General features: G+C 46.0%; 2 protein-coding genes and 1 pseudogene across 5 annotated transcripts; 2 read left to right on the forward strand and 1 right to left on the reverse strand.

Annotated features, from left to right (window-relative positions):
• Positions 1–38800: 38800 nt before the first annotated feature.
• Positions 38801–356140, reverse strand: FTO (FTO alpha-ketoglutarate dependent dioxygenase). The gene is made up of 10 exons (XM_081118969.1): positions 355958–356140; positions 269631–269708; positions 254950–255574; positions 243785–243928; positions 226735–226814; positions 222139–222282; positions 217153–217272; positions 182245–182369; positions 40781–40908; positions 38801–40259 (listed from the first exon to the last, which is right to left on the reverse strand). Exons 1-10 carry the CDS (start codon positions 356087–356089, stop codon positions 40213–40215), a joined length of 1623 nt encoding a protein of 540 aa, XP_080975095.1. The 5' UTR covers positions 356090–356140; the 3' UTR covers positions 38801–40212.
• Positions 356141–356289: 149 nt separating this feature from the next.
• Positions 356290–442960, forward strand: RPGRIP1L (RPGRIP1 like). 3 transcript variants are annotated; one of them, XM_081118963.1, is made up of 26 exons: positions 356290–356384; positions 358969–359060; positions 360649–360793; positions 363912–364210; positions 366929–367022; positions 368284–368427; positions 378289–378394; positions 379696–379842; positions 381397–381470; positions 387822–387961; positions 392946–393052; positions 393282–393332; positions 394296–394475; positions 395018–395135; positions 398953–399405; positions 402272–402423; positions 405140–405518; positions 408236–408426; positions 408550–408636; positions 411850–411951; positions 412395–412557; positions 413539–413612; positions 428454–428637; positions 434597–434681; positions 437843–437976; positions 440025–442960. In XM_081118963.1, exons 2-26 carry the CDS (start codon positions 358976–358978, stop codon positions 440135–440137), a joined length of 3807 nt encoding a protein of 1268 aa, XP_080975089.1. In that variant the 5' UTR covers positions 356290–356384; positions 358969–358975; the 3' UTR covers positions 440138–442960. The 3 variants fall into 3 exon arrangements, with proteins under 3 accessions (XP_080975089.1, XP_080975090.1, XP_080975091.1); XM_081118964.1 differs by lacking the exons at positions 378289–378394; positions 379696–379842; positions 381397–381470; ... (15 more) ...; positions 437843–437976; positions 440025–442960 and adding an exon at positions 371791–372207 and having other exon boundaries at positions 356320–356384; XM_081118965.1 differs by lacking the exons at positions 363912–364210; positions 368284–368427; positions 378289–378394; ... (17 more) ...; positions 437843–437976; positions 440025–442960 and having other exon boundaries at positions 356320–356384; positions 366929–367007.
• Positions 422254–423732, forward strand: LOC308547952 (elongation factor 1-alpha 1 pseudogene; annotated as a pseudogene). The gene has a single exon. The product of its transcript is annotated as an elongation factor 1-alpha 1 pseudogene (transcript).
• Positions 442961–486204: the final 43244 nt, after the last annotated feature.

Raw genomic sequence — 486204 nt, forward strand, 5'->3', positions numbered from 1 at the left:
TTTTCCTGAATGTGTGAGATTGAGGTTTTTAAAAAAAATTTCTCTCTATTGTTGAAACTATTACAGATGTCCCCCTGTTTCCCCCCATTGACCCCTCCACCCCCGTCCCGCCCCCCAGGCCTTCACCGCAGTGCTGTCTGTGTCCATGGGTTGTGCATATATGCATATAGGTTCTTCGGGTAATCTCTCCCCACCCCCTCCCCCCTGCTTCCCTCTGAGATCCGTCAGTCTGTTCCAGGCTTCCATCTGGATCTATTTTGTTCCTTAATTTATTTTGATCATTAGATTCCACATATAAGTGAGATCATGGGATACCTGTCTCTGTTTTTCTTCTTTCTGCTTCCGTAAAACAACTATTGCTTTTGTAATTAGCGGTAACAATCTATTTGAAAACTAGTCACATACCTAGTAAGGGTCAAAAGTGGGATTTGAACTTACATTGCTTCCCAGTACACCTTACTGCCTCTGTCCCAGCACCTAACGTCTGTTCTTGAGTCTCTCTTTACTTAGAACAGTCTTTTCCGCAGGGAATACCCCCCCACACCACCACCGCCACCGTCACCATCACAGTGCCTCACTGAGGGCCCGAGCTCATAATTTCACGAACTTTAACAGGTCAGGGAAGATTCTTAGGCTGAAAAAGTCTGAAATTTCAGCATTCAGTTGGCTTCCTATTAAAAATTATCTTCTAAGCCGCACTTAGCTTTTTCTTTTTTTGCTTAGGGACACTAAACCTCAAGCACCATTTCACTTGCAAATAAGAAAGCCACTCACTGTGAGCACCACACTTGCTCCACACCCTTAGCTCTCCTTCACCAAGCCTGGGTGCCAGAGCCAAGACCCTGGATGGCCGGCGAAAACTAGATATCCTCGTTTCTGAGTTTGTCAAGGTGTCTTAGCAAATTTCCTTTCATTTACATAATTTCAGCTAGCATCACTTTCCCCCAAGTGGCTTTTGGAAATCAAACATAAACAGGAAATACGAGTTAGTCTCCTCACCTTTGCCAAAGCCTAAATGAAATCAAATAAAAAAAGTAATAAAATAAAATGAATGACCGTCATTACCTTGCCACAGCTATTTCACAATAACAAGGTCTGACAAGTATTAATTCACCATGCAGCCACATACATGCCCAGACTGTATGGTGCTATGCGCACGTCCCAGAACTGCAGACTAAGATGTTTTTATCCCAAAGGATCTTCAGATTTCGAGTCTATGAACTTTGAACTGTGCAGTGTCTGCAAGAATGAAATTCCACCAGGACAGGGATTCAGATAGACGCCAATTGATGGATGGTTCCACCTGGAATTTGCAGCTTTTAAAATAAAACAAATCTTATCACCAATCTGGGAATACTTTGCCACCAAGAGGAGAAATCAGAACCTTTGGAAAGTCGTACACTCACAGAGGACACTAAACCCCTGAAATCATTAACGTTGGGACCGCAGAGCAGCCCATTTTATGTTTGAGGGACAGGTACTTTTCTGGCGGACACTTTCGTGTTTCAAGAGAGCCCCAACCTCGAGAGCAGTGATGTCCTTTGTTAGAAAGTGTTAGAAAGCTCAACCTGGGATCTGCAGAGCAGGGAGGGTGGTCTTCACTGGGCCCTAGGATGTCCTGAGAAAGAGCTTATGAGGCATGAACAACAGAGGTGCCAACCTCAGCACAGTCAACCTCTTTGTTTTAACTAGATTTATTGGGGTGACATTGCTTCACAAAACCATACAGGTTTCAAGTGCAGAGCTCAACAAAGCAGCATCTGCACACTGCATCGTGTGCCCACTGCCTCAAGCAAAGTCTCATTCTGTTTCCTAATTAGAAAGAATCTATGCACCCCCATGTTCATAGCAGAGCTATTTCCAATAGCGGGGATCTGGAAAGAGCCCAAGTGCCCATCAGCAGAGGAGTGGCTAAAAAAGCTGAGGTACATTTACACAATGGAATACTACTCGGCTGTTAAAAAGGAAATCTTACCCTTTGAGACAGTGTGGAAGGACCTGGAGAGTATTATGCGAAGTGAAATAAGTCAGTCAGAGAAAGACAAATGCCCTATGATCTCACTTATATGTGGAATCTAATGAACAAAATAAACTGATGAACAAAATAGTAACCGAGACATGGATACATGGAACAGGCTGACTGCTATCAGAGGGGATGGGGATTGGGGGGATAGATGAAAGAATGTGAAGATTTAAGAAACAAAGAAATATATATATATTTGAACCCGCCTGAGCCCCTGGGATCTGCAGATCCCAGGTTGAGCTTTCTAATAGCATTGTCCGGAATCTCTGGTTATATTTATGTAACACAGAGACACAGACGACAGTGTGGTGATAGCCAGATGGAAGGGGGTGAGGGGTGGTAGAGGTGGGCCAAGAGAGGGAAAATGGAGACAGAATGAGCACAGTCGACCTCTTGACAATAAGAAAAAATCAAGAAACGAAGAGAGCCCCAGCTCTCCAGGCAGACGTTGCAGACTATGCCCACTCTCTCTTGTACTGGTCGTGAGATATGAAACAGAAGGAACCAGAATTAAAGTCCTAAACGAGAGTCACGTCCACCGACAAGAACTAATTTTTATGCCTAGGACACTAAGACCTTAAACTAAGACTTTAGAAGGGGAAATGTGCAAGTCAGACCCATAGCAAAGGAAAGACAGAAAAAAAAAAAGTGTCCTTCGGCACCTGCGTCTCCGGGTGCGGGGCTACTGGCCATTCCTTTTCAGGGGCTGTAAGAACGCTTGAGACCTAACTACTTATACTCCAAAATAGGAAAAGCAAACCATAAAATTGAAATAAATAGGTATCTACTTTTAAAATGTCTGCAAAACTCCCTATGGTATCAACTTCATTGACGGCTAGATTTAGTATTTGTCAGAATTCCGCCGTCTTGGAAAACCGTTTGAAGGGTAGCTATTTCTCCCGTGTCAGGAATTCTGGGGCACCCAGTGATTGCCGACAAATCTCAGCCATCGTAAGTGAAGTGAGGTGCTCAGCCTAATCATTTAAAGGGCAAAATGATTTCTTAAAATCTTTTCAACCATCATCGTGGAAGCGAGAGGTGGGGGCATTTTAATACGCGTGGTGCGATGTGGGGTGGGGTCTCCAGAGGTCAGGGTGCCTAAAGGTCAAAACCACCCTACACGTGGGACACCACGGAGCCAGGGAGGCAGCAGCGGGTGGGGAGGGACTTCTGCTGGGTACCATCCCCCTTCGGAGGGCCCAAGCCCTGCCTGGCTCCCAGCGCCTCCCTGGCTGAGCTCCCCCCTCCCTGGCTTTTAAGTTTCTATCATAGCAACAGCCCCAGGGCCAGACCCCTAATTGCCAGCTTCTTCTAAGTGCCAGGGAAAAAACAAAACAAAAAAAACCTTCTCAGGCCTCCACCCCCTTCCCAACACAAGCCCGGGGGGTCAGGCGGGTTCAAAAGGTGAAATAAATGAATCTTTACACATTATAAGGACCCAAGCAACATTCTCTGTGGCATTAGCGCCTGAAATGGCAGCAAGTAAAAGCAGGTGTGCCGGGCGCCCTGTCAGCTAACGACACTGATAAGCCTGCCATGCCCGGTTCTGCTTCATTTCAAACAGACGGCTGGAAAGAAAGGAGGGGAGAGCCGAGCAGAAATAATTGCCGGAGCTTCCAGCGAGCTGCGAGAGAGCCTGCAGGCAGAGATCCGGCTCCCGATCCCCCCCTGCCTTTTATTTCTCTAACCTTAAACGTTCAGCTATTATAGAAGTCATCATGTCAGCTTTCTCCCCAGCCTCGCCGGCCGCCCGTCTTCAAATTGTATCAATTGGTAAGGCTTTCGGGCTGGAGGATTTTCATCTTGATTTATGGTCGCTGTGCTTTAAAGATGAAGCAAACGCCACCGACCTGATGCAAGCACGGAGGCTCCCTGGCCGGGGCGGGGGCCCTAATCACATTCCCCCGGCACCGCGGAGACGCCGGGGAGGCCTGGCGTGTGTCTCTCCTTTACTTTCTTTTTTTTAAAAAAGAAAGATATTAAAGCAAATTGCAAGTGAATAGCATTGTCCTGAATCTCTGGCTCAAGTGGGTGAGGGGGTCCGGGGTTCTCAGCAGTCCCTTGGGACGGGACGGCAGCTTTAGCTCTTGAGGATGCTGCTGAGGGCTGGGGCCCAGGAGGGATCTGCTCGCAGAGGGGCCCTTCCGAACCGTCGCCTTCCAAGGGAAGACAGGGAGGGGCTGAGAAACAAGGGCCGCGCTGGCCTTTTTAACCAGAGACCTGCATAAACAGTAAATAATACTAATAATTTACTTAAATGAGCCTAAGTGGCCCATTTAGCCCGTCCACAGGCTTCGCGGGGAGAGCTCATGCGCTGCTCTCTGAGTCCACACGGCCCAGATACAGCGGGTCATTAAAACGTTTGGGGGCACGGTGGGCCTGCTACGGAACAAATAGCAACTTCCACAGGACTCTTCACGCACGGTCCATCCATCGGGAACTCTGGAGCAAATGGCCCACTGGCTCCATCCTGCAAAAAGATGTCCTCAGTCCCACTTGTCCCCCACCCCCGACTGGAGCTACAGGCAGTAACTAAGGAGGGAGACAGGAGGCAGGAGAAGAGCTTACACCTGACACAGAGAAAGAGCCTGAGCTCTCGGGCAGGGTCGTGGGGCGAGTCTGGCACTGGGGGTGAGCTCGTGCAAGGGATGGGGGTGAGGGAGACTGCTGTAGGAACCATGGGGTCAGATTCAGGGGCCCGGAGGCAGCCAAACCCACATGTAAATTAATCAGACGCCTGCCCATGAATTTATCCACGGGACTCTGGGGATGGACGTGGCAAAGATGTATGAGGCCCCATCTAGGACTCGCCCCAGGAATGATGATAGAGGCTCCCCGAAGTCCCTTTCCTAATTCCTTCCTATTAATCTAAGCGTGCAGATTACAGGCCTGTTGAGTTACAGTTGGCTTTTCAGGGCCTCCAAAGTCACACCTTCCTGCGATTTAAGCTTCTTTCAAACGCTGCTCACAAAAGAGGTGGCTCTCCAGGCCCAGGTAAAGCTGTGGGGAGAGATAAACCTCAGTGGGGGGAGAGAGAGAGAGAGAGGGAGGGAGGGAGGGAGAGAGAGAGAGAATGCTAATGGTGCCAGGGACCTGCCGGATTTGACAGAAAGTGTCTTCATTGGGAAACCTCGGTCTGAAGTTTCCCCTGTTCCTTCAGAAACAGGAGAGAGGCAGGAGGGAGCCTGACAGGAAGTGAGGACTCGGGACTTCAAACACAAACATTATGAAAAACAAGGAACGTCTGCAAACAGTAAGTACTTATTTATATTTTATGGAGTGTGTGCTTGGGATTCTGACAGGTTTTTAAACAGAGACCATATTAGGCCCATTGAGAGGCGAGAATGTCCCTTTTAAAAATGCATTAGCCCGCGGCCGGCAGGCGGCCGGCTGCGCTGGCCTCAGGTGAGCCCTGACCCCTCCCGACCTGGGCTAACAAAACGCACGTGCGGGGTGGCGGCGGGACCGTTTACGTGCCTCTCTCGAGGTCAGCGCGGGCGGCGCTGGAGGCTTAGCATTCAGCAGGCTTCTCCCGCGGCTGACACAGCTGCTTTGAACCTTCCCCTTTTGAACAAATAGGAAGGGAGGCTGCGAGGGAACACGCGCTGGAAATCAGAGGCGAGACCGCACCGCAAATAAATAAATAAGCCGCGAATAAATAAATAAATGGCCAGCCGTGTCCTCGGTGCAAAGGCACCCCTGGTGGATCCGCTGTGTTTCCCTGCGCGTGGAGCGTAGGAGAAACTTTAAAACAAAAACAAAGGAATAAACCTGCCATCCTTCTCCCCCACCTCCGGAGAACGAACCCTTTATTTCTGACAACAAATACGAGACGGCTGGCAGGTAAGGTGTGCTCGGCGCCATGAAATATTTAGCAAGGCAATAACGACTCCCCGGACAGCTTAAGAAAAACCCCGATTATATTCAGAGGGAAAGGCACGAACAAACAGAGGGGGGAAGTACAAAGACAGATAAAGGACGGCCTTTCATCAGGACTTCCTGTCCAATAATGCAGCAGGCTTGATCCATATGTTTTGAGAAAAAATCAAAGTGTCACAACTATCCAAAATGTCAATAGCTCCGGCAAGGAATATTGTCTAACATTTTCTATTACACCGTTCAAGAATTTGCCTCCCAGCGCAATTTGGAAGGAAAAAAAACTCTTTCATTTCAAAAACACTCAAAGAAAAAGCGGGCGAGGGGGAGAAAAGAGGCCGAACGAGGCGCATCTCAGCGACGCTCGGGCCCGAGCCACCCTGAAAGCCGGCCGCCGATGACGGCAGCGCTGCTCCGCGCCTCTCGCATGGCCCGTCCTTTCTTCGCACACACTCTCCCAAAGACACTGCCTGGGCAGTTGGAGGTAACTGCGTCGGGAAACCCGAGAGGCCAAACTTTCAGCAGCCCCAGTATTTAGATGATCCTGCATGTTGGCTTCAGGCTTGAGCCTGGGAAGTTCCGCTGGGCTCCTTTACATGCTCGCTAGGCGCCTGGGCTGCTGGGTGACCCACTTTAGGGAGGAAAACAGACCCTGTATGTAAGCAAACAATTTATTGTTGCCTTGGAGACGTGTAAACAAAACCCAGGCCCCTGGCCCTGGGGGTGGGCCCTGCAGTATCCAGTCTGATAGGACTTAGGGCCCAGGGTCTCCTGGATGTGCCTCCTCCGACATCCTGGAAACTCTAGAGGGAAAAACCACGCAGGAGTCGCTGCTGTCTGGGCTTGGCGGAATCTTAAATAGAATGAAACAGGCCTGCGATGATCAATATTACTGACAAATTAATCTCTGCAAATAAACTGTTGTTAGCTTCGAGGCTGTCTCTATCCCCCAAATAATTATTCGAATGAAGTTGAAACCCCTGTGCCAGTTGGTTGGTATTTTACCTGGTCATCTCCCCGGGGCTGGCACTCGGATTGTCCGGAGGGATTCGGTTTCATGAAATAAAATTACACAGCGGACCCTGACCTTGCCCCTTTAGTTCCCTCCTGCCAGGGCTTTGTCTCTGCTGCAGAACAAACACTCCCGCCCAGTGCTGAGAGGATGCCCTTACCTGTGTTGGGGGAGGGAGGAGGCAAGAGGGGCAGGTGGTGGTTGTCTCCACTCCTGCCCAAACTAAGAGCCCATCAGGAACAGTTGGGAGGCTGGAGGTGAGCAAGGCACTCAATGTCAAGGTTTCCAAATTCTAGTTTTTCTTAAGGAATGGGAAGGGCAACCAATACCTCTGCGACCTCCCCAAGACTCCTAAATTTGCTTGTATGTGGGGCAGAGGCGGTGCTCACATCCAGAACTAAAATTCTCCCCGTCTGCACCAGTATTAAATATTGGGCTATTTTGTACCAGTTGGTAAATAGCCATTTCCCACATATCCTCTGACGCCCGCTGCCCTGGCCTTTCCCCATAACCTCCTCCCTTCCCCTAATTCAGCACCTACAGGGTTAACATCTGGCCAAGCAGAGGGACGTCAGGGACATCCAGCCAAGTGCTGGCTGGTGGGGGCCCGTGGCTCACCACCCTTAAATATTTTGATCTCACCCTAGTTCAGTCTCACCATGTCCATAGCTAAGCCTCAGGCCATGCCGACTGTCCTCGGCTGAGTTCTTGCAAAACTTCTTCAGGGGAGCAAGGAAGACAGCAGATGGGAAGGCTTTTCTGAGCCCCCCCTCCTTGGGACCAGGTTTCCCCCTCACTTGGATCTGAGACATGGGCGGAAGTCCCGGGGATACTCAGGAACGTCAGAGCACACAGGCGAAACTCAAAGGCCTCTTTCCCAGCCCAGGAGCAGTAAACAGCGGCAGAACTCAGCAGCCACAAGGGTATAATTGTCATTAGTATGTAAATTTTAAAAGCTTAGTCAAAAATATCAATACCTCCCACTTAATTTATTACTGTGTAAAGACAGATGGTAGTGAAACACAGCATTGATTTTCAGAGCCCTTAAAAAAAAAAAGGTGAGGGAGAAAATCGTCAAAGACAACTTAACACAAGATGCTGTGTCCCGAAATTAATCACTGTGCTTTTTAAAAACATACACACTCACAAAAACAGTACCAAGAGCCTGTGCGGTTCAGCCTTGTCGGACTGGCTTTTCCAAAAAGGAAGAAATGGAACAGGCCGTTTGTGGAAAGAGCCCGCTCGGAACGGATTAGATGTAAAGACGGTTCGCGTTTTCACCGCATCGACAGCAGCCCATCAGGCAGCCCCGCTCCCGCCCCGGCCGCCGAGACGCAATCGAAGAGAACGGCTCCTGGCTGGGCCAGGCGGCTCGGCCTATCAGCTCCCGGTCCCCGGCCCGCAGGGCCGTCCCCAGTCACTCTCAATCCACCTGCTGTGATGACGCCACCGCCCTCAGATTTCCTGGCGTGCTGGTAGGAACAGTCATGCCCACTAAATAAAGACGCAGATCCACCATGGGTTGAACACTGTGCCCGAGAGCCCGCCGCCCTGGGAACTGCGTTTGGGTCTGGAGCGACGCGGAGGTGGGAGCACCACTGGCCCCCTGCGCAGTGGAAGGATGGGTCACTTCTCTGCGTTTGACATTTTGAGATGTTTGCATTTACACAAAGGGAGAAACAGGGTGGAGGAAAAAGGGAAAGAAAACAGTGCCAGTGCAGAGGCGGGTTTCTGGAAGCGCGTGTCCCACGCCGGGCTCTCGGTGCTGTGTCTGTGCTGCTCGTTTGGTTTTCCAGGAGCGGTGGCTCCGCGGCTCTGAACTCTCCGGTGAAGGCCCGTGAACCTTCCCTGCAGCTGGAGGGGGGCCCCGTGTCTTCCATCCAAGGGAGTGGCGATGCCCTTGTTCTCCAGGAAAGATAGAGATATTCTTTGTCTCTCGTTTCCCGAATCCCAGGGCTCTGTTTCTCCCTCTCCCAGCAAACCCTGTGGATTCCTGTCTTGGGCTTTATTACGGCACCCGGGGAAACTTATTTTTTACAGAGACGTTCCACCAATAATCAGGCTATAAGCCAAAAGCAGGGCTTCACATTCATCAGCCCAGAGACGTGCACCTTTTCCAGAAGCCTCTTGTCAGGGAGACGCCAGTTGGCAGGCAGGGCCGTTCATCAGGGGGGCGCTCTGGCCGATGCTGCTCATTTATCGGGGTGCTTCTGCTGGAGTCAGCAGCAGCGTGGCTCTCTTCCCCACTCGGCCCGTGCAGCGGGGCTGCGGATGGCAGCGAACATCAAGTGGCGAGCTGTCTGCTCGCGGTAATTGGATTTAATTCATTATCTTTCATTTCAATAAAATCGCAGGAAAACACAGGGATGTAAATGGGTAGACTAATTGCTTATGGAAATTCAGGTGCCATCTTGGTATAAATTTACCCCTTGCATGAGGAAGACACAGTTGCGTCATTATCAGGGAATTTTACAACAATATGTAATTATAGAGAGGGGCAGGTGTAATTAGCAAGCCTTTCCACGGAGCAGGCAGTGTTCTCAGTTCAATATTTACGGCAGCAAAAGCAGCTGGTGAAAATGAGTTTTCTCAGCCACAGGTTCCAGAGCCCCCAGCAAATATTATGAAACGTGGTCATTATCTGCCCGCGAGCACAGCTCGGCCTTGTCGCTCGTGAGAAATGTCTCTGCATGGTCCTCAGGACGGGAACCGGGCTGAGTGGGCCCTGCGGTTTCAACGGTGATGCAAACAAGGAGCTGAGATCTCTTCCCTGGCTGCTGCAACGAGGCGCAATTAAAGCTGCGTAGCTGGAGACGACACCAGCCAGGAATCCCGCTCAGAGAGAAAATGTTTTCTGCATTTCCCCTCCTTTCTTCCCTCATTCCACTTTCTGTCCAAGGGAACCCGCAGCCCAGCGCGAAGATGCCGAGAGCTGCAGGCTGGCGAACCCCACACTGCTCCCCGAGGCTCCGCCTGACCTGCAGCTGTTGCACAAAATAAAATCAAGGCAGCCCACCCTGCGTAAACACCCTCGCTGGCTCTTTATTACCCAGTGACATGAACTTTGACCCAACCTAGACAAAATTTAATATTTTCTCCCAAATATTTAAAAAAAATCCATTGTGGGGCTCCAGAGGAGTCAGGGAGTCTGCGAGCCGTAATTTGACATCTGAATTATTCCGAGGCTAATACGGAAAGCTATTCACAGGCTTATTTGGAGATGTGTCAATCAAGATACCACTTGTGCAGGGAAGATGGACTTGGCTTAGTATCGCAGATAGCTTTCAGGGAACCACAAAATAAAAGGATGGCAAGCTCTGATGAATACGTTACATCTTCATTCTCGACCATGACTTTTTTTTCCTTGATACAGAGTGTAAACGTAGGAGAGCGGCGTCCCAGGGCTGTGCCTTTTTCCACACCTGTAAAAACATTTTAACGTTTATTAAAAATGATAACCATAAACAACAAACATGGTGTTGAAACTCGCCTCTGTTAATTTCAATGCTCTGATTAAGATTTTAAGCAACGCTTCTAAATTAGACTGTCAGGCCGCTGTCCCCCACACAGGGCTGGGGCTCTGATCTCACGCAAGCTTGTTCCGGCAGCAGCCGTTCTGAGTGGATTGGGAGCCGGGCTAGTGACGTTCAGTGATCTTTCATTCATTGTCGATGAGGTGGGGGTGATTCAATTAGCCCTGGTTGTCCACGAGATGTGGCCCAAAATTAAACCGGCTGGGCTCCGGGAGCCTCCTCCTAGGGTATTTCCCAGCTGACGAGTGACAGTGTTAATTACCCATTGTTATGATCTGAAAGACACAAGAATTTCAATTATGTAAATTGGGAGCCATTTGGCTCATATGAGTGAAAAATAAGCGGACAGTGTTCCTCTTGGAGGACACGGCAATTGCTGTTTGGAATCTCTGCAAACTTCGCGGCAACGTGTGTGATGTCTCAGAGAGGACTCAACTCCATCCATCTCTGAGCAGCCTCGAGATGACTTCTTTCTCGAAACACAAAGAAGAGAGCCCTGACCAGCGTGGCTCAGTTGGTTGAGCATCTTTCCGTGCACCCAAAGGTTGCTGGTTCGATTCCCGGTCAGGGCACATCCGGATCCCTGGTAGGAGGCAGCCCATCGACGTTGCTCTTCTGCTGTCACATCGATGTTTCTCTCTCTCTCCCTCTCCCATCCTCTCTCTCTCAAAATCAATAAAAATATTTTAAAAACACACAAAAAACAAAGAAGAGGGGAACTGTCCTTGACATTCTGTTTCTCCCAGGGTCCTCGTCAGGGCCCTGACAGCCAGGCGGCTCGGCCGTGTCTGCTCGCGGAGAGGGTGTCTGCGACGGAGGGCTCTGCAGCTGGCAAACACAGGCCTCCGCCTTCAACACCCGTGAGGCCAACCCATCGCCAAGCAGCAGTGATATCTAGCACCTTCAATGGGCCCCTACAATAACTTGGAAACTTTGTCTGCTAACTGCCAAAACTCTAGTCAGAAAAATCCTGCCAACTGAAAAAATGAAATCAAATTCTCTTTGGAGCTGTGGAGAATCCCGGAACCTTGCCATTGCCCAGGAGGAGCCTCTCTTCCAGAATTGCGCCCCCCATGGCTGCTTGCCTTTATTCGCTCATCACTCCCTTCCTCGTTAGGAACCTGTCGATGTCCAAGGGGCACGTGGTACCCAAGGAGGGCACGTGGGCGTTTACGGCGATCAAGTTGGACTTGACCTGAGGCTGAGGTTCTGCGGTCCTCCCGGGGTGGACAGGGCATCTCAGAGCCGTGGGCAAACAGAAAGGCAGGGGGGCAGGGGTAGATCGTGTAAAGCAGCTAGAAAAGAATGTAAGATTTTATTATTATAGTAAAATGAACAGTGATATATTGTGAACAAGGATTTAAATTTATTTTTTAATTTGAAACAGGAAACTTGAAGGAAAATGTTTTCATGGAGTACGTCCTAACCCCAGCGCAGACCCTGGGAAGCTGGGTGAAGGTTGATTCAAGTCCACTCCCCTTTGCTGGGTAATATCAGTGAGGAAATTTTAAAGGTCTGGTATGCCTTGGTCCTCAAAGAGTTTTCAATCTGGTGCCTTTTAGTCCTGCTTGTTAGTCTGATAAAAACTGAGCCCGACTGTGCCACAGAGACACCTGGTCCTACCAACGGCATCATCTTGAATGCAAAGGACCAGAATGAGAGGGAAGAGAAAGCTGGGGGGTGGGGGGTCAGGAGGGAAAGAGTGGGAGAGGAGGGCATGCTTCACAAACAGGTCACACCCACAGCCTGGAAAACAACTAGTCACATTTCATCTGGAAGGTAAGCAAGCAGCCAGAGACCTCACCCTAAGCCAGCCCCCTTTTCAGCAGGATTTTGGCAGAGCTGAGAGTAGACGGAATAAAAAATCTAAGAATAACATATAAGCGAGCCTGCCACAAGATGATAAATCGAGCCACTAATTGAGCACTTACTATGTGCCGAATGTGTTCTCTTCTCACTGGACCACCACCACAAACTCATTTTCGGGATAAAGAAACCGAGGCTTAGGAGGGCTGAGCCACTTGTCCAGGGGACACAGCTAGCAAGCGGTGGAGCCTGTGCCCTCCTCCCTCCTCCATGCTGCCTGCCTCGAGGGCCCTTCTGTATTCCAGGTGCTTGAAATTTGGGGGTGCCCATAGGTCTCGCTTGGGGAGGAAGGATGGAAACGGAAAAGATCTCACCAGAGGGGTGGGGTGTTGGGGTGCTGGGTGTAAAAGGTGAAGGGATTAAAAAACAGAAATTGGTAGTTACTTAATAGTCACAGGGATGTAAAGTAGAGCATGGGGAATGTAATCAATAATATTGTAATAACTGTAAATGGGGCCAGGTGGGTACTGGAAATATCGGGGGATCACTTGTAAAGTATAGGATTGTCTAACTACTATGCTGTACACCTGAAACAAATGCAGAATAACATTGAATGTAAGCTGTAATTGAAAAACATTTTTAAATAATAAAAAAAGAAAAGATCTCAACTGAAAAGATACAATGATGTCATGGTTCCCCATCCCTGAGTTCATAGCGTCCTAGCCGGGCCACGGCTGCCGGCTCGTCTCCTTTCCTACGCATTCCTCCCACTCCGCTGAGCACTCCTTCCTCGGGCACCTGCTCTACCTTAAGCGTCAGGGCTTCTCCGGGTTCCACGCAAGACTCTTTCACTCTACATTGTCGCTCTAGACAAGGGTTTCTCAACCTCAGCACGACTGACATTTTGGGTGGATAAATGTCTGTTGAGGGCTGTCCTGTGCATTGTAGGATGTTTCCCAGCATCTCTGGCCTCTACCCTCTCGAGGCTGGTAGCACCACCACCCTCTACCCCCCGATTATGACAATCAAGAATGTACCCAGAAGTCGCCTGATGCTTCCCAGGGGCCAAAAATCACCCCTGGCTGAAAACCACCCTTCTAGATGACTTTATCCACTTGCACGGATTTAATTACCAAGCATACATTTAGATACTGACCATCTCCCAAACCTGTTTGTCCAGCCCAGACCTTTCTCCCAAGCTTGGGCTGACGTACTCTCAGTTGAAATCAGACCTTGGATGTCTCTCTCACAAGCACCTCAAACTCAATACATTCAAAACTGAACCTTCCAGGCCTGGATCCTGCTGTAGTCTCCAGCTTCAATCTCGCGCCCACAGAAGCTTCAGGTCTTTGCCCAGCTGTTCTTTCTGCCTGGGCCTACCTTCTGTCTCCTGCGCTCTCTGACTTCTCAAAGTCCACCTCCAGGAAGCCAGCCTTGAGTCCCACGAGATGGGGTGGAGGGCCCCATTTATTACAAGTCATTCATTCATCCGTTCATTCAATGTCATTCACAATGTTAGCTGCCGGGGATCCAATAGTGAGCACATCCCAGTTGCTTCCTCTCCTCGGGGTGCTTATAGACCAGCACCTCCATCCGATTCTGGATTCCCGTCAGGGACGTCTTTCAGCGTAGAGCTCAGAGCCTGACGTATGGTACATGCTCCATAAATACTTCTATAGCTAACAAAATATTCACCAGCAGGTGACCCTCCCATTCAAGCGTCAAGCTGGGGTGCTGGCCTCACTTCTCCCTCCCTGACTGTCCCAGAGGGACGGGCTGGCTCAGCCGTGGAGTAACCAGTTAGGCCAGGCATTTGCTCAGGGATTATTGGGCCCCTTCCAGAAAAGGATTACCTTGTGTCCAAACCCACCAGGCGTGAGAATAGCCCTCCAAATATTTGCTGAGAGTTCCTGACCTTTACCTTCTGTCCCACAGCCCCACAGGGCCAGCAAGCTGAGCCACGCAGGTGACTGGCAGCCCTGGGCTCCTGCCCCCGCCTTCCTCCCAGCCCACTCGGGCTGCCTCTTTGGTATTCAGCCCAGGCCTGGCTGGAAGGGCAGTGCCTCCGCTTAATCACTCAATATTAAATAGGGAATGCCCGATGCTCTCCATGTTGATTCTGCTAAGACCATTAATGCCCTTGGTGGCATCACTTTAATTTGTGCTCTTGAAGGCAAACTGCTGTCATAGGAGCCCCGGCTGGGAGGATATTGCTGATATTAAAGATCAGGATGGAGGGGAAACCAGCGCTGACCTGCAATGATGCAGCTGGAGAGGAGAGATACAGGATGTGGAGGGAGGGCCTGTGGCTTCAGGAAGTTCAAAATTCCCCCCAGCTCCCCTGCATCAAGATGAACCACTTAACTAGTGCAAAAACATTGCGTGAGGTTCTGGGCAGTGTTGGGGTTTTCCCTGTAAGCAAAGCCCAGGGGAACAGCCAACAAGGTCGCTGCTGACAGAGAGGCAAATAATAGACTGGGCAGAGTCTCAGGCAGGCTCCCCATCCTATCCAGGCTGCAGGTGAAGGGGGGACGCAGAAGGAAGAGAGAGGCTGCCCTGGCAGGGAGGGGACCTCCGGGAAGAAGACATCAGAGCTTCTGGAAGCAGCTATAAGAGCCACAATGTGCTGGGGTCAGGGATGCCCAATAAAACTCAGGATGCACAGGTGAATTTGAATTTCAAGAAGCAACACATCTTTTAAAAAACTTTATTGGAGATATATAAAAACTTTATCTTTGATATATAAAAATTGTATATATTTAAGGTGTACAATGTGGTGCATTGATATATGTATACATTGTGAAAAGGTGACAATTAAGCTAAATAACGTATCTATCACCTCTACACAGTTACCATTTGTGTGTGTTCAGAAGATTCAAATTGCTATCTATCCCCTTAGCAAATTTCACGTGTACGACAGGGTGTTAACTGGCAAGCTGTACATTAGATCTCTAGACCTCGTTTATCTTGCAAAGCTGAGACTTTCACCCTTTGGCTAGGAAACAAAAAGCGGCCTCTACATACATTACGCAGCCTTAAAAAAGAAGGGAAGGCTGCTTTCTGCAACAGCATGGGTGACCCTGGAGGACATTATGCTAAGTGAAGCGAGTACAGAGAACAATCGATCCGGTTCTCAATGCTTTACCACCTTATGGGTGTGTGTGTGTGTGTGTGTGTGTGCGCGTGTGTGTGCGTGTGTGCCTGTGTGCGTGTGTGTGTGCGTGTGTGTGCGTGTGTGCGTGTGTGTGCGTGTGTGTGCGTGTGTGTGCGTGTGTGCGTGTGTGTGCGTGTGTGTGCGTGCGTGTGTGTGCGTGTGTGCGTGTGTGCGTGTGTGTGTGTGTGTGCGTGTGTGTCTGTGTGCGTGTGTGTCTGTGTGTGTGCGTGTGTGTGTCTGTGTGCGTGTGTGTGTCTGTGCGTGTGTGCGCGCGTGTGTGCGTGTGTCTGTGTGCGTGTGTGTGCGTGTGTCTGTGTGCGTGTGTGTCTGTGTCTGTGTGCGTGTGTGTCTGTGTGTGTGCGTGTGTGCGTGTGTGTGTGCATGTGTGTCTGTGTGCGTGTGTGTCTGTGTTCTCGGCTCCATGAGAGTGCAAGCTGCTGAGGGCAGGGATCTTTCTCAAGCTTCATCTTCCTCCTGCTCAGCACACAGGAGGAACCCAGTCAGCCCTTGTCAGCAGCAAGGACTCTACCACCGTCGTGGGGATCCAAGCGTGTGGGCCCCTGTCCCGTCTTCTAAGCTGACGTCGAGGTGGGATCTTCAGACCTGCATGTTCCGGTCCCCTCCCTCCAGGCCCCTCTCAGTCTCTGCCCCAGTGGCCCTTTTCAGCCGCCAGAAAGCCCCCACTCCTTCCTGGTGCGTGAACTTGGGGCGTTGTAACGGATGCTGTGACGTGTCACCCAGAGCCCTCCGCAGGACTGCAGGACGGATCGCTCAGCCGCTGGCAGCGCCTGTGGAGAGAGCCCTCAGCGGTCCACCCTCTTCGAAAGTGTCCTCCGCTAAAGAGAGCAGCTTTGTGTACGGTCCCCCCCACCCCCCGCCAGGGTGGCCTACACCCAGTGACATTCATCCCAGCTGGGCTCAGGGGCCATCCCAGCCTCACAGCTCCCGGGGGTTGGCCAAGGCTGTCACCGACACCCCATATTCTCAGTGCCGTCCTGTGCCTGGCATGCAGCAGGCCACCAGGACCTACTTGGTTAACAAACAAGGTCCCTGGTGGGGACGTATCGAGGCTCCAATCCAGGTGGCATTTCTGGTCCAGTGAAGACCCAACCTAAGCTACTCTCACCGGATTTGCTCTCGCTGGGAAGACCCTTCTTCAAAGGTGGGGCTTTCTTGTCACCGAAGACCAGCAGGCCACTTTACAAACCCGCCCCCACTAACGACAGGGAGGTGTCGCCCTCTCCCTCGGGCCAGGAAGCGGGTGTCTCCCTCCAGGCACGCGGGGACCCCGTCTGGCCACCATGTGCCCGCGAGCGCCTCGCTTTCCCTCCCCTGTGCAGCTCTCAGGGCGGCGGCTCAGCACCTCTCATAACGGGAGGTCAAACGCAATGAAAGCGCACCTCCCTTGCCCCGTCATCTGAACCCCTACATTGGCTACGACATGGCTGAGGGGAAAATATTGGATTTATTTTTATGAGTTAGTCATCACCCTAAGGCCCTTCAGAGGAACTGTGCGAAGTGAATCCATTCAGAAGGTCGGAAGGTCATAGCTAACTTGTAAAAATAAATCCAATATTTTTCACTCTGTCTTATTAGATTTATATGATGCAGACATCCGAGGGAGGTTTGTTTTTTAAAAAACGTTCATTTTCCTGCGCTATTTAGAGTATTTCTTCCTAGCCTCCACCGGATACCCATTCCACCTGCAGGCTCTGTGGACCATCTCTGGCCGGGTGGCAGCTTCTTGATTTTTAAAAACATTTTTTTAAATGAGTAGCTGAGAGTCCTCACATCTCCCTTCCATCATTTCATCTCTACAGAAGCCAGCACCCAGGTATCTGAGCCCGAAATCACCAACGTGGAGGTTGGAAGTAACTGAAAATATGTGATGGGTGGTGCCACCAAAAATTGACTTTTCATCTGGGAAAAAAAAAGGCATTAGTGTTGGATCAAATGGACCCATTGTCCTCACTCGGGAAACAAGCTATGCCACCCACACACTTGTCTCTCAAGCTCTCCAGGCTGGTTCTCTCTCAGTCAGTGTCCCTCAAATGACAATGAGGGGACATTGGTCACACAAGGGTTTGTGGGGAAAGTCCACCCCCCTTCTTCTCTCTCCCTCCTCATTGTCCATGAGTTCACTTTCTCTAGCAAGAGTGTGACATTTGATCGTAAATGTTTTCTGCTCCTGAATCCAGTCCCCCTCTGTATTAGTTTGCCAGGGCTGTCATAACAAGGGACCACAGACTGGGGGCCTACACAATAGGCTAGACATCCATTCTGGAGGCTAGACATCCATGATCAAGGTGTCAGCAGGCGCGGTTTCTCCTGAGGCCTCTCTCCTGAGCATGCAGATGGCCACCTTCTTGCTGTGTCTACACATGCTCTTTTTCTCAGTGGGCACATACCCAGTATCTAAATTTCCTCTTTATAAGGTTGCCAGTTGGACTGGATTAGGGCCCACCCTGAAGACCTCATTTTAATTTAATTACCTCTTGAAAGGCCCTCCCTCCAAATGCAGTCACATTCTGAGGTCCTGGGCATTAGGGCTTCAACATGCGGGTCTGGGGAGGGGAATGGAGTCTAGGCCATCACCCTCTCCCAGGATGGACACCGAGCATTCTTCTGAGAAGGAGAGTCTGTCTTCAAAAGGCTCACATGTCCCTCCTGGCACCCCACATGCAGCTTTGTGCCAATGGAGTTCTACAAAGACTGGCGGCATTAAATCCCCACAGTAAGAGGGCAATGACCCACGGGTCGTCTTTAAGGGATGTCATCACCAAGGAACTGTCATCTCATAGCCACATTTCATGTTCTGTTGCGTGCCCAAGCCCTTCGCGCCGATCGCCTTCCTCAGACTTGAATGTGCCAGTTATGAACGGCGGGGACGTTGATAGCCCCCATGTTTTGTTGTTTGTCAACCTCTTTCTTGAATCTGAAATCTCAGATTATTGTTCGCAGGAGAAAAGCCAGCAGCCTTTGCTCTGAATTTCCAAGGCCACTTTCCAGCCTGTGATAAGTCCCCAAAGCCAGCCAGATTGATCCCATTGGGCTGGACATGTGTCAGCTCCCCCGCGAGAATGTGAGCAATAATGTCATCAAGCGACTGTCCTGCCTGCCAGCCCTGGCCCTTGTCTCCCACCCCTTTTTGAAGGATTCAGCAGAGAGGCCGGGGCTTGGAGGAAGGCGAGTTCGGGTTCTCCGCTGTCCGCATCAACCAGCCCCTTAAATCTCACCGCGAGCTCCATTCGCTCTTAGGAAGCTGCCCTCTGAATACTGTGATTTTAAGGGCGCTGAAGGGCCTTCCTGCTCCCAGAATATTCACTGTGCCTCAAATTCACTATTAAAGCCACTCCTTTGATTTAAGGAAACATTTCTCAAAGTGTGCTCTGTGGAACACTGGGTTCAGGCAAGTCAGTATCTTGGGCAGTAAGGAAGAGTTCTTCAAGGGAAGGGAGAGAGAATACGTTTTCTTTTGTATATTATTTCCCCAGGTTCTCACACGAGGCCTGCCACATGGGATGTTCCATGAATCTATGTAGAATGATGGTTTAACCGGCCAGGTGAGTTTGGGAAGCACCGGCTGAAAGCCAAGATTGAATTTTCTTCCTCTGAGCTTTGGTCAACTAGGGTAGCTTAGGAAATGCCAGGAGAGGGAGCCTTCCTGCAAACATGTTTATCGGGACTAATATTCTAAAATGCAGTTGCCACCAAGTTGACAGTTTTGCTCTGTGATGTTATAGATTGAGAGTCTCATATGCTGGGTAGCAGGACACGAAAGGGAGGTGGAGGGGTGTCAGCCTGACACAAATGGCCTCCGGGGTGACTTGAGAAGCAGTTGCTTAGACAGGAAATCTGGAGGTTTTGGAAGCTGGAGGACTTCCAAGCCCATTCGAGGGGATTGCTAATTGAAGGTGCTGTCTCTAAAAGGTACTGATTCAACATGTTTTGGTTATATTGGGCTGGAGGGAACACAGGAGTGTTTGGAGCAAATGGATGTCACTGGGTCCCCAGCAGAGTGGCAGATGTCTGGGTCAGGCAAGTCTTCATGAGCATGGGGACAAAGCAGGGGGTGAGGAAGGGTGAGGAAGGGGAAGAATCAGTAGGACAGAGCCCTGGGGCCGGACAGAGCCACGGAGCTGGGTGAGGGTGGGGATGTGGGCCCCCCCCCCTGAGCCCCTGAAGACAAGTGCTACATAGCTCTGTCATGCCCAAGCCTGACCTTGCTCCCTGATGCCACCAAGCAAGTGCCACCTCATCATGAAGAAGCTAAGCTCATTCTTCTCAATCTGGAAAAGAGAGAGAGAGAGAGATGGAGAGACAGAGAGATGGGGAGACAGATAGAGACGGAGACACAGAGAGAGACAGAGAGATGGAGAGACAGAGAGATAGAGATGGAGAGACAGAGAGAGAGATGGAGAGACAGAGAGAGAACAACAGCTCCCATTTCTCAGAGCTTCAATTTAGCTCCCCCTCTGATGAGCTGCTGGCAGGATGCGCAAAAAGCAGTGCAATTTAAAACTCAGGAACCTCGGCCTTCAATAATTCCCAGCTAGGTTCCCGCGCGCGGAAGAGTAAATAACACACCCGCTACAAACGCTGGGAGCGAAATCGCCAATAACAGCTCCACGCTTATGATAACTTTCCCAATTTTCTGCAATCTCCACCGCTTCTCTCGCGACTTGGGAGCCACTGTCACAAAAAGTAATAAACACATCAATCCAAAAGAAAAAAGAGCATTGTGCGGCCCAAACGACTTAACCGATCGAGTTGGCAGCTGGCGGGATGGAGCGGAGGGGCGGGAGCTGAGGCTGCCTCCCAGGGACCCTTCCGACGACGGCGCCCACCCGCGGCCGACGCGGACCCGCACCCGCACCCGCACTGCACGCGCCTTCCCAGTAAGCTAATTGTAGTTTCCAGCGCTCGTTATGGATTTCAGCCTTTGCTGAGATCTCAAGCTCTGGGATTAATTTGTAAATCTCTGTTTAGCCAAAATTTGACAGCTCTTGCTTGGCCTTTGCCTCTCCCCCCGCCCCCCCAAATAGAAGGGACCACGGGAAGGATTCGTCTTGGAATAAAGAATTCCTTCCCTTAAAAAATAAATCCAAACTCTAATAACGCCTCTCAAGTTATTGCCCTCAGATTCTGCAAACATGTACTGGAGACAGCAATTATGATGTTCAGCATCCCTGAAGGTTCCCCCTCCCCACCCAAATAACAACCACAAAAAATTATGCCTGAAAGGGAAACAAAAGCAATTTATGTTTTCCAGTTATCGCCCCGAAAATAGCCAAGGATTACTTGCATACCAAAGAGACGAAATCAAATCTTTCACTACTGCTTTAAAAAAATCCTATTACAAATTACATTTAACTCAGGTGTGTATAGTTGGCCAGTTCTTATCCAATTGTAAATTAGACCAGGGCTGCCTATGGGGAGGCAGAAGTGGCTTTTGAAACATGTCTTATTGACCGGGTGTAAATTACCTGCAGCAGATTTGTGAAGCAAATTTGAAAGCAGGAGATGCCTCCAGGCAACATGGTATCGATTGTGGATTGATATTCGGCTGATTTTCAGGTGAAAAATAAATATTGTTTTAGCAGCAATTTAATTAACAAATCATTGCGCAAACGGTAAGAATATTGTGTTGTCCAATACAGGGACTTAAGCTTGCTTTCCTTTCTTTTTTTTTTTTTTTTTACAATTATCTGATAAATGCTTCGTTACACAGGTAGATTAACTGTCTTTAGTCATCACTCTAAGTCGCTCTGGGAATCCACATAAAGCAAAGTAATGGTTATGGGCACCCGGCTCATTTTTCTCCAGGCTAGAAGCGAGGTGTTCCCTGCTTCTAAATGAAATGAACACACTTCTCTGCAGCACCGGAAAAAACCCGAGGTGTGCTGATTTTAGCAGAGCCCTCGCGGAACAGCTGGACGCCCGGGGGAACGGGAAGGCTGTCAGGCTAGCTCTGTCCTCAAGCTCTCATGCGACCTTGTGCAGATCACTTCGCTCTCCCAGCCCCGGTTCCTTTGTGGATTAGATCATCCCTAAAGCAGCGGTGTGCTGCTAAACAGGCCGCTCTTGCAGGCGCGAGGCCTCGCTTCTAGTGTTTTCCCATTACTCTGACGTGGTGGCGGGCACAGTTAGGAAGAGATGCCTCCAGCCGCCTCGAACCAGCTCCAGCTGCCCACTGCCCCTGAGATGATTTGTCCTTCAAGAATTGCACGAGTTTGCCCTGGCCGGTGTGGCTCTGTGGTCAGAGCGTCTTTGGTCATTTGCACCAAAGGGTCACAGGTTCTGTTCCCAGTCAAGGGCATGTATCTGGGTTGCAGGCTCGTCCCGAGCCCCAGTCCGGGCACATGCAGGAGGCAACCAATCGATGTGTCTCTCTCACATCGATGTTTCTCTCCCTCTCTCTCTTTCCCCCTCCCTCCCTCTCTCTCTAAAAGTCAGTTACATATCTAAACAGCTCACCAGCTTTCAGAAAATTTAAATGCGCATACACAGGAAGTGAATTCTACCTTTATTTAATAATTCACAAGTTACATCAGAACCTTCCAGTGTAGCAGGGCCATGATGATGAATATCAATATGATTTCTCATGAATGATCTGTCCAGAATGTCCAGCTTTTCTCCTTTTGTCCTTTTAAAGGGGAAAAAAAGCAAAACAGTAGCAAAATCATCTAATATGGAGATAGCACCCATAAGAGTTCTCAAAATCTTCCCCAAAAATGATATTTTAAAATACTTTTTCCCCCTAATACAAAAGTACTACATGTGCATTAAAGGCAATGCAGGTAATTTCATGAAGGTCAACGGAGTGAACATGCTTAACTCTCTGCAGTTACCTCACCCAGAGATCAACATATTGGTGCATTGTTCAGTTATTTCCCTCTCTCTCGCTCTCTCGCTCTCTCAAATCAATAACAAAAAAATTTAAAAAAACACACAAGAGGACACTGAATCCAGACACTACAGGAAGCAGGATGAGACAGAAACAATGTGAGACGAGGGAGCAGTGAATGGAGGGAAAACACAATTGATTAATTAAAAACCATCATCTGAACAGCAGGTTGGAAACTGCAGAAAATCAATTTAATGAGGTAAAAGACAAATTCAAGACATTTTCCATTATACACATGGGAAAGTTTGATAGATACTGGTTTATAATGACAGAGAAAAATGACCAAATACTCATTTGAAAAAGGTAAAGTGGCGACTAACAGAACAAAAGTGGGTATTTCCTTCTAAATTATATTTTAATAAAAAGAAGAAATTAAATATAATCTACATGTTTCTTTTAAAAAGGAGGGGAAATCATACAAGCCTAAAAAAACAAAACAAAATAATAAAAAACCGAGCATTACTCTCATAATATATAGAGTGAATATTAAATCCAAACCAGATAAGTTAGTTAACTATTAAATTGAGAGATTCTCAGAGTAAAAGAAAATTCTATTTAGTTAGATAATCCTAAAACAAATGGTTTCAGAGTATTAACTAAGGATATAAAACTGTGAGTAAAATAGTGAGATGGATTTAACATATGCATCTCGAATTTGTATTTCCTGGAACGGAAGATCATAGTCTTCTAAATTTTCTATAGAATATATCCAAGAATTACCTCTTAGCTTTCACGAATGACCTTAATAAATTCAAGAGGATTTCTATAGCTCCTGACAGGTGGTTTGAAGGTTCAGAATTAAGCCAACCATGATGCCTCCTTCATTTTCAAACTTCCATGGCAGAGATCTAAAAATAAGAAACCATCCATAGCTATCCTAGAAAATTGAGAAAAATGCAACTAATGGGCCCAAATTCTAAAGTATTCCTGGAAGCAGCAAAAATAGAGGTGAAAATAATCCCAACAGGTGACAAAGAGCCCACATTCAGTGGGCGGCACGGGGGACCCCTGGGAAGAATGTGGGTTCTCACGGGGCCCAGGAGGACCCCAGCATCAGAGGGCAGGGTCAGGAGGAGGGGGCCCGGCAGCCCGCGGGGTGCTTGACTGTAGACCTCCTTGACCTCCCGATGACAGTCCAGCCGCTGCTGACGACAGGGATGGTCACCTGGGGGAAACCGATGTGCCCTCGTCTGCTGCACTCGCTGTGGCCCCCGGGCCCTGGCCCCTTGCCCGGCAGACTATTGAAGCATTGGGTGGCAAAGTACCACAGAAGAGCCGTCATCGCAGAAAAATATTTTTTCAAAGTATGAGTCACAGTCTTCATATGAAAACTGCAGCATCTTCATTCTCAGATTCCAAAATGCTGAGCTTAGAGGATAAAAACAACAACAACAAAACAATTGGAGGTGGGGGGAGGTGTGGGAACGGAAAGCCAAGCTACCTCTCTGTTTTGAAAGGGAGGTTAATCCAGTTGTCTTTCTTTTTTCAATTGTTTTTCTAGGGAAAAAATATCTAGACACATGTTTTGAGTTGTTTTCCACATTCAGATTGAATAAAAATAATATATTCTAATGTTTTACAAAGTGCCTTGAAATGTACATAATTTCATTTGCTCTTTCAGACGCACCCTTTGAGTTAGGTAGCCCGGGCATTATTCTGCCCACTTAACAGATGACTGATGAGAAAACTGAGGCCCAGGGAAGCGAAGCGGCCGGCCCAGTGCTACCGAGTGGAAGAGCCGACTCCCGAGCCCCAACCTCCTGACTCTCGGGCCAGTGTTCTTGCTCCCTCACCAGGGACCATAAAACCTTGGCCCGAGGAATAAATAAACTTCCTGAAGGAAGAGCTCTGAGCGCTCTCACGGGCGCGGAGAGGGTGCTGAACGAGTGAACGGACCGAGAGCAGCAGCTGTTACGCACGGACCCTTCTGTCCAGAGCTCACCCCGATCTTTCGCGCACTCTTCTCTTTAATTAAGCGGGAGACTGGTGGGAGCCCCCCAGCCCCTGCGCGCCCCTCGCCAGGGAGCCTGCCTCCTGGCCCGCAGGGGAGCCGCGGGGTGCGGCGGGCAGCCCACCGCGCGGGCAGGGCAGCCGGTGACTTGGCCGCGGAGGAGCTGGGCCCCGCGGGGGCAGGGGCTGGCGGGGGCAGGGTGCGTGCCCTCCTGCTGCAGACCAGGCCTCCAGACCTCTCCCGTGTGGCTTGCCCGCGACTGAGGACAGGCTCCCTGAACTATGGAGTTAGCTGGCTCTTTAGCTGCAGGCCTGGCACGAAGATTTATGTTCCTAGTGTGACCACACTCACCATCCATCACGATTAGTTACAATAAAATCTCTCTTCGTGTTTTTAAAAGCCCTTCGAGTTACATTCCATTACGCAGTTAACATATCGCAGATGGTCGGGCCATTGTTCAGCCGGGGAACCAGTTTTTGATCTCTGCAAAGGAGGGCAGGGAACCAGCGCGTGACCTCCTCCGGGGTCCCCGAGCCCCTGCGCTTGGAGCGGAGGAGAGAGGCGGAGAAGGGAGGCCGGGCTCACCCCGGGAACGCAGCGGTCAGGCAAACGGGTGAGCAAAGCAGAAGGGCCCGGGGAAGGCCTTTGCCTCGAGGGACGCTGCCTGGACGTCCCCTGGTCTCTGGAACATCCAGTCTGTCCTTCTGGACAGGTCAGCCCAGCCAGCGCCCAGGCGGCTCCTACCCCCTCGTGCAGTTCCCGTCGGGGGGAGCCCCAGCTGGGAGCTCAGAGGATGCGAGGTGAAGGGACGATTTATCAATGTTGCCCCCCAAACTTGCCGCTTCCTACCTCCTTCCACCACCCCCCACCTGGAGTCTCAGTAAATGGCCCTGGCTGGTAGCCCGGCCCCCAGGAAGCTGTGTCCTGCCCCCCGACCGCCGCTCCCTGCTGGGACTCACGGCCCGGGATTGGAGGGGTGTCCTGCGGGCGGGGTGCGCGGGGGCCCTCAGGGTGTCTGCGGCTCCGGCTCCGCTCGTCTCCAGTCCACACGAGGCAGAAGGGGGGCAGGGGGGGATAAGTGGTGAAGAGGCTGCCGCCTCAGGCTGGACCCTGCGACGAGCCCGGCCTGCGGAGCAGATTCAGCCAGCAGCGCACAGTGGCCCGCGGCTGACATGGGACCTGCGGGGCAAATGCTACCTGGTTCTGCAAGCTACAGAGATTCTGTTGCTACTGCAGCGTAACCTAGTAAAATGGGGAGACCTCAGGCCCCAAACTGAGGGGTCATCTTTGGTCAGCCCCCCTTACCCTCAGCCTCCACGTTAACCCCCAACGAGTCCTGCCGTCCCCACCATCAAACTGTCTCCACCATCAAACTGTCTCAAATGCCCCCCCTTTGCCCCTTCCTGCCACCACCACATCCACCCCTGGCTCCTGGGCCGCCCCAGGACTTGCCACATTATACGATCCCTTGCTGTCCTCCCTTCTGTCCACTCTGCAGCTGGCATCAGTGAAGATCAGGGGATGCCACGCCCCTTCCAAGATTCCCCATAAGCTTTCCAAGAAAAGTCAACCCCCCCCCCGCAGAATTGTCTTGTTTGTTGGTTTATTTGCTTTCTGTCTGCCCCTGCCACTCTAGACTGGAATGTAAGTCCCATGAGAGAAGGGACAATTGTCTTCTTTCTCTGACGCATCCCCAGTGCCTGGCACATGAGTGAGCATATGCTTGATGACTATTTCGCTATAAAAAAAAACAGCTAACATTCATGGAGCACTTACAAGTATGGACTTATTTAATTTCCTCAGCAACCTATGAGGTAGAGACTATTATTACCTCCATCTTATAAATGAAGACGTGGAGGCACAGGATGGTTATCTTACTTGCCCAAGGTCACACAGCTATTGAGTGGTGGACCTGGGATTTGAGCCCAGAGAGCCTGACTCTAGAGCCTGGGCACTTAATTAGTGTGTTATCCTGAGCAGGTCAATGGCTTAGGGGGACTCTCCCAAGCCGCACTCAACCAGAAATAACACCCTCAGCCAGAGCATCTTCCAAGGAAATATATCCATTTCCAAAATCCAACCACACTTCTTCCTTCCTTCCCGTCTCAAGGTTCCTGCAGCATTATGAAAAGAACGCAGACTTCGAAGCCAGACAGGCCTGGGTCTGCTCCTCAGCCTGAGGACTGACTGTGTGTCAGGCACAGGGCCAAGCCCTTAGCACCTGCTATCCCATTTAACAGACAAGGAAACTGAGTCTCGGGAAGGTTGCCCACGTTATACAAGCCCACAAGCAGAGAGAGATTCCAGCTCGGGCAGTTTGACTGAGTGACTGCATTCAGGACACTGAATCCCTCTGGGTCTCGGGTGACTCATCTACACAATGTTGCAAACTAATAATACAACCCCCCCCCCCCAAATCCAGGGCGATGTGCATGTGGCACACAGTAGGCTGTCAGTGGTAGCTCCAAACAGCAAGGAGTCTCCCCCGCCACTGGGCACAATCGCTCATGAGAAATAACTGCCGAGGCTCAGCGCTCAAGCAGCCGGGGGTTTCAGAGACGCGAGAGGAGTATCGATCCACTAACGACCCGCCTAAATCACTAGAAAGCCATCTGCAAACAAAACGCCCTTGAGAAATCATCACTTGTCACCGGCTCCTTAACCTTCACGGCCAGCGGGGTCAGACGGCAGACTTCATTCCCTAATGTCGTGGCGCCCGCCCCTCCCCGAGCCTCGGGCTCCCCGGTTAACAGCTCCGGGGACAGCGCGCTAACCTCCCAGACCCCCCACCACCCAGCTAACGGAGCCGAGCCGGGCCGACCCCGGAGAGCCCCAAATCAGATTCGCTTTCTCTAAGTCCTAATGAATGAGGAGGAGGCAGGGTGCTTCATCTCCGGCTTATCAATTGCATGATCCGTCCTGGGGAGGTGGCCGTGAGGCTGGGCGCATGACAGATCCATCTCATTAGGCGGCAGATTCATCACACCTTCGGTCCCCATTCTAAACGCCTCCCTCTCGCTACTGTCTCCTCGATGGCGCATCCGCTGGCAAGACACAGGCAGGCAGGGGACTCAAAGCCTCCACTTGAAAAAACACAAGATGTCCTTCTTTGAAGGCCTTACTTCATTTATTTCCATTACAAACCTGGGACTCTGGCTCTGCCCAGGCAGCTGGTTGGAAGCTGGCGAAGGGAAGGGGGCCGGGTGAGAAAGACCCCAGAGCAGAGATGGAGAAAAGCAACGATCTGATTTTAGACCTCACACATCAGACCTCAGGGCCCCTCATCGGATGACCTCATCATGGGCATCTCCCTAATTCCAGAGCCCCACAATCTGCCCAGGACTTTCATTGGGTCCTCCGTGGTCTAGGACAGCCTAGGTCCCTGAAGGACCCCGTGAGGACTCCATGTAGCTCAATGAGAGAATTCCGCCAGGGCCCAGAGTCAGGCTTCATCAGAATCAAACCTTTCACAGGGCAAAACCCAGAATCGATCACTCAAATAGACAAAGACTGCTACGGCTCAGACCATCTGCCTGTGGAGAGCAGGACAGAGGACAGCCCAGGCCATTGAGATTACAGAGTCTGCCGCAGGAGTGAGTTCAAGGCCAAATCGGAAGGGTTGTCTCCCATTCAAGGCCTGCTCTCTGGGGAGAAAATGGTCACTTGGTCAAACTGTGACCAGAAGCCAAGAGGCCAGCAGAAGATTTGAAAGAGGCCACAGAGGAGAGCTCAATGTTTGTCTCTATCTTTTAAAGAGTTTAAAGCAAATATGAACCCTTTGTTCCTCTCAAATGCCTTAAAAGAGAGTCGTGATTGGATTTCATCCTGGGCCACAATTTATTCCTTGAGCATCTCTCCAGCAGCTTCCCAGCTGTATCCGCCCCTCTGTGTCCTCTCTCAAGAGCATTTGGTCGACTCAAATAGGAAAAGATCACTCCTTAAAACAGAGATGTGCAGTTACAGTGTGAGTGTCACACAGTATTGTCTTGGACAGGAAGTTAAAAAAAAAACCTTTGGACAGATATGCCACCAAAAGCACAAGCAACCAAAGAAAGAAAATAGATAAATTGGAATCATCACAATTAAAACGTCTGTGCTTCCAAGGACACTATTAGGAAGGTGAAACGACACCCCACAGAGTGGGAGTGTGCTTGTAAGTCATTTGTCTGAGACGGGATCGCATCCAGAAGATATAAAGAACTCTCACACCCCAGTAATAAAAACAGAAAAAAAGGCCTCAATTAAAATATGAGCAAAGGATTTGAAGAGGCATTTTCCCAAAGATAACGTACGAATGATGAATAAAGACGTGAAGACACGTTCAACGCCATCAGTCATTAGGGAAAAGCAAATAAAAACTACAATGAGATGCCACTTCGTGCCCCGCAGGACGGCTGTAATCAGAAGGACAGGCAGCGATGGGCTGGCGAAGACGGGGGGACCTGGAGCCCCCCGCGCTGCTGGTGCAGCTGCTGTGGAAAGCAGTGGGTGGGCCACAGCGAGTTAAAAATGGAAATACCACGATGGGCGTATACTCGGGCTGAAGGAAGGGGCTCGAACAGATATTTATACACCGGGTTTATAGCCAAGAGGTGGAAATTATTCAAATATCCACTGAGAGTAAATGGATAAACCAAACGTGGTGTAGGTGCACAGTGGAATATTACTCAGCCTTAAAAAAGAAAAAAAAAACTCTGACACAGGCGATAGCATGGATGAAACCTGAAGAGATCTTAAGTGAAAAAAAGCCAGGCAGAAAAGGCCAAATAGTGTATCATTCCACTTATGTGGGATACTTCGGGTAGTTGGAGTCATAGAGACAGAAAGCAGAACAGTGTCATCAGGGTCCAGGGGAAAGGAGCTATCACCAAGCGGCACGTTTTCTTCCAAGGGCCTGTCTGCCGATACACTACAACCAGTGAAAATCGGGATGCCCGAAAGTGTTCTTTGGGAAGATATCTGACCAAAAAAATAAATCCAAATCCATTGTCTGATGCTGTTAAATAAGATGTTGTTAAATATTTGGTAGGATTCGTCGCCCCCAAACACAACCTTTGGAAGCCAGCAGGCTCCTCCACGTTCCACCCTCTGCGGAAGCGGGTGATGGGAGGTCACCACGCGTCTTTTCCGCAGCCGGCGTCCAGTTAGCCGTGATGCGGGCAGATAGAGCTCTCGTCTCGCTGCATCAGTTCCTCCCTCCACCCCCTCACTAGCTGGGAGCCCTCCTGAAAAAACAATAGATGCATAATACGAGCAAAACAAAGGAGTCGGGAATAAACAGCTCTGGGAAATAAGTAGGTCAAAATACAGTCAATTTCCAAATTTAAACTTATGTTTGCAAAACGTCCCCTTAACACAGGAGCCTGCCTCGGCCCTGTGGGCTAAAGCATTGAAAGTTGAAGGTGCCTGAGTGGCTGCTTTATCAGGTAGCCTGGAGTTTACCCCGGAGGTTAAGCAATAAAATGGAAACAAAAATAATTTAACAGTTTTGCAGTTAGTTTAACCCAGCAACAGCTCCTTAAATGGCTTTCACCTTCCAGGAGCTTGCCGTGCTCATAAAGCGACAAGATGCATTTCAAAGCTATGAATTTGCTAAATAGAACTTCATTTCCTCTTCTTATTAGAGGTAATTAAATTTATTAGACGTCAGTAAAAGCCTTGTAAACAGAAAATATGAATGCTTATAAAAGTCTGCCCTCTCTTTTCAGCCTAATAATTAAGATGCAACGAGAAAGTCGCTAATAACAGCTCATAATTTATGAGGTGTCACTCAGCCCCGAATCTGAGACATATTGTGCAGGTATTAAACACTGAAATGAAAATAATACCCAGTGAACCACATTATTTATTAAATACATAACCACTCAGAGAAATAAACACATCACACGCGGAACTTGATATTTCTGATGGAAACAGTATATACATCATCTGCTGCTTGGGAATATATTACCCATCAAGTCAAATTCTTAAATCAAAGTCACAACTTGTTTAAATGCGCACTGCCTGTGGCAGCCTGGCAAGCCCCAAATTTCCACTCCACGTTCACCTTGATGTCAGTTTTCAAAGACTGAGTCCCTGTGAAGGTTTTTCAATATTATTCTTTTTAACATGCTCACAAGGAAAGAAATCCCCCAGCAAGCGTTTGTGAAAAAAACAGGAGAGAAGACAAGGAAAAGATTCCAGATGGACGAGCCAGAATCATAAATGAATGAAAACATTTCCCCACCCCACCCGCCAGCACCGAGGGGCTGGATGCACCCGCAGACTCAGTGCCCCCGCCCACGGGTGTGATCTAACCCCACACGGAACCCTTTGCTACTGCAGTTTCAGATGTAAACTTTATCTACAGTCCAGCTGAAACCTGTGCTAATAGATGGTGATGGAGAGTGTAGATGCCATATTCCACCGATTCAAAGATGCCCTTGTTTGTAAGCCACATCATTATTTTGGGTATCGCTAAGAAAGAAAAAATAAAACACTGCCAATGAAAGGAGGGCGTGCCGTCATTGAAAGAGGCACCCTGATCCCGGATCCCCGATCCTGGGGGGGAAAAAAGGCATTTTAGACTCCACATGACAGTCCTTTAAGCTAGACGAGGTTAAGATGAACATCAGTCTTGAAACTGTTATCTTGGTTACAGTGTGTGAATTATGTCTCAATAACGCTGTTATTAAAAGTGTTATTTTAGACTTAATGTGAAAAATCCTAATACTATTGGGTTGTGAATCAGATGGCTGAGAAAAGCCTCATTTTTAAGGTGACAGTTGAGGAAGGACCTAAAGAAGATCAAGGAGTGGACCTAAAGGGAGAAGAGAGTTCGGTAGAGCAAAAAGCAAGTGCAAAGGCCCTGAGGCGGGTGATTATTTGGTTCAGGGAAGCCACAGTGAATGGTGCAGAGAGAAATGCTGGGGGTGGAGAGTGTCATAGGACATGAGATCAGAGAGGTGACAGCAAAAAGGTTTCTTCCCCCCCCCAAAAAAGGTTTCCTCCAGTTTTCTATGAAGTTGAACAAATTAAATATATATATATAGAATATTGTTTACAAAAATTTGGGGGGTGGTGCTATCCATCAATTTCACTCCAAACCCCTACCTTGGTCGCTCCTGGAACAGTTTGAGAACCCGTCTGCCCGAGCATCCCTGCCGGCTTTGCCGGTGGTCCTGCCCAAGGTCCCCTGCGCCCGAGACTGAACGCAGCTCCCAGCACCGGTGGTTCAGGGGACCCTGTGCGGCAGATGGCCTCCAGGCGACGAAGGGACAGGCTGCTGGCAAACCCACTGGAGGCTGTTTATGGTTTGCGGCTATTGTGAATAAATCTGCTGTGATCGTTCCGGTGCAGGTTTTGTGTGCATTTAGGTTTCCTTTTCTGTGGACAGAGGGCTGGGATGCAATTGCTGGGTCATGTGGCGCCCGCGTCCGGTTTTCTAAGAAGCTGCCGAGCCCTTCTCCAGAGCCGCTGTCCTCACTGCCACTCCCACGGGCCACGTCTGCGTGACCCGTCTCTCCGCACCCTGGCCAGGGCGTGGTATTATTGTGGCTTCAAAAATCATAGCCCTTCTGCTAGGTGCTCCCTGGTATTAATTTGCATTTCCCTCGTGGCCAATGGCGCCGACCATCTTGTCACAGGTTTACTGGCCACCTGCATGTCCTCTCTGGATGGTTTTCCCTCCGGTGCTGGACCGGACTGTGTTTTCCCAGCTGGGCACCAGGTGAAGTCCCCGCCAGTGTCCCGAAGCTCTGTGGTAACTTCCCGAATGAGAGACAAGAGATTCCTGTCCCGCATCTCCCCACACCCGGGCTGCGCACTCACCGAGCACGGTTTGGGGATGGAGTCATGACGCCGTCTTTCCCGTGTGTGCGTGCGTGTGTGTGTGTGTGTGTGTGCTGTGTGTGTGTGTGTGTGCGCGCTGAGCACGTGTAATTGAGCTGAGTCAGACCTTTACGATGTGACGCCACCGTCTCAGCAGCCTCATGACCAGGCCTGTGGAATCTGATGTTCCAGGCAAGCCCGGTGCCCGAGTCCATGTCCACCGCACTCGCCCAGCCTTTCCTCAACCTCCACTGGCCGAGGCAGTTGGCCTTTTGCTCTCTTGAGCTGCGCTGAGCCTGGATCCCTAGACTGAATGCTATGCAGCTTGGCTGGAGCCTGATCCCACGTGGAGGTCTTCCCCATTCCTTTCTGGGGGCGCTTCCTCTGCCCCCTTTAATCGCAGACAGACCAAGACCTCCTTAGGCCCCTGAAGTCATGCCCCAAACACCGGCTCAGTTACCTGGCTGCCGTATCAGCCCTTCTGTGCTGACCAAACTCTCCCCAGGCCCAGCCATTCTCAGCTTTATTCCTTGCCTGCTGCCAAGTTCCACCGTGCTCACGGCCGCCTAAGACACAGTACCAGAGCCATGAAGGAATTCAGGGCACGGTACAAAAGTGGGTGTGGCTGGAACAAAGCTGAGAAGCCGGTTTGGGGAGATGGAGTTGGAGAGAGAGGCTGGGGGTGAATTTCAATCGGCCTTGTAAGCTGTGGCCAGAAAAACCTTCAGGGAAGGGAAACTGGGAGTATTTTAGAGCTGGGAATGGTGATGGCAGATCTCTACTCTAGCAAACCACCAGCCAATAAGTGTTTATTGAACAGCTATTATGTGTCAGATAAAAGTTAGCTGGATAGATAGCTAATGAGTTTTCAATGATTTGGGGGATATGAAATGTTATTCTGAGGATTAAGGAGCATAATAAAATGGAACGAAAGATTTGATCCTGTGAACTCTGCCGTCTGTAAAGAGCCCAACAGTAAATATTTTAGGCTCTGTGGGCCCCACAGTCTTGGTCACAGCTACTCAAGCCTGCGAAGGCAACCACAAATAATATGTAAACGAATGAGTGTGGCCGTGTTCCAATAAAACTTTATTTTATAAAAACAAGCAGTGGGCCAGGTTTGACTGGGGAAGGCGCTGTGATCTGCTGACTCCCACTCTAGATTTTACTGTTGTGACTTTTGCTTGACATGCCAGTGTTGGGGATGATGAATCTTGGCTTCTTTGATGTTAAGATCCTGCACCATAAACTCCAGCAGCTTGTTTGGGTCGTCAACAAATCACAAAACTTTTGTGGACCTCTGTGGCCCGAGGCAAGAAGAATTCATGACACACATTTGTTTTCTAGACAAAATTTCTCCTTTCTGGGCTGGAATTGGAGGGGATAGGCCATTCTCATAAGCAACCTGGGACCATCTTCCTCTTTGACATACTTTAGGTTTACTTAGGAGGTGGGTTTGAGAATGTTTGTATTCTTTCCAAGTCTCAGTATATACCAGAAACTTGAAACCCAAGGTCTATAATTCACTTTAAATAGTTTCATTGTTCCCATCTGGGCTTGAATTGCCCCATCTGTAAAATGGGTACAACAGATAAAACCTTCTCTTTGGAATTCATGGCATTACTTCTTTGGCCAAACTGCTTTCTTTAGCCTCAAGCTTTGTTTCAAAATGGGCAAGGGGGCTGAGACCGGGTTAAGAACAGGACTTGGAGGACAGGGGCCTTGTGTCCCTAGGACAGAGTCTGGTATTTAGGGAGGAAAAGGTGAGTGTTTGTTAGAAGAACCCACTTTGACTAAGGCAGAAGCATCAACACTACCAAGAGCTGGACGTGGGGCAGCAAAAGCTTCCTCGCCGTCAGCTCCGCGAGGGCGCCCCACGCAGCCACACTGCTGTTGCCTTGTGCTGGGCACTCAGTTTTGCTGGCCCAAGGCTGTCAAATTCACTTCGATTTTGGCCTCGGCTGGGGCTTCATGCTTTCAGAAAAATTTCCCCACCGCCTTTCACTTGAGGTCTTGGCTGGGATGCGGCTCCCACTCTGCACGCACAGCTCACTTAATGGGCACTGAGAAACGGGAGAAAGCTCGGGGAAGAAAACACAACCCGATCCGGCCTGAACCTTGGGAAACCTACCAGGGTCTGCATCTCTTTAAAAACTATACACAGACATTTCTGGTCGAAGTGAAACCATGCTTCTCACAGAGGACTGGAGACAGCAAATGAAGCCTTAGTCATACACAGTTAGTTTCAAACTTATGTTCCTGCTCGCAGGGAGAAATCAATGTACAGTATATTAAAAACAATCACCGCGGCCCTTAAATGATCCAATAGCTTAGCTTTGAATGCATTCAAGCTAATGGGGGCTTTAATGGCTTCTGACAGATCATTCTATTGATCAAGAGGCTTGTATGAAATATGCTGCCTACTAAACTCTGTTTTGATTTTGAGAAAAGAAAACTAAACGTCCATGGTAAACAGGGCTTGATTGTCCCGCGCTCCCCGAGAGCCCTCGCAGCCTGACCCTGGTCGGGAGCAGCCAAGGGGAAGACAATGAGAATCCTATATACCTGGCTCGCTTCTTGCCCGACTCTAATCAAGGCGTAATCAACTGGAAATCTCTGTCTGAAGATCTGGGGGCTGGGGTGGCAGGAGGGTGGCCAGGGGTGCAGGGTTCTGTGTTGGATGAGAGAGCAGGTAGCTTTAGCTGCCCCGGGAAACTGACTGGGCCCTTTCGGGGTTGGTAGGTTAACTGCGCCTGCTCCAAAGTGAGGGACTGAATTTCCTATTTGAAAGGATTAAAAAGGGGCTTTCGGGTGGGGATGGCAGTTTTGCAAAGACACGAATGAAGGCCCGCTCCCTCCATCCCAGTGCTCTGAGGCCCTGGGTTTATTTTATCAAATGCTGAACATGCCTCTCCTCAGGTCTGGTGTGTTTTGCAGGGTGCGTGGAGTCTGCAAAACATTACAAAGGGGCAGGAGCATTATTCTCCGGGACTTTTCTTGTGCAGGAGGTGTTTGCGTGTCCCCCCCCGGCTTGAAAAGTGAGCCGTGTGCCGCTCCCGTCAGACTGGCCTTGCCTGTGGTAGACACGTCTGCCAACTCTTCCGTCACCCTCTGCCCCCAAATTAAACTGGGTTCACAAAATAAAGTGCCCTCCTTTCTTGGATTTGCACAGGGCTTTAGGGTGCACACAAGTCCTCCCAAATGTGGCTCACAGCTGGGGGGAGCTTTTCCTGCGGGGTCTCCTCCAGCTTGCAGACCCTCTCCCCATCTCAGAAGCTGGCAAGGGCATGCAGGGCACCTTTGAAACTGGCACCATTAAGATGGTCTTTACTGACTCTTCGATTCCTTGCAAGAAGCAGAGGGGCTTCCTGTGGAAAGTCACTGATCAAGCGGGTCAGCGTGGCTCCGAGCACCCAGGGTCTGGAATCACTGCACTACCCCTAAACCTCGGGTGAACTGCCCTTGACCTTTCTGTCCCCATGTGGGGGCACCGCTGTCCTCTGCCTGCACTTCCCATCTCTCAGCAGGAAGCCACTGCACTTACCAGATTAAAAACCACGGCAGAGCCACATGCTCGGAGCACTTATTTGTATTGGTGTCATGTTTAGTCAGTGGCTTTTGTAAAATTGATGAATTTTGTCTAAAGGCAAGTGCAGACAGGCAAACAGATCTGTATCTGCTGTTATCCATTTAGCTTGACACACGTGTGCGGAGGAGCTGTTCTGCCTCGATTCCGGCCGGGCTGATGGAGAGGCACCGCGGGCAAGGCCGCGAGCCACACCGTCGGGAAGGATCCCGGCCGCACGCCGGAGTTAATTAACGCTTCCCCCCCCCCCGAAACAGACTGACCCCGGGACTCCAACACCCACAGTCGATAAACAATTGTTGTACACAGATCATCCATTAGGAGGTGATGGCAAGAATTTTTTTTAAGCAAATCTAAAATTGCAGTGGGTGACCTAATCCCGCCATGGTAATGGGAGTACTAAAGAACCATTTTTCACAGTATCTCATTTATAAAATGTCCACGCCACCCCCTAGGAAAAAAAATGGAAGCTGTGAGGAGCAAATGGGATGATGCGGGGCGGTCACATTATTCTGGTACTTTCTATAAGACATACTGTGAATCACTTAATACGCATGGTCACGGTGACAGACAGTGCAAAGGGCCAGGCGTCACCATCCTCCCTGCTGCACACGCAGAGACCAGAGGGAGCACAGAGAGCTCACGGGCCGCTGATGTCACAGGAAACTGGGAGAGCACCAGAGCCGGTACCGACGCCCGCATGCGCCAGGCCCTCCGGAGGGTGTTTTCTATGCACATCAACCTGTGTAATCTCCCTGCAACCTCAGGTGACAGATGCACTACGACCACCCCCATTTTGCAGACAGGAAGACAAAGGTTTGAAAGGGTGGGTAGCCTCAGGCTCACACGCAGAACCAAGACGCTGCTGCCCCCGGGGTCAGAAGGTTCTGAAAGCTGGTCAGTGGTAGCAGACATGGCAGAGCGGGGGCAGCGGGGCCCAGTCTTCAACGTGGGAGGGGGACCTGGGCAGTGGATGGCCGCAAGGACATCGTGCCTCCCATAGGAACTGGGACTGTCCTGTGAGAAGGACAGTGGAAGCCTCGTGTTTTCCCTTGTTAATAAGAGAGAAACAGGCCTTCCAGGCGATTTCCTGGGGTTCCTAACCGGCCCGGGAATCTCTCAGGTGAGCGAGAGAGCCAGGTGTATCCCCCTTCCTGACAGCCACCGACACCTGCCTCCCAGAGACGGCAGGGCCACAGGCGGGCCTGGCCGACCCCCGCCCCTCCCCTCCCCACCCAGCCCCCTAAGCCGCCTGCTTTCCCCGCAGCCGGGATCCTTACAACACTCCTGGGCCTCCCCTCCCCCTTTATGGTTGTCAAATTGATTTCACCACCGAGATACCCGTGGCTCCCAATGAAACGTAATTAAAAACACCATTTAATCACCAAGTAACAAAGGCAGACTGGATAAACGGCATTACCACTTCAGCGCATTTTAATCCGCGTGGCTCCTCTCCTTCCCAATCTGTTTGGAGAATTGCCTTTTCAAATAAAAATCCTGTCTTCCATGCGCTTGCCTCTGACAGATCTCCAAAATAAACAGTATTTAGCGTGGCAGGGGTCCACATGTATGCAATTTGCCCAGTGGTAAAATCAGCCCTAACTAGAGCAGGGGGAAAAAAGTTGCATTCGAAAATACCGTCCCTCAAAACACACACAAAACCTTCTCCTGAATGTGGGGTGTCCATTATCTGGGGCCTGTGGAATCTCATTTCGAGCACCCCTCGATGCAGTTAATGATGGGTTTAGAAGCTTCTTACTAAAACTGTGTCACAAGCGACACCGTGACCCTGAGCTTTTCTGTCCAGTACCGCCCCCTGGGCAGGAGGCTGCGGGGAAACCGGGGTGGGTGTGGCAGGGCTTCAGGGCTGCAGAGGGAAGCCCACCTCCCTTACTTGGGGGGCTCCCAGCACACCGTCCCCTCTCAGGCCCTCACTCTGGGGTGAGGGACATTCCCAGCGAGAAAGCCGTGCCTTTGGACCGAGGCACCTGCCGTTAGAGACCCTTTGGGATCCAGCACGTAGCCAGAGCCATCACCTGAAAGCCTAAGATTCCCGCTCGAGCCACCGCACCCGTCCCTGCAGGGAGCCCTTGGGCGTCTCGGGCACTGGAATCAAATCCAAACGCCGCCCGGCCTCCTCTCCGCCTGCATCGCCCGCGGTCCTCTCGTTTGTCTGCTTCAGCCACAGTGCCCTTTTCCTGCCCAAGCCCACCCGGTTGCTTTCCCGCCTCGGGCCCTGCTGCCCGCTGCCGCGTCACCGCCTTTCCCTGACCTCCTGGCCCAAGCCACCCTTCCCCAGGCCCCAGCTACTCTCTGGCCCTTCACCCAGGGGGTTCCTCCCCGGCACCTACATCTTATTTACTTGCTGGGCTATTGTCTGTCTCCCCCTACAGGGTATGTTTTCATTCTGGTTGCTACACACCCGCCGCCCTGGCATGGGGGCTGGCACAGCGGAGTCCCTGGGAGGCAGGGACCTGTCCTTGGGTGCCCAGGGCCACAGCACGGCTGAGCTGCGGGGGGAGGGCTGTCTTCAGAGCACTTTCTGAAGAAAGCTGGGACCAGGGCGAGCCCGACAGGGAGCAGGCGAGGACTGGTGGTTCCAGGAGGTCCCGGGGACAAGGCTTCCTGATCCCCCGCCCACACCCGTGTGCGTGTTCCCAAGAAAGTCCTCCACTAGCTCACAGGGGAGAAAGGGCCTGCCCGTAGCCCCGCAGGGAACTGAGTTGATTGTCAGTGGCCCCAGCAGCCCCCTTGTAATCGCCTCTCCTTCCTCCCACTGAAACCCCTGGGGAGCACATGTATAGTCCTCAAACGCGCTGAGCCACCGTTTACTCAAAGCCACCGTTTCTTCTGGGGAAACGGGACCTCGCCTTTTGGCTTCGCTGCAGGTAGTGGTCTCCAACCCTGGCTGCCCATCGCCTGGCCCCGGCCCCACCTACAGGACTCAGAGCTGCCTCACCTGGGCCCCACCCAGGCAAGGGCGCGGCCCACCCACTGGCGTGCAAGCAGAGCATCCCAGAGCTTCTCTTGGCCTCTCCTCTCATCCCCCAAACATTTTTATTGTTTATGAGTGTCTTCCGACGTACACAACATATTAACACAAACAGTCCACGGCAGTAGGGTGACAGTAACACACGGACATTGGGTGAGCACTGAACATTTATTTCTACTACAGGGGTGCGAGCAGGCAGGTCTGGGAGCGCTGACGTGAAGGGGGAGCGAGTCGGGGTGGGGGGCCTGGAGGGCTCCCACTCATCTGAGAGCAAGGAGACAATCAGCTCATGGCCACGCCCAGGGCTGCCAGATCTTCTAAACCCTCGAGACAGCACATGTTTTTATTTTACATGAAATCTCCCAATTTTTCAAATATTGGCCCTTGTGAAATATAACAAAGAACAACACAGGGGGGCTAAATGAAGCCTCAGGCAAGATGGCCCGAGGGTGCCCGGTCTATGACTTCTCTGTGCCAGGCACTCCTCACCCATGCACCTCCACTTAACCCACAAACCCTGCGAGAAAGGGCTTCGTCTCCTCTACTGACAAGGACACCGAGGCTCAAGGGCGTCAGGGAACTCGCCCAAGGTCGGAGACACCCAGTCTCCTGGCTGCTGTGCCTACCGGGATCTTCCTGTGGTCGTGAGCCCCGTGAGCGACGCACACCTTGAGCCAGAGAGGCTCTCACGGCAGGAGAGGCTGGTCCTCAGGGAGCCTCTAACGGGCAGAAATGCTCTTCACCTTCCAACTACTGCAAAGTTACAGAGAAGGCCACGGGCTGGGAGAAGGGAGAACTTTCTCATGATTTCTAGGGGTCACCAAAGGGCAGGAGACATGGGCTGGCCTCACAAGACAAAACTGGTACAAGGACTGAGGAAGGGAGGGGAAAATGTCTCCATAGGGTCAGCTTACTGATAGGGAATCATTCTAATATTTTTATTGGATATTTAATTACGTGTCAGAAATTGTTCAAATAAGTCTGTAGCTAAATAATTTCACTGAATCTTCACCTTGGGAGTTGGTGAAGTATCCCCACTACACAGATGAGGACACTGAGGCACAGTGACGTGCCAAAGGTCACAAAGCTGGTGGGAGTTGTGACTGGGGCCCAGGTTTCACCCTCTGCTCTACGTCGCCTCTCTAATGCTCTGATGTCATCCACTTTACCTGTCATTACCTGCAAGCGAGGGAATGATAGGGAAAAACCCTGCTACCCTGGCTAAATCCATGAGGCAGTGTAAATGGGGCTGTGTCTCTTTCATTAGATCAGGACAACTTGCTAATGGGAGGGTGTCAACTTCATTTTAATTCCAACACCTCTCCATTCCTGTGTGCAGAGTACAGGACCGTACCTCGGGCTTTTCCTTAGGTCTTTCTAGAGGAGGGAGAGGGGCTACTCTCCAATGAGTTGTTTCTTTCATTTATTGCGCCCGAGAGGACGGCAGCTACAGAGAAGCGGAGACCACGCCCTGCTCCCAAGCTCTGTCTGGAAGGGTCGTCCACTAGGGCCTTCCCCGCCGACGAAGATGCTCTGTGGACTGCCCAGGGCACACGTGGCTACTCAGCACCTGAAGTGTGGCTCGTGCAACCAAGGAGCTGAAGTTTTCTCTGCAATTAAAGTCAAATTAAAATTTAAGGAGCCACACACAGCTGGCGGCTGCCGTACTGGACACCACAGCCTCGAAGCAGTGCGGTGAGAAACTGGGACGGACATCCCTCAGCTCTGTGGTCCCCCGGGTGGCTGCAGAGCCACCTGCCCTTGAGTCTCTGTAAAGGCTTAAGAAGGAAGTAGGTTCAGCTTTGTCACAGGCGGGGTCCGCCCTTGTCACCTCCCTTGGCCTTGGGAGCTGAATGGCTCACATTAAAAATGCAAGTGGGGAATATTGGGGGGAGAGGCTGTTTAACATCAGATCAGAGGATCACACTGTGCGGTTTCAAACACTGTCACATTCCCGGGCTCCGTTCCCCAGCTGTTCCTAACTGGGACCCGGGCCCTACAATCTCAAGGCCGCGTCTCCCCAGGCTGCCCTTGCCGAAGCCCTCGGCAGGGATGGAGGAGAGAACCCCAAATCTCTCCCTCCTCCACTGGGACCTGCGCTCCTCCTAGGGCTTTGCCTCCAGAAGCAGACCTCTGAGCTCCGCCACGACGTCTGAGAGGTCGAAGGGCAGCGGCATCGCGGGGTCGCCCTTCTCCCAGTACGGCCGGCACTCCGGCTTCTGGTCCTCGGGTAGAGTTCGGGCAACTCGGGACTGGCATCTGCAAGAGCAAGAACAGGCAATTCACCGACGGGAGGGGCTCCCGGGGGCCCGAACCCCACCGGACCCCAGGCCAACTGGCAGCCACGTGGCCAAACGCCCCAAAGACCGCCCTTCGAGGTGGCGACGCCAACACGGAATGACGAGCGTGTGAGGCAGAAAGCAGGAGTTTACAACAAGGAAGATTGATTGTTCCTTTTTGTGTGTTTTCAATCTTCACCCGAGGATATTTTTTCCATTGCTTTTCAGAGACAGTGGAAGGGGGAGAGAGAAACATCGATTTGAGAGAGAGACGAATCGACTGGTTGCCTCCCGCAGGCACCCCAGCTGGGCCCGGGGATCGAGATCCGCAGCCCAGGTACGTGCCCTTGGCTGGAATCAAACCCGGGACCCTTCTGTCCGTGGGCCGACGCTCTAACCACTGGGCCAAACTGGCCAGGGTAAGAATTGTTCTTTACGGTGCTGGGACTTTTTTTGTTGTTTTTTTCAATTCCCAGATTTGTGAATTTCTCCAGCGGCTCTGGAAAAGCCAATCGTCAGGGAAATTCCGTTACTCTGCCTTTCAAAATGGCGAATTACTTTTTTATTATCTCAACTGTTATTTAAAGGGTGTGATTAGGCCATTATCAGATTTAAATGTTTGTGGGGTTTCGATGTATTACTAGATTCCTGAGAAAGATGAAGCTGAATTTACGGCATGGAAACGTCCAAGAACAGATTAAACAATATGACAGGCCAGGACTGACTTTGGAGGTCCCGGAGATGCGCACACGTCCCCGCCTGCTGTGCTCAGGAAAAGGCCCTCCAAGGAGAGACGGGCTTATAAGGATATATGCAAATGGAGGTTAATAATCATTTCCGCTGATGAATAGGTGGGGAAAACTTCCACAAAATTAAATTAAGAGGCTAGCAAGAGTTACTCCCCAAGGAAAACACTTAAATCACGGTTTTTATTAAATGGATTATTCATCAATCGCAGAGAAATTAATTATCACCTGCGACTAACACACAGCGTTGGAGGAAAAAGTTGGGGCAGCCCCACCACACCCTGGCGCGCACGGCCCCGCTTATCCGAAGCTGGCCTGGCAAAGGCCAGGGGCCTTCGCTTTATGCATCTGGAAGGAAACAGGACCAGGAGACGCAAACTGCAGTCAGGAACAGGCCATTTCTCCACTCTGGCGGCGACAGGCTGCGCGCTGAAAGGAATACGGACGCTCCTCGGCTTACGATGCGCTTACGTTCCGCTAAACCCATCGTAAACTGAAAATATTCTAAGTCGAAAATGCGTTTAATCCGCCTAACCCACGGAGCCCCTCGCTCGGCCCGGCCTACCCTAGCTCAGAACACTTCCACGGGCCTCCCGTGCAGCATCACCCAACAAAGCCGGCTGAGGAACAGAGTGGTCAGTATCCTGTGCAGTGACTTTCCTACGATGTCGCTTCCGCCACCGTAAGCTGGGGGCCTTGGGGACCGCCTGCACTATGACTGCACGTAGAAGAGTGGCAGGGGCTCTTCCCACCCCACCCCGTGTTCTCCCCATTGTTCCCTAAATCAGTTAAGAAGGGGTCCTGCCCACTATTTGCCTTCTGTGCCGGACTCGCTGTGAAGACATGAGAGAATGGAGCACCCCGGCCCTGTCTCCGAGCGCGATGGTAGAGCAGGCTCCGAACTCCAGGACACCTTCTTCTCTGGGGAGTTATTAATGGTGAGGGGATCCCCCCAGGAAAACATACTTCAACTTAACACCTATTTTCTCGTGGGCTTAATTGCCGGGCCGGCATCCTCGGCACTCCATCCGCCGCACATTACACATAACATCCCAATATATCTTCAGCTCCGCGTCGGCCCTGATAATAGCGCCTGTTAACATGCGCTAAGTACTATTATGTAGCACATCACTTCATAAATAATAAGATTAGCTGACCTCAGGGCCCCAAGAAGAGTAATGTGTTTAAATGTTCTCATTATTTATTTAAAACAAGAATTAAAGCAACAGAAGCTGCTTCTGACAATCCTCTTAGCATAAATATTAAACTGTTTGCACTGATAAGCCCCGCACAGCACCCGAGAACAGAGGGTGTGTTCGGCAGGCTCCTTGGTAATCGGTGCTGGAGACGGTGCCGCTCGCTGCCCTGGTTCCGAGGGCGCCTCTCTGTAGGTCCAGAGACCGTCTCTGCATCACACACAAGCGATGGGGGAAATCAGCATTCAAGGGAAGCCGAGACTAATTACAGAGGAGCTCGGCAGGGCTGTTTAAACTGTGCTTTCTTCTCTGCCTGGGAACCAGAGAGTGACGCTCAATGCGCAAGGCAGGAGAAGTTATTCCAAATTGAGCATCCCGGCCTGGCAGCGGAGGAATGATCTGCACACACATTATCCTGGTTGGCAGATTAAAGGGCTGTGAGAAGTGTTCACCCACCTGGAATATCAGAGGTCTGCAAAAAGTCAATAGGGCCGCTTTCTCACCTGTCAGTGGGTTTCGAGCCCTCACATCGAGGAAGCGTTATCGAGATATTCCAACCTGCTGCACGGGCGTGCTCAGGCCGCGGTGCACAGTCTCCAGCCCACCAGCTTTCCTTCCGGCTGAAGGTGCACCACGATTTTCTGCCATCGCTCTTCTCAGCGAAGGGCAGGCTGGTGTGGGAACTACCTCCAGTTCACGCAGGCCCCGGGGGTCAGGCAGAGCCCCTGCTGGGTTTCTGCGGGGCCTTAATTTAGATCTTTGGAGGCTGCTCTGAAGCTCTTCCTTTAACGCCCTGTGCTCCTTGCCAGTTTCCTAAGGCAGGGGTGGGGCCCAGCATTGGGCCTGGCGTTCGAGGCGATGTACGTACCTACGAGAAGGGACAGTCACCCCAACTCAAACGATCTCGTCTGATTCACCATCACCCCCGACTGTGGAATTGAAAAGGAAAGGGCTGAGAATTACGTGGAGGCACAGACTCCTTTGGGTTTAACTTCTCTTGCTCAAATCACTCCTCTCTCCCTTCTGTCTCCATTTCCTACGCCGGGGAGGCCGGGAGATGGAGGCCCGGTGGTTAAGGGCACGCTCTCTGGGCACCCGGAGCGCTGCCTCCTAGGTGCGTGGCCCCCAGGCAGCCGCTTCGGGTTGGTGTGCCGGTGACACGAAGTAAAGCTGGATTGTTTCTTGGCACGTGTACTAACAGACCCTGCGAAACAAAGGGGCCACACGTTCTCTCAAGAAATGTTTCAGAAATGCCGGCTGGTGGGTATTTGTCATCTTGCGTCTGTTCCCACCTTTCCCGCAAACAGGACTCTAATTTTTCCGGGAGTCCAGCCTTCCACACGCGCAGTGGTCTGAGTGGGGCGGGTCCCACCTCTACAGCCAGGGCATGGCCATGACCATCAAAGGGGATTAGTGCACCCCACTCTCCCAGCTGCAGGGAGTGGTTCAGGGGAAGGTACGTGACCCAGTCGGGGCAAGATGGAAGAGTGGAAACCAGAGGACTGGTGCGGAGCTGAGAGAGACTTGCTAATCCCCCGGCCTGCGGACTGTTAGAATTACCATCTGGAGCTGCCATGGTCATTTTGATCTCATGCAACACGAGGCTGGGTCCCGGCAGAGACTGAGTGGCTGGATCAAGCCTCACCTGAAGCTATGTATGCTTAGGCTTTTCCAGGTTCATAAGCTGTTACTGTCCGAGTTAGGTTTCTCTGTCGCTTGCAACCCGGAGCCCTGGCGGACGTGCTGGCCATGCTTCTCTGCCCTCAGTGACTTCCTGCCCTGCCCACCAAGTGGAAGCTGACGGTCCTCTCGCCAAACCCAAATGCTGACAGAGGGTAGTGTACGCAGAGATCGTCTGGGTAGAAAAGCATGAGACACCGGCTTTTGCTTTTGGTTCAGATAATGTTGCTATTTGGGACAAATTTCCACCCAGGAAGCAAGAGAGTGCTGGCTTCACCCACACCGGCCTTTGCATGAAAATAAGCCGTCTGAATGACCAGGGCTGGATGACCTTTCTAAAGAGAGTTACATTTTTCCCAGTGTTCCCAAGGATAGCAGATCATCCCGAAGCTGGCCAAACAGCGAGAAAGTTATATTTCCCCCTTTCAACCTTGTCCTCTTGTCTCCCATCCTAAAGGAAAATCATTTTTAATGCTTTGGGTTTGCGAAAAAACTTGAATCTACTCAGGAAGCCCTGCTCCTTTTGTGAAGCCTTGCAGGGAGCGGAGGGAAACAGCACATACTTCATCCCTCTGCCTCCCAAACTCACATTCTTCCAACTCAAACAACTCTTTGAGCCTCTCCCAAACTCTTGCTGCTTAGGAATGGTTCTCCCTGAACAGTCTAGTGACATAGCGGGCACCGGCTGGTGGCCCATGAGCAGCCTGTCCAGACGGGACCCTCCCCCAGGTGTGACTCACGGGGCCGCCGCCCGCTGATTTCCCCCAGGGCCACACTCGCGTCCAGATGACCAGGACGGCGGCTACATTAGTGGACGCTGGTCGCCGTGCTGAAATTAACCACTTTAGCTAAAGTGTGTGTTAATTATGGGTATGCAAGCAGTCAATAAAAGGTTAATGCAGAAGTCAAAGGAGAAATTTCTTCCCTCATTGCATCACGTCACAGACTAAATGACTAACACCAGGCTCCATGTTTTTAATCAATAGGTTTTACAGTAATGTGCTGGCCATTGATTTTTAAGAAAACACGTACGGTCTTCCTTCTTGTCCCTAAATTTTGCCACAAATAAAGAAGGACAGGTAACACTTCCATTAGTCTTGATGAAGCAACGAAGAAAGGTTTCAGGAGAAGTGGTTCCTGCTGAAAGATTCATCGGGGTAAGCAAGCTTTTAAAAAAAAAAGTACAAAAAAACTCACCCTCGATGAGGAAATATTACCAAGTCCGGGCACCGAGGAGACAAGAAAAGTGAGCTCCTAAGAGAAGATTCTTTAATGGGGAAGAAGGGAGCAACTCTTGATGAAAATAACAATTCCGTTTTGTACACTGTTTAAACCCCGCAAAGAATCTTAAAGCACAGCCCTGATTTATCCGGTTCTCAGCACAACCCGAGAGGCGGGAGGGAGGCGTCGGGTCCCCGTGCGGAGCGAGGGCTCCCCGTCCAAGGCTAGTCCTTGGTCAGTGGGAGGGAGAGGGCTGGGCTGACCCTGGGCATCTGGCCGGCTGCCCTGTCCACTAGGTTCCACCTTTCCCAAGGAGCCCCATTTGGACTCAAATGGGCCCTGGTCCTGCCACTTAGCTCTTCTTGCCAGATTTAGACCTTCAGGAGACTCCGAACCATGTCAGGGGGAAGAAAGAAGAAAAACATTCCCCCCTCCCCACATTTCTACAAAGACTATTATGGCAAATGACTGATGAGATGTTTTCTTACATAATCATTTATAATCTATAGGAAAAAAAGATACAGGTTCATCTTTTAAGACCATAAACTGCCCTGGCGGGTGTGGCTCAGTTGGTTGGGTATCATCCTGTGCATCAAAGGGCTGCTGGTTCGATTCTCGGTCAGGGCACATGCCCCAGTTTCAGGGGGGGTGCAGGAGGCAGCTGATGGATATTCTGCTCTCACATCAATGTTTCTCTCTCTCTAAAAATCAATAAACATGTTTTTTAAAAAAGACCATAAATTACTTGTAATTACATTCCTGGGGTGACCTGAGGAAACCCTCTCAACCTCTCAGCTTCCCCAGCTGTTCCATGATGTCGGCGCTTCATGGCTTACGTGAAGGTAAAATCAAACAATGTCTCTAAAAGCCCTTTAAAATGTGCGAGGATCCCACAGATGTGGAATTGTGCCTCAGTATCCCTTTTCCCGTGTGACACAGGTCCTGTTTTTAAAACTCGGCTGATCACACAATGTCAGCCAGAGCTGTTTGTCACACTCACAAATAAAAACGAAAGAAGCCACACTTCTAAAGACAAGAGCAACTTAAACTAACAATGGCAGAAAATACCTAGCAACTGAAAAACAGCACCGTTCCGCAAGTCAGGGTGTTTCTATTGGAATTTTAATCGACGATGAGGGATGGACAGTCATCCTGTCTCAGGTCACAGGGAGCCCATGAGGGTGTCAGCCTTCGGCAGACAGTCTGGGCCGTAACAAGGCGTAAGAGGCCTCAACAGCATAGAAAACACTGGCACTGCGCCATATCAACCTACAAAACCCAACCAGCAGGGAAAAGTGGGAAATGACAGGTAAAGGGACAACCGTCTCCTCGATGGCTGTGTGTTTGGAGTGAGCACAAGACCAACACGGGAGGGAACGTTCTCCGTTCCTCTCAGTCTCTCTGGGCCCATCAGAGTCCTGGCATCTCGTCACACACAGTGATTCCAAGGGTTAAAGGTCCGCATTTTCACAGCACGTGGCATCTGGCTCCCCGACGGTACCTCATGTACAGTTTCAGGGGTTTCCCTGCTAATTCGGACTGTCCGTGGGGTTTGTCTTCAGCACTACATGTCAAAGCCAACCCTGAGTTAGAGGCCACCCCATTACACTGCGTTTGACTATCCTACTGTGCTCTGCTCCAAATGACCAGTCTTAGTCGTGGTGAGGAGCGTGTGCCGTCCAGTCTATAACAATCTCACCCTGGACACGCTCCGTCATTTGAAAAGAGGAGAGTGAGCTAATGAATTTATCATCTGTCTTCTGGGACTTCTTCTTACTGTGGACACCTTTGCAAATAGCACCTTGTCACCGCCATCACAAGGCTCTGCTTTGACAAAGGTGGTTTTGAGAAATCGGCTTGTTAAGGAGTGTAATTCGGTTTACCCACCGCAGAACCACTAAGCAAACCGATGCACGAAGGAGGTCCAGCCGAGGGCACGCGCCTTCCCTCCGAAAGGTTTTTAACCCCTTGCTCTGCGGCGCATGTGAACGTTTCCAGATCAGCTAAGTCAACACACATCAGAGCAAGGAAAAGCCAAGCTTCGGCCCGGGGATCCGCTTCTTTTTTATTTGTTTTATTTCTTGGGCCAATATACCTTTCCAGTAGGGAGTGTATGTCCACCATGACCACCTGAAAAGCTGGACTGGACGTAACTTCTGGGCCTCGCACTCCAGGGAAGAAGTAAGAAGCCACCTTCGGGGCTTTAGAAACCCAATGTCCCTGGAGCTGTTGGACACCAAGATGATGCTGCGGGGCCACATGGAGAGCCAGCCGCTTTTCAAGAGGTGGTGGTGCCATTCAGCATGGACAAGCCTGCTTGTCTGCGTCTCCGGCAATCCATCTGCCTGTTTGTGGGACACTCGCTGGGAGGAGAAGGGAGCAGAGCAAAGCACACTGCTGCCCAAGGCTGTGTTCAGCACATTTATTCAGAACTCAAAGGCATTTACTATAGAAACAACAGTTTTCATAGTTCCCGGGACTGCCCCTCAACACCAGCACTACCGAACACTTCTCTGAAACGTAACAATAACGTACTGTATAGCCCAGTAACCATGACTCTCAGAGGGTTTTGTTTTGTGTTGTTTAATGAAAAGGGACATTTAGAGATCCAATTGGGATTCCAGGAAGAAATTCCTCTTGATGAGGGTCTCCCGTCCTCCAGGCTTATGGAAAAGGGGCTTCTTCCCGGGACTCCAGGTCACCGCTAAGACCTCCTCTGGCCTGTGTGGCAAGGCCTCCCCCAAAGAGGAGAAGACCCTGCGGTGAGGGGTAAAGGTGCCCGGATAGTACCTCCGAGAGGTCAGGAGAGGAAGAGACGTGGGTCGCAGGTGCCCCTTGCTGGGATAAAAGTCGGGGACGCTCTTCCGTCTTGGAATGCCTCCAAGGCACCTCCACTCTCTCCTCCAGGGTCCAGTGGTGTGCTGGCCAGCTTCCCTTCTAATGCCAGCATCTGCTGCCTCCTCCAGGGCTCTTCCCCAACCCACAAGATTGCACCATGCAACCCCACACCTCCCGCCCCCTCCGAAACTGCCCTGGTAAGGTTTTCAGAGGTTTCTGTTGACATGGGAAGATAACTACAAAGGTCTATCTCGTGCCAATGCTCCTGCAATGACATCTCCTCTCAGACCGAAGGACTAAGTAATAGTGACAATAAAAACATCAGTGGTGACTACCAAGCATCGGCACGGTTGGTGTACACCCTCTGTTTAAATGCTTGTCCTCAGAGCGAAAGCTGAGGCCCAGAAGATTAACTAAACAAAGGAGAGTCAGGATTTGGGAAAATTCTCTGGCTCCAAATCTCAAGTCCTTTGTACTTTTCCAAAATACAGACCTCATGAGAATTATTTTGGGTCCTTGTTAAAAAATCTAGTTTTCCAAAGGCACCGAGCTCCAGGTCCGACTCCCCAGAAGAGGGCCTGTCGATCTGAACAGTCACAAGGTGCTCTCTGGATCAGGTGTGAAAACTCTGCGCCATGTTAACCTGCCATAAAGGGCCTCAAAGATGCTGAAGGTGGGACACGGTGGGGGGGACACGTGGGTGTCTTTGGGTTCATAAAGAACTCACATTAAAGCCCCGCCGGGCGTGGCTCAGCGGCTGAGCATCGACCTAGGATCCAGGAGATCAAGGTTTGATTCCAGGTCGTAATCCATTCATACTCCTGAGGTCAGGGCACACGCCTGGGCTGTGGGCTCGATCCCCAGACGGGGGCGTGCAGGAGGCAGCTGATCAATGATGACTCTCTCATCACTGATGTTTCAACTCTCTCTCTCCCTCTCCCTTCCTCTCTCTGAAATCAATAAAGAGATATTAAAAAAAGAAAGAAAAAGAACTCACATGAAAGTCACCTCCGTTTCACAGAACACCAGGCTCGGGGCCGGCTCTTGTAAACCTGCAGCTGCTACCTCGAAGGGTCCAGCACGTAGAACAGGCCTCCTGGGGTCCTCCCCCCGCTTCAGGGACCCGACAGGCTCGTGGAACCACTTAATACGTGAGACTGCTTGGCCCACCGCTGGGGTGTAAGCCCGGGAGGCGGAGGGTCGAGAACAATTTTATCCCCGGGTTCATTTGTCGGCTTGTCAGTTACATAATGATAGTGATGAATGGGCTACCTTGACGGCCGAACATTTAGGAGCCGCTGACCTCTGATCTCTGGTCACATGATAGGGTCACCTGAAACTGGCATGACTTCTACCTGGCCAAGGGTAACAATATAAAGGTCAAATAGGCTGGACGATTATATGTACCAAGTCGGAGGCAGCTCGGTTAGGAGCTTTAAGAGGGGCGGGTTGGGTTCCCCGGCACACAAAGCTATGGAACCACTGCAGAAATGCGCTCAACAAAAGATATACAATTTCAAAGCGGTCTAGAGTAGCTTTCCTTGCAAGGGAATAGAATGAGCTCATTATTTTTAAAGGGCAACAATGAAAACAAACACTTTGGAAGAAAATGTATTCTGCCCGTGACTCTGCCGTCGGGGGGGAGGCGCAGGCGTAGGACTTAATGAGTGATATTAATGCTGTACCTGCACAGGGCAGACGGTCCGATTTGGTGCAATTACTGGAACAAAATCCCCACCAGGTAACAGCAAGCCCTCCTTCCAGCCACAGAATACGGTCTCTCCGCTGTCCTCTGTCAGCACAGCACCCCACAAAGGGCTGTGATTGACAAAAGATAACCCTTTCCAAATTTCATGACTTCCTTGTTGCTTGAAACTTAAGTCAAGTTTGCATGAGACTGTCTCAAACTTCAGAAGGATTCCAGAATAACTTAACCATCAGAAATTCAAGGCAGCTGTGATTTTTTTTTTTTTAGATGCACTGTAATGTTTTTTAAAAACACTTCTTCTGGAAAAATCTGAAGATTTTTAATTCTTGACTATCTGGTTCAATTCCGCTTACTCAGAACCAAGATAATGGCAGTCACGCAGGTAATGCAGTTATGGGAATGAAAGAGAAAAGCTAACATATTGATTTCCCGCGTCTAGAAATTGCATCACCCAGGGAAGGAGCAGGTATCACGGAGGAATCTGACGCACACCAAGAACCTGTTTCCTACAAAGGTTTTCTCCAGCAAAGTCAAAGACTGACAGACAGACGGCCACTGCAGCGTCATCCATTCATTCTCCGGAGAGGTGCGCAAGGCGAGGGACAGCGGCTTACGGGGGGCCAGCGCTCTGACTAGGGAATGCTCCTTTGAGTTGTAAGCTGTGAGATAAACTTGAGTTGATGGCGCCCCATCTGCTCGCCTGCCAGTCTCGCCCCTGCACTGCTGCTTTCAGAAATACTGCCATGGGCCCTTGCTTAATTGGTCTTTGGATGCTGAGAAACATCTCCCAAGTTTATTTTAACTTTCTTCAGAACAGGGGGCTGCTGGGCCTGTTTCTCTCCTCTTCTGTGAGCACATTCACTAAGAGGCCAGGCACACTTACAGTGGAAACTCAGGGTAGCCCGAAACCCACCGTGGGGCCGTCCAAATTTGGAACCAGGGAGAGAGAGATGGGCCAAAATAAAACGCCGCGTTATCAAGGACATACCGGTCTTCTGATTTAAAAGCTGAGTAAATGTCAAAATTCTTACCACAGCCCACACGTCCCCTGGACCTACCCGTCCCCACCCGATTCCTGGACCTTCTCTCCTTCCATGTGTCCCACTGTTCACTTTGCTCCAGTCACGCCGGCTTATCTGCCTTCCTCGAACAGGCAGAGAACACTCTCAGGGCACCAGCATCTGCTGTTTCTTTGACCTTGGAGGGTCATCCCCTAATCTACCCTCCTGGCTTGCTCCCCTATCCTTCAGGTCACTGCTTAAACATAATCCCATCCTCAAGGCCTTCCTTGACTTAAGATAGCAACATCACCCCTCCCTTCCCCTCCATCTCCTTTCCCTGCCATATTTTTCTCCACACTTGATACCCAGTGTGTGCGAGTGTGTGTCAGATAAGCTCCCTGAAGGCGGGGATTTCTGTCGATGTCCTCCAAGCCTAGAGCGGAGTCTGGCCCATTGTAGTCACAATAAACACAGAGGACTCCACAAATGATGGAAAGCAACTTACACCCGAACTGTATCTCCTCGGAACGGAACTACTTCCCCGGTGATAGGACCAATTTTATAATAAGAATCGTGAAAGTACTAGCACAATCAGAAGAGGATAACGATGGCGTTGCCTGCTGTCCTGGAGGACGTTACGGTACGAAGAACACCCGGCTGGGAATTCAAGGCCCAGCTCTGCCGTTACCTTGTCCTGTGACCTTGGGCAAAACCTTGACCTTCTGGCCATCGATCCTCAGATCTGTAGCGTGGGGCACTGGGTTAAACACTCCCTAAGGTTCTTCCTGTCTCTAAAAAGATGAGGTTTTTATATGTAAACATTACCTCCAGGAGCCTTATCTCATGTGACCCTCACTGCTAGGGCAGGGAAGAGAGGAGTCATCAGTCTGGGGGACCAGGAGACAGGCCCCCGGCTCCTCTGCTCAGGGAGGACAGCCGACCGACCCCCTCTAGCTCACGGGCTGGAACCCGGCTGCTGGCTGCAGCTGAGCCTGGGGAGCGTAGGTCTGAACTGGACGCACTGCCCTCTCTTCTTTCCGCCATCAAAAGAGGGTCTGCACCGAGGAAGGAGGGGAGGGGGCGGAATGAGGAGGCCGGGCTCTGTGCCACGCAGCGTGAGCAAAGGGACGTGAAGATCACTGCGGGCAGGGCGAGATGGTCGGAGCGAAGGCAGCGGGACCACGAGGATGAGTGGGGGGGCGGGGCGAGGGAGGGTGAGTCTGGCGAGAGCGGTGCGGCTGGCACCTCTGGGGGAGAGGATTTTGGGTGAGAGTGAGTCACCTGAGTCGCCTGCTGGTCAACGGACAGCAAGGGGGCCACTGTGGTGACAAAGGTGACAAGGGAGGGAGGACAAGAGTCTTGGAAGCCCCTGGGCAGATTGATTTTATTAAGACGGGAAAGTACTGAAGGGTTTTGCAGGGTAGAGGCGGGATCTATGTCCTTGTCCTCGGCAGAGAGCCTCCAGCTCCTTCAGAACCGGGTCAGCCGAGAAGAGCAAACGTCTAAGCTCAACTACACGCGGTTTTCAGGTGATGAAGCAAAAACATCCTCTTTGAGACTCTCCTCTGGCTGATGGCCACTCCCCACTCCGGGGCTGAGGGGAGCGATGGCTCTGAACCTGACCACCCGGGGCCTTGCGCTGCAAGAGAAAAGAGGAGCTGCAGCCGGAGATGCGGTCCCCGGTCCCCGTGGTCCCTGGTCCCTGCGGCGTCTCTGCAGGACCCAGCTCGCTTCCAGCTCACCGCCCTCCTCTCGGGCCTGGGTTCCGCTGGGGGGAGGGAAATCCTATATGCTGGGAGCCGCGGGGCTGAGCGGCCCCTGGGTCAGCGCTCGCTGGGCTTCTAAAGTGACTTGGTTTGAAAGGCGTTTTTTAAAATTGTGCTTCACCGGAACGCAAATTCTGCAGCCTCCCTGAGTCTGCCGAGCCGCCAGTGCCGCCCGCGGACAAAGCCCAGAGGCGCCCGGGAAGGCGGGACGAGCCGCCGGAGCGACTGCCTTGCGGGTGCAGCGTGGCCCCCAAACTGCGGGCTAACTGGGTGGGTTTCTCCATTAATCATCACAAGGACAGCTTTCCCACCTGGGTGTCCCTGAGGACAGCGCCAGGCGAGAGACAAGCCATTATCTATTTATTACTTGCAGTCCGTACTCCCTCGTCCTCAGCAGGCTGGTGCAAGGGTCCGTCTTTCTCTCACTCTGGGGTGATCGGGTTCCCCAGCACCAGTGGGGTGACCTTGGGAAGGGCCCTGAAGCAGCATTTTGTCATCTGTCAAGCTGAGGCAGCCCCAGAGCCCGGGGTTCTGTCCAGTGAATACTCAAGCGTGAGCCAGCGCCGGCCACCTCGTCTCAGAGCCCCTGGCCCAGGAAGAAGGCTTTTTCCTTGGAGGTAAATGAGTGAGGCCACGTCCTTGCCAAGTGCCAGGTAGAGATGGGGGTGGGGCGGCAGGCGAGTGTCTGTGCAGGGAAGACACCCTCAGGCAGTCTGCGGATCCCTGCTGCCTTCTCATTTGCCAAAATTCAGGAGGTCATAAGGAATCAAAGGACGTCAGCTTGTGCAAGATGTCACGATAGAGGAGTCTGGGAACAGAGGCCCGTTACAGGCGACGGATGGGGAAGAGGGGCACTCGCGGAGCGGTACAGGAGGGGCGCACTGGGAGGGGGCCAGGCCAGCCAGCCGGGGCTGGATTGTAACCTGCTGCTCCCCTGCCTGGCCTGCCAGGAGCCGGGCTTCTCAGCGGACTGTCAAGTTAGAATTTACACTTTTTGGACGGACACTTCTGCAGTCAAAACCACCTGGGAGTTGGCACAGGACACCTTACTGAGGGTCCACGATGCTTCCTCTGCAGGGCCAGCTGGCAGGTCAGCCCAAGAGAGGCTGCAGGGCCTCGGACACTGGGGGCTGCTCCTGATTTAAACCGTTCTTTCTAGCTGGAGACTGGCTTGCAAAGGACCTAGTGCTCAAAGGCACCCAAGGTCAGTAATGAGGCCAAGGTCAAATGTCTAAGCGCCATCAGCAGGTGGCCAGCCTCTGCGGTGTGGACACAGGGGTGCCAGTTCAGCATTCCCTGCGAGAACAGCTCTTGCTCTGGCCTCCAACCAAAGCCACCAAGTGTCCCGTTCATTCATTTTTTTTTTTTCTTCCCAAATCTATGGGGAAGGGGGGAAAGAGGTAAAGGCATTTTAAAATGCAACTATGTTAAGGAGGATAATATTTTAATATTTTAAGTCACCTCTCGGATAGATCGCGCTGCTTCCTGGTGAGAGAGACGCATGTGGGCTCTGCCCCCTGGGGAGACAGGAAGAGGCAGGGGTCTCCAAAGCCCGACTCTGCCTTCCCCACGGTTCCACCCAGGGCTGGCCACCTGAACAGCCTTCTGGGAGGGACTCGTTCAGGAGGCCAGCAGTCACAGGCTAGAAGCAATTTGATTGGTTCCAAGTTAAGGTCCTTTCTCCACTTGGCCTCATGTAAGCACCTGGGAGTTCTGGCGCCTAACTTACAATGATTTATGATGTTCTTTCCCAGGAGAAAGGTCTTTGGACAGGCAGCGAGTGAGTCTGAGAATTATTTCTCCATGGTGGGAACAGGATGTGGATGAAGGGACAGGCTCAATGGGAAAGAATCCGAAGCGCTCTCCTAAAAGGGAGGGAATTCCCATTTTTCAGCAAGGCAGTTTTTCACACCCACGGCCAGCTCTTTCTAGACTTGAAATCTGACAGGACCTCTCTTCTTAGGGGTTAATCTTATCTCGTACCCCCTCAAGTTTAAAGGCGAGGTTAACAGATTTGCTCAACACCTGTATGGCAGAGCCAGGAGACAAGAATCCAGTTCACTGTGGGCTTACTTGTGTTTTTCTTATTTAATGCTCTAACTGTAAATAGCTGACATGTTTTGAGGCTATATTTCATGCCAGACGGTGTTCTAGTAAGTGCTTTACTCATGGAATTCTAATAACCCTAGGAGGTTGGTGTGATTATTACCCCCATCTTACAGATGGGAACACTGAGGCTGAGTTATGTAATGCGCCCAAGGTCACAGAGATCGTACATGATGAGGCCAAGATGTGAACCCAGGCAGTCTGGCCCCAGAGCCACAGTCCAAACCAACCTTACAATGTTACTTACAATGTTATTGAAACAATGCACATCCCCCGTCTCAAATCTAATGATACAGAAGGGTTTATAAAGCAAGAGTCTCCCACGCTAGTCCATCCCACCCCGGATCTGTTTCTAATGGTGGTTCCCTGCTGCACCTCTAACTAATACGCACCCACTGCCATTTCTTGACTTACCAACTTTGATACTATCTGTTGGCTTCTTGCAATGCTACGCGAGAGTCTGGCTCGCCCTATTTCGTGCCTCTGAATGGTGTTTGTGGTAACTAACCACTCCCTATGGCACCATACCTCCGGCATTCACTCTGCATTGAGTCACGGCTGGCCCTCCTGCCACTTGCTTTAAGCAATAGATTGCAGCAGAGGGGACATTTGAACCGTTTCTTTAAAAAGCCTGGCAGCTTCTGCTTTTGTGCTTTTGGGAGTCTTAAGCCTCAGTGTAAGAAGTCTGGGTACTCTGCTCAAGAGACCACACGGCAAGGCCACTTGGAGAGGGAGAGGCCCAACAACCCTGGAGTCAGCTGCGACCTGACTCTAGTCACAGGCAAGACCCCCCATGAGGCAGGAGAAGAAGCCTCTATCCCGCTGAGCCCCAGTCAGCCCCCCAAGGCCAGAGTCTGATGTGAGAATAAAAACTGGGGTTGTCTTCAGGCACTGAGTTTTGGGTGATCTGTGATGTAGTGATGGATAGCTGAAACAGTGTTTTCTGCATTTTTAGTTCCTTAATTGGATACCTTTGTAACTTTAGATGATATGTTCAAATTCTTTATCTGGTTCCATTAACTTTTTTACTGTGGTTAAAAAAAAATAACATAAGACCTGCCATTTTAACTACTTTTAGGTGCACAGCCCAGTGTATTAACTGTATTCACCATGTTGTAAAAACATCACCACCTTCTACTTCTAACACTCCTTCATCACCTCAAACAGAGGCCCTGCACCCATTAAGCAGTGGCTTCCCATGCCCCCTCCTCAGCACCTAGAAACCTCTAAGCTCCTGTGTGTCTCCGTGAGTTTTCCTACTCTAGATCATTCACATAAGTGGAATAAAGCAAGTTTTTCCCTTAGTGTCTGGCTTACTTCACTTTGCACAATGTTTTCAAGGTTCATCCAGGCTGTGGCCCACATCAGAATGTCATTCCTTTCTATGGCTGAATAATACCCTTGTATGGACATAACACGTTTCGTTGGTCCAGTCATCTGCTGGTAAACAGCTGGGTGGTTTCCACCTTTTGCCTACTGTGACTAGTGCTGCTAGGAACTCGGGTGTACAAGTACTATCTGTTTGAGTCCCTGCTTTCAATTCTTCTGGGTATAGACCCAGGAGGGGAATTGCTGGGTCATATGGTAATTCTATGTTCAACTTCTTGAAGAACTGCCGAACAGTTTTACAAAGGCACTGCGTAAATTTACATGCCCGCCAGCAATGTCAGAGGGTTCCAACTCCGGGGCATCCTTGCCAACACTTGTGATTTTGGGTTTTTTTTAATTATGTTTACTTTTTTATTAGAGCCATCCTAGTAGGTAGGAAGCAATCTCTCATTGTGGTTTTGATTTACATTTCCCCAGGGACTAATGATGCTGTGCACCTTTTCATATACTTATTTGCCATTTGTGGATCTTCTTAGGAGAAAAGTCTAATCAAGTCCTTTGCCCATTTTTAAATTGGGTTGTTTGTCTCATTGTGGGAATAATACTAAACTCCACTGTATCTATACTATGAACTTCTCAGCAACAATTAATTACAATAAAACAGATTTATATTATATGTTCTAACAGAAAGAGACTTTCAAACATAAGGTATATCATTGAGTAGTGAAAGCAAGTTGGGTATTGATTTGTGTAGTAGAATAACCATGTATGTGGAACAAAGAAGACCTGTATTTGCCCCTAAATGAACAGAAAAATAAGTGGAAGGGCGAGGTCTGAGATTGTGGGTAGTGGTCAAGGAGGACTTTGTAAAGTTTTAATGTTTTAATATTTGTGCAATACTTGTGTAATTCAAAAATAAAGATGCTGACTAACGGTGAATGAAACAAAATACTTTAGCTGGAGATGTGACTCAATTAGTCAAGAATATAACTGTCTTCAGTTCTAATTTTCTGTCTACCAGCCAGAATTCTGGGAACTCAGCGAGAAGTTAATTCTTGGCTCGGGCAATAGGACTTTGAAGTCAACTAACAATTCCTTTACATCTTAAGGGCGAATTTACAACTATCTACATAGTAAAGGGAGGGTCAGCGGAGGTCTGGAGTAGGAAAAGGAAGTTCTTTCGACTGTCTGTCTCACCTTCCCCAATCTTCTGCCATCCCACCGAAACCGAAGGCTTGCAGGGGCAGAGTGAGGGTAAAAGACTGGGGACTACACTTATTTTAAACACCTAAACTTTATAAAACGTCTTTCATCTACATGTCTCTGAGAAAACTGTCAAAGCAACAAAGATGCAAAGTGGAAACATGTTTTCCTACCCAAAACTGCTCTCAGGAGTGGTCTCAGACATTCAGGGCTGTTTTCTAAGTAGCTGTACCCGCGGTTCTTGTGCACCGTTACAGCCCTGGCCGTTTCTTGGGCCCCTCTGGGCACACGGGCTCCAGCAGGGCCTGGCCTCGCAGCCCAGGTCTCCAGCACGTCCCGAAGGCAGGAGGGCCTGGGGTTCCCAGACTCAACTCGGCTTCGGAGGCCCCCACCGCCACCGCCACCCCCACCCCCAGGCCTAGGAGCTGCGCTTGGGCAGGACAAGAGGGTGGCATTTTATCCTCGGGCTGACTCTGCTTTTCCCTTTAGGGGGAGGGCAGCCCCCTGGAACGCCTCTGAGGTGTGAAGGGTCTTGGGAACACAAGCTTTCCCCCTCCGGTTCGCCACCCCCTCCCCTAAGCCTTTGCTTTTAGGCACCTTAGTTGCTAAAGGCATTTAACTTTAATTCCATCTGACTTCAATTGTGTCCAAATTACTGTAAAAAGGAAGAAGACAACAAGCTGTAAATATGAGGAGAGACAGAAAATCATTGCGGATCCTGCCTTTATGAATATTTGATGAAGAAAGGTTAGCTCCATAGCTGGTAAATTATAAGAAATTATGTCCATCATGTGACTCTGTCAGCAGAGGTTAATACAAATGGGTTGGGACTTAGTTGGGATGACAACGCAGATTAAAAAAGATTTGTCCTGTCCGCACTGCAATTAGTTTTTGTCCCATTATTAGTGGAATAGAGCTGATCATTAGGATTATGGCAGGAGAGCAACTGCTCGGTGAAATCATTCTGTTTTGCCGACCGGCGCTGCGTCTTCACAATAAATTTTTCATCTCTGCTAATCTTGCCCTTAATTGTGTGGTCGCTGTGGGCAGGATCCAATTATTAACTCTTTTGATCCTGCAGTGCCCTTGCCATCAGGAGCGCTGATTACAAGCAGGCTGGGCAGGCAGGCCGGCCGACGTTTCCCTGCAGCTGGATACATGGGCCTCGTGCTTCATTTAGTGCAGGCAGAAAAACGGTCATTTTTGCTCAAAGAACAGCTCCAGTCAGGTGTGAAATTGTATATAATTGTGGGACAGGACTATGCCCAGGTTAAAGGGCTTCTTGGGGCTCCCATTATGAACCTCGTTTCTCAGGTTATTTAGGATTCCTTTTTCACTTTAAAAAAAAATCTGAATTAGGCTTAACTTTCTCTGCTTGGAGGCCTTGTGGTTGTTTTGCAGAGGGGGTTAAAGCAGTCACCCTGCGCTCCCTGTACTGAGGCGGAGAACGTGCCTGATGTCAAGCGCAGTAACCTGGGGTGGGGAATGAAGGGACCACCACGGACCCCGGCGGCCGAGGGTAGCTGGGGTTTCCAAGGGCACCTCTGCCCTTTCAACGAGGCTGAGGCCAGAGAGAGGGTGGGATGGAAAACTACCTAAAGGAGTCAGATCAGAGTGAATCTAACTTTGTAGCTCTCCCAGGTCAGGCCCTAAATAAACAACACACAAACCTCCGCGACATGGGGCCAGCTGGCTAATCATCACTGTCCTCTGTGCTGAAAACTCCGCCCTGGCCCAAGGTCACCCTTTCTCCGATACTACACGGCATGAATCGGACACCTCTCATAAAGCGGCTCCGGCCTTTTGAAAGGATGGGTATGGCAGACGGGATGTTTGACGACGGGTCTAGGACAAAGACAAAGGTGGAGACGACTTTTGCCATGGAGGGCGTGGGAAGGAGGGGAAGGGAGAGGGCGGAGTGCGCTCGCAACAGAAAACGAAATTAAAAAGTCTAAACACCTAAATGTTATATATGCTAATACAGCAAAAGACCCTAGAGGTCCAATGCGGAAGACAAAGTGTCTTTTTCCAAGTCTACAAAATGTGGACGACTGGGGAAAAATGGTCTCGGGCAGGGTTAAATGTGACAGCCGGAAGAATAATTGGAGCTGTCGTGCCCGCGGCCACCGCCCCGCGGAAGACTGCCGACGCAAGGCCCACGAGAGCTCCCCGGCTGAAGCACACACTCTGCCCACACTTACAGCCATCCCCAAGGAGGAAATCGAACACACCAGGGAGCCCGCGGGATTATCAGATCAACCAATCAATAGCATTGACCATACTTCTGCCTAAAAGCATGGGGGAGCCGTGAGGGAGGCACCAAAGGAGACAGGATCTTTGCCAATACATTCCCTGGGAACTCTGACCTCTGCCCGGGCCCCCGGAGGCACATGACGCTTCCTCCCAAGACTCGGGATTTTCTGCCTAAGTGACTTTGACCTGCTTGAGCTCAGTCAGTTGCATCCTCCGTTAGGAACTGGCACAGGCGACGTATGCACGTGGCGCAGACCCAGGCTCCCGGGCAGCTGCGGCAGCGAGTCTGGGCGCGCATGGCCCCCTCTCCGCAGCCCTCCCGTCCCCCCCAAAGGCTCTGTAAATCTCAGCTGTGTGTCTGCAAAAGGGCTGGACTCAGTGGGATCCAAATGGCTTCTCCGTGTACCTGGATGGCTCCTGAGACTCCAGCCACCTGAAGAGTCCTGTCCCCTCTGTGTGACCTACACCTTGCGGCTGGCTCTGAAAAGACACTTGGGCCGCTCTCAGCTCACTGAATTTAATGCTCCAGAAAGCAACTGGATTTCATCACTGAGGAAGGAGCTAATGCAGAGAGACAGGAGAGTACAATTTCCAGGTCCCCAAGCCTACGAAGGTGCGTTTGGGCCAGCGTGGAACCCAGCTCACCGAATCCACACCAAACATGCTCTCTGAAGTCTGACCAGCTCCCCAAACTGCTCCTTTTGGTGTAGCAATCTAAAGGCCAGCCCCCAAATATCAGAACGAACCCCAAATCTAGAAACCCATTTGCAGCTGCTAAAGTCTGTCAAGGGAAGAGGCCTAAGTATCTGGTATGGACCCGTTACTTTATTTAACAGTCTTAGTTCTTATGCAATCATTTCAAGTTGACTGATAAGGAAACTGAGGCTCAGGGGTTCAGCAACTTGTCCAAGGACACAGAGCCAGTCCCAGGAAAGAATGTGATTCAAACCCAGGCCTGCCAGGCTCCACCCCACTTCCCAGAGCTCTGCGCACCACCCGGGTGCCTCGTTTCCACCAGGGGAACAAAAGGCAGCTCACCAAGTGCAGCAAACGCACACGGACGAAACGTCAACCCCCCCAAACTCCCGACACACCCAAGAAGGTGGCTGGGCAGTGGCGCTGTGGAAGGAACGCTGGGGGTGGGGGGGAGGTGGTTCTGTTCTCGGAGGTAAAACGTGGGCTCGCTTGGACACAGATCCCTTGCATCCGCGTCTGCACCGTCACCGGGCTCTCTCACCGCGACAAAGCCAAGGTTTTCTAAAACTGGCACATGACCGTAACCCGCCCGGCTGTGCCGTAACCGTTTCAAGGACTATTAAATTAAACCCTGGAGACGGTGTCCCTTAAGATAAAGAGAAAGCTTTTCATTGTGCCATCAAAGGAGACCAGCAAACCTGAAGCTTTCAGCTTTAAGGACAACATAATGGGATCAGAGATTCTGCTTGCAAAGAAATTAACTTTCGGTTAATTAATGAAAGTAACCTTAAACAGCGGGCGTGTGGCCAGCGACCAGGACGCTGGATGGGGAGGAGGGGAGATAATGGGCTGCTTTCAAGGGGCCAGGGCTCCGCAGCCCAGAGACGAAATTTGATGAGGATGCTGCTTGTAAGTTTGGTCTCAAATTCTTAAGATGAACAAATAATAGTCTTATCTGTAATGAAGTCTGCTCCAAATGCTTTCTTTTCGCCCATAATTTTCTGTTCAATTTAGATAGAAGATTTAATTAGATGTTGGTGAAACACCAGTTATTTAATAATGCCCTTAATAAAAATCTAATCTGTGGTACCTAGAAACCACTGTAATATAATCACAGTTTTAAAAACACATTTTAAGAGTATCTCCTTTTTACGACGAAGAAAATACACGTATGTGACGTGTTGCTTTCCACTCAGCATAAGGACTGAGACGGCAAACCCGATAAAAAGAGGAGCCCCCAAACTGCCACCCTTCCTCCCTCCTCAAAAAGTCCGTTTTCAGAAGTTTTCTTTCGTCAGCTGCAACCAAAAGGGGTCCTTGAACCTGAAGGAAGGAATGAGACTAATCCCTCCCACCAGAAAAGGTTTTTAAACAACAAATTGCTTGTCATCAGAAAGTGACACTTAAGGGTTCCTAAGATTGGGCGAGAAACAATACGGCCCCTGCGTCTGTTAATCTAACCTGGGTTTTCCCATTATAGACAATCAGTCAGCAAACCCCGCGGTGGAGACAGGGCTCTCCCCTAACTTTCTGGGAGTATGGAACCCCCCAGGAGTATAACAAATACACGGAGCACGCGTGACCCCATGGCACACACACAGACGATATTAAGAACATCTCGAGTTGTTGCTCCCCTGAATCTTATGTCTTCATCAAAGCAGCCCTCTGGACCGGGCACCCCGAGCCCCGGGCTTCGCTCGGGACGGCGACTCTCCGAGGTCAGTTTTCCCACATGAAGTCTTGGTGCTGGCGGGGTGCTGGTTTCCCCGGGAAGCTGCTCCTAAGGTCCCAGCCCCTTGAGCAGGTTACATGGAACTGGGATCCAAGGTGTTTGAAACATCGGGCGGCTTGCTGTCCACAGGTTTCCTGAAAGGAGCTGAGCAGCGTGGATGGAGCCTCGCCACCCTTCACTCCACGGCCCAGACTGTGTCCTCTACGTGATGTCCCCTTACTGCCACCGCAGAGTTCTCCTGCCCCTTCATGATATGGGTAGAAGAATCCAACTCAAGCCGTTTCTCAGATGCAGAGAGTGGGGGTGCCTCTAAGTGAGGGAGAAGCCTAAGCCCCTGGTCTGAAAGGGCATGTGGCTGACGGTAAAAACCTGTCCCTTTCTGCCGTGTCTCTACGCACCTAGCACCCAGGCTAAAACGCCCATCGCACGACCCGCGCGTCCTTGGCCAGGGCCATGTGGTATCTCTGCTCGTGTCTGATTTGAGGAGGTCACTGTTTGCTATGATCATCCAGATTTAATCACGGGGATGGGGTTCCAGTGGCTTCCACTGCACATCAATTTAAATAACGGCCCCTCCTCTCAGGAAGGAAGGAAAGTCCTCCGAGCGTGCCCATCTGTTCCGTGGGGCTGTTCATTCCGAGTTTCCGACCAGATGCCTCCCACTGTCCTACGTGTGCCTTAATCCAGACAACGCCACAGCATTTGGGGGCACTGCATGATTTACAATGCTTGCTATTTTTAGTTCAAATCTAATTCCTCCCTGGCTACTGGCAGGGTGCTTGGCATGGACTGAACCCGGCCAGTGCTTATCTGGATACACTGTGCACACAAGAGGAGGCGGTAGGGGCCTGTCAGGTGCTCTGGGGCCATGTGCCTGGTCAAGAGCACGTCCTGCTTGGGTGTCGGATTGGATTTTATTTCTCTTTGACACACCAATACCTGCATGGCTCACATAAGCCCAGCCCCAGAGTGGGCTAGAGGACAAGAGAAATTGGGGGCCTGCCACAGGGTTCCTGAAAAATGGAGCGAGGACACAGTGAGAAAACTATCTGAAATAACGTCTAATTGCCTCCTTTGAGGGGGGTGGGGACTACACCACAAGCCTGTTCTTGGACCTCTTTCCAATGTGCACAGACTTCTGACAGTCACCTCCTCTCCCTGCCCTCCATGCGGTGGCCTCACCTTCCTTGTAGCTCTGCCACATACCCAGGGACAAGAGACATTCTTTTGTTGGAAAAAAAAAAAGTTGATGTGATTCTACGTCCGAAAAACAAAAGGGGAAATGGAAATCCCAGCCCCTTTTTTGGTGTGGAGCAACGAGGCAGCCTCCGAATTTAATATTCCTTAAATAGTGACGCTATGATTAGGAGACACGGGGTTGGGCTCCGCTTGTGGGTTTCGCACATCCTGCCTCACCAGGATCCTCGGGAGCACGGCTGTCCTTCCAGAGGGATGTTGACTTTTGTGGTCTATTAAGCAGCGCACAAGTCAGAGCACAGTCTTCCAGGAGCCGAACGCTGCGAGAGCTTCAGGCCAAACTGCAAATCCAGGAGTCCCTTTCCCGTGGACTTTGTTAAAGAGAATTCTCCACTGTGGGGCCAGAATAAAGGGAAACTTTGTTGTTTGGACTATAATTATTGACCAGGTAACAGAAACCATCTCACGAGTCTGTGATTTTTACGTTGCATGGGAAGCCACCAAGGCTCGGGTGATGGGCCCTTCACACGGAGACTCAAGGCACCCCAGCTCTGGCTTTTTTGGTGTAGCTAAGAGTCCCCTAAGTGCTGGCAGCTTAGGCACCGTGGCTGAGATCCTGAGCTCTGACGCACAAGACAGGACTGGGTTGGAGTCCTGACTGTGTGGCTGGACTTGGGGAAATGACAAAACCTGGTGAAGTTTCCTCATCTGTAACTAGGGATGCAAACGCCTCTTTCCTAGAGCTGCTGGGAGGGTGAGTGAGGGCATGACACGGAGCGGGGAGCACATCGCCAGGCACCCAGCGACCAGCTGCACCGGTGACGGCCACTGTTACTAGTGTCGTCTCTTCCGTAGCACTTGGGGCTGCAAGCTGGGGCAGTTTCTGTGGCAGTGACTCCATCACCGCCTCTAGCCGTCAGGGGTGCTTCTCTCTTCTTGTGAGCACAATGAGCCCTGTCCTGCTATTCCGTCCGGAGGAGGAGAGCCACCCTACGGCTGGCAGTATGGTCACCCGAGACAGTTCAAGGCTCTGGCATAAAACGGTGACTGAGGGGCCCAATTTAGCTACCAATTTATTTTGGCCCAAATAACATTAGCTCTTGTAATTTTTTTAAAATGTGCATTAGTTATTTTTTTAAAAAGAAAATACAAAGAAATCCAGAGATTTTGCTCAAAAATCCAGATTTTTTTGTTTGAAAAATTGGAAGCTCTGCTGATTTGGGCCAACCATTCCCCATGACGGTAACTGGCCCAGTCGCACTGCCCCTCAGAGCGGACACACATGGTCCAGTTTGAAAGGGACCCCGCCTCTCCCGCTCAGCGGCTTCATTCCTCTCTTTCCAGGTCCTGCTCCGCTCACTGGGCTGTGGAACAGCCCGCGTCTCTGCTGCCACTTAGTCACCCACTGGTTTGTCTGCTTGGCCTCTTCTGGAATTTGGCCATGTCACTTTCTGAATTTTTAGTTCAGAAGGGCCTGGAGTTGGAGTTGCTTTGGTCCAGTCTCGTGAGTGGCGCCACTCATCGCAGTTACCTGGGTGGCACCGACACGGGGTGACTGTCAACAGTTCGTCTGTCCTCCACTTGTTTCCGCTCCGTCACTCGAGTCAAACTGACTGACGTGTTTCCTTCCGTGGCGTCAGCCGCAGCTGCACCTCGAGGCCCAAGGACGCAGGGAGATGCCAGGTCACTGTGCTCAGGATCGGCTTCCTGGTTGGGCCGTCCTGCACCTGTATTTCCCGATTGTCACTGACTGTCACGGGCACTGAATTCACAGAAACGCTACCCCCCTCCAGGGACACACAGCATATCCAACAGCTGAAGACCATTTTTTTGTACCCTTCTCTCCAAAACAATTATTCTCAGTAACAATCATATAACCATCAGTAGCATTAATAGCTTTCTTGATTAGTTAAAAATAATCGATGAATAATGAAATAATAAATTTCAACTTAAAATATTATTGAAATTCAGTCAAATATTTTATGGCAAGAACTAAATGTTCACTTAATGAACAAAAACATTACTTGGAGTAGTTTGTAAAGTCTTTCGCTGTTTTAAATTTTAAACAAAAATTAAAAAATTAAAGGGGTCCCATGGTGCGATCGCTGAAGCACCCCCACTGTTGTTTCTTTGTCTCTGACTTTCTGTTGTCAGGACATTCCTGTCTGGTTTCTTGACCCGTTTTGGCCCAGAACTTTGTATGAGTCTTAAATCTTCTCTTCCCATATCCATTAACCTGGGTTCTTGACCCAACGGCCTGCCCTGCTGGCTCTGGACCTCGCTCCCCTCTTCCTTCTGACTAGCTCCCGATGCCAAGCCCCTCACCCACCTGCGCCCTTGCTGTCTGCTCGGCAGCGCCCTGTCCGTGGCCTTTGACGACTCCCCTGGGCGCGCAGGGAGCTCTCCTTCCTGTCTAGCTGAACTGCGGCCCAAACTCCACATTGTCCTCCTGCTGCCGAAACCTCAGTGACAGTCACAGGAGCATCGTTTTGATGTTAGCAGCTCGGTGGCCGGGGGGGAAAAGCTGGCCTTGAGTAGAACTCACTGGTGGTGCTAGAGAAACGCTGCTCAGGGGATGAGTGAGCTCCACGTGGCAGCCAAGCTTCCAATGTCAAGGCCCAAGCAGGTGACGGCTCTGCAGGTGCTGGGCTTGCTCTGGGGTTAGTTGCTTTATTTGACTCAATGCTAGTCTACTGGGCTCCCAGAGGCGGCTTCAGCGATCAGATGTCCGTTTCTTAGGACAGTATATTGCCCAATAGCAGAATGTATGGTGGTCTTTATTATTATTATTATTGTTTTTAATCCTCACTTAAGGATATTTTTTCCATTGCTTTTGCAGAAATGGGAGGGAGAGATAGAGGGAGAAAGAGAGAGACACACATTGATTGGTTGCCTCCTGCATGTGCCCTGACCTGGGCCGATCCTGCAACCAAGGTATGTGCCCTTGGCCAGAGTCGAACCCAGGACCCTTCAGTCCGAGGGCTGACACTCTAACCACTGAGCCAAACTAGCTAGGGCTGTATGGTTGTCTTTCGTTCTGAGTTGTCAATAAAAACACCTGGCTACGTGAGGGCTTTCTCCGGGACAGTCTAATACAGAATGCTTATCTTATCCAGGCACAGCCTGCGCCTTTAATATCCCACTGAATCTGCAAATCAATCTATGACTTTTAAGAATTTTTTGAGAGGCGTCTTAAGCAGCCTGCCATTCCTTTATATATGACGACGATGGTGCTCATTAACTTTATCAGTTAGTCACACGTGTCAATAACCACACAGGCTGGTGAGCTGAAATTGTACGCCTCTGCTTTTGCTTAAAAACCAAACCTATTATTATATGAAACAAGAGCTTTCAAAAGGGTGGCGGTTGTGCCCCATCACTCTGGAAAATCAAGACAGAGGTTCAGTATTTAATTCTAAATCCCAAATATCCGATATTGCACGGGTGCCTTCACTCATGTGCAGCAAGGAATAATAACCCCAGCCCTCCCTCTGGCTCCAAATGAAATAGCACTAAAGATGCACTTCAGGGTAGGCCAGGCCAGGCCAAATAATGATGTATCCTGTTTATTTAACCTTTAAAAATCTAATCGAAACCAGTATCCAACTGCACGCGCTGCTTTATTCCACATGATAATTTATATGCACGTAACACAGACACTGCATATATGTGTCTATATACACACATGTGTACACATATATGCATAATCACACAAAATATATGTGTGCACCAAATGCACAGAACGTAGTTTCAGTGGGGATTTAGGTCGTTGTGTTGGAAGAAGAGTATTCAAATGACTTTCTGATATTCTTTTCCACACATACCTGTCTGTGCCATTCAAGTGCTGCCGTTCCTGTGTAGCTACTCTATGGGTCCAGGACGCTGCTTTAAAAAACCTGCGCCACCTTCAGAGATTTTATAAAGTGACTCCTTTATTCCCCTGAAGAGCAGAGAGGCAGGTTAATCATCTATTGACTCCTCTGTCTTATTACTGGCAGAAAGCTCTGGTTTGCGAAATTTCCCCGCTTTCCAGTTACCTAACAAACACACATCAGCAGGAGGTGCAGATAAAGATCGAAAGATTAAGCTTTGTCACTCAAATGATAATTAAAAAGAGTATTTTAAACACACTGTAAATATACACGAGCCGTCATAAAACCATCACAGCCCTGCCGGGGCTCAAGCCTCCCGAGTGGATGGATTTTCGGGTAGAGGGATATTGACGTTAAGCCCTGGTTGTCTGGGGAGATTGCCATTAACTGTCCCCAGCCTGCACTCTGCCCGCCACCTGAGCTGGGGAAGGACGGGAATCTGGCTTCAGGCGGGGCCAGCAGCAGACGGGCGGGACTCGGGATGAGCAGTTCAACGTGCGCTTCATGAGATCCATTTCTATTCCCCTCCGACGTCCCTAAAACATGTTATCACGACTACTTAAATAAAAACAACAGAAATCAAGATTCTGTTGTCCTGCGTGTAAGAAACGATTTCGCATATGGCAAAGATTTAGGAAAGCAGATTAATTTCTTCTAAAATTTTCATTTATAACGTGTCATAAAAAGACGCACGAGCCCCTGTAGGTGAGAAGCATGCAGGAGCATCGCCTTTCATAAAAAGGGAAGCCTGTCGTCGCAATCTTATTAGGATGTCATGCATTGTTAAACTGGTAAAATCTTTCTGTATATTCCAATTAGTGCGATCATTTACTGGCACAGATGATAGAGAAAACTATCTTCTTTTTTTAAAAAAAAAAAAGTCCTCTCCACTGGGAACGAATCCTTTGTTTGACAATTCAGAGAATGTTATTTAGAGATTTTAATTGCTCAGTTGATCTGTGGCCGGATCTCAATGATCAAAACAATAAAATTATTGGGTTTTGGGTTTTTTTTGACAACTGTAATAAAATGCTGGTAGTGTCCTGAGAGGGTTACCTCGAGCTGGATTGACACTGTCAGATTCTTTTTCATATATCTTTTTTATCAGAGACCAACAGGCCATTTTTTAAAAAGTAAAAAAGTATGTTAATTACATTGCCATTACTGGCAGATATTTCAAATATAACTCAGTGTCTACATGAAAAATCCAATCTGGTGATCTAGAACAATCCAATCTGATTATCTATGAAAAGGGAGCACAGTGTCTAATTAAAAAGAAAAAAACAACAATCTGCAAATCAATAAGAAATAGCCAAACATTCCAATAAAAACAGGCGAGAGACATGGACAAATATTTCACCGAAGAAGAAATATAGTCATTTAAATACAAAAAAATACTTCTACCTCATCAGTAATCTAAGGAATGTAAATTAAATCAAGAAGATACTATTTTCCTAATGATCAAATGGAAACAGTTCACACACACACACACACTCATTCACACACACACACACACACACATTCACACGCTCACACTCACACACTCACTCACACGCACTCACACACACACTCACACACACTCACACACTCACACACACACACACTCACTCACACACTCACACACTCTCTCACACTCACACACACTCACACACTCTCACACACACACTCACACACACACACTCACACACTCTCACACACACTCACACTCACACATTCACTCACACACACACTCACACACTCTCACACACACACTCACACACACACACACACTCTCACACACACACACACTTTCCAGGGCTGCCCGGGTGCTCTCAGACCGCTGGGGGAGCCTATATAATTGGGTCAACCTTTTGGAAGAACATTCTGGCAATACGAATACGCGTCAGAAGTGTTAAAAATGTACATGCCCTTTGACCCAGTAATTCAATTTCTAAGACGCTGTCCTGAGGTGACAGATTCACACGGGTTTTTCAGACAAGGATATTCACCCCGGCATTTTACATACGGAAAAAATAGGGAACCACCTAAATATGCAACGATAGGAGAAGAGTTAAGTAAATATGGCATATCAACAAAAGGGAATTCTATTTCTATTAACAATCACGTTCCCAGGGAATACCGAAAGCTATGACAAAGGGAATAAAATGGGAATAAAACGTTATAAAATGTTACGAGCCTAATTTCGCTTTAAAAGGTATGTACGTGCCCAGGTTCGCGTTGGGGAAAGACTGGAAGGCAACACCCTAAAATACTCATGGTAGAATTACAGGAGACCTTACTGTTTCATACTTCTCTGAGTTTTAAAAAAATGGTTTTTATTGGCATAGATTACATGTTAATATAAAACATGCTCATTGAAAAAGGAAATACAGAAATGGAGTGAAAGGGGCCGAATATATGGTGACGGGGGAAGATCTGACTTTGGGCAGCGGGCACACCCTGCAATCTACAGATCTTGTAACATAGAAACCCACACCTGAAACCTATACGGCCATATTAACCAGTCACCCCAATGAATTTAATTTAAAAAAAACCTCAAAAAGTGTTTCCTACCATATTTTCTAAATAATTTACATTATGAAAAGTACACTTAGATCTAAGTAAGTTCCTTCTTTTTTGGAGAAGAGTCTGGGATATGTACATAATGGCAAATTTTACAGAAATGTAGAAATAAGGCATTTAGAAAGTTTACAAGGGGGGGAACTGGCCGTGAGGATGTCAGGATGTCAGGGTTCGGCTTGACGAGAACAATTAGCAGTTAATAAGAGTAAACAGGAGCAACATAAATCAGCCCTGAAGTTGCATTCAATTTTGATTTTAAAATTCTCTAAATGGGGAGATTTTTATTTTAAATATTCATCTTCGAAAGGAGAATTCCTCCCAGCAGCCACCAGCTCCACCCCCCGCCCCCCCATCTCAATCCCAAAGCACACAGGGGGGCATTTTCTGACTTCCTTCCTCAGGGACCACGGAGAAGCCACTGGCATAAACTCCGGGACCACACCCATTACCGACAAGCCAGGCCAAGCTCGACCTTGAAGATGAAGAACATTACGACCTCGCTTAGGGGAGATGTTACAACGTCTCAGGGCTTTCTGCTCTGAGAATCAGTGAATTGCTTCCTGGAGAGCCAGAGGGAAAGACACCCCATTCTCTCACTCCACCTGCTTCCAGGCCGCATCCCCGCCTCGACACTGTTTCCTGTCCCGCTGGACTCCGTCGGGGGAGAAACGCAGCCTGGCCCTCGGGAAGGCCACGTGCTCCAGTCTCCTGGGAGGACGGGCGGGCGGGGAATGCATGGCGGAGGCCGCGGGACACGCACGAGGGGAAGGAAGATGAATCACTGGCAGGCGAACGAGGGCTGGTTTATTAACTGAGCGTCTACTATGTGCTGAGGGCTTGCGCCATCTCGCCTGATTTCGCACATCCCAGGATACCAAACTCCATCCTTAAAAAGTCCTTCGTCCTCAAGCTCCAGCCAGAACAACTTTCCGTGACCCTCAATATTAAGGAGCAGGTCAAAACACAAAGTTTAGGAACTTGCTTAGCCACAGGTTTCTTCACGATTTCTCATCCTAGGGGAAGATTTCACCACCAGTCGCAGAAGCGAAAACGGTGGGCAGCTCCTGCGCCTGAACTGGGCAGCTGGGGAGCTCCTGGCGAACAGGGAGCCCGGGGAGGCACCTGCAGCCAGCCTGGCAGGGGCTGAGCCGCGTGGGTGGCGGGGGCACAACGCCTCGGCCCCCAGCGCGAGCGGAGGAAGGCAACGGCCTCTGAACCATGCCTCACGCTTAGGTTTCTGGGTGATGCAAAGCTCAACGCTTTCCAAATCCAGATGCGGGGCAGGACCCTTCTTCCCCTCCACCCCTCCCGCCTGCAGGGGCCGAGGTCCCGCGCTAAGTGGCCGCAGCGGAGCCGGAAGGACGCGCTGTGCTTGGCCACCCCCCGGCGGGAGACCCCACCGAGCCCGCGGCCGCCTCATTAGGACGCAGGACGCTCCGCCAGCCCGGGCCCTGCCTGCGGCCTGCATCTGTAGTCATGACAGACGGCCCCGGCTGCTGCCGTCCGCCGAAGACCAAGTACATGATCCACTGCAGTTAATCAATAGCATAATGGAATGAATCAATAGGAAAGATTTTTAGAAGGTCTTAATTAAAGAAACACTTGCAGATACAAATGATGTCTTCAATCTATTGATAGTGCCAAGGTGAAGGGTTAAGCACAAACAAAACCATCAACTTTATTTTCCCTGCATGCCTTCCACGAGAGAACAGCCCGGCAGCCTCCCGGCCCCAGGGTCGGCCCATTAATCAGTCCCTTGTCAATTCCACGGCCACACTGCATGGGAAAATTAGGCTATGATAAAAAATTTTAATTACCAAACAGCGGCTCGAAACAGCAATGAGAAACAGACGCGCGCGCCCCGTCTGGGCTCCCTTTGCCCCTAGAATTGGGGCAGTGTTCCCCATAAAAAACCCGCTTGGCAGACAGATGCCCTCCCGAAGCGATGCGCGGAATTAGAATAATTAAAGAAAGCCTAAATTGATGGGTCCCATTTAGGCAGGGGAATTCTCCAGTGGGCCGTCTGCTCAAACACATTACATCAATATTTTTGATTCCCTAGACGGTCCTGCTCTAGGTACTGGTTTAAAGAGACATCAATCTGTGATGTCAGCATTTATCTAACGAACCTTCAAAAATCAATGTCCAGGATGGCCGGTTCCACGCAGGCACCCAATTTGTCCACTCCCTTCGTCTTACTGGCTGAGCCGAAAGTCCTAATCGCAGTGAACGTGGGCCCGGGTGGTCGGGCGGGGCGGGTGGGCCAGAAGAGGCTGAGGTTAGAGAATCGCTTTCAACCCAGAGAACCGAAAGGATTCGGAAACAGAACAAAGGAGACGGGACCTGCTTCTAAACTTCCCGGACGTGCACATCCTAGACCGACCTGCTTCTTAAACATCCCCCCCCTCGGGGCTTACCTTTCCCTCTCGCGGTCTCCATTCCCTTCGCTGCTGCCTGACAGGATTTTGGTCCCATTCCTGACAGCTCTGGTAATTTTCTGCTTTTTTGGGTTCCTCGACTGGGATTTCCATCCGAGCTACACTCAACAGGAGGCCCGTGCTTGGTTTTCCTCTTGTTAGTGTTTATGCTCAACTCACCCTCACCCTTCTGCTCGGGGCTCCTTGACACTGACGTCTTGACACCCTAACAGGCAGAAGAGAGGGCCGAAGTTTGTTTCGCTTCTCTTTGCCTCTTTAAAATAAATTGGCCTGCACCGGCTGCCACGCAGCCGAGCTGTTTCAAGTGCGTAACTCGGGGTGACAGGTCCACCGCTCACTATGCCAGTGTCTGGCCTGCCTTATGATCTCGGCTTTTCTCCGCTGTAGTTCCCTCTCTGTTGACTGAAAGAGTCTGTCCTGAGAGCAGTGTGGAGCCTGGACGGACGTAAGATGTGTTGTGTGGGCTGAATTAGTTGTTGTATGATCCCTGTCTGTCTCCTTGATACAGCTCTCGGCAGCCCCTCATGCCAAGTTTGAGTCCAATTAAACTACAATGAAAGGTACCATGATTTCATTTGCTTGGATTGTCACATTTCAGAAGTTCAGTGGCCTGCAAAATGTTCGCTGTCTCTCATTAAGCCGGCTCCAGCCTCGGTGTGAAGTCTCTAATTTAGCTGCTTTTTATTGTCAGCGTTGAGGCCTGGCGATGGCTGCCTGCAGGGAAGGATCCTGTGCCATCCGTGGTAGGGGGAGTGTTCTGACCACACAAATGGAAAACGCTTCCGAATAGCAGAACTGACTCCGTAACAAAAATGAGATGATACGCTCAGGGCTCCTGTTACGTTCTGTAGCATTTCTTTGGAAGAATTCTTGCTCTAGAGAGGAGGGTGTGTGTGTGTGTGTGTGTGTGTGTTTGTGTGTGTGTGTGTGTGTGTGTCTGGGGGAGGGATGCATTCTAAGCTAAAGAACTATCAGTATGGCGATCATATTTTCAGAACCATAAATACAGACCTGTAACTTTTCTGATACAAACATTTATTTAAAGACCCTTAAAAATATATAACAACAAAATTACATTCAGATACACATTTAAGAATGAAATGCCTTCAATCAAGGAGTGCTATTTGAAATCAGGTTGTCCTGGAGATCTGCTATGTATTAGATACTGGAGAGATCTCAACTGAGCCGTAGTTGGGCTTAAGGAAAACAGTCCCCATCCTGTGGGCTGTGTGCTCACTGCCACCCTGGCTCCAGCATGGTGAGCAATTTGCTATCCAGATGCAGGAATGACAGTTACCACTTACTGAATACTCACCAGGTGTCAGGCTTCGCATTACAAGCTTACGCATCCTATCTCAGGGAATCCTCTCCACAGCCCATTTTCCAGATGGGGAGACTGAGGTGCAGAGGAAGTTGAGGAACTTGTTCAAAGTCATCACTGGCAAGGAAGACCCAGGCCTGTCTGGTCCAGAGCCCTTCCTCCTAGACATTCTGCACTTCTGTTCAGCGGCAAGGCTGGACTCTGCAGCCCCCAGTGGATTCACAGAATAAACGCGGGCGGGTGCTTGGCGACAGGCGTATGTCCGTCCTGCTTTGCTGGGAGCAGAGACCAGCGAGGCCGGCGGCTCTCCTTCCGCCTCAGCTAATGCATTCGCTTGGGGACTGGAATGTGCGGGACTTCCAACCCCTCTACTAACCTCTCCATTTTCAAAAACAACACCTGTAGGTAGGATATTTTTCCTAATTACAGAAAAAATTATAAAAATGAAAAATGCCCAAAGAAGAACATATAAATGACCTGCAATTCTACCACCCAGATATAATCACTCTCGGTGCAGATTCTCTGTTGCCCTTTTTGGGGTTTATAGAACTTAGGATTTCAAGTATCAGTTGCTCCCTGTTGGGTGTGTTTTTCTCAATAAATATGCAAACCCATCCACACACGTGTCTGTCCTTCCTATGGGCAGAGGTGATTATGCTCACTGGGTGGAGGGCTGCTCCCTGAAGGTTAAACCCCTGGTTCTTTTAAACACGTGGCCATCTCAAGGGAATCCGTGGAGGTGAAACACGGACCTTCTTTTAGGCCCAGGTGGTGAGAACAGCCCCAGCGGCTGCGAACTGAAGGTAAGAGAGGCTCTGCTCTGGCGCCGTTTGTGCCAAGCCCTGAGTCTCAGAAGCTTAAAATGCAATCAGAGTTCCTCCCACCAGCTCAGGGACCCATGGGTCCTCTAGTATTGCTGGAAAAAAAGATAGAAAAAGCCCAACATAAAACTGAACAGATCGGTTTAATTATATGTATAAAAAGTAATCAAGATCAAAAAACGCTTTCGTTTTCCTGGGTAATTTCTTTTTTTCCAAAACATATACAGTTGATAATCTTGCTTGGAAGATGGGAAGGATACCGGGGCCCACGGCCGCCGTAGGTGTGCAGGCTGGGCTGCTGCTCTTGGCCCGGCCCCGGAAAGGCTGTGATGGACGCAATCTGAAATCGATATCAGGGACAGTCACTGCATCTCAATATCATTTGCCGAGCTGGGCTGCGGGAGAGGGCGGGGGAAGAGAGATGCCGATGGCTCTAAGGAAGCACTCCCCGGCCGCACACAAAGGGAGGTCACGTCACCAGCGGCCGGCCAATCCCCACCGTAAGTAGTAAAAATGATAAAATCAATATTATTAAATAAAAAGTTAGCACTGCTATTGAGCTCTCTCATGATCTTGGCAGCGCCTGGCTGGAAATGAAGGAGTCTATTTTCTAATCTCTTTAGGGGGCAAATGTTTGGGATCATAAACAATGGCAAACTGTGTGTGTGTGGAGGGGGCAGAGAGGTATTTTTCACATGTAAACTGAGCCCCGGGAATACCTGAACAGTAGGGCCAGGTAGCTGTCACCTCGCTAGAAAACCGCCATCCTTCCCACCCAGGTGAACATGTATCCCGAGGGCCACTTGGAGCTGGGCCCTGCTCCTCTGTCCTTCAGGGTGACCGACGCCAGGCTGGCTCAGGGCTTCCCAGGGAAAGTTCCTATCTGCCTTCCTTTCAGATCTCGAGGTCTGCACCAGAAAGCCAGGGGGTGTCAGCAGCAGGGGACGGGCCGGCCCGCGTCAGCCAGAGGACTATGGGAAAGGCGAGGGCGCCTTCTCGGCCGCTGGCCTGGGGTGGCGGGTTGGGCAAGCGGAGGCTGGCACGGAGCAGGTATGGAAAAAGATGAATTTGGAATAAAGGTAGCGCAGCCAAAAATTCCTGTGAAAGCAGCAAGCGCCAGCTATACCTGAGGAGCGCGGGGAAGAGCAGCAACGTGTAGAACTGAGTGACAGCCGCCGGCAAGGCCGCACCTGCGGCGCTGACCTGCATTTAGACGCGGGGCTGCTCAGACTTCTGAGCAGCCTAAAGTTGGCCGCCTTGTTTGCATTTCATAGAAACTACTATGGAAAGTAAACAAGGACCTTTGGTGAATTATTTAGCATACAAATAGACCAGCAAGGAAGGCTAAGTGGGCCTCGCTGAACCAACGGGGTGGAAATATTCATCTGTAAATAACCCTCCAATCTGGCGCTTTCCCGGACAAATACTACACGGGACATTAGACACAACTGGCTTCCGGGGACACTCAGGCTCGCTGGAGAGCCGTTTTTATGTCTACTGGCATCTGTGGGTAGTGATATGGACTGACTGTTAATATAACCAACATAAAATTTATGTGCGCACTCCCTAAAACGGCAACACGCTGTCAGACAGCTGGTGGCTGATGCGGAGCACATGCGGGTTTTATACGCGCTGCGTCAACTAACCTTTGCAATAAAGATTTAGCAGGTTTATTAGTTTAGGAAATCGCTATAATTAAGGATAATTCATAATGGCCGCTTATCCACTCTCCAGCAATACCTAGCTTCATTTAGACTCCATTTCTCGGAGCTGTAAATAAGTGAGCTGCTATCTTCCGCACAGATGTGGCATTCAACCTGTTCATGTTGGCTGGTTTTTGCTTGTGTTTTCATCAAAAGCATTAGTAGATAAGACTATAAAAAAAGCATGGGGTTGGAAATAAATTAGCAAGAAATGCATAGGCGAAGTATTTTTTTTAACTACTCAAAAAAAGAAAAAAAAAGAAAAGAGTAACCTCTCCCTCCAGAGGTAAAACAATTAAAAATAAATAATCCTTTTAAATGTACTAAAGGAACTCTCATTGACCAACCCGGGGAGACAGAAAGTGACAGAGCAGTAACATTAATGAAGGCCAAAGAAATATGAGTGTGACCTCGCTACAGTATTTCCATTTAACTGTGCATGTAATTAAAGTCTGACCTTTGCAAATGCAGCGAGCTCGGGCTTGCAGAAGCCTCCGGTGCGATCCGAGCACAGGCTCCGGGGGGGAGGTGTCTGCGCTCAGTCTCCGGCCTCCAGTGTCTGCTCTAAGGGATGGCTGTGCTTCCTCTCTGTCCCCACTGACTGGGACGCCTCTCCTTCCGGCCCTTGGCAACACCTGACATCCTTCCTGCCTACACCTACTCCCCATCTTTGGGTGACAGCCCCTGCACTTTGCAAACACTCGGAGCATGAGTCAGAGCAAGGCCAGCAAGCAGTGCCAGCGTGGGTTCAGGTCCTGGGCATCTCCACGGCCAGCGGGTCGGCCGGCGCGCATGCACGAGGCGCGGGGCGCTGCGGAGCCTTCCCTGGCTCCGTCTGAACAGCCGCCCAAGGGGGCCTTCCCCTCCTGAGATCACCCCGGGACTGCAGCTTGATTGACGTGGGAATCTGGAATCGCATTAAGGGTGAAGCTATACAGAGACTTAAGAGGGGCTTTGTTCTTGAGATTTCCTTGATTGTGGAGTTAATCCTGGTGTAATGGAAGGGTGTTGGTCTAAGAGTCCAAAGGTCTGGGATGCTTTCCCAGCTGTGTCACTCGTCATCTGCTATGTCCCCAAGAAAGCCAGTCAGCCTCGGCCTCCCCATTTGCAAAGAGGGACATCATCACCTGTCCCCCTGCTGCATGGACTACTGCAAGGGCTCAGGGGACAATGCCAACGAAAGTCTCCTGGGACAGCAAAAATGCTACGGTGAGTTCCAGCCCAGACACACAGGAGTGGGACCTCTCCCTCTGAGTTCCCCCCACTGCGAAACAGGGCCAAGGACACCAGTCTTACACATCACTTCACCACGTCAAGAGAAATATCGCGCACAGTGGTTAGTCAACACCAAAGAGCATTCCTGTGTAAGTCAGCGAGCGGACCTCCTGCTGCTTTCCAAGGTGCCAGTGGTCCATGGGTTCCAAATACATCCCCGTCCCGCACAACCACCCGGAGCAGGGGGCTGGCAAAGAGGACCTGGACGATGCTGAAGCGACGCCAAGTGTTGGCGGGCATGATGCACAATGGGCTTGGCATGTTGATTTTTTTAAATTGTAGTTATTGCCAAAATAAATTTTCCATCTCTGGGAAATGAATAAATGCGGCTCCGTTTTCTCTGTGAATAGTCGGACCTGGTGAACACAGGGACAGCCAGTGACCAAGTAAGTTAAACGCTGAAGAAGAAATTTCTCTCCCAAACCAGTCTCATTGAGAAGTTGGGTTTGGGGCTAAAACTCAGGGAACGGGCATCATTTGACACATTTTTATTAACAAATTGTGGTATTTGGTGTCCTGACCATGAAGCTGGTACACACGCAGAAGAACAGGGACAACAGGAAGAGTAACTGTGACAGGTGAGCACAATTCAGCTATCACTGGCTGCAGTGCCCCTGCCCTCAGTGCCCGGGTCAGTGGCCACCATGCCCATCCAATGAGAACAGGGGGCTGGGAGCCAGACAGTGTCAGGGAGAATCTGTGCACACCAGGGAGGCAATCCGCAGCCAGGGAGAGGCCCTGAGAAGCAGCGGGATCTTGGCTCCCAAGTTAATGAAAAGAGCCACAGCTCCGGTTAGCTGGCATACTCACCTGTTGCCCCATGGTGGCAAGCGGCTCACCCTCCTTTTTACTCATGGACAGGCCTATTTAATTAGGTGTGCACTGGGAGATTTATATCCCATTATAAAAGTGATCTTGGCAAAATAAAAATCTAATGCTGTGGGTTGTAGAACTGTGCTGGGTCACAGAATGAGGGAGTAAGTGGGGTCAGGCAGTGGGCTGGCCCTCCCCCACCCACCCCAGCCTCAGACTGAAGGTATTAGCCCCAAATGAGGAACATATTTATCAGGAAAATCTTTTATTCTTTTAAAACAGAGTTTCCTTTAGGAGTCAAAGTTCACAAGGACATTTACCATGCTGGTGCACAAATTGACATCTTTAATAAGGCTTCTGGAAATTCGGAATTTAAATCACGGTTAGAATGCCAGGGTCAAAACATGTCAAACTAACAATCTAGGGTCCAAGAAAAAAAAAAAAAGATGTTTTCATTATAGGTGAATTGCTTTAGAACATTCTTAGCACCCCAAAATTATAACCTAAAATAAAGAATCTTAAAACCAACAATCAGGTCCCAGGGTTTCCTGAAGAAATACCTTGCTGCAAGGGCCTGCCCAGACAGGAGAATAGACGTTTAAATACAAGCCCTCAAACAGAAGCAGTAACAGCAATCAGAGCTGCCGCAGTAGCTACAGCATCAGTAGCAGGAGCATTTAAGCTACATGTAACCATTTTGGAGGAAACAAAGTTCCAGAAACACAAGTACCCTGTGTTAAGCTCCTAGAAGTAAAATTAGCAGGGTAAGTGCCTTTGAGATGGATGAAGCACAATTCCACTTAGGGTAAAGGTAGACGGCAAAACCGAATGCAAGAAAGATAGAGCGAGAGGACTTATTTGCAGGGAAAAAGGCTTATTACTGTAATTCCTCAGTTTAAGAAATTACGTGAAAAAGTCAGAACAAGGACTTGATGGTGCGTCTCTACCCCACGTGAACGCGAGCGACCCTGGTCACTGCTCTAAAAACCACGCTGGAGTATTGGTTTGCTTTCACGCCTGCCTCCTGCTCACCTGTGCATCACGCACAGGACCCGACCTTTGGATCTCAAGCGCAGTCATGTTTACCTCAGGTGTCAAAATGTTCATTTTAGGTAAAAGAGTTCTACATGGCTGTACAAAGTCCCTAGGCTTCTGTCCCAACCCTGACAGTGACTCACGGAGGTTTTACTCTTATCATTTAGGCTTATTTATTTTTTTAATCTTCACCTGAGGATATTTTTTCCATAGATTTCTAGAGAGAGTGGAAGGGGGGGGGCAGAGAGAGCGAGAGAAACATCGATGTGAGAAAGACACATCGATTGGTTGCCTCCCACTCGTGCCCTGACGAGGGCGGAGGACTGAACCTGCAACCCAGGTATGTGCCCTCGATGGGGAATGGAACCCGTGACCCTTTGGCGCGAGGGCCGAGGCTCTAACCACTGATCAGCACCGGCCAGGGCTACGCTTATTTTTCACCTCAAATCTATTGCATGACTTTCCAGGAAGACTGTGGGGAGCAGTCAGGCATTTGTGACTCGGGAATAATGAATGAAAACCGAGACGGCACATGCTACATAATAGCCACAGTAGATTTCCAAAGTGCAGATCACAGTTCTGTTTGGACCTCCGCCCGAGTGGGAGCAGGTGGTTCCGGCCCAGAGCCTGTTTTTTCCAAGGATCCCTCGGAATTCCTTCCATTGAAAAGAAGCAGATTCCCACCCAGAAACACCAAACCTTTCCAGCGTAAAGGATAAACACGAGGGCCCTCCTTCCACCTGCCCTTTGCCTGGTGCCCCCGGGGTGGCAGCGGCTTCGCAGTCATATTTTGCTAACTATCAAAACGTGGAGTCCTTTGATTTGCAGATGGGGACCCCTATTGGTGTGAAAAAAATCCCAGGGAAAATGGAAACTCAACGAGGCTTCCTCAACCAAATAGGCCTGAACTTCCCGATAAAAGGGCACGACACCCACAGTTCCGTGCCACAAAGGAAAATGCAAGTGCCGAAACGGCTCCTCCCGGGAAAGCCTAAGCTCCCAGCGCGCTCCGGAGCCACCCTCCGCGCGCACCCCCGGGGCGCACGCTCTCCAGCGCTTTCTTCCCGCTGCCTGTGTCACGGGGCTGCCGTCCATCTCTCCGCTGACAGATCTCCGTGTTGGGCAGGATTTCCAATCCTTCATGACTATCTATTTGTCACTGCAGGTGAGTGGTGGCACTCAGCCTGATCCCCAGCCACTTTCACAGTTACTTATCTGTCTTTATGGATTCATCCTGTGTGTCAAGCCGGCGCATAACAGCATTACTGTCAGGGTGACAAAACTGTCCCCAGAGTGCCACAAATGATTCTCTCTCCTCACGGCTGCCGGGGGGGGGGGGGCGCAGTGGCACCACCTCACCGGGCCCATACTCCTCCGGCCCTCGCCTGGCTCAGCACCTCCTCCTGCAGGGAGAGGTGGCTAATGAGCGTTCAGGGAACAGCAGCTGGCGTGATCGCTGAGGATTACAGAGAAAGGAAGGGGACAGGGCTAGCATTCACCTCGGTGCTCCCTGCAGGGCGCCCAAGCTGCAGTCACCTGTTTACAGGTGAGGCGCCCGAGGGCTTCACACGGATCACTGAGCAAGCCAGAGGGTGGATCCCCCGTCCCTTCAGCTCCTGAGGCCTGGCACCCTCCCACCCGCCCGGGCACACATTTACCCACAGGGAAGGGGCCAGGGGCTGTTCACTGCCCAGCCCGTACACCTGAGCGGCGGGGCCAGCTGAGACGTGCATGTCGTCAGTTTCAGAGCAGAAACATTCACGGGAACTCACCATAAATAAGAATTTCCAAGGTACCTTGGCTTTGCCAAATGGTTTGTAATGATTTTCGTGAGTTGACTGCTTCAAAAACAACATCTCATTTCTTTTCTGTTTTTAAATGGAGCCCCGGTTCCATTCTCCTCCACGGGCTTCCTTCAAAATGTAATTTTGACAGCAACGTGGTGCCCGTGGCCATGTGCCTTGGAAGGAGGGTTTCTGCTCTTCCTTGATTTTAATCCCACAGTAATATGCCAAAATCGATGCATCCAGGGAAACACTGGGTTTTGACTGCCACCAGGAACGTGCTGGAGGGTCCCACATCAGGACACACTCACCCTAAACCAGGTCCACAATCCTTCGCTGGCCTGCCCAGAGCAACCTTCTCCAGCCACTCAGCAGTTTCCCAGACCCCTCCGAGGTCGAGGCCAGCGGGGAACGGCTCTGCTCCCCAGGCAGCCACGTCCCATTTGGGGGCTTTAGTAAGTGCTAGAAAAACAGATCGTGGACAAGACACTGTGCTCACCAGGTGGGGTCAGGGATGAAGTCTGGCTGGAAGACTTAGCTTTCCCTTGGAAAGGTCGACCGAGACGCAAGCGCCGCGAGCGGGGGCGCCCGCGCCAACGCACCCGCCCGCCCAGGCCGCCTCCAGCTCCGCTTTGTTCTCCTTCTGAGGAGCACTCACTGTCTGAGGTTTTTTTGTAAATAGGTTCAATCTGATTTCTGACACTGGAAAAACAAACCTAAAAGCAATTTAGAAAACACCTGCCCGTGAAGTCAGGTGGCAAAATATCGAAGGCTTCTCTCGAAATCTGTGACCTCAGAGGCTGACATGGTTTGATGGGAAATTTAATGTAATAGGGGCTGCGAAAGCCAAGAGGCCTGTTGTCAGCAATGAAGTCTGAAAGTTAGCAGAATTAATAACACTGTACAATGGAAGAGCCCTCGAGGGACAAGGCTGCAGAGCCAGGGCAGTGGGGAAAAATGACTTTTGAAGTCATTTCACTATGACATTGTCATCACTGCTAAACGGAAATAAAAAATCATCCGAATCACCGCGTGTTTCTTTGTGTGTCCTCCCGTTATCTAATATAAAGTAATAACACCCCACCCAGCCTGGGAAGGGCCCCTCCAGGGACTCCGGGAGCTCGGGCTCGAATCTCTAAATGCAATAAGAATAAATGCAAGTGGGAGTCTGTTTAGCAGAGAGCGATGCCTGGTCTGCTGCCCATCGAAAGCCAATAAATCTCAATGCTTCAGCGAGAGAGGGAAATGGTTATCTCGTGATCGCAGTGCCAGGGCGAAATTTTCTCCGAGCCAGAGTATTTTTGTAGATGATTTATGTCCGGGAAGGGTGGTTATTTAGCAGGATGGCAGATAATGATGACCAGAAAGTAAACAGGAAGAGCAGCAAGGGAGAGGCGCCCCGCTGCCGGGTAACAGGCTAAACACCGCCGCGAAGTGTGCGCCGCCGATCCACGGCCGTGGCTCTGAGCCCAGCACCCCGCGCGGCCGGGCGTGAGACACACGCGGGCCCGTCCGGCGGGGGAAGCCACTGCTCTCCGTGGTTCCAGGGGACGGGCCCCGCGAGTCTGCTAATTTTTCTCAAAAGCGCACTTTTGTGTCTACAGGGTGGTAGTCACGAGACCGGGCTCGGAGCTGCGTTGATTGGACTCAAACCCCAGCACCACTTCCTCGTGGCTAGACCTTGAGTACGTTCCTTCACCTCCCTGGACCTCAGTTTCCCCACCGGTGAACTGGAGACGATGGCACTGACCTCCTAGGTTTGCGGCAAGGATTAAACCGGGGGCCCCGCGGAAAGAGCTGCCGTGGTCCGTGGGACAGAATGAAGGCTGCGTATTGGTCAGCTCTTGCTATCAGTGGGGGGCAGCCACCCAGAGGGCTGTTTCCAGCTCTTTTTAATTTCATCCGCTCTTCTCCGCTCGCAGGATCTTTCCGTCACATCCGGAGTCAGGTCTGGGAGGGGAGGGAGCTCTTGGTGGAAGACGTGCGGCCTCCTGGCTGGGCCCATTTACCAAGGGCCCCAGCGGTGACCCTTCCACCACCACCATCCACCCACAGGGCTCAAGGCCTAGGAGACGGTCCCGTCGCCGAGCTGGAAGGCGATGAGGAACGAACGAAATTATTCACGGAGCTGCCGTGGAAAGACAGTCTATTTTGAAAATAAACAGACCCGAATTTGGGGGGGGCCTTCGAATAAAAGCTAAGTTGATTGCGCACAGAATGTCAAAACGGAATGGAAGGGAGGTTGTTTATTTTAAACGCTGTTTTCTGCACCGGAGCACAACACAAGGAGAGAGGGGGAAAAACCTAATTATAGTTTTAAATGTCCAAAACTCCATGTCCACCAAAAGCCCGACGCTCATTAGTCCTTGTAATTAACTTTACAACTGTCAACACAAACAGCGCAGGGGCTGACAGATAGAGCGGCTCCGAGGGTGCTAATAAATCCGGAAATAACAACGTGACACACAGATGCACAAAAGGATGCAGGTGATAAAGAAATGTTGACATCAAATCTAATTATCTCGGAAACGGCCAACTACAGCAGGAGCCACAGCAACGCGCTGTTACTGCGGTGACGAGCCCCGCCGGAGTGGCGCTTCACCGCCGCCTACGACCAGGCGTTTACAGCCCTTGTCAGAGCCGGGAGGACAGTATCAAACAGGAAATTATGAGTGCCGTGACCCCTCCGAGTCGGAGATCCGGTGATGAATATTGCCCAGCAGGGCAGAGCGGATCACCCCCTCACGGGTTCTGAGGCTGCGATGATAGATGACATTTTTATCAGGCACTTTCTCAGGAATGTCACCAGGAGGGAAAATAAAGGCCTCGCAAAGAGACGGCGAGCGAGGTGAATTATGCAACTGTAATTGCCGATCATAACCTGATATGAGGCGAAATTGCTCTGTTTTCATATTGAGATAGCATAAAATTGTCGGGAAATGCAATGGCTCCTTAATGTGGCCTAGATGAGTCTAATATTCTGATCATTTTTCACTCGGCGGCAAGGTAAATCTGGCTTCCTGAACACAGCCTCTGTGGCCCAGGGCAATCGAGGGGCCCAATTTCACACTGGAAGGGAGCAAATCTGTGTAAACCACAATTTTTCATATTTTCTGCATGCATAAGAAGATGAAACATCTTTATCATCTGTACTGTCTGGCTGAGCTTATACAAAATATTAGTTTATCTCTCCTACTGCGGTTCATTCCATAAGCGAGACACATAGATCTGAAGGACAGGCAATATCCCACGTACAAAACAAGTCCATCTTTTATGCAGTCTCATTTCACAAGTTCTCCTATTTAAAACAACAACCGCCCCGACAAAAACGGGCACCGCGGCACCACACAAAGGGAAAACATTTTTTTAAGGGGAAGGCGATAAAAAAAACAAATGAAGGCCCCAAACACAACCAGTTGCTCTGTCCTTCCCCTGCTCAGGCACAGGGGGTGGGGAAAAGCGAGATAATCTCCAGGGTCTGTCCCACGCTGTCCCCCTTTCCCACTCAAATCCGTGTCCCCTGTATGAGGGTCCTGCCGCCAACGGGAAAGGCGCGTGTCAGCTTTCTTCCTCCCTGGCATCATCTCTGCACCCCGACAGTATTAATGGGGCTCCTCCTGGCTCCTGGGCCCCACCCCTAGAGAGTAAAGGGCCCAGGCCCAGCTTCTTTACTAGGAAGTGAATTTTCTCTCTGTAGCTCTGTCATGTGCCAGCAGGCCCCAGGCTGGCCACACACCACCATCCGTGTACAGGGCACGCTCTGCGTAGCCCAGAGGGTGAGGTCCTGGAAATGGGCCCGCTAACGAGGCAGCCATTAGAAGGGCCGTTACAGCCGGGTCCCTCTGGAGACGTGCTCCTTCCACTGTGATTTATTAGTGACCATCAATACAGGGTGTCCCCAAAAGAATGCATACACACTTTGAATGGTTATAAAGTCAGCGTTTATTAACATACAGTTCATTTTCAGAATTTAAAAGAATCTACAGAAATGAATAATTTTTTTGTCAATGCCTGTTTTCAAACTGACGACCATTCTGGTCCAGGCACCGCCGATAACTCAAAGCAAATAGAACTGCGAACATCAGGAATCCTTCTGTTCGGTATTTGTGCACCTTCAATTCATCCACTGCTGCCAGTTTGGTACCATAAACTTTATCTTTTATATATCTCCATTAAAAAAGTCTAGTGGCATGCTAGGATAAATTCTCTTTGTTCAAAGCTTTGTCTGGCTTCACCCATTATTTCAAATCAGTTAAACCTGAAAATGAGTGAAAATTAAGTGAGTTATCAGCCGTTCAAGTGTGTGTACATTTTTTGGGGGGACACCCTATATATTAGGGCTTCATCGGCTGATGTCTATCTTCCTGGCATTCCCAAGGACTGTTCTGTTCGTAGGCCCAATACAGGAGTCACCTTCCTGCCATGCTCAGCCTCAGCCACCGTGGAAGTTCATTTGTACATCCAGCAGATAGTCAAAGCATTGCAATAAATCTCATGGTTTTTTGTTCTAAATCATCAAGCTATTTGTTTCTAATCAAAACGCCCCTAGGTAATAGGGAGTTAGTGAGAGAGAAACCAGGGACGGGGTGAAGAAAACTGGCAGACTTGGAAGAGCCACTCAGACTCGGTCAGCGTCAGCATGGGGCGCTCGGACACAGGGCCACGCGCTTCCATCGTCTCTCTGGTCGTGGCCGACCGGGTACAGAATGAATCAGTGCTGTAGGGAGCAGTGCTGGGCGGAGCTGGCTAGAACCGCCTAGAGCTCTGCTGAGCGAAGGTACAGTCAGGAAAAGCGTTTGCTGTGATGTACTTGTGCACTGGGATGAGAGGAGGCTACGGAAGGGGCCGCTCTGTGGTTTTATGCCTGGCCCCCACTTCAGCTCCATTCTTTCTAAGCCCACAGCACTTACATGGACAGCACTTCTGTGCTCTGTTTACATATCCACCTCCCTTCCCTAGACTGGAAGTTTCTGGAAGGCAAGGACCTTGCCGTATTTGTCCTGGTATCCCCTGCATCCAGCAGTCTCCTGCAGAGTTGGCATCCAATCAATACTTACAGGATGAGTCAGTGAACCAAGTGATGCATCTGGTAAATGGCCAATGTAGTCATTTTCTATTCTGTGTCATAAAAATTAACCACCCCCCAAATTAGAGGCTTAACACTGCAAGCATGATTATCTCAGTTCCTGGGGGTCTGGAGTTTAAGTGCTGGGTGGTCTGGTAGGGTCTCTCACACGAATGCAGTCAAGTCAGTGCTGCAGGCATCTGACGCCTGACGGGCTGGAAGACACACTTGTCAGCTCGCTGGCATGGCTGTGGGCTGGCGGCTTCAGTTCCTCACCACGGCGGCTTCTGTAAAGGCGGGCTCCCAGCTCGGCGGCTGGCTTCCCCGGAGAGAGCAGTCCAGGCAGAAACAGACTGCAAGTGGCCACGATGCCTTTTCTGACTTGGCTTCCCCCCCTTAGTCTAGTATCGGAAGCAGGTCGCCCAGTGCAGCCCACATCGAAAGGGTGGGATTCCATGAGACTGTGAACATCAGGAGATGCGATCACTGGGACCATCTTGGAGGCCGGCTACCACTGCTAGTTTCTAAGACAACAATTAAATTGAACTGACATTTACTGAGGTCCCCTGTGGAACAGACCCTGCACTGGATGCTGGGGACACGGCACGTGTCATCGCAGGGTTTACGGTCCAGCAGGCAAGCTGGGTGCCAAACAACTGGGACACGAGTGTCACCTCAGGGAAAGTGGTGGGAGTGGGGTGGGGCTGTATGAGCACAGAGCACCCTTAGCTCGGGGTATTCAAACTGAACCACAGGCCAGGAGACAGATCGTGTTATTATTACACGCCATGATTGTGCACTAGCAGCCATTTTTGGCTTTTTCCCAAATGATTATAGCCGGTCCTGAGAATACAGTGCTCTGCTGTGAGGTGAGCCCTCCGCAGGTGCCAGGCAGGAATCAGAGATGGCCATCAGCTTCCTCTCTCCAGGGAGGAGCTGCAGGCAGGAGGGCAAGACCTTCCCGACGGCCGCCTGCATTCTCCAGGGAGAAAACGAGTCACAGGTGGGGACAGAAAAAGCTGCTTTCTGAGCCCTTGGGATTAGACAATGAAGGGCTGAGCTGGGCCCAAAAGTGACCCGAACCAAACAAAACCAAGACAACCTTCCTGGGTAATTTATTTACTATTTTATGTTTTCTCAATTTTTATGTCTAAACTAATAGAAAGACATGAGCAGAAGTTCTCCTCTTTCTGTTTTTCCCGTTTTGTAATCCAAGAATCGACTCCTTTCTGCCGAGGGAACCTTTATTGAATTGCAACACACTCGATAGTATTAGGAATTCTGATCAGAGGTAAACATGCAAAGCACTCAGCCGAGGGGATTAAGACTCTTTGTTAGTGTTTACGTTACCTGCTTTTAATTCCTTTATATCCTTTCTTTATCTCAGTGTTTCAACACTAATTGCGAAACGGCCCTCTCGAACAGTAACGAGTCCCTGGACCTTCGCAGACCTCCAGACGCGGCTCGCTGCGCAGATAAAGCAGCCCCTCCACGAGGCTCGGTGTCAGGATCAAGGTCTTCGGCTGCGTTTCCTCTCTCCTGCTCATCCGGCCTTCCAGAGGCTAAAGCGGCTGAGTCACGGAGTTCAGGGTGGCAGCCGAGTCTGCTGAGAGTCTAAGGAGATGGATACGCTGTCCTTGGCTCCTCCGAGAGAGGTGCTCGCTTCACATGGAGCAAGAGTGAGCACCGGTGAACGAGCACCCAGGCCACGCGGCACCCAGCCGGCGGCATCGGGACCGGGCCCCGTCCCCAGTTCATCCAAGTTCACCGCTATGAACAGACTAATGCTAAATATAGACTGTTCTAGAGATTTCCAGAATCGAGCTGGATGCTCCGTCTCTTCCCTCCATGAACTTTCATCTGCATTTTGGGGAAAGAATGCTCCCCGTGTTCTGCTTGAGTTGGGTTCATCGTAAAGTGTCACAGAAAGAGGACCGGCCCTTACACCCACGAGGTTGGTTCACCTGTCACTTACTCTTATTTTATACGTAGCAAGAGAGGAACTACGTCCTGTCTTTCCTTTCCTTCAGCCCTAATTTTCCACTCGGCTGTTCCTGTGATTACAAATACCTTTACCAGTCCTTCATTACCGACTCACCTACACATGGGAATGGTACCTATTTCATCTTCCTGTCTTGTCTTTTCCTGTATGCCCCTTCCAGAGACTTAATTCAGGGACCGTTGCTAAGCAACCCTACATCACAGAGCCAGTCACCAATGACTAATTGTCCTCAGCACTTTAGCCTGGCAAATCTGGACGGCCTGCGACAATGGCAAGTAGTTTGGACAGCCAAAGGCACTCCTAGAGGTTTCTCAGCTCAGTGGAAACAGAGGCCCTGACAAATAATGAGACTCCCAGTCTCATGCCCACCGAATCGCGGGGTTGTAGGCCCAGCCGCCTGGCACTGCTCCCTGCTCCTGCTCAGCACCCGGGGGGAGGGATGGGTGGAAATACCTGCACACACGCGCTGGTGAGGACGTGGCTCCTGGCATCTCACGCGCGTTCACCCCCTCCCCGCCGGCACCACCCCACTTCTAGCTTCTACCTGAAGTGAGGATCGATTAGTAATCAAATTTCAGCCTCAATTTTATGGTGAGTGTAACGGAGTTAATTTCTCTAATGCCAGCAGTTCATGGGAGGGGTCTCCCGTGGCGGCGCAGACCTGGGACTTGGAGCAGCTGTCAGGGACGCCGCCAAGGAATTCCTTATTAGCTGAGATGCAACCAGGCAGAAAACTCATTACACAGTGCTAAATATACTTAATCACATCTATTAGAGAAAAATGAACTTGATAATTACAACAAATAACTAAACTGCAGAAAGTGTTCAAGGCAAAAAAAAAAATCCCCTCCCCGCCAGCATCTAAGAGCACAGGGTATAGGAGCCGGGCAAGACCAAAAAGAAACCTCCAGCATGTGGCTTTGGGCCGAAGGAGAAACCAGCAGGTGGGTGGAGATGACTCAAGTTGCTGGTAAAAATGACAAATTTACATTTCCACCGTGCCCTTGTTTGTTGGGTATATGTAAAATTTTAATTAGAAGGAAATCCTCAGAGGGCCAATGTTTTGTTTGCAGACTGTTCTTGGGAGGCGGGGCAGGGAGGGCTGTCCGGGAGCCCACAGTGGACCCCCGGGTTGACAAACAGAGTAGCCTGGGCGTGCACAGGCTTCCCTGGAGCCTGACAAATGCTGAGAGTCCAATTTGTCTGTTACTCTATCACAAAATCAAAGACCCCAAATCGGGGGAGCCCCAGAGTGAAAGTCACCTATCAATTTTTTGAGTGCCTGGCCTCAGTCCGGAAGAGAAACTACGACCAGAGGTGACGCGGGGCCGCTGGGCTCCTGGAAGCAAGGCCACAGAACCAAGCTAACTCTGAGCTGAGACCCGGCAGGGGATGATCTTTGGGAACCTGGAGGAGAAGGGGCCATGCCACAGTTAACAGGACAGCTGTGGGACTTCCGGGAGAGAGCAGCGGAGGGCGGATGGAGCGGAGAGGGCCCAGGGTGAACACTAAACACAGGTGCTGTCCCATCTGAGGGAGGGAGAGCCCGGGAAGGGGTCTGGCAAGGGCGACGCTGGCTGAAGCCTGGAGGAGTCCCTGACGCTGGCAGCTTCTCTGCAGAGGGAAGCGGGACATGGTCTTTAAGTATAGAAGTAGCAGGATGGTGTCATCTCGCTCACGGTTGCTGAACAAAAATATACTGCTCTGACCTCTGGCCACGATGGCAGCAGCAGAGGGAAAGCCAAGAGTCAGGTTGTACATTCCCATGAATAATCGAGAAGCCCTCTCCTCTTATTATTATTAATCCTGACCTGAGGATATTTTTTCCTTTTTTTTTTTTTTTTTTTGAGAGAGAGTAGAAGGGAGGGAAGGGAGAGAGAGAGAGAAACATCGTTGCGAGAGACACATGGATTGGTTGCCACCCACACCCCCGACCGGGGCCAGGATCGAACCTGCAACCTAGGTACGTGCCCTTGACCGCAAATCAAACCTGTGGCCCTTTGGTGCGTGGGCCGACACGCTAACCACGGAACCACGCCAGCCAGGGCCCTCTCCTCTTATTATTCCTATTTTAAAGAGAATGAAAGCAGAAGCCATGAGCGTGATTCCCCTAAAGCACTCAAGTGTCCCAGTCAAAGAGGCCTCCTTCCCTGTGCCACTGTCTTGGTGGGTCGGCCTCTGGCCTCGGTGGAAAGAACGGTCTTGCTTTTGTCACCGGCTGAGTCTGTAGCCCGGGTACTTGTTCCCTCCAGGAAACCTCCCGGGGCTTCCCGTGCGGCCACCTCTAGCCCTGCGCCATCCCCGCCCCCCGGCTGGAACCCAGGCGCCTGTGCTGGGACGGTGAAGACCCCAGGGCGGGGACACAGGAGGACAGAGCCCCCCCAAGGGCCGCAGGCAGCCATCCTGCGACCAGGAGAGGACAGTCCGATGGAAAGTGGGGCCAACGCTACGGGAGGAGAAGCTGCATAGGAAGCAAAGGACACAGGTGACCTTCGCCTCAGTAGAACCCAAGGTCTTGCTGCACTAAGGTCAGAGACGTGACCTTTCCAGACACGTGCGCCAATGGCTCATCTTCCCCACACCCCAGTCAAGCTCCCCCCCCCAGTTTCAGCTAAAGGACTCGAACGGGTGGAGCACGCCCACCAGCAACCAGGATGCTTCCCGTGGACGCCACCGGCCCGGAACAGGAGTGGACGGAACCGGCAATGGGAGAGGGACGGCTGAGCTGGCTGACCGCTGGCTGGCTTCGTGTTCAGCACCCGCATGCTGCAGCCCAGATGCCCTGGGGTTGGGCATTTCAGAACCTGGGCCACCGCAGGGCACTCGCTGGGCGGCTCCTCTTGGAGCTGGGCAGAGAGCTGAGAGGACCCGGGAGGACCCGCCCCAACCAGCCAGCAGCTGCACCGAGTTTCATCCCGTATCATTTTTACTGAAAAGAAAACCACACAAATTTAATCAGCTCTTCATATGGAAATATTTAACTTTTTTTTTTCCCCCTGGAGTTGTTTGATATTATTGTTTTAAGAGTCAGGATTAAGAAAAAAAGTCAAGATGTGTGATAGTGGTGGGCACAGAACAGCATCCACTCCTGGCAAGAACGCAAGTCTCATTTCCAGTAGACTCGAGTCTTAAATGCACTGGCGTCTCCGCCAATTGCCTGGCTCAATGAAGAACATATTACATGCCCATGACCATGAAGCAGAAGACAAGAGTGATCCATCTCGCCGCCCTCGGCCACGCTCAAGGCAGAACCCTATTACCGGTGAGGATAACATGATCTCAGAAAAGCCCCCGTTGCCGACAAGTTTAGGGAGTGTTTCGTCCTGGCAGCCAAGCCTCTGAGGTTTCCATTTGCTCGTTTACCCTTCAAAGATGCTATCAAACAACCTCGCTCCAGAACTTCCAATCTCTGAAAACCTATAATGTGGACCTCGCTTACACGTACACCTATTAAAGACCCACGTCCCCTCTCAGTAGTCATAAAGTATAAAACACCTCTTATAGGAGACTTTCTTTGTTTCCCAGCCAAGGGCACATGAGACAAAAGACGCTGCCCCTTAAATATAATTTTAAAACACTGTGTTAAATAAAATGAAGTATCGGTATACAGAGTGGCTTGAAAATGAGGACTGCTTTTCAGATCACGGGTATTATTAAGTGCAAAAGTGGTGTAAGCATAGGCCAAGGCCAAGAACTTTCCATCTCAGAAATGGGTCATCAGAAGCCCCGGGGTGAGGAAAATACAGCGGCTGGTCACCAACAGCACTGGGAGGACACATCCACTTAAGGATGACAAAGACCACACGTCACCTGTGCCAGTCCGTGAGGAGAGAGGGTCAGCTTGGAAGCCTGGCCCCAGCTCAGCCAGGACAGCTGTCCGGATGGCCCTGAACTGCCCAAGCCCCAGGCTCGCATCCTTAGAAACTTCTAGCACTGAGAGACTTGCAATGCAGCCGTCCGATCACCAATCTGCAGCCAGGTTAAGTTGTCCCCGTGCTATCTCGCTTCATGCTCGGGGACCTGTTTACTAAATGCAGAGCTGATCTCCCAGGCTCCTGCAGACCTTCTGGCCCTCACCACGTCAGCAGCATGTGCCTGAAGCGCTGGGAACAGTTAGCAACTGAGGAGATACAAGCCTGTGCTCAACAGGGAGGTTTTGTTGGAACCCAAGGCACAGAAAGCTTGGTCAACGTTAGGGACAAGGCTTTTTTTTTTTTTTTTTAAAGAGGGAAAAGAAATCCCGTTTCCATTATGCAATCAGGAAATTGAAGATGCTTATCTCCAGATAACCAAAGTGCTCGTGGTACGATTTCAGTTGGAAACTTGCACTAGACTGTTTTCCTACTGTCTGTCTTGGTGCTTCTGTCCCTTCTCATTGACACTGATATTTTTTGCTCTCTCTAGCAAATAAAGGAGGAAGTTAATAATTCTGTTGACTTGTCGGAGCTTTTTTTTCCTTCTTTAAAAAAATAAAGAAAAGAACAGCTTTAAAGGGGGAAAAACTGATCCCAGTGTGTTAGCTCCATCGCGGTTGCAGGCTGCGGTCATGCCAACTGTTAGTAAAAAGAGAAATTCCACTGTAGCAGAAGTAATAAAATCTTCCTTTACAGCACAAATACCCCGCGCGGGAGGAAATGTAAACCCTGGCGTGGGGACAGGGAAGGTGGGGGCGGCGCGGAGTAAAACGCGGACCGGAGCGCTGGGGGTTGGTGGTCATCGCGCTGCTTTGAATAATCGGTCTCCAAAGGCAGCTGTCTGCATGACCCAGCGCCTTCTCTTCCTCTCTAATCCATCACCCAGAGGATCTGAGAAAGATGTGAGCTATTATCTGAAGCGATCTTCATTGTGATTCACAGGACAAAATATTTATCACCCACTCTGCTTTTCCAAGGAAGCGGGTCTGGGAGAGGGATAGTTAGAAGACGCTCTTCAGCAGGGCGGCCTGCTCGTGGCCGGGCCCCGGGAGAGGCAGGTGAGACGCAGAGGAAGCGTCGGCCTCATATTTGCCAGCGCACTGCCATCATCCCCAAACCAGAGAGCCGGGCGTTTAACATCCGAGTCTCCTATCTGGATTGCTAGGCCTTCTAATTGACAAATAATTGACTTTCCTTAAAACCGGGGTCAGCGCTGCCCACATTACCACCCGTGGCGATGAGCACCCTGGGCCGACTGTTCCCTAGGCAGCCGGGAGGAATCCCGTCCGCCCCAAAGGCTCCCACTCAGTTACTCCAACAAAAGGCAGCGGCTGAATGTAGAGAGGAGCCAAGTGGGAAGAGAGGATCCCGTGACACGAGGCATTCGCCCACCCGCCAGACTGTTTCCACACAATTGCTCAGTATCTCTGACGATGGCCGGGCTTGGAAGGGGACCCCGCTGGCCAGGTACAGCTCTGACGCCGAGAGCCAGCAAGCTGGAGGCCCAAGGCAAAGCCAAATTCCTCTTCCCTGATTCAGGTTCTCCGTGAAAACACCGCCATCCTGACACACAGCAGAATCCTGGGCCTAGAGCGGGCACAGCCACGGGCAGGGCCCTGCCAATGGGCGGACTGCAGTTCCCACCTCCCCCACCCCCACACTGCCTCTTCCCTTTTCCCAAAAATCTTCCCCAGGGGAAGAAGGGACAGCTTTAGGGGCAGTAAAAGGCCAAAGCAGCCACTGCCCACCCCTCCTGCCCCCCCCCCGCCCCAGCTGCCCAAGCCCCCCCCTTAACACTTGAATAAATTAAATGCAAAGATACAAAGCCGTGTATTTCATTTCATCTGCTATTGCCCAAGCCCTCCCACCACAGGAGCTATATGTAAACATTACAATCCCCCCCACCCCACACCACTTTGGATTTAATTGTATTCCTAATTGAAAATGAAAATTAATTTGCTTTTGATCAATTCCAGGTGGTAGATCAGCCTGAAATGGTAGCAACGTATTTTTTTTCTGAGTGACCACACGCACGTGCCCATAAACACCAGCATGCGTGAGTTACTGGCGCCAACAGGCAGCCGCCTCCCTCTTCTCCTACAAGCTCTTCCAAGATCTCTCTTCCCTTTGCTGATTGGCACCATTCAATTTTTAATAAAAAGATTTACAAAAGTGACGAGCCTCGTGCAAATAAACCGCTGACAGAGTTGCTGAGTTAAGTGCGTAATTAAGGCTGTGGAGCTGCAGATGCTGAACAATGGTGGCTTACATCAGGATGCACGCGGATCACAAATAACCCAGCATCTGGTTTCTTTATCTAAGTACCTTTCTTACGGTTTGGATCTTAATTTTTTACAGTTGACAGCAGTGTTATTTGAGCCAGTCAGTGGCATCTGGCTGCTGGGGGGGTAGGGGGAGGAGAGAGAGAGAGCGAGAGAGAAAAAATCTCCATGCACTTTAATTAATTGTGGAGAAATTACATGGTCCTTCAACCGTGTAGTTTGTCATCAGCGCGCATTACAGATTTATATTAGATGTTTCTCCACAGTGTCAGGAATAATTAAAAGGGGGTAGGAAATGATGCCAACCAGCAATGCTTTACATCAGTGGTGAAAGTTTTATATTTATTACAGCCAAACAATTCTAGAAGAAGATGTCAGCTCCGAGGCCTGACTGTGCGTGGAATGACTATCAGGCGGAGAGAGCCAGTGCTGCAGGGTAATGAGAGGGCTCGTGTTCAGTCTGTCGGGCCGGCCAGAATTGGTGTGGCTGCCAGAGTTATTAACGACGTGGCACCCCTCTTCTCATAAACACATCCACCCAAAACAATAAGTAACATATGCTTTCTTCCTTTTCCTGAATGCACTTCATCCAGCGGCTCTTTCTGATCCTAATAAGAACAGAAGTGCCAACTGTATGCAAGTCTTTTTTTTCTTCTCAATTAATTTGTGCCACACTTATGGCTCGGGCAGCACTGGCAGAATTGTTTAGTTAAAAGATGCCATGATGGCTTTTGCTTTCACAGATCACATGGTTCCAGCATCCCCGCCAGGGACTTCCTCGGAGGGGGCGACGCCCAGACAGCAGTGGACCCGAAGGGCGATCTGAGAAAGGCAACCCTCGGCTTCCGACTCCTGTCGCCAGGTGAACAAACCTGGAACGTAATTCCTGTATCTTCTCCAGAGATCAGAGCCGAGGACTACGTTTAGAAACCAGAGGCCACCAGAAAGCTCTTAGGAATGGAACGTCCCCCTGACCCACGTGAAAGGGAACCATCATCGCAGGACGTGATCTTCTGGCCTGTTCTTCCAGTGGGACAGGCTTCCTGCTGTATCCCCAGCGCACCAGGCAGCACATTCAGGGGATTACTGGACGCCCTCAACCTTCGCCGTGTGTCTTGCAGGGGAGGCAGTGCGAGTAATAATCCCCTAATATGTGATGCCTGTCACTTTGTATTTATAAGCTGCCTGCCCTGGATATTTTCATAATTTCCACTTAGCTGGTGTGGCCACAGAAGAGGAGACATCCAGGGAATCACAGCGGCAGGACAGCCCCACCTTTGCCCCGTATGGGCTCATTTGAGAGCAGGGTGCCAAACGGGGCTTCTCTCCTCGGGGCCTGTGGGTCTATAGGGTGGGACTCCTCCTCCCTTAGACCTTCGTGAGGTATGGAAATAGTAGGAGAGTCACAGAGCAACCCAGGTCTCTCAGAATTGCAGGTGGGTCTGGGAGGGGTGGGGGAAATCTGCTTAAAGTTTATCGAGCTGCTTCTACAACCACATAATAATACCCTTAATCATGACAAAGGCTTCTTAACAGTACTCTTAAGTTTATAGGTGCTTTAAAATTTTCAAAGCACTTTTGTAAATATTATTTCATTTTACTGACACTTGTATGACTCAACATTGAGATATAAAAGGGGAGAAACTGCAGCACTTTCTCCTTCAGCCCTAAATACATACCTTAGGCACATCTCTCCTTTGCTGATGGCTTAGAAAAGCCAGTGTTTAGCTTTCCAAAGTACTCTCTGTATTTCAAATAAGATCTTAAGTGTCTTCCCATGGCCCCGCCTTCCTTCCTGACTCTTCCCAGGTGCCATCACTGCTCCTGGACATGGCTCCACAATCCTCCTGCTCCTTGGGGACATGGAGCCCATTCGCAGCGCTGGGACTCTGCACTTCCCGTCCTCTGCCTGGAACACTAACTCCATGTCTTCATGTGGCTGTCTCCTTGTCTCTCAGATCTCAGCTTAAATGTCACTGCTCAGAGAAGCTTTCTCTGACCTCTCTATCTAGTATTACCCACCCTTCTACCCCCCCATTTCCTAGCTCATTATTGGAAATGATCTTATTTATGTATTTATTTAACAGGGATCTCTCTCACACTGGAATGTAAGCTCCAAGAGAACTTGGAAATATCAAAACTTCAGGGTAGATTTCTCTATGTCCTCAAATATATCTACAATTGGTTTCATATAATCAGTGTGTGAAATTTTTCTTTAATTCAGCAGGAAGTCTTTAATCCAGTGAGTATAACTGGGATTTTTACCATATTAGTGATTTTTCTTTATCCCATTTGGATTTCAAAGCCACTCATGAAACCTCTCTTTTGGAGTGAACCTAATGGAATTAAGTAAATTTAAAGAGGTGCTGACTTAAAACCCTGATTATTGGAAAGGAAAGAATATTAATAAAAGGTCAAACCATTCATCTTGTGTCCCTAAAAGGATTATTTTAAGTCAGTTTTTTCACTGTTAGTATTAAAGCAGTTCACTCAACACATCACTAGGTGTGAACTCTGATTTAAACTGAAGTGTGCAGAGGTTCAGACAAATCCCCACTAAATTCAGCTGCAGAGAGGAGCAGCAGCTAAGCCACTGTGGCCAAGGTGACATGGTTGGCTCAGCAACACTCCTGCCTCCAGCAGCAGGTACCAATGGCAGTCTGGCACACTGAGGATGGGCCAGGGCCAGAGGAAAGTAAGTCGAAATTAGAACAGGCAGATTTGAACCCAATATAGGAAACAAATTCCTACAGGAAGTGAGAGGCCTAATAAGTAAGTAGAGAAATGATAAAAATCTCTGGAGAGACTACAATTAGGATGAATCCACTGATACCTGCATTTCTTCAGGACGGTGACTGGTTCGTCCTTGCAGTTCCTGTTAGCATCTAATATACTAAGCACTCAAGATAGATGCAGTGGAGTAAGTCCGGAGGACAGGCCTACCTTGAGGGCAGGGCCACGTCTCTCTAGTTTTCCACTGTCTTCTCAGTACAGTGAGAGGTGCTCCCAAGGCAATCATGTCCCGTATTTCACTGGTATATCTCACACAGCAAAAAGGACTCATAGGTAGCAGACTTCATTAGTGTCCTCTGTATTACTGCACATCTATACCTCTTGGTAATTTCATAAGATAGAAACAGAGCAGTACTACTAGCTCCACCTGTAGAAGACAAACTGAGTCAATGAGCTTGTAAAAATTAAAATAAACACAGAAATGTCCTGGCAGAGCTAGAAGTCAATCCACGGATCCCTGCTTAGCACAAAGACTCTATCTGTTAATTATTTCTGACGCTACAGATTAACCTTTGTTTTACCATGTGGGAAACCACGGGAAGGAGCAGGAGCTTGCAACGTGTTTTCAGAAATGAACCCATTTCTGGATGCGGCAGGAGTCCTGAGCAAAAGAGGCCCGAAGTGTCTAGTTTAGTTTAGTTTCGTTTTATTTAATCCTTATTTGAGGATATTGTTTCCGTTGATTTTTTTTTAGAGAGAGTGGAAGGGAGGGAGGAGGGGTACCGAGGTGTTTTGACCCTCTGATCTATCTTTATGACCCAGGGAGTCCTCTTGATTCACTCTGCCCTCGACTCTATGGCCCTGGACTCCAGGCCTAAGAAACGGGGTCCGGTCCCTTGGTGGTTTCCCCTCGACGCAGCCCTAATGAGCGCCTTCTTATGCATGCAGAGATGTTAACTGAGATAGGCCCCGTGGAAGCTGGGAACTTGGGCCAGACAAAATGTTTAAAATATTAGAGAGCCAAATATTAGATTAGGACTAATCTGGTAAATTCAGAATACTGAAGGGCAATAAGAACCGTAATAGAGGATAGACAGCTGAAAACATAAGCTTTTTTTTTGTTTTGTTTTTTGTGCTTTGCCTTAACCCACCAACCTATCTGAAGGTCTAATCTATCAGGTATTTAACCATATACCAGAGATATTTCCTCCACTCCTCGGGGGAAGGAGGCGAGGGGGAATTGGTTCCATATGAGACGATGGGATCTCTATTGTGCTTCTAAATTAAAGCTTCGCAGCCCCTGCATGTGGTCACTGTGTTTGCTCATGACACCATCTCTACCACCACCAGCACCACCAACACCAACACCAACACCAACAACCCCATCCTCAACAACAAAGAAATTAGAAAGGGAAAGAAATGAACTCAACCTATAGCCAGCACCCAGGGATCTATGTAGAATTGTGGTTTGACTGAAGGGAGAAAAAAGTGAGGGAAAGATACAAAAACCTCTGACAATTCCAGTTATTGAATTTAAAAGCACAAACTTATATAAAAACAAAACAACCCAAGGTTTCCCATAAGTGGCAGGAAGCTGCTTTGTCAGAGACCCTGGAGAGGCCTTGCAACACGTAAGGACAATCGCCTACAATTAAGTGTTCTCCAGTGGGCCTGGGCATGACAAGCCACAGTGGCTCCAAGGGAGCCCTTAAAACCTGCCATGTCAATGAGCTCCCCAAGCACGGGGATTTAGAGTTATGGATTAGACCTCTTAACCCCTCTCCTCCCCTCAAAATACTTTAAAGACCCTCCCCTCCCGGGGGAGGAGCTGTTCTGGCAGCATCTAGCTAAGAGATCTTTGCAAAGTCACGCTCAGACATCGTTACGGAGCATCTAATGAAGACTCTGCAGTCAACTCAGACCCCTCATGTTGCCATGAGCCAGACTCAGGGGCCAGAAACACGGTGACCCCCACCAGAATGAAGGGGAGGCCTCCTTCGAGGGGGCTCGTCTCGCTGCGGGGTGTGAACGGCTGTGTGGTCTTGGACACGTCACCTGTTTTCATGACGCTGTGCTGTTTGTACCTATCAAGTACTGCTCCTGCTTTTCTTGCAGGTTTGTATTAAGGAGCACATTTAAATCAAAGCAGGGGATCTGACTAAAGAGAATATCTGTTTTACAGCAAAAATAACAAAATTGACAAATCCGATCCTGCTGAACATTAGTCACTTTGGGACGTGAATTCTTTCAAACCACAAGTTAAAAACAACTTGGAATCGCCTCTGCATTGTCTGAGCTGAATGGTTACAGGAACCCCAGAAAATGAAATTGGAAAGGACGCCGCCAGATTCTGTATGTTTACGACCCTTTGGAAGGGCGCCACGCTCCCAGTCACGTTTTGCTGGTGACTCAGTGGCCGCGCTCCCTAAGCACACACTGCCGACGGGGGCTGATGGCCTAATACCCTGAGCCACGGACACCAGCTTATCGAAAGTGCATTCATGCTAATTTATGTACAACTGTGAAGTGTGAGTGTAGGAAAGGACAGCTCTAGAAGAATTAAAGAAACTCTAGTTGGCTTGAAAGCATCAGTGACCTTTTCAAGACCTTCAAACGGCGGGAAGAGCTGTTACCTTTCTGACGTTCACACCCTCCGGCTGGTCTCAAAAGCTCAGGTTCATTCCCCACCTCTGGCTGAACAGGCTCCAGGGGGCCTGCTGCACGCGGTGCTGGGGAAACCTTCCAGATAAAGGCTGTACCAGAACCGGAACGATGACTTCCTAATAAAATCCTTTTTCCAACACACTCGTGCCAGCAGGCTATGTGGAGGTGGCCAAGTGAGGTCCGCTCTGTCGGCAAAACTTTCCCCTCATTCCCTCCTTCCCTCGTGTAGCAAGGGGCTTCGTTCCATTTGGAGCCACCCAGACTTACTCTCTGCTTCTGAGATGGAAAGGCCACTCGGGAGAGGCACCGACACAGCCGAAACCTGGACGCAGCAACGCAGCACCGAACACATCCTCAGTGGGACACTTGGGAAGTTGTAAGAAGGACTCGAAAGGTGACTCACCTATTAAAAAGTCACACTGTTTGGGGCTTGCAGGGCTCAGCTGTTTCTGGCAAACGTGGACTTGTCCCTGTTCCGTGGAGTGGGAAGACTGCAGATTTTATAAAAGTAGTTTTATTCTAGATAACTACAGGCACTCAGCTCTACCTTTCACTCAGATCCAGTCTCCTACATCTAGAAAATGGGCTTGGCAAAGGCACAGGGTTTTTGCCCTGGCCAGTGTGGCCCAGTGGGTGAGCGCTGTCTCGTGCGCCCATTGGATTCCCGGTCAGGGCACATGCCAGGTTGCAGATCCATCCCAAGTAGGGGGCAGGAGGCAGCCAGTGGATGTCTCTCTCTCTGTTTCTCTCTCTCTCCCTCTTCCTTTCTCTCACTCTAAAATCAATAAAAACATATTTAAAACACAAACAGTGGTACAGCGCTTTACCGCTCCATTTTCGTTTCACTCTTCAAGCATGAGGGTGTTGCCCCCGAGATTTCCCGGCTGGAGATGACACCAGTTTAGCCAAACCACTGGGGAAAAACACTAGTTCTTCAGAGTCACCAGCATACAAAAAGTCTGTCTGGAATTGACAGGCTCTTGGCAATTTGCCAGCTTCTGAAACCCAAAGTGACATGAAAACCTTTTAACCTAAACAGGAGCCGAGAGGGACTCCGGCCGTCAGCTGGTGAGGGCACGAGCAAGCCCTTCACCAAGAAGCAGGCCGTCAAGACGACCAACCCACCACGAAATACCAAACGCACCGAAAAAATGCAGGAATCTTTCTCTTTGGATAACTGGCTTGGTACCTTAAGTACTAATGTGGCCGAGGTCACTGAGTGGGCACCGAGGTTAAAGTAACCTTTGGTGGAATCACTTCACAGCTCCCGTGCACGTCAGGTCTCACCCACGGCTGCGCGCACGGGTGTATCCTCAAACCTTCTCCCTGCATCCAAAAGAGCGCCGGGGCACTCAACCTCTCCCCAAATGGCTCTTTACTTCCCAGTGTGAAATCAGAGAATCACCGCCGCCTCCTCCCTCCCTCCCCACAAGCGACTGGGTACAAAGTTCTCTCACGGAGAAGCCCTTCGAAATTCACACCTCCCTTCTGTTATCACTGCCCGGCTGGTGCCGGCCCACAGACCCATGCCGGAACACTGCTTTTCTCCAAATACCGTCCTTTAAGCAAAAACAACCCCAACCCATTGCACACCCTTGCCACCAAACCACTCTCCCTAAAATATCACAGCGTCCTGTCACTCTGGGCCTTGGGACCTTCGAAGGCTTCCCAGGACTCGGCCTCTTCGAGTACCTCATACCTAGTTGGTCTAAGTTTCCTGAATTTTCTGTTTCACCCAGCTAGCCTAACACACAGGTCCTGGTTTATACTACCTTAATCCCACCCTCACAATGAATTCTATCCAACTGGAGTGACCTCTTCCCGTCCATCTGTCCACTTCTTACCCAACTCGAAATCTGTCATTTCCCTAAAATCTTACCTATGTAGCTTGAAATGAACTCACTGCATGAACCTGAAAGTCACTCATGAAATGATCACCTGAGTTTGGGGTCCACTGGCATTTTCAGAGGTGCATGCATTTTATGAAAACTTTTAGATGATATGCTTTCATTTCAATGATAATCTAAAATAATAATTTTATCGGTTACATAAATAAGACTTCTCTTTTGCACTGAATTGTCAACACTGAAAAGCATTTTTATAGAATATTACTTCCATTTCTAAATATTTCAGGGATTCACAACTGGTATCTCTGAGCCCCTACTACTGGAAGGGTCTGAGAACACTGTTCTCCTAAAGGAAATCTATAAATGCATCAGACAGTCAAGTACTGTCATGTGACATATCTTTTCTAGCATTGTCTTAAACTGTTATTTAAATCCTTTATTAGAGTTTTATCTTCCCAGACAGATGGTAAACTCTCTGGGGACAGGGGTTCTATCTTACACTTCTTTGGATTCCTGATGCACCAAACACAATCTTGCGAAGAGCAAGTGCTTGGTCAAAATTGGTTGCTCTGGTTTTAACTATAAAGGCCTGATCTGGCCCACAGTGGATGCGGAGTGGGGTGGGCGGGTGGCAATGGAGATGGTTTCATTAGCTATCCAACTGAAAGTTACGGAGAGGGAGCATTCATATTGTCCAAATGTCCCTTGCCCTCCCTGGGGCTCCTCACTCAGAAGCGTTTCCTGTACAGCCACAGCCTTATCATTCCCTTCTCCCACTAAGACAATAAAAGCCAAGACTGTTTATTACTCATAAGCAGTAAAACTGAAGCATTTCCTTCTCGTAACTTGTAGGCGGGACTAGAAAACGTGTCAAATCCAACAAATTCTTAACATTTCTGGTATTCCTTAACCTACATTAGTTTCATGCTATGTAGAGAGAATTCTAGAGCTTCCATTCACCTTCCACAGGACCGGGGTGGTCCTGCGGTCCTGTGTGTCGCCCTAGACTTTATCAGAAGCAACAGGAAGGCAGAGGGAGCTGAAGGGAGGAGCAGAGAACCTCAATATGAGATTTTCCCCGCTTGAGACCGACCTGCAAGAGGACTAGAAAATTAACTGGCCCCTATTGATGACCGGAAGTCTTTTCTCATGCAAGCACACAGAGCTGATTTATAGGCATTTACAAAGTTTACTTTCTTGCCTTAGCTAAGAACAGACAGCCGGGCAGCACCAGGTAAGCCCAGGACTAACTCGCTAGGTGACCAGCACCTCACCCAATGTTGTCACCTACACACAGGGATGGTCATCCCAGCAGAAGGCTGCTGGTGGGAGGTGAGCTTATCCTGCAGGTCAGGGGACGTCATTCATTCATTCACCCCAGAAGGAGAACCTGCGGAGCCTCCCAGAGAGCAAAACACCAAGGCTGGAAATCACCTGGACTTTCCAATCCAGCGACAGATAAGCCCATGAATACATCCACGCACATCATTTTATTTCGTAAAAGATCACTCCAAAGAACGTGCTAGGCTTGCGAAAGTAAGTAGGGAGCGAGTGACAGGGACAGATGATGCACTTCTTGCAGAACAGCCTGTCCTTATGCCTCGGCCTCAAGTCCAAGAGGGGGCGGCGGAGGCAGCGTTAGTAAGAGAACAGCTAACTCCTGGGCACGGGGAGGAGGCTTCTCCACGGTTCTTTGTCCAGGAGCGCGTTCAGCATGAGAGGAAATGGGCGCACAGCAACGCCCGGGGCCGCCTTACGCAAGGACACCCGCAGTCTCAGGTGGCTCTGCGCCACCCCGCCCTCAATCGCCCAGCCGCCCCTCTCGCGCAGGGAGGCCAGTGTTCATTTGCTGAGGCTGGTGGCATGCCGGTGAGATTGAAACGTTGTCACTTCCAGCGTGCTGGGTGCACTAACAGCCTGAATGAGTTTTCCCAAATGCTTTCCATGCAGAAACCGAAACCCCGAGAGAGCAGGACCTGCGGTTCCTCTGGAGTTTCTCCCTGCCCGCCACAGCTTCCCGCAACAGGCAGGCCTTCCCTCACGCGGGCATCTGTGCTGTTGCTTCTTTCATTTTAGCAGAATGCTGTCTTGTTAATAGCGATTAACCCTGAGTGGATGGTGTTAGGGGGAATCAAAAACAAGTTTTTAGACTCTTCTGGAATTTTTAAAGCTTTTTATAACGAGGAAATATTATCTTTCTACTAATAAAAATGTAGGCGGGGGGGTGGGGAGAAAAATTGATAAAAGATTCCTCCCTAAAATGACCCATCCTTAACTTTCCCACAGTAATGCATTAATGGCTACCTTATAAAACACGCAATGTAACTTACTATTTCAGGATTTTACCCCAGAACTTAAAAACACTGTGTACATTAAAATATTCATCGACAAAAATCTTTCATTTATATGATCAAGTGGAAGCAACGCGCAAGCTATGACGTAAATTAGCCCCAAGAAGCACAACTCGGGCAAATGGGGCAGAGACCTTAGTGACTGACGTGGCACAAGGGGAGTTGGAACTGGTGACGCTTGGACACAGATTACCCTTATCTTTCTCTGACCACTATTTGTGAGTGACACCATCACCACCCTAGAGGCTTGTCACCTGGCTTGGCCCACTTTGTCCCCAAACCTGCTGATCGCCCGAAGGGGTTCACGAGAGCAGAACTCCACCCTACGTATTCTGGAAACAGGTGGGAGGGGAGGGAGGGAGCGTGGGTGTGAGAAACAGAACTTAATTAGGTGGAATGCCTGGGTCCCAGGCTAAGATGGGAAGCTACCCACCGGGTGGGCCAGGCCGGAGGGCGCAGGCGGCTCTGCCAACGCCAAGTTCGCACTCGGCCGCAGCGGCTGTCAGCTGGTGATAGATGACACAAATCTGGTGGCTCTATCAAAACATCCATCTCCAACCCTGATTAGTGAGCCTATTGAATGATTAATTCACAAGGGCGCTGCTGACAGATAAGATACTTGATCTGACGGTGTGTACTAGTTGCTTTGCCTGAAGCCAAGAACAGGCCCCCTGCCCCAAGTACAACACGAAACACGGACTCCCGAAGTTGCCTGTAAAGTCACCAGGATCAAGCAGAGCACACGGAGAGGGGAAGCCAGGGAGGCTACACGCACCTTTGAATTTAACAGAGACGGCTGGTGAGAACCCGGCCTCGATACAAAAACCAAGAGGGACTTAGGGCGAGAAATATCCTGAGGACAATAGACTGCGAGCGAGAGAACACCAGGCACCCCTGCCGTCTCAGCAAGGCCTGTGTAAGGGAGGCTTCCTGGGGACTGCTTCAGGGGGCGCCGTCCCCGGTCCCCGCGGGCGACACCCCCTCGCCCAGGCCAGCGCAGAGGGGGCGCGCAGGCCAGTCTCGGCGCTGCCATCGGCTGCTCCCCTCGCTCTGGGATGGAGACAGGCCTGCGGAGGAACACTCAGCAGACCCCAGCTCCGGGCCTTTCAGAACTTGCACTGTTTTCTGCTATTACTGTGAGGGACTGAAGGGAGGAGGAGGGGAGGGAAGAGCAGTTCATGTTTTGTTTTCTTAAGAAAAGGCATAGCCCGGCCGGGCGGGGCTCAGCGGTTGAGCGTTGACCTGGGATCCAGGCGATCAGGGTTTGATTCCTGGTCAGGGCACATGCCCGGGTTGCGGGCTCGATCAATGACTCTCTCATCATTGATGTTTCTGTCTCTCTTTCTCCCTCTCCTATTCCCTCTCTGAAATCAATAAAGATATATTTAAAAAAAAAAAAAAAAGGCATAAAAACGAGACTTAAAAAAACGACGTTTTCCTTCCTTTTCCTTTGAGCTTTGTCTGAAAGGCAGAAGCACTTGGCGTGACATACGTCTAAGTTTCAGTTGCTACTGAGTGACTCGGGGAAACTGAACGGAGGGGCTCGTTCCCCAGTCAGGCCGGCCCATCAGCCCCCAACCCGAACCCGAACCCGCCCATCTGTCTGTGTCCATCCACAGCATTGCCAGCCCCCCAAATTCAGCTGTGGTTGTTTTGGGGGGTGGGGGGACGTAGTAAGAGGATGCCAAGGACTCAGATCTCGTGTAACTTTAGACGTATCATTATCTTAGGCCGACCTTGTGATTTTACCCAAAGCCTAGCGTCCTATAATCACGTTTCTCTTCGGCTGGTATTAACCTTTCGGTGACTCCTCTCCTCTCTCTCTGTCTCTCCCTCTCTCATAACCATCCTCTGTGTTAATCAATTGTGCACTGCAGATGGGGGTCAAGGAAACCTACTTCCTCCTTTGATAGCCTCCAACGTTTCTACTCTTGGGGATAAAAGTGCTTTAAATGGAGTTATATTCTAGGAAAATCAATATATGATTACTGCAAAGATTTCTATTGATTGTCCTGTTGCATTGCAAAAAGGCGCAAGAAAAATGGCAGGGCACAGTTTCCTTCGATTCCTGCTCCACGCCGTTTGTGCTGAATGTTTCGGGCAAGGAGAAAATGTTGGAACTTTATTTAATGACCCAACGTTTTCATCAGTCAACCCACTTACTGCTCTCTCTACCCTGGGAGACGCTGCACGATTGCTCTCCTGGCCTCTCGTCTGTAACACTGGCCGGCGCCAGGGACAGCCCAGAGCCAGGGACAGTCAGAGCCGAGGACTGTCTACTTGGACTCGGCGGCTGTGCTGGAGAGTTCTGGTGCCTTCCTAATACCTGTGCCCCTCTCTCCCTCCGCACAGAATCTGACCGTGTTGGGAGCAGCGGTGCGCCCAGCTGAGCAACACTTCTCAGTTTCCTTTATCGCTACGGGTGACCCCTTGGGTATGGGATCTAGGTAGAGACTGTTGGGGGGGGCTTCTGGGGAGGTTCCTTAGAAGGGGGGCCCGGGGTGACTCAATTGCCAGGTACATTTGCCTTTCTGCCCTAGGAATCCTTCTTCCCACCTGTACTGCGGATGAGATGTGAGGAGCTGCAGGGACCGTGAGGGAAATCTGAAGACAGAAGCCATGTCCCAAGAAAGGCAGAGCAGAAAGACCGAAGCCGTACGGCCCTGCTCCTCACGGGTTTCCTTCCCAGGAAGGAAACATAAATCCCTGCGTGGTTTAAGGGACTGTCTTTCAGGTCCGTGGTATCTGCAGCCCAGCAGGAGACATTTCTCCTATAAAATAAATGCCTGACAAATAAAAAATGAGTGACGTTTGTCTCTGGGGCTAATGTCGTGGGCCATGGCCCCTGGCTGATCCAAGCGCTGGTGGTGCCTGGGATCGTTCTGTTTTGCCTGGTCACCGGGGTTGGGGCACGAGAGCAACAGTCTGTAACGGGTTCAGGGCGCCCTGGCTATTTTTCAGCTGTCCAGTCTCCATCTCCCCTTCTAGCAGCAGGACTTTGATTCTCTTTGGGGAAATTTTTCTTCTGCCAGTAGGATGTAGTCTTAGCGGGACTGTCATCAAGGTGCTCTGGCCTCCCCTGGTCAAGAAGCAGGCACCAGACGCAGGCTGGGCCCCGTTAGACTTTGATTCCTGAGTGGAGTAGAGCTTATTTCTTAAATAGCAGCCCCCTGATGAGTGCACGCTTCCCTGCAGCCTGGATCCTTGGAGTTGCGTGGCTTCCTCTCTGGGCAGAATTAGCGTTCATAGGTACTGTAAGCACCCCATATCCTTCGAAAGGGAGGGAGGGAGGGAGGGAGGGAGGGAGGGAGGGAGGGAGGGAGGGAGGGAGGAAGGAAGGAAGGAAGGAAGGAAGGAAGGAAGGAAGGAAGGAAGGAAGGAAGGAAGGAAGGAAGGAAGGAAGGAAGGAAGGAAGGGAGGGAAAGGAAAAAAGAAACTCATGTGTGTGTTTTTCCCTTGCTTAAATTAGCCAGCATTTGTTTCTGTTGCTTGCAACCAAAGAACTCTAACTCAGAAATCATCATCAGAAGGGCACCAGAAGGCACAGAGTCCGACCAGGCGCTCCGTGGTCACTCGGGGCAACCGCTCTGACTTCCCGCTTCAGAAGGTGCTCTGCTCAAGTCTCGGAAGGATGCAGCACATGCCTCTCGTCAAAACTGTCCCATGAGATAAAACTACTTCCAGTTTTTCCTTGAAAAATAATAAATTTGAAATCCATTTTTCAAAATTCAGAGACCCAGGAAACCAGTTCTTTGTCTTACTTCGAAGCCAACAAACACCTGACGTTATTAATGCAGAGCCTGGTCCTGAAGGTGGGGAACCTGGGCTCACCGAATGCGACGCTCCCAGAATCGGCACACCACAGCCCTGAGGCTTCCAGGCCCGTGGAGGGAGCTCTGCAATAAGCGCCGTTTTATTATTAAAAATGTAGCGAACACGCTTCCAGCGCCTCCACTTTCAGACAGAAGGCTCATCACTACGCACTTCTTCCCGATGGCTCAGTCCCGGAGCAATTTAAATGTTTCACTGAAGAGGCACAGGGCTGCTGCTGATGGAGTCTATGAGCTACTTAGCTTCAATGGCCCACTACATTTCCTTTAAAAACTGCAGCTGAAACAGAAGGTGACATTAAATTGGGTGGAAAATGAAATTTTAGTGATTATGATACTAATAATAGCTAACCTTTATTGAGTGCTTCCCATGCGACGGACACTAATCCAAAAACTGTATGTACGTAAAGTCATATATACTCACGATAACCCATGAAGTGAGTTACTCAGCCAGGGGGTACTGGGGTGCAGATGAGGCAGGGAGGTTAACCTGCCCCGTGTCCTTTCGTGTGTAAGCAGAAGAACCAGGACAAACCTCAGTGCGCCTCTGATGAAACTGCACGTTCCTCCTACGTTGCTGGTGGCAACATTAGCCACCCCACCTGGCCCAGGGACCTACTTTGGGAACTAAGGTAAAAAGCCACACAAACGTTTACACCTTTTACCTAATAATTACATTTCTAATAATATGCTCCAGAGAAACAATCAAAACCAAGAAAACACCGAAGGAGATTTTTTTAATTGCAGTGTTACTTATAATAGTGAAACTAAGTGGGAAGTAAACCAATTTTTCAGTAACAAGGAATAATTAGATAAAATATAGTATATAAATTTAATGCATTATTATTACTGCCATTAAAATGCATAATTTGTTTGCTGTTATTGTTAATCCTTTCCTGAGGATATTTTTTCCACTGGTTTTTAGAGAGCGTGGGAGGGAGGGAGGTAGGGAGGTAGGGAGGTAGGGAGGTAGGGAGGGAGGGAGGGAGGGAGGGAGGGGAAAAAACTGATGTGAGAGAGATCAATTGGTTGCCTCCCAAACACACCCGTTGGGGCTGAGATTGAATCTGCCACCCAGGTATGTGCCCTTGACCAGGAATCGAAGCCACAACCCTTCAGTCCGAGGGTGGATGCTGTGACCACTGAGCTACACTGGCCAGGGCAAACACATAATTATTAATTTATTAAGCACCATGGGAAACACTTGGGTATTAAATAAAAAAGCAGAATACAAACTTATATGCAGTCAACAATTATAGATAAAATATAGTAAAAAAACTTTATGGGTTATATTGCCAATAAAACGTATAATTATTAGAGTATGAAGCAACATGGGAAACACTTGGATATTAAATTAAAAAAGCAGAATACAAACTTATATATAGCCAACAATTACACCGAAGTTAAACAATGTATTCGTTTGGCCCAGGGCTGGAAACTGGCTTTCAAGATGAAAATAGTTGGTTTACGAGAGTGGGACGGTGGATAGGATCTCACCCCCCATTTTCTTCTCTATTCTTTTCCGAATTTCAAAAAGGGGGGACACGAAGCAGAAAGGAAGAGAAACTGCCCAAGCCTGCGCAGCCCGAGTGCGGTGCGCGTCCCTGTCGCTGAAGCTTCGCCGGCGCTGCGAGGGAGGGGCAGCTTAGCAACGAGGCTCCTTATCCAGTCGAGGTAAATGAAGTTCGGCTGGTCAGGAGAGTAAATGAGATTAGTTATGGGCTCCAGGTCAGCCGCTCATGGAGGTCAGCGAGTGTGAGATTATTACCTTGGTAGAAGAGCAGCAAAATAGCATTAAGGAATAAATTAATGAAAAAGGTAGGAGATTATTTGAACTAAAGCCCTAATCAGTTTAAAGATTTCACTCAACTGCTCTGCTGGCCATCAGTCAAGTTCACAAAACAAATATGCTTGTTCTCCTAAGTAATTCCAGGAGATCTCCCTTTCTGGCTCCAAAGACAGCCAATCTCAGCAAAGTCATGAATAAAGTTACCCCGGTTTGCTGCTACACCTCGCACAAAACCCACCGGAGCATTCAGACGGATGCTGCTAAAATACTAAAGCAGACTCTTCAGACCAGATGCCTGCTTGGCCTCTGATTCCAAACAGAACACCGCTCTCCATCCATTCGGAAGCGCTGAATTCGCCAACGTGCAAAATGTGTATTTTATTAAATAAACACAAAGTAGGAGATAATGACATACATTTGTTTTCATTACAAGCGGTGATGCAATATTTCTCCAAGGCTTACGGCATTAGCATTTCTTGCCACGTTTCCAATGCCTTTGAACTTCCCGAAAAGCTACATCTGTTAGCTCCCGTGTATACAGAGGAAAGTTACCAAGTGAATTAAGTTTTAATATAAATTGCTTTGTTTGCTATTAAGATTGATGTTGGACACACTGTACTGTAAGTTGCAAGCTGCAATTACAATTCGTTGCAATTATCTTTGGTTGTTAATAGCACAAGATAGCATGTCACTTTCCACCAAGTGTATAATTTATCATTTGTGGTTTGTTGGTTTTTTTGGGTGTTTTTTTTTGCATGAACTCTTGTGGTATTCCAAATGTATAATCTTGTTGTATTTATTTCCCAGCGGCCCAACAAAATGCACAGCAAGTGCTGACTAGAACAAACTAAAAAGCACCGCTATTGACAAGCCGTCACTTGAGCAGTAATGAACATTCTGCCTCCACTTTCACCTCGACGAGCCGGCAGCTTTAATTTATGATAAAGCAGAGGAGAGGCAACCTCCAGGTTTACTATACCCTCAGTGCTGTTTCAAATAAAGTAATTAGAAGGTCAAGAGACAGGGCTGGAGAGCCAAATATAAATGCAACCCTTCTGTACCGACATTAAAGAAAAAAAAGACTGGTGTGTTCAAAGAGCATTTTATCCATCTTTCTTCCCCAGAGTGGGCAAGTCTCTCTCTCTTTTTTTTTTAAATACGACCGTAACCAATCAGAACCAGTGGCAGCTCTATTCTTTCGCTCTCTAATTTGCTCCATATGGGCTCTGAGCAGCACACCTAAGAGAGGCTGTCCTTAGGAACACATGACTGGCTAGTTCAAACCCCCCCCCCAAAAAAACCCTGCTCCCAACTGTAAACTGAGGACAGGTGATTAGGAATCTGATTTGTTTTAAATAAAGAAAACTCAATAGGTGAAGTAACAAAAAGGATCAGGAGAAATCCAAATAAATAATTTTAAAAATCTATTTCAAAACATCTTGCTTAATATTTTCTGGATGAGACAACGGAGGAAAAGGAGTCGACTTGCAGAAGAATGACCCTTTGAAGGCGTTTTATTTTCAGGGGTGTTGATGCAACGATGAAAAACCAGCTTGTTGTTTCTGTGGACCTGTCTGTGGCACCTTTTGTTTCTAGGCCTCCTGGCTTTGCATACATTGCAGCCGGTGTTCATCTTCCTCACTCCGCCTTTTCTCCAATAGAACAATGTGTCCGACATCATGCTAAAAGCACTCCCCAAGGCCAGGAAACCCAGGGCACCTTGACCGTCCGTCCAGTCTACCCTCTGCAGGGTCAGGAGTTTTCAGAGACCACGTGACCTCCTCAGAGCCAGCTGCCTTCCAAGAGCTGGATCGTGGATGACTTGGGTGGGAAATAACGTCCCAGGAATCTATGCCATCTCTCCCCGCTAGCCAACTCTTTCAAACCCTTGTCTTGGCCCCTAATGGAAAGGAGGACATGGGGACGGGAAAGACAGGTGAAAGCAGAAGGAAGTTCAGAGACGGAGGGGAGGGGAGGGGGGGAGGAGGCAGGCCCAGAGCCCAGGCAGCCTCGGCGGGCGGCCGGGCGCCGCCTTCCAGAGCAGCCGTGAAAGGACGGGGCTTCGGCAACGATGCGAGTCGTTCTCGGCGCCGCATCCTATGGAAACTCCCATAGCTGCTTGGAGGCTGTTACATTCACCTGACCCACCTCTTTTGGGCGTCTGTGCAGCATTTGCTCCAAAAGCCTTTCTGAAGCAGCACTGTGCCGTGGAAGTTTTCCCGCAAGTCATTTTCACCATTGTCTGTTCAAGTATTGGGCGTGATTACACTTGATTATACAAGTGATGGATATGTATGCAAGCTCATCATTAGAACATGTAACTAGGTTATAAAAATACTTATGAACCCATAAAACAAAAAGTATACAAGTTGGTGTTTTCTGGTGTTTTTGGTGTCCACCCAGATAACAACTGAAGTAATGACTCCGTGGCTGGTAAGAAATCAGCGTATTCTGGCCGTCATCTACCTGGGTGAAGGAATAGGCAGCTTTGATCCAAGATCACCTTGATATCCCTGGTCCCAAACAGTATTTCCAACTCCCACTGATAAGGAGACATCATCTGTAACACTATAATCCAAGTATGGACGTGACGCGCAAAACAGAGCTGAATTCCTGAGGCATCAGGGGTAGTATCCGGGCTGCTGCTTCAATCCAGGGCCATGTTTCTTCTGCTGCTGCTTTGAAATTTTTTTTCTTATTTATTTTACACTGTAATTAATGTTCCCACTGATTTGTACAATGAGTGGGAAAGTCAATGTAGAAACAAACTAAATAATTCCATTCCCTCCCCTCCCCTCCCCTCCCCCAAGGATATTTTTTCCATCGCTTTTCAGAGAGAGTGGAAGGGAATGAGAGAGAGAAACATCGATGTGAGGGAGACACCAATTGGTTGCCTTCCGCACGTGCCCCGACTGGGACCAGGGATGGAGCCTGCAACCAAGGTATGTGCCCTTGGCCAGAACTAAACCCGGGGCCCTTCAGTCCACAGGCTGATGCTCTAACCACTGAACAAACCGGCCAGGGCCTAGATAATTTTCAAATACTCTGAGGCATGAATTTCAGCCATTTCTCTGAATTCCTCAGTCCCCCCTCCTTCCTAGGTCTTTCCCAGCAGGTGCTCATGAGCAGCGAAATGTTCAAAATGCTGGAACAGGATGCACAGGGCCCGAGTCACCCAGGTCGCAGGCAAGACCGGCTTCATCGGGCTGCAGACCTGGGTCTCAGAGGCAGCCCAACAGCGCCACCACGTCACACCTCCACCAACAGGAATTCTCCTACCTCGTCCCCATAGGAGACCTGCCCACCACAGGTATAAAGGCAGAGACTTCCTGGCTTCTGTCTCAGGGGCCCAGCCCTGCAGCAGGCTCTCTGGAAGGGAGAGGAAGCACACGGGCACAACGCTTGCATATAGCTTGCACAGATCCATTAAATGCATCAACTGCTACTAAAGAATTTTAAATGGTTCTAAGAGTGTCCCAGAGACTGAAGAAGGAAAACCATGGTGTCTGTGGGAGGCGCTGTTGGTTACCTCCCAACACCCGCTTCTTCCCCCTTCCTTGCTAACAGAGCCCCCATTTTATTCAGCAAGTCGGCACTCAGAGAAAACTGACTTCTTGGCCAGCTCAGAAGTCAGTCTTGGTTAATAAGCAGCGATGGTGTTTCCATTTCCCTTGGCAGTCTTTGGTTTCGGGATGGACATCTGACCCAGGACCGGGAAATGAGACCAGAGGAGAGGTCGTTTGGGATTTCCAGGAAGGATTTCCTCCCTTGTCAGAAGGAGACTCCAGGGGAGTTGATCTCTTTCCATCTCTGTTGTTTCTACATCTGGATGTGATGCCTGGAGCAGCTGCAGCCATTTGAAACATGAAGGAAGCCAGCAGGAGGGGCAAGGTTACAGTGGCAGAGCTTAGAAGAGATGAATCCAGGTCCCCGACGACGTCCCCGGGCCTATGATCACATCGCACCTGCAGCTGTCCTACCCCTGAACTTCCTGCAGTGTGAGATGATAGGCCCCTGCGAGCCGGGCACAGTCAGTGCTGTACCCGTTTGCCCGTTACGGGGGGCAGAGCGGCGTTTATGCTGCTGGCCAAGCTACGAGCAGGCCAACACATCTGAATTTAAACCTCGTTAGCTAATATTAAACTGCTATCTGCACGCGTTACCTGTGGGGTTTTAAAAATCCATACAGTCCCTTTGGAGAGTAGTTTGTCAATACATATCAAGAATTGCAAATAAGTTTGTAAGTTTTGATCCAGCATTGAGTGTTGGGCAATTCATCTCAGGGAAATAATCGCGAATGTAAAGAAATACATATTCTGCATTTAATAAGAGTATTATGCATCCATTAAAAATGATGATTAGAAACTGTTGGTAAAGTGAAACAGTTATTGACAAGTGAAAATGAGACTATCACAATAATAGTAACACTAAACAACAGCAAAACTCGTTATGCGTGTATGTTTAAAAACTCGAAATAATAGCATCAACAATATAAATAAATAAATAAATAAATAAATAAATATATATATATATATATATATATATATAACAACAAAAATAATAATAAAATAAAAGCTCAGAATAAAATCTACCAAAAAATGGTCCCAGAGTGGTGTCCTGGTTGGAGGTTAGGGGTGACTTATTTTCATGTTATTTCTTTTCCAAATTTCCTACATAGAAAAAATATATATATTTACGTTTTCCACCCTGCATTATTCAGCTGCTTAGTGAAATCTGCGGAGGGTGCTGATTGAAAATGTCTAGGGAGGGAGCCGGGCTGGCCTGCAGAAGAGGCTGGAGGTGGGCGCAGAGGCTCATTAGCACCAGGATTCCTTCACAACTGGCTGGATTTTTCTTTTAAATCATGACTTTTCTTCCTTTCTTTTCATTTTTTTAAGGGGGCGGTTATTCCACGATTTGGGAAAGGTGAACAGGAACAGTTAACAAATACGGGGTGGTGAGCGATACACGTCACGAGAGGCCCACCGGGGAGGGGTCCTGTTTCTGAGTGCCAGCGAGAAAATGCCAGCTGCTCTGATCCAAGCCGGGGCTGCAGCAAACATGCCTGGGGGCGCACAGGGTTCCGGCGGGCTGGGGGTGTAGAGCCTCCCTTAAAGTGAAGGCTGGGCCTGAGACGCCTCTAACCAGGGCAACACTGGCACCACTGACGGGCCCAAGGCAGCTCGCAATATCCCGCATAATTAAGAGGGATTGCCGGCATCAGGGGGACCAGAAACGTTCTGCAGATTAACTGCTTACTTCATTGCTAATGACTGCCCAATTTCTTTAGACTAATTGGTGCAATCTACATCTGCAGCAAAGATGAAATATCAACCTGATTTGGTGTCGATAAAAAATTGATGGATGCTTCTGACGGCTACTTCTCAACAATACATGGATTATTGCTGCTGTAATTATCATAAACGACAAAACATGGGCAAGCGGTGATTACAAGTCTAATTCTGTCTTGAGGTTTTAATGGCATAAACCACTCAGGCTTTACGCCCATGATTTACTGCATCATCAAAACCCCTGAAAGGATCACCCTTGGGTGCCTGCCACTCATTATCTTACCAATAATGCACTCGTTTGGCCCAACACGGAACAAATAATCAAGACTGACTTCTCAGAAAGCCCTTGTTAAATATGTAAATCTCTAGTTTGAGAAGGAGACGCGGACCTGCCAAAATCCTTGCCTTCGTTTCTGGATGTTATAGTTGTATTTTGTTCTGACATGTACGGAGGCTGGGTGTCTCTGTGTCACACCTACCCAGCTGGATGCAGAGCCTGGAGACGCTGTTAACAGCTCGGTCACTGCCAGCCAAGCACCACTGAAGTACCAACAGCAAGGCAGAGAGGGAAGGCGGCACACCTCGCGTGCCCCCACCTGGGTGGGCACAAACAGCAGACCTGCGGAGTTGCCCGGCTCCCGGGGAAGGGGGCAGGGAGGAAGGCAAGGAGGGGTCCGTTGTTATTTCTGAGGAATACTTCTGAGGGGCACCAAACAACTTGTGTTGCCACGCAACACGAAAAACAGACGTTCAGGCTGCTGCAGAGAGAACTCCAGGTGCAGGCCTGAGCCTGGGCTGCACAGTGAAATACCCCCGAGGTCAAGGTGGGTAACCAAAGGGCAAAGCAGCGGCCGTGAGGGCTGGTGGCCACTGGGCAAGAGAGATCCCCCTAAAATGGGCAGCTACCCATTGTTGCCAGGGGCTGTTGCCAGGTGGAAGGGGACCTGATTTCCTGTGGTTTTTTTGTGTGTGTGTTTTTTTTCCAAGAGAAGTTAGATGTCTTCATTTGTAATATAAAATATCCAGGCTGTAAAACGTTGGCAAACAAGTGCACTTTTCAGCATACTGGTTAAGACAGTGGGTTCTTGGGACCGGACTGCCTGGAGCTGGACGTTCGCTCAGCTAACATTGGGGACACATCGCTTAATCTGAATGTCAGTTTTCCTCGTATGCAAAACAGAGATAATAACTGCTGCCAGTTTAGTGGCGTTGTTTTGAGGGTGCAACGAAGGAATAAATGAATGCGCATAAAATAATCCTGACAGGGACGCAGCCCCAAAGCTACAACTGTTACCTAAGGCGAGGTTTGGCCTGCTGGCTCTCAGCTCGTGACCTGTGCTGCAGGGAAGGGATGACGCGTGAGGCCAGAGGGAGAAAGGGCCAAGCGCAAGGCGCTGAGGCAGGTTGCATCAGGTGAGACTCTGCCCCCCTCCTTGCTGGAGGCTGTCTGGCCTTGGACGTGACCTTATGAAACCTCAGCTTTCTCATCTGGCAAATAGAGATAATAAAGTTTTTGCTTCATAGGCTGTTGTGAGGATGAAACTGAAAACTCTGCATGAAGCATGTATCACGGTGTTTGGCGTACGGTAAACACTCCATGGATATTCATAGTCACTATGCATGTTATTTTTTTAAGTTGAGTTTTTCCAAAGTCTTCAAATTTTTAATCTGTTTTTAAAAGTGGGTCCAAATTTCCTGCTTGCGTCTCAGTCCCTTATGCTATGAGCACTTTTGTGCCCTAGGTAAAACTGTATCATTTGCTTATTAGTTATTAAGCATGGGAAATTCCCTTTTGAAAATCAATCTATGTTGCTTCTTTAAGTGCTACTTCAACTATTACAATTGTTACCAAATGCAAAGGACTGTTACATCAAGTGACTGTGTAAACAGATTAGATGATGCATATCCTTAAGAGTGAAAGTCGCTACAATACTTTCCATTAAACGTAATTGTTTTTGTAATATGTAAACATTTTATACATCCAGTTCAAGGAAATGTGCAGGTGAAATGTCCAGGACATCTCTCCCCATTTAAATATGCTTGAAGATCCACGCATGTTTTACAGCACACTTCAGGGCTGGGAGATTTGTGCAAATGAACTGTGGGTGGCCTTCTCCTGTGGAGCCAACACACCGATTACTCGGTTCACGACACCAAATTGCTCACACACACCAGACTATAGGAGGTTCCCCAGTCTGTCTGATAGTGCAGCTCACAGGAGTGGGGTGGGGGTGCCTGTACATTTCCTCTCAAATAGAGAAGGTCAACAGAAGCACTGCAGGCTCCTGAAAACCCAAGCGCGTGCATCACTAGCAAAGAAAATGCATTTCCCTTCAAAGGCTTGGGCATGAGACAGGATACAGCTTATACTAGAAGTGTCAGGCGCACAGGGCTGGAAGTGGACATGCTTCCAGTCACCAGAGGTCCCTTATCACTCACTCGCCAATTTCAAATACCCTTTTTAGTGCATGGAGAATCTTAATGTGTCACAGCTATTTAGGGAAAATAAATTACGGGTATGATCTGGTATTCTGGGAACCACCAGATATCAGCTCCTGCTTCCTAATAACAAGTTTTTCTCTGTGACTCAACCAGGTAAGTCTCCTGGCCTCTCTGAATCTCAAATCATGGGAAAAGCTGTGCTTTGCAACTGAAAGTCATCAGAAAATTTCCAAGAGAAAGTTCTCCTCTGGATGGGAATCTCCATAGCCTCCTGTTGTTTTATACTCTAGCCATGGATATTAGAGCAACTGGGTGTAAATTCACTCTTTTCATAAAGATCATTTGAATATTTAAAAAAATAATGTTCACGAAGCCAGCCTCGAGTACTTCAGCGTCATCTCCTCGTGAACACAGAGACCATTCCATACACGAGTCGGAGGTGGGTGAGATCGAAAGGAGGTTCCCTCTGGAAATATTGTCATTCCACCATCCAGTTCCTTCCTCTCCCCTCCCCTCCCCTCCAAAAGACTCACAATTTTAAAATGCCCGAATCCAACGAGAGAGATCGCTTACTGTCGGGGATGCACATACCAGAGGAAGTGCTGGGGATCAAGGCGGTCTGTGAATCAGAGAAAGATGTTGGTATGCAAGATTGAAGATAGACCAGCTGGCCCACGGCTTCAGCTGGCTTCCAGAGGCCAGGAAGAAATTAGTCTCACAGTTCAGTTGAAAGAACACCTGGCCACTCACCCAGAGGCACCAATTCACTGTTGAACAGGGTGATCTTTGTTTCCCTACTGAACACACCTAGGCATCGAGTTTTTTAAAATCCTGTGAGCCTGACTGTCCTAAATCTCTCCTGTTCATAAAAATCAGGACATGAGGACGATGGGCGGGGAGTGGCGGTAAAAAGATTAATGTCAACAGGACGGATTTTATAGGCTAGGATGGTCTTTCTCTGACTATTACAACTGGGTGGGGACGTGTCCTATTGATTTCTCACATACATCTTATTGAAAATAGACGAATGAGAAGGCCTAGGCGAGAAGGAGTGGTGCTGCAGACTAAGAATTGGCCCACAGCCCAAAAGACACATTAGAGCTCCGGAGGCTTGGAAGGATGGCAACCTCAGCTCAGCGCTCCCTGCCCTTCGGGATCTGCACAGAGCTCATCGCTCCAGTCGGCCATAAACTCAAGTCCCTCGATGGCCCAGACGTTTATGCGGGTGGAAGGCGTCATTTTACAGCTGAACCCTCCACCTCTTTCCCCAGAGGAGGGTCGGGTGGAGTCTCACCGTGGAGCGCTGAGCAGCGTGGCCAGGTGGGGGTGGAGGCGCTGCGGGGCTGAGAGCAGAAAGGCCAGCCTGGATGCGGGAGGCAGGCGGGACAGGGCGGGAGAGGAGGGGCCGGCGACTTGCAAAGGCAGAATGCTTTGCAAATGCCACTGGCGCGGACTTGGAGGGAGGCCAGGCAGATCCGATCCAGAATGCAGCCTGGGAACCGGGCTCCGGGGGAGGCGGCCTTGGAACCGGTGTAGGCACCGATCTTCGGGAAAACCCCAACCTGCCGACTCTGGTTGGCTTGTGCCTCTGCCCAGCAAACTCTCTTTCTCTTTTCTTGACTTAACTGTTTATGGGGATTCTCCATTTTTCTTTCTTGCTCCTATCTCCCAAGCTTGCCAAGCCTTGCCATACCGTTTTATTTACTTACTTATTTTTATTTTTAAACAACTCCAGCATTTTTTGCTGAGGCTCCTCCCTGGTCAGTTAAACCACCACAGGGACGACAGGATCTCATAGCATTCAAAGTGCATCTAATACACGCCCAGGGCAGACCGTACAGCGCCCCTGTGCCTGGTGCTGGGGAGGGTACAAGGACCGCAGTCTCCTCCCTCAGAGAATTTACAATCAGCTGTTAGGCACCAACAGGACGGCCACTGCCACACTCAAGCCGCCAGGTGCCTGGAAAAGCAAGTCTAGGCCGTCGGTGGTATCAGTCCGTGAACGCTGGGTGGGGAGGAACTGGAAGGTGCTACAGTTCCTGGCAGGAACTACAAATTACAACCCAGCACTTCCCCAAATGGGCCCGATAATGCCGGTAGCACAGCATTTTAAGATGCCTTAAGCGGGGGAAGGGAGAGGGTAGCCCTTGGTTGCATACAACCAGCAGACGTTTTTTTAGACGACGTTTACCCAGCGGTTTCCTAGACTTCGGCTTTTCCTCAGAGCCTGCCGTGGGCTCTGGGATGGGCTCTGTGACTCTCCCTGTGACTCTCAGGGAGATGCCACAGTCCCCGCTTCCCCAGTGCCACTGTCCAGCTCACAGGCTTAGGCTTCCTTGGGGCCCCTGGAAGTGTGAATGAAGAGCAGACTCAAGGAGAAAACTAGAGAAACACGCGACGCCCCATGCAAACCACTGCAAGTGATCGCCGCCCGCGTCCCTACGAGCTACAGAGGCACCAAGTAAAAGAGCAGGACTCGCGAGGGCAGCAGGGCCCTCGAGGGGCACGGAGCTTCCGCGGGGTGCCGGGGGTCTTGCTGCAGGGTCACTTGTTGTTAACCGCGTCACTGTTCCCACTCAGAGCCCAAATCAGCTCCCAGGTATCGCTGGGCCGGGCCTGACCCCCCGAAGGTAGCGGGGGCCTGGCAGCCCGCTCACGGGGCAGGGGCCGGCCGCCCTCTGCTCGCAGACCCGCGAAGCCCGTGCTCTCCGGCTCGCCCGCCCCGGGCCCGCTGCCCTCGGCACCGGCAGGCTCTCGCACACAGTAGGGACGCAGTATTCCTGGAATCGGAAAGAACCGTTTCCCAGGGAGAGAATAAAGCCACCCTGGATTTGCATAAGCTACACCTGAATGTTTCATTACGAGACAGAGAGGCCACTAGCTGGTGACCCAGAGCCCGCAGACAGTGTTTTATTTCACTTGTAGAGGGTTTTCGACATTTAAGATTTGGGGAATTTTCAACGAAAACCAGACTTCCAGCTTCTTCTGAGGCAGGGTCAGCACTCCCGCTGGCGGCACCCAGGGCAGCGCAGGGTGGGGGGCAGTGGGTGAAGAGCCGGATGCCACTGTCCCCCCCACTCTCTGCTGTCCCCGCACCACCAGGCCGTCTCCATGGCACTGGCCACTGTGCGAGGCCCTGGGCGTTGTGGGCATCTGCGCTGTGACTGATTTATAACAGCGATGACCACCTTGCACAGCGCTTACCGAGGACCAAGCTCCATCCTGAACACCTTTCTCGCTATGGATTCACAACAACCCCGCGAGGTGGGGACTCTGAGCCTCTCCACTCCACAGAAGGTCCCAGCGGGGAGGGGTAAATAACTTGCTCCGGGCCTCACGTCCAGTGAGCGGCAGAGCAGGACTTGAACTCGGACCATCAGGCTCCAGAGTCATGCTCATCACCACCGGGGTCTGCTGCCTGTCACATGGACACACTGTTCTCTGCATTGTTTTCTCATTTTTAAAAAATATTTTAAATTGATTTTCGAGAGAGAGGAAGGAGAGGGAGAGACAGAGAGAAACACTGATGAGAGAGTCATTGATCGGATGCCTCCTGCACGCCCCCTGCTGGGGATGAAGCCTGCAGCCCGGGCATGTGCCCTGACCGGGAATCGAGCCAGCGACCTCTCCGAGCACAGGATGACCCTCAACCGAGCCACAACGGCCAGGGCACTGTTTTCTCATATCTCACATTAAAAAACATCCCCCCAACTATCCTGGCCTCAAGGGCACAAAACACATCATAGTTCATAAACACATCATAAAGTGTTTTACGTTAGCAGATTTCCCCCCTAGTGCCTTTTGGTTTTCACCTGCTCAGGAAGAGTGATATAAGAAAACACATTTCACAATGTCCCCACCCTTCCTTCAGGAAACTGGCCACGGTCGGGCTCCCCACGAGCAAACCCATTACTGACCCAAGATGCCACAGGCCGGAGCCGCACGCGCGGGGGATGGACGCCCGCCTCGCACGGGTCACGATGACAAGGGCCGCACTCACGTCCCCGGGGCTCTCGGCGGGCGGCTGGGGCCCAGGCCCCGCTCCCCCAGCCCCCACTTGCGGTGTGGGCTCGCCCACGCAGTGGCTCGGGCCGCCCCGGCCTTTCGCTTCCATTAGCTCCTGTTCTCTAGCTGCGCCTGCTGACAAAGCCGGCTCTTTGTCCACGGGCGGCGTGAGGCTCGTGGGGACAGAGCCCGGGGTTGGTACAACGGGCCGGTCGGCACGACTTAGCGTTTCCGTGCGGGGCACCGGCTAAAGATGCTTCAATTCCCAACAAGCCCGTGTCAGCAGAGGGAATGCATTTTCCATTATTTCTTTACTCTGGATTCTGACTCATAAAATATCTTAAAAGAACCCACACATTTTACGTGACCGAGTCTTTGAGGTCCCAGGGAAAACTAATAAATAATCAACAAAAATATGATTAAAGGCTGCTTGAACTCCCTCCCGAAGAGGAGAGCGAGCCGGCAAAGAAGTCCTTCTGATCCCAACCTTTTTATTGCTAGAAACGGAATTCTTACTTCGCCTTTCAAAAGCCTGATGAAGGCTTCCGCTAAGTTTGACATAGATTTTCATATTCAAAATAACTGTTGAAATAAGGGGAGGGGCGTGTGGCTCTGGAAGCTGCCGCTCTGGACTGGAGCTCAGGAGGCTGGAGAGGAAATTGCTGCTCCGAATTTGGAATTCTCTCCTAAAAAATCCCTTTGAAATCACTTCCCCAGGCTGCCCCAGAGATGCTAACTTTAACCCCTTCAGGTACCCCATCACAAAAATCAGTTCATATTTATGAGCTGCCCCGGGAAGGATTCCCGAGCAGCGGTCTGTGTCACCCAAGAATATGAAAGAGGCGTCCCCAGGAGTCCTATGCGCACTTAAAAAAAAAAAGTGTGTTCCAGGAGACCTCCTCCCTCTAGTACATGGCGCTTCCATTTAGACGCCACTGTTGTCTTGACCACAGAGTCCTAAGGCAGTGCCCCAAATCCCCTGAGCCGAGTTCCTTCCCTCGGAGTGACGTAACTAAATTCTTTGAAGGCAGGAATCGTGGTCAATTCTCCTTTGTATCTTTAAGGCCAGGACGTAGTAGTTGCTTGATAAACGCTCCGTGAATCGTGAGTGAACGAGTGAGAACTGGGCGGGTGGCACGGCACACTGCCTGACCTCTATTCTCCAGGCTCAAAGACCACTCACGAGGATTAAATGAGATAATACAAGGAATATTTCCCACGTGTATTACCTTAGTGCTGTGCCTGGGACACGGCTATGCTCTGTAGCTGATATATTAACATAGCAAATAATACAATTAACACAACAATTATACACACAGCTATGTTATATGGCTATTAATATGTTAACATAAGTAATAATATAATTATACACACAGCTATGTTACAGAGCTATTAATATAAGTAATAATACAATTACTATAACAATTATGTGCATAGCCCAACAACCACTAATCTACTTTCTGTCTCCATAGAGACAGAAAAATGACTGTTCTGGACAATTCATATAAATAAAGTCATAAGATGTGGTATTTGGTGACTGGCTTCTTTCACTTAACATGTTTTCAAAATTCATTCATATTGTAGCATGTAGCAGTACTTCATTATTTTCATTGCCAAATAATATTCTGTTGTATGGACATACAGCATTTTGATGATCAATTCATCATTCAATGGATATTTGGGTTGTTTCCACATTTGGCTCTTACGCATCATGTACCTATAAACATTTGTGTACACTTTTGTAAACATATGTTTTCATTTCTCTTGGGTAACCAAGAGTAGAATTGCTGGATCATCTGATAATTCCATATTTAATCTTTTAAAGCATTTCTAGACTGTTTCCCCAATGGCTACACCATTTTCTATCCCCACCAGCAAAGTAGAGGCCTCCAATTTTCTCCTGATGTCATCACCGCTCGTGATTGTCTTTATGGTGACATATTTATAAAAGATCACACAATTGTTCAACTATCATGCTTGTAGGAAATGGCACAAGTCCCTGTTTATTAAGAGCTTGGAAGTCTAAAGTGACTCTGGAATTCTAAATGGTCATGTGATATCCTGAGCAGAGGCTGAAGTGGAATATATACCTTTGCCTAGAACCTGATGAAAATGCATTTAGCCTCATAACCGGACACAGAGAGGACAGTCTTCTTCCATTTGCTCGCTCCCAGGTGATAAAAAGCATACATTCAAGTAGATATTTGTCTTTTCCCTAAAGTGTTTGGAACACAGTGTTACCAACCACCTGGCCCAAAGGAAGAGCTTTCAGAGGGAGCGTCTGAAGGCTGAGTGTGAGGCTGGTCACTCACTCGTCCGAGCACAACCAGTGGTCACCACACTGAAAGGCCAGTGCCCAAGGGACGCGGGGCAGGAATGAGCCCGGGAGTGGGCTCAGCAGCCTCGGCCACGAAGCCGGCGGGCTGGACTAATGTGCTTCCCCGTGCCCGACCCCGCGCTCGGCATCTCGCAGGCCCGCGCAGGCAGAGAGCATGCACCCCAGGGGACGTCAGGGGCAGTCCTGTCTTAGGCTCGAGGAGCTGCGGAAAGGGCGGCGGTGTCAGATTCTAAAGTCGTCAGAGAAAGAAAAAGTCCGAAGAGTCGAAATGACACTCGAAAAACCCCTGATGCTGAACCTGTCCCTTGTAGCTCAATTTACGTTTGTTCAGCAAGCCCAGGTTTTCCTCCATCACTGGGATAGACGTGTTTGTTTCTCCAGTTAAGCGCCAAGCAATTGCTGCGTGTGGAGGGGCCACACTGGGCAAAAACAAGATGTAACCTTAAGGTGTAGAATCCCATCGGATTCCAGCAGGTACCCGCCCTCCCAGAGGCTGGCACGCAGTCCTGATGCCCATCTCGCGTGTGCTCCAGGGAGAATGCTCGTGAAATGGAAGGCGGGAAAAGCACTACTTAGAACTGTTTAAACTGCCATTTCTCTCTCTCATTGAACTAAAAATAAGCTAAAAATAGGCATGGCTCAATTCTCTGAAATCAGTTTCAGGAATCCAAAGTCTACCGAAAAGTCATCGTTGTCATGGATTATAAAGGAATGGACTCCAATGCTAGAAAGGCTTCAGTTCACAGAATTCAGCAATAAAATTCCAGAGGCCAGAACAGAGAGGCCTGGGGAGAGCCAAACTCAGAAGAGGAAGACTAACTGGGTTTTCTCTGGTTTAAACCCATTTTATAGCTGAGGAAAAGAGGCCCTGAAGACACTGAGTGGCTTATCTAAGGTCACAAGGCTGGGGCGTGGCAGGGCCCGGTTCTGAGTGCAGACTGCCTGGCTCCCGTCTCACGCTGTTATAAATTCTGGTGAATGAAAGAAATCGCTCAAAGGTAAAAGTCTACCTGGTGGCTCCCACTTTCCCATTCGTAGCACGTTATATCAATTAAAATGCACTACCTGGGTGATTGTTGTGGCCCTTTAATCAACGACATGCCAATGGACATGTGTTTTGGAAAATAAATAAAACCACAGAGCCGGTTGTCACTGGCTCTACTTCTGTCATTTACATAGTCTCAGCTTGCCTTTGGGGAATTTACAGACCAAAGCAAACCTGTCCCCTGGAGACGCTGCGGAAACAGCTCCTAAGCATAGTCTCTTTGTTGCTGCAGTCACTTAATAATCAGAGAAATCAGAGTTCTCGGGTGAGAGTCCACAGAAATCCGGGGCAACTTCGGCCGGGCCCGAATCTCTTCCCCTTCCTGGGCCCAGGGATCGGCGGCAGCTGACATGAGGATCCACAATCCAGGATCTGACTTGGGCCCAAAACAGTGAGGAGGACTTTTCCCTTATAAATATCTGTTCTCTGTTCTCCAGCCCACACCCCCCTCCTTTGCTTTGAAATTTGAGTATGACTTCTACTCCTGGTGACCTGTTGGAATATATTTGCTTGTTTGCTTTCTCCTGTGTTTTCCTTAAATGCAATAACTTGAAATGTCAACATGAGGTGACAAGTAAATCCTCAGTCTAAATAAGTTTGAAGGAGGAAACGAAAGGCGGGGGAAAAGCCCGCCGTGGAGGCTGCTGAGGGGCAGCCAAGTCCACGGCCAAGGAACGAAGCACATTTACCCTCACCCAAGATCGTTCCCGCGCTCTTCCTCGGTGGGTGCGCTCCGGGTCTTTCCCCTGCGCCCCACCAACAGCTCTGAGTTCATACCTGCTGCGCGAACGGGTTAAGAGAGGTCACGGTGTGCTGGCCGGATATGGGCTCTGGCTACGTTTCCCAAAGCCAAAGGCACTTGGACGAAGAATGTCTGTCGGTCCAGAGTTAAAAAGAAGTGTGTTGGTTTTTATTTTTGTAATTTTTTTTATTTTTAAAAGATTTTTTATTGATATTTAAGAGAGAGGAAGGGAGAGGGAGAGAAAGAGAGCCAGCCAGCTGCCTCTTGCACGCCCCCATCTGCGGATGGAGCCCACAACCCGGGCATGAGCCCTGCCTGCGAACTGAACCCACGACCCTCTGTGCATAGGACGGCGCCCAGCCCACTGAGCCACTCGGGCCAGGGCCGTGTTGGTGTTTAAAATTTCCCTGTGAGGCAGAAACTTAGCAAATTCACGGCATCCTCTATGATGCAGACAGGGAGAGAATCCAGAGGTTCCCGTTCCAACTTGCCACAGAGTTGGGGAGAGTTCAGCCCACGTCTGGCCTGGTCTATACGGGAGGGGAATGGAGCGAGGGGCTGTAAGCCACAGAGAGGGGCCGGCACCTACAGCCAGCAACCGGCCGCGCTCACGGACTACCTCCCACAAGCAAAAATGCACACAGAGCCACACAAGCCGCCAATCTAAGCAGTTTCCGCATTTCCACCATGAAGTCCACCCCTCCTTCCCGCTGGGTTGTGTTGACCCCGTGGCCACTTGCCTCCAGGACCTAAGCGCAGGGACGAGTTTCAAACCCAAACCACAGTGTCTGTCAAGGGGTCTGTGCACCAGGTGCTCTGAATCCTGACCTTCCAGGTCCTCCTGGCTCCTCTGTCAGGTTTCTGGGGGGTCAGAAACCCCTCTGCGCACCTCCCTCCGACTCAACACTGGACACGGGCACCTGTACACCCTCTAACGCCCCTGCCCGTGGCCGACAGGTTCTGGCCTTTGGTGAAAGCTAGGATCTCAAAATCTGCTTTTTGTTTATTTCCAAAGAGGCTTTGCTGCGGGACTCCTCAGCGAGCATCAGCTTCCCCGGTGACAGCTGTCAACGCCTTCATTTACGTGGTCAGGGCTGGCTGGGACCCTAACCATCCCAACACCTAGAATTTAAGCTCATCCTGGGTAAAATCTACAGGCTCTGTTTGGGGAGTTTCCTCTTTTGGAGATGGGATTAGTTACCTTCTTAACACAGTCCCCTCCTGAGACCGAGAACCCTTGGTTTCCCTTTGGGGGGAGGGTGCTTGACTGCTGTGAGCCGACCAGCATCCCCTGGTTACAGTGATGGATTCAGGGGTGAACACATCATGTGTCCGCACCAAGGAGGCGTGGCAAGAAGCTGGGCCTCCGAGGAAGGGGCGCGCTGCTTCTCCGCTAGGATTAGTGGCGTGGTGGGAGATGTGAAGTCTGGACCCGCGACCACCTTGCAACCAGAAGAGGCTAAGCTGCCAGGAGCCAGGAGCCACTTGGGAAGGGAAACAACTTAGGAGAACCCAAGAATGAAGAGGCGGTCCTGGGGACATGGCCCACCCCCGGAGCGCACCATTCCCAGCGCCGGTTACCATGCACTTTTCATTACGTGGACCAATAAACTCATTTTATGTGAGTCAGCTGGAGCTGGGTTTCCTGTCTCTTACAACTGGAAGACTACCGGTACCTGAATTCAGTAAAGAGACTATGGTACACTTATGAAGGCTCTGAGCTAGAGTCCTACCTTCTCCCAGAGCCGGGAGAACACGGAGACGCAACATTATAGCAACCTTGGTGTCCTGAACAGAGGTGCCGGCAGAAGTCCCTGGCTGGTCCACCCCAGTGGTGACCCGGGCGCCTTGCCTGCCCCACCCATCACGCACCCTGCTCCGGGCCTTTGGCGTCCCTCCCGACGGCTTTCTGCCCTTGGCACACACACGCTCTTGGCTCCCCAGTCGTGAGAAATGTCCCCCTTGACGCATAGCCCACTCTAGTTGCCACCCTATCACGATGCTCTTCCTCAGGCAAGCTTTCTGAAGAAGCCCTATACCAACCTTTCCCAAAGCGTCCATTCTGCAGAGCTGGGGCTGCATGGAAAAGAAATCAAGAAACCTCTCTCCACCAGCTGACCACAATTCAGGTTCCCTTGTAGCGGAGGTGAGACGAGAGGGTGGGGGCAGGGGACTGGCTGTGGGAGAGGCAACAAAGAGCGCCTGCCAGGATAGCACTGGCATGGGTGCCAGGGTATCTGGCTGTGAAACCAAAAGATTCCAGTTTCTAGGCCGAGGTTTCTCACTAGCCAAACCTGGGTTCTTGGCCAGTTCCTGACAGCTCAGGGTTTAGCATAACGTTCATTAGCTCTAACATGAGGTTTCCTCAGTAGTGGCATGGGGGCTGATGCATGACTTTTAAAACAGGAAAAAAAAAAAAAAAAGGTTTCTGATGCCTAACCAAATTCTTAGGTTAGGCATCTCTTGACATCTCTTAAGGCAAGAAAACATGTGTCCCTGCACTCATTTGAGTTCCTGCTCATCCCCCCTGTGGCAGTTTGGGTCACAAAGATCATTAAGACAGCCTCTGCCCTCAGGAAGCTCACTGTCCGGTAAATGAGACCAACACTGACCAACATTTATACAAATGGCTAAGCTTAACATGACAGTACATTAATTACGCTCTGCAGAAAGGGCCAGGAACCAGAGAGGAGGTCAATTTGCAGGGCAGGGGCAGGATGCCGACCCCCCCCCCCCCGGCTGTGTTGCAAGGTAAGAGGAAGCCCTGGGTACTGATTCAAAGAGGTGTCTTAGCCCGGCCGGCGTGGCTCAGCAGTTGAGCATCGACCTAGGACCCAGGCGATTGAGGCTCGATTCCCAGTCAGGACACATGCCCGGGTCGCGGGCTCGATCCCGTCAGGGGCGTGCAGGAGGCAGCCGATCAATGACTCTCATCATTGATGTTTCTATCTTTCTCTCCCTCTCCCTCCCTCTTTCTGAAATCAGTAAAGATATATATATATATGATATATATATATATATCATATATATGTATATTTTAAAAAGGTCTCTTAAATGAGGCAACATCTGCATTAAAGGCAAAGGAAGAGTGCAACTGGGGGGAGGGGGCAAGGTAAAGAAGGACTCCACAGAGAGAAGACATGGGCAGAGGCGTGGGGACTAAAAGTACAGTTGGTGGGCAAGGTGGGATACAGTAGGTGCCCTGGAGCAGACCAGCCATGGAGGGGAAGCTGGGGCTGGGGGGGAGGGTAGGGGCTGGGGGGGGAGGGGAAGGGTAGAGGAAGCACAGAGGAGGCGGAAAGACATGTAAGGCTTTTGAAAGCCTAAACCTGATCCTTAGCTGGCAACTGAGTGTCAATGAAAGTTTTAAAGCATTAAAAAGTAACTCTTCCCTCCAAAGGTTAGAGAGGCCAATCCCCTTTGCAAATTAAATAACTACTAAATTGCAGTCCACCTAAACTGCTACAAACGATGTCTAATAAACAAAGAAGTTACTATATGGTGAGAGCAATAACTGTCAACGGCATTTCCAAGTTCTCAAGCAACGACGATGGAATGAATACCTGTATTTTGTTCTTCCCGTAAAACCGAACAGGTTAGGGATATATCCCATCAATCCTACAATTCTTTAGAGCACAAAGCGGGGCTTTGGTACATTGTCGCTTTTAAATAACACATCACCAGATGCTGGCTCCTGAAACCACTTTGGGGGAAAATGCTTCCCTAAGTGACATCACCCCATTTTCCATATAAAATGAAAAAATAAAGGCTCATATTCAGAAGTAGCAGGCTAGAGAAAGGGGCTGGTGTACCTTAAGGGCCCACTATAGAACCCCCGACTGCCTTGAGAGAAACAAAGAAATAAATTAAAAGTATAGAAAAAAACCCAAATCCACATAGTTGAGCTTAAAAGAGGTGGGCTGGCTTTCCCCAAACCCATTAATAAACTAAATGCCTGTATTTCATATTCACAGTCAGCTCTGAAAGTTCTCGTCCTAATTGCTCCAAGGCATCGTGTTTTATTTTAGCAAAGTTCAGATTTTATTGCCAGAGACTAATGGGCAGAGGGTCCCTGAAGAACTTGTTTTAAAACATCCACCAGCCAACCATAAAAGGGACATTAAAACAGCTACAGAGGCTAAACAAGAATTAAAAAGTATGGCCACTTATTTTTAAATTAGACGCCTCTTTCACATTTAGGAATAGAATAAAATGCGCCATAAACTTTCTGCTTTCATTCGTGGTGGTGCTGGAAGAATCGACAGCCACGCAGGCACAGCCCTTCTGTGGTTAGGCAGCTCATTAACGTCAAGCGCGGCTTTTAAGCATCAATAGAGGCATTTTAAAATTATAAATGATTACGACGTCGTAAAGACCTTCCAGGGGGAGAAACAGAAAGGGAAAAACAGGGGCAGGACCTAATGAACGGGCTGTTAATGAACTTAGACCGCCGATGGGTCAAAACTCACAAGCTGAGCGGGGCCAAGTCCTAGTGCAGGTCTGGGTAGAACTTTGGGTGAAATGTGTGCAGAGGAGGCCTGCATGCCCCCCCCCCCCCGAACCCGTCTGTGTCTCCTCTTGCGGGGCAGGTTCCAGTCCTGAACCTTTTTCATAACCACACAGCACATTCCACTCCACTAATACACTCTGCTCTTTACCAAGGTTTGGCAGCGGTGAAGCGTGAAGCGCCCCATTTTATAACTGGGGAGCTAGCCAGAAGGGTATCTCCTAGCCTTGCCTCCAGTTCAGCCTGAGTGGGGCACTCCGATCCCCAATAATCTGACAGCGGGTTACAGTCCTTGTCTTCATCGGGGGGCGAAGCGGAGGGTGGCGACTGCTCCCCCAGGAGGAAACGGCCGCGCTGATAAGCTGTGCAGGGCCCGGTCACCCCCGGAACGTGGAAGTGGCTTTTCAGGCTTCCTTTTGGAAACAGGGCACTGGGCACAGAGAGGTGGCCTTTCCCCACAGAGGCTCTCGGCCAAGTAGGACAGACACAGGATGCTCTGCAGAAAGGAACCATCGTTTAGTAAACATGATCTCTGAAAAGGCTCGAAACAGAGATCTCAGCAGAAATCGTGCTTGGTGCCAAAAAAAAAAAAAAGAGAGACAGAAAGAGGCCAAGCAGGAGGGCAGAGGCCCAGATGCCACTTTCTTTTGCGTTCTGCCACACCTTCCGTTCTCCTAGCCGGCTTTAAATAAAAGCATCTTGAGCTGGTTCCGATTAGGCCGCACCAGGCACATTTGTAAAGATAAACAGAACATGGTGGTTTTCCTTCCTTGGAAAGGGGGTTGGGAGGCGCGAACAGGAGCCTCCGGCCTGGTCTGGGGGAGGAGAGAGGACAGGAGAGCCAAGCGTGTTCTCAGGCCCACGTTTTTAAAAAATCGCGCCAGGTTGCTCTGCAACCTGTAACTCTCAAAGGTGTCCTGACTCCCGGGTGGTGGAGCGGCCAGGAGAAAGGGCAGGGGTGGGTGGGGAGGGGTGCAGCGGGACAGAGTGGTGGTCGGCCCACCCATCCCGCATTCAGGGCAACAACCGGCTTGTGTAAACATCCAGTAGCCCATCTGAACCCGATTTTCAGAACAAAACAATTTCAGTTCCAAAGCGTTTGAATTACTTTCGCTAAATCTGAGGATTTGCCTATTGAATCTGGGGCTGTTCCCTTTCAACTCTGAACGAAGGAAGAATTATGAGGCTGGAGTCGTTCAATGAGAGCTATCTGTCCTGGCACTCACTCTAAGGGATTAGGATTTGGAAAGAAAAGCCTACAGGTGATCCTCCAGGAAGCATACCGAGCAGTTATCAAAAACATACAAGTTCAAAGCAGCTCAATTTTCATATGTTAAATGTACTTGGATGCAGCCCCAGGCTCCTTTCTAGGTAAAAAAAAAAAAAAACACCAAAAAAGCCCCACACTGTGAAGCTGTTTGTACTTGCATACTCCGCAGGCGCGGTGAGAAAGCCGCTGGTACAGAGGTGCCGGGTCCACTGCACCCTCGTGTAACCCGATAAACCAACCTTGTTCTCTCGGGGAAACACGATCGGCCGCTGGGCCAGGTCTCCTATGCTCGCCCCTGACTCCTGCCACCGCGGCCGATACTCATTTGCCTCATCAACGCAAAAGAGCTGTCACAACACAACCGCTGCGAGGTCAGCCACCAGCACTGGCGGCTTAACAATTAACAGTGCGCGCCATTCACAGGTCCTGGGTGCTGTGTCCCCGAGCACCGTGATCTGGGTTTAAGGGCGCCTTGCGGACTTAACTGCTTAACTTGGGCTCATTGAAAAGGAGGGAAGGGGAGACACGGAGATTTAGGTGACAGAAGAGGGCACATGTTGGGTGGCCTTCCTGTACCAGCACGTCACGGGGCACTCGATCTACACTGTCGTGAGGCCCCGCAGGGCGCGCAGGCTACGGCTCCCTCTGGTTCCCTGTGTCTAATTTACAGGAGGCACGTGGGGGGAGAGAACGAACACCTACATTCGGTCGTTCGAAATGCATGCCAGTCATGCCACGGCACAGCAGCCCCATCAATCCTGCTCAGCAAAGGCCCACAGAGGCGAGGGAAGGGAAGAGACAGGGCCTGCTCCTGCCAGGCCCACCCTCCACGGAAGGAAGGTCAGAGGAACGCGTCTACAGCAGCACCTGACGCCGATCCGTGGGCGGCGGTGAGGCGCCCAGAACTCCTCCGGACAGAGCGCGGCACCAAGAGGCAAGGGGACGGGCCTCCGCTCACCCCTGCGGCCCCACTGGCTGCAGGGCCCTGGAAGGTCACCGCCCACTCGGGCTTCGGTAGCCTCATCTGTAAAATGCGAATAAAGCCAACTCACCCGCAGCCAGGGGCCACTGACCGTGTTTGCTTCCTGTGTGCTGTGGGGCACTGTGCTGAGCGGCACAGGTGTTAACTTCTCCGACGACGTTACGGGATGAGTATTAAGATTATTTCCACCTTAGAGAGAAGGGACTGGGAATTAAACAAGTAACCTGCTCAAAGTTACTGTCGCAGTGAGTGGCAGAGCAGACACAGCCTAGGACTCGATATAAGGTCCCTGTCCCCACCTTCCACCCGATTCTGCCCTCGTCAGGAGCTTCCTGAATTTGAGTTGCCTCTGAGGATTCGCATAACCACAAGCCCGCGGGCCAGAGAGCCCAGTGCCCTCCTCGGGTTCTCCCTCCCTCCCCCCCATCGCTGACCAGTCCCGGGATCTCACCGCCCCTCCCCGCCCCGCCACGGCCTCCATTCCCTGCTCTGTGTTCTGACTGCTGCGGCAGGCCCGGGTCTCCTCTGTTCCCCCAGCGCATCAGCTAAATATTTAGCGTGTACAGCATCCTCCTCGGCATCCTTCTCACCCAGACCCCTACCCAAACCCCTCGTGAGCTAAGCTGCAAGGCCCGTGAGGACTGAGTCTTATTTATTTTCATCTCTGTGGCCTCTGGGCCTTCCCGATAATGCGGTTTTCTGAGCTGGAAAAAGGGGAGCGTGGGGAGGAAGAATATCTTCAGATTCTTTCCAGGTCACAGATGCTTGATTCAATAAAAACAGAGAAATAACAACAACAAAAACCCTAGTATGACACGAGGTACGGAGAAGCACACCGGGCAAAAATCTAGCTCTGCTGCCGGACCGCCAAGGTGAAAATCCTTGCACGGCCGCTTGCCAGCTATGCGATCTTAGGCGGGGGGTTCTGAACTTCTTTAGGCGTCAGTTCCTTCGCCTGGAAAATGAGGGGTCCCAGCAACCACCCCACGAGTTTCCTCTCTAGGACTAAGTAACACATACGCAGCACTTAGCAGAGCACGGGCTCGTGGCAGGCGCTCCGAGGTGGCAGTGCTATCATTGCACAGGCAGGCTATTTACTTCCCGGGCCGTCTGAAATGTTAACTTCTCAAAACAGGTATAAAAGAGAAGGTGGCATTACAGTCCAGGCTCCCTCTTTCAGAGTCAGAGATGAAAAAGAACTCTAGAAGTTGGATACTGGGAATTTTGCTAGAACTTCTTTCTTCGCGGCTCGGTGAAAGGCCCCAACGTGAAATAGCAGCCCCATGAAGCTGGCTCCTCCCGGCTGTGCGCTGTCTGGGCCCCGAACGACCAACTTGAAAGTACATTAAGTTACTTAACAGGTCACCAAGTAGTAGGGAGCTGAAAGTTTAACCATATTTACAAGGAAGAATTATATGAAAATATTTTTATCGATGCTATAAAAACCACCATTAAAAATGACTGCATTGAAAAGCTGAACACAGATGGAGCAAACGGGCAACTCTTAAAATGTTACCTGGTTCCAGACAGTCCAAATTTTGTGTCTCGTGAGCAAATAAGATAAATGACTTTGTCTGAAATGATGTTTTATAAATCCTATTAACAGGCTATAAGGGAGGCGACAGTTTCCAAAATAGGAGAATTAACCTCTGAGTTCAATCCCCATTGTACACACAAAACTGTGGGGGAAGCAAGGGGCGATTACCTTTCATGCTCTTTTCAGACTAAGACACAAATAACAGGCTCAAACACATACATTTTAGACTTTTCAAGATACCTGTACATGCTTTTTCTCATGTGATCCTTGCAACAAGCCTAGGAGGCAGGTTGGGCGAATATTGTCACTCTTTGGGTTGTTTAAGTAACAGGGAAGGGCCACGTGGCTTCACGGAAGTCCGTGTAAGGCAGATCAGGCGAGACTCCCGGTGCACAGCGTGAGGGTTACAGGAGCCGGTGTTCATAACGTGGACGGGGGCGCATCCCCGTCGCACAAACCCACAGGGTGAGGGAAGCCACGCGTCACCGCACTCTGCATCCAGGTAAATTAAAAAGCGCTCGCTCATTCTTACTTTTTCAAAAAAATACAACTGATGTCCTCTCTCCGCCACACGAATACCGGCCTAGCGCTTTGTATACGCTACATATATGTATATATATGTTTTTTATTGTAAGAGTAAGACGTACTCCAATGATTGGTGCAATTTTGTTTTGCCTTTTCTTGCCAAAAAGAAAATATGGCTTTAATAGAAGTTTACATCTGCGTGGTATTACATGCATGTAAAACAGATGTAACCTAATTACGTTTTCATTTAAATTGCTAAATAGCTACTTAAGTAAAAAGCTAAAATAACATACAAACAACAGTTCCTATAATAACAAGTGTACTTAGAATTAAGTGAAAAGGGTCAAAGCGACAGAGCACAGAATTTGAGTTGGGCCTTCGGAGAGACAGAGTGACAGAGCAACGCCGCCTGCATTCACTCAGTAATTTAAGGTCTCGCCGCTCAGCCTGGAGACGCAGCTCAGCTCAGCCCAGCCCAGCCCAGCCGGGGCGCACGGAGGAAAATCCATTGAGTTTATATAAAGACTCTGGGTTTCATGAAGATTAGACACACTCTACTAGAGATTATATACAAAACCCTAAATTGGAAATTAGCATTCCAGGGCAATACAATCAGCTTGATTATAGTCTTAAGCAGACCTGTCCAGGCTGAAATCAGAAATCAGCTCCCAGCTCCGGGATCAGAGCAGCCTTTTTGTATTTTTAGCAGAAGCCAGTACAAGGCGGTCATTGCATATTCATGACCCATCCCTTCCTGTCTGCACACAAAGGCTCTCAGAAGCATCCAGAGCACTGGGGACGGTATCTGGCTTCAGAGCAAGGGGTAGGGAAGACATGGCTCGTCTTCACAAAGCAGGAGGGAAAACACCACGTGGCCGGCCTGAGACAGCTGAACTCCAGAAACGGTGCGTTCTGGAGAAACTCCCACCGGCCTCACCTAGATTTGCTGGGGAACGTCCACTCCTCACTTTTCCTTTCCTATTTCAGTCGCGTTTTTGACCAAAGTGAATTTCAGCGGTTTGGTGACAGCGGTAATTTTAAACAGTCTAAGAAGAAAACTGAACTTGTAGAGTGCTAGAACAGTCTAAAATTATTTCAGAAGTAGAAGAGTCTGTCCACTGCAAGCCAAGGATTTGGGGCGGGGAGGCGCAATGAACATACTCTCAAGTTACCCTGCCTCTCTAAACTGGACGGGCCAGTTTTTCTGAATTTTGCTCAGGAGAACAGAAAATAAAAAGACTTAGGTCCAGCCAGCCTTTTCTGATCGTAGGCCTGAAGTGTTTAAGAACTTTTTAAAAACAGAGTGGACCGTCTTTGCTGTTACACGACTCTTCAACCTGACACCATCCTTATCAAAGACGGGGCGGGGGGGGGGGGGGACAGGTGCTTTTACAATTAGCTTTAAATGATACCCCAACATGCCTGACTTTAAACATATCATTAGCTGCTTGTTCCCCTTTCACTTCCCTCTCTCTAGAGGTGGGACAGAATGAAAAGACTAAGGGTCAGAGGTAGGGAATGGAAAGGAGATTTGAAAAACAGAGAAACTGCCCAGGGCTACCAATTTGGCTGCAACCTTGGCATTTATGGCATCAACATCATGATTCTTCTACAAAAGGCCTGTACTCGAATCTCAGCACAGACCTCAAAGGGCTCCCACGCATTTAAAGTTTGGTGGGAAAGAGTTTCCTTTTCCGTGGCCAGACACCCTACAGCAGAGCTGCGGGGATCCCGTCGGAGACGGTCCCTGGCTCGAACAGCGAGGCTGACTTGTGACGCGAACAGGAAATACACATCGAGTCTTCTGGTCCCGTGGCTATCCCCAGGCCGACGGCTCTGGCTTGATCTTTTCCGACTGGCTGGTGTTTGCTTTCTGCAAAGCCTGTTCATCCAGTTCCACAGAACAAGTTTGTGAAAGACGAGTGGAGGCCTGTCACGATTTTGTAACCAATTATTTCATTTGTATTTTATAAATCGGTCATAAATGTCATTGACTAATTGCTGCCCTCCCCACCTCCCCACCCCCGCCCCATACACCCACTGGAACAAACAGGCAGCCTCATACGACTCTTGCCACAGGCCAAGGATTAATGGCAGGTTTTAAACGAAACTTCCCCTATTTGGAAGGACATCAATGGCACCTGAGGACACACTGTGATTTCTCTACTCACCACCACTCCTCTCTGCCCCAAAAAACAAACACATTCCCACCAGTGCATTCTGCCCAAGGAACTCAGACACCAGGACAAACGGCGACAGCTAGACAACCCAAAAGAAGCCAGGAGAGATGGCACCGGGACAATCATATCACAACATTGCTGAGGTGGTTGAGATCTTTCCTTTCTCTGATCATCACTACACCAGGCATTACTCAAAAGCGCACACTAAGTGAGGATGCATCTGTTTGGCTGAGGCAGGGACCCTATCTTCTGCTGGCCCTTCGCAGGTCTGGGAAAGGACATGTGAATGATGTCCTGCCTGGGAAGGAACTTTAGAGAATGACCACTTTGCAAGGGCTGATGAGGGGGGTTAGAGGGGTGGAGAGAGAGTAGTTACAGTTTGATGGGTTGAAAGTCAGTCAGAAAAGAGAGTGGAGAGTGGCTCTGAACTATAAACTTTTCTGGACATCTACTCCCTTAACTCAGCCTCGTCGAAGGATCTATGTCACTAAAAAGAAATGATACACATGTGACAAGCTGCCCCCAATTTCAGAATCACCCTGTGTTCTTCACACACAGTAGGGTTTCACACCACAGATGGGCAATGGTTCAGAAGCAACCAGGCTGCGGACACCACCCCTAGAGAAAGGGAAGATTCTACCACCAAACACCGAGCCCTCTGCCTTTTGCCATTCGTGAAAGCTGGAGTCAGACGTGTGGCTCGCAGGCCAAATGCAGCCCTTGATATGTTTTCAGATATTTAAAAAAAATTGGTTGCCAACATTTTTATATAAGTGCATTTCATATACAAATCTGGGTTCCGGCTTCTTTTGGAAAAAGCCATCAGACGAGTGGCCCGTGTTCCCTAGTGGCGGCAGCTGGCTGGAGCGGGGTACTCTCCTCAGAACTAAGGTGAGCTGTCTGGTCTACCCAGTCCCCCACACCTAGTCCTGCTCATTCACTGACGTCACCGCTGGCTCCTGTGCAGATCTGACCTCACCACTTCTGCTGTTTTGTGTGACTACTAATTAATTTCCCAGCAAATAACTCCTTTCCCTACTTGAAGGCGGAGAGGATTTCAGAAGCTCGAAGTCCTGTCTAGCAGTTCCAACTCTGAATGAGACTCGGGTCCCCCAAGTAAGCCAGTGTGTGAGCTGAGCACCACGCATGCCACGTGTTCTTTGCTTGCCTGGAGACATCCTGGGCCCCAATCCACCCACACTGGCTGCCCACCAGGTCAGCTCCTCCTCCAGAAAGTATCCAGTACCCTAGGGGTCTGGCGCACGTTTTAAAGGCAAACTCTGCAAATGAACCACACCATTCTCTGAAGGAAAAACACACTCTCTTCTTATTTATTCTCACTCCTCCAAATTACGCTTGTTAAACGTTGACCTATCAGACTTGAGTCTTTTACGGTTCTGATGGAGAAAGACCATCATTCTTCATGATATATTTTTTTATAATAAGGACCACAAAAAAGAAAAAAGGAACACTGCAGAGAGAAATAGCTGGATCTTTGCAAATAGAAATGGCCGTACATATTTTGCACCAGCCAGCAGTAATTTACCACGTGAGGCTCAGGGTAGGTAGTAACGTGCAATACCTTTAAATGTGGAGCCATCCCCCAGAAACAAACAGAAAAAAACCTGACCTCCGACCCTGTTTCGAAGCATCGCTACCCACTTGGGTGGTGTTTGCATGCTGAAATATTTATTCCTTCATAAAACATCTATCTGAATATCCAGTCTCTCAGCAGTAAAGCGTCTTATTTCCATGTCAGCAGACGCCCCTAAGTAATTTGGGGCTATGATCTAAACGCTGCAAGCTTTACCCACTTTAGACGTCACCGGCTTGCAGCGGCACGGTTTTCTCACCAGCTCACTTGCAAAACACTGCAGAGATTCAGGTGAAAAGCGATGGAAGTTTCAACAGCCACAAAGCCCAGTTAGAAAACTGTCTCTTGGGCAGAGCTTCCAAGAGAACAATGTTTTTGAGCACCTGTCACTTGCAGACATGAATCTGTAGCAGTGAGGATGAGCACTGTCCCGCCAGCAGGTGCTGTAATGGTAACTTCTGCATGTGGAGCGGGACAGGGGAAGCCTCTGAGCCAGAAAGGGCAGCTTTCTCCCTGCAGCACCTCAGAGTGTGACGTCAGAGCACATGGACATCCTCAAGACAAGCTTCTCTTCCGCTCTTCGATGACTATGGTCTTTGAACCAAAGGCCTAATAAGTATCACTTAAACTTTAATTTCCACTATGAAAAGCAAAACCTAAATCTCACAAAAAGGGCCCTCCTGCATCAGGCACAAACTTGGGCAGACAGAAGGAGAGGCGCCCCGAGGTGTGCCGTGCCCTTTCAGAAGAGAGGGACTCTCAACCGTCATCAACAATAAGGCTGAGCCCGGCCGGTGTGGCTCAGTTGGTTGAGCAACGTCCCGAATGCACCGAAAGGTTGCAGGTTGGATTCCAGGTCAGGGCACATGCCCAGGTTGCATGTTCGATCACTGGGGGGCACATACGTGAGGCAACCGATCAATGTTTTTCTCTTACATTGATATTTCTCTCTCCCTCTGTCTCTTTCCCTTCCTCTCTCTAAGCATGTCCTCGGGTGAGGAATAATAATAATAATAATAATAATAATAATAATGGTGAGATTAACCCTAACACCTCCTCCAGAATGCTTTCGAATAACAGAGCATGGGTGGTGAGCCTTTGCCTAATTCTCTGAGGGCCAGGATAGGGACAATGAAATTCAGCTCAGAATGGCTTTTAAAAGCAGGCAGGCTTCAGGTTTTCCTTCACTGTCTCCTGAGACTGCTTAGAGGGGAAATGGCTTTGCATCTTGAGGACAATGATCTGGGGACACAAAGGAATCTGGGGTTTTGCTTTTAGATGTCATCAGAACATTACCTCCAAATGTACTAACAGCTCAGGATGCCTAAGCTACTGTGGCAAACCCATGCTCCTTGCTCTCTCTCTGAGGAAGACTGGCGACACTGCTCAGACTTGTGGACAACACGAACCTGAGGAAATCTAGAATTTTGTAATTCCAAGCTGTACAGATTTTTTTGGTGGTTTTTTTTTTTTTTTTGGCATCTAATCCTATATCAGTTATTTACGTCAGGGAAAAAAAAACAAAGTTACGATAAAAAATATACTGGTTGTATACTGAACTATTTAAATATAGAAGTTCCTCTACTTGACAGCTTTTAATTTATATTTAATGATAAGAAAAAACCTAAACACTAGAGCAAAAGTATTTCTCTAACAGACTGCATTGCCAGTGGCTGCTTAGTGCCTGTCTGGACTGACAAAGGTTCCTAACCTGCTTGGAAGCAGAGGCCCTTCTGTAAACTATACAGGACCTTGGTGGCCTTTTTAGCACCTTTAGGAAAATTAGGAGAAGGTGCCCCTTTTGGGCACAGACAGAGGCCCAGTTGGAAGAGGGAGTGTGTGTCGGATTTCAGTCCCTCTCTCCCCAAGTCAGCCCCCTCAGCTAGGAGCCCGTGTGCAGAAATAACCTGCTTGCCTAGTACTGAACACGGACAAAATGCATAAACAGGTCTCTTTTCACTCTGGAGTGGGAGACGGGTTTCCAGGCAGCAGGAGTCTTGTCAGATAACCTCACCAGAAAGCAGAAGAGGTCGGCGACTGATTTCCCAAGCGTTTGGTAGAGTGACCCCAACAGCATCCCGTTAGAAGGACAAGGGATATATCAAGGAATCTAACCAGAAATCGTGAGAGGACAGCAGAAGAGAGCGAGGCCTGTGGCCTCACTCCAGGTCTGACCAGCTCCTCTTGGCTTACGGGGGGGTGCGGTCCCATCGGCTCTTGTCTTGACTCAGGAAGGCAGCCAGGGAGCCCAGGCCAGCGGGTGAGTGGCAGGAAGGACCAGGGGTGCCGTTCCGCTGGGGAGCGTCAGACATTTGGAAGCCAGGTCTTCAGGCCCGGGGAGCAGGCTGAACGAGCCGACAGGCTTTGGCTTAAGGCTTCCTGTGGAAGCAGTAAGCCCACGGAGGGAGCAGACTGAGGCCCCGGGAGGGGAGCTTCAGAAATTACCTCGAGAGTTGGGGGGGACCAGCGCTTCCTATGACAGGGTGTAATTAGAATGTAATTGAAAGCAGAGTGGGCAACGGGAAGGTCAGCAGGCGACGGAGACATCTCAGTCCCTCTCGACCTCCATGTTAGGGTCCCCCAAAGCTTAGCTGTCATTGGAAATGATCCGGCAGCACCTGCCTGACAGCTGACAGCCATCGTAGCTGTTAGCAACTAACGTGCACGCGTCAAAGGGAAGGGGAAGCGGGTGGGATACGAGAGAGTCACACGCACATACACGGCCAATGAACACGAAACTGCGCCCCACACTTGTGATAAAGGAAGAAAACGAGGTGTTACTTTTTGCCCATGAAATTGGCAAAACATTTTTTTCAAATGGTAATAGTCCTTGCTCCTAAATGTGAGAGGGAGGAGGCGTCTTAAAAAGTGTTGATGAAAATATAACTTGGTATATCTTTCTGGAAATCAAAGCAGTCATGTTTTAGTCAAACACCCCTTGCCCACACATTTTCCAAGTACCTGTGACTTGTGAGGGACTTCAATTGTATGCTCCCTTCCACCTCGCAGTTCCACATGTAGGAATCTAGTCAATAAAGGGTCAAAGATTCCTATAAAGGGATATTTACCATAATATTTAAATGCGAAAAACAAGAGACATATCATTAAATAAATTATTGTGTATTTTGAGGGAAATTCTTGAATGAAGTATAATTATGAGAAAGTGCCAAAATAATGTTCTGTGAAAAAGGGTACAAAAAATTTTAAAACAGAAGTATTTCTAATCATAAACCAAATGTTAATAGTTCTGGATAGTTAGGAGTATGGGTAACTTTTATTTTCTTCTTGTGCTTTTCTACACATTTTTTCGAATTTTCTACAGAGAGCATTTATGGATTTTAAAGGTAGGAGGAATTACTGAACAACAAAAGAGGAATCAGCTACAGAGTAAATATATTTAGAATCTCAAAACACACAATTGAACAAGAAAACAGCACCACGAGGATATCAAAATTACAAATGGATAGCTTGGTGGAGATTTACAAATCCTGAAAATGTATAAATCTGTCCCCCCTCCCTCAAGAAGCATGTGTGAACAGAATCAGAAAACGTTCACCACAGGAGATCCATTAGCCGCCACTGAGTTTAATCTCTCCGTTGCACAGCTGTGAGAACCAAGGGTAAGGATTCAAATGGCCTGATTTCACACTCTAAGTCAGAGCCCGAAAGCCTCGGACTCCTGGCTTCAAACTATGCTGTTTCCATGACACTAGGGCTGTAAATAGGTTTCGTCTAAATTACAAGTGCCAAACAACTGGGAGTCGCTGTTTGATCAGCTGTGTTGAGAAGCTGTACAGGAGCTCGGGAGCAGACACATGCTAAGCTGAGCGACACCTGCCATGGGCAGGAGAAGGGGAGTGGTGCTAGGTATGTCTCGTATTGGACATCCCTGCAAAAAACTACACAAGGCTGTCCTCTCCAAACCTGATGTCTGTCACTATAAAATAGTAAATATCTATATCTAGGGATATATTTAGGCAAAGAACAAAGAGAGACAGTCATATTTTCCAACTGAAAAAGGGCAATTTCAGGTTTCAGAAAGGTGCATCATACTTCAATGAAATATTTATACTCTCTTCCTATAAAGAAGCTGAAAAGCAAGAGCAAAAGTTGAAAGAGCCAATGTATGCCTTCCCTCTGGAAAGCTATAAATAGAAATAAAGTTCAAAGATGTGAGGGAAGCTCCATAAAGCCTTGATGTTAAAATAGCCAAAAGCCAATCAAGCCTTGGACAAACTTCAAAAGGGTCAGCTTCACAGGAAGGTTAGGAATTGAATGAGTTCTACTAAGACCTGTTAACTAGGGTCTCAATAGGAAACAGGCTTCCAGAGGGAAATCTCACCTATGAAAATAATGAGTAAAATACCAGCAAATCAAGTCCACCCATATATTATTACATCAGGTTAAAGTAAGGTCCATTCCAGGAGTGCAAGGATGGTTCAATAGCGTAAAATCTAATAATGTAATATACCACATTTATAAATGAAAGAAGAAAACTTATGATCCTCTCAGCAGACAACCTCTCCCTAAAAAATAGGATCCAATTAAATGTAATACCCGTTATAGAGAAGAAAAGGTCCTTTACTGGATAAAGGATGTTTACCAGACATCTCAGCAAATCTCCAAACTTACTTGTAAAATATTAGAACTAACCTAATTAATAAAAGAAAAAAAAAATAAAGATGCCTGCTATCTCTTCTACTATTCAACGTTATTCTGGAAATCTAAGCTAATAAAGTAAGAAAGACAAATTTAAAAATATCTACGTTGGAAAGAAAAGGGCAACATCATTGTTATTTTAGATTATATAATTCCTTGTCCAGAAATTCCAAGGGAATCAGCTGAAAAACTACTGGAATAAAGGAGTTTGGTCCAGTGCTAAATAAATATAAAAAATTAACAGCTATCCTACATACTTGTCATTCCATTACAATAGCAACAATCACTATGAAATATCTAGAAATAAACTTAGAGAAATGGAAAGAAAAAATTTAAACTCTACTTAAGGATAGAAAAGATGACACAATAAATAAGGGATGTGTCATTTTAATAGATAAAGAAATTTAATTTTTAAGAAGTTCTCTAGCATAAATCTATAAATTAAATAGTCCTAATAAAAATGCCAAGAGGATTTTTATAAATTGAATTTGACTATTTGATTCTAAAATTCATCTGGAAGAAAAAGGCATGAGAACAGCAACAAAATTATTTAAAAAAAAAAATGGGAGGAAGCAGGTCCTACATCAAAGCAAAAAATTTTGGTAATTAGTCCAAAAATATAAATCAAACTGAACTGGTAATATAGAAACTGACAATACATTTATGGGATTTTAGTATATGACAGAAGTGTCTTTTCGAAAGAGTGCAGACAAGAATGATTTATTCCATAAGGTGGGCTTAAGAAAGATATAATATGCAAAAACTATAAAGAAAAAGAGTAAGATATTTGACAAGAATATCTGAAAATAATAACATATTAAGACATCTAAGATAAAAGATATAATCACATTTTCAAAAGTTAAACAAGTAGCACATTGAGAGAACACACAGCTGACCCTTGAACAACATGAAGGTTAGGGGTGCTGACTCCCAGGTATACCTTTTGACCCCCCAAACCTAACTACCAACAGCCCACTGTTGACCTCAAGCCTTATCGATAACATAAACCATCGATTAATACAGATTTTGTATGTTATACATGTTATAAACTGTATTTTTATAATAAAGTAAGCTAGAGGAAAGAAAATGTTATTATGAAAATCATAAGAAAATACATTTACATTATTTATTGAAAAAAAATCCACAAGTAAGTGGACCAGCTCTGTTCAAACTCCTGTTGTGCAAGGGTCAACTGTATTTGTAACACATAAAACAGAAGAGGATTCCTATTCAGGAGACATAAAGAACCTCAAATCAACAGGGGAAAGATAAACAACTTAACAGGAAGATGGAATAGAGGATATGAAGAGGTAACACGAGGCAAAAAATCAAAATGTTCATTAATAATGTGGAAGGCTCACAAGTAACCAGAAAAATGCGAACTAAAATCATGAGATTAAATTTTTTCACCTACTAAAGTAGCAAAAGTAAAATAATCAAGCTTGATAAATGGATGTCAATTCCTTATACACAGCTGAGGCTGGACGTAGGCTGCCTGGTTCAGCAGTTACTTAAATGAATCTGTGCCTCAACTTTTTCATCTGTAAGCTGAGATCACAACAGTGCCTGCTCATAGAGTTACTTACTCATAGAGAATGACATTTCAGATAAGCTGCTCATAGAGTCAATAACTTAATTAATATGCATCAAGCACATGTCTGGCATATAGCAAACACAATATAAATACTTGATGTTAGGGTCACCATATATAAAATTACTGATATGTGACTGCTTTGATCTATAAAAATAGTGATTTATACGGTTCAACTCAATGTTATTATTTATACTGTTTTGATTTTTTAAAAATACACATTACATGCCATTTGTTAAGGACTGCAGGGTGGGAAGGATGGGGTAAGATCAGCAGAGTACAGAGGGGCTGGAGGGAGTCACTATGTACAGACATATTAAATAATTTCAGTATCTGTGTCAAGAAAGATCTGACCTCCTTAGGGAAAAGAGCCAATGTTTAGAATAACTTTGCCAAGTGAAACCTGAGACGTGCTCTCAAAATCAACTTTGTGAATATTTCCATATAAATCTACAGGACCAAATTTTATGCAAATGACTATATTCTAAATAGTAATAATTTTAAAAACCTGGAATTTCAAAGAAATACTAAAAATAAAATAATGCACAAATTAACATAAGATAATAAAACTTATTTTTGCCAAAGTATTCCATACTACTCTATCCAAAATAAACAGCCTGTTTTAAGTTTGTTCTGATTCTGACACCTGTATGATGTTTAGGACACAGCTGTAACACACACACACACACACACACACACACACACGATATCACAATATTTGAAACCTCATTAAGTGAATTTTTATATTTAAAAAAGGTTAGAGTGGCCCAGTTTTAGTTTTTTAATGCTGGCATCAACTTTCGAATGCGCTCTATCTAAAAACCAGTGAAATGCCCCCAGCTGAAGTCAAAGTCAGAAACAGAAAAACATATATAAATATAAAAAGAAACCCCTAGTATTAAATACATAAACAACTCCAGGGGAGTAGAGATTCCTCAGAAACGCTGCTATAAATAGTTTGACGTTATTTCACAATCTCTGCATATGTCATAATAGAAACACAGCTCCGGGTGACTGAAGAAATAAGCAACTCTGACATTTCTGGATGTAACTCGAGGAGACTATTTCATCACAAAGGGCTGGAATGGAAGACACTAACCAACGACTCAATATCCAAACAGTGCAGAATGACATTTCAGATAAGCCGCACAACACCGTCCAGCCAGGCTGCCCGCTCAGGCGTCAGCGACCAGGCTGGAGCAGGCAGCGAGTGCGCAGCGAGACGTCTTGAATACATTTCCTTACACGCTGTCGCCGGACCTTGGACTTCAGCTCCCAGACTTTCTGCGATTTATACGAGCAGCTGCACAAATGAAACGCCTTCTCTTTTTGTCACAAACTGGGGAAACATTTCCCTCCAAGGATAATGAAACGTCTGCCTGTTCGTCGGCAGGCGAGCAACTGAGTCGTGGTAAATCTTGATGTTTTTATCACTCGCCTTTTAAAAATCTCGGCGCTTCAATGCCAAGCAATGGTGATTCTAAAAATGTAAATAATTCTTTACAGCGATCAGAAAGGTAATAGTGGCTTGGACTTATATGGTAGCTGTTTGTGTTTCAAACGGTTTTGTACAGGGTATCTCATATGCCTCACCAGATCCCTGTAAGATTAGTCATGAATTATCAACATTTCATAGGGGAGGCAAAGGGAGGCGTAGGCAAGTTTAATTTTTTGGTCCAAGGTCTCATAGTAAGCTAGAATCATTCAGTGTTGGGGGTGAAATGATCCTCAGGGTAAATTAAGAATTTCCCAGTTCAGAGGTCACAAACTGGTATTCTGTTTGCCCAAATAGGGCCCACAAATCTACATGTCCTGAGAGTTTATTTTTAAAAATATCTGAATTTCTGCCCTGGCCGGTGCTGCTCAGTGGTTAGAGCGCTGGCCCGCACAGCAAAGGGTCGCAGGCAACCAATCGATATATCTCTCTCCTATCAATGTTTCTCTCTCTTTCTCTCCCTCTCTCTCCTTTCCTCCCTCCCTCCTATTGCCTCTAAAAAAAAAAAAAAAAAAAAATCAGTGGGGAAAAAAAAGCATCTGAATTTCTGGATTTCTTGAAGATACAGCAACGCTGGACCCACATTCTGCAAAGAAGCAACTGACTAGAGCTCATCACTGCCCTGTTCCCCCCCAGCAGATATGTGCTCCCCAGCTCCCTGCACAGCTCAGTCCCCCCATTCACATTTATTGTATAGCCAGTACAATGCATAGATCTGAAGTATAAGTTCCACGAGTTGAGTTTTGTTTTTGTTTATAATCTTCACCCGAGGATATTTTTTCCATTGCTTTTCAGAGAGACAGGGGAGAGGGAGAGAGACACATCGATTGGTTGCCTCCCACACACGCCCCACCCAGGGCCAGGGACTGAGCTGCAGTTGAGGTGTCTGCCACTGGCCAGAATCAAACCCAGGACCCTTCAGTCCTCAGGCTGACGCTCTAACCACTGAGCCAAACGGGCTGAGGCAAGTTCCACGAGTTTTGAGAAACATCTATGCCCATGTAGCCATCGCCCAGTAAAGATGTCCATCCCCACTGCCTTCCCCAGAGGTCCCTAGTGCTCCTGTCCAGTCACCACCCTCTCCTGCTCTCATCCTTCCTCCCGGACTTTTGTTAGCTGCCCATCAGCATTTGAACTTGAAATTCCTGACTTTGTCCTAATCTCTTCTGATTACAAACAGGGAAACTGAACCCTGGGGAGAGGCTGAGCCAGAAGTAGAACCGAGGTTTCCGAACTTCTGGCGTATGACACCATCCGCAAAACGAAGCCTTTCAACCTGTTGCCCAAGGGCTGACCTAAAAGAAAATGCCAAGATGGCATGACCACCGCGGGCTTTAGACAGATGGCTGGGATGGCTGGTCCACCACTCCCCGTGAATCGGATTTGGAAGTAGCAATGACGTGGCAAGTGGGAATAAGTCGGGACAGAGGCTTCTCTGGGCAGGTCACGGTGACCTAGATTGGATCAGGTTGACTCCCCGCGGCGGAGGTGGGACTGCTCCACCCCCCCGAAGGGAGAGCATCTGGGGTCAGCCTCCCACAGTGCGTTCAACTCCAAAATGGCAGGAGCCCAGTGGCAAAAATAACCTCTGCTCCCCATGCCAGGCCACCTGCTTCTCATCTATGATGATCTTTGTTCAGGAGGCTCAGTGTCGTATGGGATCCTGAACCCCCAGTTTTTAAAAAAAAGGCATATACGAAATTGAGCCTGAGTTCACGTCTGTGTGGAGCTGACTCAGTGCCTTACTTTCTCCATCACCCGCCTCGGTTAATTACGTAACCACCTAAGGATAGGATTCGAGGAAAAACCAAAACAAGGTATATTCCCACTTTTATATTTAAGAGGTCACAATATGCTCAGAGCCGACGTAAGCAGTTCCATGTGCCTCTAAAGTGGCCCGTGGACACTGGTATCTCAACTGCCCCATTGCAAGAACCTCCCTGTACTCCCCACGTGCACCCAAGAGTGGAATTCCCTCTTCTGAAGGGCTGCATTTCCTTCCCAAGAAACACAGCTTGGAGAGGTGGCCGCTCCGGCAGCAGAGTGACTCCGCACTCGGTGAGCACGGCCCTGGGGCCACGGCCGCTTTTCCCAAGAGGAAACGCTACAGCTGAAGGACCCAATGAAGACCACCTGGTGTGGCACCTACATTTTGTGAATGACGAAGCTGAGGGCCAGAGACGTGAACGAGTTCATAACTGCAGTTTATTATCCGTCCTGGATTTCAATACTCGACACACATGGGACATCGCTGGCGTCCCACCCGCTGCTACGAGGCAAAGAGAAGCAAGTCCCCTCTAGAGATGAGCAGGCTGCGAGCTTGAGAAATGAAAAACTCACTTAGTTCAGAAAAATGAAGACGATGCCGGACACATACTTCATCTCTCTGGGCCTTCATTTCCTCACCTACACGGGGCAGTAATGTTTCCTACCGAATCGGATTGCTACGAGGATTCAACAGTCAAGAGTGACACTGCTGTTGTTGCTGTTCGACTATTGTTAAACAAAGGGCCGAGCCAATAACAGAACCCGTCTCCGTCCCATTACTGGCTTGGTGCCCTTTTCATTAGATCACGAGAGAAAAACTCAGATTATATATCACCCATGCGCAGCTAGAACATGCACCAAGCAGAGTGGTGAAGGAGGGAAGGGGGGCGATGGACAAAAACCATCTATGACATGGAGATTAGCTGTTACCCAAAAAATGGCATCGGGCAATCATCATCCAAATTTGTGACCGCATTTTGCAGACAGTGCGGATGGGAATTTATTAGATGGCTCTGCCAAAAACATATTGGCAGATACGGCCCCGAGCCTGTGGTTTCCCAGACACACAAGAGCCCGTCTTCAGGAAGGGGATCCTGCTTGGGCCCTGGACCGAGTCCAAGTCAGCGCACAGTTAAAAGCAGCAGCTGCAGCAGCGCTGAGATAGGGGGGTCCCCTGGAGGAGGGCCTTGCCAAGCAGGCTCTTCCCAAATTACTTATCAACTGTGAGCAGAGAGAACTTTCAAGAAACACGAAAACAAACAAAACCTCAACAAAATTTAGCTTCTGAAAATACAGATGTTATATGAACAAATATAATCAGTCAACAGATTTATGGAAAAATCTCAAAAAAAAATGCAAATTCAAACATCAAGGAAATCCAATTTTCACATTTTCACCTACCAGCCTGAGGCGGGGGAGGGGGGGCTCTAAAATATAGTAATGCTGGCAAGAAGACAATGAAAACTCATCTACTCACATTTTGCTGACTGCAGTATAAACTGGTGCAACACTTTTGGAAAGCAATTTGGCAAAATGGGCCAAAAGCCATAAAAACATCCATATCTTTTGATTAAGCAATCCTCCTTTCAGATTCTAAACAAATAATCCCAAATCAGGAAAAGAGCAGCACGAATAAATATGGAATTGCACCGTTACTTAGAATGATGTCAAGTCGAAAGCAACTTACACGTTCAACCACAGGGGAATGGTTTTACATTTTGTGATGTTTCCTTGATGGAATATCCTGTAGCCATTTAAAATTATCGTCCTATAATAGTTAGTGAAAAACACAGGCTCTTATTACAGCTGTTTAATAAGACGGGCACATAAAACGTATATGAAGTCGACAAAGATTCAAAGGGAAATACCCCAAAATCTGAATTGTTGTTTCAGAGGCTATTTCCTTCTCCTTTTGAAAAGTGTTTCCACATTGTCCGTTCCTCACCTCGAATACGCCCCCTTTGCCCGTGTTGCCGCATGTGTGTGCCGATGCATTGCACACGTGTATCAGCGCTGCGGACTCAGCAGCCCAGAAAGTGCATCTCACTACAGAATAGGGTTATCTGGCCTGTACTGTTTTAAAATGGTGAATTATCTGCCAATATGGAAAACTCAGAAAGTTTCACATCCACAGCTTCTAATGAAAAAACAGATTTTTCACATCCCTGCAAGGTGACAGCTGGTTGGTGTTGAGAAGCAACTGTCCCTTGCTAGCCTATGGTCATGGCTGCCGCAACTCCCACTGTCTTCTCATCCAAGCCTGATCCAGTCCTTCATGTCACCTGCCTGGTTCCTCATCAGTATAATAAAGAAAAAAAAACATGACAGAGAATTAGACCTAATTTGAATCCCTTTTAAAGGGGATCCATTGCACAGTGAGCTCGAGCTTTGGTCTGGACTGTTACATCACCAGGACACTGCAGTCATGTCACCAGTCCCCTCACCAGGGCACAGGTGAAGGAAGCTGCTTTCTTTTTCCCTGTAATGTTCCAGCTGCGACCTGACCGAACTCTGGCTCTGCCAGCTGCAGGCAGATGTTTGCATCTTTCTCTTCCCAGGGGCAGTGGGCACAGAACAGAGATTGCAGCAAAGCAGAGAGATGGCACTGGGGGGAGGAGGTGCCACCCTACCTGCTGCATAAAGGTACCCTGTGAGGAGAATGCCTGGGAGCTTGCTATTTGTAAATCTCCACACAAAAGTCGCAAATGGCCATCGACACTATGTATTATGCTCATTTGCATAAGCCTCTGCAAAAGCTAGAAATCTTGGTAGATAAATTAATTAGAAAACAAGCCCAAAAGAAGCACCTTACTATTCTATGTGTGATAAAATGAAAGCCGAGAGACTGATACCGGGCCAAGGACCTTTGGCAAAACTCCAGGACTTTAGAATGTCCTTACCAGTTTCCGAAAGCTCGGACACCTGTTCTCCAGGCAAGAGAGAAGATTTATTTCAGATAAGGGACCAATGCTGTCCTTTAATTAACAACATCTATCTCGGGGACAAGCACATCAGGTACACCACGCAGAAGATTCTGTTCATATAAAGGACAGATGGCAACTCACTCCCAGGACTCTCAAGGCTGCCCCAGAAAAACACACAATTTTAAAAGGCTTTGCGAATCCTCTAAAGAGAGTCGGTCAGGGGACAAGAACACTTCATCGTCCCATTTACAGAGTAAACCAGAAAGTGTCTCCGAACCCTTCAGAAACACTTGAGGAGGGAGGAAAGCAGTCATGTCAGCCCTGCATCGTGGGAGATTTTTTGTATTTCTGAGTATCGTGGTTTGAGCATCGTGGAGGATTTTTTTATATTTCTGGCTAAGACGTGGGCTCCACGATGACATAATAACAGAGCCAAACCAAACTTTCGAACATCCTCTTTGTGATGACATCAGAGAAGACCGAGCGAGACGTTCCCACCCGGCTGGACACCAGGAGGCCTGGGGAAGGGAGGCTGGGACAAAGGCCCCGGCTCCAGGGAACGTCTCTCCTTTTATGGTTCTCATTAATCTGACTCACCACACACACGTGTTGGTACAAGATTCCTGCAGCATGTGTTGTACCTGCCTAACTGGGTGCTAACGTTATAAACCACACATCAACACTTCTTGCCCGAGTGTTAATGTCTATTAATGTCCTGCTGGGGACAGGCTCTCCTCCCAGCCAGCCGGAGCCACCAGTCAAGCCTGCCTGCCCTACGTTCCAGGCTTCGGCGCTGACTGTGGACGGCGAATTTCATTAACACGATTTCTGGAGGAGGGGGGCAGGGAGGGGGGTGCCTTTGGTTTTAAGTTGCTAAGATTATCTTCCTGCAAGAAGCTTAAAAAGCCACCGTAATCTGAAGGAATTTAGGGTTGAAGACTTAAGCATGTGGAATTTGGCTACTGATACCAAATTAGGCTTTTTTTTTTCCCCTTGATGCTCTGTGATGTTTATAACACAATGATACTGGGACAAAAAAGGCTTGCCAATGTCACGGTGGGTTTTCCTGTCTGCACGTTTCCTTAACAGCCTTGCACTGTATTTACTGAGTTCCCAAGAGCACTTGCAACTGCTGGGCTATGTAATATGTATCTATGGACACCACTGTAGAGCTGGAATAAAGCACAGACAGTGGGCTGCTTTTATACAACACAGGACGAACGCATGACACTGTGGGAACACACGGGCGTGTAAACACATATATATTAAAGACTAATCAAATGACAATTTTATAAATCTGTGGAGTTTCCTCAAGCTCTTCCTGGCATCACTTAAAGTGCCTATCTAAGCCACATAACCCCGTGCCCCACCCCCCAAAAAAAGACGTACACATAAGCACAACTGTCAAAACTGGATTTGCCCTCCTCTAAATTAATCCAATTATTCAAATGTCAGTTATATCTGTCACAGCCTGGCTCCTTGGGCAGAACCAAACTGTTAAAAATTAAAACTGTTTTACTTCGTTTAGTCTTTCTGCCTTTTTAGTGTAAAACCCACAGTCTCGACAAAAAGTTGTGGGATTTGACACCCAGCGCAACACAACCCTATTGCTGTCGCCCATGCATAATTCACTTTGGAAATAGGCGCTCGCTTTAAAATACCACTAAAATATACATGTAACATATGCTAATTTCACTGTGTTGGCTTGTGAGCTCCAGCCACTGGGTTATATGTAAACTCCGCCAAGTGCATACACTGTACATAAAGGGATTATAAATGAAAGGAAGTATCTCTGTCCCTAGCTCTCTGTCTCCAGCCTTGGCCAAACTGACAGCCCCAAATCCCAGCATCATCTAACATGCCCTTCCCGTGGAGAAGACAGCCTGTTCTCAGAGCCTTAATTATATCCCAGCTGACCGCCCAGCATTGCCAAACCCAGCAACAGCACTGGCCCTTCACTCACAATATGGTCTGCAAACCAGACTCCTGGTCACACAAAAAGAAACTTCCACAACGCGGAGAAATAAAGGGACAAGCAGAGATCAAGGGAGAGCATCAAGAGTGACCTGGGGGATGGAAGAGGCAGAAACAATTCATTCCCACCATGCAAAAAGGGAAAAAAAAGAGAGAGAGAAAAAATACCCTTCTCTTCCAAGAGTCCTTAGGTACCACCGAGCAGCAGAATTTTCACACAGCTATTCTCATTACACTGAAATCAAAGCCCCACTCGCCCAGTCAAGTACTGCTGCTCTTCAAGATGGGCCCTGATACTAAAACTCAGGAGATTAATGACTGTTGAGCAAGACTCTCCCGCCTTACGTGGATCAGGCCATTATAATCACAGAACAGCACACAACAGTCTACTGCTGCAAATGGTATCAATGTTTTCCTGGCTGGCATTTGGGGAAGGGTTTAGCTAGCTCATTTGGCATGGCCAGAAGATACTAGGGCTTCCTGCCCCTCAAAAATTACCTTTCTCCCTGTGTGGGATTAGATCACCTGTAAATGAGAGCAAAGATGGTCACCAAACTCAGGGGCTATTCTTGGTTTGGTCCAATTCTAAACATAGGTTAAGGCATGTACAAAACTTACTCTAGGGAGTTTTGGGAGGGAGGCAGCTGTTGGCCAGAGCAACAGAACCCCCCCCCCCAAGATCAACGGAAGATCTTGAAAGAGTGTCACTAATAGAGAGAGATCTGCCCTAGGTATTAAAATGCTGTCCACTGAGAGAATGAACAGTAGTTTCAAATGTGAGCCTGGAGTCAGGAGGTACAAAGACAGGGGCTTGGAACTCTACTCATTGATTTTAGCATTGAAATTGCATTTCTGGGGGTAGCATTTATTCAGGACAATGGGAACAGTGCCCCCTGGTATTCTGTCACATAGTGACCTCAGTGGATGGGCAGTTAAGCCACTTCTCACATGGACAGCACCGTGTAGGACGCCCGGAATGGAACAGGGTACGAATTTAGTGATTTTAATGATGATGAAGGAGCCTCGTGACCATGGCAGGGCCAGATAGCTAGTTAAACAGTAGAAACAACTCATAACATGCTAAGTACAGCTTACAAAGCACCTAAGCATGCATCCTCACGAACTGTCAAAATCCCTCTACTATCTAAGATAAGCTTGGTATTTTCCAATTTTACACAAGAGGAAACTGAAGGTCAGAGAAGTTAGATGGTTCATCCAAGATAAGGGTTTTGATGGCAAAAAGGTAAAAACTCATACTTTTTTACAGCCTTATGTTGTTGCCCTAGAAAACATAAAGGAAAGGTAAAGTGAAGGTAACTAAGTATTTCACATGTGCCGTGTTGGATAAATCGAGAACACAAGCACCTCACTTTACAGTGTCTTACTGGGGTCAGGGGCACGCATCTGAGCCAGGCAGCGAGGAAGTGGAGGTGTTGAGAGCGCAATTCCTGTGGCTCCCCCCTCCTCCCCGACATCACCGCCCTTGGGTAGGGAGGGGGGAGGACGCCACTGATGCTTTCATTAGGAGTTCTAAAGAGAAAAGCTAGCTCCCCAAGCACGCCACAGTTAAAGAAGACTAGTGCTACCACCACCAGCCCCGCCCCTAGTTCTCTCTTTGTAAAAGGAGTTGATGCCACTAGTGCCCGTTATATGGTGACGGCATGATGCGCGGTTTCATAAAGGGGGCCACAGCTCCAGGAATGGAGCAACAAGGAAACCATGACAGCTGTTAGGGTAAGTAACTCCAGGACTCATGCACTGTTTGTTTTGGGGGGTTGTTGTGCTTAGTTTTACCTGTTAGAAAATGCTTAGTGAAAAAAGCGGCATTATCCTATCACCTGCGTCCAGCGTGGCCTACCTAGAAATCAGAGTCTAATCCTTACGCGCAGCCCTAACGTTAAATCTTCACACTGCCGTATCCTCGGAGCTGACATAACACTATAGGACAAGCAAACAAAGGACTCAGGACCTGAACGGTGCCGAGCAGCAGCCATTTCGAGGATTCGTTGCTGTGCGTGGAACTTAAATAATGAAGAGTTGGAATCCTGTTTCCATTATAGAAACAGACTACATTCAAATGGCATCTTCAGAATTGATACCAAACATCCTTTGGGGATAAATTCACTGCAATTTGAAGTCTGGGAAGGCAACCAAGATGTTTAATGGAAAGAACATGGACACATTTAACATGCACTTAAACGAGAGATTTTTTAAAAAGCAAAAAAACCCTCTAAGATCCAAGCCTATGAAAAGGGTTGCGAATTATGCTGAGGGGACCTCTTTCTCACCAGCAATCTACATAAACAACTGATAAATGAAAAGGGAATAAAACGGTTGTGCCCTGGTTCCCTTAACCACAACTCTTCTTGAAGGCCTAGGCCAGGGGCTGGCAAACTATGGCCCACGGGCTAAATCTGGCCACCTGTTCTACTAAATAAAGTTTTATTAGAACATCGCCACACTTAGTCATATTGGCTATGGCTGCTCTAGAGCAGCTGAGACCGAGACTGCGTGGTCTACAAAGTCTAGACACTTTGGTCTTTACAGGAAAGTCTGCCAACCCTTGATCTTGATAAAGACCTACAGCAATCCAGGTGGCAGGGAGCTCAACCAAATCTAAACATTTCCCCCTGATGAAAACTGGCGTAAGGTTTCAGTGTTAAGAACTATACTTTGTTGTATATCCTTGTAGGGTTTAGTTTTCACAGCCGCAACCAGAGGCCTGGCATTGGGCTGGCATTATCCCCTGGTATGATGACACAGGATTTCAGGAGTCTGCCTGAATTCACTGGAGTTCCGCAGCTCATGGCACAGACACAAACCCAACACTGGTGACGCGCCCTTAGAAGCAACAGACCCAGGTTCGAGGCCCACCTTCTAAAAGTACTTTTAAAATAGCCCATGGACACAGACAACAATGTGGTGAAGGCCGGGGGGGCAGGGCTGGGTGGAGAGGGCAGAGTGGGGGACATCCATAATAGTGTCAACAGTAAATTTAGAAAAGGGTGGGTGGGAATCACTACGGAAGCCTTCGAAGGCCCAGTTTCCTCGCCGGTGGAGTGAGCATATGACCCTTCTCAGTGAACTGAGGAAATGTTACAGTGAGTGCAAGGCACCAAAGGCCAGGTCTGGCTCTGGATGTGAGCAGAGGAGAGAGGAGGAAAGCGGTTATTTCAGGATTTGCAGGATACACTGTCAAGAGTCTCCTTTTCATGCAGATTCCCGTCTCACCCAAACATTTGCCATCCTGAGAGTCCTTGACTCTGGTAGCCTGTCTACAGGTGTCTGAATTCCTAGTACCACAGAGCAGGGTCTGTTTGCCTTTCCTTATGCCTCTTGAGAGTCCAAATCTCTGTCATTTCCTGTGCCCCCCTCATCTCAGGAAATCTTCAAAATTCTGACTCCTCTTTTATATAAACTGTTAAGATCACCAGCCACCAAACAAGTTCTCGTATAGGCTCCACGCCATCCATACCTAACAGGTCAAACCACCTAGGCCCCAAGAGTAACTCAAAATATACCAAACAGAAGTCCAGGTAAGATATGGAAGGAAGAGCTAACTGCTCATGCCAGAGAGATACAGAGACAGGAATATGAAGAATTAGTTCTGGATCTGAAATGTGCACGTGTAGTTATTATATAACAACTTTTACTTTGTTATTGCGGTACCATGAGGATTCTCAAATACCAATGACAAGAATGAATGTGCATTCGAAGGACCTCTGGGAGCAAGTCCATGTTTGCCTGGGAATATATTGCTTAAAAATATCCCAAACCGTTGTACATTTGGTAATTTAAATGAAATAAAACAGTGATTACTCTTAGTTTCGTTTGGATGAAAATGCCAGTTTCTCCTACTGGATTTCAGGGTGAGAAAATCAATCTCCCAGGATTTTAAAGTATATTCTATACTGGACACTGTACACAGTCTATACATTTCATGTATAAAGACTAATACTTCTTTCATCTTCTCAGTGGGGAAAGAAAATACTTATTTCTCCTGTTGAACTTTGCTGTAAATTATAGCAATTCCATTTCAGCGGATGTGAGTTTGCAAAACAGCTTATTTAAACAAAGCTTATGTGTATGTGAAGTAGGGCGAACCCCCACATTCAGGATGTTCGAGGTCCCACAGACTTTATGGGCTCCAACTTACAATATAAATTCTCCACCACAGGTAGCCTGAGATTGGCCATCAGCATGTCTAGGTCGGGAAGGAAAGCCCCCAAGGAGGACTTTTGGGTGACTCCTTATGCCTTCCCAGGCATCCTTGCGTGGAAGCCTGCAGACTGTCCCTGCGTATGGGGGTACAGTGATGCAGCAAACGCAGTGACACAGCCCTACGTCTATCTTCCGTCACTGTGAGCTTCTCACGTTTGCTTCTAATTCAAACACGGAGTAGAGCCCGTCTACTGCTTCCTAGTGGGGACAGCCAGCAGCAAAGCGTTTGGATTCCAAAGACATATGTCCCTGAGACGGACAGAGCTCTGATATGTCTGCCAGGTACGGCCTTTAGGTAGGAATTAAAGTGACAACAGCACTGCAGTTACTGTCCCCCCAAAGCATTAACTTGAAGGCAAGCACAGTACTTCTGCCACTAACCAGACCTGAATTCTCATTTGGGGTCCTGCCTGGAGCCCTCACCAGCAGCTCCGACCACAAGCTAAATGGACAAGTGCCTGCTGTCAAAGAGATGGTTTCCTACGCTGCCCATGACAACAACAGAGGCTCTGGGGGTGCACTGAACTGAACGTGGAGCGTGTGCCATTATGGGAAGCCTACAGATAATCGCCCCTCAGTCTGGGGCGAGACCTGGAGAAAGAGGGTTACAGAAGTCAGGAGCCAGTGAACACTAACAGGCAGGGGGATGGTGATGCGCATGCTGTGGGAGGCTTGTTTCAATGAGGTCTCATGGGAGAGGTGCTACTCAGGTGCCCAGGAACTCCCAGCTACAGCAGTGGGGTCTAGAAGTGCCCCGTGTGAAGTCTGATTTCACGCTGCCCATCTACCTAAGCACACACAGTGCAGAGATGCAACGATACCACCAAGGACGTGTCATGGATCAACCAGACTAGTACAAATCACTGTTGATGTTGGTCATCATAACTACATTCCCCAGGGCCGGTCCCAACATATGCTGAGTGAATTAGCAGCAAAAGTAGATTTCAACACGGATTTCAGGTAAAGCTGATAAATGCCTGACCAGCCCTAACACTGGAATGTCTCCGATAATCGTGAAACGCAAGCCAGTGCATCTGGTGAGCGAAATCCGTCTTCCCAGCTTTGAGAAGAAGTTGGCATCGACCTCGGAAGAATGCACAATAGAACCCCCGTGAATCAGCTCAAAGAATTTAATACCTGTTGCAATTTTCTCCAATTTAGTATATGAAATAATAACACAGACAGCAATTACCATAAAGAAAAACTTCAGGTGCAACGGCATTAGTTCAACAGCTGGGATCAAGTGTCAGCCCAGAATAACAAATTTCATTCATTTTATCTCCAGCTCGGGAGACAGGCTGCTACTCGCTTTAATAGTCAGGAATGTCTGCTGCCTAAATGGCTCTGCAGAGCTGGGCAGCGGGGCGGCCCCACAGCTCCACTGGGCTGCTCACTAGGACTCTATCTGGGGGCTGTGAACAAGCATCCAGCGGCCCCCGGTGCCGGGCGGAGCGGGAGGACAGGAAAAGCGGGGCTCCTGATGGCAGGATCTCTCACTGACACTGGCGTCAGGTTGGCTACAGGTGAGCCGGAGCGGCGCAGGGGCAGCAGCTGGGGAAAGGTGAGGTTAAGACAGCAATCATTGATCTTGTATTGATTTCTGGACACTGTGTCCCAGATCCACCCAAGATAGAATGGCAGCTTTCGTTCAGCTGTGTGCCTGCAAGAGACAAAAAGCACTCGCACCAGCCCTACTGTTTTCTGATCGCATTTCCTTTAGAAACACGCCACCCAGAGATTTTTTTTTTCCAGACAGGGAAATCCAAACAAGTTTGTCGTCGAGAAAGAGGGTTAGGGGCTAGTTAATCAGCCATTTGTCTTTGCTGCCCTGGATCGGGGAGTCAAGGGGTCGAAACCAAGAACAATTGGGCCCTTTGGTTTTATCTCAGGTAACCCCTCCGTCTCGGGTAACTGAACCTGTTCCTCACGGTCAGAGCTCCTGTCACTCAGAGTTGGTGTCTGTCATTACTGAGAAACGCTTCATGTCACAGGACACTGACAGACCCACACAGCGAGGGCAGCCCAGCTCTCCAGAAACAGGGGTAAGATGGAGGGAACTTCTTCCAGGCGCGTGGTGGTTAGCACTGCATGCGCTGACACTGTGTCTGTAGAGCAATGCGATGCAAGGCTAGTAAATGGGAGATAAAAATTCATGCTTACCCTCCTTCGGGGGCTGCCAGGCAGTCTCAGAAATAAAACCAGTTGGCAGCTTGGGCGATACCAGTGTGCCCGGGCCACACTGGCCTTGCTGAGTGTGCCACGTGGATTATACAAGGAAACACTCACTGGCATGCAGACGTTGTCACTTGCATTTGATGTGGCTTGTGGGGCATGAGTAACTCTCACGGGGTCACCAAACTCAGAATCAAACTCAGCCCTGAATAGAGTCTGAATGATGGGAGGCAGGGAAGAGATGGCCCGGCGGCAGATTAACAGAGAAGGCCTCCATCGCTGTCTGGAAGTCTTGAGATGAGCTCTGAGGAGAAGCGTGCCCCTGGCAGGTGCTCGAAGCTCAAAGTCCACGCTGAGCACCGTCTCCTTGTTTTCAAGGCCTTTAAACTACTTTTCCAGGCTTACAGGCCTTCTGTCCTGGCCCACCTTGCACATTTATGCCCCTGGGCCTTTGCACACTCCATCCCTCCTCTCTCTCCTCTTTCACGCCTGTTCCATGGCAGCAGCTCTGAGTCCCCTCAGCTGCATCTCCTTGTGGCTAAGAACTTGGGCTGCAGCTTTACGCTGGGGTTGTCTGACCCCTCATGCTGGAATTTAAGCAAGTCTGTATACTGTGCTTCAGTTTGCTCAGCTGTAAAATGGGGCTAATAGGAGGGTCTAGCTCATCTGGTTGCTGTGGGGGTTAAGTGAGATAGCTCATGGTAACAGTTACTAAGGGGACATGGATATAAAACAGTGCCCAGTGCAGAGCAACCAGTCAACAAACGCCTGCCATCATGAGAGCAGGAATAATTACAAATACTATTCATGCTATTGGTGTTCTCAAAGCGCTCTGTGTATCTTACTAATACGCTCTCTCCTTTCTTCTTTGCTTTACAGTGACTGGTTCCACCTGGCACAGAGCTGTGAGAATTTGTTGGCAATGCAAACCCTCAAGCCCCACTGGGGAAGGGCCCGCTGTCTCTGTTTCACACGGCCACAGCTGAGCCTGCGGCTGATCTGAGGACACCGGCTCAGGGCTCGGCTTAGTGACCTGCCTTCCTCCTCTGGAACCCCAGCTCCTCTGCCTCCCAGCTCTGCATCCCTGAGAAAGTTACTTAACCATTTGTGCCTTGGTTTTACCCTATTAAAATTAGGGAATTTAAAAAAAGAAAAGAAAAACACTTACCATTGTAATAGTTAATTCACATAAATCACTTAAACAGGGCCTGGCACTGAGAAGGGCTCAGTAAGGACTCGCAAGTACTATCTTACTGAGGATTAAGCAAGTTAATAATACATGCAAAGCACTTGGCTGCGTTAGTCGTTCAGTTAGGAGTTATTAGCCAAAGTTCCCATCTGACTCTAAGCCTCCTGAGGGCAGAGGCCCCGCCTTGTGGGTACCCCCTGGAGCCCAATGGGCTGTGCATCAAGCAAGGATTCTAAAAAAGGTTTGCTGCCTGGATCTTGCAGTGATTCCAAAGGCCTAGGAGTCAGGCTGGGTGTTTACTGGGGTTAGAGCTCTGTGGGCTGGGAGGCAGAGAAACAAGGCAGTTCACTGGCTTTAGAGCTTTCCAAAGGCCAGCAGCCTGCGGGCCGGTTGGCTTTCCCACAGATCTCCCGTTTGAAGGCAGCATTACTCAAGGTCACACCCCCTCAGCCTGGTAACTTTGGATTTAAAAATCATCTTGACTTGATATTTTACAGGGCACATGGCAGGCTTAGTAACTTTAATCTCTCCCTGTCTTTTAATACACTGGGGGTGGGACACCTTTTAACCTATCCGACAAAGCTTCATAAAGCCTCTGCTTAGAAATGGACTCAGCCGGAAGCCGAATGGAAAAGCTGGCCTGAGCCATCCAGGCGGGAGGGGGCAGCCCCACAGAGAGCCGCAACCCCTCAGCACACCTCCGCACCCACCAAACGGGAGTCACACATTCACCTTCTCTCCCTCCCTGGAGAAAAATCAGAAGGGTCACTTTGCTGATCTTTAAAACAGCCAGGCAGCCTCTGTACCCAGAGTATGAAAAAGCAGGGTTTGCCGCAAAACCTTGAACTAGCCTCCCTGGGAACAGGTCCCACACAGACCCGCGCCAGGACCACAGCGCACGGGAAACGTCAGCTGCTGTGTCTCATCAGGAGAAGCCATGCTACTGCCTCGACTGTGGACAAGATCCTCAGGGCTTGTCCCGCAGTCAAAACTGTAAACATCTAGTCTGTGTCGCTCTACAGTTTACCCGACAGAAGGCAGGACTCCCCCAAACGCAGGAGCGTAAGCTCCCCACTATTAGCCATGCGCAGGCAGCGGTCTCGGACCTGCACAGGTGTGGCCACGGTCCTGACGGCAAAAAGTATGGAGGGTCTTGTGTTTTACATTTAAGTCACATGAATAAGTGAAAAAATTCCACATCTTGATTACTGTCTCTACGGCCATTTCACGTAACAACAGATTTCTGGTGACTTGAAATTTCCCCCCGACTTCTGGCCATGGGAACTGAGGGGGCAAGGGAATTGAACAAGCTGTCTTGTGGGCACCGGGGACACCACCAGGTGAACCCAGGGAACAGAGAGAGAAGCTGAAATGCTAGTGGTATGAAAGTAACTCGTTTCTCTCCAAACCCATCATCACTATCGAACTGGACAGAATAACATGCCAAACGCAACCCGAGGAACCAGGTCCCAGACCGTATTCCTACACTGTGCACAGCAGACCTCGGGGGGGGGTCTCAGACCCCAACCAGATCCCCATGCAGCCCCACGGTGACCATTTCCCAGACCCCCACGATGCACCGTGAAGGACTGAGACAGGGCAGTGCCAGCTCTCAGAGCACCACACTCAGACAAATAAGATGGATTATGTTCACCACACCGAGTGGGGAAGGCATGTAGCAAAGACACTCCTAATGCTGAGATATCACACTGCCAAATGGTCCTGTCAGGCCGCGGTTTAATTACCTTGGCCCCCGCGCCTCTTATAATCACCTGTCATTAGCAGCGACGCTTGCATCTGTTTACACGTCTGTCTGAAATGCCAGCCCAGCTGAAGCCAAGGGACAAGGAAACTTTTAGTGAGTTATGACCTTAAAGTTGACCTACCTACACCTAGGGCCATCCCTCAGAGCTAACCTAAGGAAAGGACGCCCGAAGCAAACATCTCAACGGGATAGAAACAGATTTTGAGTAAGGTTGTTTAGATTCTAAGACCAAAGAGGGTTCATGGCCACACTATGCCTCCTTCTGTGGCATTTCTGCGCGGCTCCAGGAAATGACCCCAGTGGTAATGTGTTCAACATGCCAGTGGCTTCGGGGTCTTTCCACCCGGGCGCACTCCTCAACCCTACAAGGTCACACCTAGCCCCTCTGTCTTCCATTACTTCTTCCCTCCTCCGAGGACTCGGTCCACCTCTCCTGCCATTTAGTGGCCGCCACTACCTGCTCTATTTGAGGGGACTGCCTCCCAAATAATAGGCCATGATCCCCCTGGAGTTCTCTTTCTTCCCCACGTCCCTAAACACAAAACACACACATCCTTTTGTCTTGACATGTGAGCCCATTGACAGACAGAGAGAAAGAAAACACAGGGCTATAGGGAAGACTACAATGTTTTAAACAGGGTCAGTGATTTTTAAGTTTTGATTCTCTCCTGACATGTTTACCGTGGTTGGAGTTTAGGTTTGTCAATAACTGGCTTTCTCTGAATTTAGTGTCATCATCTGTCAAAGGGAGATCGGGGCACTCAACCTCCGTGTGAGCCCACAAGGAGTAAACATGAAAATACAGACGAAGCACCAGCACACAGTAGGTGTGAATACCTGCTGAGCGCCATCCTGACTCCCCTCTCTTCCCACAGAAACGCCCCCAACTCGCAATGGCCGCCGGCGCCGAGGGCCATTTAATCGGGCACGTCTCGCATCGGCTGCGGCTGCTGACAGCTACGCGGCAGCCTCGGGAAGCAGGCAGCACAGCGCTGGGCGCGCGTGGCAACCTCGAAGCACTCTGAAACGGAATCTGGGTTCCTCTTTCATCTGAGTCAGCGAGCTCCATGAGGGAATGAAGCCTTTACCCCAAACCTAGGGTCTGCCCCTCCTGCCTCTCTGACCCCATCTCACGTCTCCCTTCAGTCGCTGGGCTCTGGTCACACCGGCTGATCCCCTCTCCCCGTCCCAACCTTGCTCAGATGGGGCTTCCCTGGAGATCCCAACAAGCGCATGCCTCTCCCCGATCCTCGCCTTTCCCTTTGCTCCATAGTACTATTCCCAGCATTGTCTTACTTGTTTGTTAGTCTCTCTCCCACTGATAGACTACAAAACTCCACCAGGGTGAGGAACAGACCGCGTTTTTGTCCATCTTATATCCTCAGTGCCAGGCACACAGTAGGTGTTCACTAAATATGTGTTGAATAAATGAATGGCACTTGGCTCTCTTCTTAACCATCCGTCCGTTTTCATGCTACTGAAGAGTTAGACACAAATTAAGGACCCGTAAGGCTAATGCCAGACTCCAATCTCGTGGGTGCTTAGAAAGATGTTTTATAGCAGAAAACACCCTAGAAACGGCCCAGCACTGGATAGAAACAAGAGAAACTATCTTACTAACTCCGAGACAAGGCTGATAATGTGGGGGAACTAGGGGTCTGGCCGAAAATGAGGCCCACCCAGGACTAAGTCTTCACAAAACATCTCTTCGACCCTCAGTCATGCCTCACACTCTCCCTCCTGCTTGGCCAAGTTTCTCAGCTCCTGAAACATTAGCTTCCGTCTTCTCCTGGGCCCACTAACATGACAACCCCTGCTCTGACCAGTGCCCCCACATCCCTCCTGGCTCGGCAGCCTGGGGCTCCATGGTGACGGCTGCAGGGCGGCCAAGGTGCACACCCTACGCCAGCTGGAACAGAGGAGTCTTCTTTCTCCACCTTCTGAAATTTTGAGCATTTTAGCCCTTTCTCTAATCTGTAACCAAACCAGGGCCCTTCCTGAATGCACCCCTCTCTGGGGTCCTGCATTTAATTGTTAGCACAGCCAACCTCCCTTTGACCTTCTTTCTACTGGACTTAAACCTTCATCCATCAGTATGTTCTAATTTTTTTTATTTTTTTATTTTAAATACAGTGGTACCTCGGTGTTCAAATGTGATCCGCTCCAGAAGACCGTGCAAGTTCTGAAACATTCAAAAACCGAGGGATCCACAGCCAACAGCGAGGCCGCAGGATCTTGCCCTCAGCGGAAGCCATGTGGCATGTTCGACTTCCGAGGCGTGTTCGAAAACCGAAGCATTTCCGTCTGGATTTATGGCGTGCATAACCCGGAATGTTCGTCAATGGAGACGTTCAAACACTGAGGTACCACTGTATTTTTTTTTTATTGATTTCAGAGAGAGGAAGGGAGAGGGAGAGACAGAAACATCAATGATGACAGCCAGTCACTGATTGGCTGCCTCCTGCACCCCCCCCCCCCCCCCCCAAGGATTGAGCCCGAAACCTGGGCATGTGCCCTGACCAGGAATTAAACTGTGACCTCCTGGTTCATAAGTTGATGCTCAACCACTGAGCCACACCAGCCTGGGCTATGACAGTTATTAACCCAAGTTTCAGGGCTGGTCAAGGCGCATCATCTTACCTTAAGAGACAAGGTAATGTTTTGTTCTAGGAAAAGATTCCAAACTCTAACCACACTCTGGACTGGGTTTAGGAATAAAAGCCATCCTTCCCTTTGAATGAAAGACCTATCCACAGGCTGTCATGTTTTAATACACCCCTTAAAAGAAGATGATTGCTCTGCCCCACAGAGGAATCAGGCAACACCGAATTCCCCTGGGTGGTGATTTGGACAACTCTAGCTACTAACTCCTCATTTGTAAGAGATGGTCAAGTAGATCCATTTCTTCTCCTTTCTTCTGTATTGTTTATGCTTCAAAATGTGTAGGAGAGAAAACTGAACCTTCTTCATCTGTATCAACAATCTATGAACACCTCTCGTCCTCGGCAAGCATTAGGGCCAGCTCCTGGCATAGTCCTTTCTGGGGCACCCCAGCCTTCATTATAGAGTTTGAAGCTATGGGTGAAAGAAAAAAAAGCAATTATTTTACAGATGTGCACTGGGGACAGCTACTAAAGGGTCTTTTACTAGTTCAGGATGGTGAAAGAAGTCAGCCACAGCCGGTACCACCACACACTGTTCCAGAAATAAACGCATGGTGCAGAGTTGACACTGTACCTATAATTTTAAAAGATTTGCTCATTTAAGACCAACCGGCAGCATTTTCTGCCACATAATGGAGAAATTCACAGGATGCTGGGCCCCCTCCTGGCTTCTGTGGCTATAAAAGCCCCTTCGTGCTGGATTTTTTATATTTGGTAAATTAATAGTTTACTGTTCCAAGATTCCTACGTGTTTATATTATTGCTTTTCTAACATAAAAGTCTGCAGTTGTTATGGAAACATATGGTAACATTTGCTGCTAAATTTTAAATGCATTTTCTACCCCTGTTACACACCTGAAATGAAGCCAAAAACTCTCTTTGCTTTACATTAGAGTGAAACTCAAACTGGTCTGGGTGACTATAAATGGTTACTGTTTGTCTTGGCTCCTACCTGTATCAGATTTAGACTGAGGAATCTTAGGGAAGAAATTACACGGGATAAAATGGATATTTCTAAATTACAAGGCCTGCAATTCCAGTGGCTCCAAATATCAGCTTTCTGTTTCATCTCAGCCTGCCAGAAAGAAAGCGGGGGCGGGGGGGGGGGGCTGGACAATAAGAGATCGACAACATTTACTCTCCAGAGCCCAGAGCTTCTTGTTTTGATTATACTGGAGGAGGCTGCAGATCCTGATCAGTTAAGTCTTGTTAGCAAATTAAATGGTTGTAGATTACAATGGTGCGAGACGTGCGCTTTAGCCCCTGGCTCCAAGTCGAAATGACAAAAGTATAAATTCTTTTGACCCATTTTGTTTTCCAATTTTCCTCTTTGAGCACCTCCCAATTCTCAACAACTCTCCAGTAATTGTTCATGATGACGCTTGGCCCACGTGGAGTGGAGGTTGGCTTGGAAACGTTCATTGGACAGGTTTTCTGAGAGGCCCAATTACCCGTTTCCCCGTATACCTTAACACCTCACCCGAGCGACGTCTCCTTGCGCAGTGAAACTCAGTCATAGATGCCGACGCAGAGGAGCAAGCGCTCTGGCTCGGGAAAGCATCAGATGAGAAAGACAGATGAGAACTCTTGCCCGTTCGAGCATTTTCCTGGGGCTTTCAATCAAGATAAAGCAAGAGTCGCAGAAGAGCTGCCAACGTGTGCGCTCGGTCGTGGTCTGGGACCTGGGGACCTGACTCCCACCTGCGTCCCGGTCCTGTGCGCTGTGTTGTTCTATCCACTTTGGCACATTGCTTAAGAGTCAAGATTAATTACAGGTTAACGCTGTCTCTTCTTTCTGAAAATACAACCACGCTATTTGCTGAAGAGTTTCATTTTAAGTCTCAGGCAGGATTGGACATTGTTTATATATATTTGAAGTGAGTGGAGAAAAGAATTATGTTGCTTTTTTAAGTACAAAAACATGAGAAGTTGGCAAAGGCTTTTTTGCTCTGTAGACCCTTGTACACAGGGTGGGGTAAAAGTAGGTTTACAGTTGCAAGTAGGCAAAACTCAGAGTTTACTCATATATCTTTATTTATTAATTATTGTATTGTTTTCCATATGAACAACTGCAAACCCACCTTTGCCGCCTCCCCAGAGCAGGAAGTGTTACTTTCCCCCTAATGGCACATATTTGGAGGCTTCTATGGCATTAACTGCAAACTGAAGTCCTGTCCACCCCCCCTTTTTTCATTTGTTCAAATGAAGAACCTCAAGTTCTAGGGCAAACTTGTTCTAGCATAGGTCCCACATGGTGTCTCAGGAAGCCCAGGGCTCGGGATACAGTCAGAGCAGGGCCCTCGCGAAACGTGCACAACTACTGTGCTGTTCAATTCTACATAACTACGTATGGGAACTATACACATCCAGATCATATGTTACTTCTATAGCATGTATACAGTGCGCGGTGTTGCCCGTCTTCGTGTTTCTCCACCTTCCTCCACTTCGGAAAACAGACGCAGGGTCACCTTCTGAACCCACTGGGATGTGGAAAGATGCAGTGATGGAAAAAGAGGCCCCAGAACCCCACTGCCTGGACCCGGGCCCTGGTTCGGCCACTCACAGCCTGTGTTATCTGGGGTCGATCCCTTGGCTTTTCTGGGCCTTCGTCGCCTTGGCTGTAAAGTGCAGATGAGGACAGCGCCTCTCTCACTGGCTTCACTGAGGCGTAAGGACACGTGAGTGCCGTGCCCAGGGAAGGTCCGGAGAAGCCGGCTGCTGGTCTGACCGGGGCCACCTTGTTACTCACAGTCAGCAGCACAGCGATGACGGCGACGTAGGCTTCCCGAGCCCTTCGGTGCGTGATGCTTACATGTCCTAAACTTTGACGACGTGATTCCCCCATCATGATTCTTAGTGATGAACCAGCTCCCTGATATTTCTAGCATTTTTCTTTAAATCAACTTAAAACAAATTTTTTTTTTAATAAAAACTTAGTGACTTGAGTCTCTGGTTCTTAGAAACATTACCTGAGAACCATGGATCCAAATGCTAATTATGCTTTTCTAACCTAAAGTAAAATGGATCACTTCTAAAAGGATTCATGGGTGTCGGACAAAGCATCTCCCTGCTGCCAGTGACAGGTCAATGGGACTCCGGACTGAGCCTCTGAGCTTGGCCGTGGCGTGTGTCAGAAGGACATGCCTCCGTTGGGACAGGGAGACACTTTAGGTCGGACAGAACCAACCCCAGCTACCCGGACAGTACACAGCCTTGTGGAGACACTGAGGATGGTGACTGCAATGAAGCTCACTTCACTCGGCACATATTCAGGCCGGAAGCCTCTCGGTGCTAAAGGACTGAAAATAATCCCCTTTCATTCGCCTGAGCTCCCCGTAACGTGAGCATTGTGCTGGGGGGTAGATTGCAGACAGGGCGAGGCCCTTGTGAGAGAAAGAGGACACCACAGCCAGGCCTCATCCGATCTCCGCCGACTGGATTCAACGAACTCTGACCCCTGCGCTCACCCATTTTCAGGGGATACATTTGGTACAAGAAAAGATTAATTACTTATGAAAAACAAGCTAACATCTCTACAGCAAATATATTACCGCTGTATAGAGTGGGACACAGAGGTTCGCACTTGCATCATTAGCTCGGCTGTAATAAATGAGACACTCTATGTGATGTATAATATGGTAAAGAAAACACAGCTGTTTGCATCTGTCGGAAAGTGCATAGGTGCGCTGCACCTGAGTCTGCGAGCGCTTAATAAACCCCCGCCAACAAAGCTGGGAACCATTATCCACGGGTAATTAACTATGTCAGGACACTGAGGTCCGAACATGAGGTCCTCATAATTCCCCACGAAGGGAGAACCAGTGAAACATCATTATAATATATTACTAATGTTTAATAAAAAGGCTGCTCTGTTTGTGCGTGATTCATATTACAGTGGCATCTGAATTACTATTACTTCCTCCGAGCTCTTTCTCACTTGAAGGGCAGAGCAGCCCCTGGAGCCCAAGACCTGGAGAGAAATTCTTCCATCTGGGACTCGAATTTTAAAAATGCCTTTGCAATTTGTTCTGTTTATTTTCCCTGTGATCACATGAGTATACCTATGGTGGACGTTTATCACTGAAAAAGCCATTGCGAAAATGACCGCTATTAAGGAAGCTCAAAACTGCACACGTGTAAAGCATTTTGAGGGTCCTCATTGGGTCTTTAGAAATCTACCGTTTTCCTTTCGCCAACTATCTTGGTCATTTTGAGACTCTCCCCTGTAACACCAAGTATTTACATTTCTCGGTAAAAAGGCTGTTCTGAGGCCTGAAGACAAAAGCCCCTCTCCGTCTATTAAGACGACTTCCTACTGTGTGGAGCTGTTCTGTACCTGGTAATTAAAACTGCACCTGAACAGGACCATCTGTGAGCTCGGATTAAGTTTTTACACAACGTGAATGTCCTTTTTTTTTTTTATCCCTGCCAAATGCCTCTAAACCCCATACATATTTTGTGTGACATACCCCCCAAAATGCATGCTTAAATAAACTTTTCTCTCCACCCCCCAAAATGAAATCAGCTAGAATAAACATTTTGCTCATCACTGCAACCTTTCTTACATCCATAATGTCAAAGAGCGAACGTGCGGCTCCGGGACTGGCTGTGAGAATGAATGAACTGTCAGTCTCTCCGCTCTGTTTCTAGGATTCTGTCAGTTTATGGCAACCCGGGGACACAGTTTGCCACTTAATTTCCCTCTTCCTTTTTCAAATACACTCACTTTGGAAAAGACATTATTTATACAAAAGGCTGCCAACACATTGGGTTAGGATGGATTTGGATATACAGACTATTTCACAAGCCAGTCTTATTTAACCAAAATAAAGTCTCTTTGGGAGTTTTTTGCACAAACTGCAAATCCATAAATGCAGGGATTATAAACATTGATACAGACATTTCTTCCAGAGGGTTTTCTGACCCGATGTTAACTTGACATTAGAAATTCATGTTTCTTTAGAAATGTTGGCCTATTTTATCGAAATGGCTCCTTTGGTACAGTTGGGGCTGTGATGTCAACCTGGCTCCACTCTAATAACCCTTATGAAATATTTACAGTGAGACTGAACCACGCACGCACAGCAGCCGACTTCGGCAGCAGCGGGTTTAGGCTTACCTTTTTCTTATTAAAGGAAAGAAATTGTTTTTATATTTTCCTCTTCTCCCAAAGATCAAACCCACATGTGTTTAACAACCCGCCCGACCACACCTCCATGAGGCCGTCTGTCTGGAGCAGTGAGACGAAGAGATTATCCTGACCACGTGACACCTCTGTGCCCTGCCCCCCCCCCCCCCCCAGGAGCCGGGAATGAGACACAAACTCAAGGGCTAAAGAGGAGACATGGCGATCAGGATCGATGAGGTCCTCGCCTTGCCTCCTGAGGACCAAACCCTTCATCGCCAATGATTTTGCAGACACCCTTTCTACGGTGACAATGAGCACCGTATATACCTCATTCACTTTTGAAAACTCTCAGATGCTTTCTCTGTAAAAGGAAAAATGAAAGACTGGCGCATTAAAGGCAAAACCAAAAAATACACACAAATATTTCCTTCAAGAATCTGCGTTGAGTAGAACAGTTATGGGGTCAGAGAAGGTGGCGAGCGGATTGCACTCTAGTCTCCTGCCCAGGGTCACTGCCTCTATTCTTGAGAAATGGGGGAAGATTTTCATTCAAAGCAGACACGACTTTCATCCTAAATGCGAATCCTCTCCATACCGTCCCATCTCCAGATATGGGGCACTGATTATCCTGAATAACAGGTAGACATATTTGAATTTTTGCGAACCTTTAAATCGGAGACTTCATAAACGTACACGCAATCTGAATTCTCCACTTTGAGAATGGAGAGGACCTGGTAACATGGAGCCAGCTCCACTGCAAGACTGAAAGCCGCTGCCCACTTCAGACAGGTAGGGACGTCCGCCTTCACTTCGGCCCCACCTCTCTGTCTTCATCCGTCTAGGTTACCTGCCAGGCTCTGTAGACATTTTGTCTTTGCAACCTCTGGTCTGAATTCACTAGAAAAGTCACAGATATCCAAGGATCATGCTGCGATCATGAAAAGCTCCCTTGAGAAAGCTCTTCGGGCAAGATCTCACCTCGTGGTGCCCTCCTGGCCCCTCAAAGCCAAGTCCCATTCCCCTTGTTACACAGCCAGGTGTAATGGTCTTGGGCGCCCTTGGTACAAAGGCCAGTATGTGTGTGAACACACACAAATGCTCCAAAATACAAGGGGAGAAATCGCCAGCGCAGGGGACATCTCCCCTGCTTTACCTGCTCTCGGCCTGCCACCGTCGCCCGGGCCAGCGCCGTTTGTGGACGCCCCATTGGAACTTGCGCTCGGGTTCCCGCGTGCAGGCATCCGTCCTCGGCACACCCTCTCGGACTTCTCCACAGCCCGTTTCCAGTGTTGCTGGAAGATGCTGTGCTCAGCACAGCTCCCAATCCTCAGCGGCCCCTCAAAGCTTTTAAAGCGAGCATAACGTGCGGAATTTCAAATGAAGAACCGACGCAGAAAGATCATTTACAGTAACTATACAAACAAGCTAAATGAAAGGCTTGTGTTCAGTCATTAAAAATAATAACGCTCAGGCCCCGGGGGCTGAAATGTAAAGCTTATCCTTCGCGGGAGGAAACAGAAAAGGAGTGTGTTTATTATCCCAATAAGATAACCTGCTAATTTATTTAGGAGGCAATTTCCGCGCACGTTTGTTCACAGTGAAATCTCACTTTATCAGATTATACGAAAAATAACAGCCCCGCGTCACATGCTCCTTCCAGCCAGGGCTCTGGGAAGACAGATGCCCGGGCCGCTGGGAGGCACTGTCACAGATGACTCTGTCCCCTCTCCTCCGTGGCCTCCCGCACCAAGCCCGGAGTTAGTTATAGAGTCATCTCTCCCGCACTTTGCAGATGATGCCTAACATCATGACAACAGCGAGGAGGAAAGGTCTCTGGACCTGCCTACATACAACAAGTTTCTGTAAAGTAATGAATACAGACAGCTTGGGGACCGTCCACCTGCGCTGCCTGCCTCTTCTGCCTGCAAAGTGAAACCACCAGGGATCAGCAGAAGGTACGTGTCTGACAGGGCCAGGACAGCCTTTCTCCTCGGTGACAGCCCGGGCCTACCCTCTTAAACTTGACCCACCGTAATTCCTTCACAAGGCCGTGGCGAGGCAGCTGACAGGAGCAGCTGCAGCTCCTAAGCGAGATGGATGGAATTTTCATAACTAGTTCCCCAAGTTACATTTTACCTTCAAGATAATTTATGAGCTGCTCCGGAGCCTTGAAGAGACAATATGCTTGCCATAAAATTAACTGTAACAGTCTTGTAGGTTATAATTAACACTGGGAGGGTAGCACCAACTGGATGAAACACATGGCGTAATTGATGGTGAAACTGGAAAGGAAGCAAGCTAACAATATCATCACTGTGCACACCGCCTTAGCAGCACCCGGCTTTCCCAGGGTTCGCTGCAATCACCTTCCAGGGCCCGCATTCTGTAGGGAAGAGGCCAGAGCTGGGAAGGTGGGTGGGGGGATTGCTGGCAAGGCCACGGGGCACCTGGACGGATGTGGGGGCTGTCGGCAGTCTGGAAAGAGAGGCGTGCGGAACCGAGAGCCCAGCAGAGCAGCTGGCGTGGTGCTCACACTGAGCCCTCCACACCCGGCCTTGTAGACATGACTTCATTTTCTCAGAAAACTGCATCTTTTTCGGCGAAGAAAAAGAGATGGGTGGAAAGGTGACAATCAGGCCTTCCAAAACGTCCTTCGAAGGCTTATGATATTTACCTAGATTTCAACTGAACATGGGCACATCTTAGTAAAAAATTAACATGGTCCATGAAAACCTAAAAATGTATTAAACTAAAAAGTATCCGCCTGCGTACTCTGTCCAGAGGAGAGCAAAGACTGATCTGGAGGCCCTGCCAATCACTTCGGCCCTGAAAAAGAATTCTCCACTGTTCCCTTCTGGGCCTGGATACTAAACAGCCGGATCAATACCCCAAAACACAGTATTCTAAACACTCTGGAATCGCTCAATGAGCAACGTGAAGGTGACTGGCCTATTTTTGTTTTTTTATTTGTTTGCTTTGTTTTTTGTCCTGGGACAAGATACCGATGATAGTTCTGATAAATGAGGCAACAGTGTCCCCTACAGGCCATAGAGCTGTTCCCTGCCCCCTCCCCCCATTACTTCCTCAACAGAAAGCTGAAGTTAAACTTTTATCTACAAGCTGGAATATACATCACAGAGTCAACCTGTAAAGTGCAGGGGACGCCCTGAGATAGAATGAAATTGCCACTCCTCGCGGGCGGCAGGTAAACTGTTTCCCAGATATAAAGACGCTGTCCACTGGTGGTGACCCATCAGAGGAGACGAGCACTCCCAGTTCTACTTAAGGAAACCCACTCCCATCAGCCCTGACTACACCGGCCCCCAAATCACACCACTTAGAGGACTTATGGATTCGTGGAAACTCCGCTTTACTGTCCTCACCGGCACCCGACCCTCGCACCTTCTCAAAGATCGTAACCAACACGAAAGAAATGGCCTGGCTATAAAGGTAGTAACTTCCTTTTAGGAGACGTACGAGAAGGGAAGTGTATAAAGCATGAGCGGAAAGCTACTTCCTTACAGAGAGAGATGCCCCCACAACTAAACATGTTTAGGTACCGAGGAAACAAATATGTACAGACACACACCTGCCTATCTCCACCCGGGAGGGTCCTGGAAGGTGTCTGAGCCCTGTACTGTGAAACCTGGGCCAAGTACTAAGCGGACACACACGTGTTTGCAAGAGGAAAGCCTGTTACTGCGCTGGTGGCCACGCAGCCTAGGTCTGCGCTGGGCTGTCGGCTTCAGTTCTATCTCCACTACTCCTTAGCTGTGCTGCCTTGGGGGAGTGATTCTCCCTCTCTCTGCCTCCATTTTCTTACCTCATTAAGTATCTAAAACTCTGTCTGGCACTCAGTGAATTCTCGATAAATGTTAGCAGCTATTATCTATCGCTAAAATTAGTACGAGGACACCGGAGGTAGAAGCCACCAGGGGTAACACCTGCTCTACCCTTAGCTGCTCCCTGGTGTCTGACAGAGCCATGCCTTGTCAGAGCTCGAAGACCCTTCGAAGTCACCTGCATCAGGCCACTTCTGTGTTAGAGGGAGTTGCTGCCATCCAGAGTGGCTGTGACCACGCCCAGAGTCCACGGCCAGCTGGGGAAAGGACACAGACTGGGGTTCGGGCCTCTGTCAGTTCAGTGTAACAGCGCTGGGGGCGGCTGTGTCCAGGGTTCCTCTCTACACCACTTCAGCAGTACCGGCCCCCACCATGAGCGGGGTGTTCACACGAGGCCCCCTCTCGGAGAGGCAAAGCTGCGTGAGTGTGGCCGGGTTTAGTCCCAACATTTCTGTTTCGGAGGTGACGGGTCATTTTTACTGAATACCTAGTACGTTACAGGTACCTGCTCCAGGTGTTTCCTATGAAATCGGTCCTCTTACTATCTCTAGGCAAGTTACAAATGAGAAAACTGCGTTCAGGGGGTTAAGTAACTAGTCTAGTTACAAACTGTCCCTGGAACTTGCCTGAAGTACAGAAGTGGAGCCAAGATTCAAATCCAGGCAGTCAGACTCATCTTCCCAGCCTCGAAAGAAAACCTGAAAGAAAACCCCTCCCCCACCCCCAGCCATTTAACACTGAGAACTAGGTCTACCAGAGGAAAGGCCGCCCAGGTTTCATCCTGTCACCCAGGATCGCAGAGGTTTCTCCCCCATTTCTCACTCATATTTAGAGACAAACACTCCGTCTGGCAGGAGCGGCAGTGCTGGCAAGGTGAGACGGCTCCGTCACACGTTGTCTCGGGAGGTAATCACCTGGTGGCCAGCACGTTTCACAGCGGAGCATGAGACTCGCACGAGGGCACCTCAAGAGAGCCTGCCACTCGCTTTGCTGGAACAGGTTTCCACAGGTTCCTGACCTAACCTCTTTCGCAGCCTTCATTATGCTACGTTGTATAATCTGCTTCCCCTAGTCGAGTGTTACTCATCTGTGTGACCTCAGGCCTGGCACCCGGTTGGCCTCAATAACCATTTGCTGAACCGGTGGATGACTGACAGCTCACTCACAGTCACCGTAACCACCACTTAGGAACTGCTAGTTTCATCATATGATGGTATCACAGCACCTCCGAGACAGGTACGGCTCCAGTCCTCTTAAGAAATATTCGTGAGTGTAGCGTGGCCTGAAGTTAAGCCCTCCTTAAAGTGAAAACCTTTAAGGTGACACAGATTCTTTTGAAAGGTCACTGGGAACCAGGGTGCAGATTAAGGAGAAACTGAAGTTGTCAGCTCCCTAGGGTGGTGCTCCTCAGAATGCTGGGGTTCCACAAATATCCCACAAATATGACCCACTAGAACCTGGACCGCAAGTTTCCTAACAAGTGATCATTTTATGACGAGGATCAGAAAGGAAAATTATCTGTTTTTATCTCAGCTGGATGACCGACTGCACTATGGTTCTGTTGAGTGTTGTTGGGATGCAGGACACGGCAGCTGCAGATGGGCTTTTACAGGCATTTTCTGAGATCCATTTAGGAGAACCGCTGTCTGCCATCCCACTAGGACGTAAGCGCCACGAAAGGAGAGTGTCCATCGGTTCTCCTCACTGCTGTATCTCCAGTACCTGGAACAGTGCTTGGCAAATACCAGCCACTTAGTAAGTATTTGGTGAATAAATAAATGAATGGATCAATGTTTTCTCAAAAAGTTTAGGAAGCGCCGCCTGTAAGAAACAGCCAGCAACCAATCACAGTCAGAAACCTGCCCAGAGCACAGTCATGCTGAAGCCTCTGTGCTCATTTTATAAATAAGATGCGCAGAACTCAATCGGCTTTTGTCCCCCATAAAACTGTTCAAATAATGACAGTAACAATGGTAACAACATTAACAACACTTGACTCTTTAAGATAAGTTGCTGTATCTTGGATAAAAGGTAACCCTATCTCTAGACTCATTTAATCCTTGCTCTAAATTTATACAATGTTTCAATTCCTACACATTTATGAGGAGGTTTTACGGCGTTATTCCGTTTTATGGAGACACGAAGGACTTTCTTCTGCTAAAGGCAGCAGAAAGCAGAGGCTGCAATTACTGAAGGAGATGGGACAAGATGCATTAAAAAAGAAAGACGTTGGCGGCCAGCAGGCCAGTGCCTCCCTGCTTGTCCCTGGAATCGCCTTCGCTTGCTCCCCACGCCCACCCAGCCCCGCAAACAAAGCCGGCCAGGTGCAGTGGGCAGCTACTGAGCTAGTCCCCAACCACCTCTGCCAGGAGTAGCAGCCACTGTCTCTAGTGTGAGTGACAGCAGTTGACATGGTCAGATGACTCACTTGCATGTTGTCTCAGGAGATAATTGCATCAGCCTCATCACCCCACAGCCTATTCCTAAGGCTCGCTGTTCCCCGTTTCGTGACCACAGTTCCCTAGAATGGAAATCCAAATGCCAAGTCACTGAGGCAGGGGCACCTCACTGTACTGACAGGACATGAGCCACATCAGGACATGAGCAGGTGACCAGCAAAGAGCAGCTGCCTAGAGCAGGGAAATATGGACTTGAAACCACATTTAGCCTCAGTTTTGCCCCTCCCTGGCCGGAAACCCAACCCCCTGTTCAGAGGAATGTCCATAGGGAGGCTTTTTCCCCCCTCACCCCTGTTGCTCCTTTCCTCCTTCAGTTGTCTCTCACTTCCAGGAAGGGCTGGGGATCAGGAATGGCTGGGTCAGGGTGGAGACCATGTAAACACAGAATCAAGCACATATATAGCACGTGTCAGCCTACTCCTTTTCGTAAGCTTCCACCAAACTGCAAGTTCCCTTGGAGAGGCTCCCATTGCTAAGTCATCTTTCGGCCCTACAGTGCTTCACATAGAAAAGAATAAATTTGCATGCAGGCCACTGTGTTCTTACTAACCTTCCCAACCCTCCCCCGCATTACACTATACATTATATCAGAGGTGAGACTTTTTCATGCTCACCTTGATATTTCTCACAGCATCTAGCACAGGAACTTGTTCATAATCATGCAAAAAATAATAGTTAATTGCTAAACTGGACTGGGCTGACTTGTCAGATTTGAATACAAGTCGGGCCTGCCAGGAAGCAAAAGGAGAAACCAGGTATCCATGGAGAAAACCTCAGAGCCAGAGTAAATCCACACAAGTAATTTACACAAACTGTTCTATTTGTTGTACGCAGATTGGAGTTCTGAAACTGATTCCCTTAGGAAAGCAAATCTGTCCCAGATTGGAGCATCATCCCATGCACCAAAAGGTGGAGAGTTTGATTCCTGGTCAGGGCCCATACCCAGGTTGTGGGTTCGATCCCCAGACAGGACCCGTACACAGGAGGCAACCAATTTATGCTTCTCTCTCACGTAGATGTTCCCCTCTCTCCCTCCCTCTTCCTTCCCCTCTCTCTAAAATCAATAACAACAAACATATCCTTGGTAGAAATGTAAAGTGGTGCAGCAGGTGTGGAAAGCAGTCTGGCAGGTCCTGAAAAGCAGGACACGGAGTTACCATGTGACGCAGCAATGCCATTCGGAAAATCTGCTGCTCGAAAACTCATATATGAATGTTCATGGCGGCAGCATTCACAATTGCCAGAAAGTGGAAGCAGCCCAAATGCCTATCAACTGATGAATGAATAAGCAAAATGTGGTACATGGACATCCATACAATGGAATATTACTTGGAAAATAAAAAGGAATGAGGTACTGATACATGTACAACACAGATGAACTCTGAAGACACTATGCTAAATGAAAGTAGCCAGATATAAAAGGCCACACACTGTTTGATTCCATTTATAGAAATAGGCAAATCTAGAGACAAAGTAGCTTAGTGATTGCCAGGGGCTATGAAGACAGGAACTGAGAGTGGCTGGCAGCAGGTTGAGGGTTACATTTCGGGGTAAGGGAAATGCTCTGGAACTGGATATTGAAATTTTATATTATGTGAATTATATCTCAATTTTTAAAACCCCTAATGGTCTGGTTTTTGTCTTATTTTTTGAGTTCGTACCTTACGTAACGTAAATGCAGTAGCACTGTTTTACGTTAAAAAGCACACTTAGTTCTAAAGGAGTCCCTCATTTCTCCCCATAATCTATCACCTCACCTTCTGCCCACTTGTCAATGGCCACGGATATGTGCAATCAAGTCAAAACCAAAGGTGAAAGAAAGGCTCATTCGGAATAATGTTTAAGAGCCTTTTATTTCTATTTTAAATATAATTATTGTCTGGACGAGGCTTGCGTTACGTAGACGATGTAGTTCAAGATAAAGGTTTTTGACGGCACAGCAATTCTGGTCTTCACAGACATCTACAATTAGCTCCTTCCCTGAGTGGGCAGAGGCAATGTGCTGCATCGCTTTCCTTCCCGCCGCCTTCCACAGGCTCTTCTGGGTAACTTGCTAAATTCTCAGCCCCAGACACATTCTTAAGTTGGCTGCTGAGCCCATCCTCTCCTGATATCTTGTATATGGTAGGCATACAAAACATACAAAAATGCTTGTTAAATAAAAGCGTCATTGCTTCAGAAAGTGGAGTCGTGGGCTGTGTGGGCCGTCTCTGGAGGACAGAGCTTTGTGATCTCCAGTGTCGCTGGTCAGACACCAGGACACTGTCCGCAGGAAGCTGGGAGACAGCTTTAACCAGGTTACTCATCAATTAACAGTCAATGAACACATACCTGGGATGTGCCCATCATCGCTCTGATGTGTCTTTGAAAGAGCGGTCAAGAAAGAAACAAGCTACCTACTCGATGAACACTATGTGCCTGCTCCTTAACTGTTACAGATAAACTGCCAGGTTGTAGAAAAAATACAACCGCGTGGAGAGTCACGCGTCTATTCAGCATCAAAAACCACGCGCCGTTCAGCGGGCAGATGTTGAAATGGACTGCAAATTTTGCAAAGCATTTTCTCCGACACATGACTTACCTACATTCTCTACACCGAGCGAGGGACAGAAATTAGGTGCTTGACTCTCACCCTGACATGTTCGAGGCAAAGGGAGCCCACTGCTTTCCTCACACTGACCACGAGTAATTATTCCATGATCAACACGCCCTCGAAATTGTCAGCAATCAAGGAAGGGCGCTAGGGATTTGTGTAAGATAAACAAAGGCACTGATTTTGACTCTGTTTTCTTTAGGAAAACAACTGAGGCACGGACACGGAACTGTACCTCTTCTTTAGTGCACTTTTCAAATGATAATTTCTCCCACTGTCACCATTAAATCTTAATCCATTCCAGCTCCTTGCATGGGTCATTGAGTCTATATGTACTGCTGTTATTTTAAAATGTTTCCCCTTGGTAGGGAGCGAGGGGGAGAAAAGATGTGGAGAGCCAGATGGGCCTCTTCACAGTTCATTTATCAAACCTAATACGCCGGGCTCCACCCTCCTCTCACTCGCTATTGCGGTTAAACTTCCATATAATTTGGTAATCATTTTCATTATCAGAGAGTGACCCTAAAGCAGCCTATCTGGGGACGCCCAGTCCTTGCAGCTGCTCTTTCTCTGCCTTTTCCTACAGTAGACCCGAAGAGCCTTGCAGTTTATTAGCTGCAGACTGACCTCTGGGCTGCAGAGGTCAAGAAGGGGTCAGATCAGAGGGCTTGCCCAGTTCTTTAAAAGCTATAACAAGCTGTCCGTCAGGCGGAGTGGAGTGTATAAACAAAGCCAAATCTGCAGAAATTCTGTCCCACTTCTGTTAACACTCACCCCGCATTCACACAGCTTCTCCGGCCGCACTCCGATCACTCAGCTCCAGGGAAGGGAACAGACAGCCCTAATAAGCCTATTTGGAGAGGGTTGTTTATGGGATTACCAAGCTCGGGGAAGGAAACCCACAGGCCTCAGACGGGCCTCTGGAATCGCGGGGTTGTGTGACACTGTGACAAACTCGGTTACCCCGAGACATGCAGAATTGACACTTTCCTCCAAAAGCTAAATTACAGGAACATATGCTTTCGGTTTAAGAGGCTTCGGTGGGTCATCCCGAACAATGGCTTGGCTAGAGACACACATTTTTTTTCCTATTTACTTTTTACTTCTCATTGAATTTACTGGGGTGACACTGGTTAATAAAACAATATAGGTTTCAGGTGCACAGTTCTACAACACGCCATCTGTACATTGTACTGTGTGCTCACCACCCCAAGTCCAGTCTTCCACCACCATTTATCCCCCCTACACCCTCTTCTACCTGCCCCCAGCCCCTTCCTCTCTGGTGATCACAACACTGTTGTCACACATATTTTAAAACCAAGTTACAAGCTTCGCTTAGAACCCTCCCTGATGTCGTCACCACAAAGGAGCCTGCTCAAGCGGGAGCTGGGGGGCCTTTGCTGCAGTCACGGAGACTGAAGCTGCTGCCAGCGGCGGGGTCTCGGCTGGCCTAGCTCTCGAAGTCGTGCTATTCATAACGCGCTCTCTAACGTGCAATAGAAGGTAATTACAGTCATCTGTATTTAACTTTCGGAGGAAAAAAATTTCTATTATCTAATCTAACTGATCCCCTGATAGCTTTGATGAAAGTGAAATGCTGCAACCTACTGCTTGGCCTTCGGCGAGCGCTAATTATCCTCTGTCAAAGCACGTGTTTCCTCCCGTAATTTCCAAAGCGCACACCGGCCGGCCCGGGAACGCGGGCAGCTCAGCGAGCCCGAGTGGGTGTTTTATAACTTTCACCACCACGCGCCCGACGGCTGCGCGAGGCCATGCCCGGCCCCAGACGGCCGGTGCGGCTTTGATGAGGGAGAGAGGTGTGTGGGAGCAGCCTGTTTATCTGGGTCACGTGGCTGAGTCTTTGAGCTAGGGCACCGGGGTGGGAAACATCAAATGGGGGTGAGGACGGGGAGGGGGGCGGGTTAGGGTTACTTAATACTCGGAGGACACTTTTCCTCCTGAGCCCTCAAGACATCACGCTCCTGAAATTTCCTTTTGGGTGTTTAGTCTTAAGGAGGCCTGCAGAGCGTCGGCAGCTGGGCTCCTTCTTGCCCCCTCCCCTCTCACAAAGGACTTGAGAATTTTGGTTTCAGATGCTAGACTGCATCAGCTTCAACCCTGGCTCCAGCTCCCAAGAATCATATTATATTCAGATGCTAGACTACATCAGCTTCAACCCTGGCTCCTGCTCTTAAGTGAGCAGGGAGGGCCCGAGATGAGACAGACAGCAGGCTCCTCTCCAACAGGCCATTTCGGCCACACCGCCTGATGACCTGGTGTATTAGGAAACTACTGTTAATAAGCCTAAGGCGCCCAACGGAAGCCCTCCATTCCCAGCACTTGGTCTCTGAGCTGTGCTGTCTTCAGAGGGATGCGGGTGGTGGGAAAGGGGTTACAGGGGCCTGTTTCTTTCTCCCTCCCGTTCCTGTGTAATAAGAATCACCAGGGCAATAAAATATAAAAGGTCAGAGAGAGAAACCTCTTAGATGTCCCCACACCGATATTCCATTATTTAATAAGGCAGGCATACTTCACGGATTATACATACTTAAATTGTAACACAAAGGAAATTTAATAATTAGTTATTGAAACTTAAATTGGAAATCATTTCATGACAGCAGTTGAAACTGTCACTAACTCTGGCCACACAACAGAAAAGGGGGGGGGGGGGAGATGACTGGGAATTTTAGAGCAACTGTTTCAGTACAAATATGAATTTAGAGATAATACACATATTTGAAAAAGCAGCTTCCTGATACCCTATCAGAATGAATAGTTCATACTCTTTACTGTCTCCTTGCTTGGAAAATGCTCATCTTCAGCCCTGTTCAGACAAATCTATTTTCATGATAATTGTTACTAGGAAAGCCATCAATTATTGCAAATTCTGTTGCATGAACTCATTTGGAGAATATTGCGGCTATCAATAAATGTTCCTGACTCCCAGGCACACAGAATTCCTAAGCATCAAATAAGACTCTGAAACCATGGACAGCATAATCTTCCTGATTCCTCTCCCGCCTGTGCAGAGGCAACAATTTTTACAAACTACAGACCTAAAGGCTAACCCTAACCTGTGGGGGAAGTCGGCCCAGCCGTCCATCCATCAACTGTTTGTCAAATAGGAGCAGGATACATGCATGATATGCAGCATGCAAGCATCGATTCTGTAAGAACTGATGATCTGCACAAACTTCCTCCCAGTGGCAGCTTTCTAACCACAGGTAAGTCCGTGCGCAGGGAAACTAGGTGGGAGCCAAAGGAATTCCGACTTGGTCAATTCAAAAACTGATAAACAGACAACTTTCAAGCAACCCAGACACCTGCCCCACCTGAATCACTGTGCTGGTCTTTTAGATCGTTGATCAAAAGGTTTCTTCGGCCTCAGGTACTTATATCACATTATGCTCAAGGTGCAAACATTTATGCTAAATGTCCCACTCGGGGTTAAGTCACATACACATCCAGGTGACACCATGGGCCATTACAATTCATGTAGGTCCCACTTCGGCTAAAAGTGTACCGAGCTGGCTGCTTCTTCAAGCCCCTCAAACGAGAGGGATGGGATGAGCCTTAGGAGGGGCTGAGCCAAACACAGCCCGTTTTCCAGGGACAACAAATCCCACTGCGCGGCGGAACTAACCTGGCGTGCCACTCCCTCCGCAGGTTCTGGCGGTCGGTGAGCGAGGCCAGGATGGCGGTCACGATTCCATTCCTTTGTCCCACGGGCACCGCCTCTCTTCGAACCTCATGAAGCACCCCATTTGTCTAGAAGAAATGACCCAAAAAAAGAGAAAGAAAGAGTGAAAAATTAATAATACAAAAAAAGCCCATAAGCAAATAAGGACAGTAAATCAATGTCTTTTTTATTACAGTTCCCCTGCTAACAAATCAATACAGTAAATGATGGTCAGAAACGGCCGGCATATATTCGGTGTTTAATCAATGTACACGGCACAGAGGCGGACTCGGAGGCCCCGCCGCCTTAAGTAACACATCAACACCCTGTGCGTTTCCGCTCTAATTTTCTCGGCACACCAATGATTTTTTCCCCCTGGGAATCGCCTACCATGAGCTGTTATTAGAAATGATTTTCACGTACACTTCGCCGTGAGTTGTTTGTTTTGCCTTCAAAAAAGAGCAGTCTCTGACTTTCCGCATTTCCTGCCGCCCCGCCGAGGCCTGCTGGACTGCCTCTCTCATTTAAATCATTCTGTTTCCAGCCATGCAGGCAATTCTGCTCTTGTTGTATATCAATTTCCTTAGTTCCTACTACCCCTGGTCCTCCAAGTATCCCTAGCTTCCTGAACTTTCTGAGTCTAATCATTTTATTTTCTTTTGGCACCTTGAGTTATCCAATATCCTTTCATCAAAGTCCCACTTTGTTCAAATTCACCAGGATCTGTTTCTGTTGCTTACAATCAAAAACCCTACAAAGAGCATAGGAGAGGAAGCAAAGAAATGGAGACAAAGAGACAGAGACAGGAAATAGTATCTCACTGCAAAGGCTCCAAGATAACCTGACCAGCACTGACCAGGGAAAGGGCCCTGATCTCTGCCTCCTAGGCCCAGAATTACACCCACTCTCCTGGGAGATACACCCAGTTGGACAACATGAGCTTCCAGGGCAACAATATTTCAGCCCTCCAGCCCTGGGAAGGATGCTCAGTTTCTCCAGGCAATCCTACTGCAACGAAGCCCAGGCTGCAAATGGCTAAAGCAGGGGGTGCAAATGCAAATACCCACTAGGGCCAGTAAGGTCACACGAATGAGTTAAGCAGAGGTTACCTGAAGAGAGCGTGGGCTCTGTCTAAAAGGGCAGCCACTACTCAGCAACAGCCAACTCTGCTATTCAGAAAAGCTGGTTCAGGTAGTGCCGGATTCATGAATTTTCAAAACAAATATGAAATCTGTTTGTTTTTAATGTGAAAAGTCTTGATTTTCAAATGTTGGAAACTAATTTTTAAAAATTGTTTAAATATTATGTGGGCAAAACAAGAAACACCTGTAGCTGAACAGAACTCAGGCATCTGCCCATTTACACCCTCGAGGGTAAAAGATGTCTAATTTCAGAGAGGTCCTGGTGTCAGTGGGTATTCAAACAACAGTCCCCTGTTGCTTCCTGACTGTGACATACCCTCCATGATGTACTTAGAGTGAAAGAGACCTCAGAAAGTTATGTAGTTTATCACTATGTCTGGAGGTACGTATTATTTTCCCCAAATGCAAAAATGCTTCCAACAGAAAACAAAGTACACATTTAGATGGTTCCAAAGACATGATGCAAATAAAACTACTTCTCAATTCGGCTGTGCTAAAACAACTTTTTAGAACTGTCATTTAAACTATGTATGGTGCCAGGTGGGTACTAGAATTATCAGGGGGATCACCTCATGAATCATATAATTATCTAACCATTGTGCTGTACACCTGAAACTAATATAATATTAAATGTGAACTGTAATTGAAAAATTACAAAATATAAATAAAAATATTATTTATCTCTTTTTGCCTTTCACAACATTTCTATTTTATCCAGAGACCCTGTTTTCCAGGAACAGCCTTGAAGAGAAGGAGGGTTTAAAAGTACGTTTCACAAGGGCTGGGGACCTTGTCTGCTTAGTTAGTTACTGTGTTCCCACTACTTGCCCAATGACGTCTAATAAATATTTGTCAAATCAGTAAATAAAGAAGGTACTTGAAAAACAAGTGTTGTAAAAACAAAGAGCAATGGAAGACTCTTCTTTTAAGAAATTGTCATTATGTGAACTTACAAACTCATAAAATAGATAAACTAAGAGACAGCTGGGTACTTTACCACGGAGCTCTCTTCACTTCCCAAAAGGATGGACTGTGAGGTCTTTTTAAATAACCAGATACCCTAGTTCAGAGTTTCCCGAACCTCAGTCATTGCAGCACCTTCTCGTAATTCTTGCCACATTTGCGTATAAGCCATGTAAGATTTAATATTTTTCTTTAAATAGAACCATTATTTTAAACTATAAAATAAATTCATTTCAGAAAAAAATTAAAAACTAGTGATACTTGTCAGAAATGAGAAGAGAACCATAAAATAATATATTTAAAACAAAGCTACGGGGCAGGTCATTCGGGATCGACGTCTGTGCTTGCTGAAGGCTGCGAGACTGGGGCCCGCCCCCTCTCTGTAAGAGAGGAGATGACCGAGTGGTGGAGAAGGTTATGGACGCGTCAGTCTACACGAAGGCCTCCTCGACAAAACCACGTGGGCTGCAGAGGAGCTGAGGAGGGAACCACTTTCTCACAGTGTGGTCCTCACTATGGGCACAGGCCTTGAGCACCACCTAGCATCTCCCTGGGTAACACCCATGGTCCACAGCCCCGCTCTGCATGCATTGATTGCCCTGTTGCAATGGTCTTTCAACTCTTCACAGATAAACCTCTTTTCTCCCCAAATGTATTCTTTCACAGAACTCAACAAAGGAAACTGGAGCAGTTCTCTTTGAAGCCCGTAGGGAGGACCTAGAAGCTCTCCCTTTGTCAAGAGGCATCTCTTCAAAACCCCAAGGACCGGTGAAACACAACTGCCAACCTCGACCCAAGAGCATGTAAAATAGCATTCAAGTTTTTTAAAGTTTATGCACTGTTGGCGGGAATGAAAAATATTGCCATCCTGGTCAATGGGTTGGCAGTTTCTTATAAAAATTACACAGACACTTAACATGGGACCCAGAAATCCCATTTCTAGGGATTTAGCTAAAGAACTTAAAAATGTATGCTCACACAGAAACATGGACACAAATGTTTACAGCATCTTTGTTCACAATTGCGCAGAACTGGAAACAACCAAAATGTCCTTCGAAGGGGAAATGGGTAAACACACTGTGGTACATCCATACAATGAATATTTACGGCCCAGTAATGAAAAGAGACAAGTAACTGATACATGCAGCCACTCAGACGGCTATCAAAGGCATTATGCCGAGTGAAAGGGGCCAGTCTCAAAAGATTAAACCCCAAGTGATCCCATTTATTTGACAGTCTGGGAAAGGCAAATTATAGAGAGGGAGAGAAACGCAGCGGTGGCCTGGGATTAGGCTGGATGAGTGTTGTTTCACAGAGGCGGCGTGTGGGAGTTTTTGGGCAGATGCGACTCCTGTTTCCTGACTGCAGCGGTGGTCACATGATTTTATGCATATGTGAAAGCTCATGAGCTGCACATCCCAAAGCAGTCTATTTGATCGTATGAAAACTTTATAAAATTTATTCTTTTTAATTCATTTTTATCACATGTTCAGGACAAGAAGGAATGTAGGGAACACACATACCACTACATCTAATAATAAGTAGTTAGTAAAAAAAACATGGGGAAATGTATTTGGATCACAAAACAAAATCTTTTACAATTTTTTTTTTTTAAATATTGGAAAAGAATGGGTGAACTTGGGTTGAGCATTCAGACCCTAAAATACAGTATTTCATAACATTCAGAGTGAAAGAAGTCATGGCACAAATGGAAATCTCAGCGTGTCAAACACCATTCTTTTCGCAAGTATTCATGGTGGAATTTTTCTCCGTCTAGTAGCCTTGGTTCCGCAGGGGTTGACTTTACACAGGAAACGTGAATAGCCCATTTTCCCATCAGCAGTAACACGGGCTGTCTTCAAACAAGTACCGATTTTTAAACAGGCTCCTATTACCAAAAGCACATTCTTCCTCTTCTCCCCGCAAAACACAGGGAGAGTAAATCACAGGTTTAGGAACCAGGCTCTGGAGGTTGAATTTCATCTCAATGTAATTCTTCTTCAACAGAAACCTATGGAAATGCTGGCTATCAGGAAAAGACTAAGACGATCCTTAGACGGCTGGCCGCTCAAACCCACGCCACCGCCTGGTGCGGGCCTCTCCGCAGCCGCAGTGTGGCGATGGTGACAGGCCTCTCCACAGGTTCTCGTGGGGACACTCACCCGGGACAGGCGCCGCTGTGATGATTACTGTTTAGTTTCATCTGAAACTCACTCATCAACCTCGCGCTAGGTTGTGCTATTTTAACAAAAGGGTTCCTGAGAGTGTCTCTTACTTTAAATGAAAAACTTCAAAAGGAAATCCGGCAGCCACGGAACAATCAGACCACGAAGAGCTCCCACCAGGAGCCAGAGGCATTCCTCTCTGGGAGTCCCCAGTGGCAGGACACCCGTGTCCTTTGAGGGTGGGTTGTATTTTTAGAATCAGTCCTGCTTTTACTTGACGTTTCTCCATTAGTAGATACCTCTCACTCTCAGGCCCCCTCCACATGTCCTGTTGTTCTTAGTCTCGTGTGGGTCACTCGTTCTAGGACCCTCCACTGCGGTCAGCCCAGGGCTGCCCGTTGGTTCTCCTCTATCCCTTCCGCTGCTCTCCCTCTGGGTCTCTTAGATGAACGACACCTACATATCTACCTCCAAACAATTCTCTGCTGAGCTCTAGCCCCGTAGAGCCAACCACTGGCTACCTCTCCTTGAACACACACCTCAAACATGGCATCTCATCCTCAACTTGCCCATGTTTGAACTGACAATTTTTGCTCTCCGGTCTCTCTCCTCTTGGTCAACCTGCTCCATGTCCCGTGTTTTCCCAGAGTGTAGAATAACATCATGACCAATGCCGTCACCCACACTAGACACCTAGGGATCCTCCTGGCCCCTTCCCTTCCCTGCACTCCCTGCGCCTGCACACGGGATGCTGTCACTCATCTCTGCCCAGCAGAACCCACCTCATCTCTCCCCACTGCCGCAGGCTTCCTTCAGCCCCTCTCTCTTCTGGACCACGAAATGTTGTCCAAACTAGTGTCTCTGTGTCAATCTCACCCCTTTCGTGAAATTTTCTCCCATAAGAATGATCTTTTAAAGGTGCAAGTCTGAACGTGTTAATGCCTTTCAAATTCAAAGTCGGCCTTACCGACAGCAGTGGTTCTAAGCTGTCTTCATGAAGACCTGGTGTCTGCAGGAAGGACCTCAGGGTCAAAGAGCTTCAGCCTCCAAAGCCCCACCCGAACCAGAGCAGCTCTGCTCACATATATGCTTCCATTACTGGCATTGGAGGGATCCAAAAATAATAAGAAGTTTGTTAAAAGCCCAAATTCCTCCAAAAAAACTCTTCTTAATATAGGTCCTGCTTACTTCTTAAATTTTATCTCCTGCCATCTTCTATTCCATATAAAGCTAATTGCAGTTCCCTGAAAATACGTGGCTGTCCTATACTGTATATTTACTTGTACCAGCTGTATAACTTACCAGGAACAACAAATTCTTCAAGAAACATCTCAAGTAACACGACCTCTGTGGGCGCTGCCATGAACCACATCCTTCTACCAAACCAAGTAGAGCTGATTCAGCCCTTCTATGTGCCACCCCGAGCGCCTCACAACCATGCCCTATTCCAATGGATGACTTCTGATTTATTCGTTAGACGTGTCCTCCAGAGCGGGGGCTCTGTGAGAACAGAGCGTCTATATGGCTCCGTGCTGTGAGTGCGGGTCCTGGCTGATGCGTGTGCAATCAGTGAGGCCAAGCGACGGCCAGCGCGTGCTGGGGAAGGGATGAGCTATCAAGCCAGAGAGTCCTCTTCAAGACCCAGAACAACGTGTGAAAAAGCACTGGTTTTCAGTCAAACTATTGCTGAAGATAATTCTAAGAAAAAAGCTGTAAAAACTATTTTTAAGCAATAGCATAAAGAAAAATATATGCCATTCCCTAGGTGACTAAGATGGGCAATACCCACGTGGGTGGCTGCAACTAAAAAACTGATGTACAGTTTTGCTACACTGTGATCACACTTAAACCTATGCAGACCCTTCTACTGAGCCAAAGGAAGAGGTCTCTCCGCACTTCAGCAGAGAGAAAATACTTTGGACTCTGGCAACCCACAGCATGCTGAGGACCTCCGAGAAGTCCCAGTGTTTTTAGTTTCTCCTGGCTCAGAACTTTATGCATAAAACCAAAGTAAAAAATCCACAACCAGAGTGGGGAAAGGGGAGCAGAGATGACAGATTGGGAATGAGAAAAGAAAAAAACCAAAATTCTAAGGCTCTAAGAAGTCTTCCATTTTAGGCTTAACCTTCACCTCTTTCTGGGAAAATTCTGAATTTGTTTAATGAAAACTGAGCAGTTCACCGAATTCTTGTTGGGTACATTTTTATGTTAAGTAACTTTCAGTATGTCCCAATTCTAAGGTATCACAAAAAATGCACATACGGACATGCGTGCAGTTTGCAGGATTTGTAGCATCTAACATTTTCAGACACAGATTTTCAAAGGAGAATTAAGGCATTTACTCCTTACTAATATGGGGTAACACTTTCGAATAGACCTTCACCTCCAAAACTCAGGGTTACCCATCCTTCCTACAAGTGAGAGAGCTCTGTCTAAGGAAACGCATGAAAACAGGAGGCATTCTACAAATCTAGCTGGTAATCTCTCTGCTTAGTTCATTAAACCAAACAGAGAAAAAGAAACAGAAACTCTGCTGCCGGTTTCCCAGTTTCAAAAGGCATATAAAGGCCAGGATGCCAGACTGCACCCCCTTCCCGCCTCCCCACCCTCCCCAGCACCGAAAAAAGTAACGCTGTTATTATGGGCCAAACGCCGGCCCTCACACTTTTTATATACATATCTGCCTCATGTTAGGGTTGTACTTCCCTCTGCACACAAATTACAAAGATATGCTCAGGCTGATAATGAGGGCGAAAGGTTCAACTTGTGAAGAAACTTGGCTTAAGATGTTATCAGCTGGGAAAGCTATTTCCTCGCATCAACATTGCCACGGGCTGTCAAAATCCAACCAGGGCTCCCCTCTTCAAAAGTCCAGGAGCATTTTTTTTTCCTTTCTTTCCTTTTTTTTTTTTAAAGAAGAAAGGCGCAGAACCCACTGAGATAGCCCTGGTCCCATCAAAGAAAGGTCGGTGCCAGGTCTTCCCTCATTTACTGATTGTCAGTTTCAGATGGCTCCTTTGTGAGGCCCGGGCTCGGCGCTGAGTGACGCCCTCGCGGTCCCCACGCTGCGCGGGCACCGCCAGGGTCTCCCGCACGCTCGGCCGCAGGACAAATAAACATTCCCCTCGGCCTTTGTGCCTACTTTATCTCCCTCTCCGGAGCAGGAGGTTTCGGGGGTGCTAATGTTTACACAATGTGAAAACTTTCTTTCCCCTGTTTCCTGAATTTGAGAAAACACATCCTGGATGACCTCGGCTCCGAGATAACACCGCGTCACCACTGGGTGCCGCGTCCCCTGGACTGCTTCAGGCTGCTGTCTTCGCGCCTCCCCTCTCTCCCTCCCCTCCCCCACCGCCAGGAAAGCTGGAGATAAGCTGGGCCGTCCTGAAAGGAAGGCACAAAGGCAGAAGTCTCCAAGAGGCCGCCGACAAAGCGGCCTTTCATTCCCACCTAAAGGCACCCTTGGTTCAGTTCATCTCAAAGACCCACTTTATGTAAATGGACATCTCAGCAGAGTTTGCCAAACGAAGCCTCAAAAACATAGAAGGAAGGCACAGCCCAGCATCTTTCCATCACGTACTGCTGAGCTCGGGGAGCGAGAATGGCCGGGATGCCTCCGGGGAAAGAATGCAGGGGAAGCGCTGCTTGGAAAGGGGTCTATGTACCAGCACCTAAAGCTCTTGGGGCAGTTACATGAGAGAATCCAGGCAAAGCGCTTTGCACCACGCTTGGCACACACAAAGTGCTTGATAGATGTTACCGTCATCGGCAGTTATTATGGGTAAAATAAATTGGCGGGAAAAAGATCACAGAAAATAGGAACACTGATTTTTCTTAATGCTGAAATACTATAACCGTAGATTTGAATAGCTAAATTTTTCCCCCAAAGCACTTTCACAGTGCCTCCCATTTTCCCCCTCCTACCAGTACAGAAATCACTGTACTTCATGGGTTTCACTAAAAGCTACAGAGCCACAGCAACCTGCCTGGTACTATGTGAACCCCCAGAACAGTCTGTCGGGGGGGCAGTGCACAGGCTGTGGAGGGGAAGGTGGCCTGCCCAACACGCTGCACCTGGGGTGCCAGGCAGGGAACAGACGCTGGGCCTCAGAGCTGCAGCTGGTTAAAACCATCCCTGTGTTTGTCAAGGAAAACAGGGGGAAAAAGAATGGGAGGGAGGAAGGGAGGGAGGGAGGAAGGAGAGAAAGAAAAATGAAAGAGAGAAAAAAGATGTGAAGAGGGGAAAAAAGTGTTGTTTATAGAAGCCAGCTGCTAGGGCCTTGGCGCCAGCGGCCCCTCCCCCTGCTATTTTACGCTTGCAACCCCACTGCCCCCACTGGCACAGGTACAACTAAATGTTGACTTCAATGCTTCAGAAAGCACTCGACTGATTTTGTACATGATTAATTGCCAAAGACATGGCTGGCCATATGGAACAGAGAAAGCATCAAGTAATTCATACTTCTGTATGTGCTCGCTTGGCCCCTGTTGTTTTAATGTACAGGAAAGAGCTAGTATAGCACAGCCCTGGTGTCTTGCCCCTGACAGCCCATTAAGAAATCTCAAAGCACCTAGTCCAAGTTATGCTGTTGGCTTTTCAATAGCAGCCTAATAAAACAGAAGCCAAGCTTTCCAACTAGTCTTAAATCTTTCACATACAGTACATTAACTACCGCAGCTAAAACAACGGGCTTCTTATGATAGGAAATGGGATTTGATTTCTAGTCTCTGCATACTTACCGAAAGCCTGTTTTTGACCTTTATGGAGTTTACAAAATCATTGTTCTTTCCCCCCCCCTGTTTTCCAAGTAGCCTAATAGATTCGCTTGTTTCAATAATCTCCTCTTCGTCACTATTACACACAGTCCATATAGTAGAGCTGATTCATAGAGAGGTGAAACGGCAAAATTATTCTTGCCAAGAGAGCCCAGGAATCATTCTAGCGTCTGAAGCATCAGTTTTGTTTAAAAACAAGGGGGGGGAAAACAAAACCCGCACACAAGGGGTGAAAGCCTCACAAACACACTCGTATAACCATCGCCTCCCGTCCCCATCAGTCTGCGAAATGAATCTGTTCGACATGGGAAAGAATATCAATTTATTTTCCAGTTGTTCTACTGTTGGCTGTAGGTGACACTCCACTCCAGCAAAGACGGTGCCAGCTCGGGGGCAATTCTAGCCCAATTTGCGGTCTATTAGCTTCATCCATTAGTACAATCTTTGCAGACTTATTTTCAGTCTGAGGGGAATATATATACATTTCCACAATGTTTTCCTTTCATGGATTTTCAAATGACAGCACTAAAAACGGTAATAGCATCAGTACTTGCCTTTGTCAGTTCTGACATGTGTTGGCGGAGATGACTTTGTTGCCACCTCTCATTAGAAAATATTTATACAATGTTTTATGTCTGAGGATTTTCAGGTGTTGAAATTACCCTCACACCAGAAGACAGTGTAGATGGGAAATTCCACCTGACTGCCTATTCATTAGCACGGCCGTAATTGCCTCTGTTGCTGCAATGAGCTAACAGCCCATTGAGCGCTAAGCCAATGGGAAATTCCCTGCCTCCTCCTTCCTGGGAATGAGCTGGTGCTTTCCAGGACGAGCAAGTCCGCTCATTAGCGACGTCGTGAATGGGGAGCACGAGGAAGAGCCTTAGAAGAGAAAAGAAACAAAAGCATTGAAGTTGGCTAAAGGTGGGCAGTGAAGACAAAACACAAGGTTTCTACAAAGACCACGGAGTGTTTTCGCTGACCATTATCTCGTAAATACTTGTTTTGTTTTATTATGGTATGCCCTAGAAGCTATGATGTTAATGGAATTCCCATTTTGTAGATGGGAAAATGGAGACTGGGAACATGAAATAGCCAGGAGCAACACGCATCCAGGGCAGAACCACTGGTGTGAGAATTTTGTACAGTTCTAGCTGGCTGTTCCCAGCGACGGAAGCTCTAATGGATTACACATAAAAGTATATTGTAAGTAATACTTTTATACACACACATATACATAATTACAAAGTAATACACATAAAAGTACAGTATCTTTCTAAAGTCCCATCCATGGAAATAAACCTACCACAGCTGCAAAACCTTCAATAAAGAAAATAAAAAATGTTTGACTACAGACACGCACAGAGCACTACTACCTGGATGTCGAATTAAGTATGGACCTACGTACATGCTAGAATGATAGCAGCTTCTCTCCAGTTCCTTCTGCAGGGACTTGACTTATCTGTGTCTTTCCATCAAAAACTATTCAACCTATAAATAAAAGCAAAAGCTCTCCCAACCCCCCGCCAATGTGCACAGGCCCCCCAGTTCCCAGCCGCCACTTCTAAGAATCTCACTGCACTGACCTATCCGTTAGCCTGTTCAGTGAAGGTGAAGACTGGCTAGCTGCACCAAGCGCTAAATAATTGAGCCACTGACGATGCTTGCCCTTAAAGTGGCTTAGCACCTTCCGATCCTCAGGCACGTGAGAAGTTACCCAAGGTCTCCATCAGATCGGCTCCCTGCTTCCCCCACATCAGCAGCACAAAGGCTGGAGTGGTCTGTCATGCACACTGGATTATATGAAGTGTAAAACATTGGGGGAGCGGGGGAGGCGGAGAGGCCTTTGAAAGGGAACCAGGAGAAAGAAATCACACTGGCAAGAGGATCCAGCTGACAGCTCAGTCCCTAACAAGTGAGACAAGTGAATATGTTTGGAAACATTGTGAATGCAGGAAGAGTGCGGGCCTTTTGTCTGCAGCCCTACAGTGTGTCTTTAACCCAACTGCTGCCTGCATCACTGAACATATGTTTTCTACACAAGAACTGAAGCAGAAAAGGCTCTTTGTTATAATTCACTCCTTTGTCTATATCTGCTCCCCACCCCCTCTTTCAGTAACATCCAAACCAAAGCCCTAGTGGAAATTTTAACTGCTCAGGAGGGTGAAGCCAGAATACCCAGCTGAGACCCTTCTACAACCCCTGCACCGAGCCAACTGGTCCCCCCACGGTGGCAATAACAGCAAGAGGGACATTTAGTGAGTGCTTACTATGTGCCAGGCATTGCAACAAGCATTTTGTCAACGTAATCTCATTTTACCCAGCAATCACCATATGTGAGGCGCCTCTGTTTCAAAGATGAGGAAACTGAGGCACAGAGAGAGTAAGCAGCCACACAAGGAGTTAGGAATGCTTGTGGGACATTCGGCAGACAGGAGTATGGAGGAGAGAAACATCTATGTAAAAGTTGAAGACTTGGGGAAATTCCACATACAAAGACACACCATTCAGCACTTTAAATAATGTCACTGTCTCTTAGTCGCGCACGACATGGTAAGAACTCAAATGTAAGCCCAGCTGATGGGGCAGGTGTCTCAAGTCCTGGCTGCAGTGAAGAGAAAATTATGGTTGGTGAGTCAGGAGGTCTCTCTTGTCCTTGTGGATTTTGGCAGGAAGAAAGAGCACAGCTCTGGAGTCTGACTGCCTCAGTGGCTGAGCTGGCCAAGGGCGAGGCACCTCGGTTCCCTAGCCTGCAAAGTGAAGCTATTTATGGCACCTACTTCAGAGGGTTGACAGGATTCAATTTTTACACATAGGTCCTTAGAGGACAATAGCGCCTGACATGATAAACAGCCAGTAAGTGTTAGGTACTTCCGAGTACCAGTCACTTAGAGCCACAGTAAAGCTACTAAAATTCATCATCTTTCTACCACCTAAGCCCTCGTTCACTGTTAACCACCTATACAGGAGAAGCCAGCGTCTCTGCTCCAGATGCCTTCTGGGTGGTGATGGTGGTGATGGTGGTGATGGTGATGGTGATGATGATGGTGATGGTCATGATGGTCATGATGGTGATGGTGATGGTGATCATGATGGTGATCATGATGATGGTGATAATGATGATGATGGTGGTGATAGTGATGGTCATGGGGGTAGTGATGGTGGTGATGGTGATAGTGATGGTCATGGGGGTAGTGATGGTGGTGATGGTGATAGTGATGGTCATGGGGGTGGTGGTGATGGTGATGGTGATAGTGATGGTCATGGGGGTAGTGATGGTAGTGGTGGTGGTGGTGATGGTGATGGTGATAGTGATGATGGTGATAGTGATGGTGGTGATGATAGTGATGATGGTGATGGTGATGGTGATGGTGGTGATGGTGATGGTGATGGTGATGGTGATGGTGATGGTGATGGTGATGGTGATGATATGGCAGCTAACATTACTGAGTACTTACTACATGCCAGGTACTGTCACATTCATTATATCACTGACTTCTAAAAATAAGTTCATGAGATAAAGGAATTAACATTTCTATTTTGCAGATAAAAAAACAAGAACTGAGATGCAGAAAGGTTAAGCAACTTACCAAATTTTGCACCATTAGTAAATAGAGCCATATCCAATCCAGGGATCAGAAGCTAACATATGTGTAAACTGATTTACACTTTGAGAAGTTCCTTCATGAACATTATCTCATTTAATCCCCATAAAAACAATATCAGTTAGATGGAGCAGGAATTATTAACTACATTATTACAGATAAGGGATCTGAAGCTCAGCTAAACTAAATAGCTCATTCAATATCAAAGTTAGTTCAGGAGTCAAGTTATGACTGGAAATCTGGTGTTCTAACTCCAGGACCAGCACATTTAAGCTGAACACATGAAACAGAATGAACTAAAGGCAAATTCTCATGTAATAATCAGTTTGAGTCGCTGCTGTATGGACATCCATAAGATCACAGTATCTGACCACTAGGAGCTTACAATCTAGGTTAAAAAAAAAAATTATACACATACACAGGGTGAAGGGTGACCAAGGGGGTTACATAAAATAACTGTTGGATTCAATAAAGCTCTTAGAAATTATTTTTATTTATAAAAGTTACTCTACTAGAATGTCCTATTCATTGCCTATCAGAGCCTTAACTTTGTATCATTTAGCACTGATCTGCTAAGCACTCATGCTTTTCATTCCGAGGCAACGAAAACTAAAATGTAGACCTGGTAGAACAAAGATGTAACTAATTAACTTTACCACATACATCTGCCCACCCTCAAAAAATTCCTATTTTTCTTAAGATTCTTGAGGTCAGAGCTATGTCTCACTATAATGAAGTGGCTCATGCTATTGACAATGTGACTAGTAAAACTCTAAATGAAGCAACAACCTGGTAGGGAAAGATAATTCAGTGATAATCACATGGGCAGAGGTGCTGCACTTGTCCTCAGATAGCATCTACCTAAGACAAATGCAGTGCCTGCCTAGGCCACTCTGTAAACACCCATCTACAAAGTCTTCAATGTTAGCACTACTTGCTACTTGGCACACACCTGCTCGGAGGAGACGGACAGACACACACACACACATATAACCTGGGGATGTAGTTCTCAAATAGGAATTCAGAACCTATTCAAGTGACCATTAAATCAGTAATGTAAGTACACACTACTAGTGCATTAACAGTAACTATAAAAAGAAAAACACTTCAGTGGCTCCACAAAATATAATGGGAAATGTGTTCACAATAACAAAAACTACCACTTACTGAACATTTATCCTATGCCAAGCCCTGTCCTAATCACTTTTCACGTATCCCTCATTAAATCTTCCTAACGGTTCAGTGAAATTGATTTTATCCCAATGTATAGATAAGAAAGTCAGGGCACAAAAAAATATTAAGTATCTTGCCTCACGTCACACAACTGGTAGGCGGTAGGGCCAGGATTCAAACCTAGGTGGTTGGCTAACAGCATTCACTTTCTCACCCATTAGACTATGTATTGATGAGTAATCCATGGAGCACTTTTTATTAGACAGGGATACAGAATCTCATTGAATCCTCCCAACAACCCAACAAGGTTGCTTGGATCATTAGCAAACTCATTTTATAAGACTTAATAACTGGCCCAGAATCTCATGGCCAGAGTAAGGGCTGTTAGCAGAACTGGTACAAACGATGCTAAATTCTTGACAGTGACTTCAGTAACAGGCTAGGGTTCAGAGCTGGTCTCTACGCGCGGAAGAAACAGCCCCTGATGGGCCAGAGTCCCACTTGGACACACAAACAGAGAACCTGAGGCCACAGGGAATAGCCTCATTATTTGAAGACACAGGACAACAGCCAAGTGCTTGCTGAGTCTCAGTTCTACCAAACTATCTTCCCACCTAGACTGGCTCCAGGGATGCCAGACCCTTCCCAGTTGTAGTGCCCCAAGTGAAGGCTGAAACGACAGTGTCACCGAGGATTTTCTTCACCCTCTCTCACGTGGATCCGTATTACATACAGAAGGAATCTGAGTGTCAGGCATTAACACCAACTTCTGAATGTCAATGTTATCCAGAAAGTTAAAGTCCCTGAGTGTGGCGGGTGCTGTTCTCTTTATAGGCAGCTTCTTTCTGGTTAGGAATATATCCAATGTTCACATGAGCGATTAGTGTCGGGACATTAACTGAAGGAGCATCTATAAATTTATCAGAGCTAACAATGTCTGAAGTTTATGGACACAAGGTTTTTCAACTCCAGCCTCCCCGGGAATTTATAGACGAAAACTATCACTATCCGGCATTCATTTTCTTACATCATTCCCGCTGTGATCTGGGATAAAAGAAACCATTAGGGTAGCTCAACAAAGCTCACACGGGGACCTGGAGGAAGGGGATACTCGGCGCCCTGCGTCAGGAGCAGTGACAGGATCTGTCAGGGGTCCGCCCAGCCCCCTAACTCATCCTGCGACACCTCCCACTGAGGGTGTCTGGAGTTCTAGAGTTCTAAACCACATTTCATTCATTTTTAGGGAAAGAAAGCAATTATTCCAACTTCAATCATTAATCTCATTAAAAACCTATGCCCCCCCCCCCAATAAAACACCTTGATATAAACAGGTACAGACTGCAGTTTACCCTTAGCTTTAAAAAGGTAAAGTTATCACCACACAGTTGCTCTGAGATCCCCAAAGGCAATGAAAGCCACGCTTCTGTCTTGAGTGACACAGCCTAAAACCTGCAAAGCTCGCCTGCCGCGGGCATGGATTCCCACGCACTCCAGCCTGCCCCGGTCAGAAGAGTTTAATGCTTTGATAAGCAGATATTAGTGGCTCGTCTTCTGGAGAGAAGTGCCTCCCCTGCCTCGTTCAGCAGTTAGACATTCCATCCCCGCAGACGAAGCGGCCGGAGAAGACCGGTGATGGGCACGGCCCTTTCATGCCGAGATCGTCTCCGTGAGACTGAGCAGGCCACTTGCACGCTGGGGGCTTAGACAATGGGCATTTTGAAAGGCTTAGAAAAATGGGCAACAACTGAGCCTCCTCCTTCCTCCTGTGTTCAAGTCCACCACCTGCTGCGGCATTTTTGTTTCTGTGACAAAGAAGCCTTCATGTTTGAGGCTCATATTTAATGTTTGCTCAACTGGCCGCTTTGGTTTGCGTTAACTCTTAAGGAGCAGAGTGAGAGGTATTTCTTGCCTGAAAAACAAATAAAGACATGGACACGCTGTCCTGATTGGCCCTCACAAATAAGGACACAGGATCTGTGAACTTGGGCAACGGCCTGCTCACCTTTATAGGCGATCCCAGGGTCAGGAGGTGCCCTGTTTATATTTAATAGACTATTACCGGTCACTAAGAGCCACGTAACATTTGTGATTTCATGGTTCGCTACAGTAACAGGTGCTGAGATAAACAGGAATGTAAAGTGTTAAAGAGAAGGGGGGATCACTTCAGAGACATTAAGCAGCTTTAAACACTGACAGCAGAAAGGGAAACTTTTTAAGCAATTTGGTCGGGTCAGTAAAAAGTAACACAGGTCAAAGGAACAAAATGGTACCTCAAACTTCTGCCTATTGATCAATGGGCACACTGTCTCGTGGTTGGGTGCACAGGCAAAGGCTAAGCAACTGTCGTATGGAAACAAAAAATATGCTCCCTTTGTGGCACCCAGACAATAAGTGACTTCAGCGTGGTGGACGCTTGAGGCCCCCATTCACCCATATGCGCGGCCGGGTTGCATTAATGGAAACAAAAGGGTCCGTTTTCATTGTAACCACGCAGAAGGGTTAAGCATTTGACCCGCGAGGATGGTGTGCTTATGCTTGGTGGAAAGGTTCTTGACAATATAAACAAGAATTACTGCTGTTCGAGAAAAGGGACACAATTAAAAACAATCTCAGATGCTTGTTGTACAGCTGTTGAAGTTTCGGCTCTGCTTGACCCCTCGGGATGCTACATGTTGAATGGAGACAATTTCAGATATGTTAGCGAGTCCCTTAACCGTTCCCCACAGCCGTCCTTCCACTGGGAATGCCTATCCTTAGTCCCAGGCGCTTTTCCAGTAATGAGATTTTATGCCGTGCGGTTTACCCTGCGAGCCGCTGGCCTCCCCGCCTGTCCTCTGCTTGCTATCTGACCTCCCTGAGATGCTGCTGGGCCTGGGCGCAGAGGGACCCGGCAGGAGGCAGGAATGCCGGCATCAGAAAGCGCAATTCCTTTAGAATAGCTGGCTTTTGTTTCAAAGCAAAATCTTATCCCACCTTCCCTTCCACAAAAGACGTTAATGCTATTGAAGAAAAGTTTTTATTCTGCTAAACAATAACTTAATTTATCTGAAAAGTACTGTTTATCAAAACAAACATACAGTCATGTATTTCCAATCTGCAAAAGAGAAGGCAGTGAGGCATCCCGAGCACAGTTAGAAACAGGTAAAACAAACAAACAACAAACAAAAAGGGCCACTTCGTTTTTCTTGGGCAGCAGAGAAGCAGGTTTTAAGAAACACAGAAATTCTAAGGAAAAAGACGAGCTCCTCCCCTAAGCTGAGGGAAACACTTTCTTCCTGTTGTCTGAGACAGGCTCAGAAACTTCCACAAATAAGAGGGTCCCCGGGAAGTGACCGTGAGGTGTCGTCCACCCCTGGGGCAGGACGATGCCAGAGGGATGAGGGGCTGCCGCCTGGGCCCACGACCGGCTTCAAGGAAGAAGCCCTGGCGGCCGGCTCCAGATTGGAGGAGGTGAGACTTGGAAAGAAAGGAAGCCACTCAGAGGGAAAACAAACGCAGGAGACAGGCCAGGTCTCGTAAGGAGTGGGGTACAGGAAAAGTTTTGCTTGTCAAACACACTTTAATCTCTAAAGTCCCTGGGCTTTGATGTTGCCCCAAACAGAAAACCTACATGGTTTGCAAGATGTACGGCATCTCTAGTGGGAGCAGTTCCATGCTGCAGGGTTTTCCTTTGGAGATTAAGGTTTATTTTCCCCCTGACGTTCAACGTGTCTGAGCCTCATCAGAGACAAGGACATTTTCCTGCCTCTGACTCACCAAATACCACAAACTTTTACTCATCACGTCAAGTTTGTTTTGCGGGGAACAAAGCTGCGGGAGACGATCTGAACTGCGGGGTGATCACGGTCATGCTGACAAGGCAGGATTGTTTCTTTTGCAAAGAGTCAGCTCCTGAGAGAGACCGCAAGAAGCGACTTGACAACGGCTGCGCTCACCTCCACGTTATAGAAGACCTCATGATTCCTTTCTCAGGTCGAAATGAGGGGCAGCGGGCGGCATGGCGAAAGAAAGAAGCAAGTCACCGCCTCCCCCCATACATCAAGCAGCCCACCCCAGCCCCAGCACTGGGTCGCAGGGAGCCAGGTAGACAGGAGCGCTTTAAAGGGGCCACGAGGTGCAGCTCACTGGAAGCAGCTCCCACCCTTTGCACTAACACCCCTTCTTTAAGCTGAATCTTAGTCTTCTGACCTCAGAGTGAGACCTGACCGGTGAGGGTAGAACTTTGTAACGTACGAGGTGAAGAAGCTGCTAGTAAGTTTCAACTGGATGGCGGACCATAATCAACTCCAGCTCCATGGCGAAAGCAGCGCAGGGCCCAGAGGGCATCTCTGCCTGGACGCTGAGATGCCCGCTTCTCGCCTTGGCGCCGTGGCCCACTCACTACACGGCATCTGTGAGCAGGTCATTCGGGCCCACGGCGTGCTGATCGCTGAAAAGCTCTACCCGCGACGTTGTGTGTGTCTGACGCAGGCCGTTAGGATGATTCTTCTGCTGTGGCGAGCAGGGGCCGTTCACTTCGCCAAAACGAAAGGCAGGACAAGGCCCACTGCTCTAAATGCACGGGCTTGATGGAAAAGAAGTCTGGTCCCACTTCTAGGAAAGGAAAACATAATCAACCCCTTGGGTGTTTTGTTCCTAATGATGCTAATGGAAGACACTGCTCTTTCCCCCAGTGTTTCCCTGAAGTACACGTTAAAACCACGGAACACACCAGGGTGGAGAGAGGTGTCCAACGCCAGCACATGGTCCGCAGAGGCTGACGGGTAGCCAGGCACCCTGGTTCTGACGGCACAGCCCTCCGGAGCTGCTGGTCTAGGCTGCCTCAGGGCACACATAACTGAGTGAGTTTCTGCTCGGAACTGCAACAATTTGGTCCTTCTGGTACCCCAGCTACACTATGATAGCCCACCCCTGCCCTTGGCTTTTCCACAACAGACACATGTCTGTGCAATAAGGAAGGCGTGTGTGTCCGTCCCTTTGGGGGCCAGTTTCTTCCATGTATTTGCAACAGAGCACACCTGGGTTTTGAAGAGAGCCATCCGGTGGTTACAATATTGATTTTTCCTTTAGCTCCGCAAAGACGACCACGACTTTATAACTGATCGACAGCATTAACAGTTTCCTTGGCCTTGGAGACCAAATTAATCACAAAATCAACCATCTGTTTCTATGCCACAGAGTCTGATTTCAGTTTTCACCATAAACTGCAAAGCCAGAGCCCGGTGCAGTTCAGGAGATGCGCCGCCAAACTGCCTCCCATTCCTGATTTACGACGATGGTTTTGCAAATCAAAAGGTTTACCGCGTTGGGTCAGCCTCTACTCAGTCAGCCACTGGGCAACTGAGTGTCTGTGGCTAACTTGTGGAGGAACCCAGGAGAAAGCTAACGGCAGCACCCTCGTCTTGCTAAAACGTCCAGCAGACACACCGCTCTGAGAAACCGCCTCTCAGATCAGATCACAGAAATGTAGAGATAGGTTCACCTGTCTTTTCCCACCTTGGCCTCTGCCCGGCCTTTCCACCGAAACTCTCCACGCTGAACCCAACAGTAGGGTCGCTGTGGACCCTACTGCCTTCCCTGCCGGGTTCGACACTGTGAATCTCCCTCAATCCCATCTACTCTTGGTTTTCTTGGGACCACTCTGTTTCCCTGGCTCTCCTGTGCCTGCCCTTTATTCTGGAGCATCCCACACTCCCCCTTCGATGCTCTTTACTCCCACACTCCCCCTTCAACGCTCTTAACCTGAGTTCTCTGTCACTCCAACTACTTTAGCTACTGTCTCCGTGGAGAGAACTGCCACCTGTTAGGTGCTTTCAAGCATGAACATGAGGAGACCATTGCCCGGAACATGACAGGAACACAAGGAATGCCCACTGACAACGTGGACCGAACCCCCAAATCTACACTTGGCTCGCATATATCCTATCGAGCTCCAGATCTTAGATGCTCTGCTGGCTCCTCAAACCCAATACACAACTAAAATTCCCCCTCTGCTGTTCCTCAGCTTGCTGAACGCTGTCATCATCCATCTAGTAACAAGAACAGAAATCTGGCAGAACGGCCCACGACTCTCCCTCATCTGCCATCGCTAACACCCAAGGCGGTGAAGTTCTATGTAAAAACACAGGCATTCAACCGTCTTCTTTCTTCCCTCTATTACTGCCTCGGCTCAGAACCTCATCATATTATTTCTCACCAGAATATCTGCAACAGGTCTTTGTGCCCCAGCCTCTCCTCTCTACAATCCATCCACTCTGCTACTGCCAGTTACGGTTCTTCAAAACGGACCCGACTCTACCACGTTCCTACTAAAAAACCTTTGAAACCGACTCCCACCAGGATCTCCAGAGTACAGGCCACGTTTCTGAGCATGCCATTGAAGGCTCTTCATACGTTGGCCACATGCTCCTCTTTCCACAGGTTCCTTAGTTCCTAGGTGCCTGCCCCCCTCTGCCATGCCACCCAAACAGGTAACGGAAACCCTGGTTACAAGGTACTATGTCACTTCTGCAAACATGCCCCAGGATGCTCTGCAGCTGAGCCTTTGTGCCTACCGTTTGCACTTTTTTACCTGCGAGAACTCTGCCTTCTAAGAGGCAGTTCACTCTTCAAGGTGCAATTAAAAAGCGCCTCCTCTTCCATGAAGGCTTCCCAGTTTTCTCAGCCTGACTTACAGCCTCTGGGGCACCGCCACGACATTTAGTCTCCCCCTCTCATTTGACATCATGCCTTGTTGACATGTGTCTATTTCCTCGACACGCACACAAGCTCCTCAGGCGCAGTGACTGTATTTTTGCCAACACCAGACACGCTGAATCTTAAAGAGAGATTTCAATGCCTGTTTGTTAGATTGAACTGAAGCCTCAGCTGGATTCTGTGCCCATCTAGTAGATGCCAGCTGAATATGAAACGTACTTTGTCAAAAAACGTCATGGGCTCTACTGGAAGAGGGTGGAACAATTAGGAAATGGCAGCCTGGGCACCATCCCAGGCCAGCCGGTAAAAGCCAGAGGGATACGGGAGGCTCCGAGGAGGATGCTGCGCTATCTGCCTTTCAGCCCACAGAGAGAACAAAGAGATACTCTCCCAGGGGCTCGAAGGTTATCGTCTCTCCCTCGCGCTCAAGACATGTTTATAAACACAGGAGGCCATAATAAAACTCACATGAGAGACAAAACTCAACTTCAGCAAGTGTTTACATTCTAATCAGGACAACAAATCACTTCTCACCAGGAGATTCCAACTCAGTCAGCAGAAGGCTTCTTGTACATGTGCCAAGAGTTCCCTGGGCCAGGCAACCTCCTGGGCCCCTCCAGCCAGAACTGTCACCCGGATTCTGCATGGCTCGTAAGGACAAGATATGTGGGCCCTTGATGCGTCCTGATTCGTCACACGGCTCCCAACCCAGAGAGGCAGAGGGCAGTATCGAGCACAACGGCTCCGGACCTTTCTGATAGGAAAAGGCTGCTGCCCAGGGTTCCTGGGGTTGCTTATATCCGTCAATGGAAAGAAAAATATGACCACCCGCAGGACCCTGGTTTTTCTTAAAGTCCAAGGTGAACGATGTTTGGAAGACACTGAAATTAGGAAAGGAGCGTCACAGAAGGCCCCACTGGGGTTCCACCAGAGGCAGCTTGCCCTCATCAATTCACTCGCCTACTCACAATTTGACACGAACTGGGCCATGGCTTCACCGCTGTTTACATGGAATGGTTATAGATTTCAGACTTGCCTCATACAAAGAAAATCTGATGAGGGCTGTCTTACTGCAGATAACAGGACCCAAATTCATAATATGGAACTGGCTTGTGTTCCAATAATGTGGAAGAATACGTACAAAGAAACCGCGTGGCTAATCACACTCTATTTTACAGTGTGACCGAGGATGCCCGGGTCTTTGTCAAGGGGTGGTTAATGAGATTCACAAATTAACTACCAAAAATCACGAAACAGTTAAGTGCTCCCAAGTTCTATCTATTACAAATATCCAACGCCTCCGGAACAGAGCCCAAGCTCCCGGGCATGGCCTTCATGAGGGTGACAGGCACTATGTCACATAAGTTCTACATATGTACACACACACACACACACACACACATACACAAACTCTGCTATAAGCTCTATCTACAGAAGGCAATTTGACCATTTCTCTTAAAATTAAAAAGACACATATCCTTTGTTCCAACAATTCTACTCCTAGGTATTGCCAAAGATGCTACATGTGCAAATCTTATGCACTAGGATATCCATGACTACATTCTCTGTAAAAGCAGAAGACAGGAGGCAGTAGGAGGTTCATTAAATAAATTATAAGCCAGACAATGAAAAGCTACGTAGTCATTTAAAAGAATGTACCAACATGGAAAGATCTCTAAGATAGAGTGTTATTCATTTGAAAACATGATACGTAATGTATACAAGAGTATCTCCGGAGAGGAACGGAAAGTATTAGGGATAGTGCTAGCTTCTGGGGAAGGGAAACGGTGGCCGGGGGAGAAAGGCTTCCTCTACACTGTACGTACACTTCCACTTTTTGAAATCTGCACCACATATGTGTGTTGGCAAGCAGTTCTGGGAGAACTCATCTGAGAGGCCTGGCGTAGCTCACGTGGTCCTGGGGCGGCCAGGTTAAGACAATGAACCTCCACCTGCAGCCACAGAAGGACGTGGAGTCGCAAGGTAACGTCCAGACACAGTTAGAGGGAAAACTGAGCACTGAGGAGCCAAAGCATTGTCCACCACACCACCAAAGGGCCTGACACTGATACGCCAAACCCAGACACAAGGCAGAGCACAAGCTCTGAGAACACATTCCTTTTGTCATATTCTGATACCAGTGTCCAGCTGAAGGTTGGTCAAAGCACAAGAAATGGCACAGCCACTGGGAGACTTGGGAAATGGTGAAAAGCACTGAACTGGGAATCGGGAAACTGGGGTTCTGTGCACACCAGTATTTGGCTCTGATGCTCCAGTCAAGCCTCTATGCCTTTTGAGCCCTTTCTCTTCCAAAACGAAGACAATGGTATGATCATCTCTTGGGTCCCTTCCAACTCTGATGTTCTGGGATCCCATGGTAGCTGGACCTCAGCGAGTCAGAGCCCAGCAGCGTGGGCATCTCCAAACTAGTCAGCAGGAGCCTGTGATGAATGTGGCAGACCTGGAAAGACAAATAGACGAGCAAAGACAAATAGGCACCTCTGCACCAGTTTCTCTGGTGCTGTGAGGAGCAGAGATATCAAAAGGGAAGACACGCCCAAAAGGCCCAAAGCCCATCTGTTCTCTAGGGAAGCACCGCTTGGGTGTGACTCCCTCATAAGGTTCTCTGGTAACGTGAAACAGTGGCCCCAAGATGTCATTTCTCCATCTCACGAATCCGTAAGGTGGCCTCTAAGGAAACTCAAGACCTTAGATTCTTGAATGGACTCAAAGTAGAGGCAATCCTCCCGAAGCCCAAGTCTAAAGAACAAACGAGTTCTCAGCCACTCGAGAACGAGCACCTTGTGCCCTGGAAGTCATAAACCCAGTCACTAGAAAATAGTAACGTGACATAAAGGGGAAAAGTGAGAGTCTCGCTGAGATCTAGACCTAAAGGCGGGGAGGCCAGCGTGAACAGCCGCCGCTCACATTCCGAACACTGACTCGGTCTTGCGAGGGGCGTGACCGACACGCTGAAGTGCGAGGCCACGCAGGACAGCAGGGAGCGCACAGCCATGGGGAGCGTCAGCGCGGAATGGGAGGTCCCGTGGGAGAGAAAGCGCTGCTTCAGCGGCGGAAGGACAGGTGGCCGCACCCGCTCTCCTTACCAAACCAAGCGGCTCACGAATAACACGCTGGCTGTCACGCAAAATGCTTTCATATAGTGCGTCGGTCCTCAAGGCTGCCCCTACAAGAGGCACTGGAGGTGTCCTTTCCTCCAAACCACAATCCCAACGTCAAAAAAAGTCAGTACATAAAACGAAACAGACCTAAGGTTCCCAAACAAGAAAGAATCACAAGCGGTTTGCACGTGGGAAGACCAGCCTCTGACCGCTGTCCCCAGTGATTAGGCTGGTATTTCATTCATGGGAGGGAAAACAGAGACCCTGGTAGGAAAGGCCTCCACGCGTCTGTAATTCTCCTGGAAATCTGCGGTGTTACTAGCTTGGTGCACTTGGGGTGCGGTGTTACCAGCTTGGTGCACTCGGGAAATGAGTGCAAATCATGCAATTTTGACTTGTTTCCCAAGTCAAATGCAAGATCACAAAAGAGTTTTCATTTTCTTCTTGGTTGGACACGGTCAGCACTCTGGTCCCCGTGGGTCTGACAGAGGCCAGTATTAAGGGGTGACAGCCCCGAGCCTGGCTCAGAACCGCATGAGAGAAGGTTGTCGCTCATCTTCCTAAACTTCTCTCCCAGGAGCCACACTCCGTCCAGTCTAGTCGAGTCTGGAAGCAGATCTTGTGTTTCCCTCGAAGATGCCTCTGCTTCTGCCACCGCTGACTATCCCCCGCCCGCCTCCATCTGGCAAAAGCCCTCGTGCTCCCAAAGGCCCGAGCAGACCCACGCGTCCCCTTTGTTCCGTCTCCCTCGGACGTGCCCACTGCCTTGTGCCTCCCCACCCGCGGACCCACGCCCTAGCTTTCTGCATAACTGCACCCGTGCCTGCGCCCAGTGGGGCAGAGCGGGGAGGAAATGACCCGGAGGGAAAGAGGCTGTGTCCCTTCTGATGCCGCGCTGTTAAAATAGGTTTCAAATCTAGGTACTGTCCAGTTTTTACGGTACCCTTCATAAAAATACCTCTGGGTGGAATAATAAAATCTCAAATGCAGACGGGGGAGGATTCGGAATTCTCAGACACAGAAACTTAAGTTTCTTAACGCGTGAACCTTTCTATGAGCACATTCTATCCGTTTCCAGGTTTTTCAGAGCACTCGATAAAAAGGTCAGGTTCTCTCAGCGCTCTTACTTGCCCGTAGAATGAAATCAAGGCTATTCTAATTTAGACAGAAGACAACACTGCTTAATTCTTTCTCTCATGGAAGGGGACAACATTTTAAAGATCCCGAGAACCCCAGCAGGCTACCTCGTGCTACTGACGCCTGGCTCTGTGGACACCATATATATCCACTCTGTCTCAAGATAAAAGAGAGACAGACGGAACACTCTAGAACAAGCAGTCAGCGGCAAACAAAACTGGCTTCTCTCCCTCTTCCTCAAGGGAGAAGGGGAAAGCGGGAAATCTGGAGCCCCCGGGGCGTTCACACTGAAACCCTTTGTGAGGCTCCGCCTCTCGTCTCTCCCATTCACGCGCCCAAGGCGCCACGGCTGCCTCCTGGACTCGGAGAGCAAAAGCAGTTGTGCTGCTCATAAAATTACGACCCAACTTTTCCCTTTGTTCTAGCAAAAGACTTCCTGTGAGAAAGCAGGACTCCTTTAAAGCCTGCAGTCCCAAAGCCTCTCCTGGTTTGTATTCCCCCGTCGCCGTCCCCCAGAGGACAAGCCCGATCACATCACAAGGCCCTTCTTGCTGCCGAGCTGGGCCGGGTCTCCAGGACTCCTGGTGAGGAAAGGAAACTGGTCACCTGAGCATCCTTTCCCGGGTCTGTCTGAAGTGCAGAGGAGCAGCAAGGATGAATATTAATATGCCTCCCATCATCAAAGCGGCTGCATACCCAAAGGAAAATAAATATTTTAATCAGTTTCTCGCGTGTCTGGCGGAAGCCAGTTTACTCCTCAGGGATTTCCCTAGTTCTGGGCCCAAAACCTGCCCAGTGCACGTGGCTTTCCCTATCGAACTGGGAACAGGTACGAAAAGTCCTGCCCTTGCTGGAGAACTCACTTAATTATATGGCAATCTTACTCCATTAGGTTTTTCAAGAACAGGGAAATCTAAAATAACGAAGGGTGCCAACAAATGCGACAAATCTCCATGATTCTACATTTTAGCAGCACAGCTACTCGGGGAAACAACCTATTTACATTTCTCATTTCGAAAAGAAAGACTTTTCGTACTTGCATAAGTTGTCTGCTGGTGATGGCTCAACCTTCTCGGTGTTAACGCCAAAGTGTAAAACAGGACATTTCTTGCATCCTCTGGGCTCTTGATGTGTATTTTCTTTTAATGCTGTGTATTTTCTTTTAACGTTAAAGGTGTTTTGGGGTATCGTTTGGAGGGTTATGTTTGTTTAAAAATAACGATAACCCCAAAATATTCCTGTTAAGCAGGACCTAACATTTTAGGAAAACGCGCGGGGTTAAAGGGGATTTATTAAAGGCCACTCCGGCTAACACGGGTGTGAGGAAATGGCAGGACTGGAGCGCTGACCTCATGCCCACTCATCTCTGTAACAAGTAAGTGTCAAGTAGCTACCATGGGTCAGCCACTGTTCTAGGAGCTGGTGAGTACAGCCAAGTCCCTGCCCTCAGGAGGACTCTGTTAGGTAGAGAGAGACAGTAACAGTACCTGGCAGGCACTGGAGAGGGACAGGACGCCCAGCGAGCAGGGCAAGGTGCTCTCCACAATGAGAGAGAGCTTGGTCAAGAAACTGTCCCAGGAGTGACATGAGCAGGGAGACCCCAACAAGGTGAGGGAGTAAGTGAGCCACGCATATAACAGACTGCGGAAGACTCCAGGCAGAGGCAAGGGCAACGTGAGGTCCCTGAGGCAGCAGGGGCTGGGCATGCTCTAAAGACGGAGAGGGGGCTGGCGGAGGGGGGGGCAGATCCCACAGGGACCAGGCCCTGCTGCAAGGAGGTTGGGTGTCTGAGCGTGAGGGTGAGTTTGGGGAGTGGAAGAACCTGATGTATTTTAAAGGAACACTCTGATGGGGGTGGGTGCAGGCTGGGAGAAGCAGGGAGGCTATTTCTGCAAATGATGGTGTCTCTCACCAAGGTGGTGGCAGAGGACGACAAAGTCGGGAGCGGGAATCAGATCATGAACATATTTTGAAAGTAGAGCTAACCAGATCTGCGGATAAACCGAGATAAATCGAGACAACTCCAAGGTTTTAGGCTGGGCACCTGGATGGCGCAATCCTGGGAGAAAGGCACGGGGGTGTGGGAACCAGGAGCCTGGTTTTGATATGTTACATTTGAGATACTTATTACTAAATGGCTAACTACGGCCCACCCTTCCCAGCTACTGGTCCGGTGTCCCAAGATGTGAGACCAGGACCGAGTAAACATTGATTTATTACAGGCATCGGCACATCCACCACTTCCATCTGTTAAAACGTTTCACTGTGACTACATCTAACATGTGTGATGTTAAATAAAAGACAAGCCCCCTCTATCTCCCAACATCTGCTAAAGAAGATCTATGCATAATTCTAGGTATTTCGTAATTGCTCATTTGACAATATTTAAATAAGAGGGATATATATTATGAAGCTCCCACCTGTTCCAAGTCTTTATAACCAAAACAGACATTTCCAAAAATTGGAAATTCATTTTGACTATTGCCACGATACTCCGGATTTTTATTTGAAGGCTAAGTTTGTCAATGAATCAAAACCAAGTTGGTGGTTATCTGAGGTTTCTAAACACATCAAGGAAAAATTTACAAATGAGGCTGTTGCAGGTGGTTCCAGATGGGCTGAGATTGTGGAGAGGGAACACGAGAAAGTCCACCCTGATTTTCGTGTCAGGGAGAAGATGGTGTTAAAAATTTCTTTTACAGATGATCACAGAGATACTTTCAGGAATACTAAAAAGACAACATATCAGTTTCCTCTGGTTTAAAAAAAAGGGGGTCATTCACTTGCAGATGTCCGAAAAGAAGAAAGCAGGATGATGCTTATGTTACCCTTAATGCACAGAAGAGCCAACTTAATGTGTTCCCAGAGCTCTCGGGTAAGGCGGGTTTTGGCACTTGGAGCACATTTCCCCATAGAGACATTTTTGCAAAATATGGAAAGATTCCCAGCCCAGCCTCCCAAAGTATTTAGCCCATAGAGAAGCAGAAACTACCAGAATAGCCCTGAGCTCAAAGTCATTGTGAGTCTCTATAGCTCCAAGACAGACCCCAGCTCTAGAGGAAGGGAAATGAGAAGAGGGGAGAGATGCTGTCATGAGGGACATTTGTCAAATGACCTCTGAGAAAAGGTCCCTAAGTTGAGGACTGTCTACACTTCCTTCTGAAATTGCTACTGCTGATGACTTACATGTCTGCGGTATTTCACGTCTTACAAGCCTCCTCATTTCCTCACCATCATTTTCTTTAGAAGGTAACACTTTTAAGGACCATGCAATTAACCAACTTGGGGGGGGGGGCGATCCTAAAATATTTACAATATTCCCAACAACTGGCACATCCTTTGGAAATCTTGCTTCCCTTTCAAAACTGTAGATATGCTGGGGTGTTTTTTTTTAAAACATAACTTCATGTTTCTAGAGGTTCTTCTACAGTATTTCTTTAAAATAAGACAGAGTAGAGCTGAATTTAATGCCCTACTCCCCACTCTCCTCCCACCCCCCAAAAAAACTAGAGGAGAGGAAATACTGTGTATGTTTGTGTTACGTTGTATCTTTTCCTGGAAAAATGAACATCCCTGACACTCCAGTGTGGCACCAGGGTTTGAGTTCACATCTGAAATGCTATGATGCTCTAAGTAACCCCAAATCAATTCCAGCAGCCAAGGCTAGACTGGCACCCCAGGGGAAAGGAGCAGGGTTTTCACACCTTTCCATCAATCAGAATTCCAGGGCAGTTAAAATTATTTCAAACAAAAGAATTCATCTAATAAAAAAATATATATATATGTATATACATATACTTACAGTGTGTGAAATGTGTGTGCATGCGTGTGTGTGTGCGTGTGTGTATTTAACAAAGGCCAGCAACATTTAGCTAAAGCCTATGAAACCGCAGCTACAATACAAGCCGTGGCCGCTTATTCCAGCTCCTCTCCATGTGCTAACAAGAGTGCAGAGAGACGGCCAGGCTTTCACTTGGAATGTCCCAGCTCCTGTCACTTTACTTTACCATCTTCAGCATTTTTCAGGTTTGTTCCCATTGTGTGCCGAGCAGAGGCCTGGACTCGCCTCTTCACATTCCTGGGGCATAACAGGCACATCCAAGTGCTCGGTGCCAATAAAGCTCAACTCTCACACAGCTCACAGAAGGGTTAAAAACAGAAAGTCCTACCCACTGGTTTGCTCTGATGTTCTTGGAGATATTGTCACTGGATGTATCCTCAGTAGAATTCTATTCAACACCTCTGTCTTTAAGTACAAAGCTGTAGGCTGTAGCAGCTTTAAGGAACATAAGTATCCCTTTTTTCTGCTGCACAGTATCTGTGTGTGAAATTCTCTAAAGGGGTTTAAGTATTTACCCTGAACACTATCAGGCGAGTTCTAAATTTTTCTTTATCCAGTTGCAAAAACACTTCAAAGAGAATCATAAACACAGTCCTTTGTGCTTTCGATGCACATTCTGTTTCTAAGGCTTAAGCCTGAATTCTCTTGGAATTGTAAATTTCTTCCCCAAAAAGACAGGATACAGAACACTTTTTTTTCCAATCATTACTAAGTCTGTAGCAACTAAGGGAAAAATTGGAAAAATCTGAGAGAAATCCAGAAGGCAATCAAAGAAGGAATCAAAAGGTATTAAAAATTCATTGCTAAATTACACATACGCCTTCCCCCCAGATAGTTCACTCTTAATAGAACAATGCCTCTGTGGGGAATTGGGGTGGGTGGGTGAGGAGGCCGGAGAACTGAGAGCACCAACCTTCAGTGAACACATTCAAGATAATAAAAATACATGAGCCAAGGGTTTTAAGCCACTGTGGGCTAAAAAGTGACTTTTTCCCCCCTTTTTCCCAAATTTCCAAAGCTAAACATAGCAGTCCCAAAACTCAGTGTCTGCGTACAGAATCTGAATTATTGGGTGCTGTGGCTGTTTACCTGCCTCCAATCTCTGCTTATCCTCAGCCACTCAGCACTGTACCCATCAAAAAGGGGAGAAGGGAATTTTAATTTTAATTTAAATCCATGGGCCATCTCACACCCGATCCCAAATTACTATAATATATTCCTGCTCCTGTATCACAAGTGCAGGCTCATGTGAGCAAATATAATTTGGTATATACATTAAAACTAAAGGGGGATATACATAAGTATGTATGCATACATATCTATATAAGTTGGTGACTTCATCAATATGGACAAAAAATATTAATATTTATAGTCTTTCTTCCTCATACCTCCCAAAATCTTTCATCCTAAACGAAAGTTTAAAATGAGCCCAGCACAGTCAATGTGTATTTCGGTATAAGAAAAGGCGGCCTTGTTTCTCTGTTCAGTTACGAAGATTTCAATCTAAAGCGCTGTGATGATAGCTTCATTAATCTCTCCAAAAACAAACAAGCGGCTCCGCAGCTCAGCCCTTCCCCGCAGCTGAGTAAGCCGCAGGGAGGAGGGCTCGACCCGCCAGCGCGGGCAGGCTCGGGGCAGGAGCTTTTCCAGAAGGTTAACGCAGGCCGAGCTGCAAGGGAAGAGGTATGACTCATCTTGAAAAGAAACTATTGTAACTGACTCGTAAAAGATAGCCCTCACATTCTTAAGTACCTTTCTCTCTTAAAACTTTAACAACAAGAAACGGGGAACGGTATTAAATAAAACACCTACTCATTTCCACATCTCCTGCTCTCTCCTGTGCCAAATCAGAACATAAATGGGTAAAACGAAATGCAGCCTGTGGCTTACATAGCATAATTATATGTTGTATTTTACACTGCTTCGAAACGGATACATTAAAATAATCCAGTCTTGGCTCCTGCCCACTAAAGTCAATAAGGGTTAGCAAGGCCAACGGCCACAGAAAGGCGGTGCTACCCCCGCGGAGGAACTGTCAAGACAGGAAACGCAACTCAAAACATTCCAAGCCATCAGCGTCTCGAAAAGAAAAGAGCAATGAAGAAAGCAGGAAGACATTTCTCTCCAGCGCAGAAATCATCAGTACTCCTGCAAATGTTTACTCTGGAAGCTCTTCTAGAATATTTCCATTGGATTATACCAAATTGAGCTTTTTTTTCTAAGGTCAAAAGGAAATGAATAAATGTCATCAATTTAAAGGACACCCCACCTAGCATTCTCTTCTGTATCGCTGCGAGGTTGATAGTGTTAAAGCATTTCATAGGTAAAATAAATGTCAGTTTTGCAGAGCGCGATAGCAGACCCTGCGAGACACCGGCCTATCCGCTGCATCTCCGGCCACAGCACGACTCCCTCACCTCACAGGAGACTTCGGCTTTTCAGATTTCTCTTTACCCAGAAAGCAAAGCTTGTCCAGTTTCTTTCAAATGGAAACTCTCTCTTATCCTGAGAAGTCTGCTCATAATACGGTAATCTTGACTGTGGGCGGTGAGCTGATTTTTAAAAATAAAATACAAATATTTGAATAGTGTGACGGTGGTATAATGCCTTCCCAAATAGAGAGCAAAGGAGAGGAAAGGTTAGGCTAAATTCCTGGGTTAGAAAAAGCGTTCTGTTGCTCTGGGGTTAACTCAGGAGGCAATATTCAAGGAAAATGTGATATTTTATCAGAATGTCATTCAAATCGAAGGTTGAACATTTACATCACAAGAGCGTGCTCAGGGTAAAGCCATCCTCAGGGAGGGGAAGGCGAGAGTAAACAGCGCGATGCAGACGGAGCCGGGGATGGGAAAGCGCGGAGAGGCTGGGGAGCCTCCCAGACAGCTGACTCAACTTTTTGAAACAGGCGACCGGTTATGACATGTGAAGCAATTACTGTTAATGGCAGAAATGCGGTTTCAAAGCTCATTTTCCATTCTTCTCTATCCTACCTGAGACCACACCTTCCAGCCGCAAAGTAAAAAAAAAAAAAAGGGGGCACAAAGACAGAGAGAAATTACAACGCCAGTCTCTTCGCTGACACAAGGGCTGTCAGAGGTTGCGTTACTCATAAGCAGAGGGGAAAAGTAATGTACATATTGCCTGGGGTTTTTTGTTTTATTTTCGTGCCAAAAGAGATCGATGCCATGTTGCGGAACAGACAAAAGACATTAATTAGAGAAGTCTTTCCACAACACACACGTGATTTTAAGATTCCAAAAAAAAACACACCAAAAGCATAAAGATAAAGAAGAATCATTTGTCTAAAAGGATAGTAATTTTGAGTAATATATTCCCTGGAAGCAACGTGAGCACATTTAGAAATGCCGTTTAGATTAGTCTAATTCTATAGGATCCAAATGTGCGCCAAACTCTGCACTTTTTATGTTAAATTGCTGTTGAATTTGTTAACCCACAACTGATTTCCTGTGTTATGGAATCTTGGAGATTACAGCTAACTTGGAGCAACAGGGATAATTCTTGACAGTTAATGGTACATTTGTATGCATTTTCCTGAAAGGCTAGCATTTGGGGGCCTCGAACTGGTAGCTCAACATTGCCCCCTACTGCTTGCAACTGAAAAATATGAGATGGGCTTGGTGCAAAGTCGGCATTGAACCGGCTTGTGCCAAGTACACAAATACCAGATGGTCCTGCACAAACAGAACCACGGAAGCACGGACTTTTCCAAGGATCATTCTCTTCTGTCTCCTCCAACCGCAAAAATAAATTATTATGAATTTGTTCAAAGTCATTAAAAAAAGGCTTGAAGCAATGCTTAGATTTAATTTAGAAGTACCATCCCTTTTATCTTGGCCCAAACCTTCGCTCTGCTGATAATGATCATCCTGAGGCTTGCTGCAGACACTGAGGCCATTCATTTCACTGGGAACACTCAGTAATGCCACACCGATGGCAGGCAAGCACGCTCTGGAGAAGTCCCAGGATTGCTCTTCCTTTTCAGTATTTTTTTACACGAGCGTTAGAAAATAAATAGAAGATATTCCATCTCATGTGCCATCGCCACCAAATATTAAAAAAACACACGTTATAACTAAATCTCTTAAATGAATTCACAATGAACATCACTGGCAAGCTCACAATACCAAAGATTTCACTTTTTAAAAAAGCAAAAAATGACAAAAGCAACTGAAAAACATTTTTAACAAAATTAGCGAGTTCCTCCCGTATTCGTCTGCCAATTCTAATTCAGAGTTGTCAAATTACAATTCCCAAGTCAAGCTGACATCTCAGAGTCAAGGTTCAGCAAGTAAAGAAGTTCAAACTCACGTAAATGGACAAAACCAAAATGAAGGGAAAAAAAAGGCCTGAAATTGAAGCTGCCTTTATATATCCATCCCATAAAAACGAGTGCACACCACACGGGCTAATTTGAGGAACAGGACAAAAGGGGGAGACGTAGGCATGGACTTTTCATTACCTCCAACTCGGGTTTACGATACTCAGCTTTGCACTGATTCATTTCTTTGGAGAACCCCATTCCTGCGATACTCAGCCCTCCACAAGGGTTACAGCGTTCTTCCCTCAGACATACGTCCATGAAATGCATGGTTTAAAGATTTGAGGAGGCGTCTGGAAAGCAGGGACTTCTGGATTCTCACCCAGACTTTCCAACCGGGCCCCTCCAGGGCTGTGACTTGCTAGTTTCATTATTATAAAATGGAGGTTAGCAATAGCAGCCCGTTTTTGCAGATGAGTTCATTGTTTCCAGCACATTTCAAAGTCTATGCAGTGACGCTATCTCAAGAGTTCAGCAGGCTTTTATCACTCCCCCCCTGCACTCCAAATTCAACTGTCTGGAGGCGCAGTGGTGAGGTGCTGGAGGGTGTGACCCTGGAGCTGGCCTCCGGGAGTTCAAACCCCAGCTCCCCACTTAGAGTCAATGACCCTGAGAAAGTGATGTGGACCCTTTTGGGCTTCGGTCCCCTCGTTTGTAAAAGGGGAAAATAACACCTACTTTATAGAGTTGTCCTACAAGTTAAATAAGTTATGTATAGAGCATTTAGAACAGTGTCTGGTACATAGTAAGTATCATGTAAGTATTTGCTATTATTACTATTAGTTAAATGAAGACTTTATTCAAGCCCTCGTGTGGCCTCTATGCCTTCCAGCTACATTTCCTGCCACGCCCCCTGAATTTCTTGTCTCACTCGACTCCCCCACTTCTGATCTTGGTTATATAGTTCCTGGAGCCTAAATTCTTCTCCAAGTGCCCCATCTGACCCTACTCTGCCCCATCCAAGGTCCCCAAGAGCCACACCTATGGTTCTACAACAGTGCCGGCTCCAGTGGTCTGAACTGAATACTCTCCGCTCCCAACTGCGATTTTCAGACATCTCTGTGACAGGGTCCCCTTTAAGCTAATGTGGCACCTGGCGGTATCCGCGTCTCCCTCCTCATTCAACCGGGGCAGTGGCGGGGGCACAAGCTACAGAGCAGGACTGCCTGAGTTTCTGGCTTGCGATGCCACTTACTGGGGGATCTTGGGTGAGGCACTCTTTTCTCTATGCCTCAGTTTTCACATCAATAAATTAAGGCTCATGCCCTGGCCAGTGCTGCTCAATGGGAAAAGTGTCAGCCTGCACAGCGAAGGGCCGTGGGTTCGAATCCCAGTCAAGGGCATGTACCAGAGTTGCAGGTTGGATCCCCAGCCCTGGTCAGGGTGCGTGTGGGAGGCAACCAATGGATGTGTCTCTATCACATCAATGTTTTCCCCTCTCTCCCCTCCTTCCTCTCTCCCTCCCTTCCAATCTCTCTAAAATCAATGAAAAAAAATATCCTCAGGTGAGGATTAACAGAAATAAATAAATTATTTAATTAATAAGGCTCCTCACAGTTTCTGGGGCTCACAGGACTGTGGAAAGAAGTCTGAAAGTTAATAGAGGGAAACCCCTTAGAATAATGCTGGTACATATAAAGATACAGATAAATTTCAGGTACCATTGTTACAGTGCTCTCTCCTCGCTGTTCTTTCCTAGGGTGTCTAACACAGCGCCTCTTATGTAGGAAATGCTCAAAAAATGTTCATTCAACTGAACGGAGGTCAGACTGACAAAATCCCGGCTGCTCCATTACCTTACCAAAAGCGATCAACTCGCTAATTCAGAAGAGTCCCGTGTGTATTCACCTGCGCACACGAGGCGCGGAGAACCGACCCGCACCCCCCCGGACACCGGCGCGGGCCGTACTTACCACACCTTCCATCCGGCGCCACATGTCCTCCAGCTGCGCCATGGGCTCGCGCCACCAGTCAGTGCACTTCCTGTAGCGAGTGCCTTGGAACCAGAACTGTCTCAGCCACTCGAACTCCACCTGCGGACGCAAAGACCGGGGAGGTGACAATGCCCTCGTGGTGCCCGGGCAACGGCAGCACGTGGGCATCAGCGCTCCCTCAGCAGCTTCACAGCCAGAGGATGAGAACGGAGAGGAAAGCTCAGCCTAACCAGTTCCCAGAGTAACCTGCAGTCTCCAGAGCACTTCTGCAAAGCCAGGGAAAGAGTCGCCTCAGTGCTCAGCGAGGTGACCCAGCTCGGGCCGGGGAGGGACTTGCAGCCACATTTATCAGTCCGACGCCGGGCAGCTGTAAGTCATCCAACGGCAAGTACCGAGACCTAAAGTATACAGCAGCCTGCACTGTGTGTGACGGGACAGATATAACCCAACAAAGTATGTTTTTATTAGATATCTTTACTAGAGATTAGCATCAAGAGCAAAATACACATATTAGGAGATACTGATTTTAAGTTTCTTAGATTTAAAATAAAGAATTTATCTGTAGGCCGGGAGGAGCTGGTGATAGATGTCCACCCACCAACCACACATCTAACAACACAAAGTTAATTACGGAGGTGCACACACATTAACCCTGCAGAGCCAACCAAGTCGTCGCTCCTCAACTTAGGGCAAATGACAACAGGTACAAAGAACAGCAGAAACACTAACAGCATCTTTTCTTTCCTCTGACCCTACTGTGGCAACTAATAACCACAGAGGTTTGCAGTGAGGACTAAGTGGGTTAATAACAAGCAGCTTACTATGTGCCAGGCACTTGCTAGGTGCTAAGAACAGGAAGTGGGCAAGGCCACAAGGTCCAGAACTTACTGCCCAACCCCTCTCAGGAGGCCGACCAGAAAAGTCCAACGCCAAGGACTTACTCCCAACAGAGTTCTATTCTTGAGTGAAAGTACTGCCCGTGAGATACAATCTTGGTGGGCATCAGATCCACTGGCATGCATTTTATTCCAGTCCATGACCCGACCTTTCCATTTCAATGTTGTGAGCAAAAATATTACAGGATTGTAATCAAATGCCACCCTCACGAGTTCCTCCATTGCCAAGAGAAGTAGTTGGCTCCTTTCTTCAAATTAATTGAGGGAGGGGAAAAAAATCCTAGCTTCTTGATTCAGAGTTTGGATTACAAAAAAACAGCTGGGTTGTCTCTCTGCCCTACCCTACCCTAATCTCTGGGGGTGAAAAAGGAGGGCTGTGGGGTGGACACTGCACAAAATCCAAAGGGTAAGGACCCAAAATAGAGCGGAAGCCTTCTTACGTCAGGGCTAAAAGAAATCACTCTAACCATGCTGACGGACCGATAAAGTTCTAGCCAAGGCCCGAGAAGGATCTTCATCCCTTCCCCAGAGTCTAGTCCTTCTGGGAGGCTCACAGCTACCAGAGCAGAAATAAGAGACAAGCCATCAGGAGGGGAGCTGCTGATGGTGGCCAAGGAACCCTCCACGGGCGATGCTGATCCCCAGAGATGTGAGCAGCAGGGAGACCACGACCAGGAGCTCTCTAGAGGCTCTCTCAGAGTTCATGATGCTCATAAGCCTAACTCCCAGACTTCCGTCTTGCACTTACGGAAGTTCACTAGAGTGCCCACAGGTATCAGAAGGCATGCTGACAACCAAGGGCCCTTGAAAGGACCTCTGAGTCATCACAGAAAAATGAAAGTATGTTCACAATGGTGTCAGTTTCATAGCTATGACCCAAAACCCATCTCTATAACCTTTTTAACTAACTCACACCTGCCTTCTCCACAGAATAGCCAAAAAGATCGATCGAGAAGAGTTTTGTTCTAGAAACGTCTAGAAGAGTCTGAAGGAGAGGAAGAAACAGAATCCACCCACCCACCTGAACCTTCTAGGTCATTGGCCACTTAGACGTGAGGAAAGCGAAGCTGATGAGATTCTGAAACCATATTTCTGAGCTACTGCACCACCATACAGTTATAAATCATCTCCATTACTCTTACAGGTAAGGAAACATCGCCTATTTTTTCTTCCGCCAAGTTCGTGTGGGTTCTTGACTAGATCCCAGGTCAACTCATGGAGTTCCTTCATGAAATGTGTGAACATGGCCAGTGGGGTCCATAGCTCATTGTAATCACTGAGAAACACCTCGGACCAGGGAGAGATGCTAAGGTGCCGTCTACAAAGGGCCACCCTAGGAGGGCCCTTCCACAACAGCTCTGATCAGAACCGGATGAGAACCGAAGGATGTCACTGAAGAACACCTGCTCCTAGGGGACGCTGGCCAGGTAAAGAGACTAGATTCCACAGTTTACATTTTCAAGAAGAAAGACCAACTATTCACGAACACAGAGAAAGGTTCTGCTTATAACAAAAATCTTTTCTAAGCATCTTAAGTTGGAAAAAAAATGTATCTTCTTGTGGATTCGGTTCCAATCCCAAAGTTCCCAAATTGCTTAGTTAGAAACCATCTAAGACAAGGAAGACAAGCCACTTCTAAAGCCACACAGCCTAAAGGCCTGCAGTACATAAAACCAAGGACTTCGCCCTATCATTAGTCCAGCAAAGGCACATGGCCTTTAAGACAGGGCAAAGCAAACAACGAGGGCCCGGGGTAACTATTATGGACAATCATGCTTTCATAACAGGTCACAGCAGCGACTAAGCCCGAGAGCGCCTGATCTCAGGCCAACTTGGACGGCACAAGAACTGTGTCTGACGATGTGCCCTGACATGTGGATTTAATTCTTAAGTAAAGAGATGGCCTTGAAGAATCAAAGATTGGGGGATGGAGAAGACTGGAATGCATGCTATCTGGAGTCAGGTTTTCTCTCTCCATTCAATGGTAGGCGGCCTCAAAGGACTAAGTTTCCTGATATATCGCTGCCTCACATTGCTAACACATACGGTGTCAAAAGCAGCCAGCCACTTTCTGAAGAAGACGAGTTCAGATGACACCGTTCTAGAAAAAGAGTGTGATTTTATAGAGCATCCATTCTGCTAGCCCAGCTCCTAAAACTGCAAGGTTTTTAAGAAGGAGGCAAGTACACTTCTAGGTGAGAATTTCTTCACTACAAATATGGAGAAAGACATAACTTTGTTCCCAGGTCAAATTCAGTGAGGTCTCCAGTACGTAAATGCTTATCTTTCCTACAGTTCTAGCCATCAGCAATGTCCCCGGCCAGGACAGGTAGAAGAGAACATGGACACCGACCAGGCACAATGAAGGTTTGGCTTAGCATTAAAAGTGGTTACTGTTTCCCTGAAAGGCAGAATTCCTTTGCCTTTGGGTCTGCAAACTATAGCAATGTTTCACAAACAGTGGGGCCGTTCACAAGATATTAAATATCTTTTTGAAGATATTATATTACAATGTTTCTCCTCTGCTCAAACCCCAGTTCCCACAGGGTAAAAAAGAAAGCACTTGTGTTTCCAGGGACCCTCAAACCTTTAGGGCACCATCTCTGTGATCTCATCTTCTGTAAACTCACAGCCTCACTTCTGCCACTCAAATCAAACTACCCCTTAACTAATTATGAACACAGTCTTTGCACTGGTTGGTGCCTCTACCCGAACGCTGTTCCTCAGATATCCACCAGGCTCACTCCCTTACCTCCTGCAAGTCTCTGCTCAAAGGGCATCTTCTCAGAGAGATGTTCTCTACTTATCTCAATCTCTATTATTGTCACCTCCCTGCACCATGTCTATTTTCTTTAGCAATATATCCTAAACTACCCAGAAGAGTACTTAGCACAGGTTCAGTTATTACGTATTGAACATTCCTGTATTCCAAATTCTCCATCAATCCTTCCAATTATACCAAAAAGAAAGTCTCAGGTTGGTGATGTGATGATCTTCAACAATTTTCTTCTACTTGGTAAACTCTTTTCTCCTTTTAATAGTCCTTTTTTTTTTTAGGTATAATTTACCCACCATAAAATTCACCCATTCTATGTACAGAATTCAATGACTTTTAGAAAATTTATGAAGTTTGCCCTAATTACCCTTCTTAATGTAAAGAACGAAGACTTTAGGTTTAGAGCCTTCTCCCCACAAGAATTTAATAACACTGCTCTGTTTTCATGGCTATATTTTTCTGGTTACTTTTTCTTTTGGCTGATGATGCTGGCTTTCCACTTGCAGTGGTAATATAAAGCTTCCTTCTTAAAGAAATGTACTTATGTAAAAATGAGTTGATTTAAAGAATGTGTTAAACAGATTAAAAAAAATCTGTAATCCAAAGATAAAGAAAAATTAAAAAGGTACTAATGAGAACAGTAAAGTTTGCAAAACTGACTCATGGGATCCAGACCTGCAGGTCTCACATACTGCAAAATTGGTACTAATAAACAAAAAGCAAGACACTTACACTTGCTTCTAGGATCCACCCTCAATTCCCATCAGATCTGTTGGGAGACTGTTCTTCATGGGTCTCTTGTGTTTCTGCATTGTAAGCAAGGAACTGTCCTTTGTTTCAAACTCTCACTGCAGTGAGAGTTTATATAGTGATGTTTATAAAGTGAACAGCTTTGGACGGTATAGTTTCTCCCTCCAGAGCAAAGGGCAGGTTTGCTAACAGACTTAGATGATAAAGACAGTGCCTTGATTTGAAGCAAAGAACAAGCATGCTTACTGCCTATTATAAAAGATTCGGGTTCCCTTAGCTCAGGTTCCTCTCCTATAATGCAACCCCTCCACCTGCACATGCTATCTGGCCCACTTTGCATTGCACTGTAGGAATAGAGGTTTGGAAAACTGGCACAGAAATGCTGTTACTCTAGCGACTGCTACTGTTGTAAGTAATAAAAACTGTCCTTTGTCTCTGGGAGTCACATGTCTTACACTCATATGAAACTATGGCAAATTAACTTGTAAGTTTGCAAGTAGGATATGATCTCAGATCCCCTTCACAGTTCTTCAAAACTCTCACCTCGTTGTGGATTTCTTCTCCTTGTTTCAAAACTGCAGGCTCCAAGGACTTCAGAGAGACTTCACCGCTGTCTGCCTCCTCACGGATGTTCTGCAGAGCCAACTGGCAGCGCTGTAAGATATAATCCAAGGTCCCCGTCGAGCACTGCAGAAAAAAACAGAAATCCAGATTATAAGCAAGTTCCAAATTTGCCATGCCTCTTCCTAGAACTGTTCACATTTGTCCCCATAACGTACATTCACCTGTCACCTTCACAGCTCAGCCTATACTCCTTAAGAATTACTATAGTGGACTGCCCACTGGGCTCTGTGCTACCAGCTTGGCCTCACCTGGGCCACTCATCTTGTTGGTTTTCTTTTATTATATAAGCCTCATATCTCTAACTAAAATGTAGGCTCCCTCAGGCTAATACCCTATTATTTATATGTAGAATATATATATGAATAGAACTGAGTTCTAAATGTAAAAATAACTAATTAACCAAGAAGTCAAGGACACTGACTTTACCTCAAGTGCCCTGCACTTAACACTGGGAAAGAAAGGTAACCAGAGTATAGGACTGTTTCAAAAATACACAAAATAGAACAGTCATGGCAGAAAAAAAAAAAAAAAAAAAATGAAGTTATAAACACAGGGCAAATAACTCACTTTCCTTTTCTGCAATCGCAGTCCTTGGGGGAACTGATTCTTCAAGTAATGGGGACTACGTGGCTGATGCCCTCAAGGTCCGTTCAGAGGCATGACTTAGAACCTGGGTATCACAAGGGCACAGATAACTAGCTCATCCCTCTCTGGTCTGTGGGACCAAAACAGGTCAAATGGACAAACTCCTGCTTTGAATGATCCCATGTCAGAAAAGGAGAGGACGCAGACGGCCTGTGCATCCGCTTATTTAGATAATGACATGATTTCCTAGAATGATAAACAGTGAGCTATAAATACCCTTGAGGCTCAATGTGGAAAATGCATTCCCTAAAGGATTTTTATTTTAATATTTGTCATTTAAATTGATCCCTTAGAAAGGCTAACCTCCTAGCACAAAAATTCTTTGCACAGTTACTGCCATTTTGTACAGTGTGATATGGAAAAAGCCTGGGAAAAAAAAGTTTATGTGCCAAAAACAGAAGCTTGACTAATATGTATTTTAGTAAGAGGATCTCCAAGTGCCAGGAACATAAGGGAGGCAGCTCCAAACTGCTACCAAGAAAAAACAAAAAACTGGAGTTGAACTCTACCTGTGCAAAACTGGACGAACTACTGTCTTCCCCTGATGTCTTAGATCCCTGTGTCTATTAATGGGAATGTCATCCCCAAATCACCCACACTTGACACCCAGAGTCATCCAAAAGCCTGGCACATGGAAACCATCTAATAAACCGTTCGTTCGTTCATTCATTCATTCATTCATTCATTCTAACACTGCTCCCGCCACTTTAGTCGGTCAGGTGCAAAATCGGACACTATGTCTCCTACATTAATCATGGGAATTTTTCTTTTTCCCTTTGCTGCTATCTTAGTTCAGATCCTGATAGGTTTAATTGATGTCTCTATCATATTTCTCTTCCTAAAGATATCTCCAATATGTCACTAGTAAGATAAATAATCAATATCCCACCTGCCAACCAACTTAAATTCAATCTCCCAATATAATATTCAAGATCTTTCACACTCTGGTCTCATTCAGGATCAGCCTCACCTGCTAACCATGGTATCAGGTTCAAGTGCAGCCACTCAGTACTCCCCAGGTATCTCCACCCCATCCCAGTCACGAGATTCCCACCTGAGTCCTCACCCATTAGCTCTCCTCAACTGTCCTAAAATCCCCTCATTCCTACATGTTGAAGTCTTACCTGTCACCTCACCCATGAAGCCTGATGCTGTGTGCTACGTTCTATTCTGCACTATACCCACTCAGACTGTAAGCAGCTTGAAGATTCTGAATGTGTCAACCATCCCTCTTCACAGCATTATTTACAATAGCCAAGATATGGAAGCAACCTAAGCGTCCATCAACAGACAATTGGATAAAGAGGATATGGTACATACAGTCAATGGAATAGTACTCGGCCATAAAAAAGGAATGAAATCTTGCCATTTGCCACAACACGGATGGACCTGAAGGGTATTATGCTAAGTGAAATAAGTCAGAGAAAGACGAATGCCATATGATTTCACTTATTTGTGGAAGCTAAAACACAAAATAAATGAACAAACAAAACAGAAACAGACTCATCTATCTATACAGAGAACAGGCTGATGGTTGCCAGAGGGGAGGCTGGGTGAAAATGGGGAAGAGATTAATAAGTACAAACTGGCAGTTACAAAATAGTCACAGATGTAAAGAACAGCACAGGGAATACAGTCAGTAATATTGTAACAACTATGTGCGGTACCAGGTGGGTACTACTTATCAGGGGGATCACTTCATAAATTATATAGATGTCTAACACTATACTGTACATCTAAAACTAATATAATATTGAGTGTCAACTATAATTGAAAAATAAAAAAAATTTAAAGATATGAATACATTGAACACAGGAAAGTGCAACAAAAGTTTTCAGAAGGAATGAACTGAAATTACTTCCCTTCTTCTGAACAGTAATTTCAATCAACAGCAACTCTTACAGTCCAGACCCACTCCACTGATGACTCAGTGTCTCTTGCTTTATTATTTACCCTCTGATGTATAAATGGAGACAGAACAGCATCCCACACAAAGAGCTGGGGTTGTTCCTGTCTGCCATTGGCTTTTCATCAGGATAAATGGGAAGAGAGTAGGAGTCGCCACAGTAACGGGAGCAGTAGCTTGATAGTGACAGCAGCGGCTGACGTGTTCTGAGTGCATGCGCTGCACCAGCCCATTCTGAAAGCCTTGCAGGTATTAACTCATTTAAGCCTCACATGAACTAGGCACGGTGCTCGTCCTCATCAAATCTATCTCCCCAAACTCTGTCTTCATCATTTTGTGCCAGTCCTCCGAGCACAGCATTAATCAGCTTGTCTACTCTGCCAGGTTATATTTTAAAAGGTGCAAGAAGGATCCACTTAAGTAGCCACACTGTGGTCAAGTGGATCCAGAAGAAAAGGATTCCTGAGTGGGTTCTGGCTAGAGAGACAGAGGCCTGTAACATCTCGTATAAGAACGAAGTCCTTGCCCAGCCGGGCGTGGCTCAGCGGTTGAGTGCTGACCTAGGATCCAGGCGATTGGGGTTCTATTCTGTCAGGGCACATGCCCGGGTTGCGGGCTCCATCCCCAGTGGGGGGCGTGCAGGAGGCAGCCGATCAATGACTCTCTCATCATTGATGTTTCTCTCTCTCTCTCCCTCTCCCTTCCTCTCTCTGAAATCAATAAAGATATATTTAAAAAAAAAAAAAGAAGTCCTTTTTGTCCGATACAAAGCACATAGTAGATGGTCTGTAGATATTTGCTCACTTCTTTCCTTCACTACTTCCTCCCTGACTTCCTAACAGAGCTTAGTTTTAGGTCTCTAAGGTAATTATTTCTATGTTTATTTGTTTAATATTTGTCTCCCTAACTGAAACGCAAGTTCAACGAAGGTAGTAGCCATAATTGCTGTGTTGATGGCTGCATCCCTCTCAAGCGTGGGGTGCTGCTGGACACGCACCAGGCACTCAAACATTCAGGCGGATGGGGGAGTGGGAGAGGAGACGGGGGGATGGGGGGAGGAGTGGGGTACGGCCTGCTGCATGGTGACTGAAGCAGTCACTCACGCCTCCCTGGCACCAGCAGCATGGCCGGCCCGCCAGGAAAGCCGCCTCCCAGACTCGGGGCCTCAGGACTGGAGAGGCCTTGCCGCCCCACCGCTGGTGGTACCCCCCCCCCCCACGTCCTCACTGCCGTGTGATTAAGAGTCAAACTCTACAGCAAAGCTCTGTAACAGGCTTGGAGAGAGGTCAACCCGTAATCCTTGTCCCGATTCCTCTGCTCTCGGAGATCCTTCCTAACTAAGCACGCAGCACCCCAGGGTGACTGCCAAGGGTTTTCCTCATCGCTAAAGTTTCCATAACCAACTAGTCCCATCTTCTGACCACCAGCCGCTCCAAGTGGTGGCAGAATTCAGCAGTGAGGTCTGGGTTATAAACACAACTGGGAGCTCAGACATTCCTTGGCACCACTGTAAATTGCCTACATTTACATCCACATGCCCAGAAGCCTGACCAAAGAGTTCAGGGAAATGTAAATTCTCAGCTGTCTGAGCCCAAGCACAGCTAATGCATGCACAAGCACACAAATCCCTCCCACTTCCTTCTGGCCATCTCCTGCCCTTGACCTTGACAGATACGCACCCGGTAGAAAATCTCCAACTAGCAGCACCTGCCAACGGCACTTACCTTCTCCAAGAAACATAACCCCAAAGAAGCAAAATATACTTATCCCACGCTGTGAATACACTCTTTAAAACTATTCAACACAACTCAGGGCTAAAAAAGCAAGTAAACAGAGACTGAAGTCGAGTTAGATGGAAGTAATTTTCCTATCAAATGCTCTTCCAAAGTTCCATGATAAATTGCTCATTCAACCACTTCTGTCACATCCAATTAAGTCTGAATCACATTTTTATTTACACTTACCTCTGCCACACGGTGGGTGGAACTGAACCGAGGTGGTAAACCAGCCAAAACACAGTGTTGGTGGGTGGCATTGAGATCATCTGCAGGAAAAATACCAAAAATTAAAAACAAAACCACACATACACACACTTATTAGTCTATACTATTTAACTAAAATACAAAGTAAACAGTAAATCCATCATTCAAACAATGACAGTAAAGAAATTAACAAATGCTTTGTATTCTTTAAAGCATTTTTTATAAATAAAATGACCAACAAGACCACGACGCTTTCAAGAGTGAAATGGAATGTTATTAATAATTATTCCAGAACAATAGGTGTACACCAGGACTGTCCTTAACTACTGGGACGTATGGTTACCTTACTTACTTGTAGTCTTAATGATACCCACTCCCCACCAACTTAAAAATGCATGGATTGGACTTCTTCCTGTTTCTCATGACATATTGAATTCTACCCATGCCTTTGGAATAAGCTGAAGTTCTTGCATATCATTTGGGGTTGACTATCTTTCATCTGAAAATCTGCCTTTCTCTCCCCAATCAAAGCATCAATTTTGCCCTAACAATTTTCCAGGCAACAAAACAACCAACTCAGCATGTTGCAAAGCTCTGGCTCTCAGAACAGAACTCAATCCTATGGGTTCACAACCCAAGGATGGAGTAGGCGGTGAGTTCATCAGCTGAAGAATGTGCCTAAAACCACAGGCAGCGGGAGAAAAACCAATGGCCAAGTTGTGTATTCTAAGGAATGATGCCACATGTCAGGCAAAACCGGTACCACCTCCACTTAGGACAGCTCTTCCTGTATTATAAAGAAGAGAACTGAATAGCACTGTGCCCCGGCAATAGCGGAGGTCCATATAGGGAACAGAAGCTTCTTACCTAGATACCAAGAAAGGCAATGACACAAGCTAAGAGGCAAAGACCACAACACCCCTTACATGTCAGCAAAAACAACATACAATGTTGCCTCTAAAGATAAGAAAGGAAACACATGCTGGAGTAAGAGTGACAAGATTTACCCTCCAACCTTAAACAACTATGAAACAGACCAAAACTAGCAAACTCGGTCTCTGACACTGGAAAGCAGAGCAAGATATAATCCCAAAGGTAAGAGAAATGATATGTCAGTGAGCCCTACAATTGCCCTAACTCACTCCCTGAAAACAGTTTCAAAGCCACAGAGGAGGGAGGGGCAAGTCAGACAGAACATACAGTTTTCAGTTTCCCTTCTTGCTGAGTTGTGAAGACAGAAGCTGGAGGTTGGGAAAGCCAAGCCAGCAAGGACTTGTAAGGCAGACCACCAGAACAGAAGAACCTGCACAGACAGAGAGAAAACGAGAGAGAAAGAGAGAGAGAGAGAAAGAGAGAGCAAGCAGACATAGGCAAGAGGGTTCCTTCAAGTCAGTGCACCTGTGCATGAAAACTGCCCATGGTCAGGAAAAGCAGCACGGGAAAGCAAGAGGTTGAACAAATCTCAGACCTCACACAGGGCCAGGATCACTCTGTGTTCTCAGCAGGCAGAATGGTCCTACTACATGAGATAATGAACAGTCTTTAAAAAAGCATCATGTTAGTAGTAGTGCTAAATTAGTCTTAGATTAAAGGCTTCTGGAGATCCACTGAATAGCTTAAAAGTAAGCCTTAAAAGATTTAAACTTATTCCAAATAATTTAATTACTCACCAGAGCAAAGTCCAACACTATTTAAAAGAGTATAACAAAATCAGACACTCAACAAATAAAATTTGCAACGCCCAGTATCCATTCAAAAATCAACATAAGAGAGAAATGAAAGGCATGTGGTATATATCTGATACATGATACAGAAGACAGATACAGCTTTCCTTTCTTTCACATGTATGTCTGTTATATATAAATAAAATGGAGCATCTAAAAAGGAAAAACATAGTTTCTGAAATATCACATTGAATGAGATCACCAGTGCTTTAGACACTACAGAAGGAAGCATCAGTAAACTGGAGTACACAGAAATAGGAACTACCCCAAACAAAGCACACAGAGTAAAGAGGCAACAGCAACAACAAAAACGACCACCCATGACCTGTAAGACAATATTAAGCAGTTTTAACATACAGTAATTTGAGTTTCTGAGGATGGATAACAAAAAAAAATGTTCTTGAAGAAATGATGGCCAAAGAGAAAAAATAAGAACAAAGAACAAGGGCAACAAACAAAAAACACTAACAGATAAGGTAGGTATTCACTCAACTATATCAATAATGACTTAAAACATCAATGATCTAAACACACCAATGAAAAGCCAGCGACTGTCAGACTGGATGAAAAAACAAGAGCAAACTATACGTTGAGAACAAGAAACTCTCTTTAAATGTAAAGACATGTATAGATGGAGGAAGACATACTACTAATACTACTTAAAACAAAGCTGAGGCCCTGCGTGAGTTTCAGACAGAGCAGGCTTCAAAGCAAGGAAAACTACCAGGGATGAAAAAGGGCCATGATACAGGGGTCAGCCCTCAGAAGGTGTAAAAATCCTTAAGATCTATGTGCCTTAAAAGAGCATCAAAATGTGTGAGGCAAAAACTGATAGGAGAGACAGAGACTGCAACATTGCCTTTCAGAAACGGACAGATTCGTGAGGCAAAAAAATCACGAAGGACGTGGGAACTCAGGAGCACCATCCATCAACTGGATATAAACTGTGACACAGACAGTGGAATATAACTCAGCACTAAAAATAAATGAGCTATCAAGCCAGGAAAAGACGTGCGGAAACTTAAGTGCATATTACTGAGTGAAAGAAGACAAGCTGAAGGGGCTACATGTACTATAAGATTCCAACTATACAACATTCTGGAAGAGGCAAATCTATAGAGACAGTAAAACAATCTGTGGTGGCCGCCCGCTGGGGGTAGGGGGAAGAGGCTGAACAGGAGGATTACAGAAGCTTTTTTAGAGTAGGGAAACTATGACGTACAACATTATAATGGTAGGTATACGTCATAATACATTTTCAACATCTATAAGATATACAACACCAAGAGTGAACCCTAATGTAAATTATGGACTCCGGTGATAATGACATGTCCATATAGGCTCATCGATTATAAAAATGTGCTATTCTGGCGCACGATGTTGATAGTGGGGGGTTGTGAATGGGTCGGGGCAGAGGTATACGGGAACTTGGTACTTTCTGCTCAATTTTGCTATGAACCTAAAACTGCTCTAAAAAAAATCTATATATATATATATATTTTATATCAACCAAAAAGTCTTTTGAAAATTCTTTAAGGCTGCCCAGCTCAGCATCTTGAGACTAGTAATATATGCTGCTATATAACTGTATAGGGTTAATGTCCCGGTGTTCTCACAAAGAAGAAAAACACTTATACACGTGACTTAATTTAGTATCTGGGTAAGCAGCTACCAAGTGCCAAGCACTACTCTACCCTGCTCTCATGGAGGGTCCATTAGGTTGGAGAAGATATGTAATAAATGCATGAGAAATTACGATGGGAAGTGCGGTGGAGAAAATCAAGGACAGTTCAGCAAGTTTAGAGCCAGGGCGGGGTATGTGCATGCAGAGCCTTCACCGGTGAAACTGAAGCTGAGATGAGACCTGAATCACAAGGAGCCTGCAATGCCCAGATCTGGGAGGAGAGAGTTCCAGGCAGAGGGCAGAGCCAGGGCCAAGGCGCTGAAGTGGGAACGGGCGTGTAGTCGAGGAAGAAGGCGGACCGGTGAGAGGGCAGCGTGGTGAGCAAGGAGCATGCGGAAAGCTGAACGGGTTAAGGCAGTCTCTTGGTCGTGGTAGAAATTTGGAGTTTGACTCTAGATACCATGGGAAGCCTTTAGAAAATTTTAAGCAGGGAAAAAATGTGCTCTAAGTTTAAAACAGATCACCGTGGCAGCTCTATAGAGAGTAGCGAGGACTGGAGGGAGCCTGACTGGAAGCAGGGAGACCCAGCAGGAAGCTGCGGCAGTGACCCACACAGCAGGGGACAGTGGTTTGGACTATGGTGACGCAGGGTGACGGCAAGCAGTGACCGCGTTCACAGTGGTTTAGAGGAAGACAACAGGACCTGCTAATGGACTGGATAAGTGAAGTGAGGAGAAGAGAGACATTAAGAGCAACTTGGGGCATTTCCACAGAAACAACCGATTGAGGATGCCTAAGTCATGGCTCATTAGGAGACTGTACGCACAGTACTACGAAACGAAAACACCAGTGGTAATCCTGGGGCGTTAAAATCAAATATAAAGACGACAAGGAAGGCTAACAGAGAGGATCAGAGCAGAACCCCCTCTGCAGACCTGGGCTCAGAAGGTGGCTCAGGCCTCATGGAAAGGCTGAGGGACCCTTCTCGGCCAGCTGGCCCTCTCCGGGGATTCTGGTTAAGGACACTCCTGAGAATTCCTGGTGGAGCCACACTATTTTCCTAACGGGGGTTTCAGAGTCAAACAAACAAAGCAGCAGTGATTGGAAGAGGTTCCCCAGACCAGATTCCTATAAAGGGCTGAATCAATTTCTAAGAAATACATGGAGGCCATTCTCATTCGCCCACATGAAAGCCTGCTTGCTCCTGTGCTATGAATACCGGGACCCACAGCCCTGCCGGGTGGCTCAGCTGGTTAGAGAATCAGCTGATACTCCACGGTTGCGGGTTTGATCCCTGGTCAGGACACATACAAGAATCAACCAATGAATGCATAAATAAGTGGAAGAGCAAATCCATGTTCTTCTCTCTCTCTGTCTCCCTTATTTCTCTAAAATCAATAAATTAAAATACTAGGATCCACAGACATCATAAGCGGGGAAATCATCTCAATGGACAGATTTGTAACATGCTTTTATTCCCCTGAGGGGCAACTAATCTGACACAGGCCACGTGGCAAACACAACATTCGAAGTAATCCATGGAGGCTTGTACCTTTATTCAAATCCTTGGCAACTCTCTAATCAAAAACCTCTCCGTTGCTCGAAACTGTCTCTAGTTCTTTATGACTTTCAGAAAGAACCCTGTAATTTTCATTTAAGAGCTTCTAATTTATCTAAAACTCTAAGTCTCCTAAAAGTGGCTCAAGCTTCATGGGTTGTACTTGTTAAAGGATATACCGAAGACATTCCTAACTTTAAAAGGTGACTCCTAATAATTTTTAAAAAGAAAACATTAAGGAATGTCTATGTGCCAGAGCCATCTCAAGAAGATAGCTAAAAACTGGCTGACTGTGCATTCAGGTGGGATAAGAGCTTGCAGAATGGATTCGGCAAAATAACCAGACCAGGGGCTCCCTCTGTTTGCTGAGAGACACTGTGGCTCCATCGGAGGGTGAAGAGAGCTCCAGTCAGTGTAGCATGAAATCTCTTCCCGTATATAAAAGACCTCAGATGCAAAGGCTTAATTTGGGCTACGGTGGCCCATTCATGCCCAGGACTTTTTTGATTTTAACACTGAAGTCTCTCATCCCAAGGTCCCCTCCCCATCAACAAACCCCAACAGTTGGTCCCCTAAATTTAACCCAGCCTGTACTTCCTTGGTTTTGTTGTCCAGTGTGTCCCCAGAGCTATTTCATCCCAAATTTCGTAAAGTAACAATCAAGAGCTCTGCTGAGGCACTCCTGAGCACAATTGAGCCCAATGCTGAAATCCAATCTCCCAGCTTCACACAATCACTGAAGCTTTTCATCCTGACTCACCTGTCCATTCTCACCCCTCAATCTTCATATTTATGACCTTATTTTTCCTCGACATCCATGACTGAGAACATTTTCAGAATTTAACAGCCAGTGAGAGGGAAAGGGGAAGCCTCCTGGCAAGATGTCAGGACAGACACAGGCCACTGCCTGCCCCATTTCCAGACTTCCAGTGAGACGATCCATGGAACACTAAGAGATGGAAACTCCGTTCAGCACAAAATATTAGGGAAAGGTGCTTGATAAGCCAGAGGTGGCAAGGAATTGGGCTGGATCCAGCAGAGGTGGGATGAGGCTGCAGACGGGCCAAGGACGCTGGCACGGGGCTGTCCACTCTGAAGGAGCAACACCCAGGTAAATGCATCACGTGGACCCTGAGAGGAGCGCCCAGCCTCAAACCCACGAGGTGGAGAGCACCGGGGGCGCCTGGGCACTCAGGCCTCGGAACACGTGGCGGCGCAAGTCGCCACTTTGAGGACCAGGCACGGCTGAGGTGAGGAGGTGGCCAAGCGGGTGTGCCAAGGATGGGAACATAATACTCATGCACATTTTAAAATCTCCACACGCTCTTCCCTCGCCCAGGTGTTCCACTTCTAGTAATTTCCCCTAAAGAAACAACCCTGGATGCAAACACAGACGCACAAAGATGTTCGCCGGAGCCCTATGGATGATATCGGAACAGTGGAAGTGAATTAAATGACCAGAAGTAGGGGATTAATATTTAAGCCACTTTTAAATAAGGCATTTTCAAGAAATCCGAAATAAGAAAAAATATTCAAGATATAGGAGTATTTCCCGGCCGGGCGTGGCTCAGCGGCTGAGCATCGACCTAGGGTCTAGGAGATCACAGTGCGATCCCCGGTCGGGCACATGCCCGGGTTGCGGGCTCGATCCCAGTCGGGGGCATGCAGGAGGCAGCCGATCAATGACTCTCTCACTGATGTTTCTCTTTCTCTCTCTCTCTCCCCCTCTCCCTTCCTCTCTGAAATTAATAAAGATATATTTTTTTAAAAAAGAAGATATGAGTATTGGGAAAAAAGCAAGATACAAAATATTATATCTGATATTTTCTAAAAAGAAACGTATGTTCCCACGCATAGAAAGAAACACTAGAAGGAATTAGACCTAACAGCTACGAACGACATGATCTCTGCGTGATGATATGGAGGTGTATTTTATTATCTACTTTATACTTTCCTATCGTTTGTAAACTCTCTACTAAGAGTATATACCGTCTTTCACCAGTTCCAAGGTCCACATTTTTCCTTCCTCATTAACGTCTCTGAAATTGGACATCTTAAAATTCATGGCATCTTTTGGATGACATGTGTTACTACTTTTGTACTTAGCAAGGAAAAACAGAACAGTAAGTATCATTATTTTTGAAAGATTCAAAGGAAAATGTTCAATGAAGAGAGACTCCGAAAAGAGGTGCTCACTGCCCAAATGAAAACGAGGCACAGCCATCACTGAAGGCGGCAGAGACTTTGATTAGTTTGTATATCTCCCCTCAAACGCAATTTCCCACAGGAGCAAAAACTCCCTTATGAAAAACAAGTACAGAGGTGAAGATGGCCTGAGGGTACACAGCTTCTCCCTCCTGCTTTTTTTTTTAAATTAACTTTTATGGAATGCTTCGTTTGACATTGGGTTGTGAAGAGAATAGATTCTTGAGGTTAATCATTCATTTTTGCTTTCTAAATATGCAAAAAGAGCGTTAATCCCAGTGTGGCTGCAAAGCTCCCCAAAAGACAGGAGGGCGGGGGGGGGGGGCTGGGGCGATGGAGACATGAGAAGGGACACAGGTCAGGCTGCCAGATAATGTGAATGAAGGACTTTTCTTCCTTCCCCATTTGTACATGCAGACCCATCACCTCTGCCCGCGACTCCTGCGGACTGAGGGGACCAGAGCTTTCCGAATAAAGTCAGTCGATGAATGAAACAGAAGCAGCCACGTAAGCCTCTAGGCTCCGTTCCTTCACATACCTTCTGACCTCCCCGTGTTCACTCCTGTCTCCCACCTAATTTCCATTGGCAACTGAGGAACACGGCTGTGGTTCCTGGCTAAGGCCCAGGAGGGAAAGGGGTGTTCTTTCCCAATACGTGGCAAGTTTCTGTTATGCACAAGGAAGGCACTAAGCGCTGTGTGCAGTACAAGAATATATATAATAGTAGTGACTCCCTAAAAGCTCACCTCCAGCGGGTGAGATAAGACTTCTATACCAATCACTACAGTCCCAGAGAGGAGTTAGAACATCCACACTGGCTGGCTGGTACCCCCACCATTCTGGGGATCAAGTTTTATTCATGTCACCTCTAAGTAGATGAGTGATACATACACCTAGATGGGAAGGGAACAGCATGACATGGTGGAGGGAAGAGCATGAACAAAGGTAAGAAAAAGGTTCGTGCCAGGACCAATTTTAGGGCAAAGCAACTATAGGGAATTGACCAAGGATTATAATTTATATCTTTTTAAACATTTTCAAATGTTTATTGAGCCTAGAATTATTCCATAGGAAGAGCTTAATGAATCATCCATTGTGGGGTGTATAGCCTGGCCTTGAAATATGCTACAGGGACTGACTGGTTTAGGAAAGTGAAACTCATACATGGTCTAGTCCTGGGTGCAAACCTTCAACAAGGATCAATTTTTTTTAAGGCTTCATTCATGGTCACTCTTCCACTGTCTTTATAAAATGAAGAATAAACACAGGATATTACAGTCACATTAGAAGCCTGAAAAAGTCTTTCTATGGCTCATACTTTTAGGAGCCAGATAGGTAGTGAGCTAAAGAGAGCACATTAAGGCTGCCAGCCAAGGGAAGAACTCCACCCCCCTCACCGACACGCAGAACAATCCTAGTACAGCAAGACTGAATGAAACACGGGGGGACACAAGGGTCTCACAGTTCATAGTGACACGTCCTCACCGGCTTCAAAGAAACCAACACGTTTCTGTTACCTTTGGTGGTTTTCTCATAAAAGACTTGGAGGAGAATGTGCACACTGGGTCAACTTGGAAAGTTCTGCGATGTCACATGGGTATTTGGACCAGACATAAAGAAGTTAAAGCATCGGTCACTGAAGGAACAGACTACATGCAAGATTCTATAAGGTGTTCTCTGGAGATCCCCAAGCATTAGGTGAATGGCCATCTGCTTGGGGGAAGGACTTCAAAACCTTTTCCAGCCAGGAGCTTTCAAAGACAGAATAAGTATTTCCTTTTGCCCGTATGGCCAAGACATATTGCCACGAATTTTTTTTTTAAAGTTAATCCTTGGTTCATTCCTTCACTCACTAATTCAATAATTATTTATTAAGGCACCTACCACATTCAAAGTACTGTGTTAGGTGCTGCAGAGGTTACAAACGTTTAGGAATATAAAATATAGTAGATAGAGGAAGTTTAGAAAATCCAAAGGAGAAAGTCATGGGGCCCAGGTACAAATGGAATTAGCAGAGGGGTGCAATGAGAAGAAACCTCGGGGGGGCCGCTGTACTGGCTGGGTTTGAGAACCCAGGACTTAGCCAACATTAAATAAGTAGCCTGACAGAACACGTAGCGAGTGGCACAGAGATATCACCATAGCACTTCTATCAATAAGAATAAAGAAAGGTATTTATGAATCCCAGGGGGAGAGGGAGCTGCACAAGGGAGCCCTAGTTCAAACACACGGCAGGCTCAGAGGGTGTGACTCCGAGCCTCTGACGGAGGGTCACGTCTGGACCTGACAGCGGCAACATTCTCTTTGGACAGACTCGGGTTTAGGGATCACAGTGGATTCATCTTCTACTCATGGGCCCTGTCACTTGGTTTGGCTCTGCGGTAAATAACACATACATAAGCACTGCTACATGCTGGCTTTCAAACGTCAGAATCAACGTAGAGAGAAGGCGAGGTGGTCTTGTCAAAGTTACAGATTAGTATGTGAACACGGTCAACTTCAGAAAATGGGAGAGTAATGATGCCTGAAGGGGAACTTCAGCCCCCGTCTTGCACAGTAAAAGTCAGGTGAGGGCATCTATGCATTGGTTCAAAGGTAATCAATTCAGGGGAAAAGCGAAATGTGAACTAAAGAGAGTCAGCAGGCGCGAGAGGCAGTGGAAGTGAGCCAACGCCACACTCCTCTCACTGGCGAAACTGAAAGTGCTTGGCACTGTCGCATGGAGAGAAGACTGAGGGCCTGCGTGGAGTTACAGAGATGACCATTTAGAGGAAAGCAGCCGCTTCTAGCAATGGAACCTGGGTCAGGAGCAAAGGGTTTGTCACTGTCCGCTTTAGAGCGTCAACAGCGTGAATTATTATTTCCTAGTACATACACTATTTTTATAACACCAATGATAATATGAATGAGGTGCTGACATGAAAAGATCTCTAGGACATTTTATTAAGGAAAAAAAAGTGCCCTGGCCGGGTGGCTCCACTGATTGGAGCATCAGTCTATGCACCAAAGGTTTCTGGTTCGGTTTCTGGCCGGGGTGCATACAGAAGGCAACTAATTGGTGTTTCTCCCACTGTTGTTTCTCTCTCTCTCTCCCCCTTCCTCTCTCTCTCAAATCAATAAACATATCCTCAGGTGAGGAAGAAAGGGAGAGGGAGAGAGAGAGAGAGAGAGAGAGAGAGGAGGGAGGGAGGGAGGGAGGGAGGGGGAGAGAAGAGTACTATAGTAATATATATAAGGTCTCTTTTGTGTTTTTTAAAGCAGCAACATATATGTAAATATATTAACATAACTATAGTTCTATATTAACGAAACTTTTATAAACTATAATTGTGTAAGTATATTACCATAACTATATTTATGTTAATGGTTAAAAAAAGGACCAAGTAGGAGAAGAAGGTAAGAGAGAACTTCCACATTTTACTCTCAATAGTTATATATTGTTAGAATCCTTTACAAGGAGAATATATGCTTATTCATCGGGCAATTGTTCAATTATTTTTTCTACACTTTTAAAGGGACAAGATTCCATGACTCTATAATTAGTAGGGATAGCACAATTCCGTGGAAGAAAGACCAACTCTTGTCTCAGAAAACCATTGGTTCGAACCCTAGGTATGTCCCTTTGAACAAGTCATCTGGCCTCTCTAAGCCTCAATGTTCTTTTTTGAAAAGAGCTTTCTTAAGATATAATTCACACACCAAACAAGCCCTTCATTAAAATTATATAACTCACAGAGTTTTTTAGTAGGTTCACAGGACTCTGAAACCATCACCACAAACTAATTCTAGAGCATTTTCATTCCCCGGAAAAAAAAACCCAAAAAAAAAGACACGTGCAGCTAGCAGTCAATCCCCATCAATTTCCTTTTCTGGGGGAAAAAAGGGGGGATTAGAGCCCTGGCCAGTTTTGTTCAGTGGTTAGAGCATTGGCCTGTGAACTGAAGGGTCCCGGCTTCTATTCCAGCCAAGGGCACATACCTCAGTTGCACGCTCGGTCCCCAGTCTCAGTCGGGGTGTGTGCAGGAGGCAACCAATTAATGTGCGTCTCTCACATCAATGTTTCTCTCTCTCTCCCTCCCCTTCTACTTTCTCTGAAAAGCAATGGAAAAAATATCCTCGGGTGAGGATTTAAAAACGGGGGGGGGGGGGGGGGGCGCTTAAAGGGGAGGGAGTACCCAGCAGATAGGTCTGTTATGAAAAATAAATAAAATCCATCCAGGCATCCAGCACAGGGCCTGGCCCTCAGAAGGTACTCATCGCTTGCCGTTTGAGTAAAGCTCAAGACAAAATGACACAGAAATAAGCAGAAAGACTGGACATGGTAGGAAAGTGTAGGAGGTGAGCAAACCCCCCGCAGCGCCCAGGAATACACTTGGTTCCTCTCCTCTGCGCACTTCCCCCTCGGAGCACGCCATGGCCTCCCCCTAATTCCACTGAATACAGAAAAATCAGGTATCGAGCCCAAAAGCACTCTTTTGAAAACATCAGCATTTGGGGACACAGTTTCGAGAGAAGCTTCTGGAGCAGAGCCGCAGCCTCAGCCCCGCGGAGAGCGCGGCGAGAGGTAAGGACACCGTGAGCTCCGTGGACGCGCCGAGGAGCTCTCCTGTCATGTTTCCACTTCTCAAAGGGAAAACAAACATGACGGGCGCTCATTTGGCTGCTCGAGCACTTTCCACTTAAATGGCAATTCCTGGAGCTCACCGCCTGCCGCCTGGAGTTATAATTTATTACTGCTCCTGTCTTATTCCCTGGCCTCGGCAGAAAGCAGAACCTGGCACCTACATTTCAGGACCCAGGAGAGGTAATAAAGTACAATTATGTAGAATTTATGATTAAGCCATAAATTATAGGTGCCTTTTACTTCGGTTGGTCAGCTAGAGTTTGGGGGAGGAAGGGAACGGGGTCAGAGGGAAAAATAACAAAAGGCTTTTCCTTTGAATGAAATGTCTCAACGGGGGCAGGACTGAGGGACACCTGGCGGATTTACTGAGATGCCACAGACTCAGAGCGACGCCCCAGAGGGGCCTCAGCTAAACTCCCAGCGGCCTCTGTTCTTCCTGCTCACAGGGCTGAGGACTCCAACCAGAGTGCTCCTGTTGACCCCAAAACAGAAGCAAGACCTATTTTCAGGTTATAGCCCATCGAAGGCTCCCAGAGCTCCGGCCCTGCTGCCTTAAGCCATGGAGATTTGTAAGGCAGTGAACCTCATTTATAAAAATCTCCCAAACAGGCTCAATGAGTAAACTCAGCCTCAACCCAGGGAAGACTATGGTTACCACAGAGTTCCGACTGGACAATGGCCAGATGCTAACCCTTCTCACCCTCAGGCGTCAACTGGTAAGATTCCCCTTTCCTATAGCCCCTTTGTGTGCTACAAAAACACATGCGGAAAAGTCAGGTGCAAAGCTGGCGAAACTCAGGGGTGAAGCATGTAGGAACACAGGTCTGACACTCTTCCGTCACCCACTCGCCTCCTTGGTTCTACAAATCCCCTCCCAGGTCCCAGTCTTCCTGAGTCCCCACATTCAAATAGTGGTCTGCAGAGCACAGTCCCCCACATTGCACTCAGCCTCACAACAGCCCTGGCAGCGAGTATCATCAGCACCAGTGTGACAGGGAAGGCAGAGGCTCCGAGACGTGCCAATAGTGCTACCCACAGACGGTGCAGGGAGTCTGGAACCTGCTCCCCCGACAGCAAATCCCACAGCGTTTTCAGTCTTTTGCCCCAAACTGTGGGTGAGGTAAAGCAAAACCAAAAAAGGAAGACCAAGCATTTCAAGTGATCCTGCTTTTTTCTCTTTTTTTGCAGTGGAATTTTTCCTGGGCAACTGAAGCTTTGAAGTGGCTGATCATTACAGTAACGACAGATATTTGAAAGTGAGACTCAGTTGGATTTAAGGAAACACAGGTAAAGAGACAAGATAGAACAGTCATGAATAGTGACAGGTAAAAAGTAATAATAAGTTAAGGGGGGGGGGGAGGTTTGCCCCAACTGTTTACCTAGCACTCACCTTTGTCCTGAAACATCCCACCTCCATGCCCGGCTCCTGGTTAATAAACATAATTGGGTCGATGTCCCTTGAACTGTATAATCTGTTCCACCAAAAACAAACCCACAGTTTGTCTGCAAGCCACTTTAAGTCCCTAAGTCCCAGGTTACATTCTGTCTATGGAAAACAGCTGTGGCCAAGTAAATCATCCTACTCTGAAAAAGACCAGAGTCTATTTTTTTCTCTCTCTCTAAGTGTGTTTTGAAGTCCTGGTTGGGAAATTAGTGAAAATTGTAAATCTGTTTGCAAATCTGGTCATGTCTAACTCCGAGATTAGGGCAGAGATTCCAATTTCAAAGTGAAACCGTGACAACTCCAGTTAAGCGTGTCCTCGGGCACCGCCAGCAGGGCCTTCACTCACCCTCGCAGGAGCTGGATTTATTACAGGCACCCGGCTCGCTCCCCATCAGACACCCCCGAGTATTTACTTGAGACAGCAGGGCTCGGCCCGCACTTCCTCTGCAGACCAATATATTATTATAAATTGAGCTAAACTGTTTCCTTTTCATAAGTGCTATGAAGTTCAGATTTCAGATATCAACACAGGGCTGAGGTCCCTCCACGGGGCTCCTGATAGTACTTGGATTTGCAAAAGGGAGCATTCGACCACTGTTGCTTTTTTTGTTTGTTTGGTTGGTTTTGTTTAAGAGAAGATGGAGGATTCCCTTTAGAAATCCTATATGACATCTTAGTAAGAAAATATATTCTAGATGCAAACCTTGGGTCCATTGAGCTGTGCCTGGCCCAGGTCAGGAGGGTACCAGCCATCTCACCCATGTCTGAAGGCAGGAGTTGGGAAATCAGGATTAGACATTGTGTTTGAGCTATGAGACCCTATAAAATAACACTCACTCCTTCTGTTCATCACCTACAATAGCGAAAGGGACCAATGTATATTTTAAAATGTATATGCATTGTAACACATCAGTCAAAAGGACAATGGAAGTATTTAATATTTTCACTATTAACCTACTTCTGAGGCAAGAAAAAGACACATAACTTTAAAAAGAAATGGAAAAGAAAGAAGCAAGGCCCACTGTCGTCACCTTCGTTTGTTCCCTTCCTGAGCAATTTAGTCCTAGAGCCTTTGAGGCACGGGCACCATGCTGGGGGGAGGGAGAGGAGGGCACAGAAGCCCGGAGCAGGGGTGAGCACCCGAGTGGGGAGGAGGGACAGCCCCGCACGCAGTGGCAGAGCGCAAGTGGGATAAAATGACAAGTTTCAGTCCATGCTTCTCACTAGCTGTGTAAACACTGCTAAGTAAATACATCAACCTAACCTTAATTTTTATTATTTATTTATTTATTTTTGCCATATAGGTAAGGTCTACTTCTTAGGATTACTGAGAGGACTGAAAGAATGCCTGACTTGGTATTAGTCCCCAGTAACTGTGGTTGTTACTCATATACTACTAATCATTCCAGGCATACATATGTGTAGAAAAAAGACTAAAATGAAATATACTGAAATAGGCATCAACCTGGTCTTCTTTCATCACGCACTTTCCAGAGTTTCTTTTCTCTAGAATGAGAATAGATTACTTTTCAATCAGAAAAGAATACATGAGATGTTAATAAATAAATGGAAGATGGCTGAACTTTCACAATGTGTATTTACTACTTTCATAAACAGAAAATTAATAAAGCTATTAAAATGGCACTGTTCTGACTCTCATTTCTTTTAAGGATGCAAATCGCTAATAGAAATCCTGAACAAAGTATCCCAAGGAAAGCAGTTTATTGGCTGAAATGAACACTTACTTATACTCAAGATAAATATCCATATCTGGGAAGTACATTAAAAAATGAAATAGTAAGCTGTTTTACCTACAAATGAGACTCATCAATGGGGTAGAGATTTCAGAATAGAAACTTCATTCCTGAGGCAAGCAGAGGAGAGGCAGAGGAAGATAGGACCTTAACCCTAAAAACACGCCCACATAGAGATTTTAGTGTATAGGTTAAAGTCTAAATGGTCCATCTTAGAGTAGATAAAGCACTGTACAGATGCTCCTCAACTTATGATGGGGTCACCTTCAGACAAACTTGTTTACGTTGAAAGGACTGTAAGTTGAAAATGCATTTAATGCACCTAACCTACTGAACACCACAGCTCAGCCCAGCTCACCTTGAAGGTACCCAGAACACTTACATTAGCCTCCCGTTGGGCAAAATCACCTTGTTGCCCAGCATCTTGAGAGAGTATAGTACTGCATAGCACTAGCCAGGGGAAAGATCAAAACTCAAAATTCAAAATTCCAAGTATGGTTTCTACTGAAAGTTTATTGCTTTCGCACCATCATAAAGCCAAAAAATCGTAAGTCGAACAATCGTAAGTCGGGGGGTAGCTGTACATGAAACCTGAAACCTATTCTGGTCCCTGATCTGCCTCCTAGTAACTGAGTGACCTTAGACAAATTACTTAAGAGAAAAACAATCCCTGCACTGTCCCCCTCACAGGGTTGTCTGGAGACTGCATGAGACTGCTTAGGTGAAACTGATTTGTAAACTGTAAAGCGACGTGCCAATGGAAGGCAAGAGATTTGGCGCTTACTTAGATCCGTGTTCAACAAATGCAGGAATCAGCCCAGGAGGAGAATTTAAGAGGTAAAGGGACACAGCATTAAGTACCAGGGACTCCCACTGTGAGAAGGACATTCCCTACAAAATGATCTTCCCATCTTCCTGCTGACATCAAGGAGAGGGTCTCCGGGAGGTGCCATTACACAGCTAACTCCTCTCTAACAGTCACTAATCTCTCTTCTTAAGACAGAACAGGATTCAGACTCAGGGTCTTCAGCAAAAAAAAAAAAAAAAAAAAAGAAGAAAGTGGCAGACACAATACTATTTTAGTTTATAGATTCATAAAACTTTCTAATTACGCCAAATGATACTGGCTTTCCATTTAAAATAGTAAAATATAATCTCCCACTAAAATAAATTCCATTTTTAAAAAGTGAGCTAATTTAGAGAGAAATATTAAATAAGTGATGGTAAGGTAGTGCATGGATATGGCAAGAACCTCGGAGCTGGTGTGCAAATGACAAATTTGGAAAATACTTAACGAGGTAACGGCCTAAAGAGCTATTGCAACATCCGAATTCCTAGAAGGCAAGGACCAAGGTTTGTCCATCTCCAGGATCCCCTCCAGACCTGATGCAGCAGGTAGAACCCAGGGGGCAACAATCTGGTCATAAACTCTGGGTGAGAGCACAGTGCTTCCCGGCTCTAACACCGGCACATGAGCGGATCCCCCAGCAGGTGAGAGCGTGAAACCCGGAGTACGCAGCAGCTGCGGCCAGGGGACAGCAAACCTCGAGCAGTTCTAGGAGTAAAACAGGGTACTGCCTGTCGGGAAACAGTAGAACACCCGAAACCAAACCACGAAAGTCAGAGCAAAGGAGCACAACAAAGCTCCCCGCACTGCGCGGCTTCGGTTCGCGAACCTCGCTCACAACTGCTTCGGGGAGCGCTGAGGGGCGAGTGCGGAGAAAGGCCTCGCTGGCAGGGCAGCGCTTCCCGAGGAGACGCCAACTCCAAAACTGGGGGGAAAACCTTCTCACTAAGAACTTCTACAGAGAGAGAAATATTTTTCAAACTTCACAGGGATAAGTTGACTTAGGTGATTTAGTGGCTTTAAGACTCCTGAAAAGTGTTTAGAACATTTGTGGGAACTCCAGAAACACTGAGAACGAAAAGTAACTTTTAAAAATTAGCAGTATCTCATAAAACAAACAAACTAGTTACATGTGTAAGTTTCGTTATCACTACAAAATATGTGAAACGCAAAAGATATATTCAAAATATGTACCAAATAATGTAAAACTTAGGCCCTGGAGCATCAGCATGGTCCCGAGCCCCCTAATTACCAAGCATGAAGTAGCAGTCTCCCTGGTGAAGGGGTATCGCCAAGCCAGGTGTCTCTATGTCCCAGGAGATCTTGAAACCAACGTGCCAAACATCGGGATCTCTGCCTTCGAGTGGAGGGTCATCCTCACTCTCCTCGTCGGGGTCTGTCGAGAGACGAGAGGTATCAGAAAGGAAATGTTTCCTCCAGAGTTCTGGGTACTATGATAGTTATCTCAGGAATAACTGAAGTGTTAATAAAAATATCTTCCTTTTATGTCATATTTTTAAAAAAAAACACATTCTTTAGAATGTTCTTAACATGTCATTTATTTTTTAATCAAAATATTTTAACATGGTGAGGAAATAGCCACAGATATCAAGGGGGAAAAAGAGATTATTTTGTTAAATTCCATGCAAATAAATTAGAAAAATCTAGATTAAATGGTTAGCTTTTAGGAATTAATTAATAATAAAGTCCACCCCAGAAGAGATGCAAGAGCTAAACAAGACACAGAAGATACAGAGGAAGCTGTCAAGGAACTATCTTTCAGGAAAACACAGGCCTAGAGAATCACAAAGGAGAAACTACCAAACAATTATGGAGTGATTTCAATACACTTGAAATTGTCGAAGAACATAAAAAGAAAAAAGTTTCCAAATCTTTCATGCAGACATCAAAATCCAAAAAGAAAAACACACACACACACACAACCAGTCTCACATCTGAAAATCAATGCAAAATTCCTAAATAAAAAAACCCCAGAATTCAAATCCAGCATCATATTAAAATAATAATGGTCCACACGGAAGGAGAACTCATTTCAGGAATACAAGCATAGTTCAATATGCAAAGACTTATACCTAAAATTTATCATATTCATAAATTTTAAAAAATCATGAGTTACCAGTGGTACACAAAAGTACTCAATAAAACTTATCTTTTCATAATGAAAACCTCAATAAAATAGAGGTAGGTGGCTAGTTCCTGAACATGATAAAATACAGATCTGCTCAACCCCAAAGCCAGCATCATATTTTAACAGGGAAACATTAGAAACGTCCTCAAAGTTAGGAATTAGAAAACAATGTCCTTTTTATCACCACACGGCTCATCATTACTCTGGAAGGAATGGCCCACACCACGGTGCCCTCTGGAGTGGCATAACAGGGGAGCCCTACACAGACAGGAAAAGAGGTAAAATATGTTTTAATAAGAAAAATATTCTTTTGCAAATGATATGATTACTTATCTGCAAATCAAACAGGAAAAATATATCCCAAGCAACAGGCAAATTAAGAAAATGCTAGCTTCAAAAGTGTGCATATAAAAATATCTAGTAAGATTCTTATGCGTGAACTGTCTATATGAAGAAAAACTTTAAGATATTATTAGAGGAAACAAAAGAATATTTAAACAAATGTAATGACCTATTATTTTCTTGGGAAATAAGACTGAACATCATGGGAATGTCAGTTCTCCCTAAATTCATCCATAATGACAGAGGTGAGTGGGGCTGGTAACTAGGCAAGCTGATGACACAGTTCACAAGAAAACATAAATAAGCCAGAACCACCAGCTCTCTGCACATCTATAGGAGGAGCACAATATTCAAATAGGATAATAGGTAAAAGTTATGAAGGTAAAACACGTAAAAGGAGATAAAATGAGTTTGTAAACATAAAAAAGATATCCAAACTTATTCCTGTAAGTTCAAACTAAAGCTACAGTAGGTATTTTTCACCTATCAAATCGGGAAATATCAAACACTTTGATAAAATATGGTGTTAGCAAAATGGCATACCATAATCTCTGTAGAGGACAATTTGGCAATACCTATCAAAATTAAAACGCAGAAACCCTTTGAACTTGGAGGAGTTCCACTCTTATGAATATGTGCTAAAATTTCTACTTGATGAGGCTGCAAAACGGCTTTTGAACAAGGACATATATTGTAGCTGTGTTTATAAGAGCAAAAGATCAGAAATAACCTAAATATCCATCAATAAATCTCTGTCCCTCTGTGGTCAAATCAACTCTTAACTCCTTAACTTTAAAAAAGGTGATTTTAAGCTGCAAAGAAAATGATTTTCAGGCAGTTTTAACACTACAGTGTAAGGTTATTCCAATAAGTGGTCATCTTGATAGGCTCACAGGCTGCTTGGCTACTTTCCCCTCTAACTTTCATCCTAAACACTCTTCTCAATGTGGCACCAATAAAGTCTTGAAGGACAAACAGAGACAGTAATTGCAATCAGTGTTTCCCGATGTTTTCCATAAATCCAGCACCTTTGAAATGTGCTCATTAAAATAATGTTCTGCTGAAGCTTTGTTCCCCCTTTGGGCTGGGTCAGGAGGAGGGAAGCTGTAGGTTTGATCAATTTTTTATTGCATAAGCAGAGTGTTGCTCACTTTCTCAATAAAATCCACTTGTAATTATCTATAGCAAGTGCAAGCGATTCCTCTTGCCCCGTGTTATTTTGGAAACGAGCAGAAGCAACAGACTCCTATTTGCCTTAAAGCCTCCATAACACTGAAAAGCTTTTAAGTGTCTCAGTGTGTCTGGTGCACTCCCAGCTCCGGCTAAGCAAAATGTTACAGAGGTCAAAGACGTACCAAAATTCAAAACGCGAAGTTTAAATATAAGTTTCTAATGTCTAACACTCCTTCTCCTCCCAATTAACCAATTTGATTTTTTATGCTACATAGTTTTTAGAAAAAATTAGTTCCACTTAATAAAAAATAAATGGCATCAAATATGTTGTTTACATTTTTATAGCTACATGTAACCACTGTTACAGAGGAAACAAAGGCCTAAGCATGAAGGAAGAGGTGACAGTTCTAATCAAAACATATCCCTTGGATTTTCCTTCCATATTTAATAATACACACCATTAATATTGTGTCAATAATTTCCCTGATATGTAAGTATATATTCATCATCACCACACATTAAAAAATAGCCCTATTTCTTTAGCCAAGTGCTAAGATTTCTAAGACTCTGGTCCTGCAAATTACTTTCTCTGCTCCCTGAACCCCACCCCAGAGAGGACTGAGTAGCAGCAGGCCCCTTCCTGTCCACGTCACAGATCTTATGGCAGGAGAGATCCAGAAGTTGCAGGTGGTCAGCTGGCATATGAAGCCTAATGATGCTTTCTCTGCCCAGAGTTCATCTGTGATATTCCAGTGTCTGGGACGGGGACTCTGTTGGGGTTTTTTATTTTATTTGTTTTTTAATTTAAGTATAATTGATATACAATATCATACTGGTTATATTGGTTTCAGGTTTACAATAGAGTCATTTGCCATTTTTATACCTTCAATTGTGATCACCCCACTAATTCTAGTAATCATCCATCACCGTGGATACTTATCACAATATTACTGACTACAGTCCCCTGCCCCTTTTCACCTGGCCCCCACCCTTTCCCTTCTGGTAACCATCCCTCTGGTTTCTGTTTCTATAAGTCTGTTCTTGTTTCATTGCTTTCTTTTGTTTTCAGATTCTGCGAATCTGTTTTGTAAAATGGCAGGAGACAGAAGGTGAAATGGGAAGGCGTGAGGCTGGGAAGACACACAGGATGGGAATGGCGGGTGGGTGTGTGAGAACATAATCCATGCTGAGCTGCAGGAATATCATATGCACAACCTGGATTTGCAAGAGAAGAAGCTAGAGAGACGGGTAGAGGCCAGGATGTGGAGGGCTCTGTGAACCACTTGCGGACTCTAGACTTGTGCTGAGGGCAGTGAAAGACCCAAGACTTTCCACAGATCAGAGCTGCTGTTCAGAATGATCCCTCTGGAAGGTAGAAACCCCGAGGACCAGACTTTGTTTAATTTTTCTAAACAAATTTCCAAAGTAATGGCAAATGGCATAAGCCACAGAACATGTGGGAAGCCCTCCTGAAGGACTGTCCCCGGGAAAGAAAGATTGGCCAAGGAGAAGCCTCCCTGGAAGAGTTCTACAAGGTGGAGGTGCCTTCTTGTTGGGTGGGGGGACAGGAGGCAAGCTTGCAGCTGACACGAAGCAGGACACTCCTTCCCAGCCACTGAGGAATGAATGAACATCTGAGAAAATGGAGAATTCGGATAAGATGGAAGGGAAAAGGGAAACCTAATCAGCCCCAGCTCAGAATCTGTAACAAGAAGCTGCTCCCAGGTGCCTCAGAAGAAGCAATGCAGGACGCACGTAGTCCCTTGACACAGATAAATTGAAAAAATTAATTAGAAGTTTTCTGGGATTTCAGGAGAAATATTGAAAACTACTTACTGAGAAACCTAAAGCCCTTCACCATGATGTCTGACTCTGTCAGCTTTCAGATTAAGCATTTGAAGAAATAAATTTTAAGATGTAAATAATTCACATGCATAGGAGAACCTCATTACATCGTGTTTCGTGGACTTGGCGGAAAAAGAGAAAGTGAGGAAAGGAAGAAAAATTGCTCTGGGGATCTCAGCTAATGCTTCAAAACCACTACATTGTCTAAAGTAAAGTATGAAATGAGAGGAAGCATAAATACTTCTCAAACAATACTTCCTCCAAGCCAGAGCTGCTAACGGAGGCTCCAGGACCTTGGGCACCCGGGAGACCTGGGAGCCTACGGGAGAGCTGTCTGCCGTTAGCAGCACAGAAGGCAGGCCACACGGGTGCATCCGAGGACGCCGGTTACCTGCTCATCTAGCGCGAGGCAAAGCTTCGCCCAGAGCGCAAAGCACCTGTCTCACACCGAGCTTCTCTCCTTCCCAAAACTCCTGAAAGGAAAAGAAAGGGGGTGACCGCAAAAGCTAGGGGCAGTCACGAGAAACTGGTCGGCCTCGAGAGAGGAAAGGCCTGCTCAAGAAGAGCCACAGGGCGAAGGGGCAGGTGCTGGAAGCCGTAACGGGCGCACCTGGAACCCGTGAGACCTCCGGTATTAGGATTAAGTGAGGCAAATCCTCATCTTTGAAAATTACGACTGTTTTGGTAAGACATTTGCTATTTGAAATCAAGTCTAAGCAGAGATGATAGTTACAGAAACCAAAGAGTTATTGGCATATGGACACAACGTACCACAAACTACTGGAAGAACAAAAAACTAACTGGGCAACAAATGCGTACTGATTTCCCATATACACAGACACAAAGGGAAAGCAAGCCACAAACCATGCCTTCAGAGAGCTACGGTTCTCATTCAAATACGTTTAAAACTCACGTATGACCATATGACCGCAGTCAATACAGTGGTTACTGCTGGGGGGAAGGATACATCGGAAAGGAGCATTTCTGGGGTGCCAGTATGTTTTATTTATTGATCTGCGCGCTAGATATGTTCACTCTGTGGCAATTCATCAAGCTGTATGTTAATGATCTATGTTATATTTCAGTATTTAAAAAAACAAAAACCACCTCTATAAACCTCTAGAGACCAGTTGGAAGGTAATGCTAAGGAAATCTCTCAGAGAGCATATTTAAAAACACAAAACCATTGAAAACAAGAAAGAGAATAAAATTTTAAAAATAAGAGGAACAGTCCAGAAGGTTCAATAACCAAACCATATGGATTCTAGAGGAAAGAGAAAACTTGAGAGGAAGAAATAATCAACAAAGTAATTCAAGAAAAAGTCCCTCATTGAAGAGCACGAGTGTGCAGACTGAAAGGACCTACCAAGTGCCAGTATCACGGATGGAAAGAATCCTGAGAAATTATAAAACATGAGAAAAAATGGAACAAAACATAGTCCCATAAAGGATAGAGAAAGATCCGAACTCTCAACATGAACACTGGAAGGTAAAAGACATTGGTGCAATGCCCTCTGAAGAAAATTCTACTGGGAAAATACGTCCTACCAGTATTTCTACACTGAAAATATACACACATGTCAAGGGAGAATAAAGGTGAATTAGGATAGTCAAGGTCTCAAAGTTTAAGCACCCAAGTAGCACCCTTTCTAAAGAAACGAGGAGATGCTCCCCCCAAATAAAGAAATTGGGAAAGAGGGGGCCATGGGACGCAGGGGCCCCACTGGAGTCCGCTGACGGGACATCACAACATGGCACAACCGTGCCTGTCTCCTCTGACAAGCCACCCAGACTCTAAGTCCCACTAGAAGGTGTAGAAGGTAACCATCCAGGCTGAAGCAGATCCGAAGATGCTGGAAGCTACTCCCAAGAACATTTGAAGACACTTCTTGGAGAAGCTATTTCTCCAAGAAAATGAACATCTGATGCTCCTGAAGCTCTTGAGAGGAGACAGCACGGGACATCGCTGGCGATGACGGCACTGAAAACCACTCAACCAGCAAAACGCAAGGCCACCATCAGCAGAGACCACTGTCAAAAACCAAAACGCGGTCAAGGAAAGGAAGCTGGTCAACGGTTACGACAAGGCTCAGGGTGGCACTTTCACGGACATGGTAACGATGAAGACCGAAAGCCGACATAACCACAGTTACAGCCCGCCTGTCACGGGGCGATGGGGACCCTGAAGGGCGTACACGTGCAGGCAGACAGGGAGGGACAGGGGCCTAAGTCCACCCTCACTTTCCACAGCAGGGAGCCTACGAACAGTGCCCCAAACAAGGTAAGTATAATGCTTTCTTTCGAAAGCACTGCCTGAAAGAGGAGAGTAGAAATGGAGAAAAGGCACAGAGGACTGCTGTTTTTTCTTAACAAACCTCATACTTCTGGAGGAAATGGGTATATATGTTCATTATCCTGATGGTGGCGGTGGTTTCTCAGGTGTGTTAAAACTTACGAAATTGTAAACTTAATACGTGTGCAGTTTACTGTATGTAAATTATATCTCAAGAAAGCTATTGAGGGAGGGGGGACATCGGCCACTCTTGGTGGCCAGCTTTGACAAATGGGAGATGTCAGGTCTTCCTTTGTCACCGGCACTGAGCACCGCCACTCTGTTCCAGTGCATGACCCTTCTAGCCTGGATGACTGCGACAGCGTCAGCTCTCCTGCTCCCGGGTGCCTCCCTTCTGTCACAACTGCGGGCTCCCGTCTCCCTCCAGGACCAGCCACGCATGTCACACAACAGGACCAGTCACGCATGTCTCCCTCCAGTTTGCACACAACACCACAGGGCCCTAAATTCCGCCCACCCCACCCCTAGCCTTGCCTGGCCTCGCTCCTGCTACTTTCCCTCTTCTCTGACATGTTCCGTCCGCACTTGCTGCTTCTGAAACTTGCCAACATCGTGTCCCCCCAGCGGCGTCCCTGCTCGTAGGACAGCCTGCCGCCTCTTCCTGCGCTCACGCTCCGCTTCCAGCCTTTGCTCGGGTGCCTCCTTATAAAGGGAGCCTGGCTTTCCTTAACCGCAGGCCTGTGCCCCACCTTGTCACACAGCCCACGGGTTTGTTTAGTTTCTGTCTCTCCTTGCTAAAACATAAGCTCTACAGGGGCAGGGATTCTGGTTCATTGTTAAATAGTAGATGCTTCCTGTTCACCAGATAAATCACTGCACGGGGGTAAAAAAATGCATAACTTATAAGACCAAACAAGCTTTGCTGAGCAGAGAGGCTAAGCGACTTCACAGTGAAACAAGGTGAGCGAGCATTGAAACCTTGGACAGGAATGCTGAGAGGCTGAGAAAAACATAAAATACCAGAGCATTTTTTAAAATGGTGAATGCTCCCAGCTCCTAAGCTGCAATTACAACGTAGCTTTCCAGGGTCTCAAAGATGCGCTAAGAAACATAAAGATTAACAATTATGGGAACTAATTTTCACCCTTAAGTGGATTCAGCTTTCCCCAAGTGAAAGCCATGAATGGGTATCTGAGAGTTAAAAAGAAAATCCTGGCAAAGTCTCCACTTTCTAGCCTGTCACGAAGCCCTTCATGGGAGACTGAGAAAATAATATAAAAAATCTCAATATTTTGGCAATCTTTGGCAATTAAATATCTTAGGAGCTGGTTTTCCTATAAAGACAATGTCACAGAAAATGTGTCCTTCCAAGTAAACAAAAATGGTAACCAAGAGTTATTTTGTTTAAGTGATCTTTCTGAAGGTGTTCCAGCCTAAGAAGAAGGTGTAGGGACATATTAAACAATGATTTTTAATTCCTTCCCTGGTGAAATTTGTTTATTTTACACATATGTGTGTCCTGGAGTAACTAGCAATTGCCAGCAAAGCTGGAATAGGAAAATCAAACTCTCTGCCCATTTATGCGTGGTTCCCCAAAGCCATTCCTGATTAAAAATTGTACCATTTCAATCTTCCTGCTGGAGAGATGCATTAACTAGGACTGCTTGGGAAGCCAATGAATTTAGTGTATAATTACACATATCCTAGACAAATTACTTCTCAATGACCCCTATTCACGGAAATAAACCGGAGGGATGACTGGCTCACCATAAACCTACATGAAGATTTCACTGGGGAAAGGTATTGAGAGCAAAGTCCAGAAAGACCTTAAGCCTCACCTGAATTTAATTTCAGCAGGAAGTGATCGCTTCTTTTCCAAACTCCCAGTGCATTTTACAGGAATCTTTCCTGCTGCACATGATGCTCTCTCATCACTAAGTAACTACGTGACCTTGGACAAGCCACTTCCATTCTCCCCACCTCCATGCTTTCATATGTGAAATGAGAGGCTTGAGCTGGGTGACTTCAAAGGCCCTTCCAGACCAGATGTTTCACCGTTTCATCGTTACAATCACAAGAGTGCGCCTTAACTCACCTACCCTCTCAAGGCAAGAAAGGCATTTGGTTGACCTTTGAGTTCTCCACACTGCCTAGAACAGAACCTCCCCTAGCAAATGCTCAGCAAACAAGTTCAAGGACACAGAAAACAGTCCAGTTGTCTGAAATGTCCACTCTCTGCCCTTTTTAAGCCCTTCCCAACCCCAAACTTGATTTTAACCCAAGTGGCTCTCTTCAAGTCCACCTTAACACACCTCTGGCAGGATTCTAAGGAGGCAGAGAAATAAGCATATCACTTGCCACCTGGAAGGAGTCACTTGGAAAAAATGTGCCACCAAAAAATTTCAAGGCACAGGCATTGTAAACCATCTGACCCAACATCACGCATGTAGCTAGAGGCCTCGAGAAAGGTTCCATTGCAGAGAGCGAATGCATTCTAATCACCCAAGGGTCTGTGTAGAAAGATCCAGCAGACGCTACGGGGGGAGAGAAGAGAGGGTGTCGGGACGCGCAAGGAAGAGCAAGTAGAACAATCCCTTAACCTGTCCAGAGGTGGACATTTAAAAAAATCCAAATCCCAGAGATATCTATACTGCAGGGACAGGAAATACCGGCTCATTAGGCATTCAGCCAGAGTGTTAGGACTCTGAAGCCAAATGCCTAGGTTCAAATCCTAGCTCTACTAATTCACAGCTCTATAGCTGTGGTAAAGCAAATTATCCTTCTGTGCCTCAGTTTCCCTGCCTGTAAAATGAGAACAACAGTAGTACTTCGTTCATGGGGTTGTTGTAAAAGCTGAATGAGTTAATACATGTAAAATGCTTATACTAGTGGCTGATAGTAGGTGCTCGATAAAGAAAAGCTCCCAGTCTTACTATTATTATTAGATAGACTTTTGGGAATCTCAGGGGTTACAGATTCCAATTCTGCAGTTCCCTCCTCCAGGTGATAACTAAAGGATAAACCTTTATATATTTATGTGTATTTGTGCATTTTATCAGTCTTATCTACTCCCGACCACAGAAACTATTCATTAAAAAATTTAAATTCCTTTCTGAGAGATATTCTAGATTTCAAAACCTACGCAGTCACCCACACTCTGGGAGGACAATGGGACTATTAAGCTGTGGGGCTGAGAGGACCTGAAGCACAAAGACACCTTTGTGGCGGACCCAGCCGCCACACACCAGTGCCTCAGCTTCAGAGCGCTGCCTCCTCCTTAGTAAAGAAACTAACAAACTCCAATGTTGGTTCACATCAGAGCTCTTGGATACGATAGTTCCTACACCCCTGGCAAGGCCTTTCAAAGATCACAGGATCTCAGCTCTTTCCATTAGGACAGCATCAAATCCCCTGGAAGCAATATTCTTGGGCCAGCATCATTACTTGAGACGCCAAGGAAACTGGTGAAATTTCCAACCACTGATCTGGTTCCTTGCTTCGGACTGAAGGCATCAGGTAAAGTTAGAAAATATTGTAGCTATCCTGAGGAACATTCTGAGACTGAGAAATGGTAAGAAATTTAAAGAAAACCATGAGAATTTCTTGTTCAGATCGCTTTTTCCAAAACAGTCATTTTGGTAACAAAGAAAAACTAACACCCACCAGATCCAATTAAAAAACCAGTTGTCAGAAAACAGTAACCCTTAAAAGTTCCTGTTCATTCCCCCATAGGATGTCTAGAACTCTGGTTTTCTAAGCACCTTTCAACACACAAGTAGAAGAGATAAATGGACAAGCAAGCTAAACCTAGGCCTTGTAATCCTTTGTCAAACGATCAGGCAGAAAAGAAAGTTGGCAGTGGTCAGGCTGTGTCAATAGATTCAACTACCTTTTTAATAGTCCTGCTCTGAAACCCAATAGAGACCCCAAACACACAGAAACCGAACAGCAGAAGGAAAATTGGGGTGAGCCACAAAAAAACATAGCCTCTGATCTGTGCTCCGAGGGAACCAGATTGAGCAAGCGGGAGACCAAGCTGGCCACACTCACCCTATTGGGTCTAAACCCACAGGACGGCTCAGGGGGCTGGAGAGTTTCCCGAACAGAGAGGACAGTCTGCTTACAGAGCCCACCTCTGCGGCTTGTGGCAAGGAAGGGCAGTAGTCAGAAGGGGAGGAAGCCAAGAACACGTCCATATTTGACAAATCGCTCCCGTCGAGACAGTGATGCCAACCATAATAAAACATTTTGGCAAGACGGGGAAAGTGCACCTGGGGGAACCTGCAAAGATTTGACAGATTTTTGTTTTCCCAGCCCTTTATCAGCAAGTTAATTAGATCGACTGTTCAACCTACTCCACGCTTTAGACAAACGCTCTTGACTCTCCGGGGCACGGGAGGGACAAATGACAGTCCCGCTTACAGGCGACAACGACTCCTGTACACAGCATGACAATGAACCAGGCAGCCCCGCTGGGTGAGAAGAGGGGTACTCTACAGACATGAGGCTGTGGGCACCCCCCGTGACCACACGCGGACACAGGAACGCGCGCACGCTCCCGTGCAGGTCCGGAGCCCCGGCCACGCGCCAGGGCGGCCGCCCAAGCGGGCCGTACCTTCACAGCTGTGACTGTACACGGCCACCGCTGACCTGTCCACCAGGTTTTCGTCGTGGTGCCAGCTCACTGCCATCTTGCCCATGCCAAAGTAAGGCTCCTCTTTCAGGTACGGCATTTTCCGGGGATCCATGAAATTCAGCAAGGTCACGTTGTACGCAGATCTGCTCCTAATGTCCACCTCATCGGGTCCGTCGAAAGCCCCCATGCCCACCCCGGGGAAGTCGGGGCCAATGCACACGGGCACGTCGTCGATGTTGGCCCTTTCTCGGGCCACGAGCTCCTCCCACGCCTGGATGGTCTCGGCCTGCAGGTAGCGGTTGAGCCTGAGGAGGGCCTGACAAGCAGCGGCGATCTCCGCCTCGTGGTATTTCACGCTGGAGCCCTTCACCGGCCAGGGCACCGTGAAGAGCCGGGTGTTCAGGTACTTGTAGGTGCAGCCGGGGTCGCCGACGAGGATGCGCGAGACCGGGGTGAGCAGGTCTTTGCCTTGGATGCGCACCAGGTCCCGGAACAGGCAGCCGTGCTTGCGGAGCGCCGCGAAGGCCTCCCGCACCTCCCGGTGCAGCCCCTCGGGGACGCCGCCCGCTTCGCGGAGGATCAGTTTCGGGTACTTCAGCTGCCACTGAAACAAAACCGGAGCAAAAAGGAGTGTTTATGGATAGTGGTGATTTTAATAGTCCCAAAAGTAAGTTTCTTTATAAGCATTAGGGGTAAAATAAAAAAATTAAAAACTGTCCAGTGGTATTTCTAAAGAGGGTTCATGTCTCTCTAGCCTAAATCAGAAGACTAAGTTAAACAAACATCACCAACTCCACAGCTGCAACTTTCAAGTCCAAGCTCAATTAAGGATCTTTAATAAAGAAACAAAATGATATAATAACTTGGGCTTTGACCCCTCAAGCTCCCTCTACGGCCATTTCTCCCCACCCTCAATCTGTCTTCCAGCCTTTGGCCCTCCAGCAAACAATTTCATTAACTGCTTGTCACCCACATATTGAGAGCCTACTATGTGCCATATACTATTCTAAGCCTCCAGAGCATGAGGGGTTTTTTTATTTTTTTAATTTTAGATTTTTTATTGATTTTTTTTTTCGAGAAAGAGGGAGGGAGAGGGTGAGGGAGAGAAACATCCATGTGAGATCAAGACTTCAATCGGCTGCCTCCTGCAGGGCCCCTACTGGGGATTGAGCCCACAACCCAGGCAGGTGCCACGCCGGCCAGGGGCAGAGCATGAGCTCTTAACCACTAGATTGCATGGTCTCTCAGCAAGTGACAGACTGGTTTCTGCTTCCACACTGTCAGTGAAAGAGAAAGTTACTTCTCATTGGGAGTTGGACACTAAGATCTATGAACACAGGAGCCACGACAATTTTGTTCACAGCTCTAATACCAGTGTCCAGAATGTACTCACTACATTTTCAATGAGTGAGTGAGTGATTGAATGAGTGAGGCATCCCACTGACATTTAGAGAGTTGTAATAGTTTACTGATGTCACTGGAGGAGAGGCCTGTAAGATGAGCCTCTCTAATATGGAAATATGTGGATTTACTGGTGCGGTTTACAGCGAAATTGCCTTTTCAGCCATCACTTCTGCCTCCTCAGACTTGACATATGAATTGGTATCAAGCCAGAGTCCCCCCATTCCCTACAGTGAAACTGATTTCTTTTTTTAAACAAAAACACAGGGGTTTGCATTCACCCTTATAAAACTTAATGTGACTGGTTGCTTCTGAGTAGTGTGCTGCCCACCATTTATGACATACATTCCTTCTATATCTTTGTTCAATAATTACCATTTGTGTGATAAATAGGGCAAGACCATTTACTCTCCCAAACTTTCTTTTTCATTCAAAATATGTCTACAGAGCACCTATGAAATACTTGACAGAGATTAGGTTCCTGCCCTCACAGAGCTTTCTACCATATCTTGTAAATAAATAAGAAAAAGTGATCCCAAACTGAGTTAAGTATTAGACCTGAAACAAAGTAGGAGGAAATCTTAGTGTAGCCAACGGTCTCGGAGAAGCTGGCATTTAAGCTTAGATCTTCAGGAAAAGAAGGTACCAGCCATGTAACAAACTAGGTAAAGAGCACCCCAGGAAGAGGGGCCAAAAATTACGCAGCATTATTTACAACAGCCAAGATCTGGAAGCAGCCCAAGTGCCCGTCAGGAGATGAGTGGGTAAAAAGCTGTGGAGTTCCACTCTGCCATAAAAAGGAAGACAGTTTTACCCTTTGCGACAGCATGGATGAACCTGAAGAGCGTTATGCTAAGTGAAATAAGCCAGTCAGAGAAAGAAAGATAACATTATAATTTTACTCACGCAGAATTTAATGAACAAACTGAACTACTGAGCAAAAAAGAGACAGACCCAAAGAGCAGGCAGACAGCTCTGGTAGAAGGGGGGCCTCAGAGGGACTAGGGGAGTGGAGGGATTGAGCGAAAAAGAGAAAAAGAGAGAGGCCTGATGGGCAGTGTGGTGACTGTGGGGGGGGGGGGGGGTGGAAGACGGCAGAGAGGGATACATGCTGATGGAAAATAAAATAAAATTTAAAGAATAATAATAAAAAAATAAAAAGCATAATTGCAATATGCCAAAAGAAAACCATGGAAACAAACTGTTTTATAAACCTCAAAGCACTGTATAAAGTAAATTATTTTTTCTTTAAATACAAAGGCACTGAGGATGGAGACCAGCCTGTCTAGAGACAAAAAGGTGGCCAGTTGAACTAGAACCAAAAAGTGAGATGAGATGATGAGAGAGATGAGATGAGATGAGATGAGATGAGATGAGATGAGATGAGATGAGATGAGATGAGATGAGATGAGATGAGATGAGATGAGATGAACAGGAGGGGAGAGGGCGGGTCACACCTGGAGGTCAGAGCGAGGACCCTGACTTGACTGCATGTGCCCTGAAGAATTCAAGGGAGAAGAGTAACTTCTCCCGGGCGTGGAATGGAAAGGGGCAGGTGTGACAGGAGACTATCCTATTGGGTGGGTGCAGCAGTACCCACCCAGCAGAAGAGTGGGGCTGGGCTGGATTCAAGACAGAGATGAAACGGACATTTCACTGGCACAGCAAAAGGATGTGCTTCTGGACTAGCTGTGAGGGATGAAGAAGGGAAAGGAGCTATGGGTGACATCCAGATTTCGGAATTTAATAAATGAATAAACAGTTTACTATTTTTTGAAATAAGAAAGATGGGGGCAAAACAGAAGTGGTGGTAGGAGCAGAGAGGGACTCCGTGTTGGAGCTGCAGCCCTTAAGATGCCTACGAAGTCCTCCGGTGGAAACAGCAGCTGGAGCTCGGAGGACGGGGCTGCGGGAATCAAGGTGGGAGCTGTGGGTGCACAGCTGGCATCCAAAGGGCGGAAATGAATGAGATCTCCCGGCAAGCACGGAAGGGGGCGCAAAGCCCGGCTGAGGCGCGGAGGAAGGCCCGCGGGGGACCAGGTGGAGAGCCAGGGGAGTGTGTTAGTGCAGAAGGCGGAGAGGGGTCTCCCTGAAGGCCGGGTGTCAGTTACGGCGACTGCCCGAGAGGCCAGGAGACAAGGACAGAAATGGTCCACGGGATCTGGCAGCGTGGAAGTCACTGGTGACAATGACAAGGCGATTTCTGCAGAGCGGTGGGCATGAGAGTGAGAGAGGACAGTAGGCTGATGACGGAACGAGAGGGAGAAGTGGAGGCAGCACGGACAGGTCTGAGCGACGCTGCTGCGAAGGCCAAGGGAAGAGCGGAGCTGCTGAGAACGGGGTGCTGCACAGGGACAGCCCCTAACAGGGGCTCAGAGCACGCTGAGCTCCCCAGAGGGTGCTCCACAGAGAGGGCCCCTAACAGGGGGCGCAGAGTATGGCTGAGCTCCCCAGAGGGTGCTCCACAGGGACGGCCCCTAACGGGGGGCGCAGAGTATGGCTGAGCTCCCCAGAGGGTGCTCCACAGGGACGGCCCCTAACGGGGGGCGCAGAGTATGGCTGAGCTCCCCAGAGGGTGCTCCACAGAGAGGGCCCCTAACGGGGGGCGCAGAGTATGGCTGAGCTCCCCAGAGGGTGCTCCACAGAGAGGGCCCCTAACGGGGGGCGCAGAGTATGGCTGAGCTCCCCAGAGGGTGCTCCACAGAGAGGGCCCCTAACGGGGGGCGCAGAGTATGGCTGAGCTCCCCAGAGGGTGCTCCACAGAGAGGGCCCCTAACGGGGGGCGCAGAGTATGGCTGAGCTCCCCAGAGGGTGCTCCACAGAGAGGGCCCCTAACGGGGGGCGCAGAGTATGGCTGAGCTCCCCAGAGGGTGCTCCACAGAAAGGGCCCCTAACAGTGGGTGCAGAGCACGCTGAGCTCCCCAGAGGGTGCTCCACAGAGAGGGCCCCTAACAGTGGGTACAGAGTGCGCTGAGCTCCCCAGAGGGTGCTCCACAGAGACAGCCCCTAACGGGGCACAGAGCGCGCTGAGCTCCCCAGAAAATGCTCCACAGAGTCGTCACCGAACAGGAGGAGCAGAGCACGCTGAGCTCATCAGTATACTCATCAGGAGGATGTGAGGAAGAGGTGATGTCGCAGAAGACGGGGTGATTGACCACCAAAGTCCTTGAGTGTCTAGAACAGCAGTCTCCCAAAGTGAGGCGGATACACGTGGGATCTGTACGGCAGTCCATAGAGTTGAAGAGGGGAGGGAAGAGAGCAAAACTGTTTTATTATTCATCTGAAAAAGGAAAGAGATCGAGCTTTACCAAAATATGTGTGTACACACCCCGGGACACCAGCCTACACATGGGGTGCTGCGGTCACCTCGTTCCACCTCAAGGAAGCCTACTGTGCACGCCGCTTCCCACCAGCATGATCGGTAACGCCGGCATGAAACTGCTGAGGGTGGAGACACACACCGAGGAAATCAGGGAACTGAGAATGGAGGCTGTGTTCCCCCTCGGAGAACCAACTGTTAAATATTTAGTAGGAAGCCACTGCTGATGCTCAGAACTCGGTATTGATAGGAGCGTTTGATCAGAAACATTTGGGAAGGAGACGCAATACTTCCCATATGGGAAGAGGCTGGCAGCAAAAACAAGATGCACATTCATGGGACTGTAAATTTGCTAAGAGGCAGGAGAGTGGCACTTCCACTCTTCTGGGTGAAAACGTAAAACGAACCGCTAGCTAAGAATATGCGCTGGGCGGTAGGGCCGCTTGCCAAGTGGTTCTGGACTCCTGCCCCATCACCCAACATAGAATTACACCTGCCAGCCCCTCATGGTGGATGAAGCACAAGGCCACTTCTGCTCAATGAGAAGTGATGGCTGTCACTTCTAGCCTGGAGCGTTTCATCGGCAGTGCCAGGCCCCCCAGAACATGTTTTCCCCTTTGGCACAGTCGCCAGCTGGTGGCTGCTTGAATTCCTCAGTTACTACTTTAGTGGGCCACGACTCTCTGCCAGTCCACAAATGATGTGTGAGACGAACAAGAAATGTTGTTGGGTGAGATTTGAGGGGTGTCTGTTACCACCGTGTTGCCTAGCCTATCCTGGCTGATCCAGAATGCAGAGAGCTCAGGAAAGCAGGCAGACGAAGGATGAATTAGAGTCAAGTCTAGTGGGGGAAACGGATTTAGGAGGAAAGCACAGTGGGCGCGCCTTGCTTCTCAGAGGTGTGTGATCTTACATCTAAAGTGACAGAGAGCGGAGTTAGGTGGCATTCCACTAAGGGCTGTCACAGAGACTGTCAGCGTTGTTTGGAATCTCTGGTTTCTATCCCTCATTCATCCCAATTGGAAAACGAAAACAGAAATATCACCCTTTCTGTTTACACAGCTCATGAAGGGAGCCGTGGGCAGGAACTAATTTTATCACTAAACTGGTCATCCTCTGAGGAAGTCCCCAAGCTCTTAGTATACTTGAAGCACATCTAACTAGCAAGGTAATGGAGGAGGAAATTTCTCTATACTTAACAATTCCAGTGTTGTTTCAATGGTCCTTAATGTACAATATTAAAGAAAATTAAGATAATTACCAGGAACTCCCGTTTCAGAGTACACTTCTTCAGGGCTGAGAGAAGACTGCAAAGAACACCTACATACACACACACACACACACACACACACACACTGCACCAAAGTCAGAAAAATTATAAATTAACATAATTGCATTAAATTATATTTAATTTAGCTTTGGCTATTAAATTTGCAAAATAATAAAATTTTATTATAGTAATGCACACTGCTGGTGAGTGCAAAATCAAGTATTCTGAGAGCCTGCACTTAGAAAATGCAAATTATTGTAACCCAGTTTAAGGCCAAATGGGAAAAAAATCTATCAAAATCTCACATGTTCAAATCTTTTATTCTTAATAGTTTATTGACTTTTAGAGAGAGAGGAAGGCAGAGAGAGAAAGAGAGAGAAACATCGATGGGAAAGCACAACATTAAACATCGATCGGCTGCCTCCAGCACGCTCCCAACCAGGGATGAAGCCTGCAACCTGGGCATGAGCCCTGACTGGGAATCCAGCCGGCAACCAACTGAGCCACACCAGTCAGGGCTCATATCTTTTCATCTAGTTGTTCTACTTCTAAGAGTTTATCATAGGGTAATAGAGAAATTTATCAAGATTATAAGGATATTCATCATATTGCATTTTATGATCAAAAACTGAACACCAAAACGTCCAACAGCGGATTAGAAGTGAAATGGTACATCATTCACGTGATGAAGTGCTAAAGTAACACACGCTAGAATAATTTTTATACTGTTTTATGAAAATGTAAGTTAAAAAAAAAACTACTCTACAAGAAATTAGTATCCAGATAATTAGGCAACAGAATCCTACTTTCATTTTTTAAATGTAGATATGTAAATACAGAAAAAACTATTTAGAAAAAAAATGTGGCCAAAAGTTTATGGTGCTTATCTCTGGGTAGTGAACTTGGCATAATTTCAATTTTCTTCTTTAGATAGCTGTTTATTTTCCAAATTTACAAAAATAAATGTAAAATACCTTTTAAAACAAAAAATCAGGGCAAATATTGCATTCAAAAATTCTTAATTTCATGACATTTCTTTTGTTTGCCAGGAGATTGTTTTTGATGCCCCTAAATTTTCAAAATGTTTCAGAATAACTTCTCATACTATTAAAAACTGACAGAATATTATTCAATGCTCTAAGAAATTTTGATTTGATTACAATAAATACAAATAATAATAATTGGCTAATACTGTCACTATCTCAAAAAAAAAATGCAAGAGGAAAAAAAAAAAAAAACCCAAACCTAAATGCCCTCTCTTAATATTTATTTATAAAGTAATTAGATTAGTGCCAGATACATAAAGTGCCAAAATTTGTTAAATTTTTCTTTAAAGAGAACAGCAAGTAAGTCTGGAAAAGAACTGAACATTAAGTAATTTAATATTAATTAATTCTGTCCAACAAACCAGTTCACTTTCCATTTTGGACAGGTACACGTAGAAGAACATCAGATACCACACAATAATTTGGAACAGCCGTTGGCAGATTCCCAAATATGCTAAAAAAAATTTTCTCATTTAATCCCATTAAAGTTTTTCCAGGGAGTATACAGTCATGCAATTATATCAATAGTTGTCTGGTCACATAATATATTTCCTGAGATCTACAAAATGACATAAATGATGATTATATAGTTTAATAGGCATTTGGAAAGGTGCTTTAGATATAAACTGCCAACATGCCAGGCCTCTACCGGTGGTTGAAAGATGTGGCATTCTGGGTTCTCTGGAGCATAGGTTTTATGCTCCACTATGTTAAAGCATTCTGTGAAAATTCTACCCCTTCCTCTCCCATCAAGGAATACTTCTGAAAGAATTTCATCATGCAGAGAAGTCAGACATGGTGTTAAATGAGTAAGAAGGCAGTCTCCAGGAGGCTCTCCAAAACAAAGCCCAGTGGAACTTGACTTCAGTAGAGTGAAATGAAATTGTAAATCTTCAAGTGACTTGGGAAATGCCCTTCATTTAAAAGTGTTAGGATGCACCGATTTTATGAGAGTATATTTCTAATCTGGCTATTAATAGATTTTGCTGATAACACTTTATATTTTGCACTCTATAGAAATTTGTACTATACCTGTCATATTTTCTACATAATGTTCACTATAAAATGCATATGCCCTGCCAGCCATCCCCTGACAAATGGGCTAGACCTTATTCCGCCTTGGAGTCTTGTGATGATGTGTGGTTTGCTACAAAGTGATACAAAGATGTATGTTCCTTCCTTCCTTCATTCAATAGCTCTTTTTACAAATTATTTACAACTTACTGGAGATCTGCTATGTAACAGACACTGTCTAAAGTGTCATAAGTACAATCATAAAAACAAGTTAGGCCCTGTTTTATAGCATCTCATATTTAACAGAATAGACAAATATAAACCAATAGTTAGAGGAAGCCTTATCACGGTAGATGTATGAATGTCTGCTTTGGGAGCAGAAGATAAATAATTAGGAATGGGATCTGGAAAACCTTCATTTATTAAATACAGATTTATTGAGCACATACTACATGCCAAGCGCTAGGTACTGGGAAGACAGAGAGAGACCTCCTATATGCTCTCCGGGAGCTCATGTTTATATATACAATATATAAATATATAGTAAAATACTATATATAGTAAAAAAATAGTTATTTAGTACTTGCTTGTTTGTTTAGTAAAATACATAGCCTTTCAAGTTGTACTAAGTGCTATGGAGAAACATAAAGCCAAGTAAGTCCAATAGGAGAGCCACGGTGAAGGTGACTCACTGCCTTACACAGGATGGTCAGAAGGCCCTCTGATCAGGTGACACCTGAACAGAGGAAGCAGGAAATGAGAGTATAAACCCTGCAGACACCTGGGGGCAGGGAGAGGACACGGAGTGCAAAGGCCTTGGGGCAGGAATGTGCCCTGTTTATTCCAGGAAGAGCAAGAACAGGGGAGGAGTCGGGAGAGGGGAGGAGGGGACTGAGAAACAGCAAAGAGGTGACAGCGTGGTCAGGAGCCAGGTGTGCGGAGCTGTGTAGGTGAATGCGGGGTCCTAGGCTTCTACTCTGAAGAAGACAGGAAGCTACCTAAAAGCTAGCAAGAAAGAGTCACGAGCTGACTTATGTTTTAAAAAGAGCACTACAGATGCTGTGTTAAAGCAGATTGAAGCCCTTGCTGGTGTGGCTCAGTTGGCTGGGCGTCCTCCTGCGCACCGAAAGGTTGTGGGTTCGATTCCTGGTCAGGGCACATACCCCAGTTTCGGGCTCCATCCCTAGTTGGGGGCGTGCAGGAGGCAGCCTGTCAATGTTTCACTCTCACATCCATGTTTCTATCTCTCTCTCTCTCCCCCTCTCCCTCCCTCTCTCTCTAAAATCAGTAAAAACATATTTGAAAAAAAACAAACAAAAACAGACTGAAGGTCGGGGCAGGGGTGGAAGTCAGGAGCTACCGCAACCATTTGAGAAAACACGATGGGAGCTGCGGCTGCTGTGTCAGCCGCAGAGGAAGTGAGAAGTAGCCAGGTCCTTCTTGTTTCTGGAAGTCAACAAGCAGGATTTCCTGGTGTCTTCCCAGAGGAGGTAGCATTAAGCAAGGTCTGTAAGGGGAGCAGGAAATCGTAGGCACAGGGCCATGAGGGATGAGAGGGCCCAGCGGGCTGAGGTGGCAACAAAGCCTGTGAGACGGGAGTGTGAGGCCGGACATGGTGTTAGGCGATGGGCAGAGACTGGACCAGAGAGGCGGCTTGAGGCCGTGAATGGCCTCAGAGGACACGCTGAGGGGCTTGGGCTTTACCTTAGGGGCAAGAGAGACCCAGCAAGATGCACGAAGCAAGGAGTGACAGTGAGACATGTTATAGGAACACTTCTCACGGCAGTGGCGAGGGCACACGGGACACTGATGAGAAGGATGGAACCGCGTGGGTGGAAGGTGACAGCCGAGGGGCTACCCTGAGACGGTGTCGGTGCAGCTGGAAACGAGGAAGTAACCTGGGGGTTCTGAAGAGGGGGCAGAGCCAGGGCCCAGAGCACGAGGGAGGGGTGCAAGCCACGGGCGGACGCTGGGGACAGCGAGGCCTCCGTGTGAAGACCAGGGAAAAGCCACAGGGGGAGAGGAAGGACGCTGGGTTCCTGTAAAACGGACCCTCGGCAAACTGTCAGGCAGACCCTGTGACACCCGTGCTTAGAACCCGCTCATGTCCTCTGTCTGTCAGAGTCACAGCCAACGTTCTCACCGTAGACGGAAAGTTCCTACCGTCAGGCCACTGCTGTCTGATCTCCTTCCACAGTCCCCACCTTCCCCCGGCTCCAGGGCCGTGGCCTTGGGGCTGTCTGTCCTCAACATACCTTCAAGGCTTTGCTGTTCCCTGTGCCCGGCACTCTCTTCCCGCAGGTACCCACACGGCTTGTTCCCGCGCCTCCATGAGGTCCCTGCTCGAATGTCCCCTCCAGGCCTTCCGCATCCACCCTACTTGTAGCCCCCAGCCAGCGGCACTCCCTACCCGCTTACCCGCAGTAGTTACCTCCACTTGCCCTCTAACAGTTATTTTCCATGTGTTTTCTTTTACTTCTCTCTTTTTTTTAATTTCTACTCCCTTTCCCCCTCCCTGCCCCACAGAAATAAGCTCAAAGAAGACAGGAATCAGTCCTGACCAGGTAGCTCAGTTGGTAGAGAGTCTCCCAACACACCAAGGTTCTGGGTTCAGTGCCCAGTCAGCGCACAAACAAGCACCAACTGATGCTGCCTAAATAAGTGCATCAACAAACTGATGTTTCTCTCTCTCTCTCAAATACGTTTTAAAAAATATCCAGATATTAAGTAAAACAGTAAATTAGCAAAACTACATGAAAATTTTAAAAAAAGACAGGAATCTTTTGGTTTTTTTATAACTTTGTCTTTAGTACCGAAAACACTACCTGGCACAGAGTGGGGGAGCTAAATACATTTTTTAAATTAAGTAATTAATTATTATAGATCAGGTGGCGTTAGATGTACCTGCAAAACTTCCAGGTAGAGCTGCCTGGTGGACAGCTGGAATGGGAGTGCTGGAGGTCAGGAGGGAGAGCAGGGATGGAGACAGAGCTGTGGACTCACTGGATAAAAGCACAGACGTCCCAGGAGCACCAAGAGAAACGGGGAAGCAGTACTGCAGTTCTGAGTTCAGACCCGCAGCCAGCCAGCCTGGGCTCAAATCCTGGTCTTGACACTTCCCGTTTATAAATCTTGAACATTTAAACCTCTCTGGGCCCCAGTTTCCTCATCCCTAAAATGGGGTTTTAATAACACCTGTCTTGGAGGTTGTGGTTAGATTTAAATGAGCAAATGCATGTAAAGCACTGAGAGCAGGGCCAGACCACCCGGCACAGGGAGAGGACACAGTAACTGAAAGCAAGGGGGAGACTGCAGAGAGTGGCATCCTCTCTGGAGTATGTTTCCTGACACGCATTCCTCGTGTCCCTGTGCTCCGTGGAGACCAACAGTGAGCGGTTCTCTCTGCTTGTCTGACTTGGACTTTGCTGTTGTCTGCTTTGCGTTGTTTGCTCTACGGTTCTTACCAAAGGAAACTAAAAACTCCTCTGAGTGTTTTGAATCTGAGCATGGTATGCTGGGAGGCACACAGGCTCAGCAAGAAGAGCGTGGGCCTTAGGGTCAGAGAAGTAAGGGCTTTTACTCCAGCTCTGCCGCTCAGAGAAGTAATGAGTCTCTCCTGGCTCCTCAAACAGCGAGGTCATGTCCACACCTCAAGCACCTCAAGCCCGAAGAAGAGCAGGTGCTGGGTATGAGCCTGTGGAAATGCCGCGGGCAGGTGTAAATGGCAGAGCCACACTGCGAGGGTCAGGAGACAGACCGTCAAGTCTTGTTTTTATGACTGGCAGCTGGACGGGCATTCCTGTGGCCAGAGCCTGTTTAAGGGACCCAATGGCAGGTCTAAATTTTCTGTGTATCATGTCATGAAACAGTATTTTCTCTTCACCTTCTAAGAGAACAGATTTACTTTCCCGGGGTTTTGTTGAAGCACTAAGCCTTCTTACAAGGTGCACTTACAGGGATTAGAGACTGGTATCAGGTTTGCTGGGTCTTGGAGAGCTGAAAGAAGCCTTGATCAAGAGAGGCCCTGATGGCTGTTCTGTTTGCATCTGGGTTCCCTTTGATCCCCGGTATATGGCTGGTTGGAGCACCATGGGCTGATAACCTCTGGTGTTTGATTCTACATGTACTACATTCACAACACAAAAGCTGAAATGGCTCGGCAGTTACTTTATAACAGAGTGTGTAACCACGTACCCGAAGGCTTGTATCTGGGAAAATATTAGTAAGGATTTAAGAATTCATTGCATTTTCTGTGTCTGCCTGCTTTAAGGGTACTCCCTAAAATTAATTTTTTTCCTGATTACAAAAGAATACATGGTCATGTAAGATCATCTGGAAAACTAGAAAAGCTCATAGGAGAAAGAAAACCCTACCAATTCTGGGGGATAACATTTCTGTATAAATCCTGCAGATCTTTCCAGATACCACCTCCCTGGAGAGGACTGCATGTGTGTGAAACCAAACTTCAGGTCATACTAAACATTATTACAGAGCTTGCTTTTTAAATGAACTAATGTGTACATTCATTCAAGAAAACTAAATGAGCACCTACTAGGTGTCAGGCACTGTACATAGTACAGAGGATGAGGGAGACAAACATATATATATATATAAAATCATTACGATACACTGAGAGAAGTATTAACAAAGGTGCCCATGAAGTACTACAGGTACAGGCAACAGGGAGCAGAGCAGAGCCCACTCCCTGGGCTGCAGGGGTGTCAGGGAAGCATCCTGCAGGACGTGGCACATGAGTTGTTACAGACACCACACAAGCTCATCAAGGAAGGAAGGAGGAGGCACGTCAGCCGAGGGCGCAGCAGGGACGCCCAAACAATGCAGGTGCGCAGCTGGTGGGAGGTACCGTCAGCACCCCGCGTGGGAGGCGTGAACGAGATGGGAGGTGCAGGGGCCCGGCAGTGAACAGCCACGGTGCGGTTGGAAGCAGGGGCTGACCCGCTCTGAGGTATGCCTTGGTTAGAAAATGCACTGCACACCGAAACTAATACAAAAGAATATGGAATGTAAACCGGGATTGAAAAACTAAATTAAAAGAGAAAACAGTGCAACTGGGAGCCCAGCTGGGCGTGGCTCAGCAGTTGAGCATCGACCTAGGATCCAGGAGATCGCGGTTCGATTCCCAGTCAGGGTACTTGCCTGGGCTGCAGGCTCAATCCCCAGTCGGGGGTGTGCAGGAGGCAGCCGATCAATGACGACTCTCTCATCATTGATGTTTCTCTCTCTCTCTCTCTCCCTCTCCCTTCCTCTCTCTGAAATCAATAAAGATATATTTTCAAAAAAAAGAAAGCAAGAAAGAGGGGCAAAGCAGAAAACCAGCGCAGCCGTGAAAGGGCCCACCAGGTAAAAGAGAGAGGGCGTCTAATGAAAATGCAGATGAAAGACAGTGTCCAAGAGCTGACGGCGGCCTGGAAAAGGAGACATGGATTCCAGGGGGAGAAGCTCCTTGCCTCCTCTCCCCGCCACGGTCCTGAGAATCAGCTACAAAGGCGCATGCCGGCTGCTTCAGACACGAAGTCACGTGGCCCAATTCTCAGCCCCAGGAGCTCCTATCCTAGTAGGCAAGAGAGGGGAGACATATACCACTGCTGCTCACTTGCCCAGCATACTCTCCCCTCCTCCTTCGGAAGGAAACAGGTTCTCGTTTGGGAAAACCATCGGTCTCTGACTCGGAGTCCATGCAGTTTGAGTGGGAATAATCATACTCCAACCCCACCTCAAGAGTGGGTACGTGGACTGGGCCAGGCAGACGAGGGCACCTTACTCCCCTGGACACAATGGCTGGTTCAGAGATGAGCATATGACTCTGGAAAGGCCAATGAGATCAACACCAGGAGGATCAAATAGAGCCAGGAAGAAAGAAATCAGGACCTTCTTCTAAGACCCCATGTGCTTAATACCACATGTCCCTGGCTGTCAGAGCCTCCTGTGCTACCAGGTGAAGGCCTCTCCAGCATGAAGTCACAGAGGAAAGCCCAGCCAAGAAACAGAGGCAAACAGTGATCAGATGGCATGTTTTGAGAAGCTGGATTCAGCCAGCTACTCCTAGACATCCCAGGTAAGTCAGTCAATAAATTCCCTTTTTTCCATAATGAGTTTCTCTGAGTTTTTGTCACTTATAATTGAAAGAATGCTGACTAATTCAGGGAGAGAGAGAGAGAGAGACGCAGAACCCTGTAACTGCAATACAATGTGACAGGCACAATAGAGGTGTTCGCAAGGTTCGGGTAGCACAGAGGAAAGGGCAGTCTGCTCTGCGTGTAGGGAAGGTAAGTCGAGACAATTTTCACAGGGGAGGTGGTGTGTCAGTGAAGCCTCGAAGGGTTAGCCATCTGGCAACAGGATATTCTATGCAGAAGAAACAACGAGCAGAGGCAAGGAAGTAGGAGAAACCAGCCGCTGCACTAACGCACCAAGTTCACAGCAGAAAGCAGGTGGTGAAGGAAGTGACATCGCCTGCGGGTGATGAGGAGTCACAAGACGGGCACATCAGACCATTCGCTTCTCATTTAACCTCTCCAGACTGCAGTTAAAAGCTCAGGTATATCAGAACAAACCACTAGTAACTGACAAAGGTATGAAAAGGCCTTACCTGCTGGTAGAATTCATCATCTTTGGGGGTCAGGTAAGGAAGCCAAGTGTCTTCAAGCTCCTCAAGAAGCCTCAGCTTCTGTTCAAAAATAATAATATGTACAGGTGACTGACTAGAAAGTGACCCAAAATATAAGACAATCCCTTATATTTCCAACAAGAGAGAGAATCCCCCCAAAATTCAGCCAACTTGAATGTCTAAACTTTCAGAAATTCATCAAATGCCAATTATAAAATGTAGTAATGTAATAACACACATTTAAATTACATATTGCATAAAGCATTAATTCATAAATAATGACTTTATTCACTGTTACATTTCATAAAACAGTGTAATGAACTCCTGACACGTATCTTTAACATCAGGGTCCTTTTATCACTAGAGTCTCCTTTTGAGTCGTCAGATATTTTTCCAGAGCAAGTCTTCCTGTGTGTAATCCTCCGGAGACATGGCAGCTTTCGGGCCCTCCCACGGTCCACCACTGGAAATACCCAACCAAACAACAAGTACCCGTGTGCAAACATCGGGACGTGTGGAATGGTTACTCATCCTGTAAACTTTCATTCGGTATCATATCCGCTTACATGATTACTTTTTAAAATTCATCTTTCACCTCAAGAATAATTATTAAATCCATGTTAAGCATCTTCGCTTCTTTGCCTTTCCAATTGTATGAAGCAATCTTTTCAAGCAGCTATGGCTCAGACTGTCTGAAGCCGTTTCAGGGCGCTGCGCCTTCCTGGATCCGGGCTTCCCCCCTTCCCAAAAGCTCACATTACATCACTTCACTGCCACAAAGACCTACATTAGCACCTGTTTTCGCCAACCAAAACAGGCCCAAAGAGAGTTTTTGCTTTTACCAAATAAAATAAAAGAAAAGTGAAATTGCTCAGCATCTGCTTTGCAGGGAAAGTGGCCTGTCTACCTCCTTCCCCAGGAACCACACTAGGCATCTCAGCACCAGGCCGCCTTAGCCTTGAACTTCCTGTGAGCGTCCTTGCTTTATCTCGACTCACTCTGCATCCGACAGCAAGATGTGCCCAGGGTACCGGAAAGGCCTAAGAGTCGTCGAAGGGTGTTATGCTCTGCACACAACTGGACGTAGAGAGCATTTTGATGTTGGTGAACAAAATAATGACCTTGTGTGTGCCTTGAGCTTGCCTGTGTCCACCATCTGTACTATGTACATGCAGAGAGAAAGAATCTAGAAAGCTGCCAAAGTGACAAATGGTTCTGCTGGTAGCAAAGTGGTCCCTTAGACGGCACCCAGTAATGGGTAACACAGAAAGTCTGTTGCTTGAGTGGACTGATGGCTGTGCAAAGCATGGCATCCTGTTATCTTTTATTTAAGGAGAAATCAGTCTTTTTAGTACGTGACTGCACTGTCCTTACATTATTTCTACTGTCTACAGGCTAAGGTATTTACCGTATCATTCCCCCTTTCACTATATGCTAGGGTTATTTTGGGTTTTGTGTATTATTTGGTATGATTTGGTCAGTTATTTTTTGGGTATGGGAATGCTCAAAAATGTTTCCATATAAATTAATGTAATCGCTTCTTCACCTTTCAGCACCTCTTATGAAAGGTTTCATGGGAACGCACTTCTTTTGGACAGTGGGGCAAACCTGCAGTACCACACTGTTCAACCAAGTAAGAGGGGACCAGGTGTTACAAAGTACTTTCTAAAGAATCAAACACATATAGGGTGACACCATCCTTCCAAGGGATTATTTTTCAAAGAATATCTGACCTTATATTCAAATATATATGGTGTGTGTATGTACATGGTATATAAATGCTGTATGTGTGTTTACACAGACACATATACACATAGAAATTATCTATACACCATAAAAATTTTCTGAATGAAAAAAACCAGAAGTGGCAGAAACAACTGATTTTCAAATGAAATTGTAATAAAATGCGTAGTCAGGCTGTTGCCGGCCGCTGAGGCACGGTTATAAGAATTAGAAAGCGGCACTCCTCGCCCTGGGTCAATGCAGCCCTGCTCCACAGCGTATGGTTGCTCGGTGAACACAAACTGGATTTATCCCCCACTTCAATGACATTCAAGGAGCAATGTCATTATGTAGTGACCAACCTGCTAAAGCAGACATGGGAGCCCTGGGTGTTAGCCTCCCCACCCTAGGAAAGCAGCCTCCCCACAAAACCATCACAAAGCAGCCCAGAGCAAGCTTTGGGCACAACTCAAACTCTTTCTGGGTCTTTTGTACAATCATCCACAGCAAATACAGAAAAAGGGGAATACAAATACAGCCACCAGTTGACCTAAGAGAGACAAAACAATACATTCTACTCTTATGCAGTATCCCAGTCTGCTTATTGAATGAAAGCTTTCTGCTTTGACTGCAGGTATTTCCTCTATAATAAGAATGGCTCACCAGTTAAACTACAGTTTCCCTTTATGAAGGACCGATACTACCAACACCAGCCATTCGTGCAGATAAATCATCGGGTAAGTGGCTTATCTGTCTTCAACATTAGCCATTATTTGGAGCACAGAAAGAACTCATGATATTTCCACAATTTTATTTGCACATTTCTGCACTCCATCATGGGCTTAATCAAAATCTGTACCTCAATTTTCACTTCAAGCTCAAGAAAGCCTACATTTTCCTATGAATCTTCACCAGTCCTTTTTGTAGATAAAATATTTAAATGCTCCCTAAAAAACTGTAACCCATTGTTAAAAGCCTTGAATAATTAAATGTGACCTCCAACCTTGAAATGCCTCCACCTTACAAGTAAGATCTCTTCTGGAGAGTCCACGAAATTACTCTGTGTATAAGAAGGAACACAAAGGTGGAGACCCATAAGGAATCACATACGACACCTTAATCCGATCGAACAGCAACAGGCCTGTCCCATAGACCAACAAGCACCAGTGGAAGTTGAAAGTCTGTGCATAATTAATACTTCAGCCAAAGTATTGTGAAAACAACCACTTCTCAGCTCAGTGGAGGCCCATGTATCAGATGGATATAAAACATTAGAATTTGGAAGGCTGCACTGAAAGGATCAAATTCTACAAGAATGTTCCTACGCTAGAGAGAGCGGAATATAAATGGCCTCCTGCCCCTGGGAATCTGAATGTTAACACTGCGAGCATTTTATACCCATGTGACAAGAGAGAACAGGGGTCAGGAATTCACTCGACCTGAGACCACACAGGTGAAATCTGCTCTGTGCATCAACATCCAGTTTTACCAAGTAATTAGCAAGGTCAATTATAGATGACAACAGTTATCCATTTAAAAAGAACTTTTGGTCCTATTTACTTTGGTGAAATCAATCAGGAATCAACAGGAGATGACACTGGTAGTCCGTGAACATCACACGTTTCTTAAAATCAAGGTTGATTTATAAAAAGGCAAAGTCACTCGGGCACAGCTATGGTGAAACCAGCCCTCTCATACTCAGAGCACAAAATCATACAATTCCCATCAAAATTTAAGTGCAGTTTCCCCTTGCCCCAGAAATTCAACTTCTGAGGATTTTTTCTACAGATACTGTACCGTGCTCAGAAGAATGTAGGCACAAGTTTACTCACTGGATTGCTATTTGTAGAACAAAAGCTTGGAAACATACTAAAAACCACTTAAGTGGACACTTTAAAAGACTGGATTTTATGGCATGTGAATTATACGGTAACTCAACAAAAAGATGAGAAGCAATCCAGTGTCCGTCCACAGAGGATGGTTAAATAAACCACGTGCATCTGCGCGATCAAATACAGAGCAACAGGAGACCAGGGCAAGGGGGCTCCCGGCAGAGGAGGGAAAGCCCTCCGGGGCTTACTGGGGTGTAAGGCAAGGGGCAGAGCCCCCGCTTGGTCTGCGTACAGAAACACAAAGGACAGCGGCAAACTGTTCAAGCGGTGATCTTGGGGTGGAGGTGGGAAAGACTAGAGGGGACAGGGGTGGGACAAGACCATCCAAAACAGTATTCCATTTTACATTGCTTCGATTTTGAGCTCAGCAAACATACTACCTATTCAACACATTACCTACTAGCAACTTGAATGTTTTACGCATTAATTGTTAACATGAAATGCAATACAAAGATGAAGATGACGTGATTTTTGGCTTAGTTTTAGAAAGCCCATACTTTTGTGATGTACAATGAAATATTGCGGGGGGAACCAGCGCAGACTTACAGAGTAAAGAGGGGGAAAGAAAACAGCTCTGACAATTTCTGAGTCAAATGCCAACCCGCTGGCACACACACAGCGTGAAAGGCGCTCCAGCGCAGAGGCAGAAGGCACTCATGTTTGACTGTGCGAGCTGGCTCCTCGGGCAGTGTAGACAAATCCACACAGCTGGCCCTGCAGCACACTGCTCTGCTCACACGTCCTTGCTGTCACACTCGTGTCGAATACATCAAGCGGCTCACAAATGCCACACGAAAAGCCAGAGAGGGTGCAAAGCCTCGGATCTCCCACCCGGCAGGAAGAGCATTTGCAGACCCTTCCGTGAGGACTGGGTCCATTTCCACAGCTCCAGCAGGCAAGCGGGACACGGGCCCAAGACAGGAAGTAAAGCAAACGAACTGTGTGAGGTGACGAAGGTGTTAACTAAGCCTACTGTAGTAATCATTTCCCAATACATACATGTATCGAAGCATCAGGTTTTACACCTGAAACTTATAAAATGCTATGTGTCAATTATATCTCAGTAAAGCCCAGGGGGTTGTTCTCTAACAAAATGAAATTAAATTGAATATCTATAAGAGAAATATATTTTGAAACTCCCCAAGTATTTGGAAACTAAATGATCTGTTTCTAAATAACCCATTGGTCAAAGGAGAAACAAAACAAGAAATTAGAAAGTTTTAAATTGAATAAAAATTAAAATAAACATTAAAAAGTTTCTAGGTTGCAGCTACAGCAATATTTACAGGGAAATTTATAACACTAATGCCTATATTAAAAAGAAAAGTGATCTCAAACAAATGACCACAGCTTCCACCTGGAGAAAATGAAAAAAGAAGAGCAAATGAAACCCAAAATAAGCAGATGAAAAAAAATTATAGCCTAGCTGGGCGTGGCTCAGCAGTTGAGCATTGACCTAGGATCCAGGAGATTGCAGTTCAATTCCTGATCAGGGCACGTGCCCAGGTTGCGGGCTCGATCCCCAATCTGGGGCACGCAGGAGGCAGCTGATCAATGACTCTCTCATCATTGATGTCTCTCTCTCTCTCTCTCTCCCTCTCCCTTCCTCTCTCTGAAATCAATAAAGATATATATATTTTTAAAAAGAAAATTATAAATGATCTGAGTAGGAATCAATAAAATGGAAAGAAGAAAAGAAAATCAATGAAGTCAGAAGCTAGTTTGTGATATTTAAAATCTCTAGCCAGACTGCTATGGAAAAAACACACTGACGTCTCAACATACCAACTAAAAGGACAGTATGGGGGTATTATGAATTTTATGCCAACAAATTTTAGAACTTGGACAAGACAGAAAAACTCCTTGAAAGACACCAATTACCTCAAGAAAAAGATAACCCTAATAGCTCTGTATCTAATAATGAAATTGAATTTGTGTCTTAAAAACTTACCACAAAGAAAACTCCAATCACAAAACACTCACTATTGAATTCTACCAAACATTTAAGAAAGAAATAATATCAATTCTACACAAACTCATGCAGAAAATGAATAGCATGCAATCCCTAAACCAAGGAGGATTATTACAATAAAATTACAGACTACTATCCCCTTGGGAATATGAATACACAAATTATTAACAAAATTTTAGCAAACTGAACCCAACAACACATAAAAAGGATAACTCATCAAAACGAGTATTGTCCCAGAAATGCCAGGGTGGTTTAACATTTGAAAATCAACATAAATTTTCATATCATCGTGCTAAGAGAAAAAAACACGTGTTCATCTGAACTGATGCAGTAAGAGCATTAGTCAATATCCAACGTCAGTCCTGCTGAACACACTCAGCAAACTAGAGAAATTCAACCTGCTAAAGGAGCCTATGAAAACCACACAGCCAACATCATCCCTAGTGATGAAAGCCTCAATGATTTCCTTGTATGATCAGGAAAAAGGCAAAGATGCCTGCTGTCACCCCTCTATTCAAGAGTCTACTAAAGGTTTTAGTCGGTGCACTATGACCAAAAAAAGAAATGAAAGGCATCCAGACTAGGGAAAATTATGGAATAGGTGACACTGTCTTTATTTGCATATGACATAAGCACCTGTACAGAAAATCCTACAGGATCTACAAAAAAAAATTTTTTAAGCTATTAGAACTAATATGTTCATTCAGCAAGGTTGCAAGGTTCAATCTACAGGACAGCAAGGTTGCAAGATCAATATACAAAAATCAAGTATTTCTACATACTAGCTACTATCTGAAATTAAAGCTTTTTAAGAATACCATAAACAATAACACCAAAAATTATAAAGTACTTAGGAATAATTCTGACAAAAGATTTTCCAGACTTATATTTTTTATTTTTTTTTATTTTTTTTAAATATATCTTTATTGATTCCAGAGAGAGGAGAGGAGAGGGAGAAAGAGAGAGAGAGAAATATCAATGATGAGAGAGTCATTGATCGGCTGCCTCCTGCACGCCTCCGACTGGGGATCGAGCCTACAACCTGGGCATGTGCCCTGACCGGGAATCAAACCCTGATCACCTAGATCCTAGGTCGATGCTCAGCCGCTGAGCCACGCCCGGTCGGGCTAGATTTATATTTTTTTAAATCCTCATAAACATTCCTGAGAGAAATTACAGAAGTTCTAAGTAAATGGAGAGATATATTATGTTCATGGATCTGAACACTCAATGTCAAATTGTTCCCAAATAGATGCAGTCCCAATCCCAGGCCCCTGCAGACATTTTTGTAAAGACTGGCACACTACTAAAATTCACACAGAAATGCCAAGACCTAAAATGGACAAACAACTTTGCAAAAGAAGAACAAAGTTGAAGGACTTCACTCTAAAGTCAAGACTTATTATAAAACCACAGAAATCAAGACAGTATGGGTAGTGGCATAAAAGTAGACTAATACATAAATAAATAAAATAGAATAAAAAAAATAGACCCACCTATTTGTGGTCAATTGATTTTTGACAAACATTCAAAGTTAATTCAGTGGAGAAAAAAAATTCCTTTCAACAAATACTACTTGAAGAATTAGATATCTGTATTTTTAATTTAATCCACATCTTGTACTATATATAAAAAGTTAACTTTAAATGAATAAATATATCAATGTAAAACCTAAAAATAAACATAAATATAAAAGCTAAACTATAACACTAGTAGAAGAGGAAATTCTTTGAGTCTTTAGGTTAGGCAAGGCAAGGTTTTCTTAGATTTGAAACCAAAAACACAATCCATAAAAGTAAAACAAGTGATACATGTCATCAAATTCAAGAACTTCTATTCTCAAAACTCTCAAAGCTAGAACTCTTAAACACTGCTCTCTGAAAATAAAATGGTACAACCACTCTAGAAGACAATCTGCCAGTTTCTCAAAAAAGTAAGACATATACCTACAACCATGACAGCTTATATCCATACAAAAACGTGTATATAAATGTTCACAGCAGCTGTATCTGTGATTGCTAACAACTGGAAACAACTCAAATGCCCATCAAATGAATAGAAAAGAAATATGTAGTATATGGGGGGGGGGGGGGGTTGTGGTACAGCAACACAAAACGTCACTACTCAGCAATAAAAAGGAATGAATTACAGATATACATACAACATGAATGAATTTCAAAAACACTATGCTGAGTGAAAGAGGCCAGGCCAAAACAAAGAGTGAATACTGTTTTATTTCACACATGCAAAATCATAGAAAATGCAAATTAATCAATAGTGACAAATGGCAATTAGTGGTTGCCTGGGGCTAGGGTTGGAGGAAGATGGAAGTATTACTAACAGGTACAAAGAAACCACCTGGTGTAATAAAAATGGGAGATGCCTTGATTTTGATGGTGGTTTAACAAGTACATACACATGTCAAAACTTAACAAGTTGTACCATTTAAAGATGTACAGTTTATGGTATGTCAACTGTACCAATAAAATTGTTCTAGGATCAGGGAATGGGGAAAGTGAGAATTACCTAAATATGGTATATCTTGCCTGCAAAACTGGACCTCTTGTCCTTTAGGGCATAGACTTCTGATTGTCATTCAGTTTCTTTCATTGCTTTAGTTGGACTTTTTACTACTTCTTAAGGCTATTTAATAGATATTCTTCTAGATATGTCTCCATTTCATCTACGTTAGTTCTCAAATGTATCATATTTTCTTACTGTTCTTAGAAACCAGTAATACCAATAGTATGTGTTCTTTTGAGTCCCTAATATTATATCACACATGGCTTACCTGCTCCTTCTCACATCAGTTACTGCTATCTAGAGTTTGAGTTTTGTATTAATTTAAAAAAAAAAAAAAGTACTTTAAACTAATAATTAAGTGAATTTTCCAATGTATTTAATCAATTTCTATGCTCATCCTTGTTTCTTGTAATAAAAACCTTCACTCTGGGTTCACTTTTCTTCTTACTAAATTACAACATGGTCATTCTCCTACTCTTTTTTAATCACTGAAAATATCTATAGTTCTTCCTTACTCCTGAATCAGACTACCTGGGTTTTAAAAATTAAAATGGACTGTAACCTTCCCTTAGCACTTTGAAAATTTTATTCCCCTGTCTTCTAACATCTGTTGTTAGTAATAAGAATCTTTCTCTTACAGAGAATCTGCATTGTTATATCTTAAGTATCTTAAGAATTTTTTCTTTATATCCCTATAGTCTACAGCACCAACATGATGGTACTACTCAAAGTATTTGAGGACTCATGTCTTTTTTAAATAAGGAAAAATTTCAACTCTTAGCTCTTCAAATTTTTCTGCGCTATCAGGACCTTCATTCTCTTTTGTTGGAACTCCTATTAGACATATGTTGGATGCTCTCAATCTATCCTCCATGTCTCTCAAATGTTCTCTCTCTCCTCTTTTTTTAATCTTTTGACTTTTTATGCTACATTCGGGATAATTCCTCAGTACTCTTCCAATTCACCAATTCTCTTTTTAATTGTGTCAGGTCTAAAGTTCATCCCATCTATTGAGTTTATTATTTCTATGACTAAATATTTAATTTCCAAAATTTGTGAATGGCCCTTTTTTTCAAGTATAGCTAGCTGTTCCTTTTCCATTTTCTGCATATTTTGGAGCATTTTAAAATCTCATTTTTATCAGTGTGATGCCTTTTCTTTCCCAAACCTGCTTATTTTAATCTTTGACTGACTTCTCTATAAAATGAATCTCATCTAGAATCATCCTTTGTTCTCATTCTTGATTCTGTTATCTATCTTTACTAGCATTTATTTTCTTCCAAGCACTTTAGTATTTTGTTTTGAAGACTCATTCTGAGTGGAGGACTTTTTTGTCTTTGCTTTTTTCCCCCCTCCTCTCCCCATCTACACTGGGCTGGCTTTTCCTCCATAGTGGTTCAGCAGCTGCCTCCACCACCAGTCCTGGACTGAGCCTCATTAAATGGTGATTCGGAGCATCACAGTCTCTCCCCCATTACTCCACAATCAATCAGCCTAATTCAGTTTCTGTTCTTGGAGATTTACCTACCTCATCCAGCCCCTCAAGACCCATATCTCCATATAAGCTATTTCCCCAACCTGGTGGTCTTTTCTCAGTACCCTTTTATGAGAAGCACAGCTTCACCCTCCACCTCTGGCTTCACACAGTTAGCCTAGTTCTGTCCCATCTCCAGTGGGAAACAGTCCCTATTAACCCATAGGACCTAATGCCCCACTGCTACCTTTTGTTTTGCGGGGCCATGATTTCAACCCAGCTCATCCTTTCACCTTGCTCCCCTTTTCAGTCCACAACGATGTCCTGTCTGTCAGCCTAGGTGTGACTCTCTTTTTATCTTTTATTCTTCTAATATGTTGGAGAAGAAGGCATACACAAACTGTGAGCTTCCCCTCTGATAAGAAGGCACGGATGATTTCTTCGTGATAAAACCTCTTAGCAAGAGGTTCACTAGGTCAAAAGGAAGCTCCGTGAGGACTATTGATTCATATTGTGAAACTGCCCTCCAGGAGAACCGTATCCACTCCCTGCCCATCAACAGACAATGCCCATTTCTTCATCTACTCACACACCAGTGATTATCAAACTTTTAAATCTTTGGCAAGTTGATAGATAAAATAAACAAGTTCACTCTAATCTACGCTTCTTTGTTAATCGTGTCTGGAGTAACTTTCCATATGTTAACTGCCGTCAGCAGTAGCTCTTCTGTGAAACTCCTGCTCCTGTGTCTGTCCGCGTTTCAGCTGGGGTATTCTTCCCCCGTTTAAATCTAAGAACCTACACTTTGCCTCCACGTAAAGACAATGAATCTGGGTTTTATGCAAGTGGCAGAGAATGCTCTCCATTTAGCTTTCATTCTTTTATTATAAGCAACTTCCCAACAAATTAGTTCATTCCTAGTGGCGTTCACTGCTCTTGCGTCAAGCTCTAACGTGAACTTTTCCAGCACGTACAGCACGCCCTCCCTAAGATAGCGCCTTTCCCTGTAATTCATACTTTCCCAGGTATTCCCTGGTTAGCCATGGCATTCCATGACCTCACAGATTACTCTTCCAAGGGCAATCTTTTTTACATAAGTAAAACCACAGGTACAAAATACATACTTTAGCTCTCCATATAATAATCTGAATATCAAAAGCGATTTGTCTCACCAACTTGATACTGAGTTCCCACCTACAATCATCAACGTTGAAGGTGTAGTCCAAGTTTCAAAAGGAAAAGGAAGTTTCCTAAGGAGAGAAAAGTCTATGATGGAAACCAGCTGGACAGGATCTAACAAGAAATAAAGGCAAAGGGCGGACTGCGGAAAGGACTGACACTTTGGGGGAAGGGCAGTTTCCACATTTGAAGACTGTAATATCAACACCAAAGCAATAAGTACCTTTAACAAAATGAAATGTTGGATTCTTTACTCAGGGATAATGACTTGGAACAATTCTAACTTCTTTGGACCTCATTTGAAGCAACTGCCTTGTAAACTGGAATTTCCTTGAGCCACCTCCAAGTATTTGACTAAGAACAGAGATAATATCTTACCCAAGATTCCTCTTCAGTCATAAAGCTGCCCGTGATATTGTAAATGGATACAAGGGCAGCACCACTCCAACCCATAAAAGAGAGATAACAGATTAATTAAAACTCCTCCAGTGCCCCTGTACCTATATCCTGGATCCAGGGATCTAATAACACACCCCTTACATTTCCAAGAGGAGAAAGAGCTCTCTTGGCCGCACCTGTTTAGATGAGAGTCAAACTTTCCCAGTCATACTTCAACCTCCAGGGAACGATCTACCTTGTAATTTTATACCTCAGCGATCTACTGGGAGGTCAGAGGACAGAGCTCCTTGCGATTTCACCCCATGTCTTGTTCAGCTTAGCATCAGCGCGATCAAACCAAACACTCTTGCGCTCGCAGGCCGATGGGAAATAACAGCACTTGACACCAGAAGCATCTCTGACTCCTTTGTCATTTTACGAAGCTCTAACAGTTAAACCATGATCAGGAGACCTGCCATGGGAAAGCAGATGTACATGTGGCAGTAATGACATCAGCAAGTGACCTCAGTGACTGTCCATTTAATAATCCTCTGCTCTCTACTGGCCCTCTCTGGCTCTCTGCTGCTTCCCCAGCAGGAGCTGCATAATCAGACATTAAGTACCCCCCTTGTGTAGCCACAACTGAATTATACGAGGCATGACATGTTACTTTGAAAACAACAAAAATCCCTTCGTGGCTGACACAGCTATCTCAGCTATTAGTTTTGCCTAGTCGTAATGAAAGTTAAAGAAAAATGCCTGGAAGAATGTTATTTAAAAACTAATTTAGAGGTTTATAATACAAAGTAGGTATTTCTTTTTGTTTTCATTTATTCATCTGCAGGATTCCTGAAAGTCAATACACACACTTTATTATCACAATTTCTTGATTGAGGCATCACATGAAACTCCACAGCTTCATCAGCAGGTGTTTAATCTTATTTCAATATGTGCATTTTATGTTCTCACGTTCCCTCTTCTAATTAAATCACCAGTGAAAAATTATACGTGCCGGTTTGTCTGATAAAAAGTGAGTAATAATTCTAATAAATTTATTATTCTTCAAATACACCGAGGCTTGCAACCGAACCGAGCCATCACGTGTATAATTTCATTATGCTGAAAAATACAGCACTCCAATCTGAGATGTAATAACCAGAGGACCAGGCTTTCCTCTTAGCTCTTCCTATTTTAACTATGGATTGTAGCTCTCTCTCTAAGTGGCCTCCAACTACAAGAAAAACGGCGAGACAGCGTAGCCTAAAATAACGGTAAGAGCATCAGCTCCGGAATCAGACTTTATAGGTTCAAATTCCGCCTCTGCTAATTACTAGCTGTGTAGCCTTGGTTAAGTTGCTTAACTTCCCTGTGTCTCGGTTTCCTGATCTTTAAAATAGATGCAGGCATCATACCTGCCTCACAGGACTGTTGTGAAGATTAAGCTAAATGGTAAAGAGACAAATGTGCCTGCAATTCCTGTTACAAACCAAACACTGTGTAAGAGTACAAACACTTTACTTCAGTATAGGTGCTAATAAAAGTTTTTAAATAGACTGCAAAGCCTGACGATGGTCTGTCCTCGTGGCCCCATGCCCCCCTGCCTTCCTTGGGGTCCTGAGCCAGTGGTCACGGTTCTATTTTACATCATCGAGCAGCCTCTTCTCTCCGTAGGACTGTTTGCTTCATGCTTCACGTTTATGTTATCTCAGACTTTAAAAATAACCATGCCAGTGGGGTAGAGGGGTCAATGGGGGAAAGAGGGGGGCACCTCTAATACTTTCAACAATAAAGATAAATTTTTAAAAAATGATCGTGCTACCTTAAGAGTAACTAACTGATTCACTATTTAATGTTTCCTTGGGTCTTCCTTCCCACTCTAGCTCCTACCATCCCACTGGGTCCTTTCTTTCCCTACCAAACATCCTGAAGAACAGCGTAAGATAAATGCGCAGAATTCCTACGTCTTTTTGCCCAGCCCCCTACTATGATCTGGCTTCTACCACTGCCATTGGACTCAAACAATTCTCAAAGTCAATGACCGACTCTACTTGCCAAAAGGCAGCATCACCCCTGGGTTGCTGGGGAAGCCCTGGGCAGTTACCTGTATCACCGCCTCAGGATCCTCTGCCCCCGTTTCTCTAACACGCTCCCCCTTTCTCGCCTCCGGCCTATGCTCCCCCTCCTCACCCTGAGTCTGGTCTTTCTTCCCAGGCCTCAAGAGCAGACACTCCCCACCCTTCCGCCCCTTCAGCTTTAGGCGATGCCCTTCCCTTCCTTTAGGGGATCTCACAGTGAGTTCCTGACCGACAGAATGAGTTCCTGACCGACAGCCCTCAATCCCTCATCTCAGCCCAAGCCCACCTTGGGAACGGTCTCCAGGATACTTATTGCATCTAAGTCCCACCATCACCTGAGACTCAAGAAGCCCAGAATCAGCGTTAACATTTTCCTTTCCCCCCTCCTGAAGTCTGTTTCTCCTGCTTTGAATCTTAAATTAATGTCATCGCCGGAGTCCCGTTCCCCAGCTTCTCCCCACGCACTTCATTCGTGCTGACGGCTGGCAGAGGCCCTCTCATCCGCAGGCTTTCAGTCCTTCCGAAACCTTAGGGGGATAAGGCAGACATCATTATTCCCCATTTTAATGAAGTGAAAACTGAGACTTAGACAAAATACCTGGCTCAAGATGCCGAAGCTACACCCTGGCCAGTATGGCTCAGAGGTTAGAGCGTCGGCCTGCAGACTGAAGGGTCCCGGGTTCGATCCCAGCCAAGGGCACATACCTCGGTTACGGGTTCGATCCCCGGCCCCGGTCGGGGCACATGAGGGGAGGCAAACAATCCGATGTGTCTCTCTCACACTATTTCTCTCTCTCACTCACTCAACCAACTGATGTGTCTCTCTCACATCTATGTTTCTCTTTTTCTCCCCCCCTTTCTCTCTCTTTCTCCCTCTCTCCTTCCCTCCCACGCTCTCTGAAAAGCAATGGAAGAAATATCCTCTGGTGAGAATTTAAAAAAAAGATCCTAGAGCTAGTAAATGTCAGAGCTGGGAGTTAAAGTCACATTTTTATCTGTAAAGCCCAGACTTTGCAGTATAGCCCATTGGGAGGGTCTTTAAAAATCATTTTCTGTTTTCAATTACAGTTGACATACATCATTACATTAGTTTCAGGTGTACACCCCAGTGACCAGACAATACATAACTTAATACGTGATCACCCCAATAAATACTGCACCCACCCAGCACCATGCTAGTTATTAGAATATTACCAATTCTATTCCCTGTGCTGTACTTTACACCCCCACAACTGTTCTGTAACAGCCAACTTGTACTTCTTAATCCCTTCGCCTTTTCACCTATCCCCCAACACCCCTCCCATCTGGCAACCAACAAAAAGTTCTCGGTATCTATGAGTCTGTTTCTGTTCTGCTTGTTCATTTTATTTGGGGGAGTTTGTTTAAACCTAAAGGTGCACATTCCAGTGACTGTGCCTGCTGAGAGCCAGGTCCTAAGGACACAACAGGGATCAATTCAGATATCCCTGCGTTGGTGGAACTCAGCCTGCAGTAGAAGTGTCAGACACGTCAAACAAGCTGTACTCAAACACAGGAAGTTCTATGACACGGGAAGCAAAGAGTGGTACTTACTATAGCTCCTGACTTAAAAAAAACAGGATAGGGAGCCCTTGTGGAAGGCTTTCCAGAAGACGTGGCATCTGAGCTGAGAACTGAAGCATCAGTAGGTGGGTGTCAGCCAGACGGAGGGAGAGGTGGTCAAAGTGTTAGAGAGATACTGTCACACAACCATTAGGAGGGCTATTACCAAAAAAAGGGAAGAAAGGGAAAAAAGTAACAAGTGTTGGCAACGATGTGGAGAAGGTAGAACCCTGTATACTATTGATAAGAATGTAAAATGGGGCAGCCACTACGGAAAACAGAATTGAATTACCATATTATCCAGCAATTCCATGTCTGTATATAAACCCAAAAGCCTTGAAAGGTGGATCTCAAGGAGATATCAGCATTATTCAGAACAGCCAAAAGATGGAAGCAACCCAGGTGTCCATCAGCAGGTGGATGGATTAACAAAATATGGTACATTCACACAACAGAATATTAATCATCTTAAAAAGGAAATGATGACACATACTAGAACACTATTCTAAGTGAAATTAGCCAGTCATCAAAGAACAAATGCTGTTTGATTACACTTATATGAGGGGCCAAGTATAGTCCAATTTATAAAGACAAAAAGTAGATGGTAGTTGCCAGGGGCTGGAAAGGGGGAGGCATGGGGAGTTATCGTTTAATGGGGTCAGAGTCTGTTTGGAGTTAAAAAGTCCTGGAGATGGATGTGGCGTGAGTGGCGTGACAATATGAGTGTACTTGCTGCCACTGAAATGTACACTTAAAATGGTTAAGATGGTAAATTGTATGTTATGTGTATTTTACCACAGTTGTGTGGTTTTTTAAAAAAAATGCATTCCAGACACTATTACCAGCATGTGTGAAGGTCAAAAAGCAAAAAAAAAAAAAAAAAAATCTGAAAGAAATCTAAATGTTCAGAAAGTCTGGGGAGAAAAGACCAAAATTACACATATGCAGTTGCCATGAGTTCCACAATGCATATGACCCTACGTGTCTGAGGCCACATTCTGTTTTCCAAAGACAGTGGCCACGTATGATTTTCTGGCATCATGGAATTAGACCAGAAAGAATGTTAACGATGCCTGATCAGCAGTGAGCGCCGTCCCTCGCTTCAGAGTCAGGAAGCCGTCATCGGATTCCAAGGGCTCTATCACGCTTTTCTAGGCTGAGGGCGCAGAGGAATCTTCCAGATCAAGTTTAAACCACAGAGTCCTGGGGCTCCACAACAGCTCTTTGCAAACACACGCCTAGCTCATTAGGGGGAAAACGATGCTTTCGCCTGTGTTCTCGGAGTACGTTGCAGACCTGGAGCTCATGTTGCAGGCGTCTCAGCTCTGCTCGCTAGTTAGATTATACACGAGGCTATGCCAACGGCTCCATTTCCAGGGTCTCTCTCACCCGTAAAATTCAACTCAGGCTAAAATGTGGCGCTCACAGTCCTTGCTCGGAGAGTCTCTTTACATCTGTGTGTATGCCAGTGAGCATGTATACACTCGTATATCTGCATGTACGTAAATGAGCATACACAAACACACACATACACTAAGCACGGGTAACCACGTATAGTGGTAAGGTGGACGGCCGTAACGAATTTTACAAAGCTTTCATCACTGCAGCATATCACAGCTTTCCAAATGTGCTAGTCTTAAACTACAATATTTCATTTCCAAAATGAAATCTGGCATGTGATTAATTTATTCAAACACCTGGTTCTTATTACAGACACAATATGCTTGAATGGGAAAATACAATAATTACAACGCGTTTGCACACTTACTGATACAGCACGGTGCACGGCCGAGTGAGACACACGCCCAGGACCTCCTCCTCCCAGGAGGTAACTGCCCCACGAGACTAAAGCAGCATCCGCATCCAGTCTTTTCCAAGGAGACAGGGAAATGGGGACAGAGGTCGAGCATGAACGAGGTCAATTTTGAGTCAAAAGCAAAACAGCACGTAGCCAAAGAGGTGGAAAGGACAGGAGGTCAAGAGTAAAGGAACAGCAAGGAGGAAAGAGAAGGAACTCAAAGCTTTAGTTACGGATTAAATCGGAAGAAGCCCCATCCAGTGGTAATTTCCCAAACCCGGGAATCCGCGCGGTTTACCCCCGATGCAGTGCTCAGCCCATAAACGCCGAGGAAGCGTCCAGTGCCGGGAAAGAAACAGGGCCCACCTCGCTTCCTGCTGATCGTCGCCCCCACCCTGCTCCCCTGAACAGAAGCCAGGCGTCCCGAATCCCCGCAAAGGACGGCTCAGGGAAGGAGGGAGACTTGGGTGGGACAGGAAGAGGAGCCGGCCGAGGATTATCCACTCGTGGAATCAGCCCAGCACATCCCGGGACCTGCTCGGTCACGGCCCCGCAGCAATGAGTAATTCAGTGTCCTCGGCGGCTCTGAGCCTCCACCGCTCACTACAGAAACCACGCTCGTCGGCCTTCTCTCTGATGTCAGATTTTTTTGGCTTGATTTAACTATAATTTCACTCGACTCACCTCCTCTACGAGGGACACGCCGACTAGTCGAAGATGAAGGATGTTTACATGATGAGTTAAGTATACCAGACTTGCCAATGAGATGACCTCAAAAGTGTAGAGAAAAATTTCGCCTGCCAACATAGCATCAATCTCCTCCACTCTAACCAAAAGTCATTCCCCTTCTGTTCAACGTTAGGTTTCAAATTTAATCTGCTGAAACTATACGAGTCTACTTGAAACAAACACTCAGGTATCTCCCACTGACAATTCCTCTGAAACCTAACACAAAAGAAAGTTAAAATTTTTTTTTTAATTATAGTTGCCCTATTTTCCTTAGGCCAACAGGCATATTTATACTTAATGTTTAATGTCAGGCAAACCCTTAGTCTTCTTATCTACGTGTGGTAGCTGATGACCACCACCTAGGGTCACGTCGGGGGTGATTTTTATAACTACCAAAACCAAGATAAACTAGCAATTACTGGTGCCATTTTCCACTAAGAGAAGGCATGCAGGTGGCCTGGTACCCTGGGAACGGAAGGTGCCTGCTGTCTAGGAGGATGACGTTTCTACAGAGAAGTGCTCCAGTCCCTCGAGGCCTCTCCGCCACTGTATATTCCAGCAGGAGGTCGGGAACAAGGGGCTTAGGTTAATGGTTTCAGAGCACACGCTACTAGCACTTCAGTTTGCTTTCATGTTCACACACTCTGTTTCTGACTGTTACCTATTAAACCTCAGAGTAACAGAGACCGTCCAAGTGGATCACTGAGCTCACCACAGCCAAAAGGAATCCAGAATAATAAAGCACACATTTGAAATGCATAACTGATGTCTGTGTTTATAAGAAAGTGCATTAGCTCATAAACTAGATCCCAGATAATCTCTTCTGAGTCCTATTTCACTCAAGAGCCAGAGTTGAATTTTCCTATCCTATCTTTACGATGTTCTAACCTGCCGAAAGGTACACAGGGGTGTTGCTGTTCTGCCCTAATCGGCACTGTCAAGATGCCTGGAACCACAGAACCCCAGCAGCAGTGCCTGGGGCACACGGCTCACCTCCTCCTCTCCCAGAGCTCGCCACGTTGCAAGAACAGCAGTTTCCTCATCTGTGGCAAACAGTCTCACGATCCAACAAACACTGTTTAAAGAAGGTTCATCGTGAAATAAGAGGGAGAGTGTTGGGGGGGGGGCAGGACAGTATCAACTTTCTAATGCAACTCTGAGACCTCTAAACAATCTTTCCTATCCCAAAATACATTCCAAAGCCATCCACTTCTCTCCATCCCCTCTGCTACCCCCCTAAGCAAGCTACCGTCATCTCTCGCCTGCCGCACTCCAGTAGCCTCCTCCTGACCCTCCTCTAGTCCCCTGACTATGGTCTGTTCTCCAAAGCAGTCAGAGCAAACTTTTTTAAAGTTCACACAGGGATGTAAAGTCCAGCATAGGAAATACAGTCAATAATATTGTAATAACGATGTATGGGGCCAGGTGGGTACTAGAAATATCAGGGGGACCACTTTGTGAAGTACAGGATTGTCTAACACTTGTGCTGTACGCCTGAAATGAATATAGAATATGGAATGCAAACTAATTGAAAAATAAAATAACTAGATCAGATCATCCTTGCTTAAAACCTATCTGTTCCCACTGCACACAGAATAAAATCCAAACCCTTAATCATGATCCAGCTCCTGCCTATCCTTCCATGTCAGTGAATCTCCCCTCGTTCACCATTCTCCAGCCATGCAGGTCTTCCCCCTGTTCCTAAAGTAGTACTTCCCCCTGCCCTGCCCCAGCTTTGCCAGACTGTCTCCTTCTCACAGATCCACTCCCAGACCAGCCCAGTCCTGGTCATCCTAGCAAAAGCAGCACCTTCACCTCAGTCACTCTCTAGCACACACTCTGTTGATTTATTTGTACTTATTTTCTGTCTGTCTCTCCCCTAGACTGTAAGCTCCTTGAAAGCAGAGATCAAGTACATCTCCCTTTCTTCTTTCATTCAGTAATTATTGTGCATCTATTTTGCACACTGCCGCCCTGCCAGGTTCATCACTAGACCCCCAGGACAAAGTCGGCACTTGACAAATCTGTCTCTAATGAACGAAAACACTGCAGTGACGTGATCCAGCAAGTGTTACTGTTGTGCTTCAATATGTCTTTTAAGAATATTTTCATTAAACCAATCAAGTTACTAATGAATGAAATCTATTAAAACCGGTCACACACATGAAAGTAATACATAGTCTACAATAATGTCAAAAATCATAGCTCTAACGCAGGTGTTTAGAGCTCAGTGCTGTCCAAAGGCTGCTTAACACGCGCCACTCCCATCAGGAACAAACTTTGCTGACCAACCCTAACCTCTTTGACAGTTCCTCAGAAACCACAACCTCTCCCCACTTCTCCCCACTCTGCTCCACGCACCGTGACAGAGGTAACTGAACTGAGCCCACCGGCAGCTTTGAAACAGTTTTAATAGGTGTGAAGGTATCTGCAGTATCTGAATCCTAACTCTAAATATAGGCTAATTTTTTCCTTTAGTTTGGTTTTGTTTTTTAACATAAGGAACATCACCTATCCAGTCAATGCCTGGTAATGAACTCCGCTTGGCAATTACCTGTTAGGTCTGTCACACCCAATTTAGCGCTTGGAGCAATTATGATAAGTAAAGCCCAAATGTGAGACCATTTAAGCCTCCCCTCCTTTTTGCTGGTAGGGCGCCCTGAGTCCCGCCCAGAGGAGCCTATCACTGCCAACACCTTGACAGCTCACCTATTTTCAGGTCTGCTGAGAGATACCTGACTGTCTTCCTGCCAAGCCGACAAAGAGGAATCCTGGAAAACCACAAATCTGTATCCCTAATTCCACAAAGAAGCATGCACTCTTGAAAGTCACCGTGTAAGCAGCCCACACTCACTCTACACGCCCAATCCAGTCAAGAGCTGACCCACAGATGGGGAGACACAGGGAGAGCCAAGTGGGCCGATGACCAGGTCAGGGCTCGTTTATTACATTCATTTGTCCACATGATTTCAGGGCACTTTCAGAATGCATGAATATAGACAGTAAGCACACTATTTGAACTTGCAGAGTTCCCTTGAACAGAAGTGTGTACTGAAAAAAAACATGAAATTCTTTGAGGAAGAAGACGATGCTACTGACATACAGTATTAGGTCCAGGTTCTAGGACCAAGTACTCATGCTCAACACTCACCCAGAAAGCAGAGGTATCTGCATAGATTTGGCCACACATTGCAACTGCCCATGGAGTTAACTGCTTTTCTTTCTTTTTTATTTTTTTTATTTTTTTTTACTTTTTATGTTAGAGAGAGAGAGGGAAAGAGAGAGAGAGAGAGAGAAAGGTCGATTCATTGTCTCAATTACTGATGCATTCATTGGTTAGTCTTGTATGTGCCCTGCCTGGGGATCGAACCCGCAACCTTGGTGTATCGGGACAACGCCGGAACCAGTGAGCTGCCCGGCAAGGGCTAACTGCTTTTCAGTACAGCTTCCAATGCCCACCCCAGACCTACTGACTCGGGATCTCCAGGAGTAGTGTCTGGACGCCCATGTGTGTATGTCGGTTCTAAAGCCCGAGTTGAAGTGATAATCAACCATATTTTGAAATCGCCGATCCACAGAGCCCAAACCTGAACTCCAGCACCATCAGAAGGTAGGCAGGTAAATGAGCAAAGCAGGTGAAAAAAAGACCCAGGGAGTAAGGCAGCACACATTCAGATCAAATTAAAGAAACAGACACTGCAGGCCTCATCTGGTCTGCTGCTCTGGATCTTGTTACTTTTGTATTTACGCGATGACTTCTGGAAGCCAATCTAAGAGCTGAAGCTCATTCATTTCTGTGCCTGGTATTGTGTCTGATGTACGGCAGGTTCAATCAGTGTTTGCTAAATTACTGATAAAAATGAGGTGAGATCCAACTCTTCTGACACTATTAAGACAACTACCAAGGAAACTCCTCATTCATTCATTCAACCAAAACCTATGACACACCTTCTATGTACAAGGCTCTAAGAATACTGACTTGAATAAGACCCCTGTCCATGTGGGGTTTACACCTGAGGAGAAACATTCATGAATAAGCCAACTCCAAACAGTGATGTTATTCAGCATTAACGTGCTGCACTTGGTCTCAAAGGCTGTTGAATCACACAGAAGCCCGTGGAAGTTACTGATTTCTGAGGTGCTGGAGAAGAGTCACTTGCTGAGGTTGGAGTGAGGGGGGCAGGGGGTTGTATAGGCTGAGAGTTTCATGCCATTACACCAGCTCCATCTGCCACTATACCAGTTAAGTGACCTTACATCAATCACTAAATCGATCTGCAGGGATTAGATTAAATGTTTCTAAGACTTCCTAGCCCTAAGATTTTTATATTCTGTTAGTGAAGACGCATTAGCAAAATTTCACAGGCTCTGATGGTCATGCCCAATCTAGCGTCCAAATGCTTTGAGCTACCATCCCTCGATTATTATAAACTGAAAATATTCCCCAAGCATTTCATGAGTCCACCTCTCCAGTGTTCCCAAGGCAAACCACAGGCTCAGATCTTCAGGTCACAGTGCAATGGGTATGGGCATGCTCACACTGAGTTATGGAGCTGGCACTGCCACACAGGCCCCAGGGCAAAGGAAACCAAATATCAAGTTCAAGGTGATTAAGGAATCCAGAAATTAGTTAAATTCCCTCATTCAACAAACATTAATAAGAGACTGCAAGAAGCCAAGCACTAGTCTAGTTCCTAAGAAAGGAAGAAAAAAAACCACAGGCTCTTCCCTTAAGGACCCTGGTACAGGACAGAGACTCTTAGCCTGGGCATCAGAGGTTCCATGAACCCCACAAAATTAAAGGCCACATCCTGAGTGTACGGGCATGTTTCTGGGGAGAGGGTCCACAGCTTTTGTTACATTCTCAAAAAGGTCAATGATCCAAACTGGAGACACTACACGACACTTTAGGCAAGGTCTCACTTTTCCTTTTCATACAAATCCCAATTGTATCAATCAGGAAACAGGTTTAAAGACGTTCATTGCTAAGATGCAGCCAAGAAGTGGCACAGCATAGATTTGAACCCTGTCCTGCCAACCTCCAAAGTCTATATTTTTTTCCTGTATCATGAGCTCTCACACTGTTTTCAACGCTTACCAAAAAAAGGGGGGGAGGGGCTGTTAAAAGAATGATCTGTGGAGCCCCCACAACCAAGGACCATTATCATGTGCTGTCGATGATATTCTATAAAAGGCAGGCTCAAGCCGACTGCTTCCTAGAAGCTGCAAGAGCCAACATTTAGATCTCTCAACTTCTGCCTCCACCCCACGAAAATAAGATGACAGGAGTACAGGAGCCCCAACTAGGGGTTTCTGACAACATCAAGGATCCTTTCCATTCAGAAGTGAAGCACAGGAAAGTCCTCAGGCAGCCCAACCCCCAGGCAGGAGTCAGGGAAACTCTGATTCCACCCTTTGAATTGGTGAGTTTGCCTATGTCTCTCTTTCCGAACTTTCTTTCCTCTGGGGCTAACTCTTGGCCTTGACCTCTCATAACCACATGAGTGGCTGCTTCCATTCATGAGTCATATTGGGATGCATACAAAGAGGCAACCTGAGAGTCATGTATCAAACCCTACCAAGTCTGCAGTAAGGAAACACCTCTCAGGTATGTGCTGTAATAGGAAGAAGGTGAGTTTTTGGAATCAGGATCCGATCTACATCCCAGGCCTCTGACTCAGTGGCTGTGTAACCTTGGGTAAGCCATGTTACCTGTCTGAACCCTGATTACACAATTTCTAAAACGGGGATAATGGGACTTCATATTTGAACAATCAACAAGTTTTTAGTGAGAAACTCCTTATATCAAGCACTGTTCCAGGCTCTAGGGCCGGGGTGGGGAACGTCTGGCCCTCGGGCTGTGTAATGGAATCATTTGGTCTGGCCCTGCCAAGGCCTCACATTAGGGGTGAGTTAATTAAATGTTTGACCAAATACAGCAGGCTCATTTTTAAATTGATAATTTTGTATGGCCCACAAATGATGTTATAAATATCCAAACGGCCCTTAGCAGAAAAAAGGTTCCCCACCTCGCTCTAGAGGAACATTTGTGAATGTAATAGATGAGGTTCCTTCTTTCATAAAGCTTATTATATTCTAGGTGGAGGAGACAAGTAGCCATACAAATAAGAAAAAAGTAATAATTTTAATAATATTAATCACCTTAAAATAATAACAGCTAACAGTTCTTGAGCATATGTAATGTCACAGAAACTAATATAGGAGATAAGTATTAACTTATTTAATTCTCACAATGGAGGGACATAATATTACTATTCCATTTCATAGACGAGAAAACTAAAGCCCAGAAAGATTAAGTAACTCGCCCAAAGTCACACAGCCAATAAGTCACAGGGTACAGATTGAAATCCAAACAATCTGACAATAGAACCTCAGGACTCTACATTGCATCGAGTGATTTAATGAATATAAAATTAATGATACAATAGAGGGAGGTTGCTGTAGGTTGGCTGGTCAGGGAAGCTATACTGAGCAGGTTAAGACACAAATCACAAGGAGAAGCCAGGCCCACAGCAGAGATCTAGGGAGAGTGTTCCAAGCAGGAAGAAAAGCTAGTACAAAGGCCCTGAGGAAGAACCAGCCTGATCGCTTTCAGGGACAGAACGAAGGCCAGTGTGTTTGGAGCACAGTGGATATGCTATGGGGAGAGGGGATGAGTTCTCAGATATAGAAGCCAGACCAGGCAGGTGGAGCCTTCTCAGCCAGAGCACAAGGATTTCATTCTGTGTGCCATACAATCCTTGAAGGGCCTTAAGTATGGAGGCGACACAAAAATTGCTGATTTATGCCCTGGCCAATGTGGCTCAGCTGGTTGAGCATCAGCCCATGCACCGAGAGGTCACTGGTTCGATTCCCAGTGAGGGCACATCCCAGGTTGCATGCCTGATCCCCAGGAGGGGGTGTGCAGGAGGTAGCTGATCGACGTTTCTCTCTCATGGATGTTTCCCTCTCTCCCTCTCCCTTCCCGCCCTCTCTAAAGTCAATAAAAACATATTTTTTAAAAAACTGTTGATTTACCTTTTTAAAACATGAGTCCATCTGATGTATAGGGACTGGATTATGAGGGGAAATGGCTGTGAAAAGCTGAAGCAGGGAAATCAATTTGGGGGTGCAGAAGTCCTGGCAAGGGGCAATGGCCACTTGGCCTACACTGTAGTCAGAGAGCTGGAGGTAAGTACACAGGCCCAGGATACATCAGGGTCACCATGAGGATTCGATGATGGTGGTCACACGCCTGGTAGGGTGTCTGACAGAACAGGCACTTAGAGGTGGTAATGACCGTCCCTGTCTGACGTTCACTAAGCAGCAGCTTGGGAATAACACTATTGATCATACCCAAAATGACTAACCCTCCCCGACACCCCTGCCCCAATTTCTCCAAAGAACCCTGGAGCTTAGAGAGTAAACTGGGAATGTACCAGATTCCAAACACAATGGAGAAGTGATCTATTAAAGGAGCTGGGCTGTTCAATTAAAACCGGTTCTGCGTGCCAAGCTCCAGCACAAAGGGGCCAGTCTTCTCCCACAACGAGGACGGGCTGGGGGGAGACTCGGGTTACACAACCTCCTCCTTCTCCCCGAGAGGCTCGGGGATGGAATTTTTTTTAATAGAAAAGACAAACTCTTGAGTAAATGTAATAATTGTTTCAATAATGTGCCCCAACCACCCAAGAAGTTAAGGAAAAGAAACTGGAAAATTGGGATTCTCCTGTTACATGGCTGGTTCGCTGCTGCCTCGAGTGCAGGCGGTGTCCGGGGATGGGACAGCCCGGGGGGGATTCAAGAATCAGAAGGGACCTTATGTACGCAAACTAACTAATAAAGCAATCAAAAGCTTGTGAGTGAGGCCAACTGCCTGAAATAACTTTCACAGGTTGCCCCAAATAGGCTCTTTTTAGAGAAGCCATTCCTACTGATCTCAGCAGTCTCACTAATAGCACTGGGCATTCATTTCTTTTCTAACAACAACAACAACAAAACCACAATCAACTGATCTAACTTAAACATGAGTAATCACCAACGGCAAGAAATCAGGCCCCCGGAATTAACCCTGGGCTGAGAGCAAGGCCAGGGTAGGAGGGAGACTTCCTCCTCTGGATCGCCTCCCTCAGAGCTCCCGGGGAAGGGGAAACGAGCCTCGAAGGCGCGACCCGTAAAACTCGGACTCCGTTCTCTGAGTTTTCACCTGGTCGGCTCATCCTATGGACCCTGGTGCAGGGGTTCAGCACAGGGTACGAGAGAGCAACACTGTTCTCATCATCTCACTGTTATTCGCTTTTCTCACTGCGCTGCCGTGCGGACCGATGGCTCGAAAGAACGGTGGGTAAAACCGCAGGTGCACCGGCACCAATCGAGCCATGTGTTCTTCACCACCCTGGTGCATCCCAGCAAGAAAGAGAAAAAAAGAAAAACATCAGTGTCCTGGACGAATCAGTGAAAACTATTACTCTGACTAAATCATGGATATTAAGTAGCTGTCTCTTGTGTATTGTGCCTGATGAAATAGGAAATATAAAGTACTTCTGCTAAACGCCAAAGCAAAATGGTTGTCTCAAAGAAGAACACACTGGTGCGACTGAGTTGTGGACGGAACTACTCACTTTTTTCATGGAATCCATTCCTACTTGCGGAAACGACCGACCAACAGACAGGGTTAATCAGATCCTGGTATTTGGCAGACGCGTTCTCAAAAATTAATGAAGTGAGCCTGTCCATTCAACTGCCCATATTTGCTGCCAGTGATAAAACTTGAGCTTTCAAGCCAAAATTTAGAAGTATGGAAAATTTGTATTTGCCCCCTTGCACTGGACAGATTTCTAATACTTCACAACTTTTCTGATAAGATCAGTGGTGGTATCAATGAACGTGACTTTTGATGCTGTCCAATGAAATGTGTCGATATGTGAGAGATCTAATTCAGCGAACTAATTTCCCAAATGAGTAAAAAAGCATGATGTTACAAAATCATGAGTAAGGTTCAAACTGCAACAACAGAGCAACAGTAGGAAAAGAGCGTAGACAGGTTTCAGATTCCACACTGCAACTAAACCTTGATGAAACTATGACTTGTTGAATTTTGATGTAATATCAAAGGAGATACACATTTACTAGCTGGAGAAGCAACTGAAACACTCCCATTTTCCATTAGTGTCGATGTAAGGCTGGACTTTGCTCATATACTTCAACCAAACCAATATAGTGCAACAACTGAATGCAACAGTAGGTACGAGAAGCCAGCACCTATTAAGCCAGACATTAGAGGGATTTACAAAAATGTAAAACTGTTCTTGCTATTTTATATCATAAATTGTTACTTTCCATAAAAATATTTGCTAACATGTGGCCAATACTTTTGCTATTCTTTTAAAGGGCTTAATGAATATTTTGATGCCTCAATGTTAGTTTCTAATGTGGTGACTATCAGTAGACACGGCCCATATAAACAAAAGCTTCTGGGGGTCCTCCACCATTCTTAGCGGTGTAAGTATAAAAAGATCCTGAAGTCAGTAAGTGGAGAATTTTGGCTTAAAGCAAATACATAACCGCTGCCTTTTCACACATGCCCTGCACCCAACGAAAAGCAGAAAGAAGACAAACTGAACTCCTTTGGACTCTGTTGTGTAACTGCCTTGAGGCCCGCGGGCCTTGCAGGTTTGCATGTCTGATTTACTTGGAATCCTTTCTCCCTCCTCCTCTCTGGCAGGAAACCACAGGCAAACCCCGTGGCTATTTCACAGCCCGCCCTGAAGCAAGCAGCACCCAGAGGTTCGGGTGCGGCCAGCCCGGCCAGCAAGCAGGGACAGGGAGCTGCGCTCCAGGGTCTTCCAGCCAGGGGCCCTTTTGAAGCGCTAAACCCACAAAACAGGGCATTAGCTTGCTCAAAGCAAATAGTTAATTTGTCCTTTCACTACAAATGAAAAGGCCAAAGCCCACAGCTGGAGTGCCGCGCTGGCCCGCGCCTGGACCCTCCACCTCCCCCTCCCCCAGCAAGGCGACATCTACGCCATGAAGAGTCAACGAGTCCATCAGATCCATAACAAACATTTATACTGTCTACGTAAAAAAAACGGTCTACAGTCATAAAAAGAAAACTAACAGCACAGGTAATTTTTTAAAAATGCCGAGTAAACGGGGCTATAGAAATGTGAAGAAAGGAGAAAAAAAGATCCTTGCACCAACGTGGCCAAGGGCATGAGTACATGGGAAGAAGACATAGATTAAACACAGGCAGTGCAGGGAGCAAAGCTTAAAAAAAAAAAAAGGCAGCAAGGCTGAAAAATTAGTAAAAGACAACACACCATCAGACATCGGTGTTAGACCTTTTTTCTAAAATTCAGTTTCGACAGGGGGGAATGAAAGATAACATGAAAATGACAGAGCGGACCTGGATCGTGGAGATTCTGAAAGCCAAGCTAAGAAATCTAGATTCTATCCCAATTTGAGAAGGACAAGAACACAAGGGAAGCCTGTTATTTTATTTGCTGTTTTGTTTTTGAAACACTAATGTATGAATAATATGACTGATTTAAAAGAATCCAAGACTAGAGGCCAGGGCGGGGGGGCAGGTACGGAGAGCACCGAAAAGCCCAGGAGACGTGGGCTGGGCCTGAGCAGGGTGATGGCAACAGGGATGGAAAAGAGTGAAGGGCTGCCCGAAGGAAGATAGAGCTGGAACCTAACGTGGTGCCAAGGCTGCAAGACAAGGTGGCACCAAACTGAGAAATAAATAAGTCCAGGTCATTAACAACGCATCTAAGGACCCACTAAGCTTATGGCTGTGCTAGGCAGCAAACGAAATACTGATTCAGAAGTAAAGATCTGTGATTTTAAACATCCTGAGAGAGATGGGGGAGTGGGCATGAGCATTGGCACTCAGCATCCTTCTAATCTATTATTGTGCTTCCCGACGCTGCAGAGAATGGAGAGTTAAAACTGCATCTTCCAGACGGCTCTGGATGAGCATTCGGCTCTACCGGTTGAATGGCCCCATGAGAGACTGAGGAGGCAGAAATTAAATGGAGGCCACCTTCCCGCTGTTTTTACCTTTTCTGTAAGCAACATAGTCACGAAAACCTTGGGAATTTCTGCAGCAACATTCCAGAATCTGGCCATTAGCTTAGAGGTTACCCAGTGCCGGGTGTAATGGGGGTAAGCTGCTGTTCCCCAAATTCAGCTAGAGCAGTACATTATTAAAACCAAAGGTCTAGCCCACTGGCATGGCTCAGTAGGTTGAGGGTCATCCCATGAACCGAAAGGTCACCTGTTTGATTCCCCATCAGGGCAAGTGCCTGGGTTGTGGGCTCGATCGCCAGTAAGGGGGGTGCAGGAGGCAGCCGATCGATGTTTCTCTCTCTCTCCCTCCCCCTTCCTCTCTTTCTAATATCAATTACAACATTTCTTTTTAAATCAATGGTCTAGTCATAGTTCCTGATTCCTGGCCCTCTTGAGTGTGACAGAGTATCCCTGGCTAATGAGAAATCCTGCTAATTATTACACCAAATAAGCACAGCTAACAGCTCACCTGGCATCGCTTCAGAAGCCCACCTCTAGAGGCTCAGCAGGGAGCCCATTTCTCTGGCCCTCCCAATGACTTTGTAAGAATCTGTTTCCCCAACTTACACAGTGTCCTCCAGCTAAATCCAGAGATATAAGTGGGTTTGAATAAAGGCTGAACAACCAAGTGAAAATATTTGATACACAGTTCAAAGAACAGACTTAAAACTTGAAAACAAAATGTCCACAACTCAGAATCAAGGAAGAAAAATCCTCTTAGATTTCTGAAGTAATTGTAACAACATCTTACATCTCTCTGGAGCTTTGAATATGAGCAGAGGCACTGGGAAGAATTCCCAGGTCATTTTCCCGGGTGTATCCCGGGAAAGGATGGGTATCCTAGTCTCCATTTTAAGCGACGTAACAACCATGCACAGAGAAAGTAAACGGTCGGCCTACGGAGGCCACAGGGGCCAAGCTAGCGGTCCAACTAAAGTATTTCCTGCTTTAAACCTATTTTCTCCTTTTGGGTCTTCTGTCAGTTAACTCTAACCATGTTCTAAAGTAAATGTTAAAATTGTTGGTGTAGAAATAGTAGGAGCCTAAGAGGGCTTGGAAAGACACAGAGAATTAAATAGGGCTTAACTCACAACCATGGAAAAAATAAAAATCCCGTGTGTAATTTTCTTCTCCAATTTTAACCTACAATGTGGTGCCTGTGGCAGGCCCAGCGTTCCTGTGACACCTTCCAACACACACAGACCCGGGAGCAAGTGTCGTCCAATTATTCAGGCAGCTACTCATTTATTTTTCTATCATTCCAAGAGTTGGAAAATTAACAGTGTTGTGTTTGCCAACCTTCACTAGGCCATGACATAAAAGCTCGAATGTGTTTATGTTACACACAAGTCCAGTTTGAAGAAGCTCAACAGCAAGTTAATATAAACCTATTCTGTGCGGAAAGTGGCCCTGTTGGACAGAGGTTAAGCTTTGACCTTCCCAACTATTTCCGCAGAATGTACGACCCATCACGTACGAAAGCACAGTGAAGATGTGAGGTGTTGGTAAGTACCCCTGTTAGTGAGAAATCCTGCTAATTATTACACCAAATAAGCACAGCTCACAGGCCATGGCCACCAGAGGGGCATGTTTCAGGGCATTAAATGGCTGCCTAGGGTGGAGATGAATATATTACACTATGCCCTCTGCCAATAAAACAATTTCCCTGACACCTAGAAATCCGGTCGGCTGGAGCCAGATAACAAGTGTTCCTTGGCTCCAATTGCGGAGATGGATCTTCAGTGCCACCTACTGACTCACACATTTTAACTTTCAGAGTTCAGGCAACTGACCATATCTTTAACCTAAGCCTGGAAGCCCGAAGAGGAAACGGGGGTCGAAAAAGTGGAATTTTGAGGGCTCCTCCAACTTAAATACTCTTTAAAGTATACAGATATTTTCTTCGCTTTCTGCGCCACCTCTGCATTCCTCAATAACCACAAAATAGGTACATCTCAACATGAACTCCTCTAAAACCAAATCTAAGGCTGAAACTCATCAGTTGCTTTCTGGAAATATATTTTATTTTGCCAGTCATCTTCTGTCAGAAAGTGTCTTCAGAATTAAACCTGAAGTGTGTCCAAGGTAGGAGAAGATAGCAGAGGGGGTTAAATTAAATTAAGACGTAAGTAGAAGTAAAGGCTTCGAATCCAGAAGACATATTATGAAAATTGGCAAACTGTACAGTATATATGAGCATAACGGCAATGGTTTAAAAAGTGGAAAAATTTACCAACCTGTAGCAAGATATCTGATGGTAACTTTGAGGAGCTGCATTCCACCCTGTGGGCCAGAATCACTTTTCCCATGGAGGCTGTTTCCAGGCCACTGTTTTCTAGCATTCAGACGGGCACACTGAACATTGCACACAAGGATCGTGTATTCCCCAGACATCATCAGTGCCCCTGAAATTCATATCTTTCTCATGCTAATGGTTTAGTGAACAGATGGGGCCTAACTTGCTGCAGATACAGTAATGAATGAAGCCAAGTCGCTGCCTCATGGAGCTTATATTCTGATGGAAGAAGGCAGACCAAGAATGTATAGTATGTCAGACGATGGTAAGTGACACAGAAAAATAAAACAGGGTGAAGAGAATAGAGAATGGCAACAGGCAATGAGATGGTGTAATGGCAATCAGAGAAAGACTCTTGGGAATGTATTTAAAGAGAGACCTAAAGGAAGCCAGGGAACCAGCCTCGCAGATATCTGAGGGGAGGAAGTTCTAACAGAAAACAGCAAGTACAAAGGCCCTGAGGCAGGATGCTTTTGCCTAGTTGGAGGAACAGAGCAGAGGCCTGAATGGGTGGGTTAGAAGGAAGGGGGAGGAGTTTCGTAGGAGAGGACACCAGAGAGGATGTTGAGAGGCAGATCAGGTAGAAAGTCAAAAGGAGGGTTTTTTTAATAGCTTTATTGAGATATAATTTATATACCACACAACTTGCCATTTTAAAGTACACAATTCAGAGTGTATATTCAGAGTCATACGATCATCATAACTTAAATTAAGAATGGTTTTTGTTATGCCAAAAGGAAGCCCTGTAGCCATCAGCAGTCACAGCTCATTCCTCTCTCCCCAGCCTCTGGCAACCACTAACCTGCTTCCTGCCTCTATGGGTTTGATTCCTCTGGACATGGAGTCGGATAATACATGGCCTTTGTGAGCATGATGTTTTCAATATTCACCCGTGTGGTAGCACATATCACTACTTCACCCTTTTTTATTGCCAAATAACATCCCATTGCATGGCTAGACCATGTCTGATTCCCTGCGCATCGCCGAGGGACGTGCGGGTTGCTTCCACCTTTCGGCTGTTGTGGATAACGCTGCCATAAACGCCACGCACAAGAGCTGTGTGGGCACATGTTTTCACTCCTCTCGGGTAACCAGAAGTAGAACTGCTGGATTACACGGTAACTCTATGTTTACCATAAGAAGGTTTGAGCAGAGAAGTAACATGATAAGAATTTGTTTTTTAAAGACTCGCGTTGGTGGCTGCGTGTAGGGAGGCAGGAAAAGCAGCAGGGAGACTAGTTAGGGAGAAAGTGCTATGGTCCAGGACAGAGGTGCTGGCAGCCGGGGGGAGAGTGGCAGAAGCGGGGGCTGTGAGAAGTGGCTGGATTCTAAATATATTTTGAAGACTTCTAGGAGCAACAGAATTTGCTAATAGATGAGATGAAGAACATGAAAGGAAGAGTTGGGGATGTCTCTGAGGTTTGGGGCCCAAGCCAATGAAAGAATGGAGTCGCCATGTACGGAGCTGCAGATGACTGTAGGGGAACAATAAATATTAGTTCCTGCCTACTCCCTCCACCCGGGGGGTTGCCCTCACTCTGCCTTCAGGAAGCCCTGCCAATGCTTGCTCAGAAGCAACTGCCATGTTTACGTTGCCTCACCCTTGCAAGAAAGTCTCTGCCATCACCCCAACCTACATCAAGTCCCTTCAGAGTGACTCTGGACATTTTGCTTTTTTAATCAACAAATTAAATTCCAATTGGTGGGACTGAGCAAAAAACAGAAACAGCAAAAGCTTTGGGAATTAAATAACCCTCAACAAGCTCTATCATAGAAGTGGCTTTTGAAACTACATGGGCCACGGGTCCATTTGGGGTGCCTCACTTTAAGAAAACAGAATTCGAGAAGAGGGAACCATGGTCCAAGAGGCCAGAGATGACTCAAAAGGAGGACCAGTCAAGCCCTGCCTTCAAACATGACAGGCGAAAAAAGGGGACCTTTCCATCTCCAGCACCTCCAAGGCCAAGAACCCGGGTCATTAAACGCAGTGCAGTTTATGTCCTTTGATATCACAGTAACAAATACTTTTTTAGAAACTAAGAAGGGAGAAAGGGGAAAAAGGACCCTAAGGGAGAAAACATCTGGGCTCAAAGTGCAAAATGCATCGTTACCCCCATCAAACACCTTTTCAAAGCAACCAAAACATGTCTACGTGAATGGTGTAAAGGTCTTTGTAAGCTGTGATCACTACTGATTTGAAGGTACCACGCAACATCAAAATAAACATATTAAAAACATATTAAACTGTACCCACATTTCACACTAAGAAGTTTCTTTGCGCCCAGCCAGTGTGGCTCAGCGGTTGAGGGTCAACCCATGAACCAGGAGGTTATGGTTCAATTCCCTGTCAGGGCACCCTGGGTTTCTGGCTCGATTCCCAGTAAGGAGCATGCAGGAGGCAGCCAGTCAATGATTCTTTCTCATCATTGATGTTTCTATCTCTCCCTCTTCCTTCCTCTCAGTGAAATAAATTTAGAAGAAAAAAAAAACATATTTTTTAAAAAAAATTTTCTTTGCAATGGAAAAATTGGAGGGTATTTCCATAATTTTGCATTTGAATGTATTTGCCTTTGAGAAACTCATTTCTGATTGCCTATGATTTCTCAGCAATCACTGGGCATACTTAGGAAATCAGAATATCCAACTTACAAATGAATTTCAAATATGATAACATTTTATAAATACTAAATGGAACAATTTATGGAGTTGATATATGGCTATAGCTTATAAACATTTAACTAAACAGCTATTCATTTTAATTCAGCAATTTGATGTTTGAAATTTGGAGTCAACACATTGTTGTTTTCAGGTCTCCTACGTTTTTATAGGCTCCTAGAGAACTCTGTGGTTGAGACTGGTCGCTGCTGAGTTCTGGTCAATGGAATGGGAACAGAAGTGATGAGGGCCACAGGGCCACTTCTGGGTCTGGCCCCTACAAAACTCCTAACCACATTTCCGCCTGCTCTCCTCCCCTCTGACTGCTGGAATGCAGATAACCTACAGTGACCGTGGGTTACTGAAGTGGCAGAGCCTCCTGCTGCTCCCATCCCTAAATGAATGCATGAAGGAAGCCATCCCGCCAACTTGTTTATCTACTTATTACCATTTCATAAGCAAGAAGTAAGTTTTTATTATGTTCAAGCCAATATACAGTATTTTGATATGATTTTTGTTATAACGATAACCTACCCAACGAATATAAACCCGCAGCGCTAGACCCAATGCCTACAGTGTCTCATAGATTAATGATTTACACCTTCATTTTTTTTATTTGTGCAATTAGTAGTTCCTAATGAAAGTAATAGCTACACTGTATAGCAGTTTCTGTGTACAAGGTTCGGTTATAAATGCCTGACATAAATTAATTCATGTGAACCCCATGATAACCCTTGGTGGTAATTACTGTAATTATCCTCACATGGTAGATAATGAAACAGGTACAGAGAAATTAAGTAAACTTCCCAAAGTTACACAACTCATAAGTGGCAGAGCCAGGACTCAAATGCAAGCAATGTGGCCCCGGCACCCATACCTTAGTATGGTATAAATATGCTATAAATGTGGACAAAGACACAAAAGCTTGAATTCCAGAGTCGCTTGATTTTCTTCTTTCTCAAGCACAAGGAGCAAGATAAATGGACATAATACAGTGCAACACTATCTCCCATGTCTGTCACATACATGCACATTATTGACCTTAAAGAGAACTTCAGCCCTGGCCGGTGTGGCTCAGTTGGTTGAAGCGTCATCCCACCCACCAGAAAGTGGCAGGTTCGATTCCCGGTCAGGGCATGTAAGGGAGATAATGGATTGGTGTTTCTTGCTCATATCGATGTGGAGTTTTTTTTCCTCTCTCTCCCTTCCTCTCTCTCTCCAATAAAAAACTTAAGAAAGAGAGCCCAGCTGGCATGGCTCAGCAGCTGACCATCAACCTAGGATCCAGGCGACTGGGGTTCAATTCCCGGTCAGGGCACATGCCCGGGGTGCGGGCTCCATCCCCAGTCGGGGACGTGCAGGAGGCAGCCAAGCAATGAGGATTCTCATCGTTGATGTTTCTCTCTCTCTCTCCTCTCCCTTCCTCTCTCTGAAATTAATAAAGATAAATTTTTTTAAAAATTTAAGAAAGAGAACATTAGCTAACTCAGGACAGTTATGATTTGCTCCATCTAATCCTGACTGCAAAAGCACATGTGGGCAGATGGGTCCAAAAGTCAGCGGAATTATAGACTCACTCTCACGAAAATGCAAATGTCTCTGAAAGCAGCTAACAAGTAAATCTGTACTTTTCCAAAGAAGCACGGATTAACTTCATTGTGGGTTAAATGAGCTGAATGTCAGAAGAGACATCCAAAATAAACAGCCACGCTCGGGTGGCAAGGCAGCCAGGGGTGATGGGCACAAACGCACACTCGAGGAGCAGCTCCAAATGTGGTCATGAACACTGCTCCAGTTCAAAGTCAACAAAGAGACAGGGCAAGTTTTGACATGGACGAGACATCTGAGATCGTGAAAAAGCAGCAGCCTCGCCAGCAGGCCACAAGTCTAGATTAAATGCATATTTCAGATGACTCATAAACCACCCCCAAAATGACTCAGTGCTCAGGAGCCAAACAGAGGCCACTGCTGCACTTAGGAAGCTGCCTGTCCTTCTACCAAGATCTTGCCACACAGAGCTGGCCCTCTGTGCAACAACTAGAGAATTTACAAGAAGCCTAAGGTCCCCTGGGCATCATCTACCAGGGTAAGAAATAACTATTTCACCTCATACCCCAAGAGGAGCCACAACCCCACTTCCCAGCGTGATCCCCAATGGTGGATACCCTGGCAGTCATGACGCCGAGTCAGACGGCACTTACCTATTCTGTGCCGGGCCCTGTAGTAAGAATGTTAACATTTATTATCTCCCAACTGCAAAGAATTTAAAACCTGAGCCCAATCTGGCAACTAACAAAGAAGTTAGGCAGATGCAAAAACGGTTGAAATTCAAATGCCCCTTTTCAGAGTATCCATGTGAAGGGAAAGGATGGAAGGATGGAGGGAACTCAGACCATTTTAGAAAATACATAAAATTGGCTCTCATATTACAGGTGTGGAAGGAAATCCAAAACGCTGGAGACATCAATCATCCCTGGGCATCTACCTGAGTATTATGCTGTGTGCCTCGGCCTGTGCTGGGCACCCGGCTGACAGGAAGGAGCTTACAGCTGACGTCACGAGTAGCTCACATCAGTCGAGCACTGCTGTGTATCAGGCACTGTCCTAAGTGCTGTAGCCTGTACTAACTCATTTAAACCTCGAATCCACCCTGTGAACAATCTGGCCAGAATTTCCAGACATGGGGAAAATGTATGTCTTATTACAACAGAAAGTCAAAACTTTTATATGGAACTGTTATTTTTGAATGATTCCTGGGGATTTTTTTAATATATTTTTGGCCAGGAAACAATTTATCCCTTGACTACCATTAAATTTTTCAAACCATCCTCAGAACCTGGCTTGTAAACGTTATGAAACCGAACCTGTAGGAGTATGTTGGATGCATCATATCACAGTATCTACAAGAAAATTACTTTCCAGATGCAACATTAAAACAGAGGAGTCCCATGGGCTTAATTGTGACACCTTTAAAAGAGGTACCTTCCCTGTTTAAAAAAACATATCTATAGAGTGAACCTTGCTCCAAAGTAGCACTGAAAAAAAAAAAGGAACATCAGATTATAGCATTTAATAGGAAGTTCCACAGCAAAAGATTCAACATGAAACCCACTACTATTGCTAAGAAAATAATTCTAAACAGTGTTAAAATTAGTCTTCAAGCAACAAATGACAAGTGGGAAGTTCAGGCGATGTCTCAAATCACCAGTATCACTTTGGCCTCTACAAATCAGTGAACCCAGTCCTTCTAAGAACAAAAGAGCCTCCGTCTTTAAGGTCAGATTAAGGTAATAAGCCGGATTAAGCCATCCATCAGGTAAAATAAATGCTTCTGGACAGTGCCTAGACTAAACAGGGGCAAGAATTCCTAAGAAAAACAGCACTTAGAACAGCCGAGGTCAGCAGAGAGGCCTGACCTGGGGGGACGTGCCCTGTAGTGGCTGGTCAGAAAGGCTACCCTGCAAATTCTCATCAGACGCTTAATCAATATCACGCCTTAGGACCTGAACTGCTACTGTAAAATCAATACTACCTTTATTTTAAATAGCAGGAGGAACAATGTGATTACCTTGTTACTGACAAGCCTGTCATGGAAAATCTGGCTCACAGGGTGTGCCATCTTCTCTTTTTGCCTGGAAGGAACTTGCTTGCGGGGCATGTGGGCGGGCTGGCACTGCAACCCACAGGCAGGAGGGCAAAGGGACGACACTTGAGCTCAGGAAAGCTGGGGCCTAAAAATTCATCACAGCCTAAGGAAGGACGATGCTTGAAGAGAGGAGCTCTGAGGCTTAACACCATCATCCCTGTACTGATGACTCTCCAAACTGGTAGGTCCATTCCTGGTCCCAGATTCTCCCTGCCCAACAGCCTGACTGTCGGCCCCTTGGATGCCAAACAGCCACCAGATGTATGAATGTCCAAAGGAAAACACCTGCCGTCACACCCACAGCTGCTCCTTCCTTGGTCTTCTGGTCTCAGCAAGTGATCACCTTCTAGTCCATAAGGTGATAATGGGGAACTTACCCTTGATTCCTCTTTTCCTTCAAAACTCTTTCAAACCCTGTCAGCTTCACCTCTAAACTATATCCTAAGCCCTCTCCCTTCTCTCCACCATCACAGTCACCACCTGGGCCGAGCCATCAGCATCTCTCACCTCCAGATTTTTCTCCCTAATTCTCCTCTGGCCCTCCGATATTCCCCGCACGGCAGCCAGAGCGATCTTTGTAACATGCAAGTCAGGAGGTCCTTCCACATGCACACGGCCCACCTTCAAGCCCTCCCGTGGGCTCCCATCAAGCTGGGAACAACAGCGAGGCCTGTACGGCTGCATAAAGGCCCTGATGCGAGCCTGGCTTCGTTCCTTCTCCCTTTTGTCTCTTTCTCCTTAGACTCTGGCCACCGACCTCTGTTGCTCCTGCATGCAAAGCTGATCGGCACCTCCATCCGAATCTCACATGGAAACGTGCCCCAGACCACTTTATCTCCAGCAGCCCTCCCTCGGTCATTATCGCACCGTACTGTTCATCACTATTAGACGTGGTCTCATTTGTTATCCTAAATATGGTGTACTTGTTTACTGCCTTTCTTCCTCTAACAGAATGTCAGCCTCCATGGGAGGAGCGACTTTGGTCTGTGTGTCACCACCGAAGCCCCAGAGTACAGGACAGCACGGAGCATATAACAGGCCTCAGCTGACATCTGCTGAGTGAACACATGGGCGGCACCTGGAAATCTGTTACTGATGCCTATCACCCTAAAAGTACCAGCAATGTCCTTTCTCTCAAAGTAGTCTGTCTTCTCAGAGAGAGAAGCTAAGACCAGATAACCTCTGAATTGCCCTGTGTAGGATCAAACATTTCTGACATTTTGCATCTGAGAACAATGAGATGATCAAGGGGACAGAGGGAAGAGAAACGTGGCCAACTCTGCATGTGCTCTCCACTCCAGTTCCGAGCGGCAAATAATGACAGTGGAAGTACAGGTGATGTCGCAAATCGCCAGTATCCCATTTGCCTCTAGAAATCAGCGACTTCAGTCCTTCCCTTCCCCATCTGTCCATCACCCCCCACACACACACGCGCCTCTTCTCACCTAACTCACACGGTTGTCCACAGACCTGAAGTGCACTCTGACTCAGCGACTCCCCTCCATCAATCAAGAGCTTCTAAAAGTCTCACTTCTGGAGAAAACATTTTTGGCCTAACTGAAGAGGAAGAGAATACAGCTAATAGCTAATGACTGTCTCCCACACGCTGGGCATGGTGCTGACCGCTGAGCAGCTTTTTCACTGAGAAGCGAATTCTCTTTAGCCCCGTTTTCAGAGATGAGGAAACTGAGTCAGGGCCCGTGACTTGCCCAGAAATCAAGCAAGGAAGTGGCAGAGGCAGAATTTAAATCCACATCATCCAAACTCTAAAATCCCAATCTTTCTAAGTCATCATTTTAGCAACGAAAATAATAAACATACCAATATTCTCTCATTTCAACTGTTTCCATTTGGGGCTTACTACATTCTTTCCCACATAGGTCTGTATCACATTTCACTGATCCTGGGTGTTTAGACTATGAATGTTTTTGCATGCAGTGGACGTTCATAGTCTAAACAGTAAACTCCTTTCAAAGTTCCCTGATTTATAAGCTACAGACAAGATATTACAGTCACACAGGGGAGTCTCACCAACGTTTCCCTTCTGACATTATTAACCTTGACTTTATAAGTGACAGAAACTTGTCAATTTAGGCGAGTGTGATCATGGGGACAAATAATGTAGTTTAGCATAATGCACATCAAACACCCAGGAAGCTCATGGCAGGTACCAAAGGCCACGAAGCCAGGCGATTCCTTTGACAGGCCAATGTCTACAGTCAATCTGGGCTTCCTTATTAATACGTGATTCAGTTCTTTCTATTGCCACTGAAAAGCAAAAGCAGACGCATTACATGAAAACACCTCCCAAACACAGTCCGTGGGGTGGTTTGTTTGTTTTTTACGTAAATCATGAGTAAAATTCAATTTAATTAATCAAATTATTTCTTGTCAACCTTTATCCATCAACAACAATACATATTTTCAACAATACTACATAATACTATGAAATCTAAAAAGGTTTATCCCTATAAGAAAAATTTACGTTCAAAATACTGGGCAGAGGGGGCAAAAGGAAGTTGGTCTGGCAAGTTCATTTCAGCCCTTTTTTATCCCAGCAGATACTAGAAATTCTCTCAATGTATCAGCTCAGACAAGCACCTTCCAGGCCTTTTCTAAGTGAGCTATCCTGACACTCCTGCCGTCTATTTATTTTCCTATGTGCATCATTATTAAATAAATTCACAAGACACATCAAAGTAATGGAAAAATAAATGTCACAAATTCTGTGTGAAAGTAAGAACACATTAAGGGCTGTTTGGTTCTTTGCTATTCAAGCCTCTATTTTTACAGATAATCAAATGAGGGCTGTTAGGGTATGTTAAATCATGACATTGATTAAATTAAAACCTTAAACTTGTAGTGGCAAAAAACCATGACTTTTTAGTCTGTTTTAAGGACTGATTAAAACTTGGCTCTGCCCTGGCCAGGTAGTGTAGTTGGTTAGAGCGCTGCCCTGATACGCCAAGGTTTTGGGTTCGATGTCCAGTCAGGGCCCATGTGAGAATCAACCAATGCTGCGTAAATAAGTAGAACAACAGCCCAGCCGGGCGTGGCTCAGCGGTTGAACGTCGACCTAGGATCCAGGCAATTGGGGTTTGATTCCCGATCAGGGCACATGCCCGGGTTGCGGGCTCGATCCCCAGTTGGGGGCGTGCAGGAGGCAGCCGATCAATGACTCTCTCGTCATTGATGTTTCTATTTCTCTCTCTCCCTCTCCTTTCCTTTCTCTGAAATCAATAAAGATATATTTTAAAAATAAATAAATAAGTAGAACAAATCGATGTTTCTCTGTTTCTCTCTCTCTCTCCCTTCCTCTCTCTAAAGTCAATTAAAAAAAAAAAGATTGGCCCTTAGTAAAGTTACTGTCTACAAAAGCAACCTTGCTTTTGTGAAAAGCTCCCACAAACAACAAAATGTCACCAAATCAATACCCTTCTTTCCCTTTTCTTCCTTTCGCTCCCTCTCTATTTATTTTCTGTTTTGCTTTCAAAATCACTGAGTGTGAGTTGTATGGCATCAGGTTCAACCCAAGACGATAAAAACCCACCCGCTCTTTCCTCCCCACCCTCGCTGCTCTCGGGTGCAAATATTTCCTGGTATTACCATCACTCACTCACTGCTTGTATTGTCTGATCAAGCCTCTGCTTCCGTCTGTTAGATACTCTGGAGAATAGCGTTTTTCATGTCTGCTGCTCAGTCACATAAAGCCCTTGCTTCTCAAAGGCACTTGAAAGTTCAATAATTTATTAAGCACTGCACTGGGGTCAGTAAGCGCTCCCAGAGATGCATAACTAAAGAATACGGGGCCCTATTAAAGCATTTCTTTAATTAAAAAAGGTGACTTTAGAGAAAATGACAGCATTGTTACTTATATAAGAGCGGCAGACTTAGGACAACTGACGCTGTCCTACGCTAAAAGGCAAGAGCTTCAAATACACAGAAGCACCTGGTTACAGGCCAGTCATTAAGCCAACGCGCTGTGAACAGGCTTTCCGCTGGAGTCTGAAATCAGAACTCGGGTCCCAGGTGTCCCCTCCTCAGCAGAACGGCTCCCCTTCTTCTCTTTCTAAGTGCAACTGAAAATGGACCATTTCAGCAAAATACTTTCGTATTGTAACTTAGGTTACAATGACATTTGTAACCTAACGATATTACTCCCAAGTCTACTCGCTGTTATTCTTCCTTCCTACTCATCTGTGAGCAACAGGCTGAGAGGACACTGAGAACAACTCGCGTATACGTAACACAGAAAAGCAAAGTCATAGAAATCTGAGTAGTATACGTTGATCCACAAGTATTTGTTTAATTCAGATTCATCGGGAGCCACAGGAGATACGTAAGCAGACTAAGCTGTCACCTGACGTTCACAGGCTACCAAGCCCAGCTGCGCGCTGGGAGGAAGCCCCGAAGCCCGGAGCGGCACGGAACTCGCTGCCGACTGAGCGGCGGTCTCCGAAGGACGCAGTACGTCAGAGGAGGCGGACAGAAGCCCATCTGAGTGGCGGTGGTCAAGGAACACGTTTAGGAACAAAGGGTTTCTACATATTAGATTTTGTTTTCTCGATCTGATTTCCAAATAAGCCTTAGGAAAAGAAACTCTGATACCCAAATTAACGATTAACACGACCAGTTAACAAACTGACTTCCATCTGCACACGGCGGATACGAAACAAGCACTCGGCCCCCTTGGAAACCTAACTGAAATGCCTGTAAAGACCTTGCAACAAAACAAGCAAAACAACAGCCCCACAGATCTTCAGGGACAGAAAGAGTGGGAGAAGATCGCAGCACATGAAAGGTGTCAACTCCTCCACACTTTGGGAGAGAAAAGGGAGTATTAACTAACGTAACAGAAAGGAAAAGTCAAAGCCCGCTGGCAGCGCAGAGGTCGGGGGAGGAAAGGGGAAACCAGTAAGTAGCGAGCTGATTCACGTCTCCACGTCCGGAAGGGCGCCGGAGTTCCAGGAACCAGGCACCTCCGAGGGCAGGTGTATTTTAGAAGGGGAGCCGAAAACAGGGAGCCTGGTTGGAAGCCTTTGAACAGAGGTTAAACTCACAGCCTTCCTCTCAATCCCAAGAGCCAGGCGACCAGCACAGCCCTGGCCAAGCAGGGCTCTATGAGTTCACGATGGAAGTACCTCGGTGGGCTCAGTTTTCATGCCTGTGCTGGGCACTCAGTGGGCCCTTCAATTTCAAATCTATGTCTTTCATTTTTAAATTATTTTATTGATTGACTTTTAGAGAGAGACAACGCTCCAACCAACTGAGCCACCTGGCCAGGGCTCAAATTCATGTCTTTCGGATCAAGAAAATTACCTCATATGATTTCTTTGTAATTTCTTCTCTTCTGATACTTTGGTTCACAGCCTACAACTCCTAGGGTCAGACGCCGGGCCACCAGGATTGGCCCAATTCATATCGTTCCTGTTGCTTTGCCTGGTCTACGTTATTTTGTCATCTCGTTGAGATTTTTATTATTGCTATCGCGTTTTTAATTTCCCAGGCCTCTTTCTTGTTCCCTGTATGTTCCTTTTTTAAAAAACATTTTACAGTGGAAAATTTCAAACACCCAAAAGTAGAAAGACTTGCACCATAAGCCCTTGTGTATTCGTTACACAGCTTCAACAATTACCAACATTTCGCTCATCTTTTTTCAGTGTATTTTTAGTTGCAGGCGGCATACAATATCATACTAACTTCGGGTGTACAACATAGTGTTTAGACACTTACACACCTTACAAAGTGACCGCCCCGATACAGCTGGCGGCCATCTGACAGCATACCTAGCCACCATCTGTTAGTGACTACGTTCCCCATGCTGGACTTTACACCCGACTACTTTGTAACGGGCAACTTGTACTTCTTAATCCCTTTACTTTTTGCTAATCTTAACTAATCTATTGCCCCACCCTACCTTTTTTTCTACAAAGTAAATCTCACACATAATATTTCTATTGTAACTCTTTGGTATGTATCTCTAACATATAGGAACCTTTTTTAAAAAAACATAATTATAATAATTATCAAAACTAACAAGACTAGCAATGTGAATGTTCCTTTTTATTAACATCATGTTCCTGTTTCATGTTCATAACATCTTTCCTCATTTCTCCAGGAATATTCATGACAGTTGGTTTCTGAAGTGCTGTCTCCCGCTCTCCACACTGCCCTCCTTCTCTGGGCCCCTTTTCTTCGTTTTTGACCCCGTCGCCGGTCATTCTTGTCGGAGGCCTTCCTCCGTGTTTCACGGTCCTTGCTTATCAGTTCATGGCTCCAACGGAGGCCATACAAATGGGACTGAAAGCTGCCTGTGCAGAAACTGAGTTTGTCAACTGGTGGGCCTCGCTGTCAGGCGAAGTGATGGAAGCCTGGCCTTTACTTGAGAAATCCCCCAACGTCAACCTCCGTGGGTTTTGGGGGCTGGTCCACTTCCTTAAAGAGGACTCCTCACGTCTCCTCCCCTGGTTACGTTAGTCACACGGCCTCTCTAAAGAACAGAGAAAACAAACGGCAGGACCTCAGCTGCTTCCAGCCGGAGGAAGTAAATATGGCATATTTGGACCATATGGGTTTAAGTTTCAATTAGTAGACAGTTCTTTAAAATAAAGAACTTTCAAATAAAAATCCACATTTATGGCTTCTTCTGAAAAATCAGTGTCTGCAAACACATTAGCACACTGCAGCAAAGTTGCGGATGGCCCCTTTCTATAGGACACGCACCTCCTGTTCCACCACTCCCACCACCAGTCCTGCTGTCCCTCCTACATGGAGATGGAGCTGTTGCTTCCATTAATCTCGCCCCTATGGTCCCCTGCAGGGAGGCAGAGTTTAAGATTCCTGCTGTAATGAGATGTGACTACATAAAAGGAACAGGCATCTGTAAAATATACTTGAAGTCATTTTATTTGGGGGTATCCTGGGAAACGGCTGAATAATCCAATGAAATAGTAAGATAAGGAAAAATACACCAACAGAAATACAGAAACAACAGACAAGGGACACCTGGCGTATTTCATCTCTCAGAAAATAAACGATGCTCCAAGATGTGAGCACCCTCAGCACAACCAGAATCAGCTCTTCTCCGAGGGTCATGTGGAGCAATCTTGGATTTGGGGGGGGGGGGGGATTTGTTCTTTGTACCCCTAAAGGGGAAGGAAATTCTCAAAAACATTTTTCCTCCACCAAACGGCAGGCAAATCATAACGCCTTATGCGGGTAAAGACAGATCAAGTTCTTAATTCATATAAAATCCCTAAAGTCTCTTTCCTTAGATAATATACCTGGTATATATATATGAATGACATGACCAAGCTTAGCAAACACATCATGGAAATTCCTAGAAGTTTCCAAACACACTTTAAATGTGTTTGAATGACTTTTTAAAACACAAAATGATTAGCTATTCCAAATATCCAGTGACATCATTTTTATTTTTTTTTACCAGTTGGAAACAAAGATTTTACTCAGACTCAGAAGTCCTCCCCAAGAGACTCCCGGCTGTATACCTATTAGCTAAAAACAACAATGCTACAGAACCTGCTTTGGGATTAACAGCCCTGTCACTTATCCTTTAAATGTTTATCTCCTTCGGTCACAATTTTATTGTAGTTAAACAGCAACTAGTGTGTGACCAAGCGCATTCAAATGCTCTGAGTGCACAAAGAGCGCCCTGTTCTGGTTTCCAGCTGAATGGACTTTCACTTGTGTGAACAAAAGACAAGATCCTGCCATTCTTCAAATTAAAAGGCAAGAAACAGCGAGGAAAAACCTGGCCCACAAACCTCTCGCTTAGCTCCCTTTACAAATGCAAATGAGAACAAGTGAACCAAATAACTGCTTTTCTCTTTCTCAACTTTTAAAAATCATGAAAAATAGGCACGTCTTTGAAAAGGGTTGTGTTAATAATCATTTGCAACCCACTAGAGCTCACAGAGTACACAGTATCCAATGTAGTAATATTAGCGGAAGGAAGGCCGCGTGCAAACTTTAGGGCCCAAAGCCAGTGAGTCGGGCAAATATAAACAGCAGGACCATGCAAGGGAACTGGGAGCACTGAATGGACTTGACACTGGAAATGTGAGATTTTAAAAAGCGCCCGAGCCCTTAAGAAAGCAGATGAAGTTGGCCTCCTGAGGAAAGAAGCTGCCCCCACAGGTGAGGGCGCCCTGACCACGGAGACTAGAAGCCGCAGAGATGGTCCTGCTGCCACTTTCCTAAGTGGGTTCCTTTCCGTCCCGCCTTCCTGCTCGTCTGTCCCTTCCGTACCTTCCAGATGAGTATGTCTCTCATGTCTCCAGCTCCTACATAAATTAATGCATTATCTTTTTTGTAGGTTGTTTCAATTTGTAGGGGCTGAAAGAAGGAAGGATGAGAAGTCTGTTTAAACTTGACATTAATATTGAGAATGAGAGAGGAAATCTCGGGGCTTGGGATTTATCTTCCTCTTCTGCAGCGTGTAGAAACCGTGTATTATCAAGGATTAGGCTTGGCTGCAAGTGACGGAAAATCTAAAATGACAGTGGCTTAACCAGGCTGATACGGTGGTTCTCCTGTCGTCCTCACAGACTCAAGGCGACCCCCAAGGACTGGCCCTCACCCTTAAGAACCAAATGCAGCCTCTACATCCAGGCAGCGGATACAAGGACGGGCCGAAGGAGAAAGGGGCAAAGGATGCACCAGCTTTCCGTTAAGGGCCTGGCAGGCTCCGGCTTCCCCTGTGGGCACGTGCCACGCCCAGCTGTAGCGCAGGCTGGGAAACGCAACCTGCATTCTGGGCAGCGGCGCCCTGAAAAATCCATGACAGAAGGCAGCGAGACGGCATCTGGGTGTCCATCTGCAGTCCCTACCACAAGGAGATTTCCAAGTTTTACAAGAGTAGAAATAGTGGATGGTTTCAGTCAAAAAAATTCCTGGTCAGAATAAGAAACCTGCACATGCTCCAAACAGGAGAGCCACTGAAATCTACGGGCTTGACCGTGAAGCCTTTGAGTGACTCCCTACCATCCATCAAGTGCATCTCCAGGGTCGAGATCAGTCAGCTGAATGTCCTCATGGTCTTTCTCCCTCAGGAGTGAGTGTCTTGTTCCTGGGACTCCCACAGACCCGAAGGGAGTCTCCTCTGGGCCAGGTCAACTGCCCACGCTCCTCAGCCCTGCAGCCCAATCACCTCCCATCATTAAGAAAGAGAGGATTTCACATCCAAGGGGCAGATCTCACATAAACGACATTTGGCTGATGCCCAAAGGTGACAGGGATGAGAGCAGAATAAATAAAGAATAATGTTGAAGCCAGTTGGGGCAGCCTTTCATTACAGCCCTTTCAAGAGCTATTAATCTTGGTCATAGTCAGTCGGCTAAAAATAATTACTTCTTCGAGCACATGTTGTCCACATCAAGTAGCAATAGTAACAGGCCGGCCCTTCCGCCTAGGAGAGCTGTGGCTCTGGCTTGCCGGCGGCCACCTGAAATGGTGTTTGTACGGCTGTTCTAACACGAGCCCCTCCTCAGTCCTACCCAAAGCTGGCATCGGGAGAAGGAATCACTGTCAGCAATACTGTCCTACTACCAGGAAGTTGTAGAAGTACCTGGAAGATTATTGAAGGACTATTAGCAATATTTTACAGGGAGATTTGTTGGTTCCTTTGATTTATAATTAAGGTAAATAAAATTTTAAAGACTTAAGCATTCTTTTTTCCCCAAAGTATCTCATTGTTGAGGTGTTTTAATGGAGTGCTGTTTGTCTTAATTCACCATTAATTTCTAGACTCCACCTTAAATTCAAGGTACCTTTGAACGTGTACATCAGTTCAGTTTAGAGAAAAAGCTCTCGACCTAGAATTCTGGATTACAGATTCAGCTCCTTAATTAAGCAGACATGTGATCTTGAAGAAGCCAGCAGCTCTCTGGGCTTCCCTGCACCCCAGTCTGACTCAAAGAAGCCATAATGTTTCTTCACCAATTTAACAGCACAAGTGGTATAGCTTAATAATAATGGTGATGGTAACAGTCTATCTAACCTTGTAAAATGTGTAAAAGGCCCTACCTGAAAGACAGAAGAGGAGTCATAGCAGGGTTTCTTGAAGTCATGGACCCTCCCAAACCCAGTTCACCAACAATCCACATAAGATATGAAAATTAAATGAAGACATCCTTGCAGGAAGCAAGGAGCCCTGTCCTTCCAATGGGCAGACTATAGCAGGAGCAGCCTCCGGCTGTGTCAGTAGGTAGCCAGCAGCAGGAATAGGAAGCATGTGCAGTATCTTTACAGTGAAAACACAGCTGCCAGATCTGCTGCAGCTGGAAAGACAGCATGGACATCGCAGCTTCTTATGATAGCGCAAAGCTTCACCTGTAGGGAGAAGGGGAGCTTCTTCTACAATCCACACTTTCCAGCTAAGGAAATGGTGAGACTTAGCCCAGTTTCAAAGAAACATGTAAATCACAGTAGTGGGCACTGTGTCAAATCCCGGGAGCCGAAACTGCCAGCCTCGCCTCTCAAGGTGGCAGCCTTACCAAGCAGAGGTGGGGGCACGATGAAGGATTTACAATAATTAGGGAAGACACAAACCAAAGTGGCACCAAATAATAAAAAGCAGGAGTTACAGCCAAATGATGGGACCTCCTAGGGCCAGGACAAATCCCAGCAAATGTTCTATAAGTTAGAGGAAGTTAGCGTTATAAAGCGTGCACACAGATGGGAAACTTGGAAGAATTTCAATCACACCATCAACAAAAAGTGTAAGTTCCTGGAGGAGCAGCTATAAATCTTACCACATTTTCATACTTTCTTCACCCTTATTGGGCTTGATGAAATAATTGAAAACCTATGCCTGGATTATTTTTTAAAGCCTTCAATAAAGGGTTCTTAAAAAAAAATAAAAAATCACTTCTATGTTAATTTTACTTGCAAACTCTTTATAGCTTGTGAGAAATGGGTTTACTCTTATCAAAACTATAAATTTCATTTATCATATCACAAGGAGACATTAAAATAATTGTGGGTGATCTGATATTATGCCTCGAAAGCCACATTCCTGCCCTGCAGGTACACTGCTACCACACAGCTGGGTGAGAAGACAGTGTAAAAATTACTGTGGAGCCACGTAATTGCTCCATCATTAGCGGTCGGGGCTGGGAGATGAGTCTTAACACAAATGATTCCACAAGGACTGAAAAGAGGCAAGATTGGTGGCTAAGCTGCAGTAGAGAAATCAACTAAAATTTTTTTTAATTTTAAAGTAATATTAACCACCCTCTTGAGTTAAAATTCCCAAAAACAAAATTGATTTAGATTCGAATCCCCTCTGACACATATTCTACTTGCATGCATAGATGGATAGACCACATTTTGTTCATCAGCTGATGAACATTTGTACTGTTTACACTTTTTGGCTATTATGAATAATGCTTCAATGGGAAAAAAAAAAGTATATAAAAAAGTCTAACCCTGCAAAAGGCTGTCTCTCTCCTATTACTTGACCTACCCAAACTTTTTCTCCTAAACAGGTAACTACTGTTTAATGTTTCCAGAGATATTCTATCTTTTTGCAAGCATTTTACACAAATGGTAATGCAAGTATTCTGCACCTTGCTTTTTTCATTTAAATATATTGGATGGTTTCATATTGGTACAGGCAAAACAGTCTCTTCTTACCAGTACTGCAGTAGTTCATGGGCTACATCTCCCTTTATCTTTCAACGTGTCCCCTACTGATGGACATTTAAGTTGTTTCTTACGTTTTGCCACTACAAATAATGCCACCACAAAATTCTTGTACATCCCTTTGTACACATTTGCCAGCATATAAAGTGGAATAAATTCATGTAAGTAGACTAGTTGGATCAAAGAGGATTTAATATAAATCAAATTTTGCTTCTAGATTTTAATTTAAGGAGGTAAAATATAAGAGAGTCAAATCCTGCCCATTGATTGGGTAAGAGGGTATAAAATCAGCAGCACCCCTAGAAAATGAGCCATCCACTACATAATCATTTTGTTAATATCCATGAGTTATAATTCACATAACATAAAATTCACCCATTTCCAATGCACGATTCAATAGTTTTTAGTGTTAATATACTCAGAGTTTTGCAGCAGTCACCACAATCTAAGTTTAGAATTTAGTCATTACACCAAAAAAAAAAAGTCATATCCATTAGTAGTCACTCTCAATCCCAACCTCACTCCATTCCCAGCCCAAGGCAATCATTAATCTGCTTTCTGTCTCTATAGATTTGCCAATTACAGACATTTTACTTAAATGAATTCATACAACACGTAGTCTTTTGTGTTTGGCATTCACTTAACACTAAGCTGTCAAGGCTCACCCATGTTGTAGAGTGTATCAAAGCCTTATTCCTTTTTATTGCAGTATAATATTCCATCACAGGCTACATGACATTGTGTTTGTCCATTCAGCACTTAATGGCCTTTTTGGGTTGTTTCTGTTTGGGAGCTGTTATGAATAATGCTACTATAAGCATTTCTGTACAGGTTTGTGTGTGGATATGCTTCCATGTCTGTGGGCACATATCTATGAGTGAGCAAATGAGTGAACTCAAAGAAACTTGCATAAAATTTTTTTAAAAAGAACATCAATGCCAAATAGATTAACCAGAAGGCTCTCATGATACTTTGAGGCCAGAGTACAAGGTAAGATCTTCAAAACCTTCCAAAATACAACCTTTATTTGACAATAAGAATGAATGTAAAATTAAATAAATGTCCATACACATTAAGTTTAAACAAATCCTCAGCTGTCACCAGCCAAGTGAACAGAGGAAGAAAAGTTCTATCTGTTCCAACCTATGGCCTGCCATGCTTTCTTCTCAGATCCCATCCTCTGAAATATCTTATCTCTCATGTTCTGTGTGCAACTCCATAAAGTCAACTTGCTCTGAACTTGTACTTTGTCCCATGCACCATGATAGGCAGAAAGGCACAGAAATTCATAAAACCCTTTAGTTCCCATTCTCAAGAAATTCACATTTTAGTGAGATGCTTTTTGATAATAGTATGTGGATATTTTAAGGTTATAAACCAAGGGGAAGCAAACTTTGTTCTATAAAAGGCTGCATAGCAAATATTTCAGGCTTTGTAGGCCACATATGGCCCCTACTGAATATTCTCTGTCTTCTTTTTTTCTTTACGACTTTTTAGAAATGTAAAAACCATCCTTAGGCCAGAATGGGTTGAAAACTATATGACAGAGAAAAATTACAGGTTCAACCTTACCAACCACACATGCTGGATACAATTAAAAATTCATTAATATGAGTTAGTATTGCCTCAACTCAATTCTGGCTCTTCTTACAAATTATATTTGCTCACCTCAATGACTGTTTATACCAATGTTATTTCTCCCATAGACACCTTGGTAATTGATGAAATAAACTCTTTTTCTGTCCCTAAGTTGTCTCTTCCCTTCAATTCCCCACTGAAACTACATTCTGCAAAGCTAACCGGAATCATGTTCAATACCAGGTCCTAGCTAACACACAAAATCTCTTCCTGTACTAATCCTGTACTAATCAGGAGCTTAATAGAATAAACTTTCTTGCTCAAGTTCCCTGTCCAATATGGGCCATTGGGATGCAGGGGTGGGCTCTACTCCACACAGTCATTCATGGACCCAGCCAAATAGAGACCCCAGTGCCTGGAACAGAGTCCCCAAGGTCACTGTGGCAGGGAAAGCATGCAAGTGGCACCCTAGCTCTTAAATGTTTTGACCAGGAATGATACCCAGCACAGCAGTTACATTTCATTGGTCAGAACTAATCATATGATCCCACCTCCCTGCAGGGGAAGCTGGGAATTGTCGTTTCCCAGTGCGCTCAGAAAGATCAAAAACTAGGAGTTCTATAGGAAAAGCTGAAGTAGATGCGGGATGCCAGAAATGACCTCACCAAGGCTGGGTGTGCCTCACGAATCTCAATCATACAGCATGCACGTGACTACTAAGGTGTGGTATGCAGACCACTCAGGCAGAAATCAACCCACACTCACCATCCTTACTCTCCAGGCTAGTAAAGCCAGGTCATCATACCGCATTCCTGACTTCAGTGTGGCAGAAATGAACAAGGGTCGCTTACTCATCTCTGGGATTATGTTATCAGGCTTATCCTATAAACAGTTCCAAGTTTAATCAAACTTTAGGTGTATCTAAAGCAGTATCACGCAACGTCCATCAACAGCAAATACACACTGAAAAAAGTATCTGAGAGCAGCATGAGAAACCAGTAACTGATCTTTCTGACCAATAGACCCTGAGCCCCTTCTTTATACTCTACACTCCCTTTGAGGACACAGCACATAAAATCCACCTTACTTCTGTATATCCACAATGCTGTACTCAGTACTTTGTACCTAGTAAGGTGCTCAACAAACACTTCTTTATTTGAATGAAACAATGAAGAAAGTGGCTCGGTGAAAGTATAGTGGAAGCTGAATCCTGTTAGAGCATTGCCTCTCCCATAGCAACACTCGAGGGTTAAAAATCTGGGACAGAAAGAGCTGCATGTTTCCCAGAAGAATCACAGAGGTATGTGGAGTGGGTAGCCAAGTTGGACTATGGCTCACAATGCCCCAAGGACACTGACAAATAGCCCAATAATAACCCATGTGAGTCTCAGAAGCCACTCCTTAGAGCGGCTCTATGAAAGCCAAAGGGAATTATTCATTAGCAAGTGTGAATAACCCCGGATACCACCAGCAGATTGTGTTTGGCTTGGCTGAATTATTCATTAGCATTTGTGAGAAACGAACAACCCAAAGGGTGTGTTAAAACCATCCAGATTGTTCAGCAACGTTTGTTTTCTTTCAAAAAGATTAAAAAAAAAAAAAAAAAAAAAATCACCTCCAAGCTACAGTTCTTATATATAAGACCAGTTCTAAATCTGGCTACATGAGTAGGTAAAGAGCAGAAAGCCAAGAAAGAAAGGGGTATCAGTGGTCTTACTTAACATTCGTCTTTATCATGACAGGCAGCAGACTGAGCCAGTTGTTTGTTTACCTGTCCACATCTTGCCTTTTCAGATGTTGCATGGTCAAAGCCAGTAGGAGCTCTACAACGAGACTCCTAGAAAACTCCTTTGAGTCCTGTCACAGAGCAGATGCAAATTTAATTACCACGCGTTAAGCTTTCCATCTTGTCTAGGTGTCCTTGGAAAGCAACTGTAAACAAGAAACACTAGGCAATCAGGTGTCAGGGGCTCATTTGATCTGCTCAGAGATGTCACAAATCCCTGCCAGGACGTGAGTGGGGAAGGGGAACAAAGAGAGAGAACTGACAGTGTTGGAGGCAGACCTTGGGGTTGTGCCTGTTGGTGCTGGGGACAGCTTCCACTTCCCAGAGGAAGAGCTCCCTCCCCGACAAAGCTCTCTCATCTCACATTTGTTATACATGTTCCCGTGGTCTGCAGAAATCACCGCCACAACTCGGGTGTCTACTGGAGAGATACCAAGCACAATAAAATTACTCAACACTAAAGAAAACTAGCATGGGTGCATTTTTTTTTACAGCAACTGGAGAAATCTGGGAATTAATGCAGAATCTAAATTCAGGTAAAAGAGAACATATCAGCCAGCAGTCTCAAAGAAAACCCTACGTCTCGCTGCATGCCCATTTTTTGAGTGTCCCCTAATTGAATAGGAAGCATGTTCCATTCTATGAGGCTCCAGGTCTGAACCGGAGCTGTCAAGTGTCCCGCTGTTTCCATGCTAATGGGCGAGGCATTTGTAGGCAAGGGAATGGAAGAGGTCCCTGAGTGTACACAATTTGTAATTCTGCAAAAAGCCTGTGGCCTTCCTGAAGGGGGCCCACATCCAGGGCACACTGATCGCTTCCATGAGACAACTGCAGAAAATGGATTTCTGTGCTCACAGCCAAACCATGCTTCCAGAAGTGCTCTCTGCTGAATTATTTTACAGGAATTTTAAATTGTATTGACTCAAGTCAAACTCTCCCCACCACTATAAAGATATATCAATTTCCAAATGGAAGGGAAAAAATTCTGAAAGCAACCAAGCTCTATTAAACTTGGAGCAAATTAACCAGCCTCGCTAAGCTTCAGTTTCCTCATCTCTAAAATCAGGGGGAAATAGCAACCATGTAGGGTTCCTGTGAGGATTACGGAAGATACTACATGTTAGTTACAGCCAGGTTAATGATATTAAAGAACAGAGAAGTCAATATTAATAATGCAATCATTATTTGTCCAGTAACACTATTCCCATGATAATTGCACTAAAATTATTCCTAAAATTCTCACAAATGTCTTATAATTATTTTATTACCTAACATATCTAGATGAATACGAAGTTCTCTTCTCCCACTTAACTACTTTTATTAATGAGAAAGAGACACTGAACACTCTCTAAGTTTCCAAAGAATTGATGTATTACTTAAATACCAGCCTGTGACCGGAAGGAACAGAAGCAGAGAGTTAAGGACAAAAAAGGCAACTGGAATCATCAGAGTGCAGGTCCCACGGAACCTTTAGGCTCCTGTTGTCTACTCTGCCTTAGGTTCCTTCTAAGCGTGTGGCACAGGAGAAAGGACAGAACCAAAAGGAGACACCTAGTGGTCAAGGAAGTTTCCATTCAAACTAGAGTTAAACAGCAAATAAGGTCAACTTAGATGACTTTACAACCCTAGAAAACCTCTTTTTTAGCATGTGTTATATTTATTAAAAGCAAGAAAGATAGGAAAAGAAGTATAAAAGAAATATAACACTTAATGAATTAAGCAAAGCTGCATTTTAACTCCTATCTCAGAGTAACTAAAAGTCATTGCTTCTGTAGGTTAGAAAGGGCCCAGTCTCGGAAAGGTGGCAGGCTTCTGGACTTACCCACACCTGGGTTTAAGTGCCAGCTCTCCCACCTGCTCATTGACAGAGCAGTACTTTCTAACCTTTTGCACATTGTGAAGCATGTAGGAAATTATGAAATCCGCAAGGCACAGTGGAGTAACCAGAAGAAGCTGCTAGAGCTGGAGCTGCAAGGCCCAGAGGACCCAGCTGCCCCAGTCCCCAGCTGCTCACTCCAAGAGCTAAGGGGACCAGTATCTCCTCAACCATAGCCCACTCAAGGCACAATGGTGGAATGTGCTCTCTAGACAACCCAATTAATATTATTGGGCCTTAGTTTCCCCATCTGTAAGATGAGGCAAATAATACCTACTTCACAGGTTTATTATGAGGCTTAAATCAGATAAGTTATATGAATAAAATGCCTTGCATACAGGTGGTACTCCATAAATGTTCATTCTCTTCTTTCTTTGCTATTTCTTTCAGTATCAATGCACAGGGATCTTGTTATAGCAACAAGCTAACTTCCCAAGTAAAAACATCACTATTGTTTAACGGAGTGCATATTATAAACCAGACAAGGGCTAAGCTGTCACCTCACTGAACCCCTAAGGCAGCCATAGCAGATACTACCTGTTGCTCACCCAGCATCTATTCTGACAATTTTTCTTATCAACAAAATCCTGGGTTTCACCTGGGCAACAATGGGCCCACCCAAAAAGCTTGGTTTCCCAGACTCCCTTGCAGCTAGGGTAGCCATGTGACATAGTTCTAGGTGATGAAGCAGAAGTGCAAGTCTACTGTTGCTTTCCTCCCCTACCTGCTTGGACGCCCCCCAACCAATGCCTGAGGGTCTATCCACTGCCTTTAAGGCTGTCTCTTGCTGAATGGTGGAAGCGGCCTCTAAGAAGGCCCCCAATAATCCCTGCTTCCTGGTCTTCACACCCTCTTGTAATTCTTCGCCTTGAGTGTAGGCTGGGCCTTGTGACACTTCTAACCAATAGAATACTACTTAAGTCCGGGGATATTACTTCCAATATTAGGTTACAAAAACACTGCAATCAATCTCTCTCTCTCTCTCTCTAAGACACCCTGGGGAAAGCTAGCTGCCATGCTGTATGCTGCCCTACAGAGAGGACCACGTGGCCAGAGCTAGTGTCTCCTCCAGCCAATGGCCAGGGAGGATCTGCAGCTTCCAACAGCCACAAGTGCGAGCTTTCAACCAGATCCCCTCCATCCCACGTCAAGTCTTAAAATAGCTACAGGCCCAGCCAACGTCCTGAGTGCATCCTTACGAGAAGCCCTGCACCAGAGGCAGCCGCTAAGCTGTATCTCGATCCCTGACCCACAGAAACTGCAAGAGGATAAATATGAATAAATATTTGTTGCTTCAAGCCATTCAGCTGTGTGGTAGTTTGTCACACAGCAATGGCGGGGTCTAGTCATCACCTTTCAATGAAATTATGGGGTGAGAATGGCAGAGCAGGAGGCTACAAACATGCTGACCCCCATGACCTGCTTGGCCTGCTTTCCACCACCTGCTTCAAGGTTCAGGTGAGGAAAAACGTTTATTTCATCCAACAAGTAAAATCAGTCCTAAGTGATACAGTAAACCCCATTATTATTATTACTGCTACTACTACTACTACTATTCCCTGGTAACATCTAATGGGCTTATATAATCCAACATAAAAAGAAAAGTAGCAGTTCTCAGGTTTTAACTCAATGGAATAAACACAGGACTAGAGTTCAACAGAAGCTCCGACAAACATCACATTCGGTGGAAGGGACAGACCACGAGGGCACGCGGGAGGGCCGCGCTATTAGCCACAAACGCACACAAATGCGCAGGGGGAGTCTCAGAGCCTACGGAAAAGCGGTCGGCAAACTCTCCCTCTGTAAAGGGCCGGGGAGTACACACTTTGGGCCCTGCAGGCCATCGGTCTGTCGCAGCCGCTCACCTCCGCTGTTTCATCACGAGAGCAGGCACACCGCGCCACACGCGAATGGGTGAGCCCGGCTGTGTTCCAATGGGACGTCACTTACGGAAGCTAAATTTTAAATTTCATATTATTTTCACCTGTCACAAAAAATTATTCTTTTGATTTTTTTCCCCCCAACCATTTTCAAATGTAAATACCATCCTTAGCTTACAGGCCACACAGAAACAGGTGGCTGGCAAGATTGGACCCACAGGCCGTAGCTGACTAACCCGTTATAGGCCAAAATAGTCACAGCGGTTACATTTGTCTGAGAACTAAGATCAAGGCTTTATTTTCTTCTTTAAATCGTTCAGCATTATCTGGATATATGATCATGTATTTTATCATTAGAACGCACAGTGAAATTTTGTTCACTGGATGTGGCAGGGGAAGGAAGAAGAAGTTTGCTGGGAGACACTGGGACCTTGAAAAGCTCTAAGAAAGTAACAGACCTTGATTCCCACCAGATCAGCAACGAAAACTGTCAGCTTGGCCAGAGAGAACATCTTCAGTGGGTCTGAAAATTTGGACAGGTAGAAAGGGGCAGAAACCATGTATCTATTTGTAAACAAGCAATAGGAGATGGAGAATTGAAACAGAGTAGGAGAGCCTGCTGTGAAATGCGTGTTACCTCACAAATAAATAGATAAGTAAAACTATACTGCAATGGTAGAAACACAAGAAAAACCTGAAAATATTAAAGTCCTTCAATTCTAAATGCACATTGGAAGTTTCACATTTACATAAAATATTCTATTCACTTAGCAGAGACATAATACGGAAATGTAATTTATTATAAAAAATTTTTATTTCCAATTTGTGTGTGTGTGTGTGTTTGTTTATATATCTGTAAAATTCTTTGGGATTATAAAACAGATGTAACTGATGACATCCAGTCACTGTGTCCAGCTCTTTAAAAAAACACCCTACACCTACCCAGGTAATTACATGTGTAATATTCAGCTCTGTGGGCGCGATGACACAAAGCCATTCTAGCTGTCACCATTCCTGTAGAAAAACAATCAGACAAGGAAACACAAGTTCTGGTGTTTCTTGTTAACATTTACCGTGTGATCCCAGGGTTAGAGATGACACTGCTAAATATTCATGTCGGAACACAAGGCAGGCATATCTTTCTAATTTTGAAAAGGCTGTATCTAAAGTACAGAAGAAAGTCAACATAATTATCTTAATTACTTCAAAACTAGCGGCTTCTGGTCTGCCTTCTGTTCCTTGTATTTTTGTTCCCTGTGTATATCTACGGTGGCTCCCTGAAGATCAAATTGTGCATTTGTCCCTCCTTTTTTAAACAAACAAACAAACAAACAAAATTGCAAATAAATTTTTAATTATATGCATGTATTTTAAAGACAATATAACTATTAGAAGCACTAAGAAATACACATGACCAAGAGTTGTCCTCTCACACAGTTTAAAACTGTTAATTTTACGTTACATAAGTTATACTTCAAGTTTTTTAAATGAAGTCAAAAGAAACACAATTATACTAATTAAAAAAAAAGTGGGGGTGGGAAGTCTGATCTCCCCCATCGCTCTAAGCCTCTAATTCACTCAGAAAGCACTTCTGGACGCGTTGTGGTCCTGAGCTGCGCCCGCCTCTCCGCCTCCATTCACACACAGGCGAGGCAGCTCATTTCATCTGCATATTGGAGCTTTCACTTCTAAAAGGACAGTAAGAATATTTTCCTTTGGCGAACTCACAGAAGCATGCGAATTAAATGAGAGAGGTACAACCATGGACAATATGTGTAAGCAAGGAGGTGGAGAACTGGAATCTTTTCACATTACTAGTGGGGATGTGATATGATACATTCGCTTTGGCAAACAGTCTGGCAATTCCTCAGAAAGTTAAACAGAGCAACCATATGACTCAGTAATTCCACTCCTAGGTATATGCCCAAGAGAAATGAAAACATATGTCTATATAAAAACTTGTTCACAAATGTTCATAGCAGCCTTATTGATAACAGCCCCAAAATGGAAACAACCTAAATGTCATCAAGTGATGAGTGGGTGGGTAAAACGTGGTACATCCAAAGAATGAAATATTGTTCAGCCACAAAAAGACATGAAGGACATATACAGTCTACAACATGGGTGGATTGGAAACATACAGGTTATGCTAAAGGAAGCCAGTGACAAGAGACTACATGTTTTGATTCCATTTATATGAAGTATCTATAAAGGGCAAATCTACGAACACAGAGAGTAGGTTAGCAGTTGCTTCAGGCTGGGAGTGGTGAGAGGAGTGAATGGGGGATGGCAGCGAGTACAGGGTTTCTTTTAGAGGAGACAGTTCTAAAATGTCAGTGGTGGTGATTCCACAACCCTGTAAATATACAAAAACCCAAACATTGACGTGTATATTTTAAATGGGTAAACTGTGTATGCAAATTATATCTCAATAGAGTCGTTTAAAAAAAAAAAGTCATCTCTAAATGAAGAAGTTGAGGGCAAAGCGCTGTTATTTTCCATCATAATCCCTATGTACAGCGTGACTATTTATAACATGTGAATGTTATTAATGTGATGACAAAAATAATTATTGGAAAAAGTACGAGTAAAACCGTAGAGACATCGCTGAGTACACATGCTTCCCTCGTAAGCCGACCTAAGAGAACCAATGTGTTTCCCTAGAGGGCAGCACACCAGCTAAACAAATGAAGGCTCACATGGCAGCAGCGTAACGAGGAACACCCATCATACATACATGCATGCGTGTGTGTTCACATGAGTCTCCCTCACACAGAGAAATAAGTAAAATGTGTCCATAATGCAAAACTTAAATATCATAATAGGTCTTCTGTTGGCACAAACGACGCTGTGCTCTGCAGAAGCAGATGACAATAGGGTTCCTGGTCTCCAAGGAGAGGCCATCAAAGAGACGCCGAGACGATCAACGCAATGGTGAAGTTCAAAGTGATCAGGAGGTGAACTGATACACGGGCACGACGACGGGAAGGTTTGCAGAGGCAGAAGTTTTAGAGCTAACTCGAGGAGGAGCTGGCCCTCCGCGCAGGTGAACTGGGGAGGGAGGAGGGCAGGGCGTTGAGGGATGAAGAGACGCTGCGGAGCAGAGAGGTGGGCTGGCAGCGGGTGGTGGGAGGCGCAGGGCAGGGTGGGGAGGGTTCCGTTAGACAGTGGCCTGGAAATAAAGAACACATGGGCACCTGCAGCACCTGGACTTTATCCTACAGGCAACAGGGTACATTTAACTAGGACCTCCGGTGAATTAAGAGCGGAGCCAAATAATAAGACAAACCACGTTGTTAGCTAAGTAAAAGATGGACTGGGGAGAAAGAGGGGATGCTGGGGAGAGGAGAGAACAGCAGCCAGAAAACCAGTTAGGAGGCTGCTGCAATTTTGCTGGAAGGAGATATTTTGAGATCTAAACTGAAGCAGAGACGGTAGGGATGAGGAGGGGTCAGATCTGAGAGCTGCTGACAGAGGAAAGGCGTGGGGACTGATGGAAGGGAGCTGGTGAGGAAAGGACGACCCCGAGACTTCCAGGAAGGAAGCAATGTTGCCCCGGGTCAGGGCAGAAGTGATGAATGTGGAGTATTTCCAAGAGACTAAGCTGGGAGTTTGACTTGGTTTGTCCCAGCGGGGCAGGGTCTAGAAAAGTACAATCGACTTTTCTCAGTATAGTGTAGGCCACAGATTCAAGAGCAAGACAGACTGTGTTCAAACCCAGCCTGACCAGCCACTAGCTGGAAGTCTCCATGCTCCTTATTAACCTCTCAGGCCCAAGTTTCTTCATCTGTAAAACAGAGATAATAATAAGACCTACACCACCAGAATGACCTGTACTAGATGAGATAAAGTGCCCAGGAAAGTGCTTGGCACATACTAAGTACCATGTCAGTGCCGGCTGTCTCTACTACAGCATCCACACGGCGATGGATTAGCTCTATTTGACAGGATAAGAAACTGAGGCTCAGAGAAACCATCCCTTACATAGCTAGTTAGAGGCAGAAGCTTTTATCTTTTTATCTTTGTTTAGAGGGTGGCCGGTGTGTCATCCTCGGCGATGAGCTGAGTGAGTCCTGCTGAGTCTCTGTGAGCTGATTTCTACTCACGGCACACAATCCGTGCTCCCCACATTCAAAGCACTTCAGCTACTGTTTTGGAGCCAGTCTTTCTGCCCTACTAGTCTGTCAGCCCTCCGAGGTCAGGGACCCTCCATCCCATTCACTGCAACACCTTCGGCTCCAAAGTCGTACTGAGCAAATACCCAAAGCACTTGAACACACGTCTCCTCTGATGTGACACTGGCCACCCAACCTGAGTTGCAGACACTCGGGATTTGCAACCAAGTGACCACTGCACTCTTCGATTCTAGGAGAAGGAAACAGAACAGTAAAGGGTCCTACCTCACCACAGAATAGCTGTTCCTCTCAAATTCCGCACGGAGGGTCCATAACACACAGAACAAGATAGGCAGCTCTAGGGATACAGAGGACTTCCTTTAAAAAATAAGACCATAAACCTCGTACTCATAAGAGACCTAAATAACAGATCAGCAATCCAGAACCTGAAGCTGCGACACCATCCAGCTTCCCTGCCACTTGCAAATTATGTGAACGAGTGCAGTGCTCCGTGCCCTAAGCAGAGAGTAAGTGTCCAGCAGGGAGCTTACCTGGTACACCACGAGCTCAAGAAATGTGATTTTGGTACTTTTCCATACTTTTTAAAGACTGCTTTGTCATTAGGTGAGTCAAATGAGGGAGTTAAACTTCCAAAATTACCTTCAGCCTATAGAATCTGGGTGCTTATATTATGTGGAGCAAGCGCCATTTTTGTTGTTTTGCTGTTAGTACCATTGTTGTTTGTTTTCTACCTTACTTCCAATCAAGCTTTCTATTCATATAAAACTCTTTTATTCTGGCTAAACTAAGTCACATTTTAAGATTTAAAATTCCAGAGGAAATCCTTATATAAAATTCTTTATAACTCAAGAGTGTTGCCATGGTAAAGACAAACTCAAACCCTTTTCTCAGACACCTAGAAGTGTTACATAGGACTTTTTTTTAATGATATCTCCATATAATTCATATTTCAAGATGACAGGTTAAGTAAGCCAAACCACAACCGTCTTTAAAAAAAGACTTCAGACCCTGGCTGGGTAGCTCAGTTGGTTAGTGTCCTCTCAATTCGCCAAGGTTGCAAGTTTGATCCCCAGTCAGGGCACCTACAAGAAGCAACCAGTGACTGCATAAGTCAGTGGAACAACAAGCCCATGTTTTTCTCCCTCTCTCTCTAGTTTCTCTCTCTCCCTTCCTCTCTCTCTCTAAAATCAATAAATAAAAATTTTTTTAAAAGACTTCAATTATACCAAACATCTCAAAATAACTACAACTTTTTCCGAGAGTTCTCAGACTCCCTCCTCAAACTCAAGCAAGTAAATACGTTTAACAGAGGAAGAAGTCCTCCATCGCTGGGGAGAGGGTAACTCTCTGACTTGCCATGCTGGCATCTCCCCAGGCACTACATAACCTCCACAGGTAGCCCTGCATTTAGTCCGCCGTTAGACAGACGTCAGCCACACCATGTGAGAGAGCCTGGCTCTAAATAAATGCAGGTGAAATAAGAAAACAGTCTGAAAATGGGGCTCCCGCTAGGGCTTGAGGTCTTGGGACTCTGCAAATAGGTCGGTGCAGGGTCCTGATTTAAGTCCCTTCCTCCTCAAATCTCTCTTAGGAGGCCAGGCTCCTTTTTTTTTTTCTTTCCTTTTTTCCTTCCTCATTCCTTCCTTCCACTGTTACTAAGCTCAATCTTCCCCTGACATCAGGCACCTAAAATGTCAACCCTTTCCGAGGGTAAACAGAAATCTGCCGGCCTTTTAGTGTTTTTTAATGCCTGCTGTTATTATGAGAGGTGACAAGTACTCTGCCTGGGGCACCTCTCCTTCCATCCTGGCCAGGCAGGTCACTCTCCTTTGATCAGAAAGAAGAAGAGCTCACTGCATTTTAGTGCCTTGACACCACTATTGATAAAAGCAAGGTAAGAAGTCTCTGCCCTTGAGGTGCCTTAACCTCTACCTGGCCTAAAACAGAGACTTCAGAGTTCCTACCCTGGGCTCCGAGCTGGACAGTGATTTGACACCGTACGGGCTCAGCCACACACATCTCAACCAGGTAGCAGTTTGTTGAGTGTCTGTTTTGTTCTGGACACCATGGCAGATCCTGAAAATGCAAGACATGAATGAAAACCCAGTAAATGGCTAAACAGGCACCGTGAGGTGACAGCTAGGGAAGTAGATGAAACAATCTGAGAAGTCTCAGGAGAGGGGCTCTACAGGCTACTGCTGAACATTATGTCATCTCATCGTCTGGGAGCAATGAGATAGGAAGAGAGGCGATGGGGAGAGAGGGGGTACAGACTAGCAAAGATGTCCCACTTTTCTCCAGTGAAAGTATCAGGTGTGATATGATGGGAATGGGGGGGGGGGGCAGGCCCCAGATAATAAAAGAAACTCAAACAATGGGAACCACATATGGCAAGCCCAGGGGTCTGAATTTTAACACGTGGCCAGTGGCAAACCTCTGAGAAATTATAAATGGGTGGGAAACGGGCCACTCACCACTCAACATTTTTAAAGAACTTGATGGAAGAAACCACAGGCTGAAAAGTGAAGGAAACACAAAGAGCTCAGACACAGGACTGGCATGAGGATGAGGGAAGGAAACACATTAGACAGAGGCCAGGACTTGGTGACCAAGTGGACAAGGCGCAGGAGTGCTGTCCGTTGTGAGGAGCCCCTCCCCTGCCTTCCCAGGGCTCCATCCCTCCCTGGGAAGTCAGTTCTCCAAGAGAAAGAACCTTCCGCTGAGGGCTCTTCCCTGACAATCCAAATAAATCTCTTCCTCTGACCCTGCTTTGCTTTTCTTCATAGCACTTAGATACCAAAAGGGAGAGATGTGTGTATTTTCCATCTCTCCCTGCAGAATTTGAGCTCCAAGAAGGCAGCACACCTGCTGGTTCATGGCTGTACTCGAGAACTTAGATCCAGGCTGGCACAGAGTGACAGCTCAAAACACACTCTCGAGCAAATGAATGAAGGACTCAGAGAAAGGGCAGGAGGGAGTCCAGAACCAGTCCCTCCAGGGTGTGCTCCAGAGGCTGGAAGTGGATTGTTTTGAGCTGGGGCACTTTTAGCCTAAGGCCCAAGGGGAACTTCTGCCCCTCCCTTTAAGTACCTAGAGGAAGTACCTGAATTAGCCCAAATAAGCTATTACCAGAGAGAACATCCTTAGACCTGCCTATAGGGCGGGCAAACTCCTATTAGGGCCTTAGAAGTCCACAAGGCACCTCTCTTATCCCTAGCTCAGGATGTCTTGTCCACCTCAGTCAGTCCCTCTATCTCTGAACCTCTCCTTCACCTCGGGTCTCTGACTCTCATGTATGTGGGTTCCCATATACACATATGTATTAAATTGGGTTATTTTCCTTTGCTAATCTGTCTCAGGTCTATTTGATTACTGAACCAGCCCTGTTGCTCCCCCACACAGGCAACCCGATTGGTGGTGTGAGTGCTTGATTAAAATGCAATGCCAGGCATGGCTCAGCAGTTGAGCATCGACCTAGGATCCAGGAGATCGCGGTTCAGTTCCTGGTCAGGGCACGTGCCCGGGTTGCGGGCTCCATCCCCAGTCGGGGGCGTGCAGGAGGCGGCCGATCAATGACTCATCATCGATGCTTCTCTCTCTCTCTCCCTTTCTCTCTCTGAAATCAATAAAGATTTTTTTTTTTAAAAATGCAATATAAACCAAAATCAGTAATATGAGTTGAAACACAAGAGTTGAGACAGAAGACTGACTGTTCTGAGGGACTGTTTTACCTGTCCAAGCGCGGCCCCTGACTGCTCAGGAAATCTTTCCTGCTGAGAAAGGGACAGGTGTCAGGGCATGCCTGTGGGGTCCTGAGATCTGACAAGGACAAGCACCCCTCACAGCGACGCCCTTCCTCCTCACCCAGCAGTGTCCCTATTTCGGCACCTGAAGAGATGCAGGCTGAGGGCTTACCTGACATACCCATGGTGACAGCAGGGCCCGGCAGGAGGGAAACATCCAGTCTGCAGGTTCCCGTCCCACCCTGCACAATGCTAGACGCAAAACGAGTTTAGTTCCCAGAACCTTTGGAATTCTTGAAGAACATCGCTGGGCTTTCTTTCAGTCATCCTTCTCGCCTTCGGGGTGCTTTTCTGTCTCTGAAAAAAGTATTGCCTAAGACTCACCTCAGGAGTTTCTAAGACTTGATCACAGCCAATGAAACTCTCTCTGTTTAAGTTTCTTTACCACGAGGAGAGAAAAAAAGCATTAAATGAGAGAATGATCATACACGACCCATTCATGATTTGTTTTAAATTTTAACTCCTGCTGCACAAATCACACAGACTGACCTCCCTATCCCTTTGCAACATTACGTACAGATCAGAGTAAACGTTCCATCCTGGCTCCACCGGGCCCACCGGGCTGCACCGGGCCCACCTGGCTCCACCAGGCTCACCTGGCTGCACCGGGCCCACCAGGACCACCTGGCTCCACCGGGCCCACTGGGCTGCACCGGGCCCACCTGGCTGCACCGGGCCAGCAGCGGCAGAGGCTGATGGGATATGCAAGACAAGCCCGAGAGCCAGCGGGCAGAGCAGCTCAGGCCCGCACTGCGCTGCTGGGACTCAGACCACAGGAGACAGCAGTTCACTTTTCTCACTGCGGCAACAGGTCCAACCTCCTGGCCCTGGGAGAGTCATCTGAATACATTTCACCAAAAAGAAACACTGGACAACCAGAGAAAGAAAAGAAGAGAGACCAACTTCCTCTCTCCTGACTGAAGATACACACTCGGTCCTCCGATTTCTGACGCACACTGATGTGCTGTTGACAGCCTCGGACGTTAAGTAATATGGACTGCTGCACAGAGGCTCCCAACCTGGATGCAAGCCAATGGCAGCCTCCTTTTGACAGTCAAATCATGACAAGCACATTGCAGGCCAATGCCCGTCATTCACCAACATCCCCGACCTGCTCCAGCTGCTGCACAGCGACTAAGCGGAGGGTCAGAGGTTAAGCTCCAAGAAGCCAGCAATGAAGGGCAACTGTCACGCACCACTGCCTCTTGTGAGGCAGAAGGAGTGGCTGTCTCCTCCAGAACATGCAAAACCTTCTCGTCCTGTCCGGGCGGAGACACCTCGGAAGGTCCTAAATGAGACCATTGCCAATTCACGAAGCTCCAAACTGACAGCATGCCATTCAAGCTGCCTCCAATTTGACTTTTCCCCTATTTCAAATCACAAATGCATGCAAAGCGTACAGTTAAGCGTCAGTCTTCAGCCACGCTTTTAAGCAATGCCAGGTTTTAGACACCTACATAGCCTCAGACACATACACATTCTCAGATCCTAAAAGAGGGAAAGAAAGTGTGAAATTAATGTAGTCTTCTTTAGGGAGTTTCTAATAACAGAGTGTACGATTAAAAATGGCACACAAGAATCCAGGTGTCAGTTTTCCAGGAATGTTCATTAGTGCGTACAACAGAAAATAATCTAAAAAAAATGTCATCTTAATGTTACCATATTACACTGACAGCGGATGACTATAACTATATATGTAATTTTACTTCATGAAAGCAGTACAGTTTTAAGTACACAGTAATTTAGTAATACATTTTATAAGGTTTTTTTTAGTTTGTTCACAAAAGATGCAGAGTTTAGCATATGACACAAATACATGCACCTATAATTCTAAGTCTGAGATCTTACTCAGTTCTTATGTAGTGGAATCGCATGACCCCACTTAGATGTGTGTATTAACATATATTGGCAAAGAGATTTCTCCTTTATCTTGACTGTGTAACAAGAAATGTCTCCTATTTAGAAGCCGTATGATTGTTACTAAAAGCAACTGGCTAGGATCAAGAATTAAGTTGGACAGATCTCCTTATACCCTTTTCACCAACAATGGGCTTTCTCTCCACAAATAGAGCCATAAGTAGCCCTCATCAGAGGCAGCCTTTAGTGGCATGAACTTGAAAATGACCCTGATATAAAGGTGTTGGTCTACATCCACTGCAGCACTAAAGTCACTCGTTAAGCCCTGATCACTATCACTGGCCCTTCCTTAAGTAAGTCTGGGGAGAGAAGATAACCTATCAACTATAAGGAACAAAGCTAAGACACCCCATTATTAAAGCTTGTACAGACAGAGGTCAACTAATTGCCCTGCGCTCTAGCAAAAAGAACACAGCTAGTTGCTAACACAGAGCTTCAGAGAACCAAGCATAAGTTATTGTAAATGATCTAGGAGCATGCATCCACCTTCCACGCTCAGGTAAAGCCAGAAATGATGGTCATCAACCCAGATTACTGTGTGTAGTTCTGATCAAGAGAAACATCTTAAGCCACAAGTACCTCTCACGTTCTATGGGGGCAGCTACTTAAATAAAGTAACTAAGCGAGCATTCTGCCATACGAGAAACTCAGTAAGAATTTGAGTATGAAATGCCTTCTCTTCCCTGAGGGATTATTTTAGGGAGCAAATTCCTTCCTTCATATGCAGGCACACCTGGCACACCAAATCACAGAGACTGAATTCAGAGACGGGGACGGCTTCCCTCACTCCTTTCCTTTTAGACCTGAGCTTTTACCTGAGTCCAATGTGAACGGAAACAGGGCAAATGAAAAGGAGTCCTCCTTAAGACACCACGGAGTCAACTCATGGCACTCATGCTTTTGAGGGGCAATGCAGAACAAAAATTTAAATGGATTCAAACACAGGTCAGCTCACAAATCAGTCGCAGATTCATCATGAGGAACAAAGGTAAACCAAGACGCAGATCCCTGAGCAGATCCTAAGAAAAACTTGACAAGGATAAGAGCCCAATGCTCAAATTATTAAAATATCAGCAAGGTTTAAACTATAGGCAAAAGAGGGTGTCTTATCTGCATCTGTTGTCAACCCCATGTTCAGAGAGCTGGGCTAAATTCCCTCCTCGGCCTTCCTGCTGTGACTCTGCAGGAAGGGGTCCCACCCCCTCCTTTCCCGCAGATGACATGTAAAATTGGCTGGACATCAACCTGTGGTCATAAAACCCATCCTTTACTTTCCGTCTTCAAATACCTTGTGGGGGGAGGAGGGTTATGGCAGTTGGCAGGACTAAGGCAGGTAGGCGCTCCTCAGGTCTGATTAAGTGAGCGTGACAGGGGAAGGGCTGGACCTCATACCCTCTCTCTCTAACCCAGAACAGGGTAGATTTTTAAGAAATATCTGAGGAATGAATCAGTAAATGAACCCCTCAATATTCCTCGTCAAACTCTGAACTGGGAGGATGGACAAAGGAATATTCCCGAACAGCGTTTTCTTAGAGACAAATACATTGGTTCCAATACACTCAAAAGGTAAAGACAGTGCCCCATTTTCCCATTCGCCCACTATTACCCCCTCCCACTTCTCCACAGAGCCCAAATTTCAGTATCTAGAAGGCTCTTTCATAAATATATAAGATTCGGCAAGATTACAAAAAACTGTTGTTGCTGGATTCAGCAGCCTTCACAAGTAGTGGACTAGCAGCTCCTGTCAGTTCCGCGCTCCACAGGCCAGTAGAGGGGAGCAGAACTCCCACAAGTGGGGTGAGGCTCAAGAACGCGGCCCCAACCACTGTATCCGGTATTTGTTCCAGGTGCTCCTAGCGGCCAAGGGCCCGTTAGACCTAGACCAAGCCGGCTCTCCCTCCTCTTACTATGCGCCTTTTGGTTAGGTCCTCAGGGATCCAATGACGCAGCATCTAATTTTGTTTATCTTTCTAAATGAAAGCAAAAGCCCACATGCTCAGAGCTTAAATAATTTTAGACACACTGCTACTGCTCGTGGTGGCGGGGCTGGGACAAAGCTCACTGGAGGGAGTGCTTTTCTCTACGTCTGATTCTGTAAGGCAAGATGCTTCCCTGAAGGCTCGAAGTGCTGAGAGATCATTAGTCTGGAAGCCTGAGCTAACCCAGGCAGGTGGCCCTGCTTTCCCCCGTTCAGCTGAGCAGAAGCCAGACCCACTCATTTTACCACACTCATTGTGCACCGAAGTGTTCAGTGCCAGGAGTGCCCGTTGCCTCCGGGTCATGAAATAATACTAAAAACTTTATAATCATTCATTGATTTAGTTTTCAGCATACTATATCATTTGACTCCAATGGGAGCATAAAGAGCTATTTGTGAGGTCAACCACGGTACAGACAGATGCTGACATGCTATTGATGGCGAGGCGGAAAGAAATTGCTAAATACAGCAGATCAATACCTCGTTTCACTGTTACAGCCTTCTGCAGACATAAAATATATATCTTTACAGCTACAAAAATAATAATAATGAAAGTGGGAGATAAATGCTTCCCTCAAGGTAAACTATTTGATTAGCTGAGGGCAAAGGTGACAGCAGCAGTTACACTAAAGTAACTTTATTGTCTTAAATAAGAGCAGGAGGAAGAGCAGGAGGTGAAGTGGCAAAACGAATCGGGGCACTTCACTGGTTCAGATATAACTCTAAAACGCTCGGCGCTGGGTAAAGGGCCACCAAAATCAAAGATTTTCCTACGGTCCACAAGTGTAGCTGCCTGAGATCTAGTCTGCCATATGGAATTACACAAAACGCTTCTAAATAAAATGTTTTCCATGCTGATGGAGAGCATGAGGATAACTAAATGCTCTGTAAAAAAAAAAAAAAAAATCTCATGTTCTGTCTCTATGTGCTTCCATTTGCCAAGAAATGTTAAGAGTCAATCATGGTGGGAGCATCGTCCCGTGCACCGAAAGGTCACTGGTTCAATTCCCGGTCAGGGATATACCTGGGTTACAGGTTCGATCCCTGGTCAGGATGCTGCCTGCGGGAGGCAACCAATCGATACTTCTCTCTCACACGGGTGTTTCTCTCTCTCCCTTTCTCTTCCTCTCTCTCTAAAAATCAATAAAAACATTAAAACTAACCTGTTAATCTAAGACTGACTTATATGATATCCATCTCCCCAGAGAACATGAGAGATCTTAAGTAATATATACAATACCACCTTTTAATACCAATAAACAAAATAAGTTAGAAATAAAAAATTTTAAAATCTCAGTGCAAGGGAAACAATGAAACTGTACTGTAACTATAACTAAAAGGGAAGGAATATTCATATATTTATTTTTCTTCCAAATAAGAATTTGTTTTAAAAGACTGCTCTGAGACTTATGAAAATGGAAAAGGATTTTTATCAGTTTTATAATTTGTTATTCATGTATGAAAACTACACTACTTTTTGCCTGTAGTTTGGGAAGAGAGCATGTTTGTCTCCAGCTTTCTTCCACAGAGGCAGTGGGCTCGAACCAAAGAGTTCATATCCTCAATCCACACACATCCATGTCCATGTCACTAACTGTGTGCTGACGCAGCTGTCTAGGTCACCCCAAGTAAATGAGAAGTTTTTTTTCATAGTGAACTAAAAATTCCATGGTTGGGTACAGGGCTCCTAGGACTCAATATACTTAAGGATCCCTCAGTAATGAGCATTTGAAAAGTGAGTCTTGGAAATCATTTGGTCAACAAATATGTAGCGTATACCTGTCAACAAAGTTCTGTGCTAGATATTTCAGAGGACACAGGATATACATATATTTTTTTTAATAATTTCTGCTCCAAAGAACTTAATCATTTCTGTATTGAGGAATAGGGCTGGTGGAGTAGTAGATAAGACAATTGTAAAAGCCTTTTATTTTAGCCTTAGCCAGTTCAACTCAGTGGTTAGAGCACTGGCCCACGGACTGAAGGATCCCAGGTTCGATTCCGGCCAAGGGCATGTACCTCAGTTGCAGGCTCGATTCCCAGCCATGGTAGGGGTGACTGCAGGAGGCAACCAATCGATGTGTCTCTCTCACATTGATGTTTCTCTCCCCCCCCCCCGAAAAAAGCAATGGAAAAGATATCCTTGGGTAAGGATTTTTCTAAAAAAAGTCTTCTATATTTTATCGTATTTATATCTACGTAACGTTTATTGTTCAAATTTCTTTTACATTCATTATCTCTTGGCATCTCAGACAAAGCAGAGAGGGGAGCTGATGGTCATGCCCCTTTCACAGCTGAAGAAACAAGACAGAGACTGAGGGCCTCATATTCGGGAAGACCAAGGTAATGACAGATACAACCCTAGAAGTTCAGCCTCCTAACTACAGTGAAGTACTGCTTCACTACATCAGCTACACTCTCTAGTGAAGAGCCATAGAAACAAACAAACAAAAGATACACAACAAAACAGACTCCCAGAAACAAAGAACAAGCTGATGGTTGCCAAAGGGGAGCAGGGCGGAGGGATCGGTGAAAAGGTGGACAGTCAATAACAGTGTGATAACGTTGCACAGTGACAGGTGGTTACTAGACTTAGAGTGCTGATTACACAGTAAGATATATAAATGTCAAAACACTGTTGTGCTGTGAAACTAATAAAATACTGTATGCCGACTATAATAATAATTTTATATTGAGTGTAGAAGTCTACACAGCACAATGGAAGTTTCGGACTCGGTTAATCCCTGGGTAGGATGGGTGGGTGGGTGGGTGGGTGTGGGTGGGATCAGTGGGGTTGGTATTCATGCAAGAAAAACTGTTGAGTGCCTATTGTGTTTAAGACTTAGTAAGCACTGGAGTGCAAAGGTAAACAGTCTGTATAATTAAGAAAGGGAGAAAGATATTACCGAAAAGCATTACAATGCTGAGTGGTAAGTCCCACAAACATGTGCACAAGTTGCTACAGGAAAACAGAAGAAAAATTATTTCTAAGATTTTGCAAGCTAAGATTTTCCATATTTAAAAATAAAAATAAATGAATTAAGCATCCATCACAATAATTTAGTGGGGAAAAAAAACAAACCTAAATAAGTTTAAGCAAAGCAAAAGAAAACAAGAGAGACAAATGTAGAAATTAATGAATTATCATAAACAAATTTAACAGCTAGTTTTTTTTAAAATGAAGAGAGAGACCACACAGGCAAATATAACCAGCTTTTGAGTAGAATACATGAATACAGAAAGCTACTATTAAAAAGGAGATATGAAGAGTATGAAATTTTTTAAATTATAAAACTCTATCTTAGTAAACCAGAGAACATTATGTTCAATGCTGTGCCAATAAATCTGAAACCTCAATTTGTGAGAAAACTTAATGGCCAAATTTATTCAAGAAGAAAAACTAAATAAAATAACTAGAAAAGATATGAGAAAACTTATCCAAAAATTATCTTCCCCAACATCACATGAAGAGTTTTACAAGGAATTTAACTCAGACTTCCAAGGGACAAATCCTGATGCTCTGTAAATGGCTCTTGAGTAGAGAAGGAGGGAAATGGTGTGACTCACTTTATGACACAGGCTCAACTAGGACATCAAAACCTGACAGAAGGGCACAAACAGGAACGTTTCTCAATATTTTTACCCATTTTTACCTCCCTCTACTGTTAGCTTATCCTCAGCAGCCAAGAGAGCTTTATTAAGTTACTGACTGTAGTTTGGACTGTGACCATCGCATATATGTTAAATGTAACTCACTAAAGATTCTGATATACCCCCTGGGGTACCACCCTCCAGCTTCTTTGACAATCACTGCTATGATCCGTCTCACTTTCCTAACTGAATGCAAAAAGGGTGAATTCAGTACTATGTTAAAAGGCCAATATATTGTGACCCAGTAGGATTTATCCCAAGGAATCAATATTAGAAACTATATTAATAGATTATATTCTATCAATAGAAGTAAAGACATAACCATCTAAATACATGTCAAAAATATTCAATAAAAATTCATCCTCAGTCCCTAGAAAGAAAAGCAAACTAAGAATAAAAGATTATTGTCAACAACTATCACAATACTAGAATCCCAAAGCATAGCTATTAAAGACATGAATATCTGCTATCACCACTAGAGATTCTAGACAATGTAATAAGGGGAGGGGGAAGGACAATATAATTACTGAAAGAGGAAAGACCGTATTATATCTGCAAATGATTAAATTATCTACCTAACATACACCTAGAAAAGCCAAGACAATCAACCGAAAAGTGTTAGAATGATAAGGATGCCCTCTATATTGTGGCCAATTACAACAATAACATACACTACAAAGTTTTCCCATGTAGCACTTAAAATATATAATTTAACAATATCCCATTTTCGATAGTAAATGTGTAAAATACCCAAGAATAAAATCAAAAGGTAATAAATAGTAACTAACTGAATAAAATTTAAGATTTTTCTGAAGGACATAAAAGAAAACTTAAATAAACGTGAAGGTAACATTTTTGAATGAGAAAAATTATTTACCATAAATACCTCATTTCTTTCCCAATTAAGTTATAAATGTAGTGCACTAACAATTAAAATACCAAAGGGTTGGTGGAATACACAGAAGACCAGGAAAAAGTGATTTTTTTAAAAAGTTTATCTGGAAAAAAAATTTGTCTTCTCAGTGCAAAAGAAAAACCAAGGAACTTCTTAAGAAGAAGACTCCTGGGGTTGCACTGCCAGATACTGAAGCATCATAAAGCTCTAATAATCAGAGTACTATGTCAAGGATAACAGACAAAACAAAAGAAGCAGAATAAAAGATGTGAGTATTTTGGCATTCAAATTAGCCAGGAAATGCAGAGGGGATACCTGGTTAAGCAACTGGGAAGAAAAAGATGGATAACTATACCATACACCAACTAAATTCTAGATGCGTTGCAAGAATTACATGAAAAAAACTGAAACATAATAAAATATCTAGAGGCACATATGGGTGACCACCAATAGGATATGCTGGTGGAAAATTTTCCCTATATAGACATAATGGAAAGCTTTTCAATAACAAAAATATGCAAGTGAAAGGCAAGCAGGAAACAAACTAGGAAAAATATTCCCATCGAGCCCAGCCGGGCGTGGCTCAGTGGTTGAGCGTCGACCTAGGATCCAGGCGATCAGGGTTCGATTCCCGGTCAGGGCACATGCCCGGTTGTGGGCTCGATCAATGACTCTCTCATCATTGATGTTTTTATCTCCCTCTCTCCTCTCCCTTCCTCTCTCTGAAATCAATAAAGATATATTTTAAAAAAAAAAAAATTCCCATCGAATGATTAACAAATAATATTCCTAATCTATGAAGTGTTCTTACAAATCAACAAGAGAAGATAAACAAACGTTAGCAAAACAAACAAAGGTTATATAAACAAATCGATCACAGTAGAACTGTATTTGGCCAATAAATACGGTGGGAGGGAATTCAACCCTATATCTAATAATTAAGAAATTGCAAATTCATTCAACAACGAGCTCCTATTTCACCTTGCCCATGTTGGCAGATATTTTTATGATGACTCCCAGAATGGAGTGGAAACCGGCATCACCTCTGTGGGTGGCATTTGACAATGCGAAACAAAAATATTTATGAATGATAACCCAACAATCCGCCTTCTTTTAATCGACCCTATGGAAAATACCAGAGATTTGCACAGAGATTTAGGTGCAAGAATTGTCAGTGAAGGATAATTTATAATAGCAGCAAAAAAATCTATATGGTGAAACACTATATAATTGTAATGACATGAAAAAATATTCACAATAAAGAGCAAAGCACAAAATATGCACATTATGATTCCAATTGTTTAAAATATATCTTATATAAATATGTATCAAATATATTTTAGATGAAGTTGGGATCATGCTGCATATATTGCACACATAATAGGCATAATAATAATAGTCTAAGAAATACACCAGTATGTATACTAAGTAGCACAGTGGTTACCCCTGGAGGATTACAGCAGACCTCTTTTCTTCCTGCTTGGTATTTTCCTGAATTTTTAAATTTTCCTAAAATAACAAATTATTATGTAATCAGAAAAAATATCTTAAGTAAGAAATTCTTCACTATCTTATATGCCATACACATTGTGGTCATACATTTACAAAGCTGCCTTTCATAAGTCACATGTGAAAATAATTTCATTACCTATAGTAACATCAATGATAACAATAGCTAATGGCTACAGAGCACTTATATATGCCAATAACTATCATTATACTTAATACTAGAATAATAATATTCTTAATACTAGAATAATTCTTAAAGCTAGAATTCTAGTATACTTAATACTAGAATACTGATATATGTACATCACTATTCTAAATGCTTTATGTATATTAAATCTCTTAATTCTCACAGCTATTATTATCCCCATTTTACAGATGAAGGTTGAGGCTCAAAGACGTTAGGTGACTTGCCCAAGATCTCTCAGCCAGTAAGTAGGTGAGCAGGAGTGTGGGGCAGAAAGGCAGCCTGGCCCCAAAATCCATGCCCTTAACCAGGGCAGGCTACTGTCTCTCCTGATAAACTATACTCTAAAACAACAAGACTGATTATACTATAAATGCCAGAACATCAACAATCAAATAAGCAATATCCCCTTCCTTCAAAGTAGTCTCCATGGGAAACTCTACACATACCCAAAGATGTGGTCACTGATCAAAACATTTTTAGAAATCCTTCCTTTGTCTCCAGGGGAGCAGTAAACAAGCCTCCCATGAGGAAAAACTGAGATCTCTTTCAAACAGCTAGGAATCATTCACACACAAGTCTGAAAGTGTAATTAAACGGTACAATTCTGCTTCTGGTAAAACGGCAAGAAAAATGGAGGACCTGATTTCACTACTGTGCCCGTACGTGGCATCCGCTCCCAGGAACTACATTCACAAGTGGATTTTAACATTCACCATACTGTGTTCCTGTAATTATTTGTTGGTATGCCTATCTTTCTACAGAGCTGAGGTCCTCAATGGCGAAGACTGTATTTTATTCACCCTCAAGTGTCCAGCCCCTACCACAATTCCTGGCACAGAGGCAATAACAGAGGACGAATTATTTCTGAATGAACTCTGTGGGGAATGCCACAGAAATGCTTTAAGCAATGACAATATATTAGAATAAAATACACACACACACACACACGCACATATTGCCAAAAGGGCATCTGAGTCTGTGTACAAATAAACATATAATGTATGTGGGGACTATAATGAAGAAAAATGGAAATTTTAAGGAATGACTCCTAAAATTCTAAGTGTTAAGGAAGATAGAACTCAGGTTTTAACAGTTCTTCTTATAATTATAATAATATGTAGCTGTAGTCGTTTCTCACAAAACACAAGGAGCGGGGAGAGGAGATATGCTTCATTGTCTAAAAAGCAATCTACTGAACCAAGGATGCAGAAATAACCATAAACTTTCTCAGACAGTGATGCAAAAACCCATCTGCTGCACGGAAGACACCAGGATGCATCCCGCCTATGGGTTCAATCGACAAAGCACAACCTGGTGTCTGAAATATAAATCAAAGAGCCTTACATCTCTGGGATGTATTGACATTTGCTACCTGCAAATTTCTAATATGGGCAAGAAGGGCCTATTTTTATTTACAGCACGAATCACAGAGTGAATGTAAAACAAGATGCTTAATAAATCCAGAGGCACATAAAACACCAGCATAACTCAGACAGCAAGACAGACACTCACTCCTTAATTAAGTGGGTGATGTTCCGCTTAAAACAAAAAGACAACCCTGGGCTATAGCTAAGATTAAGCACTCAGTGTTGCGAGGGGAACGCCACCCGTTTTCAGGGCAGAGGCTCTAAATCATGAAAAATAAACCATCTAATCGTCTGTATTCAATAGTCAGTAGACAGGACACAGACTGATTTGGATGAACACATTTTCAGTTATAACAAGTAATTTTACAGAGGATTAGTATCTTGATGGTCTGATCAATATGAGGCACGGCTGCTATTACGGATGAAGGGAAAATTGCCCCTCTGGTAATAAAGTGCGCGTGTCTCCCTCACCTTCATTTGCTGAGTCCATTACCGTAATGGTTCCAGCATTAACAGCTGGGGCAACTTAAGCAGCAGGGGTCTGATGAATGTAAAAGCTGGGCTCACGGGCCACTCACCCACCGTCCCTGCCTCTCAGTTTGCATAGGCAACTCTGCCTGGCTGCTTCCAATCCGAGGATCGTGTTTTATGAGAACAATGACTACGATTTCCCAATTATTGTCTCATTAATAGTGTCATCAGCCAATACTGTGACTAAAACAAAAATAGCTCGCAGCATACTGGCTGCTGATTCGGCGAAAAACTGCACACTATTTACCTAAATAACAAGATTGACATGACAACAGGCTCGAGTCCACATAAGCAGTAATGTTGGCATTTGTCAGCCCGGTGCTGTTCTCAAGCAAAAAAATGCAGAACGTTCACGCTGACGGAGGAAAAAAATAAATTCATCAGCAACATTTTCCATCTCTGTTTTCAAAATATGGCCAACTGGAAAACAGTGAGACAATGGACGCTGTACATAGAAATAGAAAATCCATATGAGAACAGCCTTGAGACTTTAATCATGCCCAATTCGGCGGAGTGAGTTAAGGGTGCCACATCAGCCCACTTCGTACTATTATTGGAGAAACGCTGGCCCTTGGGGCTCAGGCTTGAATGATCCCCTCACTAAATGAAGGTGTCAAAGGGCAGACTTAGGGTTAATGCAGAAATCAGAACTCTGAATTTTCTGATCACAACCTCTTAAGAAAACACTCATGCACTGGCGAGGAATCTCCTTCTCAGACCAGATGCAACCTAATTTGGTCCTTCAAACTGAGTTTTCTATCTGGTTTCTACCCGCTGTAAAGGTCTCAACTGCCACTTATCCATATGGCAGTTCTTTGACATAAAAGAAGGCATGGTCACTTAGCAGGCAGGTCATTTCCAAAACTGCAATGATGGGCATGGCAACAGGACAGATGCATGTAGCATAAACAAAAACGCAAGCCTAGAGCACCGATGCAAGGTTCAGCTTTCAAACGTGCACAGAAACATTGTGCCAAGGAAAATGGTTGCACACAAGTTCCTACCAACGCAAATCTTAGTCTCCTCAATGGGTCCTGACCCAACCCACTGTCCCCAAGATTCCTCCCAGCTTACACTGGAATATCAACTGGTGAAAAAAATTTGTAAAATAATACAAAATCAGTTTATGTAACAGAAAGTTTAAGTGAATGGCTTTCACAGAACTCTAAATTCTCTAAACAGTGCCTTCTTTTAAGGTTCCAAAAGTACCATGTCAACTGTTAAGTTCTTCTCTTCTAGAAGTTACAAAATCACACTTTAAATATAAGTTGATCAAGAAATCTACTACAACAAACTAACAACAACAAAGTACACTAAACCTGGAGGGTAAAGTCGCAGTTTAAATTTAAGAGAGAACAGTAGAAAACAATTGTTAACAGTTGCTAACGCATGTGTTGAGGAGTCTTTTTTTAAAAAAAATTTATCTTTATTGTTGAAAGTACTACAGATGTCCCCTTTTTCCCCCCATTGAACCCCTCTGCCCCGCTCCCACCCCACCCCAGGCCTTCTTCACCACACTATTGTCTGTGTCCATGGGTTATGCATATATGCATATAGGCTCTTTGGTTAATCTCTTCCCATCCTCCACCCCCCAAGAGTCTTGTTTCTCAAAATTAATACTTATATCTATGTTAAGTCATTTACAACCCATATTTAACCATTTTCCATTATTCCTTTCAGGTTCCAGTTCCACCTCTCACTAGTAGAAAACCTTGTATCAAATAACCGGAAGTTAATTCATTACCTTGATGAATATTTGTGGCATATTTACTCTGCGCCTGGCACAATGTTAAGTGTTAAGAATAGAACGGTGAATTACAAAACCAAAAAGACATGGTCTCTACTTTCTGGAAGCATACAGTCTTGAAGCTAAACTCAGCCACAATAAATACAATCAGCAGCCAGGGAGCCAGTGTGATGCGATTAAAAGTTAACGGGTAACGTGTATCAGACGCTGGAGGCTCCCAGCCCTTCCATCTTTCTTCAACAGATAAATGTCTCTTCAGTGTAAGACACTCAGCCAGGTAAAGTGGAGAGATGGAAGGATTAAAGGGACACCACTGCTGACCTCAACGAAGCCAAAGTTTGTTTCGAGTGCCGAAGTGTTAAACGTGTCAAAGAAGTGTCTAAGATGTTTTCCAAATGGCAAATTTCATTTTCAAAACCAACAGTAAGACTGCTAAGAAACAGATCTGGAAACAACAGAAAGCAACAAGAACTCGTTAGTTTAGTTAATTAATGTTCAATGAAGGTATTTAAACTGATTTGGAAACTGTGAACAAATTAACCCTTCTATCTAGAGAAGGCTAGCAAAAGTACTAAATGGTGATTAAAGCCCGCCCCATACACTGGAAGAGAGAGCAAAAAAAAGACAAAGATAAATGGGGGGCAGGGGGCACAGAGTAGACTCTGTCAGGCAAAGTTTTAAGTTTTAATTTTCTTAAGTCCCCTGATCATTGGCCCACCACCAAAAATGCCCTAGATTTAGTTTCCTAAATTACCATCAGTTAGATTGGTGAAATAATCCAGGACAATCCAGGGTGAAGGTAGGGACCAAAAGAACCTTCTCAGGACCTCACTAAAATGCCAAACTGCAAAAAAATTAAATTAAAAAATTGAAGTAAAAAGACCCAGTGGGTACATACATAAATAGCAAACTTCCTTTTACTTAGTTACTATTTAAACTCATTAAACCTAACTTAAATATGTATCTTGTTAAATGATATTAAGACAATTGTCACAAAAAACAGAAGACTTTATTAATGATTTTTATTTGAAACAGCAAATTTGTCTATTCTGGATGTATTCCTTCCCTGACAAAAATACACATTACTTAAAATTATTATGTTCCTATTAAGTGTATAACCTTTTAGATAAATTTAAACTATTTCTATTTTCAATAATTTTTTAAAAGATGATCTTACCCAAGCCAGCATAAATAGGAAGCTAACTTGGAATCCAACACTCTCGTATTTTTTAACAACCTCTAGATGAGTTCCAGGCCGCTCATAAGGATATACCTTTCAACAGATTCTAGAAGGAACTCCATGCCCCCTAGAACAGACTACACAGGTTCTTCCCCAGGAAGGGACTCCATGCCCCCTAGAACAGACTACACAGGTTCTTCCCCAGGAAGGGACTCCATGCCCCGTAGAACAGACTACACAGGTCTTCTGAGAAGAGACTCCATGCCCCCTAGAACAGACTACACAGGTCTTCCCAAGAAGGGACTCCACGCCCCCTAGAACAGACTACACAGGTCTTCTGAGAAGAGACTCCATGCCCCCTAGAACAGACTACACAGGTCTTCCCGAGAAGGGACTCCACGCCCCCTAGAACAGACTACACAGGTTCTACCCCAGGAAGGGACTCCATGCCCCGTAGAACAGACTACACAGGTCTTCCCAAGAAGGGACTCCATGCCCCGTAGAACAGACTACACAGGTCTTCCCGAGAAGGGCCTCCACACCACATTCGACCCCCTTTGCTGCCATGCCCTGTTCCCATGGTAAAAGTCACCTGTCTACTGTTGGCACTCGCTTCATTACTGACCTTCCATAGAAGGCAGCCAGTTCCATGGGACCAAATCTGCCATATTACCACGTGTCCCCAGTACTAAGTACACTCCTTGACACAAGTTCCTCATCTGAACCACAAAACACAATGTTTGAGTGACTATTTTCTCAAATCTCCCAAGGGTGGTACTTACCTAGTACCACTGGAGACACACGGGAGGAGCCAGTGGCACCCTGATTGAGTAGGTCTGCCCGATTAGACACTCCACAGAAGCTTGCGGAATGATCCAAATACAGGCTAAATACCTACTGGGGTCAGGTAAGTGATGACGGCAAAGAGAGGATGGTGATAATAGCGAAATTATATTCCCAGTGTCTGACAGGTGCTAATTAATTCTTCACAGAATAAATGAGTAACTTTAAATGTAAACCCAAAAGGTGAGAAAGGCACCGCGCGTGATGCCATCTGTTTCTCTGCACTGATGAAGACCAGTCCCGAAGGATCCTCCCACTGTGAACCCATCTTATTATGGTCAAGCCTGGAAACTCCAGGTCCCTGGGGAAACCTTGATATAACTCAGGTCATTATAAACCAGATTTTATATTTTAAATCCATATAGGTATTCTCCTTAGCCAGGCTCACTTGTGGGACTCTAAATTCTGACAGCAAGAACTGCGTCTGCTTTATTTACCATTGGTCCTCACCTCCAATATGTGCCTAATACAGAGTAGGCAACACATAGCATATGTAAAGGCCAGGGGGCAAGATAAAGCACAGGAGGTGTGAGACAGGGCAAGGGTGTCAAGGTCTGGGCCACTGGACAGAGGATCTGCTCTATAGAGACTCCCGCTCGGGGCTGACCACTGAAAGGGCCGCCTGGCCGGCCTGGACAGAGAGGCGGAGTGGCCCCGAGCCTGTTTCATTCAGCACTTAGGAAGAAAGGCGGGCAGGCCAGCCCCCATGGTCACTTTAATTCGTGTGCTACTCCCGCTGGGGTATAGGGTTCTCCGGAGGATAGTTTCAGTTCAGGTGCACACTTGGTTCCAGGTTGTTTGGGCAGCAACTTGTCTCTGGGACACCAGATTCAGGGCCTGACCTAGGTCTAACTCTGGAGGGCTGAGAATGCCAGCAGGCCAACCCAAGACATCCTCGAGTGACCACCTCTGCTCTGGTTGTCTGTTGTCAGGGAACCCTGGACCACTGACAGTGTTTTCAGAGGCTAGAGATTATGGAATCAGTGTCCACCACCCTTTAGTTTCTGTGGGGAGTAGGATTTTGTGCGTGTGCGTGTGTGTGTGTGCGTGTGTGTGTGGACGTTTGCATTTGCCTTGTCTTAGGAAATTATTTGCCTTGTCTCAAGGCCCAGACCTTGAGACCCTTGCCCTGTCTCACACCTCCTGTGCCTTATCTTGCCCCCTGGCCTTTACATATGCCATGTGTTGCCTACTCTGTATCAGGCACATATTGGAGGTGAGGACCAATGGAAATGTGCCCATTATGGGAAACTCAACCGTGATCCCTGAATGCAGCCCCTTGAGGTACATTCTCCAGAATCTGATCAAGACCCCAGACAGACTTCCCTGGTGTCTGAGTCCTTGTGGGGCTCATTTGGTTTGGGGACTTCCCTTTTGGTTGTCTTAGGGAAAAAGGCTTTGAGAGGTTCTCTTGGTAACTTTGGTTACACTGGAAGTTTGTTTTGCCTTGATTTAGAGCCAGCCACTAGATGTGATTAACAAATAGAAATTAATGAGGGGTTTTCCGTACCTGCCTCACGGCTAAAGGAATTTTAAAATGAAGCTTTCAGGTCTCTGGTTCTGTCTGCCTATGTGTGTATGTTTGTCTACCTCCAGAGGAAATTATTAAAACTGGTTTTTATAACAAGAACTGTTTATTTTACTTAATTAAGCACTTAGATAAATTAAGAAATATAACATACTTTTCAGAATTATATGGTCTAGGAAATCATTTAATGTGAAAACTAATTTAAGTTTTTGGAGTTTTATTGGGGTTTGCAAAAGTAAGTTCATGACTACCTCTGTTACCTACTTTTGGCTTTTTAATACAGATGTAACTAAAGAGGTTTGTAGCTATATTAAGGAAATATATGTTTCTAAGAATTATGAAACATTCGCCAAAGAGCCTCTATTTCTAGAGGTTATAGTTATTCACAAATTTGAGTTCTGATTGTCACTGAAATTAAGGTTTCTAAGGGTTACACAAATCTGGCTTTTGGTTGTCACTAAAATTAAGTTTTCTAAGGGTTAAAAATTCAGAATTAAAAAAATAATTTGCTTTTCATGTATTAAGCTGGCTAAAATTAAATTGATATATTATTAGGGGTCTTTAATTAGCTTTAATGTCAAAAGTGTACCATACGCAAAGTCAAAACTTAATGTTATCTCCTATATTACTGGATGCTTTGAATGAGGAATTTTTTTTTTAATATATCTTTATTGATTTCAGAGAGAGGAAGGGAGAGGGAGAGAGATAGAAACAGCAATGATGAGAGAGAGTCATTGATCGGCTGCCTCCTGCACACCCCCAACTGGGGATCGAACCCGCAACCCAGGCATGTGCCCTGACCGGGAATCGAACCCTGATCTCCTGGACCCTAGGTCAATGCTCAACTGCTGAGCCACGCCCAGCCGGGCTGAAGGAGGAATTACAAAAGAAGAAAAGGTAAACCCCTCATCATCAGGTCTTTAACTGCTTAAGTACACTGCATCTTCTTCATATTGGAAAAACTATTTTCTTTTAACAACACTTTGACATCCCGTATTTGCCGGCAAAATCTTTATCACCTTGATTAAGTGAATAAGTTTTAAAGTATTGTTATCTATGATTTTATTTGGAAAATGTTTCAATACTTTTGATATGTTTGACAAACTTCCCAAGATTCAAAATTTAAGGAGAGCCATTTTCTTGACCTTTGATATTTTTAAGAACTTAGGAGTTTTTCAGAAGGATCTCTGAAACACCTCAAAGATTTGTTTTCTCTCTTGATAAAAGGGGGGAATTAAAATACTTAGGCCTATCTGGTAAGTTAAATTACAGGAAACACTATCAAATAAGTGATGGTAAACCTTTGATTATATTTAGAATAATAGGTTATATGCTTTTGGTAGAAGAGGGTATAGGAAATAGAGATACACTCTTGCTGAAGGAAAGGAGAATGTCTTTAGATAAGGAATAGTATAAAGGACATGGGTCTTACTGGCGAAGAAAGAAAAAGGAAAATAATTTTGTCCCAGAATAAAGTGATTGTTTCATAATGAGGAGAGAAAAGATAGGGCAAAAGTAGAAAGACATATGTAAGCTACGGAAGGGCCGTGCGTATTGCAAAAGGTGTACATACACTGCAGAAGGTTCACAGAGGAGAGATCCTAAGATGTATGTATATGGACTCTAACCATGGCCATTTTTAAGTCTTGCCATTTACAGACAATTATTGTTTTACACTGATGCTTTTACAAAAATGTTTGTACAAAGATGTTTCATCTTCAGAGATATTCATGGAGAAAACTCTAAAATGTAAAACTTCAGGTACTCTTAACTAATCCATGCGTGACTAAATTTAAAGGTATTAACTCCTGGATGTTTACTGCCTGGTGATGTCAGTGCCAATAAAGGTACCAGATTTAGCACAAGCCAAATGATTAAACACAGTACCCACTAACACCTCATGGTTACTTAATATCTTCAGCTGACTGCCCTCAGGTATTGCCTCTTGATTCGGATCCATTCTTCAAACTAAACTTAATTTTGTCATTATAAAAATTTTTGCTATTAGAAATCTTTGTTTATTTTGCATAGCTCGATGTTACAAAGACACCCCTCTGATAAATGCTGCTCAGTGTTTTAAAATGATCACTACTAGGGCCTATAAAATTTTCATATAAGAAACTACAGATGTTTAAGAATGCCTTTCCTTGGACAGGTATTACAATGACCGCCACAGCAGTACTAGACAAGAGAATTGCTCTTGAAAACATTCTAGCTAAGCAAGGTGGGATCTGCTCTGTTGTTAATACCTCTTGTACTTGGATAAAACACCTCTGATAAAATAGTTAGAACTAAATATAATCCAGGCCCTGTCCTTAAAGAAACACGACCACAAAGCCTTCATGTGTTCTGGTGTTCTTGTTGCTCAAATGTGGCCTAAGGCTCCTAAGGAAAGAACAAACTACTTTCTGTCCTACATGGGACATGAGAGGGTGAGAATGGGCCCTCCTGGCCTTAGGGACTGACAATGCCATGAAAAATCCAAAATGAGCCACCTGATAGTAGAGGACCAATGATGTTTTTAATAACTGATCAGGGTTGGTTTCTGATAATTGATCAGGAATGTTTTCAAGGAAAGATCTTGATCAAAAGAGAGAAAATGGAGCCAGAGCTGTCATACCAGAAGAAGTGTCTTACACGTAATGTTAAAAAGAGGAACAGGACTTATAATTGCTGGAGTGGTTTTGATAGTGGAGACAATTTGGGGGTTGGCAGGAGGAACTCAGTAAAAGTGACCCTCCACAACATAACTTGGTTTCTCCTGTTCCTAGGAACCCTTACTCCTAATATTTGTGAGCCAATTAGGAAAGGTAACTGAAAACTTGAATAAAAATGCTAATCTGATTTTGCCTACACCAACAGATACTAAGCTGCACCTACATAACCCAGGGAACTGAGTATATTTAAAAACCTGGAACTCAGGATCCTCGAAAGATCAACTGAACCCAATATGAACAGGTCCTCATTCGGTGTTACTAACAAGTCATTCTTCTCTTAAACTACAAAACAAAGCTTCCCGGATACATCACTCTTGAGTGAAACCTGCTATTTTTACCCTGTGGGGACAAGAAACCAGATCCACAGTACTCCTGTGAACCCCCGTCTGACCTCAACTTGCTACAAGGTAAGTGATGTCCAGTAAGTCTGCTCTTACTCCTAATAGTTTTTTCTACATTCTGTCTCTTTATGTACTCCTGTTCAGAACCTTCAGATTCAATAGTCAAGCAGCCAGGAAATTTCACTCTTCTAACGGAAAGAGCTCCTCCGCCCACGTTCAGCGGGAAGCAGTTACAGAAGTATGACAACTCATCCCCAGTCCCTCAAGAATAAGGAGTACAAAAATCCCAGGGGGAATTCTCAGGTAGGACAAGCATCTCAAGGTCAGGGTGGTTCTTACTAAAAGATATTCTTGCTAAATGTTAAAACAGAGCACAGTATTTTGCAGATGCAGCTGTAACTGATGAGTCTGACAAGAACCCAACCTGACCTGATGCGAAGAAGAAGTCAACATGTAATTTTCCAAATCTGCATACAAGCAATGGCTAAGCCTCCCTTCCAGGAGACAGAGCTTTGGATGTGAATCCTGTTTTCTTTGCATGCTGCAAGTAAATAAAAGTACCCAATGACAACTACTTCTCGTTCTTTATTTAATGTTTTGGGTTTTTTTATATTGATTTCAGAGAGAGGGAGGGAGAAGGAGAGGGAGAGATAGAAACATCAATGATGAGAGAGAAGCATTGATCGGCTGCCTCCTGCAGGCCCCCTACTGTGGATCGAGCCTGCAACCCAGGCATGTGCCCTGACCAGGAATCGAACAGTGACCTTCAGGTTCATGGGCTGAATGCTCAACCACTGAACCACACCGGCTTGGCTACTTCTTGTTCTTGAACACCCCAGGGGAGAATCCCTTGAGTTCAGTAACAGAAAGACAGACTTTTAAGAAGGCCAAAGTGGCTGATGGGCAGAGAGCAAGGAGAGTGTCATGTCCAATGAGGCTGTAGAAACAAGTAGGGTCCAGACCATGGAAGCCATATGAAGTTCTGTCTTTATCCTAAGAGCAACAGAAAGTCATGAAAGATTTTTAAACAGGTGGTTGGCAGAGGAGGGAGGGAGGAAATGAACATGATTAGATTTGCAGTTTTAAAAGATCACACTCCACACTGTAGAGAAGAGACTGGTTGTGTGGGAGGAGGGGGGGAAGGGGTCTAAGGAGAGTTGGGGTATAGAGTGAGTGTAGACCAGTGAGGAGGCTATTGTAACAATCCGTTAGAGAGGGTGGTAGCTTGGGCCAAGGTGGAGACGGAAAAAAAAGTGGGCGGATTACCAACATTCTTAGACAAATAAATAGGACTTGATTTTGGGACTGAGAGAAAGGAAAACACTCAATCCTTCTGGAACTCAAGTCTTCAGCTGTAAAACAGGACTGTTGATACTCCCTCCATCTGCATAAATATCTATCTTGCAATCTGCTGCGGTAAGAATAGGGGCTAATATAAATATTACGAACTTAATGCAAGCCTGACATGTAGTAAATGTTAATTTTTAAATTGCTGTTGCCTGGCCAGGGGTGCTCAGCGGTTGAGCATCAACCTAGGATCCAGGAGATCGGGGTTCGATTCCCTGTCAGGGCATATGCCCGGGTTGCGGGCCAGGCAGCCGATCAATGACTCTCTCATCATTGATGTTTCTCTCTCTCTCCCCCTCCTTTCCTCTCTCTGAAATCAATAAAGATATGTTTAAAAATAATAATAAAATAACATTGCTGTTGCTATTATTATTTTCAACCCATGGAATGGCAACTACGAGAGGCCGAAGCCCAAAAGTAGGTAACAGGATTGTCGTTAAATTCTCATACCTACTGTGCTGAAGAAGCGGGCCACTGAGACAACTGTTGCAAATAAACACACCTGACCTCGCTCCTCAGAAATCATTACCGAAGAGAACGCACAGCTGGGGTGGTCGCAGTCGTCTGAGAGCCCGGGAAACTGAGGCCCCAGGTGAGCTATGGGTCCGCCCAGGGAATGCGGTGCAGCACAGGTAAGTGGATGCCTTCCATCGCGAGCCGACCGACGGGACGGGGCCTGCCTCCCGAGCCGCACGAACCGACAGCCCCCAGCGTCTCCAGCTGCGGGGCTGACAAGGCCCTTTCCTCGCCTGGGCTTCAGACCGCGCTCCGCTCGCCGTCCAGCCGAGTCCTCCGGTTCCCTGCCCACAGCTACACGCGCACGAGCGGCCAAACGCGCGGGAGGGCCCCACCTACCTTAGCTTCGCGCTCTCGCTCCTCAGCACTCGGGGTCCGCTTCATGCTGCCGCCACAACCTTCTTCGCCACCGCCAGAATTGTAGATTCCCTCGCTCGGGTCCCCGCCTCCGGCGTGTAGTTCTCTCGGCATCCTGCCCCGGTCCACCGCCGTTCTAGCCCCGAGCCGCGAGAACTACCACTCCCAGGATGCACAGCGGGCACCCGAGCGCCCCTCGGGGTTTAGAGCACTAGACTTTTCCCAGGTCGGACAGCTGGGCACGCGTAGACCGCGACGCGGCCAGCAAGCGGGTTAGGGACCCAGGAAAACTACATTTCCCAGGAGGCAACGGGGCCGGCCATGTTTTCCCATGCTGCTCTCGGCCGGCGGCGCGACACGCCGTCGGCGCTATAGCAACGGTTAGCTAAACCGCGGGGAGAGAGTGGCGGTGAGTACTCCAGGGGAGGAGAGGGCGTTGGAGGTGGTCGGCCCCCTGCCTGCAGCGCCCGCCGGGTCCCGGGGCCTTGCTCTACGGCCTGGAGAAGGCCCCGGGGTTCCGCTCGCGTGAGAAGTAGCCCGGCACGAGACACCCCACGTCGTCAGGCCTGAACCACAGCCCGCCCATGACCCCCACGCCCAGCCCCGGTTTGAAAATTTATATCCCAGACCTAACCCCTCGCTGGTGACAGCGGATAGAAATTGCAGCGCGTAACCAAGCCCTTCCTCAAGCAGGCTGCGGGAACCCAGCCGGCTTGTTTGCCCGGGGCTCGGAGTTGGTTAGCACACCCTGCAGCCTCCCGAGTGGCCTGTTGTTTAATTATTCATAACGGTCTGTTCATCGTCTTATTTCCCCCAGAGTCTCTGAGCTGCATAAAGGCCGGGACTTGGTTTACCATTTTAGTCTCAGGGCCAGGTATTCATTTATTCATTCACTCTCTGTTAATGCTGGTGCCCGCCGTGTGCCAGGCTCCGTACTGGACCAGCTGCGACCAGGACAGATGCCCGTCTCAGGACACTCACTACTACTCCCGTTAGTGTAGACGAGCGAGGAAAACGAATAAAATCATTTCAGATGAGAGATGACGGCTATAACAGAAATAAACAGCGATGAGGTTGCGAGGAAGAGCCCCCTTCACAGGATGGTCAGGGAAGTGACTTTGGAGCTGAGCCCCAGAGAGTGAGGAGCCAGCAAAGGCCTTGAGCAAGGACGGGGAGCCCTGGGGTGGAGGAGCCTCGGGGACAGCAGTGAGGGGAGCACAGTGAGCAAGGGGGGACGGCTGGAGGTGGCGGTGGAGAGGCCTCGCAGCATTGCACAGGGTTGCTCAACCTCAGTAACGTGTGGGGCCAGGTAACTGTGATTCCTGTGCACGGAAGGGTGTTCAGCATCACCTGTGACCTCTAGGTGCCGGTAACACTCCCCCTTCCCAGTAGTGATAATAAACAATTTTCAAGAAAGACTGAACAGCTACTTCTTAGATGTGTGACTTTGGGCAAGTTACCTAAGCTGTGTCCCCGTTTCTTCATTTGTAAAGTAGGAATCATTTGAGTAACAACCTCACAGGGATATTTGGAGATATTTAATTAATTCATATAAGCAGAGCCCTTTAGAAGAGTGTCTGGCAAGTTTTAGTAAGCACTCAATAAATGTTAACACCATCATCGTCATCATTGTTATTGTCTTTAAAGCTACCAAATCTCTATCACAGAAAAGTTTTTACAAGCGTCCTGTGTTGAAACTTCTTGATAATTTGGTTCCTAAGACTGACCTGTTCTGTAGCACTGTTTGCAAAGGAACTAGATGACCGCCCAGGCATATGTCTGTCAGCTGTTTATGGCACAGCAAAATGCAGTGGTTCTCAACCGTTGATCAGTTATTATGAAAGTTGTGAACCCTCTCTTTAAAAGATATTGTGTATACACAGAAGCACAGAAGATTTTATAAACCACCTCTGGGTCCACAGACACTGAAGCTCCATGAACACCATTCATTCATTCCAGCTATTTAGTGAATGTCCACCATGTGTCCAGCTCTGTGCCAGCCTCTGAAAATACAGAGATGAACAAGACCTTGCTACTTTCTTGCACTTTGCATTCTAAGACCAACATTTTAGAGATTGACAACCTCTGCCTTAGAGCATCTGCATTGACAATTCGCATTTGGTTTTCAGGGTAGATTGAAATGAAAATATAATTTATTTTTTTTAGCATGCTAGACATTGTATGGACCACTCACATCCACATACAAAACTAAGCCACTGTGGTGCATCTCTGTAAAAAATAGAAACTCTAAAAATGCCAGAATTAGCTGGACAGCCTGTATGTTGAAGGAGGAAGCCCTGGGACCTAGGCCTCATGGCAACAAAGACAGAACACAACAAAAACCAACCCACTGGGTGAATTTATGAAACCTCTTTTGCAAAACTTGGAACTACCTGCTCATTTGACATCAAACTGAAAATTAATATTCAAGTAATTTTTCATCCCAGGCAAATGTGCTAAATGCTTTTAATTTACTGTCTCACTTGCCCTTAGCATAACTCTGTGAGATAGGTATTATTTTTTCCATTTTTAAATTAAGGAACTGAAACTCAGCAAGATTGGGTGACTTGACCAGCTACTAAGTAATAGAACAACCATTTGAATGAAGTTTCTGACTTGAGTTTTTTCCAAGATATCTGCTTTCTTTTGGGGACAGGGAAGGGGGTGGGGGATGGAAAGAGGTGTTTCTAAATTTAGGGGAGTTTGTTGTATTTCAGATAGAGGAATAAGAAGAAGAGAGAAGGAAGAATGATAATCTTACCTCATTTCCTAAGCAAACTACAGGAAATATACTGTTGAAAGGAACACTGTCTCCATGATTCAATGTAGTATTACTTTTAAAATAGAAGCTTTCATCTTCTTCAAGCTGCACATGTGGGCAATAAGATGTCCATTAAAGTTCTAGTGCCTTATTCATTTTATTTGGTTCATTCCATTGCATAGTTAATGTTATAACTTGGAAAGATTTTATTTGAATTTTCTTTTCTCCACAGATAGGCCATGTCTGGTCCAACTGATGAGACTGCAGGAGACCTGCCTGTGAAAGATATAGGTCTAAACCTCTTTGGAGTAGGAGGGTTACAAGGTATGGCCAGCTGTTATTTATTACAGTTATGAACTTTGATCAGTAACTTCTTTACTTTTAATTTAAAGTATTTTTGATATTTATACAAAGGAAGCCATTTAAGTAACTATATAGCTCTTGATTGGACTAAACAAGAGGATGGAGTGTTTAGAACAACATATGGTATTTTACTGCATGCATCAATTATCAACAGCTCATAGAAAACGTAAAATCCCCCTCTGTTCTGATAAAGAATTGTTATAAATCATCTTTTTAAAATTCCACACATCAGTAGAAACTACAGAGTATCAAGCCTCCAACCCGGATTGCCTGGCTTAAATCACACTCGCCATTAAAATGTTTCTTTATGTTTAAATTTTATATGGGAGGAAATGCCATATTTAAAATTTTTTGTCTTTCAAGTAGATTATCTCAAAATGGTTTGTTTATCCAAGTGATATTGACTTTGATTTATCAAATTAATATACATTAAAGGTTTTCTTTATCCTTTTATATCTTAGGAGTTGCTACAGAGCTAAAAAGCACTTTCAAATTAAGAAAGGAAAGCACAGCTTTAAGGAACAACTGAGAGTGTTGAGCTCTGGTTTTCTCTGTGCGTGCAGTGTGCAGTCACGCCACTGCATTTGTCACTGAGAAGGCTGTAACGAAAATGTATTCCTCAAAGGCATGTTCATACACCTGGTAATGAGAAGAGTGCCAGTGGTCACCTTGAACTACCACAGAAAGGTGGTCAATGCATTGTTCATTGAAAAAGATAGATTTGATTATACAGCTTTTATTGTTCAAAGCAAAAAATGTGTATAAGCTTTGCTTTAGATTTTTGGCAGTGTCAGGGATTCAAATACAAATAAATTTTAAGTGTGCAAAGCTCTTTATTGGGATTTGATACCCTAAGTTCAATTCTTGCCCTCAGATACCCACCAGAGGGCTTTAATCTTTGTCCATTTGTTCTTTGTTTCTTTTGGAGGATTGCTGAAAATCGACTGACCTCACAGTGATATGGAAAGTACCAAACTTAAGCATATGTAAAAAAATCATATACACATGCTAAAAGGTATAAAAGTTCTTTAAAAATATTTAAGATAGATTATAAATAATTTGTGAAGGATTTTTTTTTGTTTGGTCTTACAAATTTTATAGTTTCTTTCCTATAACCCAACACTCATGGCTCAGAAAAATATCTTGATCATGTTACAATCACTAGATTATTGTTATGACTCTTTGTAAAAAAAAATACTTTTAATTTAGTTTTTTCAGCATTCAGCATATAAATCGAAAAGCTTTTATTGAATCAAAGTTCCAGCCTACATCTTAAAGAATGGTTATTTGAATACAGTTTTGAGTGGATACTGTTATTGTCCAGATCCTTTAATATTGCATATAAAGTATTAATAGCAAAGGTTTTTATTCTCACCTCCAGTCGGTGATGTGAACAATGCTATAGTATTTTCTAAAGCAATCTTAATCGTAGGGCACAAAGGAAAAAATCTGAGATGAGTGCATCAGATTTCGTATTAATATCGACAGGTATCGTTTATGGAGACTAGTTTAAGTAATCCCACTATTAACGACCTTGGCGTTTTTGCAGAACCTTCAGCCCCACGGATGATGAAGTCTCACCAGGCTGTGTCACGAGTCAGTCGAGAGGAACTGGAAGACAGATTTTTGCGTTTGCACGATGAGCACATTTTGCTCAAACAGCACGCCCGCAAGCAAGAGGATAATATTAAAAGGTTAGGGCCAAACGCTTTGAGCCTTTCCCCGCTCGGTAAAGTTTAGAGGATTTGCTTTCGTGTAAACTTAATTGCAAACTCCACCTTGAATCCTTTTTGTAGCTAGGCAGGTTGTAAACAAATACAATTTTTTAAAAATGGAAACTCTTACAAACTAGAATAATAAAACCATTATGCATGTTTATTATGCCTGAAGTTGCTGTTCGAAAGGAAGAGCTGTTAGCTAAGAGTGCCACGCGTGTGTCATGTCTATAAATAACTTTGGGTTTAATATTTACAGTTTAATAACCAAAGGGCCAAAGCATCTGTTTTTTAAATGTCTTTATTTTAAAATGAAAGTTTTAAAAAGTAATTAGCTATTTTAACTTGTCAAAATGCATGTGCCCTTAAAATTTAGGGTTTATTAATGAAAACATTACTTCCATATCTGGAACATATTTAACTCTGCTCGAGTCAGTCTACAGTCTATATTGATTTCAGAGTCTCAATTGTTTCTGAAGAAACAGTGTTATTTTTGATTTGCATGCATACATTTCTGCAGACATGATTTCTTAAGAGTAGATAGTCTTTCATGCTTTCTTGTTCAGAAACACTATGACTAGCTTCTGAATGGGCGGCATGAAAAACAAAACAGTGCATCCACATCTAGAAGCAGGAACAGGTCTGTACTCATATTTCTGTTCTAGGTTCAGTGAAAAAGTAGGGCAGCTGAGACAGAGGATAGGGTTGTTTTCTGCTTAGAATTTATTATAAAGGGGCGATTCTAGTTCAATTTCTGCTCTGTGGACTTTGTTTTGATGCCCCACTGACCTGCTGTGTGTGAGGCTTTTATGTTGAGTCGGGTTTTGAGTCATGAAGACGTCTTTTTTCAAGACACGTGACTCACCTGCCTGATTCCTTTTCTGACCGGTAACACACACGTCAGCCTGTCAGAATGAGGAATGTGGTCCATCACCACAAAACAATTCTTTTTCTTTGTAAGCATCATTGGTCAGTAAAAGAATTGAATTCACAACCTTGACCTCATTAGTAATTTGTCCTAGCCAGAAAATATAAAACAACTTAATAATGAGCCATGTAGTTTAATGGAAAAAGAACTGGGCTGCGAGTCAAGTTGTTCGCATGTGTTCTATTTATCTCTCTGCCACTAGCACGTGATATGTTCAAGCCATTAACCTCCTGGGATTTTATTTTACTCAGACCCGAGGGAATGATCTAATGACCGTTGTGATCCAAAGCTCTAAATTTCTTCTCAATGTCACACCACTGACACTACCTAGGTACCTAGGTAAAACTGCCTTTAAATGTATACTTAAGATACAATTAGTGCCACTTTAGTATAAATGTAGATTTGACAAACCACCTTTTCAAGTAAGTACTCATACTTCACCTGATCATTTATGATTTATTTACATAAAAAAAATGAAAATTATTGCTCTAACTAGAGAAAGAAATGCAATCTTATGTTTCTTGACAAAGTATACTTGAATATCTTTGAAGGAATGTGCTTTTCTTGCCTTAAAAAGTGGGGCCATTTCTTTTTCTCTGGATGTTGACTGCTTTTTCGTATTAAATCTGTGTCTCCTGACTGTAATCTCTATCTCTCAAATCTCTCTGTAACAGAAGATTCAGATATCTAGGTTGACATCTCACTTACATGGCTACCATATTTCTAGGAATAAGCCAATGGGTGAGGCTCAGGATCCTAAACTCTTTAAGAGCTATGAAGAGTTTGTGGCTCTGTTGGGCTATGATACCTGCCCAAATTTCCCAATGATATATCATTCTCTGGATTCGGTGGAAAAGGAACTAATCCATTGATTATTTTACTAGGGTGTTTGTGGTGCTCTTGGATCTTGGTTTTTATTATCCTGGATCCCTTATAAAGCATGTTTAATGGATGTGCCTCAAGGGAAAGAGAAAACAATCTTAACTGATTATGTTATGCATAGCTCTCCCTGGTGCCACATGCTGTAGGCTGAGAAGCCAGGAGTGTAGATAGACATGTATTACTACCGCTTTTACAGAGGACTCTGCTTAGGGCAAACAGAGGTGGTTCTGTGACATCCCAAAGCTATTAAGGATTTTTTTTATTTCACTTTTGTTCTCTTAAGTAAAAGCTTCTGTCCATAACCATGCTAAAATAAAGCAAACTCCGTTTAAAGAAAAATGAAGTGAGTTTTTATTTTCAATCTCCTGTCTGGGTCTTTATAAAAATAGATTCACTATAAACTAGAGGCAGCTATTGAAGATGTGCGACCAATTTTGTAAAATCTTGAACTTGTGTCTCTCATCAAAGCCACCTTTTCTTTCTTGTCCTGCCAAGATTTTTCCATTCACTGTCAGGCATGTTTTCTGTACGTGTATATTACATCACCCCCATGTGCCCTTTCTGTCTTTTGTTCTGTCTAACCAGTTTTTATCAAAACTTAAAAGAAGCAAAGGTATAAACTCCTGAGATGTCAAAAGCACAATTTATGTCTAAACCTAAAGGTAGCATTAAAATCATACATTTTGCATCTAATTATTTTCTACCATTACATGCATGTTTCTTGAGCACTAAGCAACATTTAATGGCGCAGTTTGGTTTCTTTTGAATGTTTCATTAGGCTTTTTATATGTGTGTATCTATGCATTCTAACGCTTTTATATTTGTAGTACGTCTTAATCCTAGAGAAACTGAAAACAATATATCACCTAAATGCTGCATAGTCTTAACACACTTTTCAAAAGTTTTAACTGACTGTGGCCTACAGATATAACCCACCACATCCACAATCTGTAGCTACATTTAAGTGCATACAGCATTCCTACATAAGGTCATGCGTTAAAAATTGCATTTGAGGAACATATGGAGTAAATATGTGTCCTCTCTTTACTAACCTTAAATGATAAGCCTTAGGAAACTGTTATTTGTCAGTGCTATAAAGCAGATTGTTGCCCAGTGGTTTCAATTATCATCAAAGGATTCTTCACAGGCAGTAATAGTTACATCAAAACCTGAAATTTATTATTCAGGTTCTGCACTGAAGTCTTCACAGTGATTATGTTCCTTTCAACAGAATGCATTTTATGCTGACTTCTCACATTCCTTTTCATCTTTTTATTATTTCCCTAGAATGGCCACCAAGTTAATACGGCTAGTTAATGACAAGAAAAGATATGAGCGGGTTGGTGGCGGCCCCAAGCGGCTGGGACGAGATGTGGAAATGGAAGAAATGATTGAGCAGCTACAGGAGAAAGTTCATGAGCTTGAAAGACAGAATGAAGTCCTCAAAAACAGACTAATCTCAGCGAAACAGCAACTTCAAATCCAGGGTGGCAGGCAAACTCCTTACAGTTATGTGCAGTCTCGCGTAAACACTGGGCGCAGAAAAGTAAATGAAAGCTCAGGCTCCCAGGAATGCCCCCGGAAAGGTAAAACAAGGCTTCCATAAATCCTAAACTGAAGTCTTTTAATAGGTCATTTTACACACAACACAGAGTTTTATTTCTGTAATCAGGTTTTTAAGTTTCTTTAGAAAGAGAAAAATTGTTTTTGGACTTGCTTTTTGATAAAATCATTATTAACATGAAGATCATTTTATTTAAAAATAACTGGATCACACTCAAATTTGTTTAGTAAGACATTGAACATAACTATTCATTCTGATATGAGACATATATGAAACTACATGAAATATGAGTTCAGTTTAGCTTGAGTTGTGTGTTTTTTATTACAGAAGCAAATCGCATTTACGTAGGCAAATGGAGAAACCAGCTAGTTTGCTTATATATGATCACACTTAAGTTCTTTATCAAAAGGGTCTCTTCCATCTCCAAAAATGAGCATAGGCCAGTCACTTTTTTGATTTTGAAAATGAGTCACCTAAAAGCTACCCAGGTTACAAAGCAATTCAATTGCATAGACAAAACTCATTATAAGAAGAACCTAAATATTTCTAATAAAAATCCCAATTCTCTCCACCCACAGACAAACTGTATTTATAATGAAGCAGAAAGTCAGTAAAAATATTTTAGTCAACACATTTTTAATTTCAACTACTAGGGAAGGAAGTAAAATGTTAGCTCTAATTGATCTTCATTTGGAATACACTTCACATAAAGACCAAACATTTTTAGGGACATAAAAATTGATGTAAAACTTGCATTTCAATTCATTGAGAAAGAAAAAAACACCATGTGAACAGAAAGGGAGAAAAATTTGTTCTATTTTTTTCTTCAAGCCAAAATGTTAACACTTTATTCCCTAGACAGAGTTCCTTTGAAGTCAGTAAGGCCTCCACACAGGCAGGAGGCAGCTGCAGGATGAAAGAGCTTGGCTACCCCTCGCTATGTGAGATTGGCAATAGACTCAATATAACCAATGTGGTCATGATGAATTACAAACCAGAAAATACATTCTGCCACTCATTAACTTCTTACATGGAAGAGAGCACTTGAACTCTCAGGGCCTGGTTTTCCCCATCTGTAAAATGGAGTGATAACACTGGATTAGAAAAATGGTTAGGAGGTGGTAGCTCCCCAATAATATATTTCACCTTTAAAAAGTCACTTGTCCTCTCTGAACCTTAGTTTGGTCATCTGTGATTGTAGATGGGCAAGCTGATCTCTAAGGTCGGCAGGGTCTTTCAGACTAACACAACACCCAAATTTTAGATAAGCATGGCAAGCTAATGTAGTACTGTGAAGTGCTGTTTAAATGGAAGAATTGGTGGGAGTTTCTCCTATAGAAAAAAAAAGCCACAGAGCAGCTGAGTCTTGAAAATATGACTACATAGCTTGAATTTCTCCTTGTGTTTACACTCAGCAGTTCAGATCTTTTTCGCAGTTTGGTACAGAGTTCAAGACATAGAAGCTGCACAAAGCATTAAATAGTGATAAATACTTTCTTAACCACTGTCTTTCTGAGTATACTTGAAGCATCACTCTCAAGGTTGATACCATAGTAACCTTATTAGACTCTTCAAGACCACCTTTGAGGCTGGAATTAGGCCAGCCTTGTCAGAAACAGTGCGGCCTGCGATGGCGGGGTGAGAGCCCCAGCAGCCCCGTGGGCCTTACCCCCAAGCTGCTGTACAGATACCATTTTCTATTTATGCCTTGTCAGGATAAAGGACAAAAGTACTGGCTCAAGGTGTGATCATTGTAATGTAGAAACAGATCTTACTGTGAAGAACAAACATTTTTATGACATGTATATGTTTTAAAATATAACCATTGCAACTACCATGAGACCATTGTTTTAAGAAATATTTTGAATATAAATAGATTTTTCTAATTTCATTAGTGATGTTTAGTTTTTCCATGATTTATGTAGGAAATGCTTAAGAAATAGCATTACTGCCAAAATAATATAATTGGCGAATTTTAACACAGTAAACTGTTTTAATGTTTTAGGGAAAGCCTTTTCTGTTCTTTAGACTACAGCAGAAAATGGTGAAATTTTTGGAAATAACAAATAATAGTGCTATTTTTCTAATTAAAATTCTCATTTTTAAAAAGTGAACGTTTCTGAAGAGATAGAATTTTTTCTATCTCTGGGACTATGCACCATTAAAAACTAAATTGTCATATTTTATTCATCTTAAACTCTAATAATTTAATTATTCTCTAAGTGGAAACTAATTCATGTAATTAAAAGTGTATCTCATTTTTAACAATGGGACCAGGCTTATAAAATTGCATATAACTATTTTTGTAAGAAAAGTTATATTATTGGCATGGAATAAACCAAAGGACAGGAAACATTTATCAAAATACTAAAAAAAAAGTCAAGTTTTTGAAACTTTTCTCTCATACTTCAGTTTATATTGTAAAGGCCTGAATTGAGGACTGGTGCTTTCAGAAATTATTTCAGGAGTTTTAAATCTAAGTTGAATGAAATCATTTCTAGGTAATTTGTTTTCCATAGTAGAGTTTGTTAGATGGGCTATACTTGCTGCTGTGTTTGACTTAGTGCCAACTGGTGGCTGAGATCTAATAGTCCCATTGGCAACATATTTCTAATTTTCTCTACTACAGAGCACATATCTCTTAGTACTTAAGAAATGTTATCATGTTACACATTTCCTCATGATACCAAATCAAGGGTCCTCTTTTCTAACTTCTATAATCTTATTAATTTATTTTTAGGTATTAGATTCCAAGATATAGATGTAGATCAACCCATGCTGACAAAATGTGGCAACAGTTTACTTGAAGAAGCCAGAGGAGAAATAAGAAATTTGTATGTATTCTTTTTGTGGTCATTTTAGAACTTTGTTTATTGATCATGTTTTGGTTTTTTCTTTTATCTCTCTCTTTCCTTTATTTTAAATAAAATTGGTTTATGTACAAATAATTTGCTCCACCAAAATACAGCTAGACCTTTGTGATAAGAACATATTATTAAGCATGTTTCCATTGAAATGAGGAAAATGAACACCTGGACCAATGGCATCAATGGGAGTGTTTTCAGAAGAGTCCTCTTTATTGTAATTTCCCCCCAAAGGAATGGCATAAAGTCCATTCATTTAGAGGCAGTATTTTTATTCTCAGAAAAATTACAGGTAATTTTTTATTCCTGAAATAATTAGCCTTTTTGTGGTTAAAAAAATATTGGAGGGAGTGGCTTAAACACTTGGAGTTATCAAATACATATGGATTTCAGATTTGTTTCGCTATGATTCTACGGTACTGCATTCTTCATCATACTATGGTTTCAAAAAATTTACTCCTGCCATGTTGAGCTTACGTTTCCAGTTAATCAAAGCCTCATGGTTTCAGTGTCTGAGTCACACAAACAAAGATCAGGTTCCACCTTATCTACGGACCTTCACCTGGTCATCAGAAATTACCAGTTCTGAATGAGGAACAAAAACATGAGGCGGAGTATCATACTTTAGATAGTTGCTTAAGAATCATATAGGCTTAAAATTTTTTTTTCTGAATATTTTACAGTGATGAGTGTACTATGAGAGAGTAGAAACTAACAGACTAGACCTTGTCTACCTGTTAGTCAGCTGAAAAGCCAGGTTCACACCAGTTTCCTGAGGCCCGTTACACTGGGATGCTGCCAGACACCTTAGAGAGAAACGCATGCTAGAGACCACCTATTCTGTTTTGCGAATTTTTGCCACCTCTCTCTGAAGTGTTAATTTGGGTGCAACAGGGAGATCTGCATGTGAAAGAACAAAGGCATAGAAATTAGCTGAAGATGAACAGACTGGAATACATAGTAGGTGAACAATAAATACTTACCAACTGAATCTACCCACCAATCCATTGCCTAGGACATTTATCTTATAAAAAGGATATCTTGACTGTCCCTCTGCGCCTCTGGGTCATCACCGGTAATCTGCTACTATTTTCCTATGTTGCAGAGGCACTTAAGCGAATGTTTTTAACTTTTGCTTGTTCTTTCTTATGAAGAATTTTCTTTGTACTGATCTTAAATACTGTGGATATTTCCTCAAACGCCACATTCACGTGAAGGCTCTTTATTTCAGAGAAGATGTTATTCAGTCACAGAGAGGCCAGATAGAAGAGTTAGAGCAGTTGGCTGAGATCCTGAAAACTCAGTTACGGAGAAAAGAAAATGAAATTGAGTTATCTCTTCTTCAGCTTCGAGAACAGCAGGCTACAGATCAAAGGTATGTTAAAACAGAATTATCACTTTGATAAAGTCAAAATTCATTTAAAATACTTTATGAACAAACTGAACTACCATGCGAAATAGACACAGACTCATAGAGAGCAGGCAGACAGCTCTGTTGGAGTTGGGGGAGGGATTTGGGGGTGAGTGGAGGGATTGAGCCAAAAAGGAGAAAAAAGAACTCAGGGGCCTGGGCAGCAGTGTGGTGTTTGCAGTGGGGAGCAGGGCGGGCCGAGGTGGAAGAGGCAGGGAGAGGGTAAACGGTGATGGAAAAATAGAAAGGGTGCTTCATCACGTGCCATAGAAGGGTCAGTCTGGCCTATTTAAAATCATGTTTTTACTTCACGTTGTTCACATGGGCCTTCTCTAGGCCTACTAACTGCCATCAGCAGCCCCAGTCTGAGGGCAGCGTTCCCTCGGTGCTCAGCCTTGGTGACTCCACTCATGGGCCCCATTTACCAAGACTGCAGGAAGCCTGATGCCATTTGGTTATACCTTCCAAGAGAAGTATGTGTGACAAGGACTCGGTGGCTGGCACACCTTGTGAATAAGTCCAGCCTTAAGTTTTTTTCAACCTTAAAACGTAATAAATTTCACAACGTGGTACCAGTCTCTTTCATCCCGAAAAGGCGTTACCTCTCCTGGTAGTCAGAGTTTGCATCAAATGCTGCTGATTGTTACGGATGGCGGGGCCCTTCCGCGGTCTCCTTGCGGCCTCTTCGTCTCTGGCCTTTGCTCGTGTGCAGCATTTTCCATACCATCCCCATCTGTGACTGTCTGCTTCCTGGCGCCTGGCCTCTCGTCCTGTGCTTTCACTTGTGCTTCCAACAAGACTTCATGTATTCTTCCGTAAGTTCTTTTCTTTTCTTTATGACTTTTCTCTTTTTGTTTCTTTTCTTTTTTCTTTATGTTTGTCTGGGTTTTGTTTTGTTTTACCAAGCATACCCAAAAGTAAAGAGAATAGTATATTAAACCCCCATGTACCCACCATCACTCAGGTTTAACAGTCATCAGTGTGTTGCCAATCTTGTTTCATCTATCCTGTCACCTTTATTTTCTTCAATCAAACAGCCCTAACCAGATATCATGTCATCTCACCTGTAAATGCTTTAGTATATTATCTCTCTCTGATAAGGAATTTTCCTTTGACATAACCACCAGGCCATTATCACACATTACAAACCACCAGGCCATTATCACACCTAACAAAAACAGCAATTCCTCAATATTAGCCAATAACCAGTTTATAGTCAAACTTCCTTGAAGATGTCTTTCTATCATTTGTTTGAATTGGAGTCCAAATGAGGCCTGCACATTGCATTCCTTATATCTATTTTATTTCTCTCTTAATGTTGTTGTTTTTTTAAATGAGTCCTAGATCCTCGGTTTGTTTTCCCCCTTTCCAATTTATGTGACACCATGCTTATGTGCCTAGGAACTTATTTAGAAAAACCAAGGATGATTTTCCAGCTTTTCATTTCAGGCTTGTTTAGAGTTTAATCTCCTTTAACAAAGTAACCCTACATGGTAATATTTGAAAAAGCTAAGAAATGATGCATAATGTGAGACTTGTTTTTAAAAAACTAAAGTGGGATTAAAAATATATGAAAAACTTTATATTTCAGAGACTTAAAAGCTTAGTACAGAAATCAATAATTTCTGTTTCTAAAAAGTTGTATGTGAAATTAAATTATATAGTGAAATTCTATATACTTTGATGTTTATATATGCTTCTAAGTGAGGACAAAAGAAACATGTGGTTTTTTAAATATATTTTTATTGATTTTTAGAGAGGAAGAGAGAGGGATAGAGAAATAGAAATATCGATGAGAGAGAATATCATCGATGGGCTGCCTCCTGCACCCACCCTACTGGGAATCCAGCCGAAACTGAGGCATGTGCCCTGACTGGGAATCAAACCAGGGACCTCTTGGTTCCTGGGTCTGTGCTCAGTCTCTGAGACACACCGGCCTGCTGAAACATGAATGTTTTTGAGAATTGCATGTATATTAGGTGATATACTTTGAGCCCTGGTGTTGAACCAGCTTGAATACCTAGGAGTTATTCACAGTCCCTCAAGAAGAAGAACTGGTTTAGACTTAGCCTCCTTGGAAAAGCAGGCAGTGTTTCCTTGTGAGGAACCATGCTGAAGCACCAGACTCCAGCACTAAGTGTGGTGATCTTAGTAAATTGCTCACAGCCATATTTAAGATTTTATCTAAACATAAAAATTCTACACTTAGGCCAAGCCCAAGCTTGGAGCCAGTTCCTATCAGCTTCACTTTCTCTTATATTTCTTAAATTCCCAAAGAATAGCATCAACACTATATTTGCTGTTCTGTCTTCCGAAGGGATTGATGGTCTAGGAACTAGAATGTTCAGTGTTAAATGAAAGGGAGATCCAAAAGTCTTTCAATCCTGGGACTAGAACAGCATAAGAAATAGTAATACACAGGTACGCACATTTCCTACTCTAAATATTGTCAGCAAGAGACATCAACATGTACACATAAAAGAGTTTACCTTAAAACTGAACTACTTGCCTGGCCAGTGTTGCTCAGTGGTTGAGCATCAACCCATGAACCAGGAGGTCACAGTTTGATTCCCGATCCGGGCACATGCCAGGCTTGAGGGCTCGATCCCCAGTAGGGGGCGTGCAGGAGGCAGCCAATCAGTGACTCTCTCTCATCATTGACGTTTCTCTTTCTCTCTCCCTCTACCTTCCTGTCTCTGAAATCAATAAAAACATATAAAAAAAACAACTGAACTGCTGCCCTTGCCGGTGTGGCTTGGATGGTCGAGCATCATCCTGTGCGCCAAAAAGGGTGCGGGTTCAATCCACAGTAGGGGGCCTGCAGGAGGCAACGAGCAATATTTCTCTTTTACATTGATGTGTGTGCGTCCCTCTCTCTAAAATCAGGAAACATATCCTTGAGTGAGGATAAATAAGAAGTAAGACAAAATAAGATTTACAGGTAAAGTCACTTCTGTTTGCCGAGGCCAAAGAAATAAACTAATGTATACCCTACCTCACTGATTTTATAAAATTGAAAATTACATGTTACTTCCTTAGAAGGAAGGGTGCCTACAGTGAATGGCATATAGTTTCTTGAAATATAGTTGTTGAAAACTGAAGAAATGACTTCAAATAAGGGGCTTCAAGTCTTTTTTTTTTCTTATATGTTTACACATAGCTCAAAGTTTTATGTGTAACAGCAGTTTAGGGGTTTTTTTTAGACTAATGGAAAACTGTTGAAAAAAATGTTGGGGAGAATATAAAACTTGGTATAATTTACTGTAGAGAAAAATTACAAAATGGAAAACATATTTGAACTTGTCTTTCACGGATACATTATTTCAGATTTGAAATTCTAGAAGTCTGATCTGGATGTTGGACTCCTTGTTCTCAGACATGAACCCAACATGGCTGTAATCTGCAGAGCACGGGGCTGGGATTCATGGCAAAGAGCCCTCTCGTAGAATATTATAGAAACTCTTCACAGTCTGTGTTTAATAGACCAGTTTGGTTTGGCATCAGCTTGACATAAACTTTTGGTTATCCAAAGCCCTTAATTGCTTTGAAGTAAAAGCCCAGTGCTGCTCCTTTTTATTAAAATTGTGTTTTTTCTTGTTATTGTGGTCTATTTTGGAAGACTGAGCTGTGATTTTTGCATATGTTCTACATAATGCCTCATTAGCAAAAAATCTTGTATCATTTACAAGTAGCCTGAATGTCTGTGTTGTTTTGAACAAAAGTCCATATTAAAATTTAAACAATATAAAAATGCACATTTTCTGCTTATTAAAAAGGCCGTCTTAAATTAAATGCACAGCAGTAACCAGTGAACACATGTACATGGACGTTAAAATCAGAATGATTTTACCTTTTATTGACTTTTGCAACTCCAAAAATATTTATACTCTTACCAAATGTGTAACTAGTTTGTACTGTTTCTTTTTTAAGTATATGTTGGGGTGCTTATCCTTTTAGTTAAAAATCATGTAAGTGCCGTAATGCCCCAGTGGAGGAAATGTCACCCGGACACGTCTCAGACTTTCGGACTGGTCGTCTTGCCTTCGGCTAAGAACAAGCGCTCAAGTCCTAAAGCAGACCTTTTGTAGCCACGCAGCGTAAGACACAGCTTGGCTCTGGGCTCCATTCCTCCTCTGTCACAGGCACAGGGTTACCTCCTGGCACTCTTAAGTTCTTCCCCAGCCTTCCATTTTGAAAAATTGCAGTCCTACAGAAAAGTTGTGAGAACACTCACATACCTTTCACCCCTTTGCATATCTGTGAATGACACAAGCCTCTCCTGCACTCTGCATGCTCATACACAGCCCTGCTTCCTCCCTCTCCCTCTCTCTCCCTCTCTCTCTCTCCCTCTCTCTCTCTCTCTCTCTCTCTCTCCACCCCTTCTCAGGTCTGAGAGTTCAGTGCATGTATCCCTCCCCTCTCTGTGCACTTCTGGGTATCTTCCAGGAACAAGGACACCCTCCTACATAACTACAGTGCAGCTGTCACATCCAGGGTGTTTAACAGTGAATGATAGAGTAGCATCATCTAATACACAGTCCATCTTCAAACTTCCCAGTTGTCTCAGTAATGCCCTAAATAGCTGTTTTATTTTAATAGGTGTTTTTGTTTTGTTTTGCTATCTTTTGATCTAGTTTCCAATCAAGGTTCATGTATTGTATTTAATTGTCATGTCTTCTAAGTTTCCTTTATTCTACAGTGGTCCCCAGTCTTTTGCAGCCCATTGATAGCTGTTTGCAGAATGTCCTTCAATTTGGATTTGTCTGATTGCCCCACCCCCTAATTTAGAGGGCACATCTGGTCCTCGGATGGAAGGGTAACTGGGGCCAGGGATAACCATGCAAACATTATTATTATACAGGGAGGTGATCTGTCATTTTTAAAAAATATATTCACCAAGCTCTTACTGTTGTTTTGAATACCTTAGAATTTGCCCAATGAAAAGTATCAGTCAAATTCCTTTTTTTTATCCCTGTGCTTTTTATTATTAATATTATGTGAGATTTTTTGCGTGATAGCAACTTGACATATTTTCTCAGCACTTTATACAAACCACAGAAGTTGTCACAATGAGTAGTAACTAATGTATTACTGCATACCTACGTGAGAGTGGAGGGAAAGCCGAAACTCAGGAACATCTCGGAGGAAGGAAGCAGCTTAGAAGACGGGGAAGAAAGTCTCTCTCAGAACTGGATTTGGGTGCTGGCTCCCGCACTTAAGGACTCTGGCCACATTCATTACTTCTCAGCCTCAGGCAGCCCCTCAACTATGAGATGGAGACTGAAATGGGCACGTGGCTTCCTACCTTTTAAACAACAGCCACTTTTACTCCTAGAAACCTTGTGTTTCTGACAGATTTTTTTCTACTAAATAAGCAGCATTAATTTAATTTATTTTTTTATTCTTTGAAGACTATATCATACCAACTATTGCTTCTGTTAATTGTAAAATAACCTGTGTTACTACTGACCAGGTAAAATTCTAACAAGAAATAAAAACCATACAAAATTTCTAGTTCACTTTTGCAACTAAATTGCCAATAAATCTAGATTTCCCTTTGGGCTTTTTGATATATTGCTATAATTCTCAGATTCCCATTACTAGTTGGAATCCATTAAACCTGAGTCCCAAAATGGCCCCAATAGAAGATGAGCCAGGGTTTGGTTTCTTCCTGTCCCCACCAGTCCCTGGGAGTTGACCCTCCATTTTCAGGAGAGTTTGACTATGTGCGTGTAGAGAGTACTACATGACTGTCCCCTCCACTCTCTGTGGGTGTTGAGAGGAAAAAAATACCACATTCTGATTTATATTTTGACCCAACACCGTAAGAAATATATGATCCAGAGGCAAATAAACATAGACAAGTGCTTCCCTCTGTGCAGTCTTAGATCAGGGAGCTTTATGAAGTTCACCTATGAACTCAAGTAGCAGTTTTGAGTGGAACCATTATTACCTTTCAAGTAGACTTTCCTCAGCTATTTTAATGAAACTGATTCCATTTCACTTACCAGCAACCTCTGTAATCCTACAGAGGGATAACTTGCTAGGGATTGTAGTCTGTGCATCTCTAACAGGAGCTGTGAATGACCTACATTTCTTTCAACAATACACTTACAGAATGTCTGCCACTGTTCACACAAAAAACTGTTGAGTTTTTTAATCCTAAGGTGGTTTTCAACTTTATCCCTCAAATTTGGTCACCCTGAAACTATTACTCAAAAAGAGCCTCTCTCTTCTATCTCACACATATTTTACTTAACTGCTTTCCAGAACCTCATAGCCTAGCTTCTGTACTCGAACACCTTCTCTTCTAAATGGCATTAAGTACTATGTTATAATATTTTTACCTCAAAAAATCAAGAGGCTCTTTATTAGCATTCACTATCCTTACTGCAGCAAGGAATGAAATGTCCCTGGGAGTTGTGAGTCGGGGTGAGGGAGTTGTGTGCCTGGGAGATGAAGCATAAGAAACTCAGCAAGCGCAGATTGTTCCTCCTCAAGATCTCATAGTAGATTCTATATCACACGGAGCCAGGGAGTTTCTCCTCTGCCCGTGAACCCGAGCTTTTGGTTTCTGGATTTATTATGGCACCAGTAGCAGGGCTGGAGTCAAGTGTTCTCAGGGCTTCCATTAGAGATTCCTTTTCAGAGTTTATTGCTCGACTGTTTCAAATTATGAGCGAAACTTGGCACATAGGTTGTTGAGCTGTGTTACTTTTTTCAACATAAAATCTAATTTATTTCAGTTTGTTTTTAATCTAGAGATGGGCCAACAACTCTTCATAGTTTTAGAAGATTTTATCATAATTTTAAATAATATGTCTACTCAAAAAAAAAGAAATGAAGCTGTATTTTCCAACTTAATTGTTCATAGTTTTTATTGAAACTCTTTGCTGAGAAATTTATTTTTACAGAGAATTTAATTGATATGCTTGCTATCTGTTTGCAGATCATTTCACCATGTGTAATGCAGCATGTATGAATTTTGGTGCAGGGCTGTCAGAGTTCATCTGAATGTTTTTACTATGCATTGTTCTTCCTGTTAGAGTGTCATTATCCTGAAGATTTGATGTTCCCATCATAGTGCATGGATCAGGCAGGCGGTCACTTAAACCACTGCTCATTAAACTAGCCCTGTCTCCTTTCTGCAAAGGCAGCCAGCCTGAGGCCTTCCTCCCGTGCACAGAGGTCTAGGGCAGGCCGCTTACCAGTGAGTGACTGGCTCCCTCTTAACCTGCAGCATCCTTCTCACATTCCTCGTCAGCTTTTTGTGACCTGGCCTTGCGTCTTTTCTCTCTCACTTCCACTCTTATTCTTTTACCATATTTCATCTATGTAAAAACATTGAGTTGATTATCAGGTTTGAAATGATCTTTCGCTGTACACCCTCCCGAAGGCCAGATCACATTCATCACACTGTTGATTTTAAATATGTTTTTATTGGTTTCAGAGAGAGGAAGGGAGAGGCAGAGGGAGAGGGAGAGTGAGAGAGAGAAACATCAGTGATGAGAGTCATTGATCAGCTGCCTCCTGCACGCCCCCTGCTGGCAATGGAGCCTGCAGCCCGGCATGTGCCCTGACGGGAAACTGAACGGAGATCTCCCTGATCCCAGGTCGATGCTCAACCGCTGAGCCACGCCAGCCGGGCACATTGTTGATTTTATTTTGTATGTACTTTATGTCATTGACTCAGCACTGTCAGCTAGACAGGGAGTCGTCCTTCTCGTTGTTATCACTCAAAACATCCAGTTACAACAATGACTGTTATGTCAACAGCCCTTAAACTGACTCTTAAAAATCATTAAAGACTTGCAGGTGCTAGATTAGGTGTCCTTTCTAGCAAGCTGACTTTTTATTTAAAGTACCACATTATTATTGCTCATTTCTAAATACTTCTTATGTTGTAATTTGTGCCCACTTATTGGGCATTATTAGTAGAAAATACTAAGTCACTTTTCTTGGCAATACTTTGAAAAGTCTGAACTCCAAGGAGTTTAGGAAAATATTCAAGAAAACATCCACCAATTAAACCACGGAAAGTTTCGGAGATAGTTACTGGCCTTTGCCATACAAAGAAAATCTACAATTTACCTGTGATTTCTATGACCCTGTGTGGCTTAATGGGCTACTGGGGCTTAATTCTTTGTTAATATCATTAAGTAATAGTTATTATTTAAATATGTTTGACATATACAGGGTGTGGCAAAAGTAGATCTACAGTTGTGAGTACACGAAACAGTTTATTCTTATATAACTATTATTGCATTTTTTTACATACGAACAACTATCAACCTACTTTCTCCCCACCCCGCATATCTTCTTGAAATTATTAACATCCTCAAAAATAAGACAACTGAAAATATACGAGAATATCCCAAACTGTTTGAATAGCATCTGTCCTTCCGTACCAGTAAATGTCACCCACAGTCAAGGGGTCAAACCAAGCAATTTGGGGAAAACAGGTAAATCATATTTTTATTTCTAAATATGAAAAAAATATGAGTATTTTTTAGACCTATAAGATCTATTTTTTTCTCCATGTTATAATTTTTTAGTAAAGATAATAACATTACCTTTAGTGAGTAAAGATAATACCCGAGGGCAATAATAGTGAGGGCACTGTCAAATGTGGGCTCAGAATTACTCGATAACATGTTTTGGACACATAATTATTTAACATTGTGTTAAGACTGTACCCTGGGCAAGATCCAGGCTCTTGAACTTGTTTATCTTCTGTGTGAGGACAACTAACTGTCCAATGCCAAAATCCAATGAATTTTCAAATATCAAAGAGGAAAATTAAGTATTTCAAGTCCTCAGCTGGTTTACAGATGTGTGAGCTTTGTAGTCCATTTTCTGGTTCCAGTAGGGCATTGTGACAATTTTTCCAATATGTGTACACTAGATAAGTTTTGGAAGCAAAATTACTTACTTTAAATACTGAAAAAGCTTTCTGAATTGAAAATTTTTATGTTTATTTTCCATAAAAGATGAAGGCTAAACCCCAGCTTCAGAATTTTTAAGATACTTTTGAATGTAAAATGTATTAAATTAAGGAACCTTTCTCTGTCAGGAAAAGAAATGCCTTTTGAAAACGTATTCATTTAGATCGATGATTAACCTTTAATGAGATCTTCCTGTTAAATTCTACATTTGCTTTAATCTCTGTAGGAAAAATACAAACTGGTGTTGCAGCATATAGAGTTTCTATATACCCTGTGGATGTTAAATGATCTCTTACAGCTAAAGGCACATCTGCAACCTATTTAAATGCCAGCTTTGGGCATTATTAGTATAAAACGCTAAGTCACTTTTTTTGGAAATATTTTGAAAAGTTCAAACTCCAGAAGGAAACTCCAATAAACGGTAATCTTATGACACCATTTGTTTCGAAGGAGTGGTGGGAAGATGAGTGGCTGTACTGCACATTTCTCATTTAGGGAAGAGTGGTTGATAAGTCTGAAGTCTGGAGTGGAACCGTCTCTGTGCTGAAGACTGCTGTCCTTTTGCACCATCTTTCAAGACACTGTCAGATGACTTTAGATCCATATCATCAGTCACTGTGTAGGTGACACAAGTCATCACATTTGGGGCTCTCTTAAAACTCTGAGAGTCTATAAATTTATAAAGTTCCAAAATGATTACTGGTTGGTTTTAAATAATAAATGTATCCTAAGTGTATAATAAACTCAAAACCCTGGTGACTGATCTGCAAGTGTATACATTTTTTCTAGGTAATATTTCATGAAAATGGTGATTGCATCACAGATTTCTTTTGCCTTGAATTTTTTACTCTGTCTCTTTTTCTTAAACACATCGTTGAAGGTCAAACATTCGGGACAATGTAGAAATGATTAAGCTTCATAAGCAACTAGCGGAGAAAAGTGATGCTCTTTCAGTAATGGAAGGAAAATTCATCCAGCTTCAAGAGGTACTGTGGTCATTTATTTTATTATAGTGATACATACATACAAAAGTCCAAAAGTAGTGTTCAAGGTGTATATTTTTAAGTAGAATGGTCATAATACTAAAAAGTAACTTTTAAATGTTACTATTTTTATTCCCAGTTGTATATAATTTCACTTTATATATTACTTGTTATTTATAACTTAATACCTAAAGGAATGACCAACTGGTTGAACTTTTTATAAATATCTGTGTCATCTTAAAATAATAAGTGCACTTACCATAAATCATCTCATACTGAGAAAACTTTTTCTCTCCTTTTATCGGCATTTATAGCACATAGCACTGAAGGTTTAGAGGTGTTTTCATGTATCTTCAGTTCTAAGCATTTATGAAATATTCAGGATTGACCAAAATTATGAATAGGCCAACAGTCAGGTTTTATTAAGTTTTTCTTTGATGTGCTGTTTTGCTTTGTTTTGTCACTACCATGATCAGAAAATATTTGAGTACCCGTCATGTCAATTATCAGTGTATTTATTCTAAATCTTAACTATTCAGGTTGATAGTACTTGGGACTCTTCATCCCCATAATAGTTTTAACAAGGACTGCGGCCCCGCAGGAATGTGCCATCAGATGGATTTATTGGCACTGCATAATTAACATCGGTTCTGGAATTAACTCCACACACTCCAGATGAGCAGAATTTATATAAGCAGTACAGTAGTCCCCCATGTCTGTGGCCTTGCTTTCCAGGGTTTCAGTTATCCACAGTGAGCTGCAATTCGAAAATATTAAATGGAAAACTCCAGAAATAAACATTTCATGAGTTTTGAATTACATACCCTTCTGAGGAGTACGATGAAATATTGGGCCGTCGTGCTCTGTGCTGCCTGCGACATGGATCATCCTTTTGTCCAGCAGACCTACACTCTGATGTCACCTGCCTATTAGTCACTTAGGAGCCATGCTGGTTATCGGAGAGAAAGAGACAGACCAGATTCACTTAACTTTCATTACAGTTTATTCTTATAATTGTTCTCTTTTATTAGTTATTGTTGATAGTATTTTACTGTGCCTAATTTTTAAATTAAAATAGGTACATATCCACGGGAAAAACATAATATGTCTAGGGTTTGGCACTATGCGTGGTTTCAGGCACCCACTGGAGGTCTTAGAACATGTCCCCAAGGACAAGAGGGGATACTATACTTGCTTTGAAGTATAACATGAACTTCAGGAGCACATTATTTATAGAATTGTAATCATTTATTCAAATCAGAATCCAAAAATAATTTTGAAAAGATTTTCCTTTTGGTTTTTAGAAGCAAAAAACTCTCAGGATCAGCCACGATGCCTTGATGGCAAATGGTGATGAGCTGAATGAGCAGCTTAAAGAGCAGCGTTTGAAGTGCTGCAGCCTTGAGAAGCAGTTGCATTCCATGGCATTTTCCCAGAGAAGAATCGAAGAGGTAAGTGAGCCTCCAGAGTGCTCAGCAGCCTCAGCATTAAAGCTTCTCTGTAACTAACGGTTTTGAAAAAGTAAATAGAGACATTTCCATACTACATTTATTTAAAATCTAAACTACCTACATGGCACCAAAAGCACAGCAAACTGTATTCAGCGTGTTGTGTACATGTCAAATCTGTGCCAAAACGTATTTGCAAATATACTGAGAGCCACTGTTTACATGAGAATTAAGGATCTTTGTGGAAAAAGAAAACATTTTGAAACAGATTACCTATGAAGCTCAACTTTCTCACTTTTAGCAGTTTATTAGTCATTTGCAATACCAAAACAAAGTTATAGGAATATATTTGTTTCTGAGAAGGATGTTATATTTTGCAATGTCAGCAGTTTTGTGAAATTATTTTTTTTCCGAGAAGTTGTTTGAAAACTCATCTTCCTATTATTGTTGCTACTCCTGTCTACTAGCATGCACAGCCTTTGTAGTCTCTTAAGCTTGTTCTTGAAGAGAATGGAAGTGAAATAAGATGCCTACATTTTGTTCTGACCTTGGGAGAATCTTTGACTGTGTCTCATGCCAGCATCAAAAGAGGATTTTGAGTCCTGGCCAGTTTGGCTCAGTGGATTGAGTGTTGGCCCACGGACCTAAGGGTCTCAGGTTCGATCCCTGGCACAAGTCAGAGCATGTGCTGGAGGCAACCAACCGATGCGTCCTTCTCCCACCAATGTTTCTCCCTCTGTCTCTCCCCCTCTCTTCTATTCTCTCTAAAAAAAATCGATGGAAAAAATATCCTTGGGTAAGGACTAACCAAAAAAAAAACAACAAAAAAAAGAGGATTTTGAGAAGGGAAATTAATTTTAAGAGTTCTCTGATCCATGGGAAGAGGTGGTAACTACAAAATATACTGCTAAATAAATATTAAATGTAAGTACTAGAAATAAATACAGAAAGGTACATTTTAGTCATAAAGATAAAATTATTACCCCAAGTTAATTTCTAAAAATATTCACTGGGATTAAAAAAAAAAGGTATGCAATTTTATTTTTTCATTCACATATTTAAATGATGTGCTGCTCGCTTTTTGTAAACTCCAGGTGACATGAGAAAGTGTGTCTCCAGAGTAAATAGTGATGGGCACATTTCCTTGACCCATGAACCAAAAGAAAAGTTAATCCTTTTACTATTTTATAGGCCAATTGGAAATTAATACAAAATTAATATAATGATGGAATTCATTGGGGAGGGAAGAAAAAAAATAATTTGTTTCCTCAGACTTAACAGCAAGCTTTTAACACATTCTTTATTGAGTTGTGGCACAGGTTGCCATCAAGTAGTGCCTATGTTTCTACTAAATTAAAACAGAGATATTAATTTCATGTTTACTTAACAACTAGGGGGAAATTAGTGCTAAATTAAATACAGGCAATATAAGTAGACTAGTTAGCAGCTGCAGTTCAGAAATCAAGACTGAACCATGTTAGCCTCCTCTTGTGTGTTTTTACCCCCTGTGGTTTTATGTGAGAATCACCTAATGTGTAATTTTTTTTTTCATTTTAGCTGCAAGATAGAATTAATGACTTAGAAAAGGAACGGGAACTTTTAAAGGAAAACTATGATAAACTGTATAACAGGTAAATCAGGGTTCCATGTGTTCTCTCCTTCTCTTGTCTGAGATCTTTTATACCAAAGCATTGGGTGTCAGAACATCTAATATTTATTAAAGAATTAGCTACCATGATTGCAAGAAATGTATATACGTTATAAAAGAAAATAAGCTTTGGGGGGCATTGTTAATAAATTCTTTATCCTGAGTGATAATCTGTAACTAAGAAAACTACCACTTTGTTACCAGTGACAACTGCTGTCGTTTATTGAACACAGACTATGAGCTACTAGGACCTGTGCTAAATACTCTATATTCATTATTGTAAATTGCTCACAACAGCCTGGAAATGTAAGCATTGTAAATGCCCATTTTGCAGACAATGAAGATAAAACAGAATTAAGTAACTTGCCCCTGTTCTTAAAGCAATGATGTAATCCAGCTTGCCTTTGAACCTCTGAAGGTCTCTCTAAGCCCTGTTTCTTCCAGTGGGCTCCCCAGCCTATGACCTGAGAGGGATTCTTTTGGTGGAGGCAAAGGTGTTCACGTATAGTTGTCTCTGTGCCGTGTAAAGAGAAACACAAGCATCTTTATCTCAAGATGAATTTTAAAGGACTGTTTCAATTTTGTATTTTATCTGCTTCATAATTAAGGTATTTAAAAAGTTAATCACTTCCTCTAATGTTAGAAATAGATTTCTACTCCAGAGCTAAGTTTAGTTACATGATACAGATATATGTGTGTGTATGTATGTATTTAGTATATAATACTGATAAATGAAAATACATATTTACATGAAAGTAAATTTTATATATATTGAGATATATATGTTAGAGCTGATATCAACAGTTGCTTCTATTGATCATATTTTGAAACATCACAAAATAGTTGTCTAATCTACAGACATATCTAACTTTTTAACTATGTTTTATGTTTTGTAAACTAAATTTATATTTTTAAATTAAATCATACCTAAAGAGTGTAGTGATAGGTTTTTATTCATTTTTACTTTGAAAAGAGAGCTCAGTGGTTAGAGTGTCATCCCAAGCACGGAAGGGTCTCGGGTTTGATTTCTGGTGAGGGGCACGTACCTGACTTGCAGGTTCGATCCCGGCCCTGGCCCAGGCACATGCGGGAGGCAGCTAATCGGTGTATCTCTCTCACCTCGATGTATTGATGTTTCTCTCTCTCTGTCTCCCTCCCTCCCTCCCTTTCACTCTCTCTAAAAATCAATGGAAAAAATATCCTCAGGTGAGGATTAACAATCGATCAGTCAGTCAATCAGTGAATCCCTTAGGAAGAGGACCATTGCCCAGCTCTCCCTCCAGGGAGCATGCTAAGTGCATCACCTTGACCTTCCTCACTTCTAAGCCCCAAGGGCCCTTCCTTTGCCTCTGTAACTTGTTTCCTGAGCCCATTTCTTCTACAAGTTACTTCTACCTCTGGGATTTTCCAGATAAATGTTCTTTTATTTCAAAAAAAAAAAAGATATCACCCTGGCCAGTGTTCACAGTGGTTAGAGCATCAGCCCACAGACTGAAGGGTTGCAGGTTCAATTTCCCAGTCAAGGGCGCATACCTGGGTTTCAGGTTTGATCCCCAGCCTTTCTTGGGGAGCGTACAGGAGGCAGCCGTCACATGGATGTTTCTCTCTCTCACTTCCCCTCCCCCCTCACTTCTACTCTCTAAAAATCAATGGAAAAAATATCCTCCAGTGAGGATTGACCAAAAAAAAAAAGGAAGATAACATGCATCTAAATTATGGTTAGGCATCTTTCCAGTGGTACATATCATCTATGTTGTTTACCTGCGAGTGCTGATTGTCTTTGCACAGTGGCTCATTATATCGAGCGTTACAAATACCAGGTTCAGACTTCAGTCAAAATAATATCTGGGGCTCTCCAGCAAGGATAGACTGGCCAAAAATCTTTATGTAGGATTTGCCTTCAACCCCTTTCCAGATCATTTGGCCCTAGCTCTTTGTTCAGGTCCCTCTCTTCAGCCCCAATTAATTTTACCTGAAGCATTTATTATACTGCTTGTTTTATATTTCCATCTCTACAAAACAATACATAGGCTTATATTGTTTTATACCTAAGTATTTAAAACTTGGGTGTTTGAAAAATTCAATTTCAGTATACAGATCACACAACCACCGTGCTATATGGTGGAGAAAGTGTTGTCCTCATATTTCATAAATAAGGAAATTGAGACACAAAGAAAATGAGACTCGTACAGAGTCACAAGGCATTGCTGAGACTCTGGTACAGAACTAAAACCCAATTCTTTTTATTCTAAAACTTTATTTTTTTCCCCGTGCTTCACTATCTCTCTGATTTTAATTGGATTGAAAAACTGTATATTAGAAAGGGAAACATTCATGGAATCACAGAACTGTCATGTGTTCAGAAATTTTTATTGATTTTATCTTCAACATCTTATAATTTCAAATAATTTAACATGGTCTTAATACAAGAAGATAAGTGCCATTTGGCCATCACTTATACGTTTTCTACTTCCTCCCAGTTAGGGGATTTACTGAACATACTTCTTTAGGATGAAAGAGCTTAGCTGGGAATAAAGCATAAATGGAATTTTGAGAAAGACATGTTTTTCTCATATTTACTTTATCACCATGAAACTTTATCTTTTCATATCAGAAGATGATCTAAGAGTGTAAATATAACTTTGAATGTTTTTTTCTTTTATGTCTTATGCTTGAGTTACATTTTTTTTTCTTATGTTAAACAGACTTCATTATGCTGCTTACACTTGAATTTTGTGTCAGGCATATGGGAGTAAATGTGTGTAATGAGTGTCATAACATTTTGTGTCAAAAAGGAAAATCATGTCACTTAAGCGCAAAGCCCAGCAAGCATACACATAATAGTAAATAGAACTATAAAATTCTCTAATACAGTTTTTTCAAATATATGTTTTCAGAAGTTGGAGAACCTACAAAACTCAACAAAAACTCCACAAACTGCACTTATCAGCATCATTCCTAAGATTCTTTACAGCTCTTGTGTTTTGTGGCACTGTTACTCATCGCTGCCAGCAGCTAGCGCTCATCAACAGCTACACACACGCTCAGTTTGGTTAGTCATAGTGATAGCATGTTTTAAACGGAAAGCATTTGTTTGTTGTCCGAAACTGGTCCGTTTCCAAGAGAAAATGTGATTTGCAGATTGCATTCTCATCTTCTTTTTCAAATGAAACTTTGAATGTGTTTATCACTTGACATATGACGTATTAGAGAATCATCTGGTAAGGTAAATCCCTCATGTTAGTATTGGGTATGAGCCTTTTTTTACTATGTTAAAACATTTCTGATACAATGCCAAAAAGTAAGCATTGCTTTAAGAAATATCAATTTAAAAATTCAGAATAAATTTTTTGCAATTACATCTTTTTTTTGGTTAGCGAGAAGCTCTGTACTGTGGAATAGTAAAGCTGTACCCATTTCTGAGGTTGGTGTAGTTTTGGGACGATGTAATTAATGAATGCAGCGCCCTTCTCCACCATGTATATTAATAACCTGGAGAATGGAAAGCAGGTGTCATTCCCCTTGGAAGCCCTTCGCCCGCTACCACCCAGCGCAGATTCAATCCACTGAGGTTGGATCCACAGAACCTGTTAAAGGTGATTTGAAGGTATTAACTCCCCGAGAGACTAATCTAATGCCTATTTTTTTAAAAAAGATTTGGTCTGATTTTTTAAGATGACATTAACCATCTTATGAATTGGGTGAATCAAGTTTTTACAGTGTGATAGTCACCTAATACCCAAACTTTAAGGAGCAATGCTGACCACCCATAGGCTCTCTGCTGCATTTCTGTGAAGTGAGCACCTGTCCCCTGCAACCTTCCAGGAATCACAAAGCTCATGTGATCAAATATGAGCACTTTGTGCTTCCCGGAAATCGAGCTGAGCATGTCTGGGCCATCCTTTCCCCTTCAATAAGTGAAATATCCTGATGTAAATATGTATTTAATTTCCATTAGGCCCTAACTAAAGTACCTATGGATTTCTTTAGGGATGATTTAGAGCTTATACTTCCCTGTCTCCTTAGGATGCCCTTGAACATTAGAATAAGTGGCATTTCTCCTGTAAAAACAAAGACCCTAGGGCAGAGATGAATTCTTCACCTCTTATTTCGATCTTATCCTGTTGTTGATCGGGGTGGGGGGGATGTTTCCAGTGTGCTAACCCACAAGCACCAGTGGCCATTCCACTGCAGATTGACACTTTATCACTCCTGCAACACAATGGAACAATGAAATGTGCACCAAGGCCAACTATGATCCCCCTCAGTTGTCACTGTAGGCAATGTACAAAGACATTTTCATGAATAAAAGGCTCTCAGGGGCTGTGCTCATATGCAGATTTAATCATGTACACAGCCTTTGCAGAGAAAATGGAGCCAGATGTGGTTCACCATTTATAGTTGCACAGATGGCTCCAAGCATAGAAGAGTACAGTGAATTCAAAAGGCATCCTCATGAAACTCCAGTGGAATGTGAGCCTAAATTTAGAGGGAAGATAGCAGTGGACTAAATTCAGATTGACTTATGCTGATTTACACTAGTATTTTGTGGGTTTGGAAAAACCAGGCTGCTAAATTGTTCTTAATTTAAACACATACAGCTTCTGATGTTTCTGCCAGATTAACTGCTGGTGATCTTTTTGCTGGTACTAATGCTATTGGAACACTACTGTTTCTAATTTTTGGCGTCTGATATAATGTATAGTTGTGCCTATTTCATCATGCTAATTTTTTTCCGGGTAGTACATGTTTTTAATAATATGAGACACACACACACACACTCAAACGCACAGGCATGCATATATATGTATGCACTTGGGATGTATAATTTGACCAGACACAGAAATTACATTTGTTCTTTATTTAAAAATGAAAATGCAAAGGAATATTCTTTACTTTAGTTTTTAAAGTACATATTGTATTTGGATTTCATTTAAGTCTAGGTAATTGTACCTTTTGAAAAGTTAATTTAAAATATTGATATATTGGATCCATGCATTTTTTAAGGTTCCATATGTAAACAGAGAACATTGACAGATGAAACAGATGTCCTATTTAGAAAAACTAGAATTCCATTCATTTTTAAGGTCCTGTTATTTTAAATGCAATAAAAACATTCAAAATGTAAAATGAATGCACAGTTTTCCCTTTGAAAACTATGCCTCCCAGAAAAGTATCTCCTTTGGTATAAAAACCTCAAGACTAGCTGGGAGCAACATTAAGGGCAATTTTCAATAACAACTTTCTTTTTCAGTTACTTCATCATCAGTACAAAACCAGATTTTATAAATTTTTGTTTCATCTACTGGGTTTCAAATAAGTAGAAAGGTCAAAGCTGCTGATAATTATTCAGTCATATCAAACTTCACAGATAATAGTTTTCTGCTGAAATACATACAGATCAAGATCAGTTTTTCCAAACCTGGCCATCACCTGGGAACTTTGTAAAAATAGGATTCCTGGGCCCTGGGATCTTCATTTTTAAATCTCTCTAAGTGTTCTTCTTGGAGCTGGTCTAGCATCGGTGTTTATGTGAGGCCAGCATTTGGGAACCACTGGCCTAAACAGATGTGTAGTGTATACCTCTGTAGACCATTTAGTTATTTGTCAACTAGTTCTTCCAATCTTGGTCATTTGTAGATTTTAACAATAGTTTAAACTGCTACACTTTTATTGAGAGACAATAATTCTACCTATGTCACTTCTTATCAGAGCTTTCATCCCAAATGTGTTACAAGTAAAACTTGTTCTTAAGCCTATTGCTTTTAGTTTTTTTAGGACAAAAACTGCCTTCTCACTATTTTTTTTCTTTTTCTTTTTCTTCTTAACATCAGAATTGCTGCCTTGTTGTTCAATATGCTATCACTTTGTGGCCAGTACTTTATGACTATGTTATAATCACAGACTCTTTGAAAGTCTCAGATTCTGGAATTAAAGATCAGTCCCCTTTCCCTGTAGTAAGAGGGTTTGTACGTGGGAGAGAGTAGTCCTGTCCGATGTCGATGGCTGAGGTTTGGAATTGCGGATTCCTCTGGAGCATGCACAGTATCTGAATTCCTGCACTAGTCCCACAAAAACTGCACACTGCCAACTTTTCTGACTTTAGAGCTCTAAATTAAGGCCAGTTCCTTTGCTCATCCCACAAACTCTTTCATGTTCTCTAACCGCAGCCTGAGAAAGGCGCCTTGGTCTCAACAGCAGCAGACCAGCATATGTTTACTTAATTCCTAAGACATGATGACAGTGGTCTCTGCGCCACTAAAAGCTTTTCTCTTTATTATTTTCTGTTGAAGCTGATTTCCAAGCTCTCCTTGCATGTCCCTGTGTTTTGCAGTGCCTTCAGTGCTGCCCATGAAGAGCAATGGAAGTTAAAGGAACAGCAGCTGAGAGTACAGATCGCTCAACTCGAGACGGCCCTAAAATCTGATTTAACAGACAAAACTGAAATCCTTGACAGATTAAAAACTGAAAGAGGTACATATGAAACGACTGCCGACTTGCTCGTTTCGGACCTGTGTTTGACTGTGGTACTCATTGACCAGTCGGGCGCACTGTGGTGCCCGGGCTTTGCCAGGCACCTTGCTGGGAGGGAGGCGCAGCCGGTGTCAGCAGCTGTCCGCTCGCATGAGTGGATCGGTGGCTCAGAGCTTTTCTTTCACTCAGCCTGCAGCCGAAGGAGCCATCGCTCCTCAGAGGCATTCTTACTCAGGTTCTCTTTAACGTTTCATATTGCTAAATTTTGAGCCTGCCTTCAGCAGTCAACAGGTGTTTATAGAGCAGCAGCATTTGCTAGGCACTGTCCTCCCGGCTGGGGATACAGCAGTGACTAAAACACAGGCCTTGTTCGAGGGAGAAACAGTCACTGCACCAGGATGTAGTGCGTGCAGCGGCAGCAAGTGCGCTGGGGACAGGAACGGGACAGGGGCAGGTGACGGAGTGGCAGGAGCTTGCTGCTTTTCGTAGGTCCAACAGGGAAGACTTCTCCCATCATGAGATCTCTGGTTCTTCCCTTATGACGGGGAGCTTGCATACCAGGAAGCCTTGTCAAGGTGACCCTGCCGCAAAAGTTCAAGTTGGTGTGTGGGGAGAAGGGGGCAAAGAACAGGAGTCCCGGAGGGAGGTCATGTGTGTATTTGTCTGCTTTAGGTTGTTTTTTATAGCGTAAAGAAAAAACAAGGACTGATGATGCAAAAAAAATGTTCCTGCTAAGTTATAATCATTAATAAGATACATCTTATGAGTCTCAGATCTCACCCTTCTTGTCTCATAGAAGTAAAATAATTATAATTAACACTAGATGTCTGATTTACTATATTCTACACACACACATTACACAAAATGCACAACAGGGGAATTGGATTCTTTGCTTCAAATGTAGTATCTGTTGCTCATCCACTAGGTAAATCAAGTGATGTGATAATAAGGTTGCTCTTTGGAACATTTGCAATTTTGTTGTATGCGAATGTTTAAAAGTTTAATGCGGACTCAGTAAAAAAGAAAAAAAAAATTATCTAGTCAGTACTCTATATATTGATTTAAATCACAATGCCATATTTTATCCACTATAGGAAAGATTTTTTTCCCATTTTAACATTTCTGAAATTGGAATGCGTTTTACAGATCATAGCATTTAAAAATTATGGTCTGACTTTTTTTAACATTTTTAAGAAGGTTGAAGCAGAACACATTTTATGATTGATGTAGTCTTAATTTCAGAGAAACACTTCTACTTCCCAAGTGATTAAATTTGATGAAAGATTATTTATAAATGTTTCTCTGGAAGATTGTGAGTAGAATAAACTGGTGACATGATCTGACCAGGGGGATATTTAAAGTTTTGATGTCAAAGATACAGTTCCTGATTTTACTGTGCAGAATCGAGTACCTAACAGTGCGTTGTTTAGGAGTTGCTCAAGAAATTCTTGCTCACTGAAGGAAGTGGAAGTCCTCTCTATTCCCTCTCTCTTTTCCATAAGCATAAATTTCTCATTCTTAAAGGAAAGAGGAATGAAATAAAGTTTCCTTATTTCTGTACTTTCTGTACTTCCCTAGATATTAAGAACTCCAAAACTCTAGACATCTGAGTTGATCTCTGGAAAGAAACTCTCCGTAAGGGGATAGAATCTTGGTGGCCTTTTTTTCAAAAACCTGTTTATTGTTGTTGAATCAATTCTGAGGGCTCTTATAAATTATTAAAGCTACAATTGCTAAGTTATTTTATTTCAACTAGTCCATTTCTCATCTTCTTTTACTGGTTTTTATGTCTCTTTTGGATTTTTTAAATAATAAAAATAACTCATGTACACCGTAAAAACGTCCAGTAAACAAAAAAGTTCTTTTGAATCACAGTTTCACAGTTCTGAAGATCATCTCTATGAATATTTCTATGTATGTCCTACCAGAGTTTTCTAGATGTATATAGTTTTATAACATGCTTTTTTATTTACCATATTGTGAAATCATTTCTTGAGTATAAATATAAATTCACTTCATTATCATTTATAATGGTTGTCATAGTTTTTCAGTGAGGATGGTTAACAATCTTCTATTAATGAATTTTTAAATCCCTCCAGTTTTTTAAGTATCAGAAAATTTTTTCTAAACAAACCTTTGTACATTTATTCATTTATTTTCTAAAGAAAAAGTACAGTACTGAAACTAAATATTTTTAATGCAACTTTTATTTAAGTTATTTTTACTTGAATGCCTGACATTTGTAGGTCTAATCATTTAAGTGTGTTTTTTTAATGTGAAAATGTTACGATAGATAATAAGAAAAATATTACAGCCTTTAATCATTTTTTCCAGGGAAACACTAAACAAAAAAATTGAGATTGCCTAGTTAAGGAAATCTTTTAATGTGTAGGAAGTTCCCTTTTGTGTAACAGATTTTGAAATTGTTTACTTTTGCTTTGAAGCCCCTTCACACATTTACCTTTTCATGTATCAAGTTCTTCGCCAGAAGATGTTTCCCTGGCTTCTTGTAGTCATTCATCTAACTGGCAGATTATTTTTAGAGAATACTCACCTCTTTATTCAAGGTACAAATTAGTTTCAGATTGTGTGAATATGTGGTGGAAGGATATGTAAATGCAGTTTGCATTTGGCTAATGCTTAAATTAACTGCATGTGTTTAAGGGCCTGCTTTTGAAAGTTCCTTTCTATCTTTAGCTGAAATGCATAATTCAGCATAATGCATATGGTTATATTGATCACAGCTGAAGATATTAGCACAAAGGAGTTCTGAAAATTGTTTAGTGGAATTGTTCTCTGCACCCTGCTTATTAATGGTGTGCTCGAAGGACATAATTTTAAGAGTGAAATGTTATCATTTGAATAAAATGCTGTTTAGTTTAACCTGCTTTTTGTCAAATCATAAGGTAACGGAGGTTATTTTTCATCTTGCACAGCGTGCTTTGATTTTTCATGTTGTAATTCAGCAAGTCTATTTCCTCTTTAAGCTATATTGTCTCCCAGTAAACAGTTTAAGGAAGGGAAAATATAGTGAATAATCCTACATAAAATTCAACAGAGAGGAAGTTACTGGTATTCAAAATATCCTCTCCCACTAAGCTGTTTTCTTACTAATAATGCCATAGTTTAAAAAATATCAGTGAACCTATGGGGACATAGTCGTTGAAACAAAAATCAGCAACAGAAGAAATATTGGAAAAAGTTTATTTATATTTATTAGCATCTCATTCTTAGGGCCCCGCTCAGAAAAACTGAAATAGAGAAACTAGAGCACAGAAATACTCCTCCAAATGAGCATGGAGCAGCCCTGTCCTCCACACTCCGGGTCCCCTCAGAATCCCTGAAGTTTGCTGGCCACAGAGGGAAGTTAAGTCAGCCTCAGGACCTTTGCTTTTACATCCTTCTGACTATATTTACCTTCCTTTTGTTACCTAATCATTCTGCCTAGGTGTTCTTTTAAGCTAATCAACATAAAATAAAGCTTTCCACGTTCTTATTCTACTCTCTAGACCAAAAGCAAGTTTATCTCATGAGAATTCATATTTATTATTAACCCTAATTTTTAGTTTAAAGACAAATATTTTACCTTTACCTTCGAATTTTCCAGGTATTGTCCACATTTAAATTTTTTTTCATTTTGTTCACTAAATATTAGCAATTTACACTCCAGGATAACTCCTTTTATCAGTAAGAAAATTTTTTATATATTTAATAGTAAAAGGTTTCTGCATACCCTAGAGTCACAGATTTGTTTGTGTTTGGTTTTATTTTACTTTTTAGTTTGCCAGGAATTATGTGACATTAAAAATATCCAAATTTATTCCATTTCTTCTTAACTATGTATTTTACAATTTTTACTTACATGTAGTATTTCTAGCTTGGAAACAGAAAGCATTATAAATGTCAGAAACATATTTTTGTATAAAATGCAGTCAGTGTGCAAATGTACTTATGTAAAGAATTATTGGCAAATGTGTCGACTTACTTTTTTTTTTAAGAAAAGGAAACAAAAACTGTACAACGTGAATTGAGGACTTATGATAAACATAAATCTCTGAGAGTAGGATGAAATTAGTGAAGACACTGGATGATGTGGGGTAGGATTAGCCCACAGGGAGACAAAGGAGGGTGCTTGACCCCCACGATAAACTCTGTTGAGGGGCACACATAAGAACATGAGACGAAAGAATAAACTTGTTAGCAATTATGCCTTTTTTTTTTTTTTTTAAGTTTAAAGCACATTTAATGCAGGGAGTGAAAAATTAGTCTCTCTATGGATTTACTGTCTTCGGTAGCTCTGCCCTAAACCCCTGCTTGTGGGGTCACGGTGAACAAGTGCCCTGGGGAGCATTACTGACCTCTGTTCCCTAACAATAGCTCTGAGTCCATGTCCTTCTAATTAACAGCATGAGCTCATAGACACAAATTATTATTGAGAACCCATTTCTCCTCTCTTACAGGGTATGTTAAGAGTTGTACATTTTTGTTTCCTTTTCTTAAAAAGTCAACATATTTGCCAAGTTAATTAAAATTGTAGCTTTAGTTATTACCAGATAAATTATCTTTTTAACTTAAAAAACTTTATGTTAAATAGGGGAAAGAAAATTTAAGGACCTCAAAAAACTAAAAATAAAATAAAAATTTTTTTGCATGCCTTTCAGGACCCTTACTAAGTAAGTAAAAATCATAGATTTAGAAACATATTTCTTAGGTATTTTAGATAGAACGCTCCTTTGAAGTCCCAGAGGCCACAATTTCCTTACATAAATGCTGCGAGCGTCCGCCTTGAGCTTTTGATGAGCAGCGAATCATATGGCCGGCACATGAGCGCCGCCGGGCCCTGCGCCTCGCGGGGGCCTGCGCCTCGCAGGGGCCGGCGCGGCTGCCTCGGCCAGAGCTGCGCCGGGGCGGTGGGCAAGGCCTTCTCCCCCCGCATCTCGCACCTTTCTCATCCCTTTCTCATGGTGTCACTTTTCTTTTTAAGACCAGAATGAGAAACTCGTTCAAGAAAACAGAGAACTCCAGTTGCGCTCTCTGGAACAAAAGCAACAGCTTGAGGAACTTCAGCACCGCACCAAGTTTTACAGCCAGGTGAACTGATTTCTCCTTTCGGAAGAAAACGCCAGGTTTTTATCGAAATAGTTTATGTGTTAGAAAAAGCACTATACAGGAAAGAAAAAGAACACAAATATATTATTCATTTACTAATTCCTGGGCTCAGGCCGCTCATGTTCATTCCATGAGGATAATCTGCACAGTTGGAATACCTGGTACTTTCCATTAATATCTCACTGTGAGCTCTTGCTTCTGTCTTTTGCAGGAGAGTGATATTAATGCTGATGAGCTGAGCGAAGCTCTCCTGCTTATAAAGGTAACTTTCTGAACGCCATCATGAATTTCATGTCTATTATAACCGTTTCAGCATAATAAAGACCCTTATCTGTAACCCTCATACTTGTAGAATGAATTATTCAGGAAAGTGGTCAAGTGACATTTAGTTACAGCATATACATATTTCATAATGACATCAAAATCACATTAAAATAGATCTTTAAACTCTTGTTTAAAGCACTTTGTCCAACCATAACAAACATTTTACTTTTACACGCCTTACTATAAAACTAATCAACAATTTTCTCTCCTAAGAGACCTTGGTACACACTATTATTTTAAGTAAAATAATGAATCATAAGTGTTACCAGAAGATATTTTCCAGTTCTAGGATATTCTGTTGTTTACAGGAAGACATGAGAAAATGCATTTCTTTCCTTTGAGATCATCACAGTGTAGATTTTAATCAAATGAAGAAATAGAAATAAATGTACATGATTTCTTTTTCATGTCATGAAGTAATAAAGTGTTTTTTGAATTCTCTATAATTGTTCCAAATGTCTGTCCAAATACATTTTCTATACCAGGACTACTTTATTCCTGGTGGAAAATGGAAATATGTCTGTTTTCAATTAATGATTTTTCCTTGCTATATCTATATTAAATAACATGATTAATTTTAGAAACTCTTGTTTCAATAATAAAACATGTTGCCCTAGCTCTTTTGGCTCAGTGGTTAGAGCATTGGCCTGCAGGCTGAAAGATCCCGGGTTCAACTCTGGCCAAGGGCATGTACCTCGGTTGCAGGCTCCATCCCCAGCCATGTTTGGGACGCGTGCTCAAGGCAGCCAATCAATGTGTCTCTCTCACATTGATGTTTCATGCTCTCTCTCTGTCTCCCTTCCACTCTCTTTAAAAAGAAATGGAAAAAAATATCCTCAGGTGTAGATTAAAAATAATAATAATAATAATAATAATAATAATAAACATGTTTTTGTTTTAGGCTCAAAAATCACAGAGAAATGGAGATCTTTCATTTTTAGAGAAAGTAGACAATAAAAGTAGTAAAGATCTAGAACGCGCCATGAGAGAGCTGCAGGCCACTCATGCAGAAACAGTGCAAGAACTTGAGAAGACAAGGAACATGCTAATTATGCAGCATAAGATTAATAAAGACTATCAGGTAATGCAACACACGGACTTGGGAGAGTAAGTTTCCTCTAATGTTCCACGAATGATCTACTTTCCTAAACCGTATCATGCAGTGTCTTGTTATAATCTGTGGTCATGTGTTATCACATGCCTGGAAGCTTGCCTTATAACTAAATCCTTAGAATAAATAGTAGTTTCAAAACAAATAAAAATTTTTACATCCCTGATTTTAGAGAGCAAATGGTGGCGATGAACTCACCTTGACTAGTGTTAGCACATTCTCCAAGTGGGTTGTAGTGGTTCTGAAGTCCCACACAGCCATGTCATACGCAACCACAACAAACGAGAAAGTCACCTCCACAAAAAGGGATCTAGACTTCTTTGATTTCACTTCTGATTTTTTGAACAATCCTAAACGTGATTTTCTAAGCTGTAAGCTATGTGAGGTCAAGAAACTGGTTTACAGCTCCTGGCATCTCCAGGATCTAGAAAATGCTTGAGTGATACTTGCTTTAAAAAAATGAAAATGGAACTAATCATAAATGTTAAAACTCGTTATGTCTCATTTTTGAGATGGAAGTTGAGGCAGTGACCCAGAAGATGGAGAATTTGCAGCAAGACTATGAACTCCGAGTGGAACAGTATGTTCATCTCCTGGACGTCAGGGCTGCACGCATCCAGAAACTGGAAGGTACAACGTGCGCAATTCATTGTCTGCACATGATGGGTTTATAATAGTTGAAAATGTCATCCAAACCTACGCTCACCATTGCTTTTTGCCCTTCTTTTTTTCCAGTTTATAACTATAATAGTAATTCACCAGAAAGGCTGTTTTTCTCTGCTTCTTTTCTACTCAGGAATTTGTAGTCATTCCCTACTGCTTTTTGAGTTCAGTGTTGCTTTCAGGCAAGATTTCAAAGTACTCCCTGCAGTGTCTCAGACTAAACTTACCACCTCATCTCTAATTTCTCTTTGGAGGAAGCTGCGCCTCTCAGCCAGACACACCTGCTTGCTCTTTGTCAGCTGCTTCTTGCTCAGCCCCATCACCATGCCTTTGTGCATGGTGAACCCCCTTTCTCCCCTGACTGCAAGATACACCCTTTCCTGCTTCAGAATCTCAGTGCAGGCCCGGCCAGGACTGGCCCCCATTCCTCCTCGCCATCCCTCTACTGGACATGCCCTTGCACTGTTTTTCAGACTTGAGCAAGTATGAGAACCACAGAGGGGACTTGTTTCAGTTGCGGCTCCCTGGGCCCTCCCCATGCACCTGGGACCCATGATTCTGTATATTTAGAAATAACTCCAAGCATTTCGGATACAGATGCAAGACTGTACTTTGAGAAAAATACCGCCTCGGCACTTACTACTGTCACTCTCGCGCACTCAGAAACTGTGTTTAGAGATTATATCATTTGCTTTCTTCACTGTCGGAGCTTTGCATAGTGTCTGTGACTCCAGGATAGGTTGTCTAATCAGAAGTACTTTATCTCTCTTTCATGTCCCTTGCTTTACAATGCTTAATTCAATGATCTATGCCAGCAGTGAGCTTACACTTAAAAATTACTGAGGATCCCAAAGGCCTTCTATTTAATGGGCTACACTTATAATGCTTATCATATTAAAAATTAAAAGTGAGAAATTTAAAAATAGTTGTCATGTTAAAATAATAAATCCATTACATGTTAGCATAAATTACAGCAGTTATTTTTATAAAGCAATATTTTCTATACTACAAAGTAGTGAAAAGAGTGACAGTGTTTTAAATCTTTTTTTAATTTTTTAAATTGTTTAACATTTTTGCAAATCTCTTTAGTGTTTGGCTTAATAGAAAAAAGCTGTTATATCATATAAAAACAGTTTTTATATCTGCTTCTGTATTGAATCTGTTATGATGTCACATACCATGTAGGTTCTGGAAAACTTCATTTTATACTCATGAAAGAATAAGAATGAAAAAAGCAAATAACATCTTTGTATTATTTTTTAAATAGTTCTGATCTCACAAACTTTCAAAACAGTTTCAGGTACCCTAAGGGGTTCCCAGACCACACTTTGCAAACCACTGCTCTAAGTGGAAGGGCTCAATAAATATCTTAATCCTGCTGAACGGGGTTTCCAGAAATCACAGAGCAGTGTGTACCGTTTATTTCAAGCAGTACTCAGTAAGTTTGCTTACTGGAGTTTTCCTTAATAGCAGGGAGGTCACTGAGCTCGGTATTTCATCCCTTTCTCATCTCACTAAATCTTTACCATGTATTTTATCTGTTCCCTCAGTTCATTGATTCAGTCCATAAACATGCCCAAGCTCCTAAGGCAGCCTAAGCAAGGCGCTAGGTGGTGAGAACAGGAGCAGGCGCGCAGCCCGGGCCCACCCTCAAGGAGCTCACAAGATCTCACAAGCGAATGGGCGGGTTTCTGTGAAGACTGTAGACCTGGGAAAGTGCAAAAGGAACTGAGCACAGCTGAGGAAAGGACGACTGCCTGTTTGTTTATACCCGGGGATTCAGGGAGGACTCCGCACACTAGGTTGGGAGTGTTAAAGATGCCGAGCTCACCGCTAAGTGAAAGCAGTGGCAGGCGCGGGCCAGAGATGAGGCAGCTGAAAGGGCGTGAGTGGGGAGCGCCGCCGTCCATCTGGGAAACTGCGTGTGGAGCCTCCGCATGGGAACCCGGGAGCAGGAATCACGAAGGCCCTGTTTACCATCCCGAAGAGTGGGGGCCTTACTGACCAGGAGAACCCCTGAGGGCGTTTTAAAGTAGGGGTAGCGCACCCAGATCTGCATGGTGGAGACTGTGCTTTAGGTATTGGGAAGTCAGATAGAAAGGAAAGAAGCAGTTCCTAACTACCTGGGTAACAAGCACTAGATTACACGTGTGAGTAAGGCAGTGTCAGTGGCGATAACAAGGACAGGCATATTTGATGGGGACTTAGGAAACAGTGCTGCCTGTGGCCCCACAGGTGTGGGGAGGGGAAACTGGAACGACTCTGGTACCTACCTGAGGTAACTTGGTGAATGACAACACCATTGCTTGAGTGCAAAATCAGAAATAACTGCAAGACAATAGGGTACATTCTGTTTCTGATATAGTGAGTTTGATGTGCCGCAGGGATGTCTGCAAAGGAGGGCTCAGCAAGCCGTTAGATGCCTGGGTCTGGACTTCAGAAAAGAAATCTGAATTAAAAAATAGAAACCTGAGCATATTGATACTCAGCGTATTGATAATAGCGGAAATCATAAAAGGGAATGAGCTTACTACCCATGGGAAGACAGTCTGGGAGGAGGGCAAAAACAGAACCCCAGCAAGCCAACAGAAAGGAAACCCTCAGCCCGGCTGGCATGGCTCAGCAGTTGAGCATCAACCTAGGGTCCAGGAGATCGGGGTTCGATTCCCTGTCAGGGCACATGCCTAGGTTGTGGGCTCGATCCCCAGTCGGGTGTGCCGAGGCAGCCAATCAATGACTCTCTCATCATTGATGTTTCTTTCTCTCTCTGTCCCTCTCCTTTCCTCTCTCTGAAATCAATAAAGATATATTTTAAAAAGAAAGAAGAAAAGGAAACCCTATAGACGAGAAGAGAGACAGGAGGAGTAGCAGGACGGATGCTGATGTGGAAGCCCAGGGGGAACAGAGCCCACAGAAGAGAAGGTGGTCATCCGTGTCAGTGACACAGGAAACCAAGGACTGCAAGGACCAAAGTCCATTCGACCTAGCAGTTGATTGGTTATTGGTGACCTTTCCCTGAGTAGTTTCACAGGAGAAGCAAGGCAAATGCTGTTTGCGGGGCTTGAAGAGTGTTAGATGAGTTGGAGACAGTGTGAATCCCTCTTCCTAGAAATGTGGATGTAATGGGGAGAGGTATTTAGAGCTGTATCTTTTTTAGAGAAGTGTAATTAACATAACTTTAAACCATATAATTTAAAGTATACACTTTGGTGAGTTTTGGCCTGTGCACACCTATGAGACCATCACCATAACCAAGATAACAAACATACCATCACCCCTTCAAATACAGTAGAAAAGTATATACAGGGTGGGGCAAAAGTAGGTTCACAGTTTGTATGGAAAATAAGGCAATAATTAATAAGTAATCATACAAGAATAAACTGTGTTTCACGGACCCACAGTTGTGAACCTACTTTTGCCCCGCCCTGTATTTTAACAGGCTGCCGGGCAGGAGCCCGTGGGAAGAGAAAGTGACCAGGAGAGAAGGTGGGGCCCAGGTATTTTCCTCAGCTGCCGGTGCAGAGGCCGTTTCCTTCCTTGTTCCTTTCCATGGGACAACCTGTATTACAACTTAAGTTGTCATTTTGTTGTTTAATAAGCAATGTCAAAACAAATGAAGAATTTCTGCATAATGCAATATTGTTTACAGAAAAGCAGTATAGTCATAGAGTTTAAGATGGAGGCATTCACCAAAGCGCTCAGACTTCCTACCACTTCAAAAGCCACTTCGTATCTTCCTATGTCAATATTTTGAAATCTCTAAACCGTGTGTCTTCTCTTGCAGCCCAGTTAAAGGATATTGCCTATGGCACCAAGCAATACAAATTTAAACCAGAAATCCTGCCAGATGACTCTGTTGATGAATTTGATGAAACCATTCACTTAGAGCGAGGAGAAAACCTATTTGAAATCCACATCAACAAAGTAACCTTTTCTTCTGAAGTGTTGCAGGCGTCTGGAGATAAAGAGCCTGTCACTTTCTGTACCTACGCTTTCTATGATTTTGAACTACAGACAACTCCTATAGTGCGAGGCCTTCACCCGGAGTTCAACTTTACCTCTCAGTACCTTGTTCATGTTAATGACCTGTTTTTACACTATATTCAGAAGAACACTGTCACTCTTGAGGTCCACCAAGCATACAGCACAGATTATGAAACAATTGCAGCATGTCAGTTGAGATTCCATGAAATTCTGGAAAAAAGCGGTCGAATATTTGGCACAGCAAGTTTGGTTGGTAAGTACAATTTTATAAACTTTGGCTGTTAGAATCACTAACATGGTTTATATACTAATTTGGTGTTCCTTGTTAGTATCTTTCACAGATTCAGGGTGCCTTCAGGGTAAGGACACCATTCTCTGATGTAGCTGCCCATAGATGTTGGGACTACCCCAAATGTCTTGATGATGTCAGCACAATGGCTGCTAATTTTATAAAAGCTTTTAAGTGCAAATGTTTATTTATGATATTGATACTCTTGTTTGATTAAACATTAAGTGTAGTACATTCACCAAATATTTTTTAAGAGTGTATCTTGTTATCATTGTCACTAAGTACTGAGAATACAGTGGTCAGTGGTAAATAATACAGACAAAGCCCCTGCCCTCATATAGCTTACCTTCTAGAGGGGAAGACAGGCCACAGAACAAATATATACATGTCATCACATATGATGAAAAATGATCGGGGAAAGCAGCTCAAGAGAGGGCTGGGAGGTTGCTACTTCAGATAAGGACTTCCCTGTGGGGTGACATTGGTAAAGACCTGAATAAAGACCATGCCTGGACCAGGGGAGTGAACCACAAGTGCAGAGGCCCTGAGGCAGGACCAGCAGGAAGGCCAGGGGCGTGAGCAGAGGTGAGATTTAAGAAAGGCAGGGACCAGACCCCCTTGTAGAGCCTGTAGGTCCTGGTGAGGAGTTTGGGTTTGATTTTTTCCCCTCTGAATGATGAAAGTCAATGGAGGATTTTGAGGATGGAAGTGACATGGTCACGTATAGGTTTTAGGAAACCACCTGGGTGCTGCAGGAAGAAAAGTCTGTATGGACCCAGAGAGGAAATAAGGCCATTATCAGGCAGCTCTTGCATTAATCTGTAAAAAGAGGGTGGTGGCTTGGATTAAGATGGTAATGAAGGTGGTGATAAGAAGTGCTTATAAGTATATGTTTGATTAACTCTTTTTCCAAGATTTGCTTATCAATTGAATGTGGAGTAGTGAGGGAAATACAAGAGGCAAGACTTTCTGGCATGAGCAGCTAGGAGAATGGGGAGGTGTTTGTTGAGATGGGCCTGGGAAAGGGACAAATGTGAGGAAGAACATCAAGAATTCTATTTGAATAAGTTAAGATTGACCTGCCTGCCAGACAGCAAAGTGGAGATGCCACGTACGCTGTTGGCGACATTAGGCTGAGGTCATGGACAGAGATATAAAAGTGGGAGTCATTGGCATATAGAATATATTTTAAGCCTTGAGCCTAGTTAATATCACATGGAGAGTGAATGTACATAAAAAAGAGAAGATGATGGACTGAGCCTTGGGAAACTCCAAAACTTAGGGTTCAGGAAGAAGAAGAGCCAGGAGTGGCTGTGAAGTAAGAGGTAAACCCAGAGTATCCAACACCCTAGAGGCCAAGTAAAGAAAACATTTACTTGGGGAGGGAATTTTATTTTATTGTTTGAGCAATTGATTGCATAGGTAATATATTCACATAATTCAAAAACAAAAAGGCACAGAAATTTAGACCGTAAAATGTCTATCTCCCACCTGTGTCCCCAGCTGCCCTGGGTTTTTCCACCAAAGGCTACAGATTCTTCCCCAAAAATTGTATGCATATTTAGACAAATATGTGTATGCATTAATATTCTTCTTTTAGGACAGTTTTTAAAATGATGGCAGATATGAACCATGTTATTGATTGATGAGAATTATATGTTGATGAGAATGATCCATTAGCAAGGAATAAGTTGATGAAGTAGGAGGGAATAGGGGTAATATTTTTAATAATATGTTATGTTCAGGAAAATTTATGTATAGAATATTATCTATTCAACCATTTTTGAGTACACATTATGTGCCAGTCCCTCTGGTAGGAATATATCCACAGAAACCACAGCCCTTGCCCTCAAGAAACTAACAGTGTGGTGGAGAAACAGATTGTGAACAGACAGTTATGTCCCAGCAGTCAGTGCCCTGATAAGGACATATTCTTCCTTTCTGTGAAGGAAGCATAGAGAGCTGTTAAGTCTCCCAGGAGCCACAGAGGAAACCTTCACAGAGAAAGAGAGATGAAGAGCTGCCCAAGTAGAAAGGAATACTGAGGGTGTGCAGGGCAGTCATACAACGGTATATTACACACTGTGTATGTTCGGTGTAGCCATGGCTTTTTTCCCTATTCTTGTGATACGGTAGAGTGGGAGGGTGCCAAAGATTTTCTTTTTAAAAAATGTTTTACTGATTTTTAGAGAGAGAAGGAGGGAAAGCGAGAGGGGAGGGAGAGAGAGAAACATCAGTGAGAGAGAAACATCCGTCGATTGGCTGCCTCCTGCACGCCCCCTACTGGGGATCATGCTCACAACCCGGCATGTGCCCTGACCGAGAATCGAACCAGCAACCTCTTGGTACATGGGTCAGTGCTCAACCACTGAACCACACCAGCTGAGCCAATGATTTCTTTAAGTTGCATTAAGATGTGGAATATCATATTTATAATTTGGAGGTTTCATATTGTATCTGTCAGACTTCAGTGAGTACAACTTGTCTCTTTAAAAGTACTACAGCATCAAAAAGAGTCTGTGGAGTATTTGGTTCAATACTTAGATTTTTTAAGTGTTTCACAAGGATTGAAATAGTATAAATTGGAAGATCTCAAACAGTTTGTTCTTTAATAATATCTAACATACAGCGAAACTCATACTTGCAGAAGTAATTTTATTTTCTTCATCTCTGCTGTTTGCCAGTCACACATCATTTGTGCATGTCACATATTATTTTACTCAGTATAAAATTTATAGTTTTAATGTATAGTACCATTGATGTGTTTTTTACTGGTATATATTTCGATTTATGGGACTGTTTTAACAGTGAGTTATATATTGATTTGTAGGAACTAAAGAAGACATCCCAAATTTTGGCGCAGTAGAATACTGGTTCCAATTAAGAGTTCCCGTGGACCAAGCAATTCGACTTTATCGAGAACGGGCAAAGGCTTTGGGATATATAACATCAAATTTTAAGGGGCCAGAGAAAACGCAATGGGTAAGCTTGTTTGACTTTAAGACACTTTTATGACACAGAAATTTTATAATGTTCTTTCTATGCCATACTTTAAACTGAAATTATTTTCTTTCACAGCCATCAAGTGGCTTTTTCTAACTTTTTATTTTGAAATAATCCTAGACTTGCAGGAAGTAGCAAAAATAGTCCAGAGAAGTCCTGTGTCCCCTTCACAGTTTGTCCCAGTTGTAAGATCTTACATAGCTGTAGGACAATATCAAAACCAGGAAATGGACATTGGTACATTAACTAGGAGAAGACCATATTCAGATTTTGTCAGTTTCTATGTGTGGGGGAGGAGGAATTCTGTGCAGTTTATCCTGTGTATATATTTATGACACTACCACCACAATCAAGATACAGAATTCTTCCATCACCACAAAGGCACCTATATGTGTGCTACCCGCGACACTCAAGAAATAGAACTGCAGTACGATCATCACACGTCAAGTGACTTTCATTCCACTCTACTGTTAGGGAAGCACGTAGCTATTATTGGACTACAAAATGAGTTTTCTCACTGAGAACGGGCCATTTAAATGCAGTTCTTTAGGTTCAAACTATGTTTCATGAAGTCTTAATGGCCATATTTCCGAAAGAAAAAATACCATGATCCAGTGAATGCAGAAAGCACTGAATTAAACAAAGTTAAATAGAATCCTCGACTTCAGGTTCTCGTTTATAACGTGACTCTCAAGAGGAAGCATAAAACATGAAATTCTGTGGAGTTACAAAGGGATAGAATATCATAGAAACATTGTGGAACGTCCGCTCAAGTCTTAATTACCTTTTTCCATTTGGAACTGCCCTCACTCCCAGCCCATGGGGCTGGAAACCCCAGTGGCAGGCTTTATAAAGATAAACATGATCCTGTTCTCTCCCACTCGCCACCCAGCTATAACTAATGATTCGGGAATATGCACCTGACCCCAGTTCAGCCAGTCAGATTCTGCTTCCTGAGATAGAGAGAAAGCAAGACTCTCCATGCCTGGAACATGCAAAATGAGGAGCTTCTACCATGTTAACCAGCAAAGGAAAGAAAACGGGTCTGGAAGAGAGAATCGTGAGCAAGCACAGGGAGAAACAGAAGCTGAGCGGAAAGGAAATTCTCGTGGTTTCCAGTGCTGTTGCCTTCCCATGGCCCAACCACATTTCTGCTTTAACAGTTCCGTGAAATAGCTCTTTAGCCCTATGTGAAAGTCTTTTTTTTTGTTGTTATATTTGCTAGATGGAATTAGTTTCTGTAACTTTCAATTGAATGGGCGCTGTCCCGTGCACCAAAAGGTTGCCAGTTCAATTCCTGGTCAGGGCACATGCCCAGGTTTCAGGCCGCTTGCCGAGTAGGGGTGTGCAGAAGGCAGCCAATAGATGTTTCACTCCGACATTGATGTTTTTCTCTCCCTCTCCCTGTAAAAATCAACTTAAAATAAAAAGAAGAACCATTACTAATAGAACATTGATTCCCAAACTTAGGAAAGAATGGCACCCTTTCCCAGAGATCATCTTTCTGGACAAACTTTGGGAAATGCTGTTGTGGAAAAGGGAACTAGAAATAGAAAAACCAAATTATTCATTTAGTTTTGTGGTTTAAAGGTCTTTAGACTCCCAGTTTCTGGCGTATTTACTGTTGGAATTTTGGCTTTTGTAGGTACACTTGGGAAAGATGTGGAGGGAGAGCTTTGTAAATCATTCCACTCAGCCTTATATAGCTGAATGCAGACTAGGCCTGGGAAAGCGGTATTGTGAGTCCCTCCTCAGATTCCCTTCTCCACACCACCAGATGTCTCCACGAAGGAGATTAGGACTGATCCTATCATTCCTCCTCCAGTAAACTTCTCTAAAGTCAGAGGTCCCACATGCTCCATCCTGATTCAGATATGCAGTGAAAGGGGCGTCCCTTTGTGTAAGGTTGAGAATTCTCCAACACTAAACTGAACGAGGCACTGACACACTAACATTTCTTTGCTCCAGATCACACCAGCGACGGTTAGTTAACAGTCAGTATTATTGTTTGCTTACGTGCCTGTGCACTGTCTGCCTGAGCAAAAGGGACCATAGAGTAGTTTCTAGCTCTGCCTAATGAGTCCTTTTGTTCATATCCCTTCTGAAATGGCCTCCCAATTCTAGCTTTTTATCCCCCCAAGGCTTATCTCTGATTCTGTTCTCTTGTTCTTATTGCAGTTGTACTGTGATATACTGGCTAATTTGGGGCTCAAGATGAGGGCCAACCCAAATATAACATAATTATCTCTCTGGGTGGGGCCCATCAAATTCACTGGATTCTCACTTAAGAATGGGATAAAACCAAATAGCTGGCATGATCGAAGGATTGCCTCTTAATAAAATTGTGAACTGGAGAACATTGGTCTTTGGACCCATCTGCTCACTTTACTCAGTTATTAAATAGAATTAAAGACCATCAGATTAACTTTTTTTGGTTTTATTTGGTTTGGGCAGCAATCTCTGCATGTATGTTCAGTCTTCTATGTTTGTTGCTAATAGCATAGGATCATCTGTTCACACGTTACAGTGAATATTGGTTTTGAATAAGAATTACGAGTCTTACTGAGAAATTCACTATGAAGTGAAAATATGCAGGTTTTCTCCATTTACAAAGTTATTTTGTTTGGGGGTTGGCAGCTACTGTTTATCTTTTTATTGTATACTTACTATAATATAAATATGTATGTTTTTCCAGTTAAGTCAGCAAGCACCGAAAACTGCTCAGCTCAGTTCTACTGATTCCACAGATGGCAACTTAAACGAACTTCATATTACAATAAGATGTTGCAACCACCTGCAGTCCCGAGCAAGCCACCTTCAACCACACCCATATGTTGTGTACAAGTTTTTTGATTTTGCAGACCATGACACAGCCATCATTCCCAGTAGCAATGATCCACAGTTTGATGATCATAGGTGTTTCCCAGTGCCAATGAATATGGATTTGGATCGATACCTTAAGTCAGAGTCTCTGAGTTTTTATGTGTTTGATGATAGTGATACCCAGGAGGATATTTACATAGGAAAAGTCAATGTCCCTCTAATTTCATTGGCACATGACAGGTGTATCTCAGGTAAACCTATTTCTTAATCTGTGAAATTGTAAAAACAAACCTAAATTATACCTTAGTGTTACAAATATGTTGTTCTGTTTATGATTAATCTTCCTAACTGTCTCAGATAATCTTTGAGCCTATAACATTATATTTTTTGAGCTATTTTTTTAGTAGTTGTTCTAGGCATTACAATATTTATCTTAGCTTATCACAGTCTACTTAAAATTAATACTAACAATTCCATTGAAATATAGAAGGTCTGTCCCAATATAATTTCATTTCTTCCCCCTCCTTTGTGCTTGTGTCATATATACCTCTGTCAGAGACCCAACAATATAATGTCATAATTATTGCTCTATATAACCTTATATTGTTTAAAGAAATTGCGAGAAGGGAGAGTATACATATTTATGGAGATGGTTTTATATTAATTTATGTATTTATCACTTCTGATATTCTTTATTTCTTCCTCTAAGTCTACTGTCTGGTGTCACTCCCTTTCTCCAATATCGCTTCATTTCCTCCCAGTCCTTTGTGCTACCACTTTCATATATTTTCTGTCTTTATATAAGTCCAACAATATTATTTTACAATTATTGTTTTATGCAGTTGTCTTTTAAACCAGTTAAGAGAAAAAATTAGGAAAAACATATATTCTATCTTTTATAATTACCTATGTAATTACCTTTATTGTTCTATTCCTTTGTATTGATTTGAGTTACTATCTGGTCTCACTTTCTTTCAGCCTGAAGAACTTCCTTTAATATGCCTTATGAGTGAGGTCTTCTGGGAATGAATTCTCTCATTGTTATCCGGGAATGTCTTTATTTTACTTTTACCTTTTGAAGGACAGTCTTGCTGGATACAATATTCTTGGTCATCAGTTATATTTTTCTTTAAGCACATTGAGTACATCAGATAACTGACTTCTGACATCTATTGTTTCTGATAAGAAGTCAGCTGTTATTGTATTAGGTTCCCTGAAGTATCCAGATATAAATCCCTTTGTGCTTACCCTGCTTAGAATTTGTTGAGCTTCTTTATATGTAGGGTGTTGTTATGTAACAAATTTGGGGAGAGTTTTTGCCATTATTTCTTGAATTATTTTTTTCTTCTTCTTGGACTCCCATTATATATATGTTCATATGTTTAATGGTGTCTGTCCCACAGGTCTCTGAGGCTCTATTCATTTCACCTCTTCAAATTTGATAATCTCTACTGGCCAATCTTCAGGTTCACTGATTCTTTCTTCTGCCAGCTCAAATCTCCTACTGAGCCCTCCTATTGAATTTTTTCGTTTCAGTAATTGTACTTTTCAACTCCAGAATTTCTATTTAGTTTTCTTTTTAAAAATAATTTCTATATCTTTATTATATTCTCTATTTTATAAGTCATTGTAACCACACTTTCCTTTAATTCTTTAAATATGTTTTTTTTTAGTTCTTGGTATATATTTATAATAGCTGCTCTGAGGTCTTTATCTGCTAAGTCTAACATCTGGACACCCTCAGAAAGTATCTATTGATGGATTTTTTTCCTGTGTAAACATCACACTCTCCAGTTTCTTTGTCTCTCTCTCTCTTTCTCTCTCTTCTTTCTCTCTCTCTCTCTCCCCCCCCCCTTTTTTTCCTTTAAAGTTGGACATTGAGGATACATTGTAGCAACTCTGGATTCCAACTTCCTTTCTCCATAGAGTGATTATTGTTGCTGTTTTTGTTTGTTTGGTCAGCCTGTTCTGACTCCTGCTGTTCTTACTGAGGTTCAATAGATTTTCTTGAATAAGTGCTTTTCAATTTGTTGTACACCTTTGATCAATTTCCAGAGGCTTTAAATGGTGGTTTTTGATCATTTTGATTTTTATGGGAAGGATTTACTGAGCTCTTCATTCAACCATTCTTGGAGTCTCACCTATGCCTGTCATAGAAGTTTATCACTTCCCTATATTCCATCTGTATCCTTCTACCTAAAGTCTAGAGTTGTTTTTGTTTTTTCTTTCCCAGCCAGCCATTAAAAGACATGTCATACACTTGAGGACAAAGTAAAAGATACCTCTAAACAAAAGTTATGCTTGAAATATAGGTGTGTGTTTTTCAAGTCAGGGATTTTTCATACAGAAAAATTTAGTATAATGATTAAAATTTGTGACTCAATATTACATAGATAGGTAGGTGATACTTTTTATTTACTGCTACATGTTTTAGATAGTTTATCTGATGGACATTTTTTTGGTATGCTACTATTTGGAGTAATTTGGAGTAAATCCTAATAAAATATTTTAAATTATAATAAAATTATATAGTAATATAAAGACTCATTTAGATATGTCAACTATTTGGAATTTTGAAGTTTTAATATATTTCTCTACAGAGACAAGTCTTTTGCAAGATTATTCAAATCAAAGTGAAGGTTGATATTTGAGCTATAACCTAGATAATATCTTGGAGGAAGGCTAAGAATTTTGAATAATTTCTGAATTTCTTTTCAGTGGGTTAAAATATTTATAAGTTAATTTTCTCAAGTCTGATGAATCAGTATTATCATTGAGGCCTTAACTTCTGAAAGTGTACTTGAGAGCTGAACCTATCATACATCCTTTTGTCTTTATTTTATTCTCCAAGTCATTTGGGTTGTGAGTAAAAGCCAAAATTATTTTTTAAGTTGTGGGTAGTTCTCCTTAATTATTCTGGTAATAAAACTTTAGCATTAATTAAAACTATTTTTTTGTGATTTGACAGGAATATTTGAGTTAACAGATCATAAAAAGCATCCTGCAGGAACCATTCATGTTATATTAAAATGGAAATTTGCATACCTCCCACCGAGTGAATGCATAACATCCGAAGACCTAGGAAAATTCATCCACAAAGAAGAGTCAGAAGTTGTTCAAAGACTACCTCCAACATCCTCTGTGAGCACATTACCTATAGTGAGTAACAGTGACTTTGAATTTCTTGTAAAACTTTATAGACACAAAAACAGAAAAAGTAGCAGAAGCCTTATCTAAAGTGGATGTTCCTCATACTCAGTTTGCCATGTCGGTTTATCTTAGGCACCAACACCTAAACCAAGACAGCGTGTAACAGCCATTGAGAAGAAGGTGTCCTTTGTGGATGATATTCCACCACATCAGAATTTTGTAAGTAGTAAACACTGAAAGTACTGATTATTTTCCTGTAACAAATATTGGAAATAAATGATATAGGTGTAGTATACCCTACCTGATTTAAACGAAACTTGGGTGAATGAAATGCCTTTTTTCTTCAAAATGTTAGCTTTGTAACTTGGTATTGGGTATAAGTGTTAACTGTTCTTACTTTTTGATCTGAACCTTCCTTTGGCCCCATGCCTTTCTCCAGCTATTGCTCTAATCTTTTGCTCCTCATTTACAAAAAGAAACCTCTTCAAAAATTGTTTTAATTTTGTTTCCCTTTCGTCATAGTGTTTCTTGAACTCACTGCGGTCAGACCTTACCCTGGTTAAAACCACTCTTACTGAGTGACAATGACTTTCATTTTACCATATCCAGTGGTGATCCAGTAGTCAATACCCCATCCCCATCTTAATCTTCCAGTAATATGTAACACATTGGCATACTTGTTCCCTCTTCTCTTGGCCTCTGGGATACCTCACCTTCCAAGTTTTTCTCAAGTTTACCAGTTATTCTTCCCACTCTCCTAGACCATACCTCTAAATGTTGAAGTGCCTCAACAGTCAAATGTCAGACCTAGACCTCTGCTCTTCTCAGTCTTTATTAATGTTAAGAGAGCTTTTCATTCCCCTAGTTTTAAAAAGCCTCTGTATACTGACACTCCCATACTCATAATCATCTGTCTTGATCTCACTGCCAATTCCAAATTTATTTTTTTACTGCTTACTTCATAAAGACTGAATTTCTAATGGGAATCTAAACTTAAAATTTCAAAACCCAAACCTTATTTCAACAACCCTCTTTCAAAGTTTTTCTCTTTCATTTTTTCCATTCTCAGTAAATGACACAGTCATTCACCAGTGGCACAGTCATGAAATTTTGGAGGCATACCTTTGACTCCTTTTTCTTACATCCCAAATCCAGTTCATCCACAAAACCTGTGAGCTGTACTTTCAAAATACACCCTATATTCACATCATCTCCACTTTTACCACCCAAGTCACCATCAGCTTTTTAAAAAATATTTTCTTTGTAATATAACTTCTATATAGTAAAGGACAAAAGTCTTAAACACACAGCTCAATGAATTTTTCCATATGCACAGATCTGTGTAACCACCACTCAGATCAAAATATTCTTTCTCTCCAGGGCTTAAAATAATATCTGACATATACAGAACATTTAATATATGTGTTCTAAGTAAATGGCCTCAATAATTATTACTCAGGCAGTGTTTTATAGCTAGCATTGATTGAATGCTTATTATCTGTCAGGCATAATTGAACTTACATTCATTGAACTCATTTAATCCTCACAACAACTTTATGTGGTTCATACTAGAATTATGTCCACTTAAAGATCAGGAAAGTAAATGTCTACAGAGGTTAAGTAATTTGCTCAAGATAAAAGTATTAGATCTAGAATTCAAACACAAGTAGCCCAATTCCTAAGTAAATTATCATTAATATAAAGAGACACGTATATGGAGATTTTGTTGCAACATTAACCACAGTAGCTAAAAATTTAGATAAATGTCCAACACTAGTAAAATGGTTCATTAAATCATGATACAGCCACTCAATGTAATATTATGTTGTCACTGAGGTTTTTTTCTTTAAAAAATGGTGATGTGAATTCTTGCATAGTTGTTGTGAGGTTGAATTAAGTTAATAATTGGAAAATACTTTATATACTAATCACCATAGCTCTGTTTTCCTATCTGTAAAAGAGGTACAACCTAGATTATTATAGTTTGGTATCATGGCAAAAAGCAGTCAGCAAATAATTACAACTTCTGTGGCTCTGGCTATTATACTTTTTAAAGGATTATTTCTACTCTATATTTCATTGGCCTAATAAAGCTTATTTTTGTTTTTCCTGCTTAAAATAAATTTATGCTTACCTAGAGTTTCATATCAGGAGAAAATTTTATGTTACAATGTTAAGTTTTTTAATGTAACAGGATATATTATATTTACAATATAATTATCACTGTATAGCCAAAATTTATTATTTGCATTAAAATTCAGTTAGAAAGAATTTGAAATTTAACTGGTTAATAATAGATATTATCATTGAATAATGGGAATGTGGATTTATATTAATTTCTTTTATATTTTTTTTGTTTAACTTTTACATTTTCTATATTGGGCATGTTTCCTTTTAAAATTGCCAAAATGATAGCCCTGGCCAATAGCTCAGATGGTTAGAGCATCATCCCCATACACCACTGTTGCGGGTTTGATCCCGTCAGGACACATACAAGAATCAACCAGTGATGCATAAATAAGTGGAACAGCACATTAACGTTTCTCTCTCGCTCTGTCTCTCTCTCTTTCCGTCTCCCTCTCTCTTTCTCCCTCTCTCTAAAATCAATAAAAAAAAATTTTCATGACAAACTATATTTTAACAATAAACATCAGTTTATGAGCCATGGAAAAATGGTTGACTATTAAATTGATAGAGAGCATGTACCTAATCTATCATGTACAACTTTTAATTACGTGAGTAATGTATAATTATCATAGAAATATTAGAAAATAAAAATAAGCAAGCAAGCAAGCAAGCAAGACAGCAAGATACAGTTTTCCCAAATCTGTGTATCAGAGATAAAATTTTGATGAAGTTCCTTTTATACTTTTTTCCATGGAAATGTACACACACGTTTGTTTGTTTGCAAATTTGTTTTTTAACAAAACGCTATACAATTATATATGTTGTTGTATAACTATGTTTTTTACTCAACACTATATCATATACTCTCTTCAGTATCAGTAAGTACAAATCTATATTATTAGGTTTTTCATGGTTACATAAAACTTTGATATTTGGATGTACCACATTTGATTTAATTAATGCCCTATTGGACATTTGCATTGTTTTCACTTTTTTGAGATTATAAACAATGCTTTAATGAAATGCACTTGTAGTTCTTAAGCTGTATATATATTATACTATAAAGAATATCAATCATTTTACTAAAATGCACTATTTCACTGTCCTATGGGTAACTACTATATTTGCTCCTAATTTTTTTTAGTATTGTTTTATATACATATTAATATAATAATATAATATAATATAACATAACATAACATAACATAACATAACATAACATAACATAACATAACATAAATGTAAAAGTCTTAGGATGATTTGGGATTTAGTAATAATCCATGCATGTTTTCACATTAATATAAGGAGCCTTCTACTCCTCCTGAGGATAGGAAGGAAATTTCACCAGAAGTGGAGCATATACCAGAAATAGATATTACTATGCCAACTGTGTCCCATACTCTCAAGGTATGTATTTGTATAAAATTATTTCAAAATATTTAATTTGGTTCTTAAAGACTCTATCTTTGTATTGACATGGATCAGGAAATCATAGCATTTATCTTATTTTTTTATATTTTTCCTTGGAATAGAAAAATAAAAAATATGACTAGTGTATCAGCTACAATTATACTGATATTAGCATAATATCAAAGAGGTATGTCAATTAATGTAAAATTCATTTTGAAATTAATGTATTTTTCATTCTTAGTTTATAATTAGATTTTCATTTATCTGCATGTCTTTATTTGTACAATTTAAGCAATTGTTTTTGAATGAATCATATATATTGCATGTCTGTGTATTTAAGTCTCAGGTTTTCATGCTTTATTATTCAAGGGCTTCAGCAAAAATGCTGCAAATGTGATCTAATCAATGATAAAAATATCAGCGTGCCCTCCTTTCTCCAGGTCTCTCAAGAAAGCCGTGTCGTTAAGATGAGAGAGAACACTGAGAACACGCCACTAGGGAAAGGTGGTGATGTGTCTTTGCTGTCCCAGGGCCAGCTTGCAGAGCCAAGTGTGACTTCTTCCGAAGATGAAACAGAAATAACTGAGGAATTGGAGCCGGGAGGTGACTGTCTTTTATGAATTGACAGTATTTATTTAACTTTTAGCTTGATTTAATAGTGTGCCTCATAGAACATCTTTGTTTAATAGTGGACCTACTCTGTGATACCCATTTCTCGGTAGAAATGATGGGTGCAGTTCAGTGTAGTCAGCTGTGATCAGGTAGAATAGTTACAGCTCTCTCATTTCCGCTTGGGTGCCACAATAGAATGCAAGTATTATTGCCAACCATGCTCCCAATTTATATATTAAGTGGCTTTATATTCTCTTCGGGTTCAGAGCTGTCATCTGGACTGTTCTGGAGGACTTGACTTTTGAAAAATTAAAACTAAGAACTTAAACCAAAAAAAAAAAAGACAACTTACAACATGATTTAACTTATATAAATAAGTAGAAAAGCAAATTAATGTATGTATAGTGACAGAAAGTGTTTAAGGCATTGCCTGGGGAAGGACAAATGGGAAGAGACCACAAGGCATGAGGGAACTTCTTGGTGATGGGTTTGTTTGTAATCTTAATTGTGGTGCTGCTTTCACGGAATTATATATGTCAAAATATCAAATTTTGCACTTTAAATGCGTGTGGTTTATTGGATGTCAACTTTACCACAATAAAGTTGTAAAACTTTAAAAAATATTTTTAAATAGTAATATAGCTTGGTTCTCACACAATATTATTTGTTAAGCTGTTGGAAAGCATCTATTACCTTGTCCTCTTTACAAAATTATTTTTAAGTTTATACTAGAACAAGACATATTTTTATTTCCTTTGTTTCTACTAAAACTAAACTTGGAATTTTCAATTTTTTTTTTCTAAAATGTAATGTAAATGTAAATATCTTTGCTGCTAAAAGAGGTTCAGATACAATTATCATATTGTTCTTTTAAGGTTGTCTTTATAATGTATGCATATTTCTCTCCATTTCACGAGGTGTAAATATAACTCGTCTAACAGATTTAAACTACTGAAATTTTATTTTTAACAGATGAAGAAGACAGATCAGCTTCTGACAGTGATGAGTGTGTTATTCCAGGTCCTGTCTCCGAGAATCTCAAGCAGGTCAGTAACTTGATACCAATTAGGTATGTTCTGAAGTAAAGTTGCTTTTCCTTCGTAGTATATCAGTCTTCATATATGAACATCTTAAGTCAAAAAAATTTCTGGGAGAAATTTAGTGCATTATCATAATCTTATTCAAGTAATCATCTAGTATAAGAAAAGTTTGTTGACAGTTTCACTATGTAAGGGGCTATAACATCTAAGCATTATTTTTGCTTACATGTTAGAAGTACCTAACATTCAATAGCTTCAAAAGGTATTGCTAAAAACAGTTGACTTCCTTGACTCCTTCTCAGAACCGTTGTTCAAGGATGAATTAAATCAAGTCTGAACTTTAAAGAATTCAGAATGTGAGATGGCATTTAAAACTATAATCACGTGTATATGTGAATTTATAGATTCTTCATATCTAAGTATGTCTACTGATAAACTGTTAAAGTTATTTCATTTCTGCTAAAAAAAATTAAATCTTTTTAGAAGATAACCCTGTAGGTATATTTTGCATGTTTTGTAGCACATTGCTGAAAAGTAGTATGCAACTCGAAACTCTGAAAAGAAAGTTATACTTTCACTTATGTGGGAAGTATACCTCTTAGCAGAGCATTTTCTATTGTAAAGGGGGATAAGAGTTTTATAAAGTAAACGTAAGTAAAGGGAAAATTCTAGCTTTTTCTATTCATCTGCATTACTTTTCTTGAAATGATTAATTGTACTTTTTCCCTAGAATCTTTATTGGTAAGAATTGCAATACTTTTTTCAGTTCTTAAATTTTTCAGCTTAATCTCTCTGCAGAACAAACCCATAGAACAAAATGTTTTCGTTGTCACAGATGTCTCCGTAGAGAAATTCTTTGTTTCTGTGATTGATAACTGCAAACAAAAGAGTTCATCTGTCCAAATTCTTATTATTGTTGTTTTTATTATATAATTATTAACTATAATAACATATCTAACCTGTAACATCCTGATACCTGGAATCTTTTTTGTTCAAAATTGATAAATTAAGGAAGGAATTTTACATATGGCTGCCTGAAGGCTTTTAATTATAATATTTAGTTCAGTTTAATTTTTTGCTTTATCAAATCTAAAATTATTAAATTATTTATCAAACTACTGTATAGAAAAATTTTTACCCCTATTAGAAAATTTTGATGATAGAAATCAATGGGAAAATGGGAAAATGGACTTCTTGTGTGGGAGTTGGCTTTATAGCCATTTGTATTATTCGGGATTTTCCAGAGAAACAGAACCAATAGGAAGTATGTATATAGAAAGGGACTCATTATAAGGAATTGAGTCACATGATTTTATCCTATAGTTACTAGAGAGACAATGCAATAGTTAATTTTATTTCATAAATAATGTATTCACCATCTAAAAGTAACTAGCAAAATATGGGAAAATGTTATCTCAACTGTACCTTCTTAGACCAGTCATTCTCAAGTAGGGTGATTTGGTTCCCCAAGGACCATTTGGCAATGTCTGGCAACATTTTTGGTTGTCACACTGGGAGGGACTGCTGCTGGTATCTAGTGGGTAGAGGCCAGGGTTGGTGCTAAACATGCTACAGTGCACAGAGCCCGCAACAAAGAACTATCTGGCCCCAGCCATCAATAGTGCTGAGGTTGAGAAATCCTGTGTTAGACCTACAGCAGAGCCATGGGACCACTGACAACACTGAGAGCATCTCCTGGATTTGTATATTGCCCTTAACTAAGGTAGAATAAAGAACTTCGATTTCATAGAGAACTTTAGTGAGAAAGAGAACTATTCCTCTAATATGTTCAACTAATTGTAATGTACACATATATTTTTCCTTTAGAGTGAACTGTTTTTTTTCTTATTACTTCTGGGAAAGTAACTTGTGTTACTTTGCTACAGCTTAATACAGCTTCACTACCATTCCAAGATGAGATTTCATGTTGTGGTTTTAGATGATATCTCAGATGTGTGGACATCAGTTAAAGCCAGCATCTACTCTAAGCGATGCTTTATGCCTCAGTAGCCATTAATCAGCTGCCATGCGCTTCTAAAAATTCTGCCTTTAGCATTTTGCTACATGTGTTTTTTATCATTTCCATTCTCTCTCCTATATATGTGTGTATGTGTGCATATGTGTGTATGTCTTTATATACATACATTCTTACATACGCAGTTGCAATGAATCATCTGAGCTTTGCAGGAATCATTCCCCTTTACCCCTGAATACTTGAACATAATAATGTAAAACTACTGTCTAATCTACACTTCTCATTAAAATTTTGCCTCTTGTCCCAGTGGTATCATTGATGGCATTTTATTGACCTGGTCCAGGATCCAATCCAGGTCACACATCGCATCTAGTTTTCATGTCTTGTTAGCCTGCTTGAATCCATAATGGTTCCTCAGCCTTTCTTTGTATTGGTCTTTTGTAACAGTGACATTTTTTAAGGATACAGGCCATTTATGTTACAGAACAGTCTGCAGTTTGGATTTATGTGGTGTTTCCTCCTATTCTGTTCAGGTTTTGTGTTGTGGTAGGAATACTTCAGAAGCAATGCTGAGTCCTTTTCAGTGCATCGTATTGGGAGGCACAGGATGTATCTTGTGTAACTATTGATGATATTAACTTTGGTTGAGGTATTGTGTCATAAAATCTTTTTAAGCTTAAAAATATTTGTGACTCAATAGCTTCTTAAGTCTCTTTAAGAACTGCTTCAGGTAGAAATCTCAGGACAGTGGTACATAGCCCTCCTCGGAAGGAAGGTGTTACCGAATGGGCTACTATGTGCTAAGCACATCCTATGTAATATCTTCTTTAATTCTCACAACAACTCTGCATTCATTAGCATCTACTGTGTCATAAAAGAAGCAATCTCTGGTCTTAAAGAATTCACAATCTGTAGGGGAAACACAATTGCAACGCATGGTGGTCAGCACTCGGAGCGTGGAATGCTGGGTGCTGTGGGAACATGCAGGAGGCGCCTAACTCAGCACGGGGGACCCTCATCCAAGGTGAACGAAGTGTAGAAGGTGACTAGGAGTTAGTGAAGGCCCAGGAGGGGTCACTGGAGCACAAAGGAACCAAAGTGTGAGAATGTGAGAGAATATAGGGCCTGCCTTGTTCTGGGAATCAATATGGTTTCAGGGTGAGCTAACCTGTGGCACACCTGGGGAGCCTCAGGATATCCTGAAAAGACAGGTATGTCCAGAGCATTGAGGCCTCTCTCTTGAGAAGGTTGAGGTCTATCCTAAAATTCTAGGAGCAGCCAGTGAGGATTTTTAAGGAAGGGGAAGATCACTCATTGATTAAAGAGATATTGAGTGAGCATCCACGGCACCCCAAGCCTTATTCTCAGGGCTGGGGATATAGCTGTGAATAAGGGAAGGGAGCCTTTGCTCTTGGGGAGTTTACACTCGTGAATTGCATTTTAAAGGATCAAGCTGTCACGAATGTGAAGAATAGATAAGAGGCACAGAGACTAGTGGAAAGCAATTAGATAACCCTGCTCTTTGGTTATCCCAGTTTATAGATTTTTTAAATTGCCTCTACGCCAGTAATATCACAAAATTGAGACTAGAAGTAGTGTTATAAATAAATATCATTCATGCCAATTAAACTATCTATTTGAATTATCTCCTACACTGTATAAGCAATTTAAGATCATTCAGGGTGGTTGTTTTTTTTTCATGTTACAGAATCTGACAGCTCATAGTTATTTCTTAGAAATGTTGATCCTTAAAAGGAATCTAACAGATTTCCAGGGCTTAGACATATTACTTGGTTCTTCCTCTTTTCTTCGTGTCTGTGATGTATAATTAATCATAGATTACTTCATTTTGTTTCATTTCATTTACAACATTTATGAGCTTCACTTTGTCAGAAGGAAACGCTTGTCCCCTCCTTTCCTTTCCAAAGTGGCATAATTAGTGTTAGCATCTTTTTTAACAGGCTACATAAAGTTTAGTGGCTGGATTAAGTCAAGTCATTAACATAATGTGCCACCCAATTTGCCCCCATCTCTCTTCATTTCCAGGACATCAAAGTGCCGCGGATACCAGTGTAATTGGGCCGTGCTGGCCTGTCAGGTCCCGTCAGCCTCATGGCTGCCGCTGTTACTAAAAGGCTTCCAGGCATGATAATTAAATGGGGGGAGGCGGGTGCTGAGAAATGTAAAACTTTGGACATTTCTCTATCAATATTTTATTAATTCGAATAATCAGAAGTTAACAGTATCAATTTGATGTATAATACATTGATTAAAAGCCTTGTTTTAGGCCCTCAAAATTGACATCAGAACTGAAAATTTGCATCTGTCATGGCATCTGAAAAAAAAATTAGCAGTCCTCCTTTCACATTACTTCTGACTTTATCATTTAAGCAAGGCAGCTTTCCTCTCTCACAGCTAAATGGATCGCCACCACCTCACGGATCTCATGGAGTGTGCCCACAGGTGAGAACGGGAAACGGCGGCCAGAGGGCCTCAGACTTCACTCTGTACTGTGTATTTACATATTTCTCTTGTCTCATTTCTACTAATAGCAGTTTTGTGAAAGCTGCTACTTTCAATTGGACCAAATTGCAATTTCACCTGGACAGCAGGTTCTCTTGAATAACAGGAACTGTCATGTTCAGGCGATGGCAACAGTGATGCTCAGCAAAGTATGTTTTACAGCTTTGAAAGGCAAAATGCATGGTCACACATAACTTTGAGAATTCGTGTATTAAAAATTAGTAAATCACTTCAGAATGAAATGTGATATCCTATCAGTGGGTAAAATAAGTCCCTCCCAATGTTTTACATACCTTAAACTAGATAGAGTGGGTTTCAAAATAGATTTTAACTGAAGCCAGAAATGCCCAATTACTTTCCTGATAGTAATTACTCTAAAAACTATGTTTTATCTTTCACAACTTTGTTATCTCTTACTAATGTACCGTGGACTTCTCTCCATAGCAGTATATTCCATTTCTTTTAACAAGGGCAAAATATTCCATTGTATAGCTCTACCATAGTTATTTAATAAGCCCCATTTGATGGACCCTTAGGTTTCTAACAGTTTTTGCAAATACAACATTTCTGGTTAAAATGTTGTTTATAGTAACATTTTTATACATAACAATGTATGGAAATTCCTGTTTCCTCACATCACTCCCTTTGCCAAATTAGTGGATAAGAAATTATACTTTACTGATGATTCCATCTAATAAGAAGCAAACAAAAAGACATATTTGTACACATACATGCATATTTTTACACAGGCATGCAGACTTAACCTTGAGGTTTATGTAAGCGGACAGTATCTGGAAGTATACATATTTCAAACCCTGCTAGCACCAAGTATCTCTGAAACATGGGTCAGGGCAGGGGTCAGCCAGCTATCACCCAGGTGCCAAATCCAGCTCTCTACCTGTTTTTGTAAATAAAACTTTATTGGAACACGACCACACTCATTTACATACTGTCTGTAGCTGTTGTTGCTCTACAAGAGCAGAGTTGACTGCTTGCAGCAGAGACCCCATGGCCTGCAATGGAAAGAACATTTACTGTCTTGCCCTTCACAGAAAAACTTTGCCAACCCCTGAGGAAACAGGAACTTTTATATTTTACTTTTGTGGATTTATATTATTGGGTTCTTGTTGCTGATGAGTGTAAATTGCTTCTAAAATGGAAATAATTTGTTAGCTTATTCTGTACTAAAATGTCAAATACTAACTAAAGAACAGTGTGATACGGGATTGTAGATGCTTTCTATAAAGATCTTAGAAAGGGTCCACAAGTGTGGGTTGAGTCTTTTTTAGTTAAAGCAGTGGTTCTCCAAGTGTGGTTCCCAGACCTAATGAGTAAGAAACTGTGAGGCTGGCCCTGCAGTCTGTGGTCATCAGGCCTTGCAGGTCACTCTGGGCGACAGTGAAGTTTGAGTAGCACAGCTCAGGGAAAGCAGGCTGCTCGCTGTGCCCGCACCAGAATGGCCTAGGAGCATCTTTAAATGCCAGGGCCCAGGCTCCACTGGATCCATTGAATCAGAATTTTGTTTAAAGCTCCCCAGGTGACACTGAGGTGCAGCCAAAACTGAGCACCACTGCACTATAACACCTGTTCTCAGTGATGGTGGGAGTGGAACAGCACAGCAAAATTGTCTGAAATTGAGGGCCGTTTTTAAAATTCTCTGCTTCCCTCACCTCGTACTGCCACAGCGAGCCTCAGTTAGCGATGGACGTGTGTCACATCCCTCCAGTACATTAAGACAGGAAACCACAACCCAGCCGTTGCCTTAGAACAGGTGGGGACGAGCTTCTGTAGTTCACTGACCACTGCACATGCAGTGATTTGCATGGTGTGTAAGGGGGATAGTGACACTGTCCCCAAAAATGAGCACTCTTGACCCTAGCACCATTTTGATCTCTGTCACTGGTGTTTCAGTATTTACTATATTTGTTAAATATAGTATATTTTACAGAACACTTGAGAAGAGATAGGTTACTACACTGATGAGAACTGGATTTGTTTCGTTTTTTTTGTAAAAGCATTATTACCTCAACAGTTGGCATTTCTGTTTACTCTTATTTCACCCCAAGGGCTATTATTTTGAGAAAAAACAAAGGCATTCCTATCAAAACTTGTCTGAAGAGTGGATATGGTTCCTAATAAAAGGAAGCTTTGGAACCTAGAGTGACGTCCAGGGGACTTTCTTTGAGTCTTTGAGATGATTCTACCTTCCCTGGTCTGACATGAAGACTCACCATTAGCCAATGTGTACCCAACCCTACTTACAGATGGCCCTGCCAGCACCTAGAATGAGTGTGAGTTGTGGAGCCAACTCGATTTTGAGCCCGACTTAGAGCTCGCCATAATTACAGTTTTGCTTCTGGAGGGCAGGGACATCAAGCAACACCTTCCATTCCCATTCGTCTCTCTGGTTTTGTTATAAAGTACCGAGTTCCACATACCTCAGCTCCGATAGGTGGGCTTTATTTGTATTTATTTACACACACACATACATAAAACATTTTTATGGTGATAAAAATAGTACTTGTGTAAATTCATGTAACCATTTGAAAATCCTGTGAAACTGAATCCCATACCCATCACCCAGCAATTCTTCTAAGAGAATCACTCCCAAGAAAACATAAAAGGATATTCAATGCAACTTCATTTGTAATAGCAAAAAAATTGCAAATGGCTTAATTGTTCATCAGTAGAGAAATAAATGGACTACAGACTATATATGCAATATAAATGGAATTCTATACAACAGTTCATCTGAATTAGATTTTAATTATAAACGTGCAGTAAATCTCAAAAATATGGTATTGAGGGGAAAAACAAAAATTGCAGAATGATTAATAGAGGATGATACCACTAATATAAAATCTAAAAACAATATTATATGTTGTCTGTGGATCTATACATATGTAATGGAAAATATAAAAGTGTGCTTGGGAATGAGACACACCAACGTCATGCTGGTGGTTAGCCCTGGGGGAGCAAGGAGGGAGGGGAGACCTTTACCTGGATCGGAAGTATTTTATTTCCTCAACAATAACAACAAAAGGGTTTAATCACATACAGCAAGACGGTAACATCTGTTTCAGATGTTGAGCATTTGCATATGCCAGTTATTTTCTACACTTCATAACTTAAAGAAACGTCTATTCATTGTAGCAAGTTAGGATGAAGTAAAGCCCACATGTAACCTCACCACGGGCAGGTCCAAGTGTAGCGACACAAACAGGCTGCAGGCCTCACCACGGGCTCAGGTGAGCGCGCCCTGCCCGAGGCTGCGGGGGAGCTGGTGACACTGCAGGAAGAGTTCCGCCTGATCCTCAAGTGAAACATGAAAGACTGAAGCCTGTGGAAAGCCCAAGTCGGTGCCGTGGAGGAAGGCGGCCTGCATGTGACTCGGGCCCACCAGGGAGCAGCAGTGCACCCGAGCCGGAATCATGAGAACTGTCACTTTTTCCCTGCAGGTAATACCAGCTGTCATCACATTTCTAGACCATTCAGTCACATAAGGTGTAGCTGCATCTACACAGACAGCTAAAACCAAGTCGCATGCGGTTCCTATGTGAGTGACTTCCATCACTTCTGTTCAGCGCCGTCAGAATTTTGAAGCGCTGTTCTCACGTGCTGCCGTTGACATCCTGCTCACGAGGGCAGCTGACTGGCGACAGAGAGGGAGTCCTGAGAAGCGGCAGCCTTACCCGGTCGCGGCTCGCACACAGGAAGGCAAAACAGGCCCGGCCTGGAGCCGGTAGCATGCGGCCAGCTGCCTGTGTGCGGGCGTCCTAGTGCCGCCGTGCTGCTCAGAACTCTGAGCAGAGACAACTACGCACCCGTCTGAAAAGGCTTTGCTTCCGCCGCTGTCATTTGAGTCCGTCTATTGTCCCCTCCAAGTCTCCTACTTGAACCTTGTTTTTCTTTTTCTATTCTTATGAAAAATTTTAAACATACAGAAGAATTGAAATAATAGTGCCCTACCACCTAGATTCTACAATATTGACCTGTCTGTGGGATACTCTTAATTCAGTTATAATCTAGAACAGCAAAACATCTGTGTGTTTTTCAACGGTTAATAATCACCCACTTCGCTTTTTCGCAACGGGTTTGCCGCCAGAACACATAACACAGGTGTCTTGGAAACCACCACTAAATCAAACCCAAAATGGGAAAGGAAAAGACTCATATCAACATTGTTGTCATTGGACACATAGATTCCGGCAAGTCTACCATTACTGGCCATCTGATCTACAAATGTGGTGGGATCGACAAAAGAACCATCGAAAATTTTGAGAAAGAGGCAGCTGAGATGGGGAAGGGCTCTTTCAAGTATGACTGGGTCTTGGATAAACTGAAAGCTGAACGTGAGTTTGGTATCACCATTGATATCTCCCTGTGGAAATTCGAGACCAGCAAGTATTACGTGACTATCATTGATGCCCCAGGACACAGAGACTTAATCAAAAACATGATTACAGGCATATCTCAGGCTGACTGTGTTGTCTGTTGCTGCTGGCATTGGTGAATTTGAAGCAGGTATCTCCAAGAATGGGCAGACCCGTGAACATGCCCTTCTGGCTTACACACTGGGTGTGAAACAACTGATTGTTGGTGTTAACAAAATGGATTCCACTGAGCCGCCCTACAGCCAGAGGAGATACGAGGAAATTGTTAAAGAAGTCAGCACCTACATTAAGAAAATTGGCTACAACCGTGACACGGTAGCATTTGTGCCAATTTCTGGTTGGAATGGTGACAACATGCTGGAGCCAAGTGCTAATATGCCTTGGTTCAAGGGATGGAAAGTCATCGTAAAGATGGCAATGCCAGTGGAACCACGCTGCTTGAAGCTTCGGGTTGCGTCTTACCACCAGCTCGTCCAACTGACAAGCCCCTGCGTCTGTCCCTCCAGGATGTCTACAAAATTGGTGGCATTGGTACCGTCCCTGTGGGCCGAGTGGAGACTGGTGTTCTCAAGCCCGGCATGGTGGTCGCCTTTGCTCCAGTCAGTGTTACAACTGAAGTCAAGTCTGTTGAAATGCACCATGAAGCTTTGAGTGAAGCTCTTCCTGGGGACAGTGTGGGCTTCAGTGTCAAGAATGTGTCTGTCAAAGATGTTCGTCATGGCAGTGTGGCTGGTGACAGCGAAAATGAGCCACCAATGGAAGCAGCTGGCTTCACAGCTCAGGTGATTATCCTGAACCATCCAGGCCACATCAGTGCTGGGTATGCGCCTGTGCTACACAGCTCATATTGCTTGCAAATGCACTGAGCTGAAGGAGAAGACTGATCGTCGTCTGGGGAAAAGCTGGAAGATGGCCCTAAGGTTTTGAAATCTAGTGATGCTGCCATCGGTGATATGGTGCCTGGCAAGCCCATGTGTGTTAAGAGCTCTGACTACCCTCTTTTGGGCCATTTTGCTGTTCATGGTGTGAGACAGACAGTTGCTGTTGGTGTCATCAAAGCAGTGGACAAGAAGGCAGCTGGAGCTGGCAAAGTCACCAAGTCTGCCCAGAAAGCTCAGCGGCTAAGTGAATATTGTCCCCAATACCTGCCACCCCAGTCTTAATCAGTGGTGGAAGAACGGTCTCAGAACTGCTTGTCTCAACTGGCCATTTAAGTTTAATAGTAAAAGACTGGTTAATGATTACAATGCATCGTAAAACCTTCAGAAGGAAAGGAGAATGTTTTGTGGACCATTTGTGTGTGTGTGTGTGTGTGTGTGTGTGTGTGTGGCAGTTTTTACGTTATTAGTTTTTAAAATCAGTACTTTTTAATGGAAACAACTTGACCAAAAATCTGCCACAGAATTTTGAGACCCATTAGAACAAAGTTTAATGAGAAAAATAATAATAATAATAATCACCCACTTATCAGAACACACTGAACTGGACAGAGTAAGCATTTGTTAAAGGAGAAACACTGATTCCTGCAGCTTCACGTGTTTCTGGCAATATAGAAAGTGTATTTTGGATATGTAGGAGATATTCAGCCTCTGTTGACTGTATCATTAAGAATTTATTGAGAGCCTACTATGTGCCAGATCCTGGGGAGGATGTTAAATGGCAGACAAATTAGATGGCCCCTGCCTCCAAGAGCTCACAGTGCACAGAGAGAGGCGGGTATGTCAACAACTCCATGCAGCACATTGTGACCGAAGAGAGCAGTGAGGGCCCAGCGGAGGAACCATCTGGCTCTTGGAGGTCAGCAGTACTCACAAAAGGGCAGCATGTGCAGTCCAGGGCCTCACATAGGTGGAATTTTGTCTGATGGAGAAGATTGCAGATGCAAAAGCTGAGCAATGTAAACACACAAGTCTGGGGAAACGGCTGAGTGTAGGGTAATAGAAAGTTTGCAGGCAGAGAGGTGATGTCTGATTTGTTCTTAGGGAGAGAATAGCTGAGGCTGCGGGCAAGGGATTAGGAGCAGGAGTGCCTCGCCTCGCCTGCAGCCACGAGAGTGGGGCCGCTCGTTTACCGAGTATCTACCGCATGCCACACCAGATAATCACCCCGTGTCCCCGGGCTGGTCGTCTCATCCGCCCCTCCGTCTGCGTACAGTCTGAACCGCCAACCCTTCATGATGCCGCCCGTTGCCTCCCTCCTTAGCCTGTCACATGTCAGCCTCTAACACGGGAGTTGCTGTGTCACTTCCTCCCTCAGGGCCGCTGAGCACCTGGCGAAGTTTATCTAGAGGTAAAACTGAGAAAAGAAACCACATCTTGTTTTGTCTTTAGATCCCCAATTGCTGGCACAGTGTTTCAGATGTGATAAACCTTCAATAATTCACTGAATCATCGAGATACTTAGCAAGGAAATCGAACAGCGGGCGAGCTGCAGGGTGACGGGTGTGGAATGGAGGCGGCGAGCCCGGCGCCAGGGTCTTTGGGTCGCAGCGCAGGTGGAGGGGCCTCGCCGGTTGCAGCGCAGGTGGAGGGGCCTCGCCGGTTGCAGCGCAGGTGGAGGGGGCCTCGCCGGTTGCAGCGCAGGTGGAGGGGCCTCGCCGGTTGCAGCGCAGGTGGAGGGAGCCTCGCCGGTTGCAGCGCAGGTGGAGGGGCCTCGCCGGTTGCAGCGCAGGTGGAGGGGCCTCGCCGGTTGCAGCGCAGGTGGAGGGGCCTCGCCGGTTGCAGCGCAGGTGGAGGGGGCCTCGCCGGTTGCAGCGCAGGTGGAGGGGGCCTCGCCGGTTGCAGCGCAGGTGGAGGGGGCCTCGCCGGTTGCAGCGCAGGTGGAGGGGGCCTCGCCGGTTGCAGCGCAGGTGGAGGGGCCTCGCCGGTTGCAGCGCAGGTGGAGGGAGCCTCATGGTTGCAGCGCAGGTGGAGGGGGCCTCGCCGATCGCAGCGCAGGTGGAGGGGGCCTCGCCGGTTGCAGCGCAGGTGGAGGGGGCCTCGCCGGTCGCAGCGCAGGTGGAGGGGGCCTCACCGATCACAGCGCAGGTGGAGGGGCCTCTCCGGTTGCAGCGCAGGTGGAGGGGGCCTCATGGTTGCAGCGCAGGTGGAGGGGCCTCGCCGGTTGCAGCGCAGGTGGAGGGAGCCTCATGGTTGCAGCGCAGGTGGAGGGGGCCTCGCCGATCGCAGCGCAGGTGGAGGGGCCTCGCCGGGAGCGGAACGGAGGTGGGAGAGCCCCCATTGGAGCTGTGGTCATGCTGCGGCCGCTCTTGCTCTCCAGAGTCTGCCTACGTGTCCTGCTCGAGCTTTTGATGCCCAGGGGCAGGAGCACAACCAGAGTCGTTCCGGGGTTGGAAAAGAAGTTGGCCAAAATGTACAATGTTTGGAAAATTCTTCACTCAGAGCATGCTTCCCCAGATATATACTACTTGGAACTTACCTGTTTGGGATTTATTTTAAGTTGACTCATGTAGCACCAAAGGAACAAAGAAATGGTAACTAATAACTTCTGTCAGTGATATTAGAGAATTAAAAAAGACATGTGATAGGCTGGGGGCAGGGGGAACAGGACCAGAAAAGAAGATAGGTGTCATAAAAAGAATTTCCAGCTCTTTTATTTCTTTGGATAATATGGTGGGTTTTCCTGGTTTGTTGGTTTGTTTTTTGACTGTGGTCCAAGTATCTACTTTCACTTGGAATTATTTTTGACAAAAATATCGTCTTATTTGACAGTCTAATCTCATTCTTATAATAATGCAACTTTTCATATGCAGATTGTACAGTTGATACATTGTTCATAAAACAAGCACTTAAATAAATTTGATTCCCCTGCTATTTAAAGTCCATTTGTCTCCTCATTGGGTCTTGTGATAAACAGTTTTAACGTCCTGTCTTCACAGTGTAGAAATAACCATGTATACCTCTTTCAGTTTTTTCATGGCTGGTTTTTTTTATTCTTTTGTGCAGACACAGGATGATTTTATAAGACACATTATTATAACAGTTCTGTGTTGGGCAAACTACAAGTTGTGTAAAGGACTTAGCTATGCACTCTGCTGCATTCGAACCAGAATTGTAAAGTGTGTTGGTGTGTGGTATTTTGACCACCACAATACATTTGAGGGAAAAAATAATATTTAAAATATTTTCTTTACCGTGTCAGTCTTCAGCAAGCAGAGAAGGGCTGTTCTGAGTGAGATTAGACAATAGAGCCAACTTCATTTCTTATGCACGTGAATGGAGAGGGCTCGAGGTTATTAGTTGAAACCGAGTAACCTTTCCGGGCTTTCATCTCTCTCTTTTCAAATTTGAATATGAAAAGCATATTCAAGTCAAAGACCATCACTTTAATGACATTTGGCAGTCATTTGATTTATTAGGTTTTAGAAAAAAATTTCCTTTAAATATTTCATCATACTATGCTAATCCTGGTAATATTGCCAGCGCAGCCTTGCACCTGTATTAGTGGAGACAGAATGGTGTGGGATTTTCTGTCATCCTAGTAAAATTTCCATGAATCTACTGAATAATAAAATAACCTTATTGAAATATTCAGATTTGGGTTTTTAGTGGAAGTGTCTCAGAATACATAATAAAAGAAAATGTCTTTTGAAAGAAGGGGGTAAAATTACTTCATCCAATATTGAGGGGGTTGGACAGCAATGGAAATTGCTCTTTATGAGGACATTGTTATAACAGGACACTTATGCTGTTCAGTTTGATTAATTATATTATATGCTTTGAAATATCTAAGTAATCACTGTGGTAAATTTACACACTGACTTATATTTAACAGTGAATTTCTAAACCTTGGTCATATAAACAGGTCTTAGTTTCAGAATTTTCTAATTATGGTTTGAAGTTCTATAATTTACAGTAGCATGCCTTTGAATTTAGTAAAGGGGAATGAAGAACAAATGTAAAACTGTAAGAGCAAACATTTAACTGAGGCGTTATCTTATAGTGATCTCATTATTAAGTCATGGTCTATTATTTGTTTTTCTTAAAATATGTTTTTATTATTGATTTTAGAGAGGAACAGAGAGGGAGAGGGAGAAACATCAATGTAGCATCCACCAGCTGCCTCCTGCACGCCCCCTACTGGGGATCGAGCCCACAACCCAGGCACGTGCCCTGCCTGGGAATTGAACCAGGGACCTCTCAGTGCAGGAGGACACCCGGCCCACTGAGCCACACCGGCCAGGGCTATTATTTGTCTTAAATCATTACTCAAGGAAACATGTGTGACTCCTATAATAATGTCTGTGGCACCGAAATCTATTAAGAATTGAAGTGCAAATTACACTGTCAAACAAATACGTATTTTATTTGTTAATTCTGAAAAAATGATATGAAATAAATCGTGAGAAAACATGTTAAATGGGATAAAAATTTTGTTTCTTTTGTTTGAAAACTACTTATTGAATGAAATATGGCAGAATATGTAAGAGAGTGACTTGTAGGCTCTGCTCTAGTTAATATGGGTTCATATAGCTACATATATTAGCATCATGGCTATAAAGTATTCAGCAGGCTTTGATCTCTGAATAATGGAAACTTTCGCAGGTACGGTAGATTAAGTAAAAGCCATGATCAACATGTCCTTCATCACATAGTTTGAAAGAAGGCCACCTGATAACTTGTCATTCTGAAAGCAATCAGAGATGAAGATCTCATAACCGTCACTCCCCATCGACACTAGTGGGGTATTTATAGCCTCCAATGTAAATCAGGAGACTATTGCCGTGACACTGGTAACGCGGAGCCCTGGGGCATCAGGATCTCATTCTGTCTCTCTCTGTCGTGAATAACCCGTCCTGGGAAACTAAGTACTAGTGCAGGGTGCCTTCCAAAAAAGAAGCCCACTGGCCTCATGTTTTATTTAAAATTGAGAGTAAAAAAAGAATAAATGATTTTTGGTTCATTTGTTTTATTGTTTCTTAGTTGTTGGGTTTTGTCTCCCCCTCTCTTTAAACAGACATCAGAGAAGATTCGGATTGAGATCATAGCTCTAAGCCTCAGCGATTGTCGCGTAACTGCGGATGACACCATCCAGCGGCTGTTCGTTGAGTGCCGATTCTACAGCCTTCCTGCCGAGGAGACGCCTGTGTCCCTCCCGAAACCCCGGAGCGGGCAGTGGGTCCACTATAACCACAGCCACGGTAGGTGCTGCCCGCGGGTCGGCCAGGAGGAACGAGGAGAACATGCGCCCCGCGCGGAATCACAGCCTCTCCTCAGAATGAGTGAGAGTCGGCTCTGTTGCCCCGGCCCGTGGCTCCGGTGGCCGGAGCGTCGTCCCGCACACCAAGGGGCTGCGGGCTTATCCCCGGTCTAGGCGAGTCCAGGAGGCAGTTGGCCGATGGGTGGCCCTCTCCCTCCCTTTCACCCTTCCTCTCGGCCCTTCCTTTCCAAACACAGCCTCAGAGGGTTAAGGAACAAGAAGGAAGGAGGGAGGGAGGGAGGGAGGGAGGGAGGGAGGGAGGGAGGGAGGGAGGGAGGGAGGGAGGGAGGGAGGGAGGGAGGGAGGGAGGGAGGAGAAAAAAAAGAAAGAGAGGGAAGGGGAGGGGAGGGGAGGGGAGGGGAGGGGAGGGGAGGGGAGGGGAGGGGAGGGGAGGGAAGGGAAGGGAAGGGAAGGGAAGGGAAGGGAAGGGAAGGGAAGGGAAGGGAAGGGAAGGGAAGGGAAGGGAAGGGAAGGGAAGGGAGAGAAAGAAGGAAGGGAGGAAGGGAGGGAGGGAGGGAGGGAGGGAGGGAGGGAGGGAGGGAGGGAGGGAGGGAGGGAGGAAGGAAGGAAGCTGAAGCTGAGCCATGGGGTAAACAGATTGAGCAGAGTTGAAGAAATGCTGAAGTGAAAACGGAAACAGTAGGAGACAGTGTTTCTAGGTGTTTCTGATCTCACAGCATCATTTAAAAATGCACCTCCTTCTACAGTTAAATTTAATGAAAATACTTGATATTTCACAGGGGGTAGAGTCTTGTTTTAATCATGGATTCAAGTGATTCCATGGCCTGAGTCCTTCACCCAGATGTTTTTATAACATATGCCTCTCCCAGTGTGTGCCTCTCCCTGTGTATCTCCCTCTGTATGTATCTCTCCCAGTGTGTGTCTCTCTCCCAGTGTGTGTATCTTTCCCAGTGTATGTATCTCTCCCAGTGTGTGTATATCCCTCCCAGTGTGCGTATCTCTCCCAGTGTATGTATCTCTCCCAGTGTGTGTGTCTCTCCCAGTGTGTGTATCTTTCCCAGTGTATGTATCTCTCCCAGTGTGTGTATCTCTCCCAGTGTGTGTATCTCTCCCAGTGTGTGTATCTCTCCCAGTGTGTGTATATCTTTCCCAGTGTGCGTATCTTTCCCAGTGTATGTATCTCTCCCAGTGTGCGTATCTTTCCCAGTGTATGTATCTCTCCCAGTGTGTGTATCTCTCCCAGTGTGTGTATCTCTCCCAGTGTATGTATCTCTCCCAGTGTGTGTATCTCTCCCTGTGTTTATCTCTCCCAGTGTCTAGATGTTCAGGATTATAATCGAGTGACATAAGTTCTTACAAGACCTTTCACTATTTAGTTCACACACCCATTTTTAGCAGCAGGCAGGTTTTCTCCTAATTTAGGGCTTTATTTATCAGCTGGTTGACATGTAAATCTACTGAACCAGTACAGACCCAGTGGGCAACCTGTAAATTCTTACATCAACCAACTTGAGGATGTTTTTTAAATCGTATGTTAGTGTATAATTGGAGAGGTGTATAAAAAGGTCATGTCAAGCTGCCATAACCCTAAATTAAAACTACTTATTAAGTTCTCCTAAAGCCTATATTAAAATGAACCATGAAGATAGAGTGTTGCATTATCTTTACCAAAACAGGCCACCCCATGCTAGTTTTATAAATTGTGTTTTAATCAATATGTATAATCATGCTGTTATATCAGTAGTATTACAAGTGTTTGTGATTACTTTCTTTCTAGCTGCACTTTTAGAAATGTGTTCACTGCTTGAGACACTAATGACAGTAATCATGAGTATTTAGAGGTCTGGTCTACTCTCCTCTGTGCCCACAATTCTTACTAGTTATGTGAACTCAGGCAAGATGTTTAAATGTCATAGTTTCTTATTTTCTTATCTATTGAATAAGATGTTCTCTAAGATCCCTTCCAGCTCAAATTCTGTAATTCTATAATAGCAGGTAGCTTGAGAAATCATGTGAGAATAAGTGGTGTGGTCAGGACAAGAATCTGATCCCTCCTTCCTTTCATTGACTTGATATAACAGAAACATTTCTAGAAATATTTTATCAAGCTTCCTATAGATCTTTTCATTGCAAAGTACCAGAAAAGTAAATCATATCAAAATATCATTAGAAATGAAAGACCTATTTAGTCAAATAATCTCAATGGAGATACTCCAAGAAAAAAGACAACTCTTTTGCTTTCTGTATAATTCTTTGTAAAGATCAGCAGTAGAATGTTGGTTGGGCTGGCAACAATTTTTTTTTTTTTAGAAATTGATTGTACACTGAAAATTTTGGCTATGCCCCAGAGCAGATGTGCCCCTTTGCTTAAGGAGCAGTGCAGATCATTATCTGGATGAGACCTGATACATGCTCAGGTGTCCTGAGTGCTGTACGTTTGCACATGGCGACCTAGATCTGTTTGGGGGTTTTGGTTGGTTGGTTGGCATTGGTTTTGTTTTTGCTTTGTTTTTTCTCCTTTTACTGCAAGGTACCCTACTATCTTTTTGGTGTTTTCAGAGTTGCTTGTTTTCTATGAATTAGCCATTTGATACTAACAAGAAAACCAGTAATCTATTAGAAATGAATTAAGTATAGTGTTTACCATATCTTTCCTCAGCTTCTATTCCTACATATTAAGATTTGACTTTGTAAAATTTTAAAGATTAATTGAAAAAAATTGTAAGGATATTTATCTGGGGGGAGGGGAGAGGAGCGGAACATACTTTGTGCTTAGAAGCAAAATAATGCTGTTTTGCATCTACTTTATCTGAAAAAATGAAGTCCCAGGTCATCATCAAATTTAAGAAATAACTATTATTAATTTTCTAGCTTTTATTTTATTTTTCACTTAAGTATGACATAATGAAAATGTTTAATTTTTAGTTGTTATATTTACCTCTCCTTCATTGCAGGGGAATCTCCTTGAATCTTTAGTTAATAAGTAACTAGCTCATCTAATTATTTGTAATGATTTACCAAAAGGAAGTTGTACACTGAGGTCTAAATTAGGTATATAAAATGAGAGGCTTAGACAAGTGATCCCCAGGATTATTCATAACCTAATTCAGTCTTTATTAAGAGGTGTTAATACCAGTTTCACCTACACAAAAAATACATTTTCTTTGGGCTACTAACACTGAAAAAACATTACTAGACAATGGTAGCAAGAATGAGACAATCATATGTTATTGGGCTTGAAAATTTTGCTGAGAAAGCAAGAAAATAGTTTGAAAGGAGATAATATTAATGGTAGATCTGAAGAATGCTGTCTGGGCTGAATAACGCCTTCTAGGGAATGGACGGTGGGAAGGAAAAGGTGAGTGAGGTCATCCAAAGTCTTTATGAGACTTACACAGGTGTGGGTCCTTAGTCTCCAAGCATCGAACAGTCTATCTTTTGGGACATTAAAGTTTAATTCAGAATATGTAAAAGAAGCAGAACTTCAGATTTTGTTGCTAATGGGAGGAGAAACTTGGCAAAGAAAGGATTAGGGGGTGATAACACTTTAACACAATGGTTATCTGAGATTCAAGGTCATCAGCCCTTTCTAATAAACCTTCTGCCAAATGACACTGAGAGAGCATGTAAGAACTTCTCCGGCCTGCAGAAGTGAGGGACATGATTTTAATGGTAGACCATTCAGAATCCACACAAGTATTTGGACTAGTGGTTTGCATCTTTTTGAGACATATGCTTTCAGTACTTTTATGTCCAAATGTAGCAAGTCCTAAACAAATGTAATTTCTGATGAAAATGAAAGGTAAAAAGCTTAACTTTGGAAAGTTCTGATATTTTTCATAATCACCAGAATTGCTTTTTAAAGGAAGCGTTTGAATTTTTGAAGTTGTAGACTTTAACCATCTAGTTTCAGAAGATAAATGGATGTCCTAGGATTGTGACCTAATTAGAAGTGGCCATTGTGTTCCTCTTTCCCGCGTGTTCAGCACACAAATGTTCACTAGTCCCTGGTCCCATTCAAGAGTGGGCAGAGATACTGGGCTCCACCTTGATTCCCAGTGTGTGGTATCCTGAGCAGCAGCAGCACCTGGGAAGGTGTTGAAATGCACACTCTCGGGCCCTCCCCCAGGCCTACTGAGTCAGAAGCTGGGGTGAACTCAGTAATCTGCATTTAGCAAGCCCTCTAGAGTGCTCTGCTGCACATCAGAGACTATGGATCACGGGCTAGATGAACACACCTGAGCTAGGCCCTGCTGTACCAGCAGGATAGCTATAGTTCTAATTGGGTACATCCTTGGAGAACTCAACTATTGGTAAGTAGCTTGAGTTTTTTCAGAGAGGAATTTTTGAAAGTGTTTGGCCAAGAGAGTTATTTAAGGTCCCTGGAGCAGGTGTTTCTAAGCAATACCCTTTTGTGAAAGATGGAAGGAGAACAGGTGGCTTCCCTTGTAGTTTTAGAATGCACGCCCTCACTCTGGTCTGTGCCAGCAGTGTGGTGACCACTTACACAACAGGAAAGTTTGGCTTCGAGTGGGAGGAGGAGAGGTTACAGCATGTAGGTTGAGAAGGCAGGCCCTGGAGACAGATGTTGCTGCACTCGCTCTGGCTCTGCTACTTCCTAACAAGGGGACCTTGGGGACCTTCGTCCCAACATAAGGTGCATTGTCCAGCATTAGTAGAACTTGTCTATTAGCAGGCTTTCTGTAAAACACTGTATTTACAAAACACTCTGAACCCCTCGTCTTGTTTGATCCCTGTAAATCTTCAGTGACCTATGTAATTAGTCACGCTTCCTGCTAGGGCATCGTGCGAGAGCAGCAGGCTGGCAGTTACTGGGCCGGGCTCCTGCCTCCCTCACGCTCCGGCACTCCCCGCGCGGATGCCTGGGCTCCCGCCTTGTGGGCCTCGCTCAGTGCCGGCGCATCGCCCGCCCTCACCCCTCAGTTAGTATTTGCTCAACTGAGCCAAACGATGACATCATTTGATGGCATCATAATGTGAGACTGGACTAAAATTGTCCAGGGAGACGTTACAGGATGAAATGTGTTTGTTCCCTTGGAGCCTGGCTGTGGAATCATTGTGGCATCGCCCACTCTGTGTACTTTTGATCAGGGGTCATCTCTGAGTTGAGATCTGGTCACAGGGGAGCCTTTAATTCCAACGTGGCACCTGACAGAGAAATGCCCAGAAGCTAAGGCACAGCGGGAAGGCGCCGAGCTGAGAGCAGGGCGTCGGGTGAAGCTGGACTGTTCGCACCCTGAGATGCCTTTTCCCCAACTGCAGGTGTTTGTTCACAGCTTCGTGTCCACGGCTTCTTCCTGGCAGGACTTGCGAGCAGTTCTCTAGTCTTGTATTTCAGTGAAGCAGAGTCTTCTACGTCCCTGCATGCCAGCATGTCCCTTTAAAAACCAACGACAAACTTCACCCCTAAAAGCCTCTTTTTCTCCCCATGTTTCTCTCTGTGTCCCCCACCGTCAGTCTGTGGGTTCCTCGGCCCTGCACTCAGATGCCTCTTTATTGCGTGTGGCTGCAGGAGGGGCGGATTAAGTCCCAGCCTGCCGGGGACAAGTGCTGCGCCATACACTGTCACTGCCACTGGCTTCCGGGGCGAGGGATGCGGTAAATCCCTCCAACACAAGCAGTGCAGACCCCAGCTTTTCCATCCTGACTGCCAGTGCCACTAACAGGCAGCGACAGCGACGTGGCACTCTTGGGGGTCGCCCGTGTCTGTCCTGACAGTGGCACGGGAACCCGCAGGGACACGGCATCACAGCACTGGACTGCTCGGGTTTGGTTCCGACTTCCAGGCAGCTCTCTGTTCCCAGGCGAAGTGAGGCGCGCGGCTCGTCTCGGGAAACGGGCGTCTGTCTGAGCCCAGAGCAGTACTGATGTGCGTGGTCCTGACTGACCCTGTGTGGGCTTTTCTTTTTCTGTTACAGTGATCTATGTGGATAAAGAAAACAACCGAGCGAAGAGGGACATTTTAAAAGCTATACTACAAAAACGAGAGATGCCTAATAACAGGTACATTCAGCATTCCCGGTGCGCTGGGGTTCAGAGCAGGCCTCCGTAGCTCCGTGCGGTGACGGGGAATCAGAGCACTGGCCCTCTGGGTCTCTTTTGCCCTGGAAATACAGCTGCCCTGCCTACCATGCAGGGTACCTGCCCGGATCCTGTGTGCTCTGAAAACCAGGACTGTACAGTGCATATAGTGTCCCATCGCTGTTCACGTGTGACTGTAAGGAGCCTAGCAGTGCTCGCAGGGAGGGTGCCCTCTGGAGCCAGTGGCTTGGGCATAAATTCTTGTTCCATCACTTTCCAGCTGTGTGACCTTGGACAAGTTACTTAACCACCCTGTGCCTCATTTCCTTTGTCTGTGAAATGGAGATGATAATGCCACACAGGGTCATTGCAAAGGTTAAAGGAGATAGTGAATGTACCACGGAGAGACTAGCACTTGCCAGGCAGTTAAGTGCACAGCAAGTGTTTGTTGCAATGCATGTAAGTAGCAGTAATGTTAATATTGTTATTTTAATAGCTCCTTGGCCTTTCAGACCAGTTTTTATCTTACTATCACAGTTAAATCATCGTTTTATCATTTTTAATGCATTGAGGTGGTGGGGGACAAATTTGAACAGGAAACTCTGCAGTTCTGTTTCAGAAGAGAAATTATACACCTCCAAACTAACATTTTCATTTTGTTTTAAGACAGGAGACTATAATTCTTAGCTCTTAGGATATGATGTAGCTTTTCATGACCTCCTTAAAATACGCATGTCATTTCTTTGGATCGCGATTCTGAAGAAGGGATGGCACACCCTGGAAGCTAGCCTTTGGTTCTGCTTTTCCCAGGGTGGTAGATAACCCCACAGGTGTTTTACTCTGTGTACATCATCTTCTTTCAAGGCCCCTTCAGATACCACCAGCCCCCAGGGTCTCCCAGGCCACCGATGACTAAACAACACTGGCCATATCACCTACTTCTCTGTGGTCAACAGCTGGACCCTCTCTGGCCAGGGCTGAGCTCTGTCCCCACGGATGAGCCCTGGGCTGGACCTGCTGGTCTGTTCAGTGGTACCCATCTGCCTGTGTCACCTTGCTCTAGAATGTCAGAACATGCTATAGGTTGTCGTCTTTGTTGTGGGCGAATGACTTTGTTTCCTCAGAAGTGTTTATTTTTAAAAGGGCAGATTCTGCTTTAATTTTAGACCTGCCTTTCCTCAAAAGGCCTGCATATTTGTAACAAAATAGTTTTAAAACTAAAAAAGTCCTCAGTAACTGTAATGACTCCCACTCGGTCATCATTGTTTCGCTAAAGCTATCCAAATGCCCCACAGAGGTACAGAGGTCCATATCATGCCTGAGAAATACTGAGAGAGGGTGGCAGATGCTCAGGACCTCAGCAATCACTCTCTGCCCACCATGGGGGGACTGCCCCACCCCTTTCCTCCCTGGACAGGATCTTTTTCTTAAGGAAAAAATAAAGGGTTTGCATTTACATTTTCCATAGCCAACAGACAGCTGTTAGCCAGTGAGATACTCAGGTCACATCACTCAAAGTACCTCCTAGTCCATAAGAATTTATTTTCTCAGACAGCAACCCTCTTGAATATGCCCATGTTTATGCAGTCTGTGTAGCCTCTGTAAGTCCTGTGGGTGTAAGATGCGCATCAGATGTCACCTTTCATGTCTCTCTTCCAAGCATAGTCATTCTAGGTAGCTTCTTTCTGTGTCATTCTTTTTTAAAGTGAGTGATACAGTCACTGTGTAATTTGTGAACCTCAGTTTTCAATTGAAACAGGCCCTCCCATGCCTTCTTTTTCTCTCCCTGTAGACATGTAGAAGCTTAAGTGAATCCACCTAGATTAATGGTAGTAATAAAAGAGCAGAAGTTTACTCAGCGCTCACTGTGTCCTGGACTCTACTTACATGTGTCACTAGGAGGTCGGTGTAATTATCCCCATTCTACACATAAGGATGCCAAGATCAGAGAGGTTAAGAATGTGTCCAAGGCCACACAGCTAATAAACAGGAAAGCAGAAATTTGAACCCATAATGGGTGCCCTTAACCACTCCACCTGAGTCCCTGGATTTTATGTGCCACACAAAATATTCATCTTTCCCACCTGCAGACCAGGCTCTGCACTTCTCGCCGTTACTGTGTGAAGAGGTTACCTTTGCTTTCAAAGTGAGGGATTTCTGTTTTCTAACCAAAATTTATTGTTAGCAAAACATGGACTTAGTAACGGAATGGAATGTTGGACACTTATTTTTAGCAAATTGGTTTAAACTATTGTCGTGTTTACCTACGTGTTTGGAAAAGATTTATTTTTCAAGGCCCAGATTTTCAGAGACTTTGATTTTTATCTGAGAATGTTATCTAAGAAGCAAGTTTCTTGTTTCACTTCAGATTTGAGATGGATACATTTTGAAAATGGTTAAAATGGTAGTTTACAAGCATCCGTGGTTTAAGCTGTGGTGCCAAGACATATCAAAAGAATAATCCTTAACTGTAAATTCCTGTCCTATGGTTCGTCCAAGTGTGTTTGGCCTCAACACATGTCACTAATTCAAGTCAGAACCCCACAATTATGTGTCTAAAAGTAAAGTGAAACTTGGACGCTGATTTTAAGTTAAGAGACTGCTGAAGTAATGCAAACATTTCATATTGCCGTTGGGCAGGGCCACAGCCTTTATCTAACATGATGCAGAGACCATGATCCCTGCGTTTTATAGAACCACATGGTGGGTTAAAGTGCTCAGCAGCAACTCCAAAGCTGTGCATTTCTATAGAAAATATTGCATTTCTATTGCGAATGCTGCCCTAACCTCCCTGGTCTGTGTTCATTAGATCCTGTTACCTTAAAAGCAGACATATCAAAATAGGATCAGATAGTAAGTAGCAGTGAGCATCGGTTCTTCTCGGCCAAGTACTTTTTTCAGATCCTAGAGAAAGATGTAACCAGTGCTTAAAATGTGGGTTACTGTTCATTTGAAGGCCGGGTGTGCTATAATAATTCTAGCAGTTCATATACCAGCTTGTCTAACCTCGTATGCTGTTCTTTTTATGGGAATAATTGCAAATTTCAAGATTCATCCATAGTCATAAACACCCATTGGGGAGTTTTGTTTCCTGGTGATTTTTTTCACTCTGCAGTGATTTTCCCTGTTTTGTTCTTTCTCAGCATCCGCTTCACTGTGGTCAGTGACCCTCCAGAGGAAGAGCAGGACCTGGAGTGTGAGGACATCGGCGTTGCTCACGTCGACCTCGCAGACCTGTTTCAGGAAGGGAGAGACCTCGTGGAGCAAAATATCGATGGTATGGGGAGAAGTGTTGCTCAGTATGTCCACCCAGCAGTTGCTGAAATCAGGGTCTTTATTAAAACCGTCTCCTTGCTGGCTGCAGGGACAGTGAGTCACGTGTTAATCGAATCCTTTGCAACCCAAGCTGACGTGTGTTGAAGCTGGAAGCCTCTCCCTACATCCCTCCGCTGTCCTCCTTGCTGCCTGCCTTTGAATCAACAGAAATTTAAAAATAATTAGTTGTGTTTCACAAGGAATTATTCATTTTGTTTGCATTGGGTGTGTGTGTGACAGATGTGGCCACGGGATGTTTTCATGTTGTTTGTGGAGCCTCGAAGCAGGCTGTTCCAGCTATGGCGTGCTATCCTGAGTGACCTTCAGTGTCTTTCGCGAGCCTTCTCCCTCATTCAGGGCTACAGTCCAGTGATGGTCACTGTCAAGGACCCAGTCATTTGGTCACTTGTTTCCCAGCAGGGTTCGGGAAGGAGAGATTCCTGACCAGTGTGCTCTGCTGGGTCTCACCTCCCCGGTATGTGTCCCAGCGCGGCTCCATCTCTACCCTCTCTCCTTGTGTGACATGCCTGGAGCATGCTGGAGGAATGTGGCCTGGGCAACCCACAGTGCCTGGAGGAATGCAGCTGCACCCTGGTCTCTTGTGTTAAGTGAGCAGAGCCCCCTGGCACCACGGCCAGCCACGTTAATGCCTGGAGATGTGTCAGGTGCTCAAAGTCAGAGTCAAGCCCAACTGAGTAAATCAGACCAAATAACCACATTAGAAACCTGTTCTGAGACATTTTTATAAACCAGACATATCGAACAGGACAATTGGCCACAACTTTGTGGCAGCCGCAGAAGAGAAAGGTGAGAGAATTAAAATACTAGCCTAAACCACCCAATAAAGACACCCAGAACCACGAAAATCTGACAGAAATGACCAAAATTATATATGCTTTATATTCTTAATCTTTTTTCCAGTCCATTCTGTTTAACAACCCACGGTCTCATTCTGCAAGACCGCACCTGGCTGCACTGGCCTGACAGACAGTGGCTGTGGCCATTTTTGGGAAAGTCAAAATATTAAGCACTAGTCAGTTTAGGATTTTAATGTTTTGTTCTGTGCAAGACAGAGGTAAGAAGTCCCAAAAGAGAGGTTAAACCCTTGGGAATGAGCGGGGCCCACGGGTGCCCCTGCAGTCTCCCCGCCCCTTCATTCTGCACCCGAGTCTTTGTGTACCAAGTTTGGTTTGAAGGTTTTCTTACAGATTTTCTTGGAATGAAACACACACATTATAAAGTTCAAGTAAAGCCACAAGGAATATAAACAGGAAACTGCATGGACTCATAAGTGCCATCAAGCTTACAAAGTTCAGGGTTCTGGCCTTGAGTCACTGGCACTTGTCAGGGTGCACAGGGGCAGGTCCCGGGTCCTGAACCAGCATCCCACCCACCCCACCACTGAGCTCAGGGAAGCCTGGTGCTTCCGCCCCGCCGCCTGCCTTTGGTACTCCACTGAAGCACAGCCCCGCCCAGAGGCCACGCTCACTCAAGACTCCTCGCCTGCTTTCCCCCAGCATCAGTTCATGGACCCTCAGAGCCAGTCCATAGACCTCAATGTCCCTGCATCTGCCATTTTCACTTTTTCTAATTTCCCAGCAAATCTATCATAAATGGAATGTTTTCCTTGGAAAGATAGATAACCCATCCAAGCTATGATTGTGTAACTTCTTTACAATGGTTAGAACAAATTCTTCTTTGTTGTATCTCGATCCCTTTTAGACTTTGTATTTCTTCCTAGCTTAGAAATTCTGACTGTGTTGGAATAAGTATCCTGTAGCCCTTCATGGGTAAATGTCATGATTAGCTCACTAGTTTCAGTACATCTGAAATGTGTAAAATGTGTATCTTCCTACACATGTGGCAGCTGTAATTTTTAGATTTGTGAGATGTCAGTGGACTTTGGACTTTTATAGAGGAATTTGCATCTTTTCAACTCCTGTTGCAGCCACCTCCCTGAAGGAGAATCTGTGGGGTGACATTAACGTGTATCTGCTCTTCTCTCCCTAGTGTGGGATGCTCGAGCAGGTGGTGGAAGAATTGGCCAGCTCAGGGTGACAGTGGAAGCACTCCATGCCCTACGGTCTGTCCATGAGCAGCACGGAGAGGACTTGGAGGCGTGAAAGGAACTGCTCCAGAGACACTGCCTCCTCCTGAGTAAACGCTCACATGAAAGCTCTCAGCCGAGATTTCTGTAATTACTGTGCTGCATATAATCTGTAATTCGTGGGAAGCTGGGAGGGTGAGGCCTGGGCTTGAAGGGTTAAAGTTTTGTGTACTCATTTATTTTCCTGTTTTCCCCTTCCCCTGACTGCCACCCCTCAGGATTTCAGATCTCCACCGCAGGCCACACCTTCTCAGTAATTTACACCTACACAGTAGCATGAGAAAGTCGTTTGCATTTTCAACATTTTCTTATGAAGAGCTGAAACGCAGGTCCCATTTTTATTTTTAATAAGCAAAAAGCATAAACCTCAGAAAACCCATGAAAAAGAAATACTTTCATGTTATCCCTAATCGGCCCACTAAGTGGATGCCTATGATTGGCCTCATTAAGCGTTTTACACTGAAGATTTTATTAGAAGCAATATGTGAAAATTACTTGGATTAATGTGTTAATCCCCCTCTTTAAAATGCTAATATCCATTTTACGCACATTGAAGCTCAGTATGCGTCTCCTTTGATGCCCACAGTTCCTGTCAATTAGATATAAAGCATGAGACTTGGCACCTACTCACTAAGTTACTGCAAGTTTCTTGTTTTCCTTTCTTAAAAATTGGAGTTCTTCCTGTCGGTATTACGTTCCTGGACTGTGATGGCGACATTGATCATGGGATCCAGGAGTGTGTGTTTACAAAGAGGAGACAGAGACAGATATATATGAAATTTACACTTTGAAAACTTAGCTCATGACATAGAAAGAAATTATTAAACAGCAGGGCTCAAAATGACCTGCGTGGTTAGCCCTGAAAGGAGTATCTTTCTATCACTTTTTAAACGTGCCTCATGCCTGTACAATGCGGGATGTATCTGGAGCCAGGCCTCAGAACGCCGCGCAGAAAGTTAATTTCCTAGCTTTTGCCCGGTCGCACCAGAGAACTTAATTGATATTTTTAATGGGGCTGTGAGTCGGTGCCGCCGAGGAATTGTCTCCAGAGGTCCCGGCTATAATGCTTTTCATTTTTTAATTTACTTTTTTATTTGTCATTTTCTTCAAAGGATTTTTATAGGCTGTGGGTTTCCACTGTTTGCAAACAGGCTGAGTTCCTTCTTAAGCATATGTAAAGTATTCAGGGAGATAAGTAATTTATTAAAATCTACCTAATTTGCCGTGATATATTAAATCTCTGCTTCAGTGATCACAGACCATTTCATTTAGAGAATTAGGCATTCCCGCTTTGTGTGATTAAAGCTCTGGAAATGAGTTCTTTGCTCCTATTTGTGAACATTCAAAGCCCGCTAATGGCAAGAAGATGGAATAGATTATGAGACAATTCATTACAGTTCAACAGAGGAAAAAAAGCAGCTATAATGCAAAAATGCAAGTATGAATATCTGCACATAGTTTGAACCATCTGTGCTCTAATGGCCTCAATAATGACTCTGGTCTTTAGGAGGCTTTGAAATGACATCCGCACAGTGTTAATTTGTTGGTGTGCATTGTGGGACAGTAGAGCACCATCCGACCGCAGAAACCCATGGATCCTGGGTCTACCGTGGGCCTCCCTGTTTGAGGCCTGCCGTCCCCAAGAAGAACCCTGCTCGCATCAGACCCTGCGAATCTTCATAACAACTCATTCCTGTGGAACCTTCTGGAGACCACAGACATCTGTGGCCTGAACCTCTCCAATCCTAGTAAAGAGCCACATGTTTGTTGTCACTTCAGCTGGCTCTGAGCTCATCCTCTGGCCTCTCCTTCAAGCCTCCTTTGGCTCTCTGCAGTTACAGTGTCATTAAGGCCCATAACACTCCCCGCAGTAATTTGAAACAGCCGGACTGTACCCTGGGATTAACGGAGTGGTTTTTGAGACATTTATTGTGGTATTCTCCCAGGAGGTTTATATTATTGTTTTAAAACATTACATCCCAAACTAAATACCCTTTCTGTAGGGGGAGGAATGGATGGCGCTAACTTCTTAAGTGGAGAGGGGAGTTTTTATCAGAAAACTTCTGCGATCTAGTCAGCTGTGTGGAATGTATACCTCAGATAAGATGAGAGAATCAGCCATGTTTCTGTTGCGTTTCTGCTTACCATAATGGATTGTTAAAGGTTCCTTTTCTAGTTTTAAAATACTTCAAACTACGTAAATGTTCGCAAAATTCATTTTCATAAGTGACTGAGTAGGTGCTGACACCCTGAAGTGGGCTGGTGGCCTCGCTGCTCTCGTGCGGATGCTCCAGTCGGGTCTCTCACCTGTCCACGAGCAGGTCTGTCCTGCCGTGTGCTGACCAGAGTTCATTGAAAAATTCACCACATTTGGATGACAGAGCAGTGGTTTTCTCCTGGGGAGACAAGCCTCGTCCATTCCGCGTGGCTCGGGGGCAGGAAGGCACCAGCAGATGCAAATACTCCCGTTTAAGGTAATGCTTGTGTGGATGCGCAGCTCTTGGTGTGAACGCACGCAGTGCACTCAGCGCTTTGGGGCCCCAGTGCTCTTAGGTTGGAAATATAAATAGAGATGTGATGTGGTCTGTGGGAGAGTATATTTTACATGGGTTTTTGCCTACTGTAGTAGAAATGTCAGATTCCCAGCCACTGTCATGAGAAGAGTTGACGAAAATAAGTTTTATGGTTTACAGTGTGGTTTACGTAGGGAACATTTCTCTTCACTCTCAGTTTCAACATGTTTTCTAAATTATCATGGTTTATTGCCATTTAACTTAACTTAGTTTTTTTAAAGAATAAATAGAGAATATATTTAATCAAATAAAGAACAGGCACATTGAAATTCTGCTGTTCCTGCCATTCATTTGTTACCACAAAACACAAATAATCTCTCTGTGTTAGGAAGACGTGCGGGCTGAGAAGTGGTCGTGTGATTGGGAGGTTCTGTGTGCACCCCTGTTCCCACGACAAAACATAAATTATTTTAGTAATCCGACATCAAGAGCTGTGACAATGCAAACCACTTCTTACACATGTTCTAACAAGAATCTGATTAACATTTTTGTGGATTTGGAAAATAACTTTTTTTAGTCAAACTGGCACTATTGCTGAATTTAGAATGATTTCCTTATGCACTAGATAGCAAAATGTGAATCATGTCTGTGAACAAATTTGACAATAAAATGTCATCTTTATGTAGTATAAAACGACCAAGGGAGAGCTCTGGGGATATAAAATTATCGAGTGATTGACAATATCAGGATGACAGCTCATCCCCAACCACGAGAGTACATTTTAATAAGTCGCTGGTGCCCGAAGGCCTCTGACTACCTTAACCAAGGACGACTAAGCCCGTGGTTTGTCACAGATTGGGCCACAGGCCTAGCTAGATCCGGGGGTGGGAGCAAACTCAGCCTCCCGTCCCTTTGTTCAGAACAAAAGCAACCTCCCGGTCTGCCAGGAAGCGGGAACTACCGGTGCTTTAGGCAGGAGCGCTGCAGAGGCCGAGACTGGGGGGAAAGCGCTCCTCCCGCAACCTTTCCCTCGCGGGGTAGACCTTCCCCTCCCTCGCGGGGTAGACCTTCCCCTCCCGGCCAGGTGCCTCCCGGGGCAGCGGGCCTGCGCCGCCAGGGTCACCTCGTCTGGCCTCCCGCCTCCCGTTTTCCGTCTAACACTGACTGGCGCGTGAAACAGCGTTTCTCCCGCAGTTTGTCTGAGGTCAGGTGCGGTGGTCTCAGAACATGCCGTCCCGTGGTCCCCGCAGGCCTCCCTCGGCTCTTCCCTGAGGCCCGCCTTCCCCATCTCGCGCATCGCTCACCTCTCACGCAGGCCGTGCGTGTTCTTGTCGCACTGAATTTGCCACCTTGGTCTTTACACTTCTGTCATCTGTCCTGTTCACACCTGTTCCCTGAGCGCCTCCCCACCTGCCTGTCCCCCTCTCCCCTTTAGTGAGTGAAAGCGCCCCCTTTTCTTGGTGGCACAGGCACCGACGCAGACGCTGCCCCTGTGGCGGCTCCGTGGCCTTCTCCAGATGGTCTTTGTGTTAAGGCCTTTCGTAGTTCAACACGGCAGGCCCGTCCCGTCCAGCCGTTACGACGCAGGACGTGACAGGCTAAGTTGTGTGTCTGCTGCTTGTACGTTCTTACGGTGGAGTAACGGCGGCTGTACCTCAGGAGGTTCTCAGGAGTCACTGGTAAGGAACTGAAGCAAGTGACGTTTTAATGTAAGGAAATGTGTTATTATTAAAATCAAGTTTTATTTGGTATTAATGCTTTTGTCATAGGTACACATGTCATCATCAACAACAGGGAAGGTAAGAGATTGTAGAAGAACGTTTGAGAGACTGCATACAGCATAGAGGCCGACTTTTCCAAACGAGAGAAAACGGCTGTAGAACAGGAGACGGGCATGCTGAGAATGTGAACATCGAGGCAGGTAAACGCCAGATAAAGCCGGTGGGAAACAAGGGGCACAGATGGACGTTCCGCACTGGAGATGGGAAAACGGGGCAAAGACGGAAGGAACGTGAACACACGCATGCCTGACGGTAGAGCCTCAGTGCATGGAGCGGAGACGGACAGAGCTACGGACAAAATATGTGGCTACGTCGATGTTAGTAGATTTTCACTCTCAGGAGTGATGGATCAGAAACAGCAAGTGTAGGAGATTTGCTTCATATGATTACTAAACCTGAACGAGTACAGACGCACATGGGACATGCAAAACATGTCAACATGTTCTCAGAGAAAGTCTGTTTCCAAAGATTGAAAATCTTACAGACTGTGCTTCTCTCAGCAAAATGCAGTAAAAGGATAGCTAAAATATGATCCTGGCTAAAAGTTAAAAATATGTGTGGCTCTTTTTCTGGGTTCTAATAGGACAAGAAATATCCCATTTTTACAACAACTAGAAGACAAAATTCTACCAACTATATGTGCAACTGGGGGAAACAAACACCAGCTCAGAGCCCACACCAAAGGATTCAGGGGTTGAGCATGAGGGAGGGTGAGACAGGATCTTAGTGGTGGCGGAACAGACAGTACCAATCAAGGTCACCCCAGGAGAAGGGCCACCCCGAGGGGGATGCTAAACAGGCCGGAAGCTGGTGCATCAGGACACCGGCTACTGGGGAAGTGAGAGGAAGGGTCTTGGAAAGCACACAGGACCAGAGGTAGCAGCCTCGCAGGCACTTCTTCGTGAAGAAAAGGGGGCGTTTGGAAGGGGGGGTATCCCTTGGAGACATAGTAATTCAGTGAAAGAAGAAACCAGCTGAAACTGAGAGCCCGGAGAAACAAGATACGTAGGTTGAGTCAATGGCATCACTATCGATACGAACAGGTCATGTATTAAAGAAACTGCACTTCACGGTGGCAACAGAAGGGGGCACTCCTGAGCTAAGAACCCTGTGAGCCAGCCAGCCTCCCCTCCACCCCCCAATAGGACTGATTATCTGCCTGGCTAGTCTGGAAAAACCCAAAGCAAGTTTCAATTACTAAAGAATCATGCATCCATATTCCATAAGAAATAAAAATGAGAATTGAAACTTTTCAGCAGGAAGGAGTTCTACTTGGGTAATGGTGAATTTGACAGATGGAACCACCCTTTTGTGAAGAACAACTAAAGCTGATTTTGTACACACACCGTGTGTGTGTGAGTGAAAACAAAGTGTCACAGCTGCCTGGGCTGTAGGATTCTAGGAACAAGATCCACCAGGGCCGCTCAGGGTGAGCCAGGCCGGAGGGCCGACCGGGAAGCACAGGGGAGAGGCTCGGAAGATGAACAGAGTTTTCAACAGACGCGGGGTTTGAAGAGCAATAACTGAAATGTAGGGTCCACCAAAGGCTCAGGAGCCCCGGTAAGTCCTCCAGGCTCAAATTATTCCCCTCAGATTATTTCTGCATTTTTATGTACGGGGTTTGGTGCACACATGAAGTTAACCAGGCACGTGAGGAGGCAAGGCCACGTGACGACTAGGACGAGTGAAACGCTCGTTAGTGGTTCAGACACTGGAGTCATCTGTGAACGTCAAAAAAACTATTCAGTAAGTTCATAAAGTTAGGCAATCTTTGAAATTTGACATAGAATTGGATGTTATTGAAAAAGAACCGAGTGGAGATTTTATAAGTATAACTGAAATTAAGAATTCACTAATGGGCCTAGTAGCAAATCAGACACAATTGAAAACTAAAAATAAGTAAATAAATAAAATCAAGAAAATATCTATTCTGATGCATGGAAAGAAAATGAAAAATATTTTTTTTAAAGCAGAGAGAAGGGGGAGTTAAAACACATGGGATTATGTGGAAAGCTACGTATATAATGAAGTCCCAGGACAGGAAAAAGAATTAGAATCATTAGTCAAAGAGACACTGGCTAAGAACTTTCCAGGATACACATAAGGTGCAGATGTAAGAATGACTTAGGAGGCCCAAGCTGGATAAACACAAAGACAATCACTTAAGGCACATCATAGAAAAACTCCTGAAAACCAAAGACAAAGAAAATCCTAAAAGCATCAGAAACAAAAGGCAACACTGACAGCCGACTGCTTAACCGAAACAGCGGAAGCCGTTGAAAGGAGCAGGAGACACTCCTTGGGCCCTACGTCCATCCTCCCTCTTTACCTTTTGCTCACAAGCATGGAGGGTCACAGCCCAGGGGACTCTTGGCCAGTGGGCAGCGCCGCCCCTTCCCGCCTCGGGCGGGGGACAGCCCTGCGGCTCCGGCAGAGGTAAGCCCCGTCCGGGCCCAGAGGCCGCCCTGCCCACTCGACTGGGCATTGGCTGTCCTCCCCTTAGGTCTTCCTCCCCCATCCTCCCTCCAACCTCTAGCACCATTTCCCAAATAAAGTCCCTGCGCGCATGCCCTCGCTTCAGGCCGCCGAGCCCTGGGGGACCCGGGCCAACAGGAGATGCCAGGGGTGGCCCCAAAAGCGGAACATCGGGACGGACTCCCAGCACTGGGTCGCTCGGTAGCGAGGTGGCAAGGGGATGGCACAACTACGGTAAGTGGTGTTGCGACAGAGCCTGGCGTCTGGGGAAGTCTTGATGATGGTGTTTTAAGATAGCGGGGGAAATCGAAGCAGTGGGTTATCAGCTGTTTACTTTTCTGGATTTGTGATATACTTCGGTTTTGTAAAAGTGTAAGAAAAACTTCAGTAGATTAAAAACTCCAGAAGAAATAAAGAAAACCAGCCCTCACGCAACAGAAAATGAAATACAATATCCCAGCATGGATTAAGTATAATTAAATAAGCAATTGCAGGCGGAGGGGCACAGATCAGAAATTTAAAACTCAAAATAGACACTGACAAACTGCAACCTATAAAATGGGAAGTGATGTTAGGAAAGAGATTGTTTTTAAGTACCTAAGGAAAATAAGTATTCCTGAGAGTGGACCAAGGAAGATTGTGGATAGAAGCGAAAGGAGCCAAGAAGATGGAGGTAGAGAGAGGTAGAAGGACGCCGTGAGGACATGACAGGCGGCCAAGCTGAGTAAATCAGAGACGCCAAGAGAAAAGACCGGGAAACGGAACTCACAGCGGCAATTCAGGGCGCTTCCCGGAAGCAGAGGGCTGAGTGCTGCCGAGGGAGCCCACCAGGTAGGAGCGTTGCTTTAAGACTGTCAGCTTGGTATACATATTCTGATTAAACAAATATTAAGGGGAAAATACTCCTCTGGCCCTGCAGGCAAAGAGTACAAGTCATTTATAAAGAAAATCTGGTTGGCACTGGATTTCGCAAGAGCAACTTACAAGGCAACAGACAGGGAAATACTCCCATCAAAAAACTCACCGTGGGAACCGAGGGTTCTTTCTTACCCAACTCAGATATCCCTCAAATATCAAGGCTGTAGAAAAACAATTTTCATTAAGGCGAAGTCCACATGACATAAAATTAACTATTGTAAAGTGAGCGATCCAGCGGCGTTGAGTACATCACAAGGTGGCCACCACCGCTATCCAGCTCCAAACACGTTCATCGCCCCCAAGAGAGCCATGGGCGCACGAAGCACTGAGAGCCTGTCACCCCTCCCCAGCCCTTGGCAGCCACCGTTCCGCTTTCCGTCTCCGTGGATTCACCTGTTCTGGGTATTTCATATGAACAGAATCACACGCCGCATGACCTTTATGTCTGGCTTCTTTCACTTAGCATGGTGTTTTTGAGGTCCATCCGTGTTGTAATGTGTGTCATTATTTCACTCTTTTTTATGGCCGTATAATATTCCTTTGTATGAACAACAGTTTGCTTGTCCATTCATCCACTGATGGGCACTTGGGGTGTTCTGCCTTTGGGGTATTGTGACCAGTGCTGCTCTGAACATTTCTATTTGAGGACCTGTTTTCAAACCACCTGGGTTTGTCTGGGAGTAGCCTGGCTGGGTCGTGTCACAGTTCTGCGTTCCACGTTTTGAGGAACCACCAAACACTTTTCCACAGCAACGGAGCCATCTCGGCTCCCCCCGGCAGTGTACAAGGGTTCCAGTTTCTCCACGTAGTTGCAACGTTTGTTATTTCCCTTCTTTAATTTGTAGCAGCCATTCTTGAGTGTGAACTGGTGTCTCGTTACGGTTTTGATTTGTGTTTCCCTGATGACTAGTGATGTCGAGCATCTTTCCCTGTGCTTGTTTACAGAAAAACGATGTTAGACATGCAAGAATTCAGGGAACGTCGGGCTGTGAGTCCTTCCTGAGGAACCTCCTAGGAGACCACCTTCCTGCCACTAAGAGGCGAATGAGGGAACTGTTCAAAGAACTGGTGGTGAGCTCTGACTATATTTCACTATAGATCTTAGACAAACCACAGGCAGAAGACTTGTATGTAGCTATTACGTGCCCTGACAGAGCAGATATAACACAATTTTTTTATTAGAGGAAAGGGGGAAACGAAATGGGAAAGGAGAATAAATGTATGGGTTTTACGTAGATTATAGGTGACAAAGATGCCCTTTAAAGCAGACAGACCAGAGAGCAGAAGCCTAAATAAAGAAATCCTAGACATCTTGTAAAGATAGTGGAAAGATAATCACTAAAACAAAGAACACAATCATTCTAATTACCAACATTTTTTAAAACTAAAATGCGAAGAAAACAGACCAAGGGATGAAAAACACATGGTAAGTATGCACAGTACATATTACATAAAATAATAGGGCAGAGCTAACCAAGTATTTAAGTCATAACAATAAATGTATATGGTCTTACTCACTTACGGGAAAAATATTTTCAGATTTTCCTAAAAGGCAAAATTCAACTCTACGTTGTAAGAGACGCTCCTAAAACAAAGTGTAATGAAATTAAAGGATAGGCAAAACTAGACCTGCGAACGCTCGTAGAGAGAGCAGGGATTGTGAGTGTGATATCTGACGAGATGGAGGGGTGTGTGTGGGGGTGTGTGTGTGTGTGTGTGTGTGACCTCAGCAATGCAATCCCAAGATAGGTCTTAGGAATACATGTTGAACCCCCCACCCTTATCAAAGAGAATGTTTCTTCTTTTCAAATACACACGGAACATTCATGAACATTGACCATATGTGAGGTCACCAAGTAAACTTCAGTAAGTTCTTTTAAGTAAAAATAATGCAGACCAACAATATTGTCTTATTACAATGCAATAAAACTGAAAATAAATAAAAATCAAAAGGCATGAGGTCTTTTCCATCTGGAAATTTAAAACTTATGAAACAATTCTTTATTCAAAGGGAAACTGGACATTGAAAGTGAACAAATCTTTTTAAGCATAATGATTATAAAAACACTATGTATCAGAAGCTTTGAGATACAGTTAAAGCAACTGTTAAGGCATTCTTAATGTCTATAAGAATGAAACATGAAAGTGTAACATTAAATACCTATCTCAAAAGTTAGAAAAGCAAAAAGTAAATCTAGTGCCAGCCGGTGTGGCTCAGTGGTTGAGCGCCGACCCTGAACCAGGAGGGCGCCAGTTGGATTCCAGTTCAGGGCACATGCCCAGTAGATGTTTCTTTCTCATCGATGTTTCTAACTCTCTTTCCCTGTCCCTTCCTCTAAAATCAATGAAAACATATTTTTTTTAAAAAGTAAATCTAGTGAACATAGAAGGAATAATAAATAAAAAGCAGAAATAAATTTTAAAATATAATTTAATCATTTTAAAGGTGAGAAAGCACAAATACAAATTAAAACATGATGATGGAGACCGATTAGAGAATCAGAGGCTATTCTAAAATATCAGGAGTCTAAGTTGTACAAATCTGTGCCAATACAGTTGAAACCTAAATTAGACAGATACTTTTCTTGAAAATATTGACCCTAATAGATAGGGAAAATTTAAATACCAATTTCCATAGAAGAAGTACAGTTATTAAAGAGCTAATCCCCCAAATGCACCTGGCCTGGTAGGTTTTACAGGGGAGTTCTAATAGGCCTTCAAAGACTAGATGATTTTAATGCTTTTCAAACTGTTCCAGGCATATGAAAAGAAGGACAACTTATATAATCTTTGATTTGCAAACCCAGTAAATACTGCACACACAGACACCAAAGAAAACTATAGACTAATTTTCCTTACGAATTTTGAAGCAAAACTTCTAGGTAAAGCATTAGCAAATATAATGGAATACCACATAAAAATATAATACACCGTGATCAAGGTGTTTGTTTCAGGCACGCAACACGGCTCAGAATGTCTAGAAACAGACCCAAACCCACACCAGAAGCTGGCATATTGAAGGTGGCAAATAAAATTAGGGGAGAGGAGTGGACTCCTTGGTAATTATGTTGGAGCCACTAAAAAAGCATCTAGAAAAAAATTAATTGGAGTCCTATTTATACCATAAAATGCATTCTATAAATATTTGCATGTAAAGAACGAACTGATAGTGCCCTCGGCGGTCTCCCGGATCTGTCTCTCGCTTCAACAGTGTTTGGACAGGACAGACCCAGGGACGCCCCTTCTTCCAGCCTCGGACCACCCTCCAGCCTCTTTCCCAGTCGCCACCTTCGGGACCACCTCAGGCGCCCTCGGCCTCCGAGACCAGCCGGCCCCATTTTCTGGGCTTCGCTCCTTATTGCTGAGCAGCCAGGAGCTCCCGGGTCTGTCGGAAGCGCCCACCGAGGCCGCGGCCCGTCACCCGCCCGGCCAGCCTGCATCCGCGGCCTCCCCACCCGCCTCTCTCTGGGCTGTTTCCACCGCACCGATGTGGCCCTGGAGGGCGTGGGCCTCTCCTTCCTCGAGCTGGCCAAGGAAAGTTCGAGGCTGCCCAGCGTCCCTGAAGATGCAAAACCAGGACAGTGGCAGCCGCACCCTCTTCCAGGATGTGCAGAAGCCTCCCCAAGATGAGTGGGGTGACACTCAGGACGCCGGGGAAGCCTCCGTGGTCCAGGAGAAGAACCTGACCCAGGCCCTTGTGGCCCTGCAGGCCCTGATTCTGCCCACACAGACCCCCATCTCCGCGACTCCCTGGAGAGCCCCGTCCCCGGGGAGCAGGGGAAACTCATCAAGAAGATGGGCTGGTGGGTCCCCAGGCTGGGCTGAGAAGGTGAAGTGTTTTAACAGAAGGATTATATAAATGTGTCGCCTGGTCTCTCAATGGCTACAGACCCTCCAGGTCTCCTGCTTTGCTTTACCTGTGTGATCATTGTGTTTTCTCCAAAAGCCAACAGAGTCAAGGCCAGAGAATCAAAACCAGTTTGGGAAATAGAACCCAAGTAGATGGGGTGCATATTGGATGCCTCAGGGGCCGACTCACGTCCCCTGTGTCACATCTCATATTCCAGCTGTGGTTCCGATGTGGTCCCTTTACTCAACACCATTGTGCCCCCGGGTGACACTGTGTTCTCTTCTTTCTGCTCCGGAGCCTCTCTGGAGCTGTGCACGCCAGCAGGAGTTCACGTACCCTGCGCACATGCTACCCTTGGGACCAGGCCCAAGAGCCCTGTCCTGAAAGCAACCTGGAGAGCACAGGTAAGACCCACAGGAAGGTGGCCCGAGCTCCCATGAGCCTGACTGGTTATGCCAGTGCCTCTTGCTCAGCTCTCACCGTGGTTCGTGGGACAGGAAGGACATGTGCAACAGCTAGAAATCAGAGGAAGGGAAACGTCTCCTTGACATGTATTGTGTTGGAGTCCAGCTCCTGGGAATGGGACAGTCTTGTCACTATCATTGTCATTTCTTGCATGGCCTAGTGACTCCTACCACAAATCCTGAGGCTAACGTGTCCACAGAGGACAGTCATTGCAGCCGTGGTCTCCGTTACCGCAGCGGCGAAGGAAGGCAGTGTTCCGTGGAACGCCATCCTCGATTCCCAGGGAGGGAAAAAGACCTCCGCTGATACTGCCTGACTGTGAGTTCAAGCAAGGAAGACGTCAGTAGCAGCAGCTCAGGGAATGGTTGCTCCCTGCTGTCCCCGAGTCAGGACTGACCTGTGCAGCCTGCTCTACTCCTACTGAAGGCATCGAAGCAGTTACAGTGACAAAGCAATTGTAAATATTTATGTTTTCATATTACATGACCACAGGAATGATTTGCATGGAAGGATCCTTAAATGCCAAAAAACAGAAAACAAACCAAAAAAGGCATTACCACTGAGCTCTAGTTAATACCAGAAGATTGTTTTTATGGTAAGTAACATTTCATTCCGGATTAGTCTCATTATTGTCATTGTTTTTGTTATTAAAACCAACTACACAACATTAAAGGCATGCTCCAAGAAAGAAATTATTGATAAGCTGAACTTCATTAAAATTTAAAATTTCTGCTCTGCGGAAGACACCATCAAGAGAATGAGAAGAGAAACCGCAGACTGGGAGAAAATACTTGCAAAAGAGATATCTGAGCCCAGCCAGTGTGGCTCAGCGGTTGAGCACCAACCCAGGAACCAAGAGGTCACGGTTTGATTGCTGGTTGGGACACATGCAGGAGGCACTCAATTGATGATGTTTCTCATTGATGTTTCTCTCTCTCTCTCCCTCTCCCTTCCTCTCTCTCTTAAAATCAATAAAAACATATTTTTTAAAAAGAGAGAGAGAGAGATCTGATAAGGGACTGCTATCCAAAATATACAAAGTCTTAAAATTCAACTATAAGAAAATGAACAACCCAATTTAAAAATGGGCAAAAGACCTGAACAGACCTCAGCTAAAATGACATGCAGATGGCAAATAAGCACATGAAAAGATGATTAACATATTTCATTAGGGAAATGCAAATTAAAACGAGACTCCACTACACACCTATTAGAATGGCCAAAATCTGGAACACCAACAACATCAAGTGCCGACAAGGACATGGCGCAACAAAAACTCTCCTTCATTGCTGGTGGGAATGCAAATGGTGCAGCCACTTGGGGAGACAGTCTGGTGGTTTCTTACAAAACTAAACATACTCTTACCATACAGTCCAGCAATCAAGCTCCTTGTTATTTACCCAAATGAGTTGAAAACTTATGTCCACACAAACACCTGCATATAAATGTTTATAGCGGCTTTATTCATAAATGTCAAAACTTGGAACAACCAAGATGCCCCTCAATAGGTGAATGGATAAACTGTGGCACATTCAGACAATGGAATATTACTCGGCACAAAAAAGATTTGAGCCGTGAAAGCCATAAAAAAGACACAAAGAAAACCCATGCATATTGCTAAGTGAAAGAAGCCAATCTGAAAAGGCTTCCTACTGTGTGATTCCAACGAGATGAAATTCTATAAAAGGCAAAACTGCAGAGGCAGTGAAAAGGTCAGTGGTTGCCAGGGGCTGGGGATGGAGAGAGGGATGAACGGGCAGAGCACAGAGGACTCTTAGGGCAGTGAAGCTGTTCGGTGTGATGCTATAATGGAGGATAAGTGTCATTATACATCTGTCCAAACCCACGGATGTACACCACCAGGAGCGACTGTGGACGTTGCCTGATTATGATGTGTCGGCGTAGGTTCATCGACTGTAACAGGTGCACCACTCTGGTGTTGGGTGTCGATGGGGGAAGAGACTGCCGCCTCGGGTCCCTGACCCTGTCATGCTCACGGAGTGTGGCTGTGGGTGGTGGACAGCCAACGGGCCAGAGGCCGGTGGGGGATCCGGGAACAGCTACGGCTGCTTGTACATTGGAAACAATCCCACTTCCAGCAAAAGGCTGAAAGCAACACTCAGAATCCTGGTGGACAGAGAATGGAGGGCAAATCCTGAAATTTCTTTCTCTCTGTATTGAAAATAATTAAAATGAGAGCCTTGCCCAGAGAGGAGAGTCATTGCCAGCATTGCAGGTCCTCAGACAAGGACACGCTGTGCGGAAAGAACAGGCGGCACAGCAGTATACACAGTATCGTCCGTCTGCTGTTAAGGAGATGTACTCGAGTGTGCACCTGTATATACAGAAGGTCTAGAAATAAAACGTATTCCCAATGGCAGTGGTTGGCCACCTGTATGGCAGCCGGTTAAGTGGAAGCTACACACACTCTTCCAGGACGAAACTTGAATTACAACAACAGTATGGAAAAACCATCCTGAAATCAACTGAAGACGAGCTGGAGAGCACCCTCATAACCAAGGGGGAAGAGTGGAGGCCGCACAGAGACTGGTAGGAGGTGCAGAGGCACGAGGGGGCTGGCTCGGCTCCCACAGGCAGCAGCTGAAGGTCCGCAGGGATAGCTCAGCTGTGGGGGGTTCCCACTGAGGACTTCGGGGCCTAAACCCCAGGCTGGGCTCCCCAGCCCAGAGCACAGAACTGAGAAAGGTGCCCACATAACATCTGGCTGTGAAAAGCAGCTGGGTTTCTGTCTGCCAGGGAGAGACAGCTGGAAATGCAGGCACCCTCTTAAAGAGCCAACACACAAAGTTTCCTGTGCAGCCACTTACCTTGGGCTCCAGCAGAGGGAGGGCAGAGTGGGCAGAGTGAGGAGAATCTAGGGTTGGGGGCTCTGGAGATAGAGCTTGGAGGGCAGACGTGTGGATTCCTGGCCGAGTCATTCCCCCATACTGCATAGGACATTTTTCTCAGGCAGACCTTTACCATCCAGGCAGCTCTGCCGGGGGGGGGGGGGGGGGGGGGGGCAGAGCAATTACCCCACCCTGTTGGGAAACCCCTTACCCCACCCTGCAGAGTTTACACCTTGCTGTGGTTTACAGCCTGGGCTCAGTAAGAGATTAGGAATAACAATCAGCCTGCAGGCAGAGGCAGGTCTCTGGGTGCTTTGAGTCTTTGCCTGATCTGCTCCTGGACCTGGGGCTTGGAAAAGCAGACCTTGGTGTGCGTCTTGGTCCTGTCCAAATGCACTCAGCCCCAGCAGAGGGAGCCACAAGCTGTGGATTGCTGATAGCTCCAAACAGGATACCCAAGTCAGAGAAACACAAGTATCACATGATCTCACTCATACATGGAATCTAATGAACAAAATAAACTGATGTACAAAATAGATCCAGAGACATAGAAGCATGGAACAGACTGAGGGAGCTCAGAGGCAAGGCTGGTTGGTGGGAAGAGATCAATCAAAAAACTTATATGCCTATGTGCATAACCCATGGACACAGATAATAGTGTGGTGAAGGCCTGGGGCAGGGGGCAGGTGCGGGTAAAAGGGGTCAGTGGGGAAAAGGGGGGCATCTGTAATACTTTCAACAATAAAAATAAATTTTAAAAGAAAAAAAAAAAGTGGGTGAAGCTGGTATTGACCACGATGGAAGACAAAATCCATTTATAACAGAAATAGGCCCCATTCAAAGGCATAAATCACCCTTCCTGCTCACATGCTTCCTGCTGTACTTCCCCGGCAGCTTTGTTGTTCATTTGTCTCACCATCAGTAAATGAGCATTGCTTATGACACGTGTACCAACTTAATGTTTTCCTGCTAAACATCGAGTTCAGTAGTGAAGGGGCACACACTCCTCCCACCTGTTCAGTGTCACTGGTGTTATTAAAGAAAAAACAAGGTCGTTCTACTTGGGTTTATTCAGATAGTTAACATCTGATTTTACCTGGAACCATTTAAAAGAAATAGAACAGCATGGCCTGAAGCACGCTGAGCATGGGATGTGGAATACTTGAAGAAAATGTTGTCCTGAACTCTGCAGTGAAGTCGGAAAGAGAACCAGAGCTCCCACTGAGACAACGTCGGATCAACCCACCACCTCCAGACACTCTCCTCTTGGACCAGCGCCCTCTTGGCTCTGTGCTCGCCACCTGTGCCCAGGGAGGCCCGGCATTGCTGCCTGCAGGGGTGGGTGACACAGCTCGTCCCAGCCAGGGCACTGATACCTCAGGACCCACAACACGAGCCGCCCCGTCCCGGTGCCTGGGTCTGTGTCCCAGATCTAAACCCAAGTCAGCCCGCACGTAAGGGAAACGCTTATCAGGGAAACCTGACCTGCACCAGTCACAGTTCAACTCAGCTCCAGCCAGCTCACCTTACCCAGAAAATAGGGCCCTCTGGCCTTTAGAGGAAATCCCGACCTCCCAGTCAATATTGCCTCCTTTCCATGTTTCCTCTCCTAACATTCTGGAAAATTCCCTGTTGTCCACAATCCCTCGGGAAGAGTGCTACAGGGCACGGTCCTCCCCCACTCCATGGCTGTTTTCTCCTAAGTCAAGGACACCAATCTCATCACTAAACTGTTTTATTTTGTCATTGACAGCACTACCGGCTAGAGATTTGTCACTGCAAGACCCCCAAACCACAGGGTCGTGGATCCCCCTTCCCTTAAAGCCAAAGGAAAGCTCTCACAGCCCCACGCAGGGCCAGGACCGGGGTGAGGAGACTGAGGCACCGGCTGGGGGTGCCTCTCAGGGTGTGCCCAACACTCTGCCATCCAGATAAATCATATTTTAATGCAATATTTAAAAAAACAAAAATCCATACTGAATAAATTATCGGCATTTTGAATAAAGACAGTATCCGTACAATGCATTGCGCAGCGATGCTGGAGCCTGAGCCGAGGGAGAAATCTGCAGTGCTGACCGTGTTTATTTAAAATTGCAATACTTGGTTCATTAGAAGTTTTGTTTTGTTTTTTAAATGTCACATTAAAATATGATTTATATGGATGCCTGGGTATTGGGGCGCACCCTGAAATGTGCCCGAGGCGAGCACCTCACCCATCCCACTGGCCCTGCCCTGTCCCAGCCCTGAGCCCGTGCTGAGCACTAACAGGGACCCGCCTCCCCTCCTCCCTCCCCGGCTCTCGAGATCCACTTTCCAAGGGAGGTGGAGGAAACCCGGGTTCGTTAGGAATCTGTTCCTTGGCCATGGGCACTGGGGCCTGTCCCTCTCCTGTCGCTCATCTCCCACTGTCGCTGGTGCCGGCCCAGGCCTCTCAGCAGGTCACACCTGGGCTGGCACCGTCACTTCCCCCGCACACGGTCGTATGTGCCCGACCTTCACTTCAGCCTTGGGGAGAGGCGACCAGGGAGGCAGGGTGACGGCATCAATACCTACTAATAAACCACTACGGGCGGGAGGTTTCTAATACTCACTTTCCCTAGATCTCATCGGATGTCACCTGCCCAGACCTCCACGCTCCCAGCAACCAGAGACTGCGCTGGGGGAAGCACTCAATAGACGTCAGCCGCCTGGACCCGCTCCTGGCCTGCGGGGAGGTGGCCTTCAGGTGGAGGAGGCAGACTGCGGCTGGTCCCGAGCAAGCCGGAGACACCGGGTGAGTGGGCTCCGATCCACTCCGGGCTGCACTGGGCCTTCGTTCCCAGCAGCCCCAGAGGGCAGCGAGGCCCCAAGGAAAGACCCCAGAAAAGGCGAAACTTGGGGTTTTCCCGTGTCAGTGACCTTTCAGGCCCGAACCCTGGGAGTCAGTGCACGCACACCACCCAAAACAGACCCAGGCTTCAGAGGCAGACCCCAGACCACCCCCACCCCCAGGCTGGGCCCAGCAAGGAGTCTGGGAGAGGTGGCGGGAAGGCAGAGGGGCGGGAAGACTGCCGTCTTAAGTGTTTGCATGAAACCTGGGCTTTGGAGCAATCTTTTGTTTCCAGAGAAGCCTGTGGGTGCTGGGCCAAGAACACTTTTCAAAGCAGGGCTCACGTCCCCGTGGAAGAGCGCCCCCCGGAGGGCACTTCATGCCAATACTTGGCAGTAGAGGGACAGGAGAAGCCTCACCTGCCCGCCAGGTGAGCAGGAATCCCTCCCTTCACGGGATGACAGGTTGCTTAAGCCTCAGAGACCAGCTCTGGCTGTGAGACGTGCCCCGTGTTCCATCCCAGCCCGGCCTTTCTGTCCCCCATCCTTTCCTGGATTGGAAGAGCCTCTCAGGGTCCAGGGCCTCCGCATGGGTCCCCACAGGAACGGCTGGACCCAGCCAGCCAGCGCCAGCACCTCCCAGGCAGCAGCCAAAACCCCAAGACGCAGGCAGACAGAAGCTGCACCAAGCGCTCCGGAGCCAGCGGTCTTACCTGCCGAGAACCCACCGCCAGGAGACGCTGCCGGCCCGCCAAGTCGCCAAGTCGCCGAGTCCCCGGGCCGCCGGTGGAGGGCTTGCTGACGTGGGCCTTTCTCCTCGCTGCACCGGCCGCCTGCTGCCTGCACAGGGCGCCCAGCCCGGCAGAGCTGATGCGAGGCTGCGAGGAGCAGCTCCCCAGGGGGGCTCCTGCGGCGCCCCATCCTCTCCACGGCCAGGATGCCCTGATGGGCCCTAGCAGGGCGCCAGCCATGGGCGAGGGCAGCCAGCCAGCCATGACCCCCTCCTTGTCACAAAGAAAAGAGGGGCTTGCCTTCCAACCAAAGGCCGCAGGTCATTCCTGGTGCCAACTGTATTATGCAGCCTCCCGGGGTGTAGCTTGGTTTTGTGTCCTCTCCTTCCCGAAGGCACCATCACAACTTGGTAACCCAGGTGCGACGTCCAGCCATCCCAGGCTTCCTTCAGCATCACAGCCCTCGGGGCAGTCAGGGCGCCTGCGGGAAGCAGGAGCGGCAGGGAAAGAGCTAACCCTTCCCTGGGTCCCCGGGAAACCCCGGAGAGAGTCGGGGCTGATCCGCAGCAAATGTCTCTGCATCATTCCTTTGTCTCTCTCCCCGCTTCTCGCCCGGCCTCACGCCCCGGACAGCCTTGAGTTTCTTCTCCCTCTGCACGCCCAGAACCCCTCGCCCCCCTTGCCAGGGAGCAGGACCCGGTCGTTCCCTCTTACGCCCAAATCATCTTTGCTTCAAATCGCCCCGCTGCAGGCTTCCGCAGCTCACCCTGGTGCCCGGGACAAAAGGCGGGCAGGGGATCCCCAGCCCCTCGGGCGACTGCGGCCTGGTCTGTCTTCTCTTCGTCTCCTCTAACCTTGTCACGTGCAAGCGCGTTTTCTAACGAAGCAAAAGACCCGACCCTCAGCTCTGGAACTTTCCTGAAGGTCAAACACTCAACCACGAAAACTCCCTGCACTAGAGCAAGTCGCATCTGCATTTGCCAGCAAAACACACGTGCCGGTAGCCCGCGTTCTACGACTGTTCTCCATTAACTCACGTAGGCAGAGAGGAAGCACCGTCCACGAGCACAAGCCCCTGGGCTTCCTCCCGCCCCAGAGAACTGGAAGGAGAGGGGCACCTGCACCCCAGCTCCGCTCCAAGCTCAGACCCGCCTCGCCCTGCAGAGCTGGGGAGCCCCGGCCTCTGCAAGAACTGGGACACCCCGGGACTGAACGCTTCCACCGCCCGGATCCATGGGCAGGGCCCTGCGTTCCTGTGAGTCCCGACGGGCCAAGGCCAGTGCAGGACAAGGGGGGACACTGCCTAATGCTGAGCGCCCTGAAGGCCTCTCCCATCGTGTACCATCGGCCAGGGTCCAGCAGTCGCAGGAAATAAGCCGTAAGTGGAGGCGAGTCTTCCCACACGTCTCGCAGGAAGGCGCAGTGACCACCAAATGTGGGCCAGGGCCCCTCCCAAACATGCGCGTTGTTTCAGAAAGAAAAGGGACACTAAGGCAGGCTGAGCGTCAGGAGGTTTCTAACCCGACCGCAGGGAGCAGGAGAGCACCTCGCCCCAAAGGAAGTCAGAGGGAGATCCCGGGGCAGCAGGCGGGGCTGCGACCAACTGCCCGGTTCATGAGCACAGTCTCCTGGGGGCGGGGGCGGCTACAGCCAAGGGGATTCCCAACGCCCACTGTTGGATGAGGGGACAGAGGCCGGGGCACTCCTGAGAGACCACTTAAAATAATTTTCTGAGTGCTTCCCAAGGGATTGAGTGTAGAAGGTACAAGAAGGGTCAGGGGAAATGCCACAGCAATTTCCACTGTGTGGTGGAGAAGCTGACCACATCCCCTGCCTCAGAGTACAGCCCCTCCCACCCATATATGAAATTCCACTGTTAGAGATTCTTTCCTTTGGACTGAACATTGTTAACAACCATGGGTAGAAGACACATTTCTTCTAAATCCCCCAAAGACTAAGAGTTACATTTTATTTCCAGCCTGTTCTGGTGCTTCTACAGCAGAGAATGGGGTGTTTAGTTTCAGAATGAGTCAGGCAACTCTTTTTATTTCTAATTACAAAAGTGAAATCTTTACTGAATGAAATGATGTAATGTCCTGGATTTGCTTTAAAACAATACAGAAGGTAAGGAGGCAGTTGAAACAAGACTGGCTGTGAGCCAGTTATTGTTGGTGCTGAGTGATGGGTACATAGGGATCATTATTTGGTCCCCATGGGCCTCCTGTGCCAGGCAGGGAATAGAAACTCTGCAGGGCTGTCTAAGGCCTCTCTGCCCGACCCATCCGGTATCTGAATTGTCACTACACCCTGGTCACCTCTCCAAGCTCCACCCAGAAGGTGAGGCTGGGAGTGGCCCTCTGTTCTTAGATGCAACAGAGCTGTGTGGGGATCTGGGGTTTCCCAGCCCACCGCCCCCAGACAGGAACGCAGCCTTCCCTAGGACCCACCAGCATCTGCAGTCCCATCTTCACCTGCCCTCGGGACTCCCCGGGCCCGGCCTGAGGACCTGAGATGTGAGGGCACCTCTTGCACCAGCACGTGGTGGCCTGAAGCTACTGCTTTGCCAGGGACTCGCCCATCCCCCACAGGGCACTGTGCCTGGTATATTCCCCTCCCTTCTCTTGCAGACGTGAGTCTAAAACGAGCGCACAGAGTGCGTGGGAAAGGCCACAGCGTACAAGGAAATACAGGGAAACCCTTCAAATGGTGCTCTTCTCGCACAGACGTGCACCCAAGTAGCCAGTGCAAATATAGTGTGTGCACCATCGCAAAGCCTTTCCACAGGCGAGAGAGAGAAATTCCCATTGGAGGTAAGCAGAGAAGGCTGCATGGAAGAGGTGGGGCGCGTGACCTGGGCCTTGAAGGACAAGTGAAACCTTGGCCAGTGGAGGAGGGGTGTGAATGCAGGCACAGAGCTTCGGGGAGAAACTGGGTTGGCCTCACCTGCCCCAGCGGCGCTCATGGCACCCGGGGAGGGGGGAGGAGTAGGGGAACCCATCCTGCTGGGATGCTGGGCCAAGGTGGGACTTCCCAAGAGTGAAGAGAGAGAAGGCGAGTTAGGAAAGAAAATGAGAGCAACCAGTCAGGGCGGCTTCTGGAGCCTGACACTTAGGGATCCTCTGGTGGGTCAAGTGGGGGCCTTTCTGTGGGAAAGCGGAGGTGGCACCCGCCCCGCTCACACTCACAGGGGCCCGTTCATGGGTGTGAAACCACCCTGAGCCTCGTCAGGTGAGTCCCGGGCTGTGAAAGGTCTGATCTTCTAAATGAATTCACCAGCCGAGGTGGGACTGACAGCCCAGGGATCCCTCCGGCAGAGGAACTGGAGGAGGCGGCGAGAGCAGGTGGCAATCGCCGGCGACAGAGAGCGGAACCCACCCCGCCAGCCAGCGCCTGGCTCTACCAGCCCAGCAGCTTTGGGGAAAATAGGATGGTCTGAGTTTCCGGGCTGTTCACACTCAGAAACTGAAGCCGGAAAACTTTCAAACATCTGGCTTTTCCAGCACAAAAGCCCCACTCCGGGCCGGGATGCTGTTTAGTAATGTTATGGCTCCATCTACAGCCCGAGGAAGGACGGCCGTTGCTGGACTCTCCTGAGCCACAGCCCGGCCTGTGAGCTTCTTGACTCATAGCAGTTAATGCCCAGGGAGCTCTTTCCCGCCCTGCGCCCTGCGCCCTGCACCGTGGATGCAGCACCCACGGGACCTCGGCCGGGGCCCGCCGAGGTCCCTGCCCTCAGGGCGTGGCTGCCACAGCGGCTGTTCTGTTGGGAACACGCAGAACCTTTCGGCCAACATCAGTTTGGCGTTTCTGTTCAAAAACAGTTTTTAAACCAATGTTTGTTATGAACTAAGTTAAATGGGGGGTTTTCCGCTTCTTTTCTCTATTTTAACCATGAAAGCCCTCAAAATAGCACAATTGAATTTTCTTTCATTCATTCGACACATTTAATTAGCACCTTCCCTGTCTCAGGTTCTGTGATAAGAGCAGTAAGTCAGGTTTGAACACATCCCATAACTGACTCCTCGGAGAACTTTGGACGCTGCTTCTCATTGGCTGAAGTATTTCCACGTGGGTCAAAGAAGGGGCGAGGGAAAAGGCCATTGACACCGGTGGACACAGAGTCGGGAACAACTTCGAGACACCATGAGCATCGTGACAAAATGCGAGCTGGAGTCAGTCCCATAAGGTCAGCAAGAGTTTTGTCCTGTTCTGTTTCCCCCTCGGAAATGTGGTAGCTTTTTCCTAATTAAAAAGGTAATAGAAAAAATAAGTATTTGCTTTGTGCAAAAAACCTGGAAAACAAGACAAAGAGGGACAAGAAACCTGCAGCATTCGTAATCCTATCAGCTAAAGGCGACCACTGCCAGCTGCGTAAAGGCCCCGCTCCCACGCCGTCCTTGGAACAAGGGTCCCGCCGAGACTTCCACTGGCCCGTGGGAGACGAATTCTCCCACCTCACCACGTGCTTCTACGGGATCTTGAAGGAACGACTCAGGGTGTTCTTTCATATGAACGATCCGTGATTCATTAATTCCATAGAAGATCCCGTTTTTCACATTAGTAAGCTTTGTTCAGACATTCCTTAAGATGAACCCCTAGTCGTGAAACTTCTGGATGAAAGAGGCCTCTGAGACCCATCCAGCATCAGCCTCGTAGAATTTCACATCCTGTCCGAAACAAAATCTAACTGGGATGCTCCAGAACACAGGCAGCAAGACCTGTCTTGGCCCCGGTAAGTGTTTTGTCCGCAGAGCATCACCTGAGGCCAGGACATTAAGGAAGAGAGGACACCGTGGTCACCTTCATCACACACCCTCCACTGCCAGCCGAGCCCGGTTTTCCTTCCCCACGACCTGTCCACAGCTCCTCCCCAGCCACTTGGCCCATCCTGCATTCCTGAGGCTGGGCTGGGCTCCGCTGGAGGCCTCAGAACAGTGTACAGAGCAACTGCATTCACTAGGTCTTTGAAAAAAGCCCTGGCACCTCTGGAATGTGAGGTGAGACCCAAGGAGTCAGGACACTGGCTGTGGGAAGACTTGCAGGTCCTTTTCTTTAGAATTGAGACGTGTTCTGTATTTATCCCTCTAGTCGCTTTCCTTTGAGGGTGGAAACAACTCCGGGAGAGGGAAAAGATGTTACATGAGGCTCTCTCAGCAGAAATCACTCCGGGGTTAATTTTGTTAAGAGAAGGGACAGAAATAACTGACTTCAGGTGAAAAGGGAAAATTAAATTGTTTCTTTGATCTTAGGCTGTGCCTCATTGACTCTCTCATCAGTTACCAAGAGAAGGGAACCTCAGAACATTAGAGCCAAATGTAACCTGAGTGGAAGGTGACTCAGAGACAAGGGTTGCCCAAGGTCACAGGCATGGCAGGAGAAGGGGTGGAGACCACTGGCGCAACCATCACTCCACGTTCACTAAAAAAGGGTGCTTTTCTTCTTTTTTAATTTATCTTTGTTGTTGAAAGTGTTACAGATGTCACCTTTTTTCCCCCATTGACCCCCTCCACCCCATATCCGCCCACCCAGACCTTCATCACACTTGTCTTTGTCCATGGGTTATGCATATGTGCATATAAGTTCCTTGATTAATCTCTCCCCCACTCCCCCACCCCCACCTTCCCACTGAGATCATTCAGTCTGTTCCATGTTTCTGTGTCTCTGGATCTATTTTGTTCATCTGTCTATTTTGTTTATTAGATTCTACATGTGTGAGATCATGTAAAACTGAGTCAGGAAGAATCAGAAAACCTGAATAGGCCAATAACAACTGAAGCAGTAATCAAAAAACTCCCAGCAGCCCTAGCCAGTTTGATTCAGTGGTTAGAGCGCCGGCCCTCAGACTGATTTGGGTCCCAGGGTCCCAGGTTTGATTCTGGCCAAGGGCACGTACCTCGGTTGCAGGCTCGATCCCTAGCTCCAGTTGGAGTGCATGTGGGAGGCAACCAATCGATGTGTCTCTCTCACATTGATGTTTCTCTCTCTTCCAATCTCTCTAAAAAAAGCAACGGAAAAATTATTCTCAGATAAGGATTGAAAAAAAACAACTCCCAGGAAACAAAAGCCCTGGTCCAGATGGGCTTGCAGGAGAGTCCCACCGGGCATTCTACTTCTCATTACAGCAGTCCCTTTAACATTTCCTGCAATACTGGTTTGGTGGTGATAAAATCCTGTAGCCTTTTTTTGTCTGGGAAGCTCTTTATTTCACCATTTATTTTGAATGAAAGCCTTGCTGGATAGAGTAGTCTTGGTTTCAGATCCTTGCTTTTCATTTCCTCGAATACTTCATGCGATTCCCTTCTGGCCTGTAGAGTTTCTGATGAGAAGTCAGCTGACAGCCTTATGGGAGCTCCTTTGTAGGTAACAGACTGCTTTTCTCTTGCTGCCTTTAAGATTCTCTCTTTGTCTTGAATTTTTGGCATTTTAATTATGATGTGTCTGGACATGGGCCTCTTTGGGTTCTTCTTGCTTGGGACTCTCTGTGCCTCCTGAACTTGTGTGACTTTTTCCTTCACCAGGTTAGGGAAGTTTTCTGCCATTATTTCTTCAAACAGGTTCTCTAACCCTTGCTTACTTTCAACCTCCTCTGTCACTCCTGTGATGCAAATATTGTTACAGTTCATGTTATCCCACAGCTCCCTTAAATTGCCCTCCTGTTTTTTTAAATTTTTTTTTTTTTGGATCTCTGATTGAGTGATTTTTTTATACCCTGTCTTCTAATTCACTGATCCGATCCTCAGCTTCCACTAATCTTCTGTTTATTCCTTCCAATGTATTCTTTATTTCTGCTATGTCATTATTAATTTCCTTCATAGTTTCCATATCTTTTTTCATGCTGTTGAGCATCCTTACAATCAGTAATCTGAACTCTATATCTGATAGATTGCTTATCTCCTTTTCATTTAGCTCTTCTTCTGGAGAATATTCTTGTTCTTTCATTAGGGGTTTTTTTTTTGTATCCCCATTTTGGCTGCCCATTTGGGTTTGTTTCTACATATTACATGGGTCTGCTAGGACTCTCAGTCTTTTTTGGTGGGTCTCTGGTGCAGGCCAATGTCAGATACTGTTTGTGACTGGCCTTAAGTACCCTGTTTGGAGCTATCAGCAATCCACAGTTTGTGGCTCCCTCTGCTGAGGCTGGGTGCATTTGGAAAGGACCAGGATGTGCACCAAGGTCTGCTTTTCCAAGGCCCATGTCCAGAAGCAGATCAAGCAAAGACTCAAATCATCCAGAGATCTGCCTCTGCCTTTAGGCTGATTGCTATTCTCAATCTCTTAATGAACCTCAGGCTATAGACCACAGCAAGGGATAAACTCCACAGTTGGGGAAGAGGTTTTCCAACAGGGTGGGGTATAGCTCCCCCCCTCCTGCCGGCAAAAGCTGCCTGGATGGTAAAGGTCTGCCTGAGAAAGATATCCTCTGCAGTATAGGGGAATGACTCAGGTGGCTGCCCTCCGAGCTCTATCTCCAGAGCTCATAACCCTGGATTCTCCTCACACACCTTTAGTTTGTTCTGCCCTCCATCTGCCAGAGCCCAAGGTGAGGGACTGCACATGAAACTGTGTGTTGGCCCTTTAAGAGGGCCCCTGCATTTCCAGCCATCTCTCCCTGGCAGACAAAAACCCAGCCACTTTTCACAGCCAGATGTTATGTGGGCACCTTTCTCAGTTCTGGTGCTCTGGGCTGGGAAGCCCCACTTGGGGCTTAGGCCCCAGAGTTCTCAGTGGGAACCCCCACAGCTGAGATCTCCCTGCGGACCTTCAGCTGCTGCCTGTGGGAGCCCAGCCAGCCCAGAAGAGGGTGATTTTCAATAGAACTGAACTGTGACTGCCTTAGTTATTCAGGAGCAGCGTGGCCCTGGTGTAGGTCTCCTAGAAGGTGGAGTTTCCTGTGAAGAGACAGTTCTGTCAGGTTATCTGCTGTGCTTGGCTCGGGTGACATGAACTGTGGGTGGTGAAGCCAGACCTCGCTCATGTTTGTCTGACTCACACTTCCGCAGGTGAATGCCTTGTGGGGGAAGGAGATGAGTGGTTGACTTCAGGCCCACAGTTCCTGCCCTGGAGGTCACAGCACAGAGCAGGCAGTGTGGGCACAACCTAGGGCCTGTCTGCTTTTATTGAATGTTCCCACTGCCTGACATCTTACAGGTCTCCCTTAATGCCTACGTGTCATGCTGAGAGTGTGGTGAGGCTCGGGGGCTAGCTCACACTAGAATGGTGTCCCACCTACCCCTCAATCTCGTCCACCTCTTCTACCTGTCCTTGGGGACTGTGGGCATGCAGCAGACCGGGGGTGGACTGGCTCCCCTAGGCTTCCTCCACCCTCACGCTGGGGGCCTAGCCTGATGGAGGGAACTTCTCCCAGGTTTTCAGTTTGTCACACTCTGTTTTTGTCTCAATGGTGAAACCATGGGGAAGGCCTGAAGCAGGGAGATCGCCTTGCTACAGATGACACGCCCGAGGCCCATGTGATCCACACCTCACACTGCAGTGGCCTCACAGTAGGACCCTGAGCATGCTGACAAAACAGCAGAGATCATACCACTCGGAGAAGTGACCTACATGGCCACAGCCTTCCCCTGCCCATCTCTAATCCAGATGACCTTTAGCTTCATGCAACAACGAAATGAAATATTTTGAGGCTGACATTTCAGTTGGTCTGAGGTTCAATAGGTCTGAACACAGCCCAGCAGCTCACCACGCTTTTCTGGGCTGTGATTTTTGCAGCTGGAGTTTTTGCACCTCATTGCCACCTGTTTCTTGGGAATGTACTGACAAGAGAGATTCACAGTATTTTTCGAACTTGTTCAGTTCCAAGTACCACTTGGGAAACTCGTCAAAATACAAACTCCTAGTTTCAAAAAGCTCCCGGCAGAGTCCTGTGATGGGGAGAGTGGGCAAGTTAGGGGTGTTGAGACATTGCCCGCACTGCTCCACCCTCACTGTGTCAGATCGCACCAACCCTGAGCACTCGAGTGCACGGATTGTTTCGTGATTGCAGACTGCGATCACCAGCGTTCGTTTAGTGCAGATAAACAAGGAGTGATTTTTCAGTCTAAGCATGTCCCATGCAATATTTGGCATATACTTATACTAAAAGTGTACTTTTTCCTGGCAACTCTGTCAGGTGCTATGAGCCCGAGTTATCGTGTTATAAGGCAAAGCTCCAGAAAAGTCTAATTTTTAGAAAAAGAAAGCATGTCAAGGATAGAAGAGTGTCTGTTTCACGTTCCTCTCTGGGAGCCTCTCAGCTCGTCAGCCTTGGTCCCGGCTCACCGGCCAGCCAGGAGGAGGTGGCCCCAGCAGCCGGCTCACCGCACCCGCCAAAAAAGCTACTGTTACCCAAGAAGACGAAGGAACCGCTTTGAAAGACAAAATACAGAGTGCAACTGAGTTCTGCTTGTTCACAGCCAATGGGACAATGAAGCAGGTGTAAGGGTTAATGCCCTTCACTTGCCAGTGCATTTGTGGATTTCAAAATGACGTAAGCATTTCTAAGCCATACACATTTTTCCTCTGGCAAAATTTCTGGGGACCCCTCAGCACCAGTAGCACGGGTGCTGCCTCTGTCGGACGCCACCTGCCACCTGCCACCAGGCCGCAGGCGCACCTCGCGGGCGGGAAGGTCTACAATATGTTGTGCCTATTTGGAAATCCCATGGTCAGTGATCACACAGACCTCCCTCAGGTGAGAGGAGGAGGGGAAACGTACAGATGGATGTGAAAATAGAAGGACCGTGTAGTCTAAGAATGAAATGTTTTCTAAATCAAATTAAGTTACATGGCGGAGTGGAGGAAAAGGTCCTTAAGGTGACTCGTAAATGAAAATGAAATGTCTGTTAGTAAGGTACAGAGGTGTGGCGATAACCAGTGGCAGGCTCCTGTCTCATTAATTTCCAACATAGATTTTTATGTGGGCTATTTGATTATAATTTGATTATCTGACCCTGTAATTAAAGTTTATTGCCAATTTGGAGGCATGCATGTAAAATGAGCTGGTTTTCTTCAAAGCGATATACAATCCTTTGGACTCATTGACTTCTGGTTTTGCATTTAAATGGAAAAAGTCAGTTATAAGGTGACAAACAGGTTGGGGCTTCGATCATTAATCCTGCTAAAGCAATATTCATAAATTCAATTCTGAATCAGTTGGAATGCTTTTCTTTTATTAGTTTCTGTGTTATTAAATGAGATTGTTTCTGACTAATATATTTCTGGACTCAATCTGTAGCTCCGAGCTGTTATTCAAATCAAATAACATGCCCTTTACTTGTGCCTTGCACTAATAAATGCCAACTTGTGATACATTTGCAAGAGGCTGTCAGCAATATTAAAGAAGGCAATAACGCCGTGGAGGTCTGGAAGGGAGCTGGTTTTTCTAAGGGCTGATAACTGTCATTTTTCTTTAAAAAAAAAACTCACCATCAGATATTTGAGTCTTAAAGCCAAAAACATGCCTTGATCCCTGTAAATAGAATTCGCTAACACTTAAATGCACAAAGACTTAAAAACACATTGGAGTCAGAAAACGCACAACTTCAGGGTCTTGCGTGAGAAATTTAGGAAGCTGATTTCAGAGCAGAATCTAAGTTACACGTAGAAGGAAAAAGTGCTGCTTACCCAGCCCGCGTGGCTCAGCTGTTGAGCATTGACCTGGGATCCAGGAGATCGCAGTTCAATTCCCAGTCAGGGCACATGCCCGGGTTGCAGGCTCGATCCCCAGTCAGGGGCGTGCAGGAGGCAGCCGACCAATGACTCTCTCATCATTGATGTTTCTATCTCTCTCTCTCCCTCACCCTCCCTTTCTCTGAAATCAATAAAGATATTTTTTTAAAAAATAGAAACTAAAAAGAAAAAGTGCTAACAGATGAGGAAACTGAGGCCCAGGTCAGTCACACGTGAGTAGAGGGCAGATCCCAAATGGAAACCCTCTCCAACACTCCCCGTAACTTTTCCCAACATTTCCCCTCCATCCAGCCAACAAAAGGCCCCTCAATGTTTGTGGAAATGTCATAGGGGCTGGAATCAGAGGCCCGGCCTCTGTCATTCCTCCAACAGGTCACCTGAACACCCTGAGCCTCGGCCCCTGGAGGCAGCTACACCTGCGCTTTCTTCCCGTTTCAAGAGGGGGTGAGGCCCGATAAACTACACGGCCCAGGTGACTTATAATTGCTCGCGTTTTACATTCAAACGCTTTATTGAGCTATTTAAAGTAGATTGCACGTCTTTCCTGAATAATCATCTCGTTGACCTGTTCGCTGCTTTGGACAGCCCTTCCCTGGTCCCTTCCACGGGCCTCGAGCTCATCCTCGGGACCGAAGGGCTGCTGCTATCTCGCCTTCTCTCCCCCGCTTCCCCGAGAGCCCCCCACTCACGACCCCACTGCCATTCACTCGCACCTCTGCCATCCAGGTGGGCGTTGGTGGGTTTCCACCTTATTGCTCGGTCAGGCCTCTCCCGCCCCAGAGGAAAGGGTTCGCGCTCCCCTAGAGCTCCAGTCTCCAGTCGCCCAGAGAAGCAGCCTCCCCTCCGCCCCAGCTCCCGGCCCCTCCACTCGCCAGAGCGCCCCCCCGCTGGGCCGCCGCTCCGTCCCAGGTGGAACCATTTCCTCGCCCGTGTGCAGGCGCGGCCCTGGCGGCTGCTGACCCGCGGGCGCACCCAGGGCCCCTGGAAGCAGGTGCTGCCACTGCTGCTAACGCCAGGGAGCAGGAAGCGGGGCCCCTCCCCGTCCGAGCTGTAAGCTTTACTGCGGAGGCTGCCAGCCTGCCCTGCAGCGGCCGACCCCTCCCCCCCTCCTCCCCTCCCCGCGGCCCCTCAAAGCCCCGGCTGGAAACGGAGCCCCAGCTGGAAACGGAGCCCCAGCCCGGGGAGCTGCTGAGTGACCTGCTTCCTCCATCCCTTCGGCCCCGCAGGGGTGGCCTGGGCGAGAGAGCTTCCAGCCAGGAGACAGAACGGACGCTGCAGGAGGCAGGTGCGAGTCAGGAATGGGGAGGCTGGGGACTGTTGGTCAACCTGAGTCTTTGCCTTGGATTTGCCACCAGCAGGTCAGACCCCTCCCTTCCCGCTCAGTGTGCACCAGAGAGCCAGGCTGGCTGTGGTGGGGACAGCTCCAGGCAGGACGTGGCTGGGCCCAGGGTTCGGATTTTGTGCTTATAAAGGGCCACTTGCCCTGCACGGTGCCTGTGGCCGGCAGGTGTGGTCTCCTCGGTGACAGCGAATGCTCAGGCCTCACTGCCGCCTGCCTCGGGGAGGCCGCAGACTGAGGCTGGCCCCACGCCCAGCGGTTGTAGGTATTGTCCTCACGGGTGGCTGAACAAGCGTGACATCTTTCGTGCTAGACTTGGAGGTCCAGCCTCACTTCAGGGCGGGTTATTACAGGTGTCCCGAGGTGATGGGGCCTCACATTGCCCTGAGAGGGCAGGGGTGACTGGGGCCCTGGGGTCCCAGCCCCGCTGGGCACTGACGCCGTGGGTTGGGGGGAGTCCTACTAAATAGCTTTTGAGTCTTTCTCTGCCGTCGAGGTTGTAACTTTGCTGCTTAGCAACTATGTGTGCCTACGTGATGGGCAGCTATGTGATTCTACATCCTGCCCTCTTCTTGTCTATGTAGTTTGCAAACTGTAAAAACTCGCCATTTTACGGGGTACGATTTAAAGGGTTTTAGCACATTCACAAGGTTCTGTGACCATCACCACCGTCCAATGCGTCGGGTTCCAGAACATTCTCACCACTCCCAGCACACAGCCGGGACCCTGCCTTTTGAACTGAGGTCAGAGTCAAGCTGGACGCAACCCTGTGCCGGGTGCTTTGCGGAGTCTTCCACTCGATCAGCACCCCACCTCCCAGCAGGTGGGCCCTGTCCTTGCCTCCCTGTGCTGATGGGGGAACTGAGACCCAGGGTGAGGGGAGAGGCACCCCCGTGGCGGGACCTGGCCCAGCTGCTGCGGGTCTCCCGCCCCAGCTGCTGCCAATGGGAATCGCCCCATGCCTGCCCTTGCAGTTGACGCTTCAATCCCCTTGAGTTCCTCAATTGTGGTAAAACATGCATAGCACCAAATCCATCATCTCAACCATCTTCTGTGTACGACTCGGTGCCACAGAGTCTTGAGCGGCTGCCATCACGTCCGTCTCCGAACGTTTTCCTCACCCCAAACAGCTAGAGGTACCCGTTAAACAGTCACCCCGCCCCAGCCCACGGCCCCCTGCCCGTCTCTGCATTGGCTCCTGGGGATCTCATACGCAGAGCAGGCCCTGCCCGTCGCCTTCTGATTTACCTCAAGGTTCGTTCGTTCCGCAGCAGGTGCCAGAATGTCCTTGTTGAGGCTGAGGACACCCTGTCCTGTGTGGCCCACATTTCACAATTCATTCATTATTGATGGGCAGTGGGAGGCTGGGCTGTTTCTACCTCCCGGTGACCATGAATAATGCCACCGTGAGCAGGTGCAGCAGCTCCTCCCATGACGTGGCTCTGCTGTAACACTGACGAGAAACCGCCGTCCCCCAGCCGGGGCCCCTGTGTGCAGCTGGCCTGCTCCCCGTGTCTGTGGGTTTCCTCCCGCCTCCCACAGACGGGCACGTGAGGGAACTGTCGTGTCCATGTTGTCCCCCCGGGCGCGTGCGGGTGTGAGGGGCCCTGCGACCCGAGGGCGCCCTGTCCAGCGGGGGCCCCGCCCCGCGCCCTGAGCTCCTGGGGAGGCTCGGCCACCCGCGGCCCTGAACTGAAGAAGCGGGTGAGGAAAGGTGGCCTCACTTGCTTTTATTCACTTTTCTTAAATGTGTGTGTGGCTCACACTTATGTCAATGTTTAGTATTAGTGTTTGGGGTCTTTATTTAGAGGTTTGGTGATGTTTTGTGACCCAGAATATGCCTTTGTTTATATTGATCGGCCTCCAGTGAGACTGGTTTCATTAGGTGGCGTTTCGCACCAGGTGCCAGCTTCCAAGAGCCCGTCGAGGGCGTTACTCGAGGACGTTAAGCGAGGACGTTAAGTGAGGACTTCCAGCACGTGCCTGAGGCACCGCTCTGTCTCCCGCATCTGTTCCTGGGCTTGGGCTGTGGGCCGCACAGCAGGTCAGAGTGTAACTTTTGAGGGGCCCTCGGACTGTTTTCCACAGCGGCTGCAGCATTTTCACCGAGGGGGCCCCTTCCTGCCAACGCTTTTCATTTTCGATGACAGCCACGGTGTGACCAGCATCTCACTGTGGCTGTGACCTGTGTTTCCTTGATGACTGATGGTGTGGAGCATGTAGCTTCCGGTGTGGCTGACTAATTTTTCAAGGTAGCAAACTGGAGAAAGGGGTGTGTTAGGGACAGAGGGTGCCGAGCAGAGGCCTGTGTCTGGGCTGAGTCTGCGTCTCTCTGCGTCTCTGTCTGGGCTGAGTCTGCGTCTCTCTGTGTCTCTGTCTGGGCTGAGTCTGCGTCTCTGTCTGGGCTGAGTCTGCGTCTCTCTGCGTCTCTGGGCTGAGTCTGCGTCTCTCTGCATCTCTCTGGGCTGAGTCTGCGTCTCTCTGCGTCTCTCTGGGCTGAGTCTGCGTCTCTCTGCGTCTCTGGGCTGAGTCTGCGTCTCTCTGCGTCTCTCTCTGGGCTGAGTCTGCGTCTCTCTGCGTCTCTCTGGGCTGAGTCTGCGTCTCTCTGCGTCTCTCTCTGGGCTGAGTCTGCGTCTCTCTGCGTCTCTCTCTGGGCTGAGTCTGCGTCTCTCTGCGTCTCTCTGGGCTGAGTCTGCGTCTCTCTGCGTCTCTGTCTGGGCTGAGTCTGCGTCTCTCTGCGTCTCTCTGGGCTGAGTCTGCGTCTCTCTGCGTCTCTCTGGGCTGAGTCTGCGTCTCTCTGCGTCTCTGGGCTGAGTCTGCGTCTCTCTGCGTCTCTCTGGGCTGAGTCTGCGTCTCTCTGCGTCTCTGTCTGGGCTGAGTCTGCGTCTCTCTGCGTCTCTGTCTGGGCTGAGTCTGCGTCTCTCTGCGTCTCTCTGGGCTGAGTCTGCGTCTCTCTGCGTCTCTGTCTGGGCTGAGTCTGCGTCTCTCTGCGTCTCTGGGCTGAGTCTGCGTCTCTCTGCGTCTCTGGGCTGAGTCTGCGTCTCTCTGCGTCTCTCTCTGGGCTGAGTCTGCGTCTCTCTGCGTCTCTCTGGGCTGAGTCTGCGTCTCTCTGCGTCTCTGGGCTGAGTCTGCGTCTCTCTGCGTCTCTCTCTGGGCTGAGTCTGCGTCTCTCTGCGTCTCTCTGGGCTGAGTCTGCGTCTCTCTGCGTCTCTGTCTGGGCTGAGTCTGCGTCTCTCTGCGTCTCTCTCTGGGCTGAGTCTGCGTCTCTCTGCGTCTCTCTCTGGGCTGAGTCTGCGTCTCTCTGCGTCTCTCTGGGCTGAGTCTGCGTCTCTCTGCGTCTCTCTGGGCTGAGTCTGCGTCTCTCTGCGTCTCTGGGCTGAGTCTGCGTCTCTCTGCGTCTCTCTCTGGGCTGAGTCTGCGTCTCTCTGCGTCTCTGGGCTGAGTCTGCGTCTCTCTGCGTCTCTCTGGGCTGAGTCTGCGTCTCTCTGCGTCTCTGTCTGGGCTGAGTCTGCGTCTCTCTGCGTCTCTCTGGACTGAGTCTGCGTCTCTCTGCGTCTCTGTCTGGGCTGAGTCTGCGTCTCTCTGCGTCTCTCTGGGCTGAGTCTGCGTCTCTCTGCATCTCTTTGGGCTGAGTCTGCATCTCTCTGCGTCTCTGTCTGGGCTGAGTCTGCGTCTCTCTGTGCACATTTCCTGTCTGTTGTTCCCTGTCTCTCTGCCGCTCAGAGCCACGGCGGGAACGGGAGAGCCAAAGGCCAGCGGTCCTGGGCCCGGTGGGGCTGGCTGGCGGGGTGGTTCCTGAAGCTCCATTTAGAACCTTTCCACACCTCAAAGGAAAACCCCGCACCCCTTAGCCGGCACCCTAACCCTGTCCTCCCCGGCCCCTGGCCCCCGTTGACCTGCTTTCTGTCCCTCGATGTCCCTGTTCGGACGCTCCATGTCAGGGGAGCACGCGCGGCCCCTGTGCCTGGCCGCCGCCCTCGGCACGTGCTCTCACTGTCCGTCGGCAGGTCGTGTCGGCACTGGCGTCTCATTCCTTACGCCCACAGCACTCTGCCCTGGATCAGGCCAGCCCTTCGGCCGGTGTCGCAGCGTTCCCACCCTCGGCTTTTGGGAGAGGTGCTGCTGTGCACACGAGCCAACAGCGCAGGGGGGGCTCAGCTCGTGTTTTCTGGGGAAAAACAGCTGGAAACCCTGAACCCCACGTCTTTTCACTACAAAGTGTTCCACTCCGAAATCTTCGCTGCTGTTGAGTGTTCTGCGTAGCTGTTGTCTTGCAGCCTCAGCCCACTTGGAGACTCAAAATGTCTCTGACAATCATCTCAAAACAGGCCCTGACCTTGGGCCGGCTCCTCCCTGCTGTGCTCCGCTCCCTGCTCGAGAGCCTGGGCCGAAGCTCACTCGTGGTGACAGTAACCGGGCCAAGGCGCCGCCCGGGCTGGCGACGGGGCTCCCCCGTCTATTCCCTCCACCACTCTCCTCGCACCAACTCGGGCCCTGGCCTGTGCCAGGTGCCACTAGGCCCTCTGGAGGAGGCAACAAGGGGCGTCTGGTGGGGATGCAGAGATGGACAAGCCGGAACCCACCTGGCCCCTGGGAGCTCAGTTTGAAGCAAGGGAGCCCTGGCCGGTGTGGCTCAGTGGGTTGGGCGTCGTCTTGTGCATGGAAAGGTTGCCGGTTCGATTCCCTCTCAGGGCACATGCCCGGGTTGCCATCTCGATCCCTAGTGGGGGGCGTGCAGGAGGCAGCCGATCCGTGTTTCTCTCCCTTCTCTCTCTTCAAAAAAAAAAAATTAATTAAAAAATATTTTAAAAACAGAAGCGAGGGAACCAAATTCAAAATAACTAATTATAGTGCATACAAAGTTCAACCTTCCCCAAACGTGTGGAGGGCACACGTGGGTGTAACGGGGCAGTGGCGTTAGGGGCAGACAGACATGGCATTAAATGACCCTAAATCGCCAGAGGACGGTCACCCCTCACCAGTGATCTGAGCCTTCAGCTAGAGCACAGACAATGACCGCAGCCGACAAGTGTTTGGTGTGTCTCTTGGATCGTTTTAAAAACTGAACAGACATACATAGACCTTTTTGGGGGGTTGGGGGGGGAGGCTGACATAGACCCCCCCCAAGTCCCCAGTTGCCACTGGCAACACGGCTTTGCTTTCATTGTATTTATTTTACATCCGGCTTCTACTTGACTACTCTCACTGATCTTTTCTTTCCATTACCATTGTGACATGAAGCTTACTTTAAAAATAAACATACTTAAGTTTAAGTTTTAAATAAGCGAGTTCATCCGAAGGAAAGTACGAAGTCGGCGTGGAGCAGGTGGCCAGCAGCTGTGGCAGCAGCCGAGGGCTGAGGGCGTCCCCAGCTCTGCCTGGGACACAGGAGAGGGCGTCACTCGAGCAACAGGATGTGGCTGATAACTTATAGATGGGAGGGTCCCAGCCACCGCTCCCGTAGAGGAGGGAAACTGAGGCTCTGAAGGGTCCGAGGTCACGTGGGTGTCCGTGGGGAACCAGCACGAGGCTCCACGGCTTTGTGGCCGCTGCCACGGACCATCTCAGTCACCCGTCATCTCATGCATATCACGGCTGTTTCATTTTCCTCCAGCTGGCCCAACAAAATAGTACATTTGCTCCCAGTAACGTGGCCGTGAGCTGCACGGATCCATCTCTGCCACTTTGCAAAGCACCACAGATGAGGCTCATTTGCAAAGGACAGGACATTTTCTTTAGAAATAAGATGATAACCTAGTAGCTACTTCTGCAGCTGGCTGCTGTGTGGCTCGTTAGCTATTTCCAGCTTCCTTTCAGATGCGTGGTTGGGGAGACTGAGCTTCCCTGGCCCTGCTGAGTGTGGGGACGACTTGTTATGCGACAGTCGATAACCGATGCACGTGGCCCAGGACACCTGAAGGGCAGCCAGGTGCTGGTGTGTCGGTGACTTGCTCCTTGCTGCTGCGTAGCATGGCTTTGAGTGGATGTGCACGGCTCACTTATCCACTTAGGAGTTGAACATTCAAGTTTTTCCCCTATTTTTTTTTTTTTTTGCAGTTATGAATGAAGCTACTACATAGAGTGATCTTTGACCTCAAATTGCTCTTAACATACAATAGATTTCTCCAGTGATCCTCAAGGCCTGGTGTGAGCTGGCGCCTGCCACCGACCGTTCTCGGGGCACTCCCCGGGGCTCACCTCTGTCACTAGGCCAGGTGCTCCTGTCCCCAAGGCCACCTTAGCTTTAACCTGGTCCTTGTGGTAACTGGCTCTCAGATCCAAGGCCGCCGCCTCAGAGCCCTTCATTGACGTCGCTGCCTAAGCCACCCTCCCTCGCCTATCCTCTCACCCTGTGTGTTTCCTTTATAACACCGGTCACCACCTGTCGTGACTTGTTAGCTTCTCTCTCCTCCTAGAATGTAAGTTCTAGGAGGGAGAGGCCTTGTGTGTCTTGCGAGGTCCTGGCACATCCTGGTGCTTAACAGGCATTTTCTGATGGAAGGATTGGATGAGCGAGTAGACAAGGTTGGGTGAGTAGTAAGAAAACCGTGTTGCAGACGGCACCTCGGGAAACGTCCGCACGCTCAGAATAAAGGTCCGGGTATGGTGGGCCACGAAGACGGCGGGGGTGAGCGCACAGACATCCTACAGGCATCCGCTAGCCGGCAACTGTGGTCTCCAGTTCTCTTACCAGAAAAACACAGGGGAAAGGCGGTTAACATTTAAGAGATGAGAACTGACTGATTTTTATCCCTTGAAAGTTGTTAGAATGTAAAGATCCATGACTCCAAAATATATGTAGCCTTGTTTATTTTGCCTTGAGACTAGTATTCGAAATTAAGCCGGGAAGGATGCAATCGCTGTGGGCAGCCGGGGGCAGAAGGCCCGGGATACATCGCGGGCGTGTCTCTCCCTGGCGGGAACGGCCTGTGCGCAGAGACCCAAAGGACGTTCAGTGCTCCGGTGCACCACGCTCCACGCCGTACACTAATTTTAAATGGTGAGCTCTTAAAATAGACTCTTCTAGAACAACAAACAAAAGCGATGATGTTTTATTAAGAGATTAATAGACAAGCAGGGAGTCACTTCATTTCTCTGAGGTTTCTGCCTGAAAGCAGGTCTGTAAAAGGACTCACAGGAAGTGCTTCCCACTATTTAAGTTGGTGACATGGCATGCTTGGGGCACCACGTTTGCGGGTATTCCCTGGAACCCATTGTGGAGACACCCAGAAGCAAGAGAGTTTGGCTTTTCTCCCAGGGAAGTGCGCACTTGCTTACCCCTCGATTTTTACCAAGGGGAGTCCTGCCAAGGCCTCAGGTACCGTTAGGACTGCAGAGGAGTCAGAATAGAGCAGGTAGAGCTCAGTCTGGAGTGAGTGACTGTAAGGACAGCCCAGCCCCGTCCTGCTGGAAGGGACCTCCGACGCGTGGGACTGGGTTCGGCCTTCTTACAGCCTCACCTAGACGTGCTCACAGAGGCCAAGCGTGGGCCCCGGAGGCGTCGGCAACAGGGGGCCTCCGAGAAGGGCACCTGTTTGGCTCTAACTGGAGAAGTCGCGCAGCTCAGCGCCCCGGCTCCCCATGCGCGGCCGGCTAGGTGCGGGGAGGGCCCAGGAGACGGGGGCTCCGCGAGCAGCCCCCAGACAGTGAGTGTGTGACAGGAGAGGCATCTTGAGAAGTACCGACTCCTCTCTCCTGTGGCCTTTCCGCCTGTGACCCTCTGCCGCCTCGGCTGTGGGCAGCGACCTCCGCTGGCAGAGAGGAGAGGTCAGTGTGGGGACGGATGCAAGAAAGTGAGGCTCGCAGGTTGACGGTGAAGCCGGGTTCTGCGCGGCGGGCCGTCTGTCGTGAAGATTTTATCAGTTATTTCACCTCCTCTGCCCACTGGGAGCCACATTTGGAAGCCCCCGTGCGTGGAGATGCCCCAAGTGGAGGCAGACCCTGTGCCCCGGGAGGTGCGCACGCTGCTCTGGAAGAGGGGCCACGATGCAGAATCGGGGCTCCCGTGACCCTCGCTAAGAAATTCATCTTACATGTTACCCAGAGCACACGTGAACACACGCGTAAAACAGATTGCAGAGGCAGTTCTAAGCCTTGTTATACGTGGCAGTTTTTCACATTTATTTATTTTATTTTAAATATAACTTTATTGATTTCAGAGAGAAGAAGGGAGAGGGGGAGAGAGAGAAACATCAATGATGAGAGTCATTGATCGGCTGCCTCCCGCAAGCCCCCGATTGGGGATCAAGCTTGCAACCCAGGCATGTGCCCTGACCGGGAATCGAACCCTGATCTCCTGGATCATCGGCTGACACTCAACCACTGAGCCACGCTGGCCGGGCTCACTTTTAAAATTCTGGCTTTTTTTCATTAATGCTGGTCATGACCCACTTTTTATCTCACCCCCCACAGACAGGTCATGATTCACAGTTTGAAAAACACTGAGGGGAGGAACGGGTCTGGGCAGATGGGGGGAGGAAGGCAGCACAGACGAGCAGTCAGCTGTGGGATTTCTTCTCCGCTCCGTCCTTTGACCCGGAGAAGGCAAACAGTGGCCAAAAGGAAGGGGGAGGCCCAAGGACGAGGTATTTCTGCCCCAAGTCCCCTTACGAGCCTGGAAATAGGTTACCTGCCTCTGCACTCACCTGGGTTAGGCCACAGCTTAGCGAGGTGGGTGGTCCGGGGTCAGGTGGAGGGAGCACAGCTTTCTAGAGCTGCCTTCCATCTGTCCCTTTGTGGTGTGGAAGCAACCAGGAGCGCCCCCCTCCAGGAGGGATGGGGAGACCCACAGCAGATGAGAGGTGGGGTGTCTACCTGCCAGAGTTGAGGCTGAACCAGTCAGGGAGACCATCGGATCAGGCCCAGGGAGACCAGGTCCAGGTTAATCTAGAACACCAGCAAGGTGAGCAGTAGCCAGTGGTCAGGGGACACCTTCAGAGAGGCCCAGGCACTCGGGACACCTGCCAGCACCCGCCCCATTCCTTGAAGTGCTGCCTCAGGGGAGCTGCTGGGCAGGTGGGACACCGAAGAATTGAGCCCAAATTCTCGTCTCAAAAGAGATTTAGCCCCGGCTGGCGTGGCTCAGAGGTTGAACATCAACCTATGATCAGGAGATCACAGTTCAATTCCCGGTCAGGGCACATGCCCAGGTTGCAGGCTCGATCCCCAGTAGGGGGGGTGCAGGAGGCAGCCGATCAATGACTCTCTTGTCACTGTGTTTCTATCTCCCTCTTCCTTCTTCTCTCTGAAATCAATAAAATCATATTTTTTTTTAAAAAAGAGGTAGAAATTGCCTAGAGAAGTTGTTAGAATTATTGTATTAGTTGCATCTAAATCCAGTCTCCCCACCCCCTGGCTTTGCATCGCATAGGGGTTCATGCAGATAGTAAGTTCTAGATAAAATAAACTATGTGCTGTGCCCACATAAGGTGAAGCCTGGTAACCATAGAAACAGCCCAGCTACTGTCAAAAGTGAAATCACCCCTATGTTGCCTTGGGTCAGCCAGTGCGGTGCTGGTAAAATGTTTAAAAACTGGCTGGTAGATAGATGGGGAGTCCTGATCTGTAGTGTTTGCCAATGTCCATGGTGTAAACACGCCCACCCTGCCAAACGTCAAGCTACCAATGAGCTCACCAAATGCGGAGTCAGGAAGCTGCTGAGCCTGTGCAGCTGCCTCCAGCCCACCCAGCCTTCCTCCTTGGCAGGCCAGACTGTGACCCTGCCCATGCGACCAGCCAGGAAAACTCCATTCTCAGACTCAGGTTTAACTTGCTCCATGGAAATCGTGCCCTCCCGCGCGTGGACACCTCCTCCATGTAGCCCAACTCTGATTCCCGGATTCCCCGCTTTCTCCACAAGCTTCTCTTCCTGGCAACTTCAGCCTCCGCCCACCCAGCCAGGCCCCTCTTTTGTTGGAGCTCAACTGACAGAATCAGAGCAGACCAGCCCTGGAGGAAGCTCCAGAGGTCATCACGGCCAACCCCCTGCCTGCAGGCGGGCCTCCTGCAAATGGGCCACGACGGAGCCTGCCTCCTGCTGCCTCGTGTGGGTCCTTTGCTGCAAACGCCCCAAGCAGCCGAGCAGCGTTTTGTGCTGACTCCGTGGAGTGCGGTCGGTGCAGCGTGCGGCGCTCATAAGGGAATCATTAGCGGGACACAGCGCTGTGCGAGGGCCCGAAGGCCTGTGGCAATTAGTCACCTTTCCTCCCCACAGCGCCAGCTGTCTCAGATGCAGCCAGCCCCCAGGTAGCCCCTTAATTGCCCCAGGAGAAGGCAGGCGGGTGAGGGGCCACCTGAGCGCAGGTTAGCCAGCCAGCCTCCCAAATAAAAATTAAAAAAAAAAAAAATTTTTCCGAGTATTCAAATATTTCTCACTCACTTTCCAGAGTCTGTTATTGGTATAAAGGTTGAAGCTCAGGCAGCTTAACTGTTCTGTGGAATGACCTTTAGTTTTAATATTAATATATTATCGCAAAGTCGATGCAAGTCATGGGCGCGATTTCGGTGTTCGTGGGAAATGCCACGCTGAGCCCGGGCAACGTCCCTCCCCTCTCGTCCCGCAAGGCCGCAAACCGGGGAAATTAATATGCATCTTCCCGCTCCGCTCTGTTTACTTAGAGGGGTGGCCGGCAACTTTATCGAGAGTAACATTATCAAGAGCTTTCCTGCCGGCCGCTTCATCATAGTCACCTCCGGTCGGCTCGACACTTGTCAGTGTCAATCAAATCGCAATAATGCGCAGATGATTTGCTCATTTGGTTTAATAAAATCTTCCTGCTTATTTTCGCTGCCTCCATTACACCACATAATTGCCGCGGCGCCGAGAGAGGCAGCCGGTTGCCTGGGGGATCAGGGAGGCGATGGCTATATGAAGGGCTTGTTTCTTTGCCTCTGTCTCTCCCCAGTCACTCATATTCCTAAAATTAATATTGTATTTGAATCCAGCCCCGCTATTCTTATGCGGGCTAACATTGTTATTACTTATTATTTGGATGTGAAGTCATTTATTTTTAGTTTTATGTCCAAGCTGTCAAGCTAAATTTCATTGTGAACTGCCACATACGATTTTTAACTGCCACTTAGAACAAGAGTCAAACTCCGAACTACAGAAGGAGCTTGTTCCAAGGGCTGACCTGACGGGGGTACAGCTGGAGGCCCCGGTTTCCCCACAAATCAAAGGGGCTCCCCCTGATTGTTTTCGTGGGGAGGAGCGCGCACAGCCCTAGCAGTTCGCGATCACCTTGAAGGTGGCCGGGCACGCAGGTGGGCGCGTGGACAGACCCCCACCCCCGCCAGCGCCACCCAGGAGTGCGCGCGGCCCACGGGCCCGGCCAGGCCGGCTCGCAGCAGCGGAGAAGTCGGGGCGACTTGGCGAGGGGCCCGTGGCTGGGGAAGCCACTGTTAGGGGTTTGCCTTGTGCTCTGGTGTTGCCACGAAGCACGCGTGTTCTGTGGGGCACAGGCAGCTTGGAAGTTCGATGTTGCCAGGAGCGGTGAACCCAGGAGCACGGCCCCTCTGCTCCCGTCCAGCATAAGCTGGGGGCGCAAGCCTGCAGCTGCCGCCTCGCCGGCGGCCTCCAGTGCACCCGCGGCTGGCGCTTCGCGGAACCTGCGCAGAGAACAGGCCTGGGAGAGCGGACGCCCGCATCTGTCCCGCGAGGCAGGGCTGCCCCACACAGACCCCGGCCCCAAAGGCTGCTGTGACGCTGGCCCCCAGGTTCCCAGTCACACTGCCCCCCTTTCCTCTTGGTTGACCCCCCTGACCCCCGAGGGCCTTATTCTGAACGCACACGCTTGTCTCAGGTGCTGAGGTGAGCTGAGGAAACACTGCAGGTTCTCGGAGGGCGGAGCTGGCGTGGGTGTGGGGCAAGGCCGAGGGCTGTCCCTGGCAGGGCAGGGCGTGGGTGACTCCTGTTCCCCTTCCCTCCTGCTCTGCCATGGCAGAGAGGCTGGTGTGCTTCTCACACACCCAGATCTCGAGCTGGGCCAGGTGGGGGTACTGTAGGAGCTTCTGGGCCGCGCCTGCCCCGCCCTGCCCAAGGTCCAGGCCCCCCTCCTGCCCAGCACGCCTCAGGCTGGGCTTTTGTGGGTGAGTCAGCGCCAGGCAGGGCCGCCGCTGACACCGATGGAAGGAGCCTCTGAGAAGCCTGTGCCCACAGCGTCACACCTCAGGCGTGGGCAGCACTGCCGGGGGCCAGCCCGGCGGGTGATCCATTCCTTCAAGGACTCTCCGAGCGTCTGCTATGTACCGGGCGCTGCTGTGTGTGCTGGGGACACGGCCGTGAAGAAAACAGGCCAACAGCCCTGCCTCACGGAGGGGACAGTCAGGAGGGAAACAGTATACAAGATAAATAAGTAAAACACATGGCTTGTTAGGTGGAGCCACGTGAGCAAGGGGAGGTGATGGGGCCAGCGCGGCGGGGCGTATGGGGTCTTACGCCAGACTTTGGGTTTCCTCCGAGAGGACAAACCACTGGAGTTCGAGGGAGACATGATCCGAGTTAGGCTTTCACGGGATCACGTTGGCAAACAGCGGGGGACCGAGCAGAGCTTTAAGCACAATCCAGGTGGGCGGCGAGACCGGCGTGGGTCGCCTGGAGGCAGGCTCGGTGCTGAGAGGCGGCTGGATTCGGGATACGGTTGAAGTAGGGGCGGCCCAGATTCGCTGACAGGAGAGGAGGGTGACCCCGAGGAGGACCAGTGTGCCGCAGCAGGTGGCGTGGTGGTTGAGGTGGCCTCAGGCGGCCGCGTGGAGATGGGGAGTAGGAGTCTGCAGTTCAGGGGGGTGCGGGCTGGACACTCAGGTTGGGGGCCATCGGTGTGTAGACCGATGAGGCCTCCAAGTGAGAGAGGAGGTCCCGGCAGAGCCGGGGCGCGGGAGAGACCAGCAGGGGGCGACGGCAGCTCAGCCGCCACCCCCGGTAGAAGCTGTCCCCCTCCCGGTCAGGCTCACACGGAGGAAGGGTGAGTGGAAAGTTCCGCTGGCTTGTTAACAGGCCAGGATGGAGAACTTCAGCCTCAACTGCTCTGGGGCCAAACCCAGCGCTAACCTCTTCTCGCTCAATTTTCTGGTGTGGGAGACAGATTTACGTGGCTCAAGTTCTAAAGGCACCGTAAAATCTCATCTTCCCACCCTGTCCCTCGCCCACCTGACTCCTTACCCAGAGTCGATCGCATCCCCAGTTTCTTCTACGTCCTTGCAGAGGCGTCGTCCACGCACACAGCGTGGGTGTGTGTCTATGTGTACACACCTCTCCCGTGGCCCCTTTGCCCAGGAAATAAATTGAGAAACTTATTCCCTTGAGGGTTTTAGTTACTGGAAGTGGGATCACCCCTGAAATTATTTACTTTGAGAACAGAAATGGAGGAGTAATACTTACCAAAAAATGATGACTGGTCCGTGGTGGTAACTGAGGCTCTGTGCCATTCATTCATTCATTCATTCACTCATTCCACTCAGCGAGTGAGAGCCTGGGATGTACCAGGCTCTGGGCTGGGCTCTGAGGAAATCGGAGGGTTAAGATCTCCACGTTCTAGGAAGCTTATGTCCTAGCAGGCTGCAGACAGTAACCAAGCCAACAAACAAGGATGTCAGGGAGCAGTAAGTCCTGGGAAGGAAAGAAACCAGGACGGTGTAACAGGGACTTAAGAGGGTAAGGCCAGCGAAGGTCTCAGGTGAGGTGACATTTCAGCCCAGGCAGAGACCTTGCGAAGGGGCTTTCCAGGCAGAGGGAACAGGCTGTTCAAGGGGCCTCCAAGGAGCGGATGGCGGGCTCCTACGCTGGCGCAGAGAGGTGGGTGAAAGGAGACAACTACCACTGAGGGGAAAGAAGTGAGGCCTGGGCCACAGTGAAGGGCAGACTATCTGTGAGTGCAGCCTGAAGCCCAGGAAGTGTTCAGTGGCGCGCTGCAGAATGTCCCACAGTCAGCTGGGGTTGGGGCGGGTCGGTAGTGTTTGCCGATTCCGATGGTGTAAATATGCCCATCACGACCAATTTCAAGCTACTGAAGGAGGCCACTGAACTCAGCTGGAAGGAGACGTGCACACAGGCCATCTCCTGGGTGGAAATGACAGCTCCCTGCTTCTCAGGATTTGTTTTTGGAAAGCATCCTGCTTTCCACACATCAAAGGGCATCTTATAAAACAGACCATTGCGAGCTGGTAAGAGATGGCTCCAGCCTTGCTTCACGCCTCGAAGGTCACTCTGGCTGCTGTGTGGCCCTTTCTGAGTCCTGCAGGTCACACGCGCCCGTGCCACCTTCACTGTAGGCCAACAGCATCTCCTCTTTCCGCCTCCCACCTCCCTTTCTTCATTTTATTTCAACAGTGGGCCCCGTCTTTTTTGTGGCTGATTCATTCCAGTGCCAAAGCTGCTTCCCTAGCTCCTCCTCTCGTGTAGCAAGTCCAGAGCAGAAAAGGGTCACCCTCTGCTTTCCACGCCGCTCCCATTCCCCTCCCCTCCCCTCCCCTCTGCCCCTAAAGCATCAGACACCAGGAAACCCGGGGACCAGGCGCCTCTAAGCATCAGCCCACTGCTTCCGAGCTCCCGCTGCTGTGCTGCGACGTCGCGTGGGGGACAGAGGGCCTGCTGCTTTTCCATTTCCAAGCAGGTTCCATGTCTAATGTAAGGATGGCCTGAAAACTGTAAACAATTTTACGATGTCTCGCCATCCTTAAAGTTCTGAAATTACTTTGGTCTTTGTTGGTCAGCAAATAAATTAATTTTCACTTGAAGAGACATCATTTTTAATGCCTTTCACTCGGGCCTGGCCTCATCCCACGGCCCAATTACCGAGGTAACTGTGAGCGGCGCAGACGCCAGGGGAGCCGTAGATCAGAAACTGTTTACCAGACTTGCAGGCATCGATTCAGTCAAGCTATTGGACACAGTTGATCATATTTTATTGGCCCAAATCTTCTCTCTGAAATTGATTTTTCAGAAAGTTTTTAACACAGGTTCATTCACCTGGCTAATCCATTTATCTTCAGTTCCACCTGTAAGTTGAGAAAAGCCTCTGGGGTGATCTGACAGGGAAGAGACCGTCTCTCTGAGCCTCGCTCTCCCCTCCCACCCTCTCTGCCCCTTCCCACCCATGTCACCTGCAGGCACACTGTGCGCACACACACACACTCTCAGACCCCACTGTCCGCCCTCCACACGCCACACCATGACCGCTAATTAGCAGTGAGACGGGAAACCTCGCTTCGCCTTCCTAGGCCCCCTCTTCTGTGAAATCAGGGGATTGCACTATTTCATCTTTAAAGTCCTTTCTGATCTGAGATCCTAGAATCAGCTTTGAGAGCTGGAAGAGCCGAGGGGACCAATCTCCTCATTGCACAGCTGGGGAAGCTGAGGCTCCTACAAGGGAAGGGACCCACATCCCAGCCAGTGGCAATCTCAGCAGGACAGTGACTGGGAATGGACTGCTTGGCCACACACCCCAGGCCCTCCCCCTCCCCTGGGGCTGTTTCTGTCTTTCTCCGGAGCAGAGAGACTAAATGGTAGAAGCAGAGGCCTTTCTCTGGGGGCACTCAGGCCAGTGGCCACCTTGGCAGCTGGAACAAGGGCTGGGTGGGGAGAGGCAAATAAGAAGCGTGTTTTGAAAAACACTACAAGTGTCATGAGGATGTAGGTAGCTGTTACCATGGAAGAAGGTGAAGCATAAACC

The sequence above is a fragment of the Miniopterus schreibersii genome, assembly GCF_964146895.1.
Source record: "Miniopterus schreibersii genome assembly, chromosome: 18".
NCBI lineage: Eukaryota > Metazoa > Chordata > Mammalia > Chiroptera > Miniopteridae > Miniopterus > Miniopterus schreibersii.

Excerpts from the sequence above, each read along its gene's own strand:
- FTO (XM_081118969.1), bottom strand. The coding sequence starts at position 356,089 with ATGCCGAGAGAACTACACGCCGGAGGCGGGGACCCGAGCGAGGGAATC. Across the intron at positions 222,283-226,734 it reads CCACCCACCGTGTGGCAGAG|TGCTCGACGGGGACCTTGGA; the intron begins GTAAGTGTAAAT and ends TTTTTTCTGCAG. Across the intron at positions 40,909-182,244 it reads CGGAGGGAGTGGCACGCCAG|ATGCCAGTCCCGAGTTGCCC; the intron begins GTTAGTTCCGCC and ends TTGCTCTTGCAG.
- RPGRIP1L (XM_081118963.1), top strand. The coding sequence starts at position 358,976 with ATGTCTGGTCCAACTGATGAGACTGCAGGAGACCTGCCTGTGAAAGAT. Across the intron at positions 359,061-360,648 it reads TGGAGTAGGAGGGTTACAAG|AACCTTCAGCCCCACGGATG; the intron begins GTATGGCCAGCT and ends GCGTTTTTGCAG. Across the intron at positions 387,962-392,945 it reads CAGATTAAAAACTGAAAGAG|ACCAGAATGAGAAACTCGTT; the intron begins GTACATATGAAA and ends TTTCTTTTTAAG.